Raw genomic sequence first — 470,908 nt, 5'->3', positions numbered from 1 at the left:
GAGAGAGAGAGATGAGAGAGAGAGAGAGAGAGAGAGATCAAACTTTTGCCCAACCAATGAGACGATGTGAAGAGGACTTACATCCCAGAATTCAAACATGTTGGCGGTGTCTATTCCAAAATCCTTCACTTTTGGCTGCAATCAGAAAAAATTATTTTTTTAGAACAATGTGAAAAAATAAAAACCAACAGGGTATTTTTAGGTAAATTGTAGAACACTACTTACTGCATTGGTAGAAAGAGCAACAAAGTGCTTGGCCACAGCAGATGCCTGGAATAGAGGGAGAAGGGTCAGTGGACCATCTGCATTAAATACCAGCTATGAGCAATAGTCTGGGCCCTGCTCAAGAGGTAGCTGAACACAGCTGACATTGAACTGGGATTATCAAACCTCAAGCCAGTATGGGGGAAACCCCCCCCCCCCCACACAATTAAAGAGGAAGTAAACCCTAATGGATTTACTTCCTCTTCGGTTCCCTGCAAAGGTAAAGCCTAATGGACTACTATGCGTAGTAGTGCATTATGTGTCACTTACCTGACACAGGAGCCAGTGAAGTCACCGCTGTCCCCTGTAGTCTGGAGCATCCATCTTCTCGGTGGGTCTCGCTGCTCCGCCGCTGTCATGCGATGACGTCACTTCCGCGCATGCGCACGGGAGCCACCACTCGCGGCATATCGCCGTTGACAGCGGCACGCTCAGTGCTCCGCTGTCTATGCCCATGCGCCGTACACAGTGGTGCCTGTGTTTTGGCAAATATCTCCTAAACCATGTAGTTTAGGAGATATTTCTTGGACCTACAGGTAAGCCTTAATCTAAGCTTACCTGTAGGTCAAAGTGGTTTGTAAGGGTTTACAACCACTTTAAAAGATTTGTTAATTAACCAAAAACAGACAGAGTTGCAGTTTATGAGCAATGCCTTAATGGGCACTGCCACCAATATGCAGCGTGGAATGGACCCCAGGGTGCTGCTCCCAATAGCTTCAAGATTCCTTAAATCCACCCCCAGTTCATGCCAGTCTGCCCCAGCCTAGTCAGACTTTCCAAAAAAGGACATTCAGAGTTCAATGTGCCCAAAAAGGTTTTCCTAAAGATCTGCACTCTTAAACTCCAACAGTGGCCAAGGTGGTAGAGTACAACCCCAGTACTGCTTTTACCAGGATTAACCAAGCTGTAGTTGACAAGGAGCTCCTCAGAGGGTGGGACCCAAGAATTCCCAACACTCCATTTAAGCCAGCCCCTGCTGAGCAACCATCAATCCTTACAGACATATTTGGCACAAACTGATGTACATTTTTGAAAAACTACTACAGCAAATTTTACAGACAGCTGAAGCAGGGTGGCCAACCTTGGCACTTCAGCTGTGTGAAACCAAGAATCCCATCATGCCTTTGGAAGTCATGCAATGCCTCACAGGACTTACCGTGTTTCCCCGAAAGTAAGACAGTGTCTTACTTTTTTATCCCCAAAAGCCCCACTATGTCTTACTTTCGGGGTATGTCTTATATTGGAAAAAAATCCCAGCATGCAGAGCGGCACTGCGCTACAGAAGAGGACAACAAGTTCCAGCAAGCAAGGCTGCTTTGTATTACAGAGGACTACAAGTCCCAGCATGCAAGGCTGCACTGTACTACAGAGGAGGCCTACAAGTCCCAGCATGCAAGGCTGCACTATGGAGGACTACAAGTCCAAGCATACAAAGCTGCTATGCTCAGCAGAGGAGAACTGTAAGCCAACACAGCCCGGTATGTTGGGACTTGTAGTCCTCAGCTGCATCTTGCGGTTACATAATAAGAGCTGCAGAGAATCTCTTCACACCCCCCCTCCTTGGTCTCTCTCTGTATGACCAGCACTGACCTGTACCGGGAGGACAGAGCCAGTGACACCTGTCGGCAGTGATCCGGGACCTGGTGCAATAATCCCCTTCTCTGTGGTTGCGTCGCGCCGTTCTGATCAGTCTCGGGCAGCGGCTGTCACTCACAGCCGAGCAGAGTGAAGCCACCTCCCCCTCTTGTATGGCTACACAGTGCTGTCCATGGAGGGGGAGGCGGCTTCACTGAAGCCGCCGCCTCCTCCTCCATACACAGCACTGTGTAGCCAGAGGGGGAGGCGGCTTCAGTGAAGCTGCCTCCCCCTCCTTCATGGACAGCACTGTGTAGCCATACAAGAGGGGGAGGTGGCTTCACTCTGCTCGGCTGTGAGTGACAGCCGCTGCCCGAGACTGATCAGAACGGCGCTGTCTCTTCAGTCGGAGGGGGAGGGCGCTGGCCTGGCACCCCCCCCAGGGTGTGGCACCCGGTGCAGCCCGCACCCCCCGCCCCACTCTTAGTATGCCACTGGAGGCGGCAATACCCCCGTGTTTCCCCGAAAGTAAGACATATGTCTTACTTTCGGGGTACGGCTTATATTAGCCGACCCCTCTGAAACTCCCGATACGTCTTACAATCGGGGGTGTCTTACTATCGGGGAAACACGGTATTACAGAGGTTGCCCAACCTTGAACTGAACCCATTTTTTTCATCTGGTGGCAGTTTTTGCTCCCAGCTGTATGTTGTTAAAGCAGGAATCACTGGTGTGGTTAAAGCAGAAGTAGATAATTACTTATGAATTTTTTTTACATTTCTCCAGTTACTTCCTGGTTTCTTGCCTAGGCAAATGCCATACACCCCAGGAGTCTTCAGGAGGGCATTTTCCCAGTCAAGCACACCCTCCTGCCTGCATACCTGAGCCAAGGGCAGATGAATTCCAGAAAGCAAGTGCTACATCAATCATGTGCCCTCATAGGATATATTTGGAGCATTAAATTGCTTTGCTATTACAAACAAAATTTGTTTAGATTGGAACTCTAAGTATTTTGTGCTATATATTCAATATATTGGTACTGGCTCATACAAAAATTGGGGAACCACAGCCAAACCTTCTACCGTATAAGATTGTTATGCCAGAAAGGCTACTGAGGCACCCACCACACAATTTTTAAAATCATAAATTAAATATGTAAAAAAGTAACTACATCCATCATTTGCGGTACAATTGAAAGCATGCAGTTGTATTCAGCAGGTGGAAAGTCGAGGAAACGCAACACGTTTAGTAGTCAAAAGTTACTGACTCAGAAGGATGGAGGTGTCTAAAATAGAATGCTACATAAGAGCTTTATTTTATAAAATAGGAAAATTTTCTGAGAGATCATATTTAATAAAAATGCATAATTTAAATTATTGTCTTGTGTGGTGGCATCTTAAAAATGCACCTGAGATACCCATCTTCTCTCCATCTTACTCTGTAGGCAAGGTCACTCCTATAGAATTCTGTCTACGAATAGCTGAGGTTTTACCTTCCCTGACCCAGCACAGGAATCCACTTATTTATAGCACCGTAATAACTTCATTAAAAATGTACCACTGTATTGCAGATGCTCCACTGGTCTGCTCATTTTTAAAGAGGCAAAAAAGTGACCACATTCCAGCAAATGAGATTTGACAGAAAGGGCAAGCCAAATGTGACTGCTACTTGAGCAAGAAGGGCAGTGAAGCTGTCAACTATTACAGCTACAGGGGCACACACCAAGATTTTATTATTAAAAATTACCAGCTAATGAACTTCATTTTAATTTCTTAAACATATTTTACCAGCCATGTGGCCCCATGTCACAAGATAACAGAACCTGAATCTGGTATGAAGGGCTGGTAGGACAAATGTTTAGATGTTACCTTTAGCCAAGCCATCTTAATCCCCTTACCCCAAAAAGGGCAGTCCACCCGCTTTGAACAAGACTTCCTCGTTCTGCTGATTGAAAGGCTGGGCAAACCATGCAGGGATAAAAACCAGGAAAAATAATTCCTGACTGGACCCTTCCAACTCAACATGTTTCCAGTGGTCCCATTATTTTCTATGGGTGAGTCAAACCCCTATATAAGCTGCCATTAGTACAGCTCATCTATAGAAATGAATTCTGCACTGCGAATATAGAGGAGCCAGGATGGTTTCTTTGCAGGCTGCACAGAGTCACTGGAATAATATGGAAGTGACAAGCTGAATTTCACCATGCTGCCCCTCCTAGCAGCTTCTCCAGGCCATTCAAACTTAGCAGCACTCGTCTGTCACAGAAGTGTAGTTTGAATGGCCCAAAGCAGCCACTATGAAGGTTAGTCTGAGACAAAAGAGGACACGCTGCAGTTTAAGACAGCCCAGGTGACGACTAAGGGTCCAACTAGAGAGTGAAACTAAACCCATTGCTGCAAATGGCAGGATGGAGCGGTATGGTGGTCAGAGCTTTCAGGAGAGAACCCAAAACAGTGATCAGAATTAGGAGGACCTTCACCATTTCTAACAAGAGGAGCTGTGGTATGTACCATTAGTAAAATAGCATAGGATTTTTTGAAATCATACTGAAAAAAGTGGATATACCATCACACAGATTTCCCCCCCCCCCCCCCCCCCTTCAATTCTGAAGTCTGCCTGGTGCAGTCTGTCCTTCAATTTAAGATACCACTGAGCCAGCAGGTTTGTTTTCCAGATATCAGTACAAGACACATGCCTTCTATAACAGCATCTCCCAACTAGGAGCACTGCTTGGACTTACATCTTTGGCAGACTGCAGGAACCATTCTTTAGCGGTCTCGGCATTGGTGATTGTTTCCTGGGTGGTGAAAGTCTGGGGGAAAAAAAAATAAAATAAAAAAAAAGTTGAGCATTTCTACTCAGCAGCTGCAGAAAATAACTTCTAGAACACGATTCCAAAAAGATAGAGAACAGATTGATGTCATTTCAGGTCATCTGATCCTTGCCCTGGGGATTTGTTTGATCTCCTGCCCCCAGTCAACATGTGGCATCACCAGCACCCTTACTACATAGCCATTCAGACTGCTCCAATTTTAAACCATCCTTGGATGTTTTTTTTTTTATTTACATTGTTGCCATTTGTTTTTAAGCCCTGATGAAGCAAGATTGTTCTGCCCCCGAAAAGGGATAGCCAGTTTTATTTCTTGTGGACTCTATAAATAATGGTTGGTGCCCTTTTATTCTTCCACTTTGGGACCCCCACACCTTGTAAGCCTGCCAAGGTCAATGCTACTTCCAGGGGCGGAATGACCATTTGGCACTGCCTGAGGGCCCCATGCCACTAAGGGGTTGCTAGGGTCAATAAAACCAGGGACAGCATCTTTAAATCCCAAGATTAGAGCTGCCCCCCCCCCCCCCCTGTCTCTAGTACCTTTTCAGTGTGTATGTGTATACCATGTGGTCCCATAATCTATTGCCTGGGGCCCCCATACTCTCCTATTGCGTGCCCCCCCCCCATGAGTAGTCAGTCCGCCCCTGAACAAGTATGCATCTCCACGATAGAGGAGATGCTAGAACCTAAAAAAGGATCATACAAGGAAAGTGAATATTTTTTTGTACACGGATACCATGCCAAGAGCCCCACCCTGCTCCCAAGGAACAGAAGAAATTGGGAGGGGAGAGATTAAAGTTAGATCCTTCTGGATGATTTCCAGAAGATTTGGATGGAGAACATCTGGCAAGTCTGAATAAGCACATCTGTAAATTTCCATCACTCAGCCAAGAGATAAGGATGCCACACCTCTTTTGCTGGTTAGTTTATGGCATCTGTAACAGGTAACCCAACTGTCCACCCAGGGTTGCTGGGTTATAGACCAGATACATGTATTCAGCTTCAAATGAGTGGTTAAGGCAGGTTACCTCTTGCCAGTGCAAAATAAAAAGCCACTCCAGCAAAAGGCTGAGGAAGCACAAGACCAAACAGAATACCAATTAGGGCTGCAACTAATGATTATTTTCCTAATTGATTAATCGGATATAAAAAAAAAAAAAAAAAAAAAAAAAAGATAGATCTAACACATTCCTCCCTCTCACATAGTGTCACTGCTCCACCTTCTCTCAGTGCTCCCCTCCCCCAGTGTCTTGGGTTTTCTCACCCCTTCATGGCGACAGCGGCTCCTCGGTGTGCTGGGGTGGTGTGGGGCGGAGTCTCAGTCCGGACCCGCCACACGTGACTCCTCCAAATGGAGCGAAGAGCACCCAAAGCCGGGAGATGCATGCATGTGCAGAGAAGAAACCTCCAATCATGGCAGCGCTGAAAAGCGGCCCGGCGAGGGCTTGCCACGCCTGTGCCCTGCGGTGGGTCTATCAGAAGGCTGCTGGGTAAAGGGGGGGGGGGGGGCGGGAGGAGCCGAAAGCAGCACAGGCGCGTTGCTGGCAGGATGTCAGCTGGGTGGAGAATGCAAGCAGGCGTAGCTGCATGCTCATGGACGTGGTGCATGCGTAGGACACGGGAGGATACACAGGATTCTAACAGACTGGCGGGGGGGGGTGCAACGGATCAAAAGACTCGCGAATCGTTCCTCGGATCAGGAAGGAAAAAAAATAAAAAATAAAAAACCCGCCCCCCACATTGTTTAAATAAAAAGGTATAACACCATCTCCTCCCCAATGAAATGCAGCTTATTACAAGCATAAAAACAGTCAGCATATCACTGATGATTTGCACCAAGCTCACCACCGATCAAAGTTCCTCCAAACAGACCGCCGTGATGAGTCCCGGGATGCCTATTGGCGCAAATAGTCAGTGATATGCTATGTTTTTATGCTTGTAATAAGCTTTTATGGGGGGGGAGATAGTGTTGTACCTTTTATTTAAAATCAACAATGTGGCTGTGCCGAGCAAGTGGAAAGGCTTAGATAAGATTAGATAATAACTAACTACTATCTAATAGATAGTTATTAGGTAATAAATGTAGTGGTACCTGCATAGAAGTTTTGAATGAGGGCAGGCAAGGCATCCAGCGCGACTCCTCCAGAATTCCTTCACTTGGGCTGACACAGGCTGAACAACGTGCTGGGGGTGACGTCAGCGTGCAGCTCGCCACCGAGTGTACCAAGATGGCCGCCAGCTCCAGAGCTAGGCCGAAGCCGCGGCCTTTCCCAAGGCCATGGCCTGCTCCGTGGATCGCATGGTGCGGACCAACTAATCGATTAATGAAAATCGTTGTCAACAAATTTTCATTATCGATAATATCGATTAATCATTTCAGCCCTAATACCAATGTCACAAGATGACATATGTGCCATGAGAAGCAAGATTTTCCAAAATGCCAAGACCATTAAAATCACGGCACTATGCCTAGAGTTTGCAGGTTTCTCCCACACCCCAAAGACATGCTGGCAGGTTAATTGGCTCTAGTATGTACGAATGCGAGTTAGGGACATCCGACTGTAAGCTCCTTGGTGAGCAAGGACTGAGGTCAATTCAAACTTGCATATAGTGTACATTCACAACACTATATACAGTAACAGTGCCTTGAAAAGTATTCATCCCCTTGGAATTTTCCACATTGTCATGTAACAACCAAAAACAAAATTTTTTGTGATAGACCAACACAAAGTGGCACATAAAATTGTGAAGTGGAAGGAAAAGGATTTTCAAAGTGTTTACAAATATGAAGTGTGGCGTGCATTTGTATTCAGCCCCCTTTAACAAATACCCCAAATTGCCTACACAATTAGTAAATGGAGCCCACCTGTGTGTACTTTAATCTTAGTATACCAAATTTGTGTTGGTCCATCGCAAAATAAACACCCCCCCCCCCCCCCAAAAATAACCCCATTTACATTTTTGCTTGTAACATGACAAAACATGATACATTTCAGCACTGCAAGCACCTGTAATAGAAAATCTGTGCTAGTTCTTGGGAAGATTAAAACATGGAGAGTCTTAAACTATTCCTCAACACTATAGAATCTGTGCGCCAAACTGTTCTATATCCACAGCAACCCCACATGCAACAGGTCAGTGATAAAACGGCTACAAAATCCAGGGATGACTCTAGTGGATGCTGAAAACCATATTCACAAGACAGCAAGATAATAGGATTACCTTGGATGCAACGATGAAGAGGGTGGTCTCTGGGTTTAATTCAGCCAGCGTTTTGGCCATGTGCGTGCCATCAATGTTTGATACAAACCAAACACGGGGGCCCCCTTTGGAGTATGGCTTCAGGGCTTCTGTTACCATCAATGGACCCTGAAAAAACAGCCGCATCGGCAGATTCGTTAAACAAAAGGACACATTTCCCAAACACCAGTTCTACAAAATAAAGTCAGTGAATAGATTTTTCTCCACCTTTAGTAAAACGTGCAGATAGGAGTCATACATGCAGCATAAACCCGAGTAACCCAAACATCTTAAAATTCCTGAGGGGCAGTGGACAGAGATAGCTATAATATCCTGCATTTCTGGTTCATAAAAAAGGGGCCATTTTAATCTTTACATTATAGAATTTGTATTAAAGTGGTTGTATTCCCTCACCTGCAAAACGAAAAAGGCATAATGAGCTAGTATGCACCGCATACTAGCTCATTATGAAATACTTGCCTTACGAGGCCCCGACATCTGGCCTGATCAACGCCAAGGGAGCCGACATGTTCCCTCTGCGTTTCTTCCGGGTATTGCAGCTCTGGTGCGGTGAGTGGCTGGAGCCGCGATATCGCCAATTTCTCTCCGGCAGGGTCTGGTGTCTGACGGACTTTGAGCCGAGAATCCCCTCTGCGCATGCGCCGCTGCAGTCAGCGGCACATTGAGAGGGGGAATATCTCCTAAACTGTACAGGTTTAGGATATTTTTTTACCTACAGGTAAAAAAATTTGACTATACAACCACTTTAAGGGTGTACCTTCACCATTTAAGGTCCATTCCTGCCTTAACAGGTTAGATGCCTACTGGAAATATTTGAAGGCTCTGAGGCCATAAGATGTCCCAACAGTTAAGGATCCGCCCTCCCCCAAAGCTTGTCAGTTTTATTTTCTGTGTTATGTTAATTAGAAAGCCAAACATTTTGGGGGCTCCAAACTCTAGAGCTAGGCAGTAAAGCAAGATTTACCAATTGCACAATGAGCCAACTCAACGCAAGTTCGGCAACTCAGCTCTATCATTTTGCATTTTTCCCCCAGCAAAAGAGCCCCGATGAACATGTTGGCTTTTAGATTACAAGACAAGAAATCAAGAAATTTTTAACAGACTGAAACATTTGTGGCAGCCCCCCCTCACCCCCCAATACTTGACATCCACCAGGGTTCATTTGGGATACCTTTTCTGTGACTTCAAATGTCAGATCTAGCATTCCACTGACATGAATTGTACGAACTTACATTTTCAAAAATAGGTAAACCGATCTTAAAGTTGACATAAAAGGGAGGTTTCCAATAATATAATTTGCACTTACAAAATCAGCAGATCATGTCATCCGGGAAGGGGTGGACTAAGATCTTACATAAAGCAACTTTATTTCATAAAAGTTAGTTTCAATGGTAGTAAACCCCACTTACCAAATCAGAGCCACCAATGCCAACATTTACTACATCAGTCATGGCTTTTCCAGTGTAGCCTTTCCAATCTCCACTACGGACTTTCTATAAAGAAAATACATTAGTTCCAGTCATGTATAAACTAATAGCTATAACCATTTAATCTGAGCAGAAGACTATACCTGGCAAAACCCTTTCATCTTCTCCAAGACGGCATTGACCTCCGGCATGACATCTTTACCATCCACATTAATGGGAGTGTTGGAGCGATTTCGCAAAGCGATATGAAGCACGGCACGGTTCTGAAATGGTAAACACAGGATGAAGAGGTCTGATGGGTGTACAATTCACTATCTGCATAGAATACATTATATAATTATGGGGGTGATCTGCAACAATTTAGACAAGGAAGCCTGATGATTTAGTGGGTTCCCAGCTCTGCAATCAATGTATGCATTTCATTCCCAGCATTGGAGCATGATTGCAGATTAATGTATGAAAACTGGAGTTAGTACTTACCGGTAACTCCTTTTCCGGTGGTCTTCCAGGACAGCCCTTGAGAGATGGAGCTCCTCCCATCGACACAGGAAACACATTGCCACAGTTCAAAAGGCGGTCCCTCAGGTCCCTGGTCAGTCATTCACCAAGAACCGAAGGATGGAACTGAAAAACATATAAACCATAACAGGTAATAACATTAGTACATCACTACAATCAAATAAAGGGTGGGATCGTGCTGTCCTGGAAGACCACCGGAAAAGGAGTTACCGGTAAGTACTAACTCCAGTTTTCCCAAGTGTTCTTCCAGGACAGCCCTTGAGAGGATCCCCAAGTACTTACCAGATTAGGGGGGGACCACGGCCTGGAGGACTTTCCTCCCAAAGGCCTGATCCTGACTAGACATTAAGTCCAGTCGGTAATGCCTTGTAAAGGTGGAAAAGCTTGACCATGTGGCTGCTTTACATACCTGCTCCGGGGTGGCACCAGCTCTTTCTGCCCAGGATGCAGACAACGCTCTTGTTGAGTGAGCTTTAACACCCTCAGGAGGATCTCTATTCAAGGCCTTATACCCCTCTGCTATAGCTAGCCTAATCCATCTAGCTATGGTTACTTTTTGAAGCTTTCTGTCCCCTACGCTGTCCGGAAAAAAGGACAAAAAGGGAGTCTGAGATTCTGAATGGATTTGTTATTTTAAGATATTCTAGAATACACCTCCTCACATCCAATAAATGAAAACGTTCCTCTTTCTCATTTGCTGCATTTTGACAAAATGAAGGGAGGACAATATCTTGGGACCTATGGAAGCTAGATGCTACCTTTGGTAAGAACCCAGGGTCTGTCTTTAGAATGACTCTGTCTTCTAGGATCTGTAGGAATGGTTCCCTGATGGAAAGTGCTTGGATTTCACTGACCCTACGGGCTGAAGTGATTGCCACCAGGAGAACTGTCTTAAAGGTAATAAGCCTTAGGGAGGCCTCTGAGATAGGCTCAAAGGGTGACCCCAAGAAAGCTTTTAGCACAACTGCTAAATCCCAGGATGGGACTTTTGTGATTCTGACTGGCTTGCGTCTAGCGACTGCCTTACAGAATCTAGCGACAAAAGGATTTTCCTGTAAGCGTTCATCTAGGTATACACTTAAGGCAGCTATCTGTACTTTAATAGTACTTAGGGTTAAACCCTTGTTTACACCTTCCTGTAAAAACTGTAGAATATTAGCCGTATTTATGTCCCGGCCATTCAGCCAGCTATTGAATTTTTTCCAGACTTTTTTGTAAATAGCTCTCGTGACTGGTTTGCGACTCTGTAGTAAGGTCGCAATTACCTCGTCTGACAGGCCCTTACTCCTTAAGATTTCCTCCTCAGTAACCACGCTGACAGCTTCAGTGTGGCGACCTGCGGATGGTAAAGAGGTCCCTGCGACAGGAGGTCCTGTCTGTAGGGAAGTCTTAGAGGCGGACAGTCTGTCAATTGTAGCAACGTTGTGAACCACGGTCTCCTGGGCCAAAAAGGTGCTACTAGAATCAAACAGGTTTTTTCCTTGAGGAATCTTGCTAGGACCCTTGGAATGAGATGAAGAGGGGGAAATGCATACGCCAGACTGAAAGTCCATGGAGTTTGCAAGGCATCTACCGCCAGGGGTTGATCTCCTGGGTTTAGCGAGAAAAAATTGGGAACCTTTGCATTTTTCTTGCTCGCAAAAAGGTCTACCTCTGGTTCTCCCCAGTGAGCTGTTATGAGATTGAATGCCTCTGGGTGTAAGGACCATTCTTGGTTCGAAATCCTCTGTCGACTCAAGAAGTCCGCCTTGTTGTTCAGCTCCCCTTTCAGGTGAACTGCAGAAATGGATTCCAGATTGGCTTCTGCCCACTGGAGAATGCGTCTGGCTACCAACATCAAACGAGGACTTCTGGTTCCTCCTTGTTTGTTTATGTATGCTACAGCCGTCGTATTGTCTGAACGGACTTGTAGATGGTGACCCTGTATTGCGGGGTGGAAAGCTAGAACAGCTCTCAGGATTGCTGTTAGTTCTTTCCAATTGGAAGAGAAACATTTCTCCTCCGGGGTCCACTTGTCCTGGACCCAGCTTGAACCTAGGTGGGCTCCCCAGCCCCAACTGCTCGCATCCGTTGTTAGTGTTGAAGTGATAGGAAGGACCCAATGAACCCCTTTGTTTAGGTTCTCCCTGTCCTTCCACCACCAGAGGGAGCGTTTTACCCTTGAGGGGATCGATACCTCCTCCTCCAGATCTCTGTCTTTTAATTGTTCTAACAGAAAACCCTGAAGTTCTCTTTGATGGAACCTGGCCCATTGTACGGCTGGAATGGCTGCCGTCATAAGACCTAAGACCGACATTACTTCCCTCACCGTACACTTGGGGCTGCATTGAAGAAAAGATATTCTCTGCCACAGATTCAAAATCTTTTCTTCCGGCAGTATAATTTTCTGATCTACAGACTTGATCCAGTACCCCAGATACAGGATCTCCTGTGTTGGGGTTGTCTTGGATTTCTCCTGACTGACAATCCACCCTAATCGACTCAGACTGAGTTGAGTCAATTCTAGGTCCTGAGAAAGACGACTCTCTGAGTGGGCTGTTAGGAGCAGATCGTCTAGGTAGGGGATAATTGAGACTGATTGAAGCCTCAGAGGAACTAAAGCCTCTCCGAGAACCTTGGTAAAGATTCTCGGAGAGGATGATAGACCGAAGGGAAGTGCTCTGCACTGAAAGTGGTAAACCTTTGTGTCTATCTGCACTGCCATCCGAAGGAATTTCTGGCATTCCTCCCTTATTGGAATGTGCAGATAAGCATCCCTTAGGTCCAGGGTTGCCATAAATGTCTCTTTCTGCAGGAGATTCTTTATGGAATAAATGGACTCCATCCGAAATCTCTTGTAACGGATGGAGCGATTCAGTGGACGGAGGTTCATAATTAGTCTGAATCTCCCTGACGGTTTTCTTACCACAAAGATGTGCGAGTAAAAACCGTCCCCTTGTTCCTGAATAGGGACTGGTGTCAATACTTCTTGATCTACCATTTCCCCTATTAGTAAAGGTAAGGCCCTGGCCTTTTCTGAGTGACTTGGAAGCTTTGTCACCAGAAACTTGGAAGGAGGGTTGCTGTGAAATTCCAGCGCATGACCCCTTTTTATTATGTTTAAGACAAACTCGTTCGAGGTTGTCTCTTCCCATTGAGGAAGAAATTTGCTTAATCTTCCTCCCACAGGAACCCTGACGTCACTGGGGTTTGGGATCCTGATTGGGGCGGCTAAACAGTATGCCCCCTTTTCCTTTCCCTTTATGTCCCGACCAATGTTTTTTGGGGGTTGAACTCTTCTCTGATTTAGAGGGTTCCTTAAAGGGACGAAAAATTTTTCTTTGAAAATTTTTCTTTTTTGCAGGAAAGGTTTTCTTTTTGTCCGCCGTCCTTTCTAAGGCGGAGTCTAATTCAGGCCCGAAGACTAAGTCTCCTGTAAAAGGGACGCTGCACAGGCGGGTTTTAGACGCCGTGTCTCCCCCCCAGGTTTTCATCCATACTGACCTCCTTGCTGCCACTGAAAGTGCTGCAGATTTAGCCGTAAATTTAACGGAGTCCGTGGAGGCGTCAGAGATGAAACTGGTGGCCTTAAAAAGCATAGGGAAAGATTTCAAAAGCTCCCCCCTAGGAGTGCCTGCCTTTAAGTGTTCTTGTAGTTGCGATAACCAGAACTCCAGGTTTCTAGCTACACAGGAAGTGGCTAGAGCTGGTTTTAAGCCTGCCATAGAGGCATCCCAGGCCCTCTTTAAGACAATGTCTGTTCTCCTGTCCATGGGATCTTTCAGGTGGCCCATATCCTCAAAGGCCAGATCAGCCTGCTTTGAGATTTTGGACAGAGGGGCGTCTAGTTTTGGATTTTTATTCCAGACCGCCTCTGGGCTCTCATCAAAAGGGAACCTTCTCTTAAGGGATTTAGGAAAGAAAACCTTCTTGTCTGGTTCAGACCACTCCTTAAGGACAAGGTCAGAAAGCACCTTATGTATAGGAAAAACCCTTGCTTTCTTTTTCCCCAGAGCCTCATACATTTGATCATGTCTGGATAACTGAGTTTCTTCCTCCTCAATTTCCAGCGTATCATAGATAGCCCCCATTAGCTCATCTACTTCCTCGAGAGATAATCTATATTTTGAGGCTTTAGATGCTGCTTGATCCTCTTCCTGACCCGAGTCAGTGTCAGAGGATTCGGGGCTAAGCTCCCTGACCATACGGGGCTCCCCTGAGCTGGGTGTTGTAAGGCATGGTGAGGATGAGATTATAGTTGTTTTACTCGTGGAGGCAGCTGCAGCTGATCCCACGTCAGTGATTAACTCCCGGAGGGACTTAAAGGTCGACGCCATTTCCTCTTTAAAGGAGCCCAAAAACTTTGCTAAAGGGGAATCTGCCTCAGATTTAAGCAAGCTTGCAATGCATTGCTTGCATAGGGCTTTGTTAGAGCCAGAGGACAACCTATTCCCACAATTAGGACACTTTTTGCGGCCTGTCTTGTCTTCCCTTGGCATCTCTTTAGCCTGAAAATAAGAAGACAAAGGATTTCTTAGCGTCAGAACCATGTCCCTCTTAGAATCACCACTAACAAACAACCTCACTGTGAGTAAACCGCCACCGTGGGGTACTACAGGGCCCAGCCTACAAACACCACCACTCCACCAGAGTAATAGCATGCCCAGCAGCCTACCTGGGTTTGGCTGGTGCCTGTCTCCGCCGGAGTATCCTGGGGAATAGCCTCCATGGTCCCCCTCTGACGCTCCGAATCCCGCCGCTAATCCGGTATAGCTGGACGCTGGTCGGGCTTTACAGGCACAGCGCTGGCTCTCCCTCTCCTCCTTGTACCCTTAGAGACCCGGAACCGGAAGTCTCGGCACGCAGTGATGACGCGGTTCCGCCGGAAGTGAACGCTCGGCGTCTCCGACCCCCTGCAACGAGGAGGGAAGATGGAAGGTTCCACTCACCACTCCTGGGGGAAACCGGCGTCATTCTGCCCCTGGCCACCTCGGCACTGGAAGGAGGAGGGTAACGGGTCTGCTCCGGTTCAGCTGGACGGTACCCGAGCCAAAGAAAAAAAGGTATGGACCCAAACTGCAGCCATAAACCAGGACCCGGTCCCTTAGGCTTGCAGGTTCTCAGGCAGCCCCTGAGAGGGGCCTCCAGGTTCCTGGCAACATGTTCCTCCGACGGAGGAAACACAAATGACTGACCAGGGACCTGAGGGACCGCCTTTTGAACTGTGGCAATGTGTTTCCTGTGTCGATGGGAGGAGCTCCATCTCTCAAGGGCTGTCCTGGAAGAACACTTGGGAAAATAGCCTGCACACCCACGATTGTGATCCAAAATCCTTTAGTGGGACATCCCAGAGAGCCCAGTAGATGAGTTTCACAATGAGTGCCTAGTCAAATGACTAAGTACTTATAAATCGTGTATAAGGTGTTTACTGGGCACTCTGGTAGTGTGGCGTCACTCTGGGATGACCCAATAAAGAATTTTGGATCACAATGGTGGTGTGCAGCCTATCCTTTTCATACATTGATCTGCAATAATCATGCTCCAATGCTGGGAATGAAAACAGGTGCTAAACATCCTCCACTGGCAAACATTGGCAGTCCTAATTCTATACACTAGTATAGCAATGGTCAGAAGTAAAGGAAAAAAGCTGGATTCCCTGGTCATGCCTTTTATCTCTGCATTAAGTTCCCAGGTCTTAACACTGGTTGTGCCCATTAATAGGAGTTAACACCATCCCTGCTGAACTTATATTTGCTATATATTATGAGGAATATAAGGAGCTGGAACACAAATCTCTCAGGTAGACAGGAACAGAAAGGAGAAAAAATAAATAAATACCCCTAGCTGATTTGAGTATCTAAGAATACAAAAAAGGCTTGGGGATGCCTCAACACATCAGCATCTACATACATTAAAACTACACTTCTGGATAGAGGTAGTGGTTGCTTTAGTTACACCATTTTAATTTGGTGATCCTGCCAACAATTGTTCTAGTGTGACAACTCACTGTACTGCATTTAAGTAGCAGCGCAGTCACCCGGAGACAGGACTAGAGAACACCTCCACCCCCTCCTCTCCATGACAGTGTTCTGTAGTTCATGGATAGCTGGGAACACATTAGGCCCATGCACACAGACAGGACATCTGCCCAGCTCTCGTAAAGGCTTTTCCTCCTGGCAGTAGAGATATCAGATATCTATAAAAAGGCTTGGCACATGTAACCACAATTATACACATCAAGCACTTGAGCAGCAATTAATTTATTCTGCCCATTGAAATGAATTAAATGCTCAAACACTTGTGATGTGTCTAGCATTTACATGTATCATGTGGTTTTCTGTCAAAGTGCTGCTCCTGGACACCCTGGTAGTGGCATTTGTTTTCTGCCTCTAAACAGCCATGTGTACATGGAAACACTTAGAGGCCAAAAAAAAAAAAAAAAAATTGTAATAACCACAAGCAGGGGTTTTAATGATCAGTGCACATGATACCTTAAAATTGTTGTAAAGCTTTAGACTGGATTCACACCTACGCATTTTAGTGCTTTTTGCAGATTTGGAACTATAGAAAGTGTTCCATAGGAAACCATGTTAAATGGACTGTAGTGCAAATCTGCACAATGCACAGGTGTGAATCCAGCTGGTTTGGCTGGGCCTGCTCCTATGGATCACAAGAGTGCAATTCGTTTTGCACTCCTGTTTAACCGTTTTCAGCAGAGAGCGGGCTGAAGCTTGCTCTGCCAACATCAGTCCAGGCATTGCGACAATAAAGTCTAGTTCTGCCTGGTGCCTGGACATCTGTCTCAGCAAGCCACTGAGAGCCTGAGACGGCTGCCCCCTCCACAGCCCACCACGCAAGGTGGGAGCAGAGAGCTGTGACTGACAGTCTGCAGCTCTGAAAATGGAATGATCAGCAGCGATCGATTGCACTGAGAACCGAGCAGAGGAACCAGATGCAGCATCCACCCAAGAAAAAAAAAAACCCAAACACACCCTTTACCTCTTCATGCATTATATGCATTTTTCTTACCCAAGCCCAATCCAGCAACATGACTGAGGGCAGTGGGCCCCCGCTTCCCTCATTGGAGGGATTGATAGCAGCAGGAGACATTGTCAATCAAAATCTGTGCCATGGGAGAGGGGCCCACTGTTAATGGATGTAGCAGTGGGACTAAGCACGTACAAGTGCCCCCATGGAAAGCGGCTTTCCATGGACGCACCTGCAGCACTGTTGGGAGACCCCATAAGGGGATCCAGGGCTGCTCTATGCAAAATCATTGCACAGAACAAGTATGGGCAAGTTTTTTAAATTAAAAATACAAAAAGGCTTTAGCAACACTAATTGGATAGGAGTACCGTGTCTATGAAGAATCTGAATTGCCTCCCTAGGACAGGTGCGTGTTAGGATTACAGAACACCTTCCCATCTCCACACCATAAAGGGGAGATGTTCTGTAGTCCAGAGAACTGATCTGCACTTAGACAGGTATTACAATTCACTTTCAATAGTATGCCATTGAGCCCTGAAAATATTTTCTTTCTAGCGAGATTGTATTTGACGATAACGGCCAATACAAACCAAAACACACCCAGAGAAGGGCAGAGCAATTCACTTTCATACAATGAACAAAAAAAATTAAATAAAGAACCCTCAGGTGAACCCGTCACCTGCTGCCAATTGCTGTGAGCCGCTCCCTGTTATACTAGAGAGATTATTGCAGAGTCATTACACATAGACAGTTTATCGGGAGATTGAACAGGACTGGAGGAGCCGAGATGTGCCATGGACTGTACAATTGGCAAAAAAACTGTTCAATGCTTGGCAATACTCTTCTCATGTCACAACACCAATGCATCTTGCTAAGGCAATGCAATTCACCCCAACCCTACAGTCCAACATTTCTCCCTCCCCACCCCTCTACAAAGGCCAGCACAGGTCTTGCAAAATCAAAGTAATCCCCCATGCTTTAATGTTTTTAGATGGCATATGCCTAAAGACAAATACATTTACACGTACTAGTCTTAGGCCTGCTCCTGTTCTAAATCCCTAGATGCCCAACCCTATATTGACTCCTATGAATTGCCATCAGACATGGTGCAATTGTGTTATGGAACATAGCTGATCACTTTAGGTATACATTTGTTCAAGAAAAGAGTAAATATACTGCATATTTAACATCTGCAACCAGCAGGTGGAGCACTCAGGGCTCCTTCATCCAGCCAAAGTACTTATATGCTGTGAACGGACCTGTATTGGTTGCTACTGGTAAACGCTACAGTTTTCTTTAGAATACAATGCATTGTTCGCACTCCATGCATTGATGTACTATAGCTTCTATGAACGGAGGAGGTAGCCCAAGCATTGATATTTCATTTTCGCCCGTCCTCTATTCACAGTGTTTTTCTTTAATGGAAGCTATGCCACAGGTTCTATGAATATTGGAGGGGGGGTTCAAGTAAAGGACTGGCACACTTGGAAAGTGCCTGCAACAGGTCCCTTGGCTCCATTAACCTCCCGCAAGCACCAGCACATTAAAGCTGCAGGCTATAGGAGGGGGTGGAGGACAGGACATAGGATTTCAACTATGGCTGTCAGCACCAAGGACACATTGGACTAAATGCAAGCAAGGTACCTTGTGCTGATTGATATACAAAAGATATTTGGCTGTAAAGCTAAAAAGGTCTGTACCTCAGTGAAGTTTATCTTCTCCGCAGTGAACATGCGCTTTCTAGCTGCCTCAACACCTCTTGATTTGGCCTGAAAAAATAAGAAGGGGGAGGTTAGAGTTAGACATATCCATACAGCAAGCAATGGGGAGACCCTCAAGCTCTCCCACACTCAGCAAATAAGGCCTCCCACAGCATGGAATGAGGACCCGTCTGTTACTCTGCAAAGCAAGCTATGAGGACCACCACCCAGTTTCCAAGCATTGAAGACCCTCCTGCTCTCCCACACTGCATGCATGAGATATTTAGAAGATCTAGAAGAAGATGGAAGTGTAAGCAGGGCCTCTTGTTATTAGCCAGGTGACTCGGTGTATAAAACATGTTCCTCCATAATATATTGTAATAGATTTCGTTGCTCCATGACATCTACAATGGGTCATGACCCTGTGTATGCTCAATGAACTCCACAAGAACAGTCATTATGTATGTTATCCCACAATAGAGATGCGAAAAGTGGTTTTTAAATATTCCCCTTATGTGACCTAAATTACCCCAATGTAGGCTTTTGGATTCATTGGACAAAAAAATAAATAAAAAGAATTTACAGCAATCCATTATAAAGAATTTGTCCCATGCTGAAGAACCCCAAAACCTGTGTTGTCTATTCTAGGGAACACACCCTCTGCTGCTGAAGGACTACAACTTCCAGAATACACAATACTGAAATGAACATTCTACCTACCAGTTCTATGAGCAGCTTTAAGACCTCTTCAGTGATGAGATTCTTGGAGTAATCCACCAAGATGTCTCCATTGCCAGTCTGCAAAGTTTTACTGGAAAGAGAAAAACCAATTGAATAGATTATAACACCTCTCCATATATATCAATTCCCTCTGACCACTTGCTAAAAAATGACCAGGTTGCATCAGCCCACCTCAACCAGGTTTACTTCATAAGGTTGCCTGGGGGTTCCTTGAGTAATGGTGGATTGATCTTCTGGAGTTAGACCATCAGGTTAGGACACTACCCTGACCATCAACCACTTGTCTATAAGGAGCTCCTCTCCCCACCAACCACGACTACAAAGTTGGGGGGGGTCACTCCTCCAAAAGCCCACTACAATGTTTAATATCTGATTGTTTTGGTAATCTAACAATTGTGAGGGGTGTTAAATGATCTGCTATGGGCATCACATTAAACAAATACCACTTTTTTTAAATTTACGTTTTCTGGTCAGTTTCTGGGGCAACAAGAACCTGTTACATATGGAATTAACAGCAAAAGGTAGAGGGGGGGGGGGGGGGGGGTGTACCAGCATTTTTTAATGGTACATCTACAACTTCACACTAAAGCATCAAGCTATAGATTTTTTTTTAGCTGGTGTTGCAAGACCTGAAAGGATTCATCTGGAGTAAAGGAGGTTGAGAAAGCCCACCATTAAAAGAATGAATCTAAACCAAAAATTCCAATCATCTCACATCCTGCAGCAAGGCAAGGCAATGCATGGAGTACCATCTATGCAATCATCAAAAATTTGTTTCAAGGGCAAGCTCACCTTTTCCCAAGAGAAAAGAAAACGTGAAGCAACTATAAATATCCTGACCATCCCTCCAGATGCCTTGCGACACCGGTGCAGTAGACCATACACTTTAACAGCCCCAGCGTGAGTATCCATGCTTGCAATTGGAAGAACACGTTGGTCAACACAGGCATGTAAGCGTGATGACAGACGTACATCCGGCTTCTTCTGGCAAGGTGTTCCAGAAGGAGGAAGCGCTTGTCAGCATGGTCACCTGGCTACACTGACAAATAAATGCTCATCATTGCAAGCACTATGAGGGAGACTCACTCCGGGGCTGGTATTGCAGTGTACAAACCGTTATGCTGAATTTTGCAGTCTGATCACTGGAGGGAGGGGAGACTGAGGAAATGCTTCCTCCTGCATGCAGTAGATTGAGGATCTCATCTCAGCCTTGGCAAAGTCACTGACTGGAGCTCAGTAAAGCAAGTCAATTTCAGCAGCACTGTACATAACCAGTCTCTACCCTCAAGAAAATTAGAGTCTAAGGTCCCCATCTGATATACATACAGGGCTGCTTTTAGAAAGCACAGGGCCCAACTGACAGGGCCTCAACCCCAATATAAACAGTTTACCATGCCTTCAGTTATGAATAAACACAGTGAGTGATCGGTACAGATTATATTGAGTTCCTGCAGGAAAGGAAGGGACTCATAAAAATGACATTTACAGGACCCTTCCCCCCACTCCATAGGATCCCATTGAGTGTTTGCAGCTGCAAGTGGGAAGGAGAGGGGGAAGCCGGCAGCACTGCAGTGGTGGGGCACAATTACTGGAACCAATCCCCTGTATGGCTCTTTGCAACAGCTGAAAGCCAGGAGGGAGAGAAGCTAGCTTTCAGCTGCTGCAGAGAGCGATGCAGGGGGATCAATTCCAGAAAAAGATAAAAAAAAAAAAAAAAAATTATATTTATTGCCATTGTTGTGCAAAGAAGTTGCATCTGAAATAAACTAGCGTGGACCAGGCCTGAATAGATTTTTTGCAGAATTTCAATTTTATTTCATGTCCTCATTAAAAATTAATTTTATTCTCTCCAATGTCTATGACTGAACGCTGCTGCTTCTAGCTCTCTCCACTTGCAACAGACCACTTCATGAGCAAAAAATTGCAGAACAATCTTCATTGCCCAAAATGTTGACATCATTGACACATTTTGCTCAAGTGGTCCTCTGTTATGAAAGCAGATGCTGTTTGCCAACTCACTTCTGCCCGGAGATCACAGCTGCTTCGCCTGCCAACAACCAGAGGGCAGTCGGGGTTATACAGCATATCTGAAGGTCGGCTATATATAGACACTGTAAAATATGGGAGAGGACCATGTACAGTACAGTCCTATCTGCCGCACTCTCCCCAACACCTTATTCTTATTCAGAAGGACCAGAATCACACTTCATATATGGCTAATAAAAGATAATCTTCGAAGATCCCAAAAAGAAACATTGTACTTTAAAGAAATACATTTCAAAAGAAAAAAAAAAAAAAAAATTGCCTGTCCAGACCAGGGCCTGCTCATAGGCTCCTTAAAAATGGTTTAGTCTTCTAGTATATCTAAAAGGCAAAAAAAAAAATTTTCCTGGTGCCTCCATGGTAGCACACGTGATGCAAGTATGCTGCTATGGATAGAAATTGAAGAAAAACTATGGCAAGTATGATACACTTTTCTGTTTGTTTTGCCATTAGTAACCCAATCGGGGAGATTTTCTCATCCTTGCCCCATCTCAGGGGCAAGCAGGAAGGAGCATGAAAGCGCTACAAAGTCACCAGGACAGCAATGCACATGTACGCATTAGGACTTGGTGTTTTGTACAGCACAGGGGTAGCTGTCAGAGCTATTTAAATAAACTGTTGAGGGACATTAGAGTGTAAGCTCCTCTGGTGCAGAGACTGATGTGACTTGCTCCATGTTTTCTGTACATCACTGTGGTATATGTCAGTTATATCAATGAATAAGACTTTGTGTAATAGTGAGGGATAGAACATACCCTGTATTTGATGGTACCCCAATGTTGATATACTCTATACAGAAACATGTCTGCCCTTATCACATACAGTAGGTGTGGATGCTCTACGTACTGCTGAGTGTTGGGGCAAAAATAGTGCAGCGTTTTGCATTGAGGCTCTTTAAGGGCCCAATACATGCATAAAACACACACACACACACACACACACACACACACACACACCCACACACACACACACTAGGTGTAAGTGGACCCCTATGGTCAACAGGTCTTGTTAAAGTCAAGGTCACATTATGAGGAGTACATCTGAAAATTTAAATTGCGACCGTAGTTATACAATCAAATATAATTACAATTACTGGAAACATTGGCGTGAAGGGTGACAGGCTATTACTGAACTCGGCTCAGTATGGCGAGATGGTTTGTGTGGTCAGAAAATGTGGAACCATAAACCGCGCATTTCCAAATCCCCAGTACATGAGGCAAAGTATGTGTCAATCTGTATGAACAAAGCAACCTCCGAGTCCAACCCCCCCACAACCCTGCTGAGTCATGCTAGGTGTACAAAAGTTTTTTTTTTTTTTTTAAATGGGAGGGGGATGTCCACTAGGGGTAGGTGGGGGGTCACCTTACACCCATTGGGTCATAAGATGCATTTAGATAAACTTTTTTTTCCCCCCACATCTGTGGCACATTTTCTGACCACAAACCCTCTCACTATATAAAAGTGATGATTCTGACCCAATTATCAGTTTGGACCAAGGGTCTGTTCAAGCTGGGCACCTTGCACAGTGGCAGCAGGATGCCAGGTTGGGACACTTCTGTATTCCCTCACCTGACACTAAAATCACCCTCAGAACCATCAGAAGGAATGATCTGTGGCAACAGTAGTAGTATAGTACCAGTGTGATGTCATCAGGAAGAGGGGTGTGCAAGTGGATGATTTGCAGTAAACAGTGGTTCTACAAGATCGAGGGTCATTATAGGGGCCCTCGGAGCCAATTGTTTGCTACCCCTCTGTCAATCCTTCCACTGGCTTCTGCGCAACCAACAAATTAAGTTCAATATACTAAACTTACAAAGCCAGCACCAGCTACACCTCTAACGTAGTCACACAATACCAACCTAATAGGCCTTTGTTCCCACCAAGGTTCCCTGCTCTCTTCTCACCTTATCCCATGTTGACCTTCAGGACTCTCTCCTCGACCCCCCCCCCCCCAAACCACCACCACCACCACCACCACCACCACCACCACCACCACCACCACCACCACCAGAAGATGCATGTATGAATACATACATGGTAGCCCTTCACACAGTGGTGTGTCCATAAGGCCACCCTCTCTCCAACCACCCCTCTACCACCAATAGATGCATTGCATGAATCTATAGCATCTGCTGCCACCCCCTATTCAGATGCCAGGCCACTTTGATTACCTGAATTCCAGCGGCTGTTTTTTTTTGAAGCACTGATTAGAGCCATGGGCTCTAAAAAAAATAATCAAAAAAGGTAAAACGGTGAGCGCCATGCGCTTGAATATTCGCTTTCTTGACACTGAACCGCTTTTCCACCAATCAGGTGCTCTGGTCTGTTACCCGTCACCTGATAGGACTCCAATAGCGGCACCTGTGACGGGAGATGAGGAGGACGCGAGATGATGAGGAGGACGCGAGATGATGAGGAGGACGCGAGATGATGAGGAGGACGCGAGATGATGAGGAGGACGCGAGATGATGAGGAGGACGCGAGATGATGAGGAGGACGCGAGATGATGAGGAGGACGCGAGATGATGAGGAGGACGCGAGATGATGAGGAGGACGCGAGATGATGAGGAGGACGCGAGATGCATGAAGAACCCCGCTTGCCGCCATCACCCGCTGCCCCAACAAGACTGGGTAAGTGCCCAGCAGACAGTGAGCGGGGGGGGCGGAGGGGGAGTCACACTGGCAAAGTCAAAAAAAAAAAAAAAAAAAAAAAAAGCACCAACTGCCACTGCCCTCACATACACAACATGTAAACACACAAGGCTCTGGCCCCTTCCTGTACAAAAACATGTTGCTGAGAAGCGCAGTACAAATCACACGAGGGGTGCACATACACATAGTAGCCAGAGGTGGCAGTAAAGAGCTCTGGTCACTGAGCCCAGTGACATGAGAGCAGCAGAAGCTGCAAAATAGTTTCTGGAATGCACGGCTCCCCTTCACACATCCTGCCTTCTGGTCTGGCCCGGCCCCTTAAAGTTGCGGCACCCTGATTGCAGCCCTGTATCCACTTACATGACCTCTGTTTAATTACCATTGAACACTGTTTAGGTTTTCAATTGTATATTCTGCAATAACCTGGAACTGTATAACCTATTGTCCTTAAAAAACACCTCCGCCATCTTTGTTGAAACGCGTTGTGTTTTCTCCTGTCCCATTACCAATGGACGGTTGATCAATAAGTTATTCATCAGTTTGGCTCAATGCAGTCATACATGCCATGTGTTTTTTTATATTGATCTAACGTTATCTGATGTTTTATTAACCACTTCCAGACCTCACACAGATATACTGCGGCAGAAGGGCATGTACAGGCAGATTACTGTACCTGTACGCTGCCCTTTAAGAGGCGGCTCCGTGCCTGTGGGTCCCAAAGACTCGATGTCCGTGGAGATACCCGCGATGAGCTCACGATGAGGAAGAACAGGGAAATGCTAATGTAAACAAGCATTTCCCCATTCTGCCTAGTGACACGGTCACTGATCAGCTCTCCCTGTAAATCAGGAGTGGTGATCAGTGACGGGTCACACACAGACCCCCCCCACAGTTAGAATCACTCCCTAGGATACACTTAACCCCGACAGCACAACATAGAGGTTAACCCCTTCACTGCCATGACATTTTTACAGTTAAAAAAAAACAATTTTTAGCATTGATCGCTGAATTAATGCCAATGGTCCCAAAATTGTCCCATGTGTCTGCCATGTTGCAGTTACACAAAAAAAAAAAAAAAAAAAAAAAAAAAAAAAAAAACACACAACCCCCCCCCCTCCCCCCAATAAAAATATGTAGAAGAACACATCAGTCTAAACTGAGGGGGGGGGGGGGGTTAATTCTTTGGAGAAATTATAACAAAGTAAAAAATTATTTTCTTCATTTGTTTATAGAAAAAAAAAATCCACACAAACAAAACAGCAGAGGTGATCAAATACCCCCAAAAGAAAACTATTTTCTATTAAAAAGTGCTCTGGTCGGGAAGGGGGTAAATTCTTCCAGGGCTGAAGTGGTTAAAGAAAACTTACTTTTTTTTATATATTATTTTATAAAGCTCTGCATAAATGGTCAGCGTTATATAAATCCTGCATGGTAAGAACACTGTGGCCGACACCAAGGCTGAGGGCCATTACTGCGGCCGCCGACACTAATCTAGGGGTGAGGACTGCAGCCACCAACACCAAGGGGGGGTGGGGGGGGGGGTAATTGCGTCACAGACACCAAATGCCTGGGGTTATTATTGCAATCAGTGACACCAAACGCTGGAGTCACAGCTCTGCTCTCCCAGCAAATACTAGATAGCAGAAGAACCCAAGGAGAGACAGATAGGCCATCATTAAAAGTAGTGGCTGGTGCTTGCTGCATGACAGAACGGACACCTCTTACACATCACGATGCTCGCACAAGGACGCAGGGTGCTACCTAGGAGACGACGCACAGCCCCCACACTCTCCTATGATGAGTGTACAGGAAAGCCGAGCGTAATAGAGCTGGAGAGACATGTGCCCCACGGCACGTACCAAACCACAAGGATGAATGAAGGACAACGTCAGGGTCACCAAAGCAAATTCACTTTGAGGGCCCAACTTGTTCCTACACTGGGGGTCTCTTCCTACACCGGGGGTCTCCCACTCCGCTAACTAAACACTGCGCAGCTGACGGAAGTCATTTCAGCAAAGCCATGTGCATTAACCCTTGCTGCACAGGATCCTATACAGACTGCAGCTCATCAACTACCTACATCTACTCAGACTGAAAGAAGAAGATGCGATACAGGAATACCTACCATGGGTGCAGAGTGCAGCTGCACTAGGGCCCTTAGGGCCCCCCATTTACAAGTGTTAGTGTGTGGGCTGTATTTGGTGATGAGGCCCAAAAAATGGTGGTCGCCCAGGGTCACCCCCACGGTGAGCATAAGCAGAACCCATAGTCCAAACAGCTGTAGCCCTTGTTCACAGCGGTGTATTTTGTCATGCAACTGAGGCCCAAATCGCAAAGCAAATCACACCCCATTGTCAGAAATGGAACTGTAAGAATTAAAGAAATGCCAACTTTGCGGTGCTGCACCAATTGGGAAAAACAAAAACAAAACAATTTATGGTGATTTCAGATGCAATTTGCATTGGCATGAAGTCGCACAGATGTCAGCCAAGTCGCACCTGAAGTCACATGGCTTTGAAATTGTGCGACTTCACATGAAATCGCACAACGTCAGATTCTGTGGAAACAGGGGGCTACTATTCCAAGTCACCAGGTGTCTCTCTGGAGACCACCACCGAGTTAAGAATTTGTGATTTGGGAATTTAATCTGTATTTATTGATCAGTTTGATTCCCCTTAATAAATTAACTATGGCCATAGACTTTGATTTTTCTGATCGCTGAGCGATTCAAGCAAAGTGATCAAGTCAGCAAATCAGAACTTCCCCTTCTGATCATTTAAAAAAAAAAAAAAAATGGGATTCAAACTGAGCTGATCGGCCAGGGATGAAAATATTGATCGCGGTCAGTCAGTCAATCTGCAGCACTGAGACGCTTTGCTCAGGAATTTGATCGATCATGATATGAGATTGCATGGCGACAGCAGAGACAATTGTATGTTATCAATTTATGTTGTCAATGTAAGTTATCAAATATCTTCTGGGGGGGAGGAAAAAAAAAGGGGGGGGTAATGTATCAATGTGTGGATGGACACATTATACACCAGGGGTCTAAAAAAAACTTTCTAAGCAAGGGGGGCCATCTGACTTCCCTTGAGGCTTTGCAGGGGGGGGGGGGGGGGGCTGGACTGTGGCCACTGAGAGTAGAAAGTGTCATTGCCCCGTCATTAGTTAGAATGGGAAAAATAGTGTCCCATTGATGGGGTCAGTAAGGGGAACGGTGCCGTATCATTGGAATAGTTGCCCTAAGGGCCAGATAAAGGCAGACAGACAAATCTGGCCCTGGAGCCACAGTTTTGGGGACCACCAATTATACACTACACTGCTGATCCAGGTCCATGGTCAGGGTTTACTGGTTTCATATTGCAATTGTGTTTTATTTATGAGCCAAGTGTTACTTTGTATCGATGGAAGCATTCCCAGTTTGCTTCTTTTTATAGTGGAGTAATTATCATGGGATCGTTCAGCTTGGTTAGGGATGCCTAAAATGTCACATATAGGACCAATAAAGTTAGAGTTCTACATGCTGCAACCCTGCTGAATATATAATATTATCTTCCACTTTTAAATCAGGCATTGGCCTGGGGGGGGGGGGTCCTCAACCCAGAGCCCTTTCAGCACTGGGATCAGTTTCCAGTAGGGTCTACCTTGGCATACAAATTGCAATGTAACTATATATCCCTGGCACACAGGAGGTTAACCCAGAGCAGTGCTGCCCTCTGCTGGAGACCCTTCTCTTCCCTGGCAGAAGAGGAGACTCATCCAATGGCAGCAAGCTGGCAGGTAGGAAGGGTGAGGGGGTCTGATGACGTCACTGGAGTAAAGGGCACTGTAGATGGCACCATGTTCATTGCCCCCTCTACTACCCAGGGCGCCGCCTGCTGGGGGGTCTCACCTGAATTTGCTGAATCTGTCCTTGTCAGCTTCAAACAGCTTCCTGAGGTTGAGGGTGTCATGATTGGCCTCGTAGAACTTGCTGAGCTTCTGGTAGACGGGGTCGCAGGTGAGGGCCATGGCTGACCTTACAGTGGCAGAATCTAATGAGCACCGGAGCTGGAGGAGACAGGAGGAGCGGAGCGGACTCGGCCTCTTATAAGAGGGACGCGGTTGACACTGCGGGAGGAGACTGACACGCCCGCCTGGTGCTTGGCCAATAAGACACTCCTCAGGGCCAAGCCCACTCGCTGATCGGGTTGCTGTGTGATAGGAAGCCACCCCCCCCTACGCGCAGGAAGAGTGTCCGCAAAATAGGAGGGCTGGCGGCCATGTTGGCGGAGCCCTACTGTACTGAAGAAGATAGGATAGTGTTCATATTTGTCTGGCTGCTAACGGAGACAGATGGTGTGAGGAGGGGGAGAGGAGCAGCCATCTCATGGACTGTGCTCAGGGATTAAATGTCATGTGTGCTGGAGAGAAGATGTGATACATGGATCTCTGTGTGATCATTATGTATGGAGATATATTGAAACATCTTGTGTGTGTATATATATATATATATATATATATATATATATATATAAAATAATATTATATATATATATATATAATGTATAAATGAGCAAACATGTATGTCTATCAATAACTAAATATTTATAAATTTTCCCATAAATATTATCATAAATATTTAATATGTATAACTATCCTATTATTACAAATTATTTATATATAATTTGTAATTTTAAACGTATATGTAGCACTGACCCCCGAAGGAACGGCTGGTTTTCTTGGGCTTACCGTTCACCTCCTCCGCCTTGTAGCTCGTCATTCTTGTCTAGGGGTTCCCGAGGTTGATGGCCCAATAACTGCAGAGACTGACACATCAATTCCTTTAGGAATTTTTATTTGCTTAAAACATTTATTTTATTTTTTTAAAGTTATCTTTATTGACATTTCAAGATGTGAACAAAACACTACAGAGCCTATTGGGCATACCCAGGCTCAATCACTACAACTTACCAACTAAGAGAGAAAAAAAAAAAAAAAACAACAAAAAACAAAACAAAACAAAAGGGTAAGGCATTACATAGAATATGCATACCTACCTAAACCACTGTACGCTCAACCACCTGTGTAGAATATTCATATCAACCTGCCGATTCTACATATCCCCTACAAGGCTTACTCGAAATACTTAGGAGATAAAGTGTACATTATAATTACATCGTTGCATGCACGCTCCCCCCCTCCCCATAACTATTGGCTGAGCAACCCAGGGGGTTTATGAGGCCATAGATGCCACTTGGACAATTGGGGTACTTAGTGGAACGATACTAATCGTCCATCGAGTCAGCATTAGTGGACAGTGAGTCCGTCCAGATATCCTATACTTTGTAGAATTTTTTGGCACAACCGCGGGACAGGTAGGTAGCCTTGTATAGTGGCAGAGCCGCATTCACTAACCTCTTCCAAAAATTTAAGGAGGGCGCAGATGATGCCTTCCATCTGAGTACTATCGACTTGCGGGCATAGTAAAGTAATAATCCTAGCAGGGTTCTGATTGCCCGGCCTGGGGCCAATGGTTCCACAAGTCCCAGCAGGCATACCTCTACAGACAGTGGTACTGGTACCGTGGTGATGGTCGTAATAGAGTTGGTCACCACAGACCAAAAAATTGCGATCTGAGGACAGCTCCAAAATATGTGAATAAAATCTGCTGGGGGCGAGTTGCATCTCCAGCAGGAGGCGGGAATAGATGGATAAATTTTGTGCAGACGCGCGGGCGTGTAATAAACCCTATGTACTATTTTAAATTGCACTAATTTATCTCTAGCTGATACTAGCTGTGAAAAGGGACACTCCCAGATTTCTTCCCAATCTTCAGCGTCTAGTGAGGGGAAATCGACCACCCACTTTGCCTGGAGGTTTTCTAGTCCCGTGTGTATGTTAGGAAGTATCGCTTTATATATGGCGGATAAGGGCTTTGGTAGAGCTTCGTCCCTGAGTAGAGTCTCCAGGGTTGATGTATAAAAAGCAACCTGAGCATTATCAAACTGGGTGTTAAATGCGTGCCTAAGCTGCAGGAATCTAAAGAAGTGTGAGTTGGGTAAATCATATTGTTGTTTCAACCGGTCAAATGACAGCAGTCGGCCTTCCAAACAGAGTTGATTTATATATTTAATGCCCTTGCATGCCCAAACACTAGGGTCAGGAATGGACCCAAATTCCGGCAATTGTGGGTTAAACCAGAGAGGGCTGTGTGGCGATATATGTCCAGCGGGCATGGGTCGCATTGATTTTGCCACCAACCACGCCCGTATGACCGCTCTCATTTGCTTAAAACATTGAACGGAAACGCCGTCTCTCAGTTGGGAATAGAGGGTATAGGCATGGAAGCTCAGGTACATTGGAAACTACTGACACTTACTAAATGTCTCTTTCTAGGTGATCCAGGGAATAGCCACTCACAACTGGATATTTTCACTGTCGGATAAATCCTGGTTGATGGATTTAGCAGCCGACTAATGACTCAAACTTAGCAAAGTCTCTGCCACAGACTTGGTTGCAAACTTTTAGATGAACACAGAAAGTCTCACAGGAACTTCGTTGTAACCGAAGGATGAAAGTAGGAACCTTCTTACAGTACCAGTATCTTGCAGCCGGTCCGGCGATCCCGTAAGAAATGTGGATTCAATTATTGTCCATACAGCTCAGCATCCACACTCTTACCGAGCAGCCAGCCTCACGCGTGGCCCTCTTCCGAAGAGTCCTCCCCTGGTTACATGACGAGTTGCTGGGCCTCTCCAAAACCAGAGACGGCACCGGACCACTTTAGAATCCTGCTTCCAGTTCCTGTGCCTCGGACTAGCCAGTTCCGAGACTCGGAAACTGATGGATCTGCACCCCAGGCCATGAGTGCCTCTGGGGGCTGGTCAGGAGGACCAGGACCATGGAGTCAGAAGATACTTCTAGACCGGAACCCAGAACCATGTGACTTCAGCACCTTAAGTAGCCTCTCCCAGAATGCACAGCGAGACAAACAAACCCACTGGTTGGCTCAGAGAGAGAGAGAGAGATTGGTACCCAATACATCCAACCAGACTGCGTTCCAATGCCTGTCAGAGGTGCTAACTGCACCTATGTCCAGGCAGAACATTAGTACAGCCCAGCCAGACTGATGCCAAACCTACAATTTAGAGCAATTAACCCCAAGACTCAACTATAATCTTGGGGAAAAAAAAACGAAATTTACAGACATAGCGCGTAGTTTTCAGGAGTACCGGTGCTACAGTGACAATAGCAAATTAATATTTGCTATCGTCTGCCTGCTTCTCCTCCCGACCAATCAGGAAGGACATGAGAAATAAATAACCAATCAGGGACCCACGTACAGTTTTTATCTGTAGCCCTGTAACTAAAGACACACAAGGGGCAATATTGATTTATCGGGAGAGGGATAACACCATGGGTTTCCAGGAGTTTCTGCAGCTATACTCTCAGAAGAGACAACCTGCTGCTTTACCACCCACCTACTGGCATGTATAGAAGACACGCCGCAGCAGGGTCTTTTTATCTTATTAGACTACTGAATTTCCAGGGGCATTTGTCTCACTCAATTTAAAAACAAAAAAACATAGCATTTTAACCACTTGACCCCTGGAAGATTTACCCCCCCCCCTCATGACCAGGCCATTTTTTGCAATACGGCACTGCATTATTTTAACTGACAATTGCACGGTCATGCAACGCTGAACCCTAATAACTTTTGTGTCCTTTTTTCCCACAAATAGAGCTTTCTTTTGGTGCTATTTGATCACCTCGGTGGGGTTTTTTTGTGCTATATACAAAAAAAAAGACAGAGAATTTAGAAAAAAAAAAAATATATATATTTTTTACTTTCTGGTTATAAACACCCAATAAAAAAAATGTAAAAAATCAAATTTCTTCATCGATTTAGGTCATATTTTTGGTTAAATAAAATCATATTAAGCATAAATTAATTGATTTGCACAAAAGTTATAACATCTATATCAGTGTTTCTCAACTCTAGTCCTCAAGGCGCCCCAACAGGTCATGTTTTCATGATTTCCCTCATGAAACGGCTGCGGTAATTACTAAGGCCGTGAAACTGATCAAATCACTTGTGCAAAATAATGGAAAGCCTGAAAACATGACCTGTTGGGGCTCCTTGAGGACTGCAGTTGAGAAACATTGGTCTACATACTATGGGATACTTTTATTTATTTGCGGCGGCGATCAGCGATTTATAGCGGGACTGCAATATTGCGGTGGACATTCTGACACTTTTTTGAGAGCGGTGACAGTAATACAGTGATTGGTGCTAAAAATTTGCACTATCACTGTACTAATGAAACTGTCTGGGAAGGGGTTAACATTAGGGGGGGGGGGTTAAAGGGTTAACTGTGTGCCTAGCAGTTGTTGTGCATCCATTAAGGGCACCGCCCCCTCTCTCCAGCCACCCCACTCTATGAACAATGGATTCATGCATTGCATGAATCTATCCATGGCCGCTGCTGCCACCCCCTATTCAGGCGCTGGGCATCTGAAATGCAGCGTGCGGGGAGGTGTTTTTGAAGCACCTGATTAGAGCCATAGACTTGTGAGCACCATGCTTGGCGCTCGTAGTTCACCCAGGTGTGTTAGAACAGTGAATGAATATTTGGTTTCCCAACACTGAACTGCCTTTCCGCCAGTCAGGTACTCGGGTCTGTTACCCGTCAGCTGGTTGGCTGAAACAACAGGCACTGTGATTGAATGTCTATCGGGAGGAGAGGACAGGAAGAGAAGCATGGAAGACACAGCTTGCCACCATCACCCACTGCTCCACTGAGATCGGGTAAGTGCCGGGCAGATGATGAGCAGGCGGGGGGGGCACAGTGGCAGCAATTGATGGGCACAGTGGCTGCATTTGATGGGCACAGTGGAAGCATTCGATGGGTACAGTGGCAGCATTCGATGGGCACAGTGGCAGCATTGGATGGCACAGTGGCTGCGATTGATGGGCACAGTGAGGCTGCAATTGATGTTTTTATTTAATTTTTTTTCAGAATTTTTCAGTTTGTTTGCGCCCCCCCAAAAATTTTTAGCACCAGCCACCACTGGTGCCTAGCTAGTGTTTTACTAGCATGTGAGGTGCTTTTGATAGGGGAAGAGATGGAATTATTCCTTGTTTTGCAGGGACACAAATTCCATCCTTTCCCTCCTGTCATAACGGAGATCTACCTTGTTTACATAGGAAGATCACAGTTCTGTCTCTCTGCCCAGTGATTGGCAGGTGTCAGTGAGTACTCGCCGATCAGCTTCTGCTGTGTTTAATAACTGCGGAAGCGAGCCACCGGAGGCGCACATGCGCGCCCCCTACCCGGACGTGAGCGAGCCACCGGAGGCGCCCCCTACCCGGACGTGTCAGATCACGTATATATATGTTATTAATTCGTTTTAAAAAAACAGTGCTTTGGGAAAATACTGCATTATGGCCACAAGGTGGAGTTCCTACAGTACTTACTGTTAGCATCACCTCCATCTTGTGGCCATATTGCAGTATTTTCCCAAACCACAAATTATTTTATGAATTAATAACATGTACCCGGGGAGAAACTAGCCTAATAACATAAAACTTTGCCCCCATTTCAAATAGAATGAATGCACCAGCTGTGGAGGAGTAGCTATGCATTTTTTTTAAAATATACACCCTGTTTGTGTTTATGAAATATACTTTAAAGTGTTTGTAAACTGTTAACAATTTTTGTAAACATTTTTTGTGAATCTATTGTGAGGTTTATTACCTGGAGATCCTGCCAGTATCCGTCCTTCCTGTTGCAGTCTGACAACACTAAGCCATTGCCCCACAATTACCCGCAGAGCTGTCAGCCTGCTGTGCGCACCTCTTCAGTTGGATGCTGAGCTGGCTAACAGGTCTGGCAGAAAAGCAACCCAACGGTCAACTGAAAAAGTGTGCACAGCAGGCTGACAACGCTGTGGGTAATTGTGGGGCAATGGCTTTGTGTTGTCAGACTGCAACAGGAAGTGCAGATACTGGCAGGATCTCCAGGTAAGAAACTCTAGATGTACAAAAATGATTGTGCTTGTAAAATCTAAAAAAATACGTAGCGAGCCATGATGTCACACATGCTGAAAAATAGAATTCAGATTTATGTCAACTTTTGGCATTCGTATGTATTCCATAGACACAAACTTTATGTGTTGCCAGTGAGACTTTCTGCAGTAATCTTGAGAAAGTTGGCACATAGATGCCAGCTGTCCCAGATTTAATAAGACAGCCCCACATCCTAACCCTTTGCCCTGCTAATGCTGAGTCCAGGGCCATGTTCCCGGGATCACAGCACCAACCTTATTTGGGTTACTGCACATGAACAGGTGGGGTCTAGGAAGAATCCAATAAAGTGAGCAGGGTGGGCAGTCCCTGTGTCAGGGCTGGCTTAGCCCTTCCTTCTCTGGGCTGGCTGCTCAGCTGTCGGCTAATTCTCAGCTCTCATCTCTCTCCACAGTTACCAGCTGTTCCTGATCATGCTTGTCTGACTTGCCTACTTAAAGCTGTCCAGCTCACTTCACCTTGGTCACATCACAAGTAGCCATCTCCTGCGGTTCTGTTTAGAGACTGGCCTGCTGTCATCCCTTCTGGCTCCTTATCCTGCTCTACTTGGATCCCTGACTTCTGGCCTGGCTGATTACCCGATCTGGTTATTGAACTCTGACCTGGCTGACTACTCAATCCAGTTACTGGACTCTGGCTATGCTTTTTCTATTTACCTTTTTATTTAATAAACAAGTGTGATTTAATTGTACTTCTGTCTCGGTCTGATTCATGGTTTCTGACACCCTGCATATTTAAAAGTCTGTAGGCTGGATCAAATGGTAAAGTGGGTGTAATGGGCAGTCAGTGCATATTTAGAGGCTCAGTCTAGGCTGGATCAACCTGTAAAGTGGGTGTGATAGGTGGTCCTTGCATATTTTGAGGCGGGTACTGACAGGATCATCCTGTAAAGTGGGTGTGATGGGCAGTCCATGTATATTTGGACCCGGGGTTTTAGCAGGGTCAACCTGTAGAATGGGAATGATAAGTGGTTCCTGCATATTTAGAGGTGGGTCTTGGCTGGATCAACCCGTAAAGGAGGCGTGATGGGCGGTTCCTGCATATTTAGAGGTGGGTCTAGGTCGAATCAACCTGTAAAATGGGTGTAAAAGTGAAAGTGAGTGGATGAAATGCTGAACTTGGGTGGGGTTTTACAGTGTCCCAGAATCTGGGACTATGATGATGGTTGGCTGATACAGACACAGCAATGTATGTGTCTGCAGTTCCACCACAGCAACAAACAGTGCAAAACTGATAGGAAATGACAAGATCACAAAGATGCTCGGCGGTCTGCCCCGACCTCACAGCATTGTATAGGGTTGGGTATATGGGATTGTATATTTTTAATTTTATTTATTTTTTATGGTTGAACTAGACGGACTTGTGTCTTTTTTCAACTTGACTAACTATGTAACTATGCATTGGACCCAGATTCCAAACATGGTCTCCGGAAAGACCTCTCCTACTTCATCAGGTCCTCATATCCAACACTCTTAAACCACTATCCGAAATCCTTGAGCCCAGGATTGGGTATATGAGATTGTATATTTTTTATTTTATTTATTTTTTATGGTTGAACTAGACGGACTTGTGTCTTTTTTCAACTTGACTAACTATGTAACTATGCATTGGACCCAGACTCCAAACATGGTCTCCGGAAAGACCTCTCCTACTTCATCAGGTCCTCATATCCAACACTCTTAAACCACTATCCGAAATCCTTGGGCCCAGGATTGGGTATATGGGATTGTATATTTTTTATTTTATTATGGTTGAACTAGACGGACTTGTGTCTTTTTTCAACTTGACTAACTATGTAACCATGCATTGGACCCAGATTCCAAACATGGTCTCCGGAAGGACTTCTCCTACTTCATCAGGTCCTCATATCCAACACTCTTAAACCACTATCCGAAATCCTTGGGCCCAAGTCCCTCACATTTATGGACAAATGGAGATATAATCAATTGCAAAGTTTCCTAACAATAATGAAGAAAATCTGCGTACCAATCAACTTCATTGTGACTAGCTGACACAGATCATAAGAAATCATAAAAATGACACTTTGTAGCAGTCGAACTGATCCCATTGGTCTGAATAAGAACAAGTTTCACTATTTGTTAAAATCTCTCTTTATTATTAATTTTTTTTTCTTCCAAGAATTAAACCCAGCGAGTGTAGTTTTCTTCCTGCACAACAACGTCTCACTATATACGCGCCACCACATCAGTACAGATCCGAGGGGACTCCGATACAAGCGTGGTGTCATTCCACATGTTCAGCCCTAATAAAGTAGCCCAGCAGTCCATCCATGTTCTGCACTAACAACCTCACCCTAAACATCTCCAGTTAACCACTTTCAGACCGGACCATTTGCTGGCTTAAAGTGGTAGTATGGTCAATTTTTTAACTTTTACCTACAGGAAAGCCTATAATAAGGCTTACCTGTAGGTAAAAATAATATCTCCTAAACCTGTACGGTTTAGGAGATATTCCCCTCGGTATGCGCCGCTGACTGCAGCGGCGCATGCGCACAAGGGGGTTCTCTCCGTGAAAATCCGGCAGCGCTCGTGCGGCCGGACTGAAATCTCCCGCGCACACGCGCGGGAGTGACGATATCGCGGCTCCGGCCACTCACAGCGCCGGAGCCGCGATACCCGGAAGAGACGCCGAGGGAGCATGTCGGCTCCCTCGGCGTGGATCGGGCCAGATGTCGGGGCCTCGTTCTAAGGTAAGTATTTCATAATGAGCTAGTATGCGGTGCATACTAGCTCATTATGCATTTTGCTTTGCAGGTTTAAAAAAAATAAAAAAAAATTGCGGGTTTACTACCGCTTTAAGACCAGACCACTTTTTTGCAATTCGGACCTGCGTTGCTTTAACTGACAATTGCGCAGTCGATGTGCGACATGGCTCCCAAACAAAATTGATCTCCTTTTTTTTCCCACAAATAGAGCTTTCTTTTGGTGGTATTTGATCACCCCTACGGTTTTTATTTTTTGCGCTATAAACAAAAATAGAGCGTCAATTTTGAAAAAAAAAAAAAAAACGCATCATTTTTTACTTTTTGTTATAATAAATATCCCCCAAAAATATATAAAAAAATAATTTTTCCCTGTTTAGGCCGATACGTATTCTTCTACATATTTTTGGTTTGAGCAAAAGTTATAGCATTTACAAAATAGGGGATAGTTTTAAGGCATTTTTATTAAGATTTTTTTTTTACTAGTATTGGCGGTGATCAGCGATTTTTATTGTGACTGCGACATTGTGGCGGACACATCGGACATTTTTGGGACCATTGTCATTTATATAGCAATCAATGCTATACAAATGCAGTGATTCCTGTGTAAATGACACTGGCAGTGAAGGGGTTAACCAGGGGGTGGCAGTGTAGGGGTTAAGTGTTCCTAGGGGCGTGTTACTAACTGTGGGGGGCTGGGTTTTGTGTTAGTGAACACTGATCTCTGCTCCAATCACATGGAGCAGAGATCAGTGTCACTTGTTGCTAGGCAGAATGGGGAGATGCTGTTTACAACGGCATCTCCCCGTTCAGCCGCCCCGTGAGATGATCGTGGGTATCCCCGCGGCGATCGGGTTCGCGGGACCTGCGACCGGACTCGCGGGGGTCCCGACCGACACGCGAGCGAGCCGCCGCGCACGCGATGGCAGGGCGGCATTTGAAAATGCACATACCTGTACGCCAATATGCCTGCCCGTGCCATTCTGCTGACATACATTGGCATGCGCCGGTCGGGAACTGGTTAAGCTAGATTGCAAGCTCCCATGACCACATCCGGATCTGGTGCCTTTGTTTCCACGTGTTATTATTTGATATGTTTTGATTGTAACATTTGTTTTTTTTAGAGGTGTATTTATAAAATACTGTTTAGTTGCAAATGGGGCAAAATCAAAGGTTCTCATGTCCATTGTCCTTGTGAATGAGGAAAATACTGCATTATTGCCATTAGATGGAGTGGACGATCATAGTCAATAAGTATTTATTTTCTATGATCAGACTCCATCTAGTGTCCATAATTGGTATTTTCCTGGTTAACTCTATTATGCTCGAATAAATAACATTCGACCTGGAGATATAATAGCTTAATAACATTCTATTTAAATTTTACCCTTTTTTACGCTATTTGGTTTTGTTTTTTATAAATACCCCCCAACTATTGTAAACCTGTTTGTAAATACTTTTTGTTGGTCTGTATCCAGCCTAAAATGTGCTCACACCTACACACCTGTCCCACTGTGCATGGTCTGATACAAGAGCGGCATGTGATAATTGTAAGAATCTACAAAAAGAAGGAAATTGGAAAAACTGGATTTTTTTTGTCTGGCTGGAAGGTCAAACTTAAATCGCTGCACCAGATAGACATCAGGATGTTGCACTACCTTCCGGTGTTTGCATCTCGGCACCCTACACACAATCCAACAAATGTCTACTCAGGTCCCACAATGCACTACCTGCAATGCCCAGCCATCAAGGACCAATGTAAGTGCAATAAAGAGGCTACACCCTCCAGTGACTCATTGGATGTGACAAGGTTACTGCATCACCACTCACACCAGTGTAGTGCATTGTGGTACACTAAAACCAAAATGCATTGGGGTGGCATTAACAATGAATGGCACTGCAGCTCACCAATGTGTGTTGCAGTAACATGCACAGTAACACATTTTCAGCAAGCACAGAAAATACCTGTTGATCCTGCCAGGAACGCTGTGTTTGGGTCACTTACTGTAAGTTGAACTGAAAGTACAAGCAATGTTATCTTTCTTCTGTAAACTACCAATCCCTGTATACTCCATGTAATGGAGATGAACAAAGGCACACATGTTTGCAGTATAGCCTGGGTGACAATCATGGCTCCTTCCATGGATCCTCACAATTGGTGAGCGTAGCTGCTTAGAGGCAGGAGGTGTGTAATTCAAATGACAGTAGCCTGAAAAAGATAAAACTAATGCAGCCATGTCATTCAACAACTAGTAAGCCTCAATATTTTACTTTGTTGTTAAGGCCAATTCTTGCAATGGGATGACCACACTCCGGCCCTGCCCTCATATTGTCCTCTTGTGTTGTCACCCTGCCGCATATGCCCCCTGATGGAAACTAAATATGGCTGTGCCCACAAATTTTGTACACAGGCATGGTCTGCCCTTTGGTAAAGCTGGTCCAAAGCATTGATGTGCAGTCTATGCTGGTGTGAGTACATATAATTATGAAGTGGCTGAAAAGAGGCTGAAGGAGATCGGCAGCACTGAAAAGAGGGAGGATTCTGAAAAGAAAAAAAGAACATACACGGTGCTTTAGCAAACGAAATGTCATCCAGTTAGGTCTACTGTAGCAAATACAGTATATAGTACCCCACCCACATGTCCAAGGTACAACCTATTGGAGCAGTAGCTTCAGAGGGCCTATAATACACCTTAACCTGGCCCGGGTCAGTAGGGTTTTTGGAACCTTGCAGTTTGGTGGCAATTCAGCCCAATTGTTTCGTCACCTGATTGCTAAGTTATTGCAATCACATCCAGGAAAAATTTAAGGACATTATTTTTAATTCAGTCTTTTAATAGACTAAATGAGGATTTTATAAAAATTGATTTCACGGCTCTGCCTCGCATCGCCCTGGAAAAGAAAATACCAGCAAAGATTCAGATCAAATCTTCAGAACTGATGTATGGACGGCCACATTGTATCATGTGTATTGCAGCTGCACACAAGTGTGGCATCTTGTGGCAGTAATTGGTACTGCAACCCATTATTATATACAAATTTAAAAATATAGATTTTCATTTTAAAATCTAAATTTAGCTAGTGCAACGTGTAGCTGGAACTGCCTGGGCTTTTTACTTCTAATTAAATACTGCAATAGACCATTACCAGAACAGCCTCCACTCGCCATGGCCATTACTATAGAGTTGACCCTAATTATGGAGTTAACCTTCACCATGGCTAATAATAGGGATGCACCGAAATTTCAGGCCGCCGAAACATATCGGCCGAAAATGGCCCTTTCAGCAAAGAGAATTTTCAGCGATACTGGCGCCACAAATGGGGCGGGGCCTGCTGGGATTGGCCAGCCCCTCACAGGGGTGTCATTCTATCTTTAGTCTCTCCTCCTCCCCTCCCTCCTCACCCATGCTGTAGGCGCCCATGGGGTCTCGCTGTAAAGTCATCGTCCCCAGCGGTGGCTGCATATGTCTCCTCAGCCGATGTGTAAATTAGCTGTGCAGGAGCTCGGGCACGATGTTTACTATGAAAGTGAAAGCAAGGGAGAGGCGTCTAGCAGTGTGTGCTGTGCTCTCTGCCTCCCCCTAGAGTTCAGTACCCAGCGTGCAGAATAAGGTATAGAGCTACAGCTGCCAATTTTTAAAAAGACTGTCTATAAATATAAATATATATGTTTGTATGCCTCTGTGTGTTATTTGTGTGCATGTTTATATGTGTGTGTGTATGTTTATATGTATGTGTGTATGTTTATATATGTGTGTATGTTTATATATGTGTGTGTTTTTATATGTGTATGTTTATATGCACTGGTGAGGCACAGGTAGCCGCATTTGATGGGCACTGGTGAGGCTGCATTGATCTCCTGTAGCATGTCTGCAGTCTCTGACCATCTCCTGTACCTTGTTCGAAGTCTCTGACCATCTCCTGTACCTTGTCCCCAGTCTCTGACCATCTCTTGTACCATGTCCCCAGTCTCTGACCATCTCTTGTACCATGTCCCCAGTCTCTGACCATCTCTTGTACCATGTCCCCAGTCTCTGACCATCTCCTGTACCATGTTCCCAGTCTCTGACCATCTCCTGTACTATGTCCCCAGTCTCTGACCATCTCCTGTACCATGTTCCCAGTCTCTGACCATCTCCTGTACCATGTTCCCAGTCTCTGACCATGTCCTGTAGCATGTCCCCAGTCTCTGACCATCTCCTGTACCATGTTTCCAGTCTCTGACCATGTCATGTAGCATGTCCCCAGTCTCTGACCATCTCCTGTAGCATGTCCCCAGTCTCTGACCATCTCCTGTAGCATGTTCCCAGTCTCTGACCATCTCCTGTACCATGTCTGCAGTCTCTGACCATCTCCTGTACCATGTCCCCAGTCTCTGACCATCTCTTGTACCATGTCCCCAGTCTCTGACCATCTCCTGTACCATGTTCCCAGTCTCTGACCATCTCCTGTACCATGTCCCCAGTCTCTGACCATCTCCTGTACCATGTCCCCAGTCTCTGACCATCTCCTGTACCATGTCCCCAGTCTCTGACCATCTCCTGTACCATGTTCCCAGTCTCTGACCATCTCCTGTACCATGTCCCCAGTCTCTGACCATGTCCTGTAGCATGTCCCCAGTCTCTGACCATCTCCTGTACCATGTTCCCAGTCTCTGACCATGTCATGTAGCATGTCCCCAGTCTCTGACCATCTCCTGTAGCATGTCCCCAGTCTCTGACCATCTCCTGTAGCATGTTCCCAGTCTCTGACCATCTCCTGTACCATGTCTGCAGTCTCTGACCATCTCCTGTACCATGTCCCCAGTCTCTGACCATCTCCTGTACCATGTCTGCAGTCTCTGACCATCTCCTGTACCATGTCTGCAGTCTCTGATCATCTCCTGTACCATGTTCCCAGTCTTTGACCATCTCCTGTATAAAAATATTTCGTAAAAACAGTCAATTTCGGTATCGGTGCTGTTTTGGTGATCAATGAAGATTTATTTTCGGTATCGGTTTCGGCACCAAAAAAAAATTTGGTGCATCCCTAGCTAATAATATAGAGTTGACCCTCACCATGGCCATTAATATAAGGTTTCCCCTCGCCATGACCATCAATCTACAGTTGACCCTCACCATGGCCACTAATCTAGTGTTAATCCTCACCATGGCCGCTAATAACAAGTTGACCCTTGTCATGGCCACTAAGAGCTGACCCTTGACATGGCCATCAATATAGAGATAACCTTCTCATGGCCACTAATAACAAGTTGACCCTCATCATGGCCACTAATAATGAGTCTACTCTCATTATGGCCATTAATATAGAGTTGACCCTCACCTCAACATTGCTACTAGTATAGAGCTGACCCTCAACATGGGCATTAATATAGAGTTGACACTTGACATGGCCATTACTGCAGAGTTGACCCTCGACATGGCCATTACTATAGAATTGACCATAATCAAGGCCATTACTATAGAGCTGGCCCTCACCATGGCCATTGCTATAGAGTTGACCCTCGTCATGACCATTGATATAGGGTTGACCCTCACCATGCCCATTACCTTCTTAGAGCCGGTGGCCCCAGACCACATCATGAATTTATGGAGCTGGCTTTGTACACTGGGCACATAGTGGAACAGAAAAGGGTCTTCACCAAACTGTTACAACAAGGCTGGAAGAGCACAATTGCCTACAATGTCTTTGTATGATATATTACCAGTAATTTTCACTGGACACACCTGAGCTCCATCATTTGGAGGTGGAGGGGGCCATATATTGTACATGTGCACACAGGCAATGAAAGTATACATGTTTCGGGATTATGGGGATTTATCTAAAAAGACTAAAGGTATTTAGAATGTTAGAACATGCAACCCCCCCAATCACTGGCCAGCTCACCTGTGTCTACATTTCCTACATCCCTCCCAATTTGTGTCTGCTTATCTAATGCACTCCTCTTTGCCTCACTCATGATGAAGTTGAGCCATGGTATCCTGATACTAAATAATTCAGTAAGTAGCATGCCCTCACCAAACCCTACAGCTGCGTGGGTATTCTCCATTCTGCGCCATCACCTCCTCCGGGAGGACAAATGCTTGCAGATCTTGAGGTTGCTGCTCCCCCTTTTCGCTGGCATCTGGTCTAATGGCTGCGTTCTCTTCCACACTGGCAACAGGCGATGGTGCATGTTCAGGTTCCGCCCTGTTGCTGCTTCCAGCACCACCTGCCAGCCGCTTATCAAAAAAAGAGCTTCCCCCTGAGTGGGTGGGATTTTAAATGACCATCAACTCCGGACACAAATAGACACAGTAATATACAATTTTTATTTATAAATTACACAATGTACATAACATTGCCAGGAAGGGCAAATGGGCTAAACAATGTCCTCCTGGTATATTAATAAATAAGCAAACCCATATACAAAACAAAATATAATTAAAACAATGCTTGTCCTATATCACCCACACCTGCCAGCCGCTGCTCCCTACTGATCAGGTCCCGGATGTCCAAGATGAGTCGCGACAGTTCGGAGAAATTGCGTAACTGCTCTATGCTGGGAAGGTGCATCGGTCGGGTCAGGTTTACTTCCAGGGTTGGCTTGCAGCATCAGAGAGGATCTTCTAGCACATTCCTCCCCAGCTTGACTGTCCCTGGCCAACCCCTTTCATTCAGGAGGCTCAACAGAGCATGTAGGCCCTACTTAGTGAGGTCTGTATGCAAATACAATGTGTAACAAGTGTGTAGAGCACTGAACTGCAACACCACCATATAGATAGGTATCAGCAGACAGAATAGGGTGCAATGTCAGATATTGGGCAAATCCAAGCAGCCTCAGAAATATCACTGGGATAAGGACAGTACTAAATTATACACTAGCCAGGTGCTCCAGTGAAATCGCATATGAGCGGTCTGTGGAAAGAGCGTTGTACAAGGGGCTAGATGACAGTTGATTCCAAAGCCCAAAATCCACAAGAGACAGGATGTCCAGTTCAAGTAATGATTTATTGCAATGAAAAGATAAAAAGTCTTACATGGTGCATCAGTGTGTACCAGTTGTTAAAAGAACCCATCCTGAGGGCGGAAGGGATGTGCCGGAGGGACTCAGATGACAGATGGGATCCATGAAAGGTGGATGGCGGCCGTGGTGGAGGAAAGGTGGGAGCTCTTGTCACCGGAAATCACATCACCAGAACCAGGGAGTCTACAGCCGCACAACGTGGACCAGTGGAACATACCAAGTTGCTAACTACACCGGTTGCCAGGACAACGTGTTTCAGGGGAATGCCCCTTTGCCAAATCCCGATGGGCTAACCGGCAAAGCAAACTTATATGCCTACATTAACTGGAACGGCACATCCCCTAGCCCAGAGAAAGGCCAATCAAGTACCAGTGGATAACTACATTTAAAAAAAGCCATTATACCATGAAAAATAAAACTATGATGTAATAAAAAAATACAGTTACAGTCATATTATCCTACCAATACTTGTTTGATACAATACAAATACCGGACAAAAATACTGGGCTGAAGCTCATGATATAATGAAAGACTAAAGGAGATGCATGGAAGGGAGAGGGGAAAAAAGGGGGGACCATTATCAGGGGTTACATCCATCCACACCCACATGCCCATGTATACAGTGCTTTGAAAAAGTATTCATATGCCTTGAAATTTTCCACATTTTGTCATGTTACAACCAAAAATATAACTGTATTTTATTGGGATTTTATGTGATAGACTAACACAACGTGGTACATAATTGTGAAGTGGAAGGAAAATGATAAATGGTTTTCAAAATTTTTTACAAATAAATACGTTAAATGTGTGGCGTGCATTTGTATTCAGCCCCTTTTACTCTGATACCCCTAACTAAAATCTAGTGGAACCAATTGCCTTCAGAAGTCACCTAATTAGTAAATAGAGTCCACTTGTGTGTAATTTAATCTCAGTATAAATACAGCTGTTCTGTGAAGCCCACAGAGGTTTGTTAAAGAACCTTAATGAACAAACTGCATCATGAAGGCCAAGGAAAACACCAGGCAGGCCAGGAATAAAGTTGTGGAGAAGTTTAAGCAGGGTTAGGTTATAAAATAAAAATTCCAAGCTTTGAACATCTCACGGAGCTCTGTTCAATCCATCATCTGCAAATGGATAGGGTATGGCACAACTGCAAACCTACCAAGACATGGCTGTCCACCTAAACTGACAGGCTGGGCAAGAGGCGCATTCATCAGAGAAGCAGCCAAGAGGCCCATGGTAACTCTGGAGGAGCTGCAGAGATCCACAGCTCAGGTGGGAGAATCTGTCCACAGGACAACTATTAGTCGCGCTCTCCACAAATCTGCCCTTTATGGAAGAGTAGCAAGAAGAAAGCCATCGTTGAAAGAAAGCCATAAGAAATCCCATTTGCAGTTTGACACAGCTAATATGTGTAAGAAAGTGCTCTGGTCAGATGAGATCAAAATGTAACTTTTTGGCCTAAAAGCAAAAACACTATGGGTGGTGGAAAACACCGCACATCACCCTGAACACACCACCCCCACGGTGAAATATGGTGGTGGCAGCATCATTCTGTGGGGATGCTATTCTTCAGCAGGGACAGGCAAGCTGGTCAAAGTTGATGGGAAGATGGATGGAGCCAAATACAGGGCAATCTTAGAAGAAAACCTGTTAAGAGTCTGCAAGACTTGAGACTGGCAAAATAGAACCAATGTTATTATGGAGTGCTACCTCCATGCTATGGGGCTGGTATGAATTTTTTCCAGGGCTGGTTTTTATTCCCAGTCTGGCCTCGGTCACATGACCATAAGCCCCACCCTGCCTCGCCTTCCAGCAGTTCAAATCCTTTAAAGGACCGGCGGGAGTTGGCGCCAAGGGGTTAAACAACAAAAGTGCATCAAAAACTGATCAGTGTTAAAGGGCCCTATGGAAAAACGAAATCAATTATTGAGTATATCTGGCATCATATCTCATGGTATACAGTTTATAAAAAAAACAAATAGAATTTTACAAAGATACTTCCCTGGAGGCCCTGCCAGCAGAAGCACTTTCTGTTTCAGGATGACAACCCTAAGCCACAATTTACATCAGCGTTGTCACCCTGCCATGGAAGCTACTTCAATTGGCTGTTGGGTTGTATACATGATAGACAGCCCAATGGCCCAATGGCAGAGTGCACACAGCAAGACAACGCTGCTGCTAATAGCAAAGCAGTGTCTTAGCATTGCAAGCCCCCATCAGGAAGTGCTGTTACTGGCAGGATCTCCAGGTAAGAATCTCGGCAAAAGATTCACACAAAAGGATTTGCTTAAAGTGGACTAAACCCATCAATTTAACGGATTAGCAACAGTTACATTCAAAGCGTCAATAATGCTAACTGACACAGTTGCTTGTGCTCTCAGCTGAAATGTTAAGCCATGAAATGACTGATGACATAACTTATCACATGTGCAGCATAGTAAAACTCTGGTCAGGCACACATTTAACCCTTTGATCACCCCTGATGTTTAACCCCTTCTAAGTCAGTGTCATTAGTACAGTGACAGTGCATATTTTCTAGCATTGATCACTGTATTAGTCTCACTAGTCCCCAAAACGTGTCAGATGTCCCACATTTTCACTGCAATATCGCAGTGCCGTTAGAAGTCGCAGATCGCTGCCATTACTACTAAAAATTAATTAATAAAAATATCCCATAGTTTGTAGAAGCTATAACTTTTGCGCAAACCAATCAATATACGCTTATTGGGATTTTTTTAAACAAAAATATGAATACATATTGGCCTAAATTGACGAAGAAATTCGATTTTTTACATAATTTTATTGGATATGTTTTATAAACCAAAATAAAAAATATTTTTTTTTTTAATTTTTGGTGTTTTTTCATTTAAAAAAATAGTTTTTCAAATTGTTTGTCTTTTTTCATTTTTTTTTAACAAAAAAAAAAAAAAAAAAAAAAAAAAAAAAAAAAAAAATATATATATATATATATACATATATATATATATAAATATATTGGATATGATTTATAGTAGAAAATAAAAAAAATACTGTTTTGTATATTGTGTAATGTGACTTGTATATTATGTAAATCTAATTGTATATTGTGACCAAAAATTGTAGTTGTTTTTATATTTATAATCCAAAAAAATAAAATCCGCAGATGTGATCAAATACCACCAAAATAAAGCTCTATTTTTGGAGGGAAAAAAAAGACATCAATTTTATTTGAGTACAGCGTCGCACAACCAATTGTCAGTTATCGCAAAAATGGCCTGGTCATTAGGGGGGTTAAATCTTTTGGAGGTCAAGTGGTTAGGGGCCTCAAAAAATAAAACAGGCTGTCAGTACTGATCAATTTTCAAATATATAGAGTACTGTATACACCATAGATTGCAGAGGCTATAACTAAGAAACCAGTTAATATACTTTTTTTTATTTTCCAAAGACATGTAGCAGAATACATTCTGGCCTAAAATTAATTTGAAGAAATTAAACTGTTTTAATTATCAATTAATATACCCATATTGGGATTATTTTTTTTACCAAAAAAATGTAGCAGAATACATATTGACCTAAACTGATGAAAACATTTGATTATTTTAATTATTTTATTGGATATGTTTTATAACTGAAAATAAAAACTATTCCTTTTTTAACATTTTTCGGTGTTTTCATAAAAAAAAAAAAAAAAAATAATGTTAATCCCAAATTTCTTTTTCTTTTTTCCAATTTTTTTTAACCAAAAATATATAAACAGAATACATATTGGCCTAAATGAATGAAGCAATATGTTTTTGTTATTGCTATTATTTTTTACTATCTACCAGAATACATTTTGGCCTAGATTTATGTAGAAATTCGATTTTTTTTAAATTATTTTATTGGATAGGTTTTATAGCTGAAAATAAAATTTTTTTTTTCATTTTTGGTCTTTTTAATTTATTTTATTTTTTTAACAAAAAGATTGCAAACGCTATAAGTAAGAAAAAATATATACTTTTTTAAATCAAAGACATGTAGCAGAATACATTTTGGTTAAAATTTTATGAAGATTTTTTTTAAACTATTTTATTAGATATGTTTCCTAACTAAAAATAAAAAATATTCCTTTTTTTAAATTTTGTGTGCTTTTTTCAGTCATTTTTATTTATGTTTTTTTATTACCAAAAAGATTGTAGATAACAAAGAAACCAATTAATAGAAAATATTGTAAACACTATAAGAAAACAATTTATACTTTTTTTTAAATCAAAGACAAGTAGCAGAATGCATTTTGGTCTAAATTTATGAAGATTTTTTTTAACTATTTTATTGGATATATTTTATAACTGGAAATTTTGGTCTTTTTTACATTTGAATTTTCTGTTTATTTATATAATAAAAATTCCCAGTGGAGATCAAATACTACCAAAAGAAAGCTCTATTTGTGGGTAAAAAAATGTGTAAATTTCATTTGTATACAGTGTTGCATAATGATGTAATTGCCAATTGAAGTAGAACAGTGCTAAATAGCAAAAAAGTTCTGGTCATGAAAGGGTTAAAACCTTCTGGAGTTGACAGGGGGAGAAGGATCCTTATCCTGGTGTGTTATCTTTGTGAAATTTGTCAATATGAGGACATCACATTTCATGGATGGGGTCGTTCTTGTTATTTGCCACACATCTGAATTTTACATTTATCTATCTATCTATTTATGGGAAGTAAAACAGAAATAAACTTGTTTATTGCAGAAATGTAAATCTCAGCAGTCATCTCATCCTCCCCTCCCCCACAGAATAGAGAAAATTTGAAATCTGACAGTTGACAGTTGACAGTTGAAATCCAGAAATGTACTGGCTGAGGTCATGTGACTGTACTGGCTGGCTTTTTGCCAACTTAGGGGAGGAGTCACGGTGACCAGCACTGTGATTTGATTGGCCGGCGTGACAAGCACTGCGACGTGATTGGTCAGTGTGACCAGCTCTAGGATGTCATTGGCAGTGCCGCTATAAAAAGCAGTCTCACACCTGTGGAGCTCAGAAGAGTCTGACTTCTCTTGGTGTGAAGACCTATTCTGAGCTCCTAAGAGATTTCTTCTTCTAGCGTATGATTTTCACTGTGTTTTTAACCAGTGAAATGAGACCATTTATAATGGAAAGCATGATTGCAGAGATAAGACCTGAGCCATTTAATGGCTTTCTGGATCATGATAGGGATGTAGTCCACGCCATATCATCTGTGAGGACTCCCCAGAGCTGTGTCCCTAATAACATCAGGGGAAATATTGCAGCCATTAGGAAGATCATGAAAAATGCCGCGCCAGCTAGAAAGCCCATGAAAATTGCCGTCGCCGCTGAAGTCTCGCCTCTTGTTACTCCCCCCGGCTGTGACACTAGAGAGGGCATGAGAAATATTTCAGCGATTAGAAAGATCATGAGAAATGCCGCACCAGCTAGAAAGCCTCTGAGGATTGCAGCAGCAGAAGTCCCGCCTCTTGTCACTCCCCCGAGCTGTGACACTAGAAACATCAAACTTGTCACAGCAGGAAATGTCCAATCAATACCATCACACGGCGACAGCCAGTCACCTTTCATATTGCACCGCCTGCTCGGAGAAGGCGGATTCGGACAGGTCTTTCTGGCAACTCATTCTGCAGCCAAGAAGATCATGGCCATCAAGTCTGTAGTGAAGACTTCAGATCAACGTAGCGCCATTGAAACAGAGCAGAAGGTCATGCAGATGGCGGCAGGGTGTCCATTCCTCACCCAACTTTACACCACTTTTCAGACCCGCCATTCTGCCTGTTTCGCTATGGAATACGTCTCTGGAGGGGATCTGTTTGATTTCACCAATAAACATTTCCCTCTTCCTATTTCCGTCATAAGGTAAGTCTCATCACCACAATGAGAATAGAATAGAAAGTAATCTTTATAAGATATGTTGCTTTACAATCCAGGCTTTTAGGAGTTTAGAATTACATTGGACTCCATTAGAATGCGTAGCTACATCAGTCCACCCAGATCTGACGTAGATACTTTAGAGTAATGTCACTCCGTCCCGCCAAAAATTGGGGACCACGCGCCTCTCCCAAGCTTAGATACGCTATATTATCATAGTAGGGTTGGTGTTCCAAGTAGACTGTTCACACACATGGCATTCTGCAATCCCAGTTTCTCCAAAGCGGCAGTGATTGCACCATGTGGGGAAGGAGATGGAGACAGTCCAGAGTCACCTAGTAACGTTCTCTAAGAGGTTTGCCGGGAGATGGAGCTGGGTTTCTGATCATGTGACCACTGCCATGATTGGCTGTCACAGTGGTCACATGATCAGAGAGCTCCCAATCGCATGTAGATATCGGGAGCTTTCCTTTAGGCAGCAGTAACTGTGCCAGGAGTGCATCCTCAGGACAGCTCTGTTTACATTCTGGCACCCATACATGCGGCCTCTCAGTGTTAATTCCCACCCACCTAGAGGCCACATATATGCATACCACCAGCACGAAGGGGTTAACACTTCTGGACCAATGATGTACTGGTACCTCATAACCCTGGTACTGCTTTTTAGAGGTGGCGGTCTAACTAACAGCTGGATTGGTTTTACATGCAGCAGGAGGGGACTTCCTCCACTCCCGGCACCTACCACAGATTTCTCAGGCTCTCTCATCCTACCGGGAGACCCAGGCGACCAGCCGGCACGTCTACTGGCTGGTCAGACAGCTGAACAAAGCTGTGATCGTGATCGATCGGCTCTCCGCTATGGTACCACGGATGTGATGACATTGAGACCTGACATTTTTAAGAAATCAAAATCATTCAAAAACTCAGATCTCGGTGTTGTGAATGCTGTTAAGGGCAGAGGAGAGACTTGGGGTCTTATAGTACCAGTCACATGCCTATTGCTGTGACAAGCATGTTTACAGCCTGGATCCTACCAATGGGTTCTCCCAGGAGACTCCAGAAAAACCAGAAATGGTGAGCAGGTGCCATGCCCAGAACTCCAACCGTACGGTAACCTAAACAAGCTCAAAGTTGGGACCGGTAATGGGATAGAGCCAGGTACTCCCTCCCCCTGCCCATGGATAATGTTTATACTTAAGTCTAATCACTGTAAAATCTAATGAATTTTTCTCTTTTATAGATTCATTGCGGCGGAAATAGCCTGCGGACTTGAGTTCCTCCACGGACGTGGCATAGTTCATAGAGACCTCAAGTTAAGCAACATCTTAATGGACAATGAAGGTCACGTCCGTATTGCAGACTATGGATTGGCAGAAATGGATCTGTTTGGTAATAGGAAGGTGACGGGCGTAGCCGGAACGATTGGATACATAGCGCCAGAAGTAAGTCACGCTCTTTTTACCCAACACTAGACCTCATCTATTCAGCATATCACAATCCAATCACTATCCCTCTGATACTTGTAATATAAACATTTTAGATTGCATACAGAACCCTGCAATGTAAAACACCTGATTGGTAATCATTAACCACTTAAGGACCAGGCCTCTTTTTCAGACTTGGTGTTTTCATGTTTAAAACTGTTTTTTTTGCTAGAAAATTACTTAGAACTCCCAAACATTTTATATTGTTTTTTTTCTAACACCCTAGAGAATAAAATGGCGGTCATTGAAATACTTTTTTTTACACCGTATTTGCGCAGCGGTCTTACAAGCGCACTTTTTTTTTTAAAAATGCACTTTTTTGAATAAAAAAAAAATAAGACAACAGTAAAATTAGCCCAATTTTTTTTTATATTGTGAAAGATAATGGTATGCCAAGTAAATTGATACCCAACATGTCACGCTTCAAAATTGCGCCCGCTCGTGGAATGGCGTCAAACTTTTAGCCTTAAAAATCTCCATAAGCGACATTTAAAAAATTCTACAGGTTGCATTTTTTGCGTTACAGAGGAGGTCTAGGGCTAGAATTATTGCTCTCGCTCTACCGATCGCGGCGATACCTCACATGTATGGTTTTGAACACCGTTTTCATATGCGGGCGCTACTCACGTATGCGCCCGCTTCTGTGCGCAAGCTCGTCGTGACGGGGTGTTTTTAAAAAAAAAAAAATTTCTTATTTATTTTAATTGATTTTATTTATTTTTACACTGTTTTAAAAAAAAAAAAAAATGGATCACTTTTATTCCTATTACAAGGAATGTAAACATCCCTTGTAATAGAAAAAAGCATGACAGGTCCTCTTAAATATGAGATCTGGGGTCAAAAACTCCTCAGATCTCATATTTGGGCTAAAAAAAAAAAAAAGAAAGAAAATCTGACATTTAAAAAAATATATACCTTTAAGAGGTATGGGCGGAAGTGACGTTTTGACGTCGCTTCCGCCCTCCTATGGTATAGAGACGAGTGGGGGCCATCTTAGCCTCACTTGTCTCTATGCCCAGCTAGGAAGAGGACCCGATCGCCTCCGCCGCTACCGACGGCTCCAGTAAGTGGCGGAAGGTGCGGGAGGGGGGTGGCACCTCTTCCGCCGCCGATAGCGGTGATCTCACGGCGAATCAGCCGCGGAGACCACCATTATCGTACAGCCGACCGCCGCCTGAAGAGATGGATATCTCGGTTGTGGCAGCAGCTGCTGCCGTTACCGAGATATCCCTCTTCAAAAAAAGGACGTACATCCCCGTTAGGCGGTCCACAAGTGGTTAAGCTCTTAAAATTATTTTAAAAAAATATGTTAACCACTTGCTGACCGCCGCACGAACATATACGTCAACACAATGGCACGGATAGGCAAATGGGCGTAGAGGTACGTCCCTTTAAATTTGCTGTTGTGTGGTCGCGTGCAAGCTCCAAGATCATGCCCATGGGACACGCAAATTCGATGTCCGACGGTGTCCCGCGATCGTGTCACGGAGCTGAAGAACGGGGAGATGTCAGTGTAAACACAACTTCTCCCCGTTCTTCCTAGTGACCTGTCACTGTTCATCTGCTATAGGGAGCAGCGATCAGTGATGTGCCACTCATAGCCACACCCCCTAACAGTTAGAACACATCCCTAGGACACACTTAACCCCCTTCCTAGCCCCCTAGTGGTTAACCAATCAAACGCTTATTGTGATTTTATTTTTATACCAAAAACATGTAGAAGAATATATAGCCTAAACTGAGGAAAAAAATTAGTTTTTATATTCTTTTGGGGGATATTTATTATAGCAAAAAGTAAAAAATATTGCTTTTTTTCAAAATTGTTGCTCTTTTTTTGTTTTTAATGCAAAAAATAAAACCACAGAGGTGATCAAATACCACCAAAAGAAAGCTCCATTTGTGGGGGGGGGGAAAAAAAGACGTAAATTTTGTTTGGGAGCCACATAGCATGACCAGGCAATTGTCAGTTAAAACAACGCAGTGCTGAATCACAAAAATTGCTCTGGTCTTTGGCCAGCCAATTAGTCCAGGCTGAAGTGGTTAATATATGTCCATGGGGGCAGCCATTGCGTATGCCGCCTCTGCCTCCTGGTTAGCTGTTGGGCACAGTGGTTGTTCTTTGCTATTCCTCTTGCTTAAAGCGAGTCTAGCTACAATATCTATAATAATGGACATATGAAATAGTAAACATATCAAATTTTAAAAAGCTACATCAAGGTTAATGTTGCAATGATTTCTACTGGAGAGCAGATATCACTAAGAGAACTCTGATTTGATTAGGGTGAATCACATGACTAGGCTCTCGCTCGTTTTTTTTTTTTTTATGTTTACACCCATTCCCTGTAATAGCACTCAAAGTCCCAATTCCACCGCTGTGCTTTATAAATGTCATTTTTATTAAAGTAGCGCTATTGCCACAATAAGGACATACTGATGCTTTGTAAATGCCTCCCTTAGAATACACGTTCAATGAATATATATTATTATTTCTCCTATAAAAGGATGCTAAGTTTGTAGGAACTAAGTAACTGATTTCTCTTCTCTGATTACCAGGTTATCAATGGCGACTTCTACCAGTTTGCACCCGACTGGTTTTCCATGGGGGTTGTCATATACAAGATGGCCACAGGAACTGTACCATTCCGTGACGATACCACTCAGGTATACAGGAGGGCCGTGAATTACGAAGATCCTGTTTACCCCCCGGACATGGACCAACATCTGAAGCACTTCCTAGGAGGAGTAAGTACAAGACATTTTCTAATTCTGAAGAAGCACAGGGAAGGTTTCTAGGCCTACTGCTGCTGCTTTAGCGGTATAATGTAGGGGTGTTGCCAATTCTGGTTGTCAGCTGGATTGTTGGGTAGTTTGGCTTCTTCATTCCATGGTGTAGATCCAATGGGAATACTTCATCCTGGGGCTTAGGGCTCAGACGATGATGTCACATGGGGTCAATCGCTGATGTGCACATTGTATGAGGTTATTAAAGCAGAACTCCTCCCCATTTATTATTGTTTTGAACATAGTGGGGAGGATTAGATCACCTGCCGTCATTGTGTCCCTGTTGTAGACATTTTGTTTCATATCATGTCCTGAGGACATGGAAGTCTCACAAAGGGGGGACACAGAAAGCAACCACAACCTAACAGAGGGGTTCTAACCCATTCCAACTCCATTCATTAAACTGCTTTTATCGCCCGGTGCTGATAAATGATGTTAATGAGAAGAAAAAAAGATCTTTAAAAATATCCAATCTCCTCCCTTTTCTTGTGGCTGTAATTCTCCTTAAAGTGTCACCACCAATCTAAAGATCTCAGGGAGTTAGAAGCGATCTAATGGCGGCACATCATAACATAACATTCCAGCACAACACTGATTTGTTGTGCTGGAATATAATATGAATTCCATCCATGTCAGTAGACATCCAGCACCTGTACTTGGCTATATATGTGCCTTCACATGCTATGATCCTCCAATGGGTGAAAGGACCGCCCAGGAGGAGACGCACTGTAGTCAAAGTTTTTTTTTTCTTTTCTAAAAAGTGCAAAATGAACTCAAAATAACTCTTAATTTCTCTTTTATAGCTGCTATGCAAATGTCCGGAGAAGAGGCTTGGAGTTGGCAGCGACATAAGACGGCATCCATTCATGAGGTTCATCAATTGGAAGTCGATGGAACAAGGGAAAGGACGGCCCCCTTTCTCTGTAGGTCCGGTAAGTACACAAATCTTTATAGGATGAGGATTCAAAAAGAAGATTGTTACACACTGTAAGGAGCATTGCTGTGTCCTTACAGCTAATATAGGGGGTACAGACATATCCCAGCCTGCAGGAAAACCTCACAGTTAATCAGTCAATATTTAATTTTCTACGGAAGTAAATAAGAATGTAACTTTCTAGGCATCAGACACAATGGGGATGATTTACTAAAACTGGAGAGTGATAAATCTGATGCAGCTGTGAATGGTAGCCAATCAGCTTCTAACTTTCTGCTTGTTCAATAAAGCTTTGACAAAAACATGTCAGCTGATTGGTTACCATGCAGAGCTGCACCAGGTTTTGCACTCTCCAGTTTTAGTAAATAAACCCCATTGGTGCACAGCTGGGAGTGATAGTTGAAGTGAGAAGGTGCAATGGTTCATAATACAATGTCTGGGGTGTCTAGGACATGTGACTTTCACCATCATGATGTGGTGGAAGGCATGGGACCAGACATGTAGTTTGCATCTAGATTTGTATCCTATCTGCTCCTCCACTGCATGGAAAGAGGAAGAAGGTTCTAGGTTGTATTAAAGAAGTTAGTCAATGTTAAAGCCCAACTCAAAAAATAAATAGATTGCGCAATAGGCAACCACCACCCCCACCCCACCCTGCACTCTAATGTTTTATTGCTTGTAAACTCTAGGGGCAGAGAAAGAGGGACCTAGCCCTAACCTCTCTGCATCATCATGTACAATACAGGCCTATCAGTCTTACATTGTATGTGGGGGTAAGAATGTGACCGTGGCTGGGAAAGCTTTAGAGAAGGTCTGTGAGGGATGGGTTGCATAGATGAAGGCTGTCCAAAGAAAGGAATACATTAGTATACCTTATTCCTCTACCCCTAGGCACAAAATCCCCCCCCCCCCCCCCCCCCACACACACACACACACACACACACAAATACTGCAAGGGTAATTTATACTTGTTTCAGGAATTGGGCTTTAAGCAATATCCTGATATTTACTCAGGTCAGAAATCTATGAATACAGAATCTCATATTTGTTTTTCATTTTACAGCCCACCAACATGGACATGGAAACATCTTCTCGACTTCCTCCGTCAGCGATAGATGGCAAGGCATTGGAAATTCCAGGAAAGAAAGTATTCTTGCCTGGATTCCCTAACATCGACATGATCAACCTATAGTGTGTAGTGTGGTGTGTGTGTAGTGTGTGGTGTGTGTCGTGTGTCGTGTGTTTAGTGTGTAATGTGTGGTGTGTTTAGTTTTTAATGTGTGGTGTGTTTAGTGTGTAGTGTAGTGTAGTGTAGTGTAGTGTAGTGTTTAGTGGAGAGTGTGTTCCATCAGTGTGCCAGCCAGCAAGCCCAGCAACATCAGGGTGCCAGCCAGCAAGCCCACCAACATCAGGGTGCCAGTCAGCAAGCCCACCAACATCTGGGTGCCAGCCAGCAAGCCCATCAACATCTGGGTGCCAGCCAGCAAGCCCACCAACATCAGGGTGCCAGTCAGCAAGCCCACCAACATCAGGGTGCCAGTCAGCAAGCCCACCAACATCAGGGTGCCAGTCAGCAAGCCCACCAACATCAGGGTGCCAGTAAGCAAGCCCACCAACATCAGGGTGCCAGTCAGCAAGCCCACCAACATCAGGGTGCCAGTCAGCAAGCCCATCAACATCAGGGTGCCAGTCAGCAAGCCCACTAACATCAGGGTGCCAGTCAGCAAGCCCACCAACATCAGGGTGCCAGTCAGCAAGCCCACCAACATCAGGGTGCCAGTCAGCAAGCCCACCAACATCAGGGTGCCAGTAAGCAAGCCCACCAACATCAGGGTGCCAGTCAGCAAGCCCACCAACATCAGGGTGCCAGTCAGCAAGCCCATCAACATCAGGGTGCCAGTCAGCAAGCCCACTAACATCAGGGTGCCAGCCAGCAAGCCCACCAACATCAGGGTGCCAGCCAGCAAGCCCACCAACATCAGGGTGCCAGTCAGCAAGCCCACCAACATCAGGGTGCCAGTCAGCAAGCCCACCAACATCAGGGTGCCAGTAAGCAAGCCCACCAACATCAGGGTGCCAGTCAGCAAGCCCACCAACATCAGGGTGCCAGTCAGCAAGCCCATCAACATCAGGGTGCCAGTCAGCAAGCCCACCAACATCAGGGTGCCGGCCAGCAAGCCCACCAACATCAGGGTGCCGGCCAGCAAGCCCACCAACATCAGGGTGCCGGCCAGCAAGCCCACCAACATCAGGGTGCCAGCCAGCAAGCCCACCCACATCAGGGTGCCAGCCAGCCAACCACAGCAAGGTGTCAGCCAGCCATCCACCCACAGCAAGGTGTCAGTCAGCAAGCCCACCCACAGCAGGGTGCCAGACAGAAAGCCCATTCACAGCAGGGTGCCAGCCAGAAAGCCCACCCAATGCAGGGAGGCCAGCCAGCAAGCCCACCCACAGCAGGGAGGCCAGCCAGCAAGCCCACCCACAGCAGGGAGGCCAGCCAGCCAGCCACAGCAGGCTGCAAGCCAGAAAGCCCACCCACAGCAGGGAGGCCAGCCAGCAAGCCCACCCACAGCAGGGAGGCAAGCCAGCCAGCCACAGCAGGCTGCAAGCCAGAAAGCCCAAGGGTGGATGGACATGATGAAGATTGGTCATATTTGGACAATAGTTCTTGATGTGACATAATACGTGGATTGTACTGCTATACCCATATATTCATGAGAGATACGGAGAGGACAATTCATCTGTAAAGACATTGATATCATCCTCAGAAGATACAGATGAAAAAAAAAACTGCACTGTACAGAGGAGCCACCCACAGCAGAGTGCGAGCCATGAAGCCCACCTGCAACAGGGTGCCTGCCAGCCAGCGAGCCATGAAGCCCACCTGCAACAGGGTGCCTGCCAGCCAGCAAGTCCACCCACAGCAGAGTGCGAGCCATGAAGCCCACCTGCAACAGGGTGCCTGCCAGCCAGCAAGTCCACCCACAGCAGAGTGCGAGCCATGAAGCCCATCCGCAACAGGGTGCCTGCCAGCCAGCAAGTCCACCCACAGCAGAGTGCGAGCCATGAAGCCCACCTGCAACAGGGTGCCTGCCAGCCAGCAAGTCCACCCACAGCAGGGTGTGTTGGAGAATAATCAGACCGTCTCTCAAGTCAAGGTAAGACATTAATTCCATATTCAAGAGAAATGGTTACATGTACGTTCAGGCTTCAAAAATCCATGCATCCATCATTGGCATTGATGTGAGCTATGTGTTTTTCAATTTCTGCTAATGTAAGCATTTTCATAGTTATATGATTATTCAGCATATTGAAGTATAATAGGGTTATATAAAACATATTTCTAAGCATTTTAAACTTAATTAAGATAAAGCTATATTTCTAGGCATATTCATAGTTGACATTTAGAGGTATAATACTTAATTTCTCTAACAGGGTGCCAGCCAGCAAGCCCAGCAACATCAGGGTGCCAGCCAGCAAGCCCAGCAACATCAGGGTGCCAGCCAGCAAGTCCACCAACATCAGGGTGCCAGCCAGCAAGCCCACCAACATCAGGGTGCCAGCCAGCAAGCCCACCAACATCAGGGTGCCAGCCAGCAAGCCCCCACATTAGGGTGTCAGCCAGCAAGCCTCCCCGCATCAGGGTGGCAGCCAGCAAGCCCACCTGCATCAGGGTGCCGGCCAATAACCCACCCACAGCAGGATGCCAACCAGCAAGCTCACCCACAGCAGGGTGCTGACAGCCTATGTTACGCTATGGGGACGGAGCAGCCGGGCAGCCGGGGAACACAGGTCCTAATTTGTGTGCATTCAGGGCCACTCACCCACTCCTGCACACCTGTTAAATTAGGGCTGTGTTTGTCCAGCCGCTGCGTCCCCGTAGGCTGGATTCACACCTATGCATTTCTAGTGCTCTTTGCATTTTGCACTACAGAATGTGTTCCATAGGAAACAATGTTAAATGGACTGTAGTGCAAATCTGCAAACTGCAAATAGCACTAAAACTGCATATGTGTGAATCCAGCATTAAAGAGGTGGATGGATATGATGATGAAGATTCCTCCCATATTTGGACAATAGTTCTTGATGTGACATAATGGATTGGATCTATATACCGATATATTCATGAGAAATTTGGGGAGGACAGTTCATCTGTAAAGACATTGATATCATATTCAAAGATCCTGATGAACAAAGATTCCTCATTTTTGTACATTACTTTTTGATATTCATCAAACAAGCTGTTTTAAATTGAAAACCATCAAAAGACATTGTAATGTCCACCCACAGATGTATAATACAGGGAGTAATCCGATCGCCTTCGGGGGTCAGGAAGGAATTTTTTCCCTGTTAGAGCAAATGACACCATGCTTTATCAGGGTTTTTTTCGCCTTCCTCTACATCTACACGGGTCTGGATAATCACACAAAAAAAACACAAAAAAAAAAAAAAAAAAACTGCACTGTACAGAGGAGCCTTGACGAGGCAGTGCAGCTTCCACATACATTTGCAAATGTGTGCAATGTGACTGCCTGCACGGGGATGCATGGAGTGCCTGTACCCACTGCCCTCACACGGGGTATGGATTCATACGCCTTGTGTGAACGAGGCCTTAGGACCTCGCACTTTACAGAGCAGCCTTGGCAAAGCAGTGCAGCTTCCCCATTTGCAAATGTGTGCAACTAAGACCTCTGTTTTTAATGTCAAGTGTTAGATTGTGCATTTTTGGATTTATTTGCAGGCAAGCTGGTAAGTGTGCTGGGAAATCTTTTGTTTTTGTGTTGTGCAAAGCCCTTCCATGTGCACCTTACTTCAAAAGCTAGTTCTAAACTGCTGTAGCTGTCCTTCTTTGTACACTGCTATTAGATACAACTTATATTATGCATATACAATTTTACTGTTGTCAATAAACATCAGATGACAAGTAAATACATTCCCAGAGCACAATGGGTTATCTAAAGAGGCAGAGGGCATAGCAGACAAAGCCTGGATTTGGGAAGATATGTGTGACTGAATCCTTAGAGGGGATCCGTAGAAAGGAGGAGACACGGCTGTAAATGTAGGCCTCCTAAAAGGGAATGTTTAACTGCAATGCATAGCAGGCCTCTGTTGTAGAAGCCCTTTCCTCAGAGGATGGACACCAAGCAAAAAGAAGAAGCTCATTACTCTTTACTCTGTGGGCCATTTCACTCCCAAGAGCTCAGGAGGAGCTGGTAGTACCAAGAGGAGTATGAAGGTAAAAGAAGGTTACTAAGGTCGAAAATTAACCACTTCCCACTTCCATGACGATGTATGTCGGCAGAATGGCACTGACAGGCATATGGGCGTACAGGTACGTCCCTTTAAGAATGCCGCCATGCAATCACGTGCGTGGGACGCTGTTCGGGACCCCCGTGGGTCTGGTCGCGGGTCCCGTGGACTCGATCGCCGCAGGGATACCTGCGATCGTCTCACGGGGAAGCTGAAGGGGGAGATGCGGAAGTAAATATCTCCCCGTTCTGCCTAGCAACAAATGATACTGATCTCTGCTCCCTGTTATTGGAGCAGAGATCGGTGTTCACTAACACACAGCCCAGCCCCCCACAGTTAGTAACACGCCCCTAGGACACACTTAACCCATACACTGCCACCCCCTGGTCAACCCCTTCACTGCCAGTGTCATTTACACAGGAATCAGTGCATTTGTATAGCACTGATTGCTGTATAAATGACAATGGTCCCAAAAATGTGTCAACAATGTCTGATTTGTCCACCATAATGTCGCAGTCACAATAAAAAAAAAATTAAAAAAAAATCGATGATCGCCGCCATTAATAGTAAAAAAAAAAATTAATAAAAATGCTATAAAACTATCTAAACTCCCTATTTTGTAAACGCTATATATTTTGCGCAAACCAATCAATTATCACTTATTGCGATTTTTTTTACCAAAAACATGTAGAATACGTATCGGCCTAAAATGAGGAAAAAAAATGTTTTTTTATATATATATTTTTGGCAAATATTTATTATAGCAAAAAGTAAAAAATAATGAGTTTTTTTCAAAATTTACGCTTTTTTTTGTTTATAGCACACAAAAAAAAACGCAGAGGTGATCAAATACCACCAAAAGAAAGCTCTATTTGTAGGACAAAAAGGACGTCAATTTTGTTTGGGAGCCACGTCGCACGACCATGCAATTGTCAGTTAAAGTGACGCAGTGCTGAATCGCAAAAAGTGCGAGTCTGGTCTTAAGCCAGCAAAATGGTCCTGTCTGAAAGTGGCTAAAGAAAGAAAGCCAATGGAAACTGCCATGAAAATCAGAATAGATGGGGATGATGTGTGACCCTCAATGAATTGCACATGAAGTGCTAACTGCGCAAGAAAAAAAAGATGGGAGGCCGAAACAAAGAGGAATAGGCCAAGAAATAGACTGACTCACCAATGAAATAAATACGTGAATATCTCAATTTCCTCTGAAATATGCAAACAAGGAGAAGGATCATTCCCGCACATCCAACAAAACCCATAGGTAGTGATGGTAGCAACAGTCTCAGCTCAGAATCCATCCAGGCCTTGCCCGCTCTGACATGTTTCGCCCTGTCCACTGGACTCAGCCTTGGGGGACCTCCATGACTAGATTTTGTAGGATGTGCGGCAAAAAAAGATCCTTTTTCTTGTTTAACCACTTTCAGACCGGACCATTTTGCTGGTAAATGACCAGAGGTCTTTTTACACTTTGGCACTGCGCTGCTTTAACTGGTAATTGCGCGGTCATGCAATGTTGTACCCAAACAAAATTTGCGTCCTTTTCTTCCCACAAATATAGCATTCTTTTGATGGTATTTGATTGCCTCTGCGATTTTTATTTTTTGCGATATAAACGTAAAAAGACCGCAAATTTTGAAAAAAAATGATATTTTCTACTTTTTGTTATTAGAAAAATCCAATAAACTCAATTTTAGTCATACATATAGGCCAAAATGTATTCAGCCACATGTCTTTGGTAAAAAAAAAGTCAATAATTGTATATTTATTGGTTTGCGCAAAAGTTGTCACATCTACAAACTAAGGTACGTTTTCTGGAATTTACGCAGCTTTTAGTTTACGACTGCCTATCTCATTTCTTGAGGTGCTAAAATGGCAGGGCAGTACAAAACCCCCCCAAATGACCCCATTTTGGAAAGTAGACCCCCTAAGGAAATTGATAAGAGGCATGTTGAGCCCATTGAATATTTTATTTTTTTGCCTCAAGCGATTGAATAATGACAAAAAAAAAAATTTTTTTTTTTTTTTACACAAAGTTGTCACTAAATGATATATTGCTCACACATGCTATGGGCGTATGTGAAATGACACCCCAAAATAAATTCTGCTGCTTCTCCTGAGTACGGGGATACCACATATGTGGGACTTTTTGGGAGCCTAGCCGCGTACGGGGCCCCGAAAACCAAGCACCGCCTTCAGGCTTTCTAAGGGCGTAAATTTTTGAGTTCACTTCTCACTACCTATTACAGTTTTGAAGGCCATAAAATGCCAAGATGGAACAAAACCCCCACAAATGACCCCATTTTAGAAAGTAGACACCCCAAGCTATTTGCTAAGAGGCATGTTGAGTTCATGGAATATTTTATATTTTGCCACAAGTTGCGGGAAAATTACAAACTTTTTTTTTTTTTTTTCACAAAGTTGTCACTAAATGATATATTGCTCATGCATGCCATGGGCATATGTGAAATGACACCCCAAAATAAATTCTGCTGCTTCTCCTGAGTACGGGGATACCACATATGTGGGACTTTTTGGGAGCCTAGCCGCGTACGGGGCCCCGAAAACCAAGCACCGCCTTCAGGCTTTCTAAGGGCGTAAATTTTTGAGTTCACTTCTCACTACCTATTACAGTTTTGAAGGCCATAAAATGCCAAGATGGCACAAAACCCCCACAAATGACCCCATTTTAGAAAGTAGACACCCCAAGCTATTTGCTGAGAGGCATGTTGAGTCCATGGAATATTTTATATTTTGCCACAAGTTGCGGGAAAATTACAAACTTTTTTTTTTTTTTTTTTTTTCACAAAGTTGTCACTAAATGATATATTGCTCACACATGCTATGGGCATATGTGAAATGACACCCCAAAATAAATTCTGCTGCTTCTCCTGAGTACGGGGATACCACATATGTGGGACTTTTTGGGAGCCTAGCCACGTACGGGGCCCCGAAAACCAAGCACCACCTTCAGGCATTCTAAGGGCGTAAATTTTTGAGTTCACTTCTCACTACCTATTACAGTTTTGAAGGCCATAAAATGCCAAGATGGCACAAAACCCCCACAAATGACCCCATTTTAGAAAGTAGACACCCCAAGCTATTTGCTGAGAGGCATGTTGAGTCCATGGAATATTTTATATTTTGCCACAAGTTGCGGGAAAATTACAAACTTTTTTTTTTTTTTTTTTTCACAAAGTTGTCACTAAATGATATATTGCTCACACATGCTATGGGCATATGTGAAATGACACCCCAAAATAAATTCTGCTGCTTCTCCTGAGTACGGGGATACCACATATGTGGGACTTTTTGGGAGCCTAGCCGCGTACGGGGCCCCGAAAACCAAGCACCGCCTTCAGGCTTTCTAAGGGCGTTACAGTTTTGAAGGCCATAAAATGCCAAGATGGCACAAACCCCCCCCAAATGACCCCATTTTGGAAAGTAGACACCCCTAAATTTAGGGGTACACTAGTGAGACTAGGTAATAAATGGCGGGTGCCCTGAAACTATAAAAAAATAACTAACCAACCAGCGTCACCTGTAACAGTTATATGGTGATCACTGGTGAAAGGGTTAACTAGGGGGCAATCAGGGGGCTTTATGCGGTAGTATATGGGGGTCCCTGGCGCTATAAAAAGCTGCGGCGAACCTAAATACCTACCTGCCTAACTAGCGTCACCTGTGACACTAATACGGCGATCAGAAAAATGATCGCTTATTAGGCTGGGTTCACACTGGAGCGATACGGAAACGCCGCGAATCCGCGGCGGGTTCCCGCATCGCATGCCTCCCGGCGGCAGTTCACACTGCCCTATGCGAACTGCTGGGAGTGTCAGTGAAATGTTACTGACACCCCCAGATCAGTTCGCATATCGCAGTGAGATCTGCAAACTCGGATCGCATGGTGTGAACACCCATGCGATCCGATTCTGCTGCGGGCCAAAAAAGGGTCCCGTGCGAATTTGCGGCGGGTGCGGCGAATGGCTGAACTCGAATCGCACAGAGATCGGATGTGATTTGCACTGCAGTGCGGTGCGAATCACATTCGTTCTCATAAACCGCTGCAATGTGAACCCAGCCTTAGTGACACTGGCGACGGGGGGTGATCACGGGGTTAAACCTTTATTGGGGGGGTACATTAGAACTAAAGGGGGCTAACTCTAACTGCCCTAACAGTTATTACAGTCACAAATGACACCAATGCAAAAAAAAATAAAAAATTACATTGGTGTCACTGTGACTGGGGGGCAGGGGTAATTGGGGGGGGTGATCGGGGGGTAAAGGGGGGGTGTGAGTGTGCCTGGCATGTTCTACTGTGTGTGTAGAGTGTTGGTGCAACTCACCGATCCGCTCTCCTCCGTGTCGGAACGAAAAATACCGACACGGAGGAGAGAATACATCACTTCCTCTCCTGTGTTTACATTACAGGAGAGGAAGTGATGTCACGGGGGATTTCTATTCGTCGGGAGCGATCGCGAGGGGGTGGCCATGAATGAATGGCCGCCCCCTCGTCCCGGATCGCTCCCGGACGAAAACCGACCGCCGCAGGCACCGGGCGGGGGCCCGATCGGGCCCCCGACCCGCGGGAGGCAAGGGACGTACATGTAAGTCCTTATGCCTGCCCGTGCCATTCTGCCGACGTACATCAGCGTGCGGCGGTCGGCAACTGGTTAAATTCACCAAGCTGAGACAAGCCCAGTGGTGTCACTAGGTTTGGTGTCACCTGGTGTGTAAAAACCCGGTGTCACTCCCCTTATCAGACCAGCTCAGAGTTGGAGGTTCAGCTACTGTACATATATATATATTATAGCTGTGTCCAGCAGCACCCCCGTTATCAGATCAGCTTGGGGGGCAGGTCAGCTACTATGTGTATATTATATATAAAAATAGATGTGTGCAGCTGCACCCCCCCCCCCCCCCCCCACCTTTAGCAGACCAGCTCAGGGTGGGCAGCTCAGCTACTAAATATATTATATGTATATTTATATATTAGTTGTATATAAAAAAAAACTATAGTATATGTAGCAGCGGCTCCTGAAGAGCACGCACTATGCATTGTTCTAAAATTAAAGTGGCCTAAACTGCAGTTTGGTTTGGGTATAATTATCTAAATTGGGCCTCTGCATCAGTCTGACTGGACTGTGAGATGTTCAGCCTGGCTACAGGGGGCACTGTCTCCTCTGGCAGGCATGGAACTATGGTCTGGTCAGGTGCTTAAGTTGCTCTCTCTCGGAGCATACCCAGTGGGAGTGGTGCTCTCTGGGAGAGGGTATTTAATATGCAGAGGACACGTGGTTCGGGGTTCTGGTCCAGAATGATGTGCTGACTTCATGGTCCTGGTCCTCCAGACCAGCCCCCAAGAAAGCTATGGCCTGGGGTGCGGATCCACCCGACTTTAATGTCTTGGGGCTGGCTAGCCTGAGGCAAGGAAACTAAGGAAGGATTCTGAGGTGGTTTGGTGTCGTCTCCGGTTCGGGAGAGACCCAGTATACTTCCAGCATTCCAGGGGAAGACTCTTCAGAAGAACACCACGTACAGGTTGGTTTTTTTAGCAAGAGCCTGGAAGGGCTGAAGTAACCGAGAGAATCTGGTCTTGTTGATATCGTCAAGTAGGTTGAGAGATCTAGGTATCCTACAAGTGTTCGCCAGCTTAGTTTTCCTACGGGTTCTACAGCAACGTCTGTGTCAGAGACATTATTTTGTACGTTTCTACAACAATGTCTGTGGCAGAGACTTGTTCCTGAGTAAGCACCAAGTTGGCGGCTAGGCCTTGTGAGAGAAGGACTGTCCAACCTGAGTGATCATCCCGTTGCGAATGGCTATTCTCTGGATGCAGTCAGAGTAAGCACGTTCTTCAACGTTTTTCCTGACTTTGACACTAAGAGTACCTGAACCCTCTTTCCAACCCTCTGATCCCAAGTTAAAAGACTGTTCAATTGTCTGAGTTTTGCAAATAAAATCCATTCAAGTGGACCTGTTGTCAGTCTCGAGTTATAGGCCATCTGCCACGGGACATCCCCTGGACGTGCTACAAGGAGAACGGAAGGTAACGGTAAGCCCAAAAATAACCAGCAGCTCCTTCGGGGGTTAGTGCTACATATAGTTGTATATAACAAGCACAAATTAATTTCCCAAATGTATAGTTGTATATAAAAGAAAACTATGGTATAGTTGTATATAAAATGCACAATTTAATTTCCCAGAGCTAAACCTTTCATCCAATTTCTAAGCGGCCATATTTGTTTATTTCTAAAAGACCCCCCACCCCTCCTTTACACTTCAATGTATTCAGATCGCCGCAAACGGCAATTCTGGATACCGTATATCTTTTTAAAACCGGCGCCATTGGCAGCAGAGTAAACGGGAAGTGACGTCATGACGTCGCTTCCGTGTTTACTATGAGGAGACTGGAACGAAGCCGATTACGGCTTTGTTCCAGTTCCTCACCAGCAGCCGGAGGCATCAGACGTGGAATCGGTGCTCCCGATCGAGCGGGAGCACCGGTAACAGCCCGCTCCTCCGGCATAACAGCCGAGCGGCTTTTAGCTGATTCGGTTGTTATGGCTGGATAGCCAATCGCCCGCTGAAAAAAAACGGTACCGGGATGATGCCTGCAGGTGCGGGCATCATCCCGGTATACCCCCCGGAAGCCAAGCACGCACATCTGCGTACGCTCGGCGGGAAGGGGATAAACATTCCACCTGGAGATATAATAGAAACATTCTATTTCAATTTTACCCTCATTCACACAGAACTTATGTTTCACAGGATGCAAAGCTCTATTTATTTATTTTTTGTATAAATACACCCCCAACTATTGTAAACCTGTTTGTAAATACTTTTTGTTGGTCTGTATCCAGCCTAAAATCTGCTCACATCTACACACCTGTCCCACTGTGCATGGTCTGATACAAGAGCGGCATGTGCTAATTGTAAGAATCTACAAAAGGAAGGAAATATAAAAATTGGGAAAATCAGGCATTTTTTTTGTCTGGCTGGAAGGTCAAACTTAAATCGCTGCACCAGATAGACACCAGGAGGTTGCACTACCTTCCGGTGTTTGCATCTCGGCACCCTACACACAATCCAACAAATGTCTACTCAGGTCCCACAATGCACTACCTGCAATGCCCAGCCATCAAGGACCAATGTAAGTGCAATAAAGAGGCTACACCCTCAAGTGACTCATTGGATGTGACAGTTTTACTGCATCACCACTCACACCAGTGTAGTGTATTGTGGTGCACTAAAACCAAAATGCATTGGTGTGGCATTAACAATGAATGGCACTGCAGCACACCAAGCAAGCACAGAAAATACCCGTTGATCCTGCCAGAAACGCTGTGTTTGGGTCACTTCCTGTAAGTTGAACTGAAAGTACAAGCAATGTTATCTTTCTTCTGTAAACTACCAATCCATGTATACTCCATGTAATGGAGATGAACAAAGGCAAACATGTTTGCAGTATAGCCTGGGTGACAATCATGGCTCCTTCCATGGATCCTCACAATTGGTGAGCGTAGCTGCTTAGAGGCAGGAGGTGTGTAATTCAAATGACAGTAGCCTGAAAAAGATAAAACTAATGCAGCCGTGTCATCCAACAACTAATAAGCTTCAATATTTTACTGTTACTTTTGTTCAGGCCACGTCTTGCTATGGGGTGACCACACTCCGGCCATGCCCTCCTATTGTCCTTGTGTTGTCACCTTGCCACTTACGCCCCCTGGTGGAAACTAAATATGCCTTTGCCCACAAATATTGTACACAGGCATGGTCTGCCCTTTGGAATGCTGGTCCAAAGCATTTATGTGCCGGCGATACTGGTGTGGGTGCATATAATCAAGAAGTGGCTGAAAAGAGGCTGGAGATCGGCAGCACTGAAAAGAGGGAGGCGGGAGGATTCTAAAAAGAAAACCTGCGGCAAATGTTTATCATACACAGTGCTTTAGCAAACTAAATGTCATCCAGTTAGGTCTACTGTAGCAAATACAGTATATAGTACCCCACCCACATGTCCAAGGTACAACCTATTGGGGCAGTAGCTTCAGAGGGCCTATAATACACATAAACCTGGCCCGGGTCAGTAGGGTTTTTGGAACCTTGCAGTTTGGTGGCAATTCAGACCAATTGTTTCATCACCTGATTGCTTAGTTATTGCAATCACATCCAGGAAAATTTGAAGGACATTATTTTTAATTCAGTCTTTTAATAGACTAAATGAGGATTTTATAGAAATTTATTTCACGGCTCTGCCTCGCATCGCCCTGGAAAAGAAGATACGATCAAAGATTCAGATCAAATCTTCAAAACTGATGTATGGACGGCCACATTGTAACACTGTATCATGTGTATTGCAGCTGCACACAATAGTGGCATCTTGTGGCAGTAATTGGTACTGCAACCCATTATTATTTACAAATGAAAAAATATAGATTTTCATTTTAAAATCTAAATTTAGCTAGTGCAACGTATCGATGGAACTGCCTGGGCTTCACTAATAACGAGTTGACCCTCATCATGGCAATTAATATAGAGTTGACCGTCACCTCACCATTGCTACTAGTATAGAGCCTCGACATGGCCATTAAAGTGGTGGTAAACCCTTACAAACCACTTTGACCTACATGTAAGCCTAGATTAAGGCTTACCTGTAGGTCCAAGAAATATCTCCTAAACCTACACAGTTTAGGACATATTTACAAAAAGACAGTCACTGCTGTCAAAGGTGCACTATATGCCGTTAGTGGCAGCTCCCGTGCGCATGCGTGGGAGTGACGTCATCGCTGCTCCGGCAAGGAGAGTGGCCAGAGCAGCGATACCTGGAAGAAGATGGATGCTCCGAGCTACAGGGGACATCCGCGACATCGCTGGTTCCTGTGTCAGGTAAGTGACACATAATGGGCTACTATGCGATGCATAGTAGCCCATTCTGCTTTACCTTTACAGGGAGACAAAGAAGAAGTAAACCCATAGTTGAACCTCGACATGGCCATTACTACAGAGTTGACCCTCGACATGGACATTACTGCAGAGTTGACCCTCGACATGGCCATTACTATAGAGTTGACCATCATCAAGGCCATTACTATAGGGCTAGCCCTCACCAAGGCCATTGCTATAGAGTTGACCCTTGATATGGCTATTATTATAGAGTTGACCCTCGTCATGACCATTACCTTTTTAGAGCCGGTGTCCCCAGACCACATCATGAATTTATGGAGCTGGCTTTGTACACTGGGCACATGGTGGAACAGAAAAGGGTCTTCACCAAACTGTTACAACAAGGCTTGAAGAGCACAATTGTCTACAATATCTTTGTATGAGATATCACCAGTACTTTTCACTGGAAACACATGAGCTCCATCATTTGGAGGTGGAGGGGCACATACCTTTGGCCATATATTGTACATGTGCACACAGGCAATGAAAGTATACATGTTTCGGGATTATGGGGATTTGTCTAAAAAGACTAAAGGTGGTCTTAGAATGTTAGAACATGCAACCCCCAATCAATGGCCAGCTCACCTGTGTCTACATTTCCCACATCGCTCAACCCATTGTGTCTGCTTATCTAATGCACTCCTCTTGGCCTCATTCATGATGAAGTTGAGCCATGGTATCCTGATGCTAAATAATTCAGTATGTAGCATGCCCTCACCAAACTCTACAGCTGCGTGGGTATTCTCCATTCCGCACCACCTCCTCCGCAAGGACAAATGCTTGCAGATCTTGAGGTTGCTGCTCCCAGTTTTCGCTGGCATCTGGTCCATTGGCAGCGCTCTCTTCCACACTGGCAACAGGCGATGGTGCCTGTGCAGGTTCCGCCCTGTTGCTCCTTCCAGCATCCTCCACACCTCCCGCCAGCCGCTGCTCCCTACTGATCAGTTCCCGGATGTCCAAGATGAGTCGTGACAGTTTGGAGAAATTGCGTGACTGCTCTATGCAGGGAAGGCGCATTGGCCGGGTCAGGTCTACTTCCAGGGTTGGCCATCCAGCTGGGACATTAAGGTCTCCCTGAATACAAAGAGAACAAATTCATAATGTACGTCCGCACCATTATAGGGCCACTACACAGATGACAACTATACATTGTACTTTACATCTGACCTCTGGCCTTCTCTTCAGTCTTGAACAGTTGTACAGGCTCCTCTCCTGGACTGAAATGGCTTACAACAATTTCACTGCACACTGCGAGCTTCTCACAACAAGCATTAGAAGCTGCAGCAAGTCACATAGAGCCTGCCAAATTTCCCAGCTGGAGGACTTGCAGCATCTTCTAGCCCTTTCCTCCCCAGCCTGACTGTCCCTGGCCAACCCCTTGCATTCAGAAGGCTCAACAGAGCATGTAGGCCCTACGTAGTAAGGTCTGTATGCAAATACAATGTGTAACAAGTGTGTAGGGTGCTGAACTTCAACACCACCATATAGCTAGGTATCAGCAGACAGAATAGGGTGCAATGTCAGATATTGGGCAAATCCGAGCAGCCTCAAAATGATCACTGGGATAGTGGAATAAGGACAGTAATTAATAATACACTAGCCAGGCGCTCCAGTGGAATCGCATATGAACAGTCTGTGGAATGAGTGGTATGCAACCGGCTAGATGACAGTTGATTCCAAAGCCCCAAATCCACAAGAGACAGGATGTCCAGTTCAAGTAATGATTTATTGCAATGAAAAGATAAAAAGTCTTACATGGGGCATCACAGTGTGTACCAGTTGTTGAAAGAACCCAGCCTGAGGTCGGAAGGGATGTGCCGGAGGGACTCGGATGACAGATGGGATCCGTGACAGGATGACGACGGCTGTGGCAGAGGAAACGGGTGAACTCTTCTCACCGGAAATCACATCACCAGAACCAAGAAGCCTACAGCCGCACAACGTAGACCACTGGAACACACCAAGGAGGTGCTGACAGAACAACATGCTTTGGGGTAATGCCCCCTTGTCAACTCCCAATGGGCTAACCAGCAAGGCAATCTTATATACCTATATCAACTGGAACGGCACATCCCCTTGCCCAGAGATAGGCAAATCAACTACCAGTGGATAACTAGATTAAAAAACAGCCATTATACCAAGAACTATACAGCTGTCCCAATATAAGATGATTAAAAAAATGAACAATAAAACTATGATGTAATAAAAAATAGAGTTACAGTGATATTATCCCACCAATGCTTGTTTGATACAATACAAATACCAGAAAAAAGTACTGGGCTGAAGCTCATGATATAAGGAAAGACTAAAGGAGATGCATGGAAGGGAGAGGAAAAAAGGAGGGACCATTATCAGGGGTTACATCCATCCACACCCACATGCCCTTGCTCATACATACAGTGCCTTGAAAAAGTATTCACACCCCTTGAAATTTTCCACATTTTGTCATGTTACAACCAAAAACTTAAATGTAATTTATTGGGCTTTTATGTGATAGACTAACACAAAACGGCACATAATTGACAGGTGGAAGGAAAATTATAAATGGTTTTCAACATTTTTTACAAATAAATATGTGAAAAGTGTAGCGTGCATTTCTTTTCAACCCCTTTTACTCTGATACCCCTAAGGCCCCTTTCACACGTGCGGACAGTATGTCCGTATTTCATCCATCCATTTATGGATGAAATACGGACATACATGCATTCCTATGGGATAACGGGTGTCAGCGGATGAAAATCTGCTGACACCCGATATCATCCGTCTCCGCTATGGTCCAATTCTTATTTTTCTATCCATCTGCAGAGCGGATCGGATGAACACGGACAGACGGTCCGTGTTCATCCGATCCCCCATAGAAGAGAGCGGAGATCTGACAGGGCGGTCCCTGCACAGTGTGCAGGGACCGCCCTGTCATTTTCCGGCTCAGCGTGGATAAACAGAGCGATCCCCGCTGAGCAAGCGGATGTTCACAGGGCGGATCATCACGGATCTGTCCCGTGTGAAAGGGGCCTATCTAAAACCTAGTGGAACAATTTGCATTCAGAAGTCAACTAATTAGTAAATACTTAGTAGTCCACCTGTGTGTAATTTAATCTCAGTATAAATACAGCTGTTCTGTGAAGCCCTCAGATGTTTGTTAGAGAACCTTAGTTAACAAACAGCATTATGAATGACAAGGAACACACGAGACAGGTCAGGGATAAAGTTGTGGAGAACTTTGAAACAGGGTTAGGTTATAAAAAAATATCCCAAGTATTTTACGTCTCACTGAGCTCTGTTCCATCCATCATCTGAAAATGGAAAGAGTATGGCACAACCGAAAACCTACCAACACATGGCCGTCCACCTAAACTGACAGGCCGGGCAAGGAGGGCATTAATCAGAGAAGTAGCCGAGAGGCACATGGTAACTCCATGTGCCTGAAGGAGTTACAGAGATCCAGAGCTCAGGTGGGAGAATCTGTCCACAGGACAACTATTAGTCGCGCTCTCCACAAATCTGCCCTTTATGAAAGAGTGGCAAGAAGAAAGCCATTGTTGAAATAAAGCTACAAGAAGTCCTGTTTGCAGTTTGCGAGAAGCCATGTGGGGGACACAGCAAACATGTGGAAGAAAGTGCTCTGGTTAGATGAGATCAAAATGTTACTTTTTGGCCTAAAAGCAAAACGTTATATGTGGAGGAAAACTAACACTGCACATCACCCTGAACACACATCCCCACCGTGAAACATGGTGGTGACAGCACCATGCTGTGGGGATGCTATTCTTCAGGGACAGGGAAGCTGGTCAGAGTTGATAGAAAGATGGATGGAGCCAAATACAGGGCAATCTTAGAAGAAAACCTGTTCCAGTCTGCAAAAGACTTGAGACTGGTAGGATAGAACCAATGTTATGATGGAGTGCTACCTTTGTCATTATTCTTGCTCCTCTTCCTTATTCCTCCTCCTCCTCATTCCCTGCCCCTTCTTTGTCTATGCCTACTCACTTGGCTGTCGTTCCTTATGTTCAATGGCTAATATTTGGCCACAGATGCTTTAACCAGTTGCCGACCGCCGCACGACGATGTACGTCAACAGAATGGCACGGGCAGGCATATGGGCGTACCTGTACGTCCCTGCCTTCCCGTGGGTGGGGGGCCCGATTGCCCCCCCCCCCGGTGCCAGCGGTGGTTGGAATCCGTTCAGGAGCGATCCGGGATGAGGGGGCGGCCATTCGTTCATGGCCACCCCCTCGCGATCGCTCCTGACGAATGGAAGTGCAGCGTGACATCACTTCCTCTCCTGTAAACACAGGCAGAGGAAGTGATGTAATCTCTCCTCCGTGTCGGTATTTTTTGTTCCGGCACCGAGGAGAGAGGATCGGTGAGTTGCACCGACACTACACAATACAGGAGAACATGCCGGGCACACTCTCACCCCCCAATCACCCCCCCAATCACCCCTGCACCCCCAGTCACAGTGACACCAATTGCATTTTTTTTTTTTGCATTGGTGTCATTTGTGACTGTAATAACTGTTAGGGCAGTTAGGGTTAGCCCCCTTTAGTTCTAGGGTACCTCCTAACCCCCCATCGCTCCAGTGTGAACCCAGCCTAATAAGCGATCGTTTTTCTGATCGCTGTATTAGTGTCACAGGTGACGCTAGTTAGGCAGGTAGGTATTTAGGTTCGCCACAGCTTTTTATAGCGCCAGGGACCCCCATATACTACCGCATAAAGCCCCCTGATTGCCCCCTAGTTAACCCTTTCACCAGTGATCACCAAATAACTGTTACAGGTGACGCTGGTTGGTTAGTTATTTTTTTATAGTTTCAGGGCACCCGCCATTTATTACCTAATAAAGGTTTAACCCCCTGATCACCCGGCGGGTGATATAAGTTTGAGGGTCAGATAAGGTCTGTGTCGCCCCAGGCAGCGTCAGGTTAGTGCCAGTACCGCTAACACCCACGCGCAAAGCATACACCTCCCTTAGTAATATAGTATCTGATCAGATCTATATTAGCGTCGCCAGCAGTTTAGGTTTCCCAAAACGCATTGTTAGCGGGATCAGCCCAGATACCTGCTACCACCTGCATTTAGCCCCTCCGCCAAGCCCAGCCCAGCCCACCCAAGTGCAGTATCGATCGATCACTGTCACTTACAAAACACAACGCACATAACTGCAGCGTTCGCAGAGTCAGGCCTGATCCCTGTGATCGCTAACAGTTTTTTTTGTAGCGTTTTGATACAGTCGCTGACAGCCTAGGTGCTTTTTTACCTGTGAGTCTCACTAGTGTACCCCTAAAATTAGGGGTGTCTACTTTCCAAAATGGGGTCATTTGGGGGGGTTTGTGCCATCTTGACATTTTATGGCCTTCAAAACTGCGATAGGTAGTGAGGAGTAAAATCAAAAATTTACACCCTTAGAAATCCTGAAGGCAGTGCTTGGTTTTCGGGGCCCCGTACGCGGCTAGGCTCCCAAAAAATCCCACACATGTGGTATCCCCGTACTCAGGAGAAGTAGCAGAATTTATTTTGGGGTGTCATTTCACATATGCCCATGGCATGTGTGAGCAATATATCATTTAGTGACAACTTTGTGGAAAAAAAAAAAAAAAGTTTGTAAAATTCCCGCAACTTGTGGCAAAATATAAAATATTCCATGGACTTAACATGCCTCTCAGCAAATAGCTTGGGGTGTCTACTTTCTAAAATGGGGTCATTTGTGGGGGTTTTGTGCCATCTTGGCATTTTATGGCCTTCAAAACTGTAATAGGTAGTGAGGAGTGAAGTCAAAAATTTACGCCCTTAGAAAGCCTGAAGGCGGTGCTTGGTTTTCGGGGCCTCGTACGTGGCTAGGCTCCCAAAAAGTCCCACATATGTGGTATCCCCGTACTCAGGAGAAGCAGCAGAATTTATTTTGGGGTGTCATTTCACATATGCTCATAGCATGTGTGAGCAATATATCATTTAGTGACAACTTTGTGAAAAAAAATAAAAAATAAATAAAAGTTTGTAATTTTCCCGCAATTTGTGGCAAAATATAAAATATTCCATGGACTCAACATGCCTCTCAGCAAATAGCTTGGGGTGTCTACTTTCTAAAATGGGGTCATTTGTGGGTGTTTTGTGCCATCTTGGCATTTTATGGCCTTCAAAACTGTGATAGGTAGTGAGGAGTGAAATTACAAATGTATGCCCTTAGAAATCCTGAAGGCGGTGCTTGGTTTTCGGGCCCCGTACGAGGCTAGGCTTCCAAAAAGTCGACCACATGTGGTATCCCCGTACTCAGGAGAAGCAGCAGAATGTATTTTGGGGTACAATTCCACATATAACCATGGCATGTGTGAGCAATATATCATTTAGTGACAACTTTGTGTAAAAAAAAATAAAACATTTTTTTTGTCATTATTCAATCGCTTGAGGCAAAAAAATAAAATATTCAATGGGCTCAACATGCCTCTTATCAATTTCCTTAGGGTGTCTACTTTCCAAAATGGGGTCATTTGGGGGGGTTTTGTACTGCCCTGCCATTTTAGCACGTCAAGAAATGAGATAGGCAGTCATAAACTAAAAGCTGCGTAAATTCCAGAAAACGTACCTTAGTTTGTAGATGTGACAACTTTTGCGCAAACCAATAAATATACAGTTATTGACTTTTTTTTACCAAAGACAAAAATGACTAAAATTGAGTTTATTGGATTTTTCTAATAACAAAAAGTAGAAAATATCATTTTTTTTCAAAATTTGCGGTCTTTTTACGTTTATATCGGAAAAAAAAAAAATTTGCAGTCAGTCAAATACCTTTAAAAGAAAGCTCTATTTGTGGGAAAAAAAGGACGCAAATTTTGTTTGGGTACAACATTGCATGACCGCGCAATTACCAGTTAAAGCAGCGCAGTGCCAAATTGTAAAAAGACCTCTGGTCATTGACCAGCAAAATGGTCCGGTCTGAAAGTGGTTAAAGATATGTAGATATGTTTGGAGCAGTATATTATTGCTATTGTTCATATGTTACAGTATTGGTTATGTTGCTCTCCATGTTTTGGCACCCTCCATGTCGGATGATCAATCGGACCTCATGGGGTATACGATGATCATTGCTTATTTGAGCCGGTTTACCCCTCTTATACTTTTTCTATGCCTGTTATCAAACTGTGTTTTCTTCATGCAATCTGCATATACAAATAAAGATTATATAAATATAAAAAAAAAAAGACTTGAGACTGGGGCGGAGGTTCACCTTCCAGTGGGACAACAACCCTAAATATACGGCCAGGGCTACAATGGAATGGTTTAGATCAAAGCATATTCATGTGTTAGAATGGCCCAGTCAAAGTCCAGACCTAAATCCAATTGAGAATCTGTGGCAAGAATTGAAAATTGCTGTTCACAGACGCTTCCCATCCAATCTGACAGAGCTTGAGATATTTTGCAAAAAAGAATGGGCAAAAATGTCTCTCTCTACATGTGCAAAGCTGGTAGAGACACCTCCAAAAAGACTTACAGATAGAATTGCAGCGAAAGGTGGCTCTACTAAGTAGACTCAGGGGAGCTGAATACAAATGCACACCACGCCTTTCACATATTTATTTGTAAAAAAAAAAAAATGAAAACCATTTATCATTTTCTTTCCACTTCACAATTATGTGCCAATTTGTGTTGGTCTACCACATAAAACCCCAATAAAATATATTTAGGTTTTTGGTTGTAACATGACAAAATGTGGAAAATTTCCAGGTGCATGAATACTTTTTCAAGGGACTGTATGTGTGTGTATTAAACTGTGGATTTCCGCATCCTTGCTGAGGCCATTTGGGGAAAAGGTGTTTAATTTATGGATCCAAAAGGTCTCACGTTTACACAACACCGAAAATCTTTAACTGGCAGTGAGAGACTTATCAGGTATGCATTTGATGGCAAAGACAGTGAAGGCACCTGTGTCCCTGCCATGACACAAGGTGAAGTGGCGTAGGACACTATGCTTGTCTGAACGATCTTTGAAGAACCTATGGTGCTCACAGGTTCTCTTACTAAGTGGGCGTATAGTGCACCCCACATACAAGTGACGGTAAAGAGCACCTTAACCCAAAGATCACATAATTCAAAAGTGATGAACTGTTTAATATTGCAAACATTAACAGTCCTTGAAACATGGTTTGTCCGATAACTTCAATATTCCTGCATCTAGAGTTGACCGATGAGGGAGGTGCAATTATTACAAAGAATTTCTGCAAAGTTGGTGGTAACTCATATTTACATTATATGAGTTGTCACCACCCCACCTGGAAGGACAATATCCCCTCTGGCCAGTTCCATCGACTAAGAAAGAATTGTTCGAAGGTGGAGGACTATATAGAACAGAGCTGTCTTCTCAGACAAAAAATTATAGACAAAGGCTATCCTAAGGAGTTAATACAAGAGGCATATTCTAAACTCCTTAATAGCTCACTTAAAAGACCCCATATCAAAACTAATGAGCATAACATCACACATTTCACTACAGTATTCAACAGTGATTACCATGCCATTGAGAGGGTGTTTTCGAAACAACGGCATATTTTACAGATGGACACCAAATTGGCACCTGTCATTTCCGACACACCCCGTATCACCTTTAGAAGGGCCAAGTGCTTTTGAAGAACATTATTGCGCCCAGCAAGTTAAGTGAGGCCAATAAGGCCAAAAAGGCAGATATTCGATTTTTCTTTGATAATATAATGGTCATTCTTAGATGTGGTAAAGGGAGGATGCTGATGAAGTCCCGCCTACTTTCGGGGACGCAACGCGTACGGACCACGTGACCTAAGCCGTGACATCATCCGCAAGCTGCTATACTGATCCATGCATGGACGCTGTGATAAATTTGTTTTCATGCCCAGCACTCAGCACTGGAGATCAGTGCACCAGAATGTGAGTGTATCTCTTTTACTTCTGTTTTAAATAAATTTGTGGAAACAGAGAGCACTAGATTTAGTTTTTTATGTTTTTTATGGAATCATATTAAATTAAGGATACTGAAAAGGATTCAATCTTTGAGCACTACCGCTATATCTACTGAATGCTGTGAGTTACCCATGATGGGAACATGCGTTTTCTGACCTGTCTGTTAAATCAGGGGTCCATATTTTGAGGTGAGAGTCCATCTTGCTTATTGGTGAAGGAATCACATCATCACTTATCTTTGTCGATTGGAGGCACATTGCACAAGCGGATCTTTTTTCTGACATCTCTACTTGTTGTTCTTTAAATCTATGGACTTTTGTGTTTTGATGCACTAATAGAGTGTCACTTTTTCATTCACTTAGATTATTTATTTATGCGCTGTACTGTAATGTGGGATTTGGTATTTTGACCTATAGTATTCGAGCTGCATGTTTTTTAATTAATTGTTTAATTTTTCACTTATTTGTTGTGTTCAGCGCTGATTGATTCGTTTTATATGGTAAAGGGAGAATGCCTCACAAACCATGGGGGGACAAACCACGTTCATGGGGGGACAAACAATGTTTAGAATATTAAACAGTTCATCACGTGTTCTACGGATTATGTGATCTATGCGTTACTGTGCTCTTGCGGTCTCTTGTATGTGGGGCATAATATACACCCACTTTGTAAGAGAATCGTTGAGCACCGTAGGTTAACCAAAGATCCTTCAGACAAGCATAGTGTCCCAAGCCAGTTCACCTCATGTCATGGTGGGGACACAGGTGCCTTGAAGGTATTTGCCATCGAATGCATATCTGATAAGTCCCTCACTACCAATGAAAAATTTTTGGCGTTGTGCAAACGTGACAACTTTTGGATCCATAAATAAAACATCTTATCCCCAAATAGCCTCAACGAGGGCCCGGAAATCCACTGTTTAATAGAATTGTGATTACACACACATATCCATGGGCACAGTTATGTGGGTACGGATGGATGTAACCCCTGATACTGACCCCTCCTTTTTTCCTCTTCCTTCCATACATCTCCTTAAATCTTTCATTATATTATGGGCTTTAGCCTGGTACTTTTTTCTGGAATTTGTATTGTATAAAAAGCTTCCCTACTTATACCTGGGTCCCTATCAGTCCCCCTACTTACACCAGGGTTCCCATCAGTCTCGTTAATTACATAAGGGTCCCGAACAGACCCCCTACTTACATCAGAGCCCCCATCAGACACCCTACTTACATCAGAGACCCCATCAGACTCCCTACTTACACCAAGGTCCCCATCAGTCTCCCTACTCACATAGCGGTCCCCATCAGACCCCCAACTTACATCAGGGCCCTCATCAGTCTCACTACTTACATCAGGGTACCCATCAGACTCCCTACTTACTTCTGGGTCCCCATCAGTCTCCCTACTTACACCAGGGTCCCTATCAGACTCCCTACTTACATTAGGGTTCCCATCAGACCCCCCAACTTACATCAGGGCCCCCATCAGACTTCCTACTTACATCAGAGCCCCATCAGACTCCCTACTTACACCAGGGTCCCCATCAGTCTCCCTACTTAAACCAGGGTCCCATCAGTCCCCATACATCAGGGCCCCCATCAGACTCTTTACTTACATCAGGGTCCCCATCAGACTCTCTACTTATATCAGGGTCCCAATCAGATGCCCCCAAACACACTTACATTAGGTTGCCCATCAGGGTCCCCATCAGTCTCCCTACTTACATCAGGGTCCCCATCGGTCTCCCTAATTACACCAGGGTCCCCATCAGACTCCCTACTTACACCAGGGTCCCCATCAGTCTCCCTACTTAAACCAGGGTCCCCATCAGTCCCCATACATCAAGGCCCCCATCAGATTCTCCACTTACATCAGGGTCCCAAACAGAGTCCACCCTTACCTGGCTGTGAGGCAAGTACCGCCCATTCTTAAATCAAGTCTTTCCACCAGCATTCTACAGCCCAATGTAGTACCCTCAGTAGGCTCTGGCATTGGACTGCTAAATAATGGGAGGGGCTTACCTCTAGATAATAGCAGGGCTTAGAGCAGTGATGGGCAACCTTTTTGGTGTGGTGTGTCAAAAATCGGAAAAAAATCGAGCATAACTCGCGTGGTGTGTCACTTCGACAAAAAAACATAATTTTTGCGCAATTTATAGTTTAAACTACAAAAATGTATAATTGCAATATATAATTGTATTTAATAAACCAAAAACAAATTATTTAACATACCTGCTTAGTAACTTCTTTGTTCATCAGTCAATTTCGTATGTTGCCCTTGATATTATTGAACTTGTTTGGGGTGCCGTGAACCAGGGCTGTGGAGTCGGCTGCTTCCAGCTCCACGTCCTCATCAACATGCCGCTCCAGCCCGCCCCTGCTATGAATATTCCTAGTGACGCGAGGGCGATGATTATGAATATTCATAGCGGGGACGGGGACGTGGAGCTGGAAGCAGCAGACTCCACAGCCCTGCCGTGAACTGAGATAAGTGAGGGGGAGGGCGAATTCTTTAACTAACCTGCCTATTAGTGACTTTTTTGTTGCTGAATTTCATTGGCTAAATCTTCAATTGAAGGTTGGTATTTTGTACACTTCAGGCCCAAGAAAGCGCTACTAACCTCATCTGTCAATCTGTTTCTTTTGTTGGTTTTGATATTATTTAATGCTGAGAATAAGGTCTCACAAAAGTACGTAGAAGGAAAAATTGTGAGTAAAGCTGTTGCTATATTTGTCAGGGTGCTAAAAGTGTCTGGTAGTCTGTTCCAGGCACTCCAAATTTCCTGTTCGTAGTGGCACTCATCTTTATTCTCCAAGCGGCCCCTTTCCAGATTCTCAAGCTTTGACCTCAAGTCAACAAACACCTGAGCCCAGATGCTGTCTTGAAATTCTGCAAGCTGCATCTCCAAATCATCTATTTGCATCCATTGGAAACCATTTAATTCCAAACTATTGTAGACTACTACATCAGGATACTTAATTATTTTCATGGTCTGTTCTAGGCTTCTAAATTGACTAAATCTATCAGTAAACTGGTCAAGTAACGAGTCTAAAACATGCTGGTACTTCATATGCAAGAGTTCCACTTCATTTCGTACAGCTGCACTGGCCTTCTCAAAATGCTTTTGTACTCGAGGAAAATACTTATACGTTTTAGTTTCTACATCCCGCTTGAAAATTTTTACTTTACTTTCAAAAGCTTTTATGTATCCAAACATAACATCGATACTTTTGCCAAAACCTTGTAACTTTAAGTTCAGTTCATTAACATGAACAGAGAGATCTGTAAAAAACATCAGGGTGTTGACCCACTTATCATCATTGAGCTGAGGAAAGTTTCCCAGATCCTTCTCTTCAAGAAATACCTTAATTTCTTCAAAGCACTCCACAAAGCGCTCAAGAACCTTTCCTCGGCTCAACCATCTTACATTATTGTACATCAGCAGTCCACTGTAGGTGGAATCAACCTCCTGTAAAAGTGCTGAAAATTCTCGCTTGTGAAGGGGGCGAGCAGCTATTAAATTAACTATTTTTGTTAGAACTGACATTAAGTCATTTAAGTCAGTGAATCCTGCCTTGGCACATAAAGCCTCCTGATGGATAATACAATGAAAAGGCACAATCGCATGTCCAATAGCTTCTGTAAACAATTTCACAAATCCAACGTTTTTCCCCACCATGTTTGGGGCACCATCTGTCGTCACTGACACAACTTTAGATATATCAATGCTTAGGTCGCAGAATGTTTGCATAACAACCTTACATATTTCGCTTCCTGATGTACTTGTTGGCACTGATACTAACTTTATCAACTCTTCTCTCATTGTGTGACCATCAGAATATCGACCAATAATGGCCAACTGAGCATGCGATGTGACATCAGTAGTTTCATCAAGAGAGATGGAAAAATATTTACAATTCCTTATGTCTCTCTTTAATTGCTGTTGTACGTTTGTGTTCAGTCTCATTATTCGGTCTTTTATGATATTTCTACTGAGTGGTAACTCAGATATTCTCTTAATAATTGCATCTTTATTCTGCATATCGTGAAATAGAACTGGCGCACATCTTAGGAGAGTTTCTTTAATAAATTCTCCCTCATTAAGCGCTTTTGCATGCTGAGCTATGGAGTGAGCAATGCTCAAACTTGCAGAGTTTAAATTTGTAGAGCCTTTTATAAATTTAAGGATGGAGTTAGATTGGCTCTTATAAAGGTGTAGCTTCCTGGAAATGTATTCCCTCCTATCATCCTCACTTTTTTCCAAGAGCTGGGAATGATTAGTTTCAAAATGTCTATTTATATTCCACGTTCTGCTTACTACCGTTTCAGTACATAGAACGCAAAATGATCTGCCATTTTTTTCTATAATGCCATACATCTCGCTCCATGTCTCTTGAAAGGGTCGGCCACTGCTACTACCACTCCCTTTACTTAACCTTTGTTTTTTATTTTTTGGGTGCTCCATCAGTGGGCCAGTGACAGCAGATAGAATTATAGATAGCCAATTAGGGGTTAACTAGCCTAACAAGCTAACACAACCTCCCCCTCACTTATCTCAGTTATTGTGGGCAAGTCCATGGCACCCCAATAGTTGCTGCTAATGACGCTCACAGTTCCCGTTGGCACTCCGCTGTTCCCTGCTGTGGTGCGGTCGTAACTGACAGTCCCAGGAGTAGACTCTCTGTGCTGGCCTGACTGGAGAGAGGCGCGCACTGTTCCCGCGCTCCTCTCCTGCGGGTCCTCCCTCGCCGCGCTGATGACGTGTGTGCGCACGGCACGCACGCCTTACCAGCAGCCCCAGCGCTCAGAAAGGGGCGGCGGCGATACAGTAAGTGAGTGTGGGCGGGGGAGATCACACGTCCCGCCCCCCCGCGTTCCTCCAGCACAGATTCTTTCATCCTCGGCGGCCGTGCAGGAGCCGAGGATGAATCGCATGAAATCCTGTGCGTGTCACCCCAAATGGCAACGCGTGTCAGCACTGACACGCGTGTCATAGGTTCGCCATCACTGGCTTAGAGCAAGGTATCAATATACAGACATGAAGAAATTAAATATTCTCAGTGTGTGGCCACCCCTCCCCCTCCCATTGGCGGGTCTGAAACAGGAAAGAATTCCAGCTCTGTTCACAGGATTCAATATTCTTCCTATTAGAAGGACACATCAGGCTCCTGCTCACCGTTATTTCTGTGGCCTTGGCAGTCATCCCATGGAAACTCAGCATGACTATCTCCAGGCCGTGAAAAAGTCAGACTTTACCAGATCATCCGGCCGGCTAGGTGGGCGATATGTCCGACAGTAAGTAAGGCAATTGCTGCAAAGAGACACAAAAGAACAAGATAAACAGGATAAAGAAGCCAACCATCTACTTCTTTGGTGTGCACATATGTCGGGCACAGATCAGCCCCTACTTGCTACAAAGTTACAATGCACAGACTGATCACTGTCAGAGAGGAGACCGCTCCCTCCTGCTTGCAGCAGACTTATGACATCATCGCATTTTGTGATAGCATCGGGCAGGTGAAAGGTGATCTTTATGGAAATATTGGGGGTAAAAAACAAAAATGAATTATTTTACATAATATCTTTTTTTATACTTTTTTCTCTACTTACATATATGCCGGTGTATAAGACGAGCGGGCATATAAGACAGCCCCCTAATCTTACAGTTGTTTAGCATTTTTTTCTTGTACTTATCGTATAAGACGACCCCCTTCCGAGGCTTCCGACGCTTGATATTTCGTCCTAGCAGAAGAGCTGGCGCCATATCCTATTTCCTGCTGGAGCCAATCACAGTGAGCGATGTATTCTATTAATGAATACAAAGCCTGCTTGGATTGGCAGAGGCTGTATCATCATCAGCCCGCGCCTCTCTGACTCTCAATGCCAATCCGACTGGCAGAGGTTGTTACTCCAATCCGAGCAGGCTCTGTATTCATATGAATACATTGCTCACCGGGATTGTCTCAGCGGTATATACTGTATGTAGCCGAAGCTACATACAGTATTACCGAACCCTCAGAAGGGGCTGATCCGGCGTATAATAATACAACCCCCGATTTTTGGCCAGTTTTTTTAAGTGTAAAAGGTTATCTCATACGCTGGAAAATATTTAATTTATTTAAACAAACATAAATATTTATTTATTGTATTTAATATATTTTTTACACTTTTTTCTTTACTTAACTTTATTGCTATAACAAGGGGCAAATAGGCAAATAACCCCCTATATGTAATGGGTAATATATTAGCTGTAATGGAGGATAGTGGGGAAATTGATAGTCTAATAGGCTAACAAGCCCCCTATGTTATTGCATTGGGTAGGTGATAGGTCATTTTTATAGAGACATTGGGGGGGGGGGGCTAGACCCCCAATGTCTCCATGAAGAGAACCGGTCACCTGCTCAATGGAATAACATAGGGGGCTTTTAAACTACAAATTTTCCCCCTGTCCTTCATTACAGCTAATCAAGCACAGGTCATGCTTGATTAGCTGCATCCTCGGCTCCAGTAACCAAGGAGTTGCAGCTGTAAACCCAGAAATTGGGTAATACACATCTCTTCTGGATTCATTAATCTTAAAGGGGATCAGGGAACAAATATGAAAAGCCATTTCCTGCAGTCTTGATCATCCCAGAGGAATGGGAGGGCCTGAGAAGCACCGCAAGTGGTGGCAGTGGGAAGGTGTACCATTCAGAGCCCTATAGAAGTGATCATAAATGGGATCACTTTCATGTAAAAAGCCCTTCGCTGGCTCTACAAATAGCAAGCTTATGGCTGCTGCTTGCTTTAACCCCTTGTATACAGCACCGTTTATGAACGTTCGTTGGTAGATGGGGTGACACTTTTCTGAAAAATTATACTGTTCCTGTATATTATGAAAGGTCAGAAATGTATTCATGGAAACATGGAAAGTTACTGGCAGGTGCACTTGAACCTTTTACCCAGCTTGAAAAAAAAAAACAGCCACTAGAAGGAGCTCTTATGCTACGTACACACGATCGAACTGTATGACGACTTAGTCCGTCATACAATCCGACGGACAATCCGACGTACTTTCCACTGAAAGGACTTGACCACACACGGATACACAAACAGTCCGACGAAAGCTTGCGCGATGACGTACAGCACGTACGACGGGACTAGAAATAGGAAGTCCAAGACACAGCAAAGCACCCTTTGTGCTCCTTCTGCTGACTTTGCGTTAGTGGAAGTTTGGTTAGAGACGATTCGCGCTTTTCAGACTTCAGCTTAATTCGTCCGTTATTTTTTTTTTTTATTTATTCTCGAATTGGAATATTAATCATAGGATGAGGATGAATAAAGACATTTGTGATAACTCTGTGTGAATATAAGCAGCAAAGCAACTTCACTTTTCTTGCATTATGAAGAAGAAAAGAATGTGCTATATTAAAAAAACACAAAATTAGCAGCATGATGAATATGCTAGCTTCAATACGAACACTAGTTTTACAAGACAGAGCGCTTCCGCCCTGTAAATCCTTTCTGGGCATGCGCCATTCTTAGTCCGTCGGACCAGCATACTGACGACCGTATTGTCCGCTGAAACCAAAGTACGACGGAAAGATTGTTGTGCAAACCGAAATTCTTAGTACTCCGGACTGCACGCTGAAAAAGTCAGCTGAAGCCCACACACGAGCGGATTGTCCGTTGAAATGTGTTTCAACGGACTAAGTATGTCATACAGTTCGATCGTGTGTACGCGGCATAACAAAGCTGAATTTGAAATAGAACCAGGCAAATATGGATCAGAAGTGTCCTATCAGGAACTATCTTTAGGTAAATATTATAATAGCTGAAGATGAGACTCACTGAAAACACATCACCATCCCCTATTCAATACAAATTACCAGAGGCGGAGGAGGAGGAAGAAGAAAGGAAGGATTGAAGGAAGAAAAAAGAAAAAAGAAGAAGAAAGAGGAAGGAAGGAAAAGAAGAAAGAAGAAGAAAAAAAGAAGAAGAAATGAAGGAAGGAAGGAAAAGAAGAAAGAAAGGAAAGAAGGGAAAGAAGAAGAAAAAGAAAGGAAGGAAGGAAATTAATTAAGAAGAAGAAAAAGTAGAAAGGAAGGAAGATAAAGACGAAAGGAAGGAAAAGAACAAAGAAGAAAAAGAGGAAAGGAGGGAAGGAAAAGAAGAAAGAAGAAGAAAAAGAAGAATTTTTCCTTATGTCCCCTCACTTACTCATATTGTCAGATATAGATGAATTTCATCAGGGTGAGCTTTGTTTGTGGAAAATATCGTCCAGCTTCCTCCCAAAGACATCTCGCAGTCATGTGCGAAATTCCTGCCGGCAAAAAATAAAAAGAACGCAAGATTGTTAATACATCGATATGCGGGGATGGCAGCTGACCGAGAGATGACAGCCCAATGGCAGAGTGCACACAGCAAGACAACGCTGCTGCTAATTGCAAAGCAGTGTCTTAGCATTGTAAGTCCCCATCAGGAAGTGCTGTTACTGGTAGGATCTACAGGTAAGAATCTCGGCAAAAGATTCACACACAAGGATTTGCTTAAAGTGGACTAAAAACATCAATTTAATGGATTAGCAACAGTTACATTCAAAGCCTGCCAAATATGCTAACTGACACAGTTGCTTGTGCTCTCAGCTGAAATGTTAAGCCATGAAATGACTGGTGACATAACTGATCACATGTGCAGCACCATGGCTGCTGCAGATCAAACAGAGGCTGAGATGGCAGCTCCCCTGGCTGTAAAGGAGAGAAGGGTTTAGTTCCACTTTAACCACTTCCCGCCCGGCCTATAGCAAAACGACGGCCGGGCGGTGGTTGCGTTATCCTGACTGGGCGTCAGATGATGTCCAGCAGGATAACAGCCACTGTGCGCACCAACGTGATCGATGGTGCGGTGTGTCAGCCAGACACACCGCTACACCGATCTCAGTAAAGAGCCTCCAGCGGAGGCTCTTTACCATGTGATCAGCCATGTCCAATCACGGCTGATCACAATGTAAACAGGAAGAGCTGTTGATCGGCTTTTCCTCACTCATGTATGATAGACGTGAGTAGAGGAGAGACGATCACAGCAGGTCACATGACAGTTGATGGATGGCTTCCTTTCAAGCCATACATTGTGTACAATTGTGCTGTTAGCTGACATTGGTCACATGGTACAGACTGGGTCCAATCACAACAAAATAAACTAAATGAATCAATTTCATTCTTTCATTCAGTAAAATTCTTGCTTAAAGTAATAAAATTCATTGCTATATGCAAACATAATGTGTAAAAAAAAATAAAAAATAATAATAATAATAATAATAATGATCACTTCTCCAGAGTAGTACAATCTTAATATGGCACATTATTTTGCTCTGGTCAAAAAGTGTGTTAAAAATATATATACATAATACATTTTTTGTCCTCTTATCTCAGACTGTCTACTTTCGAAAAATGGGTTATTTGGGGGATATTTGGACTGTCCTGGCATTTTAATTACTTGCCAACCATACACTGTGTATATATGGCGGCAAGGCAGTTCTGCTGCACAACATCACATACTCAATACGTGATCGTGTACTTCCGGATCTGGAGTGCGTGGGCACCGCCGCCGGCCCACTCCTGCTGTGATGATTCTGTACACAGGCAGAACGGCGGTCTGTCAGTAGAGAAGACATGGAGCCTGTGTCTCTGCTAAGCAGAGGCCCCGATCCATGCCTTCCCCTAGTACAAGCACCTCCCCCACAGTAGTAAAACTCTGGTCAGGCACACATTTAACCCTTTGCTCACCCCTGATGTTTAACCCCTTCTAAGTCAGTGTCATTAGTACAGTGACAGTGCATATTTTCTAGCACTGATCACTGTATTAGTCTCACTAGTCCCCAAATAGTGCCAGTTAGATGTCCCAAATTTTCACTGCAACATCGCAGTGCCGTTAGAAGTCGCAGATCGCTGCCATTACTACTATAAAATTAATTAATATAAATATCCCATAGTTTGTAGAAGCTATAACTTTTTCGCAAACCAATCAATATACCCTTATTGGGATTTTTTATTAAACAAAAATATGAATACATATTGGCCTAAATTGATGAAGAAATTCGATTTTTTACATAATTTTATTGGATATGTTTATTAAGCCAAAATAAAAAATATTCATTTTTTTAAATTTTTGGTGTTTTTTCATTAAAAAAATAGTTTTTCAAATTGTTTGTCTTTTTTAATTTTTTTTTTACCAAATATATATATATATTGGATATGATTTATAGTAGAAAGTAAAAAAAAATACTGTTTTGTATATTGTGCAATGTGACTTGTATATTATGTAAATCTAATTGTCTATTGTGACCAAAAATTGTAGTTGTTTTTATGATTATAACCCAAAAAATAAAATCAGTGGATGTGATCAAATGCCACCAAAAGAAAGCGCGATTTGTGGGGAAGGGGGAGACATCAATTTTATTTGAGTACAGCGCCGCACAACCAATTGTCAGTTATCGCAAAAATGGCCTGGTGATTAGGGGGGTTAAATCTTTCGGAGGTCAAGTGGTTAGGGGCCTCAAAAAATAGAACAGGCTGTCAGTACTGATCAATTTTCAAATATATAGAGTACTGTATACACCATAGATTGCAGAGGTTATAACTAAGAAACCAGTTAATATACCTTTTTTTTATTTTCCAAAGACATGTAGCAGAATACATTCTGGCCTAAAATTAATTTGAAGAAATTAAATTGTTTTAATTATCATTTAATACACGCTTATTGGGATTATTTTTTTTACCAAAAAAATGTAGCAGAATACATATTGACCTAAACTTGTGAAAACATTTGATTATTTTAATTATTTTATTGGATATGTTTTATAACTGAAAATAAAAACGATTCCTTTTTTAAAAATTTTCGGTGTTTTCATTAAAAATAAATAATGTTTTTCCCAATTTTTTTTTTCTTTTTTCCAATTTTTTTTTAACCAAAAATATATAAACAGAATACATATTGGCCTAAATGAATGAAGCAATATGTTTTTGTTATTGCTATTATTTTTTTACTATCTACCAGAATACATTTTGGCCTAGATTTATATAGAAATTAGATTTTTTTTAAATTATTTTATTGGATACGTTTTATAACATTTTTGGTCTTTTTAATTTATTTTATTTTTTTAACAAAAAGATTTCAAACGCTATAAGTAAGAAAAAAAATATATACTTTTTTTAAATCAAAGACATGTAGCAGAATACATTTTGGTTAAAATTTTATGAAGATTTTTTTTAAACTATTTTATTAGATATGTTTCCTAACTAAAAATAAAAAATATTCCTTTTTTTAAATTTTGTGTTTTTTCAGTCATTTTTATTTATGTTTTTTTATTACCAAAAAGATTGTAGATAACAAAGAAACCAATTAATATATAAAAAAAAATTTTTTAACCAAAGACATGTACCAGAATACGTTTTGCCCTAAATTTATGTAGAAATTCGATTTTTTTAATTATTTTATTCGATATATTTAAAAACTGAAAATATTTTTTTTTTTTTCATTTTTGGATTTTTTTCATTTATTTACTTTTTAAAGAAAATATTGTAAACACTATAAGAAAACAATTTATACTTTTTTTTTAATCAAAGTCAAGTCGCAGAATGCATTTTGGTCTAAATTTATGAAGATTTTTTTTAACTATTTTATTGGATATATTTTATAACTGGAAATTTTGGTCTTTTTTACATTTGAATTTTCTGTTTATTTACATAATAAAAATTCCCAGTGGAGATCAAATACTACCAAAAGAAAGCTCTATTTGTGGGTAAAAAAATGTGTAAATTTCATTTGTATACAGTGTTGCATAATGATGTAATTGCCAATTGAAGTAGAACAGTGCTAAATAGCAAAAAAGTTCTGGTCATGAAAGGGTTAAAACCTTCTGGAGTTGACAGGGGGAGAAGGATCCTTATCCTGGTGTGTTATCTTTGTGAAATTTGTCAATATGAGGACATCACATTTCATGGATGGGGTCGTTCTTGTTATTTGCCACACATCTGAATTTTACATTTATCTATCTATCTATTTATGGGAAGTAAAACAGAAATAAACTTGTTTATTGCAGAAATGTAAATCTCAGCAGTCATCTCATCCTCCCCTCCCCCACAGAATAGAGAAAATTTGAAATCTGACAGTTGACAGTTGACAGTTGAAATCCAGAAATGTACTGGCTGAGGTCATGTGACTGTACTGGCTGGCTTTTTGCCAACTTAGGGGAGGAGTCACGGTGACCAGCACTGTGATTTGATTGGCCGGCGTGACAAGCACTGCGACGTGATTGGTCAGTGTGACCAGCTCTAGGATGTCATTGGCAGTGCCGCTATAAAAAGCAGTCTCACACCTGTGGAGCTCAGAAGAGTCTGACTTCTCTTGGTGTGAAGACCTATTCTGAGCTCCTAAGAGATTTCTTCTTCTAGCGTATGATTTTCACTGTGTTTTTAACCAGTGAAATGAGACCATTTATAATGGAAAGCATGATTGCAGAGATAAGACCTGAGCCATTTAATGGCTTTCTGGATCATGATAGGGATGTAGTCCACGCCATATCATCTGTGAGGACTCCCCAGAGCTGTGTCCCTAATAACATCAGGGGAAATATTGCAGCCATTAGGAAGATCATGAAAAATGCCGCGCCAGCTAGAAAGCCCATGAAAATTGCCGTCGCCGCTGAAGTCTCGCCTCTTGTTACTCCCCCCGGCTGTGACACTAGAGAGGGCATGAGAAATATTTCAGCGATTAGAAAGATCATGAGAAATGCCGCACCAGCTAGAAAGCCTCTGAGGATTGCAGCAGCAGAAGTCCCGCCTCTTGTCACTCCCCCGAGCTGTGACACTAGAAACATCAAACTTGTCACAGCAGGAAATGTCCAATCAATACCATCACACGGCGACAGCCAGTCACCTTTCATATTGCACCGCCTGCTCGGAGAAGGCGGATTCGGACAGGTCTTTCTGGCAACTCATTCTGCAGCCAAGAAGATCATGGCCATCAAGTCTGTAGTGAAGACTTCAGATCAACGTAGCGCCATTGAAACAGAGCAGAAGGTCATGCAGATGGCGGCAGGGTGTCCATTCCTCACCCAACTTTACACCACTTTTCAGACCCGCCATTCTGCCTGTTTCGCTATGGAATACGTCTCTGGAGGGGATCTGTTTGATTTCACCAATAAACATTTCCCTCTTCCTATTTCCGTCATAAGGTAAGTCTCATCACCACAATGAGAATAGAATAGAAAGTAATCTTTATAAGATATGTTGCTTTACAATCCAGGCTTTTAGGAGTTTAGAATTACATTGGACTCCATTAGAATGCGTAGCTACATCAGTCCACCCAGATCTGACGTAGATACTTTAGAGTAATGTCACTCCGTCCCGCCAAAAATTGGGGACCACGCGCCTCTCCCAAGCTTAGATACGCTATATTATCATAGTAGGGTTGGTGTTCCAAGTAGACTGTTCACACACATGGCATTCTGCAATCCCAGTTTCTCCAAAGCGGCAGTGATTGCACCATGTGGGGAAGGAGATGGAGACAGTCCAGAGTCACCTAGTAACGTTCTCTAAGAGGTTTGCCGGGAGATGGAGCTGGGTTTCTGATCATGTGACCACTGCCATGATTGGCTGTCACAGTGGTCACATGATCAGAGAGCTCCCAATCGCATGTAGATATCGGGAGCTTTCCTTTAGGCAGCAGTAACTGTGCCAGGAGTGCATCCTCAGGACAGCTCTGTTTACATTCTGGCACCCATACATGCGGCCTCTCAGTGTTAATTCCCACCCACCTAGAGGCCACATATATGCATACCACCAGCACGAAGGGGTTAACACTTCTGGACCAATGATGTACTGGTACCTCATAACCCTGGTACTGCTTTTTAGAGGTGGCGGTCTAACTAACAGCTGGATTGGTTTTACATGCAGCAGGAGGGGACTTCCTCCACTCCCGGCACCTACCACAGATTTCTCAGGCTCTCTCATCCTACCGGGAGACCCAGGCGACCAGCCGGCACGTCTACTGGCTGGTCAGACAGCTGAACAAAGCTGTGATCGTGATCGATCGGCTCTCCGCTATGGTACCACGGATGTGATGACATTGAGACCTGACATTTTTAAGAAATCAAAATCATTCAAAAACTCAGATCTCGGTGTTGTGAATGCTGTTAAGGGCAGAGGAGAGACTTGGGGTCTTATAGTACCAGTCACATGCCTATTGCTGTGACAAGCATGTTTACAGCCTGGATCCTACCAATGGGTTCTCCCAGGAGACTCCAGAAAAACCAGAAATGGTGAGCAGGTGCCATGCCCAGAACTCCAACCGTACGGTAACCTAAACAAGCTCAAAGTTGGGACCGGTAATGGGATAGAGCCAGGTACTCCCTCCCCCTGCCCATGGATAATGTTTATACTTAAGTCTAATCACTGTAAAATCTAATTCATTTTTCTCTTTTATAGATTCATTGCGGCGGAAATAGCCTGCGGACTTGAGTTCCTCCACGGACGTGGCATAGTTCATAGAGACCTCAAGTTAAGCAACATCTTAATGGACAATGAAGGTCACGTCCGTATTGCAGACTATGGATTGGCAGAAATGGATCTGTTTGGTAATAGGAAGGTGACGGGCGTAGCCGGAACGATTGGATACATAGCGCCAGAAGTAAGTCACGCTCTTTTTACCCAACACTAGACCTCATCTATTCAGCATATCACAATCCAATCACTATCCCTCTGATACTTGTAATATAAACATTTTAGATTGCATACAGAACCCTGCAATGTAAAACACCTGATTGGTAATCATTAACCACTTAAGGACCAGGCCTCTTTTTCAGACTTGGTGTTTTCATGTTTAAAACTGTTTTTTTTGCTAGAAAATTACTTAGAACTCCCAAACATTTTATATTGTTTTTTTTCTAACACCCTAGAGAATAAAATGGCGGTCATTGAAATACTTTTTTTTACACCGTATTTGCGCAGCGGTCTTACAAGCGCACTTTTTTTTTTAAAAATGCACTTTTTTGAATAAAAAAAAAATAAGACAACAGTAAAATTAGCCCAATTTTTTTTTATATTGTGAAAGATAATGGTATGCCAAGTAAATTGATACCCAACATGTCACGCTTCAAAATTGCGCCCGCTCGTGGAATGGCGTCAAACTTTTAGCCTTAAAAATCTCCATAAGCGACATTTAAAAAATTCTACAGGTTGCATTTTTTGCGTTACAGAGGAGGTCTAGGGCTAGAATTATTGCTCTCGCTCTACCGATCGCGGCGATACCTCACATGTATGGTTTTGAACACCGTTTTCATATGCGGGCGCTACTCACGTATGCGCCCGCTTCTGTGCGCAAGCTCGTCGTGACGGGGTGTTTTTAAAAAAAAAAAAATTTCTTATTTATTTTAATTGATTTTATTTATTTTTACACTGTTTTAAAAAAAAAAAAAAATGGATCACTTTTATTCCTATTACAAGGAATGTAAACATCCCTTGTAATAGAAAAAAGCATGACAGGTCCTCTTAAATATGAGATCTGGGGTCAAAAACTCCTCAGATCTCATATTTGGGCTAAAAAAAAAAAAAAGAAAGAAAATCTGACATTTAAAAAAATATATACCTTTAAGAGGTATGGGCGGAAGTGACGTTTTGACGTCGCTTCCGCCCTCCTATGGTATAGAGACGAGTGGGGGCCATCTTAGCCTCACTTGTCTCTATGCCCAGCTAGGAAGAGGACCCGATCGCCTCCGCCGCTACCGACGGCTCCAGTAAGTGGCGGAAGGTGCGGGAGGGCGGCGGGAGGGGGGTGGCACCTCTTCCGCCGCCGATAGCGGTGATCTCGCGGTGAATCAGCCGCGGAGACCACCATTATCGTACAGCCGACCGCCGCCTGAAGAGATGGATATCTCGGTTGTGGCAGCAGCTGCTGCCGTTACCGAGATATCCCTCTTCAAAAAAAGGACGTACATCCCCGTTAGGCGGTCCACAAGTGGTTAAGCTCTTAAAATTATTTTAAAAAAATATGTTAACCACTTGCTGACCGCCGCACGAACATATACGTCAACACAATGGCACGGATAGGCAAATGGGCGTAGAGGTACGTCCCTTTAAATTTGCTGTTGTGTGGTCGCGTGCAAGCTCCAAGATCATGCCCATGGGACACGCAAATTCGATGTCCGACGGTGTCCCGCGATCGTGTCACGGAGCTGAAGAACGGGGAGATGTCAGTGTAAACACAACTTCTCCCCGTTCTTCCTAGTGACCTGTCACTGTTCATCTGCTATAGGGAGCAGCGATCAGTGATGTGCCACTCATAGCCACACCCCCTAACAGTTAGAACACATCCCTAGGACACACTTAACCCCCTTCCTAGCCCCCTAGTGGTTAACCAATCAAACGCTTATTGTGATTTTATTTTTATACCAAAAACATGTAGAAGAATATATAGCCTAAACTGAGGAAAAAAATTAGTTTTTATATTCTTTTGGGGGATATTTATTATAGCAAAAAGTAAAAAATATTGCTTTTTTTCAAAATTGTTGCTCTTTTTTTGTTTTTAATGCAAAAAATAAAACCACAGAGGTGATCAAATACCACCAAAAGAAAGCTCCATTTGTGGGGGGGGGAAAAAAAGACGTAAATTTTGTTTGGGAGCCACATAGCATGACCAGGCAATTGTCAGTTAAAACAACGCAGTGCTGAATCACAAAAATTGCTCTGGTCTTTGGCCAGCCAATTAGTCCAGGCTGAAGTGGTTAATATATGTCCATGGGGGCAGCCATTGCGTATGCCGCCTCTGCCTCCTGGTTAGCTGTTGGGCACAGTGGTTGTTCTTTGCTATTCCTCTTGCTTAAAGCGAGTCTAGCTACAATATCTATAATAATGGACATATGAAATAGTAAACATATCAAATTTTAAAAAGCTACATCAAGGTTAATGTTGCAATGATTTCTACTGGAGAGCAGATATCACTAAGAGAACTCTGATTTGATTAGGGTGAATCACATGACTAGGCTCTCGCTCGTTTTTTTTTTTTTTATGTTTACACCCATTCCCTGTAATAGCACTCAAAGTCCCAATTCCACCGCTGTGCTTTATAAATGTCATTTTTATTAAAGTAGCGCTATTGCCACAATAAGGACATACTGATGCTTTGTAAATGCCTCCCTTAGAATACACGTTCAATGAATATATATTATTATTTCTCCTATAAAAGGATGCTAAGTTTGTAGGAACTAAGTAACTGATTTCTCTTCTCTGATTACCAGGTTATCAATGGCGACTTCTACCAGTTTGCACCCGACTGGTTTTCCATGGGGGTTGTCATATACAAGATGGCCACAGGAACTGTACCATTCCGTGACGATACCACTCAGGTATACAGGAGGGCCGTGAATTACGAAGATCCTGTTTACCCCCCGGACATGGACCAACATCTGAAGCACTTCCTAGGAGGAGTAAGTACAAGACATTTTCTAATTCTGAAGAAGCACAGGGAAGGTTTCTAGGCCTACTGCTGCTGCTTTAGCGGTATAATGTAGGGGTGTTGCCAATTCTGGTTGTCAGCTGGATTGTTGGGTAGTTTGGCTTCTTCATTCCATGGTGTAGATCCAATGGGAATACTTCATCCTGGGGCTTAGGGCTCAGACGATGATGTCACATGGGGTCAATCGCTGATGTGCACATTGTATGAGGTTATTAAAGCAGAACTCCTCCCCATTTATTATTGTTTTGAACATAGTGGGGAGGATTAGATCACCTGCCGTCATTGTGTCCCTGTTGTAGACATTTTGTTTCATATCATGTCCTGAGGACATGGAAGTCTCACAAAGGGGGGACACAGAAAGCAACCACAACCTAACAGAGGGGTTCTAACCCATTCCAACTCCATTCATTAAACTGCTTTTATCGCCCGGTGCTGATAAATGATGTTAATGAGAAGAAAAAAAGATCTTTAAAAATATCCAATCTCCTCCCTTTTCTTGTGGCTGTAATTCTCCTTAAAGTGTCACCACCAATCTAAAGATCTCAGGGAGTTAGAAGCGATCTAATGGCGGCACATCATAACATAACATTCCAGCACAACACTGATTTGTTGTGCTGGAATATAATATGAATTCCATCCATGTCAGTAGACATCCAGCACCTGTACTTGGCTATATATGTGCCTTCACATGCTATGATCCTCCAATGGGTGAAAGGACCGCCCAGGAGGAGACGCACTGTAGTCAAAGTTTTTTTTTTCTTTTCTAAAAAGTGCAAAATGAACTCAAAATAACTCTTAATTTCTCTTTTATAGCTGCTATGCAAATGTCCGGAGAAGAGGCTTGGAGTTGGCAGCGACATAAGACGGCATCCATTCATGAGGTTCATCAATTGGAAGTCGATGGAACAAGGGAAAGGACGGCCCCCTTTCTCTGTAGGTCCGGTAAGTACACAAATCTTTATAGGATGAGGATTCAAAAAGAAGATTGTTACACACTGTAAGGAGCATTGCTGTGTCCTTACAGCTAATATAGGGGGTACAGACATATCCCAGCCTGCAGGAAAACCTCACAGTTAATCAGTCAATATTTAATTTTCTACGGAAGTAAATAAGAATGTAACTTTCTAGGCATCAGACACAATGGGGATGATTTACTAAAACTGGAGAGTGATAAATCTGATGCAGCTGTGAATGGTAGCCAATCAGCTTCTAACTTTCTGCTTGTTCAATAAAGCTTTGACAAAAACATGTCAGCTGATTGGTTACCATGCAGAGCTGCACCAGGTTTTGCACTCTCCAGTTTTAGTAAATAAACCCCATTGGTGCACAGCTGGGAGTGATAGTTGAAGTGAGAAGGTGCAATGGTTCATAATACAATGTCTGGGGTGTCTAGGACATGTGACTTTCACCATCATGATGTGGTGGAAGGCATGGGACCAGACATGTAGTTTGCATCTAGATTTGTATCCTATCTGCTCCTCCACTGCATGGAAAGAGGAAGAAGGTTCTAGGTTGTATTAAAGAAGTTAGTCAATGTTAAAGCCCAACTCAAAAAATAAATAGATTGCGCAATAGGCAACCACCACCCCCACCCCACCCTGCACTCTAATGTTTTATTGCTTGTAAACTCTAGGGGCAGAGAAAGAGGGACCTAGCCCTAACCTCTCTGCATCATCATGTACAATACAGGCCTATCAGTCTTACATTGTATGTGGGGGTAAGAATGTGACCGTGGCTGGGAAAGCTTTAGAGAAGGTCTGTGAGGGATGGGTTGCATAGATGAAGGCTGTCCAAAGAAAGGAATACATTAGTATACCTTATTCCTCTACCCCTAGGCACAAAATCCCCCCCCCCCCCCCCCCACACACACACACACACACACACAAATACTGCAAGGGTAATTTATACTTGTTTCAGGAATTGGGCTTTAAGCAATATCCTGATATTTACTCAGGTCAGAAATCTATGAATACAGAATCTCATATTTGTTTTTCATTTTACAGCCCACCAACATGGACATGGAAACATCTTCTCGACTTCCTCCGTCAGCGATAGATGGCAAGGCATTGGAAATTCCAGGAAAGAAAGTATTCTTGCCTGGATTCCCTAACATCGACATGATCAACCTATAGTGTGTAGTGTGGTGTGTGTGTAGTGTGTGGTGTGTGTCGTGTGTCGTGTGTTTAGTGTGTAATGTGTGGTGTGTTTAGTTTTTAATGTGTGGTGTGTTTAGTGTGTAGTGTAGTGTAGTGTAGTGTAGTGTAGTGTTTAGTGGAGAGTGTGTTCCATCAGTGTGCCAGCCAGCAAGCCCAGCAACATCAGGGTGCCAGCCAGCAAGCCCACCAACATCAGGGTGCCAGTCAGCAAGCCCACCAACATCTGGGTGCCAGCCAGCAAGCCCATCAACATCTGGGTGCCAGCCAGCAAGCCCACCAACATCAGGGTGCCAGTCAGCAAGCCCACCAACATCAGGGTGCCAGTCAGCAAGCCCACCAACATCAGGGTGCCAGTCAGCAAGCCCACCAACATCAGGGTGCCAGTAAGCAAGCCCACCAACATCAGGGTGCCAGTCAGCAAGCCCACCAACATCAGGGTGCCAGTCAGCAAGCCCATCAACATCAGGGTGCCAGTCAGCAAGCCCACTAACATCAGGGTGCCAGTCAGCAAGCCCACCAACATCAGGGTGCCAGTCAGCAAGCCCACCAACATCAGGGTGCCAGTCAGCAAGCCCACCAACATCAGGGTGCCAGTAAGCAAGCCCACCAACATCAGGGTGCCAGTCAGCAAGCCCACCAACATCAGGGTGCCAGTCAGCAAGCCCATCAACATCAGGGTGCCAGTCAGCAAGCCCACTAACATCAGGGTGCCAGCCAGCAAGCCCACCAACATCAGGGTGCCAGCCAGCAAGCCCACCAACATCAGGGTGCCAGTCAGCAAGCCCACCAACATCAGGGTGCCAGTCAGCAAGCCCACCAACATCAGGGTGCCAGTAAGCAAGCCCACCAACATCAGGGTGCCAGTCAGCAAGCCCACCAACATCAGGGTGCCAGTCAGCAAGCCCATCAACATCAGGGTGCCAGTCAGCAAGCCCACCAACATCAGGGTGCCGGCCAGCAAGCCCACCAACATCAGGGTGCCGGCCAGCAAGCCCACCAACATCAGGGTGCTGGCCAGCAAGCCCACCAACATCAGGGTGCCAGCCAGCAAGCCCACCCACATCAGGGTGCCAGCCAGCCAACCACAGCAAGGTGTCAGCCAGCCATCCACCCACAGCAAGGTGTCAGTCAGCAAGCCCACCCACAGCAGGGTGCCAGACAGAAAGCCCATTCACAGCAGGGTGCCAGCCAGAAAGCCCACCCAACGCAGGGAGGCCAGCCAGCAAGCCCACCCACAGCAGGGAGGCCAGCCAGCAAGCCCACCCACAGCAGGGAGGCCAGCCAGCCAGCCACAGCAGGCTGCAAGCCAGAAAGCCCACCCACAGCAGGGAGGCCAGCCAGCAAGCCCACCCACAGCAGGGAGGCAAGCCAGCCAGCCACAGCAGGCTGCAAGCCAGAAAGCCCAAGGGTGGATGGACATGATGAAGATTGGTCATATTTGGACAATAGTTCTTGATGTGACATAATACGTGGATTGTACTGCTATACCCATATATTCATGAGAGATACGGAGAGGACAATTCATCTGTAAAGACATTGATATCATCCTCAGAAGATACAGATGAAAAAAAAAACTGCACTGTACAGAGGAGCCACCCACAGCAGAGTGCGAGCCATGAAGCCCACCTGCAACAGGGTGCCTGCCAGCCAGCGAGCCATGAAGCCCACCTGCAACAGGGTGCCTGCCAGCCAGCAAGTCCACCCACAGCAGAGTGCGAGCCATGAAGCCCACCTGCAACAGGGTGCCTGCCAGCCAGCAAGTCCACCCACAGCAGAGTGCGAGCCATGAAGCCCATCCGCAACAGGGTGCCTGCCAGCCAGCAAGTCCACCCACAGCAGAGTGCGAGCCATGAAGCCCACCTGCAACAGGGTGCCTGCCAGCCAGCAAGTCCACCCACAGCAGGGTGTGTTGGAGAATAATCAGACCGTCTCTCAAGTCAAGGTAAGACATTAATTCCATATTCAAGAGAAATGGTTACATGTACGTTCAGGCTTCAAAAATCCATGCATCCATCATTGGCATTGATGTGAGCTATGTGTTTTTCAATTTCTGCTAATGTAAGCATTTTCATAGTTATATGATTATTCAGCATATTGAAGTATAATAGGGTTATATAAAACATATTTCTAAGCATTTTAAACTTAATTAAGATAAAGCTATATTTCTAGGCATATTCATAGTTGACATTTAGAGGTATAATACTTAATTTCTCTAACAGGGTGCCAGCCAGCAAGCCCAGCAACATCAGGGTGCCAGCCAGCAAGCCCAGCAACATCAGGGTGCCAGCCAGCAAGTCCACCAACATCAGGGTGCCAGCCAGCAAGCCCACCAACATCAGGGTGCCAGCCAGCAAGCCCACCAACATCAGGGTGCCAGCCAGCAAGCCCCCACATTAGGGTGTCAGCCAGCAAGCCTCCCCGCATCAGGGTGGCAGCCAGCAAGCCCACCTGCATCAGGGTGCCGGCCAATAACCCACCCACAGCAGGATGCCAACCAGCAAGCTCACCCACAGCAGGGTGCTGACAGCCTATGTTACGCTATGGGGACGGAGCAGCCGGGCAGCCGGGGAACACAGGTCCTAATTTGTGTGCATTCAGGGCCACTCACCCACTCCTGCACACCTGTTAAATTAGGGCTGTGTTTGTCCAGCCGCTGCGTCCCCGTAGGCTGGATTCACACCTATGCATTTCTAGTGCTCTTTGCATTTTGCACTACAGAATGTGTTCCATAGGAAACAATGTTAAATGGACTGTAGTGCAAATCTGCAAACTGCAAATAGCACTAAAACTGCATATGTGTGAATCCAGCATTAAAGAGGTGGATGGATATGATGATGAAGATTCCTCCCATATTTGGACAATAGTTCTTGATGTGACATAATGGATTGGATCTATATACCGATATATTCATGAGAAATTTGGGGAGGACAGTTCATCTGTAAAGACATTGATATCATATTCAAAGATCCTGATGAACAAAGATTCCTCATTTTTGTACATTACTTTTTGATATTCATCAAACAAGCTGTTTTAAATTGAAAACCATCAAAAGACATTGTAATGTCCACCCACAGATGTATAATACAGGGAGTAATCCGATCGCCTTCGGGGGTCAGGAAGGAATTTTTTCCCTGTTAGAGCAAATGACACCATGCTTTATCAGGGTTTTTTTCGCCTTCCTCTACATCTACACGGGTCTGGATAATCACACAAAAAAAACACAAAAAAAAAAAAAAAAAAACTGCACTGTACAGAGGAGCCTTGACGAGGCAGTGCAGCTTCCACATACATTTGCAAATGTGTGCAATGTGACTGCCTGCACGGGGATGCATGGAGTGCCTGTACCCACTGCCCTCACACGGGGTATGGATTCATACGCCTTGTGTGAACGAGGCCTTAGGACCTCGCACTTTACAGAGCAGCCTTGGCAAAGCAGTGCAGCTTCCCCATTTGCAAATGTGTGCAACTAAGACCTCTGTTTTTAATGTCAAGTGTTAGATTGTGCATTTTTGGATTTATTTGCAGGCAAGCTGGTAAGTGTGCTGGGAAATCTTTTGTTTTTGTGTTGTGCAAAGCCCTTCCATGTGCACCTTACTTCAAAAGCTAGTTCTAAACTGCTGTAGCTGTCCTTCTTTGTACACTGCTATTAGATACAACTTATATTATGCATATACAATTTTACTGTTGTCAATAAACATCAGATGACAAGTAAATACATTCCCAGAGCACAATGGGTTATCTAAAGAGGCAGAGGGCATAGCAGACAAAGCCTGGATTTGGGAAGATATGTGTGACTGAATCCTTAGAGGGGAGCCGTAGAAAGGAGGAGACACGGCTGTAAATGTAGGCCTCCTAAAAGGGAATGTTTAACTGCAATGCATAGCAGGCCTCTGTTGTAGAAGCCCTTTCCTCAGAGGATGGACACCAAGCAAAAAGAAGAAGCTCATTACTCTTTACTCTGTGGGCCATTTCACTCCCAAGAGCTCAGGAGGAGCTGGTAGTACCAAGAGGAGTATGAAGGTAAAAGAAGGTTACTAAGGTCGAAAATTAACCACTTCCCACTTCCATGACGATGTATGTCGGCAGAATGGCACTGACAGGCATATGGGCGTACAGGTACGTCCCTTTAAGAATGCCGCCATGCAATCACGTGCGTGGGACGCTGTTCGGGACCCCCGTGGGTCTGGTCGCGGGTCCCGTGGACTCGATCGCCGCAGGGATACCTGCGATCGTCTCACGGGGAAGCTGAAGGGGGAGATGCGGAAGTAAATATCTCCCCGTTCTGCCTAGCAACAAATGATACTGATCTCTGCTCCCTGTTATTGGAGCAGAGATCGGTGTTCACTAACACACAGCCCAGCCCCCCACAGTTAGTAACACGCCCCTAGGACACACTTAACCCATACACTGCCACCCCCTGGTCAACCCCTTCACTGCCAGTGTCATTTACACAGGAATCAGTGCATTTGTATAGCACTGATTGCTGTATAAATGACAATGGTCCCAAAAATGTGTCAACAATGTCTGATTTGTCCACCATAATGTCGCAGTCACAATAAAAAAAAAATTAAAAAAAAATCGATGATCGCCGCCATTAATAGTAAAAAAAAAAATTAATAAAAATGCTATAAAACTATCTAAACTCCCTATTTTGTAAACGCTATATATTTTGCGCAAACCAATCAATTATCACTTATTGCGATTTTTTTTACCAAAAACATGTAGAATACGTATCGGCCTAAAATGAGGAAAAAAAATGTTTTTTTATATATATATTTTTGGCAAATATTTATTATAGCAAAAAGTAAAAAATAATGAGTTTTTTTCAAAATTTACGCTTTTTTTTGTTTATAGCACACAAAAAAAAAACGCAGAGGTGATCAAATACCACCAAAAGAAAGCTCTATTTGTAGGACAAAAAGGACGTCAATTTTGTTTGGGAGCCACGTCGCACGACCATGCAATTGTCAGTTAAAGTGACGCAGTGCTGAATCGCAAAAAGTGCGAGTCTGGTCTTAAGCCAGCAAAATGGTCCTGTCTGAAAGTGGCTAAAGAAAGAAAGCCAATGGAAACTGCCATGAAAATCAGAATAGATGGGGATGATGTGTGACCCTCAATGAATTGCACATGAAGTGCTAACTGCGCAAGAAAAAAAAGATGGGAGGCCGAAACAAAGAGGAATAGGCCAAGAAATAGACTGACTCACCAATGAAATAAATACGTGAATATCTCAATTTCCTCTGAAATATGCAAACAAGGAGAAGGATCATTCCCGCACATCCAACAAAACCCATAGGTAGTGATGGTAGCAACAGTCTCAGCTCAGAATCCATCCAGGCCTTGCCCGCTCTGACATGTTTCGCCCTGTCCACTGGACTCAGCCTTGGGGGACCTCCATGACTAGATTTTGTAGGATGTGCGGCAAAAAAAGATCCTTTTTCTTGTTTAACCACTTTCAGACCGGACCATTTTGCTGGTAAATGACCAGAGGTCTTTTTACACTTTGGCACTGCGCTGCTTTAACTGGTAATTGCGCGGTCATGCAATGTTGTACCCAAACAAAATTTGCGTCCTTTTCTTCCCACAAATATAGCATTCTTTTGATGGTATTTGATTGCCTCTGCGATTTTTATTTTTTGCGATATAAACGTAAAAAGACCGCAAATTTTGAAAAAAAATGATATTTTCTACTTTTTGTTATTAGAAAAATCCAATAAACTCAATTTTAGTCATACATATAGGCCAAAATGTATTCAGCCACATGTCTTTGGTAAAAAAAAAGTCAATAATTGTATATTTATTGGTTTGCGCAAAAGTTGTCACATCTACAAACTAAGGTACGTTTTCTGGAATTTACGCAGCTTTTAGTTTACGACTGCCTATCTCATTTCTTGAGGTGCTAAAATGGCAGGGCAGTACAAAACCCCCCCAAATGACCCCATTTTGGAAAGTAGACCCCCTAAGGAAATTGATAAGAGGCATGTTGAGCCCATTGAATATTTTATTTTTTTGCCTCAAGCGATTGAATAATGACAAAAAAAAAAATTTTTTTTTTTTTTACACAAAGTTGTCACTAAATGATATATTGCTCACACATGCTATGGGCGTATGTGAAATGACACCCCAAAATAAATTCTGCTGCTTCTCCTGAGTACGGGGATACCACATATGTGGGACTTTTTGGGAGCCTAGCCGCGTACGGGGCCCCGAAAACCAAGCACCGCCTTCAGGCTTTCTAAGGGCGTAAATTTTTGAGTTCACTTCTCACTACCTATTACAGTTTTGAAGGCCATAAAATGCCAAGATGGCACAAAACCCCCACAAATGACCCCATTTTAGAAAGTAGACACCCCAAGCTATTTGCTGAGAGGCATGTTGAGTCCATGGAATATTTTATATTTTGCCACAAGTTGCGGGAAAATTACAAACTTTTTTTTTTTTTTTCACAAAGTTGTCACTAAATGATATATTGCTCACACATGCTATGGGCATATGTGAAATGACACCCCAAAATAAATTCTGCTGCTTCTCCTGAGTACGGGGATACCACATATGTGGGACTTTTTGGGAGCCTAGCCACGTACGGGGCCCCGAAAACCAAGCACCACCTTCAGGCATTCTAAGGGCGTAAATTTTTGAGTTCACTTCTCACTACCTATTACAGTTTTGAAGGCCATAAAATGCCAAGATGGCACAAAACCCCCACAAATGACCCCATTTTAGAAAGTAGACACCCCAAGCTATTTGCTGAGAGGCATGTTGAGTCCATGGAATATTTTATATTTTGCCACAAGTTGCGGGAAAATTACAAACTTTTTTTTTTTTTTTCACAAAGTTGTCACTAAATGATATATTGCTCACACATGCTATGGGCATATGTGAAATGACACCCCAAAATAAATTCTGCTGCTTCTCCTGAGTACGGGGATACCACATATGTGGGACTTTTTGGGAGCCTAGCCGCGTACGGGGCCCCGAAAACCAAGCACCGCCTTCAGGCTTTCTAAGGGCGTTACAGTTTTGAAGGCCATAAAATGCCAAGATGGCACAAACCCCCCCCAAATGACCCCATTTTGGAAAGTAGACACCCCTAAATTTAGGGGTACACTAGTGAGACTAGGTAATAAATGGCGGGTGCCCTGAAACTATAAAAAAATAACTAACCAACCAGCGTCACCTGTAACAGTTATATGGTGATCACTGGTGAAAGGGTTAACTAGGGGGCAATCAGGGGGCTTTATGCGGTAGTATATGGGGGTCCCTGGCGCTATAAAAAGCTGCGGCGAACCTAAATACCTACCTGCCTAACTAGCGTCACCTGTGACACTAATACGGCGATCAGAAAAATGATCGCTTATTAGGCTGGGTTCACACTGGAGCGATACGGAAACGCCGCGAATCCGCGGCGGGTTCCCGCATCGCATGCCTCCCGGCGGCAGTTCACACTGCCCTATGCGAACTGCTGGGAGTGTCAGTGAAATGTTACTGACACCCCCAGATCAGTTCGCATATCGCAGTGAGATCTGCAAACTCGGATCGCATGGTGTGAACACCCATGCGATCCGATTCTGCTGCGGGCCAAAAAAAGGGTCCCGTGCGAATTTGCGGCGGGTGTGGCGGGTGCGGCGAATGGCTGAACTCGAATCGCACAGAGATCGGATGTGATTTGCACTGCAGTGCGGTGCGAATCACATTCGTTCTCATAAACCGCTGCAATGTGAACCCAGCCTTAGTGACACTGGCGACGGGGGGTGATCACGGGGTTAAACCTTTATTGGGGGGGTTAGGGGGGTACATTAGAACTAAAGGGGGCTAACTCTAACTGCCCTAACAGTTATTACAGTCACAAATGACACCAATGCAAAAAAAAATAAAAAATTACATTGGTGTCACTGTGACTGGGGGGCAGGGGTAATTGGGGGGGGTGATCGGGGGGTAAAGGGGGGGTGTGAGTGTGCCTGGCATGTTCTACTGTGTGTGTAGAGTGTTGGTGCAACTCACCGATCCGCTCTCCTCCGTGTCGGAACGAAAAATACCGACACGGAGGAGAGAATACATCACTTCCTCTCCTGTGTTTACATTACAGGAGAGGAAGTGATGTCACGGGGGATTTCTATTCGTCGGGAGCGATCGCGAGGGGGTGGCCATGAATGAATGGCCGCCCCCTCGTCCCGGATCGCTCCCGGACGAAAACCGACCGCCGCAGGCACCGGGCGGGGGCCCGATCGGGCCCCCGACCCGCGGGAGGCAAGGGACGTACATGTAAGTCCTTATGCCTGCCCGTGCCATTCTGCCGACGTACATCAGCGTGCGGCGGTCGGCAACTGGTTAAATTCACCAAGCTGAGACAAGCCCAGTGGTGTCACTAGGTTTGGTGTCACCTGGTGTGTAAAAACCCGGTGTCACTCCCCTTATCAGACCAGCTCAGAGTTGGAGGTTCAGCTACTGTACATATATATATATTATAGCTGTGTCCAGCAGCACCCCCGTTATCAGATCAGCTTGGGGGGCAGGTCAGCTACTATGTGTATATTATATATAAAAATAGATGTGTGCAGCTGCACCCCCCCCCCCCCCCCCCCACCTTTAGCAGACCAGCTCAGGGTGGGCAGCTCAGCTACTAAATATATTATATGTATATTTATATATTAGTTGTATATAAAAAAAAACTATAGTATATGTAGCAGCGGCTCCTGAAGAGCACGCACTATGCATTGTTCTAAAGTTAAAGTGGCCTAAACTGCAGTTTGGTTTGGGTATAATTATCTAAATTGGGCCTCTGCATCAGTCTGACTGGACTGTGAGATGTTCAGCCTGGCTACAGGGGGCACTGTCTCCTCTGGCAGGCATGGAACTATGGTCTGGTCAGGTGCTTAAGTTGCTCTCTCTCGGAGCATACCCAGTGGGAGTGGTGCTCTCTGGGAGAGGGTATTTAATATGCAGAGGACACGTGGTTCGGGGTTCTGGTCCAGAATGATGTGCTGACTTCATGGTCCTGGTCCTCCAGACCAGCCCCCAAGAAAGCTATGGCCTGGGGTGCGGATCCACCCGACTTTAATGTCTTGGGGCTGGCTAGCCTGAGGCAAGGAAACTAAGGAAGGATTCTGAGGTGGTTTGGTGTCGTCTCCGGTTCGGGAGAGACCCAGTATACTTCCAGCATTCCAGGGGAAGACTCTTCAGAAGAACACCACGTACAGGTTGGTTTTTTTAGCAAGAGCCTGGAAGGGCTGAAGTAACCGAGAGAATCTGGTCTTGTTGATATCGTCAAGTAGGTTGAGAGATCTAGGTATCCTACAAGTGTTCGCCAGCTTAGTTTTCCTACGGGTTCTACAGCAACGTCTGTGTCAGAGACATTATTTTGTACGTTTCTACAACAATGTCTGTGGCAGAGACTTGTTCCTGAGTAAGCACCAAGTTGGCGGCTAGGCCTTGTGAGAGAAGGACTGTCCAACCTGAGTGATCATCCCGTTGCGAATGGCTATTCTCTGGATGCAGTCAGAGTAAGCACGTTCTTCAACGTTTTTCCTGACTTTGACACTAAGAGTACCTGAACCCTCTTTCCAACCCTCTGATCCCAAGTTAAAAGACTGTTCAATTGTCTGAGTTTTGCAAATAAAATCCATTCAAGTGGACCTGTTGTCAGTCTCGAGTTATAGGCCATCTGCCACGGGACATCCCCTGGACGTGCTACAAGGAGAACGGAAGGTAACGGTAAGCCCAAAAATAACCAGCAGCTCCTTCGGGGGTTAGTGCTACATATAGTTGTATATAACAAGCACAAATTAATTTCCCAAATGTATAGTTGTATATAAAAGAAAACTATGGTATAGTTGTATATAAAATGCACAATTTAATTTCCCAGAGCTAAACCTTTCATCCAATTTCTAAGCGGCCATATTTGTTTATTTCTAAAAGACCCCCCACCCCTCCTTTACACTTCAATGTATTCAGATCGCCGCAAACGGCAATTCTGGATACCGTATATCTTTTTAAAACCGGCGCCATTGGCAGCAGAGTAAACGGGAAGTGACGTCATGACGTCGCTTCCGTGTTTACTATGAGGAGACTGGAACGAAGCCGATTACGGCTTTGTTCCAGTTCCTCACCAGCAGCCGGAGGCATCAGACGTGGAATCGGTGCTCCCGATCGAGCGGGAGCACCGGTAACAGCCCGCTCCTCCGGCATAACAGCCGAGCGGCTTTTAGCTGATTCTGTTGTTATGGCTGGATAGCCAATCGCCCGCTGAAAAAAAACGGTACCGGGATGATGCCTGCAGGTGCGGGCATCATCCCGGTATACCCCCCGGAAGCCAAGCACGCACATCTGCGTACGCTCGGCGGGAAGGGGATAAACATTCCACCTGGAGATATAATAGAAACATTCTATTTCAATTTTACCCTCATTCACACAGAACTTATGTTTCACAGGATGCAAAGCTCTATTTATTTATTTTTTGTATAAATACACCCCCAACTATTGTAAACCTGTTTGTAAATACTTTTTGTTGGTCTGTATCCAGCCTAAAATCTGCTCACATCTACACACCTGTCCCACTGTGCATGGTCTGATACAAGAGCGGCATGTGCTAATTGTAAGAATCTACAAAAGGAAGGAAATTTAAAAATTGGGAAAATCAGGCATTTTTTTTGTCTGGCTGGAAGGTCAAACTTAAATCGCTGCACCAGATAGACACCAGGAGGTTGCACTACCTTCCGGTGTTTGCATCTCGGCACCCTACACACAATCCAACAAATGTCTACTCAGGTCCCACAATGCACTACCTGCAATGCCCAGCCATCAAGGACCAATGTAAGTGCAATAAAGAGGCTACACCCTCAAGTGACTCATTGGATGTGACAGTTTTACTGCATCACCACTCACACCAGTGTAGTGTATTGTGGTGCACTAAAACCAAAATGCATTGGTGTGGCATTAACAATGAATGGCACTGCAGCACACCAAGCAAGCACAGAAAATACCTGTTGATCCTGCCAGAAACGCTGTGTTTGGGTCACTTCCTGTAAGTTGAACTGAAAGTACAAGCAATGTTATCTTTCTTCTGTAAACTACCAATCCCTGTATACTCCATGTAATGGAGATGAACAAAGGCAAACATGTTTGCAGTATAGCCTGGGTGACAATCATGGCTCCTTCCATGGATCCTCACAATTGGTGAGCGTAGCTGCTTAGAGGCAGGAGGTGTGTAATTCAAATGACAGTAGCCTGAAAAAGATAAAACTAATGCAGCCGTGTCATCCAACAACTAATAAGCTTCAATATTTTACTGTTACTTTTGTTCAGGCCACGTCTTGCTATGGGGTGACCACACTCCGGCCATGCCCTCCTATTGTCCTTGTGTTGTCACCTTGCCACTTACGCCCCCTGGTGGAAACTAAATATGCCTTTGCCCACAAATATTGTACACAGGCATGGTCTGCCCTTTGGAATGCTGGTCCAAAGCATTTATGTGCCGGCGATACTGGTGTGGGTGCATATAATCAAGAAGTGGCTGAAAAGAGGCTGGAGATCGGCAGCACTGAAAAGAGGGAGGCGGGAGGATTCTAAAAAGAAAACCTGCGGCAAATGTTTATCATACACAGTGCTTTAGCAAACTAAATGTCATCCAGTTAGGTCTACTGTAGCAAATACAGTATATAGTACCCCACCCACATGTCCAAGGTACAACCTATTGGGGCAGTAGCTTCAGAGGGCCTATAATACACATAAACCTGGCCCGGGTCAGTAGGGTTTTTGGAACCTTGCAGTTTGGTGGCAATTCAGACCAATTGTTTCATCACCTGATTGCTTAGTTATTGCAATCACATCCAGGAAAATTTGAAGGACATTATTTTTAATTCAGTCTTTTAATAGACTAAATGAGGATTTTATAGAAATTTATTTCACGGCTCTGCCTCGCATCGCCCTGGAAAAGAAGATACGATCAAAGATTCAGATCAAATCTTCAAAACTGATGTATGGACGGCCACATTGTAACACTGTATCATGTGTATTGCAGCTGCACACAATAGTGGCATCTTGTGGCAGTAATTGGTACTGCAACCCATTATTATTTACAAATGAAAAAATATAGATTTTCATTTTAAAATCTAAATTTAGCTAGTGCAACGTATCGATGGAACTGCCTGGGCTTCACTAATAACGAGTTGACCCTCATCATGGCAATTAATATAGAGTTGACCGTCACCTCACCATTGCTACTAGTATAGAGCCTCGACATGGCCATTAAAGTGGTGGTAAACCCTTACAAACCACTTTGACCTACATGTAAGCCTAGATTAAGGCTTACCTGTAGGTCCAAGAAATATCTCCTAAACCTACACAGTTTAGGACATATTTACAAAAAGACAGTCACTGCTGTCAAAGGTGCACTATATGCCGTTAGTGGCAGCTCCCGTGCGCATGCGTGGGAGTGACGTCATCGCTGCTCCGGCAAGGAGAGTGGCCAGAGCAGCGATACCTGGAAGAAGATGGATGCTCCGAGCTACAGGGGACATCCGCGACATCGCTGGTTCCTGTGTCAGGTAAGTGACACATAATGGGCTACTATGCGATGCATAGTAGCCCATTCTGCTTTACCTTTACAGGGAGACAAAGAAGAAGTAAACCCATAGTTGAACCTCGACATGGCCATTACTACAGAGTTGACCCTCGACATGGACATTACTGCAGAGTTGACCCTCGACATGGCCATTACTATAGAGTTGACCATCATCAAGGCCATTACTATAGGGCTAGCCCTCACCAAGGCCATTGCTATAGAGTTGACCCTTGATATGGCTATTATTATAGAGTTGACCCTCGTCATGACCATTACCTTTTTAGAGCCGGTGTCCCCAGACCACATCATGAATTTATGGAGCTGGCTTTGTACACTGGGCACATGGTGGAACAGAAAAGGGTCTTCACCAAACTGTTACAACAAGGCTTGAAGAGCACAATTGTCTACAATATCTTTGTATGAGATATCACCAGTACTTTTCACTGGAAACACATGAGCTCCATCATTTGGAGGTGGAGGGGCACATACCTTTGGCCATATATTGTACATGTGCACACAGGCAATGAAAGTATACATGTTTCGGGATTATGGGGATTTGTCTAAAAAGACTAAAGGTGGTCTTAGAATGTTAGAACATGCAACCCCCAATCAATGGCCAGCTCACCTGTGTCTACATTTCCCACATCGCTCAACCCATTGTGTCTGCTTATCTAATGCACTCCTCTTGGCCTCATTCATGATGAAGTTGAGCCATGGTATCCTGATGCTAAATAATTCAGTATGTAGCATGCCCTCACCAAACTCTACAGCTGCGTGGGTATTCTCCATTCCGCACCACCTCCTCCGCAAGGACAAATGCTTGCAGATCTTGAGGTTGCTGCTCCCAGTTTTCGCTGGCATCTGGTCCATTGGCAGCGCTCTCTTCCACACTGGCAACAGGCGATGGTGCCTGTGCAGGTTCCGCCCTGTTGCTCCTTCCAGCATCCTCCACACCTCCCGCCAGCCGCTGCTCCCTACTGATCAGTTCCCGGATGTCCAAGATGAGTCGTGACAGTTTGGAGAAATTGCGTGACTGCTCTATGCAGGGAAGGCGCATTGGCCGGGTCAGGTCTACTTCCAGGGTTGGCCATCCAGCTGGGACATTAAGGTCTCCCTGAATACAAAGAGAACAAATTCATAATGTACGTCCGCACCATTATAGGGCCACTACACAGATGACAACTATACATTGTACTTTACATCTGACCTCTGGCCTTCTCTTCAGTCTTGAACAGTTGTACAGGCTCCTCTCCTGGACTGAAATGGCTTACAACAATTTCACTGCACACTGCGAGCTTCTCACAACAAGCATTAGAAGCTGCAGCAAGTCACATAGAGCCTGCCAAATTTCCCAGCTGGAGGACTTGCAGCATCTTCTAGCCCTTTCCTCCCCAGCCTGACTGTCCCTGGCCAACCCCTTGCATTCAGAAGGCTCAACAGAGCATGTAGGCCCTACGTAGTAAGGTCTGTATGCAAATACAATGTGTAACAAGTGTGTAGGGTGCTGAACTTCAACACCACCATATAGCTAGGTATCAGCAGACAGAATAGGGTGCAATGTCAGATATTGGGCAAATCCGAGCAGCCTCAAAATGATCACTGGGATAGTGGAATAAGGACAGTAATTAATAATACACTAGCCAGGCGCTCCAGTGGAATCGCATATGAACAGTCTGTGGAATGAGTGGTATGCAACCGGCTAGATGACAGTTGATTCCAAAGCCCCAAATCCACAAGAGACAGGATGTCCAGTTCAAGTAATGATTTATTGCAATGAAAAGATAAAAAGTCTTACATGGGGCATCACAGTGTGTACCAGTTGTTGAAAGAACCCAGCCTGAGGTCGGAAGGGATGTGCCGGAGGGACTCGGATGACAGATGGGATCCGTGACAGGATGACGACGGCTGTGGCAGAGGAAACGGGTGAACTCTTCTCACCGGAAATCACATCACCAGAACCAAGAAGCCTACAGCCGCACAACGTAGACCACTGGAACACACCAAGGAGGTGCTGACAGAACAACATGCTTTGGGGTAATGCCCCCTTGTCAACTCCCAATGGGCTAACCAGCAAGGCAATCTTATATACCTATATCAACTGGAACGGCACATCCCCTTGCCCAGAGATAGGCAAATCAACTACCAGTGGATAACTAGATTAAAAAACAGCCATTATACCAAGAACTATACAGCTGTCCCAATATAAGATGATTAAAAAAATGAACAATAAAACTATGATGTAATAAAAAATAGAGTTACAGTGATATTATCCCACCAATGCTTGTTTGATACAATACAAATACCAGAAAAAAGTACTGGGCTGAAGCTCATGATATAAGGAAAGACTAAAGGAGATGCATGGAAGGGAGAGGAAAAAAGGAGGGACCATTATCAGGGGTTACATCCATCCACACCCACATGCCCTTGCTCATACATACAGTGCCTTGAAAAAGTATTCACACCCCTTGAAATTTTCCACATTTTGTCATGTTACAACCAAAAACTTAAATGTAATTTATTGGGCTTTTATGTGATAGACTAACACAAAACGGCACATAATTGACAGGTGGAAGGAAAATTATAAATGGTTTTCAACATTTTTTACAAATAAATATGTGAAAAGTGTAGCGTGCATTTCTTTTCAACCCCTTTTACTCTGATACCCCTAAGGCCCCTTTCACACGTGCGGACAGTATGTCCGTATTTCATCCATCCATTTATGGATGAAATACGGACATACATGCATTCCTATGGGATAACGGGTGTCAGCGGATGAAAATCTGCTGACACCCGATATCATCCGTCTCCGCTATGGTCCAATTCTTATTTTTCTATCCATCTGCAGAGCGGATCGGATGAACACGGACAGACGGTCCGTGTTCATCCGATCCCCCATAGAAGAGAGCGGAGATCTGACAGGGCGGTCCCTGCACAGTGTGCAGGGACCGCCCTGTCATTTTCCGGCTCAGCGTGGATAAACAGAGCGATCCCCGCTGAGCAAGCGGATGTTCACAGGGCGGATCATCACGGATCTGTCCCGTGTGAAAGGGGCCTATCTAAAACCTAGTGGAACAATTTGCATTCAGAAGTCAACTAATTAGTAAATACTTAGTAGTCCACCTGTGTGTAATTTAATCTCAGTATAAATACAGCTGTTCTGTGAAGCCCTCAGATGTTTGTTAGAGAACCTTAGTTAACAAACAGCATTATGAATGACAAGGAACACACGAGACAGGTCAGGGATAAAGTTGTGGAGAACTTTGAAACAGGGTTAGGTTATAAAAAAATATCCCAAGTATTTTACGTCTCACTGAGCTCTGTTCCATCCATCATCTGAAAATGGAAAGAGTATGGCACAACCGAAAACCTACCAACACATGGCCGTCCACCTAAACTGACAGGCCGGGCAAGGAGGGCATTAATCAGAGAAGTAGCCGAGAGGCACATGGTAACTCCATGTGCCTGAAGGAGTTACAGAGATCCAGAGCTCAGGTGGGAGAATCTGTCCACAGGACAACTATTAGTCGCGCTCTCCACAAATCTGCCCTTTATGAAAGAGTGGCAAGAAGAAAGCCATTGTTGAAATAAAGCTACAAGAAGTCCTGTTTGCAGTTTGCGAGAAGCCATGTGGGGGACACAGCAAACATGTGGAAGAAAGTGCTCTGGTTAGATGAGATCAAAATGTTACTTTTTGGCCTAAAAGCAAAACGTTATATGTGGAGGAAAACTAACACTGCACATCACCCTGAACACACATCCCCACCGTGAAACATGGTGGTGACAGCACCATGCTGTGGGGATGCTATTCTTCAGGGACAGGGAAGCTGGTCAGAGTTGATAGAAAGATGGATGGAGCCAAATACAGGGCAATCTTAGAAGAAAACCTGTTCCAGTCTGCAAAAGACTTGAGACTGGTAGGATAGAACCAATGTTATGATGGAGTGCTACCTTTGTCATTATTCTTGCTCCTCTTCCTTATTCCTCCTCCTCCTCATTCCCTGCCCCTTCTTTGTCTATGCCTACTCACTTGGCTGTCGTTCCTTATGTTCAATGGCTAATATTTGGCCACAGATGCTTTAACCAGTTGCCGACCGCCGCACGACGATGTACGTCAACAGAATGGCACGGGCAGGCATATGGGCGTACCTGTACGTCCCTGCCTTCCCGTGGGTGGGGGGCCCGATTGCCCCCCCCCCCCGGTGCCAGCGGTGGTTGGAATCCGTTCAGGAGCGATCCGGGATGAGGGGGCGGCCATTCGTTCATGGCCACCCCCTCGCGATCGCTCCTGACGAATGGAAGTGCAGCGTGACATCACTTCCTCTCCTGTAAACACAGGCAGAGGAAGTGATGTAATCTCTCCTCCGTGTCGGTATTTTTCGTTCCGGCACCGAGGAGAGAGGATCGGTGAGTTGCACCGACACTACACAATACAGGAGAACATGCCGGGCACACTCTCACCCCCCAATCACCCCCCCAATCACCCCTGCACCCCCAGTCACAGTGACACCAATTGCATTTTTTTTTTTTGCATTGGTGTCATTTGTGACTGTAATAACTGTTAGGGCAGTTAGGGTTAGCCCCCTTTAGTTCTAGGGTACCTCCTAACCCCCCATCGCTCCAGTGTGAACCCAGCCTAATAAGCGATCGTTTTTCTGATCGCTGTATTAGTGTCACAGGTGACGCTAGTTAGGCAGGTAGGTATTTAGGTTCGCCACAGCTTTTTATAGCGCCAGGGACCCCCATATACTACCGCATAAAGCCCCCTGATTGCCCCCTAGTTAACCCTTTCACCAGTGATCACCAAATAACTGTTACAGGTGACGCTGGTTGGTTAGTTATTTTTTTATAGTTTCAGGGCACCCGCCATTTATTACCTAATAAAGGTTTAACCCCCTGATCACCCGGCGGGTGATATAAGTTTGAGGGTCAGATAAGGTCTGTGTCGCCCCAGGCAGCGTCAGGTTAGTGCCAGTACCGCTAACACCCACGCGCAAAGCATACACCTCCCTTAGTAATATAGTATCTGATCAGATCTATATTAGCGTCGCCAGCAGTTTAGGTTTCCCAAAACGCATTGTTAGCGGGATCAGCCCAGATACCTGCTACCACCTGCATTTAGCCCCTCCGCCAAGCCCAGCCCAGCCCACCCAAGTGCAGTATCGATCGATCACTGTCACTTACAAAACACAACGCACATAACTGCAGCGTTCGCAGAGTCAGGCCTGATCCCTGTGATCGCTAACAGTTTTTTTTGTAGCGTTTTGATACAGTCGCTGACAGCCTAGGTGCTTTTTTACCTGTGAGTCTCACTAGTGTACCCCTAAAATTAGGGGTGTCTACTTTCCAAAATGGGGTCATTTGGGGGGGTTTGTGCCATCTTGACATTTTATGGCCTTCAAAACTGCGATAGGTAGTGAGGAGTAAAATCAAAAATTTACACCCTTAGAAATCCTGAAGGCAGTGCTTGGTTTTCGGGGCCCCGTACGCGGCTAGGCTCCCAAAAAATCCCACACATGTGGTATCCCCGTACTCAGGAGAAGTAGCAGAATTTATTTTGGGGTGTCATTTCACATATGCCCATGGCATGTGTGAGCAATATATCATTTAGTGACAACTTTGTGGAAAAAAAAAAAAAAAGTTTGTAAAATTCCCGCAACTTGTGGCAAAATATAAAATATTCCATGGACTTAACATGCCTCTCAGCAAATAGCTTGGGGTGTCTACTTTCTAAAATGGGGTCATTTGTGGGGGTTTTGTGCCATCTTGGCATTTTATGGCCTTCAAAACTGTAATAGGTAGTGAGGAGTGAAGTCAAAAATTTACGCCCTTAGAAAGCCTGAAGGCGGTGCTTGGTTTTCGGGGCCTCGTACGTGGCTAGGCTCCCAAAAAGTCCCACATATGTGGTATCCCCGTACTCAGGAGAAGCAGCAGAATTTATTTTGGGGTGTCATTTCACATATGCTCATAGCATGTGTGAGCAATATATCATTTAGTGACAACTTTGTGAAAAAAAATAAAAAATAAATAAAAGTTTGTAATTTTCCCGCAATTTGTGGCAAAATATAAAATATTCCATGGACTCAACATGCCTCTCAGCAAATAGCTTGGGGTGTCTACTTTCTAAAATGGGGTCATTTGTGGGTGTTTTGTGCCATCTTGGCATTTTATGGCCTTCAAAACTGTGATAGGTAGTGAGGAGTGAAATTACAAATGTATGCCCTTAGAAATCCTGAAGGCGGTGCTTGGTTTTCGGGCCCCGTACGAGGCTAGGCTTCCAAAAAGTCGACCACATGTGGTATCCCCGTACTCAGGAGAAGCAGCAGAATGTATTTTGGGGTACAATTCCACATATAACCATGGCATGTGTGAGCAATATATCATTTAGTGACAACTTTGTGTAAAAAAAAATAAAACATTTTTTTTGTCATTATTCAATCGCTTGAGGCAAAAAAATAAAATATTCAATGGGCTCAACATGCCTCTTATCAATTTCCTTAGGGTGTCTACTTTCCAAAATGGGGTCATTTGGGGGGGTTTTGTACTGCCCTGCCATTTTAGCACGTCAAGAAATGAGATAGGCAGTCATAAACTAAAAGCTGCGTAAATTCCAGAAAACGTACCTTAGTTTGTAGATGTGACAACTTTTGCGCAAACCAATAAATATACAGTTATTGACTTTTTTTTACCAAAGACAAAAATGACTAAAATTGAGTTTATTGGATTTTTCTAATAACAAAAAGTAGAAAATATCATTTTTTTTCAAAATTTGCGGTCTTTTTACGTTTATATCGGAAAAAAAAAAAATTTGCAGTCAGTCAAATACCTTTAAAAGAAAGCTCTATTTGTGGGAAAAAAAGGACGCAAATTTTGTTTGGGTACAACATTGCATGACCGCGCAATTACCAGTTAAAGCAGCGCAGTGCCAAATTGTAAAAAGACCTCTGGTCATTGACCAGCAAAATGGTCCGGTCTGAAAGTGGTTAAAGATATGTAGATATGTTTGGAGCAGTATATTATTGCTATTGTTCATATGTTACAGTATTGGTTATGTTGCTCTCCATGTTTTGGCACCCTCCATGTCGGATGATCAATCGGACCTCATGGGGTATACGATGATCATTGCTTATTTGAGCCGGTTTACCCCTCTTATACTTTTTCTATGCCTGTTATCAAACTGTGTTTTCTTCATGCAATCTGCATATACAAATAAAGATTATATAAATATAAAAAAAAAAAGACTTGAGACTGGGGCGGAGGTTCACCTTCCAGTGGGACAACAACCCTAAATATACGGCCAGGGCTACAATGGAATGGTTTAGATCAAAGCATATTCATGTGTTAGAATGGCCCAGTCAAAGTCCAGACCTAAATCCAATTGAGAATCTGTGGCAAGAATTGAAAATTGCTGTTCACAGACGCTTCCCATCCAATCTGACAGAGCTTGAGATATTTTGCAAAAAAGAATGGGCAAAAATGTCTCTCTCTACATGTGCAAAGCTGGTAGAGACACCTCCAAAAAGACTTACAGATAGAATTGCAGCGAAAGGTGGCTCTACTAAGTAGACTCAGGGGAGCTGAATACAAATGCACACCACGCCTTTCACATATTTATTTGTAAAAAAAAAAAAATGAAAACCATTTATCATTTTCTTTCCACTTCACAATTATGTGCCAATTTGTGTTGGTCTACCACATAAAACCCCAATAAAATATATTTAGGTTTTTGGTTGTAACATGACAAAATGTGGAAAATTTCCAGGTGCATGAATACTTTTTCAAGGGACTGTATGTGTGTGTATTAAACTGTGGATTTCCGCATCCTTGCTGAGGCCATTTGGGGAAAAGGTGTTTAATTTATGGATCCAAAAGGTCTCACGTTTACACAACACCGAAAATCTTTAACTGGCAGTGAGAGACTTATCAGGTATGCATTTGATGGCAAAGACAGTGAAGGCACCTGTGTCCCTGCCATGACACAAGGTGAAGTGGCGTAGGACACTATGCTTGTCTGAACGATCTTTGAAGAACCTATGGTGCTCACAGGTTCTCTTACTAAGTGGGCGTATAGTGCACCCCACATACAAGTGACGGTAAAGAGCACCTTAACCCAAAGATCACATAATTCAAAAGTGATGAACTGTTTAATATTGCAAACATTAACAGTCCTTGAAACATGGTTTGTCCGATAACTTCAATATTCCTGCATCTAGAGTTGACCGATGAGGGAGGTGCAATTATTACAAAGAATTTCTGCAAAGTTGGTGGTAACTCATATTTACATTATATGAGTTGTCACCACCCCACCTGGAAGGACAATATCCCCTCTGGCCAGTTCCATCGACTAAGAAAGAATTGTTCGAAGGTGGAGGACTATATAGAACAGAGCTGTCTTCTCAGACAAAAAATTATAGACAAAGGCTATCCTAAGGAGTTAATACAAGAGGCATATTCTAAACTCCTTAATAGCTCACTTAAAAGACCCCATATCAAAACTAATGAGCATAACATCACACATTTCACTACAGTATTCAACAGTGATTACCATGCCATTGAGAGGGTGTTTTCGAAACAACGGCATATTTTACAGATGGACACCAAATTGGCACCTGTCATTTCCGACACACCCCGTATCACCTTTAGAAGGGCCAAGTGCTTTTGAAGAACATTATTGCGCCCAGCAAGTTAAGTGAGGCCAATAAGGCCAAAAAGGCAGATATTCGATTTTTCTTTGATAATATAATGGTCATTCTTAGATGTGGTAAAGGGAGGATGCTGATGAAGTCCCGCCTACTTTCGGGGACGCAACGCGTACGGACCACGTGACCTAAGCCGTGACATCATCCGCAAGCTGCTATACTGATCCATGCATGGACGCTGTGATAAATTTGTTTTCATGCCCAGCACTCAGCACTGGAGATCAGTGCACCAGAATGTGAGTGTATCTCTTTTACTTCTGTTTTAAATAAATTTGTGGAAACAGAGAGCACTAGATTTTGTTTTTTATGTTTTTTATGGAATCATATTAAATTAAGGATACTGAAAAGGATTCAATCTTTGAGCACTACCGCTATATCTACTGAATGCTGTGAGTTACCCATGATGGGAACATGCGTTTTCTGACCTGTCTGTTAAATCAGGGGTCCATATTTTGAGGTGAGAGTCCATCTTGCTTATTGGTGAAGGAATCACATCATCACTTATCTTTGTCGATTGGAGGCACATTGCACAAGCGGATCTTTTTTCTGACATCTCTACTTGTTGTTCTTTAAATCTATGGACTTTTGTGTTTTGATGCACTAATAGAGTGTCACTTTTTCATTCACTTAGATTATTTATTTATGCGCTGTACTGTAATGTGGGATTTGGTATTTTGACCTATAGTATTCGAGCTGCATGTTTTTTAATTAATTGTTTAATTTTTCACTTATTTGTTGTGTTCAGCGCTGATTGATTCGTTTTATATGGTAAAGGGAGAATGCCTCACAAACCATGGGGGGACAAACCACGTTCATGGGGGGACAAACAATGTTTAGAATATTAAACAGTTCATCACGTGTTCTACGGATTATGTGATCTATGCGTTACTGTGCTCTTGCGGTCTCTTGTATGTGGGGCATAATATACACCCACTTTGTAAGAGAATCGTTGAGCACCGTAGGTTAACCAAAGATCCTTCAGACAAGCATAGTGTCCCAAGCCAGTTCACCTCATGTCATGGTGGGGACACAGGTGCCTTGAAGGTATTTGCCATCGAATGCATATCTGATAAGTCCCTCACTACCAATGAAAAATTTTTGGCGTTGTGCAAACGTGACAACTTTTGGATCCATAAATAAAACATCTTATCCCCAAATAGCCTCAACGAGGGCCCGGAAATCCACTGTTTAATAGAATTGTGATTGCACACACATATCCATGGGCACAGTTATGTGGGTACGGATGGATGTAACCCCTGATACTGACCCCTCCTTTTTTCCTCTTCCTTCCATACATCTCCTTAAATCTTTCATTATATTATGGGCTTTAGCCTGGTACTTTTTTCTGGAATTTGTATTGTATAAAAAGCTTCCCTACTTATACCTGGGTCCCTATCAGTCCCCCTACTTACACCAGGGTTCCCATCAGTCTCGTTAATTACATAAGGGTCCCGAACAGACCCCCTACTTACATCAGAGCCCCCATCAGACACCCTACTTACATCAGAGACCCCATCAGACTCCCTACTTACACCAAGGTCCCCATCAGTCTCCCTACTCACATAGCGGTCCCCATCAGACCCCCAACTTACATCAGGGCCCTCATCAGTCTCACTACTTACATCAGGGTACCCATCAGACTCCCTACTTACTTCTGGGTCCCCATCAGTCTCCCTACTTACACCAGGGTCCCTATCAGACTCCCTACTTACATTAGGGTTCCCATCAGACCCCCCAACTTACATCAGGGCCCCCATCAGACTTCCTACTTACATCAGAGCCCCATCAGACTCCCTACTTACACCAGGGTCCCCATCAGTCTCCCTACTTAAACCAGGGTCCCATCAGTCCCCATACATCAGGGCCCCCATCAGACTCTTTACTTACATCAGGGTCCCCATCAGACTCTCTACTTATATCAGGGTCCCAATCAGATGCCCCCAAACACACTTACATTAGGTTGCCCATCAGGGTCCCCATCAGTCTCCCTACTTACATCAGGGTCCCCATCGGTCTCCCTAATTACACCAGGGTCCCCATCAGACTCCCTACTTACACCAGGGTCCCCATCAGTCTCCCTACTTAAACCAGGGTCCCCATCAGTCCCCATACATCAAGGCCCCCATCAGATTCTCCACTTACATCAGGGTCCCAAACAGAGTCCACCCTTACCTGGCTGTGAGGCAAGTACCGCCCATTCTTAAATCAAGTCTTTCCACCAGCATTCTACAGCCCAATGTAGTACCCTCAGTAGGCTCTGGCATTGGACTGCTAAATAATGGGAGGGGCTTACCTCTAGATAATAGCAGGGCTTAGAGCAGTGATGGGCAACCTTTTTGGTGTGGTGTGTCAAAAATCGGAAAAAAATCGAGCATAACTCGCGTGGTGTGTCACTTCGACAAAAAAACATAATTTTTGCGCAATTTATAGTTTAAACTACAAAAATGTATAATTGCAATATATAATTGTATTTAATAAACCAAAAACAAATTATTTAACATACCTGCTTAGTAACTTCTTTGTTCATCAGTCAATTTCGTATGTTGCCCTTGATATTATTGAACTTGTTTGGGGTGCCGTGAACCAGGGCTGTGGAGTCGGCTGCTTCCAGCTCCACGTCCTCATCAACATGCCGCTCCAGCCCGCCCCTGCTATGAATATTCCTAGTGACGCGAGGGCGATGATTATGAATATTCATAGCGGGGACGGGCCGGAGCGGCATGTTGATGAGGACGTGGAGCTGGAAGCAGCAGACTCCACAGCCCTGCCGTGAACTGAGATAAGTGAGGGGGAGGGCGAATTCTTTAACTAACCTGCCTATTAGTGACTTTTTTGTTGCTGAATTTCATTGGCTAAATCTTCAATTGAAGGTTGGTATTTTGTACACTTCAGGCCCAAGAAAGCGCTACTAACCTCATCTGTCAATCTGTTTCTTTTGTTGGTTTTGATATTATTTAATGCTGAGAATAAGGTCTCACAAAAGTACGTAGAAGGAAAAATTGTGAGTAAAGCTGTTGCTATATTTGTCAGGGTGCTAAAAGTGTCTGGTAGTCTGTTCCAGGCACTCCAAATTTCCTGTTCGTAGTGGCACTCATCTTTATTCTCCAAGCGGCCCCTTTCCAGATTCTCAAGCTTTGACCTCAAGTCAACAAACACCTGAGCCCAGATGCTGTCTTGAAATTCTGCAAGCTGCATCTCCAAATCATCTATTTGCATCCATTGGAAACCATTTAATTCCAAACTATTGTAGACTACTACATCAGGATACTTAATTATTTTCATGGTCTGTTCTAGGCTTCTAAATTGACTAAATCTATCAGTAAACTGGTCAAGTAACGAGTCTAAAACATGCTGGTACTTCATATGCAAGAGTTCCACTTCATTTCGTACAGCTGCACTGGCCTTCTCAAAATGCTTTTGTACTCGAGGAAAATACTTATACGTTTTAGTTTCTACATCCCGCTTGAAAATTTTTACTTTACTTTCAAAAGCTTTTATGTATCCAAACATAACATCGATACTTTTGCCAAAACCTTGTAACTTTAAGTTCAGTTCATTAACATGAACAGAGAGATCTGTAAAAAACATCAGGGTGTTGACCCACTTATCATCATTGAGCTGAGGAAAGTTTCCCAGATCCTTCTCTTCAAGAAATACCTTAATTTCTTCAAAGCACTCCACAAAGCGCTCAAGAACCTTTCCTCGGCTCAACCATCTTACATTATTGTACATCAGCAGTCCACTGTAGGTGGAATCAACCTCCTGTAAAAGTGCTGAAAATTCTCGCTTGTGAAGGGGGCGAGCAGCTATTAAATTAACTATTTTTGTTAGAACTGACATTAAGTCATTTAAGTCAGTGAATCCTGCCTTGGCACATAAAGCCTCCTGATGGATAATACAATGAAAAGGCACAATCGCATGTCCAATAGCTTCTGTAAACAATTTCACAAATCCAACGTTTTTCCCCACCATGTTTGGGGCACCATCTGTCGTCACTGACACAACTTTAGATATATCAATGCTTAGGTCGCAGAATGTTTGCATAACAACCTTACATATTTCGCTTCCTGATGTACTTGTTGGCACTGATACTAACTTTATCAACTCTTCTCTCATTGTGTGACCATCAGAATATCGACCAATAATGGCCAACTGAGCATGCGATGTGACATCAGTAGTTTCATCAAGAGAGATGGAAAAATATTTACAATTCCTTATGTCTCTCTTTAATTGCTGTTGTACGTTTGTGTTCAGTCTCATTATTCGGTCTTTTATGATATTTCTACTGAGTGGTAACTCAGATATTCTCTTAATAATTGCATCTTTATTCTGCATATCGTGAAATAGAACTGGCGCACATCTTAGGAGAGTTTCTTTAATAAATTCTCCCTCATTAAGCGCTTTTGCATGCTGAGCTATGGAGTGAGCAATGCTCAAACTTGCAGAGTTTAAATTTGTAGAGCCTTTTATAAATTTAAGGATGGAGTTAGATTGGCTCTTATAAAGGTGTAGCTTCCTGGAAATGTATTCCCTCCTATCATCCTCACTTTTTTCCAAGAGCTGGGAATGATTAGTTTCAAAATGTCTATTTATATTCCACGTTCTGCTTACTACCGTTTCAGTACATAGAACGCAAAATGATCTGCCATTTTTTTCTATAATGCCATACATCTCGCTCCATGTCTCTTGAAAGGGTCGGCCACTGCTACTACCACTCCCTTTACTTAACCTTTGTTTTTTATTTTTTGGGTGCTCCATCAGTGGGCCAGTGACAGCAGATAGAATTATAGATAACCAATTAGGGGTTAACTAGCCTAACAAGCTAACACAACCTCCCCCTCACTTATCTCAGTTATTGTGGGCAAGTCCATGGCACCCCAATAGTTGCTGCTAATGACGCTCACAGTTCCCGTTGGCACTCCGCTGTTCCCTGCTGTGGTGCGGTCGTAACTGACAGTCCCAGGAGTAGACTCTCTGTGCTGGCCTGACTGGAGAGAGGCGCGCACTGTTCCCGCGCTCCTCTCCTGCGGGTCCTCCCTCGCCGCGCTGATGACGTGTGTGCGCACGGCACGCACGCCTTACCAGCAGCCCCAGCGCTCAGAAAGGGGCGGCGGCGATACAGTAAGTGAGTGTGGGCGGGGGAGATCACACGTCCCGCCCCCCCGCGTTCCTCCAGCACAGATTCTTTCATCCTCGGCGGCCGTGCAGGAGCCGAGGATGAATCGCATGAAATCCTGTGCGTGTCACCCCAAATGGCAACGCGTGTCAGCACTGACACGCGTGTCATAGGTTCGCCATCACTGGCTTAGAGCAAGGTATCAATATACAGACATGAAGAAATTAAATATTCTCAGTGTGTGGCCACCCCTCCCCCTCCCATTGGCGGGTCTGAAACAGGAAAGAATTCCAGCTCTGTTCACAGGATTCAATATTCTTCCTATTAGAAGGACACATCAGGCTCCTGCTCACCGTTATTTCTGTGGCCTTGGCAGTCATCCCATGGAAACTCAGCATGACTATCTCCAGGCCGTGAAAAAGTCAGACTTTACCAGATCATCCGGCCGGCTAGGTGGGCGATATGTCCGACAGTAAGTAAGGCAATTGCTGCAAAGAGACACAAAAGAACAAGATAAACAGGATAAAGAAGCCAACCATCTACTTCTTTGGTGTGCACATATGTCGGGCACAGATCAGCCCCTACTTGCTACAAAGTTACAATGCACAGACTGATCACTGTCAGAGAGGAGACCGCTCCCTCCTGCTTGCAGCAGACTTATGACATCATCGCATTTTGTGATAGCATCGGGCAGGTGAAAGGTGATCTTTATGGAAATATTGGGGGTAAAAAACAAAAATGAATTATTTTACATAATATCTTTTTTTATACTTTTTTCTCTACTTACATATATGCCGGTGTATAAGACGAGCGGGCATATAAGACAGCCCCCTAATCTTACAGTTGTTTAGCATTTTTTTCTTGTACTTATCGTATAAGACGACCCCCTTCCGAGGCTTCCGACGCTTGATATTTCGTCCTAGCAGAAGAGCTGGCGCCATATCCTATTTCCTGCTGGAGCCAATCACAGTGAGCGATGTATTCTATTAATGAATACAAAGCCTGCTTGGATTGGCAGAGGCTGTATCATCATCAGCCCGCGCCTCTCTGACTCTCAATGCCAATCCGACTGGCAGAGGTTGTTACTCCAATCCGAGCAGGCTCTGTATTCATATGAATACATTGCTCACCGGGATTGTCTCAGCGGTATATACTGTATGTAGCCGAAGCTACATACAGTATTACCGAACCCTCAGAAGGGGCTGATCCGGCGTATAATAATACAACCCCCGATTTTTGGCCAGTTTTTTTAAGTGTAAAAGGTTATCTCATACGCTGGAAAATATTTAATTTATTTAAACAAACATAAATATTTATTTATTGTATTTAATATATTTTTTACACTTTTTTCTTTACTTAACTTTATTGCTATAACAAGGGGCAAATAGGCAAATAACCCCCTATATGTAATGGGTAATATATTAGCTGTAATGGAGGATAGTGGGGAAATTGATAGTCTAATAGGCTAACAAGCCCCCTATGTTATTGCATTGGGTAGGTGATAGGTCATTTTTATAGAGACATTGGGGGGGGGGGGGCTAGACCCCCAATGTCTCCATGAAGAGAACCGGTCACCTGCTCAATGGAATAACATAGGGGGCTTTTAAACTACAAATTTTCCCCCTGTCCTTCATTACAGCTAATCAAGCACAGGTCATGCTTGATTAGCTGCATCCTCGGCTCCAGTAACCAAGGAGTTGCAGCTGTAAACCCAGAAATTGGGTAATACACATCTCTTCTGGATTCATTAATCTTAAAGGGGATCAGGGAACAAATATGAAAAGCCATTTCCTGCAGTCTTGATCATCCCAGAGGAATGGGAGGGCCTGAGAAGCACCGCAAGTGGTGGCAGTGGGAAGGTGTACCATTCAGAGCCCTATAGAAGTGATCATAAATGGGATCACTTTCATGTAAAAAGCCCTTCGCTGGCTCTACAAATAGCAAGCTTATGGCTGCTGCTTGCTTTAACCCCTTGTATACAGCACCGTTTATGAACGTTCGTTGGTAGATGGGGTGACACTTTTCTGAAAAATTATACTGTTCCTGTATATTATGAAAGGTCAGAAATGTATTCATGGAAACATGGAAAGTTACTGGCAGGTGCACTTGAACCTTTTACCCAGCTTGAAAAAAAAAAACAGCCACTAGAAGGAGCTCTTATGCTACGTACACACGATCGAACTGTATGACGACTTAGTCCGTCATACAATCCGACGGACAATCCGACGTACTTTCCACTGAAAGGACTTGACCACACACGGATACACAAACAGTCCGACGAAAGCTTGCGCGATGACGTACAGCACGTACGACGGGACTAGAAATAGGAAGTCCAAGACACAGCAAAGCACCCTTTGTGCTCCTTCTGCTGACTTTGCGTTAGTGGAAGTTTGGTTAGAGACGATTCGCGCTTTTCAGACTTCAGCTTAATTCGTCCGTTATTTTTTTTTTTTATTTATTCTCGAATTGGAATATTAATCATAGGATGAGGATGAATAAAGACATTTGTGATAACTCTGTGTGAATATAAGCAGCAAAGCAACTTCACTTTTCTTGCATTATGAAGAAGAAAAGAATGTGCTATATTAAAAAAACACAAAATTAGCAGCATGATGAATATGCTAGCTTCAATACGAACACTAGTTTTACAAGACAGAGCGCTTCCGCCCTGTAAATCCTTTCTGGGCATGCGCCATTCTTAGTCCGTCGGACCAGCATACTGACGACCGTATTGTCCGCTGAAACCAAAGTACGACGGAAAGATTGTTGTGCAAACCGAAATTCTTAGTACTCCGGACTGCACGCTGAAAAAGTCAGCTGAAGCCCACACACGAGCGGATTGTCCGTTGAAATGTGTTTCAACGGACTAAGTACGTCATACAGTTCGATCGTGTGTACGCGGCATAACAAAGCTGAATTTGAAATAGAACCAGGCAAATATGGATCAGAAGTGTCCTATCAGGAACTATCTTTAGGTAAATATTATAATAGCTGAAGATGAGACTCACTGAAAACACATCACCATCCCCTATTCAATACAAATTACCAGAGGCGGAGGAGGAGGAAGAAGAAAGGAAGGATTGAAGGAAGAAAAAAGAAAAAAGAAGAAGAAAGAGGAAGGAAGGAAAAGAAGAAAGAAGAAGAAAAAAAGAAGAAGAAATGAAGGAAGGAAGGAAAAGAAGAAAGAAAGGAAAGAAGGGAAAGAAGAAGAAAAAGAAAGGAAGGAAGGAAATTAATTAAGAAGAAGAAAAAGTAGAAAGGAAGGAAGATAAAGACGAAAGGAAGGAAAAGAACAAAGAAGAAAAAGAGGAAAGGAGGGAAGGAAAAGAAGAAAGAAGAAGAAAAAGAAGAATTTTTCCTTATGTCCCCTCACTTACTCATATTGTCAGATATAGATGAATTTCATCAGGGTGAGCTTTGTTTGTGGAAAATATCGTCCAGCTTCCTCCCAAAGACATCTCGCAGTCATGTGCGAAATTCCTGCCGGCAAAAAATAAAAAGAACGCAAGATTGTTAATACATCGATATGCGGGGATGGCAGCTGACCGAGAGATGACAGCCCAATGGCAGAGTGCACACAGCAAGACAACGCTGCTGCTAATTGCAAAGCAGTGTCTTAGCATTGTAAGTCCCCATCAGGAAGTGCTGTTACTGGTAGGATCTACAGGTAAGAATCTCGGCAAAAGATTCACACACAAGGATTTGCTTAAAGTGGACTAAAAACATCAATTTAATGGATTAGCAACAGTTACATTCAAAGCCTGCCAAATATGCTAACTGACACAGTTGCTTGTGCTCTCAGCTGAAATGTTAAGCCATGAAATGACTGGTGACATAACTGATCACATGTGCAGCACCATGGCTGCTGCAGATCAAACAGAGGCTGAGATGGCAGCTCCCCTGGCTGTAAAGGAGAGAAGGGTTTAGTTCCACTTTAACCACTTCCCGCCCGGCCTATAGCAAAACGACGGCCGGGCGGTGGTTGCGTTATCCTGACTGGGCGTCAGATGATGTCCAGCAGGATAACAGCCACTGTGCGCACCAACGTGATCGATGGTGCGGTGTGTCAGCCAGACACACCGCTACACCGATCTCAGTAAAGAGCCTCCAGCGGAGGCTCTTTACCATGTGATCAGCCATGTCCAATCACGGCTGATCACAATGTAAACAGGAAGAGCTGTTGATCGGCTTTTCCTCACTCATGTATGATAGACGTGAGTAGAGGAGAGACGATCACAGCAGGTCACATGACAGTTGATGGATGGCTTCCTTTCAAGCCATACATTGTGTACAATTGTGCTGTTAGCTGACATTGGTCACATGGTACAGACTGGGTCCAATCACAACAAAATAAACTAAATGAATCAATTTCATTCTTTCATTCAGTAAAATTCTTGCTTAAAGTAATAAAATTCATTGCTATATGCAAACATAATGTGTAAAAAAAAATAAAAAATAATAATAATAATAATAATAATGATCACTTCTCCAGAGTAGTACAATCTTAATATGGCACATTATTTTGCTCTGGTCAAAAAGTGTGTTAAAAAAATATATACATAATACATTTTTTGTCCTCTTATCTCAGACTGTCTACTTTCGAAAAATGGGTTATTTGGGGGATATTTGGACTGTCCTGGCATTTTAATTACTTGCCAACCATACACTGTGTATATATGGCGGCAAGGCAGTTCTGCTGCACAACATCACATACTCAATACGTGATCGTGTACTTCCGGATCTGGAGTGCGTGGGCACCGCCGCCGGCCCACTCCTGCTGTGATGATTCTGTACACAGGCAGAACGGCGGTCTGTCAGTAGAGAAGACATGGAGCCTGTGTCTCTGCTAAGCAGAGGCCCCGATCCATGCCTTCCCCTAGTACAAGCACCTCCCCCACAGTAGTAAAACTCTGGTCAGGCACACATTTAACCCTTTGCTCACCCCTGATGTTTAACCCCTTCTAAGTCAGTGTCATTAGTACAGTGACAGTGCATATTTTCTAGCACTGATCACTGTATTAGTCTCACTAGTCCCCAAATAGTGCCAGTTAGATGTCCCAAATTTTCACTGCAACATCGCAGTGCCGTTAGAAGTCGCAGATCGCTGCCATTACTACTATAAAATTAATTAATATAAATATCCCATAGTTTGTAGAAGCTATAACTTTTTCGCAAACCAATCAATATACCCTTATTGGGATTTTTTATTAAACAAAAATATGAATACATATTGGCCTAAATTGATGAAGAAATTCGATTTTTTACATAATTTTATTGGATATGTTTATTAAGCCAAAATAAAAAATATTCATTTTTTTAAATTTTTGGTGTTTTTTCATTAAAAAAATAGTTTTTCAAATTGTTTGTCTTTTTTAATTTTTTTTTTACCAAATATATATATATATTGGATATGATTTATAGTAGAAAGTAAAAAAAAATACTGTTTTGTATATTGTGCAATGTGACTTGTATATTATGTAAATCTAATTGTCTATTGTGACCAAAAATTGTAGTTGTTTTTATGATTATAACCCAAAAAATAAAATCAGTGGATGTGATCAAATGCCACCAAAAGAAAGCGCGATTTGTGGGGAAGGGGGAGACATCAATTTTATTTGAGTACAGCGCCGCACAACCAATTGTCAGTTATCGCAAAAATGGCCTGGTGATTAGGGGGGTTAAATCTTTCGGAGGTCAAGTGGTTAGGGGCCTCAAAAAATAGAACAGGCTGTCAGTACTGATCAATTTTCAAATATATAGAGTACTGTATACACCATAGATTGCAGAGGTTATAACTAAGAAACCAGTTAATATACCTTTTTTTTATTTTCCAAAGACATGTAGCAGAATACATTCTGGCCTAAAATTAATTTGAAGAAATTAAATTGTTTTAATTATCATTTAATACACGCTTATTGGGATTATTTTTTTTACCAAAAAAATGTAGCAGAATACATATTGACCTAAACTTGTGAAAACATTTGATTATTTTAATTATTTTATTGGATATGTTTTATAACTGAAAATAAAAACGATTCCTTTTTTAAAAATTTTCGGTGTTTTCATTAAAAATAAATAATGTTTTTCCCAATTTTTTTTTTCTTTTTTCCAATTTTTTTTTAACCAAAAATATATAAACAGAATACATATTGGCCTAAATGAATGAAGCAATATGTTTTTGTTATTGCTATTATTTTTTTACTATCTACCAGAATACATTTTGGCCTAGATTTATATAGAAATTAGATTTTTTTTAAATTATTTTATTGGATACGTTTTATAACATTTTTGGTCTTTTTAATTTATTTTATTTTTTTAACAAAAAGATTTCAAACGCTATAAGTAAGAAAAAAAATATATACTTTTTTTAAATCAAAGACATGTAGCAGAATACATTTTGGTTAAAATTTTATGAAGATTTTTTTTAAACTATTTTATTAGATATGTTTCCTAACTAAAAATAAAAAATATTCCTTTTTTTAAATTTTGTGTTTTTTCAGTCATTTTTATTTATGTTTTTTTATTACCAAAAAGATTGTAGATAACAAAGAAACCAATTAATATATAAAAAAAAATTTTTTAACCAAAGACATGTACCAGAATACGTTTTGCCCTAAATTTATGTAGAAATTCGATTTTTTTAATTATTTTATTCGATATATTTAAAAACTGAAAATATTTTTTTTTTTTTCATTTTTGGATTTTTTTCATTTATTTACTTTTTAAAGAAAATATTGTAAACACTATAAGAAAACAATTTATACTTTTTTTTTAATCAAAGTCAAGTCGCAGAATGCATTTTGGTCTAAATTTATGAAGATTTTTTTTAACTATTTTATTGGATATATTTTATAACTGGAAATTTTGGTCTTTTTTACATTTGAATTTTCTGTTTATTTACATAATAAAAATTCCCAGTGGAGATCAAATACTACCAAAAGAAAGCTCTATTTGTGGGTAAAAAAATGTGTAAATTTCATTTGTATACAGTGTTGCATAATGATGTAATTGCCAATTGAAGTAGAACAGTGCTAAATAGCAAAAAAGTTCTGGTCATGAAAGGGTTAAAACCTTCTGGAGTTGACAGGGGGAGAAGGATCCTTATCCTGGTGTGTTATCTTTGTGAAATTTGTCAATATGAGGACATCACATTTCATGGATGGGGTCGTTCTTGTTATTTGCCACACATCTGAATTTTACATTTATCTATCTATCTATTTATGGGAAGTAAAACAGAAATAAACTTGTTTATTGCAGAAATGTAAATCTCAGCAGTCATCTCATCCTCCCCTCCCCCACAGAATAGAGAAAATTTGAAATCTGACAGTTGACAGTTGACAGTTGAAATCCAGAAATGTACTGGCTGAGGTCATGTGACTGTACTGGCTGGCTTTTTGCCAACTTAGGGGAGGAGTCACGGTGACCAGCACTGTGATTTGATTGGCCGGCGTGACAAGCACTGCGACGTGATTGGTCAGTGTGACCAGCTCTAGGATGTCATTGGCAGTGCCGCTATAAAAAGCAGTCTCACACCTGTGGAGCTCAGAAGAGTCTGACTTCTCTTGGTGTGAAGACCTATTCTGAGCTCCTAAGAGATTTCTTCTTCTAGCGTATGATTTTCACTGTGTTTTTAACCAGTGAAATGAGACCATTTATAATGGAAAGCATGATTGCAGAGATAAGACCTGAGCCATTTAATGGCTTTCTGGATCATGATAGGGATGTAGTCCACGCCATATCATCTGTGAGGACTCCCCAGAGCTGTGTCCCTAATAACATCAGGGGAAATATTGCAGCCATTAGGAAGATCATGAAAAATGCCGCGCCAGCTAGAAAGCCCATGAAAATTGCCGTCGCCGCTGAAGTCTCGCCTCTTGTTACTCCCCCCGGCTGTGACACTAGAGAGGGCATGAGAAATATTTCAGCGATTAGAAAGATCATGAGAAATGCCGCACCAGCTAGAAAGCCTCTGAGGATTGCAGCAGCAGAAGTCCCGCCTCTTGTCACTCCCCCGAGCTGTGACACTAGAAACATCAAACTTGTCACAGCAGGAAATGTCCAATCAATACCATCACACGGCGACAGCCAGTCACCTTTCATATTGCACCGCCTGCTCGGAGAAGGCGGATTCGGACAGGTCTTTCTGGCAACTCATTCTGCAGCCAAGAAGATCATGGCCATCAAGTCTGTAGTGAAGACTTCAGATCAACGTAGCGCCATTGAAACAGAGCAGAAGGTCATGCAGATGGCGGCAGGGTGTCCATTCCTCACCCAACTTTACACCACTTTTCAGACCCGCCATTCTGCCTGTTTCGCTATGGAATACGTCTCTGGAGGGGATCTGTTTGATTTCACCAATAAACATTTCCCTCTTCCTATTTCCGTCATAAGGTAAGTCTCATCACCACAATGAGAATAGAATAGAAAGTAATCTTTATAAGATATGTTGCTTTACAATCCAGGCTTTTAGGAGTTTAGAATTACATTGGACTCCATTAGAATGCGTAGCTACATCAGTCCACCCAGATCTGACGTAGATACTTTAGAGTAATGTCACTCCGTCCCGCCAAAAATTGGGGACCACGCGCCTCTCCCAAGCTTAGATACGCTATATTATCATAGTAGGGTTGGTGTTCCAAGTAGACTGTTCACACACATGGCATTCTGCAATCCCAGTTTCTCCAAAGCGGCAGTGATTGCACCATGTGGGGAAGGAGATGGAGACAGTCCAGAGTCACCTAGTAACGTTCTCTAAGAGGTTTGCCGGGAGATGGAGCTGGGTTTCTGATCATGTGACCACTGCCATGATTGGCTGTCACAGTGGTCACATGATCAGAGAGCTCCCAATCGCATGTAGATATCGGGAGCTTTCCTTTAGGCAGCAGTAACTGTGCCAGGAGTGCATCCTCAGGACAGCTCTGTTTACATTCTGGCACCCATACATGCGGCCTCTCAGTGTTAATTCCCACCCACCTAGAGGCCACATATATGCATACCACCAGCACGAAGGGGTTAACACTTCTGGACCAATGATGTACTGGTACCTCATAACCCTGGTACTGCTTTTTAGAGGTGGCGGTCTAACTAACAGCTGGATTGGTTTTACATGCAGCAGGAGGGGACTTCCTCCACTCCCGGCACCTACCACAGATTTCTCAGGCTCTCTCATCCTACCGGGAGACCCAGGCGACCAGCCGGCACGTCTACTGGCTGGTCAGACAGCTGAACAAAGCTGTGATCGTGATCGATCGGCTCTCCGCTATGGTACCACGGATGTGATGACATTGAGACCTGACATTTTTAAGAAATCAAAATCATTCAAAAACTCAGATCTCGGTGTTGTGAATGCTGTTAAGGGCAGAGGAGAGACTTGGGGTCTTATAGTACCAGTCACATGCCTATTGCTGTGACAAGCATGTTTACAGCCTGGATCCTACCAATGGGTTCTCCCAGGAGACTCCAGAAAAACCAGAAATGGTGAGCAGGTGCCATGCCCAGAACTCCAACCGTACGGTAACCTAAACAAGCTCAAAGTTGGGACCGGTAATGGGATAGAGCCAGGTACTCCCTCCCCCTGCCCATGGATAATGTTTATACTTAAGTCTAATCACTGTAAAATCTAATTCATTTTTCTCTTTTATAGATTCATTGCGGCGGAAATAGCCTGCGGACTTGAGTTCCTCCACGGACGTGGCATAGTTCATAGAGACCTCAAGTTAAGCAACATCTTAATGGACAATGAAGGTCACGTCCGTATTGCAGACTATGGATTGGCAGAAATGGATCTGTTTGGTAATAGGAAGGTGACGGGCGTAGCCGGAACGATTGGATACATAGCGCCAGAAGTAAGTCACGCTCTTTTTACCCAACACTAGACCTCATCTATTCAGCATATCACAATCCAATCACTATCCCTCTGATACTTGTAATATAAACATTTTAGATTGCATACAGAACCCTGCAATGTAAAACACCTGATTGGTAATCATTAACCACTTAAGGACCAGGCCTCTTTTTCAGACTTGGTGTTTTCATGTTTAAAACTGTTTTTTTTGCTAGAAAATTACTTAGAACTCCCAAACATTTTATATTGTTTTTTTTCTAACACCCTAGAGAATAAAATGGCGGTCATTGAAATACTTTTTTTTACACCGTATTTGCGCAGCGGTCTTACAAGCGCACTTTTTTTTTTAAAAATGCACTTTTTTGAATAAAAAAAAAATAAGACAACAGTAAAATTAGCCCAATTTTTTTTTATATTGTGAAAGATAATGGTATGCCAAGTAAATTGATACCCAACATGTCACGCTTCAAAATTGCGCCCGCTCGTGGAATGGCGTCAAACTTTTAGCCTTAAAAATCTCCATAAGCGACATTTAAAAAATTCTACAGGTTGCATTTTTTGCGTTACAGAGGAGGTCTAGGGCTAGAATTATTGCTCTCGCTCTACCGATCGCGGCGATACCTCACATGTATGGTTTTGAACACCGTTTTCATATGCGGGCGCTACTCACGTATGCGCCCGCTTCTGTGCGCAAGCTCGTCGTGACGGGGTGTTTTTTAAAAAAAAAAAAATTTCTTATTTATTTTAATTGATTTTATTTATTTTTACACTGTTTTAAAAAAAAAAAAAAATGGATCACTTTTATTCCTATTACAAGGAATGTAAACATCCCTTGTAATAGAAAAAAGCATGACAGGTCCTCTTAAATATGAGATCTGGGGTCAAAAACTCCTCAGATCTCATATTTGGGCTAAAAAAAAAAAAAAGAAAGAAAATCTGACATTTAAAAAAATATATACCTTTAAGAGGTATGGGCGGAAGTGACGTTTTGACGTCGCTTCCGCCCTCCTATGGTATAGAGACGAGTGGGGGCCATCTTAGCCTCACTTGTCTCTATGCCCAGCTAGGAAGAGGACCCGATCGCCTCCGCCGCTACCGACGGCTCCAGTAAGTGGCGGAAGGTGCGGGAGGGCGGCGGGAGGGGGGTGGCACCTCTTCCGCCGCCGATAGCGGTGATCTTACGGCGAATCAGCCGCGGAGACCACCATTATCGTACAGCCGACCGCCGCCTGAAGAGATGGATATCTCGGTTGTGGCAGCAGCTGCTGCCGTTACCGAGATATCCCTCTTCAAAAAAAGGACGTACATCCCCGTTAGGCGGTCCACAAGTGGTTAAGCTCTTAAAATTATTTTAAAAAAATATGTTAACCACTTGCTGACCGCCGCACGAACATATACGTCAACACAATGGCACGGATAGGCAAATGGGCGTAGAGGTACGTCCCTTTAAATTTGCTGTTGTGTGGTCGCGTGCAAGCTCCAAGATCATGCCCATGGGACACGCAAATTCGATGTCTGACGGTGTCCCGCGATCGTGTCACGGAGCTGAAGAACGGGGAGATGTCAGTGTAAACACAACTTCTCCCCGTTCTTCCTAGTGACCTGTCACTGTTCATCTGCTATAGGGAGCAGCGATCAGTGATGTGCCACTCATAGCCACACCCCCTAACAGTTAGAACACATCCCTAGGACACACTTAACCCCCTTCCTAGCCCCCTAGTGGTTAACCAATCAAACGCTTATTGTGATTTTATTTTTATACCAAAAACATGTAGAAGAATATATAGCCTAAACTGAGGAAAAAAATTAGTTTTTATATTCTTTTGGGGGATATTTATTATAGCAAAAAGTAAAAAATATTGCTTTTTTTCAAAATTGTTGCTCTTTTTTTGTTTTTAATGCAAAAAATAAAACCACAGAGGTGATCAAATACCACCAAAAGAAAGCTCCATTTGTGGGGGGGGGGAAAAAAGACGTAAATTTTGTTTGGGAGCCACATAGCATGACCAGGCAATTGTCAGTTAAAACAACGCAGTGCTGAATCACAAAAATTGCTCTGGTCTTTGGCCAGCCAATTAGTCCAGGCTGAAGTGGTTAATATATGTCCATGGGGGCAGCCATTGCGTATGCCGCCTCTGCCTCCTGGTTAGCTGTTGGGCACAGTGGTTGTTCTTTGCTATTCCTCTTGCTTAAAGCGAGTCTAGCTACAATATCTATAATAATGGACATATGAAATAGTAAACATATCAAATTTTAAAAAGCTACATCAAGGTTAATGTTGCAATGATTTCTACTGGAGAGCAGATATCACTAAGAGAACTCTGATTTGATTAGGGTGAATCACATGACTAGGCTCTCGCTCGTTTTTTTTTTTTTTATGTTTACACCCATTCCCTGTAATAGCACTCAAAGTCCCAATTCCACCGCTGTGCTTTATAAATGTCATTTTTATTAAAGTAGCGCTATTGCCACAATAAGGACATACTGATGCTTTGTAAATGCCTCCCTTAGAATACACGTTCAATGAATATATATTATTATTTCTCCTATAAAAGGATGCTAAGTTTGTAGGAACTAAGTAACTGATTTCTCTTCTCTGATTACCAGGTTATCAATGGCGACTTCTACCAGTTTGCACCCGACTGGTTTTCCATGGGGGTTGTCATATACAAGATGGCCACAGGAACTGTACCATTCCGTGACGATACCACTCAGGTATACAGGAGGGCCGTGAATTACGAAGATCCTGTTTACCCCCCGGACATGGACCAACATCTGAAGCACTTCCTAGGAGGAGTAAGTACAAGACATTTTCTAATTCTGAAGAAGCACAGGGAAGGTTTCTAGGCCTACTGCTGCTGCTTTAGCGGTATAATGTAGGGGTGTTGCCAATTCTGGTTGTCAGCTGGATTGTTGGGTAGTTTGGCTTCTTCATTCCATGGTGTAGATCCAATGGGAATACTTCATCCTGGGGCTTAGGGCTCAGACGATGATGTCACATGGGGTCAATCGCTGATGTGCACATTGTATGAGGTTATTAAAGCAGAACTCCTCCCCATTTATTATTGTTTTGAACATAGTGGGGAGGATTAGATCACCTGCCGTCATTGTGTCCCTGTTGTAGACATTTTGTTTCATATCATGTCCTGAGGACATGGAAATCTCACAAAGGGGGGACACAGAAAGCAACCACAACCTAACAGAGGGGTTCTAACCCATTCCAACTCCATTCATTAAACTGCTTTTATCGCCCGGTGCTGATAAATGATGTTAATGAGAAGAAAAAAAGATCTTTAAAAATATCCAATCTCCTCCCTTTTCTTGTGGCTGTAATTCTCCTTAAAGTGTCACCACCAATCTAAAGATCTCAGGGAGTTAGAAGCGATCTAATGGCGGCACATCATAACATAACATTCCAGCACAACACTGATTTGTTGTGCTGGAATATAATATGAATTCCATCCATGTCAGTAGACATCCAGCACCTGTACTTGGCTATATATGTGCCTTCACATGCTATGATCCTCCAATGGGTGAAAGGACCGCCCAGGAGGAGACGCACTGTAGTCAAAGTTTTTTTTTTCTTTTCTAAAAAGTGCAAAATGAACTCAAAATAACTCTTAATTTCTCTTTTATAGCTGCTATGCAAATGTCCGGAGAAGAGGCTTGGAGTTGGCAGCGACATAAGACGGCATCCATTCATGAGGTTCATCAATTGGAAGTCGATGGAACAAGGGAAAGGACGGCCCCCTTTCTCTGTAGGTCCGGTAAGTACACAAATCTTTATAGGATGAGGATTCAAAAAGAAGATTGTTACACACTGTAAGGAGCATTGCTGTGTCCTTACAGCTAATATAGGGGGTACAGACATATCCCAGCCTGCAGGAAAACCTCACAGTTAATCAGTCAATATTTCATTTTCTACGGAAGTAAATAAGAATGTAACTTTCTAGGCATCAGACACAATGGGGATGATTTACTAAAACTGGAGAGTGATAAATCTGATGCAGCTGTGAATGGTAGCCAATCAGCTTCTAACTTTCTGCTTGTTCAATAAAGCTTTGACAAAAACATGTCAGCTGATTGGTTACCATGCAGAGCTGCACCAGGTTTTGCACTCTCCAGTTTTAGTAAATAAACCCCATTGGTGCACAGCTGGGAGTGATAGTTGAAGTGAGAAGGTGCAATGGTTCATAATACAATGTCTGGGGTGTCTAGGACATGTGACTTTCACCATCATGATGTGGTGGAAGGCATGGGACCAGACATGTAGTTTGCATCTAGATTTGTATCCTATCTGCTCCTCCACTGCATGGAAAGAGGAAGAAGGTTCTAGGTTGTATTAAAGAAGTTAGTCAATGTTAAAGCCCAACTCAAAAAATAAATAGATTGCGCAATAGGCAACCACCACCCCCACCCCACACTCTAATGTTTTATTGCTTGTAAACTCTAGGGGCAGAGAAAGAGGGACCTAGCCCTAACCTCTCTGCATCATCATGTACAATACAGGCCTATCAGTCTTACATTGTATGTGGGGGTAAGAATGTGACCGTGGCTGGGAAAGCTTTAGAGAAGGTCTGTGAGGGATGGGTTGCATAGATGAAGGCTGTCCAAAGAAAGGAATACATTAGTATACCTTATTCCTCTACCCCTAGGCACAAAATCCCCCCCCCCCCCCCCCCCACACACACACACACACACACAAATACTGCAAGGGTAATTTATACTTGTTTCAGGAATTGGGCTTTAAGCAATATCCTGATATTTACTCAGGTCAGAAATCTATGAATACAGAATCTCATATTTGTTTTTCATTTTACAGCCCACCAACATGGACATGGAAACATCTTCTCGACTTCCTCCGTCAGCGATAGATGGCAAGGCATTGGAAATTCCAGGAAAGAAAGTATTCTTGCCTGGATTCCCTAACATCGACATGATCAACCTATAGTGTGTAGTGTGGTGTGTGTGTAGTGTGTGGTGTGTGTCGTGTGTCGTGTGTTTAGTGTGTAATGTGTGGTGTGTTTAGTTTTTAATGTGTGGTGTGTTTAGTGTGTAGTGTAGTGTAGTGTAGTGTAGTGTTTAGTGGAGAGTGTGTTCCATCAGTGTGCCAGCCAGCAAGCCCAGCAACATCAGGGTACCAGCCAGCAAGCCCACCAACATCAGGGTGCCAGTCAGCAAGCCCACCAACATCTGGGTGCCAGCCAGCAAGCCCATCAACATCTGGGTGCCAGCCAGCAAGCCCACCAACATCAGGGTGCCAGTCAGCAAGCCCACCAACATCAGGGTGCCAGTCAGCAAGCCCACCAACATCAGGGTGCCAGTCAGCAAGCCCACCAACATCAGGGTGCCAGTAAGCAAGCCCACCAACATCAGGGTGCCAGTCAGCAAGCCCACCAACATCAGGGTGCCAGTCAGCAAGCCCATCAACATCAGGGTGCCAGTCAGCAAGCCCACTAACATCAGGGTGCCAGTCAGCAAGCCCACCAACATCAGGGTGCCAGTCAGCAAGCCCACCAACATCAGGGTGCCAGTCAGCAAGCCCACCAACATCAGGGTGCCAGTAAGCAAGCCCACCAACATCAGGGTGCCAGTCAGCAAGCCCACCAACATCAGGGTGCCAGTCAGCAAGCCCATCAACATCAGGGTGCCAGTCAGCAAGCCCACTAACATCAGGGTGCCAGCCAGCAAGCCCACCAACATCAGGGTGCCAGCCAGCAAGCCCACCAACATCAGGGTGCCAGTCAGCAAGCCCACCAACATCAGGGTGCCAGTCAGCAAGCCCACCAACATCAGGGTGCCAGTAAGCAAGCCCACCAACATCAGGGTGCCAGTCAGCAAGCCCACCAACATCAGGGTGCCAGTCAGCAAGCCCATCAACATCAGGGTGCCAGTCAGCAAGCCCACCAACATCAGGGTGCCGGCCAGCAAGCCCACCAACATCAGGGTGCCGGCCAGCAAGCCCACCAACATCAGGGTGCCGGCCAGCAAGCCCACCAACATCAGGGTGCCAGCCAGCAAGCCCACCCACATCAGGGTGCCAGCCAGCCAACCACAGCAAGGTGTCAGCCAGCCATCCACCCACAGCAAGGTGTCAGTCAGCAAGCCCACCCACAGCAGGGTGCCAGACAGAAAGCCCATTCACAGCAGGGTGCCAGCCAGAAAGCCCACCCAACGCAGGGAGGCCAGCCAGCAAGCCCACCCACAGCAGGGAGGCCAGCCAGCAAGCCCACCCACAGCAGGGAGGCCAGCCAGCCAGCCACAGCAGGCTGCAAGCCAGAAAGCCCACCCACAGCAGGGAGGCCAGCCAGCAAGCCCACCCACAGCAGGGAGGCAAGCCAGCCAGCCACAGCAGGCTGCAAGCCAGAAAGCCCAAGGGTGGATGGACATGATGAAGATTGGTCATATTTGGACAATAGTTCTTGATGTGACATAATACGTGGATTGTACTGCTATACCCATATATTCATGAGAGATACGGAGAGGACAATTCATCTGTAAAGACATTGATATCATCCTCAGAAGATACAGATGAAAAAAAAAACTGCACTGTACAGAGGAGCCACCCACAGCAGAGTGCGAGCCATGAAGCCCACCTGCAACAGGGTGCCTGCCAGCCAGCGAGCCATGAAGCCCACCTGCAACAGGGTGCCTGCCAGCCAGCAAGTCCACCCACAGCAGAGTGCGAGCCATGAAGCCCACCTGCAACAGGGTGCCTGCCAGCCAGCAAGTCCACCCACAGCAGAGTGCGAGCCATGAAGCCCATCCGCAACAGGGTGCCTGCCAGCCAGCAAGTCCACCCACAGCAGAGTGCGAGCCATGAAGCCCACCTGCAACAGGGTGCCTGCCAGCCAGCAAGTCCACCCACAGCAGGGTGTGTTGGAGAATAATCAGACCGTCTCTCAAGTCAAGGTAAGACATTAATTCCATATTCAAGAGAAATGGTTACATGTACGTTCAGGCTTCAAAAATCCATGCATCCATCATTGGCATTGATGTGAGCTATGTGTTTTTCAATTTCTGCTAATGTAAGCATTTTCATAGTTATATGATTATTCAGCATATTGAAGTATAATAGGGTTATATAAAACATATTTCTAAGCATTTTAAACTTAATTAAGATAAAGCTATATTTCTAGGCATATTCATAGTTGACATTTAGAGGTATAATACTTAATTTCTCTAACAGGGTGCCAGCCAGCAAGCCCAGCAACATCAGGGTGCCAGCCAGCAAGCCCAGCAACATCAGGGTGCCAGCCAGCAAGTCCACCAACATCAGGGTGCCAGCCAGCAAGCCCACCAACATCAGGGTGCCAGCCAGCAAGCCCACCAACATCAGGGTGCCAGCCAGCAAGCCCCCACATTAGGGTGTCAGCCAGCAAGCCTCCCCGCATCAGGGTGGCAGCCAGCAAGCCCACCTGCATCAGGGCGCCGGCCAATAACCCACCCACAGCAGGATGCCAACCAGCAAGCTCACCCACAGCAGGGTGCTGACAGCCTATGTTACGCTATGGGGACGGAGCAGCCGGGCAGCCGGGGAACACAGGTCCTAATTTGTGTGCATTCAGGGCCACTCACCCACTCCTGCACACCTGTTAAATTAGGGCTGTGTTTGTCCAGCCGCTGCGTCCCCGTAGGCTGGATTCACACCTATGCATTTCTAGTGCTCTTTGCATTTTGCACTACAGAATGTGTTCCATAGGAAACAATGTTAAATGGACTGTAGTGCAAATCTGCAAACTGCAAATAGCACTAAAACTGCATATGTGTGAATCCAGCATTAAAGAGGTGGATGGATATGATGATGAAGATTCCTCCCATATTTGGACAATAGTTCTTGATGTGACATAATGGATTGGATCTATATACCGATATATTCATGAGAAATTTGGGGAGGACAGTTCATCTGTAAAGACATTGATATCATATTCAAAGATCCTGATGAACAAAGATTCCTCATTTTTGTACATTACTTTTTGATATTCATCAAACAAGCTGTTTTAAATTGAAAACCATCAAAAGACATTGTAATGTCCACCCACAGATGTATAATACAGGGAGTAATCCGATCGCCTTCGGGGGTCAGGAAGGAATTTTTTCCCTGTTAGAGCAAATGACACCATGCTTTATCAGGGTTTTTTTCGCCTTCCTCTACATCTACACGGGTCTGGATAATCACACAAAAAAAACACAAAAAAAAAAAAAAAAAAAAAACTGCACTGTACAGAGGAGCCTTGACGAGGCAGTGCAGCTTCCACATACATTTGCAAATGTGTGCAATGTGACTGCCTGCACGGGGATGCATGGAGTGCCTGTACCCACTGCCCTCACACGGGGTATGGATTCATACGCCTTGTGTGAACGAGGCCTTAGGACCTCGCACTTTACAGAGCAGCCTTGGCAAAGCAGTGCAGCTTCCCCATTTGCAAATGTGTGCAACTAAGACCTCTGTTTTTAATGTCAAGTGTTAGATTGTGCATTTTTGGATTTATTTGCAGGCAAGCTGGTAAGTGTGCTGGGAAATCTTTTGTTTTTGTGTTGTGCAAAGCCCTTCCATGTGCACCTTACTTCAAAAGCTAGTTCTAAACTGCTGTAGCTGTCCTTCTTTGTACACTGCTATTAGATACAACTTATATTATGCATATACAATTTTACTGTTGTCAATAAACATCAGATGACAAGTAAATACATTCCCAGAGCACAATGGGTTATCTAAAGAGGCAGAGGGCATAGCAGACAAAGCCTGGATTTGGGAAGATATGTGTGACTGAATCCTTAGAGGGGAGCCGTAGAAAGGAGGAGACACGGCTGTAAATGTAGGCCTCCTAAAAGGGAATGTTTAACTGCAATGCATAGCAGGCCTCTGTTGTAGAAGCCCTTTCCTCAGAGGATGGACACCAAGCAAAAAGAAGAAGCTCATTACTCTTTACTCTGTGGGCCATTTCACTCCCAAGAGCTCAGGAGGAGCTGGTAGTACCAAGAGGAGTATGAAGGTAAAAGAAGGTTACTAAGGTCGAAAATTAACCACTTCCCACTTCCATGACGATGTATGTCGGCAGAATGGCACTGACAGGCATATGGGCGTACAGGTACGTCCCTTTAAGAATGCCGCCATGCAATCACGTGCGTGGGACGCTGTTCGGGACCCCCGTGGGTCTGGTCGCGGGTCCCGTGGACTCGATCGCCGCAGGGATACCTGCGATCGTCTCACGGGGAAGCTGAAGGGGGAGATGCGGAAGTAAATATCTCCCCGTTCTGCCTAGCAACAAATGATACTGATCTCTGCTCCCTGTTATTGGAGCAGAGATCGGTGTTCACTAACACACAGCCCAGCCCCCCACAGTTAGTAACACGCCCCTAGGACACACTTAACCCATACACTGCCACCCCCTGGTCAACCCCTTCACTGCCAGTGTCATTTACACAGGAATCAGTGCATTTGTATAGCACTGATTGCTGTATAAATGACAATGGTCCCAAAAATGTGTCAACAATGTCTGATTTGTCCACCATAATGTCGCAGTCACAATAAAAAAAAAATTAAAAAAAAATCGATGATCGCCGCCATTAATAGTAAAAAAAAAAATTAATAAAAATGCTATAAAACTATCTAAACTCCCTATTTTGTAAACGCTATATATTTTGCGCAAACCAATCAATTATCACTTATTGCGATTTTTTTTACCAAAAACATGTAGAATACGTATCGGCCTAAAATGAGGAAAAAAAATGTTTTTTTATATATATATTTTTGGCAAATATTTATTATAGCAAAAAGTAAAAAATAATGAGTTTTTTTCAAAATTTACGCTTTTTTTTGTTTATAGCACACAAAAAAAAACGCAGAGGTGATCAAATACCACCAAAAGAAAGCTCTATTTGTAGGACAAAAAGGACGTCAATTTTGTTTGGGAGCCACGTCGCACGACCATGCAATTGTCAGTTAAAGTGACGCAGTGCTGAATCGCAAAAAGTGCGAGTCTGGTCTTAAGCCAGCAAAATGGTCCTGTCTGAAAGTGGCTAAAGAAAGAAAGCCAATGGAAACTGCCATGAAAATCAGAATAGATGGGGATGATGTGTGACCCTCAATGAATTGCACATGAAGTGCTAACTGCGCAAGAAAAAAAAGATGGGAGGCCGAAACAAAGAGGAATAGGCCAAGAAATAGACTGACTCACCAATGAAATAAATACGTGAATATCTCAATTTCCTCTGAAATATGCAAACAAGGAGAAGGATCATTCCCGCACATCCAACAAAACCCATAGGTAGTGATGGTAGCAACAGTCTCAGCTCAGAATCCATCCAGGCCTTGCCCGCTCTGACATGTTTCGCCCTGTCCACTGGACTCAGCCTTGGGGGACCTCCATGACTAGATTTTGTAGGATGTGCGGCAAAAAAAGATCCTTTTTCTTGTTTAACCACTTTCAGACCGGACCATTTTGCTGGTAAATGACCAGAGGTCTTTTTACACTTTGGCACTGCGCTGCTTTAACTGGTAATTGCGCGGTCATGCAATGTTGTACCCAAACAAAATTTGCGTCCTTTTCTTCCCACAAATATAGCATTCTTTTGATGGTATTTGATTGCCTCTGCGATTTTTATTTTTTGCGATATAAACGTAAAAAGACCGCAAATTTTGAAAAAAAATGATATTTTCTACTTTTTGTTATTAGAAAAATCCAATAAACTCAATTTTAGTCATACATATAGGCCAAAATGTATTCAGCCACATGTCTTTGGTAAAAAAAAAGTCAATAATTGTATATTTATTGGTTTGCGCAAAAGTTGTCACATCTACAAACTAAGGTACGTTTTCTGGAATTTACGCAGCTTTTAGTTTACGACTGCCTATCTCATTTCTTGAGGTGCTAAAATGGCAGGGCAGTACAAAACCCCCCCAAATGACCCCATTTTGGAAAGTAGACCCCCTAAGGAAATTGATAAGAGGCATGTTGAGCCCATTGAATATTTTATTTTTTTGCCTCAAGCGATTGAATAATGACAAAAAAAAAAATTTTTTTTTTTTTTACACAAAGTTGTCACTAAATGATATATTGCTCACACATGCTATGGGCGTATGTGAAATGACACCCCAAAATAAATTCTGCTGCTTCTCCTGAGTACGGGGATACCACATATGTGGGACTTTTTGGGAGCCTAGCCGCGTACGGGGCCCCGAAAACCAAGCACCGCCTTCAGGCTTTCTAAGGGCGTAAATTTTTGAGTTCACTTCTCACTACCTATTACAGTTTTGAAGGCCATAAAATGCCAAGATGGAACAAAACCCCCACAAATGACCCCATTTTAGAAAGTAGACACCCCAAGCTATTTGCTAAGAGGCATGTTGAGTTCATGGAATATTTTATATTTTGCCACAAGTTGCGGGAAAATTACAAACTTTTTTTTTTTTTTTTCACAAAGTTGTCACTAAATGATATATTGCTCATGCATGCCATGGGCATATGTGAAATGACACCCCAAAATAAATTCTGCTGCTTCTCCTGAGTACGGGGATACCACATATGTGGGACTTTTTGGGAGCCTAGCCGCGTACGGGGCCCCGAAAACCAAGCACCGCCTTCAGGCTTTCTAAGGGCGTAAATTTTTGAGTTCACTTCTCACTACCTATTACAGTTTTGAAGGCCATAAAATGCCAAGATGGCACAAAACCCCCACAAATGACCCCATTTTAGAAAGTAGACACCCCAAGCTATTTGCTGAGAGGCATGTTGAGTCCATGGAATATTTTATATTTTGCCACAAGTTGCGGGAAAATTACAAACTTTTTTTTTTTTTTTTTCACAAAGTTGTCACTAAATGATATATTGCTCACACATGCTATGGGCATATGTGAAATGACACCCCAAAATAAATTCTGCTGCTTCTCCTGAGTACGGGGATACCACATATGTGGGACTTTTTGGGAGCCTAGCCACGTACGGGGCCCCGAAAACCAAGCACCACCTTCAGGCATTCTAAGGGCGTAAATTTTTGAGTTCACTTCTCACTACCTATTACAGTTTTGAAGGCCATAAAATGCCAAGATGGCACAAAACCCCCACAAATTACCCCATTTTAGAAAGTAGACACCCCAAGCTATTTGCTGAGAGGCATGTTGAGTCCATGGAATATTTTATATTTTGCCACAAGTTGCGGGAAAATTACAAACTTTTTTTTTTTTTTTTTCACAAAGTTGTCACTAAATGATATATTGCTCACACATGCTATGGGCATATGTGAAATGACACCCCAAAATAAATTCTGCTGCTTCTCCTGAGTACGGGGATACCACATATGTGGGACTTTTTGGGAGCCTAGCCGCGTACGGGGCCCCGAAAACCAAGCACCGCCTTCAGGCTTTCTAAGGGCGTTACAGTTTTGAAGGCCATAAAATGCCAAGATGGCACAAACCCCCCCCAAATGACCCCATTTTGGAAAGTAGACACCCCTAAATTTAGGGGTACACTAGTGAGACTAGGTAATAAATGGCGGGTGCCCTGAAACTATAAAAAAATAACTAACCAACCAGCGTCACCTGTAACAGTTATATGGTGATCACTGGTGAAAGGGTTAACTAGGGGGCAATCAGGGGGCTTTATGCGGTAGTATATGGGGGTCCCTGGCGCTATAAAAAGCTGCGGCGAACCTAAATACCTACCTGCCTAACTAGCGTCACCTGTGACACTAATACGGCGATCAGAAAAATGATCGCTTATTAGGCTGGGTTCACACTGGAGCGATACGGAAACGCCGCGAATCCGCGGCGGGTTCCCGCATCGCATGCCTCCCGGCGGCAGTTCACACTGCCCTATGCGAACTGCTGGGAGTGTCAGTGAAATGTTACTGACACCCCCAGATCAGTTCGCATATCGCAGTGAGATCTGCAAACTCGGATCGCATGGTGTGAACACCCATGCGATCCGATTCTGCTGCGGGCCAAAAAAAGGGTCCCGTGCGAATTTGCGGCGGGTGTGGCGGGTGCGGCGAATGGCTGAACTCGAATCGCACAGAGATCGGATGTGATTTGCACTGCAGTGCGGTGCGAATCACATTCGTTCTCATAAACCGCTGCAATGTGAACCCAGCCTTAGTGACACTGGCGACGGGGGGTGATCACGGGGTTAAACCTTTATTGGGGGGGTTAGGGGGGTACATTAGAACTAAAGGGGGCTAACTCTAACTGCCCTAACAGTTATTACAGTCACAAATGACACCAATGCAAAAAAAAATAAAAAATTACATTGGTGTCACTGTGACTGGGGGGCAGGGGTAATTGGGGGGGGTGATCGGGGGGTAAAGGGGGGGTGTGAGTGTGCCTGGCATGTTCTACTGTGTGTGTAGAGTGTTGGTGCAACTCACCGATCCGCTCTCCTCCGTGTCGGAACGAAAAATACCGACACGGAGGAGAGAATACATCACTTCCTCTCCTGTGTTTACATTACAGGAGAGGAAGTGATGTCACGGGGGATTTCTATTCATCGGGAGCGATCGCGAGGGGGTGGCCATGAATGAATGGCCGCCCCCTCGTCCCGGATCGCTCCCGGACGAAAACCGACCGCCGCAGGCACCGGGCGGGGGCCCGATCGGGCCCCCGACCCGCGGGAGGCAAGGGACGTACATGTAAGTCCTTATGCCTGCCCGTGCCATTCTGCCGACGTACATCAGCGTGCGGCGGTCGGCAACTGGTTAAATTCACCAAGCTGAGACAAGCCCAGTGGTGTCACTAGGTTTGGTGTCACCTGGTGTGTAAAAACCCGGTGTCACTCCCCTTATCAGACCAGCTCAGAGTTGGAGGTTCAGCTACTGTACATATATATTGTAAGGGATCTTCCCGGGGTAGGGTGTGTTTGGACACAGTTCACAGCAGACTTGGAATATATGAAGCAGATCTTGGCGTTTATTCGTGGTACAAACAGTCCAGCAAACAAAACATACAGCAACACCGTGCTTTCTAAGTACAACAAAATAAACAAAAGACCTAGCCCGGCTGGGCGCTTACTAACAGGTTCTTCTCACCTATCTGACATTTATAAAGACAGCGTCTTTTCGTCTGGATATCGCAGGGTGGGTTTTAGCTCCAGCAGTGTCTGTGCTTGCAGCTTCCTTCAACATACAGGCTGTTCATTCCCTGGCTGGGAGCAATCACCTGCAGGCCTTGCAGAGCCTTTACCTTCCCAGGCTAATTAGGATCAAAGCTCACCTGATCCCAAACCCAGAACTGGATCGGGGGATGTGGAATGACAGGTCCCTCTACCAAACCTACCTGCCATTCCATATAAACCCAGGCCCGGCAAAATTACTTAACCACTCAACAGCATATCGCTGCTGAGAAACTGATCCATCCTGGATTTACCATCTCACACTCTGTCGCAACCTAGGTGAGATGTACACCCCCTCGATCACTTCTCCAGTGACATGTCTACATATCCCCCCCCTCTTTTTCAGACCGGAGGGCTGAGCCTTTTGTCCCCACAGACAACTTACCCTCGACAATGCATCAGCATTTGCCTGTAATTTCCCTGGCCTGTGTTCCACAGTGAAATTAAAGTTTTGTAGGGACAGAAACCATCTAGTCACTCTTGCATTTCTCTCCTTGTTTAACTTCATCCATGTTAGGGGGGCATGGTCTGTCACCAACTTGAATTTCCTGCCTAGCAAGTAATACTTTAAAGCTTCTAGAGCCCACTTTACTGCCAAACATTCTCGCTCCACAATGGCATAATTTTTCTCGGCCGGGGTTAGTTTCCTACTCAAGTACGTCACTGGATGCTCCTCACCATTCACTACTTGTGAGAGTACTGCACCTAAGCCTGTGTTAGAGGCATCTGTCTGGACCAGAAATTCTCGCCTGAAATCGGGGGTGATTAACACAGGTGGTTGGCACAAGGCAGACTTAAGGCTTTGGAAAGCCTTCTCGGCCTCTGGGGTCCACGTGACCATTGCTGTCTTTCCGCCCTTTGTCAAGTCAGTTAGTGGAGCAGCAACTGAGGCAAAGTTCGGCACAAATCTACGGTAATACCCCGTAATACCCAGGAAAGCTCTAACCTGTTTCCTTGTCAGGGGTCTAGGCCAATTCTGTATTGCCTCAATCTTATTTAGCTGTGGCTTAATCAACCCTCTCCCAATAATGTAGCCTAGATATTTGGCCTCTTCTAGGGCTAGAGCACACTTCTCGGCATTTATGGTCAACCCCGCATCACTTATGGCATCCAACACGGCCTGTACCTTACAGAGGTGACTTTCCCAATCAGGGCTAAAAATGACCACATCATCGAGGTAGGCAGCTGAGTAATCACGATGTGGTCGCAGAATTAAGTCCATCAACCTCTGGAAGGTTGCAGGCGCTCCATGTAACCCGAATGGCATCACTACATACTGGAATAGTCCATCAGGGGTAGAGAATGCCGTTTTCTCTTTAGCCTCAGCAGACAGTGGAATCTGCCAGTAGCCCTTTGTGAGATCGAGGGTGGTTATGTACCTGGCGTTACCCAACTTCTCAATTAACTAATCTACCCTGGGCATAGGATACGCATCGAACTTGGAGATCTCATTCAACTTTCTGAAATCGTTACAGAACCTCCAAGTTCCATTGGGCTTTGGGATTAGCACAATTGGGCTGGACCATTCACTCTGGGACACCTCAATTACCCCCAGAGCAAGCATACGTTTTACCTCGGCAGATACGGCTTCCCTACGTGCCTCCAGTATCCTATAGGGCTTTAGGTTTACTCTGCTTCTAGGCTCAGTTTCAATGTGATGATGGATGAGGTGGGTACGCCCTGGGAGGTCAGAGAACTTGTTTTTGTTTTTCTGTAGAAATTCCTGAGCCTCCTGTTTCTGTGACACTGATAGAGTATCACCTACCTTGACTGGAGGGATTGGTTGTGACAAATTATTAACAGTATTTGTCGCCACCAAGGATTCCCTGTCTTTCCAGGGCTTGATCAAGTTTATGTGATAAACTTGGAAAGGCTTCCTTCTACCTGGTTGGTGCACCTTGTAGTTCACCTCACTGATCTTTTCAACAATTTCATAAGGACCTTGCCACTTCGCCAAGAATTTACTCTCAACAGTGGGGACTAGTATAAGGACCCTATCGCCTGGGTTGAATGTCCTGATTCTTGCGGACCGGTTGTAAATCCTACTTTGGGCCTCTTGAGCCCTCTGGAGGTGTTCCCTTACGAGGGGCATTACAGTGGCTATACGGTCCTGCATTTGTGCTACATGTTCAATAACACTCTTGTATGGGGTGGACTCATTCTCCCATGTCTCTTTTGCGATGTCCAGTAGACCCCTAGGGTGACGACCATAGACCAACTCGAATGGTGAGAACCCGGTGGACGCTTGGGGCACTTCCCTAATAGCAAACATGAGGTAGGGTAATAAATGATCCCAGTCACGACCATCTTTTTCCACCACTTTCTTCAACATATGTTTCAAAGTTTTATTAAATCTCTCCACCAATCCGTCCGTCTGGGGGTGGTATACAGAGGTACGGATGTGTGAGATTTTAAATAGTTTGCATAACTCCTTCATTACTTTCGACATAAATGGCGTACCTTGGTCAGTTAGGATTTCTTTGGGGATCCCAGTCCTAGAGAACATATAAAACAACTCACGTGCAATTGTTTTAGATGCAGTGTTTCTTAAGGGTACAGCCTCAGGATAGCGGGTCGCATAATCCATGACTACCAAAATATACTGGTGTCCTCTAGCTGACTTTACAATGGGACCCACTAAATCCATGGCAATACGCTCAAAAGGCACCTCTATAATAGGGAGCGAAACCAAAGGACTGCGAAAATGAGACACTGGGGCATTAACCTGACATGTGGGGCACGACTCACAGTATTTTTTAATGTCATCATATATGGCCGGCCAAAAAAATCTCTGGAGAACCCTCTCTCTCGTTTTGTCAGTCCCCAAGTGTCCCCCAAGAACATGGTTATGAGCCATGTCAAGCACCTGACGCCGGTACGGCTTAGGTACCAGAAGCTGTTCCACAATCTCATCCTTAATCTTATTGACTCTATAGAAAAGATCATTAGTCACCGAAAAATGTGGAAATTTTTTTTCAGCATCTGGTTCCTGAGGTACCCCATTCATAACAGTAACCTGCTCTCTCGCATTTTTGAGAGTGGGGTCCTGTAATTGTGCAGCCCCAAAATTATCCCTAGACACCTCTAAGTCTAGTATATTTTGCTCAGTGGGAGGATCCTCCTCCCCAACCAGGACCTGCAAAGGAAAACAATCATTTTCATCCTGCATACTTTTATCATTCACAGCGGACAAGGCAACCTCCTTAGAGGTATCCTCACTCCTTTTGGGGATTTCTCTTTTTTCCCAGAGAGCCCAGAATAACGGAAAATCGCGGCCCAATATTACATCATGCATGAGGTTTTTAACCACACCCACTTCATATTGTACGGTGCCTTGTTTAGTCCCGACTTTAGCCCGCACTATAGGGTACACTTTTGTATCACCATGTATGCACACAACACTCATATGCTTGTTAGGCTCTAAGTCCCCAGCCACCAGGCTAGCATGCACCAAGGTTACGAGGCTTCCTGAGTCCATTAACGCTTTAACAGGAAAGTCATTGATTGTGATGTTGCAGATTTGCGGTTCAGTCTCTAGTCCAGGAACTGCAGCACAAGATGGTTCCGCAAATAGCGACTGGCGCCGGCTAGCGTCACATTCCATGGGTTCAGAGGTAAGAGGGCAATGGGCAGACACGTGTCCCGCCTCATGGCATCTCCAACACTGGATAGGGGCTGGTCTCCTTGGCAAGGAGTCCTTTTTAGAGCCCCTTAGCCACCCGGGACCATCACCAGTCTTTTGTCCCTGAGACACCACTTGAGCCCTTATCCCTCCATCAGCAGCCCTCCACACTCCCCCAATAGATGGAAGTCTCTTACCAGCTGACGGCACAGGTCTGGCGCTCCGGGGAGGTGAAGATGCTGCAGGAACATCACGGAGGTAGTCCTCAGTCGCCTGGAACCTCTCCACAAGGTTGACAAGTTCGTTTGCATCCTTAGGATCACCTTGTCCCACCCAGCGTTGCAGGTCAGTAGGAAGTGCTCGGAGGTAGCGATCCATCACGATCTTCTCTAGGATTTGTGCAGGAGTAGAAGTGTCTGGCTCCAACCACTTTCTTGCCAAATGGATTAGGTCATACATCTGGGACCTCGCTGATTGGTCCAGACTGTAGCTCCAGTTGCGTACCCTCCGGGCACGGACCGCAGTAGTAACTCCTAGTCGGGCAAGTATCTCCGCTTTTAGCCGAGTATAGTCCTTGACCTCTTGCTCACTGAGGTCATAGTAGGCCTTTTGAGGTTCACCTGTTAAATAGGGCGCAATTACCTCTGCCCATTCAGCGGCTGGTAACTTCTCTCGCTCAGCCACGCGCTCAAATATTGTTAGAAAGGCCTCAACATCGTCCTCAGCAGTCATCTTTTGCAGCGCTTTCTGCACAGTCCTTCTCCCAAAAAAATTTTCTGGAGCGGCTCCCTCCACTGTGGGTGGATTAGCAACCACAGGCGCCTCTCGATTTGCTATCAGGTGCTCGAGAAGTTGTTGTTGTGCAGCCATCATCTGTTCATGTCGTTTATTGGCCTCTGTCTGAGCCTGCTGTTGTTGCAAACTCACTTGCATAAACTGCTTCAGCATCTCCTCCATGTTGCTGGACTGTTCTTGGAGTTTAGATGCAGCTTTCACCCAGGACATAAGCAGCTGTAGCCAAGTCTGTCCACACCGTTGCCCCTAGCAACCGTCTGTTGCCCGCATTCTCCACCAATTGTAAGGGATCTTCCCGGGGTAGGGTGTGTTTGGACACAGTTCACAGCAGACTTGGAATATATGAAGCAGATCTTGGCGTTTATTCGTGGTACAAACAGTCCAGCAAACAAAACATACAGCAACACCGTGCTTTCTAAGTACAACAAAATAAACAAAAGACCTAGCCCGGCTGGGCGCTTACTAACAGGTTCTTCTCACCTATCTGACATTTATAAAGACAGCGTCTTTTCGTCTGGATATCGCAGGGTGGGTTTTAGCTCCAGCAGTGTCTGTGCTTGCAGCTTCCTTCAACATACAGGCTGTTCATTCCCTGGCTGGGAGCAATCACCTGCAGGCCTTGCAGAGCCTTTACCTTCCCAGGCTAATTAGGATCAAAGCTCACCTGATCCCAAACCCAGAACTGGATCGGGGGATGTGGAATGACAGGTCCCTCTACCAAACCTACCTGCCATTCCATATAAACCCAGGCCCGGCAAAATTACTTAACCACTCAACAGCATATCGCTGCTGAGAAACTGATCCATCCTGGATTTACCATCTCACACTCTGTCGCAACCTAGGTGAGATGTACACCCCCTCGATCACTTCTCCAGTGACATGTCTACAATATATATTATAGCTGTGTCCAGCAGCACCCCCGTTATCAGATCAGCTTGGGGGGCAGGTCAGCTACTATGTGTATATTATATATAAAAATAGATGTGTGCAGCTGCACCCCCCCCCCCCCCACCTTTAGCAGACCAGCTCAGGGTGGGCAGCTCAGCTACTAAATATATTATATGTATATTTATATATTAGTTGTATATAAAAAAAAACTATAGTATATGTAGCAGCGGCTCCTGAAGAGCACGCACTATGCATTGTTCTAAAGTTAAAGTGGCCTAAACTGCAGTTTGGTTTGGGTATAATTATCTAAATTGGGCCTCTGCATCAGTCTGACTGGACTGTGAGATGTTCAGCCTGGCTACAGGGGGCACTGTCTCCTCTGGCAGGCATGGAACTATGTGTATCCAAAAAAAAACTGTCAATGACAATCAACACTGCGCTAACCCCAAAAATTTACATACAAAAAAGCTGCTAACACAATCACAAGGATATACAATAGTGAAGAAAATTCCAAATGTTAAATTATAGTGTAGCGCTATATAAAATATGATTAAATCATAATCATAATTTAATCATATTTTATATAGCGCTACACTATAATTTAACATTAGGCATGGAACTATGGTCTGGTCAGGTGCTTAAGTTGCTCTCTCTCGGAGCATACCCAGTGGGAGTGGTGCTCTCTGGGAGAGGGTATTTAATATGCAGAGGACACGTGGTTCGGGGTTCTGGTCCAGAATGATGTGCTGACTTCATGGTCCTGGTCCTCCAGACCAGCCCCCAAGAAAGCTATGGCCTGGGGTGCGGATCCACCCGACTTTAATGTCTTGGGGCTGGCTAGCCTGAGGCAAGGAAACTAAGGAAGGATTCTGAGGTGGTTTGGTGTCGTCTCCGGTTCGGGAGAGACCCAGTATACTTCCAGCATTCCAGGGGAAGACTCTTCAGAAGAACACCACGTACAGGTTGGTTTTTTTAGCAAGAGCCTGGAAGGGCTGAAGTAACCGAGAGAATCTGGTCTTGTTGATATCGTCAAGTAGGTTGAGAGATCTAGGTATCCTACAAGTGTTCGCCAGCTTAGTTTTCCTACGGGTTCTACAGCAACGTCTGTGTCAGAGACATTATTTTGTACGTTTCTACAACAATGTCTGTGGCAGAGACTTGTTCCTGAGTAAGCACCAAGTTGGCGGCTAGGCCTTGTGAGAGAAGGACTGTCCAACCTGAGTGATCATCCCGTTGCGAATGGCTATTCTCTGGATGCAGTCAGAGTAAGCACGTTCTTCAACGTTTTTCCTGACTTTGACACTAAGAGTACCTGAACCCTCTTTCCAACCCTCTGATCCCAAGTTAAAAGACTGTTCAATTGTCTGAGTTTTGCAAATAAAATCCATTCAAGTGGACCTGTTGTCAGTCTCGAGTTATAGGCCATCTGCCACGGGACATCCCCTGGACGTGCTACAAGGAGAACGGAAGGTAACGGTAAGCCCAAAAATAACCAGCAGCTCCTTCGGGGGTTAGTGCTACATATAGTTGTATATAACAAGCACAAATTAATTTACCAAATGTATAGTTGTATATAAAAGAAAACTATGGTATAGTTGTATATAAAATGCACAATTTAATTTCCCAGAGCTAAACCTTTCATCCAATTTCTAAGCGGCCATATTTGTTTATTTCTAAAAGACCCCCCACCCCTCCTTTACACTTCAATGTATTCAGATCGCCGCAAACGGCAATTCTGGATACCGTATATCTTTTTAAAACCGGCGCCATTGGCAGCAGAGTAAACGGGAAGTGACGTCATGACGTCGCTTCCGTGTTTACTATGAGGAGACTGGAACGAAGCCGATTACGGCTTTGTTCCAGTTCCTCACCAGCAGCCGGAGGCATCAGACGTGGAATCGGTGCTCCCGATCGAGCGGGAGCACCGGTAACAGCCCGCTCCTCCGGCATAACAGCCGAGCGGCTTTTAGCTGATTCGGTTGTTATGGCTGGATAGCCAATCGCCCGCTGAAAAAAAACGGTACCGGGATGATGCCTGCAGGTGCGGGCATCATCCCGGTATACCCCCCGGAAGCCAAGCACGCACATCTGCGTACGCTCGGCGGGAAGGGGATAAACATTCCACCTGGAGATATAATAGAAACATTCTATTTCAATTTTACCCTCATTCACACAGAACTTATGTTTCACAGGATGCAAAGCTCTATTTATTTATTTTTTGTATAAATACACCCCCAACTATTGTAAACCTGTTTGTAAATACTTTTTGTTGGTCTGTATCCAGCCTAAAATCTGCTCACATCTACACACCTGTCCCACTGTGCATGGTCTGATACAAGAGCGGCATGTGCTAATTGTAAGAATCTACAAAAGGAAGGAAATATAAAAATTGGGAAAATCAGGCATTTTTTTTGTCTGGCTGGAAGGTCAAACTTAAATCGCTGCACCAGATAGACACCAGGAGGTTGCACTACCTTCCGGTGTTTGCATCTCGGCACCCTACACACAATCCAACAAATGTCTACTCAGGTCCCACAATGCACTACCTGCAATGCCCAGCCATCAAGGACCAATGTAAGTGCAATAAAGAGGCTACACCCTCAAGTGACTCATTGGATGTGACAGTTTTACTGCATCACCACTCACACCAGTGTAGTGTATTGTGGTGCACTAAAACCAAAATGCATTGGTGTGGCATTAACAATGAATGGCACTGCAGCACACCAAGCAAGCACAGAAAATACCTGTTGATCCTGCCAGAAACGCTGTGTTTGGGTCACTTCCTGTAAGTTGAACTGAAAGTACAAGCAATGTTATCTTTCTTCTGTAAACTACCAATCCCTGTATACTCCATGTAATGGAGATGAACAAAGGCAAACATGTTTGCAGTATAGCCTGGGTGACAATCATGGCTCCTTCCATGGATCCTCACAATTGGTGAGCGTAGCTGCTTAGAGGCAGGAGGTGTGTAATTCAAATGACAGTAGCCTGAAAAAGATAAAACTAATGCAGCCGTGTCATCCAACAACTAATAAGCTTCAATATTTTACTGTTACTTTTGTTCAGGCCACGTCTTGCTATGGGGTGACCACACTCCGGCCATGCCCTCCTATTGTCCTTGTGTTGTCACCTTGCCACTTACGCCCCCTGGTGGAAACTAAATATGCCTTTGCCCACAAATATTGTACACAGGCATGGTCTGCCCTTTGGAATGCTGGTCCAAAGCATTTATGTGCCGGCGATACTGGTGTGGGTGCATATAATCAAGAAGTGGCTGAAAAGAGGCTGGAGATCGGCAGCACTGAAAAGAGGGAGGCGGGAGGATTCTAAAAAGAAAACCTGCGGCAAATGTTTATCATACACAGTGCTTTAGCAAACTAAATGTCATCCAGTTAGGTCTACTGTAGCAAATACAGTATATAGTACCCCACCCACATGTCCAAGGTACAACCTATTGGAGCAGTAGCTTCAGAGGGCCTATAATACACATAAACCTGGCCCGGGTCAGTAGGGTTTTTGGAACCTTGCAGTTTGGTGGCAATTCAGACCAATTGTTTCATCACCTGATTGCTTAGTTATTGCAATCACATCCAGGAAAATTTGAAGGACATTATTTTTAATTCAGTCTTTTAATAGACTAAATGAGGATTTTATAGAAATTTATTTCACGGCTCTGCCTCGCATCGCCCTGGAAAAGAAGATACGATCAAAGATTCAGATCAAATCTTCAAAACTGATGTATGGACGGCCACATTGTAACACTGTATCATGTGTATTGCAGCTGCACACAATAGTGGCATCTTGTGGCAGTAATTGGTACTGCAACCCATTATTATTTACAAATGAAAAAATATAGATTTTCATTTTAAAATCTAAATTTAGCTAGTGCAACGTATCGATGGAACTGCCTGGGCTTCACTAATAACGAGTTGACCCTCATCATGGCAATTAATATAGAGTTGACCGTCACCTCACCATTGCTACTAGTATAGAGCCTCGACATGGCCATTAAAGTGGTGGTAAACCCTTACAAACCACTTTGACCTACATGTAAGCCTAGATTAAGGCTTACCTGTAGGTCCAAGAAATATCTCCTAAACCTACACAGTTTAGGACATATTTACAAAAAGACAGTCACTGCTGTCAAAGGTGCACTATATGCCGTTAGTGGCAGCTCCCGTGCGCATGCGTGGGAGTGACGTCATCGCTGCTCCGGCAAGGAGAGTGGCCAGAGCAGCGATACCTGGAAGAAGATGGATGCTCCGAGCTACAGGGGACATCCGCGACATCGCTGGTTCCTGTGTCAGGTAAGTGACACATAATGGGCTACTATGCGATGCATAGTAGCCCATTCTGCTTTACCTTTACAGGGAGACAAAGAAGAAGTAAACCCATAGTTGAACCTCGACATGGCCATTACTACAGAGTTGACCCTCGACATGGACATTACTGCAGAGTTGACCCTCGACATGGCCATTACTATAGAGTTGACCATCATCAAGGCCATTACTATAGGGCTAGCCCTCACCAAGGCCATTGCTATAGAGTTGACCCTTGATATGGCTATTATTATAGAGTTGACCCTCGTCATGACCATTACCTTTTTAGAGCCGGTGTCCCCAGACCACATCATGAATTTATGGAGCTGGCTTTGTACACTGGGCACATGGTGGAACAGAAAAGGGTCTTCACCAAACTGTTACAACAAGGCTTGAAGAGCACAATTGTCTACAATATCTTTGTATGAGATATCACCAGTACTTTTCACTGGAAACACATGAGCTCCATCATTTGGAGGTGGAGGGGCACATACCTTTGGCCATATATTGTACATGTGCACACAGGCAATGAAAGTATACATGTTTCGGGATTATGGGGATTTGTCTAAAAAGACTAAAGGTGGTCTTAGAATGTTAGAACATGCAACCCCCAATCAATGGCCAGCTCACCTGTGTCTACATTTCCCACATCGCTCAACCCATTGTGTCTGCTTATCTAATGCACTCCTCTTGGCCTCATTCATGATGAAGTTGAGCCATGGTATCCTGATGCTAAATAATTCAGTATGTAGCATGCCCTCACCAAACTCTACAGCTGCGTGGGTATTCTCCATTCCGCACCACCTCCTCCGCAAGGACAAATGCTTGCAGATCTTGAGGTTGCTGCTCCCAGTTTTCGCTGGCATCTGGTCCATTGGCAGCGCTCTCTTCCACACTGGCAACAGGCGATGGTGCCTGTGCAGGTTCCGCCCTGTTGCTCCTTCCAGCATCCTCCACACCTCCCGCCAGCCGCTGCTCCCTACTGATCAGTTCCCGGATGTCCAAGATGAGTCGTGACAGTTTGGAGAAATTGCGTGACTGCTCTATGCAGGGAAGGCGCATTGGCCGGGTCAGGTCTACTTCCAGGGTTGGCCATCCAGCTGGGACATTAAGGTCTCCCTGAATACAAAGAGAACAAATTCATAATGTACGTCCGCACCATTATAGGGCCACTACACAGATGACAACTATACATTGTACTTTACATCTGACCTCTGGCCTTCTCTTCAGTCTTGAACAGTTGTACAGGCTCCTCTCCTGGACTGAAATGGCTTACAACAATTTCACTGCACACTGCGAGCTTCTCACAACAAGCATTAGAAGCTGCAGCAAGTCACATAGAGCCTGCCAAATTTCCCAGCTGGAGGACTTGCAGCATCTTCTAGCCCTTTCCTCCCCAGCCTGACTGTCCCTGGCCAACCCCTTGCATTCAGAAGGCTCAACAGAGCATGTAGGCCCTACGTAGTAAGGTCTGTATGCAAATACAATGTGTAACAAGTGTGTAGGGTGCTGAACTTCAACACCACCATATAGCTAGGTATCAGCAGACAGAATAGGGTGCAATGTCAGATATTGGGCAAATCCGAGCAGCCTCAAAATGATCACTGGGATAGTGGAATAAGGACAGTAATTAATAATACACTAGCCAGGCGCTCCAGTGGAATCGCATATGAACAGTCTGTGGAATGAGTGGTATGCAACCGGCTAGATGACAGTTGATTCCAAAGCCCCAAATCCACAAGAGACAGGATGTCCAGTTCAAGTAATGATTTATTGCAATGAAAAGATAAAAAGTCTTACATGGGGCATCACAGTGTGTACCAGTTGTTGAAAGAACCCAGCCTGAGGTCGGAAGGGATGTGCCGGAGGGACTCGGATGACAGATGGGATCCGTGACAGGATGACGACGGCTGTGGCAGAGGAAACGGGTGAACTCTTCTCACCGGAAATCACATCACCAGAACCAAGAAGCCTACAGCCGCACAACGTAGACCACTGGAACACACCAAGGAGGTGCTGACAGAACAACATGCTTTGGGGTAATGCCCCCTTGTCAACTCCCAATGGGCTAACCAGCAAGGCAATCTTATATACCTATATCAACTGGAACGGCACATCCCCTTGCCCAGAGATAGGCAAATCAACTACCAGTGGATAACTAGATTAAAAAACAGCCATTATACCAAGAACTATACAGCTGTCCCAATATAAGATGATTAAAAAAATGAACAATAAAACTATGATGTAATAAAAAATAGAGTTACAGTGATATTATCCCACCAATGCTTGTTTGATACAATACAAATACCAGAAAAAAGTACTGGGCTGAAGCTCATGATATAAGGAAAGACTAAAGGAGATGCATGGAAGGGAGAGGAAAAAAGGAGGGACCATTATCAGGGGTTACATCCATCCACACCCACATGCCCTTGCTCATACATACAGTGCCTTGAAAAAGTATTCACACCCCTTGAAATTTTCCACATTTTGTCATGTTACAACCAAAAACTTAAATGTAATTTATTGGGCTTTTATGTGATAGACTAACACAAAACGGCACATAATTGACAGGTGGAAGGAAAATTATAAATGGTTTTCAACATTTTTTACAAATAAATATGTGAAAAGTGTAGCGTGCATTTCTTTTCAACCCCTTTTACTCTGATACCCCTAAGGCCCCTTTCACACGTGCGGACAGTATGTCCGTATTTCATCCATCCATTTATGGATGAAATACGGACATACATGCATTCCTATGGGATAACGGGTGTCAGCGGATGAAAATCTGCTGACACCCGATATCATCCGTCTCCGCTATGGTCCAATTCTTATTTTTCTATCCATCTGCAGAGCGGATCGGATGAACACGGACAGACGGTCCGTGTTCATCCGATCCCCCATAGAAGAGAGCGGAGATCTGACAGGGCGGTCCCTGCACAGTGTGCAGGGACCGCCCTGTCATTTTCCGGCTCAGCGTGGATAAACAGAGCGATCCCCGCTGAGCAAGCGGATGTTCACAGGGCGGATCATCACGGATCTGTCCCGTGTGAAAGGGGCCTATCTAAAACCTAGTGGAACAATTTGCATTCAGAAGTCAACTAATTAGTAAATACTTAGTAGTCCACCTGTGTGTAATTTAATCTCAGTATAAATACAGCTGTTCTGTGAAGCCCTCAGATGTTTGTTAGAGAACCTTAGTTAACAAACAGCATTATGAATGACAAGGAACACACGAGACAGGTCAGGGATAAAGTTGTGGAGAACTTTGAAACAGGGTTAGGTTATAAAAAAATATCCCAAGTATTTTACGTCTCACTGAGCTCTGTTCCATCCATCATCTGAAAATGGAAAGAGTATGGCACAACCGAAAACCTACCAACACATGGCCGTCCACCTAAACTGACAGGCCGGGCAAGGAGGGCATTAATCAGAGAAGTAGCCGAGAGGCACATGGTAACTCCATGTGCCTGAAGGAGTTACAGAGATCCAGAGCTCAGGTGGGAGAATCTGTCCACAGGACAACTATTAGTCGCGCTCTCCACAAATCTGCCCTTTATGAAAGAGTGGCAAGAAGAAAGCCATTGTTGAAATAAAGCTACAAGAAGTCCTGTTTGCAGTTTGCGAGAAGCCATGTGGGGGACACAGCAAACATGTGGAAGAAAGTGCTCTGGTTAGATGAGATCAAAATGTTACTTTTTGGCCTAAAAGCAAAACGTTATATGTGGAGGAAAACTAACACTGCACATCACCCTGAACACACATCCCCACCGTGAAACATGGTGGTGACAGCACCATGCTGTGGGGATGCTATTCTTCAGGGACAGGGAAGCTGGTCAGAGTTGATAGAAAGATGGATGGAGCCAAATACAGGGCAATCTTAGAAGAAAACCTGTTCCAGTCTGCAAAAGACTTGAGACTGGTAGGATAGAACCAATGTTATGATGGAGTGCTACCTTTGTCATTATTCTTGCTCCTCTTCCTTATTCCTCCTCCTCCTCATTCCCTGCCCCTTCTTTGTCTATGCCTACTCACTTGGCTGTCGTTCCTTATGTTCAATGGCTAATATTTGGCCACAGATGCTTTAACCAGTTGCCGACCGCCGCACGACGATGTACGTCAACAGAATGGCACGGGCAGGCATATGGGCGTACCTGTACGTCCCTGCCTTCCCGTGGGTGGGGGGCCCGATTGCCCCCCCCCCCCCGGTGCCAGCGGTGGTTGGAATCCGTTCAGGAGCGATCCGGGATGAGGGGGCGGCCATTCGTTCATGGCCACCCCCTCGCGATCGCTCCTGACGAATGGAAGTGCAGCGTGACATCACTTCCTCTCCTGTAAACACAGGCAGAGGAAGTGATGTAATCTCTCCTCCGTGTCGGTATTTTTCGTTCCGGCACCGAGGAGAGAGGATCGGTGAGTTGCACCGACACTACACAATACAGGAGAACATGCCGGGCACACTCTCACCCCCCAATCACCCCCCCAATCACCCCTGCACCCCCAGTCACAGTGACACCAATTGCATTTTTTTTTTTTGCATTGGTGTCATTTGTGACTGTAATAACTGTTAGGGCAGTTAGGGTTAGCCCCCTTTAGTTCTAGGGTACCTCCTAACCCCCCATCGCTCCAGTGTGAACCCAGCCTAATAAGCGATCGTTTTTCTGATCGCTGTATTAGTGTCACAGGTGACGCTAGTTAGGCAGGTAGGTATTTAGGTTCGCCACAGCTTTTTATAGCGCCAGGGACCCCCATATACTACCGCATAAAGCCCCCTGATTGCCCCCTAGTTAACCCTTTCACCAGTGATCACCAAATAACTGTTACAGGTGACGCTGGTTGGTTAGTTATTTTTTTATAGTTTCAGGGCACCCGCCATTTATTACCTAATAAAGGTTTAACCCCCTGATCACCCGGCGGGTGATATAAGTTTGAGGGTCAGATAAGGTCTGTGTCGCCCCAGGCAGCGTCAGGTTAGTGCCAGTACCGCTAACACCCACGCGCAAAGCATACACCTCCCTTAGTAATATAGTATCTGATCAGATCTATATTAGCGTCGCCAGCAGTTTAGGTTTCCCAAAACGCATTGTTAGCGGGATCAGCCCAGATACCTGCTACCACCTGCATTTAGCCCCTCCGCCAAGCCCAGCCCAGCCCACCCAAGTGCAGTATCGATCGATCACTGTCACTTACAAAACACAACGCACATAACTGCAGCGTTCGCAGAGTCAGGCCTGATCCCTGTGATCGCTAACAGTTTTTTTTGTAGCGTTTTGATACAGTCGCTGACAGCCTAGGTGCTTTTTTACCTGTGAGTCTCACTAGTGTACCCCTAAAATTAGGGGTGTCTACTTTCCAAAATGGGGTCATTTGGGGGGGTTTGTGCCATCTTGACATTTTATGGCCTTCAAAACTGCGATAGGTAGTGAGGAGTAAAATCAAAAATTTACACCCTTAGAAATCCTGAAGGCAGTGCTTGGTTTTCGGGGCCCCGTACGCGGCTAGGCTCCCAAAAAATCCCACACATGTGGTATCCCCGTACTCAGGAGAAGTAGCAGAATTTATTTTGGGGTGTCATTTCACATATGCCCATGGCATGTGTGAGCAATATATCATTTAGTGACAACTTTGTGGAAAAAAAAAAAAAAAGTTTGTAAAATTCCCGCAACTTGTGGCAAAATATAAAATATTCCATGGACTTAACATGCCTCTCAGCAAATAGCTTGGGGTGTCTACTTTCTAAAATGGGGTCATTTGTGGGGGTTTTGTGCCATCTTGGCATTTTATGGCCTTCAAAACTGTAATAGGTAGTGAGGAGTGAAGTCAAAAATTTACGCCCTTAGAAAGCCTGAAGGCGGTGCTTGGTTTTCGGGGCCTCGTACGTGGCTAGGCTCCCAAAAAGTCCCACATATGTGGTATCCCCGTACTCAGGAGAAGCAGCAGAATTTATTTTGGGGTGTCATTTCACATATGCTCATAGCATGTGTGAGCAATATATCATTTAGTGACAACTTTGTGAAAAAAAATAAAAAATAAATAAAAGTTTGTAATTTTCCCGCAATTTGTGGCAAAATATAAAATATTCCATGGACTCAACATGCCTCTCAGCAAATAGCTTGGGGTGTCTACTTTCTAAAATGGGGTCATTTGTGGGTGTTTTGTGCCATCTTGGCATTTTATGGCCTTCAAAACTGTGATAGGTAGTGAGGAGTGAAATTACAAATGTATGCCCTTAGAAATCCTGAAGGCGGTGCTTGGTTTTCGGGCCCCGTACGAGGCTAGGCTTCCAAAAAGTCGACCACATGTGGTATCCCCGTACTCAGGAGAAGCAGCAGAATGTATTTTGGGGTACAATTCCACATATAACCATGGCATGTGTGAGCAATATATCATTTAGTGACAACTTTGTGTAAAAAAAAATAAAACATTTTTTTTGTCATTATTCAATCGCTTGAGGCAAAAAAATAAAATATTCAATGGGCTCAACATGCCTCTTATCAATTTCCTTAGGGTGTCTACTTTCCAAAATGGGGTCATTTGGGGGGGTTTTGTACTGCCCTGCCATTTTAGCACGTCAAGAAATGAGATAGGCAGTCATAAACTAAAAGCTGCGTAAATTCCAGAAAACGTACCTTAGTTTGTAGATGTGACAACTTTTGCGCAAACCAATAAATATACAGTTATTGACTTTTTTTTACCAAAGACAAAAATGACTAAAATTGAGTTTATTGGATTTTTCTAATAACAAAAAGTAGAAAATATCATTTTTTTTCAAAATTTGCGGTCTTTTTACGTTTATATCGGAAAAAAAAAAAATTTGCAGTCAGTCAAATACCTTTAAAAGAAAGCTCTATTTGTGGGAAAAAAAGGACGCAAATTTTGTTTGGGTACAACATTGCATGACCGCGCAATTACCAGTTAAAGCAGCGCAGTGCCAAATTGTAAAAAGACCTCTGGTCATTGACCAGCAAAATGGTCCGGTCTGAAAGTGGTTAAAGATATGTAGATATGTTTGGAGCAGTATATTATTGCTATTGTTCATATGTTACAGTATTGGTTATGTTGCTCTCCATGTTTTGGCACCCTCCATGTCGGATGATCAATCGGACCTCATGGGGTATACGATGATCATTGCTTATTTGAGCCGGTTTACCCCTCTTATACTTTTTCTATGCCTGTTATCAAACTGTGTTTTCTTCATGCAATCTGCATATACAAATAAAGATTATATAAATATAAAAAAAAAAAGACTTGAGACTGGGGCGGAGGTTCACCTTCCAGTGGGACAACAACCCTAAATATACGGCCAGGGCTACAATGGAATGGTTTAGATCAAAGCATATTCATGTGTTAGAATGGCCCAGTCAAAGTCCAGACCTAAATCCAATTGAGAATCTGTGGCAAGAATTGAAAATTGCTGTTCACAGACGCTTCCCATCCAATCTGACAGAGCTTGAGATATTTTGCAAAAAAGAATGGGCAAAAATGTCTCTCTCTACATGTGCAAAGCTGGTAGAGACACCTCCAAAAAGACTTACAGATAGAATTGCAGCGAAAGGTGGCTCTACTAAGTAGACTCAGGGGAGCTGAATACAAATGCACACCACGCCTTTCACATATTTATTTGTAAAAAAAAAAAAATGAAAACCATTTATCATTTTCTTTCCACTTCACAATTATGTGCCAATTTGTGTTGGTCTACCACATAAAACCCCAATAAAATATATTTAGGTTTTTGGTTGTAACATGACAAAATGTGGAAAATTTCCAGGTGCATGAATACTTTTTCAAGGGACTGTATGTGTGTGTATTAAACTGTGGATTTCCGCATCCTTGCTGAGGCCATTTGGGGAAAAGGTGTTTAATTTATGGATCCAAAAGGTCTCACGTTTACACAACACCGAAAATCTTTAACTGGCAGTGAGAGACTTATCAGGTATGCATTTGATGGCAAAGACAGTGAAGGCACCTGTGTCCCTGCCATGACACAAGGTGAAGTGGCGTAGGACACTATGCTTGTCTGAACGATCTTTGAAGAACCTATGGTGCTCACAGGTTCTCTTACTAAGTGGGCGTATAGTGCACCCCACATACAAGTGACGGTAAAGAGCACCTTAACCCAAAGATCACATAATTCAAAAGTGATGAACTGTTTAATATTGCAAACATTAACAGTCCTTGAAACATGGTTTGTCCGATAACTTCAATATTCCTGCATCTAGAGTTGACCGATGAGGGAGGTGCAATTATTACAAAGAATTTCTGCAAAGTTGGTGGTAACTCATATTTACATTATATGAGTTGTCACCACCCCACCTGGAAGGACAATATCCCCTCTGGCCAGTTCCATCGACTAAGAAAGAATTGTTCGAAGGTGGAGGACTATATAGAACAGAGCTGTCTTCTCAGACAAAAAATTATAGACAAAGGCTATCCTAAGGAGTTAATACAAGAGGCATATTCTAAACTCCTTAATAGCTCACTTAAAAGACCCCATATCAAAACTAATGAGCATAACATCACACATTTCACTACAGTATTCAACAGTGATTACCATGCCATTGAGAGGGTGTTTTCGAAACAACGGCATATTTTACAGATGGACACCAAATTGGCACCTGTCATTTCCGACACACCCCGTATCACCTTTAGAAGGGCCAAGTGCTTTTGAAGAACATTATTGCGCCCAGCAAGTTAAGTGAGGCCAATAAGGCCAAAAAGGCAGATATTCGATTTTTCTTTGATAATATAATGGTCATTCTTAGATGTGGTAAAGGGAGGATGCTGATGAAGTCCCGCCTACTTTCGGGGACGCAACGCGTACGGACCACGTGACCTAAGCCGTGACATCATCCGCAAGCTGCTATACTGATCCATGCATGGACGCTGTGATAAATTTGTTTTCATGCCCAGCACTCAGCACTGGAGATCAGTGCACCAGAATGTGAGTGTATCTCTTTTACTTCTGTTTTAAATAAATTTGTGGAAACAGAGAGCACTAGATTTTGTTTTTTATGTTTTTTATGGAATCATATTAAATTAAGGATACTGAAAAGGATTCAATCTTTGAGCACTACCGCTATATCTACTGAATGCTGTGAGTTACCCATGATGGGAACATGCGTTTTCTGACCTGTCTGTTAAATCAGGGGTCCATATTTTGAGGTGAGAGTCCATCTTGCTTATTGGTGAAGGAATCACATCATCACTTATCTTTGTCGATTGGAGGCACATTGCACAAGCGGATCTTTTTTCTGACATCTCTACTTGTTGTTCTTTAAATCTATGGACTTTTGTGTTTTGATGCACTAATAGAGTGTCACTTTTTCATTCACTTAGATTATTTATTTATGCGCTGTACTGTAATGTGGGATTTGGTATTTTGACCTATAGTATTCGAGCTGCATGTTTTTTAATTAATTGTTTAATTTTTCACTTATTTGTTGTGTTCAGCGCTGATTGATTCGTTTTATATGGTAAAGGGAGAATGCCTCACAAACCATGGGGGGACAAACCACGTTCATGGGGGGACAAACAATGTTTAGAATATTAAACAGTTCATCACGTGTTCTACGGATTATGTGATCTATGCGTTACTGTGCTCTTGCGGTCTCTTGTATGTGGGGCATAATATACACCCACTTTGTAAGAGAATCGTTGAGCACCGTAGGTTAACCAAAGATCCTTCAGACAAGCATAGTGTCCCAAGCCAGTTCACCTCATGTCATGGTGGGGACACAGGTGCCTTGAAGGTATTTGCCATCGAATGCATATCTGATAAGTCCCTCACTACCAATGAAAAATTTTTGGCGTTGTGCAAACGTGACAACTTTTGGATCCATAAATAAAACATCTTATCCCCAAATAGCCTCAACGAGGGCCCGGAAATCCACTGTTTAATAGAATTGTGATTGCACACACATATCCATGGGCACAGTTATGTGGGTACGGATGGATGTAACCCCTGATACTGACCCCTCCTTTTTTCCTCTTCCTTCCATACATCTCCTTAAATCTTTCATTATATTATGGGCTTTAGCCTGGTACTTTTTTCTGGAATTTGTATTGTATAAAAAGCTTCCCTACTTATACCTGGGTCCCTATCAGTCCCCCTACTTACACCAGGGTTCCCATCAGTCTCGTTAATTACATAAGGGTCCCGAACAGACCCCCTACTTACATCAGAGCCCCCATCAGACACCCTACTTACATCAGAGACCCCATCAGACTCCCTACTTACACCAAGGTCCCCATCAGTCTCCCTACTCACATAGCGGTCCCCATCAGACCCCCAACTTACATCAGGGCCCTCATCAGTCTCACTACTTACATCAGGGTACCCATCAGACTCCCTACTTACTTCTGGGTCCCCATCAGTCTCCCTACTTACACCAGGGTCCCTATCAGACTCCCTACTTACATTAGGGTTCCCATCAGACCCCCCAACTTACATCAGGGCCCCCATCAGACTTCCTACTTACATCAGAGCCCCATCAGACTCCCTACTTACACCAGGGTCCCCATCAGTCTCCCTACTTAAACCAGGGTCCCATCAGTCCCCATACATCAGGGCCCCCATCAGACTCTTTACTTACATCAGGGTCCCCATCAGACTCTCTACTTATATCAGGGTCCCAATCAGATGCCCCCAAACACACTTACATTAGGTTGCCCATCAGGGTCCCCATCAGTCTCCCTACTTACATCAGGGTCCCCATCGGTCTCCCTAATTACACCAGGGTCCCCATCAGACTCCCTACTTACACCAGGGTCCCCATCAGTCTCCCTACTTAAACCAGGGTCCCCATCAGTCCCCATACATCAAGGCCCCCATCAGATTCTCCACTTACATCAGGGTCCCAAACAGAGTCCACCCTTACCTGGCTGTGAGGCAAGTACCGCCCATTCTTAAATCAAGTCTTTCCACCAGCATTCTACAGCCCAATGTAGTACCCTCAGTAGGCTCTGGCATTGGACTGCTAAATAATGGGAGGGGCTTACCTCTAGATAATAGCAGGGCTTAGAGCAGTGATGGGCAACCTTTTTGGTGTGGTGTGTCAAAAATCGGAAAAAAATCGAGCATAACTCGCGTGGTGTGTCACTTCGACAAAAAAACATAATTTTTGCGCAATTTATAGTTTAAACTACAAAAATGTATAATTGCAATATATAATTGTATTTAATAAACCAAAAACAAATTATTTAACATACCTGCTTAGTAACTTCTTTGTTCATCAGTCAATTTCGTATGTTGCCCTTGATATTATTGAACTTGTTTGGGGTGCCGTGAACCAGGGCTGTGGAGTCGGCTGCTTCCAGCTCCACGTCCTCATCAACATGCCGCTCCAGCCCGCCCCTGCTATGAATATTCCTAGTGACGCGAGGGCGATGATTATGAATATTCATAGCGGGGACGGGCCGGAGCGGCATGTTGATGAGGACGTGGAGCTGGAAGCAGCAGACTCCACAGCCCTGCCGTGAACTGAGATAAGTGAGGGGGAGGGCGAATTCTTTAACTAACCTGCCTATTAGTGACTTTTTTGTTGCTGAATTTCATTGGCTAAATCTTCAATTGAAGGTTGGTATTTTGTACACTTCAGGCCCAAGAAAGCGCTACTAACCTCATCTGTCAATCTGTTTCTTTTGTTGGTTTTGATATTATTTAATGCTGAGAATAAGGTCTCACAAAAGTACGTAGAAGGAAAAATTGTGAGTAAAGCTGTTGCTATATTTGTCAGGGTGCTAAAAGTGTCTGGTAGTCTGTTCCAGGCACTCCAAATTTCCTGTTCGTAGTGGCACTCATCTTTATTCTCCAAGCGGCCCCTTTCCAGATTCTCAAGCTTTGACCTCAAGTCAACAAACACCTGAGCCCAGATGCTGTCTTGAAATTCTGCAAGCTGCATCTCCAAATCATCTATTTGCATCCATTGGAAACCATTTAATTCCAAACTATTGTAGACTACTACATCAGGATACTTAATTATTTTCATGGTCTGTTCTAGGCTTCTAAATTGACTAAATCTATCAGTAAACTGGTCAAGTAACGAGTCTAAAACATGCTGGTACTTCATATGCAAGAGTTCCACTTCATTTCGTACAGCTGCACTGGCCTTCTCAAAATGCTTTTGTACTCGAGGAAAATACTTATACGTTTTAGTTTCTACATCCCGCTTGAAAATTTTTACTTTACTTTCAAAAGCTTTTATGTATCCAAACATAACATCGATACTTTTGCCAAAACCTTGTAACTTTAAGTTCAGTTCATTAACATGAACAGAGAGATCTGTAAAAAACATCAGGGTGTTGACCCACTTATCATCATTGAGCTGAGGAAAGTTTCCCAGATCCTTCTCTTCAAGAAATACCTTAATTTCTTCAAAGCACTCCACAAAGCGCTCAAGAACCTTTCCTCGGCTCAACCATCTTACATTATTGTACATCAGCAGTCCACTGTAGGTGGAATCAACCTCCTGTAAAAGTGCTGAAAATTCTCGCTTGTGAAGGGGGCGAGCAGCTATTAAATTAACTATTTTTGTTAGAACTGACATTAAGTCATTTAAGTCAGTGAATCCTGCCTTGGCACATAAAGCCTCCTGATGGATAATACAATGAAAAGGCACAATCGCATGTCCAATAGCTTCTGTAAACAATTTCACAAATCCAACGTTTTTCCCCACCATGTTTGGGGCACCATCTGTCGTCACTGACACAACTTTAGATATATCAATGCTTAGGTCGCAGAATGTTTGCATAACAACCTTACATATTTCGCTTCCTGATGTACTTGTTGGCACTGATACTAACTTTATCAACTCTTCTCTCATTGTGTGACCATCAGAATATCGACCAATAATGGCCAACTGAGCATGCGATGTGACATCAGTAGTTTCATCAAGAGAGATGGAAAAATATTTACAATTCCTTATGTCTCTCTTTAATTGCTGTTGTACGTTTGTGTTCAGTCTCATTATTCGGTCTTTTATGATATTTCTACTGAGTGGTAACTCAGATATTCTCTTAATAATTGCATCTTTATTCTGCATATCGTGAAATAGAACTGGCGCACATCTTAGGAGAGTTTCTTTAATAAATTCTCCCTCATTAAGCGCTTTTGCATGCTGAGCTATGGAGTGAGCAATGCTCAAACTTGCAGAGTTTAAATTTGTAGAGCCTTTTATAAATTTAAGGATGGAGTTAGATTGGCTCTTATAAAGGTGTAGCTTCCTGGAAATGTATTCCCTCCTATCATCCTCACTTTTTTCCAAGAGCTGGGAATGATTAGTTTCAAAATGTCTATTTATATTCCACGTTCTGCTTACTACCGTTTCAGTACATAGAACGCAAAATGATCTGCCATTTTTTTCTATAATGCCATACATCTCGCTCCATGTCTCTTGAAAGGGTCGGCCACTGCTACTACCACTCCCTTTACTTAACCTTTGTTTTTTATTTTTTGGGTGCTCCATCAGTGGGCCAGTGACAGCAGATAGAATTATAGATAGCCAATTAGGGGTTAACTAGCCTAACAAGCTAACACAACCTCCCCCTCACTTATCTCAGTTATTGTGGGCAAGTCCATGGCACCCCAATAGTTGCTGCTAATGACGCTCACAGTTCCCGTTGGCACTCCGCTGTTCCCTGCTGTGGTGCGGTCGTAACTGACAGTCCCAGGAGTAGACTCTCTGTGCTGGCCTGACTGGAGAGAGGCGCGCACTGTTCCCGCGCTCCTCTCCTGCGGGTCCTCCCTCGCCGCGCTGATGACGTGTGTGCGCACGGCACGCACGCCTTACCAGCAGCCCCAGCGCTCAGAAAGGGGCGGCGGCGATACAGTAAGTGAGTGTGGGCGGGGGAGATCACACGTCCCGCCCCCCCGCGTTCCTCCAGCACAGATTCTTTCATCCTCGGCGGCCGTGCAGGAGCCGAGGATGAATCGCATGAAATCCTGTGCGTGTCACCCCAAATGGCAACGCGTGTCAGCACTGACACGCGTGTCATAGGTTCGCCATCACTGGCTTAGAGCAAGGTATCAATATACAGACATGAAGAAATTAAATATTCTCAGTGTGTGGCCACCCCTCCCCCTCCCATTGGCGGGTCTGAAACAGGAAAGAATTCCAGCTCTGTTCACAGGATTCAATATTCTTCCTATTAGAAGGACACATCAGGCTCCTGCTCACCGTTATTTCTGTGGCCTTGGCAGTCATCCCATGGAAACTCAGCATGACTATCTCCAGGCCGTGAAAAAGTCAGACTTTACCAGATCATCCGGCCGGCTAGGTGGGCGATATGTCCGACAGTAAGTAAGGCAATTGCTGCAAAGAGACACAAAAGAACAAGATAAACAGGATAAAGAAGCCAACCATCTACTTCTTTGGTGTGCACATATGTCGGGCACAGATCAGCCCCTACTTGCTACAAAGTTACAATGCACAGACTGATCACTGTCAGAGAGGAGACCGCTCCCTCCTGCTTGCAGCAGACTTATGACATCATCGCATTTTGTGATAGCATCGGGCAGGTGAAAGGTGATCTTTATGGAAATATTGGGGGTAAAAAACAAAAATGAATTATTTTACATAATATCTTTTTTTATACTTTTTTCTCTACTTACATATATGCCGGTGTATAAGACGAGCGGGCATATAAGACAGCCCCCTAATCTTACAGTTGTTTAGCATTTTTTTCTTGTACTTATCGTATAAGACGACCCCCTTCCGAGGCTTCCGACGCTTGATATTTCGTCCTAGCAGAAGAGCTGGCGCCATATCCTATTTCCTGCTGGAGCCAATCACAGTGAGCGATGTATTCTATTAATGAATACAAAGCCTGCTTGGATTGGCAGAGGCTGTATCATCATCAGCCCGCGCCTCTCTGACTCTCAATGCCAATCCGACTGGCAGAGGTTGTTACTCCAATCCGAGCAGGCTCTGTATTCATATGAATACATTGCTCACCGGGATTGTCTCAGCGGTATATACTGTATGTAGCCGAAGCTACATACAGTATTACCGAACCCTCAGAAGGGGCTGATCCGGCGTATAATAATACAACCCCCGATTTTTGGCCAGTTTTTTTAAGTGTAAAAGGTTATCTCATACGCTGGAAAATATTTAATTTATTTAAACAAACATAAATATTTATTTATTGTATTTAATATATTTTTTACACTTTTTTCTTTACTTAACTTTATTGCTATAACAAGGGGCAAATAGGCAAATAACCCCCTATATGTAATGGGTAATATATTAGCTGTAATGGAGGATAGTGGGGAAATTGATAGTCTAATAGGCTAACAAGCCCCCTATGTTATTGCATTGGGTAGGTGATAGGTCATTTTTATAGAGACATTGGGGGGGGGGGGGCTAGACCCCCAATGTCTCCATGAAGAGAACCGGTCACCTGCTCAATGGAATAACATAGGGGGCTTTTAAACTACAAATTTTCCCCCTGTCCTTCATTACAGCTAATCAAGCACAGGTCATGCTTGATTAGCTGCATCCTCGGCTCCAGTAACCAAGGAGTTGCAGCTGTAAACCCAGAAATTGGGTAATACACATCTCTTCTGGATTCATTAATCTTAAAGGGGATCAGGGAACAAATATGAAAAGCCATTTCCTGCAGTCTTGATCATCCCAGAGGAATGGGAGGGCCTGAGAAGCACCGCAAGTGGTGGCAGTGGGAAGGTGTACCATTCAGAGCCCTATAGAAGTGATCATAAATGGGATCACTTTCATGTAAAAAGCCCTTCGCTGGCTCTACAAATAGCAAGCTTATGGCTGCTGCTTGCTTTAACCCCTTGTATACAGCACCGTTTATGAACGTTCGTTGGTAGATGGGGTGACACTTTTCTGAAAAATTATACTGTTCCTGTATATTATGAAAGGTCAGAAATGTATTCATGGAAACATGGAAAGTTACTGGCAGGTGCACTTGAACCTTTTACCCAGCTTGAAAAAAAAAAACAGCCACTAGAAGGAGCTCTTATGCTACGTACACACGATCGAACTGTATGACGACTTAGTCCGTCATACAATCCGACGGACAATCCGACGTACTTTCCACTGAAAGGACTTGACCACACACGGATACACAAACAGTCCGACGAAAGCTTGCGCGATGACGTACAGCACGTACGACGGGACTAGAAATAGGAAGTCCAAGACACAGCAAAGCACCCTTTGTGCTCCTTCTGCTGACTTTGCGTTAGTGGAAGTTTGGTTAGAGACGATTCGCGCTTTTCAGACTTCAGCTTAATTCGTCCGTTATTTTTTTTTATTATTTATTCTCGAATTGGAATATTAATCATAGGATGAGGATGAATAAAGACATTTGTGATAACTCTGTGTGAATATAAGCAGCAAAGCAACTTCACTTTTCTTGCATTATGAAGAAGAAAAGAATGTGCTATATTAAAAAAACACAAAATTAGCAGCATGATGAATATGCTAGCTTCAATACGAACACTAGTTTTACAAGACAGAGCGCTTCCGCCCTGTAAATCCTTTCTGGGCATGCGCCATTCTTAGTCCGTCGGACCAGCATACTGACGACCGTATTGTCCGCTGAAACCAAAGTACGACGGAAAGATTGTTGTGCAAACCGAAATTCTTAGTACTCCGGACTGCACGCTGAAAAAGTCAGCTGAAGCCCACACACGAGCGGATTGTCCGTTGAAATGTGTTTCAACGGACTAAGTACGTCATACAGTTCGATCGTGTGTACGCGGCATAACAAAGCTGAATTTGAAATAGAACCAGGCAAATATGGATCAGAAGTGTCCTATCAGGAACTATCTTTAGGTAAATATTATAATAGCTGAAGATGAGACTCACTGAAAACACATCACCATCCCCTATTCAATACAAATTACCAGAGGCGGAGGAGGAGGAAGAAGAAAGGAAGGATTGAAGGAAGAAAAAAGAAAAAAGAAGAAGAAAGAGGAAGGAAGGAAAAGAAGAAAGAAGAAGAAAAAAAGAAGAAGAAATGAAGGAAGGAAGGAAAAGAAGAAAGAAAGGAAAGAAGGGAAAGAAGAAGAAAAAGAAAGGAAGGAAGGAAATTAATTAAGAAGAAGAAAAAGTAGAAAGGAAGGAAGATAAAGACGAAAGGAAGGAAAAGAACAAAGAAGAAAAAGAGGAAAGGAGGGAAGGAAAAGAAGAAAGAAGAAGAAAAAGAAGAATTTTTCCTTATGTCCCCTCACTTACTCATATTGTCAGATATAGATGAATTTCATCAGGGTGAGCTTTGTTTGTGGAAAATATCGTCCAGCTTCCTCCCAAAGACATCTCGCAGTCATGTGCGAAATTCCTGCCGGCAAAAAATAAAAAGAACGCAAGATTGTTAATACATCGATATGCGGGGATGGCAGCTGACCGAGAGATGACAGCCCAATGGCAGAGTGCACACAGCAAGACAACGCTGCTGCTAATTGCAAAGCAGTGTCTTAGCATTGTAAGTCCCCATCAGGAAGTGCTGTTACTGGTAGGATCTACAGGTAAGAATCTCGGCAAAAGATTCACACACAAGGATTTGCTTAAAGTGGACTAAAAACATCAATTTAATGGATTAGCAACAGTTACATTCAAAGCCTGCCAAATATGCTAACTGACACAGTTGCTTGTGCTCTCAGCTGAAATGTTAAGCCATGAAATGACTGGTGACATAACTGATCACATGTGCAGCACCATGGCTGCTGCAGATCAAACAGAGGCTGAGATGGCAGCTCCCCTGGCTGTAAAGGAGAGAAGGGTTTAGTTCCACTTTAACCACTTCCCGCCCGGCCTATAGCAAAACGACGGCCGGGCGGTGGTTGCGTTATCCTGACTGGGCGTCAGATGATGTCCAGCAGGATAACAGCCACTGTGCGCACCAACGTGATCGATGGTGCGGTGTGTCAGCCAGACACACCGCTACACCGATCTCAGTAAAGAGCCTCCAGCGGAGGCTCTTTACCATGTGATCAGCCATGTCCAATCACGGCTGATCACAATGTAAACAGGAAGAGCTGTTGATCGGCTTTTCCTCACTCATGTATGATAGACGTGAGTAGAGGAGAGACGATCACAGCAGGTCACATGACAGTTGATGGATGGCTTCCTTTCAAGCCATACATTGTGTACAATTGTGCTGTTAGCTGACATTGGTCACATGGTACAGACTGGGTCCAATCACAACAAAATAAACTAAATGAATCAATTTCATTCTTTCATTCAGTAAAATTCTTGCTTAAAGTAATAAAATTCATTGCTATATGCAAACATAATGTGTAAAAAAAAATAAAAAATAATAATAATAATAATAATAATGATCACTTCTCCAGAGTAGTACAATCTTAATATGGCACATTATTTTGCTCTGGTCAAAAAGTGTGTTAAAAAAATATATACATAATACATTTTTTGTCCTCTTATCTCAGACTGTCTACTTTCGAAAAATGGGTTATTTGGGGGATATTTGGACTGTCCTGGCATTTTAATTACTTGCCAACCATACACTGTGTATATATGGCGGCAAGGCAGTTCTGCTGCACAACATCACATACTCAATACGTGATCGTGTACTTCCGGATCTGGAGTGCGTGGGCACCGCCGCCGGCCCACTCCTGCTGTGATGATTCTGTACACAGGCAGAACGGCGGTCTGTCAGTAGAGAAGACATGGAGCCTGTGTCTCTGCTAAGCAGAGGCCCCGATCCATGCCTTCCCCTAGTACAAGCACCTCCCCCACAGTAGTAAAACTCTGGTCAGGCACACATTTAACCCTTTGCTCACCCCTGATGTTTAACCCCTTCTAAGTCAGTGTCATTAGTACAGTGACAGTGCATATTTTCTAGCACTGATCACTGTATTAGTCTCACTAGTCCCCAAATAGTGCCAGTTAGATGTCCCAAATTTTCACTGCAACATCGCAGTGCCGTTAGAAGTCGCAGATCGCTGCCATTACTACTATAAAATTAATTAATATAAATATCCCATAGTTTGTAGAAGCTATAACTTTTTCGCAAACCAATCAATATACCCTTATTGGGATTTTTTATTAAACAAAAATATGAATACATATTGGCCTAAATTGATGAAGAAATTCGATTTTTTACATAATTTTATTGGATATGTTTATTAAGCCAAAATAAAAAATATTCATTTTTTTAAATTTTTGGTGTTTTTTCATTAAAAAAATAGTTTTTCAAATTGTTTGTCTTTTTTAATTTTTTTTTTACCAAATATATATATATATTGGATATGATTTATAGTAGAAAGTAAAAAAAAATACTGTTTTGTATATTGTGCAATGTGACTTGTATATTATGTAAATCTAATTGTCTATTGTGACCAAAAATTGTAGTTGTTTTTATGATTATAACCCAAAAAATAAAATCAGTGGATGTGATCAAATGCCACCAAAAGAAAGCGCGATTTGTGGGGAAGGGGGAGACATCAATTTTATTTGAGTACAGCGCCGCACAACCAATTGTCAGTTATCGCAAAAATGGCCTGGTGATTAGGGGGGTTAAATCTTTCGGAGGTCAAGTGGTTAGGGGCCTCAAAAAATAGAACAGGCTGTCAGTACTGATCAATTTTCAAATATATAGAGTACTGTATACACCATAGATTGCAGAGGTTATAACTAAGAAACCAGTTAATATACCTTTTTTTTATTTTCCAAAGACATGTAGCAGAATACATTCTGGCCTAAAATTAATTTGAAGAAATTAAATTGTTTTAATTATCATTTAATACACGCTTATTGGGATTATTTTTTTTACCAAAAAAATGTAGCAGAATACATATTGACCTAAACTTGTGAAAACATTTGATTATTTTAATTATTTTATTGGATATGTTTTATAACTGAAAATAAAAACGATTCCTTTTTTAAAAATTTTCGGTGTTTTCATTAAAAATAAATAATGTTTTTCCCAATTTTTTTTTTCTTTTTTCCAATTTTTTTTTAACCAAAAATATATAAACAGAATACATATTGGCCTAAATGAATGAAGCAATATGTTTTTGTTATTGCTATTATTTTTTTACTATCTACCAGAATACATTTTGGCCTAGATTTATATAGAAATTAGATTTTTTTTAAATTATTTTATTGGATACGTTTTATAACATTTTTGGTCTTTTTAATTTATTTTATTTTTTTAACAAAAAGATTTCAAACGCTATAAGTAAGAAAAAAAATATATACTTTTTTTAAATCAAAGACATGTAGCAGAATACATTTTGGTTAAAATTTTATGAAGATTTTTTTTAAACTATTTTATTAGATATGTTTCCTAACTAAAAATAAAAAATATTCCTTTTTTTAAATTTTGTGTTTTTTCAGTCATTTTTATTTATGTTTTTTTATTACCAAAAAGATTGTAGATAACAAAGAAACCAATTAATATATAAAAAAAAATTTTTTAACCAAAGACATGTACCAGAATACGTTTTGCCCTAAATTTATGTAGAAATTCGATTTTTTTAATTATTTTATTCGATATATTTAAAAACTGAAAATATTTTTTTTTTTTTCATTTTTGGATTTTTTTCATTTATTTACTTTTTAAAGAAAATATTGTAAACACTATAAGAAAACAATTTATACTTTTTTTTTAATCAAAGTCAAGTCGCAGAATGCATTTTGGTCTAAATTTATGAAGATTTTTTTTAACTATTTTATTGGATATATTTTATAACTGGAAATTTTGGTCTTTTTTACATTTGAATTTTCTGTTTATTTACATAATAAAAATTCCCAGTGGAGATCAAATACTACCAAAAGAAAGCTCTATTTGTGGGTAAAAAAATGTGTAAATTTCATTTGTATACAGTGTTGCATAATGATGTAATTGCCAATTGAAGTAGAACAGTGCTAAATAGCAAAAAAGTTCTGGTCATGAAAGGGTTAAAACCTTCTGGAGTTGACAGGGGGAGAAGGATCCTTATCCTGGTGTGTTATCTTTGTGAAATTTGTCAATATGAGGACATCACATTTCATGGATGGGGTCGTTCTTGTTATTTGCCACACATCTGAATTTTACATTTATCTATCTATCTATTTATGGGAAGTAAAACAGAAATAAACTTGTTTATTGCAGAAATGTAAATCTCAGCAGTCATCTCATCCTCCCCTCCCCCACAGAATAGAGAAAATTTGAAATCTGACAGTTGACAGTTGAAATCCAGAAATGTACTGGCTGAGGTCATGTGACTGTACTGGCTGGCTTTTTGCCAACTTAGGGGAGGAGTCACGGTGACCAGCACTGTGATTTGATTGGCCGGCGTGACAAGCACTGCGACGTGATTGGTCAGTGTGACCAGCTCTAGGATGTCATTGGCAGTGCCGCTATAAAAAGCAGTCTCACACCTGTGGAGCTCAGAAGAGTCTGACTTCTCTTGGTGTGAAGACCTATTCTGAGCTCCTAAGAGATTTCTTCTTCTAGCGTATGATTTTCACTGTGTTTTTAACCAGTGAAATGAGACCATTTATAATGGAAAGCATGATTGCAGAGATAAGACCTGAGCCATTTAATGGCTTTCTGGATCATGATAGGGATGTAGTCCACACCATATCATCTGTGAGGACTCCCCAGAGCTGTGTCCCTAATAACATCAGGGGAAATATTGCAGCCATTAGGAAGATCATGAAAAATGCCGCGCCAGCTAGAAAGCCCATGAAAATTGCCGTCGCCGCTGAAGTCTCGCCTCTTGTTACTCCCCCCGGCTGTGACACTAGAGAGGGCATGAGAAATATTTCAGCGATTAGAAAGATCATGAGAAATGCCGCACCAGCTAGAAAGCCTCTGAGGATTGCAGCAGCAGAAGTCCCGCCTCTTGTCACTCCCCCGAGCTGTGACACTAGAAACATCAAACTTGTCACAGCAGGAAATGTCCAATCAATACCATCACACGGCGACAGCCAGTCACCTTTCATATTGCACCGCCTGCTCGGAGAAGGCGGATTCGGACAGGTCTTTCTGGCAACTCATTCTGCAGCCAAGAAGATCATGGCCATCAAGTCTGTAGTGAAGACTTCAGATCAACGTAGCGCCATTGAAACAGAGCAGAAGGTCATGCAGATGGCGGCAGGGTGTCCATTCCTCACCCAACTTTACACCACTTTTCAGACCCGCCATTCTGCCTGTTTCGCTATGGAATACGTCTCTGGAGGGGATCTGTTTGATTTCACCAATAAACATTTCCCTCTTCCTATTTCCGTCATAAGGTAAGTCTCATCACCACAATGAGAATAGAATAGAAAGTAATCTTTATAAGATATGTTGCTTTACAATCCAGGCTTTTAGGAGTTTAGAATTACATTGGACTCCATTAGAATGCGTAGCTACATCAGTCCACCCAGATCTGACGTAGATACTTTAGAGTAATGTCACTCCGTCCCGCCAAAAATTGGGGACCACGCGCCTCTCCCAAGCTTAGATACGCTATATTATCATAGTAGGGTTGGTGTTCCAAGTAGACTGTTCACACACATGGCATTCTGCAATCCCAGTTTCTCCAAAGCGGCAGTGATTGCACCATGTGGGGAAGGAGATGGAGACAGTCCAGAGTCACCTAGTAACGTTCTCTAAGAGGTTTGCCGGGAGATGGAGCTGGGTTTCTGATCATGTGACCACTGCCATGATTGGCTGTCACAGTGGTCACATGATCAGAGAGCTCCCAATCGCATGTAGATATCGGGAGCTTTCCTTTAGGCAGCAGTAACTGTGCCAGGAGTGCATCCTCAGGACAGCTCTGTTTACATTCTGGCACCCATACATGCGGCCTCTCAGTGTTAATTCCCACCCACCTAGAGGCCACATATATGCATACCACCAGCACGAAGGGGTTAACACTTCTGGACCAATGATGTACTGGTACCTCATAACCCTGGTACTGCTTTTTAGAGGTGGCGGTCTAACTAACAGCTGGATTGGTTTTACATGCAGCAGGAGGGGACTTCCTCCACTCCCGGCACCTACCACAGATTTCTCAGGCTCTCTCATCCTACCGGGAGACCCAGGCGACCAGCCGGCACGTCTACTGGCTGGTCAGACAGCTGAACAAAGCTGTGATCGTGATCGATCGGCTCTCCGCTATGGTACCACGGATGTGATGACATTGAGACCTGACATTTTTAAGAAATCAAAATCATTCAAAAACTCAGATCTCGGTGTTGTGAATGCTGTTAAGGGCAGAGGAGAGACTTGGGGTCTTATAGTACCAGTCACATGCCTATTGCTGTGACAAGCATGTTTACAGCCTGGATCCTACCAATGGGTTCTCCCAGGAGACTCCAGAAAAACCAGAAATGGTGAGCAGGTGCCATGCCCAGAACTCCAACCGTACGGTAACCTAAACAAGCTCAAAGTTGGGACCGGTAATGGGATAGAGCCAGGTACTCCCTCCCCCTGCCCATGGATAATGTTTATACTTAAGTCTAATCACTGTAAAATCTAATTCATTTTTCTCTTTTATAGATTCATTGCGGCGGAAATAGCCTGCGGACTTGAGTTCCTCCACGGACGTGGCATAGTTCATAGAGACCTCAAGTTAAGCAACATCTTAATGGACAATGAAGGTCACGTCCGTATTGCAGACTATGGATTGGCAGAAATGGATCTGTTTGGTAATAGGAAGGTGACGGGCGTAGCCGGAACGATTGGATACATAGCGCCAGAAGTAAGTCACGCTCTTTTTACCCAACACTAGACCTCATCTATTCAGCATATCACAATCCAATCACTATCCCTCTGATACTTGTAATATAAACATTTTAGATTGCATACAGAACCCTGCAATGTAAAACACCTGATTGGTAATCATTAACCACTTAAGGACCAGGCCTCTTTTTCAGACTTGGTGTTTTCATGTTTAAAACTGTTTTTTTTGCTAGAAAATTACTTAGAACTCCCAAACATTTTATATTGTTTTTTTTCTAACACCCTAGAGAATAAAATGGCGGTCATTGAAATACTTTTTTTTACACCGTATTTGCGCAGCGGTCTTACAAGCGCACTTTTTTTTTTAAAAATGCACTTTTTTGAATAAAAAAAAAATAAGACAACAGTAAAATTAGCCCAATTTTTTTTTATATTGTGAAAGATAATGGTATGCCAAGTAAATTGATACCCAACATGTCACGCTTCAAAATTGCGCCCGCTCGTGGAATGGCGTCAAACTTTTAGCCTTAAAAATCTCCATAAGCGACATTTAAAAAATTCTACAGGTTGCATTTTTTGCGTTACAGAGGAGGTCTAGGGCTAGAATTATTGCTCTCGCTCTACCGATCGCGGCGATACCTCACATGTATGGTTTTGAACACCGTTTTCATATGCGGGCGCTACTCACGTATGCGCCCGCTTCTGTGCGCAAGCTCGTCGTGACGGGGTGTTTTTTAAAAAAAAAAAAATTTCTTATTTATTTTAATTGATTTTATTTATTTTTACACTGTTTTAAAAAAAAAAAAAAATGGATCACTTTTATTCCTATTACAAGGAATGTAAACATCCCTTGTAATAGAAAAAAGCATGACAGGTCCTCTTAAATATGAGATCTGGGGTCAAAAACTCCTCAGATCTCATATTTGGGCTAAAAAAAAAAAAAAGAAAGAAAATCTGACATTTAAAAAAATATATACCTTTAAGAGGTATGGGCGGAAGTGACGTTTTGACGTCGCTTCCGCCCTCCTATGGTATAGAGACGAGTGGGGGCCATCTTAGCCTCACTTGTCTCTATGCCCAGCTAGGAAGAGGACCCGATCGCCTCCGCCGCTACCGACGGCTCCAGTAAGTGGCGGAAGGTGCGGGAGGGCGGCGGGAGGGGGGTGGCACCTCTTCCGCCGCCGATAGCGGTGATCTTACGGCGAATCAGCCGCGGAGACCACCATTATCGTACAGCCGACCGCCGCCTGAAGAGATGGATATCTCGGTTGTGGCAGCAGCTGCTGCCGTTACCGAGATATCCCTCTTCAAAAAAAGGACGTACATCCCCGTTAGGCGGTCCACAAGTGGTTAAGCTCTTAAAATTATTTTAAAAAAATATGTTAACCACTTGCTGACCGCCGCACGAACATATACGTCAACACAATGGCACGGATAGGCAAATGGGCGTAGAGGTACGTCCCTTTAAATTTGCTGTTGTGTGGTCGCGTGCAAGCTCCAAGATCATGCCCATGGGACACGCAAATTCGATGTCTGACGGTGTCCCGCGATCGTGTCACGGAGCTGAAGAACGGGGAGATGTCAGTGTAAACACAACTTCTCCCCGTTCTTCCTAGTGACCTGTCACTGTTCATCTGCTATAGGGAGCAGCGATCAGTGATGTGCCACTCATAGCCACACCCCCTAACAGTTAGAACACATCCCTAGGACACACTTAACCCCCTTCCTAGCCCCCTAGTGGTTAACCAATCAAACGCTTATTGTGATTTTATTTTTATACCAAAAACATGTAGAAGAATATATAGCCTAAACTGAGGAAAAAAATTAGTTTTTATATTCTTTTGGGGGATATTTATTATAGCAAAAAGTAAAAAATATTGCTTTTTTTCAAAATTGTTGCTCTTTTTTTGTTTTTAATGCAAAAAATAAAACCACAGAGGTGATCAAATACCACCAAAAGAAAGCTCCATTTGTGGGGGGGGGGAAAAAAAGACGTAAATTTTGTTTGGGAGCCACATAGCATGACCAGGCAATTGTCAGTTAAAACAACGCAGTGCTGAATCACAAAAATTGCTCTGGTCTTTGGCCAGCCAATTAGTCCAGGCTGAAGTGGTTAATATATGTCCATGGGGGCAGCCATTGCGTATGCCGCCTCTGCCTCCTGGTTAGCTGTTGGGCACAGTGGTTGTTCTTTGCTATTCCTCTTGCTTAAAGCGAGTCTAGCTACAATATCTATAATAATGGACATATGAAATAGTAAACATATCAAATTTTAAAAAGCTACATCAAGGTTAATGTTGCAATGATTTCTACTGGAGAGCAGATATCACTAAGAGAACTCTGATTTGATTAGGGTGAATCACATGACTAGGCTCTCGCTCGTTTTTTTTTTTTTTATGTTTACACCCATTCCCTGTAATAGCACTCAAAGTCCCAATTCCACCGCTGTGCTTTATAAATGTCATTTTTATTAAAGTAGCGCTATTGCCACAATAAGGACATACTGATGCTTTGTAAATGCCTCCCTTAGAATACACGTTCAATGAATATATATTATTATTTCTCCTATAAAAGGATGCTAAGTTTGTAGGAACTAAGTAACTGATTTCTCTTCTCTGATTACCAGGTTATCAATGGCGACTTCTACCAGTTTGCACCCGACTGGTTTTCCATGGGGGTTGTCATATACAAGATGGCCACAGGAACTGTACCATTCCGTGACGATACCACTCAGGTATACAGGAGGGCCGTGAATTACGAAGATCCTGTTTACCCCCCGGACATGGACCAACATCTGAAGCACTTCCTAGGAGGAGTAAGTACAAGACATTTTCTAATTCTGAAGAAGCACAGGGAAGGTTTCTAGGCCTACTGCTGCTGCTTTAGCGGTATAATGTAGGGGTGTTGCCAATTCTGGTTGTCAGCTGGATTGTTGGGTAGTTTGGCTTCTTCATTCCATGGTGTAGATCCAATGGGAATACTTCATCCTGGGGCTTAGGGCTCAGACGATGATGTCACATGGGGTCAATCGCTGATGTGCACATTGTATGAGGTTATTAAAGCAGAACTCCTCCCCATTTATTATTGTTTTGAACATAGTGGGGAGGATTAGATCACCTGCCGTCATTGTGTCCCTGTTGTAGACATTTTGTTTCATATCATGTCCTGAGGACATGGAAATCTCACAAAGGGGGGACACAGAAAGCAACCACAACCTAACAGAGGGGTTCTAACCCATTCCAACTCCATTCATTAAACTGCTTTTATCGCCCGGTGCTGATAAATGATGTTAATGAGAAGAAAAAAAGATCTTTAAAAATATCCAATCTCCTCCCTTTTCTTGTGGCTGTAATTCTCCTTAAAGTGTCACCACCAATCTAAAGATCTCAGGGAGTTAGAAGCGATCTAATGGCGGCACATCATAACATAACATTCCAGCACAACACTGATTTGTTGTGCTGGAATATAATATGAATTCCATCCATGTCAGTAGACATCCAGCACCTGTACTTGGCTATATATGTGCCTTCACATGCTATGATCCTCCAATGGGTGAAAGGACCGCCCAGGAGGAGACGCACTGTAGTCAAAGTTTTTTTTTTCTTTTCTAAAAAGTGCAAAATGAACTCAAAATAACTCTTAATTTCTCTTTTATAGCTGCTATGCAAATGTCCGGAGAAGAGGCTTGGAGTTGGCAGCGACATAAGACGGCATCCATTCATGAGGTTCATCAATTGGAAGTCGATGGAACAAGGGAAAGGACGGCCCCCTTTCTCTGTAGGTCCGGTAAGTACACAAATCTTTATAGGATGAGGATTCAAAAAGAAGATTGTTACACACTGTAAGGAGCATTGCTGTGTCCTTACAGCTAATATAGGGGGTACAGACATATCCCAGCCTGCAGGAAAACCTCACAGTTAATCAGTCAATATTTCATTTTCTACGGAAGTAAATAAGAATGTAACTTTCTAGGCATCAGACACAATGGGGATGATTTACTAAAACTGGAGAGTGATAAATCTGATGCAGCTGTGAATGGTAGCCAATCAGCTTCTAACTTTCTGCTTGTTCAATAAAGCTTTGACAAAAACATGTCAGCTGATTGGTTACCATGCAGAGCTGCACCAGGTTTTGCACTCTCCAGTTTTAGTAAATAAACCCCATTGGTGCACAGCTGGGAGTGATAGTTGAAGTGAGAAGGTGCAATGGTTCATAATACAATGTCTGGGGTGTCTAGGACATGTGACTTTCACCATCATGATGTGGTGGAAGGCATGGGACCAGACATGTAGTTTGCATCTAGATTTGTATCCTATCTGCTCCTCCACTGCATGGAAAGAGGAAGAAGGTTCTAGGTTGTATTAAAGAAGTTAGTCAATGTTAAAGCCCAACTCAAAAAATAAATAGATTGCGCAATAGGCAACCACCACCCCCACCCCACACTCTAATGTTTTATTGCTTGTAAACTCTAGGGGCAGAGAAAGAGGGACCTAGCCCTAACCTCTCTGCATCATCATGTACAATACAGGCCTATCAGTCTTACATTGTATGTGGGGGTAAGAATGTGACCGTGGCTGGGAAAGCTTTAGAGAAGGTCTGTGAGGGATGGGTTGCATAGATGAAGGCTGTCCAAAGAAAGGAATACATTAGTATACCTTATTCCTCTACCCCTAGGCACAAAATCCCCCCCCCCCCCCCCCCCACACACACACACACACACACAAATACTGCAAGGGTAATTTATACTTGTTTCAGGAATTGGGCTTTAAGCAATATCCTGATATTTACTCAGGTCAGAAATCTATGAATACAGAATCTCATATTTGTTTTTCATTTTACAGCCCACCAACATGGACATGGAAACATCTTCTCGACTTCCTCCGTCAGCGATAGATGGCAAGGCATTGGAAATTCCAGGAAAGAAAGTATTCTTGCCTGGATTCCCTAACATCGACATGATCAACCTATAGTGTGTAGTGTGGTGTGTGTGTAGTGTGTGGTGTGTGTCGTGTGTCGTGTGTTTAGTGTGTAATGTGTGGTGTGTTTAGTTTTTAATGTGTGGTGTGTTTAGTGTGTAGTGTAGTGTAGTGTAGTGTAGTGTTTAGTGGAGAGTGTGTTCCATCAGTGTGCCAGCCAGCAAGCCCAGCAACATCAGGGTACCAGCCAGCAAGCCCACCAACATCAGGGTGCCAGTCAGCAAGCCCACCAACATCTGGGTGCCAGCCAGCAAGCCCATCAACATCTGGGTGCCAGCCAGCAAGCCCACCAACATCAGGGTGCCAGTCAGCAAGCCCACCAACATCAGGGTGCCAGTCAGCAAGCCCACCAACATCAGGGTGCCAGTCAGCAAGCCCACCAACATCAGGGTGCCAGTAAGCAAGCCCACCAACATCAGGGTGCCAGTCAGCAAGCCCACCAACATCAGGGTGCCAGTCAGCAAGCCCATCAACATCAGGGTGCCAGTCAGCAAGCCCACTAACATCAGGGTGCCAGTCAGCAAGCCCACCAACATCAGGGTGCCAGTCAGCAAGCCCACCAACATCAGGGTGCCAGTCAGCAAGCCCACCAACATCAGGGTGCCAGTAAGCAAGCCCACCAACATCAGGGTGCCAGTCAGCAAGCCCACCAACATCAGGGTGCCAGTCAGCAAGCCCATCAACATCAGGGTGCCAGTCAGCAAGCCCACTAACATCAGGGTGCCAGCCAGCAAGCCCACCAACATCAGGGTGCCAGCCAGCAAGCCCACCAACATCAGGGTGCCAGTCAGCAAGCCCACCAACATCAGGGTGCCAGTCAGCAAGCCCACCAACATCAGGGTGCCAGTAAGCAAGCCCACCAACATCAGGGTGCCAGTCAGCAAGCCCACCAACATCAGGGTGCCAGTCAGCAAGCCCATCAACATCAGGGTGCCAGTCAGCAAGCCCACCAACATCAGGGTGCCGGCCAGCAAGCCCACCAACATCAGGGTGCCGGCCAGCAAGCCCACCAACATCAGGGTGCCGGCCAGCAAGCCCACCAACATCAGGGTGCCAGCCAGCAAGCCCACCCACATCAGGGTGCCAGCCAGCCAACCACAGCAAGGTGTCAGCCAGCCATCCACCCACAGCAAGGTGTCAGTCAGCAAGCCCACCCACAGCAGGGTGCCAGACAGAAAGCCCATTCACAGCAGGGTGCCAGCCAGAAAGCCCACCCAACGCAGGGAGGCCAGCCAGCAAGCCCACCCACAGCAGGGAGGCCAGCCAGCAAGCCCACCCACAGCAGGGAGGCCAGCCAGCCAGCCACAGCAGGCTGCAAGCCAGAAAGCCCACCCACAGCAGGGAGGCCAGCCAGCAAGCCCACCCACAGCAGGGAGGCAAGCCAGCCAGCCACAGCAGGCTGCAAGCCAGAAAGCCCAAGGGTGGATGGACATGATGAAGATTGGTCATATTTGGACAATAGTTCTTGATGTGACATAATACGTGGATTGTACTGCTATACCCATATATTCATGAGAGATACGGAGAGGACAATTCATCTGTAAAGACATTGATATCATCCTCAGAAGATACAGATGAAAAAAAAAACTGCACTGTACAGAGGAGCCACCCACAGCAGAGTGCGAGCCATGAAGCCCACCTGCAACAGGGTGCCTGCCAGCCAGCGAGCCATGAAGCCCACCTGCAACAGGGTGCCTGCCAGCCAGCAAGTCCACCCACAGCAGAGTGCGAGCCATGAAGCCCACCTGCAACAGGGTGCCTGCCAGCCAGCAAGTCCACCCACAGCAGAGTGCGAGCCATGAAGCCCATCCGCAACAGGGTGCCTGCCAGCCAGCAAGTCCACCCACAGCAGAGTGCGAGCCATGAAGCCCACCTGCAACAGGGTGCCTGCCAGCCAGCAAGTCCACCCACAGCAGGGTGTGTTGGAGAATAATCAGACCGTCTCTCAAGTCAAGGTAAGACATTAATTCCATATTCAAGAGAAATGGTTACATGTACGTTCAGGCTTCAAAAATCCATGCATCCATCATTGGCATTGATGTGAGCTATGTGTTTTTCAATTTCTGCTAATGTAAGCATTTTCATAGTTATATGATTATTCAGCATATTGAAGTATAATAGGGTTATATAAAACATATTTCTAAGCATTTTAAACTTAATTAAGATAAAGCTATATTTCTAGGCATATTCATAGTTGACATTTAGAGGTATAATACTTAATTTCTCTAACAGGGTGCCAGCCAGCAAGCCCAGCAACATCAGGGTGCCAGCCAGCAAGCCCAGCAACATCAGGGTGCCAGCCAGCAAGTCCACCAACATCAGGGTGCCAGCCAGCAAGCCCACCAACATCAGGGTGCCAGCCAGCAAGCCCACCAACATCAGGGTGCCAGCCAGCAAGCCCCCACATTAGGGTGTCAGCCAGCAAGCCTCCCCGCATCAGGGTGGCAGCCAGCAAGCCCACCTGCATCAGGGCGCCGGCCAATAACCCACCCACAGCAGGATGCCAACCAGCAAGCTCACCCACAGCAGGGTGCTGACAGCCTATGTTACGCTATGGGGACGGAGCAGCCGGGCAGCCGGGGAACACAGGTCCTAATTTGTGTGCATTCAGGGCCACTCACCCACTCCTGCACACCTGTTAAATTAGGGCTGTGTTTGTCCAGCCGCTGCGTCCCCGTAGGCTGGATTCACACCTATGCATTTCTAGTGCTCTTTGCATTTTGCACTACAGAATGTGTTCCATAGGAAACAATGTTAAATGGACTGTAGTGCAAATCTGCAAACTGCAAATAGCACTAAAACTGCATATGTGTGAATCCAGCATTAAAGAGGTGGATGGATATGATGATGAAGATTCCTCCCATATTTGGACAATAGTTCTTGATGTGACATAATGGATTGGATCTATATACCGATATATTCATGAGAAATTTGGGGAGGACAGTTCATCTGTAAAGACATTGATATCATATTCAAAGATCCTGATGAACAAAGATTCCTCATTTTTGTACATTACTTTTTGATATTCATCAAACAAGCTGTTTTAAATTGAAAACCATCAAAAGACATTGTAATGTCCACCCACAGATGTATAATACAGGGAGTAATCCGATCGCCTTCGGGGGTCAGGAAGGAATTTTTTCCCTGTTAGAGCAAATGACACCATGCTTTATCAGGGTTTTTTTCGCCTTCCTCTACATCTACACGGGTCTGGATAATCACACAAAAAAAACACAAAAAAAAAAAAAAAAAAAAAACTGCACTGTACAGAGGAGCCTTGACGAGGCAGTGCAGCTTCCACATACATTTGCAAATGTGTGCAATGTGACTGCCTGCACGGGGATGCATGGAGTGCCTGTACCCACTGCCCTCACACGGGGTATGGATTCATACGCCTTGTGTGAACGAGGCCTTAGGACCTCGCACTTTACAGAGCAGCCTTGGCAAAGCAGTGCAGCTTCCCCATTTGCAAATGTGTGCAACTAAGACCTCTGTTTTTAATGTCAAGTGTTAGATTGTGCATTTTTGGATTTATTTGCAGGCAAGCTGGTAAGTGTGCTGGGAAATCTTTTGTTTTTGTGTTGTGCAAAGCCCTTCCATGTGCACCTTACTTCAAAAGCTAGTTCTAAACTGCTGTAGCTGTCCTTCTTTGTACACTGCTATTAGATACAACTTATATTATGCATATACAATTTTACTGTTGTCAATAAACATCAGATGACAAGTAAATACATTCCCAGAGCACAATGGGTTATCTAAAGAGGCAGAGGGCATAGCAGACAAAGCCTGGATTTGGGAAGATATGTGTGACTGAATCCTTAGAGGGGAGCCGTAGAAAGGAGGAGACACGGCTGTAAATGTAGGCCTCCTAAAAGGGAATGTTTAACTGCAATGCATAGCAGGCCTCTGTTGTAGAAGCCCTTTCCTCAGAGGATGGACACCAAGCAAAAAGAAGAAGCTCATTACTCTTTACTCTGTGGGCCATTTCACTCCCAAGAGCTCAGGAGGAGCTGGTAGTACCAAGAGGAGTATGAAGGTAAAAGAAGGTTACTAAGGTCGAAAATTAACCACTTCCCACTTCCATGACGATGTATGTCGGCAGAATGGCACTGACAGGCATATGGGCGTACAGGTACGTCCCTTTAAGAATGCCGCCATGCAATCACGTGCGTGGGACGCTGTTCGGGACCCCCGTGGGTCTGGTCGCGGGTCCCGTGGACTCGATCGCCGCAGGGATACCTGCGATCGTCTCACGGGGAAGCTGAAGGGGGAGATGCGGAAGTAAATATCTCCCCGTTCTGCCTAGCAACAAATGATACTGATCTCTGCTCCCTGTTATTGGAGCAGAGATCGGTGTTCACTAACACACAGCCCAGCCCCCCACAGTTAGTAACACGCCCCTAGGACACACTTAACCCATACACTGCCACCCCCTGGTCAACCCCTTCACTGCCAGTGTCATTTACACAGGAATCAGTGCATTTGTATAGCACTGATTGCTGTATAAATGACAATGGTCCCAAAAATGTGTCAACAATGTCTGATTTGTCCACCATAATGTCGCAGTCACAATAAAAAAAAAATTAAAAAAAAATCGATGATCGCCGCCATTAATAGTAAAAAAAAAAATTAATAAAAATGCTATAAAACTATCTAAACTCCCTATTTTGTAAACGCTATATATTTTGCGCAAACCAATCAATTATCACTTATTGCGATTTTTTTTACCAAAAACATGTAGAATACGTATCGGCCTAAAATGAGGAAAAAAAATGTTTTTTTATATATATATTTTTGGCAAATATTTATTATAGCAAAAAGTAAAAAATAATGAGTTTTTTTCAAAATTTACGCTTTTTTTTGTTTATAGCACACAAAAAAAAACGCAGAGGTGATCAAATACCACCAAAAGAAAGCTCTATTTGTAGGACAAAAAGGACGTCAATTTTGTTTGGGAGCCACGTCGCACGACCATGCAATTGTCAGTTAAAGTGACGCAGTGCTGAATCGCAAAAAGTGCGAGTCTGGTCTTAAGCCAGCAAAATGGTCCTGTCTGAAAGTGGCTAAAGAAAGAAAGCCAATGGAAACTGCCATGAAAATCAGAATAGATGGGGATGATGTGTGACCCTCAATGAATTGCACATGAAGTGCTAACTGCGCAAGAAAAAAAAGATGGGAGGCCGAAACAAAGAGGAATAGGCCAAGAAATAGACTGACTCACCAATGAAATAAATACGTGAATATCTCAATTTCCTCTGAAATATGCAAACAAGGAGAAGGATCATTCCCGCACATCCAACAAAACCCATAGGTAGTGATGGTAGCAACAGTCTCAGCTCAGAATCCATCCAGGCCTTGCCCGCTCTGACATGTTTCGCCCTGTCCACTGGACTCAGCCTTGGGGGACCTCCATGACTAGATTTTGTAGGATGTGCGGCAAAAAAAGATCCTTTTTCTTGTTTAACCACTTTCAGACCGGACCATTTTGCTGGTAAATGACCAGAGGTCTTTTTACACTTTGGCACTGCGCTGCTTTAACTGGTAATTGCGCGGTCATGCAATGTTGTACCCAAACAAAATTTGCGTCCTTTTCTTCCCACAAATATAGCATTCTTTTGATGGTATTTGATTGCCTCTGCGATTTTTATTTTTTGCGATATAAACGTAAAAAGACCGCAAATTTTGAAAAAAAATGATATTTTCTACTTTTTGTTATTAGAAAAATCCAATAAACTCAATTTTAGTCATACATATAGGCCAAAATGTATTCAGCCACATGTCTTTGGTAAAAAAAAAGTCAATAATTGTATATTTATTGGTTTGCGCAAAAGTTGTCACATCTACAAACTAAGGTACGTTTTCTGGAATTTACGCAGCTTTTAGTTTACGACTGCCTATCTCATTTCTTGAGGTGCTAAAATGGCAGGGCAGTACAAAACCCCCCCAAATGACCCCATTTTGGAAAGTAGACCCCCTAAGGAAATTGATAAGAGGCATGTTGAGCCCATTGAATATTTTATTTTTTTGCCTCAAGCGATTGAATAATGACAAAAAAAAAATTTTTTTTTTTTTTTACACAAAGTTGTCACTAAATGATATATTGCTCACACATGCTATGGGCGTATGTGAAATGACACCCCAAAATAAATTCTGCTGCTTCTCCTGAGTACGGGGATACCACATATGTGGGACTTTTTGGGAGCCTAGCCGCGTACGGGGCCCCGAAAACCAAGCACCGCCTTCAGGCTTTCTAAGGGCGTAAATTTTTGAGTTCACTTCTCACTACCTATTACAGTTTTGAAGGCCATAAAATGCCAAGATGGAACAAAACCCCCACAAATGACCCCATTTTAGAAAGTAGACACCCCAAGCTATTTGCTAAGAGGCATGTTGAGTTCATGGAATATTTTATATTTTGCCACAAGTTGCGGGAAAATTACAAACTTTTTTTTTTTTTTTTTCACAAAGTTGTCACTAAATGATATATTGCTCATGCATGCCATGGGCATATGTGAAATGACACCCCAAAATAAATTCTGCTGCTTCTCCTGAGTACGGGGATACCACATATGTGGGACTTTTTGGGAGCCTAGCCGCGTACGGGGCCCCGAAAACCAAGCACCGCCTTCAGGCTTTCTAAGGGCGTAAATTTTTGAGTTCACTTCTCACTACCTATTACAGTTTTGAAGGCCATAAAATGCCAAGATGGCACAAAACCCCCACAAATGACCCCATTTTAGAAAGTAGACACCCCAAGCTATTTGCTGAGAGGCATGTTGAGTCCATGGAATATTTTATATTTTGCCACAAGTTGCGGGAAAATTACAAACTTTTTTTTTTTTTTTTTCACAAAGTTGTCACTAAATGATATATTGCTCACACATGCTATGGGCATATGTGAAATGACACCCCAAAATAAATTCTGCTGCTTCTCCTGAGTACGGGGATACCACATATGTGGGACTTTTTGGGAGCCTAGCCACGTACGGGGCCCCGAAAACCAAGCACCACCTTCAGGCATTCTAAGGGCGTAAATTTTTGAGTTCACTTCTCACTACCTATTACAGTTTTGAAGGCCATAAAATGCCAAGATGGCACAAAACCCCCACAAATTACCCCATTTTAGAAAGTAGACACCCCAAGCTATTTGCTGAGAGGCATGTTGAGTCCATGGAATATTTTATATTTTGCCACAAGTTGCGGGAAAATTACAAACTTTTTTTTTTTTTTTTTCACAAAGTTGTCACTAAATGATATATTGCTCACACATGCTATGGGCATATGTGAAATGACACCCCAAAATAAATTCTGCTGCTTCTCCTGAGTACGGGGATACCACATATGTGGGACTTTTTGGGAGCCTAGCCGCGTACGGGGCCCCGAAAACCAAGCACCGCCTTCAGGCTTTCTAAGGGCGTTACAGTTTTGAAGGCCATAAAATGCCAAGATGGCACAAACCCCCCCCAAATGACCCCATTTTGGAAAGTAGACACCCCTAAATTTAGGGGTACACTAGTGAGACTAGGTAATAAATGGCGGGTGCCCTGAAACTATAAAAAAATAACTAACCAACCAGCGTCACCTGTAACAGTTATATGGTGATCACTGGTGAAAGGGTTAACTAGGGGGCAATCAGGGGGCTTTATGCGGTAGTATATGGGGGTCCCTGGCGCTATAAAAAGCTGCGGCGAACCTAAATACCTACCTGCCTAACTAGCGTCACCTGTGACACTAATACGGCGATCAGAAAAATGATCGCTTATTAGGCTGGGTTCACACTGGAGCGATACGGAAACGCCGCGAATCCGCGGCGGGTTCCCGCATCGCATGCCTCCCGGCGGCAGTTCACACTGCCCTATGCGAACTGCTGGGAGTGTCAGTGAAATGTTACTGACACCCCCAGATCAGTTCGCATATCGCAGTGAGATCTGCAAACTCGGATCGCATGGTGTGAACACCCATGCGATCCGATTCTGCTGCGGGCCAAAAAAAGGGTCCCGTGCGAATTTGCGGCGGGTGTGGCGGGTGCGGCGAATGGCTGAACTCGAATCGCACAGAGATCGGATGTGATTTGCACTGCAGTGCGGTGCGAATCACATTCGTTCTCATAAACCGCTGCAATGTGAACCCAGCCTTAGTGACACTGGCGACGGGGGGTGATCACGGGGTTAAACCTTTATTGGGGGGGTTAGGGGGGTACATTAGAACTAAAGGGGGCTAACTCTAACTGCCCTAACAGTTATTACAGTCACAAATGACACCAATGCAAAAAAAAATAAAAAATTACATTGGTGTCACTGTGACTGGGGGGCAGGGGTAATTGGAGGGGGTGATCGGGGGGTAAAGGGGGGGTGTGAGTGTGCCTGGCATGTTCTACTGTGTGTGTAGAGTGTTGGTGCAACTCACCGATCCGCTCTCCTCCGTGTCGGAACGAAAAATACCGACACGGAGGAGAGAATACATCACTTCCTCTCCTGTGTTTACATTACAGGAGAGGAAGTGATGTCACGGGGGATTTCTATTCATCGGGAGCGATCGCGAGGGGGTGGCCATGAATGAATGGCCGCCCCCTCGTCCCGGATCGCTCCCGGACGAAAACCGACCGCCGCAGGCACCGGGCGGGGGCCCGATCGGGCCCCCGACCCGCGGGAGGCAAGGGACGTACATGTAAGTCCTTATGCCTGCCCGTGCCATTCTGCCGACGTACATCAGCGTGCGGCGGTCGGCAACTGGTTAAATTCACCAAGCTGAGACAAGCCCAGTGGTGTCACTAGGTTTGGTGTCACCTGGTGTGTAAAAACCCGGTGTCACTCCCCTTATCAGACCAGCTCAGAGTTGGAGGTTCAGCTACTGTACATATATATTGTAAGGGATCTTCCCGGGGTAGGGTGTGTTTGGACACAGTTCACAGCAGACTTGGAATATATGAAGCAGATCTTGGCGTTTATTCGTGGTACAAACAGTCCAGCAAACAAAACATACAGCAACACCGTGCTTTCTAAGTACAACAAAATAAACAAAAGACCTAGCCCGGCTGGGCGCTTACTAACAGGTTCTTCTCACCTATCTGACATTTATAAAGACAGCGTCTTTTCGTCTGGATATCGCAGGGTGGGTTTTAGCTCCAGCAGTGTCTGTGCTTGCAGCTTCCTTCAACATACAGGCTGTTCATTCCCTGGCTGGGAGCAATCACCTGCAGGCCTTGCAGAGCCTTTACCTTCCCAGGCTAATTAGGATCAAAGCTCACCTGATCCCAAACCCAGAACTGGATCGGGGGATGTGGAATGACAGGTCCCTCTACCAAACCTACCTGCCATTCCATATAAACCCAGGCCCGGCAAAATTACTTAACCACTCAACAGCATATCGCTGCTGAGAAACTGATCCATCCTGGATTTACCATCTCACACTCTGTCGCAACCTAGGTGAGATGTACACCCCCTCGATCACTTCTCCAGTGACATGTCTACATATCCCCCCCCTCTTTTTCAGACCGGAGGGCTGAGCCTTTTGTCCCCACAGACAACTTACCCTCGACAATGCATCAGCATTTGCCTGTAATTTCCCTGGCCTGTGTTCCACAGTGAAATTAAAGTTTTGTAGGGACAGAAACCATCTAGTCACTCTTGCATTTCTCTCCTTGTTTAACTTCATCCATGTTAGGGGGGCATGGTCTGTCACCAACTTGAATTTCCTGCCTAGCAAGTAATACTTTAAAGCTTCTAGAGCCCACTTTACTGCCAAACATTCTCGCTCCACAATGGCATAATTTTTCTCGGCCGGGGTTAGTTTCCTACTCAAGTACGTCACTGGATGCTCCTCACCATTCACTACTTGTGAGAGTACTGCACCTAAGCCTGTGTTAGAGGCATCTGTCTGGACCAGAAATTCTCGCCTGAAATCGGGGGTGATTAACACAGGTGGTTGGCACAAGGCAGACTTAAGGCTTTGGAAAGCCTTCTCGGCCTCTGGGGTCCACGTGACCATTGCTGTCTTTCCGCCCTTTGTCAAGTCAGTTAGTGGAGCAGCAACTGAGGCAAAGTTCGGCACAAATCTACGGTAATACCCCGTAATACCCAGGAAAGCTCTAACCTGTTTCCTTGTCAGGGGTCTAGGCCAATTCTGTATTGCCTCAATCTTATTTAGCTGTGGCTTAATCAACCCTCTCCCAATAATGTAGCCTAGATATTTGGCCTCTTCTAGGGCTAGAGCACACTTCTCGGCATTTATGGTCAACCCCGCATCACTTATGGCATCCAACACGGCCTGTACCTTACAGAGGTGACTTTCCCAATCAGGGCTAAAAATGACCACATCATCGAGGTAGGCAGCTGAGTAATCACGATGTGGTCGCAGAATTAAGTCCATCAACCTCTGGAAGGTTGCAGGCGCTCCATGTAACCCGAATGGCATCACTACATACTGGAATAGTCCATCAGGGGTAGAGAATGCCGTTTTCTCTTTAGCCTCAGCAGACAGTGGAATCTGCCAGTAGCCCTTTGTGAGATCGAGGGTGGTTATGTACCTGGCGTTACCCAACTTCTCAATTAACTAATCTACCCTGGGCATAGGATACGCATCGAACTTGGAGATCTCATTCAACTTTCTGAAATCGTTACAGAACCTCCAAGTTCCATTGGGCTTTGGGATTAGCACAATTGGGCTGGACCATTCACTCTGGGACACCTCAATTACCCCCAGAGCAAGCATACGTTTTACCTCGGCAGATACGGCTTCCCTACGTGCCTCCAGTATCCTATAGGGCTTTAGGTTTACTCTGCTTCTAGGCTCAGTTTCAATGTGATGATGGATGAGGTGGGTACGCCCTGGGAGGTCAGAGAACTTGTTTTTGTTTTTCTGTAGAAATTCCTGAGCCTCCTGTTTCTGTGACACTGATAGAGTATCACCTACCTTGACTGGAGGGATTGGTTGTGACAAATTATTAACAGTATTTGTCGCCACCAAGGATTCCCTGTCTTTCCAGGGCTTGATCAAGTTTATGTGATAAACTTGGAAAGGCTTCCTTCTACCTGGTTGGTGCACCTTGTAGTTCACCTCACTGATCTTTTCAACAATTTCATAAGGACCTTGCCACTTCGCCAAGAATTTACTCTCAACAGTGGGGACTAGTATAAGGACCCTATCGCCTGGGTTGAATGTCCTGATTCTTGCGGACCGGTTGTAAATCCTACTTTGGGCCTCTTGAGCCCTCTGGAGGTGTTCCCTTACGAGGGGCATTACAGTGGCTATACGGTCCTGCATTTGTGCTACATGTTCAATAACACTCTTGTATGGGGTGGACTCATTCTCCCATGTCTCTTTTGCGATGTCCAGTAGACCCCTAGGGTGACGACCATAGACCAACTCGAATGGTGAGAACCCGGTGGACGCTTGGGGCACTTCCCTAATAGCAAACATGAGGTAGGGTAATAAATGATCCCAGTCACGACCATCTTTTTCCACCACTTTCTTCAACATATGTTTCAAAGTTTTATTAAATCTCTCCACCAATCCGTCCGTCTGGGGGTGGTATACAGAGGTACGGATGTGTGAGATTTTAAATAGTTTGCATAACTCCTTCATTACTTTCGACATAAATGGCGTACCTTGGTCAGTTAGGATTTCTTTGGGGATCCCAGTCCTAGAGAACATATAAAACAACTCACGTGCAATTGTTTTAGATGCAGTGTTTCTTAAGGGTACAGCCTCAGGATAGCGGGTCGCATAATCCATGACTACCAAAATATACTGGTGTCCTCTAGCTGACTTTACAATGGGACCCACTAAATCCATGGCAATACGCTCAAAAGGCACCTCTATAATAGGGAGCGAAACCAAAGGACTGCGAAAATGAGACACTGGGGCATTAACCTGACATGTGGGGCACGACTCACAGTATTTTTTAATGTCATCATATATGGCCGGCCAAAAAAATCTCTGGAGAACCCTCTCTCTCGTTTTGTCAGTCCCCAAGTGTCCCCCAAGAACATGGTTATGAGCCATGTCAAGCACCTGACGCCGGTACGGCTTAGGTACCAGAAGCTGTTCCACAATCTCATCCTTAATCTTATTGACTCTATAGAAAAGATCATTAGTCACCGAAAAATGTGGAAATTTTTTTTCAGCATCTGGTTCCTGAGGTACCCCATTCATAACAGTAACCTGCTCTCTCGCATTTTTGAGAGTGGGGTCCTGTAATTGTGCAGCCCCAAAATTATCCCTAGACACCTCTAAGTCTAGTATATTTTGCTCAGTGGGAGGATCCTCCTCCCCAACCAGGACCTGCAAAGGAAAACAATCATTTTCATCCTGCATACTTTTATCATTCACAGCGGACAAGGCAACCTCCTTAGAGGTATCCTCACTCCTTTTGGGGATTTCTCTTTTTTCCCAGAGAGCCCAGAATAACGGAAAATCGCGGCCCAATATTACATCATGCATGAGGTTTTTAACCACACCCACTTCATATTGTACGGTGCCTTGTTTAGTCCCGACTTTAGCCCGCACTATAGGGTACACTTTTGTATCACCATGTATGCACACAACACTCATATGCTTGTTAGGCTCTAAGTCCCCAGCCACCAGGCTAGCATGCACCAAGGTTACGAGGCTTCCTGAGTCCATTAACGCTTTAACAGGAAAGTCATTGATTGTGATGTTGCAGATTTGCGGTTCAGTCTCTAGTCCAGGAACTGCAGCACAAGATGGTTCCGCAAATAGCGACTGGCGCCGGCTAGCGTCACATTCCATGGGTTCAGAGGTAAGAGGGCAATGGGCAGACACGTGTCCCGCCTCATGGCATCTCCAACACTGGATAGGGGCTGGTCTCCTTGGCAAGGAGTCCTTTTTAGAGCCCCTTAGCCACCCGGGACCATCACCAGTCTTTTGTCCCTGAGACACCACTTGAGCCCTTATCCCTCCATCAGCAGCCCTCCACACTCCCCCAATAGATGGAAGTCTCTTACCAGCTGACGGCACAGGTCTGGCGCTCCGGGGAGGTGAAGATGCTGCAGGAACATCACGGAGGTAGTCCTCAGTCGCCTGGAACCTCTCCACAAGGTTGACAAGTTCGTTTGCATCCTTAGGATCACCTTGTCCCACCCAGCGTTGCAGGTCAGTAGGAAGTGCTCGGAGGTAGCGATCCATCACGATCTTCTCTAGGATTTGTGCAGGAGTAGAAGTGTCTGGCTCCAACCACTTTCTTGCCAAATGGATTAGGTCATACATCTGGGACCTCGCTGATTGGTCCAGACTGTAGCTCCAGTTGCGTACCCTCCGGGCACGGACCGCAGTAGTAACTCCTAGTCGGGCAAGTATCTCCGCTTTTAGCCGAGTATAGTCCTTGACCTCTTGCTCACTGAGGTCATAGTAGGCCTTTTGAGGTTCACCTGTTAAATAGGGCGCAATTACCTCTGCCCATTCAGCGGCTGGTAACTTCTCTCGCTCAGCCACGCGCTCAAATATTGTTAGAAAGGCCTCAACATCGTCCTCAGCAGTCATCTTTTGCAGCGCTTTCTGCACAGTCCTTCTCCCAAAAAAATTTTCTGGAGCGGCTCCCTCCACTGTGGGTGGATTAGCAACCACAGGCGCCTCTCGATTTGCTATCAGGTGCTCGAGAAGTTGTTGTTGTGCAGCCATCATCTGTTCATGTCGTTTATTGGCCTCTGTCTGAGCCTGCTGTTGTTGCAAACTCACTTGCATAAACTGCTTCAGCATCTCCTCCATGTTGCTGGACTGTTCTTGGAGTTTAGATGCAGCTTTCACCCAGGACATAAGCAGCTGTAGCCAAGTCTGTCCACACCGTTGCCCCTAGCAACCGTCTGTTGCCCGCATTCTCCACCAATTGTAAGGGATCTTCCCGGGGTAGGGTGTGTTTGGACACAGTTCACAGCAGACTTGGAATATATGAAGCAGATCTTGGCGTTTATTCGTGGTACAAACAGTCCAGCAAACAAAACATACAGCAACACCGTGCTTTCTAAGTACAACAAAATAAACAAAAGACCTAGCCCGGCTGGGCGCTTACTAACAGGTTCTTCTCACCTATCTGACATTTATAAAGACAGCGTCTTTTCGTCTGGATATCGCAGGGTGGGTTTTAGCTCCAGCAGTGTCTGTGCTTGCAGCTTCCTTCAACATACAGGCTGTTCATTCCCTGGCTGGGAGCAATCACCTGCAGGCCTTGCAGAGCCTTTACCTTCCCAGGCTAATTAGGATCAAAGCTCACCTGATCCCAAACCCAGAACTGGATCGGGGGATGTGGAATGACAGGTCCCTCTACCAAACCTACCTGCCATTCCATATAAACCCAGGCCCGGCAAAATTACTTAACCACTCAACAGCATATCGCTGCTGAGAAACTGATCCATCCTGGATTTACCATCTCACACTCTGTCGCAACCTAGGTGAGATGTACACCCCCTCGATCACTTCTCCAGTGACATGTCTACAATATATATTATAGCTGTGTCCAGCAGCACCCCCGTTATCAGATCAGCTTGGGGGGCAGGTCAGCTACTATGTGTATATTATATATAAAAATAGATGTGTGCAGCTGCACCCCCCCCCCCCCACCTTTAGCAGACCAGCTCAGGGTGGGCAGCTCAGCTACTAAATATATTATATGTATATTTATATATTAGTTGTATATAAAAAAAAACTATAGTATATGTAGCAGCGGCTCCTGAAGAGCACGCACTATGCATTGTTCTAAAGTTAAAGTGGCCTAAACTGCAGTTTGGTTTGGGTATAATTATCTAAATTGGGCCTCTGCATCAGTCTGACTGGACTGTGAGATGTTCAGCCTGGCTACAGGGGGCACTGTCTCCTCTGGCAGGCATGGAACTATGTGTATCCAAAAAAAAACTGTCAATGACAATCAACACTGCGCTAACCCCAAAAATTTACATACAAAAAAGCTGCTAACACAATCACAAGGATATACAATAGTGAAGAAAATTCCAAATGTTAAATTATAGTGTAGCGCTATATAAAATATGATTAAATCATAATCATAATTTAATCATATTTTATATAGCGCTACACTATAATTTAACATTAGGCATGGAACTATGGTCTGGTCAGGTGCTTAAGTTGCTCTCTCTCGGAGCATACCCAGTGGGAGTGGTGCTCTCTGGGAGAGGGTATTTAATATGCAGAGGACACGTGGTTCGGGGTTCTGGTCCAGAATGATGTGCTGACTTCATGGTCCTGGTCCTCCAGACCAGCCCCCAAGAAAGCTATGGCCTGGGGTGCGGATCCACCCGACTTTAATGTCTTGGGGCTGGCTAGCCTGAGGCAAGGAAACTAAGGAAGGATTCTGAGGTGGTTTGGTGTCGTCTCCGGTTCGGGAGAGACCCAGTATACTTCCAGCATTCCAGGGGAAGACTCTTCAGAAGAACACCACGTACAGGTTGGTTTTTTTAGCAAGAGCCTGGAAGGGCTGAAGTAACCGAGAGAATCTGGTCTGGTTGATATCGTCAAGTAGGTTGAGAGATCTAGGTATCCTACAAGTGTTCGCCAGCTTAGTTTTCCTACGGGTTCTACAGCAACGTCTGTGTCAGAGACATTATTTTGTACGTTTCTACAACAATGTCTGTGGCAGAGACTTGTTCCTGAGTAAGCACCAAGTTGGCGGCTAGGCCTTGTGAGAGAAGGACTGTCCAACCTGAGTGATCATCCCGTTGCGAATGGCTATTCTCTGGATGCAGTCAGAGTAAGCACGTTCTTCAACGTTTTTCCTGACTTTGACACTAAGAGTACCTGAACCCTCTTTCCAACCCTCTGATCCCAAGTTAAAAGACTGTTCAATTGTCTGAGTTTTGCAAATAAAATCCATTCAAGTGGACCTGTTGTCAGTCTCGAGTTATAGGCCATCTGCCACGGGACATCCCCTGGACGTGCTACAAGGAGAACGGAAGGTAACGGTAAGCCCAAAAATAACCAGCAGCTCCTTCGGGGGTTAGTGCTACATATAGTTGTATATAACAAGCACAAATTAATTTACCAAATGTATAGTTGTATATAAAAGAAAACTATGGTATAGTTGTATATAAAATGCACAATTTAATTTCCCAGAGCTAAACCTTTCATCCAATTTCTAAGCGGCCATATTTGTTTATTTCTAAAAGACCCCCCACCCCTCCTTTACACTTCAATGTATTCAGATCGCCGCAAACGGCAATTCTGGATACCGTATATCTTTTTAAAACCGGCGCCATTGGCAGCAGAGTAAACGGGAAGTGACGTCATGACGTCGCTTCCGTGTTTACTATGAGGAGACTGGAACGAAGCCGATTACGGCTTTGTTCCAGTTCCTCACCAGCAGCCGGAGGCATCAGACGTGGAATCGGTGCTCCCGATCGAGCGGGAGCACCGGTAACAGCCCGCTCCTCCGGCATAACAGCCGAGCGGCTTTTAGCTGATTCGGTTGTTATGGCTGGATAGCCAATCGCCCGCTGAAAAAAAACGGTACCGGGATGATGCCTGCAGGTGCGGGCATCATCCCGGTATACCCCCCGGAAGCCAAGCACGCACATCTGCGTACGCTCGGCGGGAAGGGGATAAACATTCCACCTGGAGATATAATAGAAACATTCTATTTCAATTTTACCCTCATTCACACAGAACTTATGTTTCACAGGATGCAAAGCTCTATTTATTTATTTTTTGTATAAATACACCCCCAACTATTGTAAACCTGTTTGTAAATACTTTTTGTTGGTCTGTATCCAGCCTAAAATCTGCTCACATCTACACACCTGTCCCACTGTGCATGGTCTGATACAAGAGCGGCATGTGCTAATTGTAAGAATCTACAAAAGGAAGGAAATATAAAAATTGGGAAAATCAGGCATTTTTTTTGTCTGGCTGGAAGGTCAAACTTAAATCGCTGCACCAGATAGACACCAGGAGGTTGCACTACCTTCCGGTGTTTGCATCTCGGCACCCTACACACAATCCAACAAATGTCTACTCAGGTCCCACAATGCACTACCTGCAATGCCCAGCCATCAAGGACCAATGTAAGTGCAATAAAGAGGCTACACCCTCAAGTGACTCATTGGATGTGACAGTTTTACTGCATCACCACTCACACCAGTGTAGTGTATTGTGGTGCACTAAAACCAAAATGCATTGGTGTGGCATTAACAATGAATGGCACTGCAGCACACCAAGCAAGCACAGAAAATACCTGTTGATCCTGCCAGAAACGCTGTGTTTGGGTCACTTCCTGTAAGTTGAACTGAAAGTACAAGCAATGTTATCTTTCTTCTGTAAACTACCAATCCCTGTATACTCCATGTAATGGAGATGAACAAAGGCAAACATGTTTGCAGTATAGCCTGGGTGACAATCATGGCTCCTTCCATGGATCCTCACAATTGGTGAGCGTAGCTGCTTAGAGGCAGGAGGTGTGTAATTCAAATGACAGTAGCCTGAAAAAGATAAAACTAATGCAGCCGTGTCATCCAACAACTAATAAGCTTCAATATTTTACTGTTACTTTTGTTCAGGCCACGTCTTGCTATGGGGTGACCACACTCCGGCCATGCCCTCCTATTGTCCTTGTGTTGTCACCTTGCCACTTACGCCCCCTGGTGGAAACTAAATATGCCTTTGCCCACAAATATTGTACACAGGCATGGTCTGCCCTTTGGAATGCTGGTCCAAAGCATTTATGTGCCGGCGATACTGGTGTGGGTGCATATAATCAAGAAGTGGCTGAAAAGAGGCTGGAGATCGGCAGCACTGAAAAGAGGGAGGCGGGAGGATTCTAAAAAGAAAACCTGCGGCAAATGTTTATCATACACAGTGCTTTAGCAAACTAAATGTCATCCAGTTAGGTCTACTGTAGCAAATACAGTATATAGTACCCCACCCACATGTCCAAGGTACAACCTATTGGGGCAGTAGCTTCAGAGGGCCTATAATACACATAAACCTGGCCCGGGTCAGTAGGGTTTTTGGAACCTTGCAGTTTGGTGGCAATTCAGACCAATTGTTTCATCACCTGATTGCTTAGTTATTGCAATCACATCCAGGAAAATTTGAAGGACATTATTTTTAATTCAGTCTTTTAATAGACTAAATGAGGATTTTATAGAAATTTATTTCACGGCTCTGCCTCGCATCGCCCTGGAAAAGAAGATACGATCAAAGATTCAGATCAAATCTTCAAAACTGATGTATGGACGGCCACATTGTAACACTGTATCATGTGTATTGCAGCTGCACACAATAGTGGCATCTTGTGGCAGTAATTGGTACTGCAACCCATTATTATTTACAAATGAAAAAATATAGATTTTCATTTTAAAATCTAAATTTAGCTAGTGCAACGTATCGATGGAACTGCCTGGGCTTCACTAATAACGAGTTGACCCTCATCATGGCAATTAATATAGAGTTGACCGTCACCTCACCATTGCTACTAGTATAGAGCCTCGACATGGCCATTAAAGTGGTGGTAAACCCTTACAAACCACTTTGACCTACATGTAAGCCTAGATTAAGGCTTACCTGTAGGTCCAAGAAATATCTCCTAAACCTACACAGTTTAGGACATATTTACAAAAAGACAGTCACTGCTGTCAAAGGTGCACTATATGCCGTTAGTGGCAGCTCCCGTGCGCATGCGTGGGAGTGACGTCATCGCTGCTCCGGCAAGGAGAGTGGCCAGAGCAGCGATACCTGGAAGAAGATGGATGCTCCGAGCTACAGGGGACATCCGCGACATCGCTGGTTCCTGTGTCAGGTAAGTGACACATAATGGGCTACTATGCGATGCATAGTAGCCCATTCTGCTTTACCTTTACAGGGAGACAAAGAAGAAGTAAACCCATAGTTGAACCTCGACATGGCCATTACTACAGAGTTGACCCTCGACATGGACATTACTGCAGAGTTGACCCTCGACATGGCCATTACTATAGAGTTGACCATCATCAAGGCCATTACTATAGGGCTAGCCCTCACCAAGGCCATTGCTATAGAGTTGACCCTTGATATGGCTATTATTATAGAGTTGACCCTCGTCATGACCATTACCTTTTTAGAGCCGGTGTCCCCAGACCACATCATGAATTTATGGAGCTGGCTTTGTACACTGGGCACATGGTGGAACAGAAAAGGGTCTTCACCAAACTGTTACAACAAGGCTTGAAGAGCACAATTGTCTACAATATCTTTGTATGAGATATCACCAGTACTTTTCACTGGAAACACATGAGCTCCATCATTTGGAGGTGGAGGGGCACATACCTTTGGCCATATATTGTACATGTGCACACAGGCAATGAAAGTATACATGTTTCGGGATTATGGGGATTTGTCTAAAAAGACTAAAGGTGGTCTTAGAATGTTAGAACATGCAACCCCCAATCAATGGCCAGCTCACCTGTGTCTACATTTCCCACATCGCTCAACCCATTGTGTCTGCTTATCTAATGCACTCCTCTTGGCCTCATTCATGATGAAGTTGAGCCATGGTATCCTGATGCTAAATAATTCAGTATGTAGCATGCCCTCACCAAACTCTACAGCTGCGTGGGTATTCTCCATTCCGCACCACCTCCTCCGCAAGGACAAATGCTTGCAGATCTTGAGGTTGCTGCTCCCAGTTTTCGCTGGCATCTGGTCCATTGGCAGCGCTCTCTTCCACACTGGCAACAGGCGATGGTGCCTGTGCAGGTTCCGCCCTGTTGCTCCTTCCAGCATCCTCCACACCTCCCGCCAGCCGCTGCTCCCTACTGATCAGTTCCCGGATGTCCAAGATGAGTCGTGACAGTTTGGAGAAATTGCGTGACTGCTCTATGCAGGGAAGGCGCATTGGCCGGGTCAGGTCTACTTCCAGGGTTGGCCATCCAGCTGGGACATTAAGGTCTCCCTGAATACAAAGAGAACAAATTCATAATGTACGTCCGCACCATTATAGGGCCACTACACAGATGACAACTATACATTGTACTTTACATCTGACCTCTGGCCTTCTCTTCAGTCTTGAACAGTTGTACAGGCTCCTCTCCTGGACTGAAATGGCTTACAACAATTTCACTGCACACTGCGAGCTTCTCACAACAAGCATTAGAAGCTGCAGCAAGTCACATAGAGCCTGCCAAATTTCCCAGCTGGAGGACTTGCAGCATCTTCTAGCCCTTTCCTCCCCAGCCTGACTGTCCCTGGCCAACCCCTTGCATTCAGAAGGCTCAACAGAGCATGTAGGCCCTACGTAGTAAGGTCTGTATGCAAATACAATGTGTAACAAGTGTGTAGGGTGCTGAACTTCAACACCACCATATAGCTAGGTATCAGCAGACAGAATAGGGTGCAATGTCAGATATTGGGCAAATCCGAGCAGCCTCAAAATGATCACTGGGATAGTGGAATAAGGACAGTAATTAATAATACACTAGCCAGGCGCTCCAGTGGAATCGCATATGAACAGTCTGTGGAATGAGTGGTATGCAACCGGCTAGATGACAGTTGATTCCAAAGCCCCAAATCCACAAGAGACAGGATGTCCAGTTCAAGTAATGATTTATTGCAATGAAAAGATAAAAAGTCTTACATGGGGCATCACAGTGTGTACCAGTTGTTGAAAGAACCCAGCCTGAGGTCGGAAGGGATGTGCCGGAGGGACTCGGATGACAGATGGGATCCGTGACAGGATGACGACGGCTGTGGCAGAGGAAACGGGTGAACTCTTCTCACCGGAAATCACATCACCAGAACCAAGAAGCCTACAGCCGCACAACGTAGACCACTGGAACACACCAAGGAGGTGCTGACAGAACAACATGCTTTGGGGTAATGCCCCCTTGTCAACTCCCAATGGGCTAACCAGCAAGGCAATCTTATATACCTATATCAACTGGAACGGCACATCCCCTTGCCCAGAGATAGGCAAATCAACTACCAGTGGATAACTAGATTAAAAAACAGCCATTATACCAAGAACTATACAGCTGTCCCAATATAAGATGATTAAAAAAATGAACAATAAAACTATGATGTAATAAAAAATAGAGTTACAGTGATATTATCCCACCAATGCTTGTTTGATACAATACAAATACCAGAAAAAAGTACTGGGCTGAAGCTCATGATATAAGGAAAGACTAAAGGAGATGCATGGAAGGGAGAGGAAAAAAGGAGGGACCATTATCAGGGGTTACATCCATCCACACCCACATGCCCTTGCTCATACATACAGTGCCTTGAAAAAGTATTCACACCCCTTGAAATTTTCCACATTTTGTCATGTTACAACCAAAAACTTAAATGTAATTTATTGGGCTTTTATGTGATAGACTAACACAAAACGGCACATAATTGACAGGTGGAAGGAAAATTATAAATGGTTTTCAACATTTTTTACAAATAAATATGTGAAAAGTGTAGCGTGCATTTCTTTTCAACCCCTTTTACTCTGATACCCCTAAGGCCCCTTTCACACGTGCGGACAGTATGTCCGTATTTCATCCATCCATTTATGGATGAAATACGGACATACATGCATTCCTATGGGATAACGGGTGTCAGCGGATGAAAATCTGCTGACACCCGATATCATCCGTCTCCGCTATGGTCCAATTCTTATTTTTCTATCCATCTGCAGAGCGGATCGGATGAACACGGACAGACGGTCCGTGTTCATCCGATCCCCCATAGAAGAGAGCGGAGATCTGACAGGGCGGTCCCTGCACAGTGTGCAGGGACCGCCCTGTCATTTTCCGGCTCAGCGTGGATAAACAGAGCGATCCCCGCTGAGCAAGCGGATGTTCACAGGGCGGATCATCACGGATCTGTCCCGTGTGAAAGGGGCCTATCTAAAACCTAGTGGAACAATTTGCATTCAGAAGTCAACTAATTAGTAAATACTTAGTAGTCCACCTGTGTGTAATTTAATCTCAGTATAAATACAGCTGTTCTGTGAAGCCCTCAGATGTTTGTTAGAGAACCTTAGTTAACAAACAGCATTATGAATGACAAGGAACACACGAGACAGGTCAGGGATAAAGTTGTGGAGAACTTTGAAACAGGGTTAGGTTATAAAAAAATATCCCAAGTATTTTACGTCTCACTGAGCTCTGTTCCATCCATCATCTGAAAATGGAAAGAGTATGGCACAACCGAAAACCTACCAACACATGGCCGTCCACCTAAACTGACAGGCCGGGCAAGGAGGGCATTAATCAGAGAAGTAGCCGAGAGGCACATGGTAACTCCATGTGCCTGAAGGAGTTACAGAGATCCAGAGCTCAGGTGGGAGAATCTGTCCACAGGACAACTATTAGTCGCGCTCTCCACAAATCTGCCCTTTATGAAAGAGTGGCAAGAAGAAAGCCATTGTTGAAATAAAGCTACAAGAAGTCCTGTTTGCAGTTTGCGAGAAGCCATGTGGGGGACACAGCAAACATGTGGAAGAAAGTGCTCTGGTTAGATGAGATCAAAATGTTACTTTTTGGCCTAAAAGCAAAACGTTATATGTGGAGGAAAACTAACACTGCACATCACCCTGAACACACATCCCCACCGTGAAACATGGTGGTGACAGCACCATGCTGTGGGGATGCTATTCTTCAGGGACAGGGAAGCTGGTCAGAGTTGATAGAAAGATGGATGGAGCCAAATACAGGGCAATCTTAGAAGAAAACCTGTTCCAGTCTGCAAAAGACTTGAGACTGGTAGGATAGAACCAATGTTATGATGGAGTGCTACCTTTGTCATTATTCTTGCTCCTCTTCCTTATTCCTCCTCCTCCTCATTCCCTGCCCCTTCTTTGTCTATGCCTACTCACTTGGCTGTCGTTCCTTATGTTCAATGGCTAATATTTGGCCACAGATGCTTTAACCAGTTGCCGACCGCCGCACGACGATGTACGTCAACAGAATGGCACGGGCAGGCATATGGGCGTACCTGTACGTCCCTGCCTTCCCGTGGGTGGGGGGCCCGATTGCCCCCCCCCCCCCCCCCGGTGCCAGCGGTGGTTGGAATCCGTTCAGGAGCGATCCGGGATGAGGGGGCGGCCATTCGTTCATGGCCACCCCCTCGCGATCGCTCCTGACGAATGGAAGTGCAGCGTGACATCACTTCCTCTCCTGTAAACACAGGCAGAGGAAGTGATGTAATCTCTCCTCCGTGTCGGTATTTTTCGTTCCGGCACCGAGGAGAGAGGATCGGTGAGTTGCACCGACACTACACAATACAGGAGAACATGCCGGGCACACTCTCACCCCCCAATCACCCCCCCAATCACCCCTGCACCCCCAGTCACAGTGACACCAATTGCATTTTTTTTTTTTGCATTGGTGTCATTTGTGACTGTAATAACTGTTAGGGCAGTTAGGGTTAGCCCCCTTTAGTTCTAGGGTACCTCCTAACCCCCCATCGCTCCAGTGTGAACCCAGCCTAATAAGCGATCGTTTTTCTGATCGCTGTATTAGTGTCACAGGTGACGCTAGTTAGGCAGGTAGGTATTTAGGTTCGCCACAGCTTTTTATAGCGCCAGGGACCCCCATATACTACCGCATAAAGCCCCCTGATTGCCCCCTAGTTAACCCTTTCACCAGTGATCACCAAATAACTGTTACAGGTGACGCTGGTTGGTTAGTTATTTTTTTATAGTTTCAGGGCACCCGCCATTTATTACCTAATAAAGGTTTAACCCCCTGATCACCCGGCGGGTGATATAAGTTTGAGGGTCAGATAAGGTCTGTGTCGCCCCAGGCAGCGTCAGGTTAGTGCCAGTACCGCTAACACCCACGCGCAAAGCATACACCTCCCTTAGTAATATAGTATCTGATCAGATCTATATTAGCGTCGCCAGCAGTTTAGGTTTCCCAAAACGCATTGTTAGCGGGATCAGCCCAGATACCTGCTACCACCTGCATTTAGCCCCTCCGCCAAGCCCAGCCCAGCCCACCCAAGTGCAGTATCGATCGATCACTGTCACTTACAAAACACAACGCACATAACTGCAGCGTTCGCAGAGTCAGGCCTGATCCCTGTGATCGCTAACAGTTTTTTTTGTAGCGTTTTGATACAGTCGCTGACAGCCTAGGTGCTTTTTTACCTGTGAGTCTCACTAGTGTACCCCTAAAATTAGGGGTGTCTACTTTCCAAAATGGGGTCATTTGGGGGGGTTTGTGCCATCTTGACATTTTATGGCCTTCAAAACTGCGATAGGTAATGAGGAGTAAAATCAAAAATTTACACCCTTAGAAATCCTGAAGGCAGTGCTTGGTTTTCGGGGCCCCGTACGCGGCTAGGCTCCCAAAAAATCCCACACATGTGGTATCCCCGTACTCAGGAGAAGTAGCAGAATTTATTTTGGGGTGTCATTTCACATATGCCCATGGCATGTGTGAGCAATATATCATTTAGTGACAACTTTGTGGAAAAAAAAAAAAAAAGTTTGTAAAATTCCCGCAACTTGTGGCAAAATATAAAATATTCCATGGACTTAACATGCCTCTCAGCAAATAGCTTGGGGTGTCTACTTTCTAAAATGGGGTCATTTGTGGGGGTTTTGTGCCATCTTGGCATTTTATGGCCTTCAAAACTGTAATAGGTAGTGAGGAGTGAAGTCAAAAATTTACGCCCTTAGAAAGCCTGAAGGCGGTGCTTGGTTTTCGGGGCCTCGTACGTGGCTAGGCTCCCAAAAAGTCCCACATATGTGGTATCCCCGTACTCAGGAGAAGCAGCAGAATTTATTTTGGGGTGTCATTTCACATATGCTCATAGCATGTGTGAGCAATATATCATTTAGTGACAACTTTGTGAAAAAAAATAAAAAATAAATAAAAGTTTGTAATTTTCCCGCAATTTGTGGCAAAATATAAAATATTCCATGGACTCAACATGCCTCTCAGCAAATAGCTTGGGGTGTCTACTTTCTAAAATGGGGTCATTTGTGGGTGTTTTGTGCCATCTTGGCATTTTATGGCCTTCAAAACTGTGATAGGTAGTGAGGAGTGAAATTACAAATGTATGCCCTTAGAAATCCTGAAGGCGGTGCTTGGTTTTCGGGCCCCGTACGAGGCTAGGCTTCCAAAAAGTCGACCACATGTGGTATCCCCGTACTCAGGAGAAGCAGCAGAATGTATTTTGGGGTACAATTCCACATATAACCATGGCATGTGTGAGCAATATATCATTTAGTGACAACTTTGTGTAAAAAAAAATAAAACATTTTTTTTGTCATTATTCAATCGCTTGAGGCAAAAAAATAAAATATTCAATGGGCTCAACATGCCTCTTATCAATTTCCTTAGGGTGTCTACTTTCCAAAATGGGGTCATTTGGGGGGGTTTTGTACTGCCCTGCCATTTTAGCACGTCAAGAAATGAGATAGGCAGTCATAAACTAAAAGCTGCGTAAATTCCAGAAAACGTACCTTAGTTTGTAGATGTGACAACTTTTGCGCAAACCAATAAATATACAGTTATTGACTTTTTTTTACCAAAGACAAAAATGACTAAAATTGAGTTTATTGGATTTTTCTAATAACAAAAAGTAGAAAATATCATTTTTTTTCAAAATTTGCGGTCTTTTTACGTTTATATCGGAAAAAAAAAAAATTTGCAGTCAGTCAAATACCTTTAAAAGAAAGCTCTATTTGTGGGAAAAAAAGGACGCAAATTTTGTTTGGGTACAACATTGCATGACCGCGCAATTACCAGTTAAAGCAGCGCAGTGCCAAATTGTAAAAAGACCTCTGGTCATTGACCAGCAAAATGGTCCGGTCTGAAAGTGGTTAAAGATATGTAGATATGTTTGGAGCAGTATATTATTGCTATTGTTCATATGTTACAGTATTGGTTATGTTGCTCTCCATGTTTTGGCACCCTCCATGTCGGATGATCAATCGGACCTCATGGGGTATACGATGATCATTGCTTATTTGAGCCGGTTTACCCCTCTTATACTTTTTCTATGCCTGTTATCAAACTGTGTTTTCTTCATGCAATCTGCATATACAAATAAAGATTATATAAATATAAAAAAAAAAAGACTTGAGACTGGGGCGGAGGTTCACCTTCCAGTGGGACAACAACCCTAAATATACGGCCAGGGCTACAATGGAATGGTTTAGATCAAAGCATATTCATGTGTTAGAATGGCCCAGTCAAAGTCCAGACCTAAATCCAATTGAGAATCTGTGGCAAGAATTGAAAATTGCTGTTCACAGACGCTTCCCATCCAATCTGACAGAGCTTGAGATATTTTGCAAAAAAGAATGGGCAAAAATGTCTCTCTCTACATGTGCAAAGCTGGTAGAGACACCTCCAAAAAGACTTACAGATAGAATTGCAGCGAAAGGTGGCTCTACTAAGTAGACTCAGGGGAGCTGAATACAAATGCACACCACGCCTTTCACATATTTATTTGTAAAAAAAAAAAAATGAAAACCATTTATCATTTTCTTTCCACTTCACAATTATGTGCCAATTTGTGTTGGTCTACCACATAAAACCCCAATAAAATATATTTAGGTTTTTGGTTGTAACATGACAAAATGTGGAAAATTTCCAGGTGCATGAATACTTTTTCAAGGGACTGTATGTGTGTGTATTAAACTGTGGATTTCCGCATCCTTGCTGAGGCCATTTGGGGAAAAGGTGTTTAATTTATGGATCCAAAAGGTCTCACGTTTACACAACACCGAAAATCTTTAACTGGCAGTGAGAGACTTATCAGGTATGCATTTGATGGCAAAGACAGTGAAGGCACCTGTGTCCCTGCCATGACACAAGGTGAAGTGGCGTAGGACACTATGCTTGTCTGAACGATCTTTGAAGAACCTATGGTGCTCACAGGTTCTCTTACTAAGTGGGCGTATAGTGCACCCCACATACAAGTGACGGTAAAGAGCACCTTAACCCAAAGATCACATAATTCAAAAGTGATGAACTGTTTAATATTGCAAACATTAACAGTCCTTGAAACATGGTTTGTCCGATAACTTCAATATTCCTGCATCTAGAGTTGACCGATGAGGGAGGTGCAATTATTACAAAGAATTTCTGCAAAGTTGGTGGTAACTCATATTTACATTATATGAGTTGTCACCACCCCACCTGGAAGGACAATATCCCCTCTGGCCAGTTCCATCGACTAAGAAAGAATTGTTCGAAGGTGGAGGACTATATAGAACAGAGCTGTCTTCTCAGACAAAAAATTATAGACAAAGGCTATCCTAAGGAGTTAATACAAGAGGCATATTCTAAACTCCTTAATAGCTCACTTAAAAGACCCCATATCAAAACTAATGAGCATAACATCACACATTTCACTACAGTATTCAACAGTGATTACCATGCCATTGAGAGGGTGTTTTCGAAACAACGGCATATTTTACAGATGGACACCAAATTGGCACCTGTCATTTCCGACACACCCCGTATCACCTTTAGAAGGGCCAAGTGCTTTTGAAGAACATTATTGCGCCCAGCAAGTTAAGTGAGGCCAATAAGGCCAAAAAGGCAGATATTCGATTTTTCTTTGATAATATAATGGTCATTCTTAGATGTGGTAAAGGGAGGATGCTGATGAAGTCCCGCCTACTTTCGGGGACGCAACGCGTACGGACCACGTGACCTAAGCCGTGACATCATCCGCAAGCTGCTATACTGATCCATGCATGGACGCTGTGATAAATTTGTTTTCATGCCCAGCACTCAGCACTGGAGATCAGTGCACCAGAATGTGAGTGTATCTCTTTTACTTCTGTTTTAAATAAATTTGTGGAAACAGAGAGCACTAGATTTTGTTTTTTATGTTTTTTATGGAATCATATTAAATTAAGGATACTGAAAAGGATTCAATCTTTGAGCACTACCGCTATATCTACTGAATGCTGTGAGTTACCCATGATGGGAACATGCGTTTTCTGACCTGTCTGTTAAATCAGGGGTCCATATTTTGAGGTGAGAGTCCATCTTGCTTATTGGTGAAGGAATCACATCATCACTTATCTTTGTCGATTGGAGGCACATTGCACAAGCGGATCTTTTTTCTGACATCTCTACTTGTTGTTCTTTAAATCTATGGACTTTTGTGTTTTGATGCACTAATAGAGTGTCACTTTTTCATTCACTTAGATTATTTATTTATGCGCTGTACTGTAATGTGGGATTTGGTATTTTGACCTATAGTATTCGAGCTGCATGTTTTTTAATTAATTGTTTAATTTTTCACTTATTTGTTGTGTTCAGCGCTGATTGATTCGTTTTATATGGTAAAGGGAGAATGCCTCACAAACCATGGGGGGACAAACCACGTTCATGGGGGGACAAACAATGTTTAGAATATTAAACAGTTCATCACGTGTTCTACGGATTATGTGATCTATGCGTTACTGTGCTCTTGCGGTCTCTTGTATGTGGGGCATAATATACACCCACTTTGTAAGAGAATCGTTGAGCACCGTAGGTTAACCAAAGATCCTTCAGACAAGCATAGTGTCCCAAGCCAGTTCACCTCATGTCATGGTGGGGACACAGGTGCCTTGAAGGTATTTGCCATCGAATGCATATCTGATAAGTCCCTCACTACCAATGAAAAATTTTTGGCGTTGTGCAAACGTGACAACTTTTGGATCCATAAATAAAACATCTTATCCCCAAATAGCCTCAACGAGGGCCCGGAAATCCACTGTTTAATAGAATTGTGATTGCACACACATATCCATGGGCACAGTTATGTGGGTACGGATGGATGTAACCCCTGATACTGACCCCTCCTTTTTTCCTCTTCCTTCCATACATCTCCTTAAATCTTTCATTATATTATGGGCTTTAGCCTGGTACTTTTTTCTGGAATTTGTATTGTATAAAAAGCTTCCCTACTTATACCTGGGTCCCTATCAGTCCCCCTACTTACACCAGGGTTCCCATCAGTCTCGTTAATTACATAAGGGTCCCGAACAGACCCCCTACTTACATCAGAGCCCCCATCAGACACCCTACTTACATCAGAGACCCCATCAGACTCCCTACTTACACCAAGGTCCCCATCAGTCTCCCTACTCACATAGCGGTCCCCATCAGACCCCCAACTTACATCAGGGCCCTCATCAGTCTCACTACTTACATCAGGGTACCCATCAGACTCCCTACTTACTTCTGGGTCCCCATCAGTCTCCCTACTTACACCAGGGTCCCTATCAGACTCCCTACTTACATTAGGGTTCCCATCAGACCCCCCAACTTACATCAGGGCCCCCATCAGACTTCCTACTTACATCAGAGCCCCATCAGACTCCCTACTTACACCAGGGTCCCCATCAGTCTCCCTACTTAAACCAGGGTCCCATCAGTCCCCATACATCAGGGCCCCCATCAGACTCTTTACTTACATCAGGGTCCCCATCAGACTCTCTACTTATATCAGGGTCCCAATCAGATGCCCCCAAACACACTTACATTAGGTTGCCCATCAGGGTCCCCATCAGTCTCCCTACTTACATCAGGGTCCCCATCGGTCTCCCTAATTACACCAGGGTCCCCATCAGACTCCCTACTTACACCAGGGTCCCCATCAGTCTCCCTACTTAAACCAGGGTCCCCATCAGTCCCCATACATCAAGGCCCCCATCAGATTCTCCACTTACATCAGGGTCCCAAACAGAGTCCACCCTTACCTGGCTGTGAGGCAAGTACCGCCCATTCTTAAATCAAGTCTTTCCACCAGCATTCTACAGCCCAATGTAGTACCCTCAGTAGGCTCTGGCATTGGACTGCTAAATAATGGGAGGGGCTTACCTCTAGATAATAGCAGGGCTTAGAGCAGTGATGGGCAACCTTTTTGGTGTGGTGTGTCAAAAATCGGAAAAAAATCGAGCATAACTCGCGTGGTGTGTCACTTCGACAAAAAAACATAATTTTTGCGCAATTTATAGTTTAAACTACAAAAATGTATAATTGCAATATATAATTGTATTTAATAAACCAAAAACAAATTATTTAACATACCTGCTTAGTAACTTCTTTGTTCATCAGTCAATTTCGTATGTTGCCCTTGATATTATTGAACTTGTTTGGGGTGCCGTGAACCAGGGCTGTGGAGTCGGCTGCTTCCAGCTCCACGTCCTCATCAACATGCCGCTCCAGCCCGCCCCTGCTATGAATATTCCTAGTGACGCGAGGGCGATGATTATGAATATTCATAGCGGGGACGGGCCGGAGCGGCATGTTGATGAGGACGTGGAGCTGGAAGCAGCAGACTCCACAGCCCTGCCGTGAACTGAGATAAGTGAGGGGGAGGGCGAATTCTTTAACTAACCTGCCTATTAGTGACTTTTTTGTTGCTGAATTTCATTGGCTAAATCTTCAATTGAAGGTTGGTATTTTGTACACTTCAGGCCCAAGAAAGCGCTACTAACCTCATCTGTCAATCTGTTTCTTTTGTTGGTTTTGATATTATTTAATGCTGAGAATAAGGTCTCACAAAAGTACGTAGAAGGAAAAATTGTGAGTAAAGCTGTTGCTATATTTGTCAGGGTGCTAAAAGTGTCTGGTAGTCTGTTCCAGGCACTCCAAATTTCCTGTTCGTAGTGGCACTCATCTTTATTCTCCAAGCGGCCCCTTTCCAGATTCTCAAGCTTTGACCTCAAGTCAACAAACACCTGAGCCCAGATGCTGTCTTGAAATTCTGCAAGCTGCATCTCCAAATCATCTATTTGCATCCATTGGAAACCATTTAATTCCAAACTATTGTAGACTACTACATCAGGATACTTAATTATTTTCATGGTCTGTTCTAGGCTTCTAAATTGACTAAATCTATCAGTAAACTGGTCAAGTAACGAGTCTAAAACATGCTGGTACTTCATATGCAAGAGTTCCACTTCATTTCGTACAGCTGCACTGGCCTTCTCAAAATGCTTTTGTACTCGAGGAAAATACTTATACGTTTTAGTTTCTACATCCCGCTTGAAAATTTTTACTTTACTTTCAAAAGCTTTTATGTATCCAAACATAACATCGATACTTTTGCCAAAACCTTGTAACTTTAAGTTCAGTTCATTAACATGAACAGAGAGATCTGTAAAAAACATCAGGGTGTTGACCCACTTATCATCATTGAGCTGAGGAAAGTTTCCCAGATCCTTCTCTTCAAGAAATACCTTAATTTCTTCAAAGCACTCCACAAAGCGCTCAAGAACCTTTCCTCGGCTCAACCATCTTACATTATTGTACATCAGCAGTCCACTGTAGGTGGAATCAACCTCCTGTAAAAGTGCTGAAAATTCTCGCTTGTGAAGGGGGCGAGCAGCTATTAAATTAACTATTTTTGTTAGAACTGACATTAAGTCATTTAAGTCAGTGAATCCTGCCTTGGCACATAAAGCCTCCTGATGGATAATACAATGAAAAGGCACAATCGCATGTCCAATAGCTTCTGTAAACAATTTCACAAATCCAACGTTTTTCCCCACCATGTTTGGGGCACCATCTGTCGTCACTGACACAACTTTAGATATATCAATGCTTAGGTCGCAGAATGTTTGCATAACAACCTTACATATTTCGCTTCCTGATGTACTTGTTGGCACTGATACTAACTTTATCAACTCTTCTCTCATTGTGTGACCATCAGAATATCGACCAATAATGGCCAACTGAGCATGCGATGTGACATCAGTAGTTTCATCAAGAGAGATGGAAAAATATTTACAATTCCTTATGTCTCTCTTTAATTGCTGTTGTACGTTTGTGTTCAGTCTCATTATTCGGTCTTTTATGATATTTCTACTGAGTGGTAACTCAGATATTCTCTTAATAATTGCATCTTTATTCTGCATATCGTGAAATAGAACTGGCGCACATCTTAGGAGAGTTTCTTTAATAAATTCTCCCTCATTAAGCGCTTTTGCATGCTGAGCTATGGAGTGAGCAATGCTCAAACTTGCAGAGTTTAAATTTGTAGAGCCTTTTATAAATTTAAGGATGGAGTTAGATTGGCTCTTATAAAGGTGTAGCTTCCTGGAAATGTATTCCCTCCTATCATCCTCACTTTTTTCCAAGAGCTGGGAATGATTAGTTTCAAAATGTCTATTTATATTCCACGTTCTGCTTACTACCGTTTCAGTACATAGAACGCAAAATGATCTGCCATTTTTTTCTATAATGCCATACATCTCGCTCCATGTCTCTTGAAAGGGTCGGCCACTGCTACTACCACTCCCTTTACTTAACCTTTGTTTTTTATTTTTTGGGTGCTCCATCAGTGGGCCAGTGACAGCAGATAGAATTATAGATAGCCAATTAGGGGTTAACTAGCCTAACAAGCTAACACAACCTCCCCCTCACTTATCTCAGTTATTGTGGGCAAGTCCATGGCACCCCAATAGTTGCTGCTAATGACGCTCACAGTTCCCGTTGGCACTCCGCTGTTCCCTGCTGTGGTGCGGTCGTAACTGACAGTCCCAGGAGTAGACTCTCTGTGCTGGCCTGACTGGAGAGAGGCGCGCACTGTTCCCGCGCTCCTCTCCTGCGGGTCCTCCCTCGCCGCGCTGATGACGTGTGTGCGCACGGCACGCACGCCTTACCAGCAGCCCCAGCGCTCAGAAAGGGGCGGCGGCGATACAGTAAGTGAGTGTGGGCGGGGGAGATCACACGTCCCGCCCCCCCGCGTTCCTCCAGCACAGATTCTTTCATCCTCGGCGGCCGTGCAGGAGCCGAGGATGAATCGCATGAAATCCTGTGCGTGTCACCCCAAATGGCAACGCGTGTCAGCACTGACACGCGTGTCATAGGTTCGCCATCACTGGCTTAGAGCAAGGTATCAATATACAGACATGAAGAAATTAAATATTCTCAGTGTGTGGCCACCCCTCCCCCTCCCATTGGCGGGTCTGAAACAGGAAAGAATTCCAGCTCTGTTCACAGGATTCAATATTCTTCCTATTAGAAGGACACATCAGGCTCCTGCTCACCGTTATTTCTGTGGCCTTGGCAGTCATCCCATGGAAACTCAGCATGACTATCTCCAGGCCGTGAAAAAGTCAGACTTTACCAGATCATCCGGCCGGCTAGGTGGGCGATATGTCCGACAGTAAGTAAGGCAATTGCTGCAAAGAGACACAAAAGAACAAGATAAACAGGATAAAGAAGCCAACCATCTACTTCTTTGGTGTGCACATATGTCGGGCACAGATCAGCCCCTACTTGCTACAAAGTTACAATGCACAGACTGATCACTGTCAGAGAGGAGACCGCTCCCTCCTGCTTGCAGCAGACTTATGACATCATCGCATTTTGTGATAGCATCGGGCAGGTGAAAGGTGATCTTTATGGAAATATTGGGGGTAAAAAACAAAAATGAATTATTTTACATAATATCTTTTTTTATACTTTTTTCTCTACTTACATATATGCCGGTGTATAAGACGAGCGGGCATATAAGACAGCCCCCTAATCTTACAGTTGTTTAGCATTTTTTTCTTGTACTTATCGTATAAGACGACCCCCTTCCGAGGCTTCCGACGCTTGATATTTCGTCCTAGCAGAAGAGCTGGCGCCATATCCTATTTCCTGCTGGAGCCAATCACAGTGAGCGATGTATTCTATTAATGAATACAAAGCCTGCTTGGATTGGCAGAGGCTGTATCATCATCAGCCCGCGCCTCTCTGACTCTCAATGCCAATCCGACTGGCAGAGGTTGTTACTCCAATCCGAGCAGGCTCTGTATTCATATGAATACATTGCTCACCGGGATTGTCTCAGCGGTATATACTGTATGTAGCCGAAGCTACATACAGTATTACCGAACCCTCAGAAGGGGCTGATCCGGCGTATAATAATACAACCCCCGATTTTTGGCCAGTTTTTTTAAGTGTAAAAGGTTATCTCATACGCTGGAAAATATTTAATTTATTTAAACAAACATAAATATTTATTTATTGTATTTAATATATTTTTTACACTTTTTTCTTTACTTAACTTTATTGCTATAACAAGGGGCAAATAGGCAAATAACCCCCTATATGTAATGGGTAATATATTAGCTGTAATGGAGGATAGTGGGGAAATTGATAGTCTAATAGGCTAACAAGCCCCCTATGTTATTGCATTGGGTAGGTGATAGGTCATTTTTATAGAGACATTGGGGGGGGGGGGGCTAGACCCCCAATGTCTCCATGAAGAGAACCGGTCACCTGCTCAATGGAATAACATAGGGGGCTTTTAAACTACAAATTTTCCCCCTGTCCTTCATTACAGCTAATCAAGCACAGGTCATGCTTGATTAGCTGCATCCTCGGCTCCAGTAACCAAGGAGTTGCAGCTGTAAACCCAGAAATTGGGTAATACACATCTCTTCTGGATTCATTAATCTTAAAGGGGATCAGGGAACAAATATGAAAAGCCATTTCCTGCAGTCTTGATCATCCCAGAGGAATGGGAGGGCCTGAGAAGCACCGCAAGTGGTGGCAGTGGGAAGGTGTACCATTCAGAGCCCTATAGAAGTGATCATAAATGGGATCACTTTCATGTAAAAAGCCCTTCGCTGGCTCTACAAATAGCAAGCTTATGGCTGCTGCTTGCTTTAACCCCTTGTATACAGCACCGTTTATGAACGTTCGTTGGTAGATGGGGTGACACTTTTCTGAAAAATTATACTGTTCCTGTATATTATGAAAGGTCAGAAATGTATTCATGGAAACATGGAAAGTTACTGGCAGGTGCACTTGAACCTTTTACCCAGCTTGAAAAAAAAAAACAGCCACTAGAAGGAGCTCTTATGCTACGTACACACGATCGAACTGTATGACGACTTAGTCCGTCATACAATCCGACGGACAATCCGACGTACTTTCCACTGAAAGGACTTGACCACACACGGATACACAAACAGTCCGACGAAAGCTTGCGCGATGACGTACAGCACGTACGACGGGACTAGAAATAGGAAGTCCAAGACACAGCAAAGCACCCTTTGTGCTCCTTCTGCTGACTTTGCGTTAGTGGAAGTTTGGTTAGAGACGATTCGCGCTTTTCAGACTTCAGCTTAATTCGTCCGTTATTTTTTTTTATTATTTATTCTCGAATTGGAATATTAATCATAGGATGAGGATGAATAAAGACATTTGTGATAACTCTGTGTGAATATAAGCAGCAAAGCAACTTCACTTTTCTTGCATTATGAAGAAGAAAAGAATGTGCTATATTAAAAAAACACAAAATTAGCAGCATGATGAATATGCTAGCTTCAATACGAACACTAGTTTTACAAGACAGAGCGCTTCCGCCCTGTAAATCCTTTCTGGGCATGCGCCATTCTTAGTCCGTCGGACCAGCATACTGACGACCGTATTGTCCGCTGAAACCAAAGTACGACGGAAAGATTGTTGTGCAAACCGAAATTCTTAGTACTCCGGACTGCACGCTGAAAAAGTCAGCTGAAGCCCACACACGAGCGGATTGTCCGTTGAAATGTGTTTCAACGGACTAAGTACGTCATACAGTTCGATCGTGTGTACGCGGCATAACAAAGCTGAATTTGAAATAGAACCAGGCAAATATGGATCAGAAGTGTCCTATCAGGAACTATCTTTAGGTAAATATTATAATAGCTGAAGATGAGACTCACTGAAAACACATCACCATCCCCTATTCAATACAAATTACCAGAGGCGGAGGAGGAGGAAGAAGAAAGGAAGGATTGAAGGAAGAAAAAAGAAAAAAGAAGAAGAAAGAGGAAGGAAGGAAAAGAAGAAAGAAGAAGAAAAAAAGAAGAAGAAATGAAGGAAGGAAGGAAAAGAAGAAAGAAAGGAAAGAAGGGAAAGAAGAAGAAAAAGAAAGGAAGGAAGGAAATTAATTAAGAAGAAGAAAAAGTAGAAAGGAAGGAAGATAAAGACGAAAGGAAGGAAAAGAACAAAGAAGAAAAAGAGGAAAGGAGGGAAGGAAAAGAAGAAAGAAGAAGAAAAAGAAGAATTTTTCCTTATGTCCCCTCACTTACTCATATTGTCAGATATAGATGAATTTCATCAGGGTGAGCTTTGTTTGTGGAAAATATCGTCCAGCTTCCTCCCAAAGACATCTCGCAGTCATGTGCGAAATTCCTGCCGGCAAAAAATAAAAAGAACGCAAGATTGTTAATACATCGATATGCGGGGATGGCAGCTGACCGAGAGATGACAGCCCAATGGCAGAGTGCACACAGCAAGACAACGCTGCTGCTAATTGCAAAGCAGTGTCTTAGCATTGTAAGTCCCCATCAGGAAGTGCTGTTACTGGTAGGATCTACAGGTAAGAATCTCGGCAAAAGATTCACACACAAGGATTTGCTTAAAGTGGACTAAAAACATCAATTTAATGGATTAGCAACAGTTACATTCAAAGCCTGCCAAATATGCTAACTGACACAGTTGCTTGTGCTCTCAGCTGAAATGTTAAGCCATGAAATGACTGGTGACATAACTGATCACATGTGCAGCACCATGGCTGCTGCAGATCAAACAGAGGCTGAGATGGCAGCTCCCCTGGCTGTAAAGGAGAGAAGGGTTTAGTTCCACTTTAACCACTTCCCGCCCGGCCTATAGCAAAACGACGGCCGGGCGGTGGTTGCGTTATCCTGACTGGGCGTCAGATGATGTCCAGCAGGATAACAGCCACTGTGCGCACCAACGTGATCGATGGTGCGGTGTGTCAGCCAGACACACCGCTACACCGATCTCAGTAAAGAGCCTCCAGCGGAGGCTCTTTACCATGTGATCAGCCATGTCCAATCACGGCTGATCACAATGTAAACAGGAAGAGCTGTTGATCGGCTTTTCCTCACTCATGTATGATAGACGTGAGTAGAGGAGAGACGATCACAGCAGGTCACATGACAGTTGATGGATGGCTTCCTTTCAAGCCATACATTGTGTACAATTGTGCTGTTAGCTGACATTGGTCACATGGTACAGACTGGGTCCAATCACAACAAAATAAACTAAATGAATCAATTTCATTCTTTCATTCAGTAAAATTCTTGCTTAAAGTAATAAAATTCATTGCTATATGCAAACATAATGTGTAAAAAAAAATAAAAAATAATAATAATAATAATAATAATGATCACTTCTCCAGAGTAGTACAATCTTAATATGGCACATTATTTTGCTCTGGTCAAAAAGTGTGTTAAAAAAATATATACATAATACATTTTTTGTCCTCTTATCTCAGACTGTCTACTTTCGAAAAATGGGTTATTTGGGGGATATTTGGACTGTCCTGGCATTTTAATTACTTGCCAACCATACACTGTGTATATATGGCGGCAAGGCAGTTCTGCTGCACAACATCACATACTCAATACGTGATCGTGTACTTCCGGATCTGGAGTGCGTGGGCACCGCCGCCGGCCCACTCCTGCTGTGATGATTCTGTACACAGGCAGAACGGCGGTCTGTCAGTAGAGAAGACATGGAGCCTGTGTCTCTGCTAAGCAGAGGCCCCGATCCATGCCTTCCCCTAGTACAAGCACCTCCCCCACAGTAGTAAAACTCTGGTCAGGCACACATTTAACCCTTTGCTCACCCCTGATGTTTAACCCCTTCTAAGTCAGTGTCATTAGTACAGTGACAGTGCATATTTTCTAGCACTGATCACTGTATTAGTCTCACTAGTCCCCAAATAGTGCCAGTTAGATGTCCCAAATTTTCACTGCAACATCGCAGTGCCGTTAGAAGTCGCAGATCGCTGCCATTACTACTATAAAATTAATTAATATAAATATCCCATAGTTTGTAGAAGCTATAACTTTTTCGCAAACCAATCAATATACCCTTATTGGGATTTTTTATTAAACAAAAATATGAATACATATTGGCCTAAATTGATGAAGAAATTCGATTTTTTACATAATTTTATTGGATATGTTTATTAAGCCAAAATAAAAAATATTCATTTTTTTAAATTTTTGGTGTTTTTTCATTAAAAAAATAGTTTTTCAAATTGTTTGTCTTTTTTAATTTTTTTTTTACCAAATATATATATATATTGGATATGATTTATAGTAGAAAGTAAAAAAAAATACTGTTTTGTATATTGTGCAATGTGACTTGTATATTATGTAAATCTAATTGTCTATTGTGACCAAAAATTGTAGTTGTTTTTATGATTATAACCCAAAAAATAAAATCAGTGGATGTGATCAAATGCCACCAAAAGAAAGCGCGATTTGTGGGGAAGGGGGAGACATCAATTTTATTTGAGTACAGCGCCGCACAACCAATTGTCAGTTATCGCAAAAATGGCCTGGTGATTAGGGGGGTTAAATCTTTCGGAGGTCAAGTGGTTAGGGGCCTCAAAAAATAGAACAGGCTGTCAGTACTGATCAATTTTCAAATATATAGAGTACTGTATACACCATAGATTGCAGAGGTTATAACTAAGAAACCAGTTAATATACCTTTTTTTTATTTTCCAAAGACATGTAGCAGAATACATTCTGGCCTAAAATTAATTTGAAGAAATTAAATTGTTTTAATTATCATTTAATACACGCTTATTGGGATTATTTTTTTTACCAAAAAAATGTAGCAGAATACATATTGACCTAAACTTGTGAAAACATTTGATTATTTTAATTATTTTATTGGATATGTTTTATAACTGAAAATAAAAACGATTCCTTTTTTAAAAATTTTCGGTGTTTTCATTAAAAATAAATAATGTTTTTCCCAATTTTTTTTTTCTTTTTTCCAATTTTTTTTTAACCAAAAATATATAAACAGAATACATATTGGCCTAAATGAATGAAGCAATATGTTTTTGTTATTGCTATTATTTTTTTACTATCTACCAGAATACATTTTGGCCTAGATTTATATAGAAATTAGATTTTTTTTAAATTATTTTATTGGATACGTTTTATAACATTTTTGGTCTTTTTAATTTATTTTATTTTTTTAACAAAAAGATTTCAAACGCTATAAGTAAGAAAAAAAATATATACTTTTTTTAAATCAAAGACATGTAGCAGAATACATTTTGGTTAAAATTTTATGAAGATTTTTTTTAAACTATTTTATTAGATATGTTTCCTAACTAAAAATAAAAAATATTCCTTTTTTTAAATTTTGTGTTTTTTCAGTCATTTTTATTTATGTTTTTTTATTACCAAAAAGATTGTAGATAACAAAGAAACCAATTAATATATAAAAAAAAATTTTTTAACCAAAGACATGTACCAGAATACGTTTTGCCCTAAATTTATGTAGAAATTCGATTTTTTTAATTATTTTATTCGATATATTTAAAAACTGAAAATATTTTTTTTTTTTTCATTTTTGGATTTTTTTCATTTATTTACTTTTTAAAGAAAATATTGTAAACACTATAAGAAAACAATTTATACTTTTTTTTTAATCAAAGTCAAGTCGCAGAATGCATTTTGGTCTAAATTTATGAAGATTTTTTTTAACTATTTTATTGGATATATTTTATAACTGGAAATTTTGGTCTTTTTTACATTTGAATTTTCTGTTTATTTACATAATAAAAATTCCCAGTGGAGATCAAATACTACCAAAAGAAAGCTCTATTTGTGGGTAAAAAAATGTGTAAATTTCATTTGTATACAGTGTTGCATAATGATGTAATTGCCAATTGAAGTAGAACAGTGCTAAATAGCAAAAAAGTTCTGGTCATGAAAGGGTTAAAACCTTCTGGAGTTGACAGGGGGAGAAGGATCCTTATCCTGGTGTGTTATCTTTGTGAAATTTGTCAATATGAGGACATCACATTTCATGGATGGGGTCGTTCTTGTTATTTGCCACACATCTGAATTTTACATTTATCTATCTATCTATTTATGGGAAGTAAAACAGAAATAAACTTGTTTATTGCAGAAATGTAAATCTCAGCAGTCATCTCATCCTCCCCTCCCCCACAGAATAGAGAAAATTTGAAATCTGACAGTTGACAGTTGACAGTTGAAATCCAGAAATGTACTGGCTGAGGTCATGTGACTGTACTGGCTGGCTTTTTGCCAACTTAGGGGAGGAGTCACGGTGACCAGCACTGTGATTTGATTGGCCGGCGTGACAAGCACTGCGACGTGATTGGTCAGTGTGACCAGCTCTAGGATGTCATTGGCAGTGCCGCTATAAAAAGCAGTCTCACACCTGTGGAGCTCAGAAGAGTCTGACTTCTCTTGGTGTGAAGACCTATTCTGAGCTCCTAAGAGATTTCTTCTTCTAGCGTATGATTTTCACTGTGTTTTTAACCAGTGAAATGAGACCATTTATAATGGAAAGCATGATTGCAGAGATAAGACCTGAGCCATTTAATGGCTTTCTGGATCATGATAGGGATGTAGTCCACGCCATATCATCTGTGAGGACTCCCCAGAGCTGTGTCCCTAATAACATCAGGGGAAATATTGCAGCCATTAGGAAGATCATGAAAAATGCCGCGCCAGCTAGAAAGCCCATGAAAATTGCCGTCGCCGCTGAAGTCTCGCCTCTTGTTACTCCCCCCGGCTGTGACACTAGAGAGGGCATGAGAAATATTTCAGCGATTAGAAAGATCATGAGAAATGCCGCACCAGCTAGAAAGCCTCTGAGGATTGCAGCAGCAGAAGTCCCGCCTCTTGTCACTCCCCCGAGCTGTGACACTAGAAACATCAAACTTGTCACAGCAGGAAATGTCCAATCAATACCATCACACGGCGACAGCCAGTCACCTTTCATATTGCACCGCCTGCTCGGAGAAGGCGGATTCGGACAGGTCTTTCTGGCAACTCATTCTGCAGCCAAGAAGATCATGGCCATCAAGTCTGTAGTGAAGACTTCAGATCAACGTAGCGCCATTGAAACAGAGCAGAAGGTCATGCAGATGGCGGCAGGGTGTCCATTCCTCACCCAACTTTACACCACTTTTCAGACCCGCCATTCTGCCTGTTTCGCTATGGAATACGTCTCTGGAGGGGATCTGTTTGATTTCACCAATAAACATTTCCCTCTTCCTATTTCCGTCATAAGGTAAGTCTCATCACCACAATGAGAATAGAATAGAAAGTAATCTTTATAAGATATGTTGCTTTACAATCCAGGCTTTTAGGAGTTTAGAATTACATTGGACTCCATTAGAATGCGTAGCTACATCAGTCCACCCAGATCTGACGTAGATACTTTAGAGTAATGTCACTCCGTCCCGCCAAAAATTGGGGACCACGCGCCTCTCCCAAGCTTAGATACGCTATATTATCATAGTAGGGTTGGTGTTCCAAGTAGACTGTTCACACACATGGCATTCTGCAATCCCAGTTTCTCCAAAGCGGCAGTGATTGCACCATGTGGGGAAGGAGATGGAGACAGTCCAGAGTCACCTAGTAACGTTCTCTAAGAGGTTTGCCGGGAGATGGAGCTGGGTTTCTGATCATGTGACCACTGCCATGATTGGCTGTCACAGTGGTCACATGATCAGAGAGCTCCCAATCGCATGTAGATATCGGGAGCTTTCCTTTAGGCAGCAGTAACTGTGCCAGGAGTGCATCCTCAGGACAGCTCTGTTTACATTCTGGCACCCATACATGCGGCCTCTCAGTGTTAATTCCCACCCACCTAGAGGCCACATATATGCATACCACCAGCACGAAGGGGTTAACACTTCTGGACCAATGATGTACTGGTACCTCATAACCCTGGTACTGCTTTTTAGAGGTGGCGGTCTAACTAACAGCTGGATTGGTTTTACATGCAGCAGGAGGGGACTTCCTCCACTCCCGGCACCTACCACAGATTTCTCAGGCTCTCTCATCCTACCGGGAGACCCAGGCGACCAGCCGGCACGTCTACTGGCTGGTCAGACAGCTGAACAAAGCTGTGATCGTGATCGATCGGCTCTCCGCTATGGTACCACGGATGTGATGACATTGAGACCTGACATTTTTAAGAAATCAAAATCATTCAAAAACTCAGATCTCGGTGTTGTGAATGCTGTTAAGGGCAGAGGAGAGACTTGGGGTCTTATAGTACCAGTCACATGCCTATTGCTGTGACAAGCATGTTTACAGCCTGGATCCTACCAATGGGTTCTCCCAGGAGACTCCAGAAAAACCAGAAATGGTGAGCAGGTGCCATGCCCAGAACTCCAACCGTACGGTAACCTAAACAAGCTCAAAGTTGGGACCGGTAATGGGATAGAGCCAGGTACTCCCTCCCCCTGCCCATGGATAATGTTTATACTTAAGTCTAATCACTGTAAAATCTAATTCATTTTTCTCTTTTATAGATTCATTGCGGCGGAAATAGCCTGCGGACTTGAGTTCCTCCACGGACGTGGCATAGTTCATAGAGACCTCAAGTTAAGCAACATCTTAATGGACAATGAAGGTCACGTCCGTATTGCAGACTATGGATTGGCAGAAATGGATCTGTTTGGTAATAGGAAGGTGACGGGCGTAGCCGGAACGATTGGATACATAGCGCCAGAAGTAAGTCACGCTCTTTTTACCCAACACTAGACCTCATCTATTCAGCATATCACAATCCAATCACTATCCCTCTGATACTTGTAATATAAACATTTTAGATTGCATACAGAACCCTGCAATGTAAAACACCTGATTGGTAATCATTAACCACTTAAGGACCAGGCCTCTTTTTCAGACTTGGTGTTTTCATGTTTAAAACTGTTTTTTTTTGCTAGAAAATTACTTAGAACTCCCAAACATTTTATATTGTTTTTTTTCTAACACCCTAGAGAATAAAATGGCGGTCATTGAAATACTTTTTTTTACACCGTATTTGCGCAGCGGTCTTACAAGCGCACTTTTTTTTTTAAAAATGCACTTTTTTGAATAAAAAAAAAATAAGACAACAGTAAAATTAGCCCAATTTTTTTTTATATTGTGAAAGATAATGGTATGCCAAGTAAATTGATACCCAACATGTCACGCTTCAAAATTGCGCCCGCTCGTGGAATGGCGTCAAACTTTTAGCCTTAAAAATCTCCATAAGCGACATTTAAAAAATTCTACAGGTTGCATTTTTTGCGTTACAGAGGAGGTCTAGGGCTAGAATTATTGCTCTCGCTCTACCGATCGCGGCGATACCTCACATGTATGGTTTTGAACACCGTTTTCATATGCGGGCGCTACTCACGTATGCGCCCGCTTCTGTGCGCAAGCTCGTCGTGACGGGGTGTTTTTAAAAAAAAAAAAATTTCTTATTTATTTTAATTGATTTTATTTATTTTTACACTGTTTTAAAAAAAAAAAAAATGGATCACTTTTATTCCTATTACAAGGAATGTAAACATCCCTTGTAATAGAAAAAAGCATGACAGGTCCTCTTAAATATGAGATCTGGGGTCAAAAACTCCTCAGATCTCATATTTGGGCTAAAAAAAAAAAAAAGAAAGAAAATCTGACATTTAAAAAAATATATACCTTTAAGAGGTATGGGCGGAAGTGACGTTTTGACGTCGCTTCCGCCCTCCTATGGTATAGAGACGAGTGGGGGCCATCTTAGCCTCACTTGTCTCTATGCCCAGCTAGGAAGAGGACCCGATCGCCTCCGCCGCTACCGACGGCTCCAGTAAGTGGCGGAAGGTGCGGGAGGGCGGCGGGAGGGGGGTGGCACCTCTTCCGCCGCCGATAGCGGTGATCTCGCGGCGAATCAGCCGCGGAGACCACCATTATCGTACAGCCGACCGCCGCCTGAAGAGATGGATATCTCGGTTGTGGCAGCAGCTGCTGCCGTTACCGAGATATCCCTCTTCAAAAAAAGGACGTACATCCCCGTTAGGCGGTCCACAAGTGGTTAAGCTCTTAAAATTATTTTAAAAAAATATGTTAACCACTTGCTGACCGCCGCACGAACATATACGTCAACACAATGGCACTGATAGGCAAATGGGCGTAGAGGTACGTCCCTTTAAATTTGCTGTTGTGTGGTCGCGTGCAAGCTCCAAGATCATGCCCATGGGACACGCAAATTCGATGTCCGACGGTGTCCCGTGATCGTGTCACGGAGCTGAAGAACGGGGAGATGTCAGTGTAAACACAACTTCTCCCCGTTCTTCCTAGTGACCTGTCACTGTTCATCTGCTATAGGGAGCAGCGATCAGTGATGTGCCACTCATAGCCACACCCCCTAACAGTTAGAACACATCCCTAGGACACACTTAACCCCCTTCCTAGCCCCCTAGTGGTTAACCAATCAAACGCTTATTGTGATTTTATTTTTATACCAAAAACATGTAGAAGAATATATAGCCTAAACTGAGGAAAAAAATTAGTTTTTATATTCTTTTGGGGGATATTTATTATAGCAAAAAGTAAAAAATATTGCTTTTTTTCAAAATTGTTGCTCTTTTTTTGTTTTTAATGCAAAAAATAAAACCACAGAGGTGATCAAATACCACCAAAAGAAAGCTCCATTTGTGGGGGGGGGAAAAAAAGACGTAAATTTTGTTTGGGAGCCACATAGCATGACCAGGCAATTGTCAGTTAAAACAACGCAGTGCTGAATCACAAAAATTGCTCTGGTCTTTGGCCAGCCAATTAGTCCAGGCTGAAGTGGTTAATATATGTCCATGGGGGCAGCCATTGCGTATGCCGCCTCTGCCTCCTGGTTAGCTGTTGGGCACAGTGGTTGTTCTTTGCTATTCCTCTTGCTTAAAGCGAGTCTAGCTACAATATCTATAATAATGGACATATGAAATAGTAAACATATCAAATTTTAAAAAGCTACATCAAGGTTAATGTTGCAATGATTTCTACTGGAGAGCAGATATCACTAAGAGAACTCTGATTTGATTAGGGTGAATCACATGACTAGGCTCTCGCTCGTTTTTTTTTTTTTTATGTTTACACCCATTCCCTGTAATAGCACTCAAAGTCCCAATTCCACCGCTGTGCTTTATAAATGTCATTTTTATTAAAGTAGCGCTATTGCCACAATAAGGACATACTGATGCTTTGTAAATGCCTCCCTTAGAATACACGTTCAATGAATATATATTATTATTTCTCCTATAAAAGGATGCTAAGTTTGTAGGAACTAAGTAACTGATTTCTCTTCTCTGATTACCAGGTTATCAATGGCGACTTCTACCAGTTTGCACCCGACTGGTTTTCCATGGGGGTTGTCATATACAAGATGGCCACAGGAACTGTACCATTCCGTGACGATACCACTCAGGTATACAGGAGGGCCGTGAATTACGAAGATCCTGTTTACCCCCCGGACATGGACCAACATCTGAAGCACTTCCTAGGAGGAGTAAGTACAAGACATTTTCTAATTCTGAAGAAGCACAGGGAAGGTTTCTAGGCCTACTGCTGCTGCTTTAGCGGTATAATGTAGGGGTGTTGCCAATTCTGGTTGTCAGCTGGATTGTTGGGTAGTTTGGCTTCTTCATTCCATGGTGTAGATCCAATGGGAATACTTCATCCTGGGGCTTAGGGCTCAGACGATGATGTCACATGGGGTCAATCGCTGATGTGCACATTGTATGAGGTTATTAAAGCAGAACTCCTCCCCATTTATTATTGTTTTGAACATAGTGGGGAGGATTAGATCACCTGCCGTCATTGTGTCCCTGTTGTAGACATTTTGTTTCATATCATGTCCTGAGGACATGGAAATCTCACAAAGGGGGGACACAGAAAGCAACCACAACCTAACAGAGGGGTTCTAACCCATTCCAACTCCATTCATTAAACTGCTTTTATCGCCCGGTGCTGATAAATGATGTTAATGAGAAGAAAAAAAGATCTTTAAAAATATCCAATCTCCTCCCTTTTCTTGTGGCTGTAATTCTCCTTAAAGTGTCACCACCAATCTAAAGATCTCAGGGAGTTAGAAGCGATCTAATGGCGGCACATCATAACATAACATTCCAGCACAACACTGATTTGTTGTGCTGGAATATAATATGAATTCCATCCATGTCAGTAGACATCCAGCACCTGTACTTGGCTATATATGTGCCTTCACATGCTATGATCCTCCAATGGGTGAAAGGACCGCCCAGGAGGAGACGCACTGTAGTCAAAGTTTTTTTTTTCTTTTCTAAAAAGTGCAAAATGAACTCAAAATAACTCTTAATTTCTCTTTTATAGCTGCTATGCAAATGTCCGGAGAAGAGGCTTGGAGTTGGCAGCGACATAAGACGGCATCCATTCATGAGGTTCATCAATTGGAAGTCGATGGAACAAGGGAAAGGACGGCCCCCTTTCTCTGTAGGTCCGGTAAGTACACAAATCTTTATAGGATGAGGATTCAAAAAGAAGATTGTTACACACTGTAAGGAGCATTGCTGTGTCCTTACAGCTAATATAGGGGGTACAGACATATCCCAGCCTGCAGGAAAACCTCACAGTTAATCAGTCAATATTTAATTTTCTACGGAAGTAAATAAGAATGTAACTTTCTAGGCATCAGACACAATGGGGATGATTTACTAAAACTGGAGAGTGATAAATCTGATGCAGCTGTGAATGGTAGCCAATCAGCTTCTAACTTTCTGCTTGTTCAATAAAGCTTTGACAAAAACATGTCAGCTGATTGGTTACCATGCAGAGCTGCACCAGGTTTTGCACTCTCCAGTTTTAGTAAATAAACCCCATTGGTGCACAGCTGGGAGTGATAGTTGAAGTGAGAAGGTGCAATGGTTCATAATACAATGTCTGGGGTGTCTAGGACATGTGACTTTCACCATCATGATGTGGTGGAAGGCATGGGACCAGACATGTAGTTTGCATCTAGATTTGTATCCTATCTGCTCCTCCACTGCATGGAAAGAGGAAGAAGGTTCTAGGTTGTATTAAAGAAGTTAGTCAATGTTAAAGCCCAACTCAAAAAATAAATAGATTGCGCAATAGGCAACCACCACCCCCACCCCACCCTGCACTCTAATGTTTTATTGCTTGTAAACTCTAGGGGCAGAGAAAGAGGGACCTAGCCCTAACCTCTCTGCATCATCATGTACAATACAGGCCTATCAGTCTTACATTGTATGTGGGGGTAAGAATGTGACCGTGGCTGGGAAAGCTTTAGAGAAGGTCTGTGAGGGATGGGTTGCATAGATGAAGGCTGTCCAAAGAAAGGAATACATTAGTATACCTTATTCCTCTACCCCTAGGCACAAAATCCCCCCCCCCCCCCCCCCCACACACACACACACACACACACAAATACTGCAAGGGTAATTTATACTTGTTTCAGGAATTGGGCTTTAAGCAATATCCTGATATTTACTCAGGTCAGAAATCTATGAATACAGAATCTCATATTTGTTTTTCATTTTACAGCCCACCAACATGGACATGGAAACATCTTCTCGACTTCCTCCGTCAGCGATAGATGGCAAGGCATTGGAAATTCCAGGAAAGAAAGTATTCTTGCCTGGATTCCCTAACATCGACATGATCAACCTATAGTGTGTAGTGTGGTGTGTGTGTAGTGTGTGGTGTGTGTCGTGTGTCGTGTGTTTAGTGTGTAATGTGTGGTGTGTTTAGTTTTTAATGTGTGGTGTGTTTAGTGTGTAGTGTAGTGTAGTGTAGTGTAGTGTAGTGTTTAGTGGAGAGTGTGTTCCATCAGTGTGCCAGCCAGCAAGCCCAGCAACATCAGGGTGCCAGCCAGCAAGCCCACCAACATCAGGGTGCCAGTCAGCAAGCCCACCAACATCTGGGTGCCAGCCAGCAAGCCCATCAACATCTGGGTGCCAGCCAGCAAGCCCACCAACATCAGGGTGCCAGTCAGCAAGCCCACCAACATCAGGGTGCCAGTCAGCAAGCCCACCAACATCAGGGTGCCAGTCAGCAAGCCCACCAACATCAGGGTGCCAGTAAGCAAGCCCACCAACATCAGGGTGCCAGTCAGCAAGCCCACCAACATCAGGGTGCCAGTCAGCAAGCCCATCAACATCAGGGTGCCAGTCAGCAAGCCCACTAACATCAGGGTGCCAGTCAGCAAGCCCACCAACATCAGGGTGCCAGTCAGCAAGCCCACCAACATCAGGGTGCCAGTCAGCAAGCCCACCAACATCAGGGTGCCAGTAAGCAAGCCCATCAACATCAGGGTGCCAGTCAGCAAGCCCACCAACATCAGGGTGCCAGTCAGCAAGCCCATCAACATCAGGGTGCCAGTCAGCAAGCCCACTAACATCAGGGTGCCAACCAGCAAGCCCACCAACATCAGGGTGCCAGCCAGCAAGCCCACCAACATCAGGGTGCCAGTCAGCAAGCCCACCAACATCAGGGTGCCAGTCAGCAAGCCCACCAACATCAGGGTGCCAGTAAGCAAGCCCACCAACATCAGGGTGCCAGTCAGCAAGCCCACCAACATCAGGGTGCCAGTCAGCAAGCCCATCAACATCAGGGTGCCAGTCAGCAAGCCCACCAACATCAGGGTGCCGGCCAGCAAGCCCACCAACATCAGGGTGCCGGCCAGCAAGCCCACCAACATCAGGGTGCCGGCCAGCAAGCCCACCAACATCAGGGTGCCAGCCAGCAAGCCCACCCACATCAGGGTGCCAGCCAGCCAACCACAGCAAGGTGTCAGCCAGCCATCCACCCACAGCAAGGTGTCAGTCAGCAAGCCCACCCACAGCAGGGTGCCAGACAGAAAGCCCATTCACAGCAGGGTGCCAGCCAGAAAGCCCACCCAACGCAGGGAGGCCAGCCAGCAAGCCCACCCACAGCAGGGAGGCCAGCCAGCAAGCCCACCCACAGCAGGGAGGCCAGCCAGCCAGCCACAGCAGGCTGCAAGCCAGAAAGCCCACCCACAGCAGGGAGGCCAGCCAGCAAGCCCACCCACAGCAGGGAGGCAAGCCAGCCAGCCACAGCAGGCTGCAAGCCAGAAAGCCCAAGGGTGGATGGACATGATGAAGATTGGTCATATTTGGACAATAGTTCTTGATGTGACATAATACGTGGATTGTACTGCTATACCCATATATTCATGAGAGATACGGAGAGGACAATTCATCTGTAAAGACATTGATATCATCCTCAGAAGATACAGATGAAAAAAAAAAACTGCACTGTACAGAGGAGCCACCCACAGCAGAGTGCGAGCCATGAAGCCCACCTGCAACAGGGTGCCTGCCAGCCAGCGAGCCATGAAGCCCACCTGCAACAGGGTGCCTGCCAGCCAGCAAGTCCACCCACAGCAGAGTGCGAGCCATGAAGCCCACCTGCAACAGGGTGCCTGCCAGCCAGCAAGTCCACCCACAGCAGAGTGCGAGCCATGAAGCCCACCTGCAACAGGGTGCCTGCCAGCCAGCAAGTCCACCCACAGCAGAGTGCGAGCCATGAAGCCCATCCGCAACAGGGTGCCTGCCAGCCAGCAAGTCCACCCACAGCAGAGTGCGAGCCATGAAGCCCACCTGCAACAGGGTGCCTGCCAGCCAGCAAGTCCACCCACAGCAGGGTGTGTTGGAGAATAATCAGACCGTCTCTCAAGTCAAGGTAAGACATTAATTCCATATTCAAGAGAAATGGTTACATGTACGTTCAGGCTTCAAAAATCCATGCATCCATCATTGGCATTGATGTGAGCTATGTGTTTTTCAATTTCTGCTAATGTAAGCATTTTCATAGTTATATGATTATTCAGCATATTGAAGTATAATAGGGTTATATAAAACATATTTCTAAGCATTTTAAACTTAATTAAGATAAAGCTATATTTCTAGGCATATTCATAGTTGACATTTAGAGGTATAATACTTAATTTCTCTAACAGGGTGCCAGCCAGCAAGCCCAGCAACATCAGGGTGCCAGCCAGCAAGCCCAGCAACATCAGGGTGCCAGCCAGCAAGTCCACCAACATCAGGGTGCCAGCCAGCAAGCCCACCAACATCAGGGTGCCAGCCAGCAAGCCCACCAACATCAGGGTGCCAGCCAGCAAGCCCACACATTAGGGTGTCAGCCAGCAAGCCTCCCCGCATCAGGGTGGCAGCCAGCAAGCCCACCTGCATCAGGGTGCCGGCCAATAACCCACCCACAGCAGGATGCCAACCAGCAAGCTCACCCACAGCAGGGTGCTGACAGCCTATGTTACGCTATGGGGACGGAGCAGCCGGGCAGCCGGGGAACACAGGTCCTAATTTGTGTGCATTCAGGGCCACTCACCCACTCCTGCACACCTGTTAAATTAGGGCTGTGTTTGTCCAGCCGCTGCGTCCCCGTAGGCTGGATTCACACCTATGCATTTCTAGTGCTCTTTGCATTTTGCACTACAGAATGTGTTCCATAGGAAACAATGTTAAATGGACTGTAGTGCAAATCTGCAAACTGCAAATAGCACTAAAACTGCATATGTGTGAATCCAGCATTAAAGAGGTGGATGGATATGATGATGAAGATTCCTCCCATATTTGGACAATAGTTCTTGATGTGACATAATGGATTGGATCTATATACCGATATATTCATGAGAAATTTGGGGAGGACAGTTCATCTGTAAAGACATTGATATCATATTCAAAGATCCTGATGAACAAAGATTCCTCATTTTTGTACATTACTTTTTGATATTCATCAAACAAGCTGTTTTAAATTGAAAACCATCAAAAGACATTGTAATGTCCACCCACAGATGTATAATACAGGGAGTAATCCGATCGCCTTCGGGGGTCAGGAAGGAATTTTTTCCCTGTTAGAGCAAATGACACCATGCTTTATCAGGGTTTTTTTCGCCTTCCTCTACATCTACACGGGTCTGGATAATCACACAAAAAAAACACAAAAAAAAAACAAAAAAAAACTGCACTGTACAGAGGAGCCTTGACGAGGCAGTGCAGCTTCCACATACATTTGCAAATGTGTGCAATGTGACTGCCTGCACGGGGATGCATGGAGTGCCTGTACCCACTGCCCTCACACGGGGTATGGATTCATACGCCTTGTGTGAACGAGGCCTTAGGACCTCGCACTTTACAGAGCAGCCTTGGCAAAGCAGTGCAGCTTCCCCATTTGCAAATGTGTGCAACTAAGACCTCTGTTTTTAATGTCAAGTGTTAGATTGTGCATTTTTGGATTTATTTGCAGGCAAGCTGGTAAGTGTGCTGGGAAATCTTTTGTTTTTGTGTTGTGCAAAGCCCTTCCATGTGCACCTTACTTCAAAAGCTAGTTCTAAACTGCTGTAGCTGTCCTTCTTTGTACACTGCTATTAGATACAACTTATATTATGCATATACAATTTTACTGTTGTCAATAAACATCAGATGACAAGTAAATACATTCCCAGAGCACAATGGGTTATCTAAAGAGGCAGAGGGCATAGCAGACAAAGCCTGGATTTGGGAAGATATGTGTGACTGAATCCTTAGAGGGGAGCCGTAGAAAGGAGGAGACACGGCTGTAAATGTAGGCCTCCTAAAAGGGAATGTTTAACTGCAATGCATAGCAGGCCTCTGTTGTAGAAGCCCTTTCCTCAGAGGATGGACACCAAGCAAAAAGAAGAAGCTCATTACTCTTTACTCTGTGGGCCATTTCACTCCCAAGAGCTCAGGAGGAGCTGGTAGTACCAAGAGGAGTATGAAGGTAAAAGAAGGTTACTAAGGTCGAAAATTAACCACTTCCCACTTCCATGACGATGTATGTCGGCAGAATGGCACTGACAGGCATATGGGCGTACAGGTACGTCCCTTTAAGAATGCCGCCATGCAATCACGTGCGTGGGACGCTGTTCGGGACCCCCGTGGGTCTGGTCGCGGGTCCCGTGGACTCGATCGCCGCAGGGATACCTGCGATCGTCTCACGGGGAAGCTGAAGGGGGAGATGCGGAAGTAAATATCTCCCCGTTCTGCCTAGCAACAAGTGATACTGATCTCTGCTCCCTGTTATTGGAGCAGAGATCGGTGTTCACTAACACACAGCCCAGCCCCCCACAGTTAGTAACACGCCCCTAGGACACACTTAACCCATACACTGCCACCCCCTGGTCAACCCCTTCACTGCCAGTGTCATTTACACAGGAATCAGTGCATTTGTATAGCACTGATTGCTGTATAAATGACAATGGTCCCAAAAATGTGTCAACAATGTCTGATTTGTCCACCATATTGTCGCAGTCACAATAAAAAAAAAATAAAAAAAAAATCGATGATCGCCGCCATTAATAGTAAAAAAAAAAATTAATAAAAATGCTATAAAACTATCTAAACTCCCTATTTTGTAAACGCTATATATTTTGCGCAAACCAATCAATTATCACTTATTGCGATTTTTTTTACCAAAAACATGTAGAATACGTATCGGCCTAAAATGAGGAAAAAAAATGTTTTTTTATATATATATTTTTGGCAAATATTTATTATAGCAAAAAGTAAAAAATAATGAGTTTTTTTCAAAATTTACGCTTTTTTATGTTTATAGCACACAAAAAAAACGCAGAGGTGATCAAATACCACCAAAAGAAAGCTCTATTTGTAGGACAAAAAGGACGTCAATTTTGTTTGGGAGCCACGTCGCACGACCATGCAATTGTCAGTTAAAGTGACGCAGTGCTGAATCGCAAAAAGTGCGAGTCTGGTCTTAAGCCAGCAAAACGGTCATGTCTGAAAGTGGCTAAAGAAAGAAAGCCAATGGAAACTGCCATGAAAATCAGAATAGATGGGGATGATGTGTGACCCTCAATGAATTGCACATGAAGTGCTAACTGCGCAAGAAAAAAAAGATGGGAGGCCGAAACAAAGAGGAATAGGCCAAGAAATAGACTGACTCACCAATGAAATAAATACGTGAATATCTCAATTTCCTCTGAAATATGCAAACAAGGAGAAGGATCATTCCCGCACATCCAACAAAACCCATAGGTAGTGATGGTAGCAACAGTCTCAGCTCAGAATCCATCCAGGCCTTGCCCGCTCTGACATTTTTCGCCCTGTCCACTGGACTCAGCCTTGGGGGACCTCCATGACTAGATTTTGTAGGATGTGCGGCAAAAAAAGATCCTTTTTCTTGTTTAACCACTTTCAGACCGGACCATTTTGCTGGTAAATGACCAGAGGTCTTTTTACACTTTGGCACTGCGCTGCTTTAACTGGTAATTGCGCGGTCATGCAATGTTGTACCCAAACAAAATTTGCGTCCTTTTCTTCCCACAAATAGAGCTTTCTTTTGATGGTATTTGATTGCCTCTGCGATTTTTATTTTTTGCGATATAAACGTAAAAAGACCGCAAATTTTGAAAAAAAATGATATTTTCTACTTTTTGTTATTAGAAAAATCCAATAAACTCAATTTTAGTCATACATTTAGGCCAAAATGTATTCAGCCACATGTCTTTGGTAAAAAAAAAGTCAATAATTGTATATTTATTGGTTTGCGCAAAAGTTGTCACATCTACAAACTAAGGTACGTTTTCTGGAATTTACGCAGCTTTTAGTTTACGACTGCCTATCTCATTTCTTGAGGTGCTAAAATGGCAGGGCAGTACAAAACCCCCCCAAATGACCCCATTTTGGAAAGTAGACCCCCTAAGGAAATTGATAAGAGGCATGTTGAGCCCATTGAATATTTTATTTTTTTGCCTCAAGCGATTGAATAATGACAAAAAAAAAAATTTTTTTTTTTTTTTACACAAAGTTGTCACTAAATGATATATTGCTCACACATGCTATGGGCGTATGTGAAATGACACCCCAAAATAAATTCTGCTGCTTCTCCTGAGTACGGGGATACCACATATGTGGGACTTTTTGGGAGCCTAGCCGCGTACGGGGCCCCGAAAACCAAGCACCGCCTTCAGGCTTTCTAAGGGCGTAAATTTTTGAGTTCACTTCTCACTACCTATTACAGTTTTGAAGGCCATAAAATGCCAAGATGGCACAAAACCCCCACAAATGACCCCATTTTAGAAAGTAGACACCCCAAGCTATTTGCTAAGAGGCATGTTGAGTTCATGGAATATTTTATATTTTGCCACAAGTTGCGGGAAAATTACAAACTTTTTTTTTTTTTTTTCACAAAGTTGTCACTAAATGATATATTGCTCATGCATGCCATGGGCGTATGTGAAATGACACCCCAAAATAAATTCTGCTGCTTCTCCTGAGTACGGGGATACCACATGTGTGGGACTTTTTGGGAGCCTAGCCGCGTACGGGGCCCCGAAAACCAAGCACCGCCTTCAGGCTTTCTAAGGGCGTAAATTTTTGAGTTCACTTCTCACTACCTATTACAGTTTTGAAGGCCATAAAATGCCAAGATGGCACAAAATCCCCACAAATGACCCCATTTTAGAAAGTAGACACCCCAAGCTATTTGCTGAGAGGCATGTTGAGTCCATGGAATATTTTATATTTTGCCACAAGTTGCGGGAAAATTACAAACTTTTTTTTTTTTTTTTCACAAAGTTGTCACTAAATGATATATTGCTCACACATGCTATGGGCATATGTGAAATGACACCCCAAAATAAATTCTGCTGCTTCTCCTGAGTACGGGGATACCACATGTGTGGGACTTTTTGGGAGCCAAGCCGCGTACGGGGCCCCGAAAACCAAGCACCGCCTTCAGGCTTTCTAAGGGCGTTACAGTTTTGAAGGCCATAAAATGCCAAGATGGCACAAACCCCCCCCAAATGACCCCATTTTGGAAAGTAGACACCCCTAAATTTAGGGGTACACTAGTGAGACTAGGTAATAAATGGCGGGTGCCCTGAAACTATAAAAAAATAACTAACCAACCAGCGTCACCTGTAACAGTTATATGGTGATCACTGGTGAAAGGGTTAACTAGGGGGCAATCAGGGGGCTTTATGCGGTAGTATATGGGGGTCCCTGGCGCTATAAAAAGCTGCAGCGAACCTAAATACATACCTGCCTAACTAGCGTCACCTGTGACACTAATACAGCGATCAGAAAAACGATTGCTTATTAGGCTGGGTTCACACTGGAGCGATGCGGGAACGCCACGAATGCGCGGCGGGTTCCCGCATCGCATGCCTCCCGGCGGCAGTTCACACTGCCCTATGCGAACTGCTGGGAGTGTCAGTGAAATGTTACTGACACCCCCAGATCAGTTCGCATATCGCAGTGCGATCTGCAAACTCGGATCGCATGGTGTGAACACCCATGCGATCCGATTCTGCTGCGGGCCAAAAAAAGGGTCCCGTGCGAATTTGCGGCGGGTGCGGCGAATGGCTGAACTCGAATCGCACAGAGATCGGATGTGATTTGCACTGCAGTGCGGTGCGAATCACATCCGTTCTCATAAACCGCTGCAATGTGAACCCAGCCTTAGTGACACTGGCGACGGGGGGTGATCACGGGGTTAAACCTTTATTGGGGGGGTTAGGGGGGTACCTTAGAACTAAAGGGGGCTAACCCTAACTGCCCTAACAGTTATTAGTCACAAATGACACCCGCCGGGTGATCAGGGGGTTAAACCTTTATTAGGTAATAAATGGCGGGTGCCCTGAAACTATAAAAAAATAACTAACCAACCAGCGTCACCTGTAACAGTTATTTGGTGATCACTGGTGAAAGGGTTAACTAGGGGGCAATCAGGGGGCTTTATGCGGTAGTATATGGGGGTCCCTGGCGCTATAAAAAGCTGCGGCGAACCTAAATACCTACCTGCCTAACTAGCGTCACCTGTGACACTAATACGGCGATCAGAAAAATGATCGCTTATTAGGCTGGGTTCACACTGGAGCGATACGGAAACGCAGCGAATCCGCGGCGGGTTCCCGCATCGCATGCCTCCCGGCGGCAGTTCACACTGCCCTATGCGAACTGCTGGGAGTGTCAGTGAAATGTTACTGACACCCCCAGATCAGTTCGCATATCGCAGTGAGATCTGCAAACTCGGATCGCATGGTGTGAACACCCATGCGATCCGATTCTGCTGCGGGCCAAAAAAAGGGTCCCGTGCGAATTTGCGGCGGGTGCGGCGGGTGCGGCGAATGGCTGAACTCGAATCGCACAGAGATCGGATGTGATTTGCACTGCAGTGCGGTGCGAATCACATTCGTTCTCATAAACCGCTGCAATGTGAACCCAGCCTTAGTGACACTGGCGACGGGGGGTGATCACGGGGTTAAACCTTTATTGGGGGGGTTAGGGGGGTACATTAGAACTAAAGGGGGCTAACTCTAACTGCCCTAACAGTTATTACAGTCACAAATGACACCAATGCAAAAAAAATAAAAAAAAATAAAATTACATTGGTGTCACTGTGACTGGGGGGCAGGGGTAATTGGGGGGGTGATCGGGGGGTAAAGGGGGGGTGTGAGTGTGCCTGGCATGTTCTACTGTGTGTGTAGAGTGTTGGTGCAACTCACCGATCCGCTCTCCTCCGTGTCGGAACGAAAAATACCGACACGGAGGAGAGAATACATCACTTCCTCTCCTGTGTTTACATTACAGGAGAGGAAGTGATGTCACGGGGGATTTCTATTCGTCGGGAGCGATCGCGAGGGGGTGGCCATGAATGAATGGCCGCCCCCTCGTCCCGGATCGCTCCCGGACGAAAACCGACCGCCGCAGGCACCGGGCGGGGGCCCGATCGGGCCCCCGACCCGCGGGAGGCAAGGGACGTACATGTAAGTCCTTATGCCTGCCCGTGCCATTCTGCCGACGTACATCAGCGTGCGGCGGTCGGCAACTGGTTAAATTCACCAAGCTGAGACAAGCCCAGTGGTGTCACTAGGTTTGGTGTCACCTGGTGTGTAAAAACCCGGTGTCACTCCCCTTATCAGACCAGCTCAGAGTTGGAGGTTCAGCTACTGTACATATATATATATTATAGCTGTGTCCAGCAGCACCCCCGTTATCAGATCAGCTTGGGGGGCAGGTCAGCTACTATGTGTATATTATATATAAAAATAGATGTGTGCAGCTGCACCCCCCCCCCCCCCCCCACCTTTAGCAGACCAGCTCAGGGTGGGCAGCTCAGCTACTAAATATATTATATGTATATTTATATATTAGTTGTATATAAAAAAAAACTATAGTATATGTAGCAGCGGCTCCTGAAGAGCACGCACTATGCATTGTTCTAAAGTTAAAGTGGCCTAAACTGCAGTTTGGTTTGGGTATAATTATCTAAATTGGGCCTCTGCATCAGTCTGACTGGACTGTGAGATGTTCAGCCTGGCTACAGGGGGCACTGTCTCCTCTGGCAGGCATGGAACTATGGTCTGGTCAGGTGCTTAAGTTGCTCTCTCTCGGAGCATACCCAGTGGGAGTGGTGCTCTCTGGGAGAGGGTATTTAATATGCAGAGGACACGTGGTTCGGGGTTCTGGTCCAGAATGATGTGCTGACTTCATGGTCCTGGTCCTCCAGACCAGCCCCCAAGAAAGCTATGGCCTGGGGTGCGGATCCACCCGACTTTAATGTCTTGGGGCTGGCTAGCCTGAGGCAAGGAAACTAAGGAAGGATTCTGAGGTGGTTTGGTGTCGTCTCCGGTTCGGGAGAGACCCAGTATACTTCCAGCATTCCAGGGGAAGACTCTTCAGAAGAACACCACGTACAGGTTGGTTTTTTTAGCAAGAGCCTGGAAGGGCTGAAGTAACCGAGAGAATCTGGTCTTGTTGATATCGTCAAGTAGGTTGAGAGATCTAGGTATCCTACAAGTGTTCGCCAGCTTAGTTTTCCTACGGGTTCTACAGCAACGTCTGTGTCAGAGACATTATTTTGTACGTTTCTACAACAATGTCTGTGGCAGAGACTTGTTCCTGAGTAAGCACCAAGTTGGCGGCTAGGCCTTGTGAGAGAAGGACTGTCCAACCTGAGTGATCATCCCGTTGCGAATGGCTATTCTCTGGATGCAGTCAGAGTAAGCACGTTCTTCAACGTTTTTCCTGACTTTGACACTAAGAGTACCTGAACCCTCTTTCCAACCCTCTGATCCCAAGTTAAAAGACTGTTCAATTGTCTGAGTTTTGCAAATAAAATCCATTCAAGTGGACCTGTTGTCAGTCTCGAGTTATAGGCCATCTGCCACGGGACATCCCCTGGACGTGCTACAAGGAGAACGGAAGGTAACGGTAAGCCCAAAAATAACCAGCAGCTCCTTCGGGGGTTAGTGCTACATATAGTTGTATATAACAAGCACAAATTAATTTCCCAAATGTATAGTTGTATATAAAAGAAAACTATGGTATAGTTGTATATAAAATGCACAATTTAATTTCCCAGAGCTAAACCTTTCATCCAATTTCTAAGCGGCCATATTTGTTTATTTCTAAAAGACCCCCCACCCCTCCTTTACACTTCAATGTATTCAGATCGCCGCAAACGGCAATTCTGGATACCGTATATCTTTTTAAAACCGGCGCCATTGGCAGCAGAGTAAACGGGAAGTGACGTCATGACGTCGCTTCCGTGTTTACTATGAGGAGACTGGAACGAAGCCGATTACGGCTTTGTTCCAGTTCCTCACCAGCAGCCGGAGGCATCAGACGTGGAATCGGTGCTCCCGATCGAGCGGGAGCACCGGTAACAGCCCGCTCCTCCGGCATAACAGCCGAGCGGCTTTTAGCCGATTCGGTTGTTATGGCTGGATAGCCAATCGCCCGCTGAAAAAAAACGGTACCGGGATGATGCCTGCAGGTGCGGGCATCATCCCGGTATACCCCCCGGAAGCCAAGCACGCACATCTGCGTACGCTCGGCGGGAAGGGGATAAACATTCCACCTGGAGATATAATAGAAACATTCTATTTCAATTTTACCCTCATTCACACAGAACTTATGTTTCACAGGATGCAAAGCTCTATTTATTTATTTTTTGTATAAATACACCCCCAACTATTGTAAACCTGTTTGTAAATACTTTTTGTTGGTCTGTATCCAGCCTAAAATCTGCTCACATCTACACACCTGTCCCACTGTGCATGGTCTGATACAAGAGCGGCATGTGCTAATTGTAAGAATCTACAAAAGGAAGGAAATATAAAAATTGGGAAAATCAGGCATTTTTTTTGTCTGGCTGGAAGGTCAAACTTAAATCGCTGCACCAGATAGACACCAGGAGGTTGCACTACCTTCCGGTGTTTGCATCTCGGCACCCTACACACAATCCAACAAATGTCTACTCAGGTCCCACAATGCACTACCTGCAATGCCCAGCCATCAAGGACCAATGTAAGTGCAATAAAGAGGCTACACCCTCAAGTGACTCATTGGATGTGACAGTTTTACTGCATCACCACTCACACCAGTGTAGTGTATTGTGGTGCACTAAAACCAAAATGCATTGGTGTGGCATTAACAATGAATGGCACTGCAGCACACCAAGCAAGCACAGAAAATACCTGTTGATCCTGCCAGAAACGCTGTGTTTGGGTCACTTCCTGTAAGTTGAACTGAAAGTACAAGCAATGTTATCTTTCTTCTGTAAACTACCAATCCCTGTATACTCCATGTAATGGAGATGAACAAAGGCAAACATGTTTGCAGTATAGCCTGGGTGACAATCATGGCTCCTTCCATGGATCCTCACAATTGGTGAGCGTAGCTGCTTAGAGGCAGGAGGTGTGTAATTCAAATGACAGTAGCCTGAAAAAGATAAAACTAATGCAGCCGTGTCATCCAACAACTAATAAGCTTCAATATTTTACTGTTACTTTTGTTCAGGCCACGTCTTGCTATGGGGTGACCACACTCCTGCCATGCCCTCCTATTGTCCTTGTGTTGTCACCTTGCCACTTACGCCCCCTGGTGGAAACTAAATATGCCTTTGCCCACAAATATTGTACACAGGCATGGTCTGCCCTTTGGAATGCTGGTCCAAAGCATTTATGTGCCGGCGATACTGGTGTGGGTGCATATAATCAAGAAGTGGCTGAAAAGAGGCTGGAGATCGGCAGCACTGAAAAGAGGGAGGCGGGAGGATTCTAAAAAGAAAACCTGCGGCAAATGTTTATCATACACAGTGCTTTAGCAAACTAAATGTCATCCAGTTAGGTCTACTGTAGCAAATACAGTATATAGTACCCCACCCACATGTCCAAGGTACAACCTATTGGGGCAGTAGCTTCAGAGGGCCTATAATACACATAAACCTGGCCCGGGTCAGTAGGGTTTTTGGAACCTTGCAGTTTGGTGGCAATTCAGACCAATTGTTTCATCACCTGATTGCTTAGTTATTGCAATCACATCCAGGAAAATTTGAAGGACATTATTTTTAATTCAGTCTTTTAATAGACTAAATGAGGATTTTATAGAAATTTATTTCACGGCTCTGCCTCGCATCGCCCTGGAAAAGAAGATACGATCAAAGATTCAGATCAAATCTTCAAAACTGATGTATGGACGGCCACATTGTAACACTGTATCATGTGTATTGCAGCTGCACACAATAGTGGCATCTTGTGGCAGTAATTGGTACTGCAACCCATTATTATTTACAAATGAAAAAATATAGATTTTCATTTTAAAATCTAAATTTAGCTAGTGCAACGTATCGATGGAACTGCCTGGGCTTCACTAATAACGAGTTGACCCTCATCATGGCAATTAATATAGAGTTGACCGTCACCTCACCATTGCTACTAGTATAGAGCCTCGACATGGCCATTAAAGTGGTGGTAAACCCTTACAAACCACTTTGACCTACATGTAAGCCTAGATTAAGGCTTACCTGTAGGTCCAAGAAATATCTCCTAAACCTACACAGTTTAGGACATATTTACAAAAAGACAGTCACTGCTGTCAAAGGTGCACTATATGCCGTTAGTGGCAGCTCCCGTGCGCATGCGTGGGAGTGACGTCATCGCTGCTCCGGCAAGGAGAGTGGCCAGAGCAGCGATACCTGGAAGAAGATGGATGCTCCGAGCTACAGGGGACATCCGCGACATCGCTGGTTCCTGTGTCAGGTAAGTGACACATAATGGGCTACTATGCGATGCATAGTAGCCCATTCTGCTTTACCTTTACAGGGAGACAAAGAAGAAGTAAACCCATAGTTGAACCTCGACATGGCCATTACTACAAAGTTGACCCTCGACATGGACATTACTGCAGAGTTGACCCTCGACATGGCCATTACTATAGAGTTGACCATCATCAAGGCCATTACTATAGGGCTAGCCCTCACCAAGGCCATTGCTATAGAGTTGACCCTTGATATGGCTATTATTATAGAGTTGACCCTCGTCATGACCATTACCTTTTTAGAGCCGGTGTCCCCAGACCACATCATGAATTTATGGAGCTGGCTTTGTACACTGGGCACATGGTGGAACAGAAAAGGGTCTTCACCAAACTGTTACAACAAGGCTTGAAGAGCACAATTGTCTACAATATCTTTGTATGAGATATCACCAGTACTTTTCACTGGAAACACATGAGCTCCATCATTTGGAGGTGGAGGGGCACATACCTTTGGCCATATATTGTACATGTGCACACAGGCAATGAAAGTATACATGTTTCGGGATTATGGGGATTTGTCTAAAAAGACTAAAGGTGGTCTTAGAATGTTAGAACATGCAACCCCCAATCAATGGCCAGCTCACCTGTGTCTACATTTCCCACATCGCTCAACCCATTGTGTCTGCTTATCTAATGCACTCCTCTTGGCCTCATTCATGATGAAGTTGAGCCATGGTATCCTGATGCTAAATAACTCAGTATGTAGCATGCCCTCACCAAACTCTACAGCTGCGTGGGTATTCTCCATTCCGCACCACCTCCTCCGCAAGGACAAATGCTTGCAGATCTTGAGGTTGCTGCTCCCAGTTTTCGCTGGCATCTGGTCCATTGGCAGCGCTCTCTTCCACACTGGCAACAGGCGATGGTGCCTGTGCAGGTTCCGCCCTGTTGCTCCTTCCAGCATCCTCCACACCTCCCGCCAGCCGCTGCTCCCTACTGATCAGTTCCCGGATGTCCAAGATGAGTCGTGACAGTTTGGAGAAATTGCGTGACTGCTCTATGCAGGGAAGGCGCATTGGCCGGGTCAGGTCTACTTCCAGGGTTGGCCATCCAGCTGGGACATTAAGGTCTCCCTGAATACAAAGAGAACAAATTCATAATGTACGTCCGCACCATTATAGGGCCACTACACAGATGACAACTATACATTGTACTTTACATCTGACCTCTGGCCTTCTCTTCAGTCTTGAACAGTTGTACAGGCTCCTCTCCTGGACTGAAATGGCTTACAACAATTTCACTGCACACTGCGAGCTTCTCACAACAAGCATTAGAAGCTGCAGCAAGTCACATAGAGCCTGCCAAATTTCCCAGCTGGAGGACTTGCAGCATCTTCTAGCCCTTTCCTCCCCAGCCTGACTGTCCCTGGCCAACCCCTTGCATTCAGAAGGCTCAACAGAGCATGTAGGCCCTACGTAGTAAGGTCTGTATGCAAATACAATGTGTAACAAGTGTGTAGGGTGCTGAACTTCAACACCACCATATAGCTAGGTATCAGCAGACAGAATAGGGTGCAATGTCAGATATTGGGCAAATCCGAGCAGCCTCAAAATGATCACTGGGATAGTGGGATAAGGAGAGTAATTAATAATACACTAGCCAGGCGCTCCAGTGGAATCGCATATGAACAGTCTGTGGAATGAGTGGTATGCAACTGGCTAGATGACAGTTGATTCCAAAGCCCCAAATCCACAAGAGACAGGATGTCCAGTTCAAGTAATGATTTATTGCAATGAAAAGATAAAAAGTCTTACATGGGGCATCACAGTGTGTACCAGTTGTTGAAAGAACCCAGCCTGAGGTCGGAAGGGATGTGCCGGAGGGACTCGGATGACAGATGGGATCCGTGACAGGATGACGACGGCTGTGGCAGAGGAAACGGGTGAACTCTTGTCACCGGAAATCACATCACCAGAACCAGGAAGCCTACAGCCGCACAACGTAGACCACTGGAACACACCAAGGAGGTGCTGACAGAACAACATGCTTTGGGGTAATGCCCCCTTGTCAACTCCCAATGGGCTAACCAGCAAGGCTATCTTATATACCTATATCAACTGGAACGGCACATCCCCTTGCCCAGAGATAGGCAAATCAACTACCAGTGGATAACTAGATTAAAAAACAGCCATTATACCAAGAACTATACAGCTGTCCCAATATAAGATGATTAAAAAAATGAACAATAAAACTATGATGTAATAAAAAATAGAGTTACAGTGATATTATCCCACCAATGCTTGTTTGATACAATACAAATACCAGAAAAAAGTACTGGGCTGAAGCTCATGATATAAGGAAAGACTAAAGGAGATGCATGGAAGGGAGAGGAAAAAAGGAGGGACCATTATCAGGGGTTACATCCATCCACACCCACATGCCCATGCTCATACATACAGTGCCTTGAAAAAGTATGCACACCCCTTGAAATTTTCCACATTTTGTCATGTTACAACCAAAAACTTAAATGTACTTTATTGGGCTTTTATGTGATAGACTAACACAAAACGGCACATAATTGACAGGTGGAAGGAAAATTATAAATGGTTTTCAACATTTTTTACAAATAAATATGTGAAAAGTGTAGCGTGCATTTCTTTTCAACCCCTTTTACTCTGATACCCCTAAGGCCCCTTTCACACGTGCGGACAGTATGTCCGTATTTCATCCATCCATTTATGGATGAAATACGGACATACATGCATTCCTATGGGATAACGGGTGTCAGCGGATGAAAATCTGCTGACACCTGATATCATCCGTCTCCGCTATGGTCCAATTCTTATTTTTCTATCCATCTGCAGAGCGGATCGGATGAACACGGACAGACGGTCCGTGTTCATCCGATCCCCCATAGAAGAGAGCGGAGATCTGACAGGGTGGTCCCTGCACAGGACCGCCCTGTCATTTTCCGGCTCAGCGTGGATAAACAGAGCGATCCCCGCTGAGCAAGCGGATGTTCACAGGGCGGATCATCACGGATCTGTCCCGTGTGAAAGGGGCCTATCTAAAATCTAGTGGAACAAATTGCATTCAGAAGTCAACTAATTAGTAAATACTTAGTAGTCCACCTGTGTGTAATTTAATCTCAGTATAAATACAGCTGTTCTGTGAAGCCCTCAGATGTTTGTTAGAGAACCTTAGTTAACAAACAGCATTATGAATGACAAGGAACACACCAGACAGGTCAGGGATAAAGTTGTGGAGAACTTTGAAACAGGGTTAGGTTATAAAAAAATATCCCAAGTATTTTACGTCTCACTGAGCTCTGTTCCATCCATCATCTGAAAATGGAAAGAGTATGGCACAACCGAAAACCTACCAACACATGGCCGTCCACCTAAACTGACAGGCCGGGCAAGGAGGGCATTAATCAGAGAAGTAGCCGAGAGGCACATGGTAACTCCATGTGCCTGAAGGAGTTACAGAGATCCAGAGCTCAGGTGGGAGAATCTGTCCACAGGACAACTATTAGTCGCGCTCTCCACAAATCTGCCCTTTATGAAAGAGTGGCAAGAAGAAAGCCATTGTTGAAATAAAGCTACAAGAAGTCCTGTTTGCAGTTTGCGAGAAGCCATGTGGGGGACACAGCAAACATGTGGAAGAAAGTGCTCTGGTTAGATGAGATCAAAATGTTACTTTTTGGCCTAAAAGCAAAACCTTATATGTGGAGGAAAACTAACACTGCACATCACCCTGAACACACATCCCCACCGTGAAACATGGTGGTGACAGCACCATGCTGTGGGGATGCTATTCTTCAGGGACAGGGAAGCTGGTCAGAGTTGATAGAAAGATGGATGGAGCCAAATACAGGGCAATCTTAGAAGAAAACCTGTTCCAGTCTGCAAAAGACTTGAGACTGGTAGGATAGAACCAATGTTATGATGGAGTGCTACCTTTGTCATTATTCTTGCTCCTCTTCCTTATTCCTCCTCCTCCTCTTCCTCCTCATTCCCTGCCCCTTCTTTGTCTATGCCTGCTCACTTGGCTGTCGTTCCTTATGTTCAATGGCTAATATTTGGCCACAGATGCTTTAACCAGTTGCCGACCGCCGCACGACGATGTACGTCAACAGAATGGCACGGGCAGGCATATGGGCGTACCTGTACGTCCCTGCCTTCCCGTGGGTGGGCCCCCCCCCCGGTGCCAGCGGCGGTCGGAATCCGTTCAGGAGCGATCCGGGATGAGGGGGCGGCCATTCGTTCATGGCCACCCCCTCGAGATCGCTCCTGACGAATGGAAGTGCAGCGTGACATCACTTCCTCTCCTGTAATGTAAACACAGGCAGAGGAAGTGATGTAATCCCCAATCACCCCTGCAACCACAGTCACAGTGACACCAATTGCATTTTTTTTTTGCATTGGTGTCATTTGTGACTGTAATAACTGTTAGGGCAGTTAGGGTTAGCCCCCTTTAGTTCTAGGGTACCCCCTAACCCCCCAATAAAGGTTTAACCCCGTGATCACCCCCCGTCGCCAGTGTCACTAAGGCTGGGTTCACATTGCAGCGATTTATGAGAACGGATGTGATTCGCACCGCACTGCAGTGCAAATCACATCCGATCTCTGTGCGATTCGAGTTCAGCCATACAGATAGTATGGCTAAATTCGCATCGCACCCGCCGCACCCGCTGCAAACTCGCACGGGAGCCTTTTTTTGGTCCGCAGCAGAATCGGATCGCATGGGTGTTCACACCATGCAATCCGATTCCTGTCCGAGTTTGCAGATCGCACTGCGATATGCGAACTGATCTGGGGGTGTCATTAACATTTCACTGACACTCCCAGCAGTTCGCATAGGGCAGTGTGATGCGGGAACCCGCCGCGGATTCGTGGCGTTCCCGCATCGCTCCAGTGTGAACCCAGCCTAATAAGCGATCGTTTTTCTGATCGCTGTATTAGTGTCACAGGTGACGCTAGTTAGGCAGGTAGGTATTTAGGTTCGCCACAGCTTTTTATAGCGCCAGGGACCCCCATATACTACCGCATAAAGCCCCCTGATTGCCCCCTAGTTAACCCTTTCACCAGTGATCACCAAATAACTGTTACAGGTGACGCTGGTTGGTTAGTTATTTTTTTATAGTTTCAGGGCACCCGCCATTTATTACCTAATAAAGGTTTAACCCCCTGATCACCCGGCGGGTGATATAAGTTTGAGGGTCAGATAAGGTCTGTGTCGCCCCAGGCAGCGTCAGGTTAGTGCCAGTACCGCTAACACCCACGCGCAAAGCATACACCTCCCTTAGTAATATAGTATCTGATCAGATCTATATTAGCGTCGCCAGCAGTTTAGGTTTCCCAAAACGCATTGTTAGCAGGATCAGCCCAGATACCTGCTACCACCTGCATTTAGCCCCTCCGCCAAGCCCAGCCCAGGCCACCCAAGTGCAGTATCGATCGATCACTGTCACTTACAAAACACAACGCACATAACTGCAGCGTTCGCAGAGTCAGGCCTGATCCCTGTGATCGCTAACAGTTTTTTTTGTAGCGTTTTGATACAGTCGCTGACAGTCTAGGTGCTTTTTTACCTGTGAGTCTCACTAGTGTACCCCTAAAATTAGGGGTGTCTACTTTCCAAAATGGGGTCATTTGGGGGGGTTTGTGCCATCTTGGCATTTTATGGCCTTCAAAACTGCGATAGGTAGTGAGGAGTAAAATCAAAAATTTACACCCTTAGAAATCCTGAAGGCAGTGCTTGGTTTTCGGGGCCCCGTACGCGGCTAGGCTCCCAAAAAATCCCACACATGTGGTATCCCCGTACTCAGGAGAAGTAGCAGAATTTATTTTGGGGTGTCATTTCACATATGCCCATGGCATGTGTGAGCAATATATCATTTAGTGACAACTTTGTGGAAAAAAAAAAAAAAGTTTGTAATATTCCCGCAACTTGTGGCAAAATATAAAATATTCCATGGACTCAACATGCCTCTCAGCAAATAGCTTGGGGTGTCTACTTTCTAAAATGGGGTCATTTGTGGGGGTTTTGTGCCATCTTGGCATTTTATGGCCTTCAAAACTGTAATAGGTAGTGAGGAGTGAAGTCAAAAATTTACACCCTTAGAAATCCTGAAGGCAGTGCTTGGTTTTCGGGGCCCCGTACGCGGCTAGGCTCCCAAAAAGTCCCACATATGTGGTATCCCCGTACTCAGGAGAAGCAGCAGAATTTATTTTGGGGTGTCATTTCACATATGCCCATAGCATGTGTGAGCAATATATCATTTAGTGACAACTTTGTGAAAAAAATAAATAAATAAATAAAAGTTTGTAATTTTCCCGCAACTTGTGGCAAAATATAAAATATTCCATGGACTTAACATGCCTCTCAGCAAATAGCTTGGGGTGTCTACTTTCTAAAATGGGGTCATTTGTGGGGGTTTTGTGCCATCTTGGCATTTTATGGCCTTCAAAACTGTAATAGGTAGTGAGGAGTGAAGTCAAAAATTTACGCCCTTAGAAAGCCTGAAGGCGGTGCTTGGTTTTCGGGGCCTCGTGCGCGGCTAGGCTCCCAAAAAGTCCCACATATGTGGTATCCCCGTACTCAGGAGAAGCAGCAGAATTTATTTTGGGGTGTCATTTCACATATGCCCATAGCATGTGTGAGCAATATATCATTTAGTGACAACTTTGTGAAAAAAAATAAAAAATAAATAAAAGTTTGTAATTTTCCCGCAACTTGTGGCAAAATATAAAATATTCCATGGACTCAACATGCCTCTCAGCAAATAGCTTGGGGTGTCTACTTTCTAAAATGGGGTCATTTGTGGGTGTTTTGTGCCATCTTGGCATTTTATGGCCTTCAAAACTGTGATAGGTAGTGAGGAGTGAAATTACAAATGTATGCCCTTAGAAATCCTGAAGGTGGTGCTTGGTTTTCGGGGCCCCGTACGCGGCTAGGCTTCCAAAAAGTCGACCACATGTGGTATCCCCGTACTCAGGAGAAGCAGCAGAATGTATTTTGGGGTACAATTCCACATATAACCATGGCATGTGTGAGCAATATATCATTTAGTGACAACTTTGTGTAAAAAAAAATAAAACATTTTTTTTGTCATTATTCAATCGCTTGAGGCAAAAAAATAAAATATTCAATGGGCTCAACATGCCTCTTATCAATTTCCTTAGGGTGTCTACTTTCCAAAATGGGGTCATTTGGGGGGGTTTTGTACTGCCCTGCCATTTTATCACGTCAAGAAATGAGATAGGCAGTCATAAACTAAAAGCTGCGTAAATTCCAGAAAACGTACCTTAGTTTGTAGATGTGACAACTTTTGCGCAAACCAATAAATATACAGTTATTGACTTTTTTTTACCAAAGACAAAAATGACTAAAATTGAGTTTATTGGATTTTTCTAATAACAAAAAGTAGAAAATATCATTTTTTTTCAAAATTTGCGGTCTTTTTACGTTTGTATCGGAAAAAAAAAAAATTGCAGTCAGTCAAATACCTTTAAAAGAAAGCTCTATTTGTGGGAAAAAAAGGACGCAAATTTTGTTTGGGTACAACATTGCATGACCGCGCAATTACCAGTTAAAGCAGCGCAGTGCCAAATTGTAAAAAGACCTCTGGTCATTGACCAGCAAAATGGTCCGGTCTGAAAGTGGTTAAAGATATGTAGATATGTTTGGAGCAGTATATTATTGCTATTGTTCATATGTTACAGTATTGGTTATGTTGCTCTCCATGTTTTGGCACCCTCCATGTCGGATGGTCAATCGGACCTCATGGGGTATACGATGATCGTTGCTTATTTGAGCTGGTTTACCCCTCTTATACTTTTTCTATGCCTGTTATCAAACTGTGTTTTCTTCATGCAATCTGCATATACAAATAAAGATTATATAAATATAAAAAAAAAAAGACTTGAGACTGGGGCGGAGGTTCACCTTCCAGTGGGACAACAACCCTAAATATACGGCCAGGGCTACAATGGAATGGTTTAGATCAAAGCATATTCATGTGTTAGAATGGCCCAGTCAAAGTCCAGACCTAAACCCAATTGAGAATCTGTGGCAAGAATTGAAAATTGCTGTTCACAGACGCTTCCCATCCAATCTGACAGAGCTTGAGATATTTTGCAAAAAAGAATGGGCAAAAATGTCTCTCTCTACATGTGCAAAGCTGGTAGAGACACCTCCAAAAAGACTTACAGATAGAATAGCAGCGAAAGGTGGCTCTACTAAGTAGACTCAGGGGAGCTGAATACAAATGCACACCACGCCTTTCACATATTTATTTGTAAAAAAAAAAAATGAAAACCATTTATCATTTTCTTTCCACTTCACAATTATGTGCCAATTTGTGTTGGTCTACCACATAAAACCCCAATAAAATATATTTAGGTTTTTGGTTGTAACATGACAAAATGTGGAAAATTTCCAGGTGCATGAATACTTTTTCAAGGGACTGTATGTGTGTGTATTAAACTGTGGATTTCCGCATCCTTGCTGAGGCCATTTGGGGAAAAGGTGTTTAATTTATGGATCCAAAAGGTCCCACGTTTACACAACACCGAAAATCTTTAACTGGCAGTGAGAGACTTATCAGGTATGCATTTGATGGCAAAGACAGTGAAGGCACCTGTGTCCCTGCCATGACACAAGGTGAAGTGGCGTAGGACACTATGCTTGTCTGAACGATCTTTGAAGAACCTATGGTGCTCACAGGTTCTCTTACTAAGTGGGCGTATAGTGCACCCCACATACAAGTGACTGTAAGAGCACCTTAACCCAAAGATCACATAATTCAAAAGTGATGAACTGTTTAATATTGCAAACATTAACAGTCCTTGAAACATGGTTTGTCCGATAACTTCAATATTCCTGCATCTAGAGTTGACCGATGAGGGAGGTGCAATTATTACAAAGAATTTCTGCAAAGTTGGTGGTAACTCATATTTACATTATATGAGTTGTCACCACCCCACCTGGAAGGACAATATCCCCTCTGGCCAGTTCCATCGACTAAGAAAGAATTGTTCGAAGGTGGAGGACTATATAGAACAGAGCTGTCTTCTCAGACAAAAAATTATAGACAAAGGCTATCCTAAGGAGTTAATACAAGAGGCATATTCTAAACTCCTTAATAGCTCACTTAAAAGACCCCATATCAAAACTAATGAGCATAACATCACACATTTCACTACAGTATTCAACAGTGATTACCATGCCATTGAGAGGGTGTTTTCGAAACAACGGCATATTTTACAGATGGACACCAAATTGGCACCTCTCATTTCCGACACACCCCGTATCACCTTTAGAAGGGCCAAGTGCTTTTGAAGAACATTATGGCGCCCAGCAAGTTAAGTGAGGCCAATAAGGCCAAAAAGGCAGATATTCGATTTTTCTTTGATAATATAATGGGCATTCTTAGATGTGGTAAAGGGAGAATGCCTCACAAACCATGGGGGGACAAACCACGTTCATGGGGGGACAAACAATGTTTAGAATATTAAACAGTTCATCACGTGTTCTACGGATTATGTGATCTATGCGTTACTGTGCTCTTGCGGTCTCTTGTATGTGGGGCATAATATACACCCACTTTGTAAGAGAATCGTTGAGCACCGTAGGTTAACCGAAGATCCTTCAGACAAGCATAGTGTCCCAAGCCAGTTCACCTCATGTCATGGTGGGGACACAGGTGCCTTGAAGGTATTTGCCATCGAATGCATATCTGATAAGTCCCTCACTACCAATGAAAAATTTTTGGCGTTGTGCAAACGTGACAACTTTTGGATCCATAAATAAAACATCTTATCCCCAAATAGCCTCAACGAGGGCCCGGAAATCCACTGTTTAATAGAATTGTGATTGCACACACATATCCATGGGCACAGTTATGTGGGTGCGGATGGATGTAACCCCTGATACTGACCCCTCCTTTTTTCCTCTTCCTTCCATACATCTCCTTAAATCTTTTATTATATTATGGGCTTTAGCCTGGTACTTTTTTCTGGAATTTGCATTGTATAAAAAGCTTCCCTACTTATACCTGGGTCCCTATCAGTCCCCCTACTTACACCAGGGTTCCCATCAGTCTCGTTAATTACATAAGGGTCCCGAACAGACCCCCTACTTACATCAGAGCCCCCATCAGACACCCTACTTACATCAGAGACCCCATCAGACTCCCTACTTACACCAAGGTCCCCATCAGTCTCCCTACTTACATAGCGGTCCCCATCAGACCCCCAACTTACATCAGGGCCCTCATCAGTCTCACTACTTACATCAGGGTACCCATCAGACTCCCTACTTACTTCTGGGTCCCCATCAGTCTCCCTACTTACACCAGGGTCCCTATCAGACTCCCTACTTACATAAGGGTTCCCATCAGACCCCCCAACTTACATCAGGGCCCCCATCAGACTTCCTACTTACATCAGAGCCCCATCAGACTCCCTACTTACACCAGGGTCCCCATCAGTCTCCCTACTTAAACCAGGGTCCCATCAGTCCCCATACATCAGGGCCCCCATCAGACTCTTTACTTACATCAGGGTCCCCATCAGACTCTCTACTTATATCAGGGTCCCAATCAGATGCCCCCAAACACACTTACATTAGGTTGCCCATCAGGGTCCCCATCAGTCTCCCTACTTACATCAGGGTCCCCATCGGTCTCCCTAATTACACCAGGGTCCCCATCAGACTCCCTACTTACACCAGGGTCCCCATCAGTCTCCCTACTTAAACCAGGGTCCCCATCAGTCCCCATACATCAAGGCCCCCATCAGATTCTCCACTTACATCAGGGTCCCAAACAGAGTCCACCCTTACCTGGCTGTGAGGCAAGTACCGCCCATTCTTAAATCAAGTCTTTCCACCAGCATTCTATAGCCCAATGTAGTACCCTCAGTAGGCTCTGGCATTGGACTGCTAAATAATGGGAGGGGCTTACCTCTAGATAATAGCAGGGCTTAGAGCAAGGTATCAATATACAGACATGAAGAAATTAAATATTCTTAGTGTGTGGCCACCCCTCCCCCTCCCATTGGCTGGTCTGAAACAGGAAAGAATTCCAGCTCTGTTCACAGGATTCAATATTCTTCCTATTAGAAGGACACATCAGGCTCCTGCTCACCGTTATTTCTGTGGCCTTGGCAGTCATCCCATGGAAACTCAGCATGACTATCTCCAGGCCGTGAAAAAGTCAGACTTTACCAGATCATCCGGCCGGCTAGGTGGGCGATATGTCCGACAGTAAGTAAGGCAATTGCTGCAAAGAGACACAAAAGAACAAGATAAACAGGATAAAGAAGCCAACCATCTACTTCTTTGGTGTGCACATATGTCGGGCACAGATCAGCCCCTACTTGCTACAAAGTTACAATGCACAGACTGATCACTGGGAGAGAGGAGACCGCTCCCTCCTGCTTGCAGCAGACTTATGACATCATCGCATTTTGTGATAGCATCGGGCAGGTGAAAGGTGATCTTTATGGAAATATTGGGGGTAAAAAACAAAAATGAATTATTTTACATAACATCTTTTTTTATACTTTTTTCTCTACTTACATATATGCCGGTGTATAAGACGAGCGGGCATATAAGACAGCCCCCTAATCTTACAGTTGTTTAGCATTTTTTTCTTGCACTTATCGTATAAGACGACCCCCTTCCGAGGCTTCCGACGCTTGATATTTCGTCCTAGCAGAAGAGCTGGCGCCATATCCTATTTCCTGCTGGAGCCAATCACAGTGAGCGATGTATTCTATTAATGAATACAAAGCCTGCTTGGATTGGCAGAGGCTGTATCATCATCAGCCCGCGCCTCTCTGACTCTCAATGCCAATCCGACTGGCAGAGGTTGTTACTCCAATCCGAGCAGGCTCTGTATTCATTTGAATACATTGCTCACCGGGATTGTCTCAGCGGTATATACTGTATGTAGCCGAAGCTACATACAGTATTACCGAACCCTCAGAAGGGGCTGATCCGGCGTATAATAATACGACCCCTGATTTTTGGCCAGTTTTTTTAAGTGTAAAAGGTTATCTCATACGCTGGAAAATATTTAATTTATTTAAACAAACATAAATATTTATTTATTGTATTTAATATATTTTTTACACTTTTTTCTTTACTTAACTTTATTGCTATAACAAGGGGCAAATAGGCAAATAACCCCCTATATGTAATGGGTAATATATTAGCTGTAATGGAGGATAGTGGGGAAATTGATAGTCTAATAGGCTAACAAGCCCCCTATGTTATTGCATTGGGTAGGTGATAGGTCATTTTTATAGAGACATTGGGGGGGGGCTAGACCCCCAATGTCTCCATGAAGAGAACCGGTCACCTGCTCAATGGAATAACATAGGGGGCTTTTAAACTACAAATTTTCCCCCTGTCCTTCATTACAGCTAATCAAGCACAGGTCATGCTTGATTAGCTGCATCCTCGGCTCCAGTAACCAAGGAGTTGCAGCTGTAAACCCAGAAATTGGGTAATACACATCTCTTCTGGATTCATTAATCTTAAAGGGGATCAGGGAACAAATATGAAAAGCCATTTCCTGCAGTCTTGATCATCCCAGAGGAATGGGAGGGCCTGAGAAGCACCGCAAGTGGTGGCAGTGGGAAGGTGTACCATTCAGAGCCCTATAGAAGTGATCATAAATGGGATCACTTTCATGTAAAAAGCCCTTCGCTGGCTCTACAAATAGCAAGCTTATGGCTGCTGCTTGCTTTAACCCCTTGTATACAGCACCGTTTATGAACGTTCGTTGGTAGATGGGGTGACACTTTTCTGAAAAATTATACTGTTCCTGTATATTATGAAAGGTCAGAAATGTATTCATGGAAACATTGAAAGTTACTGGCAGGTGCACTTGAACCTTTTACCCAGCTTGACAAAAAAAAACAGCCACTAGAGGGAGCTCTTATGCCACGTACACACGATCGAACTGTATGACGACTTAGTCCGTCATACAATCCGACGGACAATCCGGCGTACTTTCCACTGAGGCCGCGCACACACGCGGGGACTGTTCGCCCAACTTTGTCCGTCAAACAGTTTCGGCAAACAGTCCGCTCAAAATTAGCATGGACGGACATGGCTACACACGACGGACGAACAGTTTGCTGAAACCGTGCGCGATGACGTGAACGGCACGTACGACGGGACGAAAAATACGACGTCCTATACACTGCATTATAACTTTCAGCGTGTAAATCCTTTCTGAGCATGCGCGGAACTTAGTTTGACGAACAAGCCTACTTTCCACTGAAAGGACTTGACCACACACGGATACACAAACAGTCTAGCACGTACGACGGGACTAGAAATAGGAAGTCCAAGACACAGCAAAGCACCCTTTGGGCTCCTTCTGCTGACTTTGCGTTAGTGGAAGTTTGGTTAGAGACGATTCGCGCTTTTCAGACTTCAGCTTAATTCGTCCGTTATTTTTTTTTTTTATTTATTCTCGAATTGGAATATTAATCATAGGATGAGGATGAATAAAGACATTTGTGATAACTCTGTGTGAATATAAGCAGCAAAGCAACTTCACTTTTCTTGCATTATGAAGAAGAAAAGAATGTGCTATATTAAAAAAACACAAAATTAGCAGCATGACGAATATGCTAGCTTCAATACGAACACTAGTTTTACAAGACAGAGCGCTTCCGCCCTGTAAATCCTTTCTGGGCATGCGCCATTCTTAGTCCGTCGGACTAGCATACTGACGACCGTATTGTCCGCTGAAACCAAAGTACGACGGAAAGATTGTTGTGCAAACCGAAATTCTTAGTACTCCGGACTGCACGCTGAAAAAGTCAGCTGAAGCCCACACACGAGCGGATTGTCAGTTGAAATGTGTTTCAACGGACTAAGTACGTCATACAGTTCGATCGTGTGTACGCGGCATAACAAAGCTGAATTTGAAATAGAACCAGGCAAATATGGATCAGAAGTGTCCTATCAGGAACTATCTTTAGGTAAATATTATAATAGCTGAAGATGAGACTCACTGAAAACATATCACCATCCCCTATTCAATACAAATTACCAGAGGCGGAGGAGGAGGAAGAAGAAAGGAAGGATTGAAGTAAGAAAAAAGAAAAAAGAAGAAGAAAGAGGAAGGAAGGAAAAGAAGAAATAAGAAGAAAAAAAGAAGAAGAAATGAAGGAAGGAAGGAAAAGAAGAAAGAAAGGAAAGAAGGGAAAGAAGAAGAAAAAGAAAGGAAGGAAGGAAATTAATTAAGAAGAAGAAAAAGTAGAAAGGAAGGAAGATAAAGAAGAAAGGAAGGAAAAGAACAAAGAAGAAAAAGAGGAAAGGAGGGAAGGAAAAGAAGAAAGAAGAAGAAAAAGAAGAATTTTTCCTTATGTCCCCTCACTTACTCATATTGTCAGATATAGATGAATTTCATCAGGGTGAGCTTTGTTTGTGGAAAATATCGTCCAGCTTCCTCCCAAAGACATCTCGCAGTCATGTGCGAAATTCCTGCCGGCAAAAAATAAAAAAAACGCAAGATTGTTAATACATCGATATGCGGGGATGGCAGCTGACCGAGAGATGACAGCCCAATGGCAGAGTGCACACAGCAAGACAACGCTGCTGCTAATTGCAAAGCAGTGTCTTAGCATTGTAAGTCCCCATCAGGAAGTGCTGTTACTGGTAGGATCTACAGGTAAGAATCTCGGCAAAAGATTCACACACAAGGATTTGCTTAAAGTGGACTAAAAACATCAATTTAATGGATTAGCAACAGTTACATTCAAAGCCTGCCAAATATGCTAACTGACACAGTTGCTTGTGCTCTCAGCTGAAATGTTAAGCCATGAAATGACTGGTGACATAACTGATCACATGTGCAGCACCATGGCTGCTGCAGATCAAACAGAGGCTGAGATGGCAGCTCCCCTGGCTGTAAAGGATAGAAGGGTTTAGTTCCACTTTAACCACTTCCCGCCCGGCCTATAGCAAAACGACGGCCGGGCGGTGGTTGCGTTATCCTGACTGGGCGTCAGATGATGTCCAGCAGGATAACAGCCACTGCGCGCACCAACGTGATCGATGGTGCGGTGTGTCAGCCTGACACACCGCTACACCGATCTCAGTAAAGAGCCTCCAGCGGAGGCTCTTTACCATGTGATCAGCCATGTCCAATCACGGCTGATCACAATGTAAACAGGAAGAGCTGTTGATCGGCTTTTCCTCACTCACACGATCACAGCAGGTCACATGACAGTTGATGGATGGCTTCCTTTCAAGCCATACATTGTGTACAATTGTGCTGTTAGCTGACATTGGTCACATGGTACAGACTGGGTCCAATCACAACAAAATAAACTAAATGAATCAATTTCATTCTTTCATTCAGTAAAATTCTTGCTTAAAGTAATAAAATTCATTGCTATATGCAAACATAATGTGTAAAAAAAAAAAAAAAATAATAATAATAATAATGATCACTTCTCCAGAGTAGTACAATGTTAATATGGCACATTATTTTGCTCTGGTCAAAAAGTGTGTTAAAAAATATATACATAATACATTTTTTGTCCTCTTATCTCAGACTGTCTACTTTCGAAAAATGGGTTATTTGGGGGATATTTGGACTGTCCTGGCATTTTAATTACTTGCCAACCATACACTGTGTATATATGGCGGCAAGGCAGTTTTGCTGCACAACATCACATACTCAATACGTGATCGTGTACTTCCGGATCTGGAGTGCGTGGGCACCGCCGCCGGCCCACTCCTGCTGTGATGATTCTGTACACAGGCAGAACGGCGGTCTGTCAGTAGAGAAGACATGGAGCCTGTGTCTCTGCCAAGCAGAGGCGCCGATCCATGCCTTCCCCTAGTACAAGCACCTCCCCCACAGTAGTAAAACTCTGGTCAGGCACACATTTAACCCTTTGCTCACCCCTGATGTTTAACCCCTTCTAAGTCAGTGTCATTAGTACAGTGACAGTGCATATTTTCTAGCACTGATCACTGTATTAGTCTCACTAGTCCCCAAATAGTGCCAGTTAGATGTCCCAAATTTTCACTGCAACATCGCAGTGCCGTTAGAAGTCGCAGATCGCTGCCATTACTACTAAAAATTAATTAATATAAATATCCCATAGTTTGTAGAAGCTATAACTTTTTCGCAAACCAATCAATATACCCTTATTGGGATTTTTTATTAAACAAAAATATGAATACATATTGGCCTAAATTGATGAAGAAATTCGATTTTTTACATAATTTTATTGGATAGGTTTTATAAGCCAAAATAAAAAATATTCTTTTTTTTAAATTTTTGGTGTTTTGTCATTAAAAAAATAGTTTTTCAAATTGTTTGTCTTTTTTTATTTTTTTTTACCATATATATATATATATATATATATATATTGGATATGATTTATAGTAGAAAGTAAAAAAAATACTGTTTTGTATATTGTGCAATGTGACTTGTATATTATGTAAATCTAATTGTCTATTGTGACCAAAAATTGTAGTTGTTTTTATGATTATAACCCAAAAAATAAAATCAGCGGATGTGATCAAATGCCACCAAAAGAAAGCGCGATTTGTGGGGGAGGGGGAGACATCAATTTTATTTGAGTACAGCGCCGCACAACCAATTGTCAGTTATCGCAAAAATGGCCTGGTGATTAGGGGGGTTAAATCTTTCGGAGGTCAAGTGGTTAGGGGCCTCAAAAAATAGAACAGGCTGTCAGTACTGATCAATTTTCAAATATATAGAGTACTGTATACACCATAGATTGCAGAGGCTATAACTAAGAAACCAGTTAATATACCTTTTTTTTTATTTTCCAAAGACATGTAGCAGAATACATTCTGGCCTAAAATTAATTTGAAGAAATTAAATTGTTTTAATTATCATTTAATACACGCTTATTGGGATTATTTTTTTACCAAAAAAATGTAGCAGAATACATATTGACCTAAACTGATGAAAACATTTGATTATTTTAATGGATATGTTTTATAACTGAAAATAAAAACTATTCCTTTTTTAAAATTCTTCGGTGTTTTCAATAAAAATAAATAAATAATGTTTTTCCCAAATTTTTTTTTCTTTTTTCCAATTTTTTTTTTAACCAAAAATATATAAACAGAATACATATTGGCCTAAATGAATGAAGCAATATGTTTGTGTTATTGCTATTATTTTTTACTATCTACCAGAATACATTTTGGCCTAGATTTATGTAGAAATTAGATTTTTTTAAAATTATTTTATTGGATACGTTTTATAGCTGAAAATAAAACATTTTTTTTTTCATTTTTGGTCTTTTTAATTTATTTGATTTTTTTAACAAAAAGATTTCAAACGCTATAAGTAAGAACAAAAATATATACTTTTTTTTAATCAAAGACATGTAGCAGAATACATTTTGGTTAAAATTTTATGAAGATTTTTTTAAACTATTTTATTAGATATGTTTCCTAACTAAAAATAAAAAATATTCCTTTTTTTAAATTTTGTGTGTTTTTTCAGTCATTTTTATTTATGTTTTTTTATTACCAAAAAGATTGTAGATAACAAAGAAACCAATTAATATATAAAAAAAAATTTTTTAACCAAACACATGTACCAGAATACGTTTTGCCCTAAATTTATGTAGAAATTCGATTTTTTTAATTATTTTATTCGATATATTTAAAAACTGAAAATATTTTTTTTTTTTTCATTTTTGGATTTTTTTCATTTATTTACTTTTTAAAGAAAATATTGTAAACACTATAAGAAAACAATTTATACTTTTTTTTAAATCAAAGACAAATAGCAGAATGCATTTTGGTCTAAATTTATGAAGATTTTTTTTAACTATTTTATTGGATATATTTTATAACTGGAAATTTTGGTCTTTTTTACATTTGAATTTTCTGTTTATTTATATAATAAAAATTCCCAGTGGAGATCAAATACTACCAAAAGAAAGCTCTATTTGTGGGTAAAAAAATGTGTAAATTTCATTTGTATACAGTGTTGCATAATGATGTAATTGCCAATTGAAGTAGAACAGTGCTAAATAGCAAAAAAGTTCTGGTCATGAAAGGGTTAAAACCTTCTGGAGTTGACAGGGGGAGAAGGATCCTTATCCTGGTGTGTTATCTTTGTGAAATTTGTCAATATGAGGACATCACATTTCATGGATGGGGTCGTTTTTCTTGTTATTTGCCACACATCTGAATTTTACATTTATCTATCTATCTATTTATGGGAAGTAAAACAGAAATAAACTTGTTTATTGCAGAAATGTAAATCTCAGCAGTCATCTCATCCTCCCCTCCCCCACAGAATAGAGAAAATTTGAAATCTGACAGTTGACAGTTGAAATCCAGAAATGTACTGGCTGAGGTCATGTGACTGTACTGGCTGGCTTTTTGCCAACTTAGGGGAGGAGTCACGGTGACCAGCACTGTGATTTGATTGGCCGGCGTGACAAGCACTGCGATGTGATTGGTCAGTGTGACCAGCTCTAGGATGTCATTGGCAGTGCCGCTATAAAAAGCAGTCTCACACCTGTGGAGCTCAGAAGAGTCTGACTTCTCTTGGTGTGAAGACCTATTCTGAGCTCCTAAGAGATTTCTTCTTCTAGCGTATGATTTTCACTGTGTTTTTAACCAGTGAAATGAGACCATTTATAATGGAAAGCATGATTGCAGAGATAAGACCTGAGCCATTTAATGGCTTTCTGGATCATGATAGGGATGTAGTCCACGCCATATCATCTGTGAGGACTCCCCAGAGCTGTGTCCCTAATAACATCAGGGGAAATATTGCAGCCATTAGGAAGATCATGAAAAATGCCGCGCCAGCTAGAAAGCCCATGAAAATTGCCGTCGCCGCTGAAGTCTCGCCTCTTGTTACTCCCCCCGGCTGTGACACTAGAGAGGGCATGAGAAATATTTCAGCGATTAGAAAGATCATGAGAAATGCCGCACCAGCTAGAAAGCCTCTGAGGATTGCAGCAGCAGAAGTCCCGCCTCTTGTCACTCCCCCGAGCTGTGACACTAGAAACATCAAACTTGTCACAGCAGGAAATGTCCAATCAATACCATCACACGGCGACAGCCAGTCACCTTTCATATTGCACCGCCTGCTCGGAGAAGGCGGATTCGGACAGGTCTTTCTGGCAACTCATTCTGCAGCCAAGAAGATCATGGCCATCAAGTCTGTAGTGAAGACTTCAGATCAACGTAGCGCCATTGAAACAGAGCAGAAGGTCATGCAGATGGCGGCAGGGTGTCCATTCCTCACCCAACTTTACACCACTTTTCAGACCCGCCATTCTGCCTGTTTCGCTATGGAATACGTCTCTGGAGGGGATCTGTTTGATTTCACCAATAAACATTTCCCTCTTCCTATTTCCGTCATAAGGTAAGTCTCATCACCACAATGAGAATAGAATAGAAAGTAATCTTTATAAGATATGTTGCTTTACAATCCAGGCTTTTAGGAGTTTAGAATTACATTGGACTCCATTAGAATGCGTAGCTACATCAGTCCACCCAGATCTGACGTAGATACTTTAGAGTAATGTCACTCCGTCCCGCCAAAAATTGGGGACCACGCGCCTCTCCCAAGCTTAGATACGCTATATTATCATAGTAGGGTTGGTGTTCCAAGTAGACTGTTCACACACATGGCATTCTGCAATCCCAGTTTCTCCAAAGCGGCAGTGATTGCACCATGTGGGGAAGGAGATGGAGACAGTCCAGAGTCACCTAGTAACGTTCTCTAAGAGGTTTGCCGGGAGATGGAGCTGGGTTTCTGATCATGTGACCACCGCCATGATTGGCTGTCACAGTGGTCACATGATCAGAGAGCTCCCAATCGCATGTAGATATCGGGAGCTTTCCTTTAGGCAGCAGTAACTGTGCCAGGAGTGCATCCTCAGGACAGCTCTGTTTACATTCTGGCACCCATACATGCGGCCTCTCAGTGTTAATTCCCACCCACCTAGAGGCCACATATATGCATACCACCAGCACGAAGGGGTTAACACTTCTGGACCAATGATGTACTGGTACCTCATAACCCTGGTACTGCTTTTTAGAGGTGGCGGTCTAACTAACAGCTGGATTGGTTTTACATGCAGCAGGAGGGGACTTCCTCCACTCCCGGCACCTACCACAGATTTCTCAGGCTCTCTCATCCTACCGGGAGACCCAGGCGACCAGCCGGCACGTCTACTGGCTGGTCAGACAGCTGAACAAAGCTGTGATCGTGATCGATCGGCTCTCCGCTATGGTACCACGGATGTGATGACATTGAGACCTGACATTTTTAAGAAATCAAAATCATTCAAAAACTCAGATCTCGGTGTTGTGAATGCTGTTAAGGGCAGAGGAGAGACTTGGGGTCTTATAGTACCGGTCACATGCCTATTGCTGTGACAAGCATGTTTACAGCCTGGATACTACCAATGGGTTCTCCCAGGAGACTCCAGAAAAACCAGAAATGGTGAGCAGGTGCCATGCCCAGAACTCCGACCGTACGGTAACCTAAACAAGCTCAAAGTTGGGACCGGTAATGGGATAGAGCCAGGTACTCCCTCCCCCTGCCCATGGATAATGTTTATACTTAAGTCTAATCACTGTAAAATCTAATTCATTTTTCTCTTTTATAGATTCATTGCGGCGGAAATAGCCTGCGGACTTGAGTTCCTCCACGGACGTGGCATAGTTCATAGAGACCTCAAGTTAGGCAACATCTTAATGGACAATGAAGGTCACGTCCGTATTGCAGACTATGGATTGGCAGAAATGGATCTGTTTGGTAATAGGAAGGTGACGGGCGTAGCCGGAACGATTGGATACATAGCGCCAGAAGTAAGTCACGCTCTTTTTACCCAACACTAGACCTCATCTATTCAGCATATCACAATCCAATCACTATCCCTCTGATACTTGTAATATAAACATTTTAGATTGCATACAGAACCCTGCAATGTAAAACACCTGATTGGTAATCATTAACCACTTAAGGACCAGGCCTCTTTTTCAGACTTGGTGTTTTCATGTTTAAAACTGTTTTTTTTGCTAGAAAATTACTTAGAACTCCCAAACATTTTATATTGTTTTTTTTCTAACACCCTAGAGAATAAAATGGCGGTCATTGAAATACTTGTTTTTACACCGTATTTGCGCAGCGGTCTTACAAGCGCACTTTTTTTCTTTAAAATGCACTTTTTTGAATAAAAAAAAAATAAGACAACAGTAAAATTAGCCCAATTTTTTTTTATATTGTGAAAGATAATGGTATGCCAAGTAAATTGATACTCAACATGTCACGCTTCAAAATTGCGCCCGCTCGTGGAATGGCGTCAAACTTTTAGCCTTAAAAATCTCCATAAGCGACATTTAAAAAATTCTACAGGTTGCATTTTTTGCGTTACAGAGGAGGTCTAGGGCTAGAATTATTGCTCTCGCTCTACCGATCGCGGCGATACCTCACATGTGTGGTTTTGAACACGGTTTTCATATGCGGGCGCTACTCACGTATGCGCCCGCATCTGTGCGCAAGCTCGTCGTGACGGGGTGTTTTTAAAAAAAAAATTTTTTTTCTTATTTATTTTAATTGATTTTATTTATTTTTACACTGTTTTAAAAAAAAAAAAAAATGGATCACTTTTATTCCTATTACAAGGAATGTAAACATCCCTTGTAATAGAAACAAGCATGACAGGTCCTCTTAAATATGAGATCTGGGGTCAAAAAGTCCTCAGATCTCATATTTGGGCAAAAAAAAAAAAAAAAGAAAGAAAATCTGACATTTAAAAAAATATATACCTTTAAGAGGTATGGGCGGAAGTGACGTTTTGACGTCGCTTCCGCCCTCCTATGGTATAGAGACGAGTGGGGGCCATCTTAGCCTCACTTGTCTCTATGCCCAGCTAGGAAGAGGACCCGATCGCCTCCGCCGCTACCGACGGCTCCGGTAAGTGGCGGAAGGTGCGGGAGGGCGGTGGCACCTCTCCCGCCGCCGATAGCGGTGATCTCGCGGCGAATCAGCCGCGGAGACCACCGTTATCGTACAGTGACCGCCGCCTGAAGAGATGGATATCTCGGTTGTGGCAGCAGCTGCTGCCGTTACCGAGATATCCCTCTTCAAAAAAAGGACGTACATCCCCGTTAGGCGGTCCACAAGTGGTTAAGCTCTTAAAATTATTTTAAAAAAATATGTTAACCACTTGCTGACCGCCGCACGAACATATACGTCAACACAATGGCACGGATAGGCAAATGGGCGTAGAGGTACGTCCCTTTAAATTTGCTGTTGTGTGGTCGCGTGCAAGCTCCAAGATCATGCCCACGGGACACGCAAATTCGATGTCCGACGGTGTCCCGCGATCGTGTCACGGAGCTGAAGAACGGGGAGATGTCAGTGTAAACACAACTTCTCCCCGTTCTTCCTAGTGACCTGTCACTGTTCATCTGCTATAGGGAGCAGCGATCAGTGATGTGCCACTCATAGCCACACCCCCTAACAGTTAGAACACATCCCTAGGACACACTTAACCCCCTTCCTAGCCCCCTAGTGGTTAACCAATCAAACGCTTATTGTGATTTTTTTTTTTTATACCAAAAACATGTAGAAGAATATATAGCCTAAACTGAGGAAAAAAATGTGTTTTTATATTCTTTTGGGGGATATTTATTATAGCAAAAAGTAAAAAATATTGCTTTTTTTCAAAATTGTTGCTCTTTTTTTGTTTTTAATGCAAAAAATAAAACCACAGAGGTGATCAAATACCACCAAAAGAAAGCTCTATTTGTGGGGGGGGAAAAAAGACGTAAATTTTGTTTGGGAGCCACATAGCATGACCAGGCAATTGTCAGTTAAAACAACGCAGTGCTGAATCACAAAAATTGCTCTGGTCTTTGGCCAGCCAATTAGTCCAGGCTGAAGTGGTTAATATATGTCCATGGGGGCAGCCATTGCGTATGCCGCCTCTGCCTCCTGGTTAGCTGTTGGGCACAGTGGTTGTTCTTTGCTATTCCTCTTGCTTAAAGCGAGTCTAGCTACTATATCTATAATAATGGACATATGAAATAGTAAACATATCAAATTTTAAAAAGCTACATCAAGGTTAATGTTGCAATGATTTCTACTGGAGAGCAGATATCACTAAGAGAACTCTGATTTGATTAGGGTGAATCACATGACTAGGCTCTCGCTCGTTTTTTTTTTTTTTTTTTTATGTTTACACCCATTCCCTGTAATAGCACTCAAAGTCCCAATTCCACCGCTGTGCTTTATAAATGTCATTTTTATTAAAGTAGCGCTATTGCCACAGTAAGGACATACTGATGCTTTGTAAATGCCTCCCTTAGAATACACGTTCAATGAATATATATTATTATTTCTCCTATAAAAGGATGCTAAGTTTGTAGGAACTAAGTAACTGATTTCTCTTCTCTGATTACCAGGTTATCAATGGCGACTTCTACCAGTTTGCACCCGACTGGTTTTCCATGGGGGTTGTCATATACAAGATGGCCACAGGAACTGTACCATTCCGTGACGATACCACTCAGGTATACAGGAGGGCCGTGAATTATGAAGATCCTGTTTACCCCCCGGACATGGACCAACACCTGAAGCACTTCCTAGGAGGAGTAAGTACAAGACATTTTCTAATTCTGAAGAAGCACAGGGAAGGTTTCTAGGCCTACTGCTGCTGCTTTAGCGGTATAATGTAGGGGTGTTGCCAATTCTGGTTGTCAGCTGGATTGTTGGGTAGTTTGGCTTCTTCATTCCATGGTGAAGATCCAATGGGAATACTTCATCCTGGGGCTTAGGGCTCAGACGATGATGCCACATGGGGTCAATCGCTGATGTGCACATTGTATGAGGTTATTAAAGCAGAACTCCTCCCCATTTATTATTGTTTTGAACATAGTGGGGAGGATTAGATCACCTGCCGTCATTGTGTCCCTGTTGTAGACATTTTGTTTCATATCATGTCCTGAGGACATGGAAATCTCACAAAGGGGGGACACAGAAAGCAACCACAACCTAACAGAGGGGTTCTAACCCATTCCAACTCCATTCATTAAACTGCTTTTATCGCCCGGTGCTGATAAATGATGTTAATGAGAAGAAAAAAAGATCTTTAAAAATATCCAATCTCCTCCCTTTTCTTGTGGCTGTAATTCTCCTTAAAGTGTCACCACCAATCTAAAGATCTCAGGGAGTTAGAAGCGATCTAATGGCGGCACATCATAACATAACATTCCAGCACAACACTGATTTGTTGTGCTGGAATATAATATGAATTCCATCCATGTCAGTAGACATCCAGCACCTGTACTTGGCTATATATGTGCCTTCACATGCTATGATCCTCCAATGGGTGAAAGGACCGCCCAGGAGGAGACGCACTGTAGTCAAAGTTTTTTTTTTCTTTTCTAAAAAGTGCAAAATGAACTCAAAATAACTCTTAATTTCTCTTTTATAGCTGCTATGCAAATGTCCGGAGAAGAGGCTTGGAGTTGGCAGCGACATTAGACGGCATCCATTCATGAGGTTCATCAATTGGAAGTCGATGGAACAAGGGAAAGGACGGCCCCCTTTCTCTGTAGGTCCGGTAAGTACACAAATCTTTATAGGATGAGGATTCAAAAAGAAGATTGTTACACACTGTAAGGAGCATTGCTGTGTCCTTACAGCTAATATAGGGGGTACAGACATATCCCAGCCTGCAGGAAAACCTCACAGACTAATCAGTCAATATTTCATTTTCTACGGAAGTAAATAAGAATGTAACTTTCTAGGCATCAGACACAATGGGGATGATTTACTAAAACTGGAGAGTGATAAATCTGATGCAGCTGTGAATGGTAGCCAATCAGCTTCTAACTTTCTGCTTGTTCAATAAAGCTTTGACAAAAACATGTCAGCTGATTGGTTACCATGCAGAGCTGCACCAGGTTTTGCACTCTCCAGTTTTAGTAAATAAACCCCATTGGTGCACAGCTGGGAGTGATAGTTGAAGTGAGAAGGTGCAATGGTTCATAATACAATGTCTGGGGTGTCTAGGACATGTGACTTTCACCATCATGATGTGGTGGAAGGCATGGGACCAGACATGTAGTTTGCATCTAGATTTGTATCCTATCTGCTCCTCCACTGCATGGAAAGAGGAAGAAGGATCTAGGTTGTATTAAAGAAGTTAGTCAATGTTAAAGCCCAACTCAAAAAATAAATAGATTGCGCAATAGGCAACCACCACCCCCACCCCACCCTGCACTCTAATGTTTTATTGCTTGTAAACTCTAGGGGCAGAGAAAGAGGGACCTAGCCCTAACCTCTCTGCATCATCATGTACAATACAGGCCTATCAGTCTTACATTGTATGTGGGGGTAAGAATGTGACCGTGGCTGGGAAAGCTTTAGAGAAGGTCTGTGAGGGATGGGTTGCATAGATGAAGGCTGTCCAAAGAAAGGAATACATTAGTATACCTTATTCCTCTACCCCTAGGCACAAAATCCCCCCCCCCCCCACACACACACACACACACAAATACTGCAAGGGTAATTTATACTTGTTTCAGGAATTGGGCTTTAAGCAATATCCTGATATTTACTCAGGTCAGAAATCTATGAATACAGAATCTCATATTTGTTTTTCATTTTACAGCCCACCAACATGGACATGGAAACATCTTCTCGACTTCCTCCGTCAGCGATAGATGGCAAGGCATTGGAAATTCCAGGAAAGAAAGTATTCTTGCCTGGATTCCCTAACATCGACATGATCAACCTATAGTGTGTAGTGTGGTGTGTGTGTAGTGTGTGGTGTGTGTCGTGTGTCGTGTGTTTAGTGTGTAATGTGTGGTGTGTTTAGTGTGTAATGTGTGGTGTGTTTAGTGTGTAGTGTAGTGTAGTGTAGTGTAGTGTAGTGTAGTGTTTAGTGGAGAGTGTGTTCCATCAGGGTGCCAGCCAGCAAGCCCAGCAACATCAGGGTGCCAGCCAGCAAGCCCACCAACATCAGGGTGCCAGTCAGCAAGCCCACCAACATCTGGGTGCCAGCCAGCAAGCCCATCAACATCTGGGTGCCAGCCAGCAAGCCCACCAACATCAGGGTGCCAGTCAGCAAGCCCACCAACATCAGGGTGCCAGTCAGCAAGCCCACCAACATCAGGGTGCCAGTCAGCAAGCCCACCAACATCAGGGTGCCAGTAAGCAAGCCCACCAACATCAGGGTGCCAGTCAGCAAGCCCACCAACATCAGGGTGCCAGTCAGCAAGCCCATCAACATCAGGGTGCCAGTCAGCAAGCCCACTAACATCAGGGTGCCAGTCAGTAAGCCCACCAACATCAGGGTGCCAGTCAGCAAGCCCACCAACATCAGGGTGCCAGTCAGCAAGCCCACCAACATCAGGGTGCCAGTAAGCAAGCCCACCAACATCAGGGTGCCAGTCAGCAAGCCCACCAACATCAGGGTGCCAGTCAGCAAGCCCATCAACATCAGGGTGCCAGTCAGCAAGCCCACTAACATCAGGGTGCCAGCCAGCAAGCCCACCAACATCAGGGTGCCAGCCAGCAAGCCCACCAACATCAGGGTGCCAGTCAGCAAGCCCACCAACATCAGGGTGCCAGTCAGCAAGCCCACCAACATCAGGGTGCCAGTAAGCAAGCCCACCAACATCAGGGTGCCAGTCAGCAAGCCCACCAACATCAGGGTGCCAGTCAGCAAGCCCATCAACATCAGGGTGCCAGTCAGCAAGCCCACCAACATCAGGGTGCCGGCCAGCAAGCCCACCAACATCAGGGTGCCGGCCAGCAAGCCCACCAACATCAGGGTGCCGGCCAGCAAGCCCACCAACATCAGGGTGCCAGCCAGCAAGCCCACCCACATCAGGGTGCCAGCCAGCCAACCACAGCAAGGTGTCAGCCAGCCATCCACCCACAGCAAGGTGTCAGTCAGCAAGCCCACCCACAGCAGGGTGCCAGACAGAAAGCCCATTCACAGCAGGGTGCCAGCCAGAAAGCCCACCCAACGCAGGGAGGCCAGCCAGCAAGCCCACCCACAGCAGGGAGGCCAGCCAGCAAGCCCACCCACAGCAGGGAGGCCAGCCAGCCAGCCACAGCAGGCTGCAAGCCAGAAAGCCCACCCACAGCAGGGAGGCCAGCCAGCAAGCCCACCCACAGCAGGGAGGCAAGCCAGCCAGCCACAGCAGGCTGCAAGCCAGAAAGCCCAAGGGTGGATGGACATGATGAAGATTGGTCATATTTGGACAATAGTTCTTGATGTGACATAATACGTGGATTGTACTGCTATACCCATATATTCATGAGAGATACGGAGAGGACAATTCATCTGTAAAGACATTGATATCATCCTCAGAAGATACAGATGAAAAAAAAAAACTGCACTGTACAGAGGAGCCACCCACAGCAGAGTGCGAGCCATGAAGCCCACCTGCAACAGGGTGCCTGCCAGCCAGCGAGCCATGAAGCCCACCTGCAACAGGGTGCCTGCCAGCCAGCAAGTCCACCCACAGCAGAGTGCGAGCCATGAAGCCCACCTGCAACAGGGTGCCTGCCAGCCAGCAAGTCCACCCACAGCAGAGTGCGAGCCATGAAGCCCACCTGCAACAGGGTGCCTGCCAGCCAGCAAGTCCACCCACAGCAGAGTGCGAGCCATGAAGCCCATCCGCAACAGGGTGCCTGCCAGCCAGCAAGTCCACCCACAGCAGAGTGCGAGCCATGAAGCCCACCTGCAACAGGGTGCCTGCCAGCCAGCAAGTCCACCCACAGCAGGGTGTGTTGGAGAATAATCAGACCGTCTCTCAAGTCAAGGTAAGACATTAATTCCATATTCAAGAGAAATGGTTACATGTACGTTCAGGCTTCAAAAATCCATGCATCCATCATTGGCATTGATGTGAGCTATGTGTTTTTCAATTTCTGCTAATGTAAGCATTTTCATAGTTATATGATTATTCAGCATATTGAAGTATAATAGGGTTATATAAAACATATTTCTAAGCATTTTAAACTTAATTAAGATAAAGCTATATTTCTAGGCATATTCATAGTTGACATTTAGAGGTATAATACTTAATTTCTCTAACAGGGTGCCAGCCAGCAAGCCCAGCAACATCAGGGTGCCAGCCAGCAAGCCCAGCAACATCAGGGTGCCAGCCAGCAAGTCCACCAACATCAGGGTGCCAGCCAGCAAGCCCACCAACATCAGGGTGCCAGCCAGCAAGCCCACCAACATCAGGGTGCCAGCCAGCAAGCCCCCACATTAGGGTGTCAGCCAGCAAGCCTCCCCGCATCAGGGTGGCAGCCAGCAAGCCCACCTGCATCAGGGTGCCGGCCAATAACCCACCCACAGCAGGATGCCAACCAGCAAGCTCACCCACAGCAGGGTGCTGACAGCCTATGTTACGCTATGGGGACGGAGCAGCCGGGCAGCCGGGGAACACAGGTCCTAATTTGTGTGCATTCAGGGCCACTCACCCACTCCTGCACACCTGTTAAATTAGGGCTGTGTTTGTCCAGCCGCTGCGTCCCCGTAGGCTGGATTCACACCTATGCATTTCTAGTGCTCTTTGCATTTTGCACTACAGAATGTGTTCCATAGGAAACAATGTTAAATGGACTGTAGTGCAAATCTGCAAACTGCAAATAGCACTAAAACTGCATATGTGTGAATCCAGCATTAAAGAGGTGGATGGATATGATGATGAAGATTCCTCCCATATTTGGACAATAGTTCTTGATGTGACATAATGGATTGGATCTATATACCGATATATTCATGAGAAATTTGGGGAGGACAGTTCATCTGTAAAGACATTGATATCATATTCAAAGATCCTGATGAACAAAGATTCCTCATTTTTGTACATTACTTTTTGATATTCATCAAACAAGCTGTTTTAAATTGAAAACCATCAAAAGACATTGTAATGTCCACCCACAGATGTATAATACAGGGAGTAATCCGATCGCCTTCGGGGGTCAGGAAGGAATTTTTTCCCTGTTAGAGCAAATGACACCATGCTTTATCAGGGTTTTTTTCGCCTTCCTCTACATCTACACGGGTCTGGATAATCACACAAAAAAAACACAAAAAAAAAAAAAAAAAAAAACTGCACTGTACAGAGGAGCCTTGACGAGGCAGTGCAGCTTCCACATACATTTGCAAATGTGTGCAATGTGACTGCCTGCACGGGGATGCATGGAGTGCCTGTACCCACTGCCCTCACACGGGGTATGGATTCATACGCCTTGTGTGAACGAGGCCTTAGGACCTCGCACTTTACAGAGCAGCCTTGGCAAAGCAGTGCAGCTTCCCCATTTGCAAATGTGTGCAACTAAGACCTCTGTTTTTAATGTCAAGTGTTAGATTGTGCATTTTTGGATTTATTTGCAGGCAAGCTGGTAAGTGTGCTGGGAAATCTTTTGTTTTTGTGTTGTGCAAAGCCCTTCCATGTGCACCTTACTTCAAAAGCTAGTTCTAAACTGCTGTAGCTGTCCTTCTTTGTACACTGCTATTAGATACAACTTATATTATGCATATACAATTTTACTGTTGTCAATAAACATCAGATGACAAGTAAATACATTCCCAGAGCACAATGGGTTATCTAAAGAGGCAGAGGGCATAGCAGACAAAGCCTGGATTTGGGAAGATATGTGTGACTGAATCCTTAGAGGGGAGCCGTAGAAAGGAGGAGACACGGCTGTAAATGTAGGCCTCCTAAAAGGGAATGTTTAACTGCAATGCATAGCAGGCCTCTGTTGTAGAAGCCCTTTCCTCAGAGGATGGACACCAAGCAAAAAGAAGAAGCTCATTACTCTTTACTCTGTGGGCCATTTCACTCCCAAGAGCTCAGGAGGAGCTGGTAGTACCAAGAGGAGTATGAAGGTAAAAGAAGGTTACTAAGGTCGAAAATTAACCACTTCCCACTTCCATGACGATGTATGTCGGCAGAATGGCACTGACAGGCATATGGGCGTACAGGTACGTCCCTTTAAGAATGCCGCCATGCAATCACGTGCGTGGGACGCTGTTCGGGACCCCCGTGGGTCTGGTCGCGGGTCCCGTGGACTCGATCGCCGCAGGGATACCTGCGATCGTCTCACGGGGAAGCTGAAGGGGGAGATGCGGAAGTAAATATCTCCCCGTTCTGCCTAGCAACAAATGATACTGATCTCTGCTCCCTGTTATTGGAGCAGAGATCGGTGTTCACTAACACACAGCCCAGCCCCCCACAGTTAGTAACATGCCCCTAGGACACACTTAACCCATACACTGCCACCCCCTGGTCAACCCCTTCACTGCCAGTGTCATTTACACAGGAATCAGTGCATTTGTATAGCACTGATTGCTGTATAAATGACAATGGTCCCAAAAATGTGTCAACAATGTCTGATTTGTCCACCATAATGTCGCAGTCACAATAAAAAAAAAATAAAAAAAAAATCGATGATCGCCGCCATTAATAGTAAAAAAAAAAATTAATAAAAATGCTATAAAACTATCTAAACTCCCTATTTTGTAAACGCTATATATTTTGCGCAAACCAATCAATTATCACTTATTGCGATTTTTTTTACCAAAAACATGTAGAATACGTATCGGCCTAAAATGAGGAAAAAAAATGTTTTTTTATATATATATTTTTGGCAAATATTTATTATAGCAAAAAGTAAAAAATAATGAGTTTTTTTCAAAATTTACGCTTTTTTTTGTTTATAGCACACAAAAAAAAACGCAGAGGTGATCAAATACCACCAAAAGAAAGCTCTATTTGTAGGACAAAAAGGACGTCAATTTTGTTTGGGAGCCACGTCGCACGACCATGCAATTGTCAGTTAAAGTGACGCAGTGCTGAATCGCAAAAAGTGCGAGTCTGGTCTTAAGCCAGCAAAACGGTCCTGTCTGAAAGTGGCTAAAGAAAGAAAGCCAATGGAAACTGCCATGAAAATCAGAATAGATGGGGATGATGTGTGACCCTCAATGAATTGCACATGAAGTGCTAACTGCGCAAGAAAAAAAAGATGGGAGGCCGAAACAAAGAGGAATAGGCCAAGAAATAGACTGACTCACCAATGAAATAAATACGTGAATATCTCAATTTCCTCTGAAATATGCAAACAAGGAGAAGGATCATTCCCGCACATCCAACAAAACCCATAGGTAGTGATGGTAGCAACAGTCTCAGCTCAGAATCCATCCAGGCCTTGCCCGCTCTGACATGTTTCGCCCTGTCCACTGGACTCAGCCTTGGGGGACCTCCATGACTAGATTTTGTAGGATGTGCGGCAAAAAAAGATCCTTTTTCTTGTTTAACCACTTTCAGACCGGACCATTTTGCTGGTAAATGACCAGAGGTCTTTTTACACTTTGGCACTGCGCTGCTTTAACTGGTAATTGCGCGGTCATGCAATGTTGTACCCAAACAAAATTTGCGTCCTTTTCTTCCCACAAATATAGCATTCTTTTGATGGTATTTGATTGCCTCTGCGATTTTTATTTTTTGCGATATAAACGTAAAAAGACCGCAAATTTTGAAAAAAAATGATATTTTCTACTTTTTGTTATTAGAAAAATCCAATAAACTCAATTTTAGTCATACATATAGGCCAAAATGTATTCAGCCACATGTCTTTGGTAAAAAAAAAGTCAATAATTGTATATTTATTGGTTTGCGCAAAAGTTGTCACATCTACAAACTAAGGTACGTTTTCTGGAATTTACGCAGCTTTTAGTTTACGACTGCCTATCTCATTTCTTGAGGTGCTAAAATGGCAGGGCAGTACAAAACCCCCCCAAATGACCCCATTTTGGAAAGTAGACCCCCTAAGGAAATTGATAAGAGGCATGTTGAGCCCATTGAATATTTTATTTTTTTGCCTCAAGCGATTGAATAATGACAAAAAAAAAAATTTTTTTTTTTTTTACACAAAGTTGTCACTAAATGATATATTGCTCACACATGCTATGGGCGTATGTGAAATGACACCCCAAAATAAATTCTGCTGCTTCTCCTGCGTACGGGGATACCACATATGTGGGACTTTTTGGGAGCCTAGCCGCGTACGGGGCCCCCGAAAACCAAGCACCGCCTTCAGGCTTTCTAAGGGCGTAAATTTTTGAGTTCACTTCTCACTACCTATTACAGTTTTGAAGGCCATAAAATGCCAAGATGGCACAAAACCCCCACAAATGACCCCATTTTAGAAAGTAGACACCCCAAGCTATTTGCTAAGAGGCATGTTGAGTTCATGGAATATTTTATATTTTGCCAAAAGTTGCGGGAAAATTACAAACTTTTTTTTTTTTTTTCACAAAGTTGTCACTAAATGATATATTGCTCATGCATGCCATGGGCATATGTGAAATGACACCCCAAAATAAATTCTGCTGCTTCTCCTGAGTACGGGGATACCACATATGTGGGACTTTTTGGGAGCCTAGCCGCGTACGGGGCCCCGAAAACCAAGCACCGCCTTCAGGCTTTCTAAGGGCGTAAATTTTTGAGTTCACTTCTCACTACCTATTACAGTTTTGAAGGCCATAAAATGCCAAGATGGCACAAAACCCCCACAAATGACCCCATTTTAGAAAGTAGACACCCCAAGCTATTTGCTGAGAGGCATGTTGAGTCCATGGAATATTTTATATTTTGCCACAAGTTGCGGGAAAATTACAAACTTTTTTTTTTTTTTTTTTTTTTCACAAAGTTGTCACTAAATGATATATTGCTCACACATGCTATGGGCATATGTGAAATTACACCCCAAAATAAATTCTGCTGCTTCTCCTGAGTACGGGGATACCACATATGTGGGACTTTTTGGGAGCCTAGCCACGTACGGGGCCCCGAAAACCAAGCACCACCTTCAGGCTTTCTAAGGGCGTAAATTTTTGAGTTCACTTCTCACTACCTATTACAGTTTTGAAGGCCATAAAATGCCAAGATGGCACAAAACCCCCACAAATGACCCCATTTTAGAAAGTAGACACCCCAAGCTATTTGCTGAGAGGCATGTTGAGTCCATGGAATATTTTGCCACAAGTTGCGGGAAAATTACAAACTTTTTTTTTTTTTTTTCACAAAGTTGTCACTAAATGATATATTGCTCACACATGCTATGGGCATATGTGAAATGACACCCCAAAATAAATTCTGCTGCTTCTCCTGAGTACGGGGATACCACATATGTGGGACTTTTTGGGAGCCTAGCCGCGTACGGGGCCCCGAAAACCAAGCACCGCCTTCAGGCTTTCTAAGGGCGTTACAGTTTTGAAGGCCATAAAATGCCAAGATGGCACAAACCCCCCCCAAATGACCCCATTTTGGAAAGTAGACACCCCTAAATTTAGAGGTACACTAGTGAGACTAGGTAATAAATGGCGGGTGCCCTGAAACTATAAAAAAATAACTAACCAACCAGCGTCACCTGTAACAGTTATATGGTGATCACTGGTGAAAGGGTTAACTAGGGGGCAATCAGGGGGCTTTATGCGGTAGTATATGGGGGTCCCTGGCGCTATAAAAAGCTGCAGCGAACCTAAATACATACCTGCCTAACTAGCGTCACCTGTGACACTAATACAGCGATCAGAAAAACGATTGCTTATTAGGCTGGGTTCACACTGGAGCGATGCGGGAACGCCACGAATGCGCGGCGGGTTCCCGCATCGCATGCCTCCCGGCGGCAGTTCACACTGCCCTATGCGAACTGCTGGGAGTGTCAGTGAAATGTTACTGACACCCCCAGATCAGTTCGCATATCGCAGTGCGATCTGCAAACTCGGATCGCATGGTGTGAACACCCATGCGATCCGATTCTGCTGCGGGCCAAAAAAAGGGTCCCGTGCGAATTTGCGGCGGGTGCGGCGAATGGCTGAACTCGAATCGCACAGAGATCGGATGTGATTTGCACTGCAGTGCGGTGCGAATCACATCCGTTCTCATAAACCGCTGCAGTGTGAACCCAGCCTTAGTGACACTGGCGACGGGGGGTGATCACGGGGTTAAACCTTTATTGGGGGGGTTAGGGGGGTACCTTAGAACTAAAGGGGGCTAACCCTAACTGCCCTAACAGTTATTAGTCACAAATGACACCCGCCGGGTGATCAGGGGGTTAAACCTTTATTAGGTAATAAATGGCGGGTGCCCTGAAACTATAAAAAAATAACTAACCAACCAGCGTCACCTGTAACAGTTATTTGGTGATCACTGGTGAAAGGGTTAACTAGGGGGCAATCAGGGGGCTTTATGCGGTAGTATATGGGGGTCCCTGGCGCTATAAAAAGCTGCGGCGAACCTAAATACCTACCTGCCTAACTAGCGTCACCTGTGACACTAATACGGCGATCAGAAAAATGATCGCTTATTAGGCTGGGTTCACACTGGAGCGATACGGAAACGCAGCGAATCCGCGGCGGGTTCCCGCATCGCATGCCTCCCGGCGGCAGTTCACACTGCCCTATGCAAACTGCTGGGAGTGTCAGTGAAATGTTACTGACACCCCCAGATCAGTTCGCATATCGCAGTGAGATCTGCAAACTCGGATCGCATGGTGTGAACACCCATGCGATCCGATTCTGCTGCGGGCCAAAAAAAGGGTCCCGTGCGAATTTGCGGCGGGTGCGGCGGGTGTGGCGGGTGCGGCGAATGGCTGAACTCGAATCGCACAGAGATCGGATGTGATTTGCACTGCAGTGCGGTGCGAATCACATTCGTTCTCATAAACCGCTGCAATGTGAACCCAGCCTTAGTGACACTGGCGACGGGGGGTGATCACGGGGTTAAACCTTTATTGGGGGGGTTAGGGGGGTACATTAGAACTAAAGGGGGCTAACTCTAACTGCCCTAACAGTTATTACAGTCACAAATGACACCAATGCAAAAAAAAAAATAAAAAAAAAATTACATTGGTGTCACTGTGACTGGGGGGCAGGGGTAATTGGGGGGGGTGATCGGGGGGTAAAGGGGGGGTGTGAGTGTGCCTGGCATGTTCTACTGTGTGTGTAGAGTGTTGGTGCAACTCACCGATCCGCTCTCCTCCGTGTCGGAACGAAAAATACCGACACGGAGGAGAGAATACATCACTTCCTCTCCTGTGTTTACATTACAGGAGAGGAAGTGATGTCACGGGGGATTTCTATTCGTCGGGAGCGATCGCGAGGGGGTGGCCATGAATGAATGGCCGCCCCCTCGTCCCGGATCGCTCCCGGACGAAAACCGACCGCCGCAGGCACCGGGCGGGGGCCCGATCGGGCCCCCGACCCGCGGGAGGCAAGGGACGTACATGTAAGTCCTTATGCCTGCCCGTGCCATTCTGCCGACGTACATCAGCGTGCGGCGGTCGGCAACTGGTTAAATTCACCAAGCTGAGACAAGCCCAGTGGTGTCACTAGGTTTGGTGTCACCTGGTGTGTAAAAACCCGGTGCCACTCCCCTTATCAGACCAGCTCAGAGTTGGAGGTTCAGCTACTGTACATATATATATATTATAGCTGTGTCCAGCAGCACCCCCGTTATCAGATCAGCTTGGGGGGCAGGTCAGCTACTATGTGTATATTATATATAAAAATAGATGTGTGCAGCTGCACCCCCCCCCCCCCCCCCCCCCACCTTTAGCAGACCAGCTCAGGGTGGGCAGCTCAGCTACTAAATATATTATATGTATATTTATATATTAGTTGTATATAAAAAAAACTATAGTATATGTAGCAGCGGCTCCTGAAGAGCACGCACTATGCATTGTTCTAAAGTTAAAGTGGCCTAAACTGCAGTTTGGTTTGGGTATAATTATCTAAATTGGGCCTCTGCATCAGTCTGACTGGACTGTGAGATGTTCAGCCTGGCTACAGGGGGCACTGTCTCCTCTGGCAGGCATGGAACTATGGTCTGGTCAGGTGCTTAAGTTGCTCTCTCTCGGAGCATACCCAGTGGGAGTGGTGCTCTCTGGGAGAGGGTATTTAATATGCAGAGGACACGTGGTTCGGGGTTCTGGTCCAGAATGATGTGCTGACTTCATGGTCCTGGTCCTCCAGACCAGCCCCCAAGAAAGCTATGGCCTGGGGTGCGGATCCACCCGACTTTAATGTCTTGGGGCTGGCTAGCCTGAGGCAAGGAAACTAAGGAAGGATTCTGAGGTGGTTTGGTGTCGTCTCCGGTTCGGGAGAGACCCAGTATACTTCCAGCATTCCAGGGGAAGACTCTTCAGAAGAACACCACGTACAGGTTGGTTTTCTTAGCAAGAGCCTGGAAGGGCTGAAGTAACCGAGAGAATCTGGTCTTGTTGATATCGTCAAGTAGGTTGAGAGATCTAGGTATCCTACAAGTGTTCGCCAGCTTAGTTTTCCTACGGGTTCTACAGCAACGTCTGTGTCAGAGACATTATTTTGTACGTTTCTACAACAATGTCTGTGGCAGAGACTTGTTCCTGAGTAAGCACCAAGTTGGCGGCTAGGCCTTGTGAGAGAAGGACTGTCCAACCTGAGTGATCATCCCGTTGCGAATGGCTATTCTCTGGATGCAGTCAGAGTAAGCACGTTCTTCAACGTTTTTCCTGACTTTGACACTAAGAGTACCTGAACCCTCTTTCCAACCCTCTGATCCCAAGTTAAAAGACTGTTCAATTGTCTGAGTTTTGCAAATAAAATCCATTCAAGTGGACCTGTTGTCAGTCTCGAGTTATAGGCCATCTGCCACGGGACATCCCCTGGACGTGCTACAAGGAGAACGGAAGGTAACGGTAAGCCCAAAAATAACCAGCAGCTCCTTCGGGGGTTAGTGCTACATATAGTTGTATATAACAAGCACAAATTAATTTACCAAATGTATAGTTGTATATAAAAGAAAACTATGGTATAGTTGTATATAAAATGCACAATTTAATTTCCCAGAGCTAAACCTTTCATCCAATTTCTAAGCGGCCATATTTGTTTATTTCTAAAAGACCCCCCACCCCTCCTTTACACTTCAATGTATTCAGATCGCCGCAAACGGCAATTCTGGATACCGTATATCTTTTTAAAACCGGCGCCATTGGCAGCAGAGTAAACGGGAAGTGACGTCATGACGTCGCTTCCGTGTTTACTATGAGGAGACTGGAACGAAGCCGATTACGGCTTTGTTCCAGTTCCTCACCAGCAGCCGGAGGCATCAGACGTGGAATCGGTGCTCCCGATCGAGCGGGAGCACCGGTAACAGCCCGCTCCTCCGGCATAACAGCCGAGCGGCTTTTAGCTGATTCGGTTGTTATGGCTGGATAGCCAATCGCCCGCTGAAAAAAAACGGTACCGGGATGATGCCTGCAGGTGCGGGCATCATCCCGGTATACCCCCCGGAAGCCAAGCACGCACATCTGCGTACGCTCGGCGGGAAGGGGATAAACATTCCACCTGGAGATATAATAGAAACATTCTATTTCAATTTTACCCTCATTCACACAGAACTTATGTTTCACAGGATGCAAAGCTCTATTTATTTATTTTTTGTATAAATACACCCCCAACTATTGTAAACCTGTTTGTAAATACTTTTTGTTGGTCTGTATCCAGCCTAAAATCTGCTCACATCTACACACCTGTCCCACTGTGCATGGTCTGATACAAGAGCGGCATGTGCTAATTGTAAGAATCTACAAAAGGAAGGAAATATAAAAATTGGGAAAATCAGGCATTTTTTTTGTCTGGCTGGAAGGTCAAACTTAAATCGCTGCACCAGATAGACACCAGGAGGTTGCACTACCTTCCGGTGTTTGCATCTCGGCACCCTACACACAATCCAACAAATGTCTACTCAGGTCCCACAATGCACTACCTGCAATGCCCAGCCATCAAGGACCAATGTAAGTGCAATAAAGAGGCTACACCCTCAAGTGACTCATTGGATGTGACAGTTTTACTGCATCACCACTCACACCAGTGTAGTGTATTGTGGTGCACTAAAACCAAAATGCATTGGTGTGGCATTAACAATGAATGGCACTGCAGCACACCAAGCAAGCACAGAAAATACCTGTTGATCCTGCCAGAAACGCTGTGTTTGGGTCACTTCCTGTAAGTTGAACTGAAAGTACAAGCAATGTTATCTTTCTTCTGTAAACTACCAATCCCTGTATACTCCATGTAATGGAGATGAACAAAGGCAAACATGTTTGCAGTATAGCCTGGGTGACAATCATGGCTCCTTCCATGGATCCTCACAATTGGTGAGCGTAGCTGCTTAGAGGCAGGAGGTGTGTAATTCAAATGACAGTAGCCTGAAAAAGATAAAACTAATGCAGCCGTGTCATCCAACAACTAATAAGCTTCAATATTTTACTGTTACTTTTGTTCAGGCCACGTCTTGCTATGGGGTGACCACACTCCGGCCATGCCCTCCTATTGTCCTTGTGTTGTCACCTTGCCACTTACGCCCCCTGGTGGAAACTAAATATGCCTTTGCCCACAAATATTGTACACAGGCATGGTCTGCCCTTTGGAATGCTGGTCCAAAGCATTTATGTGCCGGCGATACTGGTGTGGGTGCATATAATCAAGAAGTGGCTGAAAAGAGGCTGGAGATCGGCAGCACTGAAAAGAGGGAGGCGGGAGGATTCTAAAAAGAAAACCTGCGGCAAATGTTTATCATACACAGTGCTTTAGCAAACTAAATGTCATCCAGTTAGGTCTACTGTAGCAAATACAGTATATAGTACCCCACCCACATGTCCAAGGTACAACCTATTGGGGCAGTAGCTTCAGAGGGCCTATAATACACATAAACCTGGCCCGGGTCAGTAGGGTTTTTGGAACCTTGCAGTTTGGTGGCAATTCAGACCAATTGTTTCATCACCTGATTGCTTAGTTATTGCAATCACATCCAGGAAAATTTGAAGGACATTATTTTTAATTCAGTCTTTTAATAGACTAAATGAGGATTTTATATAAATTTATTTCACGGCTCTGCCTCGCATCGCCCTGGAAAAGAAGATACGATCAAAGATTCAGATCAAATCTTCAAAACTGATGTATGGACGGCCACATTGTAACACTGTATCATGTGTATTGCAGCTGCACACAATAGTGGCATCTTGTGGCAGTAATTGGTACTGCAACCCATTATTATTTACAAATGAAAAAATATAGATTTTCATTTTAAAATCTAAATTTAGCTAGTGCAACGTATCGATGGAACTGCCTGGGCTTCACTAATAACGAGTTGACCCTCATCATGGCAATTAATATAGAGTTGACCGTCACCTCACCATTGCTACTAGTATAGAGCCTCGACATGGCCATTAAAGTGGTGGTAAACCCTTACAAACCACTTTGACCTACATGTAAGCCTAGATTAAGGCTTACCTGTAGGTCCAAGAAATATCTCCTAAACCTACACAGTTTAGGACATATTTACAAAAAGACAGTCACTGCTGTCAAAGGTGCACTATATGCCGTTAGTGGCAGCTCCCGTGCGCATGCGTGGGAGTGACGTCATCGCTGCTCCGGCAAGGAGAGTGGCCGGAGCAGCGATACCTGGAAGAAGATGGATGCTCCGAGCTACAGGGGACATCCGCGACATCGCTGGTTCCTGTGTCAGGTAAGTGACACATAATGGGCTACTATGCGATGCATAGTAGCCCATTCTGCTTTACCTTTACAGGGAGACAAAGAAGAAGTAAACCCATAGTTGAACCTCGACATGGCCATTACTACAGAGTTGACCCTCGACATGGACATTACTACAGAGTTGACCCTCGACATGGCCATTACTATAGAGTTGACCATCATCAAGGCCATTACTATAGGGCTAGCCCTCACCAAGGCCATTGCTATAGAGTTGACCCTTGATATGGCTATTATTATAGAGTTGACCCTCGTCATGACCATTACCTTTTTAGAGCCGGTGTCCCCAGACCACATCATGAATTTATGGAGCTGGCTTTGTACACTGGGCACATGGTGGAACAGAAAAGGGTCTTCACCAAACTGTTACAACAAGGCTTGAAGAGCACAATTGTCTACAATATCTTTGTATGAGATATCACCAGTACTTTTCACTGGAAACACATGAGCTCCATCATTTGGAGGTGGAGGGGCACATACCTTTGGCCATATATTGTACATGTGCACACAGGCAATGAAAGTATACATGTTTCGGGATTATGGGGATTTGTCTAAAAAGACTAAAGGTGGTCTTAGAATGTTAGAACATGCAACCCCCAATCAATGGCCAGCTCACCTGTGTCTACATTTCCCACATCGCTCAACCCATTGTGTCTGCTTATCTAATGCACTCCTCTTGGCCTCATTCATGATGAAGTTGAGCCATGGTATCCTGATGCTAAATAAATCAGTATGTAGCATGCCCTCACCAAACTCTACAGCTGCGTGGGTATTCTCCATTCCGCACCACCTCCTCCGCAAGGACAAATGCTTGCAGATCTTGAGGTTGCTGCTCCCAGTTTTCGCTGGCATCTGGTCCATTGGCAGCGCTCTCTTCCACACTGGCAACAGGCGATGGTGCCTGTGCAGGTTCCGCCCTGTTGCTCCTTCCAGCATCCTCCACACCTCCCGCCAGCCGCTGCTCCCTACTGATCAGTTCCCGGATGTCCAAGATGAGTCGTGACAGTTTGGAGAAATTGCGTGACTGCTCTATGCAGGGAAGGCGCATTGGCCGGGTCAGGTCTACTTCCAGGGTTGGCCATCCAGCTGGGACATTAAGGTCTCCCTGAATACAAAGAGAACAAATTCATAATGTACGTCCGCACCATTATAGGGCCACTACACAGATGACAACTATACATTGTACTTTACATCTGACCTCTGGCCTTCTCTTCAGTCTTGAACAGTTGTACAGGCTCCTCTCCTGGACTGAAATGGCTTACAACAATTTCACTGCACACTGCGAGCTTCTCACAACAAGCATTAGAAGCTGCAGCAAGTCACATAGAGCCTGCCAAATTTCCCAGCTGGAGGACTTGCAGCATCTTCTAGCCCTTTCCTCCCCAGCCTGACTGTCCCTGGCCAACCCCTTGCATTCAGAAGGCTCAACAGAGCATGTAGGCCCTACGTAGTAAGGTCTGTATGCAAATACAATGTGTAACAAGTGTGTAGGGTGCTGAACTTCAACACCACCATATAGCTAGGTATCAGCAGACAGAATAGGGTGCAATGTCAGATATTGGGCAAATCCGAGCAGCCTCAAAATGATCACTGGGATAGTGGGATAAGGAGAGTAATTAATAATACACTAGCCAGGCGCTCCAGTGGAATCGCATATGAACAGTCTGTGGAATGAGTGGTATGCAACTGGCTAGATGACAGTTGATTCCAAAGCCCCAAATCCACAAGAGACAGGATGTCCAGTTCAAGTAATGATTTATTGCAATGAAAAGATAAAAAGTCTTACATGGGGCATCACAGTGTGTACCAGTTGTTGAAAGAACCCAGCCTGAGGTCGGAAGGGATGTGCCGGAGGGACTCGGATGACAGATGGGATCCGTGACAGGATGACGACGGCTGTGGCAGAGGAAACGGGTGAACACTTGTCACCGGAAATCACATCACCAGAACCAGGAAGCCTACAGCCGCACAACGTAGACCACTGGAACACACCAAGGAGGTGCTGACAGAACAACATGCTTTGGGGTAATGCCCCCTTGTCAACTCTCAATGGGCTAACCAGCAAGGCAATCTTATATACCTATATCAACTGGAACGGCACATCCCCTTGCCCAGAGATAGGCAAATCAACTACCAGTGGATAACTAGATTAAAAAACAGCCATTATACCAAGAACTATACAGCTGTCCCAATATAAGATGATTAAAAAAATGAACAATAAAACTATGATGTAATAAAAAATAGAGTTACAGTGATATTATCCCACCAATGCTTGTTTGATACAATACAAATACCAGAAAAAAGTACTGGGCTGAAGCTCATGATATAAGGAAAGACTAAAGGAGATGCATGGAAGGGAGAGGAAAAAAGGAGGGACCATTATCAGGGGTTACATCCATCCACACCCACATGCCCATGCTCATACATACAGTGCCTTGAAAAAGTATGCACACCGCTTGAAATTTTCCACATTTTGTCATGTTACAACCAAAAACTTAAATGTACTTTATTGGGCTTTTATGTGATAGACTAACACAAAACGGCACATAATTGACAGGTGGAAGGAAAATTATAAATGGTTTTCAACATTTTTTACAAATAAATATGTGAAAAGTGTAGCGTGCATTTCTTTTCAACCCCTTTTACTCTGATACCCCTAAGGCCCCTTTCACACGTGCGGACAGTATGTCTGTATTTCATTCATCCATTTATGGATGAAATACGGACATACATGCATTCCTATGGGATAACGGGTGTCAGCGGATGAAAATCTGCTGACACCTGATATCATCCGTCTCCGCTATGGTCCAATTCTTATTTTTCTATCCATCTGCAGAGCGGATCGGATGAACACGGACAGACGGTCCGTGTTCATCCGATCCCCCATAGAAGAGAGCGGAGATCTGACAGGGCGGTCCCTGCACAGTGTGCAGGGACCGCCCTGTCATCTTCCGGCTCAGCGTGGATAAACAGAGCGATCCCCGCTGAGCAAGCGGATGTTCACAGGGCGGATCATCACGGATCTGTCCCGTGTGAAAGGGGCCTATCTAAAATCTAGTGGAACAATTTGCATTCAGAAGTCAACTAATTAGTAAATACTTAGTAGTCCACCTGTGTGTAATTTAATCTCAGTATAAATACAGCTGTTCTGTGAAGCCCTCATATGTTTGTTAGAGAACCTTAGTTAACAAACAGCATTATGAATGACAAGGAACACACCAGACAGGTCAGGGATAAAGTTGTGGAGAACTTTGAAACAGGGTTAGGTTATAAAAAAATATCCCAAGTATTTTACGTCTCACTGAGCTCTGTTCCATCCATCATCTGAAAATGGAAAGAGTATGGCACAACCGAAAACCTACCAACACATGGCCGTCCACCTAAACTGACAGGCCGGGCAAGGAGGGCATTAATCAGAGAAGTAGCCGAGAGGCACATGGTAACTCCATGTGCCTGAAGGAGTTACAGAGATCCAGAGCTCAGGTGGGAGAATCTGTCCACAGGACAACTATTAGTCGCGCTCTCCACAAATCTGCCCTTTATGAAAGAGTGGCAAGAAGAAAGCCATTGTTGAAATAAAGCTACAAGAAGTCCTGTTTGCAGTTTGCGAGAAGCCATGTGGGGGACACAGCAAACATGTGGAAGAAAGTGCTCTGGTTAGATGAGATCAAAATGTTACTTTTTGGCCTAAAAGCAAAACGTTATATGTGGAGGAAAACTAACACTGCACATCACCCTGAACACACATCCCCACCGTGAAACATGGTGGTGACAGCACCATGCTGTGGGGATGCTATTCTTCAGGGACAGGGAAGCTGGTCAGAGTTGATAGAAAGATGGATGGAGCCAAATACAGGGCAATCTTAGAAGAAAACCTGTTCCAGTCTGCAAAAGACTTGAGACTGGTAGGATAGAACCAATGTTATGATGGAGTGCTACCTTTGTCATTATTCTTGCTCCTCTTCCTTATTCCTCCTCCTCCTCTTCCTCCTCATTCCCTGCCCCTTCTTTGTCTATGCCTGCTCACTTGGCTGTCGTTCCTTATGTTCAATGGCTAATATTTGGCCACAGATGCTTTAACCAGTTGCCGACCGCCGCACGACGATGTACGTCGACAGAATGGCACGGGCAGGCATATGTGCGTACCTGTACGTCCCTGCCTTCCCGCGGGTGGGGGGCCCGATTGGGCCCCCCCCCCCCGGTGCCAGCGGCGGTCGGAATCCGTTCAGGAGCGATCCGGGATGAGGGGGTGGCCATTCGTTCATGGCCACCCCCTCGCGATCGCTCCTGACGAATGGAAGTGCAGCGTGACATCACTTCCTCTCCTGTAATGTAAACACAGGCAGAGGAAGTGATGTAATCTCTCCTCCGTGTCGGTATTTTTCGTTCCGGCACCGAGGAGAGAGGATCGGTGAGTTGCACCAACACTACACAATACAGGAGAACATGCCGGGCACACTCTCACCCCCCGATCACCCCCCCAATCACCCCTGCACCCCCAGTCACAGTGACACCAATTGCATTTTTTTTTTGCATTGGTGTCATTTGTGACTGTAATAACTGTTAGGGCAGTTAGGGTTAGCCCCCTTTAGTTCTAGGGTACCCCCTAACCCCCCAATAAAGGTTTAACCCCGTGATCACCCCCCGTCGCCAGTGTCACTAAGGCTGGGTTCACATTGCAGCGGTTTATGAGAACGGATGTGATTCGCACCGCACTGCAGTGCAAATCACATCCGATCTCTGTGCGATTCGAGTTCAGCTATACAGATAGTATGGCTGAATTCGCATCGCACCCGCTGCAAACTCGCACGGGAGCCTTTTTTTGGTCCGCAGCAGAATCGGATCGCATGGGTGTTCACACCATGCAATCCGATTCCTGTCCGAGTTTGCAGATCGCACTGCGATATGCGAACTGATCTGGGGGTGTCATTAACATTTCACTGACACTCCCAGCAGTTCGCATAGGGCAGTGTGATGCGGGAACCCGCCGCGGATTCGTGGCGTTCCCGCATCGCTCCAGTGTGAACCCAGCCTAATAAGCGATAATTTTTCTGATCGCTGTATTAGTGTCACAGGTGACGCTAGTTAGGCAGGTAGGTATTTAGGTTCGCCGCAGCTTTTTATAGCGCCAGGGACCCCCATATACTACCGCATAAAGCCCCCTGATTGCCCCCTAGTTAACCCTTTCACCAGTGATCACCAAATAACTGTTACAGGTGACGCTGGTTGGTTAGTTATTTTTTTATAGTTTCAGGGCACCCGCCATTTATTACCTAATAAAGGTTTAACCCCCTGATCACCCGGCGGGTGATATAAGTTTGAGGGTCAGATAAGGTCTGTGTCGCCCCAGGCAGCGTCAGGTTAGTGCCAGTACCGCTAACACCCACGCGCAAAGCATACACCTCCCTTAGTAATATAGTATCTGATCAGATCTATATTAGCGTCGCCAGCAGTTTAGGTTTCCCAAAACGCATTGTTAGTGGGATCAGCCCAGATACCTGCTACCACCTGCATTTAGCCCCTCCGCCAAGCCCAGCCCAGCCCACCCAAGTGCAGTATCGATCGATCACTGTCACTTACAAAACACAACGCACATAACTGCAGCGTTCGCAGAGTCAGGCCTGATCCCTGTGATCGCTAACAGTTTTTTTTTGTAGCGTTTTGATACAGTCGCTGACAGCCTAGGTGCTTTTTTACCTGTGAGTCTCACTAGTGTACCCCTAAAATTAGGGGTGTCTACTTTCCAAAATGGGGTCATTTGGGGGGGTTTGTGCCATCTTGGCATTTTATGGCCTTCAAAACTGCGATAGGTAGTGAGGAGTAAAATCAAAAATTTACACCCTTAGAAATCCTGAAGGCAGTGCTTGGTTTTCGGGGCCCCGTACGCGGCTAGGCTCCCAAAAAATCCCACACATGTGGTATCCCCGTACTCAGGAGAAGTAGCAGAATTTATTTTGGGGTGTCATTTCACATATGCCCATGGCATGTGTGAGCAATATATCATTTAGTGACAACTTTGTGGAAAAAATAAATAAATAAAAGTTTGTAATTTTCCCGCAACTTGTGGCAAAATATAAAATATTCCATGGACTCAACATGCCTCTCAGCAAATAGCTTGGGGTGTCTACTTTCTAAAATGGGGTCATTTGTGGGGGTTTTGTGCCATCTTGGCATTTTATGGCCTTCAAAACTGTAATAGGTAGTGAGGAGTGAAGTCAAAAATTTACACCCTTAGGCCGCGTACACACGCGCGGACTGTTTGCCCAACCTTGTTCGTCAAACAGTTTCGTCAAACAGTCCGCTCAAAATTTGCATGAGCGGACTTGCCCACACACGAGCGGACTGTTTGACGAACAAGGTTGGGCAAACAGTTCGCTCAACTTTTGAAATGAACGGACTCGCCCACGTAAGGAGGAGGCAAATCCGCCCATTTCGAGCGCGTGTACAGGTAGGCGGGGCCCGCGAAGGAGTCGTCGCGGGCTCCGCCGCCTGGAATGGGCTTAAAGGGGAACCCCAACGCCGAAAAAAATCGGCGTGGGGGTTCCCCCAAAGTCCACACCAGACCCTTGTCCGAGCACGCTACCCGGCCGGCCAGGAAAGGGGGGCGAGCGAGCGCGCCCCCCCTCCTGAGCTGTACCAGGCCGCGTGCCCTCAACATGGGGGGGTGCCTTGGGGAAGGGGGGGCCGTGCGGCCCCCCCACCCCAAAGCACCTTGTCCCCATGTTGATGAGGACAAGGGCCTCTTCCCGACAACCCTGGCCGTTGGTTGTCGGGGTCTGCGGGCGGGGGGCTTATCGGAATCCGGGAGCCCCCTTTAAGAAGGGGGCCCCCGGATACCGGCCCCCCACCCTATGTGAATGAGTATGGGGTACAATGTACCCCTACCCATTCACCTGTGAAATAAAGTACAAAAAAAAACACAACACAGGGGAAAAAATATTTTATTGCACAGCTCCGGGGGTCTTCCGTCTTCGGGGGTCTTCTCGCCGGACTCCTCCGCTATGTGTGTGTAGCTCTTTTACTAGCGGAGGAGTCCGGCTTTCTTCCTCCCCGCCGCCGGCCTCTTCTCCCGACTTCGGGGGTCTTGTCCCCCTCTTCGGTTCTTCTGCCGGGCCACCGCGCCTTCTTGTAGCTCTTTTACAGGCGGTGGCCCGGTCTTCTGTCGCCGCTGTCGTCGTCGCCGCCGCCGCCGCCTTCCGTTCTTGTTCTTCTTCTTGTTCTTCTTCTTCTTCTCCTGGAGATGTTGACTCGACGATCTCTCCGGCCGGAATGCCAGAGCCGCGCTGTGCGGTCACTTATATAGTGACAATGGGGCGGTGTCACATGGTATATGTCACATGGGTTGGTCACATGGTGACCCCGCCCCCTTACGATGTCATAGTCCCCATGTGACATCAACCCATGTGACCAACCCATGTGACATATACCATGTGACACCGCCCCATTGTCACTATATAAGTGGCAGCGGAGCGTGTCCCTGGCATTCCGGCCGGAGAGATCGTCGAGTCAACATCTCCAGGAGAAGAAGAAGAAGAACAAGAAGAAGAACAAGAACGGAAGGCGGTGGCGACGACGACAGCGGCGACAGAAGACCGGGCCACCGCCTGTAAAAGAGCTACAAGAAGGCGCGGTGGCCCGGCAGAAGAACCGAAGAGGGGGACAAGACCCCCGAAGTCGGGAGAAGAGGCCGGCGGCGGGGAGGAAGAAAGCCGGACTCCTCCGCTAGTAAAAGAGCTACACACACATAGCGGAGGAGTCCGGCGAGAAGACCCCCGAAGACGGAAGACCCCCGGAGCTGTGCAATAAAATATTTTTTCCCCTGTGTTGTGTTTTTTTTTGTACTTTATTTCACAGGTGAATGGGTAGGGGTACATTGTACCCCATACTCATTCACATAGGGTGGGGGGCCGGTATCCGGGGGCCCCCTTCTTAAAGGGGGCTCCCGGATTCCGATAAGCCCCCCGCCCGCAAACCCCGACAACCAACGGCCAGGGTTGTCGGGAAGAGGCCCTTGTCCTCATCAACATGGGGACAAGGTGCTTTGGGGTGGGGGGGCCGCGCGGCCCCCCCTTCCCCAAGGCACCCCCCCATGTTGAGGGCACGCGGCCTGGTACGGCTCAGGAGGGGGGGCGCGCTCGCTCGCCCCCCTTTCCTGGCCGGCCGGGTAGCGTGCTCGGACAAGGGTCTGGTGTGGACTTTGGGGGAACCCCCACGCCGATTTTTTTCGGCGTTGGGGTTCCCCTTTAAGCCCATTCCAGGCGGCGGAGCCCGCGACGTCTCCTTCGCGGGCCCCGCCTACCTGTACACGCGCTCGAAATAGGCGGACTTTCCGAGCGGGAACAGTCCGCTCATTTCGAAAGTACAGCAGACAAGCCCACACACGGGCGGACTGTTCGCTCAAACACAGTTTCAGCGGACAGTTTTTCGGAATTTCCGAAAGACTTTGTCCGTCCAACTGTCCGCTGAAACTGTCCGCTGAAAGCCCACACACGAGCGGACTGTCCGCCCAAACACTGTTCGGCGGACAAGGTTGGGCGAACAGTCCGCCCGTGTGTACGCGGCCTTAGAAATCCTGAAGGCAGTGCTTGGTTTTCGGGGGCCCCGTACGCGGCTAGGCTCCCAAAAAGTCTCACATATGTGGTATCCCCGTACTCAGGAGAAGCAGCAGAATTTATTTTGGGGTGTCATTTCACATATGCCCATAGCATGTGTGAGCAATATATCATTTAGTGACAACTTTGTGAAAAAAATAAATAAATAAATAAAAGTTTGTAATTTTCCCGCAACTTGTGGCAAAATATAAAATATTCCATGGACTTAACATGCCTCTCAGCAAATAGCTTGGGGTGTCTACTTTCTAAAATGGGGTCATTTGTGGGGGTTTTGTGCCATCTTGGCATTTTAAGGCCTTCAAAACTGTAATAGGTAGTGAGGAGTGAAGTCAAAAATTGACGCCCTTAGAAAGCCTGAAGGCGGTGCTTGGTTTTCGGGGCCTCGTACGCGGCTAGGCTCCCAAAAAGTCCCACATATGTGGTATCCCCGTACTCAGGAGAAGCAGCAAAATTTATTTTGGGGTGTCATTTCACATATGCCCATAGCATGTGTGAGCAATATATCATTTAGTGACAACTTTGTGAAAAAAAATAAAAAATAAATAAAAGTTTGTAATTTTCCCGCAACTTGTGGCAAAATATAAAATATTCCATGGACTCAACATGCCTCTCAGCAAATAGCTTGGGGTGTCTACTTTCTAAAATGGGGTCATTTGTGGGTGTTTTGTGCCATCTTGGCATTTTATGGCCTTCAAAACTGTGATAGGTAGTGAGGAGTGAAATTACAAATGTATGCCCTTAGAAATCCTGAAGGCGGTGCTTGGTTTTCGGGGCCCCGTACGCGGCTAGGCTTCCAAAAAGTCGACCACATGTGGTATCCCCGTACTCAGGAGAAGCAGCAGAATGTATTTTGGGGTACAATTCCACATATAACCATGGCATGTGTGAGCAATATATCATTTAGTGACAACTTTGTGTAAAAAAAAATAAAACATTTTTTTTGTCATTATTCAATCGCTTGAGGCAAAAAAATAAAATATTCAATGGGCTCAACATGCCTCTTATCAATTTCCTTAGGGTGTCTACTTTCCAAAATGGGGTCATTTGGGGGGGTTTTGTACTGCCCTGCCATTTTAGCACGTCAAGAAATGAGATAGGCAGTCATAAACTAAAAGCTGCGTAAATTCCAGAAAACGTACCTTAGTTTGTAGATGTGACAACTTTTGCGCAAACCAATAAATATACAGTTATTGACTTTTTTTTACCAAAGAAAAAAATGACTAAAATTGAGTTTATTGGATTTTTCTAATAACAAAAAGTAGAAAATATCATTTTTTTTCAAAATTTGCGGTCTTTTTACGTTTATATCGGAAAAAAAATTTTTTGCAGTCAGTCAAATACCTTTAAAAGAAAGCTCTATTTGTGGGAAAAAAAGGACGCAAATTTTGTTTGGGTACAACATTGCATGACCGCGCAATTACCAGTTAAAGCAGCGCAGTGCCAAATTGTAAAAAGACCTCTGGTCATTGACCAGCAAAATGGTCCGGTTTGAAAGTGGTTAAAGATATGTAGATATGCTTGGAGCAGTATATTATTGCTATTGTTCATATGTTACAGTATTGGTTATGTTGCTCTCCATGTTTTGGCACCCTCCATGTCGGATGGTCAATTGGACCTCATGGGGTATACGATGATCGTTGCTTATTTGAGCTGGTTTACCCCTCTTATACTTTTTCTATGCCTGTTATCAAACTGTGTTTTCTTCATGCAAACTGCATATACAAATAAAGATTATATAAATATAAAAAAAAAAAAGACTTGAGACTGGGGCAGAGGTTCACCTTCCAGTGGGACAACAACCCTAAATATACGGCCAGGGCTACAATGGAATGGTTTAGATCAAAGCATATTCATGTGTTAGAATGGCCCAGTCAAAGTCCAGACCTAAATCCAATTGAGAATCTGTGGCAAGAATTGAAAATTGCTGTTCACAGACGCTTCCCATCCAATCTGACAGAGCTTGAGATATTTTGCAAAAAAGAATGGGCAAAAATGTCTCTCTCTACATGTGCAAAGCTGGTAGAGACACCTCCAAAAAGACTTACAGATAGAATTGCAGCGAAAGGTGGCTCTACTAAGTAGACTCAGGGGAGCTGAATACAAATGCACACCACGCCTTTCACATATTTATTTGTAAAAAAAAAAATGAAAACCATTTATCATTTTCTTTCCACTTCACAATTATGTGCCAATTTGTGTTGGTCTACCACATAAAACCCCAATAAAATATATTTAGGTTTTTGGTTGTAACATGACAAAATGTGGAAAATTTCCAGGTGCATGAATACTTTTTCAAGGGACTGTATGTGTGTGTATTAAACTGTGGATTTCCGCATCCTTGCTGAGGCCATTTGGGGAAAAGGTGTTTAATTTATGGATCCAAAAGGTCTCACGTTTACACAACACCGAAAATCTTTAACTGACAGTGAGAGACTTATCAGGTATGCATTTGATGGCAAAGACAGTGAAGGCACCTGTGTCCCTGCCATGACACAAGGTGAAGTGGCGTAGGACACTATGCTTGTCTGAACGATCTTTGAAGAACCTATGGTGCTCACAGGTTCTCTTACTAAGTGGGCGTATAGTGCACCCCACATACAAGTGACTGTAAGAGCACCTTAACCCAAAGATCACATAATTCAAAAGTGATGAACTGTTTAATATTGCAAACATTAACAGTCCTTGAAACATGGTTTGTCCGATAACTTCAATATTCCTGCATCTAGAGTTGACCGATGAGGGAGGTGCAAAGAATTTCTGCAAAGTTGGTGGTAACTCATATGTACATTATATGAGTTGTCACCACCCCACCTGGAAGGACAATATCCCCTCTGGCCAGTTCCATCGACTAAGAAAGAATTGTTCGAAGGTGGAGGACTATATAGAACAGAGCTGTCTTCTCAGACAAAAAATTATAGACAAAGGCTATCCTAAGGAGTTAATACAAGAGGCATATTCTAAACTCCTTAATAGCTCACTTAAAAGACCCCATATCAAAACTAATGAGCATAACATCACACATTTCACTACAGTATTCAACAGTGATTACCATGCCATTGAGAGGGTGTTTTCGAAACAACGGCATATTTTACAGATGGACACCAAATTGGCACCTGTCATTTCCGACACACCCCGTATCACCTTTAGAAGGGCCAAGTGCTTTTGAAGAACATTATTGCGCCCAGCAAGTTAAGTGAGGCCAATAAGGCCAAAAAGGCAGATATTCGATTTTTCTTTGATAATATAATGGGCATTCTTAGATGTGGTAAAGGGAGGATGCTGATGAAGTCCCGCCTACTTTCGGGGACGCAACGCGTACGGACCACGTGACCTAAGCCGTGACATCATCCGCAAGCTGCTATACTGATCCATGCATGGACGCTGTGATAAATTTGTTTTCATGCCCAGCACTCAGCACTGGAGATCAGTGCACCAGAATGTGAGTGTATCTCTTTTACTTCTGTTTTAAATAAATTTGTGGAAACAGAGAGCACTAGATTTTGTTTTTTATGTTTTTTATGGAATCATATTAAATTAAGGATACTGAAAAGGATTCAATCTTTGAGCACTACCGCTATATCTACTGAATGCTGTGAGTTACCCATGATGGGAACATGCGTTTTCTGACCTGTCTGTTAAATCAGGGGTCCATATTTTGAGGTGAGAGTCCATCTTGCTTATTGGTGAAGGAATCACATCATCACTTATCTTTGTCGATTGGAGGCACATTGCACAAGCGGATCTTTTTTCTGACATCTCTACTTGTTGTTCTTTAAATCTATGGACTTTTGTGTTTTGATGCACTAATAGAGTGTCACTTTTTCATTCACTTAGATTATTTATTTATGCGCTGTACTGTAATGTGGGATTTGGTATTTTGACCTATAGTATTCGAGCTGCATGTTTTTTAATTAATTGTTTAATTTTTCACTTATTTGTTGTGTTCAGCGCTGATTGATTCGTTTTATATGGTAAAGGGAGAATGCCTCACAAACCATGGGGGGACAAACCACGTTCATGGGGGGACAAACAATGTTTAGAATATTAAACAGTTCATCACGTGTTCTACGGATTATGTGATCTATGCGTTACTGTGCTCTTGCGGTCTCTTGTATGTGGGGCATAATATACACCCACTTTGTAAGAGAATCGTTGAGCACCGTAGGTTAACCGAAGATCCTTCAGACAAGCATAGTGTCCCAAGCCAGTTCACCTCATGTCATGGTGGGGACACAGGTGCCTTGAAGGTATTTGCCATCGAATGCATATCTGATAAGTCCCTCACTACCAATGAAAAATTTTTGGCGTTGTGCAAACGTGACAACTTTTGGATCCATAAATAAAACATCTTATCCCCAAATAGCCTCAACGAGGGCCCGGAAATCCACTGTTTAATAGAATTGTGATTGCACACACATATCCATGGGCACAGTTATGTGGGTACGGATGGATGTAACCCCTGATACTGACCCCTCCTTTTTTCCTCTTCCTTCCATACATCTCCTTAAATCTTTCATTATATTATGGGCTTTAGCCTGGTACTTTTTTCTGGAATTTGTATTGTATAAAAAGCTTCCCTACTTATACCTGGGTCCCTATCAGTCCCCCTACTTACACCAGGGTTCCCATCAGTCTCGTTAATTACATAAGGGTCCCGAACAGACCCCCTACTTACATCAGAGCCCCCATCAGACACCCTACTTACATCAGAGACCCCATCAGACTCCCTACTTACACCAAGGTCCCCATCAGTCTCCCTACTTACATAGCGGTCCCCATCAGACCCCCAACTTACATCAGGGCCCTCATCAGTCTCACTACTTACATCAGGGTACCCATCAGACTCCCTACTTACTTCTGGGTCCCCATCAGTCTCCCTACTTACACCAGGGTCCCTATCAGACTCCCTACTTACATAAGGGTTCCCATCAGACCCCCCAACTTACATCAGGGCCCCCATCAGACTTCCTACTTACATCAGAGCCCCATCAGACTCCCTACTTACACCAGGGTCCCCATCAGTCTCCCTACTTAAACCAGGGTCCCCATCAGTCCCCATACATCAGGGCCCCCATCAGACTCTTTACTTACATCAGGGTCCCCATCAGACTCTCTACTTATATCAGGGTCCCAATCAGATGCCCCCAAACACACTTACATCAGGTTGCCCATCAGGGTCCCCATCAGTCTCCCTACTTACATCAGGGTCCCCATCGGTCTCCCTAATTACACCAGGGTCCCCATCAGACTCCCTACTTACACCAGGGTCCCCATCAGTCTCCCTACTTAAACCAGGGTCCCCATCAGTCCCCATACATCAAGGCCCCCATCAGATTCTCCACTTACATCAGGGTCCCAAACAGAGTCCACCCTTACCTGGCTGTGAGGCAAGTACCGCCCATTCTTAAATCAAGTCTTTCCACCAGCATTCTACAGCCCAATGTAGTACCCTCAGTAGGCTCTGGCATTGGACTGCTAAATAATGGGAGGGGCTTACCTCTAGATAATAGCAGGGCTTAGAGCAAGGTATCAATATACAGACATGAGGAAATTAAATATTCTCAGTGTGTGGCCACCCCTCCCCCTCCCATTGGCGGGTCTGAAACAGGAAAGAATTCCAGCTCTGTTCACAGGATTCAATATTCTTCCTATTAGAAGGACACATCAGGCTCCTGCTCACCGTTTTTTCTGTGGCCTTGGCAGTCATCCCATGGAAACTCAGCATGACTATCTCCAGGCCGTGAAAAAGTCAGACTTTACCAGATCATCCGGCCGGCTAGGTGGGCGATATGTCCGACAGTAAGTAAGGCAATTGCTGCAAAGAGACACAAAAGAACAAGATAAACAGGATAAAGAAGCCAACCATCTACTTCTTTGGTGTGCACATATGTCGGGCACAGATCAGCCCCTACTTGCTACAAAGTTACAATGCACAGACTGATCACTGGGAGAGAGGAGACCGCTCCCTCCTGCTTGCAGCAGACTTATGACATCATTGCATTTTGTGATAGCATCGGGCAGGTGAAAGGTGATCTTTATGGAAATATTGGGGGTAAAAAACAAAAATGAATTATTTTACATAATATCTTTTTTTTAATTCTTTTTTCTCTACTTACATATATGCCGGTGTATAAGACGAGCGGGCATATAAGACAGCCCCCTAATCTTACAGTTGTTTAGCATTTTTTTCTTGTACTTATCGTATAAGACGACCCCCTTCCGAGGCTTCCGACGCTTGATATTTCGTCCTAGCAGAAGAGCTGGCGCCATATCCTATTTCCTGCTGGAGCCAATCACAGTGAGCGATGTATTCTATTAATGAATACAAAGCCTGCTTGGATTGGCAGAGGCTGTATCATCATCAGCCCGCGCCTCTCTGACTCTCAATGCCAATCCGACTGGCAGAGGTTGTTACTCCAATCCGAGCAGGCTCTGTATTCATTTGAATACATTGCTCACCGGGATTGTCTCAGCGGTATATACTGTATGTAGCCGAAGCTACATACAGTATTACCGAACCCTCAGAAGGGGCTGATCCGGCGTATAATAATACGACCCCCGATTTTTGGCCAGTTTTTTTAAGTGTAAAAGGTTATCTCATACGCTGGAAAATATTTAATTTATTTAAACAAACATAAATATTTATTTATTGTATTTAATATATTTTTTACACTTTTTTCTTTACTTAACTTTATTGCTATAACAAGGGGCAAATAGGCAAATAACCCCCTATATGTAATGGGTAATATATTAGCTGTAATGGAGGATAGTGGGGAAATTGATAGTCTAATAGGCTAACAAGCCCCCTATGTTATTGCATTGGGTAGGTGATAGGTCATTTTTATAGAGACATTGGGGGGGGGGGGGGCTAGACCCCCAATGTCTCCATGAAGAGAACCGGTCACCTGCTCAATGGAATAACATAGGGGGCTTTTAAACTACAAATTTTCCCCCTGTCCTTCATTACAGCTAATCAAGCACAGGTCATGCTTGATTAGCTGCATCCTCGGCTCCAGTAACCAAGGAGTTGCAGCTGTAAACCCAGAAATTGGGTAATACACATCTCTTCTGGATTCATTAATCTTAAAGGGGATCAGGGAACAAATATGAAAAGCCATTTCCTGCAGTCTTGATCATCCCAGAGGAATGGGAGGGCCTGAGAAGCACCGCAAGTGGTGGCAGTGGGAAGGTGTACCATTCAGAGCCCTATAGAAGTGATCATAAATGGGATCACTTTCATGTAAAAAGCCCTTCGCTGGCTCTACAAATAGCAAGCTTATGGCTGCTGCTTGCTTTAACCCCTTGTATACAGCACCGTTTATGAACGTTCGTTGGTAGATGGGGTGACACTTTTCTGAAAAATTATACTGTTCCTGTATATTATGAAAGGTCAGAAATGTATTCATGGAAACATTGAAAGTTACTGGCAGGTGCACTTGAACCTTTTACCCAGCTTGAAAAAAAAAAAAACAGCCACTAGAGGGAGCTCTTATGCCACGTACACACGATCGAACTGTATGACGACTTAGTCCGTCATACAATCCGACGGACAGTCCGGCGTACTTTCCACTGAGGCCGCGTACACACGCGGGGACTGTTCGCCCAACTTTGTCCGTCAAACAGTTTCGGCAAACAGTCCGCTCAAAATTAGCATGGACGGACATGGCTACACACGACGGACGAACAGTTTGCTGAAACCGTGCGCGATGACGTGAACGGCACGTACGACGGGACGAAAAATACGACGTCCTATACACTGCATTATAACTTTCAGCGTGTAAATCCTTTCTGAGCATGCGCGGAACTTAGTTTGACGAACAAGCCTACTTTCCACTGAAAGGACTTGACCACACACGGATACACAAACAGTCTAGCACGTACGACGGGACTAGAAATAGGAAGTCCAAGACACAGCAAAGCACCCTTTGGGCTCCTTCTGCTGACTTTGCGTTAGTGGAAGTTTGGTTAGAGACGATTCGCGCTTTTCAGACTTCAGCTTAATTCGTCCGTTTTTTATTTTTTTTATTTATTCTCGAATTGTAATATTAATCATAGGATGAGGATGAATAAAGACATTTGTGATAACTCTGTGTGAATATAAGCAGCAAAGCAACTTCACTTTTCTTGCATTATGAAGAAGAAAAGAATGTGCTATATTAAAAAAACACAAAATTAGCAGCATGACGAATATGCTAGCTTCAATACGAACACTAGTTTTACAAGACAGAGCGCTTCCGCCCTGTAAATCCTTTCTGGGCATGTGCCATTCTTAGTCCGTCGGACTAGCATACTGACGACCGTATTGTCCGCTGAAACCAAAGTACGACGGAAAGATTGTTGTGCAAACCGAAATTCTTAGTACTCCGGACTGCACGCTGAAAAAGTCAGCTGAAGCCCACACACGAGCGGATTGTCCGTTGAAATGTGTTTCAACGGACTAAGTACGTCATACAGTTCGATCGTGTGTACGCGGCATAACAAAGCTGAATTTGAAATAGAACCAGGCAAATATGGATCAGAAGTGTCCTATCAGGAACTATCTTTAGGTAAATATTATAATAGCTGAAGATGAGACTCACTGAAAACACATCACCATCCCCTATTCAATACAAATTACCAGAGGCGGAGGAGGAGGAAGAAGAAAGGAAGGATTGAAGGAAGAAAAAAGAAAAAAGAAGAAAGAGGAAGGAAGGAAAAGAAGAAAGAAGAAGAAAAAAAGAAGAAGAAATGAAGGAAGGAAGGAAAAGAAGAAAGAAAGGAAAGAAGGGAAAGAAGAAGAAAAAGAAAGGAAGGAAGGAAATTAATTAAGAAGAAGAAAAAGTAGAAAGGAAGGAAGATAAAGAAGAAAGGAAGGAAAAGAACAAAGAAGAAAAAGAGGAAAGGAGGGAAGGAAAAGAAGAAAGAAGAAGAAAAAGAAGAATTTTTCCTTATGTCCCCTCACTTACTCATATTGTCAGATATAGATGAATTTCATCAGGGTGAGCTTTGTTTGTGGAAAATATCGTCCAGCTTCCTCCCAAAGACATCTCGCAGTCATGTGCGAAATTCCTGCCGGCAAAAAATAAAAAAAACGCAAGATTGTTAATACATCGATATGCGGGGATGGCAGCTGACCGAGAGATGACAGCCCAATGGCAGAGTGCACACAGCAAGACAACGCTGCTGCTAATTGCAAAGCAGTGTCTTAGCATTGTAAGTCCCCATCAGGAAGTGCTGTTACTGGTAGGATCTACAGGTAAGAATCTCGGCAAAAGATTCACACACAAGGATTTGCTTAAAGTGGACTAAAAACATCAATTTAATGGATTAGCAACAGTTACATTCAAAGCCTGCCAAATATGCTAACTGACACAGTTGCTTGTGCTCTCAGCTGAAATGTTAAGCCATGAAATGACTGGTGACATAACTGATCACATGTGCAGCACCATGGCTGCTGCAGATCAAACAGAAGCTGAGATGGCAGCTCCCCTGGCTGTAAAGGAGAGAAGGGTTTAGTTCCACTTTAACCACTTCCCGCCCGGCCTATAGCAAACCGACGGCTGGGCGGTGGTTGCGTTATCCTGACTGGGCGTCAGATGATGTCCAGCAGGATAACAGCCACTGCGCGCACCAACGTGATCGATGGTGCGGTGTGTCAGCCTGACACACCGCTACACCGATCTCAGTAAAGAGCCTCCAGCGGAGGCTCTTTACCATGTGATCAGCCATGTCCAATCACGGCTGATCACAATGTAAACAGGAAGAGCTGTTGATCGGCTTTTCCTCACTCATGTATGATAGATGTGAGTAGAGGAGAGACGATCACAGCAGGTCACATGACAGTTGATGGATGGCTTCCTTTCAAGCCATACATTGTGTACAATTGTGCTGTTAGCTGACATTGGTCACATGGTACAGACTGGGTCCAATCACAACAAAATAAACTAAATGAATCAATTTCATTCTTTCATTCAGTAAAATTCTTGCTTAAAGTAATAAAATTCATTGCTATATGCAAACATAATGTGTAAAAAAAAATAAAAAATAATAATAATAATAATAATAATAATAATAATGATCACTTCTCCAGAGTAGTACAATGTTAACCACTTCAATACAGGGCACTTAAACACCTTCCTGCCCAGACCAATTTTGAGCTTTCAGCGCTGTCGCACTTTGAATGACAATTGCGCGGTCATGCTACACTGTACCCAAATGAAATTTTTATCATTTTTTTCCCACAAATAGAGCTTTCTTTTGGTGGTATTTGATCACCTCTACGGTTTTTATTTTTTGCGCTACAAATAAAAAAGTACCGAAAATTTTGAAAAAAAAAATGTTTTTTTTTGTTTCAGTTTCAAAACTTTGTAAATAAGTATGTTTTCTCCTTCACTGATGGGCACTGATGGGGCTACACTGATGGGCACTGATAAGGTGGCACTGATGGGCACCAATGAAGTGGCACTGATAGGCGGCACTGATGAGCGACACGGATGGGCGACACGGATGGGCGACACGGATGGGCGACACGGACGGACACTGATAGGTGGCACAAATTGGCACTGATAGCTGGCACGGATGGGCATGGATAGGCGGCACAGGTGGGCATGGATAGGCGGCACAGGTGGGCATGGATAGGCGGCACAGGTGGGCATAGATAGGCGGCACAGGTGGGCATAGATAGGTGGCACAGGTGGGCATAGATAGGTGGCACAGGTGGGCATAGATAGGCGGCACAGGTGGGCACTCATAGGCGGCATAGGTGGGCACTCAGGCGGCACAGGTGGGCACTCAGGCGGCACAGGTGGGCACTCAGGCGGCACAGGTGGGCACTCAGGCGGCACAGGTGGGCACTCATAGGCGGCACAGGTGGGCACTCATAGGCGGCATCGGTGTTATAGTAATGGATGCCAATCAGTGCCAAACAATAATGCATGCCAATCAGTGATGCCCATTGTGGCCACTGATTGGCATCCATTATGGGCACTGATTGGCACCCATTGTGCTGACTGGCACCCTGGTGGTCTAGGGAGGATTATGGATTGTTATTACCTTTTCCCTGGTGGTCTAGTGGTGTCCCTGGTGGTCCAGTGTGGGCATCCTCGGGGGGGCTGTGCTGATAATCGATCAGCACAGACCCCCCCTGTCAGAGGAGCAGCCGATCGGCTCTCCTCTACTCGCGTCTGACAGACGCGAGTGAGGGAAAGCCGATCACCGGCTCTTCCCATTTACACTGTGATCAGCCGTGATTGGACACGGCTGATCACATGGTAAAGAGTCTCCGTCGGAGACTCTTTACCGAGATCGTAGTTGCCGGGTGTCAGACTGACACCCCGCAACAACGATCGCCGCGATGCGCGCCCCCGGGGGCGCGCAGCGGCTTATTATCCTAATCACGTCATATGACGTCCGGTTAGGATAATGAAACCACTTTGCCGCCGTCAATTTGTAATAGGGCGGGCGGCAAGTGGTTAATATGGCACATTATTTTGCTCTGGTCAAAAAGTGTGTTAAAAAATATATACATAATACATTTTTTGTCCTCTTATCTCAGACTGTCTACTTTCGAAAAATGGGTTATTTGGGGGATATTTGGACTGTCCTGGCATTTTAATTACTTGCCAACCATACACTGTGTATATATGGCGGCAAGGCAGTTTTGCTACACAACATCACATACTCAATACGTGATCGTATACTTCCGGATCTGGAGTGCGTGGGCACCGCCGCCGGCCCACTCCTGCTGTGATGATTCTGTACACAGGCAGAACGGCGGTCTGTCAGTAGAGAAGACATGGAGCCTGTGTCTCTGCTAAGCAGAGGCCCCGATCCATGCCTTCCCCTAGTACAAGCACCTCCCCCACAGTAGTAAAACTCTGGTCAGGCACACATTTAACCCTTTGCTCACCCCTGATGTTTAACCCCTTCTAAGTCAGTGTCATTAGTACAGTGACAGTGCATATTTTCTAGCACTGATCACTGTATTAGTCTCACTAGTCCCCAAATAGTGCCAGTTAGATGTCCCAAATTTTCACTGCAACATCGCAGTGCCGTTAGAAGTCGCAGATCGCTGCCATTACTACTAAAAATTAATTAATATAAATATCCCATAGTTTGTAGAAGCTATAACTTTTTCGCAAACCAATCAATATACCCTTATTGGGATTTTTTATTAAACAAAAATATGAATACATATTGGCCTAAATTGATGAAGAAATTCGATTTTTTACATAATTTTATTGGATATGTTTATTAAGCCAAAATAAAAAATATTCATTTTTTTTAATTTTTGGTGTTTTTTCATTAAAAAAATAGTTTTTCAAATTGTTTGTCTTTTTTAATTTTTTTTTTACCAAATATATATATATATTGGATATGATTTATAGTAGAAAGTAAAAAAAATACTGTTTTGTATATTGTGCAATGTGACTTGTATATTATGTAAATCTAATTGTCTATTGTGACCAAAAATTGTAGTTGTTTTTATGATTATAACCCAAAAAATAAAATCAGTGGATGTGATCAAATGCCACCAAAAGAAAGCGCGATTTGTGGGGGAGGGGGAGACATCAATTTTATTTGAGTACAGCGCCGCACAACCAATTGTCAGTTATCGCAAAAATGGCCTGGTGATTAGGGGGGTTAAATCTTTCGGAGGTCAAGTGGTTAGGGGCCTCAAAAAATAGAACAGGCTGTCAGTACTGATCAATTTTCAAATATATAGAGTACTGTATACACCATAGATTGCAGAGGCTATAACTAAGAAACCAGTTAATATACCTTTTTTTTATTTTCCAAAGACATGTAGCAGAATACATTCTGGCCTAAAATTAATTTGAAGAAATTAAATTGTTTTAATTATCATTTAATACACGCTTATTGGGATTATTTTTTTTACCAAAAAAATGTAGCAGAATACATATTGACCTAAACTTATGAAAACATTTGATTATTTTAATTATTTTATTGGATATGTTTTATAACTGAAAAGAAAAACTATTCCTTTTTAAAAAATTTTCGGTGTTTTCATTAAAAATAAATAATGTTTTTCCCAATTTTTTTTTCTTTTTTCCAATTTTTTTTTAACCAAAAATATATAAACAGAATACATATTGGCCTAAATGAATGAAGCAATATGTTTTTGTTATTGCTATTATTTTTTACTATCTACCAGAATACATTTTGGCCTAGATTTATGTAGAAATTAGATTTTTTTAAAATTATTTTATTGGATACGTTTTATAACATTTTTGGTCTTTTTAATTTATTTTATTTTTTTAACAAAAAGATTTCAAACGCTATAAGTAAGAAAAAAAATATATACTTTTTTTTAATCAAAGACATGTAGCAGAATACATTTTGGTTAAAATTTTATGAAGATTTTTTTTGAACTATTTTATTAGATATGTTTCCTAACTAAAAATAAAAAATATTCCTTTTTTTAAATTTTGTGTGTTTTTTCAGTCATTTTTATTTATGTTTTTTTATTACCAAAAAGATTGTAGATAACAAAGAAACCAATTAATACATAAAAAAAATTTTTTAACCAAAGACATGTACCAGAATACGTTTTGCCCTAAATTTATGTAGAAATTCGATTTTTTTAAATTATTTTATTCGATATATTTAAAAACTGAAAATATTTTTTTTTTTCATTTTTAGATTTTTTTCATTTATTTACTTTTTAAAGAAAATATTGTAAACACTATAAGAAAACAATTTATACTTTTTTTTTAATCAAAGACAAGTAGCAGAATGCATTTTGGTCTAAATTTATGAAGATTTTTTTTAACTATTTTATTGGATATATTTTATAACTGGAAATTTTGGTCTTTTTTACATTTGAATTTTCTGTTTATTTATATAATAAAAATTCCCAGTGGAGATCAAATACTACCAAAAGAAAGCTCTATTTGTGGGTAAAAAAATGTGTAAATTTCATTTGTATACAGTGTTGCATAATGATGTAATTGCCAATTGAAGTAGAACAGTGCTAAATAGCAAAAAAGTTCTGGTCATGAAAGGGTTAAAACCTTCTGGAGTTGACAGGGGGAGAAGGATCCTTATCCTGGTGTGTTATCTTTGTGAAATTTGTCAATATGAGGACATCACATTTCATGGATGGGGTCGTTTTTCTTGTTATTTGCCACACATCTGAATTTTACATTTATCTATCTATCTATTTATGGGAAGTAAAACAGAAATAAACTTGTTTATTGCAGAAATGTAAATCTCAGCAGTCATCTCATCCTCCCCTCCCCCACAGAATAGAGAAAATTTGAAATCTGACAGTTGACAGTTGAAATCCAGAAATGTACTGGCTGAGGTCATGTGACTGTACTGGCTGGCTTTTTGCCAACTTAGGGGAGGAGTCACGGTGACCAGCACTGTGATTTGATTGGCCGGCGTGACAAGCACTGCGATGTGATTGGTCAGTGTGACCAGCTCTAGGATGTCATTGGCAGTGCCGCTATAAAAAGCAGTCTCACACCTGTGGAGCTCAGAAGAGTCTGACTTCTCTTGGTGTGAAGACCTATTCTGAGCTCCTAAGAGATTTCTTCTTCTAGCGTATGATTTTCACTGTGTTTTTAACCAGTGAAATGAGACCATTTATAATGGAAAGCATGATTGCAGAGATAAGACCTGAGCCATTTAATGGCTTTCTGGATCATGATAGGGATGTAGTCCACGCCATATCATCTGTGAGGACTCCCCAGAGCTGTGTCCCTAATAACATCAGGGGAAATATTGCAGCCATTAGGAAGATCATGAAAAATGCCGCGCCAGCTAGAAAGCCCATGAAAATTGCCGTCGCCGCTGAAGTCTCGCCTCTTGTTACTCCCCCCGGCTGTGACACTAGAGAGGGCATGAGAAATATTTCAGCGATTAGAAAGATCATGAGAAATGCCGCACCAGCTAGAAAGCCTCTGAGGATTGCAGCAGCAGAAGTCCCGCCTCTTGTCACTCCCCCGAGCTGTGACACTAGAAACATCAAACTTGTCACAGCAGGAAATGTCCAATCAATACCATCACACGGCGACAGCCAGTCACCTTTCATATTGCACCGCCTGCTCGGAGAAGGCGGATTCGGACAGGTCTTTCTGGCAACTCATTCTGCAGCCAAGAAGATCATGGCCATCAAGTCTGTAGTGAAGACTTCAGATCAACGTAGCGCCATTGAAACAGAGCAGAAGGTCATGCAGATGGCGGCAGGGTGTCCATTCCTCACCCAACTTTACACCACTTTTCAGACCCGCCATTCTGCCTGTTTCGCTATGGAATACGTCTCTGGAGGGGATCTGTTTGATTTCACCAATAAACATTTCCCTCTTCCTATTTCCGTCATAAGGTAAGTCTCATCACCACAATGAGAATAGAATAGAAAGTAATCTTTATAAGATATGTTGCTTTACAATCCAGGCTTTTAGGAGTTTAGAATTACATTGGACTCCATTAGAATGCGTAGCTACATCAGTCCACCCAGATCTGACGTAGATACTTTAGAGTAATGTCACTCCGTCCCGCCAAAAATTGGGGACCACGCGCCTCTCCCAAGCTTAGATACGCTATATTATCATAGTAGGGTTGGTGTTCCAAGTAGACTGTTCACACACATGGCATTCTGCAATCCCAGTTTCTCCAAAGCGGCAGTGATTGCACCATGTGGGGAAGGAGATGGAGACAGTCCAGAGTCACCTAGTAACGTTCTCTAAGAGGTTTGCCGGGAGATGGAGCTGGGTTTCTGATCATGTGACCACCGCCATGATTGGCTGTCACAGTGGTCACATGATCAGAGAGCTCCCAATCGCATGTAGATATCGGGAGCTTTCCTTTAGGCAGCAGTAACTGTGCCGGGAGTGCATCCTCAGGACAGCTCTGTTTACATTCTGGCACCCATACATGCGGCCTCTCAGTGTTAATTCCCACCCACCTAGAGGCCACATATATGCATACCACCAGCACGAAGGGGTTAACACTTCTGGACCAATGATGTACTGGTACCTCATAACCCTGGTACTGCTTTTTAGAGGTGGCAGTCTAACTAACAGCTGGATTGGTCTTACATGCAGCAGGAGGGGACTTCCTCCACTCCCGGCACCTACCACAGATTTCTCAGGCTCTCTCATCCTACCGGGAGACCCAGGCGACCAGCCGGCACGTCTACTGGCTGGTCAGACAGCTGAACAAAGCTGTGATCGTGATCGATCGGCTCTCCGCTATGGTACCACGGATGTGATGACATTGAGACCTGACATTTTTAAGAAATCAAAATCATTCAAAAACTCAGATCTCGTGTTGTGAATGCTGTTAAGGGCAGAGGAGAGACTTGGGGTCTTATAGTACCGCTCACATGCCTATTGCTGTGACAAGCATGTTTACAGCCTGGATCCTACCAATGGGTTCTCCCAGGAGACTCCAGAAAAACCAGAAATGGTGAGCAGGTGCCATGCCCAGAACTCCGACCGTACGGTAACCTAAACAAGCTCAAAGTTGGGACCGGTAATGGGATAGAGCCAGGTACTCCCCTCCCCCTGCCCATGGATAATGTTTATACTTAAGTCTAATCACTGTAAAATCTAATTAATTTTTCTCTTTTATAGATTCATTGCGGCGGAAATAGCCTGCGGACTTGAGTTCCTCCACGGACGTGGCATAGTTCATAGAGACCTCAAGTTAAGCAACATCTTAATGGACAATGAAGGTCACGTCCGTATTGCAGACTATGGATTGGCAGAAATGGATCTGTTTGGTAATAGGAAGGTGACGGGCGTAGCCGGAACGATTGGATACATAGCGCCAGAAGTAAGTCACGCTCTTTTTACCCAACACTAGACCTCATCTATTCAGCATATCACAATCCAATCACTATCCCTCTGATACTTGTAATATAAACATTTTAGATTGCATACAGAACCCTGCAATGTAAAACACCTGATTGGTAATCATTAACCACTTAAGGACCAGGCCTCTTTTTCAGACTTGGTGTTTTCATGTTTAAAACTGTTTTTTTTTGCTAGAAAATTACTTAGAACTCCCAAACATTTTATATTGTTTTTTTTCTAACACCCTAGAGAATAAAATGGCGGTCATTGAAATACTTGTTTTTACACCGTATTTGCGCAGCGGTCTTACAAGCGCACTTTTTTTTAAAAAAATGCACTTTTTTGAATAAAAAAAAAATAAGACAACAGTAAAATTAGCCCAATTTTTTTTTATATTGTGAAAGATAATGGTATGCCAATTAAATTGATACCCAACATGTCACGCTTCAAAATTGCGCCCGCTCGTGGAATGGCGTCAAACTTTTAGCCTTAAAAATCTCCATAAGCGACATTTAAAAAATTCTACAGGTTGCATTTTTTGCGTTACAGAGGAGGTCTAGGGCTAGAATTATTGCTCTCGCTCTACCGATCGCGGCGATACCTCACATGTGTGGTTTTGAACACCGTTTTCATATGCGGGCGCTACTCACGTATGCGCCCGCTTCTGTGCGCAAGCTCGTCGTGACGGGGTGTTTTTAAAAAAAAAAAAAAATTTCTTATTTATTTTAATTGATTTTATTTATTTTTACACTGTTTTAAAAAAAAAAAAATGGATCACTTTTATTCCTATTACAAGGAATGTAAACATCCCTTGTAATAGAAAAAAGCATGACAGGTCCTCTTAAATATGAGATCTGGGGTCAAAAAGTCCTCAGATCTCATATTTGGGCTAAAAAAAAAAAAAAAGAAAGAAAATCTGACATTTAAAAAAATATATACCTTTAAGAGGTAGGGGCGGAAGTGACGTTTTGACGTCGCTTCCGCCCTCCTATGGTATAGAGACGAGTGGGGGCCATCTTAGCCTCACTTGTCTCTATGCCCAGCTAGGAAGAGGACCCGATCGCCTCCGTCGCTACCGACGGCTCCGGTAAGTGGCGGAAGGTGCGGGAGGGCGGCGGGAGGGGGGTGGCACCTCTCCCGCCGCCGATAGCGGTGATCTCGCGGCGAATCAGCCGCGAGACCACCATTATCGTACAGCCGACCGCCGCCTGAAGAGATGGATATCTCGGTTGTGGCAGCAGCTGCTGCCGTTACCGAGATATCCCTCTTCAAAAAAAGGACGTACATCCCCGTTAGGCGGTCCACAAGTGGTTAAGCTCTTAAAATTATTTAAAAAAAATATGTTAACCACTTGCTGACCGCCGCACGAACATATACGTCAACACAATGGCACGGATAGGCAAATGGGCGTAGAGGTACGTCCCTTTAAATTTGCTGTTGTGTGGTCGCGTGCAAGCTCCAAGATCATGCCCACGGGACACGCAAATTCGATGTCCGACGGTGTCCCGCGATCGTGTCACGGAGCTGAAGAACGGGGAGATGTCAGTGTAAACACAACTTCTCCCCGTTCTTCCTAGTGACCTGTCACTGTTCATCTGCTATAGGGAGCAGCGATCAGTGATGTGCCACTCATAGCCACACCCCCTAACAGTTAGAACACATCCCTAGGACACACTTAACCCCCTTCCTAGCCCCCTAGTGGTTAACCAATCAAACGCTTATTGTGATTTTATTTTTATACCAAAAACATGTAGAAGAATATATAGCCTAAACTGAGGAAAAAAATTTGTTTTTATATTCTTTTGGGGGATATTTATTATAGCAAAAAGTAAAAAATATTGCTTTTTTTCAAAATTGTTGCTCTTTTTTTGTTTTTAATGCAAAAAATAAAACCACAGAGGTGATCAAATACCACCAAAAGAAAGCTCTATTTGTGAGGGGGAAAAAAAGACGTAAATTTTGTTTGGGAGCCACATAGCATGACCAGGCAATTGTCAGTTAAAACAACGCAGTGCTGAATCACAAAAATTGCTCTGGTCTTTGGCCAGCCAATTAGTCCAGGCTGAAGTGGTTAATATATGTCCATGGGGGCAGCCATTGCGTATGCCGCCTCTGCCTCCTGGTTAGCTGTTGGGCACAGTGGTTGTTCTTTGCTATTCCTCTTGCTTAAAGCGAGTCTAGCTACTATATCTATAATAATGGACATATGAAATAGTAAACATATCAAATTTTAAAAAGCTACATCAAGGTTAATGTTGCAATGATTTCTACTGGAGAACAGATATCACTAAGAGAACTCTGATTTGATTAGGGTGAATCACATGACTAGGCTCTCGCTCAAGTTTTTTTTTTTTTTATGTTTACACCCATTCCCTGTAATAGCACTCAAAGTCCCAATTCCACCGCTGTGCTTTATAAATGTCATTTTTATTAAAGTAGCGCTATTGCCACAATAAGGACATACTGATGCTTTGTAAATGCCTCCCTTAGAATACACGTTCAATGAATATATATTATTATTTCTCCTATAAAAGGATGCTAAGTTTGTAGGAACTAAGTAACTGATTTCTCTTCTCTGATTACCAGGTTATCAATGGCGACTTCTACCAGTTTGCACCCGACTGGTTTTCCATGGGGGTTGTCATATACAAGATGGCCACAGGAACTGTACCATTCCGTGACGATACCACTCAGGTATACAGGAGGGCCGTGAATTATGAAGATCCTGTTTACCCCCCGGACATGGACCAACACCTGAAGCACTTCCTAGGAGGAGTAAGTACAAGACATTTTCTAATTCTGAAGAAGCACAGGGAAGGTTTCTAGGCCTACTGCTGCTGCTTTAGCGGTATAATGTAGGGGTGTTGCCAATTCTGGTTGTCAGCTGGATTGTTGGGTAGTTTGGCTTCTTCATTCCATGGTGAAGATCCAATGGGAATACTTCATCCTGGGGCTTAGGGCTCAGACGATGATGCCACATGGGGTCAATCGCTGATGTGCACATTGTATGAGGTTATTAAAGCAGAACTCCTCCCCATTTATTATTGTTTTGAACATAGTGGGGAGGATTAGATCACCTGCCGTCATTGTGTCCCTGTTGTAGACATTTTGTTTCATATCATGTCCTGAGGACATGGAAATCTCACAAAGGGGGGACACAGAAAGCAACCACAACCTAACAGAGGGGTTCTAACCCATTCCAACTCCATTCATTAAACTGCTTTTATCGCCCGGTGCTGATAAATGATGTTAATGAGAAGAAAAAAAGATCTTTAAAAATATCCAATCTCCTCCCTTTTCTTGTGGCTGTAATTCTCCTTAAAGTGTCACCACCAATCTAAAGATCTCAGGGAGTTAGAAGCGATCTAATGGCGGCACATCATAACATAACATTCCAGCACAACACTGATTTGTTGTGCTGGAATATAATATGAATTCCATCCATGTCAGTAGACATCCAGCACCTGTACTTGGCTATATATGTGCCTTCACATGCTATGATCCTCCAATGGGTGAAAGGACCGCCCAGGAGGAGACGCACTGTAGTCAAAGTTTTTTTTTTCTTTTCTAAAAAGTGCAAAATGAACTCAAAATAACTCTTAATTTCTCTTTTATAGCTGCTATGCAAATGTCCGGAGAAGAGGCTTGGAGTTGGCAGCGACATAAGACGGCATCCATTCATGAGGTTCATCAATTGGAAGTCGATGGAACAAGGGAAAGGACGGCCCCCTTTCTCTGTAGGTCCGGTAAGTACACAAATCTTTATAGGATGAGGATTCAAAAAGAAGATTGTTACACACTGTAAGGAGCATTGCTGTGTCCTTACAGCTAATATAGGGGGTACAGACATATCCCAGCCTGCAGGAAAACCTCACAGACTAATCAGTCAATATTTCATTTTCTACGGAAGTAAATAAGAATGTAACTTTCTAGGCATCAGACACAATGGGGATGATTTACTAAAACTGGAGAGTGATAAATCTGATGCAGCTGTGAATGGTAGCCAATCAGCTTCTAACTTTCTGCTTGTTCAATAAAGCTTTGACAAAAACATGTCAGCTGATTGGTTACCATGCAGAGCTGCACCAGGTTTTGCACTCTCCAGTTTTAGTAAATAAACCCCATTGGTGCACAGCTGGGAGTGATAGTTGAAGTGAGAAGGTGCAATGGTTCATAATACAATGTCTGGGGTGTCTAGGACATGTGACTTTGACCATCATGATGTGGTGGAAGGCATGGGACCAGACATGTAGTTTGCATCTAGATTTGTATCCTATCTGCTCCTCCACTGCATGGAAAGAGGAAGAAGGTTCTAGGTTGTATTAAAGAAGTTAGTCAATGTTAAAGCCCAACTTAAAAAAAAAAAAATAGATTGCGCAATAGGCAACCACCACCCCCACCCCACCCTGCACTCTAATGTTTTATTGCTTGTAAACTCTAGGGGCAGAGAAAGAGGGACCTAGCCCTAACCTCTCTGCATCATCATGTACAATACAGGCCTATCAGTCTTACATTGTATGTGGGGGTAAGAATGTGACCGTGGCTGGGAAAGCATTAGAGAAGGTCTGTGAGGGATGGGTTGCATAGATGAAGGCTGTCCAAAGAAAGGAATACATTAGTATACCTTATTCCTCTACCCCTAGGCACAAAATCCACCCCCCCCCCCCCACACACACACAAATACTGCAAGGGTAATTTATACTTGTTTCAGGAATTGGGCTTTAAGCAATATCCTGATATTTACTCAGGTCAGAAATCTATGAATACAGAATCTCATATTTGTTTTTCATTTTACAGCCCACCAACATGGACATGGAAACATCTTCTCGACTTCCTCCGTCAGCGATAGATGGCAAGGCATTGGAAATTCCAGGAAAGAAAGTATTCTTGCCTGGATTCCCTAACATCGACATGATCAACCTATAGTGTGTAGTGTGGTGTGTGTGTGTAGTGTGTGGTGTGTGTCGTGTGTCGTGTGTTTAGTGTGTAATGTGTGGTGTGTTTAGTGTGTAATGTGTGGTGTGTTTAGTGTGTAGTGTAGTGTAGTGTAGTGTAGTGTTTAGTGGAGAGTGTGTTCCATCAGTGTGCCAGCCAGCAAGCCCAGCAACATCAGGGTGCCAGCCAGCAAGCCCACCAACATCAGGGTGCCAGTCAGCAAGCCCACCAACATCTGGGTGCCAGCCAGCAAGCCCATCAACATCTGGGTGCCAGCCAGCAAGCCCACCAACATCAGGGTGCCAGTCAGCAAGCCCACCAACATCAGGGTGCCAGTCAGCAAGCCCACCAACATCAGGGTGCCAGTAAGCAAGCCCACCAACATCAGGGTGCCAGTCAGCAAGCCCACCAACATCAGGGTGCCAGTCAGCAAGCCCATCAACATCAGGGTGCCAGTCAGCAAGCCCACCAACATCAGGGTGCCAGCCAGCAAACCCACCAACATCAGGGTGCCAGCCAGCAAGCCCACCAACATCAGGGTGCCAGTCAGCAAGCCCACCAACATCAGGGTGCCAGTCAGCAAGCCCACCAACATCAGGGTGCCAGTCAGCAAGCCCACCAACATCAGGGTGCCAGTCAGCAAGCCCACCAACATCAGGGTGCCAGTCAGCAAGCCCATCAACATCAGGGTGCCAGTCAGCAAGCCCACCAACATCAGGGTGCCGGCCAGCAAGCCCACCAACATCAGGGTGCCGGCCAGCAAGCCCACCAACATCAGGGTGCCGGCCAGCAAGCCCACCAACATCAGGGTGCCAGCCAGCAAGCCCACCCACATCAGGGTGCCAGCCAGCCAACCACAGCAAGGTGTCAGCCAGCCATCCACCCACAGCAAGGTGTCAGTCAGCAAGCCCACCCACAGCAGGGTGCCAGACAGAAAGCCCATTCACAGCAGGGTGCCAGCCAGAAAGCCCACCCAACGCAGGGAGGCCAGCCAGCAAGCCCACCCACAGCAGGGAGGCCAGCCAGCCAGCCACAGCAGGCTGCAAGCCAGAAAGCCCACCCACAGCAGGGAGGCCAGCCAGCAAGCCCACCCACAGCAGGGAGGCAAGCCAGCCAGCCACAGCAGGCTGCAAGCCAGAAAGCCCAAGGGTGGATGGACATGATGAAGATTGGTCATATTTGGACAATAGTTCTTGATGTGACATAATACGTGGATTGTACTGCTATACCCATATATTCATGAGAGATACGGAGAGGACAATTCATCTGTAAAGACATTGATATCATCCTCAGAAGATACAGATGAAAAAAAAAACTGCACTGTACAGAGGAGCCACCCACAGCAGAGTGCGAGCCATGAAGCCCACCAGCAACAGGGTGCCTACCAGCCAGCGAGCCATGAAGCCCACCTGCAACAGGGTGCCTGCCAGCCAGCAAGTCCACCCACAGCAGAGTGCGAGCCATGAAGCCCACCTGCAACAGGGTGCCTGCCAGCCAGCAAGTCCACCCACAGCAGAGTGCGAGCCATGAAGCCCATCCGCAACAGGGTGCCTGCCAGCTAGCAAGTCCACCCACAGCAGAGTGCGAGCCATGAAGCCCACCTGCAACAGGGTGCCTGCCAGCCAGCAAGTCCACCCACAGCAGGGTGTGTTGGAGAATAATCAGACCGTCTCTCAAGTCAAGGTAAGACATTAATTCCATATTCAAGAGAAATGGTTACATGTACGTTCAGGCTTCAAAAATCCGTGCATCCATCATTGGCATTGATGTGAGCTATGTGTTTTTCAATTTCTGCTAATGTAAGCATTTTCATAGTTATATGATTATTCAGCATATTGAAGTATAATAGGGTTATATAAAACATATTTCTAAGCATTTTAAACTTAATTAAGATAAAGCTATATTTCTATGCATATTCATAGTTGACATTTAGAGGTATAATACTTAATTTCTCTAACAGGGTGCCAGCCAGCAAGCCCAGCAACATCAGGGTGCCAGCCAGCAAGCCCAGCAACATCAGGGTGCCAGCCAGCAAGTCCACCAACATCAGGGTGCCAGCCAGCAAGCCCACCAACATCAGGGTGCCAGCCAGCAAGCCCACCAACATCAGGGTGCCAGCCAGCAAGCCCACCAACATCAGGGTGCCAGCCAGCAAGCCCCCACATTAGGGTGTCAGCCAGCAAGCCTCCCCGCATCAGGGTGGCAGCCAGCAAGCCCACCTGCATCAGGGTGCCGGCCAATAACCCACCCACAGCAGGATGCCAACCAGCAAGCTCACCCACAGCAGGGTGCTGACAGCCTATGTTACGCTATGGGGACGGAGCAGCCGGGCAGCCGGGGAACACAGGTCCTAATTTGTGTGCATTCAGGGCCACTCACCCACTCCTGCACACCTGTTAAATTAGGGCTGTGTTTGTCCAGCCGCTGCGTCCCCGTAGGCTGGATTCACACCTATGCATTTCTAGTGCTCTTTGCATTTTGCACTACAGAATGTGTTCCATAGGAAACAATGTTAAATGGACTGTAGTGCAAATCTGCAAACTGCAAATAGCACTAAAACTGCATATGTGTGAATCCAGCATTAAAGAGGTGGATGGATATGATGATGAAGATTCCTCCCATATTTGGACAATAGTTCTTGATGTGACATAATGGATTGGATCTATATACCGATATATTCATGAGAAATTTGGGGAGGACAGTTCATCTGTAAAGACATTGATATCATATTCAAAGATCCTGATGAACAAAGATTCCTCATTTTTGTACATTACTTTTTGATATTCATCAAACAAGCTGTTTTAAATTGAAAACCATCAAAAGACATTGTAATGTCCACCCACAGATGTATAATACAGGGAGTAATCCGATCGCCTTCGGGGGTCAGGAAGGAATTTTTTCCCTGTTAGAGCAAATGACACCATGCTTTATCAGGGTTTTTTTCGCCTTCCTCTACATCTACACGGGTCTGGATAATCACACAAAAAAAACACAAAAAAAAAAAAAAAAAAACTGCACTGTACAGAGGAGCCTTGACGAGGCAGTGCAGCTTCCACATACATTTGCAAATGTGTGCAATGTGACTGCCTGCACGGGGATGCATGGAGTGCCTGTACCCACTGCCCTCACACGGGGTATGGATTCATACGCCTTGTGTGAACGAGGCCTTAGGACCTCGCACTTTACAGAGCAGCCTTGGCAAAGCAGTGCAGCTTCCCCATTTGCAAATGTGTGCAACTAAGACCTCTGTTTTTAATGTCAAGTGTTAGATTGTGCATTTTTGGATTTATTTGCAGGCAAGCTGGTAAGTGTGCTGGGAAATCTTTTGTTTTTGTGTTGTGCAAAGCCCTTCCATGTGCACCTTACTTCAAAAGCTAGTTCTAAACTGCTGTAGCTGTCCTTCTTTGTACACTGCTATTAGATACAACTTATATTATGCATATACAATTTTACTGTTGTCAATAAACATCAGATGACAAGTAAATACATTCCCAGAGCACAATGGGTTATCTAAAGAGGCAGAGGGCATAGCAGACAAAGCCTGGATTTGGGAAGATATGTGTGACTGATAGAACTAGTTCCCCCACAAACGGGGTTTTTAGGCAGCAAGGGACAGTAATAGAAGCCAATAGAGGTAGTATAAAAGGTATTTTAATAATAATTGGTGTGTGACTGAATCCTTAGAGGGGAGCCGTAGAAAGGAGGAGACACGGCTATAAATGTAGGCCTCCTAAAAGGGAATGTTTAACTGCAATGCATAGCAGGCCTCTGTTGTAGAAGCCCTTTCCTCAGAGGATGGACACCAAGCAAAAAGAAGAAGCTCATTACTCTTTACTCTGTGGGCCATTTCACTCCCGAGAGCTCAGGAGGAGCTGGTAGTACCAAGAGGAGTATGAAGGTAAAAGAAGGTTACTAAGGTCGAAAATTAACCACTTCCCACTTCCATGACGATGTATGTCGGCAGAATGGCACTGACAGGCATATGGGCGTACAGGTACGTCCCTTTAAGAATGCCGCCATGCAATCACGTGCGTGGGACGCTGTTCGGGACCCCCGTGGGTCTGGTCGCGGGTCCCGCGGACTCGATCGCCGCAGGGATACCTGCGATCGTCTCACGGGGAAGCTGAAGGGGGAGATGCGGAAGTAAATATCTCCCCGTTCTGCCTAGCAACAAGTGATACTGATCTCTGCTCCCTGTTATTGGAGCAGAGATCGGTGTTCACTAACACACAGCCCAGCCCCCCACAGTTAGTAACACGCCCCTAGGACACACTTAACCCCTACACTGCCACCCCCTGGTCAACCCCTTCACTGCCAGTGTCATTTACACAGGAATCAGTGCATTTGTATAGCACTGATTGCTGTATAAATGACAATGGTCCCAAAAATGTGTCAACAATGTCTGATTTGTCCACCATAATGTCGCAGTCACAATTAAAAAAAAAATTAAAAAAAAATCGATGATCGCCGCCATTAATAGTAAAAAAAAAAATTAATAAAAATGCTATAAAACTATCTAAACTCCCTATTTTGTAAACGCTATATATTTTGCGCAAACCAATCAATTATCACTTATTGCGATTTTTTTTACCAAAAACATGTAGAATACGTATCGGCCTAAAATGAGGGAAAAAAAATGTTTTTTTATATATATATTTTTTTTGCAAATATTTATTATAGCAAAAAGTAAAAAATAATGCGTTTTTTTCAAAATTGACGCTTTTGTTTGTTTATAGCACACAAAAAAAAACGCAGAGGTGATCAAATACCACCAAAAGAAAGCTCTATTTGTAGGACAAAAAGGACGTCAATTTTGTTTGGGAGCCACGTCGCACGACCATGCAATTGTCAGTTAAAGCGACGCAGTGCTGAATCGCAAAAAGTGCGAGTCTGGTCTTAAGCCAGCAAAATGGTCCTGTCTGAAAGTGGATAAAGAAAGAAAGCCAATGGAAACTGCCATGAAAATCAGAATAGATGGGGATGATCTGTGACCCTCAATGAATTGCACATGAAGTGCTAACTGCGCAAGAAAAAAAGATGGGAGGCCGAAACAAAGAGGAATAGGCCAAGAAATAGACTGATTCACCAATAAAATAAATACGTGAATATCTCAATTTCCTCTGAAATATGCAAACAAGGAGAAGGATCATTGCCGCACATCCAACAAAACCCATAGGTAGTGATGGTAGCAACAGTCTCAGCTCAGAATCCATCCAGGCCTTGCCCGCTCTGACATGTTTCGCCCTGTCCACTGGACTCAGCCTTGGGGGACCTCCATGACTAGATTTTGTAGGATGTGCGGCAAAAAATGATCCTTTTTCTTGTTTGCATTCACCAAGCTGAGACAAGCCCAGTGGTGTCACTAGGTTTGGTGTCACCTGGTGCGTAAAAACCTGGTGTCACTCCCCTTATCAGATCAGCTCAGGGTTGGAGGTTCAGCTACTGTACATATATATATTATAGCTGTGTCCAGCAGCACCCCCGTTATCAGACCAGCTTGGGGGGCAGCTCAGCTACTATGTGTATATTATATATATAAAATAGATGTGTCCAGCTGCACCCCCCCCCCCCTTTAGCAGACCAGCTCAGGGTGGGCAGCTCAGCTACTAAATATATTATATGTATATTTATATATTAGTTGTATATAAAAAAAACTATAGTATATGTAGCAGCGGCTCCTGAAGAGCACGCACTATGCATTGTTCTAAAGTTAAAGTTGCCTAAACTGCAGTTTGGTTTGGGTATAATTATCTAAATTGGGCCTCTGCATCAGGCTGACTGGACTGTGAGATGTTCAGCCTGGCTACAGGGGGAACTGTCTCCTCTGGCAGGCATGGAACTATGGTCTGGTCAGGTGCTTAAGTTACTCTCTCTCTGAGCCCACCCAGTGGGAGTGGTGCTCTCGCTGTGCTTTCTGGGAGAGGGTATTTAAGATGCAGAGGACATGTGGTTTGGGGTTCCGGTCCAGAATGATGTGCTGACTTCATGGTCCTGGTCCTCCAAACCAGCCCCCAGGAAGGCTATGGCCTGGGGTGCGGATCCACCCGACTTTAATGTCTTGGGGCTGGCTAGCCTGAGGCAAGGAAACTAAGGAAGGATTCTGAGGTGGTTGGGTGTCGTCTCCGGGTTCGGGAGAGACCCAGTATACTTCCAGCATTCCAGGGGAGGACTCTTCAGAAGAACACCACGTACAGGTTGGTTTTCTTAGCAAGAGCCTGGAAGGGCTGAAGTAACCGAGAGAATCTGGTCTTGTGGATATCGCCAAGTAGGTTGAGAGATCCAGGTATCCTACAAGTGTTCTCAAGCTTAGTTTTCCTACGGGTTCTACAACAACGTCTGTGTCAGAGACATTATTTTGTACGTTTCTACAACAATGTCTGTGGCAGAGACTTGTTCCTGAGTAAGCACCAAGTTGGCGGCTAGGCCTTGTGAGAGAAGGACTGTTCAACCTGAGTGATCATCCCGTTGCGAATGGCTATTCTCTGGATGCAGTCAGAGTAAGCACGTTCTTCAACGTTTTTCCTGACTTTGACACTAAGAGTACCTGAACCCTCTTTCCAACCCTCTGATCCCAAGTTAAAAGACTGTTCAATTGTCTGAGTTTTGCAAATAAAATCCATTCAAGTGGATCTGTTGTCAGTCTCGAGTTACTGGGCCATCTGCCACGGGACATCCCCTGGACGTGCTACAAGGAGAACGGAAGGTAACGGTAAGCCCAAAAATAACCAGCAGCTCCTTCGGGGGTTAGTGCTACATATATTTGTATATAAAATGCACAATTTAATTTCCCAGTGCTAAACCTTTCATCCAATTTCTAAGCGGCCGTATTTGTCAATTTCAAAAGCCAGTATAAAGGAATAGTAGTGGTTAAAAAAAAAAAAATCATTTGTAGGTTTAATAAATTATTTTCTTATTGGACTTCTCCTTTAATAGGGTGTGTGTGTGTGTGTGGGGGGGGGGGGGGGGTCCTATGCCTACATACTTCAGGGAAGTCCAGGATTCAAATGGATTCAAGGGACTGACTCTGCAGCACCGAAGTGTAAACTTCTCCCATATAAGACGGCTGTATATACATCCAATCCTGAAATTTACACAGTTCTGCCACACAGTACAACCTTGTCTGGCAGGAAAGGAGATCTGTTTTTTTTTTCTTGATTATTCTACAGTTAAGTAACACAGGTCTTGTCCTTCCTCCACTCTGATTGCAGGACTTATTAGGTGTCTATGGGCACTGGCTATACAAATTGTAGGCTGATCGCATGACAATGTAGAGATAGCATGGTGTTCCTTGTGTATACAGAGTGGGTGAAGCAAAAAGAGTATGAGTGCACCACTCCATCAGCAATCCAAAGATATATGCTAGACCATAGCAATCATTTGAAAGGTTTCAGGGGAGCCAACATGTTTCAGGGATCTACGCCCCCTTCATCAGGATCACTGACTGCGCATACAGAAAAGGAAGGAGCCGGTAAATGACACTGCTTCCTCTGCTCTCCATCCTGATAGAACCAGGACAGGGGAAGGCCGGAGGAGGGCCAGAGGGGGACAGAGAGGAGGACACGGAAGACCTGGTGAGCCATAGGTTGACACAGGGGACAATCCAGGTGATCGGTGCAGCGGTGGGGGTAGTTACAAGTTACAATCTCCCTGTATAGCTCTCAATAAAGCTGCTAGTACTCATGCAAATGCTCAGTTTCGGCACCAATGTAGATACTAGTATTGGTATCGGTGCAACCTTAATAAATAATATACATACATAAAATATCTGTCCTTTTTTCCCTCACAAATAGAGCTTTTCTTTTGGTGGCATTTGATCACCTCTGCAGGTTTTATTGTCTGCGCTATAAACAAAAAAGACCGATCATTCTGGAAAAAAAAAAAATAAATAAAAACACAATATTTTTTACTTTCAGCTATAAAACATTTCAAATTTCTTCATCAGTGTAGGCCAAGATGTATTCTGATACATATTTTTGATTAAAAAAATCCCAATAAGTGTATATTGATTGGTTTGGGCAAAAGTTATAGCACCTACAAACTTGCATGACAAGGCCACCAATTCCGAAAACCTCCTGGCCGATGTGATGGCCACCAGAAAGACCACTTTTTGTGAAAGGGTCAACAAGGGAATCTCCCTGATATTCTCAAATGGCGGCTTTTGAAGCGCCGACAATACCAGGTTCAAATCCCACAGAGGTATCGGTGGACGCACTGGAGGGACTACATGTCGCACCCCCTGAACAAAGGTACTCACTAATGAATGAGACGCCAGGGGTCGCTGGAAAAACACAGCCAGAGCTGAAATTTGCCCCTTAATTTGCCAACATCTGGTCTACACCTTGCTGAAGAAACAGAAGGATCCTGGATATAGAAAAGGAGCGCGGATGCCACCCTTTCTCCTCACACATGGAGATATACGCCTTCCAGGTACGATGGTATATCTTCCTTGAAGAACATTTCCGCGCCCTCAACATAGTTGGAATCACCGAATCCGACAGACCCCGGTTCCTCAGCACCTGGCTTTCAACAGCCATGCCGTTAAAGCCAGCAATGGTAAAGCAGGGTGAAAGATTGGACCTTGAGATAAGAGGTCCTCTCGCAGCGGCAGTCGCCAGGGAGCGTCTGCCACCAGATGCACCAGGTCTGCGTACCAGGGCCGCTGAGGCCAATCTGGGGCCACCAGGATCACCGGGATTCCCTCGGCTTCCACTCTGCGCAGCAGGCGTTGCAACAGCTTTAGCGGAGGAAAGGCGTAGATCACCCAGTACTGATCCCATGGAGCCACCAGCGCGTCTGACGCGTCTGCCCATGGACCTTTTGTCCTGGACACAAATCTCGGCACCTTCCGGTTGAGGCGGGAGGCCAATAGATCCACATCTGGTGTGCCCCATTTCAGGCACAATCGCCTGAATATCTCGGATGCAACGCCCATTCTCCTGGGTCCAGCATCTGTCGACTCAGATAGTCCGTCTGCCAATTTTCCACCCCCGGGTTGTAAATGGCCGACAGGGCCGGAACGTGTCGATTTGCCCACCGAAGTATGTGAGCGACCTCCCGAGCAGCGGCTGAGCTTCTTGTTCCCCCTTGGTGATTTATGTACACCACAGCCATGGCGTTGTCTGACTGTAGACACGTCGACCATGTGTGGAGGCACAGCCTGATCGCTCTCAATTCGAGCAGATTGATCGGCAACTTGGATTCGTCAGTTGACCAGAGGCCCTGAGCCGACTGAATCCCCATCACTCCACCCCAGCCTGGTAGCCTGGCGTCCATAGTGATCACCGTCCATTTCAGAGGAAGGAAAGATTTTCCGGACTGAGTCACCGGGGACCTCAACCACCAGATCAGAGAGTCCCTGACTGGCTGGCTCACCTGGACCTGTCGATCCAGGGACAATGGAGATTTGTCCCATTTTGTCAAAATCTCCTTCTGCAGGACTCTGGTGTAGAACTGGGCATAAGGTACTGCCTCGAAGGAGGCTACCATGAGCCCCAGTACTCGCATGCAAAATCAGTAGTTTGACCGCAGATCTGAGAGTCTGCATTTTGTCTGAGGGGAGAAAGACCCTCGCTTCCCCGGAGTCCAATAGTAAGCCCAGGTACTCCAGACGCTGGGTCGGTACAACCAGCGACTTCTTTAGGTTCAACAGCTACCCAAATTCTCAGAGACTGCATGGTGATCGCCACATCCTCCTCCAATTCTGAGGCGGAAGATGCCCTCAGGAAGAGATCATCTATGTAACCCACGATCGCGATTCTGCGTTGCCTAAGCAACGCCAATGCTGGAGCCAGTACTTTGGTAAAGACTCGGGGGCTGATGCCAGGCCAAAGGGAAGAGTCACAAACTGGTAGTGGGCTTCCCCAACTGCCAAAACGCAGAAATTTTGGATGCCAAAGGCATATGGGTATGTGCAGGTACGCATCCTGGATGTCCAAGGACGTCAGGGAATCCCCTTGATGGAGTACAGCGACTACTGAGCGAACTGATTCCATTCTGAACCTCTGCACTTTCACAAAGTGATTGAAGATCGGACGTACCCCTTCCTCCTTGGGAACCACAAACAGATTTGAGCAGAACCCCTGGAAGCGTTCCAATTCTGGAACTGGTACAATCACCCCGATTCAGAAAGTCCCTTACCGCCCATAACAGGGCCTCCCGGCGAACCGGGGACGCGGGTATGCTGGAGAGGAAGAATCTGTTTGGCGGCCAAGAGAGAAAATCTATCTTGTAGCCTGTGGAAATCAGGTCGCAGACCCATTGGTTGGATAACCAAGAGGTCCACCGGGCTGCAAACTCCCGAAGGCGACCCCCCACCTGATATGTGGGTGGGGGCAAACCTTCATGCAGTAGCACTTTTGTTCGCAGGCTTGTTAGGCTTGCGCTTCCAGGGATGCTTTTGACCGTCCATGGACGTCCTGTCGGGCTGGGAAAATTTTGTCGGGCACTGGGCAGACAAAAAAGCCGCTTGTGAGCGGAAAAAGAGGGCCCTTGCCTGCGGCGTGGCTCCTTAGCCTTTCTGGCCCGTGGGAGTAGTGTACTCTTACCACCCGTGGCATTTTTAATAATGTCATCCAACGAAGCTCCAAAGAGCCGGTCGCCAAGGAAGGGAAGATCCGTCAGGGCTTTCTTGGATGCCTGGTCAGCAGACCAGCATTTAAGCCAAATCAGGCGCCTCAGCCCCACAGCTGACAGTGAAGCCCTGGATAACAGAGGGAGAGTATCCAGGGCCACGTCACAAATGTACTTAAGGCCTTGCACTCAGTCAGTGTCTGCGACACCAGTGCGGATGCCAGTACTGGTCGCACGGTTGACCCCACAACCGTAAACAAGGAACGAGCCACCGCCTCGGCCTTCCTGTCCGTGGGATCCTTGAATGCAGGAGTCCCCTCGATCCCCGGGATCGTGGTTACTTTATTTAACCTAGATACTGGGGGGTCCACAACCGGAGAAGCCGACCATTTTTTGAGAAGGCTTTACTCAAAGGGGTAACGCAACGCCATGTTTTTGGGGACTGAAAAGGTCCTTTGCGGCTGACCTCATTCCCTGTAGATAAACTTGTCAAAATAAGTCAAATACAGGAACACCTTAGGTGAACGTGCTGGCTTGCGGGACCCAAAAGGGACCGATACATCAGCAGAGGGATCCGCTGGCTCCTGGATCTTCAGGGTATCACGCACAGCTGTGATAAGTGCTCCAACAAGCGCTTTGTCGCGCCCGGACCCGGACGGGGAATCATCCTCACTGTCCAAATGTGTCAGGGCTGGCTTAGCCCTTCCTCCTCTGGGCTGGCCGCTCAGCTGTCAGCTAATTGCCAGCTCTCTTCTCTTTCCACAGTTACCAGCTGTTCCCGATGATGCTCGTCTGACCTGCCTATTTAAAGCCTTCCAGCTCACTCTTTCCTTCGCCTTCGCATTGGTCACATCACAAGGGACCATCTCTTGCTGTTAGTTTCAAGAGTGGCTTGCTGACACCCCTCCTGGCTTCTTATCCTGCTTGTAGTTGCTCTCCTTGGATCTCTGACTTCTGGACTGGCTGATTACCCAATCTGGTTTATGAACTTTGGACTGGCTGACTATCTGATCTGGCTACTGGACTCTGGCTATGCTTGACTACGCTTTTTTCTATTTACCTTTTTATTTTTATTAATAAACAAGTGTGATTTGATTGTACTTCTGTCTCAGTCTGTTTCATGATTCCTAACAGAATGGTCCTGGTCAGCCTCGTCTGATAGGTCAGAGCAGGGGTCACCAGCCGCAGCAGGGCCCGAGTCTGCATCAGAGCTCTCCCCAGAGGACGGGGGGGGGCAGGGGCCTTTTACGCGCACCCTTTCTTCCACGCACCGCCTCTATTTTAGCAACAAAAGAGTTAAGGACCGCCGTCAGGGTGTCCATGGGCCCAGCGCTATCCGCAGGTGACCCGGTTGCAATAGCCTGGATTTCGGAGGAAGAAAGACCAGTTTCTGAAGCCATGCTGACGCTACCCTGTCACCTGCCACCTGTAAGGAGACTTAGGACAGTGAAGGTCCCACCCTCCTGCTGCCGCCACCGGGGGGTTCCTAGCTCCAGACTAACCACCCTGGTGCGTTCTATAATGGTCACTAGCCGTGCCTGTAGTCCCCAGGAGGTTACCCAAGTGCAGAGTGAGGAAACTGTGCCGGCAGCAGCTGTAGAAAATAGCGGTGAAACGATCTGCAGAGCTTGCACCAGCGTTCAGGGAATTGCCATCCAGAGTCCTGTATACACAGTGGACACTGGAAACAGCACGTGAGAGCACATGTAATGCTGTCACAAGAGAACTGCGGTGAAAAGAGCACTCGGGCTTAAAAAAAAATGGCCACCAATGCAACTAATAGGAAAAACTCCTAGAAAATGGCCGCCAAGACTCACAAGGGGAACCTGCCGATTTGCCCACAGTCAAAATGGCCGCCGGACAGCGCCATGCGGTGACAGAAAAAACCATCAAACAGCGCTGCCTTAAACCAGTAATACCCCCCAGACACCTTTTGGGACCCCCACACAGGGACCGGGATCATCGCTAGCCGCACAGACCCCCCACAGGTGAGAGACCCAGCTATCCCCATACACACACCGCCGCCCCTGGGGGGGAAGGAGGGAAGATAGGGACGTGGGAGAGAAGAGAACTCCCCGAGGAGGGAGAGCCGTACTTACCAGTCCTGAAGAGCTAGGAGACAGTCTATCAAAGACCCACTCCTGCGCAGTTACAGGGTGGCTGCTGGCCCGGTATACTGTGATCCAGACATCAGTAGCCCGGTCATATGTATACCCCGGAGCATTGAAGCTCACCGACCACCTCTGGACCTGAGGCATGTCGTGGCCTGCCGAGCCTTAGCTGCGACCTGCACATGCCAGATTGGGGGAACTACAAGGATAACTCAATCAGCCTGTCACCCAGCCGGCAGTTGATGAAAGATCCTGGGATCTTCTATCTTGCGCAAAAGCATCAATCCTGCATCAAAAAAAAATGGACCAAAGGGCCTGCAAGGTTCCTAGGTCATTCTCCTTCCCTAGGCAAAATAAAACTGGGTCTGCTGGGGCAGCAGGGAGGGTTGTTAGCACAGGGTCCGTCCCCCGGGGCGGGACTGAAAGTTCTGTGTATTGTGTTACAATTTTGCCTAGTTCTCCTAATGGCAGGCTAACAAACCCATTTAGTTACAGAGAGGAGCTGTCGGTCGGTGAATATAAGAGAAATAAGATTTTTTTTCTGCCAGAACTTGACAAACAAAAATGTCCTGTAACGTTACAACTTGTGTGAACATTTGTGCATATAATATTCATTTATTCTGGCCATTGGAATATATTCACCTGCATAGGCATGCCTAGACATCGATTTTTACAGAATTTTGTATTTATATTTTGTTAATTATTAACCCTGATGAAGGGGACTGAGATCCCCGAAATGCATTGGCTCTCCTGAATCTTTCAATCCACATACCACCTATTTAAAGACTGTGGTGGTATGCTACCAGTACTTTCCTGTGGACACAGGCAAAGTCCCTCCTGATGGGGTGGAGGTCTCTCATTCCCTTTCACTGCCCTGTGAATGGACAGTGAAAGGAGTAGCAGTAGACTGATGAGCTCATCTCTCAGTCACTCTGCTCTCTCCTCCTATCAGCATGCGCCTTGTTAGCACATGAACACTGACTGTAGCAAAACTTATTGGCTTCCTGTGCTGCTCACAGTTTGAGCTCTGCTGTACAGGAACTGCAAGAGGCCGATACCAGGTCAACCTCAAAAAAAAAATTCATTTATTGTTTATTGTCAATAATTCTGTGTTTATGGTCAATAATTCTGTGTTATGTCATTGTAAAAATAAATTACATTTTTTTACAGTTAAACACATTTTTTTTAAATGCATTTATTGTTTTTTGTCAATAATTCTGTGTGTTGTCATTGTAAAAATAAATGACATTTGCCAATAATTCATTGTTGTTTATCGTCAATAATACTGTGTTTATGGTCAATAATTCTGTGTTGTGTCATCGCAAAAATAAATTACATTTTTTTATAGTAAAAAATATTTTAAAAAAAAAACGCATTTATTGTTTTTGTCAATAATTCTGTGTTTTTATCGTAAAAATAAATGCCGTTTTTTTACAATTAAAAAAAAAATGCATTTATTTTTATTGTCAATTCTACGTTTTGCCATCGTAAAAATAAATGATTTTTTATTTTTTTACAGTTAAAAAATAAAATTGCTCTTATTGTCAATAATTCTGTGTTTTGTAATAAAAATAAATGACATTTTTTTACAATAAAAAAAAATGCATTTATGGTTTATTGTCATTAATTCCGTGTTGTTTATGGTCAATAAAATTGTCATCGTGACGCTTCATGGTTCACCCAACGATCCTACAACAGGTGGTCAGAAATTGAAAAAATATGGTTGGCCCCAATCCACCCTAATGCCGCGTACACACGACCGGACTTTTCAACATCAAAGGTCCAATGGAACGATTCCGGCAGACCATTCGATCGTGTGTGGGCTGCAGCGGACTTTTGATTTGTAAAAGTCTGACAGACTTTAGAAATGGAACATGTTTCAAATTTTTCCGCCGGAACTCCGCTGGACCCAGTTCCTACCGAGAAATCCGCTCGTGTGTATGCTAGTCCAACGGACAAAAACCAAAGCGAGGGCAGCTACTGGCTACTGGCTATAAACTTACTTATTCTAGTCCGGTCGTACGTCTTCACGTTCGAATCCGTCGGACTTTGGTGTGATTGTGTGTGGCCAAGTCCGTTCATTCGGAAAGTCCGTCAGAACTCTGTCAGAACTCCGTCGAAAGTCTGTCGGACCTAGTCCCTCGAAAAGTCCCGTCGTGTGTACGCGGCATTACAGTTTGCTCTGGATTGCAAGTGCGGAGACCCCCCCCCCCAAACGTTTACTGGGTTCTATGTCTCAGCTGCAACGCCTCTGGCGCAAGCCTTCCAAGACGCATAAATTGTCATCTGAAAGATCGCTCCTAACCTTGTTTGTCTGTAATCCCAAGGTCCCAGACAGTCTATCTCACCAAATGTCTTATCCGTGAGCGTCGCAAAACCTTTTTCATTTCGGGACCCTGGTAGACCCCAGGTCACGTAGGCTACTGCCCTATGCCGATCTCCAGGCCAAATTTGACCTACCTCGCCAGGCATTTTATAGCTACTTACAAATACGCCACTTTGCCCTGATCATCTCACCCGGCCTACAATTCTCCCCTCCATCTTCTTTTGAAAATCTAATCCTAGCGGGCATGGCCCAGAAGGGTTTAATATCAGACATCTACAAAATAATAAATGCCTTCCCTATGGAATCTAAAGGCAAACATGCATATATGCTCAAATGGGAAAAGGCCCTCAATGAGGAAATTCCCATGGAACAATGACGGGTGATATGGTCACAGGCAGCCAAAAGCTCCCTATGCACCTTATACAAAGAAAATGCATACAAAATACTTTTCTTTTGGTGCATGACCCCTGATGTCCTCCACGCCATCTACCCCTGCTGTTGCTGGCTTTGCCAATCGGATAAAGGCACACTATTCCATATTTACTGGACCTGCCCGCTGATTGTCCCCTTTTGGAAGGAGGTCCAACAGCTACTAGCCCACCTCTTGGATTCACAATTTCCTCTGACCCCCAATACTTTTCTGCTACGTATAAATCACCCAAAACTTTCCGCAGCCCAAAAAAAAACTTTCCCAACATATCTTAACAGCGGCGCGCTGTCTTACCACCCTAAACTGGAAAAAGAAACACCCCCCTACCCCTGGCGCCCTACACGCTAGAATCAAAGACATGGAGCTGATGGAGAAGATGACTGCCAGGACAGACTGGAGGCCCATGACAAAGTATGGAATCCTTGGCATCTCCGGGAGGGCCGGATCTGATCGGATATGCTGGACCTCCTTGGTGATGATCTCTCTTTACCTTTTCTCCCTCTTTTCTCTCCTCTCTCCTCCACCTACCCGAGAGTATTCTTGTGACTCTCGTTCCTCTGCAAACATAGCCACATTATATGCTGTCTGGATACAGGTTCCTCATTTCCAAATTAGCAAAAAACGGTTTTGTTGATAGTGACTTGTGAAGAACTCAGTGATCTCTGATAAGAACTTTTATGCTGGTTTAAGACTTTTTTTTGTTTGTTTTTCTTAACCACTTAAGCCCTGGACCAATTTGCAGCCAATGGACCAGGCTCCTTTTTGCGATTCGGCCCTGCGTCCCTTTAACTGACAAATGCGCGGTCGTGTGATGTGGCTCCCAAACAAAATTGACGTCCTTTTTTTCCCCACAAATAGAGCTTTCTTATGGTGGTATTTTATCACCTCTGCGGTTTTTATTTTTTGTGCTATAAACAAAAATAGAGACATAAATATCCCCAAAAAATATATAAAAAAACATTTTTTTATCCTCAGTTTAGGCCGATACGTATTCTTTTACATATTTTTGGTAAAAAAAAAAAAAAAAACAATTAGCGATTGATTGGTTTGCGCAAAAGTTAGAGCGTTTACAAAATAGGGGATAGTTTTTAGCATTTTTATAAAAAAAAATTTACTAGTAATGGCGGTGATCAGCAATTTTTATTGTGACTGCGACATTATGGCGGACACATCAGACATTTTTGACACATTTTTGAGACCATTGTCATTTATACAGCAATCAGTGCTATTTAAATGCACTGATTCCTGTGTAAATGACACTGGCAGTGAAGGAGAAAACCACTAGGAGGCGGGGAGGGGTTAAGTGTGTGTGTTTTTTTGTTTTTTTTTAACTGTAGGGGGGGCGTGGCTTGGCATCTGACGTCACTGATCGTCTTTCCCTATAACAGGGAACAGACGATCAGTGACAGGCTCAGTAGGAAGCATGGGTAGAGGTTTGTTTACACAGACCTCTCCCCGTTCTTCAGCTCTGTGACCCGATCGCGGGACACCAGCGGCGATCGGGTCCGCTGGTCCCACAGCCACGGTCACGGTCACAGAACTCTGGAGCGGGTCGGGAGCGTGCCGCCGCCGGCGTGCTCGCGACCCACGGCTGGGCACTTAAAGAGCAACGTACAGGTACGTGCTTGTGCCCAGCCATGCCATTCGTATATGTGAAGGAGGCGGTCCTTAAGCGGTTAAAGAGCAAATATATACTGCACACCTTCCCTGTTTTACGTGTATTGCAAATATATTGGATAAAACGTTAATTGATAAAAAAAAAAAATTGTCATCGTAAAAATAAATGACTTTTTTATAGTTATTAGAGTTTAAAAAAATTGCATTTATTGTTTTTTTTGTCAATAATTCTGTGTTTCGTCATAAAAATAAATGACATTTTTGTACAGTTAAAAAAAAAAAATGCATTTATGGTTTATTGTCAATAGTTCTGTGTTGTTTGTGGTCAATCAGTCTGTGTTTTGTCATCGTAAAAATAAATGACATCTTTTTACAATTAAAGAAAATAAAAAAATGCATTTATTGGCAATAATTCTGTGTTTTGTCATCGTAAAAATAAATGATTTTTTTTTTTTTTACAGTTAAAACAAAAAAAAAAACAATGCATTCAATAACAAAAAATTCCCTTTTCCGAAAAAAAAAAAGGGGGGGGGGGGTCTGCCCTTAGCCTCTTACCTGTATCTGCCCATTGTGGGCCCCTTGGGGCCATACTTGCACTCCACAGCGGCGGTTTTCTTCTCCATTAGGTGGATCCGTAATATGGGTTTCAGCCTCATGGGTTCGTCCACATGCGGGTCATGAGAAGGTAGGTAGATCCAGCCGATGATGAAGAGTCCATCCACCTGCAAGACAGAGCCATGGTTACTTGGCGTCCCCATCCTCAGAGCTATCGTGGGGGGGGGGCACAGTGACAATGACCTGCCTCTACATTGTGTTACTATATAAAAACAGACACATTGTCTCAACTTCAAACTGAGATTTCCCTTTTAGGAGAACTTGCCAATAGAAGAGGACCTCGCCTAGCTGCCCTAGTGGGGGTCACTGAGAACTACACTTTCCCTTAATATATCCATTATTATATATGTGCTCCAACTTTGGAGGCTCTCAAAATTTATAGAGTTAGAGTTAGGACTGCAGTACTCTGGGGGGCCTCTGCAGCTTACGCATATATTTGGAAATGTGTGCAAACTAAACCCCTGGTTTTAACATGACCTGTTAGACAGGACAATTCAGGTTTGTTGCAGGCTGGCTGGAAAGTTGAGCTGGGAATATTTCTTTGTTGTTTTTTTTACATGTGTCGCCCTTCCATGTGCTCCTTGCTGCAAAGGCCAGTTAGGGCCCATTCATACCTCGAAGCTCCAAAACACTGGAGAAGAAAAAAAAAAGTATATACAGTATATCTCTCCTCTAATAGTATATATCTCCTCTAATATTATATACAGTATCTCTCTCCTCTAATATTATATACAGTATCTCTCCTCTTACGGTATATACAGTATATCCCCTCTAATGGTATATACAGAATATCTCTCCTCTAATAGTGTATATAGCCTCTAATAGTATATCTCTTCTAATAGTATACATAGTATATCTCTCCTCTAATAGTATATACAGTATATATCTGTTAGAAAAGTTTTAAATGTTTATTGTGTGACTATTAGAAAAACAATAGTCCTGAGACTGATTTGTTAAAAAGCTTACTTCTGAGCACATTATTGTATTAACTCATTGTATTGTTTTGTCCTAATTAACTCCATAGTAAGTAGGATGATTAGATTTAACTAAATATGATAGCCTAAGAATGTACGGAACATGAATAGCTAATAAAGTGCCATTCTGTGCCATGACAACGTTATTTATGTTCCCTCAGCCAATAGAAGCAAAGAGATGTTATTCTTATGGCAGGGCTCGACAAACCCCCCGGTCGCCAGGTCGCATTTGCGCCTAGATTTCGTGTCCTGGCGACTGGGGCAACGCTGCTGGGGTATCCTGTCTCCATTTGGACCCCGAACTCCGCCGCGCAATTCCATCGGGCCGCGCCGGCCAGTAATTGAGGCCGCGGCTTTGCGGCCTTCTAAAATCTTTCGGTAGTCTGGCGCCATCTTGTGGTGGATGTAGAAATTACACCCTATTCCAATAATGCTAATTCCTAATGGAGTGAAGCTCCCGTGCCTGTTTTTTGCCCAACGGTGAGTGTGGTGGCTGGTAAATGGCTTCTCATTATATTATATATATATTATTAAATTTATTAATTTATAAATTTATAAATCCTGTTTACTTCCCCTCTGCACGCCGCCATGGGCGAGCATCGGGGAAGTTCTGTGTTGGCCGTGTCCCTTGGATACAGCCAATCACAGATCATGCTAAATGACCCATCACAGCGGCCATTTAGCACTCGAGCGGTGTGTCCAATGAGCGGTGATCTCATATGTGGGGGGCTGGGGGCTATCTTCCCCTCACTCGTCTCCATGTCAGGCCAGGGACAGGTCCAGATCGCCGTCACGGACCTGGCTCCTAACTTTTTTAGCTGGCTCCTAGATTCCAAGCAAATTTGTCAACCCCTGTCTTATGGGGTATGTGAAGGCGGGACACAGTCTTTTGGCAGACCTTTTTCTTCAGCTTTCGTCCTGTAAGCATGTCTCTCTGTTGTGGGCCACATCAGAAATAAATTTTCCTGCTTCTCAGAACACCTGGAGTTTTTACTGATCACAAGGGGAATTCCTAACAATATCCCTCTAATATATACAGTATATCTCTTCTGTCTGTTATTCTAAGAGTGGATTAGATATTTTGCTCCCTAACCATATAGTTGGTTATTTATATTTACCACTGCATAGAGATATTTAAAAATAAATTGCCTTTTTTTAAAACTTTACATATTAACTAAATTAATAACTTTAAAAAAAGGTGTGGTGTATAATCAATTAATCGATTAATCAAAACAATAATCGGCCAACTAATCGATTATGAAAATAATCGTTAGTTGCAGCCATACCCCACTGTATTATCCACAATCTTCCCCACTGTAATATCCACATCATCTCCCCCACTGTAATATTGGCTGAGTATGGCTGGGTATCGCTGAGTATTAGCAGGGTATGGCAGAGTATTAGCAGGGTATGGCAGAGTATTAGCAGGGTATGGCAGAGTATTAGCAGGGTATGGCAGAGTATTGGCAGGGTATGGCAGAGTATTGGCAGGGTATGGCAGAGTATTGGCAGGGTATGGCAGAGTATTGGCAGGGTATGGCAGAGTATTGGCTGGGTATTTGCAGAGTATTGGCTGGGTATTTGCAGAGTATTGGCTGGGTATTTGCAGAGTATTGGCTGGGTATTAGCAGGGTATGGAGGGATGGCTGTGACTGTAATTGTCACAGCAGCGCTGTGGGCACTACAGATCCAGCCCACAGCGCTGCTGCCATCTGATCTCTCCCCTCCACTGTACAGATCTGTACACAGAGAGGAGAGAGGAACCGGCATCATCATGACGCCGGTTTGTTTACAAGTGATCGCTCTGTCATTTGACGGAGCGATCACATTGTAAACGGCCGTCGGGTGCACCAAGATGGCCGCAGCTCCAGAGCTAAGCCGAAGCTGCGGCCTTTCCTAAGACCGAGGCCACGGAGCACTCCGCGGATCGTGTCAGCGTGTGCCAATCTGAAGAGGGTGACCAGTTCGGATCACAGATCGGTGACGATCTGTTGCAACCCTAGTGGTCAGTGTAGTATGGTGGTTAGTGTAGTGTAGTATGGTGTGTTATGGTCAGTATAGTATAGTGGTCAGTGTAGTGTAGTGCACAATATAGTGGACAGTATAGTGTAGTGGTCAGTATAGATATAGTGCACAATATAGTAGACAGTATAGTATAGTGGTCAGTATAGTATAGTGGTCAGTGTAGTGTAGTGGACAGTGTAGTGTAGTGGACAGTGTAGTGTAGTAGACAGTGTAGTGTAGTAGACAGTGTAGTGTAGTGGACAGTGTAGTGTAGTGGACAGTGTATTTCTCAGTATAGTGTTCAGTATGGTAGATAGTGTAGTGTAGTGGACAGTACAGTGGACAGTGTAGTGTAGTGGGCAATATAGTGTAGTGGACAGTGTAGTGGACAGTATAGTATAGTGGTCAGTGTAGTGTGTAATGGTCAGTGTTGAAATCAAGTAGGTTAGTGTAATGGTCAGCATAGGAATCGGGTAGGTCAGTACTATTGTATTTGAAAAGACTCGGGGGCAAATTACTTGCCTTGCCCCGGGTGCTTCCAACCCACGCTACGCCACTGCTTATGACGTTCCTCTTTTCACCCAAAACACTTCAAGTGCACAACAAAGTTACAAAATAGAACAATAGCATTAGAGAAGCACTTCCCTTTTTCAATGGGGGAATAAACACAGATTAAGAAAACAATATACAATATTTCTTCACTATCATATATAAACGGATTACAGCTTTCCCCGTAGCTCAAAGCAAAATTCCAGTCATTATAAACCAAGAAAACATATTTTATTCTAGAAATTGGCTGGAGACACTCACAGACGGATCCACAGAAGGCCAACAAAAGAAGATTCCAGACATAGAATGATGATAGGCCACCCGGTGTTAACGAAGAGGTGGCTGCTTCTTGCACAGATAGAAAGGGCTACAAGGGCTGGGACAGTAATAATAATGCGGCATTTTAAGCACCCAGAAATTAAGTAATGGCACTGCAGGAACAGCTAAAAGACAAAAATCTTAAACCATGTAGAGCTTACTACTAAATTCAAAACATCTGGGTAACAGTGGCTATAACAATGCGGTGGTGGCATCACCCCCCTACTCCGTACACCTGGCCCCTAATCTACATGCAGGGCGCTGGATGCATAGATTTCTATGGGGTTTTTTTTTTTAAGCACATGATTACAGCCCAAGGCTCTAATAGGCTTCAAAAAAGGGTGAGCTCGTGGCGCAGAGCACTGCGCCCTGAGCCCACCCACTTGTGTGATGTAGCACTGACCCCGGAAAGAACGGCTGGTTTTCTTGGGCTTACCGTTTACCTCCTCCACCTTGTAACTCGTCATTCTTGTCTAGGGGTTCCCGAGGTTGATGGCCCAATAACTGCAGAGACTGACACTTCAATTCCTTTAGGAATTTTTATTTGCTTAAAACATTGAACGGAAACACAGTCTCTCAGTTGGGAATAGAGGGTATAGGCATGGAAGCTCAGGTACATTGGAAACTACTGACACTTACTAAATGTCTCTTTCTAGGTGATCCAGGGAATAGCCACTCACAACTGGATATTTTCACCATCAGATAAATCCTGGTTGACAGCCGACTAATGACTCAAACTTAGCAAAGTCTCTGCCACAGACTTGGTTGCAAACTTTTAGATGAACACAGAAAGTCTCACAGGAACTTCGTTGTAACCGAAGGATGAAAGTAGGAACCTTCTTACAGTACCAGTATCTTGCAGCCGGTCCGGCGATACCGTAAGAAATGTGGATAAATTAGTGTCCATACAGCTCAGCATCCACGCTCTTACCGGGCAGCCAGCCTCGCACGTGGCCCTTTTCCGAAGAGTCCTCCCCTGGTTACATGACGAGTTGCTGGGCCTCTCCAAGACCAGAGACGGCACCGGACCACTTTAGAACCCTCCTTCCAGTTCCTGTGCCTCGGACTAGCCAGTTCCGAGACTCGGAAACTGATGGATCCGCACCCCAGGCCATGAGTGCCTCTGGGGGCTGGTCAGGAGGACCAGGACCATGGAGTCAGAACATACTTCTGGACCGGAACCCAGAACCACATGACTTGAGCACCTTAAGTAGCCTCTCCCAGAATGCACAGTGAGACAAACAAACCCACTGATTGGCTCTGAGAGAGAGAGATTGGTACCCAATACTGACTTAAGTTTTTCTACTCACTGCTTCCAATTAAGACAAGAAGAATCACTCTGAATATTTCCCCTCTAGACTTATGTGGTTCTAGACTGATAGATAAATACACAAACAGAGACAAATACACACATAGATAGATAGTCAGACAGATAGATAGATAGATATTGGGTGGAAGAGAATGATAGATAGATAAGACAGGACAGATGAGAGAGGGATTTAGTGGTTAATAAGAGAAGCATTGCTCTGATCAGAACTGTGCAGTCCCGCCCCCCCCCCCCCTCCTTTCCTCTGCTCTCCTGCACATGTCAGACTCTGTCTAATCCAGCAGATTGTGAGTGAATAGCTGGGGGGGGGGGGGGGGGGGTGAAGCAGGACACCCTCCCAGGCAGGCAGGTAGACCTACATACCACTGAACACACAGGATTAGTCCTCACGGCGGCCATCTTTTGCGCCACGGCGATCGATTGCGCCACAAAGCATCTCCAAACCCCGCCAATGAAGCACCACGTCTGAAATCTCGTGATTGCATTGACGTGGCACTTCCCATAGTGGACCCAGACACAGTGCACTTAGTTAAAGGACATTGCTTTTTTTTTAATTCTTTTTGTGACTACAGCGGGAGGGGGCGGGGGGGGGGCCGTGCCCGGGAATGGAAGGGCCGCCACTGCTTCCAGATCAATACAAGCAGGCCTGACAGAGCAGTTTTCTCCATTTAAACTCTAAACTCTGTAGTCTTGCAGTCCGCAGATATGCAAACTCTGTGTCTCTTTTACCTCCAATTTCATAGGGACAGAGCCTCGCTCTGCCACACTCTGTATTGCAAAAGTTTTAAAGGTAAAAAAAAAAATATGTGCACAGTGACAATGTGAAGGAGTCTGCTGCTCATCCATGTAAAGCCGCTGTGTAAATGTACAGTGAAGCCACTGGTGTACAGCATACAGTACAGCTTTGTATGTGGCCAGAGATTTGCGGGCGATGGTGGCTCCCAGCACTTCCCGGAGGCACGCAGACACTCCCAGCAGGAGCGGGTGTACCTGGAAGTGATGTCAACAGTTCCCGGGTTCTCTAGGAAGCGCTGTGAGCTGAACCTGTGGCCACATACAGCGTTGTACTGTACACCATCAGCTTTACTGAACATGCAGTATTGTATACAGAGCAACTTTAAATAGATGAGAACCAACCTCTGGCCACATACAGAGCTGTGTACACCAGCGGCTTTACTCTACATAGAGTATACACAGCGGCTTTAAATAGGTGAGCACCAGACTCCTTAACATTGTCACTGTGCACATTCTTTTTTTTATATTAAAACTTTTGCAATACAGAGGTACAGTACAGAAGTCCTACAGTACTGTATTTTGAAGTGCAGTTTTGTTTTATGTTTACAGTACACTTTATACTGTATTTTTTATTTGTGGAACGAATCATTGGAGTTTCCATTGTTTGCTATGGGGAAATTCGCTTTGAAATAAGAGTGCTTTGGATTACAAACATGTTTCTGGAACGAATTATGCTCACAAACCAAAGTTTCACTGTAATACATAAATTGGCGGATTTCTTCTAGATGACACACCCAGAAGAATTTGTTGTCAGTGTCTGCCCTGCTGTCATCTCATTTGCATATTTGCTCTGCCCACCCCCACCACTGACACCTCTGACCAAGGCTGGTGCTACCACTAAGCAAACTAGGCACCCGCTTAGGGCGCACTGCTGCCTAGGGTGCCCGGCCACTGGTGTTCCTACTCTCTTCTCTCTGCAGCAAGCAACTGAGTCTCAGCATTAGCAGGCAGCTGCCGCTCTGTTCGCACATAGGGAGTTATTTAGGAAAAAGGCAAATCCCCTTTGCACTGCAAGTGCACTTGGAAGTGCAGTCACTGTAAATCTGAAATGAGAGGAAGCTCTGCTGATTTTATCATCCAATCATGTGCAAGCTAAAATGCTTTTTTGTATTTTCCTTGCATGTCGCCCTCAGATTTACAGCGACTGCACTTCCAAGTGCACTTGCAGTGGACTTGTAGTAGAAAGTGGATTTGCCTTTCGTAAATAACCCCCATAATGTCAATGGCGCAGCTGCGGCGGAGGACTGTGTCTATGTCCCAACTCCCAAATGAATGGAAGCAAGCAAACATTCATTTATGGGTACTGGTGAGGCTGAATTTGATGGGCGCTTCATTAAAAAGGTGGGGTATATATGGGCAGAGCAAAGGGGTGGGGTCAGGGGTGGAGCCAAGGGGGGGTGCAAAATAAGGTTTTGCCTAGGGTGTCAAAAATCCTAGACCTGCCTCTGACATGCTGCACATGATGAAGAGTTGGCACAAGCAACACTTTGGGGGTTATTTACTAAAGGCAAATCCACTTTGCACTGAAAGTGCACCTGGAAGTGCAGTCCCTCTAAATCTAAGGGGTAAATCTGAAATGAGGGGAAGCTCTGCTGATTTTATCATACAATTAGGTGCAAGCTAAAATGCTGTTTTTTTATTTTCCTTGCATGTCCCCCTTTGGATCTACAGTGACTTCGACTTTACTTCCAAGTGCACTTTCAGTGCAAAGTGGATTTTCCTTTAGTAAATAACCCCCTTTGTGTTTTCTTTCACACATCTTTGAGTGGCACAGATAGAGGTTTAGAATACCTGACACATTTCAGCACAAACTTTGTAGTAGAAGCAGTGGCAGACCTAGGGTCTCCAGCGCCCTTGGCGAGAATCTGTATCGGCACCCCCCCCCCCATTATACATTGTCACCCCAGTATTTTTGAATATGTTCAGGTGTTTTTAACTAGCCTTGCAGGATAAATGTCATGTTTGCATGTGTGAGCTGTAATCTGTTTTGTATTATACATTGTCAGTCTATTTTTAAGAGTAATCATTTGTATATAATTATCTCAAATCTGCCTCTTCCCCTACACTACACACTGACCACTACACTACACACTGACCACTACACTACACACTGACCACTACACTACACTACACACTGACCACTACACTACACACTGACCACTACACTACACACTGACCACTACACTACACACTGACCACTACACTACACTACACACTGACCACTACACTACACACTGACCACTACACTACACGCTGACCACTACACTACACGCTGACCACTACACTACACTACACACTGACCACTACACTACACACTGACCACTACACTACACACTGACCACTACACTACACACTGACCCTTACACTACACACTGACCACTACACTACACACTGACCACTACACTACACACTGACCACTACACTACACACTGACCCCTACACTACACACTGACCACTACACACTGACCCTTACACTACACACTGACCACTACACTACACACTGACCACTACACTACACACTGACCCCTACACTACACACTGACCACTACACTACACACTGACCACTACACTACACACTGACCCTTACACTACACACTGACCACTACACTACACACTGACCACTACACTACACGCTGACCACTACACTACACACTGACCCCTACACTACACACTGACCCCTACACTACACACTGACCACTACACTACACACTGACCCCTACACTACACACTGACCCCTACACTACACACTGACCCCTACACTACACACTGACCACTACACTACACACTGACCACTACACTACACTACACACTGACCCTTACACTACACACTGACCACTACACTACACGCTGACCACTACACTACACACTGACCACTACACTACACACTGACCACTACACTACACACTGACCACTACACTACACACTGACCACTACTCTACACTACACACTGACCACTACACTACACACTGACACCTACACTACACACTGACCCCTACACTACACACTGACCCCTACACTACACACTGACCCCTACACTACACTACACACTGACCCCTACACTACACTACACACTGACCCCTACACTACACACTGACCAGACCCCTACACTACACACTGACCAGACCCCTACACTACACACTGACCAGACCCCTACACTACACACTGACCAGACCCCTACACTACACACTGACCAGACCCCTACACTACACACTGACCAGACCCCTACACTACACACTGACCACACCCCTACACTACACACTGACCAGACCCCTACACTACACACTGACCACTACACTACACACTGACCACTACACTATACACTGACCAGACCCCTACACTACACACTGACCAAACCCCTACACTACACACTGACCAAACCACTACACTACACACTGACCCCTACACTACACACTGACCCCTACACTACACACTGACCAGACCCCTACACTACACACTGACCAAACCACTACACTACACACTGACCCCTACACTACACACTAACCAGACCACTACACTACACACTGACCAGACCACTACACTACACACTGACCAGACCTCTACACACTGACCATACCCCTACACTACACACTGACCAGACCACTACACTACACACTGACCAGACCACTACACTACACACTGACCAAACCACTACACTACACACTGACTAAACCACTACACTACACACTGACCCCTACACTACACACTAACCAGACCACTACACTACACACTGACCAGACCACTACACTACACACTGACCAGACCACTACACTACACACTGACCATACCCCTACACTACACACTGACCAGACCACTGCACTACACACTGACCAGACCACTACACTACACACTGACCAGACCACTACACTACACACTGACCAGACCACTACACTACACACTGACCAGACCACTACACTACACACTGACCAGACCCCTACACTACACACTGACCAGACCCCTACACTACACATTGATCAGACCCCTACACTACACACTGACCAGACCCCTACACTACACATTGATCAGACCCCTACACTACACACTGACCACTACACTACACTACACTACACACATTGATCAGACCCCTACACTACACACTGACCACTACACTACACTACACTACACACTACCCACTACACTACACACTGACCAGACCCCTACACTACACACTGACCAGACCCCTACACTACACACTGACCACTACACTGCACACTGACCACTACACTGCACACTGTCCTGCCAAGCTTGCGTGCAGAAGCGAACGCATACGTGAGTAGCGCCCGCATAGGAAAGCGGTGTTCAAACCACACATGAGGTATCGCTGCGTTCGGTAGAGCGAGAGCAATAATTCTAGCCCTAGACCTCTTCTGTAACCCAAAACGTGCAACCTGTAGAATTTTTTAAACGTCGCCTATGGAGATTTTAAAGGCTAAAAGTTTGTCGCCATTCCATGAGCGGACGCAATTTTGAAGCGTGACATGTTGGGTATCAATTTATTCGGTGTAACATTATTTTTCACAATATAAAAAAATTGGGCCAACTTTACTGTTATATTTAATTAAAAAAATAAGACTTTTTCCCCGAAAATGCGCTTGTAAGTCCGCTGCACAAATACGGTGTGACAGACAGTATTGCAACGACCACCATTTTATTCTCTAGGTTGTTAGAACTCCTAAACACATATATATATATATATATATATGTATATGTGTGTGTGTGTGTGTGTGTGTGTATATATATATATATATATATATATATATACACACACACACAAACACACAAATTTTTTTTTTTTTTTTTTATTCTAAGTAAAGGTAAGATGGGTAGGCAGTGATAGCATCATTAGCATCGCTGGCTGTCATACCAACAGCCACCACTAGATGGCGCCAGATTACAGAACTAAACATAGGACCACAGAAGGCCTCAAAGCCGCGGCCTCAATTACCGGCCGGCGGCGGCGCGGCCCGACACGATCACGCCAGGGGGGGGGGTGGAAGGAGACAGGATACCCCCGCTGTGCTGCCCCAGGCGCCAGATCACAAATTCTAGTCGCCAATGCGATCTGGCGCCCGGGGTTTGTCGAGCCCTGCACTACACACTACCCACTACACTACACACTGACCAGACCCCTACACTACAAACTGACCAGACCCCTACACTACACATTGACCAGACCCCTACACTACACACTGACCACTACACTGCACACTGACCACTACACTGCACACTGACCAGACCCCTACACTACACACTGACCAGACCCCTACACTACACACTGACCAGACCCCTACACTACACACTGACCAGACCCCTACACTACACACTGACCACTACACTGCACACTGACCACTACACTGCACACTGACCACTACACTGCACACTGACTAGACACTACACACTGACCAATACACTACACTACACACTGACCATACCCCTACACTACACACTGACCAGACCACTACACTACACACTGACCAGACCACTACACTACACACTGACCAGACCACTACACTACACACTGACCAGACCCCTACACTACACACTGACCAGACCCCTACACTACACACTGACCAGACCCCTACACTACACACTGACCAGACCCCTACACTACACATTTACCAGACCCCTACACTACACACTGACCACTACACTACACACTACCCACTACACTACACACTGACCAGACCCCTACACTACAAACTGACCAGACCCCTACACTACACATTGACCAGACCCCTACACTGCACACTGACCACTACACTGCACACTGACCAATACACTACACTACACTACACACTGACCAGACCACCACACACTCTGACGGCTACATTACACACCAGACTTACTGACTGCTCCCTCTCCCCAGACCATGTCCAATCCCTCGGGCCAGCAACACGACCCCCAAGGGCCAGCCGGAAATTAAACATGGTGGCCAAAGCGCAGGGACACAGATCAAATTTAGGATGGAGCCGGGTGAAGACGCTCACTGGGGCGGAATGTCACCCCCCCCCCAAAAAAGGTTGCGCCTGACCCCACGGCCCCCCTCGCTATGCCAATGAGCAGGTCAGCCATCAGAAATGTTAGCATGATGCAGGTGAAGATAAAAGAAATAAAACCTAAAAAAAAAAAAAAAAAACACACAAGTGCGGCCACCACATCTAAAATTTGTAAAGCTGCAATAAAATAAATGTTTGCTTTGGAGGTGGGAGCAAGGAGAGAGTAAGAGAGGGTGTGAGAGGGCAGCGAGAGAGAGTGAGAGGGCAGAGAGAGAGAGGGTAGAGAGAGAGGGGGGCAGAGAGACAGAGAGAGAGAGGGCAGAGAGAGAGAGGGCAGAGAGAGAGAGGGGGCAGAGAGAGAGAGAGGGGGCAGAGAGAGAGAGAGGGGGCAGAGAGAAAGAGGGGGCAGAGAGTGAGAGGGCAGAAAGAGTGAGAGGGCAGAAAGAGTGAGAGGGCAGAAAGAGTGAGAGGGCAGAAAGAGTGAGAGGGCAGAGAGAGTGAGAGGGCAGAGAGAGTGAGAGGGCAGAGAGAGTGAGAGAGCAGAGAGAGAGAGAGAGCAGAGAGAGAGAGAGGGCAGAGAGAGAGAGAGGGCAGAGAGAGAGAGAGTGAGAGGGCAGAGAGAGAGTGAGAGGGCAGAGAGAGAGAGAGTGAGAGGGCAGAGAGAGTGAGAGGGCAGAGAGAGAGTGGGTGAGAGGGCAGAGAGAGAGAGGGCAGAGAGAGGGCAGAGAGAGAGAGGGCAGAGAGAGAGAGGGCAGAGAGAGAGAGGGCAGAGACAGAGAGAGAGAGGGCAGAGACAGAGAGAGAGAGGGCAGAGAGAGAGAGGGCAGAGACAGAGAGAGGGCAGAGAGAGAGAGGGCAGAGACAGAGAGAGAGAGGGCAGAGAGAGAGAGAGGGCATAGAGAGAGAGGGCAGAGAGAGAGAGAGAGGGCAGAGAGAGAGAGGGCAGAGAGAGTGAGAGAGGGCAGAGAGAGTGAGAGAGGGCAGAGAGAGAGAGGGCAGAGAGAGTGAGAGATGGCAGAGAGAGAGAGGGCAGAGAGAGTGAGAGGGCAGAGAGAGTGAGAGGGCAGAGAGAGAGAGGGCAGAGAGAGAGAGGGCAGAGAGAGAGAGGGCAGAGAGAGAGAGGGCAGAGAGAGAGAGGGCAGAGAGAGAGTGTGAGAGGGCAGAGAGAGAGTGTGAGAGGGCAGAGAGAGAGAGTGAGAGGGCAGAGAGAGAGAGTGGGGGGGAGAGAGGGGGAGCAGGAGAGAGCGAGAGGGCAGAGAGAGGGAGTGAGAGGGCAGAGAGAGAGAGGGCAGAGAGAGAGTGAGAGGGCAGAGAGAGAGTGTGAGAGGGCAGAGAGAGAGTGTGAGAGGGCAGAGAGAGAGTGTGAGAGGGCAGAGAGAGAGTGTGAGGGCTGAGAGAGAGTGTGAGGGCTGAGAGAGAGAGTGAGAGGGCAGAGAGAGTGAGAGGGCAGAGAGAGTGAGAGGGCAGAGAGAGTGAGAGGGCAGAGAGAGTGAGAGGGCAGAGAGAGAGAGTGAGAGGGCCAGAGAGAGAGTGAGAGGGCCAGAGAGAGAGAGTGGGGGGAGAGAGGGGAAGCAGGAGAGAGCGAGAGGGCAGAGAGAGGGAGTGAGAGGGCAGAGAGAGAGAGAGAGAGGGCAGAGAGAGAGGGCAGAGAGAGGGGGAGGGTGAGAGTGAGAAGGCAGAGAGAGGGAGTGAGAGGGCAGAGAGAGAGAGAGTGAGAGGGCAGAGAGAGCGAGAGGGCAGAGAGAGTGAGAGGGCAGAGAGAGAGAGTGAGAGGGCAGAGAGAGCGAGAGGGCAGAGAGAGCGAGAGGGCAGAGAGAGCGAGAGGGCAGAGAGAGCGAGAGGGCAGAGAGAGGGGGAGGGTGAGAGAGTAAGGCCCCTTTTACACTGGGGCGCCTGTGTAGCACCTGAAAAAAACGGCCCCTTTCACTCCAGTGTGAAAGCCGGAGGGCCTTTACACTGGAGCGGTGCGCTGGCAGGATGGTGAAAAAAGTCCTGCTAGCTGCATCTTTGGAGCGCTGAGGGAGCGGTGTATTCACTGCTCCTAAACCGCTCCTACCCATTGAAATCAATGGGGCAGCGTGGCTATACCGCCGGCAAAGCGCCGCAGCAACGGCGCTTTGAGGGCGGTTTTAACCCTTTTTCGGCTGCTAGCGGGGGGGGTTAAAACCGCCGCGCTAGTGGCCGAAGACCACCACTAAAAATGGCGGCGCTTTATCGCCGACGCCCGCACCGCCCCAGTGTGAAAGGGGCCTAAGAGGTCAGAGACAGGGAGGGCAGGAGAGTGAGAGTAAGAGAGGCAGAGTGGGGGGCAGAGAGAAGGAGAGGAGAGAGAAAGGCAGAGAGGGAGAGAGGAGTCAGGGTGTGGTCACAATGCTCATCACTCACTTGGACGGTCTCCGGGGTCTCTCAGTCAGTGTCGGCTTGTTTAATCTTCCTGCCTTCACATTCGGACAGGGAGGGGGAAGCGGGAAAAGAAGGGAGCACGCTCTGCACACTGCGTCTGCTAATTTAGGCGGGAAGAGCCGTGTGGTAATCACCTCAAAACAGGACAGCCACTTCTGGTGAGCCGCCTGTCACCTCACTGTCAGCACACCGACACAAGGACATGAAAGGAGGGGGAGAAGAGGATCAGGTGGATGGAACTTCTGGAGGGGGCAGCATGGCACTGATTTCTGCACCCCTCCAGCTACGAGCCAGTGCAGCGGCCGGCCTCCGCGGAAGCTGGGTCTAGTGTGGCACCGGAAGAACACTGCCTACTTGCGCCCCCGGGGTCTCGCCAACCCCTTGGTAGAAGAACACGCCTCCTGCCATGCCCACAACTCACAGGGACCATGAAATAAATTATTGGTTATACACGGAAGTGCTTTTTTTATCCTTCCTTTATTGCAAAATAATAAAATAAATACATTACAAAATACAATTTAAATCATTAAAAGAAAATAGCATAACAAAATACATGACATAATAAAATAAAAGAATGATGAAATAGGTTACAGAATGAAACCGGCAATAATATAGAGTCTAGATGAAAGGTTTAGTGTAGTATACACCAAACTAAAAGGAGGGACAATTAAAGTGGTTGTATAGTCAATTTTTTGTCTTTTACAGGAAAGCCTATAATATGGCCTGCTGGAAAGAAATCTCCCACGCGCATGCGCACGAGTGACAATATCGCGGCTCTGGCCACTCACAGCGCCAGAGCCACGATACCCGGAAGAAACGCTGAGGGAACATGTCAGCTCCCTCAGCGTGGATCGGGCCAGATGTTGGGGCCTCGTTCTAAGGTAAGTATTTCATAATGAGCTAGTATGCGGTGCATACTTAGCTCATTATGCTTTTTCCTTTGCAGGTCAGGAAGAAAAAAAAAATTCAGCGGGTATACAGCTGCTTTAAGGAGGAAAGATTTAGAGGGCGATTGGGTTCCAAATCAGGGACAATCCCTCCAAATGGGGGCCAGTTGGGAGCGTTGCTTAAACTTCAACAGAACTCACACTTTAAAGGGGTTGTAAAGCCTCATTTTAAAAAACAAAACCCTGTTATACTTACCTCCACTGTGCAATACTATTTTTTTCCCACAAATAGAGCTTTCTTTTGGTGGTATTTAATTACAGCTGGGAGTTTTATTTTTTGCTAAACAAACAAAAAAAGATGCAAAAAAAAAAAAAAAATCATGTTTAATAGTTTGTTATAAAATTTTGCAAACAGGTAATTTTTCTCCTTCATTGAAATGCGCTGATGAGGCGGCACTGGTGGGCACTGATCGGCTGCACCGGTGGGCACTGATAGGCACAGTTAAGGCAGCACTAATAGGCACAGATAAGGTGGCACCGATAGGCACTGATAAGGTAGTAATGATGGGCACAGATAAGGCGTCACTGATGGGCAAAGATGGGCATAGATAAGATGGCACTGATGGGTGGCACTAATGGGCTCTGATAGGTACCACTGATAGATGGGACTGATGGGCACTGATAGGTGGCACTGATAGGTGGCACTGATGGGCACTGAGGTGCAGCACTGTTGTTGAGGCAGATTGTGCGCACTGATAGGTGGCACTGTGGGCACTGATGGGTGGCACTGTGGGCACTGATGGGTGGCACTATGGGCACTGATGGGTGGCACTTTTTTCATATTTGGGTGGCACTGGCAGGGGGCAGGTGGGCACCGATGAGCTGGCCGTAATCGGGACTAAAGTCCCTCTCACGGCCGCCGGTGATCGGCTTTTTTTTTTCTCCTCACACTGTCAGCTCTGTTATGCCACATGATCAGCTGTCATTGGCTGACAGCTGATCACATGGTAAGGGGTCGGGATCGACCCCTTGCTCCGATCTATGATCAGACGAGTCTCATAGACTCGCTGATCACAGAGCGCGCCGCGCGCGCCCCTCAGGGGGTGCGCAGGCCGCTCGTGCACGGGACGATGTCAATAGACATAGTCCCAGCAAAGCAGGCCGTCATTCGGCTACAGCGTGGATCTCAAGAGGTTAAACTCCTCTTTAAGGTGTCCTCAAGATATTTCATCCTGTGCTCCCTCTGTGAGGGCAGGATGTGTTCCGAGACTTTACCCTTGTAACGGTGGTCAAGAAGGGTTGCCAACTAAGAGTGATCATTCTCCTTGATGCCACAGATTCTCGGGTCCTTTTGCAGGCTTTGAAGAATGAGGGAGCCATGCACTGCAAGTTTGCAGAGGCATGAGAAGCAGAGTGGTTGGGGGTCACTGAGGATTACACTATCTGGAACTCCTCCCAGCCATGTACTACTCACAAGGTTTCTGGGGACTGAAAACCATCTCTTAAGGTTTGATGTATTTCTTCCTCTGCTTTAATGCTAAATGGATATTCTTTTCAATCTGCGTTATAAGCACCTTACCGTAATCAATACACTGTGCTTGCTTCTCAGGAAGAACAAGGATGGTTTGGACTCCTGCCGGCCGGATCCTCTAGCACCTCCTCTGTATTCTCCCATGCACCCCCCTTCAATCCCCCCTTCATGCCAATTCTTGGCTGATGAGAACCAGTCCACTTTAAAGTAGTAGTATAAAGCCGCAATACTGCAAATTCAGTACCTCATGGGCTTTAGTTGCACTATTATTCCACGTACACAGCAAATTGACAGCAAAGGTCCAACAGAACAAATCCGTCGGACAATTAGATCGTGCCTGGGCTTCCATCGGACCTTTGTTTGCCAAAAATCAGACGGACTTTAGAAATAGAACATGTTTGAAATTTTCCCGCCGAAACTCCGCTGGACCCAGTTCCTAGCGGGAAACCTATTCGTATGGTGGTCCGACGGACCAAATACGACACAAGGGCATCTACAGCACCTGCCCACGAGAATGTTTCCAGTGCGATCCTATCGTGCTGGTTCTCGACGACAGGGTACTGTAAATCTCACGCTGGCTACAATAGGAAAAACAAATTTTCCTATTGCAGCGACTGCGAAAGGGAATTCCCCTCCAAAGGCATACCAGGCCCTTAGGTCTGGTATGGATTTTAAGGGGAACCCCCTACGTCAAAAAAACAGAGTGGTGTCCCCCCCAAAATCCATACCTGACCCTTATCTGAGCACTCAGCCCAGCTGGTCACTAAAGGAGGTGGGGACAAGCGAGTTTCCCCCCCTCCTGAACCGTACCAGGCCGCATGCCCTGAACATGGGGGAGGTGGGTGCTTTGGGGAAGGGGGGCACCCTGCGGATTTTTTTTTTTTCACAAAAATATGTAGCAGAAATCATATTCATAATTTATGAAGAAATTTGAATGTTACAATTTTTTATTGGATGTGTTTTATAGCAGAAAGTAAAAATTATTGTTTTTTTTCAGAATTTGCTGTCATATTTAGTTTATAGCACAAAAAAAAAAAACAGTGGTGATCAAATACCACCAAAAGAAAGCCTTATTTGTAGGAAAAAAATGATATAAATTTCACTTGTGTGCAGCGTTACATGACCATGCAGTTGTCAAAAAGAAAAAGATGGCCTGATCCTGAGGGGGGAAATCTCCCTGTGGGCAAGTGGTTAAAACATATTTATGAAATGAAAAATGCACTCACATTTACTAGATATTAAAAAGTGTATCAATAAGTCTCCAGCAGGTGGCAACCTTCCAGGTGGTCAACGGTGAGCAAGTCCCTTCGGGTGAATGTGATGTATGGTGCTTGGAGCCAGGACATTAACCCGGGGAACATCAGGAAGAGCCAACAAAAGCAACAGAATGTGTGTGTATATATATCACATGGATGAGAACCAATGTGGACAGCAAGGAAGTGTTGCTGGTCGTGATGATGTCATATATGACATAAATGGTTGTGGTTACGTGTTTCGGAGTGTGGCCACTTTGTCAAACCTTTGAGTTCCCCTGGTTAACTTCCTGGTTCCAAGCACCTTACATTATAGCCACCTGGAGGGGCTCACCATTAAAGCTTGTTTCCCTGCTCCTTGTTGGGTGACATGCTTCCCGTGTTGCAGTTTGCCACGAATGCCATGCAATTTATCGCACAATAATCTCAGCAAAACCAAACCGCGTTTTCGGTGCAATTGAAAATGAACAGCACCCGAGCATGCATTTTGTGCTGTGCAATTAGAGATTCTGCTTGGGATCCCAAATGCCAAATGTGAATGGAGTTTATGAGTTGCAGGTTACTTTATTTTCATTTAATTTTTATTATTGACAAAAAGAAATCACTTTGTACATGTAGACAACATAAAGAATACTGCTGTGTTACTTTCTTTTTAGGTCTGGCAGGTCTGTAACCATGAATTATTTACAAATCTTTAATGCCCAACTGAACTTTAACCACTTCAGCCCCGTAAGGATTTACCCCTTACCAGGCCATTTTTTGCTATAATGGCACTGCGTTACATTAACTGACAATTGCTTGGGCATGCAATGCTGTACCCAAATAAAATGTACCGTCTTTTTTGTGTCTTTTTTTTTCCCAAAAATAGAATTTTTTATTTTTTTTTGGTGATATTTGATTACCTCTGTAGTTTTTATTTTTTTGCAATATAAACAAAAAAAATGACAATTTTGAAAAAAATAAATAAATTTTTAACTTTCTGCTATAATACATATCCAAAATTTTTTTTAAAAATTTAGTTTTTACTGGTAATGTCAGTGATCAGCGAATTCCTGCATTGCATCAATCTATTCATGGCCACCAACCCCACCCCCTTTTCAGGCGTCTGGCCCCTTTTTGGATGCCGGGCGCCTGGATTACAGTGGCGAGGGTGTATTTTTAAAGCACCCGATTAGAGCCATAGGCTCTGATAGGCTTCAAAAAAGATGAACTCGGAGCACAAAGCATTGCGCTCGGAGTCCACCCAGGTGTGTTAAAAAAGCGAATGAGTATTCGCTTGAACCGCCTCTCTGTCAATTAGGAAGCGCAGGTCTGTTACCCCTCACCTGATTGGCTGAAAGGACAGGCACTGCTATTGGACGCCTATCAGGAGGAGGGAGAGAGATGCATGGAGGACACAGCTCACTGCTGTCTGATCCGCTGCAAGGTTCCACAGCTCGCTGCCGTCACCAGCTGCCTGACCCGCCACCAAAGATAGGGTAAGTGCTGATCAGACAGCGAGCGGGCGCGGGGGGGGGGGTCACAGTGGAAGCAATTGATGGGCACAGTGGTGGCATATGATGGGGTACAGTGGCTGCATTTGATGGGGTACAGTAGCTGCATTTGATTGGCACAGTGGCTGCAATTGATAGGCACAGTGGTTTAATTTGATGGCATAGTGGCTGAATTTGATGGGCACAGTGAGACTGCAATTAATGGTTTTTTTTTTGTATTTTTCTGAATTTTTCAGTTTGTTTGCACCTCTCCCAAAAAAAATTTGAGCACCAGCCGCCACTGGGAGGACACTGTGATGGGACAACTAATCCTTGGGGACACTGTGATGGGCAATGCATCTATTGGGACATTGTGATTGGGGCCACTAATCTATTGGGGCCACTAATCTATGGGGGCCCTGTGCTGGGGGCAACTGATCTAAATAGGGGGTTGCAGCATACATAAAGTTTATTCATGACTGATGGACATTTAAACTTTATCTATGCTGCAACCCCCAGTTATAGAATTTTGCTATATACTGTGTGTATGGATACATACTACTTGATTAGGTACACCTGTTCAATTGTTTGGTAACACAAATTGCTAATCAGCCAATCACATGGCAGCAACCCAATTTATTTTGGCATCTAGACATAGTGAAGACGACCTGCTGATGTTTAAACTGAGGATCAGAATGGGGAAGAAAGGGGATTTAAGCGTCTTTGAATGTGGCATGGTTGTTGGTATTTCAAAAACCTCTCTCTCGGGTATACAGAGAATGGTACAAAAATGAGAAAATATCCAGTGAGCGGCATTTGTGTGGAGGAAAATGTCTTGTTGATGTCAGTGGAGAATGGGCAGACTGGCTGGAGATGATAGAAAGGCAACAGTAACTCAAATAACCACTTATTACATCCAAGGTATGCAGAATACCATCTCTGAATGCACTGCACATGAAACCTGGAATCAGGTGGGCTACAGCAGCAGAAGACCACACCGGGTGCCACTCCTGTCAGCTAAGAACAGGAAACTGAGGCTACAATTCACACAGGATCACCAAAATTGGACAATAGAAGATTGGAAAAACGTTGCCTGGTCTGATGAGTCTTGATTTCAGCTGCGACATTCAGATGTTGGGGTCAGAATTTGGTGTAAACAACATGAAAGCATGGATCCATCCTGCCTTGTATCACCGGTTCAGGCTGGTGGTGGGGGTGGTGTAATGGTGTGGGGGATATTTTCTTGGCACACTTTGGGCCCTTTAGTACCAATTGAGCATCGTTTAAACACCACGGCCTACCTGAGTATTGTTGCTGACCATGTCCATCCCTTTATGACTACAGTGTCCCCATCTTCTGATGGCTCCTTCCAGCAGGATAATGCACCATGTCACAAATCTCCAATCATCTCACCACTGGATAATGAGGTCACTGCACTCCAATGGTCTCCACACTCACCAGATCTCAACCAATAGAGCACCTTTGGGATGTGGTGGAACGGGAGATTCGCATCATGGATGTGCAGCCAACAAATCTGCAGGGACTGCGTAATGTTTTCATGTCACTATGCAGCAAAATATCTGAGGAATGTTTCCAACACCTTCTTGAGTCTTTGCCACAAAGAATGAAGGCAGTTCTGAAGTCAAAAGGGGGATACATCTGCCACTTTACAGGTTTAATAGGTAGTGGTAGAGGGGCCCAGATCTTATCCCATCCAATAGAGCACCTTTGGGATGTGGTGGAATGGGAGATTGGCATCATGGATGTGCAGCTGACAAATCTGCAGCGACTGTGTGATGTTATCATGTCACTATGGAGCAAAAGCTCCGAGGAACGTTTCCAACACCTTGTTGAGTCGATGCCACCAAGAATGAGGGCAAAAGGGGGTCCAACCCGGGACTAGCAAAGTGTACCTAATAAAGTTGCCAGTGAGTGTGTGTGTGTATATATATATATATATATATATATATATATATATATATATATATATATATATATATATATATATATATATATATATATATATATATAATTATTATTATTATTTACCTTTTTACAGAATTTGCTCTCATATGATCATTAGTTCATTTGATCATGATATATATATATATATATATATATATATATATATATATAATTTTTTTTTTTTTTCTAAGCGATTGAACTGAAGACCATATGAGAGCAAATTCTGTTAAAGGGTAAATAATAATTGTCATTGAGAATGAATTTTTATGCACTTAAAATCCCTTCCTATCATTCTGATAACTGCTACAAAAACAAGCATATATATATTCCACCTAATTGTTGGTCACTAGGATTACTGCTACTCATTGCCTTGAACTCAAATAAGTTACCAATTTCATTCACTAGGTGGCAGCAAAGCACCGCCATCTGTTGCTTTTACTAGTTCACTGACTCACAGGGCTGATTATCATCGTCGCCCCCATCTGGCGATAAGTGAGAATGAATTCAAGGAACACGCTGTTAGGTCTTGTGTACATTTTTGCATAGAGGTTGCTGTATGCATATATAAATGCATATATATATAACATGCACAACTACATTACTGCATATTGAATGGCACCCCATCATACTAAGGCAACACACCTGTATTGCACCGCACCACAACGCATGGCAAAACACGGTAGTGCAGATTATGTTAGCGTGCAACATGTGTTAACACACTGCAAAAACGTAAATGGGCCCTGAGGGTTCATTCACATCATAACGCATGCAGTAATGCATTGTATATGTGCATTGGCATCCATTCTCAGCCCTTGTACACACGGTCGGAGAATCCGTTGGAATGTGTCCTATCGGACCGTGTTGTCGGATAATCCGACTGTGTGTGTTATGCATCGGACTGTTTCCGTCGGAATATCCGTCGGACCAAATTTTCCAACTTGCTGGAAATATTTTCTGACAAACTGGTCCGATTGGACATACTCCGATCATGTGTAGAGAATTCCGATCAGACAAAGTGCCACGCATGCTCAGATCAAATTCCTACATCAAAGCTATTGGCTACTAGCCTGAACGTAGTCCCATTGTAACGAAATTACATCATCACGTTCTGAAAGATCGGATTTTTCGACAACTTTGTCCGACCGTGTGTATGCAACAGTTTCGGACAAGATCCGACGGACAAAATCCGACGGATTTGGTTGTCGGAATCTCCGACCGTGTGTACAAGGGCTTAGAGCTTGGTCACAGCACACCCCATGCCAGCGGTTAGGCAAACTCGACACTCCAGCTGCGGTGAAACTACAGATCCCTTAAGGCCTCTGCCTGTGAGGATCATGCCTAGGGCTGTCAGTCTTGCAATGTCACAAGGGACTTGCTGGAGTGCTGAGTTTGCTCTATACCAGGGATATGCAATTAGCGGACTTCCAGCTGTTGCAATACTACAAGTCCCATCATGCCTCTGCCTCGGGGTGTCATGCTTGTGGCTGTCAGAGTCTTGCTATGCCTCATGGGACTTGTAGTTCTGCAACAGCTGGAGGTCTGCTAATTGCATATCCCTGCTCTATACCTTAACACACATCAGAACACACATTACGAAAATGAGCTGTAACACCATATATTCTGTGCATCTGGAAAGTATTCACAGCGCTTCACTTTTTCCACATTTTGTTACAGCCTTATTCCAAAGTGGATTAAATTCATTATTTTCCTCATAATTCTAGAAACAATAACCCACAATGACATCGTGAATGAAACTTGAAATCTTTGCAAATTTATTAAAAATAAAAACTGAATAAATCCTATGTACGTAAGTATCACGGCCTTTGCCATGACACTCAAAATTCAACACTCAAGTGTACTGGACCTGATCTGTTGCATACTGGGAGTGGTGAGGGGAACTACCGAGCTTGACACTTTGCTGCCTACAATTAATACCAACTGAGACTGTCCCTTACTTAACAGCCCATCAGCTATCCCTTGTGTACAGTTTTAAAGGGACAGCTGCATGTGCACCACCTACAGGAGGGGTCCAATGAAAGCCGACGAACACTGACAGGTGCTAGGCCCTTTGCAGTCACCTACAGGGGTACCCCTTTTTTTAAGAAAACAGACACCCACCCACTAAAGGGCTGTATGTGCAGAGTACACTCAGGGACACTTTTTGAATAATCATTGCCAAGAGTAAAGGCCCGTACACACGGTCGGACTTTTTGACAACAAACATGCAAATTAGCTGTTTTGGAGCAACATCCGACTGTGTGTACGCTCCATCGGACAAACTTTTTCTGTTTTCATCGGACTTTTGTTGGCTCTGCGAACGGACAAACTTTTTGACAACAGAAGTCCGATGGAGCAAAGTCCGACCGTGTGTATGCAAAAGCATCGGACTTTTGTACAAGGTACAAACACGCATGCTCAGAACCATTGCAAACGATCAGACTACAATACAGAAGTTGACCAAAGGTGGCGCTGGAGTCATTGAACGTCCTCTTTTGAAGTGGCGTCCGTACGTTGTGACGTCACCACGTTCGTGTTTGTTGTCAAAAAGTCCGACCGTGTGTATGCAATACAAACTTGTGGACAACACACTTTGTACAAAAGTCCACGGAAAAGTTTGTACAAGTCCGACCGTGTGTATGGGGCTTTACAGTAATTCCGTGTACACGCAATCAAATTTTTCGTCGGAAAAAGATATGGTGGCTTTTCCAATGGGATTCCGCTCAAGTTTGCCTTGCATACACACGGTCATGCAAAAGTTTGCTGAAATTATGACCGTCAAGAACGCGGAACTTTTCCCGACGGCAAAATTGAGAGCATGCTCTCAATCTTTTGCTGGCTGGAATGCAGCCAGCAAAAGACAGATGGAGCATACACACGGTCGCATTTTCCTACGAAAAACTCTCATCGGTCTTTTGCGGGTGGAAATTCCGATCGTGTGTACACGGCATAAGACTTTTTTCTTTGTGCTATTCATGCCTTTACAGTTGATGCTGGTTTTACTAATGCTGTGTATAATAGTTTATTGGGGTTTAGCCTTATTGCGGCGTAAGTGAGGCTAATATTTCCATCAATTAACGTAACATATTCATTGACCTGTTCATTGATATGTGCATTGTGTTTATTCTACTTTGCTATAAAATACTCAATTTACCTAATATCCGTTGCCCGTGGCCTATTTTCTGTGAACTATTATACAGTGGCCATTTGCTAATGCCAAAATTACACAGGTGTGAATGGCCTTTAGTCCATAACCAGGTGTGTCAGTGGGGAGTCGTGGCAGAACAGAGGACCCATCATACCAATCGACTCCTGCAAGGTAAGCGCTACAAGTGTGCAGGCATACTATGTAATACCACACACTTATCAGCCTGCTTGCAGCTCAGGGTGTATTCCCAGCACCCTTCGGCTGTGTCAGAATGACTGGCTACTATATGCTTTCTTGGGTACCCAGAAGTATCCCAGGGGGAAGATGAAAGTGAAAGGAGAAGGGTGTAACTTCTGTATCCCTGGAAGGTGGAGGTATGTTGTGAAGTTTAGTTTAGTTCTTGTGGCACTTACTTAGTTTCGCTTTAAAGCGACATTAAAGCTTAATTTTTTTAATTCAAATACTAAACATGGTATACTTACTAGCTCTGTGGTTTTGCACAGAGTAGACCCAATCCTCTTCTTCTAGGGTCCCCTGTCGGCACTCCAGGCTCCTCCTCTTCGACAAGTGCCCCCATGGTAAGCCGCTTTCCATGGGGGCACCTGTGGCACAGACCAGGTTACTCGGCCCTGCCCCGCGCTCGCTCAGTAAAGCATTTGATTGACAGCAGTGGGAGCTAATGGCTCCCGCTGCTATCAATCTGCTCAGGTAAGAGGGAAACAGCGGCATGAGCCACTGCTCTCATGCACATCACTGACCTTCCCTAGTGCTCCCCCCAGTGCCCCCGTTTTACTTACCTGAACCTGGTTTTCTTCCCCCTGAGGACGCGTACACCAGCTCTAGCTGGTGTCTCATGACCTGATTGGATAGATTGATAGCAGCGCAAGCCATTGGCTCCCAATGCTGTCAATTAAATCCAATGACATGGGTGCTGGGGGCGGGGCCGAGTCCTGCTTTCTGTGTTAATAGACGCAAAAGCAGGACTCGGGAGCACGCCCGCATGGGTGTCCCGAAGAAGAGCGCTTCTTCAACGGGGCACTCGATGCAGGGAGAAGCTACTAGCGCCGCTGAGGGATCCCAGAAGAGGAGGATCTGGGCCACTTTGTGCAGAACTAACTGTACAATGGAGGTAAGTATGACTTGTTTGTTATTAAAAAAAAAACACAAAGGTTTAGTAAACCTTTAATGCATAGAATGCATTAAGGTGAAAAACCTTAAGGCTTTAGAACCACTTTAACTTAGGGGATCGCAGCCATAAATGGGGACTGGCACCAATATGTTAGTATGTATGATACATACATGTGTATGTATATATATATATATATATATATATATATATATATATATATATATATATATACAGTGGCGGCTGGTACTCCATTTTCTTGGAGGGCGGCTGCCCTAGCCAGCCAGCAAACCAAACAAGAGCTCCATCCAGTTTGTCTCCTCAGCGATTATTGGGTGCTGGCAGACATCCATTGGCCGGCACCCGCTGAACGGCTTCTGCACCCTACCCGGAAGTGCAGAATCACATATATATATATCTATATATATACGTGATTCTGCACAGAACAGCCACCCTGTAGCAGTAAATCAAGTGAAGTAACCAGTGGTTATAAAACACAAAAAATAAGAACATTGGTCAAGGGGACTTTAGATGAGGCTAATCACTAGAATAATCAATAGTTTACATAATAGTAAATTCATTACATGATAACAAGTAAAAAATATAACAATTTTACAGACATGATGGAGTATAGGTAAAAATTATTTCACAGAGCTGAACCATACTAGATAATCATCGTAATTAAAATAGAACTATAATATGTATTCATATAGTGGTAATGTCCTTACATGGTAAAACCAAACAGCAATAGCAGATGATAGAACAATCCAAACATTTCAAAGCATTCTACGCATTTCGTGGATTGATCTCCACTTCCTCAAGAGTAGATGCATAAAATAGAGTATGTCAGCTCAATTGGAGGGGGGAGGAAAAATCTAGCAGCCCTGTGGTTGGGGGGAAATGGGGAACATCTACCCCGGGGGGTTGAGGCGGCGGAGCCCAGGTGAACCTCCCAAAAAAGGGTGGACCAGGCATCCATGTCCAAGTGAATCCATAAGTATGTGCATGAGTAATGGCATATTAGCCCGTAGTCATATGTCAAGATTCTTGGTGTACAAATTTGCTGTGTCCACCAGTGAGAGAGACAGAAAAGCATGGAATGCTCATGGTGCGCCACCCACACCCCAAGCTGGAGGCAAGAGACGTGACCACCGCCTACACCATGCGCACTCCACTGATGTGGGAGGAGGGAGGGAAAAAAACAACACAACCACTGTCATTGTTGATGGCACCCGTCCCCCATGCTTCTAAAAACGTCAAACCGCACCATGCGGTTGCAATATTGAAAAAGTATCAGGGACTTCTTTGCACATAGGGCAGCCCATTGAAATGAATAGGCTACTCTATGGGCAACGTACAGGAGCGCCTGGAAACGCACAGAAATGCGTGCGCGCTCCATCACAACTGCATGTTGTGAACGGAGCCTTCGATAAAGAACAGTCACACCGCTGCTAATCTAAATGCAAAAGGTATTATTTATAGAACACAACCCTTAACATTTTCTCCTGTGCCCGAGTCTGGTTACGAATTGCATTCTTGAGGTTTTGCTCTCTAATTCCATCGGAATTGTTCACTGCAACGAAAACACAGAAGGAGCTTTGAGAACGGTGAGTCATCTGAGATCACATAAACAGCAAAACATTTCTACAGAGGATCAGGAAATGAGAAGAGAAATGTGGCCCCGTGACTGTAGGTGCAAGTAACTATAAAATAACATAGAAAAAAAAAAAGTTACTCCCACACCCCAAAGGGGTGACAAAAGGGGAATCAAATGACAAAAAGCGAAAAACTGCAACTCTAACAGCATATCAAGTTCCATTTCCTGAACAAGCATTGGGGCACTGCACTTACTGTAAGGAATCAGCTGACCTGTGCCTGAGGCAGTAGGGTAAAGCGCAGCTTATACTGTGTATGTCTTTGTATTCTCTTCTTTTGTTTCCATTTGGAGTTTCCAGACACTTGTGGGAAAATTCAGCTTCCCAAACTGAAGAGGGAGCTGCTGAGAGGAGTCACAAGGCAAGTGGATGTGGGACCACTTTAAAGCCGGGCTCCAGCTCCATTTTTGAGGGTGGCGAAAACAAACTGAAACATTCTGAAAAGTACTGAAACAAAAACATCAATTGCAGCCACTGTGCCAATCATATGCAGCCAACTGTGCACATCATCTGCAGCCAATCTGCCCATCTTATGTAGCCACTCTGCCCATCATATGCAGCCAACTGTGCCCATCATATGCAGCCAACTGTGCACATCATCTGCAGCCACTCTGCCCATCTTACATCTAAAAAGGGTCCAGATGCCTGAATAGGGGGTGGCTACAGCGGCCATGGATAGATTTATGCAGTGGCAGCCCAGAGCGTTTTCTTAGAGCAGCACATTTTTACTGTGAGTAGTTGCCCGCAGCCACACACATAGGTGTGAACGAAGCCTTAGCAGACTTTAGCATTAATCATTAATGGCACCCCCCCCGAGCATCTGCTATTGCCCATGTTTTAGCATTCACCAAACCGCATGGTGCCACATCCTGTTTTGATGGTTCAGTGCAAAATCATTTTGGAAAAGGGGCCAGGACTTTTTTTTCCGTGTTTCTTGTGCATAGGGGAGCACATTGACTCCCATGACTGGGCTGCCCTATGCACGATGCGCTGGAGCACAGGTGTTGCACCTCTAGGGTGTGATCCTAGCTTAAGGGTCCATATGTCAAACATTGGATGACCCTATATAACGAAGTGATAAGCGTGCACGGGGGGGTAGGGCTGCGCAGGGAGTGTGCCAGATGTGCCTGGGCACACCCTTATCACTGTGCAGTGCCGACTCCCCCTACTAGCCAAGATTTCCGCTGTGTTGCTCCCCCGCAGTGCTGCTGGCTTCGCTCCTCTTCTCTCTTCTCCCCTTGGCTGCTGCGGGGATGGAAAGCGGGGGAAAGGGCTTGTCGATATGTCATTTACCAGCCCTTTACTTTTCTAAATGAACACATTGAACACACTCACTGAATGTGTTATTCATACCTGAAACATAGTAAATTGTGTTTACTATGCTTCAGTTTGTGAATGAGCAGGAAGCCGTACAGAGCACTTCTTATTCATTCACTGTCCAGTGCAGCTGAGGCTCCCGAGAAAGGCATGCATGTTTGAGCTTTGGGGAGCTCAATCATGTGTCTCGTGCTGCAGCCCTTCCCACCCCTCTAGAAAGCAGTGATGCCTGGTGCTCAATATTTGGGGTGGTGGCAAACAAACCTGACTCCTCCCCCACACATACTTCCACCGCCCCCCCCCCCCCCCCCCCGGCACAGGCTGGCCTCGGTACTCACACTGCTCCCTGCTCTCTGCACCGGCTCCCGCTCATCTTCCCATGTGCAAACTGCCGCTCTGACTCTTCCCTCCCTGGCAACTCTCGTTACAGGAATTGCTTCTTCTCTTAAGACTCCCTGGCCAATCCAGTCTTAGGACTCGCTTCCCGATTGGCCAAGAGGAGAAGCAGGAAGACATTAGCGAATATTAATTTGCTAATGTCACACAAATGGGTGGGCTCAGGGCACAATGCCCTGCAACCCCGAGCCCACCCTTTTTTGAAGCCAATTAAAGCCTCAGGCTCTTAAAAAAACAAACAATGAAATCTATGTGTCCGGCACCTTGCAGGTAGATTAGGGGCCAGGCACATGGATTAGGGGGTGGCGCCCCTAATGGAGCGGCCGCCAATGCATGGTGGATTGTTTTTCAGAGGGCGGGGGAGCAGTGGCTGCAGACATTCAAGGAGCAATACTGCCACCTCCTGAATGCCCATATTTTGACAGCTCAATGGGGATTTAGTTTTCTGCGGTCAGGGCCGACCCTATCATGGGTCCCAGTGGGTCCATTGGACCCAGGCAGCACTTTTAGAGGGGCAGCAAACTGAACCACAGACACCTTTCCTTCTCTTCTATTTACCTAGCAAATTGACGACCAAGATTTTTTTTCAAGCAGTTGTGTGTCATGATGGCAACTGCCCCCTGACCGCTCCGCCTGCTGTTATACTATGCTAGCCCACCCCTATACTGCCCTAGCCTGTCTATTTACTACCCTAGCCAGTGTATATACTACCCCAGCCTGCCCCTATTCTGCCTTAGCCTGTCTATATACTACGCTAGCTTGTCTATATACTACCCTAGCCAATACACTACCCTAGCTTGTCTATATAATACCCTAGCATGTCCATGTCCATGTACTACCCTAGCCTCTCTGTATACTACCCTAAGCCTGTCCATATACTACCCTAGCATGTCTATATACTACCCTAGCCTGTCCATATACTACCCTAAGCCTGTCCATATACTACCCTAGCTTGTCTATATACTACCCTGGCCTGTCCGTATACTACCCTAGCATGCCCCTATCCTGCCTTAGCCTGTCCATATACTACCCTAACTTGTCTATATACTAGCCTAGCCTGTCCATATATTACCCTAAGCCTGTCCATATACTACCATAAGCTAGGGTTGCCACCTATCCAGGATTGACCCGGACAGTTCGGGTTTGGAATCATGTGTCCAGGTTTCAGACTGCCTGAAACCTGGACACTTTATTTAGACTGGACTATGGCTTAGCAGCAGGGTTGCTGGCTTAGAGTGTGTGTTACACCCTCACTGCCCAAAGCCAACACTGACAACCCCCCCCCAAACACACACACAGGCGGGAGAAGAGAGAGGGCTCGATTTACATCTCTGAGCTCACCATCCATCCCTATCTGTGACTGAAGTCTCCCCCTACTCTCTCCCACATCTGAGTAAGTACACCAACTCAAATCAGGGCTCTCAGAGCAACCCTTACATCAGAGTTCCCCTTTACACCAGAGGCCACAGTGTTTCCACTTACATCAGAGTCCTCAGTGCCCCCCATAAATCATGGTTCCCAGAGCATTGCTTATGTTATAGGCCCCAGAGTTCTCCCTTACATCAGAGTCTGCAGAGTCCTCCCTTACAGTGAAAGTGAACTCTACGAGTTCAGATGTAAAAGGGGTACTCTGTGGACTCTGATGTAAAGGGGGACTCTTGTTATTAACTTCATATGATTAGAAATGTTATTTAATAGAAAAATATATGTATAGTTTTATACTATTAAAAAAAATTGCTGTGCGCCGCTAAAGTGTTCGGGTTTGACTTGAAGAAAAGGTGGCAACCCTACCCTAAGCCTGTCCATATACTACCCTAGTTTGTCTATATACTACCCTAGCCTGTCCATATACTGCCCTAGCCTGTCTATATACTGCCCTAGCTTGTCTATATACTACCCTAAGCCTGTCCATATACTACCCTAGCCTGTATGTATACTACCCTAAGCCTGTCCATATACTACCCTAGCCTGTCTGTTTACTACCCTAAGCCTGTCCATATACTACCCTAGTTTTTCTATACACTGGCCTAGCCTGTCCATATACTACCCTTGCCTGTCTATATACTGCCCTAGCCTGTCTATATACTGCCCTAGCCCACCCCTTGGAATTGAACATAATGGTATGTCATATCATTTTGCATATAGACAAAGTGCTGTTGCACAAATCTGACTTCTTGATAAATGTAATCTTACTTTTAATTATCATGAAATAAAATAATGGATGTGGGGACTTTTTGGTGGGCATGATTTTTTCTTTTTTGGGGGGGGGGCAGCATTTCAAGTGAAGCGTTGCATTGTGGCCCCAGTTGCTTGAATATCAATATCAAAATATTGCATTTTAAAATGAATGTCCCCCCCCAACCCTCAACCCTCACCTTATAATGTGTGCGGTCAGCTTCAGGCTCTTTAAACTCAGAGACTCTAATCACCGTCCAGCCGCCTGAATGTTGATGTGAGTCACCGTGACACAGCGTGAGTTTCCACGTCTTCCAGTAAACGCAATTGGAACACTTTGAAACAATAAGAGGTCACCAGAGCGGCTCTTTTCACTTGGACCTTCTTAGTCATCTTTAAAAAAAAGTTGAATAAACAAGTTTCCTTTTGTCTACAGACATGTATGGCTTTGTAACCCTTTGGTCACAAGATTTTCCTTTTTCTCTATCCCAAGCTATACTTTGCTATACCGTGTTTTTGCCGCGTTTAGCGCATGGAGTATATTCATTTCATTGGCCAGAGTACTTGCCGTTGAAATGAAGAAACGACTAAACCCGGCTAGTGCTTGGGTGTGTTTACGCGCATTTTTGCCGCGTTTGGTCTTCTGCATTCAGGAGAGGGACATTTAACTGGCCCTAAACTCTGCTGCTCCTACACTCTGGTAAAAGCCTATGGGGGTTTTTTACTAACACTGGAGAGAGCAAAATCTGGTGCAACTGTGCCCAGTAACCAATCAGCTTCCATGTTTTATTGCCAAAGCCTAACTGAACGAGCTGTAGTTAGAAGCTGATTGGCTACCATCTTGGCTTTTTTTCCTAGGAGAATAGATGCAGGAACTCCCCCTTTCCGAGTCACTCCTTGTTAGGGCTGTCACCTTTTTTTCAAGCCAAAACCGAAAACTTTAACGGTGCATGGTAATTTTTACAATTTTCTGTTTAAAGCGGAGGTTCACACAAAAATTGAACCTCTACTTTTCGCAACCCTCCCCCCCCCCTCCGGTGTCACATTTGGCACCTTTCAGGGTGGGTGCAGATACCTGTCTAACTCCCGTGGGAGTCTATGCCTCTTCCCGTCCCGCTGCGCTGTCTGCTGGGACACACATGGGTTACTTGTAATAGAAATAAAAGTGTCCCAAAACATTTTTTTTTTTTAAAAGACAGCGTCAAATAATAAAAAAAAAGTTAAACAAATAAGAAAAAGAAAAATTCGAAATTTGAAGCGCCCTGTCCTTCCGAGTTTGCGCGCAGAAGCGAGCGCATACATGAGTAGCGTTGGCATATGAAAACGACATTCAAACCACACATATGAGGTATCACTGCGATAGTTAGAGCAAGAGCAATAACTCTAGCCCTAAATCTCCCGTTACTCAAAAATGGTAACCGGTAGAAATTTTTAAACCGCCTATGGAGATTTTTAGGGGTAAAAGTTTGTCGCCATTCCACGAGTGGGCGCAATTTTGAAGTGTGACGTGTTGGGTATCAATTTACTTGGCGTAACATTATCTTTCACAATATAAAAAAAATTGGGCTAACTTTAATGTTGCGTTATTTTTTCATTCAAAAACATTTTTTTTTTCCAAAAAAAGTGCGCTTATAAGACCGCTGCGCAAATACGATGTGCCATAAAGTATTGCAAGACCGCCATTTTATTTTTTATCTCCTACCATAGCTGCCCTTACTTTAAACGTTTTAAACTCTTTAAACGTATGACAATAGAAATCACAATGAAATTGAATCAAATTAAATCAAATCCAATAAAAGTGCAAGATAAATCTCAGGAGAGATAAGAAACAGGTTTTTACTGGTCAGTGATCTCTCAGCTTCTGCTGCCTTCCTTCCCTGCGCCTGTTTATAGTGGCTCAGCCGATGACATCATAGGCTGAGTATCATGTAACTTTTTTTTTTTTTATTATTATTTTTTTTTTTTTTTTATCTTGGCTCAGCCAATGACATCACAGGCAGAGCTTTTTTTTTTTGATGACTCAGCGAAAAAAAAAATAACAGATGATTTTTCTTAACCACTTAAGCCCCTGACCATTTTGCTGGCTTAAAGCGGGGTTCTACCCTAAACTGATCGGAACCCTCCCCCCCTCCAGGTGTCACAATTGCCACCTTACAGGGGGGAGGGGGGTGGAGATACCTGTCAAAGACAGGTATTTACACCCACTTCCGGGCATAGACTCCCATGGGAGTCTATGTAATTTCCTGTCCTGCCGCGCTGTCTGCTGGGACACACACGGGTCCCAGTGACAGCACGGACAATTCCTATTGCGCTGCGCGACTCGCGCATGCGCAGTAGGGAACCGGGAAGTGAAGCCGATTCGCTTTACTTCCTGATTCCCTCACCTAGAATAGTGGCGGCAGCAGCCGAGAGCCGAGCGATCGATCGGCCTCGGCTGCCGGCATCGCTGGAACCCGGGACAGGTGAGTGTCCATTTATTAAAAGTCAGCAGCTGTAGTATTTATAGCTGCTGGCTTTTAATATTTTTTTTTTAGGTGGAATCCCTCTTTAAGACCAGAGAACTTTTTGCGATTCGGCACTGCGTCGCTTTAACTGACAATTGCGCGGTTGTGTGACATGGCTCCCAAACAAAATTGACATCCTTTTTTTTTCCCACAAATAGAGCTTTCTTTTGGTGGTATTTAATCACCTCTGCGGTTTTTATTTTTTGTGCTATAAACAAAAAAATAGGGCCAATTTTGAAAAAAACACATTATTTTTTACTTTTTGCTATAATAAATATCCCCAAAAAATATATAAATACAATTTTTTTTCCTCAGTTTAGGCCGATATGTATTCTTCTACATATTTTTGGTAAAAAAAAAACACAGTAAGCGATTATTGATTGGTTGGCGCCAAAGTTAAAGCGTTTAAAAAATAGAGAATAGTTTTATGGCATTTTTATTAATAATTTTTTTTTTTTACTAGTAATGGTGGCGATCAACAATTTTTATTGTGACTGCGACATTATGGCCGACATATCGAACATTTTTGACACATTTTTGGGACCGTTGTCATTTATACAGCAATCAGTGCTATACAAATGCACTGATTCCTGTATAAATGACATTGGCAGTGAAGGGATTAATCAGGAGGTGGCAGTGCAGGGGTTAAGTGTGTCCTAGGGGCGTTTTTATAACTGTGGGGGGCGTGGCTGTGATTTACAGATCACTGATCTCTGCTCCAATCACAGGGAGCAGAGATCAGTGTCACTTGTTGCTAGGCAGAACGGGGAGATGCTGTTTACATCGGCATCTCCCCGTTCTTTCTCCCATTAAACGATCGCGGGTATCCCCGCGGAGATCAAGTCCGCAGGACCCGCGGTCAGATTCACGGGGGTCCCGACCGGCGCGCGCGCGATGGCACGGCGGCAATTTTAAAGGGACGTACCTATACGCCCATTTGCCTGTCCGTGTCATTCTGCCTTCGTACATTGTCGTGTGCGGTCGGGAAGCGGTTAAAGGAGCCATGTCCTTATTTGTGAACTTTGTGAATTCAGCCTGTAGGATCAGTATACGGATCTAATAGGGATACGACTCCTGGAAAAAACATGTTATTGTGAATGAGATTTAACCCTTTCACTACTAAACTATATTGTTCATTTATTTCAACCCTTTAACTGACAAACCGAGTAAACCCTCCCTCCCCCTCCACACATATTAACCCTTTCACCGCCAAATCATTAATTCCAATCAATTCATTTAATTTATGAACAATTTCACTGCCAAACCATATTTTTTCATTTTTAAACCTTTATTTGAAAAACAAAGATTTTTTTAAGTTGTTTTTTTTTTTTTTTAAACAAATTATTTTCTTTAACTCCCCCCCTCCCCATTTTTAACCCTTTCACTACCAAAACCAATATGTTTTTTTTTCCCCATTTCTCCCCCCATATATTAAAGTATAAATAAAGAAAATCCTGTTCATTGTTAGTGTTGGATGGAGTGGAGAGGGATTAGAACCCCTTTAGGGAGATTCATTCTCTTCAACTGCCAAATCATTTTTTTTTTTGCTTTCAGTTTTTAAGACCTTTCACTACCAAACTATATTGTTCATTTGTTTCAAACCCTTTAACTGTCAAACCAAGTAAACCCTCCCCTCCCCCTACATGCACACGTTTTAACCCTTTCAATGCCAAATCATTGTTTGTTTGTTTTTCCATCTCTTCCTCATATGTTAGATTATAAATAAAGGAAAATATTTTTAATGTTGGTGTTTTTATTGTACAATGATGGAGATTCACGGGAATAAGCCACATTGCCGCAGTAAAACTGCGGTGGCTGGTCCTTAAGGCAGGTGTTCCAATACTTTTGACAATATAGTGTATGTGTGAATATAATTTTTTTGTGAGTGTATGACCAAGGGTATGACAAAAACATCTTTACCCACCCTAAACTCGCCCCCCCCCCCCCCCCGCCTCCAATGTCCATCTACAAAAAGACGTATTGGGATCCCAAAATCTGGAAAGGCGGAATCTGGACTAAAGAAGGATTCCGGAATGTGATCAGACTGTAGTCTGTTTTTAATTTTCAGCGGGGCGCTGAGACGGGCGGACAGTCTGATCCAAGCATTGTTTGCTCATTGCACAGAGAGAGCCCCGGCGGGAGCATTTAGGGAGAGTCGGGGTTACAGTGAGGTCAGTCTGAGACTGTGCGGTAATGTGTGGACTTTGGCTGCGTTCCCCTGCTGTACATTACGAGGGGCGCACACTGGGGGGGGGGGGATAAAGTTACTTCTTCCTTTGTTCCCACAGACTTGCAAATCCCCACTCCAGTCAGACACAATACTTGTCCTATGAACTGTGCTTGTGATACTGTGAGATCGATTTGTATAAAAACTTGCATAGCAGTTCACCAAATGAAAGTACATGAACATTCATTCTGTGGAAGCGGGGGTAAAAAAAAGCAAATGCAATATGCTGTACACCCACAAAGCCCCAATAGTCTCTATAGTAAGAGCAGCCTCAGCCCCGCTCTATTCAGGCCATCACTCCAATGTGTTTTGCTCTGCCCACGAGGCTTAGTCATAGACCTCCATGACTGTGGGCAGGGCGAAATGCGTCGGTGAGATGTGGTCTGGACGGAGCCTGGGCTGAGGCTGCTCTTACTATAGAGACTGTTGGGCTTTCATTCTGTACAGCACCTACTGTGTTCTATTCTTCATAGTGCATTCATCGAGCCGAGATGAGCATGGGCTGTCTCCTAGCCTGCACCCTCAGCGGGAGTCATCGGATTTGGATAGACAGGAGCCTTGAGTGGCATCCCTTAATCTTTGGTGTGGTGCACACCCTAATCATCATGTGCTGGGCATCAGGGCTGTCTTTAACGCAGGGCAAAAGGGGCAGCTGACCCAGGCCCTGTCATGGCTGGGGGGCCCGCCAAAGTAGCTGCCCCTTGAGCCCACGCTGCCTGCAAATTAGGGTCCCCGGTCCTTTGATAACCCCACCGGCGCCGAGTACAGAAAAACATCGCTGTATTGCCTGGCCAGCAGGGTGGGGTGGGGTGGGGCAGGGCCAGGAGCTCCACTGAAGCTCTGACCCCGCCCCATGGAACCTGTACGCTCAGGGCTGAAATTGGAGTATGAGCGCTGAGAGCCTCGCCTCGGACCTCTTCGAAACCCGCCCCCAGACCTTTGCGAGTCCCGCCCCCAGACCTTTGCGAGCCCTGCCTCCGGACTCCTGAGGGCCCCCGAAACCTTGATGTTTGAGGGTCCCGCACCTGGACCCTGAAGGCCCTGAACCTCTGAGGGCCCCACACCTGGACCCCTGAAGGCCCTGAACCTGGACCTCTGAGAGCACCATCCCTGAATCAATGAGAGCAGGTGGTGAGCCTGGCTGGCTAGGTAGGTCCTTCGCCCCATAGACTGCTTGTTGACTGTTATCCTAGCCCTGACCTGCTAATGAACAATATAGTTGTATACTGCTGATAGGTAAAATTTTAAAATGGTTAATTAGTTGATCACCTCCTTTACTCCTGGTCATCTCCTGTATTAGACCCGCAGTCTCTGGTCATCTCCTGTATTAGACCCGCAGTCTCTGGTCATCTCCTGTATTAGACCCGCAGTCTCTGGTTATCTCCTGTATTAGACCCGCAGTCTCTGGTCATCTCCTGTATTAGACCCGCAGTCTCTGGTTATCTCCTGTATTAGATCCGCAGTCTCTGGTCATCTGTATTAGATCCACAGTCTCTGGTCATCTGTATTAGATCCGCAGTCTCTGGTCATCTCCTGTATTAGATCCGCAGTCTCTGGTTATCTCCTGTATTAGATCCGCAGTCTCTGGTCATCTCCTATATTAGATCCACAGTCTCTGGTCATCTCCTGTATTAGACCCGCAGTCTCTGGTTATCTCCTGTATTAGATCCGCAGTCTCTGGTTATCTCCTGTATTAGGTCCGCAGTCTCTGGTCATCTCCTATATTAGATCCACAGTCTCTGGTCATCTGTATTAGATCCGCAGTCTCTGGTCATCTCCTGTATTAGATTTGCAGTCTCTGGTTATCTCCTGTATTAGATCTGCAGTCTCTGGTCATCTCCTGTATTAGATCCGCAGTCTCTGGTCATCTCCTGTATTAGATCCGCAGTCTCTGGTCATCTCCTGTATTAGATTTGCAGTCTCTGGTTATCTCCTGTATTAGATTTGCAGTCTCTGGTCATCTCCTGTATTAGATTTGCAGTCTCTGGTCATCTCCTGTATTAGATCCACAGTCTCTGGTCATCTCCTGTATTAGATTTGCAGTCTCTGGTCATCCCCTGTTTTAGATCCGCAGTCTCTGGTCATCTCCTGTATTAGATTTGCAGTCTCTGGTTATCTTCTGTACTAGATTTGCAGTCTCTGGTTATCTTCTGTACTAGATTTGCAGTCTCTGGTTATCTTCTGTACTAGATTTGCAGTCTCTGGTCATCTCCTGTATTAGATTTGCAGTCTCTGGTCATCTCCTGTATTAGATTTGCAGTCTCTGGTTAACTCCTGTATTAGATTTACAATCTCTGGTCATCACCTGTATTAGATTTGCAGTCTTTGGTCATCTCCTGTGCTAGATTTGCAATCTCTGGTCATCTCCTCTATTAGATCCGCAGTCTCTGGTCATCTCCTGTGCTAGATTTGCTGTCTCTGGTCATCACTTGTTTTAGATTTTCAGTTTCTGGTTATCTCCTGTATTAGATTTGCAGTCTCTGGTCATCTCCTGTATTAGATTTGCAGTCTCTGGTTAACTCCTGTATTAGATTTACAATCTCTGGTCATCACCTGTATTAGATTTGCAGTCTCTGATCATCTCCTGTATTAGATCTGCAGTCTCTGGTTATCTCCTGTATTAGATCCGCAGTCTCTGGTTATCTCCTGTATTAGATCCGCAGTCTCTGGTCATCTCCTATATTAGATCCACAGTCTCTGGTCATCTGTATTAGATCCGCAGTCTCTGGTCATCTCCTGTATTAGATTTGCAGTCTCTGGTTATCTCCTGTATTAGACCCGCAGTCTCTGGTCATCTCCTGTATTAGACCCGCAGTCTCTGGTTATCTCCTGTATTAGACCCGCAGTCTCTGGTCATCTCCTGTATTAGACCCGCAGTCTCTGGTTATCTCCTGTATTAGATCCGCAGTCTCTGGTCATCTGTATTAGATCCACAGTCTCTGGTCATCTGTATTAGATCCGCAGTCTCTGGTCATCTCCTGTATTAGATCCGCAGTCTCTGGTTATCTCCTGTATTAGATCCGCAGTCTCTGGTCATCTCCTATATTAGATCCACAGTCTCTGGTCATCTCCTGTATTAGACCCGCAGTCTCTGGTTATCTCCTGTATTAGATCCGCAGTCTCTGGTTATCTCCTGTATTAGATCCGCAGTCTCTGGTCATCTCCTATATTAGATCCACAGTCTCTGGTCATCTGTATTAGATCCGCAGTCTCTGGTCATCTCCTGTATTAGATTTGCAGTCTCTGGTTATCTCCTGTATTAGATCTGCAGTCTCTGGTCATCTCCTGTATTAGATCCGCAGTCTCTGGTCATCTCCTGTATTAGATCCGCAGTCTCTGGTCATCTCCTGTATTAGATTTGCAGTCTCTGGTTATCTCCTGTATTAGATTTGCAGTCTCTGGTCATCTCCTGTATTAGATTTGCAGTCTCTGGTCATCTCCTGTATTAGATCCACAGTCTCTGGTCATCTCCTGTATTAGATTTGCAGTCTCTGGTCATCCCCTGTTTTAGATCCGCAGTCTCTGGTCATCTCCTGTATTAGATTTGCAGTCTCTGGTTATCTTCTGTACTAGATTTGCAGTCTCTGGTTATCTTCTGTACTAGATTTGCAGTCTCTGGTTATCTTCTGTACTAGATTTGCAGTCTCTGGTCATCTCCTGTATTAGATTTGCAGTCTCTGGTCATCTCCTGTATTAGATTTGCAGTCTCTGGTTAACTCCTGTATTAGATTTACAATCTCTGGTCATCACCTGTATTAGATTTGCAGTCTTTGGTCATCTCCTGTGCTAGATTTGCAATCTCTGGTCATCTCCTCTATTAGATCCGCAGTCTCTGGTCATCTCCTGTGCTAGATTTGCAGTCTCTGGTCATCACTTGTTTTAGATTTTCAGTTTCTGGTTATCTCCTGTATTAGATTTGCAGTCTCTGGTCATCTCCTGTATTAGATTTGCAGTCTCTGGTTAACTCCTGTATTAGATTTACAATCTCTGGTCATCACCTGTATTAGATTTGCAGTCTCTGATCATCTCCTGTATTAGATCTGCAGTCTCTGGTCATCTCCTGTGCTAGATTTGCAATCTCTGGTCATCTCCTCTATTAGATCCGCAGTCTCTGGTCATCTCCTGTGCTAGATTTGCAGTCTCTGGTCATCACTTGTTTTAGATTTTCAGTCTCTGGTTATCTCCTGTATTAGATCCACAGTCTCTGGTCATCTCCTGTATTAGATTTGCAGTCTCTGGTCATCCTCTGTATTGGGATCCGCAGTCTCTGGTCATCTCCTGTATTAGATTTGCAGTCTCTGGTTATCTTCTGTACTAAATTTGCAGTTTCTGGTCATCTCCTGTATTAGATTTGCAGTCTCTGGTCATCCCCTGTATTAGATCCGCAGTCTCTGGTTATGTTCTGTATTAGATTTGCAGTCTCTGGTTATGTCCTGTATTAGATTTGCAGTTTCTGGTCATCTCCTGTATTAGATTTGCAGTCTCTGGTCATCATCTGTATTAGATTTGCATTTACTGGTTATCTCCTGTATTAGATTTGCAGTCTCTGGTCATCTCCTGTATTAGATTTGCAGTCTCTGGTCATCTCCTGTATTAGACCTGCAGTCTCTGGTCATCTCCTGTATCAGATCCGCAGTCTCTGGTCATCTCCTGTGCTAGATTTGCAGTCTCTGGTCATCTCCTGTATTAGATTTGCAGTCTCTGGTCATCTCCTGTATTAGATCCGCAGTCTCTGGTCATCTCCTATATTAGATCCGCAGTCTCTGGTCATCTCCTGTATTAAATCTGCAGTCTCTGGTCATCTCCTGTGCTAGATTTGCAGTCTCTGGTCATCTCCTGTATCAGATCCGCAGTCTCTGGTCATTTCCTGTGCAAGATTTGCAATCTCTGGTCATCTCCTGTATTAGATCCGCAGTCTCTGGTCATCTCCTGTGTTAGATTTGCAGTCTATGGTCATCACCTGTTTTTGATTTGCAGTCTCTGGTTATCTCCTGTATTAGATTTGCAGTCTCTGATCATCACCTTTATTAGATTTGCAGTCTCTGGTCATCTCCTGTGCTAGATTTGCAGTCTCTCTTTATCTCCTGTGCTAGATTTGCAGTCTCTGGTCATCTCCTGTTTTAGATTTCCTGTCTCTAGTCATCTCCTGTATTAGATTTGCAGTCTCTGGTCATCTGCAGTATTAGATTTGCAGTCTCTGGTTATCTCCTGTATTAGATTTGCAGTCTCTGGTCATCTCCTGTATTAGATTCACAGTCTCTGGTCATCTCCTGTATTAGATCCGCAGTCTCTGGTCATCTCCTGTGTTAGATTTGCAGTCTATGGTCATCACCTGTTTTTGATTTGCAGTCTCTGGTTATCTCCTGTATTAGATTTGCAGTCTCTGATCATCACCTTTATTAGATTTGCAGTCTCTGGTCATCTCCTGTGCTAGATTTGCAGTCTCTCTTTATCTCCTGTGCTAGATTTGCAGTCTCTGGTCATCTCCTGTTTTAGATTTCCTTTCTCTAGTCATCTCCTGTATTAGATTTGCAGTCTCTGGTCATCTGCAGTATTAGATTTGCAGTCTCTGGTTATCTCCTGTATTAGATTTGCAGTCTCTGGTCATCTCCTGTATTAGATTCACAGTCTCTGGTCATCTCCTGTATTAGATTTGCAGTCTCTGGTTATGTCCTGTATTAGATTTTCAGTCTCTGGTTAACTCCTGTATTAGATTTGCAGTCTCTGGTCATCTCCTGTATTAGATTTCCAGTCTTTGGTCATCTCCTGTATTAGATGCGCAGTCTTTAGTTATCTCCTGTATTAGATTTCCAGTCTCTGGTCATCTCCTGTAGTACGTCTCTCAGTGAGCAGTAATGATGTTCAGTAACCTCCAGTAATGAATGAGGAAGCAGAAATGATGTGTCATTCATAACAATCAGTCAGTGATCAGTAATAATATGGTGTATCCTCTGGCAACCAATTGCAATTGCTGCCTGATCTGCTGCAGTAAACAGATTTTGTGTTTTACCGCTATTTGTTATATGTCTAAAAGCGGTTGGGGGGGCAAGAAAATGTTTGCCCAGGGCCCATTCAACATTAAAGATGGCCCTGCTGGGCATATTTTGCCTGCTGCTTGGCTGCAGAGAAATGGACTGAGAAAACTCTGTCCTCAGCCCCTTTCTCTAAATGAAAAGTGAGACATCAGGGTTCTGTTTAACTGATATTTCCCCAAAGCCCCCCAACGGGGCTCCTAAAAGACCAGTAAAAAAACAAGAATAAAAAATTATTGTCATTTTTTTTTTAAATAATAAAATTGTAAAAAAAAGTAATAATAAAATAATTATTACGTCTGTGGAAAGAGGGTGAGGTCAGTGTTCTGTTATTATCACCAACCTATCAAATACTCCAACCACCTGTACTGCGCATGCGCGAGCGTGGTCACGGGAAGGGCTTTCTTCTTCGGATTGAGACGTAAAAGCCATCATCTACACCAACTCCTCCTGCTGCCGCCCCGCACCTGCGCAGTCTTTGTGTAACACACGAAAATCATTCCATCAACTTCTCCAATTGTTATGGCAGCAGTGCGCATGCGCGGGAACACTAACATCCCATCACATCTTCCGACCGTCCGACCGTCTAAATCAAAGTGGACAGTTAAGCAAAAATACTTTTATTATACAAGATTCAAAGCAAAGAACATGATGAACTGGAAAGAAATGGTCCGGAACAATGTACTGTATTTATTGGCGTGTAACACGCGCTGGTGTATAACACGCACCCCAAGTTTAGGAGGGAATTTTAAGGAAAAAAACTTTTAGGAGGGAAGTTTAAGGAAAAAAAACTTACATTTAAATGCCCATCAATGCAGCCTTATCAGTGTCCATTGCAGCCTTGCTAGCGCAGCCTTGTCCCAGTGCAGCCTTGCCCCAGTGCAGCCTTTCCCCAGTGCAGCCTTGCCCCAGTGCAGCCTTTCCCCAGTGCAGCCTTGCCCCAGTGCAGCCTTTCCCCAGTGCAGCCTTGTCCCAGTGCAGCCTTGCCACAGTGAGGCCTTTCCCCAGTGCAGCCTTGCCCCAGTGCAGCCTTTCCCAAGTGCAGCCTTTCCCCAGTGCAGCCTTGCCCCCAGTGTTCATCGCTTGTCAGAATTAAAATTGGCACCGCCGAGACTTGCCGGAGCGGAGCGACGCCGCCAAGGTCGCAGAGACTGGGCGGAGCCGAGATACACATAGCTGAGTGTACTCAGCTCCGTTCATAGTCACGCCCAGTCTCGCCCTATGATGGACATAACACAGGTCCTATGACGGGACTGGGCGTGACTGTGAGCGGAGCCAAAAAGAGCAGAGTACATTCGGCTATGTGAATCTCTGCGGCGATCGCTCCGCTCCACTCACAGTTAGTGGAGATTGGCGGGGGATCGGCGTATAACAGGCACCCACGATTTTCCCGTGATTTTAAGGGGAAAAAGGTGCGTGTTATACGCCGATAAATGCGGTAATTGCAGAACTATGTTCACACTCGCATACATATCCACACATTGTTCTGTACATTATCTTGCCAGTTCAGGGGGATGTGAGTCTTCCTGCGCAATCTGAACGTAAGATTGTCACGTAAAAGGCATCAAGTAGGCCAACTGCTCTCATCGCCGCAGCGTGACTGAGGTATCAAAAAGACCAACGCCTCTCACCGCCGCAGCACGACTGAGGCATCAAATAGACCTGGGGCGCTGCGCTGTGGCGGCGAGAGCAGTTGGTGTATTTGATGGCTTTTACGTGACAATCTGACGCACAGAACAAACAATACACCCACCTATGGCGCGGTTGGAGTTTTTGACAGCTTACAGATTTTGGCAGAACACCGGTGTTATAAAAAAAACTCGACTTAGGCGAAGCCTCGACCGCGTCACTTCCGTTGAGGCTACGTCAGAAAACAGCTGTTTGCATGGCTTCACCGCGCATGTGCATAATGTTTTTTCCAGGTCCAGAAAAATTATAGACTCATAATATAGACTGATATATGACATCAGCGGGAGCACTGCGCCCAGTCCCGCCCTCGCCACTAAAACGCCCCCAGGCTGCTCTGGAGAAGGAGGTGGGCCCTGTGCATAGCCATGTATGTCGCTACCTGAGTCGCTACCTCATGGACAACAGCCTTCTTGACCCCTTACAGTCTGGCTTCCGCCCACAACATTCTACTGAAACTACCCTACTAAAACTCGCCAATGACCTACTAACTGCTAAAACCAACGGCCACTACTCCATACTCATACTTTTAGACCTCTCTGCTGCCTTTGACACAGTTGACAACCTGCTCCTCCTCAGCAAATTACGCTCCCTTGGCCTCTGCGATTCTGCTTTATCCTGGTTTTCCTCCTACCCATCTCAGCGCACTTTCAGTGTCGCTTACAACTCAATCTCCTCTGCTCCCCTTCCTCTTTCTGTTGGGGTACCCCAAGGTTCTGTCCTTGGGGCCTCTCCTATTCTCACTCTATACCTCTTCCCTGGACCAGTTGATAAGCTCCCATGGTTTCCAATACCACCTCTATGCCGATGACACCCAGATCTATCTCTCCACTCCTCAACTCACCCCTCAATCTCCTCACAGATCTCCAATTTACTGAATGACCATATCAGTATGGATGTCACACCACTTCCTTAAACTCAATCTTCCTAAAACTGAGCTTGTTATATTTCCTCCTTCACGATCCCCCCCCCCTGTGACTTCACCATTAATATCAACAACACAACCTAATCCTTGACTCTGACCTCTCCTTCAGCCCCCATATCCAATCACTGGCTAAATCCTGCCACCTTCACCTCCGCAACATCTCCAGAATTCGACCTTCCTGACTAATGACACCACAAAGCAACTCGTTCACTCCTTGATTATTTCCCGCCTTGACTACTGCAACTCTCTCCTTAATGGCCTACCCTTATGCAGGCTATCCCCCCTTCAGCCTATTATGAATGCTGCTGCTAGACTAATACACCTCACTAATCGTTCCGTGACTGCTGCCCCTCTCTGCCAATCCCTTCACTGGCTTCCCCTACCCCACCGTGTAAAATTCAAAATGCTAACCACAACATACAAGGCCATCCACAACCTCGCCCTCATCTACATCACCAACCTCATCAGCAGATATCGCCCAAATTGTCCCCTCCGCTCCTCCGATGACCTCCTGCTTTCTAGCTCCCTTGTTACCTCCTCTCATGCTCGCCTTCAAGACTTCTCCAGAGCCTCTCCCATCCTCTGGAACTCCCTGCCCCAGTCTGTCCGCTCAGCCCCTACCCTGACCTTTAAGAGTTCCCTGAAAACTCATTTATTCAGGGAAGCCTATCCCACACCCACCTAACTGTCCCCGAGCTGCCCCCATCAAATCATTCTCTGCAGCTATTACCTTTTGTACCACCACCCCCTCCCTTTAGAATGTAAGCTCTATGAGCAGGGCCCTCCTGTACCTTTTGTATTGTACTGTAATTGTGTTGTCTCCCCCATACATTGTAAAGCGCTGCGTAAACTGTTGGCGCTATATAAATAGTTAATAATAATAATAATAATAATAATAATAATAATGTATGTGTCACTGGAGCTTGGATTGACAGCGGGGTGCCAGTGGGGGGGGGGGGGGGGTCTGTCAGAATGTTGATCCCTGTGCCCAAGAGCTTGCACTCTATGACCTACAGTTTAGTTGCTAATATAAGAAGAGCTGTGTCTATTCTGATCTCTGTCACTCTTTGTCATTTTGAAAAGTGTCCTGTAGATAGAGCATGTCAAGCCGTAGCTGTGCTCTCCTGGGATATGCTGATCGGCCATCCGTGCTGTTGTTGGAGGGAGCCCAGGTGACCATGAATGAGGAACCTGCATACTTGGTCATGGTGAGACCATCCCATACCCCCCACACCATCTCCCCTGGGGACTGGGACCCCTCCTCCCCTGGGGACAGGCATCCTACATATCTCCCCTGGAGACAGGGACACCCATCTCCCCTGGGAACAGGGATCCCCATCTCCCCTGGGGACAAGGGCCCTATCTTCTCCCCTGGGGACAAGGATCCTATCTCCTCAGGGGACAAGGACCCCCATCTCCTCCAGGAACAGGGACCCCTATCTCCCCTGGGGACAGGGACACCCATCTCCCCTGGGAACAAGGACCCTATCTTCCCTGGGGACAGGGACCCCATCTTTCCTGGGGACAGGGACCCCTATCTTCCCTGGAGACAAGGACTCTATCTCCCCTGGGAACAGGGATCCCCATCTCCCCTGGGGACAGGGACCCTATGTCCCCCGGGGACAAGGACTCTATCTCCCCCGAGAACAGGGACCCCCATTTCCCCAAGGAACAGGGAGTCCTATCACCCCCAGGGACAGGGACCCCCATCACCCCTGGGGACAGGGACCCCATCTCCTCCGGGGACAGGGACCCTATCTCCCCCGGGGACAGGGAACCCCATCTCCCCTGGGGACAAGGACCCTATCTCCCCCGGGAACAGGGACCCCCATTTCCCCAGGCAACAGGGATCCCCATCTCTCCTGGGAACAGGGACCCCTATCTCCCCCAGGAACAAGGACCCCTATCACCCCCAGGAAAAGGGACCCCCATCTCCCTCAGGAACAGGGATTCCTATCACTCCGGGGACAGGACTCCCATCTCCCCCAGGGACCCCTATCACCCCCGGGAACAGGGAACCCCATCTCCCCCAGGAACAGGGATCCCTATCACCCCCGGGGACATGGACCCCAATCTCCCCTGAGGACAGGAACCCCCATCTCTCCTGGGAACAGGGAGACCCCTATCACTCCTGGGAACAAGGACCCCATTTCCCCCAGGAACAGGGACCCCCATCTCCCCCGAGGACAGGAACCTGATCACCCTGAGTGTGCCAACCGCACTGCCCTGCCTGCCATGTGTCCGGCCCTCCTATGACAGCTCTGATCAGGATTTCACCCCTTTGTGTGCTCCCCCTACATGGAGGATACATGGAGGATACATTGGAGTATACATTGGAGGATACACGGAGAATACATTGGAGGATACATGGAGGAATGGAGGATACATTGGAGGATACATGGAGGATACATTGGAGGATACATGGAGGATACATGGAGGATACATGTAGGAATGGAGGATACATGGAGGATACATGGCGGGAGGATACATGGCGGGAGGATACATGGAGGATACATGTAGGAATGGAGGATACATGGAGGATAAATGTAGGAATGGAGGATACATTGGAGGATACTTGGCGAATACATGGAGGGAGGATACATTAGAGGATACATGGAGGATACATGGAGGGAGGATACATGGAGGATACATGGAGGAATGGAGGATACATTGGAGGATACTTTGGAGGATACATGGAGGGAGGATACATGGAGGATACATGGCGCATACATGGAGGATACATGAAGGATACATTGGAGGATACATGGAGGAAGGATACATGGTGGATACATGGAGGATGCATTGGAGGATACATGGAGGATACATTGGAGGATACATGGAGGGAGGATACATGGCGGAATGGAGGATGCATTGGAGGATACATGGAGGATACATGGCAGGAGGATATATGGAGGATACATGGAGGAATGGAGGATACATTGGAGGATACATGGAAGATACATGTAGGAATGGAGGATACATGTAGGAATGGAGGATACATTGGAGGATACATGGAAGATACACTGGAGGATACATAGAGGATACATTGGAGGATACTTGGCAGGTACATGGAGGGAGGATACATGGAGGATTCATTGGAGGATACATGGAGGATACATGGAGGAAACATTGCAGGATACTTGGCGGATACATGGAGGGAGGATATATGGAGGATACATGAAGGATACATTGGAGGATACATTGGAGGATACTTGGAGGATACGTGGAGGGAGGATACATGGAGGATACATGGCGGATACATGGAGGATACATGGAGGATACATTGGAGGATACATGGAGGATACATGGAGGATACATTAGAGGATACATGGAGGATACATTGGAGGATACATGGCGGATACATTGGAGGATACATGGAATAATGGAGGATACATTGGAGGATACTTGGAAGGAGGATATATGGAGGATACATGGCGGATACATGGAGGAATGGCGGATACATTGGAGGATACATTGGAGGATACATGGAGGATACAATGGAGGATACATGGAGGAATGGATGATATATGGAGGATACATGGAGGAATGGCAGATACATGGAGGAATGGAGGATACATGGAGGATACATTGGAGGATACATGGAGGATACATGGAGGATACATTAGAGGATACATGGAGGATACATTGGAGGATACATGGCGGATACATTGGAGGATACATGGAATAATGGAGGATACATTGGAGGATACTTGGAAGGAGGATATATGGAGGATACATGGCGGATACATGGAGGAATGGCGGATACATTGGAGGATACATTGGAGGATACATGGAGGATACAATGGAGGATACATGGAGGAATGGATGATATATGGAGGATACATGGAGGAATGGCAGATACATGGAGGAATGGAGGATACAATGGAGGATACATTGGAGGATACATGGAGGAATGGAGGATACATGGATGACGGATACATGGAGGATAATGGAGGATACATTGGAGGATAATGGAGGATACATGTAGGAATGGAGGATACATGTAGGAGCACACAGCGGAGGAAGTCATTGCTTTGAATCTCGTATGATAGAACTCGGTATTTTCTCTCCATGGACCTCCCTTGGTTTATGTGTGGTGAGACCGTCAAAAGATATGACAGGGGAGTTTAGTGTTCCCGCGCATGCGCAATGCTGCCACAACAGTTGGCGAATTTGGTGGACTGATTTTGGTGTTACACGAAGTCCGCGCAGGCGCGGTGCGGCGGAGAGAGGAGTTGAGGTGTAGTTGATGGTTTTTACGTCGCAATCCGACGTGCAGAAGAACGCCCTTCTCGTGCACGCGCTCGCGCATGCGCAATGTAAGCGGTTGGATTTTTTTTTTCCTCCAGGTTGGAGATTATGATAGAACATCGGCGGAGTGGCCGCAAGTCGGGGACGGCTGGAGACGATGAACATAGGCCCGCTGCGGGCTGCGGGGGATCTGAGGTGCGGAGTGAGGGGCGGTGACGTCATTTCCGGTAGGCGGGGCGTCAGAGGGTGAGAGCGGCCCCGGTGGACGGTGAGTTCGCTATGAGGGGGTTGTGTGTGCGGTCAGTGTTGGGGGGGAGGACTGAGGGGTGCTCTATGAGGAGGTATGTACACATTCCGGGGGTCGGTGTTGGGGGGTTGTACACTGTGGGGGGTTCTGTGTTTTGGTTATATTGCACTGTGAGGAGGAGGAGGAGGAGGGGGGGTGAGGTCAGTTCTATGATTGGGGTCAGTGAGGGGGGGAGGGGTGACAGGTCGGTGTTGGGGGGAGGGGTGTACACTCAGTATCAGTGCTGGAATTCTGCATTGTGAGGGGGGTCAGGTCTGGAGTGTCAGTGTTGGGGTGTGATGCACCATGCACATGCACTGTATGTATATGTGGGGGGGATCAGTGTTGGGCTAAGATGCATTGTGTGTGGGAATGGTGACTGTGTTGGGTACAATGAAATGGGGCTGTACTGTGGGGGTGGGGGTCGGTCATCTTTGAGGTGTGATGCATTTTGTGGGGTCAGCTTTGGGGTGCGATGCTCTGTTGGGGGGTGGTCAGCGTTGGGGTGCGATGCTCTGTTGGGGGGTGGTCAGCGTTGGGGTGCGATGCTCTGTTGGGGGGTGGTCAGCGTTGGGGTGCGATGCTCTGTTGGGGGGTGGTCAGCGTTGGGGTGCGATGCTCTGTTGGGGGGGGTGTGGTGGTGGTCAACGTTGGGGTGCGATGCTCTGTTGGGGGGGGGGGTGGTCAGCCTTGGGGTGCGATGCTCTGTTGGGGGGGGGGTGGTCAGCCTTGGGGTGCGATGCTCTGTTGGGGGGGGGGTGGTCAGCCTTGGGGTGCGATGCTCTGTTGGGGGGGGGGGTGGTCAGCCTTGGGGTGCGATGCTCTGTTGGGGGGGGGGGTGGTCAGCCTTGGGGTGCGATGCTCTGTTGGGGGGGGGGGGTGGTCAGCCTTGGGGTGCGATGCTCTGTTGGGGGGGGGGGGGGTGGTCAGCCTTGGGGTGCGATGCTCTGTTGGGGGGGGGGGGGTGGTCAGCCTTGGGGTGCGATGCTCTGTTGGGGGGGGGGGGTGGTCAGCCTTGGGGTGCGATGCTCTGTTGGGGGGGGGGGGGTGGTCAGCCTTGGGGTGCGATGCTCTGTTGGGGGGGGGGGGTGGTCAGCCTTGGGGTGCGATGCTCTGTTGGGGGGGGGGGGTGGTCAGCCTTGGGGTGCGATGCTCTGTTGGGGGGGGGGGGTGGTCAGCCTTGGGGTGCGATGCTCTGTTGGGGGGGGGGGGTGGTCAGCCTTGGGGTGCGATGCTCTGTTGGGGGGGGGGGGGTGGTCAGCCTTGGGGTGCGATGCTCTGTTGGGGGGGTGGTCAGCCTTGGGGTGCGATGCTCTGTTGGGGGGGTGGTCAGCCTTGGGGTGCGATGCTCTGTTGGGGGGGTGGTCAGCCTTGGGGTGCGATGCTCTGTTGGGGGGGTGGTCAGCCTTGGGGTGCGATGCTCTGTTGGGGGGGTGGTCAGCCTGGGGTGCGATGCTCTGTTGGGGGGGGGGTGGTCAGCCTTGGGGTGCGATGCTCTGTTGGGGGGGGGGGTGGTCAGCCTTGGGGTGCGATGCTCTGTTGCGGGGGGGGGGGGGGGGTGGTCAGCGTTGGGGTGCGATGCTCTGTTGGGGGGGGGGGGTGGTCAGCCTTGGGGTGCGATGCTCTGTTGGGGGGGGGGGTGGTCGGTCAGCGTTGGGGTGCGATGCTCTGTTGGGGGGGGGGGGGGGGTGGTCAGCCTTGGGGTGCGATGCTCTGTTGGGGGGGGGGGTGGTCGGTCAGCGTTGGGGTGCGATGCTCTGTTGGGGGGGGTGGTCGGTCAGCGTTGGGGTGCGATGCTCTGTTGGGGGGGGGGGGTGGTCGGTCAGCGTTGGGGTGCGATGCTCTGTTGGGGGGGGGTGGTCGGTCAGCGTTGGGGTGCGATGCTCTGTTGGGGGGGGGGGGTGGTCGGTCAGCGTTGGGGTGCGATGCTCTGTTGGGGGGGGGGGTGGTCGGTCAGCGTTGGGGTGCGATGCTCTGTTGGGGGGGGGGGGTGGTCGGTCAGCGTTGGGGTGCGATGCTCTGTTGGGGGGGGGGTGGTCGGTCAGCGTTGGGGTGCGATGCTCTGTTGGGGGGGGGGGGTGGTCGGTCAGCGTTGGGGTGCGATGCTCTGTTGGGGGGGGGGTGGTCGGTCAGCGTTGGGGTGCGATGCTCTGTTGGGGGGGGGGGTGGTCGGTCAGCGTTGGGGTGCGATGCTCTGTTGGGGGGGGGGGGGGTGGTCGGTCAGCGTTGGGGTGCGATGCTCTGTTGGGGGGGGGGGGTGGTCGGTCAGCGTTGGGGTGCGATGCTCTGTTGGGGGGGGGGTGGTCGGTCAGCGTTGGGGTGCGATGCTCTGTTGGGGGGGTGGTCGGTCAGCGTTGGGGTGCGATGCTCTGTTGGGGGGGGGGGGGTGGTCGGTCAGCGTTGGGGTGCGATGCTCTGTTGGGGGGGGGGGGGTGGTCGGTCAGCGTTGGGGTGCGATGCTCTGTTGGGGGGGGGGGGGGGGTGGTCGGTCAGCGTTGGGGTGCCGCTGCTCTGTTGGGGGGGGGGTGATCGGTCAGCGTTGGGGTGCGATGCTCTGTTGGGGGGGGGGGTGATCGGTCAGCGTTGGGGTGCGATGCTCTGTTGGGGGGGTGGTCGGTCAGCGTTGGGGTGCGATGCTCTGTTGGGGGGGGGGTGGTCAGCGTTGGGGTGCGATGCTCTGTTGGGGGGGGTGGTCAGCGTTGGGGTGCGATGCTCTGTTGGGGGGGGGGGGGGGTGGTCAGCGTTGGGGTGCGATGCTCTGTTGGGGGGGGTGGTCAGCGTTGGGGTGCGATGCTCTGTTGGGGGGGGTGGTCAGCGTTGGGGTGCGATGTATTCTGGTGTTGTGGTCACATGATGCAGTGGGAGGTGCAGGCGGTGGACACGGAGCATTTTCCTTCTGTTGGTCATCGGGGGGGGGGGAAGTTCTGACGTGAGATGTTTCTCTCGGCTCAGAAAGCAAATCTGGCGATTGTGAACGTTTAGGGCCGCTTCACACCACACGCAGTCCAGTGCATCAAAACCGCATGGAAAGTCGGTTATATGGGTTTCAGTGGCATAGTTCACACCAGTGCTTGCTGTACCAGAAAAATTAAGTAGAACATGTTGCATTTTTCCTGCACTGGAATGCTATAAAACGCACTGGAACGCAAATGTCCTCTAAGGTTAAGAAAAAAGAAAGGGGGGGGACGACGCACTGGATTGCATTAAAAAAGCGCATGCAGGAAAGCATCTGGAATGCATTCGGACTGCGTTTTTATGGTGTGAGCTGGCCCTTAATGTGTGTGTGTGTGTGTTTTTTATTTTTTTATTTTTTTTTGGGGAGGTTGCTATATTGTGTGACCCAATCCCCATATTTTTAGCTTGTTCGCTGAATATTCGGCTGTTGCAGGGTGCTTGGAATATTGGGGGGTTTGCAGGGTGCTTGGAATATTGGGGGGGTTGCAGGGTGCGTGGAATACTGGGGGGGTTGCAGGGTGCGTGGAATATTGGGGGGGGGGGGGGTTGCGGGGTGCGTGGAATATTGGGGGGTGGGGGGGGGTTGCAGGGTGCGTGGAATATTTGGGTGTTGCTTACCTGCCACGTTGAGTTATGTCTTTAGTATAGTGTGTGACAAATTCTGGCTCTTGAGGTGTCCTGGTATTTAGGATGGAGATGGTTCATACCACCTGGTACCATTAATTTGTAATGGTAAAAGAAAAAGAACCCAACCCCCCCCCCCCCCCCCCCGCTTTTATGTTATTTTTTATTTTTTTGCAATGCTGTTTATCGGGTGTGTTTTTGTTAATGCAGTCAGATCACATACATCCGCTGAGTATAGCTTGTATGCCTTGTAATCTGCACCCCTGTACGGTGACAACATTGGAGCTCTCTCCACCCGGCTGCACCCCAATAATGAACTGTACACCAGCGCTCCTTTTCGATGACTATCGGCAGGTCTACAGACGGCCACTGATGGATCTCAAAATCAGTAACGGTAGGCTGGCGTAGAAATCGCAATGTTTTCCTCTCGTGTGCCTGACGCCCTCATTATTGGGGTGTTAAAGAGTATATTGTCACTGTATTGGGGGGTGCAGCAGTGTAACATTTAGGACTTGTCACCAATGGACACCGCTTTCCCAGTAGGGCCTCCCATTGAAGCTTCCATCCCCCCCACCTCATGCTCATTCCATAAAAGTGATGTCATTGTAGTGAAGCCGGATAGGTTCAACTTCAAGTAGATCAAAAGCCAAACTCTAAAATCTCAAATAACATGTTCACATTATTCCAGATGTTTTCAGTCTATTTAAAACTGCAACTGTCACTGAAATATATAACTAAGGGCAAAACCTCTTCTTCTTTTTTTTTTTTTTTTTTTCTTAGTTTTGGACAGAGTGCAGAGGAATTAGAACCCCTGTCAGGTTTTTAGTGCTGTCTGTACCTCCATTAGGGATAGTCTCCGTCTCGGTTGGGCCTGTTTACTATTATCAACAAAAGTGAAAGTAAAATAAAATTTTGGGTTGGCCCCACAAAAGTAATAGAGGGAAAATCGTCTGGTGTCCTGGAGGAGCCCCCCCATGGATTTCCACTCGCTCCTGTGTTGGATATGGAACAGGAAGTGAAGGGAAATCTCCCCAACGGGATGCAGATGGTAATAAAAACCTGCCAGGGGTTAGAACCCTATCTTAAAGAAGTAAACTCTCCCACTCTGCTTCTTTTCATTTAGTCCATTCTAATAAGTAATTATCAAACTATAGTCGCTGTAATCTAGCCCAAATTTCATATTACTTACTGTTTAAAGAAACTTTAAAAAAAAACTTTTTTCCGGGGGTTAGGCAGCGCCATCTTAAGTATTGTTTTCTGAGTCCACAGTGGAGTGTATTTCCGCTCTTTACATTGAGCACTTCCTGTACTGTTAACCAAGCCTCCTTCTCAAGCCAACGTTTCTCTGGCAACCCTGCTTCCCTGTTCATAGCTTACTAGTTTTATTTCATAGTATTTACTTGTGCCGACTATCTAGTGTTTGCCTTTGTCAGTCTTATCAGCTTCAGCTTTACACTGCATGTGATGTTACTTGGGGTGTAGAAGGAAGCTCTGATTCTGCAGTCTCCTGGTATTTCAGTGGTGTGCCCTAGGAGGTCCAGGATAAAGTACACAGAGTGTGGCGTAAATCAGGGGAGATCTGGGCATGCTCGGTGACGTCAGTCTAAAGAACAAAAAGGATTCCAACAATACTAAGCAAGGAAGGCGATATCTACAAGCAGTGTTCATTAGGGTTTTTTTTATGCTGATTTACATGGGACAAAGTTGTGGAGGAGAGTTTACAACCACTTTGATGTATCCAAAATGGGGGGGTGGGGGGGGGGGGGACATGGCTTTGGTTTTCCTTTTTTAAAGCTAAACTCCAGGGGAAAAAGTGAAATTCCTCCATTGCAGTGGGGCTGCCGCCACATTACATGCACTCCTCCATGCTGCAAGATCAGCCCCAGCAACTGCAAGGGCTCATTGCCTTGCAATGAATGCTGAGGAGCAGTCCACTGCTGGAATGTAGGGGAGCGCTGTCTTCGTGGGGTGGGGAAAAAGCACTGGATCAGGTAAGTAAAAATGGCTTTTCCTCTCGCCAAGTCTAAACAAGTGTTTATCCCTTTACAGTAACGAGGAAGCCCCACTGCAAGGGATGATTTTTACTTTTCCCAGAATTGAGCTTTAGCCCCCGTTCACGTTGGGTCAACTTGTCATGCAATTTGACAGATTAAATCGCATGACAAGTCGCAGCCTATTGCCGGCGATTACTCTGTTCATATAGGTACAACGTCCTTTGCAGTGCCGTACTGAGTTGAAAAAGTAGTTCCTGCGCTACTTTTGATGATTTTCGGGTGCGACTTGCATAGAACTCTGTACACGAAGCTGCACAGATGTCTTCCACATTGCACCTGAAGTAGCACTGACATGCGGCTTTGAAATTCTGCGATTCAATGTGAACGGAAGCTTAAATGCTAAGTTCACCTTCCTAAAAACCTTACATTTTACACCTGTATTTAGGTAGTATCATGTTCAGTATGCTCCCCCGATTTCCCTCTCCTCCCCCCAACAGTGGGGGGATCCTCTCCCTGCACCAGCTTTCACAATTTGAAAACGGTGTGGCCATGTAGGGCTCCGCCCACACAGGCCTGTCATTTGATTAGACTTAAAGTATCATCACCCATTGTAGCTGACGGCTTGTAGCTCTCAAACTGCAAGGGTGCTAGTGAGGGCTCTTGTAGTTCATCTTCCTGCTCTCGAGCAACTGCCTGCCCGTATCTGAGGTATGTGCAGACCGCTATCCTGAGAGTCTGATTGCACCCGCGATCTGCTGACGTTGGGTGTAATGCTCTGCAGGCTTACTAGAAAACAAAAAATAAATGTACATTTTATTTACCTGCAAAAAAAAAAAGTGCATTTAATATATATATATATATTTTTTTTTTAAAGGTGTACTTATCCTTTTAGGTTTCTTATCAGGCATTACCTGGTGTGCAACAGTTGTGCTTCTGCATTGTCACCCTGTCGCATGCAAGCAGCTGTGCCATCGCATATTGCACAGGCGTGATTCTCCATAGTCGCCATCGGGTCTAAGGCAACGATGTGGTGCTGGAAATGGCAGCCTCTTTGCAGCCATTTCCAGCACCGCAGGAGATCGGCAGCAATAAGATGTAATTAAAGGACAGAAATATGTAAAAACAGGATTTTGCCCCTGTTCACACCGGTGTGACTTGTCATGCTATTTGACCGTTCAAATAACATGGCAAGTCGCACCTCATTGCCGGCAATGGAACCGCTCATGTCGCATAGACTTTTATTAAATGAAGTCGCAAGCCGCAATGACATCGGCAGTGTGAATCGCACTGATGTGCAGCTTTTGAAATCATGCTGAAGTAGCGTGTTTTGAAAGCTGCACCGGTGTGAACCAGGGCTTAAGGTGTTTCTAAAGGCAGTTTTTTTATATTAATTTATTATTATTTATTGTTATTATTCAGGATTTATAGCACCAACAGTTTGCGCATCGCTTAACAAAATGATGGCAGACAGTACAGTTGCGTTACAATTTGGTACAAGAGGACTCAGCGGGCCCTGATTCAACAAAACTTTCTGTGTAACTCCCCCCCCAATGCTTACCTGAGCCTGATCTCAATCCAGTAATGATGCCTGAGAGCCGCGGCTGTCTGGGTCTCTCCCTCCTGATTGGCTGAGATGCAGCAGCGTGAGCCATTGGCTCCTGCTGCTATCAATCTCAACCATTGAGGTGGTTGGCGGGGTTTAGCAATGCTCTCTGTGTCTTATGGACACAAAGAGCTGGTTTAGGAGAGAGCATGCACGAGTGCCCCCTGCTGCAAGTGGCTTGCTATGGGGGCACTCGGGAAGGGGCCCAAAGCACCAGCGGGGGACTACAAGAGAAGGTTTGGGGCAAAACCAACTTGCAAAACCACTGCACAGAGCAGGTAAGTATGACATGTTTTTTTTTTTTTTTATAAAAAATGTTCCTTTTTACAATTGCTTTTAAAGAAAGAAAAACGTCAGTTTCCAACGACACACGTAACAAACTGATTTACTAAGACCCCTTTCACACTGGGGCTTCTTTCAGGTGCTTTAGTGTTAAAAAAAAAAAACGCCTGTAAAGCGCCTGAAAGAAGCCTCATCTGCAATCTCAATGTGAAAACCCGAGAGCTTTCACACTGAGGCGATGCACTTGCGGGGGGGGGGCGCGTCAAAAAAAAAAAATCCTGCAAGCAGCTTCTTTGCAGCGCTTTAGGAGTGGTGAATACACCGCTCCTAAAGCACCCCTGCCCATTGAAATCAATGGGAAGCGCCTGCAAAGCACTTTTGGCAGCTGCTCTTTGAGGGCGCTTTTGACCCTTTATTTGGCCACAAGCAGGGGTTAAATGCTCCCCGCTAGCGCTCCCAAAAATGTTGGTGGAGTGCTGCTAGTTTAAGTGGCGCATTATCCATCGTTTTCCGGATGCTGGCAGTGTGAAAGGGCTCTTAAAGTACTCGGACTTTCACATTGGGATTGCAGATAAGGCTTCTTTCAGGCGCTTTATTTATTTTTAATGCTAAAGCACCTGAAAAACGCGCGAAAGGGGTCTACAACTGTAGAGTACAAAATCTGGTGCCAACTGTGCATGGTAGCCAATCCATTTTATACCTTCAACTTGTTCAATTTAAGCTTTGAAAAAAAAAGAAAAAAGGAAGCTGATTGGTTTCTATGCAGAGCTGCACCAGTTTTTGCGATTTCCAGTTTTAGGAAATCAATCCCAATAAATATGTTTTTTTTTTTTTTTTTTTTTCTGTGGATTTGGTATCTGGGTGTGTCAGAAGACACTGGTTTTTCTATCTAAACACACACTCACACTCACACACTCACACTATCGGGAGACCTTTGCCAGTACTAAAAAATAAAAAAAAACGGCTGACATTCTGCCCATGTGTATGTCGGTTCTGTCAGATGTACATGCTGCTAGAAAACCCAGCAGCCGACGGACTCCTGATCAGCTCTCTCAGCCAACAATTGGAGTGCCCAGGTGGGGGGGGGGGGGCTCCGGAGCGGAGCTTTCAGTGTTTGTTTTATGGGTGAAAAAAAAAAAAAAAAACTGTAGGGTTTGAGCTAGTTTGACACAAATGGGATTAGGGTGGGGTACAGGGGGGGTGATCTTTACCATCAAAGGCTGTTTAGCATACTGTGCATACAGTTTTGGCAAAAAAAAACAAAAACAATTTTGTTACAATGTTGGTAACTTCTTTTTGCGGTTTTGGTAACTGTTGTGTTTTTTTAAAGTTTTTTTAAAACTTTTTTACGTCTGGTAAAAAAAAAAATATATGCTTTTGTGTGGGATTTTTTAAATTGGTTTACTTTTTTGTTTGCACTTCTTTTTTTTTTTTGTTTTTTTTTTTTGTGTGTACGTGCGGACCTTTTCCAGTTATTTTAGGAGAGCGGTCCATGTTTGCCTTTATTTAGGTGATGGACTCTTTGGGACTGTTTTTAGGGAGATCGGGGGTGGGGGGGGGGGGGGCACTCCTGCTTATGTAGGAAGCTGTGGGTTATTTAAAGAATGGGTGGTATTTAAGAATGACATAGCCTCTCTCGCATTTTTTTTTTGGAGGGGGTGGGGTGACTAAAGACCCTTGGTTCACATAATAAAAAGGAATCTGGCTGGAGTCACATGGACTATGTAAACAATACCGGTGATTCAAGGAGAAGTAGGTATTATAAGTAGCGGCTGATGCATTTTATGTGTATTTGGGAGCTTGCCTGCTATTGGTGTGTTATGCATGCACTGTGAGTTTCAGTGAAACTGAACCTAAATTCCACAGAAGTCTTCCTGGGTGGAAGTGATTCAGCCTCGGTCCTGGCAGCTCCCCGTGGCACTCTGTGCTAAACATCTCCAGCCCTTTTGCCATAAGACAGACATGCACACTAATCCCGGCTTAAAGCAGCTGGAGACCCGCTTACCTAGCCTCGCCTTTGCTCTGGGAATCTCTCTCCGCGTCGTTCATGCTTTACCTCACACCAGAGCGATTGTATCACAAGAGGTAGGTGTCAGGTTTGTGCATATTTTAGCTTTGATTGCTGGCGGCTAATGAGACTGCAGAACTGACAGGATCATGTTTATGTACCATTAATCTGCACTGTAACGCTTTTAATTAGCAGAACCTGCCAACCTGTGTGGTGTCTTCCGATGCAATGCATAGAATGCTGCAGAGGTCCGGTTTGTGTGAATTGCTTTATCAGTGGCATGCTCTGTGGATTCCTGGATCAGGAAGGGGCTGCAATCTTAATATGCGATCTATTTGTATGGTGTTCTTTTTTGCAGGTTGTGCAGGCTCTGCAGATTTGTTTTTGATGAAGTAGAACGAATATTGACATTACATTCCAATCTGTTACAAGTTGGACAATACTGATTGACATCATGTTACATTGTATCTGCTGGCTGGCAGTTGACTGAACAAAAAAGACCCCTTTTCACTCGGGGCGGAATCCGTTCTGATCGGCAGGGGGATCAGCTCACAGATCCTTTTGCTGATCGGAGGAGAGCGGGCGGATGACAAATCTGTGTCTGCTCAATTTCGGACCCAGAGGTAGACGGGGTGTAAACAGCTGTGTTTACACCCGTCTGGCCAAAGGAATGCATGGACCTTCTGGTCGGGTCTGCTTGGAAAAACCCGACAGGCAGACCTGGTCGGATTGCCCCTGCGAAAGGTCCTAAACATCATAGCAATGTTAGTTTTGGAGTCATTGAACTATGTGTAGGAGAAAATATTTGTAAGCGATATCAAAGGCTATGATTTGTATTTTAAAATGGTTGTAAAGGTGTGTGTAATTATTATTTTTTTTTTTTTTAAACTAAATAAAAAATGTGTTCTACTTGCACAGAGCAGGCAAGTATATCGCGCAGTGGCCCCGAACCTCCCCTTTCTGGGGTCCTCTTGCCTGCACTGTTTGCTCTTTCTCTCCTCGGTACCCCCATAGTAGAGCTGCACAAGAGTAAGGCCCCTTGCACACACGCGGACAGTATGTCCCTATTTCATCCATCCGTTAGCGGATGAAATACGGACATGCATGCATTCGTATGGGATAGTGGGTGTCTGCGGATGAACGTCCGCTGACACCCGATATCGTCCGTCTCCGCTGACACCCGATATCGTCCGTCTCCGCAATGGTCTGATTCTGCCGACGGAGGAAAATCCTATTTTTCTATCCGTCCGTGTTCATTCGATCCCCCATAGAGAGCAGAGAGCTGACAGGGTGGTCCCTGCACAGTGTGCAGGGACCGCCCTGTAATCCGCTGGCTCAGCGGGGGTAATAAGGAGCGATCCCCGCTGAGCAAGCGGATCATCACGGGGCGGATCATTACGGGTCCGTCCCGTGTGAAAGGGGCCTTGGGAAGAGTTGGTTACAATGTTTCATGTTAAAAAAAACTTGGCAGACTGCCCAGATGTTTTCTTTTGACAGCTGAGTGAGCAGATAAGTCTCTCCACTTATATGAAAGAATCTGCAATAGAGATCGTCAGGTGGATGAATCGAGATCACAATTTTTTTAACAATTAATTGTGCAGCTATACCCCATAGCAAGCCATTTTGCTGTGGGGCCACTCAAGTGGGCTCCATCCCGACTGTGTGCATCTATAGAAACACACAGCACGGCTTGGCCCCAACCCTACCCCACTCTTCCCTCCTCACAGAATTTGAATGACATCTGTGCCTTTTAAGGAGGAGGAGAGAAGACGAGCACTGCTGCACATGGATACAGTGTGGGATCGAAAGCTGAGCCAGGTAAGTAGTTGAGATTGATATTCATGGACAGTACATGGATCGACATTCAGATGGTTCAGCAAAAACCGTCCGGATTTCGATCCATGTATGGGCAGGCTGGTCGTACGCAAGTCAAATTATCGTAGGATCCATGCAGCCGGCAACACTGATCATTGTATTCTGACGGTGGGGAACGCTCTCCACTGTCAGAATACAAAATCTCAGCAGGAATCGAATGTCTGGATTGGGGGAATCCGCTGATTCAACCAAAAAAATATAATAATGGCGTATGGCCAGCATTAGAGAGAATTACCCTCACTTCTTCTGGTTTTTGCTGTCAACTGCTTCACCAGACAGGAAGTAAGAGAAAATCTTCAGCAATGGCTCTGGCAGGGGTTCTACCTTCCTCTACTAAAGAAGAAATGATTTGCCTCCCTTTTTGTTGCTGAGCATTCCTCTCTGTCTGGGTAAACCATTGTTGGCAGGGCAGGGCAGGAAATTAGGGAAATATCTCTAATAGAGCCCTAGATAGCAGTAAAAACCAGACAGGTGTGTAACCCTTCCTTATTCCATTCCAAACTAAAATGGTTTTGTCTGAACTTAAATTTGTGTTCCCGAACTCGGCTGTACAGAATGTCTTGATGAAGGATTTTTTTTGGCTGCCATTAAAAGGCTTTACATGGAAACCTTAGACAGGTGAATCATTTTGTGTGCATGTAAAGGAAAGTATGTAAACCGTGCCGCATTCCAGGAAGAGGATGGCATTCCTTTATTAACTAATAAAGTACATCTGTTCCCAGCACACAGCTGAGATAAGAAGGCTCAGAGTTTTGGTATCACTTGTTGAAAAACATGGCTGGCTTAACTTTATTTGTTTCTATATTTTTGTGATGTTTGTTTTTTTTGTTTTTATTTGTGGGGCCGGAGTCACAAAAAAAACTTTGACTGCGATACTTATCTAAAGCTGTTCCTTTCTTCATCACAAAATGTTCTCAGTCTTCGGGATTAAATGGTGCCCATTGTTTTACTTTTATTTAAGGCTCGGTTCACACTGGTGCGATTTGCGCTCCAACTTTTGGAGCATATATCGCATGACGTGAACAAATCAATGGTTCCCTATGAGAGCCGTCTTAACTTAACCGTCCGACTTTAGAAAAGGTTCCTGCACTACTTCGGTCCGTTTTCAACCCATTCAGTATCATTGAATTCGGATCCTCGCCCTAACCATCCGACTTGTGGAATCCAGCATGGTGATTACAGCAGCAGGAAAAGGAATTTGTCACATTGGGATTGTTTTGATTGGTCAAAGGACAAATCGGACTATCTCTAAGCCTCCGTACACACGGTCGGACATTCCAACAACAAAATCCGTCGATTTTTTGCGATAGATTTTGTCCAAAACTGGTGTTGCATACACACGGTCGGACAAAGTTGTCGGAAAATCTGATCGTTCGGAACGTGGTGACGTTCGTTGGTTACGACAGGACTACGTTGCGGCTAGTAGCCATTAGCTTTGGTCTCGTACTTGGATCTGAGCATGCGTGGCAGTTTGTCCGATCGGAAAAAGTCAGATCGGATTTTGTTGTCGGAAAATTTGAGGTCCTGCTCTCAAACGGAAAAAGTCCGATAGAGCCCGCACACGATCGGATTTTCCGACAATATAATCCGATCTAACCTTTTCTGTCGGAATTTCCGACCGGGTGTGCCCTTGTCAACCCATTTAACCCCCTTTCACACTGGGGCGCTTTGCAGGCGCTACAGCGCTAAAAATAACGCCTACGAAGCGCCCTGAAAGAGCAGCTTCTGTCTCTTCGGGCTTTCACACTGGAGCGGTGCGCCGGCAGGACAGTAAAAAAAAAAAGTCCTGCTAGCGGCATCTTTTGGAGAGGTGAAGGAGCAGTGTATATACCGCTCCTGCCCGTTGAAGTCAATGGGGCAGCGCGGCTTTACCGCTGGCAAAGTGATGCTGCAGCAGCGATTTGCGGGTGTTTTTAACCCTTTTTTGGCCGATAGTGGGGGTTAAGAGCCCCCCCCCCCCCCCAGCGGCCAAATACCCCCGCAAATATGACGCTAAAGCACCGCTAAAAATATTGGGGGTTTACTGCCGACGCCTCAGTGTGAAAGGGCCATAAGTCGGAGCAAAATCTTATCCTGTTCATTCAAGTCGGATGGAAGTAGGACCGATGTGGCAGGGAAAAGTAGGAGGACAGTCGTACAACAGTCATGTGGTACCATTGTGAACCCAGCCTTAGACCCCGTTCACACTTTTTCCACTCAACAAGCAAAATCCCATTTCAATGATCCCTGTTCACATATATTAATAATATTACATTACATTTCAGCGTTTTTTTTTTTTGCCTGTAGCAAAACGCATGTCTCTCAGAAAAGTACTAAGTTTCAGGCAGATTTGAGCATTTTTGTCTTCATAGACTTGAATGGAAAGCCTAGAAAATTTTAACATGAGCGTTTTTTTTTGTTTGTTTTTTAAACGTTCTGTTGCTCAAATGGCAGCTCTCCGCCCCCTTTAGTTAAAAAATGCCTAAAAAACACCTAATATTTGCAATTCTGCAAAAAATAAATAGAGCCTGAAAATGCTCAGGTAAGTGTAACTGTGGCTTTGGACTCCGTTCACACTTGAGCGTTTTTCAGCTGGAAGCTCGATGCTCAAACGCTCAACAAGCAAAATCCCATTCGTTTCAGCGGCCCCTGTTCATATTTTGACCATTTTTTTTTTTATTATTTGTATTTTTTTTTTTTTTGCCTGTTGCTCAAGAAATTTTGAGCTAGTTTTCAGAGAGATTTTTTTTTTTTGTCCCCATAGACTTGAATAGAAATGCCTTGAAAAACTTGACCTGAGCGTTTTTTTCAAGCATTTTGTTGCTCAAACAGCAGCTCTCCGACCCTTTTATGGCATCGCTGAACACCTTATGCAGGTTTCTATTGGCCACAGAAGAAAACGCCTAACTGAAAAACACCTTGTAAAAATGCCTTTAATATTGACAAATCGCTTTAAAAGGCCTGGGGAAAAAATAAATAAAAAAAAAAGCTTGGAAAAAACGCCTGAAACCACTCGGCTTATGTGTGATTGCAGCCTTAAGCCCCATACACAGCATTAGATTTTCTGCAGATTTTTGTCTTCAGATTTACCAAAACCATATAATGTCAAGCCTTCAGGGTTTCAATTTTGTATGCAAACGGACAGGCCCTTGCACTACATGGTTTTGGTAAATCTGAAAACTGCAAAAAATTTGATAGTGTGTATGGGGTCTCAGTCCCTGTTTGGTGCTACTTTGCAGTGCACACAGGGGGAACACAATGGGCTTTCTTCAAGTAGTGTAACAATAAATGGGTTGACAAGGGCACAGATTAGCACAGCAGTGACTTTCTAACTGGTTTGTGATTGCTAAAAATTGGAAATACAATTACGTTCACTTCTGTGAGCGTTTGTTGCTTGAGCAGCCAACGCAAATGTCATCCAATCGTCTGATGTCATTGATGTGACCTGGGGGTTCATCTGGCATATTGGTCGATTGGGTTTGACAACTTTTGGATCAGGTATTCCCATTTGGAGAGATTCATCATTTATCGAAGTGTGTGGGCACCACAGTAACAGTGATCTGTTGCTGGCTGCAACGAGCCTGCAATAGATCACTGTATAGGAGTGATCTCCTTACTGTGTAGAGACACTGGACAGAACTGTAACAGCCTTCGTACTTCAGCTGTGACATCACTACATTCCCAATGTAAACACAACACGCTTGCTCCTTTTGGGAGTGGCCTTTAGAAACATTAGAGACCTAGTAGCTGATCCCCCCCCACCCCCTTTTTTTTTTTTTTCTTTCTTAATCTTCTGGCCTTGGCACTTAACCACTTGCCGACCGCTGCATGTACATATACAATGGCAGAATGGCATGGCTGGGCATGGGTACGGGTACCTGTATGTCCCTTTTTGAATTTGCCTCCATGTGTGAGCTCCGCGAGTAGGATTGCGGGTCCCGCGGACCCGATGTCCACAGGGATGCGCGCGATGGTCTCACGGAGAGGAAGAACAGGGAGATGCTAATGTAAACAAGCATCTCCCCGTTCTGCCTAGTGACACTGATCATAGCTCCCTGTGATCGGGATCGGTGACATGTCACTTGTAGCCACGCCCCCTAACAGTTAGAATCACTCCCTAGGACACACGTTAACCCTTCCTAGCCAGCTAGTGGTTAACCCCTTCACGGCTAGTGTCATTTTTACAGTAATCCATTTTATAGCACTGATCGCTGTAAAAATGACTGGTCCCAAAAATGTGTCAAAATTGTCTGATGTGTCCGCCATAATGTGGAAGTCACAATAAAAAAAATGTAAAAAAAAGTCACCGCTATAACTTTTGTGCAAACCAATCGCTTATTGCGATATTATTTTTTTATTATTATAGATTTTTTTTTTTTACAAAAAATATGTAGAAGAATGCATATCTGCCTAAACTGGGGAAACGTTTTTTTTATATATATTTTTCGGGATATTTATTATAGAAAAAAGTAAAGGTGTGTGTGTGTGTGTGTGTGTGTGTGTGTGTGTGTGTGTGTGTGTGTGTGTGTGTGTTTGTTTTTTTTTTTTTTTTTTTTTTGTAGCTCTTTGTTTATAGTGGAAAAAATAACAGCAGAGGTGATCAGCAACGCAGTGCCAAATCGCAAAAAGTCCTCTGGTCTTTGGCTGGCCAAATGGTCTGGGGCGGAAGTGGTTAAAGTGTATTAAGTCTTTTCTATTTTTTATTTTTTCATTGGTGTAAGGCCCCTTTCACACGTGCGGACCGTATGTCCATATTTCATCCATTCCGTTTTCGGTTGAAATATGGACATACATGCATTCCTATGTGATAGCGGGTGTCAGCGAATGAATATCCGCAGACTCCCAATATCACCCGTCTCCACTGTGGTCCAATTCTGCGGACTGAGGAAAATCCTATTTTTCTATCCGCCTGCAGAGCAGATCGGATAGGAAAATCCTATTTTTCTATCCGCCTGCAGAGCAGATCGGATGAACATGGACAGACGGTCCGTGTTCACCCGATCCCCCATAGAGGAGAGCGTAGATTTGACCGGAGCAGTCCCTGTGCAGTGTGCCGGTGTTCTGCCTAATACAGTCCGCCCATCAAATGCTGTCCGCTCCGTACTGCGCATGCGCAGTACGGAGCAGCCGAAGCTTCGGAAAAACTCCGAAGTTGAACGGCGCCCCACTATCTTAACCCGGACATAGGGTTAAGAATTTTAGAGGGCCCCCTCGCGGGCGAGCTTCGCTCGCCACGCTTCGGGCTCGGCCTCGCTCCGCTCGGCTCTTTTTTATTCTAACTCTATGTCCACTTGGATAGTGGGGATAGAACCTGGACTCACGGCGCAGGCGCCGTTCGTCCTCGGCAATTTTCGGAATCTATGTTCCTGTGTACTGCGCATGCGCATTACGCAGGGGACAGCATCTGATGGGGGACACTATTTTACAAGACACCGGGACTGCCCTGTCATCTGCCGACTCAGCGGGGATAAATGGAGCGATCCCTGCTGAGCAAGTGGATGTTCACGGGGTGGATCATCATGGATCCGTCCCGTGAGAAAGGGGCCTAAGGGAGGATTATTATAACCCCTGTGGTTTTGGTTTCTGTGTCCCATTAGGTGAGATTTCACTTCCTGTCCCATAGCCAAAACAGGAAGTGAGAGGAATTCCTTGCAAGAGTGAGACAATCCTGGGTGTCACCAGAACTAGTGTCCCCATAGGAAGATTTCCCATTTATTACTGTTCTGGTGTCAAAAATATTTTTTCTGCTGGCTGTTTATTGATGCACATTGCAATTTGTTTTTATTGTTCATTTATGATTATGAAATGTATTTTGTACATGTGTAATTGTTCACATTGCTTATGTATTATCATGAAATATTGAGCCCTAGCACTTTATTGGTACACATATTTATCACTAGCGCCCCCTTATTATACACCCCCTATAGCTTAAAGCTTGCTTGTTAAGCACTTTGAGGGGAGCAGCTTTAATTTCACCTTTCACTCATAGCGCATGAATTCTTTTTTACTTCTTTATAAACTGCTAAATACCTATTTTTGGCATCAGCAGTATATAGCAGTCGTGTGACTTCTTCTATCAGTGTCTGGTTAAAGATTGTAGGAGGAATTTTCAATCTACTCTGACTGTCCTATGAAGCTGCAGGACCCCTGACCCTCTATCTAGACAGTGACGATTGGCCCTGTGCTGATCGCATGTACCTTTCCACCAAGAAAAAGAAAAAGCTCTAGCAATACAAACCAAACTGAGCAAGTGCAGAGTGCATCCAAGGCTCTGTCTTATGAGGAGATGGGTTGGGGACTGTGGAAGAAGGGCAGGATCAGAGAAGAGAGGATCAAAACAGCCTTTTTGCACAATGCAAACGATTAACCCCTTTACGTTCCACAGCGAGTATAACAAGCATGCTTTACTGCATATACAGACTTGATTATACTGTTGTGGGTTTAGTAACACTTTTAAGTAGTTTAAAATAAAAATAAAAAAAAAACTTGCAAATGAGTATTTTATGGTTGCTAGTCCTGCCACCATTCCTCAAATCTTTTCGGTCTCGTAGTACAGAAGCTGCCAGCAGAATCTTTAACATTTGACACACTTCTGATGTATTGGATGTATTGCTCAGCTTCAGCAATGTGTTTCAAAAGACGGAAGTTGTGGGAATTGGGTGATTGGGCTCCAAGTAAATTAGTAGAAGTATCTTTTTTTTTTTTTTTTTTTGGTGTTTTAATTTTTTAAAAATAAGTCTTGGGGGTCTCTTTAAGCATTCCAGTGAGATTGATGAAGGTTGGTTGTAGTCTGCAGACCCGTCAACTTTTTGATTGCTAGTAATCAATAACAATCACATTCCTGCAACTGTTAAATTCAAAATGACATTGAAAAGACTTGAGTATAAAAGCTCGTCAAATTCACGGGTCCTTTTTAGATAGGATTTCTGTGCTGTGAATAGAAACGTACTCGCATTGTGCGCACGGCCCTGCGTAGAACTCCGCATTGTGCTTGACGGTGACCCTTGGCTTCCAAAGGCAGGAAGCAGACTGGTTTCCTATGATTCCACATTCTCAACCGACTGTCATGTCTGCAGACGTTTATTATTCATCTCCCATAATGAAATCCTTCACTGGCTTCTCATTTAAAGAAACTTGGAGTAAAAATAGTGGCCCTGGCTATTTATAAAGAATCTTTCATTCTTAATGACTGTGTTGGGAGATTTGTGTCTTTGAAGCCCAGGGGTTGGAAAGAAAACTCTCGGGTTTAAAACTTTTTAAATGCAGAGGGATCTTGAAAATATGACTGTGGTATATCTACTTTAAAGAGCACCTGTTGGTAGTAAACTAAGGGAAGACCTTTGAAGGTGCCTGGGGGGAGAGCTTGTTCCCGTTTCTACAGTGACCAGACCTAATTTCATGATTTCATAATTATTGAGGCCCTTTGGCTACTCGGCTCCTGGGATTAGTCCAGCCTCAGGCTATGAGGGTTGGGTATGGGTGTTGGGTGTGGAAGTGGAAAGCTCTTTGCAGGGAGAAAGAACTGCAGAACTTTTTTTTTTTTTTTTTTGCCTTGTCCCCCCAATTCTATAATTGGCTCGGTGTTGCCCTCAGACTTAATATGGCCCCTTTTTTGATCCCTGAAAGGTGAGCTGGTCGTCCTCTCAACCAATACGTTACTGGATTCCATGTGGTGATCGCAATATGTTTCAACCCTTGGCAATTTGACGATATTTCTGGCCATTTGTAGGTCAACCTAGATAGAACATGGAGTCTCCGCTCCAGCTTCCATTGCCCCATTCGGTGGATCTCACTGTGTGTGCAGGCAAGATGTGAGTCTGTCCTGTACAAACTGTAAGCCCTTGTACACACGGTCGGACATTCCGACGGAAAATGTTCGATAGGACCGTGTTGTCGGATAGTCAGACTGTGTGTGTGGGCTCCATTGGACTGTTTCCGTCGGAATATCCGACAGACAAAGTTTTAGAGCTGGGCTATAAAACTTTCCGACAACATGATCCGATCGGACTTTGTCCGACCGTGTGTATGCAACACCGGTTTCGGCCAAAATCCGACGGATTTTGTTGTCGGAATGTCCGACCGTGTGTACAAGGGCTTAGACATGAGGAAAACCTAAGGAACCAGCAACTGACCTATAACATGCAAGACCTAAGAAATATCCCAGTCACTGCATACCATGCAAAGCTGTCTATTGTAAGAGTAATAGCAGCCTCAGCCAACTCTCTGAGCCATGCCCCCCCCCCGCCCCCCCAACGTATTTTGTCCCACCCCTGGGGCTTAGTCATGCAGCTTCATGGCTAAAGCCCCAGGTTCAGGCCGAAAGCATTGGGGGTGTGGCCAACTCTATCTGAACCACACCCCCAACGCTTTTGGCCTGACCCGGAGGCTTAGCCATGAAGCTGCCTGACTTAGCAATTTGGTTTAGATAGTTGTAATACATTAAAGATGCACTTTACCATTTAAAAAAAATAAGTTAGCAGTTACAAATAATGTAGCTGCTGATTTAAAAAAAAAAAAAAATTGAGTACTTACTAGTGCCTGGAGTCCAGCGCTGTCTTCCTGCAGCTGGTTCTTCTCATCCCTGCAGGTCTACAGCAGGTCCGCCATTTTTGGATTTGGTTGCTGGCTGTGACTTCCTAAGGCCCCCCCCCCCTGGCGCAGAGATTGTGTGGCACAGAGAGGCAGGTCCCCCAGCTACATGTGACATGTCCCAGGAGGCTGCAGGCAGGGAGGGGGGGAGTGAGACAAATTACATCAATCATTCTTCTTTAAGTGAGCATTGTAGGAGTGGGTACCTGTCAAAAATAATTCCTTTTCCCCATAAAAAAAAGTGTTGGGGTTTTGTTTGGGGAGTGAAGAGGATAAGTGGCGCCTTAACTTTTTAAGTGAAGGTCTGCTTATCTTATATCTCTTGCAAGCCCCACCCACTCAACTATTCTTTTTGAGATGCGAGTTAATTTAAACCTGTGTAAGCTCCATGTCTCTGAAGAACTAGAGCTTACACGGGGTAGATCACATCATCTGGAGACAGACCACCCAGGTCCTGAGCACTGGGGAGGAGGCCACACACTTCTCATACTGGGAGTAGTGGAATTCTGGTTGTAGTGGGGGAGGGGGGGTGTTAAAAAATTTAAGTGGATTAGGGCCTAAATGAGCAAGGGGGCAGACTTTAAAAATGCTTGCGTCAAAACTCTCGGTAGAAAAGGGACATTTAAACAGGTGATCAGTGGCGGCCCCTCATAAAGGGTGTTGTCCCCCCTAATCTCCATGCTGGACACATGGATTTCAAATGAGTGTTTTTGGTTTTTTTAGAGCCTGTGGCTCTAATTGGTTTCAAAAGGGGTGGGCTTCAAATTCAACCCACCTAGTCAATGTTGTGTCTAAACTAAGAATTTTACAATGTGTCGCTTCATTGAGAAGACAGTGTGATTTGTGAAAATGACCCATTGTAAAACCTGAGAAAAGGAAGACATTTGTCTGTAAGTGACCAGGAATAACAGGTTTGACCACCATTTGGTTCTTGCGGTAGTGATTTGTCTGCATTCTTTCTCAGACCCGGGCATAGGGGCTTGCTTTGTGTTAAAACAGGATCCTCCGTCTTGTTTGCAGGAAATAGAGCAACTTATGTCACCAAATAACACCAATCGAGTGACAAACTGTTCCTCAGGACGTCTACGTCAGGGAGGGGGAGGGGGGATTTCTACCATTCAGTGATCTTTTCCAGAAAATGCAATGGTTCTCTTATCACTTGACACCCATCCTACAGAGTGGCCTTTTAAGGATTGCGGCTGTGTCAATTATCTGAAATATGCGCGACCTAAGGCAGATTTTCTTTTTTTTTTTTTTTTTTTTCTTTTCGTGTTTTCATTACAACATCCTGTTTTTGGCCTCTATTAAAGTGAACCTTTCAGTAACTGAATGAATACATTCCTGACATGTCACAATATACAGAGGCAGTATCATTGTTCAGAAAAAGCTCCATCTTTATCATTAAAAAGACATCCTTGAGCTCCAGTTTGTGACATTGCTTAGCCACCTTGAAGACCAGACCTTTTTCTGACTTTTATTTATTTATTTTTATTTTTTTTTGTGCTTAAAAAAACAAAACAAACAAAACGCTGCGCAAATATCGTGTGCCATAAAAAATAAAAAACACACACTTATAAAATATATATATATATATATATATATATATATATATATATATATATATATAATTTTATTTTTATTTTTTTTATAATAGTGTGTGTGTGTGATTTTTATTTTTTATGGCACACGGTGTTTGCGCAGTGTTTTTTTTTTTTTTTGTTTTTAAAGAATACAAATTTTTGAATTATGATGCAAAAAAAAAAGACTATGCATAACCCAATTCTTTGCAAAAAATTTGAAAGATGATGTTGCGCCAGGTAAAACGATACCAAACATGTCGCGCTCTAAATTTGTGCAAGCCTTTGGAATGCAGACAAACTATGTACGTTTTACTATCCGTGGGTGACGCTTTAAAAGCCCACCACCACTTTATATTTACATGGGAGGTCTGGTGCAAGAATTGCTGCCCATGATCTGACATTTCGCGGTAATACCTCCCACGTGTGAGACAACCGCTGTTAATTTTTACTTTTTTCACATTTACTTTTTTAATCGCTTTTTTTGCTATCGCAAAGAATATAGACATCCCTCAGGACAACAATGGGCATGTGACAGGTACACTTTATGGAGAGACCAAGATCGGTGTGATCAATTTCTTTTAAAAGGCATAGGAGGGGGTCTTAGAGACCCTAGGTCTCTCCATAAAGTGTACCTGTCACGTGTGTATGTATATGTATATGTGTATATATATATATATATATATATATGTGTGTGTGTGTGTGTGTGTGTGTGTGTATATATATATATATATATATATATATATATATATATATATATATATATATATATATATATAATGTGTGTAATTTACATCTGGGTAACCTGGAAGTGATGTGACGCACCATTGCTTCTGTGTCAGACAAGAACTTCACAGGCATTTACAGTCCAGGAAGTAGATGATAACCCTGGATGGTGCCTGAACAAAGATGACCCGATCCTTGAAAAGTGAAGCAGGTTAAGGTATTGTCGGGGAGTCCTGTGATGCATTACTTGGCATGCATTCACATAACATGAAAAAATATATTTTAATGCTAGGTCCACTTTAAAGGAGAACTCGAATACAAGTGTACTGGGTGCTGAGCTGCTGCTCTTGTATTCCTGTACCATAAAGCATGCTTAAAGAGGAAGTAAACCCTTCCAAACAACTTGGACCTATAGGTAAGCCTAGATTAAGGCTTACCTGTAGGTCCAAGCAATATCTCCTAAACCTATATGGTTTAGGAGATATTTGCCCGAAAATGGGCACCGCTGTCTACGGCGCATGCGCCGTAGACAGCGGCGCGCAGGCGCACTAAATGCGGCAAATCCAAGAATGGATTTGCCAAATTTGTCGACTCCCGTGCGCATGCGCGGGAGTGACGTCATCGCGGCTTCGCCGTATGACAGCAACGGAGCTGCGAGGCGCGACTCCCGTGCGCATGCGCGGGAGTGACGTCATCGCGGTTGCGCCGCTGTCATTGGTCGGAGCTGCGAGACGCCACCAGCAAGATGGACGCGGCGGACTACAGGGATCAGCGGCGACTTCGCTGGCTCCTGTGTCAGGTAAGTGACACATAATGAGCTACTATGCGATGCATAGTAGTCCATTATGCTTTACCTTTGCAGGGAAAAAAAGAGGAAGTAAACCCATCAGGGTTTACTTCCTCTTTAAGGCTTCATGTACACGGGACGTTTTTACAACCTTTCCTGAACAATTTAACTTGACAGATAGTAACCTACATTTTAAAACGTCATTTTTGCCGTGTTTACATGCCTTGTTTAGCCGTGTTTTTATAAGCATTTAAAAAATATATATATATTTTTTTCAAAGTAGGAAAAAATGAAAAACGCATGTAAACTAAACGCAAGTTTTTCCGCATTTAGAAGCATTTGGCACTTGAAATGCCTCTAAGCTCCTTGAGGGCAGGGACTGATGTGAATGTGTAATAAATGAATAAGTTTTGCAGAAAACGCAAACCCTTGTATTACCTGAAGAGAATGCTGTGCCGTGAGTCTGCTCTGCAGCATTCCCCTCTCTCATCCCTGGGATACGTCACCAGGAATTTTTCTGCGGAATTCCTCATGTTCACTGGGTGTAAATGAAAAGAGCTCAATGGCAGTGCAGAATAATGACACAAAGCGGTTTATCCCTTGCCTGTGAATGACTGCTAGAAAGGATCCTCCCTGCAGATCTGTGGAAGCCATTAATGAGGAGAGCGCTTTGTTTTTTTGTGACTTGTGCGTTCTTGTGGGGAATAGTTTGGACGGAGAAACTAACAAACATCTGCTGGGGGTTTTGGGGGAAGTAATCTGCTGGCTGATTATAGGAAATGTCTTCATTCTCTCGTCTGGCTTGCCAGTGCAGTATGGTCTGGCCTCTGTTGCTGAATGAATTCACGTGGAAGGGTATTTTGAGGTTGCGTATTGTCAGAGTGAAATTAGGTGGGAGTTGGTCTCAAAGGATTTGTGTTTCTGTCCTTCCAGTCCTGAGCTTTACACAGCTTTGCCACACACCACAGTCAGTGGCGGCTGGTGCTCAAATTTTTTTGAAAAAAAAAAAAAAATCATCAAACACAGCCACTATGCCCTTAAATGCCCCCAGTGTGACCCCCCCTGCGCGCCCGCTTGCCATCTGCTCCAACACTTACCCTGTCTTGCTGGGGCAGCGGGTGACAGCGATGAGCGGGGTCCTTTGTGCGTCTCCTGCCGTCCTCTCCTCCTGATAGGCTGCACCGCTATTGGATGCCTATCAGATGACAGGTAACAGACCCGAGCACCTGATTGGTGGAGAGGCGGTTTAGTGTTAGGAAAGCGAATGTTTTTTGACGCATATTAGAGCCTATGGCTCTAATCGGGTGCTTCATAAACACCCTCCGCCGCTGTAATTCAGGCGTCCTGTGCTCTAAAAGGCGTCTGAATAGGGGGTGGCAGCGGTAGGCATAGATAGATTCATGCAATGCATGAATCTATTGGTGATAGAGGGGGTGGCAGGAGAGAGGGGGCGGTGCCCGTGCGCACTTATGGAAGCACCGTCATTGACCACAGTCCTACGTGGCAGGGCATGAGGCCTGATTTTTCTTTGTTACAGTAAAAGCAACCCTGTTGGAAAACTGTCCCTGCAAAATGGAGTAAGCCCCTGTTCACATTGACCTCAGGTTTGAAATCGTTTGATTTCATCTGAAATGGGACATTTTCAAAGCCGCATGTCAGTGAATATGGGTGTAACTTGTTATGAAAGGTGAACACCATTTTAAGGCATGAAATGTTTAGGCATCAGCATCCCTCCTTACTGCAACCCCCCCCCCCCCCTTCTACTTACCCGAGCCCTTATTCAATCCAGCACTGTGCATATCTGTCTTCAGGTTTTCTCTCTCTTCACTTCCTGGTCTCTGGCTATTGGCTTCCTAATGGCATATAATAAATTCTAATGAAAGGCTCCTTTATGCAGTATAAACAAATACTAAATCTAGCTACTATGTAATGCACAAGCCTCATAAAGTAAACAGAAAACTTCCTTTTACAGTACCTTCCATGACTGAACCTAATTCTCTTTCGCTTTGTGTCTCCCACGGTCCCCCTCCCAGACACTACAGCTCACGGTGGGAGGGTTTCAGCAGTGCCGTCTTTAAAGCAGAGTTCCAAGCTTTTTTTGTTAAGTCAACAGCTACGAAAAGGTTATCTGCTGACTTTTAATAAACCAAAACTTACCTCTTCTACGGTCCAGCGATGCGGCCGCACAGAGCCTCGCTCCTCTCCTTGGCACCTCCATTAAAACTGTGGGCTGCGCTATCCCAGTGGACAGGCAATCTTCTGGGACCTGCCACCTGTCCTAGAAGATTGCTGAGAGGGAGGGGCCGCCTAGGGGGAGAGGAGGAGTGCCTAGGCGGAAGTGGGATAAAAAGTCCCACTCAAAACTAAGCACCCCCTCAAAAAAAAAATAACATGACAAGTGTGGCATGTAAGTGGGGACAAAGCGTGCTTAAAGCGGAAGTTCCACTTTTGGGTGGATCTCTATTTTAAGCGGTGGGCAGGACTAGGTGTGGCAAGGTGACTATTTTCAAGCTACAGGCTACTCTGTATCGGCAATGACAGTGCTGATACCCATGCCCCCTGCAACATTTTATCTAACTATAGTGCAAGCTAGAACAGCGTACATGAGTGATAACTGTGCTCTGAATTCAGGAGCAGTGCAGCGTAGTTGTCACACCATCACAGGACCATTGGGTGGGCTTCACTGGCAGGATCAATAAGGGTTTGTGGAAATTTGCACGAGGATTGAGAGAAAACTGACAGATGAGCACCCAAATAAATGCGCTTTGCTCCTTTTCAGCCTGTCATTGATTTATATGTGACGTATGCAAATATCTGTTATTCCCGGGTGCCGAAATCATGGCTATTTTGTTCTCTGGGTGGCATTAGACTATTGGTCACAAGGATGTATCTGAGCATTTTTGATTTTGACTGTTGGAAGCTGCTCACTAAGGCCGGGTACACACTGGTACAACATGACAGTCGTACCACTTTGGATCCGACTTTGCCCTGTGACTTGAAGATCCCTGACAATACCAGGCACTGTGTCTGGTATGAATCTTAAGGGGGAACTCCATGCCAAAAAAAAAAACAGCACGGGTTCCCCATTCAAGAGCATACCAGGCCCTTCGGTCTGGTATGGATTTTAAGGGGTACCCCTACGCTAAACAAAATGGCATGGGGGTCCCCCAAAATCCATACCAGACTCTTCACGGAGCACGCAGCCTGGCAGGTCAGTAAAGGGGGTGGGAACGAGTGAACCCCCCCCCCCAACAGTGTACCGGGCCACATGCCTGGGGGTGGGTGCTTTAAGGCAGGTGCCCCCTCCACCCGAATGCACCTTATCCCCATGTTGATGAGGACAAGAGCCTCTTCCCGACAACCTTGGCTGTTGGTTGTCGGGGTCTGCGGGCGTTGGAGATCGGAATCTGGGAGCCCCCTTTAACAACCTTATGTGAATGAGTATAGGGTACATTGTACCACCTCCCCATTAACCTAAAAAAAAATACAAAAATAAAACACAGTACACGGGTTTTTAAATTCAATTTTTAAGCAGCTCCGGCGTCTCTTCCGATCTGTTTTCCCCTCTCCGGCTCTTCTGTGTCCTCCGATGACATCTTCTCCACTCTCTTTATGGTTCTTCTACCTCTGTCAGCTGGGCCTGGTATGCTCTTGGAGGGGGAAAACCCATGCCGGATTTATTTATTTATTTATTTATTATTTGGCGTGGGGTTCTCCTTCAGGATCATCAGAGCACAAGTCCCATGACAAAGTCGGATCAGTCAAGACGGCGATCCAACTTCAGTCATATTTAATGGGCTGAAGTAGGATCAAAGTCAGACCAAAGTAGTGCAGGGGAGCATTTTCAAATTTGGACCAGTTAAGACGGCTCCCTTAGGGAAACATTGATTTTTCACACATCATGCGACATGAGCTCCCAATGTCGGAGCGTTTGTTGTACCAGCGTGAACCCGGCCTCGGGCCCTCTTCACCTCTCTACACATGTAATTGGCGGCATGCAGTCACAGGTGCTGAAGAGGAAGTGCCTAAAATAAAACTCGTGTGGTTGTGAATTGATTCAACCTGTTAGTCGGTGATTGTGGAAAAGCCAGAATCCGAGGGCGAGGTGACATTATGACAGAGAGCTGTGCTGCGTCACTTTTACCAGTCTAGCAGAAAACAATCTCGCTTTAGATGTAGAATTTCTGTGTGGTGTGTTTGTGTGTTTTTTTTTTTTTTATTATTTTTGCTATTTTTAGAATTTTACATTTTTCAAACAACCACGATTTCCTTGTGTGACCTTGTCCTTCTATACTTACTTAACGAATATCTCCTATACATTGTAAATGGATTTGTTTCCTGATGTTATCAATAGCTAAAGTGACTACAAATGTAACACTGTTAGGCCACGTGCACACTGTATTCTCAATGACTCCTTTTCTCCTACCGGAGTTTAGCAGAGGAAAAATGTAGGAAAAAAGGTGCGAGTTTACTTGTTCATTCTTGCATGTTACTGCACATTCATTGGTGTTGTTAATGCCTTCTGTTAGGCAAAATTTTAATTTATTCTGACAATGCATATGTATCAATGCGCTTTTGAGCGTTTATTCTCAAAAGCTCCTCTCTTGAATGCAACTTTTGTGGGGGGCCAAAACTGAAATTGACTTTAAAATAAATAAATATTTTATATATATATATATATATATATATATATATATATATATATATATATATATATATATATATATATATATATTATATAATTTTTTTTTATATATATTTAATGACTTTTTTTTTTTTTTTTTTTGAGATCATGAATTCGAATTGTCGGCCATTATCCACACCAACTGCATATTTGGCAAACTGCACTAAAAATGCACCTCCCCATTGAAATGCACTGAAAACACCGCAGCAAGAATGCACCCATGTTGCATTTTTAAAGTGTTTGTTTATTTTATTTTTTTTGTCACATGACCTTTGAAATGTGGTAAAATCATGTTTTCGACAGCCATTATCTGCACATATATATATATATATATATATATATATATATATATATATATATATATATATATATATATATATATATATATATATATATATATATATATATATATATTATTTTTTTTTTTTACATAACGCTGAAAACTATTTTCAGACACCCAAATTTCAGTGCATCACTGTAAACAACGTGTGCATGAACACAGAGGGCTGGGGGGGGGGGGGTTTAGAGGCAGATACCGTTCATATCTGTGCGACTTCAAAGTAGTCCCTGCACCACTTCGGTCTGACTTTATGGGACCTTTAAGTCGCATCAGACTTCAAGATTACACGGGCATTGCTCAATGTGATCGCAAAATCGTGCAACTTTCAGGTCGCATAAGTGGGAACGTGGTCTAAGGCCTCTTGCACATGATGATCCTGTTTAGAGAATCTACTTTTTCGGGCAGTTTTTGTTTTGTATTTTGTGCTTTTTCGTGTATATGTGTTTGCATATTTTTTGTACGCATTTGTGTGCAAACTTATTTGCAAACTTATTTGTGGAAATTCCTGACTAAAACTGTATTTATTTTTCGTTGGAGAATGCACGTGTGTGTGTGTGTACATTCGAAATAATGGGCTGTATTTTAGCACAAAAAAGAAAAAAATTGTACTGAGCTTTTTCAAGCTATAGTGTGCAAGAGGCCTAAAAAGCAGCTCCAGGCTTCTTCAGAAAAATGTTTTAAGTCAGCCACACAAACTGGGTAAAATCGCATCACATTCGCACAAAACTGTAGCACCCTTTGTTTTGTTTTTTTGGTCCGCATTGGTTTTCCCTGCCCGTGCGTTCCAATTCTTGTACCATTTGACAGTTCGCTCTGTGAACCTGATCTGGGGGTGTCATTAAATTTCTATTGACAACCGCAGAGGTTTGCAGGGGGCAGTGTGAATTGCCTATGAGTGACATGCAATGTGGGAACCCGCAGAAGAATCTTGCTGGTTCCCGCATCGCATATGCGTGAACCCAGCCTTAAACCGGTCATAGACGGTTCGAATCTCAGCCGGTTCGGCACAAACCATCCGGGATTCGAACCATGTATAGGCAGGCTGAATGTACCCAAACTCTCCCCCCATCTCTGCACACCGCCCCACCCAAAAAAATACACCAAAAAACTTCTTTGCTTTTTTCTTTTTTTTTTTTTTTTTTTTTTTTTTTTTTTTTTTACATTGGTGATCCTTTCACCTGTACTAAATCTTGCGACTTTCTTCCTGAAAACGATACGCTCAGGTGCGAAGTTGTTAGCGGGTCATTGAACCCACTTCAGCCTCTTTAAGTTTTTATTATGAAATGACATCCATCACATACATATAACAGGACGTATCTCATAAAATAAAGCAAACTGTATTCTGGAATTATACCGCTTTATAGAGCTATAATCAGTGATTTGTTTTCATTCTCATGCAAATGAAGAGCTGTAATTACCGGACTGTCAGTTATACTGAATGCAGCGACGTGATTTGGAAGCTCACAAAAGAGACAGACATAAAATTACAAAGACAGTATAAAGTACACAGACCAGGTATAAGTACACTAGTATTGCCCTAAAGACAATGGATCAAAAAAAAAAAAACCCAGACAAGGCTAAGAAAATGATGGGAGAGCAAATATCTTTGATTACAGTTACACCAGATTAAAGGGCTATTAAATCCAAAACCAAAAATGTATACTGAAGTTTACCAATCCATTAGTGGTTGCTCAAAAAAAAAAAAAAAAAAAAAAATATATATATATATATATTATATAAATTTATTTATTGCTTTTCACCCTGTGATCTGGCCAGTAACACATCTCCTGTATTAAAAGTGTATCCACTTCTGGATGAAGGAGCATTGTCAGTCTGGGGAAGGGGGCTGTTGCATGTACTAGCAGATTTAGATACACTAATATATTGAAACCAAACTCCAGCAGGCCTCCTGTACACTGCTGCTGGTAAACGGGCGTTTAGGAGCAGTTGGGCATTTCTTTCAATGGCCCCTGAACTCTCCTCTGTTATCTTATCAGTACATGTATGTACACAGGGTCGTTTACAGCCAGTTGTGGCCCCATGTACACGGGACGCTGCTAAACGTATGTTCAGAGGCAGTTGGATGCTTTTTTTTTTTTTTTTTTTTTCAACTGCCCCTGAACTCATTCAATGTTTATCCTATGTGACCATGTACACAGTCTCATTTATTGCTGTTTTTAGGCAGTTGGTTTTAATAGCGTTTCTTCAAAAGCAAAAAAAATGGGTTCAGACGCCAAAGTTTCCGTTGTTTCAGACGCTAATCGCGGTAACCCGCATTCAGCCGCATTCATTAATAGGCGTTTTTCATTTTTGCCCATTTTAAAAAGAAAAAAATATTTTTTTTTTTTAAACGCTTCTAAACGCAAATGCGGCTAAACGGCTGTAAATGTGGCAAAATGGACGTTTTAAACGTGGGTTACTACCTGTCAAGTTAAATCGCTCAGGAGAAGTTGTAAAAACGTCCCGTGTACATGGGGCCTAAACTGATGTTTTTAGACGCCGGTTTCTAGCTGTCAAGTTAAAACTTTCAGGGGAGGTTGAACAACGTCCCGTGTACATGAAGCCTAATACTTTATAAACAGTTACAGCAAACTGCTTTTTTTTTTTTCCTTTTGGGATAAAAGTTAAGTAAAAGCTGATCAATATAAGCACCCCCTGTCAGTGGTGTATGGTTTGTTTCATCCATGTAAATTCTACATCTGCAGGAGGACTTTCTGCTTTTTCTGTTGAAAAACAGACTTGCCAGGTTTAAAAAAAAGGAAAGAAAAAGCTTAAAGAAAACAAATGCAGTCATCACATCTAAAATGTGATCTGTACAGCCGCCCAATTGTTCTGTGAGCCTGTTCTCCGTTGTTTTGCAGGCGTGTGAAAATTTTTAAAGCTTGACGTGTTGGGTATCTTATTTACTTGGCACAACATGGTCTTTTATGCTTTATGAAAAAGTGGGTAATATATTATACATTTTTGTGCCCTAAAATTTACTTTTAGTGCATTTCTACTGAAAATTTTCACTAGGTGAACTGTTGAGCAAAAATTGTGTTGCATAAAAAATTTGATCTACCATTTTTATTTTTCCAGGGTCTCAGCTTTCAGAAAATGATTTGTTATTGTTTTAGGGATTTTAACGAACTAATCTTCAGGCCTAAACCTTTTAAAACTTGTGCAGCAAAACAAACAAAAAAAATATCAAAACAGCATTCCTTTTATGTTTTTATACCATGAGCATTGTAATAACACAAATAGATGCACTGTATTTGACATTCCATTATAACTTGGAAAATCTCCTTTCATGTTGTGAATGCCGCCTGTCTGCTGGCCGTCTCTTGCCACAACTTCCTGGACACCCAGCATGCTTAGCAGCTTCTCCATTTCTAAGGACTACATATCCCATGGTACCTTGCTGCTTGCAAGCTGTGATTTCCCGATGACCTCGCCTCCTAAAGCTCCTCCTCTCAGAAGGCGGGCTCTGTTAAGGGGGTTGTAATTCCCTTAAGCTTTTTCACCTTAATGCATTATATGCATTAAGGTGAAAAACCTTCTGTAGTGCTGCAGCCCACTTTTTACTTACATGAACCCGATCGTTCCAATGGCGGGGACCAGCACAGCAGCTCCAGCCGCTCTCTCGGGTGCTCATTGAATAGATTGAGAACAGCGGAGCCATTGGCTCCCGCTGCTGTCAATCAAATCCAGTGACAATGGACACAGCAGCAGCAGGACTCCGGAGCATCCCCGCACAAGTGCCCCCATGGAAAGTGGATGTCCGTGGGGGCTTTCGAAAAAGAGGAGGAGCAAGGAGGATCATGGATGGGCTTTAACCCCTTGCTGACCAACGCCCGACGGTATACGTTGGCACAATGGCATGGCTGGGCAAATGGGTGTACAGGTACGACCCCTTTACGATGCAGCATTGCGGGCATGCGCCCGGCCGCGTGCTCCATGACAGTGCCCGCGGGTCCCATGAACTTTGTCCACCAGCTGCCCGTGATCGTGTCACGGGGAGATGCCTTTGTAAACAACTGCCTAGTGACATGACAGAGATCACTGCTCCCTGTCATCGGGAGCAGTGATTGCTGTCATGTGAGTAGTAGCCCACCTCCCACAGTTAGAATCACTCCCTAGCACACACTTAACCCCTTGATTGCCCCCTAGTGTTTAACCCCCTTCCCTGCCAGTGTCATTTACACAGTAATCAGTGCATTTTTAAAGCACTGTTCGCTGTATAAATGACAATGGTGTCAAAAGTGTCCAATGTGTGTCCGCCATAATGTCGCAGTCACGATAAAAATCGCAGATCGCCGCCATTACTATTTAAATAAAAAAGGATAATACAAATGCCATAAAACAATCCCCTATTTTGCAAACCAATCGATATACGCTTATTGCGATTTTATTTATTCTTATCCAAAAATATGTAGAAGAATAAATATTGGCCTAAACTGAGGGGAGAAAAATAATAATTGTGTTTGGTGTGTTTGGTGTGTTTGTGATCAATACCACCAAAAGAAAGCTCTATTTGTGGGGGGGGGAAAAAGGACATAAATTTTGTTTGGGTGCAATGTCGCATGACCGTGCAATTGTCAGTTAAAGCAACGCAGTACCGTATCGCAAAAAGTGCTCTGGTCAGGAAGGGGGTAAAATCTTCCGGGGCTGAAGTGGTTAAACTAATATCAGTCTGTTATTTAAAAACACAAATCATGTTATACTTGCCTGCTCTGTCTGTGTAAGGGTTTTGCGCAGAGTCCCCGCCGGCTCTCCTGGTCCCTCCTGCAGAATGTCACCAGAACAAGCAGCTTGTAATTTTGGGCACCCCAGCAGGCTTGCTCCAAACCCTACACCTACACACCCACACCCCTTGTGTGAGGCACATCACTCTATCGAGAGGGGGGGGGGGGGGGGGCCTGCTGAACATAGAATACATGAAGGTAAAAAGAACTTCAGCCATTGGAACCACTTTAAAGTATACCTAAAGCCCATCACTGTCTTTTTTTTTTTTTTTCTCGTTTGTGACTCATAGGGGGATTTCCCTTCAATTTCGGTCCTGTAGACTCAACAGGATGTGAAATATCTTTCCAATGTGAGGGGAAATCCCCTTAGTTGTCCGGTGAACAAGTGCTTGCTTTGGAAGATTTCGCCTGTCTTCCTGTTCTGGCGACAACAAAAAACATTGGATTTGGGCTCCCTTATATTTTTGATCAGGACAGTTTGAGAGGGTGTGCCTTCCAGTTGGGAGGGGGAGGGGACGGCAATAAAACCCTTGTGGTCCTAACCCCTCACTACTCTTCACTATTCAAAACAAAAAAGGTTTGTCTTTGCTTAACTAAATACAAGTTTAATTGTTTGAGGTGACAACACCATGCCTTTCTGCACTAAAATCCCGAGAAGGCGTGGTCAGCATTGCTGGAGTTCTCTGCTTTTGGTCTATAGAGCACCACCTCCTTATGTTGTGGAAATGACTGGGCGGAGGGGTTTCTGTGGTCCAGCTGGGCAGTGCTGACAACACTGGTAGGGATTTCAGTGCAGCAGAAGCACTGTTGGGTCAAACAGGAAGTTAGGAATAAATAATGCTTAGCGAAGTCCTAAAATTGAATACCGGATATCTAGGCAGGGCTGACAACACTGCCTGGGATTTCAGTGCTGCTGAAGCCTCTGTATTGTCCTCTCATACAGTTCTACTTTAACCAGAGTAAAGTTCACACAGCAGCAGTGGACTGACGGAGCCAATGAATGGGTCTAGCAAATGTTTTTTGATGAAAGATGCATCAAAGTCGATTTACTTCAACAGCCGATCCACAAGCCGTTCTCGGAGTCCCAGTGGTATTACTGCAGACTTCTTTGCTAGTTGATGCTGAGCACAGATAGCTAAAATATGATGGCTTCACAGCCCGATTACAGACCGCTCACTGCTGTTCTCTCTCCTTGTGCAGGGTGACTGGTCTTGTCTCCTCCCTCTCCTGTAATTTCCTGCATGTAGTGGGTGGAGTCTGCTGGGTCCCATCCACAGCTCTGCTTTCCTGTACAGACCAAAGTGCAGCACAGTGATAAGGTCACTGCTAATAAATATATTTAATAATATCTGGGTTTGCAAAGGCATTAGGTGCACACAAAGTAGATTTATCGTTTTTGGACAATGATGACTATAGTTAAATGAAGGTTTTTGTGTATGGAGTTCAGCTTTAATACAACTTTTCATGCGGTCCAGGCCGGCAGCCAGCAGATGTAACTGCTAAGATGGAGATGTAACTGCTATGATCCAGATACAGAGGAGTGGTACTGTACTGTCCAGTGTTTCCATGAGATCATCCAACACTGTCAGATAGTAAATGCGTCAGGAGCTGATAGGCTAACTCCAGATATGGTTTCATTCAAAGATTTGGTGACCAGGAACTTATCCCACAGCAAATGGTTTCTCCCTTTCATTCTAGCATACAGATCTGGCCTTTGTCAAACAAAAGTTTTTTTTCAAAACAACTATTAAAGTAATCTGAAACCCCAATGTAACAATTAAAACAATGTTAAACTCAAACCCCAAAATGTAATATAATGGGGCTTACCAATCATTCGATATGCTGTGTTCATTTTTATGGCGCCCCCCGTTTTTCACCTGGATTTCATAGTAATTTTAGCAATAAAGTGAGCGTATATAAATATAGTATATTGACATCTGTGATGCTGTTTTGATATTACATGTTGAAAGCAGCAGGACGCCGGCAGTAGGAGGGTGGCAGAGGCCTTGTTGGTACACCCTGCACTGCTTGGCGCTAAACCTTTTAGGTTTTCAGAAGTAAACATCCAAACAGCATCACAGATGTCAATATACTATATTTATATACGCTCACTTTATTGATAAAATTACTGTGAAATTCAATACCTAGCTGGGTGTACCAAGATGTCCGCTGCCTTCTTCTGACTGCAGGTGTTCTGTCAGAGAAGCAAATCTGGTAGCGGTGGAATTCATGCGCAGGTGAGGGAACGTCCCTTCCGTTACTTAATCTGACAGGTCGGTGATTCTTCTGGCAGAACACGGGCAGCAAGGTACCATGGAATATATAGTCCTTAGAAATGGAGGAGACTCTGCAAGGCATGCAGGGAATCCAGGAAGTTGTGGAAAGGGGCGGACAGCTGACATGAAAAACTTGCAACAAAGGAAGATTTTTCCACACCATTTTATATTGGATTCATAGCCAATAATATAGTTTGTATTGTTATTAAAATGCAGATTTTTATAGAATGAAAGTGTACGCTCTGATCGTTAAAATCCTTTTAACCCCTTGGATCCGGTGACTCCTGGCCCGGGGCGGGGTTGATGATTATGTGACCGCCATGATTGGCTGTCACAGCAGTCACATGATCGAAAAGCTCCTGATCACAACACATCGGGAGCTATGCCTTAGGCACTGGGAGCGTACAGGGTATGTGCTTTACTGCACAGCTGTATTCGCACTAATGCACGCAAATATGCGGCTGCTTGGCGCCAAGGCCCCCCGAGAGGCCGCATGTTTGGGCGCAAATTCTCCCAGAAATTGGTTTTACATTTATTTTCTGCAAGCGGTGCACTTCCATGAATCACAACTGGGGTTTGTAATATAAGCAAACTGCTTTACTCACTTGTCAGCCATTTCTGTTACCATTTATCGTATTTATTGTGCACCTCCCGAAGATTTACAAAAGCAATTTAAATCTGTCTACCGAAGATCATGGCTGCGAGCAACAAACTCCTGAAGGTTGTGGTATGCTGTGAGGATTTGTAATATGGCTTTTTTACTGTTTTCGTTCCATTGTGTGTTTTTTTGTGTTTGGCATCCATTCAGGTTTGTTGAGTGCGCAGACCTTTCCTGTGGGCTCTGATATACCGCAGCCATGAAACTTATTTGCTGAACGTCAAACAAATGCATTCTCAAAAACCTTCTGTAACCTTTTTTGTTACTTTTTATGTTCAGATGTAGAGACAATGAGGGGGAAAGAAAACTCCAACCAGTGCAGATGGTCATGGTGGTGGTACACACACAGTTGCCTGTTAACAGATGTCACGCTATCTTGCTCCTTCTTCCCTACAGTTGTGCGCTCTAAAAATAATAGGCATGCTGATGGTTCAGCTATGTGACCCTTTAACACGCAGCACCTTTAACACGCACCCCCTGACAGTTGTGAAATGCATTTTTTTTTTCTTTTTTTTTTTTTTCTTTTGAGCTTTGTGTAGAACTATGTCTCCACTGTGCAGCTCTTTTGTTATGACAAGCACACTTTCCAAATACTTTTCAGGGGATCTGTAGTTTTATCAGCAGACAGATGGAGTCCGGCATAAAACTGCTTTGCTTGCCAAGGGCCCAGAGTATGCGAGAGAAATGAGTCTTCTGCAAAAAAAATAACACTTTATTAGCTGTCTGAGTATCCTATTGTTGGAGGAGGATAAAAATAAGTAATTTGAGTGTCATTTCTTTATAGCTGGGCTGTATAAATGGAGACATCAGTATATTTTTTTAAAGCCTCGTTTAAAAAAAAAAAAAAAAGAAATAACAAACATGTTATACTTATCTCCTCTGTGAAGTGATTTTGCACAGAGCAGCCAAGATCCTCCTCTTCTCGGGTCCCTCTTCTGTGCTCCTGCCCCCTCCTCCTATTGAGTTCCCCCACTGGAAGGAGCTTGCTATGGGGAAACCTGGGCCGAGTCACAGCTCCCTGTGTTCATTTGGGCACTGAGCCCTGGTTTGACCCACCCCCTCTCTCTCCTGATTGGCTGACTTTTTGACAGCTGTGGGAGCCATAGGCGCCGCTGCTTTCTCAGACAATCAGGAGGAGAGTCCCGGGTGGCCAAGGAACTCCTGGACGTCGCTGGAGAGAGATGGGGCTCTGGTAAGTATTATTGGGGGGGCTGCTGCACACAGGTGTTTTTTTTTTTTTTTTTTCTTTTTTTTTTTTTTTTTTTTTATGCTTAGAATGCAATAAGAGAAAAAAAAAAAAAACTTCTGACTTTACAATCCTTTTTAAAGGTTTTTTTACCCCTCCAAATCAATGCTGGTCCTGGCCCAGCCCCTATAGGCACTGGAATCCTCCATGAATGCTATTTCCACATTCCCTCACTTCTTTATCCACCGGGACATGCTCTCTCCCCCCCTCCAATACCACCACTGTGCTGTCCCACCTGCAAGCCCGACCTGTTACAGTGGGTGCCACTGAGTAAGGCAGAGGAAGCTCAGCGACTATGGCATGGGTGGCATGATCATAGAACTGAGGGAGCGTGGGGGTGTCTGCCCACATTTGCTGATCCTCCAATGGATAAAGGTGACGTGTATTCTATCACTTCCAGGTTCTGTTCTGTCTTATCTCCCTGCTGCTATTACTGGGGAATTTGCTAATGGAGCATGATTTATAATAGAAAAGGGAAAAGTCCTGAAAGTCGCACATCTCTGCAAAAGCCCCGTAAGGAGGTGTATGAAAGCCTAAAACTGGTCTCCAACCAGGCCACGCCCACAACCTATTTCACTCCGCCCACAGAGCTTAGTCATGCGTAGTTCCCCCATGACTAAGCTCTGTGGGTGGAGTGAAACACGTTGACATGGCCTGGTTGGAGCACAGGCTTTAGGCTGTCATAGATCTTAGGGGGTTGTCCAGAGATGTACAACTTTCAGGAAGTTTCCCTTTTCCATTAAATGTCTACAGCTGGGAAGAGCCCTGTCCTTGTCTGCACTGCAAATGGTTCCTACATAAGCCTTGAGCAGCACCTGTAAATTGAGTCTGGTTCATAGAGCATGATTTGTATTAGCTTGAATGGAGGGTTGGAGAGACATTAGGGGTCCCTGATCTGATGTACAGTATGCTAACAAATGGGAGCCATTGCTCCCCTGTGTGCGAGCAATAAAGTTGACTTAAAAGGAAATGTTTCAAAAAATTATAGTGACAAAGATATTTTTTTAATTTTTTTTTTAACACGCCTCCATGTACCCATACATACAAAAATGATGTGCCTATGTACAATAATGGATTGTGCCATGCATGCTGGGTATCTGAAGTGAAAGTAATTATTCTAGGGCCATCATTCAAGGTTAACTCGAAACTGATGGCTAGTAAAGGCTTTTAAAAGCATCACCCAAATGTAGGTACTGAACTTTGTTGCCATTTTATGGTTGGACATGTTTGGTATCTATCTACTTGATGCAACCTCATCCTTTAGGGACAGTTCCCTGCTTTAAAAAAAAAGTCCTTTGCAGTTTTGTTCACCAATTCAATTCAGGTGCAAATTGTTACTTGAAATCACACCTGAACAAGAGTAAAAAATGCACAGGACTCTTTCTAGAAATGCCCTGAGGCCGGCCCACAGATATGTGAACTGGCTCCATAGAGAAGGCTGCTGGTTCACATGTCATGCGAATTGGATGTGGTTTAAAACGCATCCAATTCACATGTATGTGAACGGAGCCTTATACTTTACCTGTAAAATTAGGTTATGTATTTTTTGTGTGCTGTAAAATCCCCTTAATTGACTTATTGTACCGTACACCAGGATCTCCCTCTAAGGCTAAGAAAGGGTTATTAGATTTCTTCCTTTTGGCTGCTACAAAGGTTATTTCAAGATGCTGAAGGACAAACGTTTGTCCCCGCGGTAAGGGAATGGACTACTGAACCTAACCAATTGATGCGTATGGAGAGGCTTAGAGCACAACTATATTATATCCCAATTCACTGATATCTAGACTGCTCAGATCTTCGTCTTCTTCTTCGTCTTCTTCCTCTTCGTCTTCCTCTTCGTCTTCCTCTTCGTCTTCTTCTTCGTCTTCTTCTTCTTCGTCTTCTTCTTCTTCGTCTTCTTCTTCTTCGTCTTCTTCCTCTTCGTCTTCTTCCTCTTCGTCTTCTTCCTCTTCGTCTTCTTCCTCTTCGTCTTCTTCCTCTTCGTCTTCGTCCTCTTCGTCTTCGTCCTCTTCGTCGTCTTCGTCCTCTTCGTCGTCTTCTTCCTCTTCGTCGTCTTCTTCCTCTTCGTCGTCTTCTTCCTCTTCTTCCTCTTCGTCGTCTTCGTCGTCGTCTTCCTCGTCTTCCTCGTCTTCCTTTTCTTTGTCTTTTTTGTCGTCTTCGCCCTTTTCCCAATCTTGCATAGATCAAATATTTGTAAGTGTTGAACTGCTTGCCATTTTTCTTTTTGTGCTGTTTGATAAGTTTGTCATGTTATATAAGAAGTTGTAGCCAACTGTGGTGTGGAAATCCCGATAAACGAAGGGTCAGGATTGCTGTTTGTGGTCAGACGTTCCACATAACCCGGACAGCTGCTCCTTGTACCTCCTGAGCCTGTGTGTGAAGCAGAGGTCAGATGATCTCAGCGCTGCCATGTTGTCACCTGTTTCAGACAGCTGAGACCGGCTGCCTTGTTGTCTTAATTGTGTCTGGCTAAATCCCGCAGCTCTGGTGTGTTGTCTGTCATGGTAATGGACGCTTCCCCCATGTTTGCCTCTTGGGTCACTAGGTATAAGAGCCGGTACACAATTTCAGTTTGCATTCTTTTACAGTGTTTTCCCATGTAGTTTGGGTACTTTAAATTGCACATAAAGCTTGTGTATTGTTTGTGTTTTTGTTTTTTTTCCCATGCCTTTTACCTGAAGTGTCATTCTTCTCTATGGCAGACTCATTATATTATGATCCCTGGCATTGTAGGCATTGAATTAAGGGAAATTTGAGCAATATATCGCAGCTGTCCTTACCTTTTTTTAAACGTGGCATGTATTGGAATTCTTATTTTAATAAAAGCATACTGTAATGGTTTTGCTTTTAGTATGTAGAGCTCACAATAAGGTATTGATATGATCACTAAAAGCTAAACCCCAGTTTTTATAAAAACACATTATCCAGGCTGCTTCTTATGAAAAAAAATGTAACCTTTCATCTAGCATTGGAAATGTTTTCATGTTAAGTGCAATATACTGAATAATGGGTCAGTGTAACCGTTCCAGGTATTTATTACCACTCAGATCTCAGTACTCCCCCCACCGACAATGCCTTCATCTGCTTTTCTCTCTAGAAAAAAGGTGCCATATTGTTTCAGGCATCATCCAGGGCCACCATCTACTTCCTGGACTTGGTTACTGGCTCAGAGTTGACATAGTCATGTACAATGAGGGAAAAAAAATTGATCCCTTTGGCGATTTTGTATGTTTGCCCACTGCCAAAATAAACCTACCATTAAAATTATAGACTGATCATTTAAGTGAGAGACAGAATAACAAAAAACAAACCGGAAAACACATTTTAAAGTTTTATAAATTGATTTGCTTTTTAACGAGTGAAATAAGTATTTGATCCCTTATCAATCAGCAAGATTTCTGGCTCCTAGGTGTTTTCTATACAGGTAACAAGCTGAGATTAGAAGCACTTTCTTAAAGGGAGTGCTCCTAAGCTTGTTACCTGTATAAAAGACACCTGTCCACTGGAGCAATCAATCAATCAGGTTCCAATCTCTCCACCATGGCCAAAGACCAGAGGGCTGTCCGTGGATGTCGGGGACAAGATTGTAGACCTACACAAGGCTGGAATGCGCTACAAGACCATCACCAAGCAGCTTGGTGAGAGAGTGACAATATTTGGTGCGATTATTGGCAAATGGAGTTTTGGTAGTTTTTTTTTATTTATTTATTTTCTTTATATACATAAAAAAAAAATATATATATATATATATATATATATATATATATATATATATATATATATATATATATATATATATATATATATATATATATATATATATATATATCATATTAAAAAAAAAAATTTAGTGTGCACAAATGCAATATATTGCCTGATTTATTTAGTTAAAATATAAAAAAAATGAAAGCAGACTTCCACTAAAAAAAAAAAAAAAAAATTTTTTTAAGTCAGCAGCTGCAATATTTGTAGCTGCTGACTTTTAATCAGACACTTACCCGTCCCAGGGTCCAGCAATGCTGAGGAATGAAGCCCCGCTCGTCTACCCCTCTGCTCGGTGGCGCCGGCTTTGTAGCTGGGCGCCCAGCTGTGGCTTGACAGCCGGGCGCCCACTGTGCATGCATGAGCTGAGCTGCGCCCCATGCCGTGACTGGCCATGCAATCATCTGGGACCTGTGACGTGTCCCAGATAGCCTAGAGGGAGGGGGGAGAGGTGAACTTCCGGCGCCAGAAGGAAGTGGGAGCTGGAACCCTCTGAAAAGAGGGTATCCTACCCCCCCCCTCCCAAAAAACTGACATGCCAAATGTGGCATGTCAGGGGGTCACCTTCTCTTAAAGCGGAAGTTCCATTTTTGGGTGGAACTCCGCTTTAAGTCACTTGGCGTAAATGGATACCCAATATGTCAAGACTTAGAATTTTGTGCACCCATGAACTACAATACTCAGAATTGTCTAAATTGTGTCACCTATTAATAGTGGTATTAGAAATCTTGCTCTCACTCAATTTGTAACAGGTAGCACAACTGAAGGTTTCGTACATAGGTGTCCCCTACGTGTGCATTTACATATGTACACAAGGGTGATGTCACCGGCTGAATGCACTCTAATTATCTCCTAAATGGTGCAAGCTTAGGAGATATTCACAGTACCTACAGGTAAGACCTTATTATAGGCTTACCTGTAGGTACAAGTGGTAAAACGGCAACAAACTTATCACATAGGGGTCAGGTATGTATGTATGTGTCCCACCACCGTGCTGACTCATATATGTCAATGGCCAATGGTGACACCTTAAAGAAGAGCTCCAGTCTCCCCCCCCCAGAAAATTAAGTCGGCAGCTACAAAGGCTGTAGCTGCTGACTTTTATTTTAAAGACATTTACCTGTCCAGGGACCCAGCGATTTCGGACAGTTTCCTGCTTTGCATTGTGAATGGTCCTGCAGTCCTCTGGGACCTGTGTGTGTCCCAGAAGGCTGCCGAGAGAGGGAGGGGAGGAGGAGGGGCCTCTTGGATCGCCATGGCGTTCTGAGTTGGAAGTAGAAACAAGTGGAGCTTCCTGTTTTTTGGGTGGAGCTCTGCTTTAAGGTGGTCACATTAGATGACACACTTTGTAGGGCATTTGGCTATCTTCAGGTCATGTGCATATTGTGCTATTGTGGGCTTACCTGGGGAGGAAGTGATTTTTATAAACGCTTAATTTTTTATTTATTTTGTTCCCTACCTAATACTTTGAACCCATTGCTGGTATTACTAATTGTTGTTGCAATGCAACCGTTCATTCATGTTTATGGTCTCCGCTGTGGGCATTGAATCTTTTAGAATGCAACTGCCCCTGCAAGCGTCCCTGAATGTATAGGGCAACCTTTGTGTAGCCATCTTTCTCCGGTTATCTGTGTCATTGTCCCTGCTGTCTCTTTTATTATATAAAGGTTACAATAAGACAAGCTAGAGGCAAGCAAGGATCTAATTTTAATCTTCAGGAGCTATATTTAACCGAGCCGCCTCCAACAAAGGAAATGCCAGCAAGATTGTGCGGCTTGTGTTTATTTTCCGAGTTATAAAGCGGGTCGGTCTGTCAAACAATCCGAAGTTTGGCTTCTACTCTTTGAGGAGCGTCTGTAAACACAAGCAAAGACCTTTGGGTTGGGGAAATGGTCCAGTGTCCTTGAACTTGGGCTGACTGAAGACATCAGAGGAGGGTCCCGACCATATGAAGATGTTTTTTAGGTCCAGCTTCAGGCATGAATGTAAGCGCTGGTTCGTCCATGTGTTCGCTTAGGCTATGGAGCGAGGAAGGAGGACACACATGCAGACATGTAGGCTACATGCATATGGACGCATTTGCCCATGCAGCATAAATGGGCTGCTTATTTTTGGTGCTAAGATTGTCCTGGTGCCGCATAAAGCTGCCTCCGCCCCTCGTGTCTATGGGCGGCTATACGTGGCACCAAAAAATACGCAGCCCATTTACATTGCACAGTCAAATGTGCCTACGGGCATGTAGCCCGAGTACAGCTATGCACTGCCATTACTGTGGTAGTGTCTTGTCCCCAATAGGGTTTGGAGATTTTTTTTTTTTTACCACGTCAGCTCTGGAAGGTTTATTCCCCCCCCCCCCCCCCCCATTGGCTCCCACTGCTGTCACTCAATTCCAGTGACATGGGAGGCGGGGCCGAGACCTGCTTTCTGTGTCAATGGACGCAGCAGCAGGACTCCTGAGCGTGCCCCCATGGAATACGGCTCTCCGTTTGGGCACTCGAGAAGAGGAGGAGCCAGGACCGCGGCTGAGGGACCCAAGAAGAAGAGGATCACAGCCACTTGTAGGGAAATATGACATATATATATATATATATAAAGAAAAAAACCTTTACACAACCCTTTTAAACTGTCAATTGCGTGGTCGTGCGACAATATACCCAAATAAAATCCCACCCCACAGATAGAGCTTTCTTTCGGTGGCATTTAATCACCACTGTGGTTTTTGTTTTGTGCGATATACAAAAAAGCCCAACCATTTTGAGAATTTTTTTTTTTACATTCTGCTATAAAACATATATATATATATATATATATATAATATGTGTTTTATAGCATATATATATAATGTGTGTGTGTGTGTATATATATATATATATATATATATATATATATATATATTATGAAAATCGATTTTCTTCATCGATTTAGGCCATTATGTATTCTGCTACATATATTTGGTGGAAAAAAAAAAATCCCAATACGTTTATATTGGTCTGCACAAACTTTGACACTAATACTGTGACAGTGCTAAAAAAAATATGCACTGTTGCTGTACTAATGACACTGGCAGGGAAGAGGTTAACAGGGGCGGTCATAGGGTTAGTTCTATTCCCTGGGTGTGCTTACTAACTGTGGGGGAGGTGCTTTTGAATGGGACGATGTAAAGCTCCTTGTCCCTGCTCAGCAAATTCCCCTCTTAGGGAACGGTGGTCTGCCTTGTTTACAGACTGCCGTTCTACCTTTTCTCTTAAACGATTTGCGGGCCCCGGCAGACATCGCGTCTACTGGACCCCACTGATTGGTTCCCACTGTGTCCAATCACCGCAGAGACGGGTCGCTAGACGCGCACGCGTGCGTCCCAGACCCGGAAGTGTCAGATCACATGCCAGGTATGTGATTCTGTCTGTACATGCCCTTCTGCTGCAGTATATCTGCGAATAGTGCTTTCATCTGCTTTTCTCTAGAAGGTCGGTGCCATCTTTATATAGGCATCATCTACTTCTACTGAGCGGACTGGCTCAGAGATGGACCCCATCATGTGAGGTCCTGTAGACACTTGTGGGGTTTCTCCTACGTCTGCCGTCGCACTGTAGTGAGCGACAATGGAAATCGCATTTTTCTGTGTTGCCCATTTACATAAGGCTATTTGGGGCGGGGAGTCCTTTAGCGGTAAAGCACCGCTAGTTTTGGCAGTGATTTTATCGCTGTTTGACGTTTTTCAGGCTGCTAGCCGGGCGCTTTTTAACCCCTCAAGAAGGAGTTAAAAGTGCCCGTTTTGTGGCGCTTCTGAAGCGCTGCCCATTCATTCCAATGGGCAGGGGCAGTGTATACAGAGCTTCCACACTGCCCCAAAGATGCTGCTTGCAGGACTTTTTTTTTTTTTTTTTTTCCCCCGCAAGCCCACCGCCCCAGTGTGAAAGCGTGAGTGGGGAGGCATGAGAAGCAGTTTTCAGGTGCTTTTACAGGCACTATTTTTTAGCATTAAAACGCCTGAAAACTGCTTCAGTGTGAAAGGGGTCTAAATGTGATTTTTGAAAGTGCATGTGCTTCTTTTGGTACTTAGTATAGTGCATTTTTGGTCCCATAGATTTCAATGGGAGAGCGTGAGAAGCACATGAAAAATGGTGGCAAAGTTTTGTGTTTAACAACCAGTCTACAAAAAACAACAAAAAAACACACAAACTCAGATAAACACTAGCTATGAAAACAAATTGAAAGATGCATGATTAAGCAGTGGCACTATTGTGAACCTAAGCTAAATCTTGCTGAATGTGCTGCTTTTGACTGTGCTGCTGTTGACTGTGCTCACAAATGCCCGACACAGATCAGCCCCTGCTGCAGCCTTTCTTTGACTTGCTACACAGTTTTTCAATTTGAGCGATCACTGGGGGGGAGGCGGCGGAGATGCTTCCTCCTCCCTGAAGCAGACTGGTGACATCCCAGCCTGGGCAAAGTCACAGAATTTAAGTTTATTGAAAAACGGAGCATATTATGACGTCAGGAACGTCTTCATGCAGATATAAAGTTACTGACAGGTTCACTTTAAAGTGTTACTAAACCCACAACAGTAAAATCAGTGTGTATATGCAGTAAAGAATGCTTGTTGTACTCACTGTGGAACCTAAGGGGTTAATCCTCCGCATTGTGTAAAAAAAAAAGGCAGTTTTGATCCTTTCTTCTCTGATCCTCCCCTTCCTCTGTCCCCAATTCATCTTCTGATGAGACTTTGGAGTCACTTTTGCACATGCTCAGTTTGTGTACTGCTAGAGAGGTTTTTTTTTTTTTTTTCTTGGGAGGGTGCATCTGATCAGCACGGAGCCAATCGGCACTGTCCAGACAGATGGCCTAGCCTCATAGGACAGGCAGAATGAAAACTCCTCCTACAAGCTTTACCCAATCACTGATAGAGGTCACAAGACTGCTATATACTGCTGATGAGGAAAGGTATTTAGCAGTTTATATTTACTAAAATAATCGCATTCCCATGTTCTGTGGGAGACGAGATATAGTGAATGCAGGGTCCGGGGTTTAGTAACACTTTAAGCCGTATTTTAGGTAATGGCATGCTCTTCCTCCTGGATTTGTACGCTATATTGAACCAGAACACAACACACAGCGGGAGGAATGTGTACACCCCCTGAAGCTGGCCCATGGATTGTCTTGTGTAGTCTGAACCTGCTCTCTGGGAATAAAGATACTTTTTGCGTTTTAGGTCAATTGCCTTTTAAAGGCAAGCCGGCGAAGCCTTGTATTTTGAAGCGGCTCCGATACTGGCTCTTCATAGGACTACCTCGGATGTTTGCCTATGTTGTCATTCCCAAAATATTTGCGTCCCGTGCCAGGAATCTCTCTAATACGATTAGCCACAGTCCTTTTTTTACATTGTTCCGGGGTTTAATGTGCTCAGCAGACTTACCCATCTTCATAATAGTGACTTATCCAGTTGTGTAATGTCATTATGTGGGATCCATATTGTTTACTATAAAAAGCTTTTTGGACGAAACGCAGCCACACTTTGTCATGAGCAAATACAGGATTATTTAAAACAGGACTCTGAGCAAATTGCTACTGTAGGCTACACAGATACAACCTACATGTGAGCATTTTTTACCCACCAAGAGATTTATAATCCACAGTAGAGTTGCACGATTCGGGCCAAAAATGAGAATCACAATTTTTTTTGCTTAGAATAAAAAGATCACGTTTCTCTTGTAATTCTCGCGATGTAAAACTTTTCACATTATTCAATAAAAAAAAAAAGGCTAACTTTACTGGTTAGGTTTTTTTTTTGTTTAATGCATTAAAGCATCTTTTTTTATTTATTTTTTTAATTATTATTGCATTTGAAAGACCGCTGCGCAAATACATTGTGACATAAAATATTGTAACAACCACCATTTTATTCTCTAGGGTGTCTACTTAAAAAAAAAAAAAAAAAAAAAAATATATATATATATATATATATATATATATATATATATATATATATATATATATATATATACACACACACACACACACACACACACACACACACACACACACACACACACACACACACACACACACACACACACACACACACACACACACACACACACACACACACACACACACTATATATATGTGTGTGTTTGGGGGTTCTAAGTAATTTTCTAGCAAAATAATAATAATAATTTTAACTCAAAAACAACAAATGTCAGAAAAAGGTTTTCTCTGGCTTCAGAGGAGCAGAGGGAATTCTTTGCATAGAATTGTGAAACACTTTAGTTAAGATCGCGATAACGATTCTTGACGATTAAGGCTTCATTCTCGCAAGGTGGATCCGCTGCCTCAGAAGTCCGCCAGCTCAGTGGGAGATCGCTCCGTTGATGTCCGCTGAGCCGGCGGATGACAGGTCCCTCTCTGCTCACTGAGCAGGGAGGGGCTTGTCGAGCGCCACTGGTTTCTATGGAGAGATCGGATGACAACGGACAGCATGTCCATTTTCATCAGATCTCACCCGATCCGACCCGCCAGTGATGGATCCGAACATCTGCTTTTGGCTTATCAGACTGGGTCGGATGTCAGCGGACGTGTCGCCGCTGACTTCCATCGCTCCATAAACTAACATGGAGCACTTGTTGAGGTCCGCCGTCAAAACTGACAGGCGGACCTGAACGGTCCGACAGTAGAAAGGGGCCTAATTGTGCAGCTCTAATGCATAGGGTTCTGTTTCACTGTATATAGGCAGAGGGTGCCACTGCTATTCAAAAAAACCTGTGGCTTCCAGAGTTGTTTCTTACACTTATTACAGCATAATTGAGCCTCACTTACCCCTATTAAAGTGTATTTCCAGCTGGATGCTTATATTTTATTATTTTATATATTTGTTGCTTTGCCTGCAGTTTTAGTCTAGGTTCACACTGAATGTAGCTTTGAAATTGTGCGACTTCACTTGAAACCGCACAATTTCAAAGCCACATGTCGGTGCGACTTCGGGTGTGACATGGCTGACATCTGTGTGATTTTCGTTCACAGGTGTCAATGCAAGTCGCACCTGCAATCGGCAAAAGTAGTGCAGGAACTACTTTTTTTTTCAAATTGGTGCGGCGATGCAAAGTCGGCATCGCACCGATTTTGAACATTTTCATTACTGTTCAAAATAATGTTTTCAGTGGGGTGTGTTTTCAGTGGGGTGTGTTTTCAGTGGGGTGTGTTTTCAGTGGGGTGTGTTTTCAGTGGGGTGTGTTTTCAGTGGGGTGTGTTTTCAGTGGGGTGTGTTTTCAGTGGGGTGTGTTTTCAGTGGGGTGTGTTTTCAGTGGGGTGTGTTTTCAGTGGGGTGTGTTTTCAGTGGGGTGTGTTTTTCAGTGGGGTGTTATGCAATTTGACCTGTAAAATTGCATGACAAGTGTGTGAATGGGGGCTTAAAGTGTATAAAGTATATAACTATCTATAAGTGTATCTTCTGAGTAAGTACACTTACACTGGCCATACATGGATTGAAACATGACCAGTTTAGCAGGGACGGGCCAAATTTTCGATTCATGTATTAACAGGGTGGTTGTGCAGTAGTATAACTACGGATCGAATTCTGTACAACCGCACTGTTTGAAAATTCCTGCTCAATTGGATCAGCACTGTCGGCTATAGCCGACAGCGCTGATCACTGTTTTCTGGTGGTGTGGAAGTCTCCCTGCTATCGGAATACAAAGGCACAGCGGAAGGATTCCCCCGTCCACATCAAACGTGTGGATGGGGGAAATCAAGTCCTTATTTTTTTGTTCAACGAAAAAAAAAAAATATTTTTTAAATCTATGGGCTGCCTTACCCTCATCAGCATGAAGGAAAAAAATGGCTGTGATCCACTGCTGTCAAAATATGTAACGAAGGATGTAAAAGTTACACAAAGATGACTTTAGGCAGAATTTACACAGATTATTCACTAATTTTAAAAATCCACTTTAATTTCCCTTTAAATTCTGCTTCACAAGCGACTTGTTGGGATCCCTCCTGTCTCCAGTGTGTCTCATGTTGGTTTACCTGAACAAATATAACACTGCTTCTGTAAACAACATGGATGGAATATTCTGCGTTTACTTTGTGAGTTTCCTCTTCCTCACAATGGTGGTGAAGGACGGTTTATGTCATAGCGTATCTATGGTCACAATGTAAAATCCTCCTATTAATTTCCACATTGTATTCCAGTTATTTCTAGTTTTACGCCTAATAATCTGAACCATCTTTTATTTTATAAACTTATTCTGAGGACCCCCCCCCCCCACATTTACCTCTTTACATTTTTTGGCACGTAGTCACTATGCCCAGCGAGTAGGCACTGCTGTGTCGCACATTACACAGAGCCTGTGTTTTTCGTCAGAAATTGTAACAGAAGTGACGTTCCGTCGCCGCCATTTTTTATTTATTTTTTAAATACAATTTTTCCGTTGCCGCCATCTTGCTACACATATGCAGGGTGACTGGTCTTGTCTCCGCCCCCTCCTCTAAGTTTCTGCAGGCAGCCTGTGGTGGGTGGAGCCTGCTGGACCCCTCCCACACAGCTCAGCTCTCTGCACAGGCTAACAGTACAGGGATGATGTCACTCCTACTTTTAAAAGTTAATATCTGCGTTTTGAAAGGCATGCAATGAAAATTTATATTCTCTGTAGGTGTTGAGGAATATATTTAAATTTAAACTAATTGTGCCCATGGTTTTAGCTTTAAGTGAGCAAGTTACATTTCTTAATCCTTTTTCTCTATGGCATACATATCTGTTAACAGCTGTCATAATCTTTTAGGCTATGTTGGATTATCTTCAAACTTGGCCATTAATCCCCTGTTTAATGCCATCTAATAAATCAGTGCGATTTTCTAGTCACGGCTGTGAGGAAAGGATCGGTTGCAGGATGGATTTTTATTTTATTTAATCGGTGATCCATTTTGTTCGGATTTACATAGTAAGATTGAAAAAAAAAAGACACAAGTCCATCTAATTGAACCATAAAAAAAAAAAATATCATCCCATCCCATATACCCAATCCTATACCCACAGTTGATCCAGAGGAAGGCAAAAAAAAACCCCAGAAAAGCATAATCCAATTTGCTACAGCAGGGGAAAAAAATCCTTCCTGATCCCAGAGAGGAAATCAGATTTTCCCCGGATCAACTTTACCTATAAATGTCAATACTCAGTTATATTATGTACTTTCAGGAAAGTTTTCAGGCCTTTCTTAACGCAATCTACTGAGCTGGACAGCTCTTACTGGGAAGAATCCTTTCTGTATTTGGAGATTTTTTTTTCTCCTCCAGACGTAAAGAGTGTCCCCTTTTTGTCCTCTGTTTACCATAAAGTGAATAACTCAACACCAAGTTCACTATATGGTGATCATATCTCCCCTTAATCTCCTCTTCTCGAGAGAATAAATTTAGTTCCTCTAATCTTTCCTCATAGATGAGCTCCTCCATGCCTCTTATCAGTTTGGTTCTCTGCACTTTCTCCAGTTCCCCCAATATCCTTTTTGAGAACTGGTGCCCAAAACTGAACTGCATATTCCAGGTGAGGTCTTACTAATGATATATCTCTCTCTCTGGAGTCCATACCTCTCTTAATACAAGAAAAGACTTTGCTCGCTTTGGAAACCGCAGCTTGGCATTGCGTGTTATTATTGAGCTTATGATCTGCCAAAACCCCCAGATCCTTCTCCACCTTTGTTTTGAAGCAGTTTTTTTTAAATTATTTTAATGCATATCATATGGTTTTGGTACTGCATGAGGACAGCGCTGGTGTAGAAACATGCATTCACGATCCTTTTCTATGTGCCGAGTGTTTTGCAAGAGCTTTTTTTTGGAAATTTGGAAACTGTCCATGTTTGCATTGGTAGAGGATGTAAAAGAAAACATTAATCAACTGATGAAATGAATGGTCCACATGTGTGAAAGGGGCCTTGGCCTAAGTGGAATCTGCTTGCTCAGTGGGTGATCTCTCCGCTGATCCTCGCTGAGCAGGTGGATGACAGGTCCATGTCCGACTCCGCAATGAAGAGCAGACACGGACACAGTCCCGCTCTCCTCTATGGGGCAATCTGATGGAAACCGATCACCTGTCCATTTGCATCCAATGCCATCTGATCTGCCGGACAGATGGGGAAAGGGACCCACATCTGTCTATATTTTTCCCAGATCGGATGGCAGTGGGTGTCAGAGGACATTTGTCTGCTGTCATCCGTCGCTCCATGGAAACTGGAGGGTCCGATCAGGGCCGCCTGAAAAACTTTTGTTAGTATTGGATAAAGTGAAGAGGGATTAGTACACCTATGTTTTTATTGCAGTTTGTGTCTCCATTGGGGTGATTACCCCTCTCTATTTTTTTTCATTTATCTCTGAAAGTTACATTTAAAAGAAAATCCCAAATTTTAGGGGAAATCTTCCAATGGGGACACCAATTCTGGTGACCTGGGGGGGCCCAAGTGACTTCCTTTAATTTGCAGGGATTGCCTTTCACTTCCTGTTTCGACTTTGGGACAGGAAGCAAAGGTAAATCTCACCAATGGGACACAGATGGGCAAAAAAAAAATCTGACAGGTGTTCTCACTCTCCCTTACTCCATAATGTTGGGGGGGGGGTTGACTAGGAGTCAAGTTTTCACTATAGTTCTACTTTAAAGAGGAAGTAAACCCTGATGGGTTTACTTCCTCTTTCATTCCCTGCAAAGCATAATGGACTACTATGCATTGCATAGTAGTCCATTATGTGTCACTTACCTGACACAGGAGCCAGCGAAGTCACCGCTGTCCCCTGTAGCCCGGCGCATCCATCTTCTCGGTGGGGTCTCGCAGCTCCACCGCTGTCAATCGGCGATGACGTGACTCCCGCGCGGCATCTTCGTCATTGATGATGATGCTGCGCTCAGTGCGCCTGCGTGCCGCTGTTTAATACCTTTATAGGTTTAGATCTCTCTCTCTCTCGCTACAAAAAAAAAGAATGTTTGGGGGTTATAAGTAAGATTCTAGCAAATAATACTGACTTGTAAACAAAGTGCCAGAAAAAACCTGGTCGGCGTTTAAAAAAAACGCAAGCCTTTACAATCACTTTTATTTATTTTTACTTTGTAAAGATAATACATTTGAAATCACTTTTTATTTTTTACTTATTAAATTTTATTTATTATCTTTACAATCACTTTAAGGTGAACTACAAAGAAGGTAATCCCTGTAGTGAATGTTATGTTCTTGTCTGATGTAAATAATAGAAGAATGTTACTTGTCAGCTGTAGTGATTTTTGTCGGTATATAATAACAGCCCACACAGCTCTCCAGGACAATGACCACTTTATTTTTTTACTTTGTACATCCCCCAATGTTCTGCGCTCCTCCCAGAAATCTTTCAGGGCTGAGAACTTTGACAATAATAAAAACAACTGTACTGAAACCCTCTCTCTCCTTTTTTTTTTTCTTTCCTTTCACAGGAAATGACCTAGAGGCCTTACGAATACATTGTGCGCATTCTTTCTCCACAACGCCATCCAGAGCAAACTCAATCTGGGAGCTGCACTTGTTTCCGCTGTTACCAACTACCTCAACGTACCCAGAGGAGGAGGAAGAGGAGGGGAAGGGAAGCTTTCCCAGTAGCAATCTGTGATTTCACACTATCGAGAACATAGTATTAGAAGCACTTAAACTCGGAGCAGACTGGATCTGCCGGACTGTAGCATTTACACACCTGTTATTACGGTATATATTTTTTCCTTTTTTTTTTTCTCTCTCTCATTGAGAGGCTGTGGGTCGCTTGAAACGCACTGTTGACCAGTGTTTATGGTGGTTCATTCTTTTCTTTCTTTTTTTGTTTGATTGCAACTTTATTTTTTTTTTTGGTATTTTTTGTGCTTTTTCTTTGCATTTAAAGGATTTATACTTTTTTTTTTTCACGCCCTCCTTGGATGTCTATATAGGATTTTTGCAGCAGTGGGATTCCTGACCGGTGACGAGAAGCAAAAGAAAAAAAGGGAGCCGTTTTAGGACAAAGGGACACGCACAGTTTTTTTTTTTTTTTTTTCGGAGACTTCAGCTGGTTTGGAAAATACAAGTTGTAAGCCGCAGCTGGGCTGCATGGAGTCCTAAAATTCTCCCAAGTCAGCATAATTGCTGCCTTCCTCTGCTGATACAGATTACCCACGCTTGCCTTTTGGAGATGCCTTTTCCGAAACCTATGTATGCAGCCCTCCTGTACTATCTGACCTAGCCCGTCGTTTAAAAAAAAAAAAAAAGAAAAAAGAAAAAAAAAAGGCAAAAAAAAAAAGGCTGATTCTGGAGGACGCCTGCCTAGGTTTGGGACGCCTTTGGCTACTAGGTCACCTATGTATTGCTGTAGCGCACAAGAAAGTAAGATGGACTACAAGAGGCGGTTCTTGCTTGGCGGGTCCAAGCAGAAGGTGCAGCAACACCAGCAGTACCAAATGCCCGAGCTCAGCCGGACTCTGAGCGCACCCCTGGCCTCAACTACCCCTTTAGTGTCCTCGGCTAACGCGGGCAGCTGCCCCCATCCTGGTGCCCACACTACCCCCATCGCGGACATCCAGCAGGGTATCTCGAAGTATTTGGACGCGCTCAATGTCTTCTGCCGCGCCAGCACTTTCCTCACCGACCTTTTCAGCAGTGTTTTCCAAAACTCGCACTACTCGAAGGCAGCTATGCAACTCAAAGACGTGCAGGAACATGTCATGGAGGCTGCAAGTCGACTCACTGCAGCAATAAAACCAGAGATCGCAAAAATGCTAATGGAGCTGAGTGCTGGCGCCGCCAACTTTAAAGATCAGAATGAATTCAGTCTGCAGGACATAGAGGTGAGTTTGCTGTTTTTTTTTTTTGTTTTTTTTGTTTTTTATATCTTATTAGCTGTGGTTTTCACTTGCATTATTTGTTGTCCTGGCCACAGCTGATTTTCTGCTTTGGTTTCCAAAATTGCTTCTTTAAAGTATTCGTGCATCTTGAAATCTGAACCCCAGACAAACTGCCTAATGCAGAGAAGAAATATATAAAAGAGTTGTTCTGCAAGTATTTGTATTTCTCCTCATCCTGCCACACAGCCAGGCAAATAACACCACTTACAGATGAGGAATACAGGGGTGTCCTCTCTCTCTCTCCACCCCTAGCCGGTTGTCTGTGCTGTAAAAAAGCAGCAGGAGACTGATGGGGTCCACTGTCTGCTCACTCTGCTCTCTCCTCTTATCAGCACATTGTCTGCACCTTTTGCATGCAGTTAACCCGATTGGCTCCTAGTCCTCCCTCTCCCTGACTGAGTGCTGCTGTTTTTTTTTATTCTAGAATGAAGTGTGTATACTTTGTTGTGTTCACTGTTTTCCATGGTTTAACATTCCTGCTGTAACGTTTATGCCCTGGTTATTGCAGATTTTCCTTCACTTCTTGTCTGGTAACCTGGACTGGCATGTTCACAACACAATGCCATGAGCTGCGTAGCACGCGTTGTCGCATGTTGCAGTTTGTTAAAAAGTTCTCCTCCATTTGTTTGCTCTGCCCCCTCCAGTGCCACCATTTTGGCATGTGCACAAAAAATGCCAAAAGGCTCTGCCCAGCTGTTGGGTTGTGGCAGAGCCCTTTTAGCACATCTGCGCCTCCGCAGCAGATTTCCCATGCATGCGCAAAGACAGCAAAGTTTTGGGACTTTGTAATGCCCACATTTGCAGATGTATTGGGCAACTGATACATGTGGAAATGCACCACATGGGTTAGTTGGGACCCAAAGTCCTATGGCACATCCGTGTATACGCAGAATTCTGGATGTGGGGTAAAAAAAAGCAGGGGACATTTTTACCTAAGCGATCAATGCGGAATTATAATAACAATCTATATCCAAGTGGAAGCTGAAATTCAACATGAGTGGGCTGAAATGCATATCAACGCATGTGAAAATAGGGCAGATTCACAATGAATGGCCATGCATGTGACTATACTAATACACTTCACATGTTATTCAATTCAGTGGCATGTCCCCCATGTATATAAATTTGTAGGTCTTGGAGATGAGATATATAGAGAGCTATAGGTATATATCTATCTAATTTGTTTGATATATATATATATATATATATATATATATATATATATATATATATATATATATATATATATATATATATATATATATCCATTTTACCGCAGGTCCAATTTTCTTATAGTTCCAAACATTCATGTGTTTTTTTTTTGTTTTTTTTTGTTTTTTTTCTTCTTCTTTTGATATGGGTTATTTTTAGTTATTGGTATATATAGTATGACATGTGACCAAGAATAGGAATAAAGAACTCTATTGTTTGTGACAACTATAAATATTACATGGCAAGTGCCACGGCTTATTTTTGTTTCTTGGTAACAAAAATGAAGCAAGCATTTAATGGCGGAGATTGGATAAAGATACAACCTTTTTATTTGCCAATGTAAATAAAGTTTTATGTAATGACCACTAAGACTGGCTGTCACGGAGATCAGTTTAATAACTATGCGAATAGGTTAATGACACTTGCATGTAACATCTACTGACCCCATGTTTTGCAGGTCTTGGGGTTCACTTGCTCTTTTGAACTTTTAAAGAAAAAAGAAAATTTTTACTGTCCGGAGGGGCGTGCCAGACTGCTGCAGAGAGACCTCTGCTCTCTCATAGAGCATAGTGGTGGTTGTTGGCTTGCTGCACAGCCTCAGAGCATTGCCCTTGGTGGGTATTTAAAGTCGTTGTAAAGGCACAAGGTTGCTTTCGTTTTTTACCTTTTTTCTGGTAAAAAAAGTGTGCAGCAGCTCCCCCCCCAATACTTACCCGAGCCCCCCCCCTCTCGATCCAGCGATGTCCACGGGAGCCTTGTCCCTCCAGGGACTTGCTCTCCTGATTGGTCATTGGCTCCCACTGCTGTCAATCAGGAGACTGAGAGGGCGGAGCTGAGCCGCCGCTCCGTTTGTGTGCATGGACACACAGAGCCGCGGTTCGGAGCGCACCTGTTTGGGTTGCCCCAGAGAGAGCTGCTTGCTGTGGGGGCACCTGGCAGGAGGAAGGGGCCAGGAGTGCCAGGAGCATTTTGTTTTTATTTTTTTTAATAAATAAAGCAGACACTGGAGATGTTGCTTTATCTAAACACGGGATTGCCAGAAAACAGGAGGTCAGGGGCAGGCACTGTCACGAGCCGACAGACAGGGAGGGGGAGAGGACAGAGAAGAGAGCAGATGACGGAGGCTTGTAAACTGACCAATATGCCCGTGCTCAGCAGCCATAAGTTGTGGTCCTTTTACAAGGGGGTGGCAGAAACTGGCTGGATCAGCCAGGTATTTCAGCTGATACAGGGGGTCAAATGACTTGGCACAAGCACTGTGCTGTTTTTTATTTAAAGGGACAGGATACATTCCCCCCCCCCCCCCAGGGTAGAAAACGCTTGGGGGTTTTTTCTGCCTGTAAGAGCTTTAAAGCCTGTTAGGAGCCGCTGCTTTGAGATGCGGTGTGACCCCCAACTTGCATCAAAGTTGACTAGTAAGGCCCTCATGTACACTGCTGCTGATAAACAGACGTTTAGGAGCAGTTGGGTGTTTTTTTTTGCCCGTGAACTCTCCTCTGTTATCTATAAGTACATGTACACAGGGTCGTTTATAGTCGGGAAATATAGAAAAAAAAGGAATTCAAAAAACCTATGGGCGGATTTTAAAGGCTTATCAAACACAGAGTACAAAAAATGACTTTATTTTTATTGAAAAAATATATAAAGTATGACAACCAAAGACATGAAAGAAACAATAAAAATCGATACATGATGTGAACCCTTAATGCGTCTACGCGTTTCGTTGTACACTTCTTCAGGACACATATGGGGTTCAATGGTTGCAAAGAGGAGAGGGATCTCGCTATGTAAAGATTAAAAACGCACAGATTACAATAACCTATAATAAAAACGAAAAAAAAAAACACTAGTAAAACCAGAACAGAAAGTCATGACACATGCACATAGAGCAAAAATACTTATGACAACAAGAGTATGTTACCTTGCAAGAGGGTCACATAAATACGTATTAGTCAATCAGTGATTAGACAAAAAAAAGGTTTACAATAAAGAAAAACCTACAGAAAAGCTCAGCGGAAAAACAGCTGAATACAGCCAGAATACATAGAGGCCACCTGAAATTCAAAATGGGGAAAAAAAAACAGTTTAAATGACTAAAATAGTATAGCAAAGGTCGTTTATAGTAGTTTCCAGGCAGTTTGAGTTTAGAAGCATTTTTTTGCAAGGCGAAAAAAATGCATTCAGGACGGCTGTTCAGAGGCATTTGAAACACTGAATGCCTGTAACAGCTTGTAAAGGTGGTAACTTGCGTTTACCACGTTTCGTTTTATAGGCTTTTTAATGGAGATACATTTCTGACCATTTGCAATGCAAAAAAATGCTTCCAAGCGCGGCATGTAAATGCGGCACAATGGACGTTTTTAAACGGTTACTAGCTGTCCAGTTCCATCGTTCAGGAGAGGTTTTAAAAAAAAGTCTCGTGTACATGAAGCCTTATTGTTAGGAATCATGGGGTACCACTTGTAATGCGACTCTGTCCAAAGTCACAGGAAAAGTCGCACAAGTGTGAAGGGCCTAACTGCTTCTAAGGCCTCATGCACACTGGACATTTTTGGGCGCTTTTAAAGCAGCTGTTTTTGGCTTCAGACTTTGATTGTTCCAAAAAAAAAAAAAAAAACTCCCAATCTTGTTATCCTATATGTCCATGCACACATAGACTGTTAACAGCAGTTTTTGGCAGGGGCGTTTGGCTTAAAAAAAAAAAAAGCGTAAAAAAACAGTATAGCTGCGCTCCCCCATTGATTTCAATGGGCAGGAGCGGTATACACACCACTCCTTCACCGCTCCAATGATGCTGCTAGCAGGACTTTTTTTTTTTTTTTTTTTACCGTCCTGCCAGTGCACCGCTCCAGTGTGAAAGCCCCAGGGCCCTTTGCAGGCGCTATTTTTAGCGCTGTAGCGCCTGCCAAGCACCCCGGTGGGAAAGGGGTCTTAGTGTATACCCGACTTTAGAGTTGTCTTCTCAGTTCCTTCAGTATTAAGTTCTTTTAATATATTTACTGTAACCGAAGGGCCACTTTGATGGTAGCTATCATTTCTCAAACTGCTGTGATGACATTGCAACAGAACAAAGGGGAGGGTAAGTTCTCGTAATCCCTAATTCAGCTCCTTCAGAAAGATTTAAAGTGGAACTACAACGGCATCTGAGCACAACAAACCATAAACACTATTTAAAGGAGTTGTAAAGGCAGACGTTTTTTTTTTTTTTTGCTTTTTTTTTTGTCTTGGTACATTCTATGCATTAGGATAAAAAGCCTTCTGTGTGTAGCAGCCTCCCCAGCACCCCTTAATACTTACCCGTACCCCATCTCTGTCCAGTGATGTCCATGAGTCCCTCAAGTTGTCCAGAACTCTCCTCCTTATTGGCTGAGACACAATTGGCTCACGTGGCTGCCAATTAAAGTCAGCCAATCGGGAGAGAGAGAGGGGGGACGCAGCCGAACGGCAGCTCCTTGTCTGAATGAGCACACTGAGCTGCAGCTTGGCTCGGGTGCCCCATAGCAAGCTGCTTGCTGTGGGGCCACTCAACAGCAGGGAGGGGGCCAGGAGAGCTGAAGAGGGACCCGAGAAGAGGAGGATCCGTCTGTGTGCAAATCCAACTGCACAGAGCAGGTAAGTATAACATGTTGTTTAAAAAATCCATCCATGTCTCTATGCTTTATTTTGCTGAGAAATCACTTTATTCCCCCCCATAGCATTTCTGGCTGAGTCAAGTTCTGCTTTAATTTGTTCTGCGTTATGTTGCTTCTTCCTCCCTCAAAGGGGTTAATGCAGCAGCCATCACCTGGACTTCAGGAAAACATCACTTCCTGTTTCCATGTTTGGAGTCCAGGATGTAACACACAGCTGTTTCCATGGAAAAGTGTGAACGAAAATGAGCTTTTCCTGCAGGAAACACCGGGAATCTCTTTGGGGTTCTTTTATTAGCTGATGAACTCCTGCGAATAGCCGTCGTTCCTGGAGGCAGAGGGGCCGACAATGCAGAGAAAGCAGATAGCTTTGCCCGTTGCATCCAGTGAGAGTCGAGGCCTCATTTCCCCGTGCAAGTGAAAAAAAGAAGCCCCGTTGCTCCATTCCACTACAAGACTATTTTGCAAACCATAAAAAACCCTCCACTTCTAAACCAGCCACCACTAGGGTTTCCCTTTGCACGCACTTTATTCCAGTGCCTAGCTTTTTTTTTTTTTTTTTTAAACCACTTCTGGGCCCGCCTACTGTCATTTTTACGTGATGACTTTGAAGGAGGATATCGTTGTTATGGCAGCAGCTAGCTGCCCTAACCCCCGGTATCCTCTTCTTCAGCGGGCAATCCGCTACAAGATAAAAGTGGCCTCTGCGGCAAATTCGCCGCAAGATCACTTTTATTGGCCGTGGGAGAGGGACCCGGTGCTCTCCGCCACTTACCGAAGCAGTCGGCAGCAGCAGAGGCGATCGTGTCTGTCCCCTGTCTGGGTAACGTCCCTTCCACCCATAGCTCTTAAAGGGTCAAGGTTTTTACCTTCATGCATTCTTGTGCATAAAAGCAGGAACTCACCCTGGTCATTGCCTCCTCGGCTGAGACCGCAGCAGGAGCCATTGGCTCCTGTTAATCACAGCCAGTGAGCCAATGAGGAGAAAGCAAGGACGGGGTCGGGCCATGCTTCATTTGTGAATGGACATGCAAAGTAGTGTTGGGGTCTCCATAGCAAGCTGCTTGCTACAGGGTCACTTGACATTAGGGAGGGGCCAGTAGCACCAGCTGGGGACCCGAGAAGAGGAGGATCGAGGCTACTCTGTGCCAAACCATTACACAGAGTAGGCAAGTAACATGTTTGTTATTTAACTACTTCTTTACTGTGCAATAGCCGAGACTGCTACAGCGCAGTTCTGTTCGGAGAGGAGACGTCTATGGACGCCCTCTTGGAACCACGCCCTTGCATCTAATGATCCTTTGTACACTGTGGGTTACAGAGCGTAGTAAAGGACTAATCACAGCAGCCCTTTACAATGTGATCAGCAGTGATTGGACACAGCTGATCACATGGTAAACAGACTTTGCAGTATTTTCCTAACACTCTGTCACGGCGTGAGGAGAGCCGGTAACCGGAAATCCTGACGGGACATGTACACAGATAATCGGGGCACTGATCATCGATGCCCATCAAGCCACCTCACCAGTGCAGTCTCAGCGCACATTGGTGAAGGAGAAAAAATTAAACTTATTTGCAAACATTTTTAAATAGAAAATAAATAAAATTATTTTATTTTTTCCAAATTTTCTGTCTTTTTTTTTTTTTTTTTTTTTTTTTCATTTGTTTAGCAAAAATAAAAACCCCAGTGGTGATTAAACACCACCAAAAAAAAGCTCTATCTGTCTTGAAAAAAACAATTTTATATGGTTAGTGTAGCATGACCATGCAATTGTCATTCGAAGTGTGACTGCGCTAAAAATTGTCCTGGGCAGAACGGTGTATAAGTGCCCAGTAAGCAAGTGGTAAAGTGATATTAAAGTTTCTTGTTCTAAAAAAAAAAAAAAAAAAAAAAAAAAAAACGTTTATTTGCCTGCTCTGTGTAGTGGTTTTGCACAGAGCAGCCCCGATTCTCCTGCTGATTGCTGTGGGGGCGCCCGCTGCTTTGTGTCTATATTCAGACACAGAGCCACAGCTTAGCCCCGCCCTCTCTCTCCCCTCATTGGCTCATTGACTTTGACAGCAGTGGGAGCTAATGGTACCGGCTGCTGTCTCCGCCAATGAAGATGGAGAGTCCCAGACAGCGGAGGCTCTCGTGCAAAATCGCTGGATTGAGATGGCGCTCAGGTAAGTATTGGGGGGGCTGCTGCACACAGAAGGTTTTTTTTTTTTTTTTTTTTTTTTTTTTATCTATATGCATAGAATGCATGAAGATAAAAAAAAACGCCTGCCATTAGAACCGCTTTACAGAAAACATTTAAAGTGGCGTTCCACCGAAAAGTGGAACTTCCGCTCATTTGATTCTTCCCCTTTCCGGTGACACAATTGGCACCTTTCAGGGGGGAGGGAGGTGCAGATACCTGTATAATACAGGTATCTGCACCCACTTCCGGCAATAGTCTCGCCCCTTCCCGCAGCCCCCCGCTGTCTCCTGGAAAACACAAAGGTCCCAGGAAATAGCAGGGACCACTTGCGACGCGCAGTGTGACTCGCGCATGCGCACTAGGGAACCGGAAAGTGAAGCCGCAAAGATTCACTTCCTGATTCTCTCAATGAGAATGGCAGCGGCACTAGCCGAGAGCCGAGCGGTTGGTCGGCTTCGGCTGCCGACATCGCTGGACCTTGGGACAGGTGAGTGTCCATTTATTAGAAGTCAGCAGCTACAGTATTTATAGCTACTGACTTTTAATATTTTTTTGTTAGGTGGACTCCCTCTAACATCGATTTGGTGATGTTCCGTTTCCTGCTTCGTCCTCTTACAGGGTCAGACTGATGAATACTCAGAGAAGAGCGACACTAATAAATTGTAGTAACTTCTAATAAAATGTATTTAAAATCGCAGGAAAAAAAAAACTTAAAATTAGGCAGTTCCAGCAATGCATGTATCAGGGCTCAAGGGAGCAACATTTGCCTAGACAACTTTTTCAAGAGGGCCTCTTAACATTAGGAAAGCAAGTGCGTTTCTGGCAGGATCCCCAGATGAAAAGAAGCAAAAAAGCCAGACAGAAGAGGACTCTGGCAGCCGCAACATCTAATCAGTCCGTCAGACAATCCGATCGTGCGTGGGCTAATCCGATCGTCTAAAAAAAATCAGAAGGACCTAGAAATAGAACATGATTCAAATCTGTCCGATGGGCTCAATTCCTATCGGGATAACCGTTCGTCTGTATGCTGGTCCGACGGACCAAATACGACGCAAGGGAAGCTACTGGCTATTGAACTTCCTTTTTTAGTCCCATTGTACCTCATCGCGTTCAAAACGAACGGACTTTTAAACGGACTTAGTCCGTTCGTGTGTCGCCAAGTCCGTCCGTCCGTTCAGAAAGTCCATCGGAACTCCGCGGAAAGTCCATCGGGAAGACCGTCGGACCTAGTCTGCCGGAAAGTCCGGTCGTGTGTACGCGGCATTAGGCTTACTAAGCTGTATGTTGGATATTTCCTCCTTCTCCCCTTGACTGATTGTAAGCAGTTTTATGGCCTTTCTATTAAAAAAGAGCAGCCAGTGCAGAGCTAGTGTTGGGCTTACTAGAAAGCCCAGCATGGTCTGCTCAAAAAACTGTAAATGGAATCCTTGTTTATTCATTGCACGTTTGTGAAATGAAGACCTCTTACAAGTAATAGTCACAGTCCAGTGTTACTGAAAAGGCTGTAGATTGCTTAAAGACTACTGCATGGGGGGAGGATGTGGGGGGCAGTTTGGGTACATTTTTAGGGAGCAATGATATTTACTTGCAAGGACACTGTACTCTAAACACTATTTTTTTTTGCTTCCCGCTTAACATTTGTGATGGCAAAGGGGTGGGCTTTAACTGCACATATGCATCACTGGGCAACCAATGCTTCTGTGCACGCTGCGTCCTCCCAACATGCACCAAGCTGTCAAAAACAGCTATCTGTCCCCCACCACAGATGGGTAGCCGCTGGGACTGACTCCCGATCATGTGACCCCCGTGACAACGTTTTACAATGGTCACATGATTGCTCCTTCCTACCCCTTAGCATACCGACCTTATGAAAGGTACGCCAGGGCTGGGTGAGAAGCGGGTTTAACACAACGGCCATAACAAAGACTAAAGGGATTTTTTGTTTTCTTTAAAACAAAAGTTATTTCCTGTTTCAGATAAATGTCATAGCTTTCCCATTAGCTGAAAGAGTCCAAAAAATGCTGACAATTGTGACTAATTGTTGCATTTTTAATTATGAGAATTAGGATGCCATCGCCGCCGTCAGACGTCACTAGAATTGAAGGGACTTTCCACTTCTTTCCCTGGAAATTAAAAATGCCTTTAAAGACCTCCAAGATATCTTGATGAAACAAATCCGTTAGTCCGTTTTGCCTGTCCCTGCAGCTGATCTTTTGATCTTTGATCTTTTTCCCATTTACTGACTTGCCATGACTTGTTCTGCAACTGTCTTTTTGTGGAAGTGGACATCTTGGTAGAGACAGGGTTTTGCTTCCCCATTTTTGGAGCCTTCAGCAAGGAGAACAGTGAGTAGCAAAGTAGTGGCATCACCAAATCTTAATCCCAATCTCCTGAGACTAGCAATCGGAGGCAGTAGTGCCTTGGATCTCACACTGAATGTACAACCTCTATTCCAAATTAAAAGTTGGGGCGCTGTGTAAAACATACATAAAAACAGAATGCAATGATTTGCTAGAATCATAAACCCATATTTTAGTTACAATAGGAAACATATCAAATGTTTGACCTGAGAAAATGTACCATTTTAAGAAAAAAATAAGGTAATTTTGAAAATGTTGGCAGCAACGCATCTCAAAGTTGGGACGGGGCAACAAAAAGCTGGCAAAGTAAGTAGTACTACTAACGAGGAAGAACTGAAAGAACATTTTGCCACTAATTAGATTAATTGGCCAGGTCAGTAGTAACATGATTTGGATACAAAAAGAGCGCCTCAGAAGTAAGGATGGGCAAAAAGGGTTCACCAATCTGCGAAAACCTTCTTCTAAAAATTGTCCAGCAATTGCAGATTAATGTTCCTCAACGTAAAATTGCAAATACCTTTTTAAAGGGCTTGTAAGCCCTCGTGTTTTTTCACCTTAATGCATCCTATGCGCGCTCCAGAATCCCACATCTGTGCCCATTCACACAGACTGCAGGACTCGTCCTCGGCGTCATTGGATTTGATTGACAGCAGTGGGAGCTAATGGTTGCGCTGCTATAAATCTTTCCAATCAGGACACAAGACAATAGCTAGTGCTGGTGAGCTCATTCCTGGCTGGATAAAGATCAGAGTCAGGTAAGTAAAACAGGGGCTGCAGCATCACAGAAGGTTCTTCACCTTAATGCATTAAGGTGAAAAACCATGAGGGTTTACAACCCCTTTAACACCAAGACCATTCTAAAAACCTGTAGTAGGTTCTCTTTAACATATCCCATATTCCAGAAGCTCCTCCGACCTTGTCCTTGTGTGACTCTTCAGGCTGCACTGATTCTCGAATGTACGCAGCTGGGCTCAGGATGGTCCATTGGAAGCAGCTCGCCTATTTTCTGAGGACCAAAGGGATTAAAAAAGGTTCTTGATATGCTGCCTTTACTTTCATCTTTATAGAATGCTAGAGTTGACTCTTTAATGGGAAGAATGGGTTTAGCTCTTGGTTTTTGAGTGAAGTTTTAATGTTTGTCAGTAGAAGAGCCTTCACCCTCCATGCCTGTACATGATCGTCCTTGCCTTTTTGTTTCCAGCGATTTGGGATAAAGGCATGTCCCAGGATTTCCTCTTAATGACCCCGCTGTCCCAGCAGCCCCTACACTCCTAGCTCCTCTCAGTCTGCTCTATTTCCTTTTTGCTTTATCTTGGCTAATCCAGACTTGTATTGTTCCTTCCCCGCAGACGCATACGATCTCTGGGCTTGGGGAAAAAAAAATTGTCCACAATTTTGCAAGCAGTACTTTTGAAGAATCAATAAACAAAGCGTAGAATCCGCCTTGTGTAAAAACTGCTAAACTATATTTACAAATGTGTAAATGACGGACAAATGAGATTCCTATCTTAACCACTTGACCCCCCCCCCCAAAGTCCCCTTCCTCTTCATAACCAGGACATTTTTTCCTTTTCAGCACTGTGCTACTTTGCTGGTGCAGTCATGCAATGCTGTACCCAAATGAAAAATTGCATCCTTTTCCTTTTTTCATACAAATGCAGCTTTTTTTTTTTTTTTTTTTAAACGGTTTTTGATCACCACTGGGTTTTTAATTATAAACCAAAAAGCCCAAAAGTTTGTAAATTTCTTTTATATATTTTTTTACTACTTTGTTACAAAACATTCAATAAAAAAAATAAATCAAGTTTCTTCATTAAAGGAGTTGTAAACCCTCGTTTTTTTCACCTTAAAGAGGAAGTAAACCCTGATGAGTTTTACTTCCTCTTTCATTCCCTGCAAAGGTAAAGCATAATGGACTACTATGCATCACTTACCTGACACAGGAGCCAGCGATGTCACCGCTGTCCCATGTAGTCCGGCACATCCATCTTCTCGGGGTCTCGCTGCTCCGCCGCTGTCATTCGGTGAAGCCGCGATGACGTCACTCCCGCGCTTGCGCACGGGAGCCGCCACGCGCGGCATATCGCCGTTGACAGTGCGCCTGCACGCCGCTGTCTACGGTGCATGCGCTATAGACAGCGGTGCCTGTCTTTCGGCAAATATCTCCTAAACCGTGTAGGTTTAGGAGATATTTCTTGGACCTATAGGTAAGCCTTAATCTAGGCTTACCTGTAGGTCAAAGTGTGTTGTAAGGGTTTACAACCACTTTATTGCATCCTATGTATTAAGGTAAAAAACTTCTGTCACTGACCGGCCTCCCAGTGATTCCCCCCCCCCCTTTTTCCTTACCTGAGCCCCATAATTCCCTTGGCGGAGACGCGTGCTCCCTCTCTGCATGGGGTCCCGGCTCTTGATTGGATAGATTGATAGCAGCGTAGCCATTGGCTTCTGCTGCTGTCAATCAAATTCAATGATCCAGGGCCGAGTCCGGCATTCCTGTCTATGGACGCAAATGCTGGACCCAGGAGTGTGCCCACAAAGTACCCTGGGAGAGCTCTTCTCCTAGAGGGTCATCTAATGCAAGGAGCCACAAGAGCTCCTGAGGGACCCCAGAAGAGGAGGATTGGGGCAACTCTGTGCAAAACGAGCTGCACAGTGGAGGTAAGTATAACCTGTTTGTAAACCTTCCTGTGTGTATGTTGGTTTGTGTGAAAGTTACAGTGTATACAAACTAAAAACAATGGTTGTGTACTTACACAGCTATGATGCTATACTGGTAATGGCAGTGATCAGTGACCTATAGAGTGGCTGGCAATCTGACACTGGCTGGTAGGTACACTAGGTGACACTAATACAATGATCGCTAATACTGTACACTGTCACTGTGCTAATGACGCTGGCTGGTAGGTATGCTAGCTGACACTGACCTAAATTTGACACTAATACAGTGATCAGTGCTAATACTGTACACTGTCACTGCTAATGACACTGGCTGGGAAAGGGGTTAAGATCTAGGGGCAATCAAGGGCTTACCTGTGTGCCCAACAATATGTAATGAGTGTAACATTTGCTGCTTTTATTAATTGATCTGACAGTTTCTTCTCCCCGCTTTGCAGGGAGAAAAAACATCCAGATCGCTGCTCTGAATCCTGTGCACACACACACACACACACACACACACACACACACACACACACACACACACTACTGTGCTATGCTGTGATTTGGACACCATTGATCAGCGGGTCTCAGCCATAAATCATTGACCGGGGGCCTGCTGACAAAATTCCAGCCACAGTGCAGGTCAGCGGCGCCTGAGCGGCCCATACCCAGAAGCGATCTTGCAACATTTATTTGGGTTGCTGAGCCTGCAGCTGCCGCTTGGTCACAGTAATTCTACTGTGGCTGAGCGGCAAGTGGTTAAAATTGTTTCCAGTATGTGTGTATACGCATGGATATAAGCTAGAGAACTTCTATTGTAAGCCCATTAAGAAAAGGGACTTGTGTAAAAGAGCTGCGTAAATTGTTGGCACTATATTCATGCCTGAAATAAATGACTAAATGATTGGCCTTGTCCACAACTGATCTTTCAGTTTCAAGTGTTAATTGATGAGCTGACTCACCGTCTCCTGAGTGTAATTTGTGCCCGTTCTCACGCAAGGTCACAGCAAAGAGGTTTCTTTTGTAGCTGGATTTCTCAATTATGCGTTGGGTCTCCGCCATGGAGTACCCAATATGACATATATTTTTGGAACGGTTGAGGCAGATTTGGGAAAAGATTACCATTAGACTCAAGAAGTTGTGCAAGACTAAACCATGGCCCTGTTAGTAGTGCAAAAAAAGGCTGTATTAGCAGCCCCCTTTAATAGAGATCACTCTTACACCAGCCTGTCTGCAGAGTGGTGAGTTCTTTCTTTGTTCCCTTGTGATGGTTCCTTCCACTGGTCGCTACAGAAGGTGAGACAAGTGCACCGCCCGGAGCTAGAGAATGGACCCGCATGCTTGCTAGGAAAGTAAAGCTGAGCTTTAGGCACACATAATAGTCCTAAAATAATGCAGCTCTGTGATCATTAATGCATCATAAAATGTATTATACATGTAAGCAGGGTAAGTACCTGGACTTGACCTGTGTGAGGAAGCTGCAAGAGCATTATGAGGGATGGAGGGAGTAGTGTGACCGAAATGTAGCCCTTTCCTGTGCTGCTTCTCCTCTCACTGTCCAGTCACAGGCTGGGGGGGGGGGGCGGGTTCAGGAAGACATGGGGCTCAGAGGAAGTGGGTTGACTGATGCTGGCCTTCAGACTGAGAGCATCTAGTGGCGAAAAATTAACGACTGTGGGTAGATTTCTGGATTGAAAGTGACTATTGCAACAGAATGGATTTTTTTTTTTCCATTTTTCTTTTCTAATTATTTTTGTTTTTTTGTCTGGAGTTCTGTTTTAATACTTGTGACAAGGTCTCTAGAAGTGTTGGTTTGGCATCAATTTGTTGAATCATCTGTTGCCTTCTATTTCTCAGAGGCTTTGCTAGTGTGGCCAAGTGAAAGTGACCTCCCATAAGAATGGGCTTGTATAGTTTCAGCAACACCTGGCAGCGCCAAAGACATGACTGAAATGTCATTCTTTCCCGCTGGCTGCCAGTGTAAGGGGGCATTCTTTCCCGCTGGCTGCCAGTGTAAAGGGGCATTTGACGAAAAAGTTAATGTATCCAATTATTTGCAAATTTTGTAAGTTTGCCCACTTACATAGAAATAAAGGCTCTATAATCTTTATCAACCAAAAATCCAGAGAACACGATAGAAATGCTATAAATTATTGATGGCGTTCTTGGGGTCGTAGTCAGCATTTTTGTTCCTTCTCAAGAAGGCACATGTACAGTCATGCCAATGAACATCTAAATGTTTCTGAGAAGGGCTGGGAGAAATTGCTGTGGTCAGATGGCCAAAACTGTGCTCTTTGAGATTAACTCGACTCACCATGCTTGGAGGAAGAAAAATGAAGACTATGACCCTAAGAACACCATGCCTACAGTCAAGCACGGAGGTGCAAACATGTTTCTCTGCTAAAGGTACAGGGCGACTTTGCCGCATTGGGGGACCAATGGATAGAGCCGTGTATTGTAACATTTTGGATGAGAACCTTCTTCCCTTGGCCAGAACACTGAAGATGGGTTTTCCAGCATGACAATGACCCAAAACATACGGCAAAGGCAAGAAAGGAGTGGCTCAAAAAAGAGGCACATTAAGGACATGGAGTGGCCTAGCCAGACCTTAAAGCGGATTTCCACCCATAAAAAAGTCAGCATCCCCTCTCTTGCTCCTCTCTGCGGCGCCACCTTTGTCACTGTGGGCGCCCGGCTGTGGCTTCACGAGACGTACTGCGCAGTTTGACTGGCCGGGCAATCATCTGGGACCTGTGATGTGTCCCATATTGTCGAGAGGAAGGGGTGAACTTCCTTCATGCACCGCGTTGCCCTGGGAGGAAGTGGGAGCTATATCCCTTTTAAAAAGAGGGTATCCGCTCCACCCCCATGTCAGGGGGGCACACTTAAAGTGGAAGTTCCATTTTTGGGTGGAACGCCGCTTTAATCCTATAGAAAATTCATGGAGGGAGCTAAAAGGTCAAGTTGCCAAGAGACAGCCAAGAAACCTTAAGGATTTGGAGAAGATCTGTAAAGAATAGTGGACCGAAATCCTGAGATGTGTGCAAACCTGGTCACAAATTACAAGAAATGGTTTACCTCTGTGCTTGCCAAATTCCTGAGAAAAAAGGAAACAAATGCAGCCACCATACGTATCTGACTGGTAAGCTTGTAGGACTTTACACTTTTGCTCTTGTGTTTAGATCCCCCTTATGACATTACCCAGCAAGCTTCTGAGACTAGCCTGCCTTCATGTATATATGCAAGCCATATACCGCTAGCATATTTGGTGATTGCATAAAAATCTATTTAAAGTAGCGTAATTTGAAAAAGTCAGATTTGTCTGTCTCCCAGGTGCTTATCAGTATGGAAAAATGTTTCAGATACATTTTAATTTGAAGGGATTTTCAATGAAGTTGCTGCTATTTGTTCAGTAACCTCTGTTAAGGAAGTGCTGGCATTTTTTTTTGAGAATATTTACACTGGCTAACATTATCTGGATAACCAGTAATGACTGTTGGACCTTTGCAATTGGGCATATGCAGAATGTAGACATGCGGTAACCAATTGGGATTAAAGTGTACCTCCATTTTAGTTTATGCGTGGTGTGGTTGGGTTAGAACTGCTTTCATATTTTAAATGGGGGGGGGGGGGTTGGACTTCAATCTTTCGCTTATGTCACACAGTGATTGTGTGCATCCAGGCACGATAACTGCAGGTAATAAAACTAAAAGGACCAGCAGGCACTTGACTGTCATAGCATGCCGGCACATGTGAGTCCCCAGGGGTTGGGAGGTCTTACCTTAGAACGAAGCCCTCCTACTGCGCACTGTCACCGCTGACAGGGCTTCCATCTTTACCCGGTCTTTCTTCTGGGTTTGCATGCTCTGGCCGTCTGACTGGCCGGGCCGTGATGACATCACTCCCATTATTATTTATTATAATACAGGTTTTATATAGCGCCAACAGTTTGCACAGCGATTTACGCCCCCATGCATGCGCGCAGGAGTCATAGCTGCAGTACAGAGCTCTAAAGGGGGATATTTACAGGTATGCCATCGTGCTGGTGATGTCACCAGCTGCATGCAGTGTGAATATGTCTTAAACCGTGCAAGTTTAGGAGACATTCAATGTACCTACAGGTAAGCCTCATTATAAGCTTACCTGTAGGTACAAGTTAAAAAAAAAACAAAAAAAAAAACTTAATTTCCACTTTAAGATGCTCTCAGAAAATGGCTGATGGTTAACACTATGGCTGCTATGGCATCTCAGTCATTGTCTAGGTTTCAAATATATAGTAACTAGAAGGGTCAGTATAGCAAGCACCACATCCTGAATAGATCTAATGGGCACTATGGACTTTAAAGCAGCGTTCCACCCAAAAATGGAACTTTCACTTTTTCGAATCCTCCCCCATCCAGTGTCACATTTTGGCAGCTTTCAGGGGGAACAGATACCTGTATAATCCAGGTATTTTCTCCCACTTCCGGGCATTGATAGCCGCAGGATCCACAGATATCTATGCTATATCCGGCGCCTCCTCTGAGAATATATGATGTTCTGGCACGGCCATCTTGATGCACCCGCACTCGTTCACAGTAAGCCTACGGTCAGAAGGCGGCAGGTGGACATCTTTTTACACCCACTGAAGTCTTGCATGTCACACTTGGTTTTATCAGTAAATTGATCTTATATAGTCATGCAGTATTACAGTATTATATGCAGTATACTGTATATATACAATATTCAGTATTTGGAAGTCCGTGTGACTGTTATGATGTTGACTTTTAAAAGCAGCGGCAAGCCTGCTAATCTGACAGAACACCACTGCTTTTAAAATTCAACATCAAAACAGTTTGACTTCTAAATACTGTATTTCACTATATAATTTCAGGTTTCTGGTAAAAATGTGTGAAATGCAAGATTCCAGTGGGTGTAAAAAGATGTCCGCTTGGCGACCAAAGACTGTAGGCTTACTGTGGATGAGTACGGGTGTACCAAGATGGTCGCGGCGGAACGTCAGTAAGGTTGCGTTTTCTGATGGGTAGCGGCTTTCTAATAGAACACCTTCCAATTGCAAGGCCCAAACAAGGTCACTTGACTTGGAGCAGGGTTAGGGCTCCTAGTAAAAGATTAACAGGGCAGGTACCGGGGGGGGGGGGGGGGGGGTGTTTGCGATTAATACTAAGAATATAGTTTAAGCCTGTTATGGTCCCTAATTTTTGTGGTCTCTGGGGAAAGCCATGGTCTCTGTGATATTCAATCCAGATCGTGTGAGAGGGACCTGAAATCCATTAGCGGCTGGACACATTGTAGACACACAAAAATGTTTCCTGTCTGACATACAGTGTGTGTTTGTGGGGCCTGCGGAAAGTCGGGTACAGTAGCTGGTGTGTTTTCTGTTTGGTGGCTGTGCTGCTCCATTCATGTATTCCACGGCCTGGAGAACGGGAAGGACGATTTCTTGTTTGACAGGCAATGCTTCGTGTTTGTGCCGACGTCAAGGGACTAAAATAGAACTCCTGTTTCCTCCCCATGTGAAGCCAGCTGTGTTGTGAGGGACGCTGGCGCTCTGAAGCCTCTTTGTTTGTACTTGTCAATAGGGGAAAATAGACAGCATCAGGTCTCGGCTCTTCCTTATACCAAACTATTAATGTACTCTCCATTCTGAGAACTCTCCATGTTTTGTGTAGTAAAGAGATTTGCTGAGATTTTGCTTTTTATTTTTTTTTATTTTTTCTTCTTTTTTTTTTTTTTACCTTAATAAAGGCATAATTTATTTTTCCTCAAACGGAAGCAAATAAAAGCATGGGCAAAGTCTTGTAACATGAGCTTCTATAAGCATTTTGAGCTGATTTTCTCCCGATAGAAATCATAGTGAACACAAGGCTCAGAGTTCACAATTCAGAAGTAACTCCTTAAACACAAAGCTACTCAGATGTGATCTCTGACACCCATGAAATCATACAGGATTTGACCCGGTTCAGAGTCTGATAATGCGCTTTTGCCCCTCGCCGCCTCTCCCTCCTGGTCGCCTCGGCCGCCTCTCCCTCCTGGTCGCCTCGGCCGCCTCTCCCTCCTGGTCGCCTCGGCCGCCTCTCCCTCCTGGTCGCCTCGGCCGCCTCTCCCTCCTGGTCGCCTCGGCCGCCTCTCCCTCCTGGTCGCCTCGGCCGCCTCTCCCTCCTGGTCGCCTCGGCCGCCTCTCCCTCCTGGTCGCCTCGGCCGCCTCTCCCTCCTGGTCGCCTCGGCCGCCTCTCCCTGCTCGGCCGCCTCTCCCTCCTCGGCCGCCTCTCCCTCCTCGGCCGCCTCTCCCTCCTCGGCCGCCTCTCCCTCCTCGGCCGCCTCTCCCTCCTCGGCCGCCTCTCCCTCCTCGGCCGCCTCTCCCTCCTCGGCCGCCTCTCCCTCCTCGGCCGCCTCTCCCTCCTCGGCCGCCTCGGCCGCCTCTCCCTCCTCGGCCGCCTCTCCCTCCTCGGCCGCCTCTCCCTCCTGGTCTCTTCTTGAACCCTCTCCAATCTCTTCACCTCAGCCTGCCTCTCCTTGCCCCACCCCTTCCGTCCTTGCCTTACCACTCTCCTGCCTCCCCTCCTTGCCTTACCACTCTCCTGCCTCCCCTCCTTGCCCTACCACTCTCCTGCCTCCCCTCCTTGCCCTACCATTCTCCCTCTTCCACCTTTCCTTGCCCTATCCCTCTGTTTTTCTCCTTGCTTGCCTGCTATTTTTTCCTCTCCTCTCCTCTCTCCATCTCTGCTGCCTCTTCCCCATTACCTTTTTGTTTGTCCTCCACACCCATCCCTATTACATAAAGAGTAACGTTTGGCTGAGCAGGTATTCCTGTTCATGGAATGTCTGTCTGAGCCAGGTGCCTAAGGATTTTTATAAGCAACAGGAAACATCTTCAGACACTCACTGAAATGGCACATGGACAAATATTTTTAGAATTATTAGCTATGTAACAGCAGCAATTAATAAGGCTTTACTGGGAATAGGAAAAAAAGTGGATGATTTTGATCTATTTAGCATTTCTTCCATGCTTCAATGACAACTGATTATTTATTGTGAATACGTTTGCTATGTTCTTTAGCTGCATCTCGGTCTAATCCCCCCTTTCTTTTTCTCTGCAGGTGCTTGGCCGCTGTTTCTTGACTGTGATGCAGGTTCATTTTCAGTTCTTGTCCCAGGCTTTACAGAAGGTGCAGCCTGTGGCACATGCGTGTTTTGCAGAAGCGATCGCACAGGAGCGTAAGAACTCCCCCGGGTCCAGTGACATGAGCCCCACCAGGGAGCTGGAGGACGCCGTGAGGAGTTGGAGAGGAGCTACTGAGGTGAGGGCCCACTAGCTAGTATTTCATTCTTCCATATTGCTTGCCGATTGTGTTTTTAGTAGTGTTCAAAGTCGTTTACTGTATATGAATTATTCTACACAATGACCATTCCATGAGCTTTCTGTGTGCCAGATGGCCTTCCTCCATATACTGCCCATCAGGGGAGATTCCCAACCCTAAAATAGCAACCAGCCTCTAGGCCAGCCTTTCTCAACCTTTTCAACACAGAGGAACCCTTGAAATCGTTCTCCAGTCTCGGGGAACCCCTGCTAAAAATTAGAAATCTACAACTCATGATACATTAGTGTGATGGTCAGTGGGAAGAGTGGTCCTTACACTTGTGGTCATTGGGAAGAATTACCTCCTTACAGGTATCAAGAAAGATCAATGCTGTCGGTAGGAACTTATCTGAGAGGCAGAAATGGACCAACGCTGAAGGAACCCCTAGCAACCTCTGGAGGAACCCTAGGGTTCCATGGAACCCTGGTTGAGAATCGCAGCTCTAGGCAAAAGACCCTTGATTTGGGGTTACACTGTGTGCGCTTGTGGTATGGGAAAAGTGGGACCAGGAGCGAGCATGGAGCATACACAGGGCGCCCTTGTGGTCCAATTATTAGTGGCGATTATAAACCGAAGTATAGATGGTTTGAATAAATCTAGTGATATATTATTCAATCCATGTATGTACATACTGAACGTATCCAAGTTGTTATTGCCACTAGCAATAATCTCTGTGTTCTCCTGCCGAACAACTAAGACCACATGTAGTCTCTGAATGCTTGGCAGACGCAAACTGTGTGCCAACAGGGGGCATTCATGGGGAATGTGGAATCCTTCTCATTGCGCTAAAGGAAGTGGGGGGGGGGGGGGGAGTATGCTTTGGGTGCAATTTGTTTGAAGCTATATAGCGCCACTTTACTATTGTCATCTGAATAAAAACTGCTGTATGCTTTACCTTTTTATTGCTGCTGCATAACCATATTTTTTGTTTTTTAGCCTATAATTCTACTTTAAAATGTGTAATGGGGGGGTGTACTTAACCTCAAAGGCTTTGGTGAAGTTTCTGGGTCATCATGCGTTTTGTATTAGGACATGGGAAGTGTCCTTTTGGCAGTGGCTCAGAAAATGTTCTTGTTTTCTTTCTCCTATTTGGAGATGAATGAAACAAACAAAGCTGACTTCCTGTAGTGGTTTCTCCTTATCTGTCTGTCATCTGCAGCTCCTACCAGTTGCTGCAGACAGCAGCATTTAAAAACTCATCAATTATCTTTACAAGCAGAAGGCATCTGGTATCGCAGTTCTGTAGTATTTCCCTTTTGACAAAGATGCTATTGCCAGTTAAAGGAAAACTCCACTTTCTTAACTAACTACACTCCTTGTACAGTACAAGAGACAGGGTGAGCATTCATAGACCCTGGGTTATAGGCTTGTATCTTCAGCTAATGGGACTCTGGCATAGCTCCTCTGTAACCCCACTCGGCGAGTCCTCTGTTTTTTTTTGCTAGTTTGTTAAGGTGAATGGACCTAGTCTTTTTTTCAGAGAGATCCACTCCTTCTAATACCACAGTATAAGCAATGCATCTGAATCGGTACATCACAGCCCCCTATATCACAGCATTTTCCTCTCGCATCACAGCCACCCCCCCACCTTAACTCAGCATTGTGGAGGATGATTGCAAGGTAGACTGCTCAACAAACGTCTAAAAACACTTTAGTGCTAAACCCAGGGATATTCTTCAGTCGCACTTTTCAAAATGCCCATCAAGGGTGCAGCCCTCCTCCGACCAGGAAATCCTTAGAACCAAATGCAAAAACACACAGGAGGGCGCAACCACCTCGTGCATTACCATAGACTGTTTGTTTTTATTTGATCTACATAGACAAATGGATACTCACATTTGAGTTAAAACATCAAGCAATGTGGTTTCTCTAAGGATGTGTTAGCCCTTGAACTTTAGTTCTGGTTACATCTTTTTTCTTGAGTACTTTGCACTTTAGTCTGTATGCTTTTTGCATGGTTCCACCAATGGATGTTTTCATAACTTGTTGGCATGTCATTCTATTATGTTTTATTGAGTACCTCAAAATAATAAAAAAAAACAATACAAAAAAACACAGATCTGCTCTAACTGGAACACAATGCAGTTCGTCCTGGGAACAAATGGTTGGAAAGCTGATGCGTTTTGGGTGGTCATGCCTCCTTCCTCAGAGCTGACTCCACTAGACACATTTTGGCCTTATATGTGCGGTGGACTCCTTATGTACGTACTCCCCACCTGCCACCACCACCACTGAACTCACAGCAGGGGAGAGGGCGTGAAGCATTGGCTGGGTGGATTCCTCTTCTGAATGTACTCGCCTGCCACTGCTGCCACTGAACTCACTGCAGGGAAGAGGGCGGGAGGCATGAAAAGTCTGCACTGAGGGCAGGAGCTGCCCAACTCTTTTTAAAAAGCTTGATTTTCCAGCTGCAGTTCCAGTCCCCCTGTAGACCTTCTGTGCCTTCCACCCTCCTCCCTGTTGTGTGTTCAGTGATGACAGGTGAGTACATTTAGAAGAGGAGTCCACCCTGCCGTTCCCCCACCACCCTCTACCATGCTGTGATCTTTTAACAGCTGCAGCGGCGGAAGGAGAGGAGTTTACTCGGGCTGCTAATTGATGCAGCTACGGCCCGGACAGGACTGTCTTTTGGTCCATGTCCGAACCATGGTCCGCAATTTGGTGACGTCTGCTATATACTATAGGGAACTTCCATAATTGTTACAAGATCTAGCTGTTTTACATTATTGCTTTTTTTAATTTGGTCTGCTGACAGTCAGTTCCCATTTTGTGGACCAGACAGGGAAATTTGCATTTTGCAACCATGGCAACAGTACTTTCATGCTTGTGAAATTGGCCTGCTGCTTTTTCGGGGAATCTGAACTATCACTGCAGATGATTGGCCGAAGCTGCTGTTTAGCCAACTTCTTTACACCCAGATTTTCGTTTTCTCTCAATCCATTTTCTGAGCTCCTTCTTTTTCTTGTGTTTTTTTTTTTTTTTTTTTTTTTTAATGTAGGGTAGGAGGATGGAGAGGGAACGTTTTCAAGAATAGATATAGTTAAGCTTATCTTTCACTTTAAAATTTCTGTCCTGTCTTGACACCTGGACAGGAAGTGAAAGGAAATTTCCCAAGTGAGGACACACCAATACAATGCCAACAGAGGTTCTAAGTCTTCATCCTCATTGGGCGAAATCCTCCTCCACTTCCCACTCTGTCTGCCGCTCGTCATAGACAGGAAGTGGGGAGATTTTCCCTCACTTCCTGTTCTGTGTAACATCCAATCAAGTAGACAGGAAGTGAGAAGAACTCTCCCAAACGGGGACAAAGATGCCGATCAAAATTCTCCAGAGGTTCGCACTGTTCCTTGCTCTATCCAGACCAAGAAAAAAAGTTTTGGATGAAGTTGGGCATTGACCCTTGCAGGCCTTATTTTTTTTTTTTCTTTCAGCTGTTTCTCTTCTTCCAAGTTGATGCTTCACTCCAGTCACAACAATATTAAAATAAGTTGCTAAATAGACACAAAGGATATAAATCCTTTTTGTGTGCACCAAATACCTTTGCAAACCAAGATCTTCCCTTGTAAAAGTAGCAAAGACCTAATCGCATTATCAACCCATATTAAGCTCTAACACCATCTGAGGCGTTGCTTACCATGGGAAATGACTTCTGGTTCCAAGTTGGGTTAAGTTGGTATAAGTTAGAGAGAGGATTTGCCTATTTAAGCATTTCCGTTCATCCTACATTTTAAAGTGCACGTTTCTGAAACCAGGGAACCACCAACAAAAAGTAATTGTTCCAACTCCAGTGTTCTGGGACTGATGGACCAACTGGAATCCCCTCTCCAGCCTGATGCAATAAACAAACAAATGTAAAGGGACAAGGCACGTATTCTTGAAAAATAGCTCGCCTTTCTCCATGCTGGCACCGGAACATTCACCCACATGGGGCAGGGGCACCAATTAAATGAAAGGTCAGTATGTGGATGGATGTGTGTTCTACTGTAACCATTGAACAATGCACAAAGGTCTGCCAGCAAACGGAATGAGAAGGCTCCTGGCACCGGCTCTGCCATGGGCCGAACACTGTGGAAGGCGACTATAGGATTGTCACATGCAGCCCAAACAGAGTAGAGATGCATACGACCAAACTATATATGGTGGCTAGATAAAGACCGTACAAGACTGAACTGTTTGTACCATCAGGACAAACAACACATCTGCCCTCTGTGGGCCTCTGTGTTATTTTTACAGCAAGGAACAAGCATTATCTACATAATTATATACTTCAAGTAATGATATAATGGTAGGCTGAAGTCAGAGGCTCATGAGTGTTAAAGCTGATCTCTGGGGTAAGCAAATATTGTCTTGGTGTGCTTTTGTTTTATTTATTCAGTGCAGTAATCCAGTGTGGAAATTTGTGCAGGAGCTTACTATAATAAAGACCGGGTCACTGCTGCTCTTATTGTACAGAGTGATTAATCTGGTCTCCGCCCCTTCCTGTAATAAAGACTGGTCATTGCTGCTCTCTCTGCTTATGCAGGCTGTCCAGTCTCGTCTCCACCCCCTCCTGTAATAAAGACAAGTTACTACTGCCTTCCCTCCTTGCGCAGGGTGATTAGTCTGGTCTCCGCCCCTTCCTATAATAAAGACTGGTCACTGCTGCTCTCTCCACTTGATGTCTGGTCTAGTCTCCGCCCCTTCCTGTAATAATAATAATAAAAAAAACTGTTACTGCTGCCTTCTCTCCTTGTGCAGGATGGCTGGTCTTGTGTCTATCCCCTCCTGTAATTAAGCCCAATCACTGCCGTGCTCTTTTTGTGCAGGATGGCTGGTCTTGTCTCTGCCCCCTCCTGTAATAAAGACCAGTCGCTACTGCTCTTTCTTTGTGCACAGTGCCTGATCCTGTCTTTGCCCCTCATTTTTTATTTTTTTTTCCCCACTTACTGGATTCCCCAAATTCAATGGTGATGTAGCCCTGGCTACACAAATGTCCCCTGGAAAAAGGCAGTATCACCATTGCCTTCTGGGAAATCCCATACCTAAACTGTGGGATTTTGCAGTGTTGTCATACTGCGCATGCACTACATGAAGCACATGATTTCATTTTTCATATTGCACATGTGCCGTACGACATGACAGGCATCTGTTAGGGAAATTGGAAAAACCAAAACCCTTCCCTAAAATATCGAACAGTTCCCCCCCCCAACAAATGCCTGTAGCGTTGGGCGACACATGTGCAAGGTGAAGAGACACATAGCCTTTAAAAATAGAGTGTGGGAATGGGTACCCAGCTAGCACTGAGGCAGGACAAAAATGGGCAAATGTGAAGAAAAAAATCATAAGGATGCAGGTAAAGCAGGCCACAAATTTTATACGTTTTTTTTTTTTTTTTTCTTTTTTTTTCTTTCCTGCAACCACAGGTTGCTGCAAAGAAAATGGCTGCAGGAAAGAAAATCGCTTGATTCTTCCATAAAGTCAGTATGAAGCTATTGTGTTCTCTGGCAGGCTGTCGGGGGAATGCAGGGAGCAGTTCCAAGCGAGAGAACCTAGTGATTGCTGCTAGCAGCTTTAGCTGCTGGCAATAATCGCATGCTAAAAATCCAACATGCTGGTTGTACCAAAGTTGATCGATGGATAGACTTGGGTACAATCAGCAAGCCCATAGATGGATTGAATTGGCCAAGTTTCGGTCAATCTGTGGCTAGCTTAAGTATTATTGTTTCTTCCTCCTCCCCCATAAACCTTTAAGCCTGAATTGGGGGGGAGGGGGGGAATAAACAATCATACTTAAGCTAGCCATAGATGGATCGAATCTTGGCTGATTCAGCAGGGACCGGCTAGGATTCGATCCATCTATGTGCAGGTTGATTGTACCCAAGTTGCTTTAAAATGCAAGTGGTGGAAGGTAGTATGGGAAGGCTTAGAGCCTCTGTCGTGTTTAGTTGCTGTCTGTTTATATTCTGGAAATGCCTTTATACAGTTAGGAAGTCTCTCTGATAGGGACACAAGCACCCTTTTTAGTAGATTTAGGAAGGGTTTTTGTTGCTTTCTCTACCTTCTAGTCTGGCTGACAGCTGCACCCTCCATTTTTTTTTTTTTTTTATTGTCACAGAAGCAGGAAGTGAGGGATGCTCTCCCCAATGGCATCACAGACAGAAATAAAACTGACAGATTTCTTCTGTTCCCCAGAGGGGAGAATCTAAAGATCCTCATACTGAATATGACATAAAAATATGAAGTGCCAAGAATGTAAACATGTTAACCATCCTCTTTAGATAAGTGATGCAGTCATGGCGTGACAAGTGTATGCGCTGAGAATGACGATCATCTCCATTTAATCTCCAGTTTGCGTAGTATGCGCTGGGACTGTTGTGTCCCTGTGGGAGATTGCATAGTGAGTAAAAACGGTTTGCTTCATCGAGCTCGATAGAGAGGCTTGTAATCCTTGCCATTTCCAGCAGTGAATTCATCAGTTTGATCGATGACATTTTAATACATTTTTAAATATATCTGTGTACAGGGAGCTATTTTATACATCAAGCTAAAGTAATTTTCAGTCAGGTCAGAAAACTTCTGTTCCAGTGCTTGGTTGATGTTTTCAGAGCTCCAACCTTGATTGCATATTCTCACTCTGCACTGAGTCTGTACACCTGTTAGCACAGAGTTGATGGGGACCCCTTATAATGGGCACAGCAGGTGTACAGACCTGTGAACTCGTGCCCATTATGAGGGCTCCCCATCATCCCTGTGCTGGGTTGCCAGGTCTGTTCAGATGCTGTGCCCATAATGAGGGGTTCTAACGATCCCCGTACTGTTCCTGGCTCTGTACACCTGCTATGCCCATTGTGAGGGGTTCCCACATCTCTGTGCATAGCTCCTGGGGCTGTATACATGCTGTGCCCATTATAAAGTGTTACCACATCTCTGTGCTGAGTTCCTGGGGCTGTACACATGCTGTGCCCATTATGAGGGGTTCCCACATCTCTGTGCATAGCTCCTGGGGCTGTACACATACTGTGCCCATTATAAAGGGTTGCCACATCTCTCTGTGCTAAGTTCCTGGGGCTATACACATGCTGTGCCCATTATAAAGGGTTACCACATTTCTGTGCCGAGTTTATGGGGTTGTACACATGCAGTGCCCATTATAAAGGGTTACCACATCTCTGTGCTGAGTTCCTGGGGCTGTACACATGCGGTGCCCATTATGAAGGCTAAATTACTGAATGGCCACCTGCATCTGAGGCAGCCCATAGATGAGTTCCTTTTTTCTTCCATTCAGCCAGCAGGTTGAAACTAAGAAAACTGACCTGATTTCCCCCATCCGCACACTTGATGTGGATGGGGGAAGCCTCCTTGCTGAGCTTTTGTATTCTGACAGTGGTGAGACTTCCTTGTCGTCAGAATAAACTGATCGGTGTTTCAGACTATAGCCTGCAGCGATGATCGTGTGAAAAGCTTCCGACAGGGCTGTTGTACAGAGGTAGATCCACTTTTGTACAACCTCCCTGCCCTTACATCCATGCTGAACAAGCCAAATTTAGATTCAATATATGGCCGGCTTTAGCAACTAATAAGATGCATCAGAGTTGTAGGCATGTGACTGTTACATGCATACATTGTTTGGACAACCTAAAGTGGAAGTTTAGTCAAACACGATCTATACTTGAATCTACTCCCACCCCTATTCTAAGCCTATTCAATTTATCCTGTAAAGGAAAGATCTGTATATTTAAAGCGGAGGTCCGCCCACCGCTGTAAACATTAAAAGCCATCAGCTGCAAATACTGCAGCTGCTGACTTTTAATAATTGGACACTTACCTGTCCTGGAGTCCAGCGATGTCGGCGCCGCAGCTGATGTTTCCATCAGCTGTCAGGTGCATGCCGCCTCCATTGGGAGTAAGGGAACCCGGCAGTGAAGCCTTACGGCCTCGCGCCGGGAACCCTACCGCACATGTGCAAGGCGCTGCTCCTCTCTCCTACTGGCCCAGCGGCTAAGGGGGGAGGAGGAGGCGGGAGCCCAGGCAGTGATGTTGATACACGCGGCTGAGGCTCCCAGAAGTGGAACGGTACCTGTGAAAGACAGGTATCCTGTACCCCCTCCCTCACCCCACCTGAAAGGTGCCAATTGTGGCACCAGAGGAGGGGAGGAGTACAGCGAGTGTAAGTTCCACTTTTGGGAGGAACACCACTTTAAGGTGATTGTCAAGTCTCCTTTTTCTTTGTATTAAACATGTTATACTTCCCTCCTCTGTGTAGTGGTTTTGCACAGGGAAGCCCGGATCCTCTTTGGTTTCTGTCTGGAGCTACTGGCCCCTCCTTCCTGTTGTGTGGCCCCACAGCAAATAGCTTGCTATGAGGGCAGCCGAGCTGCAGCTCCGTGTATCCATCCAGACACAGAGCTCCGGTCATGCCCCCTCTCTCTTGATTGGCTAACTGAGTTGGACAGCAGCGGTAGCCAGTGGCCTCCTGCTGTGTCTCAGCCAATCAGGAGAGAGAGTCTTAGATGGCTGAGGGACTCATGGACATCGCTGGGTAGAGATGGGGCTCGGATAAGTATTAAGGGGGCTGCTGCACACAGAATGTGTTTTTTTTATTTTTTTTTTATTTTTTTGCATTCAGATAAAAAAAAAAAAAGTCTGCCTTTACAACTCCTTTTTAACTGTGCTGAGGGACGCGTCAGTCCAATCACATGATCGGGTCACAGCGCTGGCTTCAGGAAAGAGGAAAGATCACCGACAATGGTTGCCGAGTTTGGGTGATCATCACCCAAAGGTTTACTCTGGGGCATCCATTGTCGGCTGTCTCTCCTCTGCACTGAAGTTGCCACTAGGACCCAATCATGTGACCAGACCAGAGCACCCTCCCCATGTGTAAGTATAGAGATCTTTCCTTTACAAGGTAGATCGAATAGGCTCAGAATGGGGGTGGGAGTAGATTTCAGTATAGTGTTGGACTGAACTTCTATTTTAAATGCAGGATGGATGGATGGGAGACTCGCTCCCCTCTCCCTTTGCCATGCCTCTTCTGCTTATCTTGGCAAACTGTTCAGAACCAAAACCAGGAGCTAGAGCTGCACGATTAATCGCCAAGAATCGCTATCTCGATCTTGACTAAAGTTTCACAATTATTTCTATGCAAAGAATTCTCTGCATTCAATAAAAAAAAATAATACAAGGTTCTTCATTAAAGGAGTTGTAAACCCTTGTTTTTTCACCTTAAAGAGGAAGTAAACCCTGATGAGTTTTACTTCCTTTTTCATTCCCTGCAAAGGTAAAGCATACTGGACTACTATGCATCACTTACCTGACACAGGAGCCAGCGATGTCACCGCTGTCCCCTGTAGTCCAGCGCATCCATCTTCTCGGTGGGTCTCGTTGCTCCGCCGCTGTCATTCGACGAAGCCGCGATGACATCACTCCCGTGCATGCGCACGGGAGCCGCCACTTGCGGTATATCGCCTTTGACAGCGGCGCGCTCAGTGCCTGTCTTTCGGCAAATATCTCCTAAACCGTGTAGGTTTAGGAGATATTTCTTGGACCTACAGGTAAGCCTTAATCTATGCTTACCTGTAGGTCAAAGTGGTTTGTAAGGGTTTACAAACACTTTAAGTATAAACATTGTAACAATTTTCAATGGAATAGACTTTGTGTGTAAGTGATTAAAGTTTAACCCCTTAAACACTAAACCTTTTTTCTGACATTTGTTGGTTTCAAGTTAAAAATATTTTTTTATATATATATTTTTAGTAGACGCCCTAGAGAATAAAATGGTGGTTGTTTCAATATTTTATGTCGCGCGTATTTGCGCAGCCGTCTTTCAAATGCAATTTTTTTTTAAAACATTACTTTAATGAATTATTTAAAAAAATAACAAAAAAAAAACTAAGCAGTAAAGTTAGCCTTTTTTTTTTTTTTGGTATAATGTGAAAGATTTTACATTGCGAGAATCGTGATCTTTTTATTCTAAGCACAAAAAAAACGTGCTTCTCGTTTTTGCCCAGAATCGTGCCGCTCTACAAGGAGCCATTATAATTCAGCCAATTATTTCCTAGCAATGTTGCTGAACGACTGCAGGGAGAATAGGAGGGGCACGGAGTCCAAGCTCATAGCTAGGGGGTTAGGAAGCACCTAGCAACATGGAACAAAGTACTACATAGGAGGGAATAGAGGGGAAAATAATGAATGAGGGTTCTTTACGCAGCAAAAGCACCAACTGATACCGGTTATGTGCGAATACCAACAGCCTGCTCAAAGCAATGGTGTCCCCTCTTTTTTTTCTTTTTTTTTTCTGATGTATTCTCAGCACGATGATATAAGCAGGGGAGCAGTGGAATCAATGGAGTGTTTACACAGACTTGGGAACAGGACCAGGGAATGCGTCTGACTTTTGCACACCGCCGTTCAGGGTGGCTGCAACAGATTGAAGTCTGTTCTGGCCCGCCGTTCAGAAGAGGAGGGCCCCCTACTCCATAACACCCCGTTAACAGCTACGTCATTTGTTTACTTCTACATAGCTTGAATGGCTTGTGATCCTGCAAGTTTCCAGAGTTGGCTGACGGACGTGGTTCTCATGCCCAGGGCCGATCCTCCCCCTCCAGCTTCAGAACCGCACCTGATCCGTGTGATACTTTCTCCCACCTCCGCAACAATTAACCTGCAGTAACACTTCTGGCTGCAGCCTGTCATAGCTGTGAACTGAGGTTAGGCAGATCCGTGGAAGTGTCTCCGATGCAGCTTTCATCAGGTTAATCCTCAAATCTAGGTCAGCTTGAGAACGTGTGCGACTTCTATGCACATTTCAGGCCTCCAGAAAGCAGATGTGTCTGCGTACCCTGCTTCTGCGCTTTGAACCCTCCTGTTGGGAGCCGTGCTGAAGATCCTTGGATGCTTATTGATGATGTGATGCGGGGCACAGGCCGTGATTGTGGCAATTTGTACAGCTTGTCTGTTGTAGAGATCTCACATATCTTAAAGTGGACCTTCAGTGGCTGCTGTCATTGGAGCCATCATTAAAGGGTTACACATGATACACTATCACTGGATATGCTTTAGATTTAAAACTCCTCCATACAAAAAACACTAATTAGACTAATGAAATGCATACGCATGAGATGCTGCTTCCTACTTCCAAAGATTTTGTACTTCTGTTCATCCAGTCCTGAGATTTAAACCGCACAGCCTTCACTGGCTGTTTTTGCTGCTGCAGTTCCGTAACACTTACATGTCTTGTCCCTCCCCCTAGATTGTGTTTGGACTGTGAAAGGAGAAGCATCAGACTGACAAGTCAAGCATGTTCCTTGTAAACTGATTGTCTCCTTGTGCTGCTTCTCCCTCTACTAGTCTGAGCTCTGCTGTACAGACACAGAGCCTGAGTCAAAATTCAGATACTTAATGCTGCTTGCATGAAAAAGACGGAGATGCGCACACGCTCACACGCAATCTCGCTCGCACACAATCTCGCTTGCACGCGCTCTCTCTCGCTCACAATCTCTCCAGTTTGGGGTGGAGGAACTTGACTGGCCTTCACAGAGTCCTGACCTCAACCCGATAGAACACATTTGTGATGAATTAGAGCAGAGACTGAGCCAGGCATTCTCGTCCAACATCAGTGCCTGACCTCACCCCGTGCTTCAGGATGCATGATCAAACATTCCCATAGACACACTCCTAAACCTTGTGGAACGCCTTCCCAGAAGAGTTGAAGGCTTCAACAGGCAGGACAGTGATCACTGCTCTCTGACAGAGAGCAGTGATCTCTGTCCTGTCACTAGGCAGAATGGGGAAATGCTTTGTTTACAAAAGCATCTCTCCGTGGCACGATCGTGGGCACCTGGCGGACATCGAGTCTGCAGAACCCACGTTCACGGAGACTGCGGCAGCCGCACACCTGCGACACCACTTCTTAAAGGGGAACGTACCTCTACACCCTTTTGCCTAGCAGCGCCATTCTGCTGACGTACATTGGCGTGCGCTGGTCGGAAAGCTGCTAAAGTGGAGCTCCACCCAAAAGGGGGGAAGCTCCACTTGTTCGCACCCTGCCCCCTTCCATTTCCACATTTGACGCTTTTTGGGGGGGAGCAGATGCCTGTCAAAACCAGGTACTCCCACATCAGGGTAAGATCGCCGCACAACAATCGCGGCAATCTACAGAATTTCCGGCACCTCCTTTCTCCCGCTGCCTCCTGGGAGACGCAGAGGTCCCAGGAGACAGTGGGACTTGAATTCTGTGACACGTAGTCACTTTACCCAGTGAGTAGGCACTGCTGCGTCGCACATTACACAGAGCCTGTGTTCCGTCAGATTTGGCGACCCGTCAAAATTTCGTTGGCGGTATCTTGCTATACCCCGCACTCATCCACAGTAAGGATACAATGAGAAGGGGGCAAACGGACATCTTGTTACACCATCTTGTTACTGTAAACGGAGCTTATATAGTGAAATACACCATTTAAAAAGCCGTGGGACTGTTTAAATGTTGAAATATAAAAGCAGCGATCTTCAGGTTTGCCACTGCTTTTAAAATTCAACATCTAAACAGTCCATTGGATTTCAAAATACTGCATTTCACCTTATAAGCTCAGTTTACGGTTAAAAATAAGTGTGAAATTCAAAACTCCGGTGGGTGTAACAAGATGTCCGCTTGCTCCCCTCTTGGTGTATCCTTACTGTGGAGGAGTGCGGCGTGTAGCAAGATGGTGGCGACGATGGCTTGCATTACATATTCTGACGGGTCGCCTAATCTGACGAAACACCTGCAGATGAATTGGCTAGCGGTGCCGACATTGCGGGATACCTGGACAAGTAAGTGTCCTTATATTAGAAGTCGGCAGCTACAGCATACTGTAGCTGCTGAATTTAATTTAATTTTTATTATTTTTTTTATTTATTTTTTTACAGGCTGGAACTCCACTTTAAGGTCAAACTATTTTAAATTAGTGACTATAATTTCAGAGCCCAATAACACCATCTGATGCCTTGCTCTCCAATAACAACGTCCTCATTGGTCACATAGGCACTGTTATTGAACAGAAGGATGGAAGTTGATGGGAATTTTAGCCCAGAAGTCAGATAAGTCGGGCCCCTGGTCTCAAAAAGACTAGTTTTAAAAAAGGTGTACAGAGGTGTCTGGATAATAAGTTACTATTGGCCAACTTGTTTGGTCTTCTGACCGGTCACTTGGTAATCTGTCATAAAACGCAAACACCTGTTAGAAACCTCTGCTTAAAACCACTTAAAGACCAGGCCTCTTTTTCAGACTCTGTGTTTCCAAGTTTTTTTTATATTGTGAAAGATAATGTTACGCCGAGTAAATTGATACCCAACATGTCACGCTTCAAAATTGCGTTTGCTTGTGGAATGGCCTCAAACTTTTACCCTTACAAAATCTCCATAGGCGACGTTTAAAAAATTCTACAGGTTGCATGTTTTTAATTATAGAGGAGGTCTGGGGCTAGAATTTTTTCTCTCTACCGATTACAGCAATACCTCGCATGTGTGGTTTGACCACCGTTTTCATATGTGGGCGCTACTCACGTATGCGTTCGCTTCTGCGCGCAAGCTCGATGGTGCGCTTTAAAAATGTTATTTTTTTTCTTATTTTGTTTTATTTTATTTGATTTATTTTTACACTGTTTTTTTTAAAAAAACAATTGGGGTCACTTTTATTCCTATTACAAGACATGTAAACATCCCTTGTAATAGAATAAAGCATGACGGGACCTCCTTAAATATGAGATCTGGGGTCAAAAAGTCCTCAGATCTCATATTTGGACTTAAATGCAATAAAAAAACAAAAAACGTAAGTTGAAAAACAATGACAACAAAAAAAATGTGCCTTTTAAGACGTATGGGCGGAAGTGACTTTTTGATGTCGCTGCCACCCTGCTATGATATGGAGAAGGGTGGGGTCCATATTGGCCTCACTCGTCTCCATACCCAGCCACTGACACATCCTGATCGCCGCTGCCGGCGGCTCCGGTAAGCGGCGAAGGGTGGCGGGAAGGGGGTTGCCCCTCTCCCACTACTAACGGTGATCTCGCAGCGAATCCGAAGCAGAGACCACCATTATCATACACGGAACCGCCGGCTCCAAAGAGGGATTCCTCGATTGTGGCAGCAGCTGCTGCCGTTATCGAGATATCCATCTTCAAAGTGCTGACGTTTATGTA

At 44.6% G+C, this 470,908-nt stretch overlaps 3 protein-coding genes and 2 long non-coding RNA genes across 18 annotated transcripts in view; 2 read left to right on the top strand and 3 right to left on the bottom strand.

Annotated features, from left to right (window-relative positions):
• The window catches only part of GPI (glucose-6-phosphate isomerase), a 37,962-nt gene extending 9,873 nt beyond the window's left edge, over positions 1 to 28,089 (bottom strand). Inside the window, exons 1-9 of the mRNA XM_077452968.1 lie at positions 27,871 to 28,089; positions 19,263 to 19,353; positions 18,543 to 18,611; positions 9,501 to 9,620; positions 9,340 to 9,423; positions 7,892 to 8,038; positions 4,580 to 4,651; positions 226 to 270; positions 82 to 135 (exon numbers count right to left, since the gene is read on the bottom strand). Of these exons, the coding sequence (XP_077309094.1) occupies positions 82 to 135; positions 226 to 270; positions 4,580 to 4,651; positions 7,892 to 8,038; positions 9,340 to 9,423; positions 9,501 to 9,620; positions 18,543 to 18,611; positions 19,263 to 19,353; positions 27,871 to 27,989 (801 nt within the window). The 5' untranslated portion in view covers positions 27,990 to 28,089. The remainder of the gene's footprint in view (positions 1 to 81; positions 136 to 225; positions 271 to 4,579; positions 4,652 to 7,891; positions 8,039 to 9,339; positions 9,424 to 9,500; positions 9,621 to 18,542; positions 18,612 to 19,262; positions 19,354 to 27,870) is intronic.
• Positions 28,090 to 28,975: 886 nt separating this feature from the next.
• LOC143928212 (uncharacterized) lies at positions 28,976 to 34,738 on the top strand. Its single transcript, XR_013262380.1, has 2 exons — positions 28,976 to 32,769; positions 34,442 to 34,738. It is a non-coding gene; the product is annotated as an uncharacterized LOC143928212 (long non-coding RNA).
• A 34,078-nt stretch (positions 34,739 to 68,816) lies between these two features.
• On the bottom strand, positions 68,817 to 288,468 carry LOC143928148 (F-box only protein 31-B-like). 14 transcript variants are annotated; one of them, XM_077452897.1, is made up of 14 exons: positions 288,363 to 288,468; positions 287,326 to 287,681; positions 261,350 to 261,452; positions 258,091 to 258,225; positions 222,121 to 222,223; positions 219,097 to 219,231; positions 174,735 to 174,837; positions 171,711 to 171,845; positions 127,347 to 127,449; positions 124,323 to 124,457; positions 110,916 to 111,271; positions 86,152 to 86,254; positions 83,129 to 83,263; positions 68,817 to 70,099 (listed from the first exon to the last, which is right to left on the bottom strand). In XM_077452897.1, the coding sequence occupies exons 10-12, from the start codon at positions 124,365 to 124,367 to the stop codon at positions 86,152 to 86,154; spliced, it is 504 nt and encodes a 167-aa protein (XP_077309023.1). In that variant the 5' UTR covers positions 124,368 to 124,457; positions 127,347 to 127,449; positions 171,711 to 171,845; positions 174,735 to 174,837; positions 219,097 to 219,231; positions 222,121 to 222,223; positions 258,091 to 258,225; positions 261,350 to 261,452; positions 287,326 to 287,681; positions 288,363 to 288,468; the 3' UTR covers positions 68,817 to 70,099; positions 83,129 to 83,263. The 14 variants fall into 14 exon arrangements, with proteins under 14 accessions (XP_077309023.1, XP_077309043.1, XP_077309067.1 ...); XM_077452871.1 differs by lacking the exon at positions 110,916 to 111,271 and adding an exon at positions 158,303 to 158,658 and having other exon boundaries at positions 69,284 to 70,099; XM_077452879.1 differs by lacking the exon at positions 110,916 to 111,271 and adding an exon at positions 205,685 to 206,040 and having other exon boundaries at positions 69,289 to 70,099.
• A 12,405-nt stretch (positions 288,469 to 300,873) lies between these two features.
• LOC143941565 (uncharacterized) lies at positions 300,874 to 349,282 on the bottom strand. The gene is made up of 4 exons (XR_013264256.1): positions 348,939 to 349,282; positions 334,534 to 334,700; positions 304,134 to 304,236; positions 300,874 to 301,003 (listed from the first exon to the last, which is right to left on the bottom strand). It is a non-coding gene; the product is annotated as an uncharacterized LOC143941565 (long non-coding RNA).
• Positions 349,283 to 383,600: 34,318 nt separating this feature from the next.
• Positions 383,601 to 470,908, top strand: part of GARRE1 (granule associated Rac and RHOG effector 1) — a gene marked incomplete in the record, with an annotated part of 106,274 nt that continues 18,966 nt past the window's right edge. Inside the window, 4 exon segments of the mRNA XM_077452825.1 lie at positions 383,601 to 383,771; positions 435,919 to 436,183; positions 436,402 to 437,292; positions 456,495 to 456,695. Coding sequence (XP_077308951.1) covers positions 436,807 to 437,292; positions 456,495 to 456,695 — 687 coding nt within the window.

This window comes from Lithobates pipiens, unplaced genomic scaffold (genome assembly GCF_037356315.1).
Source record: "Lithobates pipiens isolate NorthernLeopardFrog02 unplaced genomic scaffold, aLitPip1_a1.2 Scaffold_10, whole genome shotgun sequence".
Taxonomy (NCBI): Eukaryota; Metazoa; Chordata; class Amphibia; order Anura; family Ranidae; genus Lithobates; species Lithobates pipiens.
This window is presented reverse-complemented; position numbering and strand designations above follow the sequence as displayed.

What these genes read in the sequence shown, in the direction of transcription:
- LOC143928148 (XM_077452846.1), bottom strand. Translation starts at nt 248,983, where the DNA reads ATGTTGTTCTGTCAGCACCTCCTTGGTGTGTTCCAGTGGTCTACGTTG. An exon ending in TACACACTGTGATGCCCCAT is followed by an intron (nt 248,072 to 248,752) that starts GTAAGACTTTTT and finishes CTTTGTATTCAG; the next exon opens with GGAGACCTTAATGTCCCAGC. An exon ending in CCACGCAGCTGTAGAGTTTG is followed by an intron (nt 222,224 to 247,715) that starts GTGAGGGCATGC and finishes TTTTGCCGGCAG; the next exon opens with GAATTTCGCACATGACTGCG.